The sequence below is a fragment of the Bos indicus x Bos taurus genome, chromosome 16 (genome assembly GCF_003369695.1).
Source record: "Bos indicus x Bos taurus breed Angus x Brahman F1 hybrid chromosome 16, Bos_hybrid_MaternalHap_v2.0, whole genome shotgun sequence".
Classification (NCBI taxonomy): Eukaryota; Metazoa; Chordata; class Mammalia; order Artiodactyla; family Bovidae; genus Bos; species Bos indicus x Bos taurus.
In genome coordinates, this window is record NC_040091.1 from 64,966,000 (window position 1) to 65,542,715 (window position 576,716).

Here is a 576,716-nt window from a genome sequence, read left to right on the forward strand (position 1 = left end):
TGTCCATGATACATTGTGTTTTAAATGTGGTATATAGTACAGGAGCATGCAATATGACACCAATTCTATTTTTTTTAAAACATATATATTAAGGAAATACTGGAAATAAAGAAAAACTGTTTTAACAGCAGTCATCTCTGAGCAGTGGGAAATAAAGACATTTCTACTTTTTTACAGTTTCTGTTTTCCATAATTAATGCATCAACATGTATTAGAGCTTTAATGAGAAAACTATAATACCTGTGATTTTAATTTGGAAAAATATAAAATGAAATGAATTCAGACTCCACAATTGTTCTATTCTGACTCGAAAATTGTTCCATTCTGTTTTGAGGTAATGTTTTTTTAAAGAGATTTAATTTAAAAGAAATAGCAGTAATAAACATGGGCTCTGCAGGTCTCTGTCTAGGAGGTCCCTTAACCTTCAAGAAACTCTAACGTGTGCCTTTTTATAGTCTTTCTAATTTTCTAATTTTATAGCCTTTCTAATTTCTGAAAAATGCATATTGTTAATTCCATGTTAGAGATAATGAAACTAAGAAACTCATTCTCAGTGAGGACAGGTGTCTCAAATATCGCGTCCCCAGAGAAAGCATCTTTGTGTAGGAGTCTAACGGTCAAGAGCATGGCCTCCCTCCAGGCAGCATCAAGTTCTAGGCCAGCAGTGGTCCTCTCAGGTGCATCTCCAGGGGCAAGGAGTTGAACTGAGGTTCCATTTCCCATAAAATAAAAAGATAATTTCCCTTAAAGTGCTGTTGTGAGTATTAAATGCCTACCGTTCAAAGCCCTTACGTGATGCTTAGCTAGGTTAGCTACAGGCTGCCGCAGCGCTAAAGTTGAAACACAGATATATCTGGTCACAAAGTTCACACTGTCTCTACTCTGCAAAACTTCTTTCCTCCACCAGGACTCCTCTGTGAGTGAGTGAAAGTCGCTCAGTCATGTCCAACTCTTTGCAACCCCATGGACTATACAGTCCATGGAATTTTCCAGGCCAGAGTACTGGAGTGGGTAGCCTTTCCCTTCTCTAGGGGATCTTCCCAACCCAGGGATTGAACCCAGGTCTCCCGCATTGCAGGTAGGTTCTTTACGAGCTGAGCCACCAGGAAAGCCCTCTCCTCTGTGAGGGTCTCCTTTATTCCTTCCAGCTCAAGGAACTCTGCCTTGAGTTCTAGCACAGCACCCGCAACTGTCACCAGGCTCCAATTTTGTTTACGTAAGTAAGGTGTTACTGGGGAGCTTGGGGCTGGGTAGCTGAGAGACTGGGGGACTGGGGACTGGAAGCTGGGGGACTGGTGCTGGGACCTAGGGTTTGGGAGCTGGGAGCTGGGGGCTTGGAGCTGGGCATTGGGAACTGGGAAGCTGAGGGATGGGGGCCAGGAGCTGAGGGTTGGGGGCTGGGAACTGGGGCCTGGGGGCGAGGAGCTGCCTTCTCTTCAGCCCAGTGGTCTTCCAGGAAGCTGGTTCCCAGGCTCTTTCATTCTGGCAGGTGCATGGAGGTGAGCATCATCTTTCTCTCTCCCAGTAGGAACTATGTTCACTCCCCAGCTTGAGTCTCCTCCTTGCTGACCAAGCATCTTGAGCAGCTGTCTTCAGCTGCATCTCTTTCTCTGGGGAGTCTCTGCAGAGTTGTCAGGACCTGAATTTCCATGTTTACCCTTTCCCAGTTACACCTTCCTCAGGCAGGTGGCCTCTCCCGGGCACCAGGAAATGGCAGTGCGCTGGCTGGGAACACGGCCCTCCCGCTGGCCAGCCGGCAGCTCCCGTGTTCTGTAGTCTCTGAAGCAGCCCCTGCCAATTAGCTTGTACTCTGCCCACACACCCGGGGCTAGAAGGGAAGCAGGCCAGGCTGAACCAAACCAGACAAGGGCTCCCAGGACACCCAAGGGCGGCGGTAGGAGCACCTGCTATTCTCTCTACTCTGGGCTGATGCGGGGGGTGGGGCTGAATGGGGAAGGTGGCAGGGAGTGGGGGTTGGGAAGTTCTTCCTCCCGACCTAGGGGGGAGTTCCAAGGGGGCATGGCAGGGGAAGGGGAGGGATGTTAGCACTCACACCCGGGGCAGTCACGTATCTGTTCAGCCAGGAAGAAGGCCTTTAGGCCCCTCCAGGGCTGTGGCTTCTCCATCTCTGTGTCCTGCAGAGTCCTCGAGATTGTACTGACTACTCACTCAGATCACGAGGGTGAAGGGCCACGTGTGCAGGGGCTGAGGATGAAGACGGGGAGGGAGGCAGACAGGCACTATTCCCCCACCTCTTTTGCTGACCCTCCCTGGAACCTCAGCTACTTGGCTTCTAGGTTAAGGTTTCTTCCCCTAAAAAGCAGGCAGAAGAAAAATGTCTACCTCTTAGCGTTACTGTGAGGATGAAAAATAATGAAATGTGTAACACTTGGCACATAGAAAGCACTCAATAAATTGTGGCCATTTTATTTACAGAATCTATGCAGTCTCAGTTTGTAGATTTACTGGACTCTCTTCTGGGATGAAGAAAATTGTAAGCCTTACCCAGTTAACGTTTCATCTCCAAGGTTAACTAAAAGCAGCAGAAGGACGGAAGGCAAAGATGAACAGGGAGACATAATGAACATTCTCAGAGACCCCTCAGGTGCCAAACACTGGACAAGGTGCCTTACGTCTGGTATCTCATTTTACACTGCAGGTAACCTTTCTGAAAGATCAGGCAGCTAAAAGTCAGACAGCTTGCTGGCACATTAAAGAAACAAAAGAAATGTTCAAGACTGGAATGCCTGCTGTGTCAAGACACCTAATTAAAAAACAACGTCACAGTGAATTAGTAGAGCAAGCCTCCCTCTCTGCCAGCAAAGCTAAAATAAATGTGCCAACAGGGGAATCACAGAGCAGAGTCGATTATCATCCCGGTGATTCCGTTGATTCCACAAGCACGACTCGGAGGTTTGACAGAACCGGGCATGTGTTGTGTCTTGGTGTCATGCTAAACGGTAGGGCTTCCAGACACACTTGTCATATCGCCGAGAGAATCCTATTCCAATCAGAAATCTTCATGTCAGTTGAACTTGTCTAGTTATAATAAGGAGACATCAAGGTAACTCCAACCACCCAATTAAAACACTCTGACAATGACTGAGCAACAGCAGGATGTTGGATTTATAGAGATTTTTAGTTCCCAACTCATCAAGGCGTTTACAAGGGAAAGACAATCATTTCACAAAGATTATGTTCACCTGCCATACTGGGACACGGAAACCCATTCTTGCAGTCAGTGCTGGTATCATTCATTCATTCATTCTATCTCTTACTTATTTTTCCATTCACTCAACCATGTGAGTTGAGTGCTGTTTCGTAACGGATAGAGGCAGGGAGACATAAATTGCCAAATAAGAGATGGTGCATTCCTTTAAGGGGCAAGTCTGTCAGAGAATAACCCAGTGACAAAGACTGGCAGTTATGTAAATAACTGTAAGCCAGGTTCAGGCTAGGAAGGGGTGTTCTATGCTAAGTTTGACATTTATTGTGCAGGTTATAAGGGTGCTATTGAAGGATTATGGGCCTGAGTGTGTACATTTTAGAAGCAAGTGTGTAGGTGTGCAGGATGGAGGAGAAGCAAGGACATAAATTAGGAGGTGAGTGCCGTCACGCTTCATGGAGTCTACTCCCTCTCCGCCTGCCTCATTATCGGCTTCCCCCTCCACTCATAGCATCCAGGCCTTTTCTCCACCTCTTGGCTGAAACTATTCTTTCCTATGTCATAAGCGAACTTCTGGCTAAAGTCCAAAAAGTGCTTTCCATGATTTATCTTATCTGATCTCTCTACTCCACTTGCATGGTTAGCCACTAACTAGCTGGAAACTTTTATCTGGACTCTTGATGCTCTGATTCAGATTTCTCATGACTTACCCATCAACAAGTCCTGGTGTTTACAAGGCGCATGTAAAACTCTCCCTGGGAAATGTCTTGCTTATTGGCAACTTCTGCAGCTAAAATTCCTCCTCTGTAGAAAATCTATTAATGAAGAGAATCTGAAAATGAGGATTCTCTGAGGGAAAATTTTAATCACATAGTTGGTCTCAGCATTATATTATCATGAATCCATCTCTACTTGTCTAACTTAAGAATGAAGATTTGGGGTCAATATAATGTCTTCCTCTGGTTTGCCTTTCCCAGGCTGCACTGGGGCCTATCTGGGCCAATAACTGAACTTGTTAAGAAGAACAAGATGCAGAAAGAGGCTTTCTGAAAGTCCTTAGAGAAAGACCTTATCTTCTAGGTGAATTTTGCTGAAGGAAGGTCATTTAAACATCATCTCTGGTGTTTTAAAACTATGTCTAGTCCCTCAATATATGTTCTGCTTCTCTCTGGTCTCCACAGTGAATTGTTGACTAAAACTTGAAGGGACGCTCCATGGGGGTTAAAGCCTCAGTTCGTACACTGCTGCTTCCCCAGGACCTAGACGAGTACCTGGGACAGACTAGGGACTCATACTTAGGTACAGAGTGAATGAGAAGTTCTGTTTCGAGTTGGTAGGGGATGCAGTTTGTCCCCACGCATGACTGGTTTGTTGGCATGAGGGAAACGACCACAAAACTTTGGCTAAATTGATGAGATCGTGGATGAAGAGAATTTAGAAGAGGTCACTTAAGGATTTATCAACTTCAAATCTTATATAAATTTATTATGTCCTCCAGAAGCCTCACATCTTTGTGGGAGGCCCAGGATTTGGCAGTTACCACCACGAATGAGGGAAGACCCGAGGACATAACCAACCAGGCATGAACTGGCTGAGTTTACAAACACGGAAGCTCAAATCGAGACTGACACCTTTCTTTTTTGCAGCTCTTCGACCTCAGAACAAATGTCTGAAAACTTGCAGATTACAGGCGCCTCTCTGGTTGGATTTTGAGCATGTCTTCTCATAGAATTTAGTTTATTTAAAGCCTCAGAAAAAAATAATTAAAGACTTTTCCCCTGAGACTGTGGTCTTCTCCAAAGGATAGGGTTCAAGGCCACCTCCTCACCAGTCTGAACCCACTGGCTAGTACAACGAAGGGAGTTTATTGCCTTCTAATCAGTGCCCTATCAGTTTGCTAAATGTGTTACCCAAATGCTGTGCTTGTGTCCTTCCTGGTGAGAGTCAGCTGAAATTTCCAAGGCTGCTTGCCCTGATTCCAGGCCCATGGAGAATTGATACCTTCCTGATCAACTTGTGCAGGAATCTCTCATGAACAGTAGTAAGATGGTCTGTTGTCTCCAAGTTGAACTTTTCTCAACCTTTCATTCTGTAGCTTGAAGTCAATTTTGGGATTTAGCTTTTGGAACTCAAAATAGAAGCTTGATAACTGATCCTTATAATGAACCAGCATGTTACACCGCCTTCAGAGTTGGAGTCAGTTAAGTATGGTTTCTGGAAAATACACACAATTTTCTTTCTTTAGTCAAAGAGCATTGCCAAATAGAGCAACATTTTGTTTTATGCCCTTTGTTAAAAATATGTGATTCGTGGCCCCTTTTTGATCCTGGCAAAGGATCCCTGCATTCCCACCTGCTGTTGAGAGCAGAAAAGAGAACACTCCTCGTGCACTGGTGATTTCAGATGATGGTCAGGGACCAACTGAAGCTTCTACTTCTCTACCTTCTGATAGAATGGCTTAGCATTGGGCTTCCCTGGTAGCTCAGTGGTAAAAGAATCTGCCTGCCAATGCAGGAGACACAGGTTCAATCCCTGGTCTGAGAGGATCCCACATGCCAAGGAGCAACTAGGCCCGTGCACCACAACTATTGAGCCTGTGCTCTAGAGCCTGGGCGGTGCAACTACTGAGCCCCCGTGCCACAGCTACTGAAGCCCACACACCCTGGATCCTGTGTCCCACGACAAGAGAAGCCACCATAATAAAATGCCTGCATATCACAATGAAGAATAGCTCCTGCTCACTGCAGCTAGAGAAAAGCCTGGGCAGCAACGAAGACCCAGCACAGCCAAAAGTTAATTAATTAACTTTTAAAAGAAAGAATGGCTTAGTATCAATTGCTGCTTAGTCCAAATCATTTTTTGTCATATGTTCTTAGAAACACGATTTATCTGTTTACAATTCCAGATATCAGGTGAGTTCATTCAATTTCTTAGAGGTTTGTTTTGTCATAGGGAAAAATCTTTCAACTCTATTACAAGTTACTCACTAAAGTGATGCTGCCTATAAGCTTAAGTTGTACATAAATGGCCCATCTCTGGGAACTCTACCTCCCAGGTAATGAACATTAAGCTAAAATACCTCTGTTTCGCTCACAGAAAACATCCTGACAAGGCCCACCTGTGAATGACTGCAAGCAGGAAGAAATTAACACATCCTCCCCAAAGGCTGCTGGGAACCCGGAAGTTCCTGTTTTGTATTAAAAAAACTTGAGTTCTAACTCAGGCAAGATGTTTGTCTGGGACGTGAGGTCACCGTCTTTTTGGTCTGCTGGCTTTCCGAATAAAATTGCTATTCCTTGCCCCAACAAGCTGCCTCTCGATTTATTGGCACGTTGTATGGTGAGCAGTAAGAGCCTGGACTCAGTACAATTTTTGGTGACCCAAAAATGTGACCCCACTCAGAGAATTTTCAGGTAGGTTTTCAGCAGCTGTCAGGACCACTTGTCCTGAGGACCTACGGTTCAAATTTCCCCAAAGCGGCACCCCCTGCCCCAGTACTTGGCAGCTGGATCAGAGAATCAACATTTGGGAACCAGTGTGCTCCACGCAGAAGGGTAAGTCACTCCAGTGTGTACAGCTGGAAACTTTATTTTCACTCTGCTTGGGGCTTTTGCTTTAGAATAAGCCAGTTTGTTCTGTATCTGTTGGAGAGAGGAAAGAGCTGTTGGACTTTCATCTGATTTGTGAACTCGTTCATTTCTTTGGATGCTAATATTTGTGTGCACTGAGTCTTGTTTGTATTTCTGCCTCTTAAAAAATGGGGAATATTTCAGCTATCTCTAAAAAGTTCTCTGAGTTGCATTTTGGATAAGTGCTCTGATTATAGCCTTGAACCTGTAAGTGAGAAGAAGCTAATTTATTGTAGGTGCAAAATCACAGATTCTCACATCTGTATGGTGTTTTGCATCATGACACAGGTTACTACAAAGTGATAGTGATAGAAACTAGGACTCAGTTTTGAAAGGAGAGGCAACCAGGGTGCCACTGTTGAAACAGGCTGTCCATTTCTTTTTTTATAATTGGAGGATAATTGCTTTACAAAGTTGTGTTGGTTTCTGCTGTACAACAACATGAATCAGCCATAACTCTGTGTGTGTGTGTGTGTGTGTGTGTGTGTGTGTGTGTGTGTGTGTTCCCTCCCTCTTGAGCCTCCCTCCCACCCTCCAATCACACCCTCCAATTGTTATGGTTTTGAATTTCTCATTCTCTGCATTGCTTGTTCAGGGAACCCCTCACCCAACTTGGTGTAACTGGCAGGTTTTTACTCAAGTCAAGGAAAAACAAAGCACTCAATAAGCAGGTCAGTTCTCTGATATTTGCAAAAAGAATTGCAAGGAAAGTATTTTAGGAGCATAGTGCAGAGAATAAAAAATGATGTATCTAGTCCAGTGTTTGTATTTCAGGAGAGAAAGGAGAGACAGAGACAGAGAGAAAGAGAATAAGAGGTTTCTAGCTCAAACCTACAGAATAATTTCACCATCTGCTGGAAAGAGTCCCCATGACACACAATTCTGCAGGTTTCCTACTTCTCACACCCCCGCACTGTTCCCAATTCATTGTTGGAAGAGGGTTTCTAGAGCTAGAAGAGTTTGAAAAGCTGCTGGGGGAGGAATAGTTTTATGTATCACCACCTGTGGCCTGAACCTTTCCTGGAGTTTTGGGGAAAAGGAGGGCGAGGAAGTTTTGTTTCTGTTTTCGGTTTGTTTTACAAACATTCTTCTTTTCCTGAGTATAAAAGCAATACCTCAGGCTTCCCTGGTGGCTCAGTGGTAAAGTATCTGCCTGCTAATGCAGGAGGCCTGGGTTCAATCCTTGGGTTAGGAAGATCCCACACGTAGTGCAGCAACTAAGCCCATGCACCACAACTGTTGAGCCTGTGCTCTAGAGCCTGGGAGCCACAACCACTGAGCCCACAAGCCGCAGTTCCTGAAGCCCTCATGCTCTAGAGCCCCTGCTCCGCAACAAGAGACGTCACTGCAGAGAGAAGCCCCCACGCTGCAACAAAGAGTAACCCCTGCTCACTGCAATTAGGGAAATGCCCGTGCAGCCCTGAAGACTCAGCCAAACCAAAATAAATAAATAAAATTTTTTAAAAAGAAAAAAGCAAGATACCTTGCAATACCAAATGCTAGTAAGGATACAGATTCACAGAATCTCATACACTGCTGGTGGGAATATGTATAGACTGAGGCAACCACTTTGGAAAAACAGTTCCACACTGCTGTTAAACTTTCACTCACCCTATGACAAGGCTTTCCACTCCCAGGTTTATATCCAAATTGGTATATAGGGACAATGGGAATTTATGTACAAGAATATTTATAGTACTCTTCTTAACAGGAAATGTCTGGAAATAGCCTAAAATACAGAATGAACAGTAATATGGTCACACAATAGAATATTATCTAGTAATAAAAATAAATAAGCTACCGTGGTCTACGCATCAATAGAGATGAATCTCAGCAATATTAACTGAATGAAGTCTTAGAAGACAATTTATAGCATACTACCTTCTTAATGGCAAACCACTTCAGTATTCTTGCCTTGAGAACCCCATGAACAGTATGACAAGGCAAAATGATAGGATACTGAAAGAGAAACTCCCCAGGTCAGTAGATGCCCCATATGCTACTGGAGATCAGTGGAGAAATAACTCCAGAAAGAATGAAGGGATGGAGCCAAAGCAAAAACAATACCCAGCTGTGGATGTGACTGGTGATAGAAGCAAGGTCCGGTGCATGTATGGATGTGAGAGTTGGACTGTGAAGAAGGCAGAATTGATGCTTTTGAACTGTGGTGTTGGAGAAGACTCTTGAGAGTCCCTTGGACTGCAAGGAGATCCAACCAGTCCATTTTGAAGGAGATCAGGCCTGGGATTTCTTTGGAAGGAATGATGCTAAAGCTGAAACTCCAGTACTTTGGCCACCTCATGCGAAGAATTGACTCATTGGGAAAGACTCTGATGCTGGGAGGGATTGGGGGCAGGAGGAGAAGGGGACGACAGAGGATGAGATGGCTGGATGGCATCACTGACTCGATGGACTTGAGTCTGAGTGAACTCCGGGAGTTGGTGAGGGACAGGGAGGCCTGGCATGCTGCGATTCATGGGGTCACAAAGAGTCAGACACGACTGAGCAACTGATCTGATCTGACCTTCTTAAAAAATTTGAAGCCACCAAGACAAAAATATATAGTTCATATAGCTTTATAAAAGCATGTATCAATTACATACAACTTTATTAAAAGGAAAAGAAGGGAATTATGAGATTTGGGAAGGTGGTTATCTTGAGTAAGAAAACGTGGTGAGTGGGATAGGAGAGGATTCATGCCTAGATGCAAATTTTTATTTTAATCTGAGCTTTTATATTGAGCATTGGGCATATGAGTACTTACTACATTCTAATAAACAAATTAATAAATAATGGCTATATGTGGACTAAGGAGGTGACTATTTACTGAGTTAAGATCAACCCAGTCAGAGTGTCTCTGGATCCAAACCAGAAACTGAAAGCAAAAATCATACATTCATTGTGAACAATTTAGAGCCTCAGACGAAGCATGTGAAGAAACAACCATCCCTAACTGTTATCACTCTAGAGATGATCATTCAGGTGTATTTCCTTACAGCTACTTTTTTCTGATTCCTATTTTGAACAAAATTGTAATCATGATGTTTAAACAGTAATCTTATTCTTTACACTTAATATTATATACCTTTTCCCATGTGATGAAATAATCTGAATGTTTTTAACAGTTGAATAGTATTACATTATATGTATGCATCATAATTTAACAAATCCTTTATACACATTTTGGTTTCACTATCTTTTTGTTGTGGGTTAGACAGAAATAAACAATTTGCACATATCTGGGTGCTTTATCTGATTTCATTAAGATTTTTAAGAGAATCAAGGTGGGAAAATTTTTTTAGTTATTGTTCAGTTCAGTCGCTCAGTCAAGTCCGACTCTTTGTGACCCCATGAATCGCAGCACACCAGGCCTCCCTGTCCCTCACCAACTCCCAGAGTTCGCTCAGACTCATGTCCATCGAGTCAGTGATGCCATCCAGCCATCTCATCCTCTGTCGTCCCCTTCTCCTCCTGCCCCCAATCCCTCCCAGCATCAGAGTCTTTTCCAGTGAGTCAACTCTTCACATAAGGTGGCCAAAGTACTGGAGTTTCAGCTTTAGCATCATTCCTTCCAAAGAAATCCCAGGCCTGATCTCCTTCAGAATGGACTGGTTGGATCTCCTTGCAGTCCAAGGGACTCTCAAGAATCTTCTCCAACACCACAGTGCAAAAGCATCAATTCTTCAGCGCTCAGCCTTCTTTACAGTCCAACTCTCACATCCACACATGACCACAGGAAAAACCGTAGCCTTGACTAGACGGACCTTTGTTGGCAAAGTAATGTCTCTGCTTTTGAATATGCTATCGAGGTTGGTCATAACTTTTCTTCCAAGGAGTAAGCGTCTTTTAAGTTATTGTTACATATTGCTAAATTGGAGGGCACTATACTTTGGCCACCTCATGTGTAGAGTTGACTCATTGGAAAAGACTCTGATGCTGGGAGGGATTGGGGGCAGGAGGAGAAGGGGACGACAGAGGATGAGGTGGCTGGATGGCATCACCGAGTCGATGGACAAGAGTTTTGGTGAACTCTGGGAGTTGGTGATGGACAGGGAGGCCTGGTGTGCTGCAATTCATGGGGTCACAAAGAGTCAGACACAACTGAACAACTGAACTGAACTGATTATGTGAGAAATGAAATGAATAAAATACTGTGTATAAAAATGCCTAATATATACATGATAGACATTCAATATCAGTTGACCAAGAAGCTGCATATAATTATAAGGTTAGTTAGAATATATTGGAAAAGGATAAAGAAACATCTTTCCCATCTACCAGGCTATGAAAATTAGATGACTTAGAATTGCATCTTAAGTTTTGGTGGAAATATCAGTACAAGTACATGACAAAGGAGTATATAATTATATTAACTTGATGTTGCATTAATGATACTAAATATAATTTATATGCCATGCTTGTTCTTTGAAAAACATTTTCATATGCATCATCTCATTTGCTTTCCATGACAGTCTTCTAAGATATGTTAAATTACCTCCACTTTACAGATGAGGAAGTTGACACTTGGGTTACTATACTTACCCAAGATTTTGAATCTTAAAACTGAGTTCTAGTCTCAGCAATGGTGGAAGGGCTTATACTGAATGATTGTCCTGCAGATAACACTTAGAAATGATGGACAATAGCTGTTTTAAAGGTTCCAGAGAAGAACTAAAAGCAGGCAGAAACTGAAAGGGAAATGGTTAAAACCAATAACCTAAGTTTCTACCTTAAGGAACTAGAAAAATAAATTAAACTCACAAGATGTAGAAGAGAGGAGACCAAAATAAGAACAGAAATCAGTAGAACAGAAAACAGGCTGTAGAAAAATTAAACAAAACCCCAAATTTGTTTTATTGAAAAAATAAAATGGCTAAGCCCTTAGCTAGACTAATAAGGAAAAAAAAAGCAGTTTATCATATTGGGAATGAAAGAGGAAGCATCATTACAGATCTTACAGACAATAAAAAAGAAGGGATTATTGTGAACAACTGTCAGTAAACTCAACAACTTAAAATGCACAAAGTCATTGAAAAACATCTCACCAAAAATGAAAAGAGAAAAAAATGGAAACTCTGAATATCCATGTATCTGTTATTTTAACTGAATGTGTTATCAAAACTTTTCCACAAAAAGGATTCCAGGGCCAAATGGTTTCACTAGTAAATTCTATCAAATAGTTAAGGAAGACTTAACACTAATCTTAAATTCTTTCCAAAAATAGAAGAGGGAAAATATTCCTAACTTTTCTGAGGCCAAAAATATCCTAATACAAAAGCTTGATAACAACAAAAAAGAGAATTAAAGCATATCTCTCATGAATAGTGACACAAAAATTCTTACTAAAATATTAGTAAGTCAAATTGAAAAACAATAATACATCATTATCATAGCAGATTTAAGCCAGGTATACAAGATTGGTTTAATATTTGAAAACCAATTAATGTAATTCACCATTAATAATATAAGAAAAAACATCCACATGATCATTTCAACGGCATTACAAGCATTTGACAAAATTCAACAGTTATTCACAATTCTCAGCAAATTAGGACTAGAGAGAAATTACTCAACCTGAAAAAGGGCCTCTCTTAAAAACATATAGCTAACATCACATGTGATAATGAAATAGTATTGGTGGTGGAAGCACAAAAGGAACAAAAGCAGGACTTTCCTGGGGTTCAGTGGTTAGGAGTCCCCCTACCAATGCAGGTGACACGCGTTTGATCTTCCCACGGGAAGATCCTGGGAAGATCACATTCCATGGAGCAGCTAAGCCTGGGAGCCCTCGAGCCCATGATTCACAACAGAAGCCACCACTATAAGAAGCCTGTGCATCCCAATAGAGAGTAACCCCTGCTAGCCACAACTAGAGAATAACCCCTTCTCACCATGAGAGAGAAAGTCCGAGCACAGCAATGAAGACCCAGAACAGCAAATAAATAAGTAAAAAAATATTTTTTTAAAGGAACCAAACAAAAAGAAGGCAGTTCTCATGAATCAAGGAAAAACTGATGTCCCAGTTTGAATCTGTAAGGCCTGAGGCTATGCCAGGGAAGTGACTTCCCCCACCTTTTCCAGGAATATGAGTTGTGCAAAGTCCTTATATGATGGTGAGATTAGAATTCCCAGGAAAGAATTTTTGTTTTTTTCCTTATAAAGCTTATGCTTTATTGGTACAATTACCTATTTTTTTTTTTAAATCTCTTCTTCCTCTGTTCCAATATGGCTCTCTGACAAATCTGGGCTCTTTCTCTGGTTTTAGAATCTGTGCAGAGGTCGGCACTCGGTAGCGCAGACCCTCTGGCAGTGGGCACACCGCCCACGGTGGAGGTTCTCCCCTACGGTGTGCTTGCCTGGGCCCATCACCCTGTTTCTCTCTGCCAGCCTTATTAGGAGGCAGCTTTAGAGAATGCATTCGAGAGCTAGTGAGTATCCCCAGTGGACAGGTCTGCTCCTGGGGATTCTTATAGTAACTACTTTCTAGGTTGTTCAGTCGTGTCTGATTCTTTGTGACCCCATGGACTATATACTCCGTCAGGCTCCTCTGTCCATGGAATTTTTCAGACAGGAATACTGGAGTGGGTTGCCATTTCCTCCTCCAGGGGATCTTCTTGACCCAAGGATTGAACCCACGTCTCTTGCATTTCCTGCATAGGCAGGTGGATTCTTTACTACCGTGCCACCTGGGAAGCCCCAGAGAACAAAAGCCCTCCCTTTTGTGTATTTTGTTTCATTTTGGGATTCAGTTTATTACCCACCCTGGTCTCCAGTCACACAAGATCTTTTAAAACAATCCAGGTCATTCCTTATTGTTTCTCCTCAAATACTTGGTTTTTGAAAACTCCTTATGATTTCATGGGATCCTTTCTGCTGTTTTTTGAGAGACTGAAATGATTAGGTCTGTCTGCATTGGTGGGATACTCTCCCTGCATCTCAGCCTGGACCAGTAAGAGGTTGACATATAACTGAACCACAGCTGGCACTAATGATGACCAGCAGTGATTAATTCAGTTAGAGTTTCTAGGTGAAAATCAAAGACACCAATTTGATGAAAGGGAGGCACACACAAGGAGAGGACTTGAAAGCACATCTACATAGCACTTTCTTTAATTATCTCTTTTTTAAAAATTAACTTTTATTGCCGTAGAGTTGCTTTACAATGTTGTGTTAGTTTCTACTGTACAGCAAAATGAATCAGCCTTACGTATACACGTGTGTACACTAAGTTGGTTCAGTTGTGTCTGACTCTTTGCAACCCTAATAGACTATAGCCCGCCAAGCTCCTCTCTCCATGGGATTCTTCAGGCAAAAGTGCTGGATTGGGTTGCCATTTCCTCCTTCAGGGGGTCTTCCTGACTGAGGGATCAAACCCACATCTCTTGTCTCCTGCATTGGTAGGCAGATTCTTTACCACTAGTGCCACATATACCCCTTTATTCATTAGCTAATGATAGCTATTGTACTGAGATCCCACCTTGATTATGGCACTGAGCTGTTTTTAAACAGCTATTCTTTGAGATAGGTTCTATTATTATCCCCACTTTACAGATGGGCAAACCAAGAGACCCAGTGCAAGATCACTTAGAGTAAGGGGTGGAGCCGGGATTCTAATCTTAGCAGCCTGGCTCCAGAGTCTGTACTCCACTTCCACATCCTACATAATAAAGATTGAGAAAATCTTCCCTCCCTCAGCTCCCCTTGGTGTCGCCACTAAAACCCTTCAAGAGATCTCTCCTCTCCAGTATCTGCTCATCCCAACTCTGCTTTATTTGGCCAGAGGGAGTTTCTTTGAGTTAAGAACCCCTACTACTAAGCCTTAATTTTCTCAACAGTAAAATGGGAATAATGATGGCAGTTGTCTCATGTTTATGTACGTTCTAAATATCCAATAAATGATCCTTATTATTGCAAGCAATTAGGAAGTTTTACTCTGTACTCTACCAGTGTAGAGTAAGCAGGTTGTTTATCATTCTTTTCTGCAGTTCTCTATCTTACTCAGAATTTCAAACTTAGAAATTTCAGTTTCAGCAATTCAGTTCTCAAGAGCACTATTCTTGACATCACTGTAAAGCAAGCTTGGGCACCCTTGGGTTTTGAGACCCTGAAGACGGCCCACCCAGCGCAGGATCTCACCACTTGAGCTCTGCCCACGCACATGTTAATTCAGATGAATGATAGCACCAAAGAAAGTACACAGCACATTCTTTCATTAATGGGTTTATTCATCAGGAAATGAAGAGAAGAATAAATGCTGCCAATGAGAGTACCCAGTTTTCAGGGACTTAAAAGACATTTTTGCTTGAATGTGCTAAAAGTTTAAATAACGAGCAATAAATTATCTAAGTAATTTCCAAACTGTGTTCAGTGGAGCCCTGGAGTTTTGCAAATGCACCTCAGGGGCAGTGCTGGAGTTAGTAATTATCTTACCAGCTGAATGTCAACTTGCAAAGGAATGAATATACTGAAGCTATAAAGTGGGTGGAATGTCTTTCAAACAGGAGGAACAGACCCTTCCTGCATCCCGAGGGCATAATCAATACTGGATATGTGTGACCTTGCTCAAGTCACTTCCCATCTCTGGCTTCTGTTCTGTCCAATGAGAAGATTCAGGGCTGTGATGGTTACAAAAAGCTTTCGGCTCTAAAGCTCTGAGATCACCTCTTGTTCTCCTCAATGACTACTTTCAGCAGAAGATATTTTTAGAATTATCTTTATACAGCTTCAGTTTCATCGTTTCTTTGCTGTTTCTCAGTGATTGCATATCCTAACTCTCTCCGGATAAATGTGACTTTTGGACCTAACAAAACAAAAGTGAACAAACAAAAACATCCCCTAGTTCAAAACCAGATTGTGAAATAAAATTCATATTTTACAGCAAAAAAAATTTAAATATAAAAAAAATGTCTCTGGGGACTTCCCTGGTAGTCCAGTGGATAAGACTCTGGGCTTGCAATGCAGGGGGCCTGGGTTCGATCCCTGGTCAGAGAACTATATCCCGCATGCCACGACTAAGATTCAGAACAGCCAAATAAATAAATATATATTTTTAAGATTTCTTTGCCTTTGGCCTCCTCTCTCCCCACACTGCATACTGGGTACCCTTTTTGTCCATCAACCAAACCTCCCCACAGGCAGAAATTCCTGCTCAACTATAAACAGCAAGATTTTCCCAGCATCAGCAAGACAACTCCTTAAAAGATAACACTCCTTCTTAATCGTGTAAGGGGCCACAATGACCCCTGACCCACTGCTTGCTAGATTGTGTAAGCCGTCAATAATATATCACTTAATGTATAGCCCTCTGTCTCAAAAAACTTCGGTGACTGTTGTTGACTTCTAATGGGCAGAACAGTTCTCCAAGCTTTCTAAGATGCTGTTCCTGGCTTAGATAATCTTCAATTGGGCTCAAAATTTTTTTTCCATTTCTTTCTTAGATCAGCTGACTAATTTTTCATTGACGAGGTATTTCATTTAGTTCTCCATAAGTGTTTAGTGAGTGCCTTTCAAGAGTCAGGTACTGATGTGGGGGAGACAAAGATGAATAGGCCAAACTTTTCTGTTTTCTCAAGGGGCTCCCAGTCCCCTGAGCTGGTAAAACACACTTGTATGAATTTCTTTTGTGCTTCATAGATGTCACCTAGTTCTGGCCATTCTAGCTGGAGAAGATGAAATGTTTGACCCAGTGATCAGAAAAACTAGTCGTTGCCTTAGAAAGAGAGAGACCTATTTCTCTGACACATGTCTGCCATTTTCAAGGTTTCTGATAAATATCCTCTAGCTCAGAGGCCATAAGGCCTGAATCTATAAGCAAATTACCTTCAATTCCCAGATCCCTTTGGTGACTGGCTGGTTGGCAATAAAACTTTGTTTACTAGGATCTCTAAATCAGCTTTGTTTGGCAGCTATATTACACTTGGCCCAAACAGATAACTGTACGTAGACAGGAAAGGCTGCTTGTGTAGTAGAAATCTGATTCATTTAGGCCCAAGTCCCAGATCCATCTAACTGGCTTTGGGACTTCGGGCAGGTCCCTCAACTTTGTTGAAATATATATTCCCTTATCTATAAAATGAAATAACAGACATTTCACAATGTTGCCAAATGGATAAGGAATCACCTATATAGAGTTCCCAGTATATGTTAATACCTAGTGATGATTCAAAAGTGGCAGTTCTTTTTATTACCAGGTCTGCAAAGAGGAGTGCCAGATGGTAAAGAGTCTGCCTGCAGCGCAGGAGATCCAGCTTCGATCTCTGGGTCGGGAAGGCCCCCTGGAGAAGGAAATGGCAACCCACTCCAGTATTCTTGCCTGGAGAATCCCATGGACAGAGGAGTCTGGCAGGCTACAGTCCATGGGGTCGCGGAGTCAGACACGACTGAGTGACTTCACACTTTCACTGCAAAGAGGGCATGAGTTATCACACTACCTATGAGAGGAAAATTGGCCTGGACTAGTCCTCTTGGGAGTGTTGCTAGAACTTGAAGGAATCACCACTGAGCTGAGCAGAGGCTTATAAATGTATCCTAGGTGGTGTGTGGCTCTGATAGGGCTTCTTGGAGAGAGCAAACTGCCAGGAACCACCAAAGGAAGACGTTGTGAAACTGAGTCAGCAGTCTGGCCAAAGCAGTTGATGGAGGCAAGGTCTGACCTGGTGTCTCCTGGTTGACATTAGAATTGTAGGAAGGTGAATGAATGAGGCGCGTTTTTCCATTGACCTACTTGATTAAGCCAAGGATCTCTATTTGGAAAGCCACATAATCACCATCTGAGGTGTTAAGCCATCAGAAAGTCTCAACAGTTGGAGGAGGCCTTAGGTGCCTGTAATAGGTCTAGGATACTGGCAAACAGTCCCTTGAAAATAAAGGAGTCTTCTTTCAACCTCCACATGTGGGGGTAAGAGTCTGCTAGCTCTGAGATTGCAAACTGGAGGCTTTTGTTGTCATATCTTTTTTGACTTGAACCATATTTAAACTGAGATTTCACCAGAATTTCTGACTTTTCTCAAGTATTAGAAATACCTAACCTGCATTCTGATACAGAATGGTACACTGACACCAGCTCTATAGGGATTTCGGGTTATCCACAACTCCTTCCTTGAAATGATGTTTCTTGTGGTTTTTATAACACTGCTCAGTCCTCATGTTCCTCTGCCCTCTTCGACTTTCCCATTCCATCAATCCCTTCCTCCTCTGCCAATCCTTACATGCCAGCAAACTCAGGGCTGTTTTCCATTCTCTTCTCTTTTCCCCAGTCCACGTTCTTTTCTTTCTTTCTTAAATTTTTTGGCGTGCCATGTGTCTTGTGGAATCTTAGTTCCCAGACCAGGGATCAAACCCTGGTCAAACTGCTGAGGAAACACAGTCTTAACCACTGGACCACCGGGGAAGTACCCCACATACTTTTAATGAACCTCATCTCCTCCCAAGGTTTTGAATCCCAGCTATATGATGCTACAGGCAAGGAAAACTTGTCCCTTCTTCCCTTCTGGATTCTTTAGCTAGTCTATTAATTAAATTGACACAAGAAAAATTAACGGGAGAGAAACAAATTTAATTTCATATGTACAGTTCAGTTCACTCAGTCATGTCTGACTCTTTGCGACCCCATGAATTGCAGCACACTAGGCCTCCCTGTCTATCACCAACTCCTGGAGTTCACCCAAACTCATGTGCATCAAGTCAGTGATGCCATCCTGCCATCTCATCCTCTGTCATCCTCTTCTCCTTCTGCCCTCAATCCCTCCCAGCATCAGGGTCTTTTCGCATGAGGTCGGGAGCTCATAAAAATGTGGTACTCAAAAGAGTTACCAAAGTAGACAGCTTTTATACCTTTTAGACAAGGAAACAATAAATTTGTGAGGAATTGACAAGATAAAGGGGTTTTGGCTTGGAGTTAACAAATTGGTGGTGAAGTAACAAGGTTTGTTTATATAGCCTTTCATGTCCCTAAATTGCCTGTCTCTGGTGATAAGGATGCCCTGTAGCCTCCTGGTACAGGGAGGGTACCTTTGACATGGGAGGCTGATTTCCTGCTTTCAGGTGGACAAAGGAGAGTCAGGGTGTTCTTGCACTGACTTTTTTTTAAAGTTAATTAATTTATTCTTGGCTGCACTAGGTCTTCATTGCTGCATGCACTTTCTCGAGTTGCAGGGAGCGGGGGCTACTCTTCATTGCAGTGCACAGGCTTCTCATTGCCGTGGTCTCTCCTGTTGTGGAGCACAGGCTCTAGGTCCATGGGCTTCAGTAGTCGCAGCACGCAGGCTCAGTGGTTGTGGTGCCTAGGCTTGGCTGCTCCATGGCATGTGGAATCTTCCCCAACCAGGGATCGAACCTGTGTCCCTGGCTTTGGCAGGTGGATTCTTATCCACTAGACCACCAGGGAAGTCCTGGTGTTTCTTAAGACTGTTTCTTAAGTAGCTTTTTAATTCAAAATAATCAATATGCAGCATATTGGGGGTGGCATATTTTGTTTCCCTTCGCTGTTGATGGTCATGGTAAAGTGTGGCACACTGAGGACTTGTTGAGTTGTGCATATCCAAGGTAGGATCCTGGTATGTGGTTTTCTTTTTCCCTTTCATCGTTTAATTGACCTAGACTGTTTTTTAAAAGATTATTGAATTATGGTTGATTTACAATGTTGTGTTTATTTATTTTTTTTAATTTTATTTTTAAAGTTTACATAATTGTATTAGTTTTGCCAAATATCAAAATGAATCCACCACAGGTATACATGTGTTCCCCATCCTGAACCCTCCTCCCTCCTCCCTCCCCATGTTTCATTTCTGCTGTATAGCAAGGTGATTCAGTTATATAGACATGTGCATTCTTTTTTGTGTTCCTTTCCATTATGGTTTATCACAGGATATTTAATATCATTTCCTGGGCCATACAAGAGAACCTTGTTGTTGATCCATTCTATATATAATAGTTTACATCTGCTAATACCAAATTCCTAATCCAACTCTTTCTCACCCCTACTCTCCTTTAGCAATAAGTCTGTTCTCTATGCCTGTGAACCTGTTTCTGTTTTGATGGTAATTTGTGCTGTATTTTAGAATCCACGTATAAGTAATTTCATACGGCATTTGTCTTTCTCTTTCAGACTTACTTCACTTAGTATGATCTTCTCTAGGTCCATCCACTTTGCTGCAAATGGCATTGTTTTCTTCATTTTTATGACTGACTAGTATTCAGTGTGTGTGTGTGTGTCATTTAGGTTGTGTCCATGTCTTGTGAAGCCCCCTGGTGGCTCAGATGGTAAAGAGTCTGCCTGCAATGCAGGAGACCCGGGTTCCATCCCTGGGTTGGCAAGATCCCTTGGAGAAGGAAATGGCAACCCACTCCAGTAATCTTGCCTGCAAAATCCCACGGATGTAGGAGACTGGCAGGTACAGTTCATGGGGTTGCAAAAAGTCAGACATGACGGAGCGACTTCACTCTCACTTTCCTGTCTTCTTGATTATTGTGAATAGTGCAGCTATGAACATAGGAGTGCATGTATCTTTTTAAATTATAGTTTTGTCTGGATTCTGGATATATGTCCAGGTGATTTTCGGAGCAACTTTCATTTAAAATATGGGCTTCCCTTGTGGCTCAGCTGGTAAAGAATCTGCCTGCATTGTGGGAGACCTGGGTTCTATCCCTGGGTTGGGAAGATCCCCTAGAGAAGGGAAAGGCTACCCACTCCAGTATTCTGGCCTGGAGAATTCCATGGACAGTATAGTCCAGTTCACTTCAGTTGCTCAGTCGTGTCTGAATCTTTGCAACCCCATGGACTGTAGCACTCCAGGCCTCCCTGTCCTTCATCAACTCCTGGAGTTTATTCAAACTCATGTCTATAGAGTCAGTGATGCCATCCAACCATCTCATCCATTGTCGTCCCCTTTTCCTCCCACCTTCAATCTTTCCCAGGATCAGGGTCTTTTCAAATGAGTCAGTTCTTCACATCATGTGGCCAAAGTATTGGAGTTTCAGCTTCAACATCAGTCCTTCCAATGAATATTCAGGACTGATTTCCTTTAGGATGGACTGGTTGGATCTTGCAGTCCGATGGACTCTCAAGAATCTTCTGCAACACCACAGTTCAAAAGCATCAATTCTTTGGTGCTCAGCTTTCTTTATAGTCCAACTCACATCCATACATGACTACTGGAAAAACCATAGCTTTGACTAGATGGACCTTTGTTGGCAAAGTAATGTCTCTGCTTTTTAATATGCTGTCTAGGTTGGTCATATCTTTTCTTCCAAGGAGCAAGTGTCTTTTAATTTCATGGCTGCAGTCACCATCTGCAGTGATTTTGGAGCCCCCCAAAATAAAGTCTCGCACTGTTTCTACTGTTTCCCCATCTATTTGCCATGAAGTGATGTGGCCACATGACATGACCCTGTTTTGTGTGTGTGTGTTCACTTACTTTAATAACACTACATTTATCATGTTATCACCATGGAATGTAAATTCAGGTTAGACAAGAGAATTTCACAAGTACAGCAAAGCATTCTGTGACATACCAAAGTTTGTAGAATATCTGACCAAACCAGCTTGCTCATCAATCACTTCCATTATAGGCATTTTATTTAGTTGATGATTCTTTTGGAGAAAATAAACATACTGTGCACATTTAAAAAGTGTTTTTTATTTACCTTTGCATTAGCACCTAAAACACACATTTGTTTCAAAATAACATTTAAAATTATTCTAATATAACAGCAGCAAAATCTAATTCTGCAACTACAAAAGCGCTAATAGGGATAGACAGTTAAGTTGTTCTCATGTTTACAACTATGATCTAAAATAAATACTACTTCAAAGTGGCTCTGTTACCAACTTTTTACTTGCAGGGAGGTTTATAATGTTATATTCCATGTACTATTCTGAAAGGGTTCCTCAAGAGCCAACCAGCCCTTAAAACAGTACTCAGTCCACAGGACAGAAAGTTAAATTAACAGCAGTAAATAGGACTCCTGCTGCTGCTAAGTCACTTCAGTCGTGTCCGACTCTGTGCGATCCCATAGTCGGCAGCCCACCAGGCTCCCCCGTCCCTGGGATTCTCCAGGCAAGAACACTGGAGTGGGTTGCCATTTCCTTCTCCAATGCATGTAAGTGAAAAGTGAAAGTGAAGTCGCTCAGTCATGTCCGACCCTCAGCGACCCCATGAACTGCAGCCTTCCAGGCTCCTCCATCCATGGGATTTTCCAGGCAGGAGTACTGGAGTGGGGTGCCATTGCCTTCTCCAAAATAGGACTCCTACATTACATCAAAAGCATATGATATTCTGCAGCAACTGGGAGCATTTTCAGGATTGGCATGTTGTCTTCTTTAGAACTAATTTCAACAGAAGAGTTTAAGAGGGTGGACAGGTATCTCTATTAAATGTATTTAAAAGTGACATGTTTCTTTTGTGCCGATCCGAATCTGACTCCCCCGAATGACCTAGCTAGTGAACTAGTCACCAGTAATCTGGTCAGCAGGCAAATCAAGCCTGCAAGAAAATAAGCCAATATTCAAATTACCATGTTCTTGTCTGACCCAAAAAATTTATTTTCAGCATAAATATATAACCTCAGTATGAGATGTCTAATTAAAGCAAGCACCACCAACAAGACCAAGATGGCATCTCCTCTTCTAAGGTTTAGGTTTTGCCCAGAATTCTTGATACAGGGAATAACCCATACCAAGAGACATTGCTCCCACAACAAAGCTTTGGGCTGCCACACACATGTGGATCAGGTGAACAGAAATTTTAATATTTCCCCTCTATATAATCCACATGCAATAATTGCTGCAAAACCTGCCATTCCCATGGGGACAAATGGTGCCTCTCTTAGCTTTTCGGGTAAGTTAACATCCCTGATCTTCATCATATGAGGAAAGAGAAACATGTGTCCCTTGACATAGTGATTGAAGAATCTTCAGACAACCACAAGATGTTTCAGGTTCCTATCCACTAGTGACCGCACTCCTGCACCTGCTGTCCAGCTGGCTTCTCCTAGATGAGTATTTTTTGAATGCTGAGTTTTTCACTCTCTTATTTCACCTTCATCAAGAGACTCTTTAATTCCTCTTTGCTTTCTGCCATAAGGGTGGTGTCATCTGCATATCTGAGGTTATTGATATTTCTCACAGAGATCTTGATTCCAGCTTGTGCTTCATCCAGACTGGCATTTGGCATGATGTACTCTGCATATAAGTTAAATAAGCAGGATGCCGATATAAAGCCTTGACGTACTTCTTTTCCAATTTGGAACCAGTCTGTTGTTCCAGTTCTAACTGTTGCTTCTGGACCTGCATACAGGTCTCACAGGAGGTGGGTCAGGTGGTCTGTATTCCCATCTCTTTAAGAATTTTCCATAGTTTGTTGTGATCCACACAAAGGCTTTAGCGTAGTCAATGAAGCATAAGTAGATGTTTTCTGAAATTCTCTAGCTTTTCTATGATACAGTGGATTCCGGCAATTTGATCTGTGGTTCTTCTGCCTTTTCTAAATCCAGTTTGTACATCTGGAAGTTCTCAGTTCACAAACTGTTGAAGCCTAGCTGGAAGGTTTTGAGCATTACTTTGCTAGCATGTGAAATGAGTGCAATTTTGTGGTAGTTGGAACATTCTTTGGCATTGCCTTTCTTTGAGACTGGAATGAAAACTGACCTCATCCAGTCTCGTGGCCACTCACTGCTGAGTTAATCAAATTTGCTGGCATACTGAGTGCTGCACTTTTAACAGCATTATCTTTTAGGATTTGAAATAGCTCAACTGGAATTCCATCACCTCCACTAGCTTTGTTCGTAGTGATGCTTCCTAAGGCCCACTTGACTTCACATTCCAGGATGTTTGGCTCTAGGTGAGTGATCACACTGTCGTGGTTATCTGGGTCATTGAGGTCTTTTTGTATAGTTCTTCTGTGTATTCTTGCCACCTCTTCTTAATATCTTATACTTCATTATAGTTTTGATTTTCATTTCTCTAATAATTAGCAATGACGAGCATCTTTTCATGTGCCTGTCATCTGTATGTCTTCTTTGGAGGTAGATCTATTTAGGTCTTTTGCCCATTTTTGATTGGGTTGTTTATTGTTATTGAGTTGTATTTGTTTGTACATTTTGGAAATTGATTCCTTGTAGTTGCTTCATTTGTAAATATTTTCTCCCATTCTGTAAGCTGTCATTTGATTTTGCTGTGGTTTCCTTTGCTGAACAAAACCTTGTACGTTTGATTAGATCTCATTTATTTTTGCTTTTATTTCTATTGCTTTGGGAGATTGACTTAAAATATTGGTATCAGTCAGTCAGTCTGTTCAGTCGCTCAGTTGTGTCCTACTCTTTGCAATGCCATGAATCGCAGCACACCAGTCCTCCCTGTCCATCACCAACCCCCGGAGTTCACCCAAACTCATGTGCATCAAGCTGGTCATGCCATCCAGCCATCTCATCCTCTGTCGTCCCCTTCTCCTCCTGCCCCCAATCCCTCCCAGCATCAGAGCCTTTTCCAATGAGTCAACTATTCGCATGAGGTGGCCAAAGTATTGGAGTTTCACTTTCAGCATCAGTCCTTCCAATGAACACCCAGGACTGATTTCCTTTAGGATAGACTGGTTGGATCTCCTTGCAGTCCAAGGGACTCTCAAGAGTCTTCTCCAACACCACAGTGCAAAAGCATCAATTCTTCAGCACTCAGCTTTCTTCACAGTCCAACTCTCACATCCATACATGACCACAGGAAAAACCATAGCCTTGACTAGACGGACCTTTGTTGGCAAAGTAATGTCTCTGCTTTTCAATATGCTGTCTAGGTGGGTCATAACTTTCCTTCCAAAGAGTAAGCGTCTTTTAATTTCATGGCTGCAGTCACCGTCTGCAGTGATTTTGGAGCCCCCAAAAATAAAGTCTGACACTGTTTCCCCATCTATTTGCCATCAAGTGATGGGACCAGATGCCATGATCTTCATTTTCTGAATGTTGAGCTCTAAGCCAACTTTTTCACTCTCCACTTTCACTTTCAGCAAGAGGCTTTTAAGTTCCTCTTCACTTTCTGCCATAAGGGTGGTGTCATCTGCATATCTGAGGTTATTGATATTTCTCCCGGCAATCTTGATTCCAGCTTGTGCTTCTTCCAGCCCGGCGTTTCTCATGATGTACTCTGCATAGAAGTTAAATAAGCAAAGTGATAATATACAGCCTTGACATACTCCTTTTCCTATTTGGAACCAGTCTGTTGTTCCATGTCCAATTCTAACTGTTGCTTCCTGACCTGCATACAGGTTTCTCAAGAGGCAGGTCAGGTGGTCTGATGTTCCCATCTCTTTCAGAATTTTCCACAGTTTATTGTGGTTCACACAGTCAAAGACTTTGGCATAGTCAATAAAGCAGAAATAGATGGTTCTCTGGAATTCTCTTGCTTTTTTGATGATCCAGCGGATGTTGGCAATTTGATATCTGGTTCCTCTGCCTTTTCTAAAACCAGCTTGAACATCTGGAAGTTCATGGTGCATGTACTGCTGAAGCCTGGCTTGGAGAATTTTGAGCATTACTTTACTAGCGTGTGAGATGAGTGCAATTGTGCGGTAGTTTGAGCATTCTTTGGCATTTATGTCAATTTATGCTTTTTCTATATTCTCTTCAAGGAGCTTTATGCTGTCATGTCTTAAGCCATTTTGAGTTGTTTTGCCCATGGCCTAAGTGCATGTCTGGCTTCACTGCCTTGCATATGGCTGTCTCCCTTTCCTGCCCCACTTGCTGGTGGTGCCGTCTTCTCTCCATTGCATCTTCTTGCCTCCTTTGTGGAAGACTGACCGTACATGAGTGGTTTATTTCTGGGTTCTTTATTCTGTTCCATTGGTCCATATGTCTATTTACCATGCTGTTTTGATTACTGTAGCTTTCTAGTATTGTCTGAAGTCTGGGAGGGATATACCTCCTGCTTTGTTCTTTTTCCTCAAGATTGCACTGGCAATTCTGGGTCTTTTACAATTCCATATAAGTTTCAGGACTATTTGTCCTGGTTTTGTGAAAAAATGCCATGAGTAATTTGATAAGGATTGCATTAAATGTGTAAATTGTTTTGGGTAGTATTGCCATTTTAACAATATTACTATTTTCAATCTAAGAGGATATCTTTCCATTTCTTTGAAACATAATTTCCTTTATTAATGTTCTATAGTTCTCAGCATGTCTTTCACCTTTGACCTAGGCTGTTTTTATTTTTAAAATCATAATGTTCATTTTGGAAATATACCCAAACAGATAAAGAAATAGAAATTGCCTGTAATCCAGAGATAATCATTGTTAATGTTTTGGTTACTTAAAGTAGAATTCTTTGTTGATATCCATCACTATCCTTTCACCATAAATTCTTTTCCTTCATAAGCTTATTATATTTATTAATACTGTTTTATTTTCTATCTTCTTTGCTTATGTTTGACCCAGTGTTGCAACCTCCAGGCCCCATAACGCCTGACACACAGGAGATGCTCAGTAAGTTTTTGTTGAATAAATGAGGTGTTTTTTTTTTTTTAATTATAGAATAGGGCTGAGGTTATACTTCATATACAGTTCTAGATTTTTATTCATTTAGCATTACATTTCATTACGCTAATTTAAAACCCTTTAGTGATTTCTCATTACCCTTAGAACAAAGTCTAAAATCCTTACTAAATCCTGCAAGCTGCGAGTCTTTGGAAAGACACAGAAGCCTCATCTTTGAATCCTCAGAATCCGTCATAGCCCAGTTCCAGGCTCTTTTCTCCATTTTCTCCCTTCCTAGATTTGTATTCATGATTTAAAGTGCCAGTGAGCACCGGTGGTGTGATTTCATCCAGTTCCAATAACTACTTACACTTACATGCTAAATCAATGAGTAGTTGGACTTAATAAGATTTAAAGTTTTGCCAAGTTTGCTCAAAAGGGCAAGAGATATTAATGGTGGGTAAATTGGGAAGTGAGGCCATGGGGAAGGGTGATGGATTCTGAGAAAGTAGAAGGACCAATTGATTGGAGGTCCTGAAGAATTACCCAAGAGAATGGACAAGACTGAGTTAAAAGTAATGATTGGAGACCGAGATAATAGGGCCTAAAAATATTTACCTATTTTATTAATATAATAAGACAATTAAAGCTGGGATTCAGTTGGCATAGACCTCAGGTAAGACAAGAGTGTGGCTGACTAAATAGATCAGTTCTTCTAAAGACAGCAGCTCTCTGGGATTGCCTTGAGAACTCCACCTACTCTACAAGGAGAAAGCTGGATAGGAGAGTGGGGAAAGGGCGTTTAGGACAAGCTAGCTTGCAGTGTTTGTCAGACTGCCTCTTGACACAAGATCAATGGCTTTTCCCAGAAATTCGGAAAAGATCAAGTAGGGTTTGCTGTGTAAGCTGTCCTCCAATTGCTGCAACTCCAACAGTAGGGTGGTGGTGGTGACGGTGGTAGGAGGGGAACAGCCAGGCCCCAGGTGTTAGGTTCCTCTGTCTCTGACTAGTCTATTTAAGGACTTTGGCTCTCTCCTTAACCCTTGGCAGAAGGTTTTCAATCTTCTCTATGAAATTCCATCCTACTGTTACATCCAAAGTATTTTTTCAGTATTACCTGTAGCTGCTATGTCTCAAGACAGCACCACTTCTTAGACAGCTGGGGCTGAAACAAGGGTAGAAATGTGCTCTAATACACCACAAGACTTCTAAACTATTTCTCCCACAGTCATGTGGGATGATGAGTCCATTCTTTTACGAATTCATAAGCTCTGGAAATAAACCAAGGCTCCCAATCCATGAACCAGGCACCTAAGCATAAGATGCTTAGAACTTGTTCAACTTTCAGTTTGCTTATCTTTAAAGAAAGTGATTATTAATATCAACAGATAATAGTGATATTATCAGATCTTTCAAGGTATCTTGTGTTCAGAAACCCTATAACAGTAAGGATGAAAAGCATAGTATCACAGTATCTGAAAGTGGCTGTTAAACAGATGGTCTCAATGGAATTAACAGGAGAGGTCAGTATAATTTGATGACAATATTAAAAGGACAACTGATTTTATTAAATATTAGAAAACTCAAAACATATGGGCTTCCCTGGTGGCTCATTGCTAAAGAACCCTCCTGCCAATGCAGGCAATGCCAGTTCAACCCCTGAATCAGGAAGATCTCCTACAGAAGGAAATGGCAATCCACTCCAATATTCATGCCTGGGAAATTCCTTAGACAGCGGAGCCTGGTGGACTACAGTCCATGGAGTCTCAAAAGAGTCAGACACGACTTAGTGACAAAACAACCACAACAACAAAACTCAAAACACACATGCAACCAATATTGACACTGTAAATTAATAACTCTAGCTCTACCCTGAGGATACGAGTTGAGTTCAATGTATGTTTGCATGTCTATATTCTAAGCCATTCCCCAAATCTGCTCTTCTAGGGTAAAATGAAAATGAAAGGGAAGACAGTGGTGAAAAAAAATTTAGAGATATCAAAGTGTAAAGATATGCAAAGTATGCTACAAATTAAAATTAAAACTAGACCAGGATATTTACATATTTTATTAAATCTTTACAATCAGTAATTATAATCAAATACACAACTATATACAAGGATTATATACATTTTGCCCAGACTTTTACATCACAGTACATAGTTTCCCTTAGAAATATTGTATACATTTATCACCAAACAATAAAATCCAACAACAGTAGTGTTACAGCACCTGTTAGTACAGACATCTTTTTTCATAAATTACATCATAAGAAAATATACGGCTGTAAATTGGGCTTTTAAAAATGTCTTTTATAAAATCTGAACATACAATATTTCATTCACAGAATGTTTTTTTTTTCTATGTTCTGACTGAAGCCTTGTGCATAAAACGACCAGTTGGAATATTTACTAAATGCCCCCTCCTCTAAATTGATAAGCACTATTGGAATTATGGATGCTGAGCTTTCTTTATGATGAATTTGGCATGGGGTCTGGTGAGGGAACAAATGCTGGTTTTACTACTCAAAGGGCCATGAGATGGTAATTTAAATTAAAATAAAAATCTCAAGAGTATATTAGAGAAGTTAAAATCACAGAGTGCACAGTTTTTCATTTTACTCTCTAAACACTGTGAAGAGAAAGGGAAAAGTATAATGTTAAAAAATTTGTTCTGAAACAACTGTATTCTTGTTGGAAGCCTATTAAAAGTTAAAAAGAAAACCTACCCAACAAAATATCCCATCCCAAACATATCTAGGAAATTACAATTTTTCACACCTAAAACTTTATGAGAAAAGCACTGCAAATTAGGGTATATCATTTTAATGGAGTTTCCTAAGCAGAAAAAACTTGAACTATTTTTAGTAGGTAAACAAGTGAAGTTTTAAAACTTGAAAATACCTGAATTAAATACTTTCTCTAATATCTAACTTTTAACTTTCAGATAAAATCCATACTTGATTCCAGGTTTGTAAACATTGTATAAATCCTTCTTAGTCAATTTTATGGCTGTGGTGATCACTTCAGCTCTCTCTCTATGCAGCCAACAGCTAACTGAGGTAGACCAGATGTTTCTAAAATTCAGGGTCACACAGAAACCCCTGAATCTTTAGGAAGTAAATAAAATGCTATAAAAGGTACTTAAAAAACAAAACATTTTAAAAAATGCCTAATGCTGTTGAAACTTTTCATGAACTTAAAAACAACTTCGTGGCAGTATGTCAGTTAAGAATGGAGAGTCAGTGACAATGTTGGAGTTTTGAAGCTGAACATTATACCTTCTTTTCTTAGCTAGGGAAAAATCAAGTATAATTCCTTCTGCTATTAATTTTTATAGTTTGTTAATTTTATAGTTAAATTTTTTTTTTAAGTATTCATTTTTCTAGACAAGCTGATGGTTTAGTCACTAAGTTGTGTCCGACTCTTGTGACCCCATGGACTGTAGCCTGCCAGGCTCCTCTGTCCATGGGATTCTCCAGGCACGAATATGGAGTGGGTTGCCATTTCCTTCTCCAAGTTGCTTCTAGACCTCAATGAATGGCAACAACTCCCCCTAATGGCCAAAGAAAGGGTAAGTGGCAGTAAGCTGGCTTTTCTGTGTATGCCACAAGATCTCTGCTGGACATAAAATTATGTTGTTTTGATAAATTAGAAAAGCTAGATTTGACAACAATGGCTTTGAACTACAAAAAGAAAACCAAATCAATGTATATAAGGCTTCTGTAATCCAAGTCTTAAAGGAACATCTGCTCCTTTTCTCCAAGCCCCAGTCCTATAAATCAAGGCAAGTCAAGTAATTACGCTTCAACTATTTTGGCAGCTTTGCAATCAAAATGAACAAAGTACTATGTCTATTCTTCCATATACTCTATGTATTATAGTTCTATCATCTTTTTACACCAAATTTCACATGCAGAGAGACTAAAAATATCCATTTTGGTGTCAGGTTTAATTAAGGGCCAAAAAAAGTCTTTTATACTACTCTCTTTTCCCCCCCTCAAAATGAATTCTCTGTTAGATTTATTACTCACTGACCCAATTAACTTCAGCTGGAATTTTTGAAAGCAGCTATTTATCCCCTTACAAAAGAACATGTTTACCTGGGATCTAAGACATACTGTACATGAATATACATAACTACAATACAGCACTGCTGTTCTTTTAACAGCTCCATATACAGTTTAAGTTCATCAGTACCTCCAAAACTGTGTTTTAAGGAAAAAAATTATTATATAATGACACGGTAAAGAAAAAGAAAGTCTCAAATATTCCTTTAGAACTGATTCACGTATGTTTAAAAAATAAATAGAGTAAAGCCATGATTTCAATTACAGGGCTGTCTACAGATATCAACAAAGAAGTTCTAAAAACTTAAATGTGGCCAGCACCAGACTGCCACACACATACACACACACACCCCCAAAAAAAATTAAAAATAGGGGAAAAGGTTCCATTAAGCTATATGGCTATATGTTAGTTGCTACTGTGTTTTTTACACAGGTTACCATAGACTAATTTTCAAGTCCATATTGGAAGGAATACTCATTAAAACAAAACAAAACAAAACTTAAAAACCATGATCAACAGAAAATGTGACAGATTCCTTAGGTGCAACTTTAGCAACTATAGTTTCAAAGGAGGAAAAAATAGTAGTTACTCCAGAATTTTTAGACCACTACCACAGTTTTATCATGGCTAAGACAGAAAAATGGAACAAAATGTATTCAGCTATTGGCAACACAGGTCTTGTGGCTCAAAATGCATACTACACATGGGATGGAGTAAGGCTGATGGCTAGAGGTAATCACCTCCAAAGAAATGAACTGGAAAAGATTTATAATTTACCCTACAAAGATATAACCTTAAGTTCCATTTCAGAGTAGTCACAGCTTTCCCTATGGAAGGCCCAATGGCAAGTTCATATTGCAACATTACAGTTTCTCCCTTGCTCCATTTTTCAAGAGTATTAGGTAACCAATTCCCACATTATATGACCTTTTTACCTGGTCCCAATGATTAGTCTTTACGCAAAGAACTCACTGAGAAAGTACACTGGCTTCACCTTTGGTTTAAATGAAAAGGACACCGATAAGAGGGAAAAAAATCAAGTCATCTCGATCATGTTACACAATGAAGCGAGTGAAAATGTTGAGCAAAGACTGTTTTCACCATGAATGCATTTGCTTCACAACCATTTAGGTCACTTTGAGTGTTTCTGTGAAGGCAGCATAACCAGAATGCCCACAAAACTCCTATGCGTTTTCCCCAAAGAACCTCTAACCCGCAAACCAAGAAAACAGAGAGCTTCCTTTAATTAGAAAGCTGTACAAATCTGTATTCCCCACCTCATAGTTAACTAGATATGTTTCTTAGCTACTATCCAGAGACTGCAGAAATCTGGTTCCAAGGAATGCCCAGTAATCTTTTCCTGGCCCAAGGTGTGCAGCAGGATGGTACACTCCTGTCACCTGGGGGGTGGGGGAGGACTGTGAGTTTGCACTTTTGATGGGACAGTTTTAAACAAGGTCAGTTCTAACACAGCGTGTTCCAGATTCCTATGAAAACTAACTCTCCCAGTCAGAACGTGGTTGCTCATCACCATACTTAAAGCCTCCCATGAAGAGAGCCTGCTTAGTATCAGGGTGTCTATTAACCACAGTTTACCTTTTCTTTTGAAATACCTACCACCAGGTAGACTTTTGTGAGTCAGAGCTCATCCTTATCCATCATTTCAAATGCTTCTATGTCTTCATTCCAGTCTGCTAATATGGAGTCTATAGGCTGGGCCTTTTTGCCCCAGCTAACATTAGGATTGGAATCCTCCTCAGTTTCTGGCTGTTCTTGAAGTTGGTTATCTAAATCTGTACATTCCCCATCAAGACTTGTAGTCTCGAGGTTTTCCATGGGGTTAGAATCCTGTTCAGAAGAAGAAACGCTTGCAGCACTGTCTGTATCTACTGGAGATAAAGCTTCTGGGTGAGAGTTCACAGAACTTTCCTCAGGAGACTCTTGATCAACCAGATCAATCTCCTGAGACCTTGATGCAATCTGTTCAGCACTCTGAGAGTCATTTTCAGAGGATGGTTGTTCTTCATTTTCCATCTCAGGATCTGTACATGAAAGAAACAAACTTCATGCTACTTTCCTCCTCAAAACATGTACTATCATATTCTCAAAACCATACTGGCTTTAGTACTAAAGCAAAAAGCTGAGAGTTAAAAGAAAACCATGTTAATGCAGGATGACTCTAATAAAGACTGCCGTCAGTGGGTGTCACCAAATGCCAAGAAATACACTAAACAGTAATATTAAAATGCATATAAATTTATATTATAGGTCTTAAATTTATTAAACACCTAAATTCAGGAAAGCCCAAACATGAGAACATATTAAACCAAACAAAATTTAAACAGTGCATGCCACTGCTGTAATTTTAATATTCTTTGAAAAGTGAAATTCCCACTCAAGAAACCATGAAAATGCAGATACTGCAAAATTAAATGATTAAAATTAAATGATTCAGGGATATCAATGTGATTAAATATTTCCATAAATACAAAAACAGATTATTTACAAAACTTCATTACTGATGAAGTTTTATAAGATATAATTATAAGATATAATCATAAAATCTACTGGAAGGCCAAAAAGCAGGCTAAACCTCTGGTAATGAATATACAGTGAAACCACTAGAGGCATTTTATTTAGGGTTCCTACAAGAAAGTGCTGAGGTAGCAGCATCTATAATCACAGGCTGCACAATTCTCAGACTCTGCAGTCAGCTGGTAAAGATCTCATGAGCGTCTTCTGTGTGGCAGGCACCGTGCAAGGTGCTAGGGATAAAACTAGATGAAAACAAACACCTAACTTGCCCTTCTGAATCTTATAGTCCAGCTGAGGAAAACGTTTACAAATCAACACAAATAAACAGAAAACTCTGTGATGCAAGCTATGGTGTTGGAAAGAATGAGATTTGAGGACTTCTTTCAGAATGTGCTTCCCTGGTGGCTCAGAGGGTAAAGTGTCTGCCTGCAATGCAAGAGACCTGGGTTCGATCCCTGGGTTGGGAAGATCCCCTGGAGAAGGAAATAGCAACCCACTCCAGTACTCTTGCCTAGAAAATCCCATGGATGGAGAAACCTGGTAGGCTACAGTCCATGGGATCGCAGAGAGTAGGACATGACTGAGCGGCTTCAGTTTCACTTTCAGAATGTGACACTTGAACTGAGATTTCAAAGATAAGCAGAATTAGTCAAAGAAGAAAGAGAAGATGAACTTATTATAAAACCAGAAAAATGGAAGGAAATAAAGGCACACAGGGAGGGACAGAAGGATACGTATGCATACACCCTGACCAGGCAGGATTACCTGACATGGGAAGCTTTAGATAGTTTGTGCTGGGGGTGTGTCAGGGGGAAGGTGGGCAAGGGGGAGGAGTTCCCACACGTTCTCTCAGCTGTGGAAAAGGTACATTTTAATTTGACATTTAGGGAAACTAAAGAACAGAAAGCAGTCTGGCAGCTTGGAGCTCATTTATGCTAGGCTACCCTAAGTTCAAGCAAAAACAAAAAGAACCTTCATTTCTAGACTGCATTAATCTAGTTTAGAATATGAAAAGGTGTGGGGCTATTTTATATAGTAATAAAGACTGTGCTTTTGACAAAGAATCACTCTAGGGTTACATGTTACATAATATTATTTTGGAAACCTAGCTAAGGATAAGGAAACAGGATGGGGTAGGCTCCAATCGAGATGTGGAGTAGGATGGGGAGCTCTCCTCCTCCCACAAATAACAGGAAAGATACATCTATGAACAGAACACATCTCACCGAACACCTACTGGACACAAGCAGGAGACCTCAAACCTGAAAGGACAAGAAAAGTCTCTATCAGGTAGGACGAAGAAAAGAGAGGATGGAGGGGCAGGACGTGTGCCCCTGGGAGGGAGCTAAAGAGAGGAGAGGCTCCCGCATCCTGGGGAGCCCTCTCAGATCAGCGGGGACAGAAAGGGGGGTTCAGAGGCTCAGAGGCGAGCACAACCCCCATCTGCGGCAGGCAGAAGAGACGCCTGCACAGACTGGAGTACTGCTGCCCTGCGCGCCCCGGCCTCAGACACGTGTCCGTAGGTACGGGCAGGGCCTGAAACTCAGCGTTGAGTGCGCAGTCCACAGGAAGAGCACTGCTGTTGGCTTGTGGACAAGGCCTGAAGGGGGCTGGAGTGCGGTATGGCCGCAACTGGGGGTGTTTGCAGAAGCACCCGGGCCACCGTAGAAGTCAAGCACCACTGTTAAGTGGCACACAAAGGGAGCCCCTTTCTCCACTGCCAGCCTCTACCCATGCAGGCTCCAGGATAGTATACCTCACTTACTGCCTCAGTGGCTTAACAAACACAAATCAGTATACACAGGATGGATAAACAACAAGGTCCTACTGTATAACACAGGGAACTATATTCAATACGCTGTGATAAACCATGATTCAAAAAGATACACGCACCCCAATGCTTACTGCAGCACTGTTCACAACAGCCAGGACACGGAAGCAACCTAGATGTCCACTGACAGAGGAACGGATAAGAAGATATGGTACATATATACAATAGAATATTACTCAGCCATAAAAAAGGAATGAAACAATACAAATAACCCCTCTGTAGTAGCAATAACTGGTTAGAAATAAACTAAGTTAACCTTTTATAATTAAAAACAGAATCCACAAGACATAGAATTAAATTTATTATGAAATCTTATTGTTTAATATTATAAAATCTCAATGAAAAAATAAGATCTGATTCAATTTACAGGTAAGTACCTGTATGTACCTGGATGGAAAGTCAATATTTAACAAAACCTTCCTGTTTAGATGTAACACATGCAGTTATACAATTCCAAAATGAATCCCAATTCTACTTTACTTTTTGGACTGGATAGGATTATTTTTAAATTCCTATGGAAGAATGTACATCACAGAGAAGTCAATAAATTCTGAAAAGAATTAGTGAGATGAGAGCTGCCTGAAGAGAGATTAAAATGTATTCAAAATAACAAACTATTTTATTATTAGCACTGGAATAAGCAAATAGATTAGTGTAAAAGCAGAGCAAGTCACCCAAAAACAGATCAAATATATGAGAATATGTGATACATAGCAAAGTGGCAACAATCAGCTAAATAAAAATGACAGCTGGAGAAGTACAAAAAGAAAGAATCTACCACACCACTACAAACCTTCATTCTAAGGGGCCTGTGTAATGACTACATCATTAAATTCAGGGATGGTGAGTCAGACATGCGGAAGTAAAAATGAATGAAGAAAATCTCATGATACAAAAAGAGAGAAAGAAAAGAAAAAAGTTTTAATAATGAAAGGACAAAGAAACTTGGCAAAGACTTCAAGACTGGCTGTTCTACAACCATTCATTCATGCAACCAGCATTTACTGACAACAAGAAATACAGAGCTGAGACACAGGTAAAGAAGTACAATGTAATACAAATGTCAAAAGTACAAGATGTTGGGACGTTCCCTGGTGGTCCAGTGGTTAAGAATCTACTTGCCAATGCAGGGGACACAGGTTCAATCCCTGGTCTAGGAAGATCTAGCAACTAAGCCTGTGTGCCACAACCACTAAGTCTACACTCCAACCCCTGCACTCTGTAACAAGAGAAGCCACGACAAAGAGAAGCCCGTGGCACCACAAATGGAGAGTAGACCCTGTTTGTCGTAACTAGAGAATGCCTGCGCACAGCAACAGAGACCCAGCACCGCCAAACTAAATGAACACAAACTGTTAAAGAAGATGTCCATACATTTTATCTATGAGAATAAGAGAAAAAATTCATAGAGAAGATAGCACTAAACTTGGTATTAGAATGACGAAATGTTTTTAAAGAGGAAAAGGCTATGGGAGTGGAAGCGGGATAGACAAGGCACTTGTGGAACGAGGGAAGATGTGCAAATGCAAAGATGCAAGAGAAAACATGTGGTGACTGAGGAAGAGAGGCTGGAGTCCTTCAGTGTTAACTCTACTAACATTTCAGCTGCCCCTTTCCAAGCAAAGACGCCATCTGTTTACATACTAGATTCACCTCCTCAGAACCAAATCCTTTCCAATAGAAATCTAAGTTCTACAGATCAACTGAAGGACAGATTCACCCCATCACATTCAGTGAAGGATAATCTTAGGAAAAGGAACCTGCCACAGTTAAACCTAAGGCCGTTCAAACCACTGGCCCTTTCTTTTGTTTCCCCTGTTCTGCCTGCCTCTTCACCAGACAGACACAAATGCAAAAGTAGTTCTGAATCTCTGTGTCCATGCAGCTCTTAAGGCACTGGAAGCCGACACTATAAACTACAAAATGACGATGTATTCAAACTTTTAAATGCTGATTTTTTTTTTCCCCATCTTGAGAAATACTACTGAGAAAAGTCAACTGAATCTTAATTGTAAATTGTTTCAATTCAGATCTCAAGGTAACAGTGTCTTTTGTTTGCGGGCACAGGGTAGGAATTATTATTCAGCACCTTTACAAATTCTAGAAATTCTGGAACTGGACACATGACAGACACAATATTAACACTTCTGCGGATAACTTAACTTTTAGAAGTGTGACTGGTTTAACCTGAGAAAGCAGCATTTCTACTTAATAAATTACTAATGCTTTATTCTGAAGAAGAATGTATAATAATTATCTGGACATTTTTGCTAGGATATAGGACTGTTGAAGATATTTCTCTTATCAATGGCTGGGATTTATCAGAATTAGAAGGTGGGAGTGGGGGCTTGTTCTGGAGTCTATTTTCTGTATTGATACGTGGGAAGACTGGCTCCATCAAAACTGACTTTTTAAGGGAAATATGTATCTGTGGAATGAGATCTTTAGAGAAAACAATCTGGAGGACATTTTAAATCGTTCAGATTTTATGGCTGCTATTATTTGGTGTACTTAAAGAATCCTACCTAGTATCCTTGTGTGTGTGGTGTGCTAAGTTGCTTCAGTCATGTCTGAGTACCCTTGGTGGCACAATAAGGCCAGATACAGAGCTGGGAGATTTTTTTTTTTTTAAAGGAGGGTGCCTTCATGGCTTTGTTCAGTGTTTCTCAAAGTATAGCTGAGTGCAATTAACTGGAATGCTTGTTTAAAATTTCAGATTCTGATCCCCTGCTTTCAGAGTCTGATTCAATATTCTGGAGTAGACCTCAGGAATCTGCACTTCTAACTACTACACCAGCTGATTCTGAAGCAGCAGAGAAACACTGATGCATGCAGCAACAGCACAGATTAATGGCATCCACTACAGATGTCAACTTAGAATATTTTCCTAAGTAAATAAAGCAGTTGATTTAATAAAACTATTATCACTGACTTTTGTTACACTGATAAATATTAACAATTATACTATAACTCACAGCTGACAGTTAATAATGCCCTACAGTTCTTCAAAAAGTTATACAAAAAGGGGAATTTTTCAAAGCTTTTTGTCAAAATATCACACTATAACAGAATCGCAGTCAAAAAATGGACAGACTATCAAAACTTTAAAAAATATATAATTTAAATAAAGCCCTTTTACTGCAAGGTCCTTAAGGGAATACTGTTATGCTGTTCAGACTTTTTTTTAAATAGCATAACTGATCTCTTTTCATATCCTTTCTGTGGTATAGAAAGCACATGCTTTACCACAATCTCATAGTCCTAACCCTCACACATTTCCTACAGATATATGGGTTTTAAAAACAAGTCGATACTTTAAATAGTTTATACTGCATTCCAATAAAAAGTGATCAAAAGTAACACATGCTATACAACAATGTCTTCATTAGAGTAACTCTTGCATGGATATGGACTAGTGAATTCACCTATTATTTAATTAATAGAACTTGTTATGACAGGATCAGTAAAGAATCATCATTATGGGACAGCTGACTAGGCATGAAAATAATCTAAGTACTTTAAATGGTGTATTATCATGGTAGCCACTGAAACAATATATACATGCACACGCATGTGTGTATATACATGTATATACACATGCATGCACATATATATAAGGCTTATTAAAGATACTTACTACTATTAATAATGTAGTTTGGAATCATTTTACCTTTTAATATTGCTGCTGAAATTCCAGTGGTAGCACAAAACAGGGGGAAAAAGCAAAGGCATTAACGAGTTACATGGAATAATGATTCGCCTGTGTTTGATGTGCCAAAGTGCATATAAAGATCTAACTGAAAAAAGGGCTCAGGAAGAAAAAAAAAAAACAGGCACATAGGAGGATTTAAGAAGATTAGGAATCCTTTCTATTCTGCTCTATTTACACATCCTTAAGTACATATACCCTACTCACTCCATACTGCTTAAATAGTTAACAACTGAATGAACCTCAAAGAAGAATAAAGCAATACAAGAAGACAACCCAAACACTGACTTGGCCAGCACTAGATTATTGCTAAACTTTTTCTTTTTTAATTGTTCCACTTGGCGGTTATACTGAATTGAGTAAGTTTCCTACATATCTGCCAAACAAATATCCCAAACATCAACAACCGTGTACAAATCACACAGCTTTATCTGTTGCAAGCGAGGTAGGAGGACCAGTGCTCTCTCTATAGGAGCCTCCAGTGGCTAAGAAAATGGCCATTAAAAGCAGGATTACGGACTACGTCTGATGGTTCACTTTCCCTCATTTGCCCACTATCCCTAGATGTGAAATTGTAAAACAATACTAGTGAGACCTTGCATTTATACAATAATTTGGGTTTCAAAGAGCTTTCAATTTACGAACAAAAATTTTGGCCCAGAGAGGGATATGTATACACTCTCATGAATTAAGGCATGCTATCTTGTTCTTCAGGCACTAGCCAGGCATGTGTAACTCTTGTAACTTTTAAGTATCTGTGTGATGAAATTAGATCTCAATGAAGAGAAGCTGCTAGATTTCTATGCCTTCACCAAGACACTGGTTATTTGATTACAGGTGGCTTGGTGAAACCCAATTACTATTATATCATATATAACACCGTTCTATATAATTAATCTCTTTTTACTTCTTATTCTAAAAAAAACCCAGAGGATATAGTATCTGTGAAATTGAATGGTGAGCCTCCGTGGATGTTAAAAATGACTCTTAATGTAATCTCTTGTATTTTTATCACTGGCAGAATAATAGCAAAAATTATAAATCACGTATAAAAATATAATTCTAATGACATTCTAAATCAGCACACAAAGCAAAATAAACATTTCATTACTCATCTTTCCAAAAGAAAAACGTATTTTGAAATCACCTTCTACAAATTTTTACTTCTTTCACCAGTGAACCATAAATAATCATTTTGTAACTCATTTTTGTCAAGTGAGAAAAATTAAGGCAAAGCGGAAAACAAAGCATTTTTTACCCTTACCTCGATCTTTTGCTTTGTCAGAAAGGAGCACTTCTACCTCCTCATACTCCCGGATGGCATCCAGTATGATACCTCCTTCTTTGCTGAATAGAAACAGCATGGGGATCGTGATGTCATCTGTGTCCTTCCCGTCGCCCGCCATCTGGAACAGAGGGGCAGTATCGCTGCTGCTCCCCTCATTGTCATCTAGCCAGAGGACGAATAAAAGCAAACAGCAAGCGTTCATCCATTAGAAAGGCCCAGCTGCCAGCCTTTACTATTTTCCCCGTCGACATTAATTTGCTGCATTAAGAACCACAAAAACATTCACACTTGTGGGGTCCATAATTCTACTCCTAGAAATGTACATCGAGGAAATAATTCAAAAGAAGCAAAATGATCTATGCCTGAAAAAGTTTATTGGAGTGCTTTATACTTGTCAACAACTGTAAACTGTAAGTAAATTATAATGAACTACCTGAGGGAACACACAGAAAAACTAAATGTTATTATTACATAAAAAAGGGAAAGTACAAAGTTCTATGATTGTGACTATAAAAATTTCAGATGCTTATGAAAAAGCCTAAAAAGGGAAAAATTCAGAGACCTGAATTACAATGACAGAATAATGAAAATTTTATTGTTATTTATGATTTCCTCTAATGGCATTATATTATGTATTTTTAAAACACTCTTCACAAGGAATACTTATGACTAGACTGAAACACTATTCTGACTTTACACTAGTTAAAAAATAACAGTATGGCTGCTAATTACTACTCTACTGGAGATGTCACTTATGTCTAGTCCTAATCTCACATGCCAGTCCTGGAGAACCTGTCTGTCACCTCTCAGAGAGCTTGCATGGACAAGCCCTGCTAAGTGGAGAATACCATGCAGAATCACACCCTTCAATAGTAACTGACCAGACAAAGGATGGCTACCTGACCCCCAGTGTCTCCAGGAGATTTGGAAGTGGCACACTTTCAAAAATAGAAAGACTTTCGGTTAGCAGTGGGTAGAAGTCCAGTTAAGTGACACAGACTGATGGCTTAGGTTGCAATTTTGGAAAAGACCATTTTGGAACTGCTAGGTAAAAAGAGAGCAGGCTGGTGAGAAACTGCTGGTGAGAATGAAGCAGAATACCAAAGAGCTGCAGAGAAGAGTCCAGGAGGACCCATAGATAGAGACAAGAAAAATGCTAGCCGTCATGGTTCCTGATGATTTTTGGTTTCCACTTCTAATTCCTTAGAGCACTCAGTTGTATTTCTTACTCTCGGGTTCAACAAAAATAATCCATTTCCATATAGTAAACAAACCTCCTTTACACTAAATAAACTGTTTCTTGTAGGCAGCTGATTTTAATCTATACTTCTGGTATTTGGGATAAAAAACAACCAAGTCCTAATTTGCTCATTTATATACAATTAAAACCACTCATGACCCAGATAATCACGATGGTGTGATCACTCACCTAGAGCCAGACATCCTGGAATGTGAAGTCAATTGGGCCTTAGGAACTATCACTATGAACAAAGCTAGTGGAGGTGATGGAATTCCAGTGGAGCTATTTCAAATCCTGAAAGATGATGCTGTGAAAGTGCTGCACTCAATATGTCAGCAACTTTGGAAAACTCAGCAGTAGCCACAGGACTGGAAAAGGTCCGTTTTCATCCCAACACCAAAGAAAGGCAATGCCAAAGAATGCTCAAACTACCGCACAATTGCACTCATCTCACACGCTAGTAATGCTCAAAATTCTCCAAGCCAGGCTTCAGCAATATGGGAACGGTGAACGTTCAGAAGTTCAAGCTGGTTTTAGAAAAGGCAGAGGAACCAGACATCAAATTGCCAACATCCTCTGGGTCATCGAAAGAGCAAGAAAGTTCCAGAAAAACATCTATTTCTGCTTTATTGACCGTGCCAAAGCCTTTGACTGTGTGGATCACAATAAACTGCAGAAAATTCTGAAAGAGATGGGAATACCAGACCACCTGATCTGCCTCTTGAGAAACCTATATGCAGGTCAGGAAGCAACAGTTAGAACTGGACATGGAACAACAGACTGGTTCCAAATAGGAAAAGGAGTACGTCAAGGCGGTATATTGTCACCCTGCTTATTTAATTTATACGCAGAGTACATCATGAGAAACGCTGGGCTGGAGGAAGCACAAGCTGGAATCAAAATTGCCAGGACAAATGTCAATAACCTCAGATATGCAGATGACACCACCCTTATGGCAGAAAGTGAAGAGGAACTAAAAAGCCTCTTGATGAAGGTGAAAGAGGAGAGTGAAAAAGTTGGCTTAAAGCTCAACAGTCAGAAAACGAAGATCATGGCATCTGGTCCCATTACTTCACGACAGATGGGGAAAGAGTGGAAACAGTGTCAGACTTTATTTTTGGGGGCTCCAAAATCACTGCAGATGGTGACTGCAGCCATGGAATTAAAAGACGCTTACTCCTTGGAAGGAAAGTTATGACCCACCTAGACAGCATATTGAAAAGCAGAGACATTACTTTGCCAACAAAAGTCCTTCTAGTCAAGGCTATGGTTTTTCCAGTGGTCATGTATGGATGTGAGAGTTGGACTGTGAAGAAAGCTGAGTGCAGAAGAATTGATGCTTTTGAACTGTGGTGTTGGAGAAGACTCTTGAGAGTCCCTTGGACTGCAAGGAGATCCAACCAGTCCATCCTATAGGAAATCAGTCCTGGGTGTTCATTGGAATGACTGATGTTGAAGCTGAAACTCCAATATTTTGGCCACCTGATGCGAAGAGCTGACTCATTTGAAAAGACCCTGATGCTGGGAAAGATTGAAGGCAGGAGGAGAAGGGGATGAAAAGGATGAGATGGTTGGATGGCATCACCGACTCTATGGACATGAGTTTGGGTAAACTCTGGGAGTTGGTGATGGACACGGAGGCCTGGCATGCTGCACTCCATGGGGTTGCAAAAGAGTCAGACATAACTGAGCGACTGAAATGAACTGAAAACCATTAGAAACTAAACAAAATGCTTCACCAAAAACAAAAAAAAACTTCAGGGAAAGGAGTTACAACATAAGAAAGTTTCCACTTAGACGTTAATTTTTTAAAAATTAAGGACCACTTCTTTTAATTATTTACTTACAGATCTCAAGATAGCATTCTATAACTAATAGCTACTAATGAAAGCATTTGATTTGACAAATTTTGCAGAGTACAGAATACCATGAAAATTAGACTTTACCAAAAAATGGGGAAAATCTAAAATACTCCACATACGTTCCCAACTTTATTTTTTCATATTTTTTAAAACTCAGTAAGATGTCTAAAATATTAGTAGTGGCAAGCTATTAAATTCTTTAATAAAAGTAATCTCAGAGTGGAAAATAACCAAGGATTAAGAGGTGATTTAAGTCATCCATCAGCAAACTCTCTCTGTAACTGCTCAGATAGAGAATATTTTATGCTTTGTTACTGTTACCACCAGTCAACTCCAGCACTGTTCTTAAAAGCAGTTACAGAAGATAGGTAAACAAACTGATGAGCTGTGTTCTAATAAAACTTTAAAAAAAGCAGTGAGCCAAACTTGGCTTGCAGGCTATAGTTCGCTGCTGCTGCTGCTGCTGCTGCTAAGTCGCTTCAGTCGTGTCCGACTCTGTGTGACCCCACAGACGGCAGCCCACCAGACTCCCCCGTCCCTGGGATTCTCCAGGCAAGAACACTGGAGTGGGTTGCCATTTCCTTCTCCAATGCATGAAAGTGAAAAGTGAAAGTGAAGTCGCTCAGTCGTGTCCGACTCTTAGCGACCCCACGGACTGCAGCCCACCAGGCTCCTCCGTCCATGGGATTTTCCAGGCAAGAGTGCTGGAGTGGGGTGCCATTGCCTTCTCCGCTAACCACTAATTTATTAAGCAGAACTTTTCCTAATGTTAATATTTAACTATGAAATTCATGCATTCATTAAATCAACACTGTAGTGCCCATATAGGATAAGCAAAAAGAATAATAAATATTTTTTCAATGAAATAAATCCTAGTATTTTATTTTTACCCATATCAGTAATTTTAGGAAATTTTATTTCCATTATCTTCAAACCTCACAACCACCTAAAAGATGTTTATTACCATTTTCACTGGAGCTAAAAAAATTCTACTGATTAAACAGGTAAACAATCTAAAGGTTACAGCATGATTTTGTGGGAGAGCCAGGAACTGCACCCCCATGTATCTGATTCCAAAGCTTGCATCTGTGTGGAGGAATGGATATTTTCAGTGACTTATTTTAAGTGACTTAAGGTGGCAGGTGTAATTCTTGCCCCTAGGGGTTTTGGATCTCATGGGCACCATTTCTGATCCATGGTATCAGGTGTTTTTACCGTCACTCCTGCTGCACCTTCACATCTGACTCAACTACATTTATTGGCATTAATATATAGAAACTCAGATTTAGGTGTTCAAACACCTAAATGAGACATATACAAATTATTAAGAGAGTCATTGGATTACCTATCCAATATGCTGGCTAGTGAAGTAAAAACAATATGAAAAACTCTGATAAAATTTTGGAAAATGAAAGAAAAACCCTAAAGATGATGTTTTGGTTTTTAATGCAATGACATGGAGGATTACTTACCAATAACAATGCCACCAATGGCTCCAGCATTCTGTATGTTGCGTGCCTTTTCTGCAAACATGCACTGCCCTCTTTGTATCAAAGCAATTTTTCCCATCACTGCTTCAGGGTTAGTAAGTTCTGAACAACCGTTGTATGGTTTACTGCTTGCAACAAATCCTCTTGTCTGTCAGAAATAAAAAGTTACTTGAATAACTTTTATCTTCTCAAATCACTACCATGTCATTAAAATTCAAAATCTAGAGCTTTAAGGAGATCTCATTTCTTTTCTAACAATAACACATCCAATACACATTTAGCATAAATTTTTGCTTTCAACATTTTGCATATCATAGTCCCCAACCAATATTTCTACTGTACTTTGCAGTTTATAAAAGCATTTTTACATAAATCACTAAACCTGATCTTTATAATGACTCTGAGTTAAATACAGATAACATATACATTTTACATATGGGGAACTGAGATTCAGCTTTCATAATTTGCTCAAGGTCACGATGTTAGAAAGTGGTAAAGTTAGAGCCTGCTGGCAGACTCACTACATACCCAAACCCATACTTCAACAGCTGGGAACCATTTTTAAACCATCACTGGCAACCAGAAAAATTTTTGAAAGGGGAAAAAAAATGGATTTAGTGTACATAAATCTGCAAGCAATTCTTCTTCCTAGAAAAATTAAATCCACCAGAGAACTGATTTTAAAGATGTGAGTGTAAACATGTCTTAAGACCCTTCTTGCTCTTAGAATGTAAACTTCATGAGGGCATAAACCTTCACTGGTTTTTATAAACATGACATACAGCAAAAATCTAAAATAGTGCCTAGAATAAGAGTTGTTGAACAAGTCAATCTACTATAAACCTCATAGCTTTAAAGTATATACTAGAAAAAGTTTAAATTAGCGGTAATAGAGTTCAAAGACCATTGGTTTTAGATGATCAGGATATCTGAGTTCTGGTCTAGTAGCTAGCTAGCTTTGCTACCAGTCAGTCAGATAGTTGAACTGTGAGCTTTGTTTCCTATATTAAACTAAACCTATAGGATAAACTAGCTTAGTGGTCTTCCAAGTTTGCTTAGTGGAACCTCAGCATCTGATGCTCCTCACAGCCACTTGTTCAGAGCACTTTCGCTTTAGCTGTTCTTTACATTAAGCCTCTGAGTTAGATTTTTTGTTCAAAGAAAGGTTCCAGTAGTTTAAAAGCTTGAAAACCATTTTTAGATAAGCTAAAAGCTTTGAATTAAGAGTATGTGAACAACATTTTAAATAAAATTCTATAACCATATTGCAAACATAAATTATGACTCAATATTTTCAAGATATGCTTTAATCTCCTTTAATCTAGAAGATTAAATATTTAGGTGTTTTAAGTAAGTTAAAAATACTAAATTAGAACAGAGATTAAGAAATTAACAACACTTAAGTACTATCCAAGTGCAACCTCAACAATATTCTCAGTGCACACACCTCTTTATGTTTCGACAGGTCTGGCCCAAACTGTGCTGGGCCAGCAGTTAATACTACCCGGCCAAAAAACGGGTGGGAAACAATTTGTACAGCTCGTGGAGGGAGCTGCTGTTCTTTTTGTTGCTGACTCGACAATTCAATCATCTCCTGCATAAACCTCAACCCATCTTCTGCGTCAATCGAACTAGCAGCCTAGGAAAGAAACAAGATTAATTTTATCCTTTCTAGAAACTCAACTTTTTTATTTCTTAAATACTTCTGCAAATTTACTCCTTTCAGTTTTGGTCTCTACCAAATATTTACGGCCTTATTTCTTCTAAAAAATATTGCTTCTGGAAATATTTTCTGAATGTAACACCTGAAATTTTTATTAATGTCTCTTTCACTGTTTTATAAACCACTTTTGATACAAATTGAGAACTGGACTTCTGACCAAAGGCTCAAATGCTCACTTTGCTTGTTTTCTCCCCTGGTTATCCTTTTAAGAAATAAACCTCATACCTGACCTATACTCCCCTTCTTTGAAATTATGAACCAACAACCAGATTATATTCAAGGAATAAGTATCAGTCACCTATTATATCCTAGAACTTGACTAGGCACTAGGGACATAGTCTTTTACTTTAAGAAGTTTGTATCTAGATAAGAGATGTAAAAATAGCTACAATAAAATTTCTCAAGAGGGAAAGTAGACTAGGAACATAGAGAAGGGAATGAATGACTGATTTTGCCTGTGTGTATCTGGAAAATGTTTGGAATGACTCAAATTGCATCTTAATAGAGGAAAAGTTGAAGAGTGCCTGACTATAGTAGGAAAAAGATGAACTCCTAACACTTTACAGAAAAAGTCAATGGAACTTGATAGGAGATAGAAGATAGAGGAGAACAGAGAAGAGCTGGCATACAGAAATTCAAGCCTATCCTGAGATTTCTAGTTTGGGTGACTTAGAGAATAATGGCAGGGCTGTCTAAGATGGAGAACAAAAAGGAAGAGAGAGATAGACTGTGGTGGAAGCAGGGAGAGAGAATTAATTCAGGTTTGGACAGACTGAGATCTGAGATGTAAAAATGGATGACAGGTAGATTAAAGCTGGGTTTAAGAAGTAAAGTTCACAATCAGGATTACATACAGATGATCCACTGGAGAAAGAAGTAGCAACCCACTCCAGTATTCTTGCCTGAGAAATCCCATGGACAGAGGAGCCTGGTGGGCTATAGTTCATGGGGTGGCAAAGAGCTGAACACGACTGAGCATGCATGCATACACATATATCTAAGAAATCACACATACAAAGATGATGGTGGAGCTTGTAGAAATAGATGATACTATTGAAGAAGAGTACAGAAAGAAAAATATATGGTCCAGATTCTTTGACAGTGCCTATACTGAGTGGCTGTGCCAAGAAAGAAGAGTTGCAAAGGAATCTACAAAATACTGAGCAGAGTATTTGGAAAGATGTTGGGATGCCCTGGAAGACAAGAAAGGGGTATGTTCTAAAAAGAGAACAGTCAATAATTAAATGAAAGGTCAACCATATGAGGATGAAGGGGCCACTAGCTGGCAACTATGTCACTGGTGACCCAAGTGAAAGCAGGGTCATTAGAGATGTCATTCCCTCAGCTGGGACGAGTGAAACATAAGGAAGCAGACAGAAGATTCTTTAGGGAAGCATGGGTGTGGCAAGAATAAAGATGAGACAGAAACCCGAGGGGAAGATGAGGTGGTGAGAAGATTGAATTAGAGATTAAGGGATATCTGAATATGATTCTACTTCATTGAAATTATTTCTCAAATTGTACTTTTCTCAGAATTAAGGTAGGAATAAGGTGGATAATTTAAAGATCTCAGGTTATGAAATCTTTTAAATCAAAAATCAATAAAATTTTCCCAAAGACACATGTTATGTTGCCTAGGCATAGATAAATAAATGCATATTTTGATTAATGAATGAAATATTTAATACTCCTTGGAAACTAAAACAGTGTAAAACAGAGACATAAATAGTAAAACTAATTATTAGCTTTTAAGACTATGTCCTAAATAGTGGAAAGACAAGAGACTGAGAAACAGAAAACTTAGATTTGAGTCAGTATTTGACCTCATCAACACAGGCAAACCAGCAACCTATTTGTGATTTAACTGATTTATACTATAAATCAGGTTGAATTAGATGGCTTTCCAAGATACTTCCAAGCACTAAAATTCTGACCCTCTTACTTTAAACCGTACACTTACGGTTTTTAAAAAGTCAAATGTCATTATGTTATTAAAGCTAATGAGACCAAACAGGACAGAGACCATAGCTAATTAGTACAGCAATGTCTTACTTGGATTGCATGTTGAACCAACTGGACTCTCCCATCTTTGAGGTGAATCAAACTCACCCCCATCTTCTTCAAGATTTCTAAATGCTCAGGGTTAGTGGCCATGAAATCTCTGGCTCTCAGTGGGGGTTTAGCTCCACTCCTCAAACTCTCCTCTCTGCTAAAAGTAATTATAGACAAGGATTAAAAAACTACAAATCAGAATTTGGAAAAAACATAAGACAAAATAAAAATAATGTTAGATATTTGCAGAATTGCTAGTTTTAAACTAGTAAAAAATGGAATAAATAGAAACAGTATACAACTTAGGTTTTTAATAAGTGTTATAGCTTTCAAATATATTTTACAGTTATCAAAAGCTTGTATATTATCTGTAAGGCAGTATTAACAGCATTCTAACCATCTGAAGGTACAGAACAGCTTGGCTTGGGTATTTATTACTATTTATTTCTCCATCAAAAAAAACCCAGACATTTCTCTCAATATTTGAAAAGCAAAACAACGCGTATATCACTGAATAACATTCACTTAAATTTTCTTTTAATTTTCTAGTAATAGCTTTTCTAGTTAACTATTTTGAAGAAAATGAAGTTAAGGTAAAAATTTTTATTCAGCAACGAAGAATAAGTATCTCATCAAAAAATCAAATCAAAGCACTGTATTTTTCTTATACAGAAACTACAGATAAAAGGAAAAATATTTTCTACATAAACAAGATGTGGAAATATTTGATGAAACTATCCTATGTAAAAATGTGCTATGGAAGTTACAAACTATTATATGCTGCCAAAATTACTTGGTTCATTAATCAAAAGATATAAAGTAATTTCCATAATAATAAAGACATTACTGCTGAATAAACTTTGCTATCTATTCACCAATAATTTTAATTTTAATCCATTAACATACATACTTCCTCAATATTCTGGTTCTAAATGAATGTATTCCTGGCTACTCCTCACATTCTCTGTCATTTACTCAGAATTAATTTTGGTACTAACAAATATAAAATAAGACATCTTACACTCTGATGATGCCTCTAGGACAGCTCTTGTCCACCACATTTTTCAAGGGTTCACGGATGCTCTGAGCATATAGTGGATCATTAGGGAAGAGGATCTGAGTGTTTGGACAAGTCCAGTCAAAATTACTGTCATCCAGTTCTGTATATTCTGAAGTCTAAAAAGAGAAAAGAATGTTACGTAAGTACAAATAATTATTTTACTGAATATTATAGTTTGTGCAAAGGAAACATTAAGTGGAATGTAAGTATACATAGGATGCAATACAAGAAAACATCAAAGGTACTTCTTCAACCACCACTATATTTACTGAATGGTAGTCATGGATTAGTTTTCACTTACAAAAACAAAACAAACAGATAGGAGTAAAAAAGAGAATGAGATATTTAATTCAAAAACATAACCTACTGTGTTCTTCTTAGAGACTCTTTGATTTGTAGTAGAGAGCCAAAGAGGTAACAGATGAGCTTCTGTTGTAAAAATGTAATCTTCTATGTCAAAAATAATGTCTTCTTTATCCGCAAATAACAGGTAAAGATATTTAAACATTTCCGCCAAGAAGAAGGAATCCATTCTAAAATAAAAGATTATAGACAAATCTAAGTATGTAAAAATATCCAAATGTCATCTATCTGAAAGCCACAGAATCAAGCTCAATAAGCCTGTCTACACCAGTATAGACATCCAAAGAACTACAGAATGTATCTGTTCCCCAGTGGTAACGGCCTTGACTCCAAGCATATTCCAAGGAAATAAAAAAGACCAGAGGGGCTGCCTACCACACAAGTACACTAAAGCTTGTCAATAATATAGACAAGATTTTCCTATGGGCCTTCTGAGAAAAGAGTTTGGCATTTCGCTGGCATTTCTTCTACAGAGAATCAACATCAGGGAGGTAATGCTGATGAACTTTTACTACTGAGAATCTTATAAGAATCTTCAATTAATCTTAATTGAACTGGATAAAGTAATACAATTTTGATGTAGCTCATTACACAGCCATTTAAGTGATAAACAAGAAGGCTTTGAAAGTAACCATTTATGAAAAGTTACATGAAAAAAGTACAACACAAAATCATATGGACTATGATCATAACTGTAAATACTGAAATACTTCTCAAGAAGGGAATATGAAGAAATAAAGGAAATTAAAAACATATGTGACTTTACAAATGATTAATGTTATAATGTTTTAATAAACATTTTAAAGAAAAGCTTTAATAAAAAGTGGTAGAAATAGAGCATAGTTAGATGGAGTTACAGTAACAAGGAATTTAAGTAAACGTGCTACATTCCAAAGCATCTGAGCTTTTAGCAGTATGGCAACCCACTCCAGTGTTCCTGCTTGGAGAATCCCAGGGACGGGGAAGCCTGGTAGGCTGCCGTCTCTGGGGTCGCACAGAGTCGGACACGACTGAAGCGACTTAGCAGCAGCAGCAGCAGACAGGCTGCACAGTTTCATAAATCTGGGCAAGCACAATTCCTGGCATACGGTAGGCACTCAATAAATGTTTTCAAATGCAAGTTTAAACAGCATTACTGAAGAATGAAATGGAGAGGAAGCTGGACATAGTGGTAAGGATCTGGGGATTTTAGAATAGAAAAGACCTTCCAATGGCTAGCTATGACACCAAGGGGATACTATATAAGGACCATGAGCTCCAGTTATTCTGAAAGGACATAATACATGCTTAATAGTGGTGTAAAGACTAAATGAGATTCTATAATGTCAAATATCTGGCGTAGCACTTGGCATGCATATGAGCTTAAAAATAGAACTATCATAATTTTTCCCATATATAAATGATGTTTTATTTTAGAACAACTCACCTATAATGTTTCAAAACTTTTTTGAACATTTTGGATGTTAATCATTATAGAATAGATAAAATACTTCCCTGTCAACCTGCAATACATTTATGGTAATTTAACTTTATCTGGAGGGCTGATAGTTACTATCATGAGCAAATGCTAGTTTGAGAACTATAAACTAATGTGCAAGATTTGATTTAAAAAAATTTTTTTTAATTGGTGGGAAATTACAATTTTGTGTTGGTTTCTGCCATAAAACAATGTGAATCAGTCATAATTATATATATATAATATCTAATTAATCTATAATTATAATTAATATATATAATTATATATCTCCCTCCTCTCCCTCCCACCCCCCATCTCATCCCTCTAGGTCATCACAGAGCACAGGACTAGGCTCCCTGTGTTATTTAGCAACTTCCCACTATCTATTTTACCCATGATAGTGTATATATGGCAAGATATTGATTTTTGGCAAATTCCACAGATGACTGTGAAACAGATAATTTGTAAACGCTCAGAAAAGAATAGACATGGTAAGATCACTGCAGTATGAGTAGAGTAAAGGTAGTGAGTTTGAGTATTGTATCACATAATCTATTTTGTACTTAAAAACCATAACTATATACATAAATGCAAACACACAGCCATTAAAATTGTCTGGAAGACTGTTTATAAAACTGCCAACAGTGATAATCTTAGGATGGCAAGTAGGAAAGTATTGCAGGAAAATTTTCATATTCTTTTTTGCCATTTAAATGCTTTAAGTGATCATTATTAGAAAGATACAGATATTTCTATTTTGAAAACTGGGAGGGAGGGCACGGAGGGGAGGCATAGGTGAGCCAGACAATAAGGTAGATCTGCAGGGGAATAAACAACCAAATGCAGAGTATTAGATGGAAATTCTTACAGCATACTTATCTAAACCCCAAATCACTGAAAACAGTTGTTTGGCTAATACATTTTAGATGACTGAGATGATATTTAAGCCTTCCTTTTGGTCTAGATACACACAAAAAAAAACCCAATAAAATGAAATTTTGCTGGGATAAGTATTAAGTCCCAAGTTTACAATTAAAAAAAAAATCAGCTTTTTAAGAGCAGAATAGAGAACACCCATTTGTCAGCAAGTCACTGTTAAATATCTGAGGTCAACTGGCCACAAGTTCACTGTGTGTTGAACATAATAAACCTGCTGAAAAAATCTAAAGCACATCTAATAACATGGTATGACGAAGATTAGCAGTTCTCAACCTTTTGTTGGACCAAATGCATCCAAGAGATACAATGCTACCGTGCAAAACAGCGGACAGAGAGAGGAAGCCCGTCAGCCCCTCGGAAAATGACCCATCTTGTGGCTGAACCCAGATGGTAACGGTGTGGGGGGCCAAGCACACCTCGAGTACCGTTAATTCTGGATGTGACATTTTAAGAGACACTCTATAATACAATCAGAATGGGACAAAGGCAACAATAAGAGATCCAGAAATATCATATAAGGAATATTCAGCAGGAGAAAAAAAAAAAGAATGCTAAATTTAGAAAAAATGGAACTCTCTAGACGTAGTAAATCATGTCTTCCTCTGTAATTCCTCCACCTGCTACTTTTCTTTCTACTTCAGCACACATCAGGCTTCCTGGGGCTCCACAGTAAAGAATCTGCCTGCAACACAGGAGATTTGCAGGAGATGTGGGTTCGATCCCTGGGCCAGGAAGATCCCTTGGAGGAGGAAATGGCAACCCACTTCAGTATTGTTGCCTACAAAACCCCATGGAGAGGAGCCTGGTAGGCTACACGGGTTCACATAGAGTTGAATGCAACTAAGACTTGTGATTCTTTTATACCCACCTTCCTCACTTACTGCAAGTCACAGGAGGGCAGGGACTAATTCTAATTGGTCTTTTCATCCTCTTACCTAAGAGCAGCATCTGGTATACAGTAGACAGTTAATTACTGTTCCTTCAATGAGTTGCCAGCAGAGCATACAGTCAAAAGCCTATATGCCTTGATTAGAATTAATCTAACTAATTCTGAGACCTCGGACAAGTTCCCTAACCTCTCTGTGCCTTGGTTTCTTCATCTATAAAATGAAGATCATAACAGAAATTATACTTCAGAGGGCTGTTGTAAGGATCAAAGGAATTAAACATAGAAAGTGTTTAATTAGAAGAGTTCTCAGAATGTAGGAAGTAGCCAATAAATGTTACAGATAAATACACAAGCCATCTGCTTTCATTTCTTGCTGTTTTCTGTATGCCTGCTTCCAGAAACCTATCCATTTCTTATCAGCTGTGGTCAAGCAAGGAGATCTCAAGTCTAATCAACTATTACCTGAATACTCTGAGAGAAGGACTGAGGGACAACTCTGTGATTAGACAATGAGTGTTGTGTTTCCCCTGTTCCTAGTTCCTCCACTGGGAACTCCTTTTACCACTTTCTTTTTTCTAGTCCTGATCCTTCAGGACATGAGATGCTCTAGAAACCTTTAAGTAACTATCACATTCCACTCTGCATTTCACATCCCTTTAATATGCTCCACAGCACGAACACAATACTTTAAAGCCTGTTTATCTGCCTACCCCAATGATTCAAAGATAGAAAGGACAAATTTGTTTATCTGTAATCTTCAAAAACTAGTATAACTCTGGCACATAACACATTTTAGTAAATATTTGTGGAATGAACATTTGCTAACCAAATGAACAAATTTTAATGTTCATTTAGACATGTTGCTATGTTCTGAGCAGTTAAAACAACCAAATCGAATGATCCTGGAATAACTGGAATCTTAGTGACTTTCACATTAACCAAAGCATGCTTTTTGTATCTTGAATGCTCCACGTCATCTACATCTATCCAGCATCCAATAAAATATAACCTGCCAACAATCCTCCACAGCCCTCCAAATCAACAACAGAATAAGAATATACACAGTAACCACAATGCTTTTGACTGAACAGGAATCATCATTTAGATCATGCACCATCACCTTGATGATTTCTAACATTTTACATAATAGAAAAAACTATTAACAAAGAAGAAAACTCCAACTTTCCTAATACTCCAAAGACCAAGGTTCTGATGTTTAACAATCACTTATTCATCTATTTAAAAATCATTTGAGCACTTAGTATGTGCCAGTCACTATGGCAAAAATACAAACTTTCAAACAATTTAAAATAAGCCTATTTCAGAGAGTTAAAAAAAAAAAAGTAAGCACAATGAACTAAGATTTACATCTTCAAATACCCTTGTAAAAGCATTAAGCTTATCTGAAGGCTAACTAAGAATCATATTTTGTGTTGTTTCAGAGTTACCCTGAGGAAAGGGGAGGTTAGGAATTGTTTTACCTGTCCTCATGACTTCCAGTACGAACATCCTTCATGGCAGCAAATCCGCAAGGCACTCTAGCATATTTATTTAAATTTTCAATAAGTGTTTTCCCTACTTCAAGGTAGTAAGGATCTCCTGTAGCCTATTAAAAAGGAGAACATACGTATACATATACACAGCTTATATGCACCATATAACCATTCATTTATCAAATATTTATCGAGCACCTACAGGGCGCCAGGCACTGAACACATGTTACATGGAACCTGGTTCTGAAAATAAGCCACGCGTCTGCTTTATGAGTTTCTTAAACACACAACTGGAAGGCAGCACAACTGTCCATCTTAGGCTTTAAATGGAATTTCTAACGCCCAGAAGGGCGGCCTGACAAAAAAAGGCAAGAGACACGCTTTAGAAAGCAGCTCTAGAGTATAAAATTTCTCTTTAATGCAATGTTTAACAAACGTTTTGAAAAGGCATAAAGCTTAGAAGTCAATTCTTGCATCTTTCAATACTCTATGAACTAGATGAATAAGAACCATGATCTATCCAACCATTATAACATTATATAAGAATTTTGAAAACCCAATACTATTATTATAAGATAGTGAGTTATCCAATAGAGAATGAGGGCTAAATAGCAAAAAGAGAGTTAAATTAGCTTACTTTATACAAGAAGTAGGTACTTTCTGCAAATTCTGGCCTTAACGGATGTTGAGCCCAATGTACCCTGAAATCTGTGGTAAATGCCTAGACAAAACAACATACAAATATTCATAAAAGTATGATTTAAAAAAATAGTTCTAGAGTATATTGCAGTATGTAAATTAGATCACAGACAAGTAAAAATAGTTAAAATATTGATAACAATCTATGAAATGAAAATTTTCATTGCTTAAAATCACAATTCATTTTTGTGAGGCTGTTATTTTTACCAATTAAATGGGATTGCTTTTTTAAATGATCACTTTGGCTATTAGGAAGCTTAGGAAAAACTATGACTTCAGTAATGCTACTACGCAGGTCCTGATGGCCCACATAATTGTGTTTTCTTTTTTTTTCCTTTTCACCACTTTTTCCTCTTAATTATTAAGTCCCTCACCCTCCTACTTCTATTTTAGCATATGCACTCTTCTTCTTTCTTTTTTAAATAAGAATCTCAAATCCTCTGTGGCTTGAAACAAACACTTCAGGAAGCCTTCTGTATTGGTGAGATGCTTAGATATCTCAAAGAGGGTGTAGTCATATACAAATTTGGAAAATTTTTATGGTACACTTCTGGAAAGCCAAAAGGCATGCTATTAAAATCCTGCAGTATCAAGCTAGCAAGAATATTTATTATTAACATATAAAAACCAGGGAGAACAATTCTTAAACAGCATGAAGAGCTAACATTTCCAAATTTCCAGGGAGCACATGTGATCAGCAAAGCATATTCAATGTATGTGGTTTTTATAAAATACACTTTAGAAAATGAAAAGTACAAAAGTCTCCCTAGCTGGCAGGTATGTGTCAAAGCCAGAATGAGATAATATGCAATGGTATGGATTAGAAAAGGTTGAGAAATACCAATCTGGAATATTTTTTTAATATTAAATTAATAAACTGTCAGCATTATCCTAGACTTCTCTTAATACATAAGGAAAAGGAAAAACATACATTGTGTAAACCCAAAATGTATTAAATATTTAACCAGGAAAAATAAAAAAGAACCAATCTTAAAAATGACATTTTCTACCTTTAAATTATCAATCTATAGACTGAAGTAGAATTCCAAATATGATCTGCTTACCTCTGGTAGAAAATTGTGTTTTTTAATCACCTGATATAACATTTCATGAGTTTCAATAGCAGGTCTAATATCTCCCTTTAAGACCTAAAAACCAACAATAACAACGAAATAACCTAGTAAAGCATGAGTTGATGTTATTTGCAATCATTATATACACAGAACAATCCAGGTTAACACAAATTTGAGTGTGACTCTGTTTTGATAATTCAGTTTTGGAGATCACAAATACACTTAATTATTCTACTTCAGTATTAAGAAAATTAAGAGTTTGTTTTTTTTACCTGCAAACCTGGAAAAAAGGCAAGCAAAGCATCCATCCAAGTCCGAGCATTCAGCATTGGCTTGTGGATATGCACATCAAGTAGAAGAGGTGGCTGGCTTATATACCTCATGATGGCATCATAGTGCTAAAAAAGGTCACAATATGTGTTCATGAAAGTCGATGAGAAAAGATGTACTGTTTTAAATACAGCATATCATTAACAGCACTGTGAAGAAATGAAACCTGAATTTACATATGAATAAATTTACTAAGGAATTGTTACCTAAACTAATGCATCTCATCGGTGCTGCCACTCTTACGGTCCACTACCTCTGTCTTTTACGGTCTTAAAAATTCTTCTCCCCTTCTTTCATCTTCTCCTAGAATTTCTCAGCCTTGACAACAACAGGTTGAGCTGTCAGAGTCAGTGAATGATAACAAACCAACAAAAAAAATAGTATCTGTCCTCATGCAACTCAAGAAAATCTTGTTATAATCTAATAAATGATACATGTAATAGTGTTTCTAAAAGTATTCAACTGATGACTTATTAGGACTTTTACTAGGTTTTTCCCCCTAACTCATCTATTATTTGTTAACTATTATTGAGTACCAGCTAGATCTTAAAGTACTGTTCTAATCATTTCATATGTATTAGCTCATTAATCTTCCCAATAAACAGTATTGAGAAAAAAATTAAATAACTAATTCTCATTCTGTGGATAAGGAATAGAGGAAAATATCTAAGTTACTTGCCCCAAATCACAAAACCAGTGGTACAACCAGGATTTAAACCCAGACAGGACAGCTCCCATACTTTTAGCCACTATATTGTACCATGCCACAGTAATGTGAGTAAACTCATGAGAGGGAAAAGAAATGGTAAGTTATTTTGAAAAGAATGTGGTGACACAGTTGATGAGTTTATTCTAATTAATTTCAGTTTGATTTAATAATAGACAAAGGCAATCCAATTAGGTTCAATAATCTCCTCCTTCACCCCTAAAAATATGCCTGTGAGTCTTAAAGACTTACAGACCTGCTTTTGAAACAAATACTCACTGGTTTGTTCAAGTCTCCAAAGCCCCGATACTTGGTGTGGTCAAGGACCAAGTCAAACTTCCTAACTATTCCAAAAAGAATTAGAATACAAAGGAGAAAGCTAACTAGTAACTAGCTTCAATAAATTCTCTTCCTTGTATAAAAGATTAGGTAAAAATCTTATCTATGTATTTTATTACTTACTGGAAAATCTTGAAAACTTCTGATGATAGATGAAAATAAAAACTACTTTGCAAACTAGTTTTTGAAATGTATGTAGCTTTTTACCCTGTCCCTGTCCAACATCAAGAATACTGACAAAAAAACTACTATATATTTTAAAATAACTTTTCAAAGTATCACTCAAATGACTGAATTTCTATCAAAATCTCACAAATTATAAACTGGCTCTAAAATTAATACAAAATTGGAACAACTTACTGTATTAAATCTTTCCAGAAAGCTGTCATCTCCAAGCAAGACATAGGCTTTCAATAGGTACTCATAATATGAATCAATCCCTGCTCCAACTCCACTATCTATGGAAAATACATATAAATGTGATTTTTTATTAAACAAGTCTTAAAAATTCTTTAGAGTATAAGGTACTAACACACTAAGAATGAAATATTAGTCTAAATAGGAAACTGTCAAAAGTAAAAGTTATATATTTACAGAAACATTAACCCTACTATATGTCTAATAGGTTCCTTTACTGATAATAGTTTATATGTTTAAAAAAAATTCTTGCTTTGTAAAATTGGCTACAGAGGTCTTGTTTAAAAGCCAGAGATACTAGTTTTAAGAATTTTTTTAAAGCTGATTTTCTAATGAGGAACTTCAAAGAGGAAGCACTAGAGGGTATTATTATGCAATTTAACTGGATCCTTTATCAGTTAGCCATCAATCTTTAGTTATAACAGATATGAAAACAACACTGCTGCTGTTTGGAGGTGACAGTTCCATTGCTGAAGCTAGCATAATGGGGGGCTTTTTCCTCCAAGATCATCACAGAAGACCAAAGAAAGAAAATAACCAGAAGAAAACTGTACAAACTTGGTGGGTTATGGGGAGGGGAGGAACTTAGTTCTGGAGCAGAAGGCAGCCAGGCATAACTATAGAAGGATCGAACAGCAGAAAACCTGCTGGAATTTTGCTCTGGTTTCTCTACCACCACTGCCTTAAGATACCACGTCTCCTCCCACCGCTGCTACAACTCAGACATACACTCTAGGCAGCCTCAGGAATAAAATCAGGGCAGCACAGAAGTCCTATGTAAGGAACTGAAATAAAAAAGAGATGGGAAGTAATATTAGATACTCTCTTCCCAACCTTTTCTCCTTCAAACCCTTAAGGCTAGTGAATGACAATCTAAGCTATAATTACAATTATAATCTTAGAAATCCCTATAACCAGGGCATACTCCAGGCTAATCAAATCATTATTTCTAGGAGTCCAGGCACTGGTATTTTTAAAAACTTCTCAGAATCCATCCCTATGATAACTAGGGCTGATAGGAATTGGAATCTTTCCCACAAAGTAGGTGACAAGTCAACATGAACTTATAGAACAAAAACATTTAAGATGCATGACTTTTTAAAAATAAGAAAGTACTGGAGTAAGAGTTTATCAGAGGTACAAAATATTAAAACAAGCAAACCAAGATTTAAAATTAGTCTAATAAACACATTAAAGAGACAGGAAAAAGATTAGCAATACAAAACAAGAAATTTTTAACTGAGAAGAAATTATAGAATAAAAACATAAGCAAATTCCATAATGGATAGAATACACAGCATCTAGGATATAGCTGAGGAACAAATCAGCAAACCCAGAAGACTACATGTAATAATAGGAATTGCAAAAAGAGATAAAAATGAAAGAGATAAAATATCTTAAAAAAAAATCAAATTTCAGCAATGAAAAACACAGATTTTAAATCAAAAGAGCCCATAGAATACCAAAAGGAGAAATAAAGAAAATTCTACACCTAAAATTATTGTTACATTTTTAGAAACTTTTCTGCCTTTGATATTCTTAATTTTCTGGAGAAAAAGCAGATCACAAATAAGAACATAAAAATTAGAATAACAGGTTTTAAAAAAAAATTTAAGAAGACAATGGCTTCCCTTTGACAAGGGAACCCACTTGCCAATGCAGGAGGCACACATTTGATCCCTAAGTTGAGAAAATCCCCTGGAGAAGGAAATGGCAACCCACTCCATTTTTCTTGCCTGAGAAATCCTGTGGACAGACGAGCCTGGAAGGCTACAGTCCAGGGGGTTGCAAAAGAATTGGACACGACTTAGCCACTGAACAATAAGAAGATAACAGAGTTGTATTTTCAAAGATTTGAGAAGAAAGAACTTGAACAGAAGATTATTTACACCCAAACTTTCTCAAATATGAAAGCATAATAAAATTATTGTTGGGCATCTAAGGCCTCAGAAGCTATTAAAAGCTACTGAAAATCGGTTGGGATAAATATTTATACAAGAAGAAAGGCAAAACTAAGAGATATTGCAAGAAATATACAAAGTACAGGTGACAAAATACCTTGTTAGAGTTGAATATTTTTAATGAAAGCGGGAGGAGGAGCAGCATTAAGACCAACAGCAAAAAGAGAAAACATTCATAACCAAAAAGAACTAAATATCTATATAACACTAACAGTGGCTGAGGGGTTGGAACTGAGGGGGACAAAAGAATGGCAGAGCAGGCTGAAGTTCATGTCTCACTAGGAGGTAAATACAGGTTTCAATTAAAAACAAAAGGATTAAAAGGAAACAGAAAAGGTGAGACAAACTGAAATAATAATTAACATAGTATAAATAAATCCAAATATATTAAAAATGCCAATAAACATAAATGAACTAAATTCACCAATTAAAAGACAAAGACTGACAAGAAGATTTTTTAAATCTATAAATTTTACAGGAGTAACACTTATAGCATGAGCATCTGCAAAGACTGAAAGAGAGCAGAAAAAGACCTATCAAGGAAATATTAAGCAAAATAAAGTTGACATAGCTGTATTACTAATAGACTAAAAAGACTTTAACAGAGTATTATTAGAGATGATCACTACATAATGATGAAAGGTTCAACTATGAAGAGAGATCAATTTTAAATTAATGCAGCCAACAAAATATATAAAGCAAAAAATACAACTACAGGGAGATACTAATAGGTGTACATTGTCAGAAATGTTATCAACCTTCCTTAATATGTCAAGCAAACAAAATTAGCAAGGAACTGCACATTATTCACTCAGAAAATTGACATATATAGAACTCTATATCCAACAATTAGAAAACACACATTTTTTTCTTAAGCACAAGTGAAAGCTGACCATGTTCTAGGCCAAAAAGAAAACCTTAATAAATTTCAAAGGATAGGTACCACACAGATCATAAGTATCATATAAATATCAATATTAATTTTTTAAAAGAACAAGTAACTAAGTAGAAAATAGACAAAAATGTAAGAATATCCATTTTTTTTTAACAAAGGAAACACACAGCCAATAAATATGAGGACGTGTTCAACATCATCAGTGTTCAAAGAAATACAAATTGCATCACCATGGGAAATCGTCTACACAGTCATTTGACTGGCAAATCTTGGAGTGTGACAATACAAAGTGCTGGAGAGGATGCTAACCCACAGGATCTCTTCTGTGTTGCTGGTGAAAGTACAAAGTGGTACAAAGTGGAAACAACTTTAGCAAACAATCTGACATCATTGAACTTTAACTTAGTCTATGATGAAAGGTTCAACTATGAAGAGAGATCAATTTTAAATTAATGCAGCCAACAAAATATATAAAGCAAAAAATACAACTACAGGGAGATACTAATAGGTGTACATTGTCAGAAATGTTATCAACCTTCCTTAATATGTCAAGCAAACAAAATTAGCAAGGAACTGCACATTAGTCTATGATCTAAAAATTCTTCCTAGATATACAGACAAGAGAAACTTTTATACATGTACAACAGAAGAAACACAAAAACACTCACAGCATTAGGGTTCACAAGAGTAAAATCCTAGAAACAACCTAAATGCTTACAAATCCATGGTTTATTCACACAAGAAAGTATTATGTAGCAGTCAAAACAGAATGAACTACATCATGCAACAATGTGCAAGAATTTCAGTAATATAATTTTAGGTGAAAAATCTCAAAAGGTCTCATATGACATGATACCGTTTTATAAGTTAAAAATAAAACAAAAATATGTACATTAAGGAATACATGTGGATGCATTAAAATGTATAAAAGGAAAGCAAGGGATTGAGCGATACAAGATGAGAATGATGGGTATTTCAGTTAGAGGCAGACATATGGGATTACCGAGGTACGAGATTACAAAGGTGTGGAGAGTTGAGGACCATAAGCAGAAGCAGTATATTGTCAAGTTAGCTATTTTTATAACGGATGGTCAGTCCATCTGTGAGTACTTAATATATTATTAAAAATGAACTAAATAAAATGAGCCATGCATGGACCAATGATGAGAGTGAATTAAGAAAAACTGCACAATTCTGAAGCCACGATTCAGATCAGTTTCAGGAAAGGACCATTTAGATAACATTTTGAAATTTTTCAGACAGTATTGAATAGAGGCAATAATTTTAATATGTTCAAATTAATATTTATATTTCATTTATTTAAATATAGGCAATTATTTTTTATTTTATACATAAGCCTTTAGAAACAGAGAAATGTATAAATAAGATAAACAAATCTCATTAGTAACAGTCCAGTGTACTTTCATTTGTTTATGCCTGTTTTATAGGGTTCTCTTATAAAGATCATATTTTTATATGATTCTACATCCTGTTTATTCATAAAACATTGTTATATGTTTTGTCCCCTGATCCAACTCAATTTAATAACTTACTACTCCAACACTGATGTAAAATAATTCTCAATATTGATGCTACTCTTTACTGATGATCACTTAGTCTGTTTTCAAGTTTTCCACCACTACAAATAATTTTATGTGATAAACATCTTTGGGAACAAATGATTTTCTACCTTTTATACTGTTTCCTCAAGCACATTCCCAAAAGTGAAATTTTTAATTAAAAGAATTAAAACCACATTAGTGAGCATTTACCTCATAGTAAGCGTAGCATATGCCAGGCACTGTTCTAAGTGCTTGTGCGTGTGTGTGTGTGTGTCTGTGTGTGTGTGTGTCTGCACTCAGTTGTGTCCAACTCTTTGCGACCCCGTGTGTGTGTGTGTGTGTGTGTGTGCACTCAGTTGTGTCCATCTCTTTGCGACCCCATGGACTGTAGCCTACCAGGCTTCTCCGTCCATGGGATTCTCCAGGCAAGAATACTGGAGTGGGAAATACCATTTCCTTCTCCAGGGGATCTTCCTGAACCAGGGATCGAACCCGGGTCTCCCGCATTGGAGGCAGACACTTTAAACTCTGAGCCTATTCCTACTCCAGGGGATCTTCCCGAGATTAACTCATTTAATTGTAATAACTCTGTACTGCAAAAACACAACACTATAAATCAACTATATAATAAAAATTTTGCTCCAATAAAAATTATTTAAAAAAACACAAAAAACAGAAATCAACACAACAAAATCATAATAACTCTATGAAGTAAGTACTATTATTCTCATTCTCACAGATACAGAGGCACACAAAGGTTACATATTTTGCCCAAGATCACATGACTTGAATTCCAAAAATATGGTTCCGGGGTCTATGCTCTTAGTTACCATGCTATACACAATTTCTGGCGGTAAGAAAAAAAAAAGATTGATGATACTATTATTAAATATAGATTTCCACTTAATTACACTTTGATGTGAGATGGTTAAGGTATTCTGTTCCTCTGGTTCTCAAAGAAATTATTGTATTGTTTCATTTATAATGCTATAAGGTATGAAATAGGATATTAAGCTATCTGGAATAAGTGTGCTATTATTTGGCACCAAGGAAGAAAATTTGGCTACATTTGTTAAAATTCCAGCAATCTTGTGAGAAATTATGCTTTATAATGTCATAAAGACTATTTTAACAAATAAAAATCCTTTATTTCCCAACCATTTTTAGAATGTGAAGGTTTAATTTGAAAAGTCCCACTTACATACCTTTTCGTACCCAGTCTCCAGTATGAATATTTATAGTCACACCCACTAAATTACTACTTCTCTGTCTTTTCTCCCAGAGAAAATCAAGAGCTTTTCTTGCATATTCCTATAATAAAAAAAGAAAAGCATACGTGAAGAATTGTATATCTTTGCCAAACAAAAATTTAAAGGCCTATAGTATACTTTTAGGATTAAGTAAAATTCCAAAGATGATCACTTATACATTAAATTTCTCTACAAGTCAAAAATACTGGCTCTTTCAGCTAATTGAGTCTAGTTAGAAAGAATGACTCTAAAAATGCTCTTTGGTGCCAATGGTCTCACTTTGAGACCGTCCTTGTCCATCTACTCTTGTGGTACAGGTCCACATTTACACACAGGAATTACTGAAATAAAAACAGTTGGCATATATTAACATAATTTCTATCTTTTAATGCAAAGTGAAAATCTCCTGAGATACTCTCATTCACAAAACTGAAAAAGAATTTCCAAGTTAGTATGCCATCTCTGAAACAGAATAGGCATTTCAAATCCTACATTTTAAATAGCAGGCAACTTCGCTGGTGAAGAGTAAGTAAAGCAACTAGCATTCATTTAACAGTACCAAAATTATAACCTTATAATAACATTTTTCTCTTTTTTCATTTATTATTATCCCTTGGACACTAAATTATTTCTGATTAAATTCTTGGCTTTGGATGAAAAGATGTTAAAAAAACAAAGAACACGTACAAAAGAATTAAGTTAAAATTAATTTCAGAGCATGAATCTACTGAGCACTGCAGAAGTACTTCTATAAAAGAAATCATTAAACCAATTTGTCACTCTGCAGATTTAAGAACAGGGTATAAAATAGTTTTCATTCTTGACTCAATCTATTTATGCTGAATTTTTAAAACAAAGCAGATTGCAACTTTACTTAATCGTGTAATTTCAGAGCTGAAAAAATTTCATAAAGATTACATTTCCCTATTCCTATCTTATAGCTAAAGAAACAGGACCAGTGAAATCAACAATTTAACCAAAGTTTAAAACTAGACTACAGGACAGCTATTAATGATGTGAGAATTCAGAGCTCTTCATATATATCAGACCAAAGGTCAACAAACTTTTTCTGACAGGGGCCAGACAGTATTTTAGGCATTATGGGTTTGACAGTCATTGTCACAATTACTCAACTCAGTCACTGTAGCACAAATACAGCCATAGACAAAAATCAATAAATGAGCTGGCTCTGTTACAATAAAACTTTGTTTAGAAAAACAGGCAGTGGCTTGATTTGGCCTCAGACTGTAGTTTACCAGACGTGTATTAGTTTGAGTCTCTGTCAACTGCATGAGGTTGCTTCTTCCATAATAAATCACATTCAAGAAGCTGAAGAAAAAGCATTGTTTTAAAATATAAAATAACCCAGTGGAAAGAGGCTGGGCTTTGAATTCAGAAAGTCATGGATTCTAATTCTGGTTCCACTCCTTCACCCACTAGTCAAGCATCTTTGAGTCTCACTTTCCTCAAGTGTAAATGCATCTCAGAGTTTACAGGTCAAATTAAAGTAGAAAGGATGTAAAGAATGACATTTTTTTTAATGAAGGAAAAATATTAGCCAGCAAGTTAAAGAATAAAAATTAACCAAAATAAGATTAACCTGTTCTTAAGATACTTTGTACAGAAGAACTGTACAAAAAAGATCTTAACGACCAAGATAATCACGATGGTGTGATCACTCACCTAGAGCCAGACATCCTGGAATGTGAAGTCAAGTGGGCCTTAGAAAACATCACTATGAACAAAGCTAGTGGAGGTGATGGAATTCCAGTGGAGCTATTTCAAATCCTGAAAGATGATGCTGTGAAAGTGCTGCAATCAATATGCCAGCAAATTTGGAAAACTCAGCAGTGGCCACAGGACTGGAAAAAGTCAGTTTTCATTCCAATCCCAAAGAAGTGAAGTGAAGTCGCTTAGTCGTGTCCGACTCTTTGTGACCCCATGGACTGTAGCCTACCACGTTCCTCTGTCCATAGGATTTTCCAGGCAAGAGTACTGGAGTGGGTTGCCATTTCCTTCTCCAGAGGATCTTCCCAACCCAGGGATTGAACCTGGGTCTCCCGCATTGTAGGCAGACACTTTACCATCTGAGCCACCAGGGAAGTCCAAAGAAAGGCAATGCCAAAGAATGCTCAAACTACCGCACAATTGCACTCATCTCACACGCTAGTAAAGTAATGCTCAAAATTCTCCAAGCCAGGCTTCAGCAATACACGAACCGTGAACTTCCTGATGTTCAAGCTGGTTTTGGAAAAGGCAGAGGAACCAGAGATCAAATTGCCAACATCCACTGGATCATCGAAAAAGCAAGAGAATATCAGAAAAATATCTATTTCTGCTTTATTGACTATGCCAAAGCCTTTGACTGTGTGGATCACAATAAACTGTGGAAAATTCTGAAAGAGATGGGAATACCAGACCACCTGACCTGCCTCTTGAGAAACCTATATGCAGGTCAGGAAGCAACAGTTAGAACTGGACATGGAACAACAGACTGGTTCCAAATAGGAAAAGGAGTACATCAAAACTGTATATTGTCACTCTGCTTATTTAACTTCTATGCAGAGTACATCATGAGAAATGCTGGACTGGAAGAAGCACAAGCTGGAATCAAGATTGCCAGGAGAAATATTAATAACCTCAGATATGCAGATGACACCACCCTTATGGCAGAAAGTGAAGAGGAACTAAAAAGCCTCTTGCTGAAAGTGAAAGAGGAGAGTGAAAAAGTTGACTTAAAGCTCAACATTCAGAAAATGAAGATTATGGCATCCGGTCCCATTGCTTCATGGGAAATAGATGGGGAAACAGGGGAAACAGTGTCAGACTTTATTTTGGGGGGCTCCAAAATCACTGCAGATGGTGACTGCAGCCATGAAATTAAAAGACGCTTACTCCTTGGAAGGAAAGTGATGACCAACCTAGATAGCATATTCAAAAGCAGAGACGTTACTTTGCCAACAAAGGTCCGTCTAGTCAAGGCTATGGTTTTTCCAGTGGTCATGTATGGATGTGAGAGTTGGATTGTGAAGAAAGCTGAGCGCAGAAGAATTGATGCTTTTGAACTGTGGTGTTGGAGAAGACTCTTGAGAGTCCCTTGGACTGCAAGGAGATCCAACCAGTCCATTCTGAAGGAGATCAGCCCTGGGATTTCTTTGGAAGGAATGATGCTAAAGCTGAAACTCCAGTCCTTTGGCCACCTCATGCGAAGAGCTGACTCATTAGAAAAGACTTTGATGCTGGGAGGGATTGGGGGCAGGAGGAGAAGAGGGTGACAGAGGATGAGATGGCTGGATGGCATCACTGACTCGATGGACGTGAGTCTGAGTGAACTCCGGGAGTTGATGACGGACAGGGAGGCCTGGTGTGTTGCGATTATGGGGTCGCAAAGAGTTGGACACAACTGAGCAACTGAACTGAACGGAAGATACTTTGAACATACATCCACACAAAGACCATTAAACTTGTTTTATGTATGGTGGTTAGTCGCTAAGTCGTGTTCAACTCTTGCGACCCCTTGGACTGTAGCCTGTCAGGCTCCTCTGTCCATGGGATTTTTCCAGGCAAGAATACTGGAGTGGATTGCCATTTCCTTCTCAAGGTATCTTCCTGACCCAGGAATCAAATCCAGGTCTCCTGCATTGCAGGCAAATTCTTTACCAACTGAGCTATGAGGGAAGCCCTGTTTTATGTATACTCAGACCTAATGTCTCTAAATACTAGAATTATACAGTTCCTATTTCTGCTTATTCTATGTGCATCATTTGCTGAATCTGAAATAATTCTAAGTCATATGTTTGAACATAGGCTGTTACTATTGCACTCCAATGACATGGTTAAATAATTAGCTAAAATAAAAAAGTGTGAGACATAGCTAGTTCACAACAAACTATTTGGAGGATATTAAGTCTTTGGATAATGAATGATATTTCCGCTGAAGTAAACAAACTTACAGATAAGACTTTCAATGAAGGAAAAGTGCAAAAATTTCACTATGTTTTAGAAGATTAGTGAAGTTTTCAGAAATGCAGCAGACTACACAGAAGTCTAACAATAAAACAAAGCAACACAGTATTTCATACAAGACATCTGTAACATCAAATTTCATAAGTAATACAGCTAAGGCATTTTCTAAGAATAAAACTAAAAAGTTACAATTTGTGAATAAAATGCAAAGTTGTACTTTCTTTTTTAATTGTGCTTTTCACAATTAAAAACTATGTACTGTAATTTAGACAAAATGTTCACTAAGATAACAGAAATCCTCCAATTGATTCTCTTAATACTTGATCAACAAAGAAAAGCTATAAAGTAGTTATTTATGCCAATACCCGGGAGACCAAACTATGAAAAGCAAACCTCAAATATCGTCGCTCCTGTGAATCGACTTAGAGCAGCAAACTCAAGGATCAAGGTGCCTGCACAGGCTGTACAGGTATCAGTCTCAGTACCTGTCCGAGCTTCTGGTTTTCTGATACCAAACTTCAAATTGATCTAAATAAAATCAGAAGATTATCATTAGTGATTATCAAGAGACAATGATTTCTGGATAAGAAACCATTTTTCAATTGAGACTCTAATCAGATCATGAGAATAACTGAAAATAACTCTGAAATTTTATCTGCTGATCTTTGTGACTTTCCAATTACCATCTAGGGAAGTACATTGTAAGCACATACTATTCATGGGATAAATAAGTTTTCACTTAACTTCTTCTTCAAGGGTATCAAAATTCAGTATCAATATAATAATTATACAAAGCAAACACTTGCTATAACAATCGTGTTCTCTGGACAGTTTGAACTAGTCAGTACCAAATTAGGAAACTATTCCAATCCTAAAACAAATTGAGGTTTAACTGAGAATCTGTGAAAAAGTATTAGTCTTTCATAGAGAAAAAACTAAGCATAGTATATATTTAAAAGAAGATTAAAATTTTATTCACAGGTTTTAAAGTTTTGAAATATAGAGTATGTTACCTTGCTGACAGACTAACAAATAACACAAAGAAAAATGTTTCAACCAGCCAAATAACACCACAATATAAACTTGAACCAAGCTGACCAGAAATGAGCTCTAGGTTTTTAAATAACCATTAACTGCTCAAGAGCATTTCTGTCCAGCAAATACTTCTGTGTTAAAACCACTGTTGCAAATATTATCAATTATGTATTCATATCCAAGAGAGGTTGATTGTACTAATTTTCATGAGCAAAAGCAGTATTTACTAATTATATTTAAGAAGGATGGGAAGGTAGTTATTTTCTACCTGTAGTCCTCTTCTAAAAAAATAATTTTTAAAATTATATTGATACTTCTGAGGATAAGCAAGTAATATGACTGTTTTATGATAATGACCTTAGTAGCTTCTGTTTCAATTTCTTATCTGCTTCTCATATTATAACAAAAGTGAAGAACAGCTAGATTCTTCTAAATTCAGCACCTCCACTTATAATAAAACTAAAAATATTTACTAAAAGTAAATTCAATTAACTAAGCATTTAGATGGTTTAAAATAATTTTGATTTCAATTTTAATATTCTAAGGAAACAAAAAAATTAACAAGAAAGTTTAAGCCACACTAATAAGCAAAGAGATTTCAAATTTTAAACCATACAAGCAAAAGAAATTTCAAATTAGAACATGTTTCCATTTTTTCCTCATTAAATTGGCTAAAAGTGAAACTGAAAGTCGTGTCCAGCTCTTTGCAACCCCGTGGACTATACAGTCCATGAAATTCTTCAGTCAAGAATACTGGAGTGGGTTGCCATGCCCTCCTCCAGGGGATTTTCCCAACCCAGGTTTCAAACCTAGGTCTCCTGCACTGCGGGCGGATTCTTTACTAGCTGAGCCACAAGGGAAGCCTAAGAATACTGGAGTGGGTAGCCTATCCCTTCTCCAGCAGATCTTCCTAACCCAGGAATCGAACAGGGATCTCCTGCATTGCAGGAGGATTCTTTACCAGCTGAGCTATCAGGGAAGCACAAATTGGCTGAAGAGAGATAACAGACAGTGTGGGCAGCAGTATAGGAAGTGTAAAGTAGAACCCTTCTGAAGAACAACTGGTCAATAAGCACACAAAGCCTTAAAAAGCGTTCCCTATTTTATGGCTTTTTTGTTTTTTCTTCTAGTAATTTATCCTTAGGAAGAAATAAGTAAAAAAGATGTGTATAAGGATATTCACAGATGAGCTATTTAAAAATATCACAGACTAGATAGAAATTTAATACTAGTCTGTTTCTTAAACAAAAACAACAAAAAAGATGTTTTTGCGATCCACTAAATTAATGGGTAAACGAATGGGCTGCGACCTCCAGTTTGAAAAGCATATACTATCACGCTGGATCTCCAGAGATTTCCTGATGGAGGAAATGAGTCTTATTTATATCGGTAGAGAAGTTATTATAGCAAGCCTAAAGGTTTGGAAATGAAAAACAAAACCAAAATCTCCCTGCTGCCGCTGCTACTAAGTCATGTCAGTCATGTCTGACTCTGCGACCCCATAGATGGCAGCCCACCAGGCTCCTCTGTCCCTGGGATTCTCTAGGCAAGAACACTGGAGTGGGTTGCCATTTCCTTCTCCAGTGCATGAAAGTGAAAAGTGAAAGTGAAGTTGCTCAATCGTGGCCGACTCTTCGAGACCCCATGGACTGTAGCCCACCAGGCTCCTCCGTCCATGGGATTTTCCAGGCAAGAGTACTGGAGTGGGGTGCCATTGCCTTCTCCAAAGAACTCCCTAGGTGTTTTGAAAAACACAAACAGATTATTTTGTCTGAAACAGAGCATGCATTTCATTGGGGTACGGGTATGAAAGAACCTCAGAAAGAAAGTCGACTGCCAAACCAGAAAGAAACCTGGAAGTTAAAGGACATTCAGTGCAAAAGGCAGAGTCAGTAAATTTCTGAGGGCAATTTGATAAAAATCATGCTTTAGTAAGATTAATTTTTAAGTCTCTGAAGCAAAAACTAGAGAGAGAAGAGTAAAATATACATTTATAATAGTTTATGAATACAATTATATTAGTTTCAACAATAAAGCAACAGTAAGAAATAAAATAAACAGAGTTTGGTAATGGCTGAGATGTCTGGCCCAGGTAAGAAGGAAAGAATAATACTGTTATTAATAATAAAGAATGAAATATATCAGAAGAGAGTTCTTTCCATCTTCAATAGCTCCTTTCCCTCTGCCTTAAATATAAAATTTTCTTGGGTGGGCGGGCGGGGAGCGGGGGGATAACTCCTAGGACTTCCCTGGTGGTTCAGTGGTTAAGAATCGACCTTGCAATTGCGACGCAGGGAACAAAGGTTCACTCCGTGGTTGAGGCACCCATGCTGTGGGGCAACTAAGCTTGCAAGCTGGAACTACTGAGTCGGCCTGCCACTAGAAAGAAGCTACCCTGCCACACCGAAGAGCCCATGGACTGCAATGAAAGACCCAATGCAGCCAAATAAATAAATAATAATAAAAACTCCCTCAACTGACTGTGCTTGTGCTGCCAACTCTCCTTAACTACAAACATAGAGGAAATCTTAAAATGAATGTCCCTATTCTTTCACCTACGTCGAATCCTTCTTCCCCTTTATTCTGCCACGTTAGATCCTTCAAGGCTCTGTTTACCCCTAATTATCCTAATGTTTGCTGGAACGTCTCCTTCTGAAACTTTTTTTTAGTATTTTTAATACCATACGCTATGTTGCGGTTCTCCTCCTAAGTCTCCGCACAATCTCCTTTTCACTGCTGTGCTTCCTCATTCCCCTCTGTCCTGTATTCTCTCAATATCCTCTCCTCTGGAGAGTGAACACCTACTCTACTGCTTCCACCACATCGTCTGCACAATAATTCTGGGCCCAAATTCTAGTCTGGCATTTGTTTCTTCCTTCTGCAGCATAACCTTATGCAATGACACAAAAAGTTTTAACAAATCTAAATTCTCACACCATTCAAATGCAAATTAACCAAAATGTTCATATAAATTTGTTATAGAGCTTGAAGCAATTATTTTTCCAGTCTCAAGCAGGTAAGGAACAATGGCTGGATCACAAAAATAGATTCTTTCAAAACAGCAAAGAAGTATACAAAGGCTGCCATATTTTTCAGAATTACTTACTCTTGGATAAGGAAGGCCACTGGTAGTATTGAAAGCTGGTAAAAGTTTGTAGCCCAATTGCTTTGCCATTTGGAGAAGCTCATCATTGTACCACTGCATGTACTCGCCTTTTTCTTTCAGCATGATTGCCAGTGAGTGTCCACCCAAAAGACCCCTACAACCAGAGAGATGAAACATTAGTCACATTGTACACATACTTACATATCATCACCTAAACAGATGTGGGTATCTTGCTACCAACAATTTAGAGTACATAAGGAACAATCACAGAAGAACATAATTTCTTACCTAACTCTGGCTACTCAGTTTGTGGCAAACCATTATAAAAACCATTATTAAATCATGGCCAGTATGAAAAAAAAAAAAGAATCAAATGTTGTAACTGTTGTAAAAGGTTTGGCCCTTGGAGAAGGGAATGGCAACCCACTCCAGTATTCTTGTCTGGAAAATCCCATGGAGAGAGGAGCCTGGTGGGCTACAGTCCACAGGGTTGAAAAAGAGTCAGACACGTCTGAGCGACTAAACAACGATGAAAGGGTTTGGCATTCTTAAATACCGTACATTTTCTTAAAAAACAACCTAGAATCATTTATCTTAATAAGTTTAACACATTTGATTTTAACAAATTTTAATTTTAATTATAGCACCCTGAAATCTCTTGACTTTTAGTGTAACATTAACAAAAATTCCCCACTCTTTATTAAATGTAATAGATTAATAAACTTTGTGAAAAGCTAAAAAACTATTTTTTAAATTTAACTGATGAATAGACTCACTTTGCCTGTGTGACAAAAGGAAATGAGTTACAGTAACACAAAAATAACCATTAAATATAAAAATGTAATAATGTTGAAACGTGAATTAATAAATCCTGCACTTCCTGTGTTCCAAGAATATTTCAAACTGTTAGTTCAAAGGTAATCCTATAAATTCAGTTTGGCTTGAAGAAGTGTTAAGGTTAGTAAAATAGATAAGCTGACAAAAAAACTGTGATGTAGCTAATATGCAAATACTTGACCTGTTGTCAGTCCTTTTTTAACAACATACAAGGATTACCTTTGATTTGAGTCTGCAACTATTTCCAAAGCTTGTTGCTAACTGTGCCACACATATAGCAGGGTCATTCCGCAGTCTCTGTGTTTTACAGTATCACACCTTTTATTTTTTAAACGTAAGAAATTTCTTGCTTTACTACCACCAAGAAATAAAGAGTATACCCTTATTCTTCTGTTATTAAAATCAGAGTTTACTATCTCACATACTTACCCAAGAACTCTGATGTTTGTTTCAAAGACTGATACAACTACATCATTATCTAAGTTAACATCTCTTAAAACTTTTCTCACTGCATCTTCAAATTCTTTAGTTTTATTTAATACCTAGGAGAAGAAAATTATTTAAAGTAAAGTTATTTTCAACCAAGACATAGAGAAATATCCTCAGAATGAGCTACTAATAGCAAGTTAATACCTTAAGATTATAAAAAATAACAGAAAAAATGTTTCCCTTAAGCATATTATAAAAATGTGATACTATCTAAAACTGAAAAAGATTAAATACCTATTTATATTGCAAGGAATCTTTATATACTTCTTTTTTTTAGACACACTGAAAAATCATTAGGACTTTAAAACAATCATCATCAGAACTGTTAGCTGGTGTGTATAACCCATGACCTAGAGCTGCAAGAGGTGAACTCTACTGGGATTTGCTTCCCAAGTCAAACAAAACAAAACCCACCCTATTCGTCAAATATCATTTTAAAACTTGCTTAGTCTCAGAAGAAAGCACATCCTCCAGGGAATGATCAATTGATCCTAAACCATACAACGCTTGCCATCTTCACCCCTTGGACATCAAGGCCCCTAACTGAGGAGGCAGTGCAATGTTGGGCTAAAGAACAAGCTCGGATTTGAATTCTGGTTCCTTAGTCTCATCTCTGAGGCTGTTCTTTCATCTATAAAAACAGGAAATACCTATCCTCAGAGGTTTATTTTCCTAAATGAGGTAATGCATGTAAAGCACTTTTAGTAGAGCACCTGATTTAGTAAGTGCTTGATACCATTACTATCTATTATTACCATTATTACCATGAGGGTCTATAATCCTGATGAAGCTAAGAACTCTGGATGCTTGCACTGAGCTCCAGAGGAGGGTCACTGTCATTACACAGGTTGTGTCGATTTTTCAGTCTAAATTAAGGTTGCACAAGTAGATGTTATTTAGATCTCAGGTCCATTAAAAGTAGTTTTCCTTTACTTGACTGTTTAATCTTTTTGTTTGATAATATTTTATAGTGTTTTCTCATCTGATCTGATACTTCACTAAAAATCCTAATCTAGGGACTTCCCTGGTGGTCCAGAGGTTAAGAATCTGCCTGCAAATGTAGGGTTGATCCCTGGTCTGGGAAGATTCCACATGCCAAGGAGCAACTAAATTGATGCACCCCAACTCCTAAGCCAGGGCTCTAGTGTCCGGGAGCCACAACTAATGAGCTGTTTTCCCCCTAACTACTGAAGCCCAAGCACTTAGTCTGCACTCTGCAATAAGAGAAGGCATGGCAATGAGAAGTCTGTGCCCCGCAACAAACAGCAGCCCCGACTCGCCACAATTAAAGCAAAGAAAGTTCGTGCACAGCAATGAAGACCTAGCACAGCCAAAAGGAAATAAAAATTTTTTTAATTCGAATTTAGGCATAAAACATAAGAGTGACTAAAGTTTAAGTAAAATTTAGAGTAAGCCTTGAGTGTAATATAATATAAAACCTGATTTTAAATTTAGTGCTTTTCTTTCTCAGTCTCAAAGTCCATGTAAATTCTGAAGCCACAAATGTGAATGTACAAAGACCTGTATCACTTCCGGGAGATACAACTGTTCTACTCACTCCTCACACACACGCACATCTTTTTAATGTAATTCTGTTCATCTTATTCTTTCAAAGACTATCTCCTGAGAATTTCTCCCAAGAATAGTACCTACACTATCTGTTTCAAAGAAGAATAAAAATGAGAGTTTTGTCCATAATTAGCTAAAAATTCATTCTAATAGCTCCATTAGTTGACGGGTTTCCTAAGCTTCTAACTGATGACAAAGAACAAATTCAGGTCTCTTCCCTTCCCCTCTTCAATCTGTTCAGTATCTTTCTCTCTGTAGATTTCATGGTAACGTTGACTTTAGGGGTAAATTTAAAGTTTTAGGTTTGATTTCATTACAATCAATAGAAACGAGATGTCTAGAATTATGAACAAGAGTTTAAATCGAAAGATCAAACTCTGACAACAGAAGTTCTACTTAACATATTGTGGTGTGACCAAAATAAAAACAATAAGGTTGCATCCTGTCCCAAGTGATATGTCCTCTACTATTTTCAAATAAAGAAACCACAAATCAAAAAATGATCACAGAGTAAATTAGACATATTAAATACTTGTATTGATAAAATGTACAACATTCCTTCTAAATGTAGGAAAAACTTTCAAACTTCTTTTAATCCTTCTGCTTAAGTAGATCTTAATAGGTATCTTAGATATCCAATCTAGGCCCTTCTGAAGTGAAAACAGGGGTCCAGAGAAGCTAGATAATTTGGCCAACGTCACATATTAATATTATATGATCACTTCCTGGTACTCCCTGCCACAGGGAGCAAGAACTCAGGTTACAGCAAACAGTGCTCTAAGTGTGGTCTGCTGACCAGCAGCAACAGCACCACCAAGTGGCAGTTTGTTAGAAAAACATTTCCTTGGGCCTGCCTTCAGTCTGCTCCATCACAACCTGCATTTTATTTTAGCAGATCCCCAGGTGATTTGTAGCAAACAAGTCTAAAAAGCACTGCATCATTACACATGGTTCTAAAACTTTAGCATATATTAGAATCATCTAGAAGCTTGTTTAAAAAAAAAAAAAACAACATTCCTGGGCATTACTCCCAGACTTTCTGATTCAACAGGCCCGGGATGAGGCTCTACAATCTGTATCTCTAACAAGTTGCCAGGTGATGCTGATGCTGGTAGTGCTGGAATCATATTTTGAGAACCACCGCCAAAGTGGTTTAATTTCAAAGAGGAACAGAACCTATTTATAATAATGGCTGCTCAACTAGAGACCAGTAGACTTCTAAATATAGGGAAGTTATGCAGCCTAGAAACACATTTTCTCCTTCATTTCTGATAAAAAATTTTAAAACACATAGAATATCTGAGGTTCAGGTTCATAAAAATCAGTAAGAGCTTCGAGATGATGAAGAGCTTCCAGTATATAAGGATAAAGCCAAGATGACAGAATGAGAAACAAATGTACATCCACCTATGGTCTTTCCTAATACACAGCTACTGCCCCTCACTCACTCCCCTGTATCAAGACAGACATGAGGTGTATCACCCAGCTACACTTATAAATAAATAACACCACTTAGCTTCTCCCAGGGTGGCAATTTGTGTCTCCTGGGATACCTATTTATCTTTTTCTCTTCTCCTAACATAGCAGAACACATAGGACTACTAAACCAAAAATAAGGTACACAAGAGTCTCTCTTATAGTCATTATAATATGGTTCACACATTCCTTTTATTTCTGAAAAATGAAATCACCACTTTCAAAACTCTGATACAGCTAAAAAAGGTCTCAATAATCATGGGCTTCTCAACAAAAAATGTCTCAACTATGGTTAAATTTTATAAACAAAGAGAAGCTTTAGAGAAATACATAATAATGCCAGGTCCCACTTCAGGAAAATTAAATCAGAACAACTTGGGAGAGAAGGATTATTTTTTAAACTTCCTAAGTAATATTCCTAAGATGCTGATATAGTTGAGAGTCTCTGATTAAAAAAGAAAAGAGAAAAGAATCACCCAGTGAAATAAAAATATAGAAACAGTACTGGGAAGAAAAGCCAGGCTCTCAAAATTTTCTGCCACCACAAAGATTTTTTGTTGTGTTTTTAAAAATATTAATCAATACTTTAGATATTAATTCAACTTTGAGAATTATGACTTAAGTAAAATTCTGAAACAAGCCTATTTTTATACCATAAATGATCTGAGAGTAAAAAACTAGAAAGATACTACATTCAGAAATCATGACAGCTGGAACTGAGCCATTCCCCTCTGCCATCACAAACCACCCCCAACGAGAATTAATTTAAATAACTTTGCCTCCCATCAGGTCTAAAAGGAGTGCTAAGTAGTGATCACTTGGTATTTAAAATCATTTTTGAGAAAGAAGTAAAATTTTAATGGACCTAACATATAAAAATTTTAATTTAACAATTTCAGTATCATTGCAGCATGTCTTTCTGGAACAAGAATATCAAGAGCATTTTTTAGAATTACTTTCTTCCAATAGCTTCAATCTACTTGTCCAAAAGGAAACAACTTTTCTGATTAAGGGGCCACCATGTAAGCTAACATACCTATAAATTTTGAGTATCTCCATGATTCTATATAATTTCACTTGACATTCACATGACATTATCAACTTAATAATATGAAAGATTTATTTTGAAGCAAAGATCAAATTATCTTAAATTCTGAAAACTTTTATTTCAGACTTACTGTACTACAATTATATTCATAGTACTTGAGCACACATATTATGAAATTCATAAAATAATTTAAGAAGAATCAAACCTACCACAAGAGTATCCAAAGAATCAATCAGTGTCAGGGAAAATCTATGACACAAGTATAGTGAGATACAAAACATTAGAATTCTGAATATTTGTATTCATGAACATATAAGACATTATCTGAATCCTACTGAGACTGGAAGTTTCCATTATTCCATTAACTAGTACTTTCATGCATCTACAGTACCATGTAACCTATAAAACACTAAAAGAACCTGAAAAGCCTTAACATCACATTTAGATTAGGCATAACGACAAATCTTTCAAAGTGAACAGAAATATTCATCAGCTCTTTTAAAAGCAAATAAAAAATATTAATGCATCAACACCTTGTAAGTGTCAACAACTATATACATTCTAAAAGTCACATTCATCTTAACAAGCAACTCAACTTTTCACTGATCTAAGAGGTAAACTGATTCATATTGTACAAAAGATAACAGAAAGGAATAAAGGAATTTAACGGGATACTTAAAACAGTCTTGAAATTTAACCAATTCCCAGATTCACAATTACACACTGCCTCTAAGATGCCTTAAGACTTGAGAACTTTGAGCTGCCATGTTATGCCCTTTGTTAATACTCACTTTCCCAAGGCATCATCAACATCACCCCGACTTGGCTCCTGGCCTCTAATGCGACCTCTGCAGGTCAAAGGCATGAGTTCATCCGCTGGGTAAGCATGTTCCTGCAAGGAAAGTCTTAGTGAGTCACTAAGGAAAGTAAGAGAAAAGTGCACATCTTTTAGAGAACATAACTTTTCAGTTTTTTTTAACAAACATTAATCAAAAGTTTTACTATTCTTACAGTCCATGAAACCTTAAAAGAAAACTTTTTAGCCATAAATATGTACTTGTAAATACAAGAAAATATTTCCTTAAAACTCTAACAACAATCCGTTTCCCCTCCACCCAATCTCACTTCCCAGAGAGATAACTGCTGTTACAACTGGCATTTATCATTCCAGACCTATCCACATACATAGAAATACATGTACATACATCACTTAAAAATTCCATTTACAAAGGTACTCATGCCATATGCACACACTGTCCTAAAATGTGTTCACTTAAATCACTCTGGGGTTTTTCATGCTGCAATTCTACAGATGTATTTTATTCTTTTTAATAATTGCATAGTGATAGTTCAATATTAACTAATATTATTGAGTACTTACGTTCTAAGCACTGTTCTATATATTTTAGTTTTTTTAACTTATCACATAACCCTCTGAAACAAATTCCATCATTTCTGTTTTGTAGATGAGAAAACTGAGGGCCGGAGAAATTAACTAAGCCTACGTCATGCAACCAGTAAATGATGGATCCAGAATGCAAACGTGGCAATCTGATTCCAGAGCCCATACACTTGACAGGACCTGCTCCTCATGGTATTCCCCAAAGTATGGATACTGATGAACATGTAGGCTGAACGCAATTTTTTACTGTATAAACAATGCTTCAGTAAACAGCTATATGTCCATATCTCTTGTACATATGCTTGTACTCTATGGATTAAATCTCTAAAACCAGACCCAGTGGGCCAAAGGTACAGATATTTCATTTTTTCTGTGCTGTACTTATCCAACTTATCAGTCATATCCAACTCTTTTCAACCTCATGGACTGTAGCCCGCCAGGCTCCTCTGTCCATGGGGATTCTCCAGGCAAGAACACTGGAGTGGGTTGCCATGCCCTCCTCCACGGGATCTTCCCAACCTAGGGACTGACCCCAGGTCTGCCACATTGCAGGCAGACTCTTTACCGTCTGAGCCACCAGGGAAGCCCAAGAACACTAGAGCCTATCCCTCTTCCAGGAGACCTTCCTGACCCAGGAAATCATACCGGAGTCTCCTGCATTGCAGGCAGATTCCTTATCAGCTGAGGTACCAAGGAAGCCCCTTCATTTTTGCTGCTGCTGCTAAGTCACTTCAGTCGTGTCCGACTAGCTACTATCAAACTGAAGACAAAGATACAACACTTAACAACACTCTTAACAACACTCTCAGGCAATGATCAACAGTTTACATTTTGCCAATCTCCTGGATAAAAAATGATATCTCAAGTTTCATTACAAATAAGGATAAATATCTTTCTGCATTAGCCATTGCTATTTCTTTTCAGAAATGTCTATTTATACCTTTGTTTATTTTCTATTGGTTGTCTGACTCCTTATACATTGTTATGTAAACATTTTTTCTATCTTTCCTTTGGCTTTTAACTTTGTTTACGGTACTTTTTACTTTAATCTTTAAATATGTAATTAAATCTATTAGTTTCTTCATGGTTTCTAAATTTGGGGCACAGTTAATAAGGCCATCTTGGGTCTCTGAAAACAGCACACTTATGATTTTATTTTTTATACGTCTAGATAATTACTCCATCTGGAATCTAATTTTGCTTATAATGTGAAGTGGGAATGTACTTGTATTTCCTCCCCCAAATAGCCAATTTCCTAAATATCACTTTTTAAACAATTCATCCTTTCCCTAACTGCTTGAAATATAGCTTATAAAGTATCTACATGAACACACATTTTCATAGCCTCTACTTTGTTCTACAGACCTAGTTCCTACTCCTATTGCCCTACAGACCTATTTGTTTTACAAACCTACTTCCTGCTTCGAAACCACTGTCTTAATCAGTCTTTGCAACACGCCTTGCTACTTGGTTAAGCAATTCACTCCCCCCAGTTATTTTGTTCTAAATTTTCTTAATGAGTTTTTCAAGTTTACTCTTCTGGATAATTTTTAAATTTCCTTAAAATTCCATTGAAATTTTAATTGAAAGAGTCTAAATTATGGAGAATTGATATTTTTTACCAACTGAATCTTCCTATCTAGGACTACTGTATCAATATACTAGTTCAAATCTTCTTTTATGAATTCAGTTTCCACCACAGGTCACATACATTTCTTAATCTTTATTAATAGGTACTTTTTATTGAAACAGGTTGATGTACAAAATTATGTTAGTTTCGGGTATATAACACAATGACTCAACTAATAGGCATTTTATAGCTTGGCCTATTATTGAGTAGATTTTTTGGATGAGCAACCATGACAGCGTATGTCTAGTCTAAATTATAATGAAGCACACACAAGGATCCTCCCTCTTGTCTACTACACAGTGAATTGTTGTATAATTTTTTTCAATACATAGCTAACCTAGATAGCATATTAAAAAGCAGAGACAGGACTTTGCCAACAAAGGTCCGTCTAGTCAAGGCTATGGTTTTTCCAGTGGTCATGTATGGATGTGAGAGTTGGACTGTGAAGAAGGCTGAGCGCCGAAGAATTGATGCTTTTGAACTGTGGTGTTGGAGAAGACTCTTGAGAGTCCCTTAGACTGCAAGGAGATCCAACCAGTCCATCCTAAAGGAGATCAGTCCTGGTGTTTATTGGAAGGACTGATGCTAAAGCTGAAATTCCAGTACTTTGGCCACCTCATGAGAAGAGTTAACTCGCTGGAAAAAACCCTAATGCTGGGAGGGATTGGGGGCAAGAGGAGAAGGGGACAACAGAGGATGAGATGGCTGGATGGCATCACCAACTCGATGGACATGAGTTTGAGTGAACTCCAGGAGTTGGTGATGGACAGGGAGGCCTGGTGTGCTGTAGTCCATGCGGTCGCAAAGAGTCAGACACGACTGAGCAACTGAACTGAACTGAAGCTTGAAAGTAAGAAACTTTCCAATACCAAAACTGAATAGTGGAGTGAGAAGACAAAGCTGCACTGACCACAACATGGGCATTAGGAATAAAGACAGGCTTTAAAGGGAAATATGTTAACACCCAAAGTGTCGGAGAGTTGATGTTGTTGGCCCTCCATGCATGGCTATAGCCAATGAAGTAGGTTCTTTAAGTTAACAGTTGCTTCAATGAAATTGGACTGAAATCTCCAATTACTTGGCTGCACATCTTAGAAACGGAGAGAAACAAGAAAAGCTTGCTAAACTTTATAATCTCTTTAACCAGGGGACTGTCCCTAAAAGAGTCCCCCAAAACTAATAAAATGTGACTATAAGAAACATTTAGAAGTGAGAATCACTGTATTACATATTTCAATTTTAGATAATACTTACCTGACAATAATAATAATACCTGACAAGGATAACAGGATTAATATACTCACCCTTTTCCCTAACTTGAGATTTTTATCGATTATATTATTATAAACAGTTTTCACTTTACATGTTTTCACTATACACACACAAATTGAGATTCACAATTTAAACTTTCAGCAACATGGTTCAAATTCCAGGTACCATTGTATTTTTAAATAATTGCACAGAATGCAAACTGAAGTGCCAGTTCTTCAATCCACAAATTGCTACATAAATACCAGATGCTTCTTGTGATCAGCGATCAATCACATAACTTCTTTCGAAGTGGAACTAGTGATTGATCACGGTGTATTTTTTAGTTCAGACAGCAAGCATGAAGTTATATGTCTCCTTGTCACCTAGTGATAATCCTACATGACAGTTTAACAGTTTATAAAAATAGATAATCAAAAGAGGAAATTAATCAATGAGGACGAAAGCTCACAAAGAAATGAAAAGTGGAAACACTGAAAGTGAAATTCACATTGAACATAAAAGATATTACAGAAGAAACAGCTGACCATGGAACGTTGATACTGCTGTCACTGAAGCAGTATCTAGACATGCAGCCAGAGGAATTCAGTAAAGGCCAAATTATCCACACAGACGAAAAAAGTGGTTGTGACATAATAATGCCTGCAGAAATTTCATGACACAGAGGGAAAAGGATAAAATTTTTGAAGTGGGCCCAAATTTTGAAATTTCTGTATCTACCACACCAGGTATAGCAGAGATTTATGTTGTATCTTAAGTCATACAACAAGGCGGCGGCAAGCAAGGCGAGTCCTGTTCTAACTTCTCTTAGTGAGGTTTTTACAAAGAAATAATACTTCAATTCCAAAGTCTCTAATATTTTGAATAACGGTACACTAAATATTAGTTTTAGCTATTTCAAAAATTTCTCTGTACATTTATAATTATCAGAAAGAAAATTTTAAATGCTTTGACAAAGATTTTTTTTAAAGGTTTATAACATTTATAGTCTGATCTGGAATCATAATTTCCCCAGTTACCAGCGTGAGAATTCTACTTAACTGGAATCAATGCACACCACTTTTTTTGGCGCCTCCATTCCTGAAGTTTTTATCTCTTGGGTGCCTGAACTTTGTCCTTAGGTAAGTTATTTTTGTTTACTTTAAAATAGAGTCATCAGTACTGTTATTTCTGGGTTAAGCTGGCTCTTGCCTTACACTTGAAGAACAATCCAAATGATTATAAAATGCCTGAAACATATTTTCTCTCCTTCAGAAGTTTGAAAATACGATTCCACTTTTCTTGCATTCATGAAATATCACCGTGGCAAAGTTTCTAAGACTACTCTGATCCTTTATACCTGGAATCTGACTTGTTCCTCCTATACCTGTATGCCATATGATTCTGAATTCTAAAAATTCAACCAAAGTATTCCTGACCCCCAATGTCCAGCTCTATCCTCCTGCCTCTCACTTAATTATCTAGATTCCAAACTCATTACCATGTTTGCAGCAAAAAAAAAAAAAGAGGTCAGGAACACTACACAGATGGTCACACAAAAGGAAAGACCAAAACAAAAAAATTAGACTAAACACAAAAAGACTTGCAGCCTGCAATCCTTCAGGTTATTTTAAAAACTTCGGTGTTCTACAATGATTTATTTCCTGAGGAAAGGATTCCAGGTAACAAATGCTTTTATATAATTAGAATCCATATGCAGCTACCAAATTCTGAATTCAATATTTTATAATTTTAATATTATATATATATATTTTAGTAAAATTCCTAATTACTTTTGCATGTGGCTTTGAGATGTCAAGTTCCTAATTACTTTTTAATTCCAACAGAACCATGATTTACCAAAATGCACAATATTTTTAATGCTTTATAGTTTTATATTTAACACATATAAAAAACACTTAGAAGTAACTCAAGTAACATTTTTTAAAACTTGCTTATGTATTTTGAAAGATACTACATAAGAGATCATTCAAATGTTAATTTGATTGTAGAGAGCTCTTTTTAAATGGCTGCTTAGAAAGCTTGACAATACTATTTTTAGGGTTTTGCAAAACACAATCACCTTTATCTGAAATTAAATATGAAACTCAAACCCTAAGCTTATCCAGGTAAGAAAAATATTATTAGTAACTGAAAACCAGAATAATCAAATAAGAGAGCTTTGAACCAGGTGTAAAAATACTTTATGTCCCCCTGTTTCAACATTAAGGACAGAAACAAAACCACAACCTTTTCTTCTGGTTAACCACAAAGCAAATTACAGTTGGTTTGCATAATTTCAGAGCAATGCATGTGTGTGTGTGCTTAGTCACTCAGTCATGTCCAACTCTTTGCAACTCTGCCAGGCTCCTCTGTCCACAGGATTCTCCAGGCAAGAACACTGGAGTGGGTCGCTATGCCCTCCTCCAGGGGATCTTCCCAACCCAGGGATCAAACCCAGGTCTCCCCAATTGCAGGCAGATTCTTTACCGCCTGAGCCACCAGGGAATCATAAAGCAAACTACAGTTGATTTGCATAATTTCACAGCAATGCACACATGGCAAATTTGGCTGAGGTTACAGTAATTCTTTCTCTTCAATGTACTGCCAGAACAAAGTATAAGAATTTTCATACTGCTAATGACTAACAGCCAAGAAAATAAAAAAAAAACCTTTAAAAATTATCACTAAAAATAAAACTCAGGTGGTAAAGTCCTATATCAATTAAGTATTGATAGAACATGTGCTTGGCTAAAAGCAAGAGCAAAAACATAAAACAAAACACAGTAGACTCTCCACATCAAATTCTAAATTTACTAGCATTTTGATACAACTGCTTCAAAACACTCCAATCAGGGACTTCCTTTGTGGCTCAGTGGTAAAGAATCTACCTGTCAATGTAGGAGGCTTGGGTTCAATCCCTGATCTGGGAAAGATCCCACATCCCATGGAGCAACTCAGCCTGTAGACAACAACTATCGAGCTAGAGCCCGGAAATCCCAACTACTGAAGCCTGCGAGCCCTAGAGCCTGTGCTCCTCAGCAGAGAAGCCACCGCAACGAGAAGCCCGAGCACCACAAATAGAGTGTAGCCCTTGCTCTTCACAGCTAGAGAAAAGCCCGAGTAGTAACAAAGACCCAGTGCAGCGAAAAAATAAACAAACATATACAATTTTAAAACACTCAAATCAGGACTTTTCTGCTGGTCCCTGCCAATGCAGGGAACATGGATTCGATCCCTGGTCCGGGGAGATTCCACATGCCTCAGGACAACTAAGCTTGTGCGCCACAACCACTAAGCCCACGTGCTGCAACTACAGAGCCCGTGCCCTAGAGCCTGTGCTCTGCAACGGGAGAAGCCACCAGAATGAGAAGCCCTCAGACTCAAATGAAGAGCAGCCCCACTCACTGCAACTAGAGACAGCCTGCGCAGCAACAAACACCCAGCACAGCCATAAATAAATACATAATTAAAAAAAAAAAAAAAAAAAACACTCAAAGCAGCATCCAAACTGACTTTTCAGTAAAGCCAATTCCAAAAACTAGCCAAAGGGAAGAGACTTTACTAAAATCAATAATAAGACAAAAGTACTGTTTATTTATAATAGTGAGCTACTGAAGACACCAAATCTATTTAATTCCCCATAAAATTATATACATTTTAAATGTTTTATTCCAGATCTTTATTGTTAAACACCTCACCTCCCTTCTTGAGGCAGGTAAGATATTCCTTCCTAAAACAAAAACTAAATGATATCTAATAAACCCTCTATTATATATAGATAGCATATGCTAGTACTGACTGAACTTACATAATTTTTCAGTTCTCTTTTCACCCCAAATCAAATATTCCTTTTCCCCTTTGTTCACTACTTATACTCACTTAGCCATGTTTCAGGTGTTTAGGATTCCATTTATCTAAACTATTAAATTATTAATACTTCTACCCTGAACATATGGTCCTTTGAGCACTATATTTTATGAAATGTTTCTCAGCACTGAGGAGAAATAAGTAACAAAACTGCAATTATCTGATAAGATTTTAGATTAAGCACAGAGTAGAATGCTGGCAAGCTTTAGAAGTCTGTACTCAAAATAAGAACAAAAGTTTCCAAATTCTTCAATGTATGTTAATCAATTTGGTTTGATCAATGATAAACTGAACTTAAGAAATAATATTACATGGAATAAATGATAATAAATAATAATGTGGTAATGAAATAAAGTCTTGCTACCAACAGATATTTTTAGCAAGATTATTATCAATAATGCAGAAAAAGTATTTGACAAAATTTAATAAATAACCTGTGATGATGAAAATTTTCAGCAAGCTAGAAATAGAAAGGACCTGAATACAGAGCATCTATGAAAAACCCACAGCTAATATCATACTTAACAGGGAAAGGCTAACTGCTTTTGTCACAAGATTAGGAGTAAGACAAGGATCTCACATTTCTTTTAAACATCATACAAGAAGTCCTAGCTACTGCTCTAAGAAAAAACAAAATAGTTTGGAGGAAGAAGGAAGAATCTTTTTTTGCAGATCACATGACTGACCATGTAGGAAACCTTATGGAATCTACCAAAAAAGCTACTAAAAATCATACATGAATTTAGCAAGGATCTCAAGTTATCAGAAAAAAGTTGTATTTCTGTATGAAATCAATGGACAACTGGGAATTAAAATTTGAAAGACCATAATTTACAAGAGCATTAAAAATATGAAATACTTATGAATAAATTTAACAAGAGATGTGCAAGAACTGTACACTGCAAAGAACAAAACACTGCTAACATTAAGAACTAAATAAATGTACACAGACACTATATTTATGGATTAAAAGACTTGATACTATTAAGAAGTCAAACTCTCCAAACTGATGTATAGATTTCAACATAATCCCAATCAGTATCTCCATAGGCTATGTTTTTTTTTTAGAAATTGACAATATGATTCCAAAATTTACATGAAAATGCAAAATATGTAAAATATTCAAAACAATTTTGAAAAAGAACAAAGCTGAAAGACTTACACTGCCTGATTTCAGGACTTAATATCACTTAATTCAAGACTGATACAGATGGACTAATAGATATTTAGATCAGTGGGAAAAAAGATACAGAGTTTAGAAATACACCCAAGCATATAAAGTTAACTGATTTTACAAAGGTGCCAAAGTAATTCTGTGGGAGAAGGATACTCTTTTCAACAAACCGTGCTAGAATAATGGGATATCCACAAAGAAAAAAATATAAACAAAGCTTTACCTCACACCATATATACAAACATTAACTCAGAATGAGTAGTAGATCTCACTGAAAAAGCTAAAATCATTAAAACACCTAGAAGAAAACAGGAAAATCTTTGTGACTCTGGGCTAGGCAAATATTTTTTTAGGTAGGGTATAAAAGGCATAAGTCATAAAAGAAAAAAGAATAAATTGGACTCGGTCACAAGTTAAAACATTTATACTTCAAAAGACATTAAGAAAATTAAAAGGCAAAGTACAGACGGGAAGAAAATATCTGTAAAACATACATATGATAAAGGACTAATATCCAGAAAATAATATATCTCTTATGACTCAGTTATAACAGGACAAATGACCTGATTTTAAAATAGCAAGAGATTTGAACAGATGTTTCACCAAAAAAAGATACACTAAACATATGGAAAGATTTTCAACATCATTAGTCATCAGGAAAAATAAAACTAAAATCACAACAAAATACCACTACACACCCACTAGAATAGCTAAAATTAAAAAGACTGAAAATACCAAGTGTTGGAGAAGATGCAGAGTAACTGAAACTCTTAAATTGCTCATAAGGAATGCAATATGTTACAGCCATTTTAGAAAAGTCTGGCAGTTTCTTATAAAAAATTAAATTTACCCTTCCCATAGGACCCAGCAATCCCATTCCTAAGTATGTAAATGAATGTCCACATAAAAATCTGCATTCTCAAATTCACAGCAGTCTTTTAATAAGAGCCAAAGACTATAATCATTCTAAATATTTATCAACTAGTGAATGGTGTTTTGCCAAATCAACAAATACTAGTGAGCAATAAGTAGGAACTATAATATCTCCAACAACATGGACAAACCTCAAAAGCATCACACCTCAGGAAAGAATGTGAACCAAAATACTACATACATATTCTAAGAGGCCACTAATATGAAGTCCTAGAAAAGGGAAAACTAGTGACAGAGACCAGATCACAACGGTTGCTAGAGGTCAGAGGTGGAGAAAAGGAACTGATTGCAGAGGAGCATGAGAGAGCTTCTGGGGAGATGGAAATGTTCTGTATCATAAATGTGGTGCCAGTTAAATAACTGTGTTCAACTGTACAACACAGAACCATGCATTTGAAATCGGAAATTCTTTTCTCTGTAAATTCTACCTAAATATATAGGAAGATGTGGTTCTATTGAGTCAAAATCCTACACAGAGTATTACGGTATGATTTAAGAAACAAACAAAAAAACCAACGAGAAGACAATATAGAATTTAAGTCACTTTGGCAGTTGTTTTAGAATGTTCTAAAAGTAGAGGCCAAGGAACAATGATTAATAAAAGGTAGTCCTATAATCGTTTACACACAAAAATTGCACATACACATGTATTTGTATCTGCCCTCCTCCTGACCATTAATACCACTTTTAAACTTATTTATAGAATTACTCTTTTTAAGAAACTATCAAAAAGAAACACTGGTACAGTTTCAAATTAAAATATGGAAAAGTTCTGAAGGTGGATGGTGATATTTGCAGAACAATGTGAACATAATTAATGCCATACACTTAAAAAGGGTTTAAACGGTAAAATTTTATGTATATTTTAACCATAATGAAAAATGTTTTTTTAAAAATCAGGAAAAAATATTTCTAAGAAAGCTTACACAAATCTGAAAATTCGTAAGAAGTTACATTTTAAAACAGTTCCTTTTGTTTAAAGGATACTGATTTTTCTTTGAACTGTGCACTCACAAAGATGAAGTAAAGTGAAGTCACTCAATTGTGTCTGTCTCTTCGCAATCCCATAGACTGTAGCCTACCAGGCTCCTCCACCCATGGGATTTTCCAGTCAAGAGTATTGGAGTGGGATGCCATTTCCTTCTCCAGAAGATCTTCCTGACTTAGGGACTGAACCTGGGTCTCCCGCATTGCGGGCAGATGCTCTACCGTCTGAGCCATGAGGGAAGCCCATGCACTCATGAAAGCAAGCTTAAAGGTGAATAGGTATGATGCTCCTAGCTAAAGGAAACTGTGCTACTGTGCTTACCAACTCTTTCAGAATTTATTTATAATGTTTAGTTCTCTACCAAGGTAGTTTCTGTTTATAATAGTTGATAAATGAGTTGTCTATAGTCAACAGGAAAAACATTAGAAGACAGAGATCATCAGATCAGGGAGCTCAGATCCAAAACAGTTCTGTATTTGGTGGCCTAAATACATGTATTTTGTCATCTAATTTAGTCTGCAGACTGGCCTCAGCGCAAATACTAAAAACAAGCTAATAGAAGCCCTAAAGTGGCTGTGGTCTAAGGTTAAATAAGGTCGCACAAGAACTGCCAAAAAACACATCTAATTTCATTTTATTTGGGGAAAAAAGGAAGTCATCTGTGCAATTCACTGCGGATAAACCGCAGTTTGAGGCTAGAGATCTGTCAAGTACATTCGTTATAATTGTTAGTATTTATGCTACTGTGTGCTTAGTTGCTCAGTTGTGTCCTATTCTTTGTGACCCCATGGACTGCAGCCCACCAGGCTTCTCTGGCCATGGAATTCTCAAGGCAAGAATACTGGAGTGGGTAGTAGTCATTTCCTTCTCCAGGGAATCTTCCCAACCCAGGGATTGAAACCAGGTCTCCTGCATTGCAGGCAGATTCTTTACTATCTGTGCCACCAGGGAAGCTCCTTATGATGCTGAGATAGCCCCAAATAATATTCTTAGTTGATAAAATGCATGTATTCTATGCCTCTTGAGTCGTGTCTCTTTGTGACTTTATGGACTGTAGCCCGCCAGGTTCCTCTCTGTCCACGGGATTCTCAAGGCAAGAATACTGGAGTGGGTTGCCATGCCCTCCTCCACAGGATCTACTCAACCCAGGGATCAAACCCAGGTCTCCTGCATTGTGGATTCTTTACCATCTGAGCCACCAGGGAAGTCCAAGAATACTGGAGTAGGTAGCTTATCCCTTCTCCAAGGGATCTTTCCGAGTCAGGAAATCAAGCCAGGGTCTTCTGCATTGCAGATGGATTCTTTACCAGCTGAGCTACCAACTGATAAAATCAGAAAAGTCTTGGATGTAACACCAGAAAAGTCTTGCAGTAACACAAAGATTTAGTAATCTACCTAAGGCTGGCAGGGCATTGTTATTGAAAAATAACATTACTAGAACCTGGGGAATCATAAAGAAAAACAAAGTTCAAAGACGACATGCCTCGAACAGGAAAGAATGAGTGTGTTTGAAGAAAGTTCTATGCACCATGTAGGGAAGGAGTTCTGAGTTAAAGGCTCAATAAATTTTAGGAGGGCCATTTCAGTCTCAGGTAGACAATGAATTGCTAGCAGCCGTCATGATACCGGCAGTAGCTGGTAGCAGTAAACACGTAGTGTTTCCTATCTGCTGGACACAAATTCCAAGTACTTTAATTATATTAACTTGCTTAATCTTTAAAACATTGTGAGGCAGGCAAACCATTTGAGAGAGATGAAGAAACAGGTCCAGGGAGATGAGGTGACTTTCCCATTGTAATCCAGCTGGCAGAGCTACCGCAGGGTGTCCTGCTCCATTTCCAGAGTTTTTGCTTTTAATATTATTCTGCTTGTCTTTGGAAAATAATATTGTTTTCCCAGAACCAAGAAAGTTAAAAGAATTGCTGTAATTGTGTATTAGACTGGAGAGTAATATTTTTTAAGTCTAGTAAGAAATGAAAAGTTTTCAACATTTATTTAAAAGCCATTTTAGCATAGAAGGCAACTGACTACAGCAAACAGAGTTGTACATCCCCAAATTAACCATTAACGTACTTCCTTGGAGAATGCGATGGCACCCCACTCCAGTAGTCTTGCCTGGAACATCCCACGGACAGAGGAGCATGGTAGGCTATAGTCCATGGGGTCACAAAGAGTCAGACACGACTGAGCGACTTCACTTTTATTTCACTTTATACTTTTAATAAAATTTATTAAACAATTTCTGATTTTAAAAGGTAAAGATATATCACAATAATCAAATGCAAAAAAAAAACCCATTTGATTATACCTTCATAAGAATTCAAGTCAATGCTTTCAAGAACAAAAAAACAAAAAAACCATTCATGTACCAGGTAGGGAACCAGCTGGGCTTCCCTGGTAGCTCTGCCTGCAATGCAACAGAACTGAGTTTGATCCCTGGGTCGGGAAGATCCTTAGAGAAGAGAAGGGCTACCCACTCAAGTATTCCTGCCTGGTGAATTCCACAGACAGAGGAGGCTGGCACACTACAGTCCATGGGGTCACAAAGAGTTGGACACAACTAAGCAACTAACATTTTCACTTCATTTTTTCATGATGCCAGTTAAATATAGGACATATAGACGATGAATTTATTAAAAAGTAAAGAAAAGGCCCTGTGATCTCAAAAATCTTATACTCTACAATAATCCTTTGTACTCATCCCCATTTTTCATAGGAAGACACTGCCCAAGGGAGTTAAATGATCTGTTTAAGGTTCAAGCTAAATAACTGATATAGGATTTGAACTCAAACTCATCTAACTCCAAAATCTATATATACTTTTACTCTATAACAAGCTAATAGTGTTTCTGAGTATAGGAACTAGAAAAAAATTGCAACTGACTTCACATAACAAGTACAACGTACCTGGTCTCTGTTTAACATTTTAGAACCGTTTCATGTTAGCTGAGAACTTGAAAAGGGGAAGTGTGAATTCTAGACTAAATCTTGGGTTACAAACCTCACACAGTTTGAGCACAGCACAAGTATACTGCAAGAGTCACTCATGTCGTAAAATAGTTGAACATTTTAAAATACATATTGCAGTGGACTGCAGATGGGTATGACTCCACTGGAAAAATGGAGGGCTAGGGGTGTTAATTCCAAGAGTTTCTGGTCTTTGGAACTGAAATCCCTCTCCTTTAGATCTTGCAGGCAGATGACTGTAATAAAAGTTATCCAGTTAGGGTCCATAAATAAGAACTGGACCAAGAAGTCTTCTGAGGGCTGCCATTGGTAGCTGCTCTGTCAGAAACTCATTTCTACGTTAGGAAAAAATGTACTGATATAACTTTCAGCTGTTTACCTAATAAGGAACAAAATGTTAAAGATACTGTGCTTCACAAAAGAAGACCCTATTCACAGTGAGATGTACTGAACTAATCCAGCTGTATAACATCTTATTCACCTCGGAACTAAAAGTATGCATTTATGACATGGCTTAGGTTTGAAGATGTAACCTAGATCCACTTGGCCACCCTAAAACTATTAGCTTAGAGAAAATTATGCTTTGCCCAAACTGAATTAACCAGGGATAAATGATTTTGAAAGAAATGTTACGGGAATGGCCGAATCTTGAGAAATGAATTCAAAACTGTAAAAACACCCAGAACTTCATCACCATTATATCCTAAAAACATTTAAGAACTCAGTATGTACTCTTAAAAGATGTACAATATAGAAGGGAATAGGAATTATCAAATATAAGACAAGCTTAAAAAAATTTTAATGTATAAAAGCGTATGTACTTACATGTTCATAAAGATAATGTAGACATATGAAGATATTTGGGTAACAGAAAAATGGATTCAGAATCAGTTGAAAAACACAGAAGAATCAATTAAACTTAGTTCTTTGCCAAACTTTCCCCAACTACATTTACAGGCCTTAATCATAGAAGATATGCTGACATAACAATTACTTCATAAGAAGTAATTCTCAGAATAATCTGATTAAGCTCATCAAAATTACACAAATTTACTTGTAAAACTGTATTCAGAACTCTAAAATTTGCTGGCTAGTTATCTGTTAAAAATTATTATGATTTTTTTTTTTGCATTTTAAGATCATTTTATTGCGGGGGGCAAGAGGTCACTGGGGTTGGGGGGGGCAGTTACAAATGCCCTTCCCTACCTCCTAGTCCTGTACTATTTAATTAAAATTAAATTTTTAATTGTGGTGGAAATCATGGAACATAAACTTTACCATTTTTAAGCGTGAGTTTAGCAACATTAAGTATATTCACTATTATGCAACAGGTCTCCAGAACATGTTTTGCTTTGCAAAACTAAACTTGTTATTTCACTCAAGTGAGCACTAAGGCATTTTAAAATAATATGGACCAGCATATCTAGAAAAAAAATATATTCAAATCAAGGCCCACTGTGAGGATATCATTTGGACAGAAACTAGGTGACAGTCTGACTCTCTGAAAGCAATGGTTTTCTTCATAAAGTGAATATAGTAATTCTGTAAATACTTTTTTGTTTAGTTAAGAGAAGCATTTCCCTTAAGGCAAAGATAGCACCTTACTCATGTTTATATTTACCATATGTAACTATGCAAACTATTTAATACACACCATTGATAGCATCAAAGGAAACTACTTAAATACAGTTTCATAATCTAATTAAATTTATTCTTACCTATTCAATATATTGGTTCTCTAAGAACCACTATCAGGAATACCCTGTTACCCTATGTTGACACTATTTTTAAAAACGTCCTTTAAAAATGAATTTTTAACGAAAATTAAATTTATTAATTCAAGTTATAAAATTCCCAGTTGACTGAGCTCACATAATAATCAGCTCACATAAATGGTATATTAAGATAAGCTTTCTACTTACCATATAGTTACCATAAGCATGATCAAACATTTCCAGTACTTGATTCCTAATTTTAAAAGAGCAGAAATGGGAAAAAGTTAAATATATTCTACTTAATGTCTTTCAAAAAGTTAATACTCCTTCATAAATATATACCAACAAAAACAAAAGAAATATTTAGTTAGGAAGGAATATAAACAGAGTCAGGAAATAGACCAGTGTTAGCAGACAAGCTTTCATGAATCGCACAGAGCTAAGCCAACCTTTCATTATTCCAGAAATTCATATAAAATTCATCTTATATTCTTTCCTAAGAAAACTGTTGAAGGATGCATGCCATGCAGAGAGAAGAAAATCTGATGATGAAAAACAATTACCTCTTAACAAAATTATTTAATATAAATGTCTCAAAAGCGGAAAACAATAAAAAGCCCCCAAAGAAATAATTATTAACATTTATTGCTTATACTAAACATTCAACCAAAAAAAAAGAGGTGGAATGTGTATTACTATAAAATAACAATACTCTATCAAGCCTCTGCCTTTCCCCTTAAATTAAATAAGATCACTAATGTCTAGTTTAACACATATTTGTTAATATGTTGGTCACATTTCCAAAAGCTATATTTTATGATTCTACTGTGTACCTTTTGCTCCTTTAAAAAACTGTCAAAAGTCAATAAACAATATTCATTCCTGAAGTAAGAAAACTAATCTTCAAAAAGAAATCCGTGTATTTGGCTTACTCTGTTTCTCAAAATTCCAAAATGACTGTTTAAAGTGGAGATTTCTGATCCCCACACCAGATTTTGCCTTTGTCATTCATGACCTGGTTAATTATGTGACTGCCCCCTAATAAGCAGGAAATGCACTGGCAGTTTTGGCTCTCAGAGCATGACAGAACTGCTCAGAAACTCATGGTTTCATTGACATATAGAAGGACAGACCACAGCATTGTCAAATACTGGAGAAGCAATAATGATATTTACTTTGTAATATTTAATATATGCTGGTCACTATTTTACACGCTTTCCATATATTAACTCATTTAATTATTACAACAACCCTTATGTAATGGTATTACTATATTACAGATGTGGAATATGAGAAACCAAGAAGTTAAGTAACTTAGACAAGGTCATCCTGCCTTGACTGAAAATGGCAAGGCCAGGAGTCAACTCCCTGTGTCTTTGTTCAGTCACTTAGTCGTGTCCAACTCTGCAACCCCATGGACTGCAGCACGCCAGGGTTCCCTGTCCTTCACCATCTCCCAGAACTTGCTCAAAATCAAGTCCATTGAGTCAGTGATACTATCCAACCATCTCATCCTCTGTCTGTCCCCTTCTCTTCCTGCCTTCAATCTTTCCCAGCATCGGGGTCTTTTCCAATGAGTCAGTTCTTCGCATCACGTGGCCCAAGTATTGGTGCTTCAGCTTCAGGATCAGTCCTTCCAATGAATATTCAGGAATGATTTCCTTTAGGATGGACTGTTTGGATCTCCTTGCAGTCCAAGGGACTCTCGAGAGTCTTCCCCAACACCACAGTTCAAAAGCATCAATTCTTCGGCGCTCAGCCTTCTTTACAGTCCAATTCTCACATCCATACATGACTACTGGAGAAATCATAGCCTTGACTAGACAGACCTTTGTTGGCAAAGTAATGTCTCTGCTTTTTAATACGCTGTCTAGATTGGTCATAACTTTTCTTCCAAGGAGAAAGAATTTTCTAATTTCATGGCTGCCGTCACCATCTGCAGTGATTTTGGAGCCCAACAAAATAAAGTCTGTCACTGTTTCCATCGTTTCCCCATCTATTTGCCATAAAGTGATGGGACCGCATGCCATGATCTTTGTTTTTTGAATGTTGAGATTTAAGCCAGCTTTTCTACTTTCCTCTTTCATCTTCATCAAGGGGCTCTTTAGTTCCTCTTCCCTTTCTGCCATAAGGGTGGTATCACCTGCATATCTGAGGTATTTGATATTTCTCCTAACAATCTTCATTCCAACCTGTGCTCCATCCAACCCAGCATTTCCCATGATGTACTCTGCATAGAAGTTAAATAAGCAGGGTGACAATATACAGCCTTGACATATTCCTTTCCCAATTGGGAACATGGAAACAAGTCCATTGTTGCATGTCTAGTTCTAACTCTTGCTTCTTGACCTGTATATAGATTTCCCAGAAGGCAGGTAAGGTGATCTGGTATTCCTATCTCTTGAAGAATTTTCCATAGCTTGTTGTGATCCACACAGTCAAAGGTTTTAGCATAATCAATGAAACGGAAATAAGATTTTTTCTGGAATTCTCTTGCTTTTTCTATGATCCAACAAGATGTTGGCAATTTGATCTGTGGTTCCTCTGCCTTTTCTAAATCCAGCTTGAATGTCTGGGAGTTTTCGATTCATATACTGTTGAAGTCTAGCTTGGAGAATTTTGGACATTACTTTGCTAGTATATGAAGTGAGTGTAATTGGGCAGTAGCTTGAACATTCTTTGGCTTCGCCCTTTGTTGGGACTAGAATGAAAACTGACCTTTTTCAGTCCTGTGGCCACTGCTGATTTCCAAATTTGCTGGCATATTGAGTGCAGCACTTTCACAGCATAATCTTTTAGGATTTGAAAGAGCTCAGGAGGAATTCCATTACCTGCACTAGCTTTGTTCGTAGTGATGCTTCCTAAGGCACACTTGACTTCATACTCCAAAATGTCTGGCTCTAGGTGAGTGATCACACCACTGGGATTATCCGGGTCATTAAGATCTTTTTTGCATAGTTCTTCATATTCTTTTCTTTTTTCTTCTTCTGTATATTTTTCCCACCTCTTCTTAATAGCTTCTGCTCCTGTTAGGTCCATACTGTTTCTGCCCTTTATTGTGTCTATCTTTGCATGAAATGTTCCCTTGGTATCTCTAATTTTCTTGAAGAGATCTCTAGTCTCTCCCATTCTATTGTTTTCCTCTGTTTCTCTGCACTGTTCACTTAGGAAGGCTTTCTTATCTCTCCCTACTATTATTTGGAACTCTGCATTCAGATGGGTATATCTCTCCTTTTCTCTTTGCCTTTCCCTTCTCTTCTTTTCTCAGCTATTTGTGAGGCCTCCTCAGATAACCATTTTTGCCTTTGCATTTCTTTTCCTTGGGATGGTTTTGATCACTGCCTCCTGTACAATGTTAGGAACCTCTCCATAGTTCTTCAGGCACTCTATCAGATCTAATCCCTATAGCCAGGCTCCATTTCTACCTAGAGCTCTTACCCAGAATAAGTAGAGCCTGGGGCACTGAACTGAATCCTGTGTCCTCGGGGCACATCCTAGCTCTAAAATCCTTAGTCTGATCAACTGGAAAATGAGACTAATGCATCTACTTCAGCTGAAGTGAAGTGAAGTCGCTCAGTCGTGTCCGACTCTTTGTGACCCCATGGACTGTAGCCTACCAGGCTCCTCCGTCCATGGGATTTTCCAGGCAATAATCCTGGAGTGGATTGCCATTTCCTTCTCCAGGAGATCCTCCCAACCCAGGGATCGAACCTGGGTCTCCCGCATTGTAGACAGACGCTTTAGGGATTACCCAAAATAATCCATGAAAGCATCAGATAAGTAACAAGGTCTCCATTTTTTTATACTGAAGTGGCTCAGTGGCAAGGAATCCATCTGCCAATACTGGAGATGCAGGTTCCATCCCTGGGTAGGGAGGATCTCTTAGAGAAGGAAATGGCAACTCACTCCAGTATTCTTGCCTGGGAAATCCCCTGGACAGAGGAGCCTACCAGGCTACAGTCTGTGGGGTCGCAAAACAATTGCACAGGACTTAGCAATTAAAACAAATACCAGACTTACTAAGTCAAAATCTGCAAGACCAAGACCAAGAAATCAGTCTTTCAATTAAACACTCTTAAATTTGGGGGAGTCTTATAAGAAAAACTACAAAAGTCAATGTTAGGGCGAGGCAAGGCCAAGTCTCCCGATAATTATCAAAAGAAAAACATTTTATCAATAACAGTCTTGTATTAATTCTTACTATTATTCCCAAAGTTTCAATCACTAATGTCAAGAATTAAGAGTCTTAAAGAAAATGGCTGGATCTATTTTTATTTTACCTCCTGTTGTATTGCAATTGTCATTTTAAAAGCTGTAATCATGGATGATGAAATACTGGTAACAGTAAAGCTAGCAGACACAAAAGGACTAATTTCCAGAATCTGCTATAATAATCAGCAGAATCAAGTACACTCAACCTTTTGAACTGAACAAGCTAAGTCCTACCAACTTTTTATAAATAATGATTATTTAAAAACACCTAATCATTAAAAGGGGCTTCCCTGGTAGCTCAGGGAAAACAAGGTGATAAGCCACTTTGCTAAAACACTAATTCTTTATATGTTTATATGTATGATAGAAAATGGATCAAGTTATCTCAGAAAATTATGGAGTATCTCAAAGAATCCTTCTAGACATTTTTATATTATATTGTAGGTGACAAAGAACTCTCAAATTAGCTAATAAACAGAACCAAAAAAAGAGCTAAGTTTTCCCTTTAAGCACTGATATCAATAAATGGAATATGGAAATTCCTTTTTCCTTCCCCTGAAATAGAATAAAAAATTACTGTTAAGATAAATTCCTGTAACTGGTAACAGTAGTGCCTAGACATATATATTACAGATAACATTAGCATTAACTTGTTAACCCAACTTTGCCCTCAAGCTTCAAGATGATGAATAAATCACGTTTGCAAATGACACATTATTCCCAATTCTTACATTTATGAAACACATGACCATCCCATGATCACCAAATTTCATCAATCATACTTCAAACCGGAGGTATGTACTATCCAGTTGAGCTCTCTCACTTTCTTAATTACACCTAAGTCCTAACAATCATACTTAAATAAAGAATGGTAGAATAACTACTATATTATACAGAAACACAGTTTTCTGTTGCGTTTTGTATCTTTAACAACTGAATAAAAATGTATTGGAAATCAGGTCCACTCTTTCTTCACTGTAAATAATTTCTGTACGTCAGCTTTCTCTAAAGCTACATTGCTTGCCAATGCGCTACAGACACTGAAGTGTTTTACACTTCATTTTTAAAGTAAAAACATTAACAACTGCTGCAACATTTAAAACACAAAAACAATCAATGAATTCCATGAAGTTTAAGACTACATATATCCAGCTAAATGATTCCAAAAGCTATAAACTGCAAGTAACCAAGCAATTTTTTACTATTCCTAACCATTTCAGTCCTTATCATCAGTTTAGTCTAGGGGGAGGGTAAGGGATGGGGCATTTTCTGCTTTTTATCATAAATCATTATTTGGATTTTTGAAAAAAACTGTACCGGTAAATCTAACAAATCAAAGTTCAGTCTCCTGAAAACTCCCAGAGGAGAAAACAGTCAAGCAATGTGTATTTATGGTTTGTAGCTATAGACTCTTATTATACTCTTATCCTAAAGTAAGGCAATCTAAATTAACAAGCCTAAATAATTGTAACCACTTTCATAAATGATCTCAAAACCTGAGCTGAAATCTCAAGCCAATTTGGTTGGACCGCTCTAGTTAAAAATTTGTCTTGGTCAAAAATAAGTTATTCAAATGACTTTTCTTAACAAAAACTTTTAATAAAAAAGGGAAGGGATTTCCCTGGTGGTCCAGTGGTTAAGAATCTACACCTCCACTGTAAGGGGCACAAGTTCCATCCCTGGTCTAGAAACTAAGATTCCCCCATGTTGTGCAGTGTGACAAAATAAATAAATAAAAGAACAGAAATTTTAAAAAAAAGGGGGGGAGGGAGTGGCAGTCAAATAAAAATACTTGCTCTCCTTAACAGACTTGAAGCATCACTTTCCAAGTCTTATGGAACTAACTACAGCAAAGTGCAGGGAGCACAGGCTCTGAGGCACTTGGGAGCACTTGGGTTTGAATACTGGCTCCACCATTTACTTAGCTCTGTCACGTTGAACACATCAACCTTGAGTTTCAATTTCCTCATCTGCAATATGGGGATTGCCTTCACCTCATTAAAAAACAGGATTACAGAGACAGTATATGTAAAGTGCCTGGCACTGAACACTGAGTATTCAGTTAAGCAGTTATCAGTGTTACATTAAATCTATAAAGGGGAAATTTAAGACCCTTATTAGAGTTTATTAGTCCATTTTGTTTGGATAGCTGATACTTTTTTTCCAACAAGTGTCTTTTCCTGCTATTTTATTTAAAAACTAATGCAAGACTGAGCAACAATTTCAGTAAAGTGGAAGTCTGTATCTAAAACAAATCCTGATGGTTTCACGTCATCTCCATCATAACTCCAGGAGGTAATCATCTTTCCATGTTTTTCTGAGCTTAGACAATTTATTCTTTTTAAAAAAAAAGGGGGGGGGGATGGTACCACAGATATTATTCTATAACTTACACTTTTTTTGTCTTAAAAATATAATCTGGGCAGCCTTCTGATGGCCTAACTCCTCTGAGGACTGAGTTTTATTCCATAACATGAACGTTCCAAGGGACAGCTCTGCTATTTCAAAATGCACATCCTTGTACACCTATCTCTACTTTAATAGTGCTTTTATTTCTGTAGGATAGATTCTCTGAGATGGGATTAATGAATCAGCGGATGCAGACAATTTAAATTTCAAGAGACTGTAAGTAAAGTACAGCAGTTTACACTCCCACCAAGTTTTTTCTCACCGCTCAGCTATCCAGGCAGTACTCTATTCATGCACTCTGCTTTCTATTTACTAACCTGATGGCCAAAAAACTGCTATTTCATTGTTTTAATCTGCATCTCTCACATTTATGAGGTTGAATAGCTTCATGTTTATTAAGCATTTGCATTTCCTCTTATGTGAGTTAACTCTTCATGCCCTTTGCCCATTTTCTACCGGTTCTTGGCTTTTCCTTTATTCATCTGTGGGACCTGGCCTATATTAGGAATACTGACTCTAAATGAAATGCTATACATATAGCTTGATGATTTTATGCCTTTCAAGACTGATAAAACTACTTTGAGTAAAGTGAATAGGTATACTTAATCTGGGCTACTGGGCTACGAACCACTACCATCCAATATTGTTCTATGAAGATGCAGCGCAAGAAACACTGCAAAGGAAATGGTAAAATGCGTAAAGTTCAAGTTCCAATGAACGCCCCCTAGTCCGTAACAGGTGTAAACATGATTTCCTTAACTAGGGAGATCAGCCGCATTTTTCCCACCTGGGAGCTCCCTGCTGCGAGAAATCTAACCACCTCTCTGAATGAAGAACGCCCGCAGAAATCTCGCGCGCAGGGACCCCGGCCGGAGCCCCCTTCCCGGGCCACTGACACGGCAGCTGCGTTGACACACCGCGGCTGGTCTTGGGGAGCCTACACAGGTCACAGACAGCCCGGGCGACACCCCCGAGACAGCCCCCCGAGGTCGCCTCGCGGGTCCCCGTCTTCCCGCACCCTGTCCACACCGCCAGGGTCCTCTCGAGGAAACAGCCGTCCCCAGTCGCGACAGGAGAGGCCACTGAGCGCCCGGGTCGCAATGACAGGCACCCTCGCCCGTGGTCAGCCTCACGAGGAAACCCACCCCCAGGCTGTCAGGCACCCTTACCCAAGCTTCTGCTTCTCCTCGCGACTCATGGGCGCGGCCCCCGCCGTCCACACGGACGTGGCCGACACCAGGCACAGCGCGGCCGTCGCCGCCACCAGGCTCCATGGCGCTCGCTGGGGGACCGAGGACCCAGAGCCCCGGCCGCCGCCGGCTTCGCTCATGGCCCCGCGGTTCCGCGCACGCGCAGCTGCTACGCCCTGCCGGTGGGACACATTGCCGGACGCCAGTGGCGAAGGGGCTGCGAGCCGTGCTGAGGGCGGGATGCGGAGGGACGCGAACGGCCGCCGTCGCCGAGCAGTTTCCCGAAGCCACCAAGCCAGTCCCCAGCGCCAGCGCTGCCACCGCCCTCAGCCCTCAGCAGCCCGGAGCGCCTCCCCCAGCTTTCCGGTGTCGTAGTCTAGGAAACCGCCTTCCCAAACGCTACTTCCGGGTAGAGCCCGGGCACGCTGCGCCTCAGGACCAATGGGGACTGGATCGGAGAAGGGCTGGCTCCCGGGGACAGGAGAGAACGTTAGTCGGCAGAAGTGAGACGTGGACAAAAGGCGGGACTGGGGAGGGACCTCTCCGCTCGGCCGTCCTCCGACCGGTGCACTTGAGACGCGAAAACTACCGGTCCCAGCGTGCACCGCTTCCGCCCCGGCTCGCTCGCAGTCCGACCCCACCCGGGCCAAATTGCCATCCTGGGTGGGCGCGCTGCACCCTGGGACGTGTGGTTCTTCAAGGGGCTGGAGTGGGTCCTGCGATCCCGCTTGCCCCGGCGCCCGGCAGCCAGCGGCCCCCCTCCGTGGTCTGCAGAGTCCACGGGAAAACCCGTCAGCTCTTTATCCATCTTCCTGCGAATACGTTTCGCTGCGGTCTGGCAGGAATGAGGCTCACACGGCCTCAGGTCAATGCTGCACGCCTGCCTTAGGGAATAATAGTCTCTTTGGGGGCTTCCCTGGTGGCTCAGATGGTCAAGAATCTGCCTGCAATGCAGGAGACCAGGCCTCTTCTTCAGGGAAATTTCAATACTGTAACAGCAAAAATGAATTGAGCCTTTGACGGCAAAGTGCTGAGAGTTTTTACTTGCATTCTCTTACGCACTCTTCTCAACTTGAATAGGTAAGTACCACCGCCCCCAGGAAACCGAGGTCGGAGAAATTAGGTTACAAGCCTCGCCACGCTGCTGAGTTAGATACCAAGCAACCTCTGTGACTCGAAAGCCCTAACGTGTAACCAGTGTGAAGGAGGGCACGGGAGGCCTGGTACTTGATTAATAATAATCATCCGAAAAGCTCAACGTCAGGAAACTAGTGTGAGCTGCGAAGAAAGTTTAATGAAGACTAGAACTTGCAGTTTATTTTGATGACCAAGTCCCAGGTTAACCATTGGCAAAATGAGAAAATAAGTTCCTCTTGAAAAACCACATTGTTTTTCTTGTGTGATAATTCAGTAGGTAGGTGCGGAGCTTAGGAGGGAGGGCATGACCTGTGTGACCACAGGAAATCATTTAGTCCTCCTCTCAGCAGCTCAGCCCTTCGTCCTTGATTTCTATCCCTTTCATCATCTGCTTCCCTCTTAGGCCATCTGTTCAGGTGACACCCATGACTCTTCTTTCACTGTCCATCTCTGTCTTAAAATGCAGGTGTTTCCTGCATCTTAAGGTTTTCTTTTTGTACTCTATTTTGTATTCTATAAAACTCTTGTCAGGTTTCTTTTTGTACTCTATTCCTTGGTGATTTCTTGCCCTCTTGTGGATTCAGCCATCATATCGCTGTGGTTGATTTGTGACTCAGTAGCTCTCCTGATCTGTGTGTGTGTGTTTAGTCAGTCGTGTCTGACTCGTTGTGAACCCATGGACTATAGCCCTCAGGCTCCTCTGTCCATGGGGATCCTTCAGGCAAGAATATTGGAGTGGGTTGCCACGTCCTCCTCCAGGGGATCTTCCCAACCCAGGGATCAAACCCAGGTCTCCCACATTGCAGGCAGATTCTTTACCATCTGAGCCACCAGGGAAGCCCATCCTGATCTCTAGACCTCCCTAATAGAAATCCCCTTCTGTCTAGTCCAAGGATAAGCTCAAATGTAATGTGTTCAGTGATTCAAATCTGTCAGAATCATCTTCAACTCATCGTCCTCCTTCGCAATCTATGTCCAGTCACTTGCTAATTATATACAGTCTACTTCTGCTATCACTGCCTTTCTTTATAGTGCTACTTCTGCTCAGTTCAAGCCTCCTAAACTTCTTTCCTAAACCATCACAGTGGCGGCCTAAATTATTTCCTTGCCACCCTAACTTTTCTCTACATTGCTACCAGAGTTGTCATTCAAGAATATCTACAAACCCTCTGAACACATTATCTCCCTTCTGCCCCTGCCCTGCACTGAAGTCCTATGGGATAATTGACAGAGTCTCATGTTATATCCTTTCTATGCCTTTGATCTTAACTGGCCCCTCTGCCATCCCACCATCTTTGTCTGTAGAATACTGCCTAACCATTAAGTCTCAGCTCAGATTTCATCACCACAAAATCCTTCCAAAACCTTCCAGCCATCAGATGTCATCCTCCCATTGTGTTCTGTGTCTGTATTATTGTTGTTTTTTCACAGTCAGCCATGTCCACTAGATTGTGACTACTTGGAGGGTGTTGACTTCAGCTTATTCATGTGTATGTTCCAGAACTCAACACTGCCTCTCCTATTATAGGTTCTCAGTAAATGTCGGATGTCTTTATTTGTTTCCTTATCCCTTTAGTTTCCCTATCTATCAAGTGGTAATAATACAATATTTATCTACTTACGTGGAGGCTGTGAAAACACATGAGGTCATTTCTGTGCAATATTTAATTTTATCCTTTGTACAGACCTGCAACCCCTATGTTAGTTCCATCCTGGATCCTCTTTGGCAGCTTTAGTGATGAAGTTAGCTGAGTAAATACCTGGGAATTGTTCTTGGCTCTGACACAGAGAACATGGCAAGCTAAAGGTCAAGACTAATCATTCAGAATTTGAAAACTAGAACAAAGGAAATGGAAAAATAGTCAGTGACCTTCAGTTATATTGAAATGTGGTCAGGTCAGTTATTTGTAGTGAATTATTGGAAGTAACTCAGTTTTCTTTGCCTTCCTGATGTTCCAAGCATTTATAAAAAATCAAAAATGACTAGTAATTGTCACTGAGAACTGACTCATTGGAAAAGACCCTGATGCTGGGAAAGATTGAAGGCGGGAGGAGAAGGGGACAACAGAGGATGAGATGGTTGGATGGCTTCACCGACTCCATGGACATGAGTCTAGCAAGCTCCAGGAGTTGGTGATAGACAGGGAAGCCTGGCATGCTGCAGTCCATGGCGTCACAAATAGTCAGACATGACTGAGTGACTGAACTGACTGATCACTGAGAAACAGTGTCCTCAGGAAGGAGAAGTACTGGCTTTTAATGTGTAGCATTTTCTGTTTGTTTTTTCCCCTTGGCTTACTTGTTTTTAAGCTAACACTGCATTTTAAAAGTGTATAATAAGAATATAGAACATATCTTTGTTGACTTTCTAAATAGTAAGCAACTTTTTATCCCTCACTGAAATTCCATTTCTAGCCAATTGTTGAGTCCATTTTTCTCTAATCTCTGCAAAACCCATAAGGATAGAAGGTGTGGCCTGAAAAGCAATGTAACCTAACAGATCTAAAGTGGAGCCCATGGAAGTAAAAGAAAAATATATTCACAAAAAAAGAACCCATTTTAACCCCTTACTAGAAATAATAGAAATTCTTAGCTAATTGGCAATTTGTGAATGCAAGGAAACTTTGACATTCATTATTTCAAAACCTACACACATTATTTTAGAACTTATACACTTAGTAATAAAAAGGATATGAGTTAAATAGGGCTTCCCTATAGCTCAGTCGGTAAAGAATTTGCCTGCAATGCAGGAGACCAGGGTTCGATTCCTGGGTTGGGAAGATCCCTTGGAGAAGGAAATGGCAACCCACTCCAGTATTCTTTCCTGGAGAATTCCATGACAGAGGAGCCTGGTGGGCTACAGTCCTTGGGGTTGCAGGAGTAAGACACAACTTAGCAACTAAACCACCACCACCAAGAGTTAAATGAGAGAGACCTTGGTGTGTTGTACAGAAGGAAAAACACTGATGGGAAGAGAACAGGGATAAGGACTTTTAAAAGACTAAGGAAGAGATTTTAGATGTGTAAAGCCCATTAAAAATGGTAAGAAGAGCCATTTATATACTGCCCTTTACCCGGGTGAGACTTTGTTTGCGCAGCCTTGAAGCTTATGTAAATATGTATGCTCACCTGGTGTTCTTACTTGCTTGCGTGGATGAATCAGAAAGTAGGGAGGGGTTGGAGCCCTGGTTGGAATCATATGGAGTCATAAACATAAAGGAAAGTCTCCACTTTAATATGATGGCTTAGAACTTGTCCCAGGAGGCTGCGACCAGCTGTGTGAGACTGACCTACGGCAGCAGTTGCCTCTAAATGACTTGAATTCTTGAGTATGACAGATCTAATTTCTCCTAAAACTGTAGTGTAGAATTTGGGAGTGGTGATTTTGTCATTCTTCAAATCACTTTTCCTGTTGTTGGAGAATGTGTGGAATTTGCAGAGCATTTCTCTTCCTGAGAACCCAATCTTGCAGACATTAAATAAATAAAGACAGTACTTATTCTGCATTTACAACTGGGACTCTGAGGGCCCTACAAAGAGTACTTCATGGAAACGTTACTTGGTGAATGGTGTGGACTGACTCCGTGCTTGGCTCTCGAACTGAGGTTTCCAAATTCCAAGAAAGAGAATGGGAAATTTGAATGATTCACTACCCCGCAGAGATGTCCCCAGGGCTTTTTCCTCCTCTCAATCAGAGTTGAGATCTTAAACATCACTTCAACTTCAGATTATAATCTCACTTCTCTCTGCGGCACCCACACCAGTGCTCTCAGGCAAGAGGCTTTACTCCTATGTCAGATTTCATGTTGAGCTCACCCTCGTGGTTGGGTCTCGAGTTCACTTGCCATTTTTCATTTACTTTATGTATCAGCAACAACTCCAGATCACATGGCTCTTCACAGGCGAGTACATCTTGCCTCTGGCCCCTCTCTCCTAAATCCACATTTTGTACTGCTGCTACTGTTAAGTCACTTCAGTCGTGTCCGACTCTGTGTGACCCCATAGACAGCAGCCCTCCAGGCGCCCCCATCCCTGGGATTCTCCAGGCAAGAATACTGGAGTGGGTTGCCATTTCCTTCTCCAATGCATGAAAGTGAAAAGTGAAAGTGAAGTCGCTCAGTCGTATCCAACTAGTAGCAACCCCATAAACTGCAGCCTACCAGGCTCCTCCGTCAGCATAGTTTTCTACTTCACATGTTAGACTGGCCACAAGGTTTTAAGTCAGCACCATTCAACAACATTCTGCACAGCTTGCATGGGTAGCTTAATGGCCAAGAACAGTGACGCTGAGCCAACTGTGCGGCTTATTAGCCATGTTATCTTAGGAAAATTACAGAACATTTTTGTGCCTTTGTTTCCTCATTTGTAAAATAGGAATAATATTGAGTTGGCCAAAAAGTTTTCTCGTTTGCGTGAGGTTTTTCTGTAACATCGTATGGGAAAGACCCAAAGGAACTTTTTGGCCAACGCGATAGTACCTATTCCAGTGGGTTTTTTTTAAGGAGGATCAAATTGTTTAATTGCTGTAATACCTTCATTATAGAGGTGTGGTGAAGGTGATAAGATGATGTGTGTAAGATATTTAGCACTTAGAGCTCAGTAGATAATAGCCATTGATATTATTATGAAGAGCAGAAGAGAAAATTTGCCCTTTTTGAGAGTAGGATTCAAGGGTACAAATGTACTATTCTCAGTCCACTGCTAAAGATTAATGGACTTTGTTATTTTTTTAATTTTTATTTTATATTGCAGTATAGTTGATTTACAGTATTGTTAGTTTCAGGTGTACAACAAAGTGATTCAGGAATACATGTAACTATTCTTTTTCAGATTCTTTCCCATTATAGGTTATTACAGAGTATTGAGTAGAGTTCCCTGTGCTATACTGTAGATTCTTATTACTTATCTGTTTTATATATAGTAGTGTGTATATGTGGAGAAGGCAATGGCACCCCACTCCAGTACTCTTGCCTGGAAAATCCCATGGATGGAGGAGCCTGGTAGGCTGCAGTCCATGGGGTCGCACAGAGTCGGACACGACTGAGCGACTTCACTTTCACTTTTCACTTTCATGCATTGGAGACTGAAATGGCAACCCACTCCAGTGTTCTTGCCTGGAGGATCCCAGGGACAGCGTAGCCTGTTGGGCTGCTGTCTATGGGGTCGCACAGAGTCGGACACGACTAAAGCAACTTAGCAGCAGCAGCAGCAGTGTGTATATGTTAATCCCAAACTCCTAATTTAGCCCTCCCCCCTTCCCTTTTGGTAACCATAAGTTTGTTTTCTAACAGACTTTCTTGTTATTTATAGAACTATTATTTTACTCTTATTTTTAGAACTAGAGCTAGCTCTTGAGCAAATATCTTTAGAGCTTTTCTATTCCTTCTTTAGGGGCCTACACTTAATTTTAGTACTTCTTTGGGTTCCCAGGGCACTGTATTCTAATGTCTAATTTTTACATGGTTTTTCTCCATGTCCCCTCACATTGCTTCCCTTTTCTTCCTATTCCTCCTCTTCATCTGACATGGATGTGTGTGTGTGTGTGCATGCACACACATGCACACGTACACACACACACACATTTGCTCTGTGCCAAGCATTGAGCTTCAAATCACGTGTCTTGAGCTCTCAACCTGGATCTACCATTTACCATTCTATGCAAGTCAGTTTATTTAAGCCTCAGTTTTTCATTTTTGTTTTGTTTGTTTTTTCATTCCATATGGCCCCCAAGGATGGGCTGAAGTTAGTTCTAGATGGGGAATTACATTACTGATCAGTGGTTAAGAAACGGCAGCTAACTTGCAAATGATTTAATTATGCAAAACTGCTGGCTTATTTTTGTAGATTGTGATAGTAGCCAAACTTTAGGAATTGGGATGAAAATTGACTATTTTCCAACCACCTCATAACCAGTTTATAATTAAACCAAGTCTTAGACCAGTTTCTGTCATACAGATGTTTGTTAAACAAACACTTGTTTAGCAAGCAGACACGGTAACATAGAGCACCTGTTCTGGGAGTCTGATGGAGTGCCAGGTCTTGGTCCTTTTGGATTCTGCAGTCATGACCTTACATGGGAGATTCGCTGGAGGCCTATGAACAATATTCCAGAGCCAGGATTCTATCACCCTTTTAGTAAGCATCAACCCACTGGAAGCCCTCCTTCCCACACACCATTTCTAATGGTTCAGCTTTGTACAACTTGTTCATGCTTGAGTGGAGTACCTCTAATATGTTTCAGCTAGTCCATCTATCTTGGAAATCACAATTTCTATTAATGAGAACTATTTCTAACATCCATTGTGACTGACCACTAATTTCAACAATGAAAATTCACTTTTGACACTTGTTAAACAGAACTTGGGCAAACTCCAGGAGGTAATGGAGGACAGGGAAGCTTGGTGTGCTGCAGTCCATGGGGTTACAAAGAGGTGGACACGACTTAGCAACTGAACTACAAATATTAAATAGAATAATCTTTAGAAATGTACTTGTAGTGTGTGTTAGTCACTCAGTCATATCCAACTCTGCAATCCCATGGTCTGTAGCCCACCAGGCTCCTCTGTCCATGTGATTCTCCAGGCAAGAATACTGGACTGGGTCACTACTGACTTCTCCAGGAGATCTTCCTGACCCAGGGATGGAACCTGGGTCTCCTGCATTGCAGACAGATTCTTTACAGACTGAGCCACCAGGGAAATCTATCCCTACCTCTATAGGAAGTCCCTACCTCTATAAGGAGTCTTCCTGATGACCTCTCCAGCTGCCATGCTGGAGTAGGGATTAGTGGTGAGGCAACTGACTGCACCTCAAGTGCAGTTTAACCTAATCCATTCATAATATCATGCTGTCTATGGTGAAGAACTTTGGATACACATGCAGACATCATCAGGATAATATTTAACAAAGGATATGTACTACACCAGGTCCCTCTCCCCTCTCTTAACATGTGAGAATTATTATCCCTGTTTTACTAACGAAGATGAAGTTCACGGAGATTATATCACTTTGCACCGGTCAAAAGCAAGGAAATGGTACAGTCGAGGTTTGGTTGTAAGTCCAGACCATTTCCACCGTATTAGGTTGACCATAAATTCTCATTTGCCTCTTGATTTACAGCATTGTCCTATTATTTTATCTGATTAGTGCTTTCTTTCATTTTCAAAACTGTCCCAATTTAAATAAAAACTTATGTAATCACCCAAACTCTATTACATGGTCTCTGAAGTCCAAGGATCTCCTTCCCCCAGCTCTGTCAGATTCTCTCAGATCATATGAACACACAAACAGTAAGTGCTCCTGGCCTGGCTTTTTCTTTCCCCATCATGTTATTTTGAGTAAAAGGGAGAAAAAAAAAAAAAAAAACAGTATAATTAGGTTGCATAAATTCAGGAAAGGAAAATCCTGCTAACAGGAAATACAGGTATTCTCCTTTGCTAAGAAAGATGTAATAATGAGTCACCAAGAAATTGGGCAGACTGCGGTGACTGATTATAAAATGCGATAAAAATTATGGGAAGAATTTTTTAAGTTAAGCTATATTTTCAACAGTGTTTGCCCAGAAACATTCATATTGATTAATTTGATGTCTTTTTTTGTCTGTTTCCATTTGTCTTAGAAAGAGAGAAAACAAATTGCACCCAATTTTTACCAGTTTAGGTATATTATAAAAGTCACACTTTTGGTTACAAGCTATTAAATAAATGGCATGGGGATATAATGTTCAACATGGCGACCATAGTTAATAATACTGTTTCATATTTGAAAGTTGCTAAGAGAGTAGATCTTAAAAGTTTTCAACACAGGGAAAAATTTTTTTAACTGTGTGGTGATGGATGTTAACTAGATTTATCGTTAACATAAATGGTATATATAAATCGTTAACATAATGATATATCATTAATAGTATATATAAATGGTTAACATAAATCGTTAACATTTATGGTAATCATTTTGTAATACACACAAATATTGAAGCATTATGTTATCGCCTGAAATTAGGATAATGCCATGTGTCAATTGTACCTCAACCCCACCCCTCAACACACACGTCTTTGATATAGAATTAGATGTTAGATTTACCAGCCAACTGTAAGAATTATAAAACAGTTCTCTAGGATTCTTTGAAAATTTACTCAGAAAGCATTCCTTCTCTAAGCAATGCTAAAATCCCTTACCCTGCCATGACCTTTTCTTAGAATGATAAATACAGTGTCTGTGGATGTACATGACTTGAGGAATGCTGGCCTTTGCTCATCTGTGGGTTCCCCATGGCAGAACCCTATCTCCCTGTGACGCATGAGCGAGCCTCCAGAACCTTATAAGAAGTTCTCTTGTGTGAGGCAAAGGCAGCCCTCTGTCTCTCATCATCCCATGACTGGGTTGACTGTCAGAGGCTATTGTTTTCTTGTGTCTCATGGTCCTCTCTCTGAAGTGTACTATTCTTTGCAGCTTCTGCTCCAATTTTAAGCTGCAGCCACACCCTCTCTACTTCTTCTGACATTGCCTGAAGTCTTGCCAATAGTGGGCTGACAGTAATGGCAGATTGAGAACGTCCTAGGAGGTCAGCAAGGTCAACTAGCCAGCCTGGAATTCCTGATTAATTCTTTGCATAGTGCCCTAGATTTGGTTAGATACAGTGCCTTTCTTTAAATTCTTGGAAGCTTTTTTGGGTGAAGAGTGGGGAGGATTAGAGAAGAGGACAACCACAGGGTAAAATCTGTTACTTTGGTTTGGGAGGGGAAATAAGTTTTTTGAGTAGGGAATGCTAAAAAGGATAGAACATGGTTTGTGTGGAATCTATACCTATTTAATTTAAAATACAATGTGTTTCAACTCTTACCTACATCTTAAAAATACCTGTTACCAAGTCCAAACTGTCTTCTCACTGCATGACAGGCCACTTAACCAAGGGAGGAGGTGTTGAGGCAAAGAATACGACTTTATTCAGAAAGCCAGAAGACTGAGGAGATGACGGACTAATGTCTCAAAATAACCATCTTCTTAGGGGGTCTGGCGGAGAAGGCAATGGCACCCCACTCCAGTAGTCTTGCCTGGAAACTCCCATGTATGGAGGAGCCTAGTGGGCTGCAGTCCATGGGGTCGCTAAGAGTCAGACACGACTGAGCGACCTCACTTTCACTTTTCACTTTCATGCATTGGAGAAGGAAATGGCAACCCACTCCAGTGTTCTTGCCTGGAGAATCCCAAGGACGGGGGAGCCTGGTGGGCTGCCATCTATGGGGTCGCACATGGGGTCGCACAGAGTCGGCCACAACTGAAATGACTTAGCAGCAGCAGCAGCAGGGGGTCTGGATGCTGGGTTCTTTTATAGGACAGAGAAGGGGAGGAGTTGGGGAAGCAAAAACCATTATCTCACAAATATCTCCTAGAATGGCCAACATCAGGGAGGGGATGTATTAATCTCTTCAGGCAGAGGGCCAGGGCTCCCCAAGACAGGTCTTTATGTATAATTATAATAACAAAAGTAATGAAAATCAAAGGTTAAAGTCAAAGAAACAGATCCAACATGGAGTCAGAATTGACTCTTCCCTGCAACATACCGTCTAGGCTTCGGGGTCCTGGGAATATTTTGAGCTGGGAAGATAGGAGAGATGTTGTCCACACCATATTTTCTGAAGAAGAAAATCTCATTCTTTCCTAATTTAATAAATGATCATGATCACTACCCCCCACTTCTTGTTGGGATTATAAGAAAATGATGGCTGATGTCCAATGAATTCAACCACCATTCTGTGTGCATTGTGTGCATACATTGTTTTTCATCCTTTTAACAATTCTGTGGAGTACTATTACAATTCTCATTTTCCAGATGAGGAAAGTGATATACCAAGAGTCCCTCAACCTGCCAGCCATTGAATTGGCAAAGCCAAGTTTCATAAACACACAGTCTGCCCCTGGAGGCAGCATTTAACCAGCCAATACCTTGCCTCATGAATAACTTTCTAAAATGGGTTAGCATGTTCCTTGCTGCCTTGAAGTACTAAAACATCTGTAACTTGTTTAATTGTTTGGTATGCAGCTTTCAAATAGGAAAAGGAGTTCATCAAGGCTGTATATTGTCACCCTGTTTATTTAACTTATATGCAGAGTACATCATGAGAAACACTGGACTGGAAGAAACACAAGCTGGAATCAAGATTGCCGGGAGAAATATCAATAACCTCAGATATGCAGATGACACCACCCTTATGGCAGAAAGTGAAGAGGAACTCAAAAGCCTCTTGATGAAAGTAAAAGTGGAGAGTGAAAAAGTTGGCTTAAAGCTCAACATTCAGAAAACGAAGATCATGGCATCTGGTCCCATCACTTCATGGGAAATAGATGGAGAAACAGTGGAAACAATGTCAGACTTTATTTTGGGGGGCTCCAAAATCACTGCAGATGGTGACTGCAGCCATGAAATTAAAAGACTCTTACTCCTTGGAAGGAAAGTTATGACCAAGCTAGATAGCATGTTCAAAATCAGAGACATTACTTTGCCAACAAAGGTCCTTCTAGTCAAGGCTATGGTTTTTCATGTGGTCATGTATGGATGTGAGAGTTGGACTGTGGAGAAGGCTGAGTGCTGAAGAATTGATGCTTTTGAACTGTGGTGTTTGAGAAGACTCTTGAGAGTCCCTTGGACTGCAAGGAGATGCAACCAGTCCATTCTGAAGGAGATCAGCCCTGGGATTTCTTTGGAAGGAATGATGCTAAAGCTGAAACTCCAGTCCTTTGGCCACCTCATGCGAAGAGTTGACTCATTGGAAAAGACTCTGATGCTGGGAGGGATTGGGGGCAGGAGGAGAAGGGGATGACAGAGGATGAGATGGCTGGATGGCATCACTGACTCGATGGACGTGAGTCTGAGTGAACTCCAGGAGTTGATGATGGACAGGGAGGCCTGGTGTGCTGTGATTCATGGGGTCGCAAAGAGTCGGACACGACTCAGCGACTGATCTGATCTGATGCAGCTTTCATATTGGGAAACATGACAAACTCTATAAAACCAATTGTAACAATTTCCTTGATTTATAGGACCTTTGATATTATCTGTAAATGGGATTGCTGATACTGAAAAACATTCATTGACAATATTTACTGTTCCCGTTCCAGATATAAAATATTTACTGTTCTTTACCTGAAACTATCACAGCATTATTAATTGGCTATACCCCAATACAGAATAAAAAGTTAAAAAAAATAATTTTCCCCTTTCAGATATAAGGCACACAATTGGGTATGCACAGTCTTTGGGAGGGGCTGGGAGTGAGAGGAACAACCTCTCTAAGGTGGATAAAAGCCGCACACAGATCCGCACACAGATCAGTATAAAATGAAACAAAATAAGTGCCATCAGAGAAAGGCAAAGAAAGAGCTAAGGGAGTTCAGGGAGGCAAAGCTGCCAAGTTTCATGATCTTAACCTCCAAAATGTGTCCCATTTTCTTGAGTGTCCACTGTAACAGCTACTGTGTATAAACTATGATAAAATCTTTGAAGGTACAATAAAAAGGACCTGGAGAAGCTATTAATAATTGAGCATTTATTGGTCATGCAGTAAGATTAATTAAATTTAAATAATATTTACCTTAACTTGAAATACTGTTACTACTCTTTTCTGACAAACGATGTTTGTCATTTCTTTGAAAACATTGTTAAAGTCTAATCCTTAATGAAATCAGTTCCTCGCACAGTACCTTGTCCTAACGGGTACTTAAGAATATATATTCCTGTGGGTGAAGACTTTGCTTAGTTAAGCAAGCCTTTAGCATTCATGTACATTTGAACCTAAGCTTCACTGTATCATTCTTAATAGCTGCTCTCTGTTGTCTTTGTCATACTTAGTCTGTCCTTCCATTCATTTGTTCACTTAATCATTCGACAAATACTGTTTTAGAAGTAGTAATCTGGGTTGATGCTTTTATTTCTTTATAACTTGAGTAATTTATTGGATGGTGGTGTGACTCACCAAAATGGAAACCATAGGATGAGGGGTAAGTGGAGAGCAAATGATTGATAAGTTCAAATATTGAGTTTGAGTTTGAGGTGCCTGTTTGATATGCAAGTGAAGGGGTGCATCAAGAAGCTGGATATATGGGTCTGGAGAGAGAAGGATGGGACAGGGTAAGGGCGGGGGAGGGGAGCCCAGCTAGTTGTAAAAGATTTGAGAGTCATTGGGCACCAAGGTAGTAGTTAAAGCCATGGAAAGGTGTTCTTCACCTGAGGAGTAAGGACCCATAGGGAACCAGCTGCTTCAGGATTTCCAGATAATCCTAAAATTATACACAACAAGCCCTCCCTACAGGGTGCATTTTATCACATTCTCCAAGGGGTTGGTGACTCCAAAAAAGCTAAGAATGAAGGGTGAAAAGAGAGGGTTCAGAAAGGAACACTGGGGCTCTCCAACATTTAAGAAGTGGAAAAAATAGCAAAGAAAAGATGAGAAAATTTGAAAAGAGTCTCGGAAGTCAAAGGATTAGCACGTTTCATGGAGGGAGTGTCCTATAGCGTCCCACGTGGCAGAAAGGTGAAATGAGATAAAGGACATTTCGGTCCTTATCTTTCTTGCCAGGTCCCTCAGGAGTGTTCTGTGTACAGTGGACACTTAGTAAATGTTGACAGAAAAATTACACTGAATCATTTGAAATAGAATGATATGCCAGTGGCAGGTTTAATTAGGTTTGCTGTCACATTAACACACACATAAGAAATTAGATAGTTAACATATTATGAGACCATTTTATAAAGTCTCTTTTAAGTGGTGAATTGAATCAGTCTCCCAAAAAACTAGATGCAGCTTTATGTACAGATAAACAACCCCTTCCATGGAGTGAATGAAAAGATTGTGTCTCTGTACACTTCACTGTCCCTCCTGCTATATTACAGTGCCTAAAAAACCAATTATTCTGGAAGCATGTGAATGTCTGCTGTGTTATGTTACCTTGGAGGTGAGCTAAAAACATTAGTTGGCTAAAATGTTTGCTGCTGCTGCTGCTGCTAAGTCGCGTCAGTCGTGTCCGACTCTGTGCAACCCCATAGACGGCAGCCCACCAGGCTCCCCCGTCCCTGGGATTCTCTAGGCAAGAACACTGGAGTGGGTTGCCATTTCCTTCTCCAATGCATGAAAGTGAAAAGTGAAAGTGAAGTCGCTCAGTCGTGTCTGACTCCTAGCGACCCCATAGACTGCAGCGCCTACAGGCTCCTCCGTCCATGGGATTTTCCAGGCAACAGTACTGGAGTGGGGTGCCATTGCCTTAAACACTATTAGCACACTACTATTGTGGATTGTTAGCTCGAGGTTAACATAATGACTTTTCATTTGCAACCGTTTTAAGTTTATGAAGACTTCATAAACACTGTATCACGTCATTTAATACTGAGTCTCCACCCAAACAAATAGTTGTAGAAGCCTTAATGCTAAGTTAAAGAAAAAAAAATTCCCTATGTTTGTTAAGGATATAGTCTCATATAGTATAAAAACGGTTAAAAATAATAGACAAATAGTTCAAATGATAGTGATGTTGATGCTAAACCCTTTTATTAATTAGGATATAAGCCAAGGGGCTGAGAGAATGAGATCCCAAATACAATGATTTATACAAAATAGAAAGTTGTTTCTCAGAGGGTTTGAAGACTTGAGAGAGTAGTGTCGAAGCATATATTACCATATGTAAAATAGATAGCCAGTGGGAATTTGCTGTATGTGGCAGGAAAGCCAAAGCCAGTGCTCTGTGAGGACCTGGAGGGGTGGGATGGGGTGGAGCAGGGAGAGAGATTTAAGAGGGAAAGGGACCTGTGCATGCCTGGGGCTGAGTCATCTTGATGTATGGCAGAAACTGTCACTATATTGTAAAGTATTTATCCTCCAATTAAAAATAAAACTTTTTTATGAAAGAAATATAATTTTCCACTTTCTCACACTTTAAGTATATACTCATTTGTAACCAAGTGAATTAATAGTACTGTAATATTTTGGATAAAAATACAAAGTGAGTAAAATTTAAAGTAGCATGTTCAGTTCAGTTCAGTCGCTCCTTCGTGTCCGACTCTTTGAGACCCCATGAATCGCAGCACGCCAGGCCTCCCTGTCCATCACCAACTCCCTGAGTTCACTCAAACTCACTTCCATCAAGTCAGTGATGCCATCCAGCCATCTCATCCTCTGTCGTCCCCTTCTCCTCCTGCTCCCAATCCCTCCCAGCTTCAGAGTCTTTTCCAATGACTCAACTCTTCGCATGAAGTGGCCAAAGTACTGGAGTTTCAGCTTTAGCATCATTCCTTCCAAAGAACACCCAGGACTGATCTCCTTTAGAAGGGACTGGTTGGATCTCCTTGCAGTCCAAGGGACTCTCAAGAGTCTTCAACACCACAGTTCAAAAGCATCAATTCTTTGGCAGTCAGCTTTCTTCAGAGTCCAACTCTCACATCCATACATGACCACTGGAAAAACCATAGCCTTGACTAGACGAACTTTTGTTGCAAAGTAATGTCTCTGCTTTTAAATATGCTATCTAGGTTGGTCATAACTTTCCTTCCAAGGAGTAAGCGTCTTTTAATTTCATGGCTGCAATCATGTTAAAAAAAAGAAAGAAAGAAAGGAAGTTATTCCTCTTCCAGGTAATATTCAGAAGCAGGTAGGTAATTCGGGGCCCCTGATGGGCAGTTCTACTCTATGAAGCATTCTGGAACTCAGGTTGCTATTCTATCCCTGATAGGCATATCTATGGTAAAAGCTGGTTTACCAGCATCACATAAGCCTTCTAGCCCTCTGAAGGAGAAAGAGAGAGAGGAGGGCAAGCAGTTTCTTTCCTAAAGGATGTGACCAGGAAGGTGAACTTACCACTTATATTCACATCTCATTGAAAAGGAGTTATTCAATTGGTCACACAGAGCTGCAAGGAAGGCTGAGATTTTTAGCCTCTAACTGAGCAGCTGTGTGTCCAGCTTAAACTCAGGAGATTCTCTTACTAGACAGAAGAAGAGAATATCAAATATTGTGAGACACTTGGCCATCTGTGCCAAACTCTTGCTTTGGTGTTCTTACAGTCATGATTATACTTATAGATGCCAAGTATAAGTTCATGGATTCCTAAAATGGGTTAACTCCGGAAAAACCCTGCTTTAGTTTTAATTTTGCTTATTGTATATAGTTTATCAAATCCTCAAATACTATAAATAAATTATAGAATCTCCTTGGAGAATTGTTAAAAAAAATATTATTTGACTGAGCCCTGGAAGAATTTTGCTTATGGAGGTAGCCCAGTTTATCTTTTAGTTCAGTTCAGTCGCTCAGTCGTGTCTGACTCTTTGCGACACCATGGACTGCATCACACCAGGACTCCCTGTCCATCCCCAACTCCTGGAGTTTACTCAAACTCATGTCCATCGAGTCGGTGATGCCATCCAACCATCTCATCCTCTGTTGTCGCCTTCTCCTCCAGCCTTCAATCTTTCCCAACATCAGGGTCTGTTAAAATGAGTCAGTTCTTCACATCAGGTGGCCAAAGTATTGGAGTTTCAGCTTCAATATCAGTCCTTCCAATGAGTATTCAGGACTGATCTCCTTTAGGATGGACTGGTTGGATCTCCTTGCAATCCAAGGGACTCTCAAGAGTCTTCTCCAACACTATAGTTCAAAAGCATCAATTCTTTGGCGCTCAGCTTTCTTTACGGTCCAACTGTCACATCCATACATGACTACTGGAAAAATCATAGCTTTGACTAGATGGACCTTTGTTGGCAAAGTAATGTTTCTGCTTTTTAATATGCTATCTGCTGCTGCTGCTGCTGCTAAGTCGCTTCAGTCGTGTCCGACCCTGTGCGACCCCATAGACAGCAGCCCACGAGGCTCCCCCATCCCTGGGATTCTCCAGGCAAGAACACTGGAGTGGTTTGCCATTTCCTTCTCCAATGCATGCAAATGAAAGGTGAAAGTGAATTCGCTTAGTCATGTCCGACTCTCAGCAACCCTATAGACTGTAGCCCATCAGGCTCCTCCGTCCATGGGATTTTCCAGGCAAGAGTACTGGAGTGGGGTGCCATTGTCTTGTCCAAATATGCTGTCTAGGTTGGTCATAACTTTTCTTCCAAGGAGCAAGCGAGTTTATCTTTATGATTTTCCTTATCCTATCTCATCTGTATAAGATGCATAGAGATGGTGTGTTGCTGGAAATACTGCAAGGCAACTTCCCTTGAGAGTACTTAAATCCCATGGTGAGAAGAGACACAGCTTGTAAACAGTAAAAGCTATCATGTCTATAACTGCAGTTGCTCCTGGAATAAAAGAATAAAATAAAAGAATTAAATATGGTAGGATTAACATGAAAGCACTGGAGGACTGTTATTTACTGCTTTACTTTTGGAGGGTGGGTCCTGTTGGAAGTTGATTTTTAAAAAGTTGGTGGTTTGCAAAATTATTTACTTAATATTAAGTTTTGATGAGAAAGCAGGAAAATTACAAGAGTAGTCACCCAAGGACATGTGAATATACACCAGTCAATCAGAAGTGTTTTCCCAACACTTGCATTTATGAAGTTTCTTTTTCTAGCTCCCAGAAACCTGACTGGTGATTTCATTAACAGCAAATTCTAGAACTGTGCTGTTCAACATGGTAGCCAGTAGCCACATGCAGCTGTTGAGCACTCAAAATGTGGTTAGTCCATAAATGTATACATTGGATTTCAAAGACCTGTTATAAAAAAATAATGTAGACTATCTGATGACTTTTTAATATTGATTCCATGTTTAAGTGATGGTATTTTAAATATATCAGGTTAAGTAAAATATAATAAAATATTACAAACACTGATTTGACCTGTTTTCATGTTTTTAATGTGACTAATAGAAGAATTTTAATTATATTATGATTCATATCATGTTTCTATTGAACAATGATGATTTAGAAGCTAAGGGAGAGGATAGCTAATCTCTTTTTCCAGGCTTGAATTGACCTATTCTATGGCACATTGTCTTAATCCAAAGGTTATAGAGTTTTAAACCAACAGCCTCTCCACCCTATAATCTCTCATACTCCAAATCACTGATACTCCAAGGTCACTGATAATATATCCCAGGGTCATTGGCCGTGGGTTGAAAATTTCTAACAGTGGCTGTGTTACAGCTCTGCGTGATGACCCTTTCTGCTTATGGACAATTCTAACTATCAGAAACTCCTTCTTCACAGTGAGAAGAATGTTAGCTCTCTGCACTTTCAGCTTCTTCTATGATTTTCTCTTTTAGAATAATTAAATCTAATCTTTCTTGCCATATGAGTCTTCCCATTAATTAATTTAAAAGGTACCGAGGTACTGGATGCATGCATGCACGCTCAGTCACTAAGTCATGTCTGACTCTTTTGTGACCCTGTAGACTGTAGCCCACCAGACTCCTCTGTCCATGGAATTTTCCAGGCAAGAATACTGGAGCGGGTTGCCATTTTATCCTCCACGGGATCTTCCCGACCCAGGAATTGAACTCACAACTTTGGTGTCTCCTGCATTGGCAAGTAGATTCTTTACTGCTGAGCCACCTTGGAAGCCCAAGGTATTGTGTGAGTAATGTACACAATATATTGTGCCCTTCATCTGCCCCAGCTCGTCGACTCCTCCCCAGGGCAAACAGAACAATTCCTGTTTCCTGTACTTGTTTGACACAGTCTCATTTGTTAATAGAAGTTCTTTTATCAGAACAGGCAATCTCTATAGATATAAGTTTGTGCAGGAAACCAAGAGTCATTATAAGATAAAAATATGAACTGACCTCTAAAAAAGTTAGCCTACACCAACTTCATTTTCAATTTAACATTCCTGTCTCTAGGACACAATAGTTTCTTCCAAAAAGAGTGATTTAAATACCACAGGGATGTGAAGCACCAGGGAAAAATTGATGAAGCCTTCAAAGAATTTTTATGATGATGCAGCAAAATTCATATAATCTGAATTGTCTCTCATACTATCAAACAATTTTTTTGGTCAGGAAAGTTTTTTTCTTTTCAAAAAAAAAACAACAAAAACACAACACCAAGTTTGTGTGATAGATTAAAAAACATGGCCCAAATGTTAGATTAATGAATGGATTAGGAAATATCTAGGAACATAAATTTTCATCCTGGAAAATATAATACTATATTTTCTTGAAATCCTGCATTTTTTTTCTCAACTCGACATCCTTTATTTTTGAGAAGAAAAATCCCAAATTATTACCCTTTTATCCCTTCCCTTTTGCAACCCTCTATGTTTTTAAGTACCGTATGATACCTTACAAGGCCTTTGTAGTGGTTTGAATGGTGGCCCCCAAGAGATATCTGCAAAGACCTTTATCCAAATAAACTCACATTCATAGGTTACAGGGGTGAGGATATGGAGGTATCTCTTGGGGTCCACCATTCAAGCGACTACAGAGGCCTTGCAAAATATCATACAATACTTAAAAACATCAAGAGGGCTACAAAAGGGAAAGGATGAAAGGGAAAGGATTTGGGGATTTTTCTTCTCAAAAATAAAGGATACAGAGTTTAGGGGGAAAAATGTAGGATTTCAAGAAAATACAGTATTCTATTTTCCAGAATGAAAATTTCCATTCCTGGATATCTTTGGTAGATCCTAAAGCATGGCAACCCACTCCAGTGTTCTTGCCTGGAGAATCCCAGGGACGGGGGAGCCTGGTGGGCTGCCGTCTATGGGGTCGCACAGAGTCGGACACGACTGAAGCGACTTAGCAGCAAAGCCAATGACAAGAGTTCTTAGAAGAAACAGAAGAGAAGACACAGAGAAAGCCATGTGAAGACTGAAACAGAGATTGGAGTTGTGCAGCCACAAGCCAAAGAATGCCTGGAGCCACCAGAAGCTGGAAGAGGCAGAGGAGGCTTTGCCCTTCATCACCTGTGGACATCTTGGTTTTGCATTTCTGGCTTCCATAACTGAGAGAAAATACATTTCTCTCACTTTAAGCCACCAAGTTAGTGGTAACTAATTACATCAGCCTTAGGACCCTAGAAGGCAATGGCACCCCACTCCAGTACTCTTGCCTAGAAAATCCCATGGGCGGAGGAGCCTGGTAGGCTGCAGTCCATGGGGAAGCTAAGACTCAGCCACGACTGAGCGACTTCACTTTCCCTTTTCACTTTCATGCATTGGAGAAAGAAATGGCAACCCACTCCAGTGTTCTTGCCTGGAGAATCCCAGGGACGGGGGAGCCTGGTGGGCTGCCGTCTATGGGGTTGCACAGAGTCGGACATGACTGAAGCGATGCAGCAGCAGCAGCAGCAGTACGACCCTATTTCCAGGTGGCACAGTGGTAAAAAATCCACCTGCAAATGCAGGAGACACAGAGATGTGGATTCGATCCCTGGGTTGGGAAGATCCCCCAGAGGAGGGCATAGCAACCCACTCCAGTATTATTGCCTGGAGAATCCCACGGACAGAGGCATCTTGTGGGCTACAGTCCATGGGGGCACATAAAGTTGTACGTGACTGAGTGACTATACACACTACACCCATGGCCTTGCTTGTGATTGTTGTCGTTCAGTCGCTCAGTTGTATCTGACTCTTTCCGACCCCATGGACTGCAGCACACCAGGCTTCCCTGTCCTCCATCTCCCAGAGCTTACTCAAACTCATGTCCATCAAGTCAGACATGCCATCCAACCACTCGTCCTCTGTCATCCCCTTCTCCTCCTGCCTTCAGTCCTTCCCAGCATCAGGGGCTTTTCTGATGAGTCGGGTCTTTTCTGATGAGTCGGCTGTTTGCATCAGGTGGCCAAAATATTGAAGCTTCAAAATCAGTCCTTCCAATGAATATTCAGTATTGATTTCCTTTAGGATTGACTGATTTGATCTCCTTGCAGTCCAAGAGACTCTCAAGGGTCTTCTCCAGCACCACAGTTCAAAAGCATCAATTCTTTGGCACTCAATCCTCTTTATAGTCCAACTCTCACATCCAGTTCTGGAGAAGGGAATGGCAAGCCACTCCAGAATTCCTGCCTGGAAAATCCATTGGACAGAGGAGCCTGGTGGGACAGAGGAGTCCATGGAATCGCAAAGAGTCGGACATGTCTAAGCAGCTAACACTTTCACTCTCACATCCATACTTGACCACTGGAAAAACCATAGCCGTGACTATACAGACCTTTGTCAGCAAAGTAATGTCTCTGCTTTTTAATACACTATCTAGGTTTGTCATAGCTTTTCTTCCAAGGAGCAAGCATCTTTTAATTTCATGGCTGCAGTCACAGTCTGCAGTGATTCTGGAGCCCAACAAAATAAAGTCTGTCACTGTTTCCACTGTTTCCCCATCTATTTGCCATGAAGTGATGGAACCAGATGCCATGATCTTAGTTTTTTGAATGTTGAGTTTTAAGCCAGCTTTTTCACTCTCCTCTTTCACCTTCATCAAGAGGCTCTATAGTTCCTCTTCGCTTTCTGCCATAAGGGTTGTGTCATCTGCATATCTGAGTTTATCAATATTTCTCCTGGCAACCTTGATTCCAGCTTTTGCTTCATCCAGCCTGGCACTTCGCAGGATGTACTCTGCATATAAGTTAAATAAGCAGGGTGACAATATACAGCCTTGAGGTACTCCTTTCCCAGTTTTGAACCAGTCCATTGTTCCATGTCCAATTCTAACTGTTGCTTCTTGACCTGCATACAGATTTCTCAGGATGCAGGTCAGGTGGTCTGGTATTCCCATCTCTTTAAGAATTTTCCACAGTTTGTTGTGATCTACACAGTCAAGGGCTTCAGCATAGTCAATGAATTGAAGTAGATATTTTTCTGGAATTCTCTTGCTTTTTCTATGATCCAACAGATGTTGGCAATTTTGATTTCTGGTTCCTCTGCCTTTTCTAAATCCAGCTTGAACATCTGGAAGTTCTCAGTTCACGTACTCTTGAAGCCTGGCTTGTAGAATTTTGAACATTACTTTGCTAGCGTGTGAGATGAGTGCAGTTGTGCACTAATTTGAACATTCTTTGGCATTGCTTGTGATAAAAAGCCTTAATTTATAAACTAGCTGAGGAGAGGGGAAAGAAATAGTCAACTTTCAATCCTCATTTTTGGCCCAGGGAGCCAATATACTTTTTCTTGGTATCAAGGTTGGACAGAAGTCAAATTATTCAACCCTAAACCATAATCCGTACTCTACCATTATCTTGATAATTTAAGCAAGTTATTTTCTTTCTTTGGGTCTAAGTTTGCCTCTCCCTGCAATTAAAATAGTAAATTAGATCAGAACATCCCAAACAGGTATCCTGAGGAATTCTGTTTTGAAGGATATAAATGAGTATACCGCCTCCTGCCCATAATACCCTTATCCAGAGCCAGGGAATGGGAGTGGACTGTGTTCAGTGTTCAAATAAACTTAGGAAGCTCTGGGCCATATGTGTGCTATGTCACCTCACCCCCTGGCTGTAGCTGATTGTCTTTTAATTTTTATTGGATTATGTTGCTTTACAATGTTGTGTTAGTTTCTACCATACAGCCCTATGAATCAGCTATGCGTATACATATATCCTGTCTTTTTTGTATTTTCTTCTGATTCAAGTCACCACAGAACACTGAGTAGAGTTCCTTGTGCAGTACATATGTTATTATTACAGTGAGCTTCCCACATGGCGCAGGGGTAAAGAATCTGCCTGCCACTACAGGAGACACAAGAGACGCAGGTTCAATCCCTGCATTGGGAGTATCCAGGGACTGAACTAATGTTCTCATTATTAATTCATTTTATGAAAGTGAAAGTGCAAGTTGCTCAGTCGTGTCTGACTCTTTGCAACCCCACAGTCCATGGAATTCTTCAGGCCAAAATACTGGAGTGGGTAACCTTTCCCTTCTCCAGGGGATCTTCCCAACCCAGGGATCAAACCCAGGTCTCCCACATTGCAGGTGGATTCTTTGCCAGCTGAGCCACAAGGGAAGCCCGGGAATATTGGGGTGGGTAGCCCATCCCTTCTCCAGCGGACCTTCCCGGCCCAGGAATCAAACCGGAGTCTCCTGCATTGCAGGCAGATTCTTTACCAACTGAGCTATCAGGGAAGCCTGACATCCATTTTATACATAGTATCAATAGGATGCATATGTCAGTCACAATCTCCCAATTCATCCCAGCCCCCTAGGATCCCCCTTGGTATCCATACATTTCATATATTAACACATGTATGTGGAATCTGAAAAAATTGGTATAGACAAACTTATTTACAAAGCAGAAATAGAGATGCAGATGTCAAGATAGGCATTTATACAAACTGGGCCTCACAGTGTCTCTCTCTCCCAGGAATTTGGAATTGAGATTCAGAATTATAGTCTTTGCTAGTTCCTAGGAATGAGGATAAATAAACTCGGGGCCGTTAGTTAGCTACAGTCCTGCCTATGTAAGAAAAGTGGAGAAAGCTACTCTGTAGAGAGATGATAATAGAGCAGATGAGCAAAGAAGCAAAATGGGAGACCAGGTAACCTCAGAGATGGAGCAATTGTCTCCTGATAGATTTAGGGTTCCTCATTTCCAGTGAGATCCTTCTATAACCATAAAATCAACTCTCTTCTCTTTTGCCTAGGCTAGTTTGAGTAGGTTTGAATTTTGTTACTTGTATATAATTAGCCTTTACTAAAACAGGAAGGTTAGCACTTGGTAACTGTTGCCCAGTCGTGTCCAACTCTTTGTGACCCCATGGACTGTAGCCCACCAGTCTCCTCTGTCCATGGAATTCTCCAGGCAAGAATACTGGAGTAGGATGCCATTCCCTTTCCAGGAGATCTTCCCAACCCAGGGATTGAACCTAGGTCTCCCACATTGCAGGCATATTCTTTACCTTATGAGCCACCAGTCAAGACCCTAACATCTTATTGGTGCATCTAGAATACTACAGAGAGAAAAAGAACTGCAAACAAATCTTGGCTAAAGGCCTAGGGATGGGAGTTGAAATTCCAAATAAATAGAGAGGAAAAGAAAGCAAACTTTACATATGTCTCCATTAGCTTCATCACTTACATTTTAGCACTAATTTAGTTAGCAAACGGTAAGCATCAAATTTAATGCACAATCCCTTTTCCCAGGGATTTTACTAACATACTGCTGATTCCAAACTAATGTTAATCACAATAGATTCTCAATCAATTGACTCTTGCTCAATTGATAAAGGGTCACCAGTTTTTATTAAGTGGAAGAAGGTTACTGCTTCCCTGATAACATTATATAACTAGAAGTAAAAAAATAATTAAAGGAGTGTCTCCAGATTTTATGGGTTTACTACATTTTAAAGAATGATTAATAGATTATCTTTTTCATGGAGATCTATTTAAAATGCTTCGTGTCCATGTGTTCACTCTCATCCCTTTAATAGAGTCTAGCAACTTTATCTTCAGGTGATTTTTACCAACTGAGAGAAAGTTTCCATCTGTGGTTTTGATCTCAAAACTCTCATTTTTCAAAGAATCGGAAAGGACACAGTTATACATCAAAGGATATTCAGATGAAAAATTTAAAACTCAGCAGGATTTTCAGACTTCAAATGACCATATGTTGTGTTTTTCATAACATGTCATGTTGTGCTTTAATGAGTGTGACCGCTTTCGTATTTGTCATTTCTTAAGGCGTATCAAGCAAGCCGTAGTGGGCTTAAACACATTGTCTTTCATGTAAGACCTCTTGGGGGATTCCTCAGTAATCCATGAGCAAAAATAAAGCTAGGAGTTCCCAACTTCCCACTGGGCAGTCTGTCCCATCTTGCCGTGCCCAGGTGCCTGGCTTTTCATGGTGGGAAGAAAGTGCTGGCAAGGTGGTCCGGCAGATGCCGGGGCGTCACCCTAGGGATTCTGATGAAGAAGCTTTGAGTCAAGATCAGAACTTCAAAAGAAGCAACAGAGCCCTTCAGAACAGTACTCACCAAACGGTTATCCTAAGGGCTAATTTTAACTTGGCAAGGTTTCTAGTGAGCTTTTCCCTTTTGCTTATATATCATTCCCGGTTATGGGGGTCAACGGGCTTAAGGCTAGGAGTAAATGCACCCAAGAGTCCTTTATCGTATGGGATTCTAGGGAAAAAGAGGGCATTTTCTGCTGAATTTAAGTGCAAATTTGAGATATTTCAAAACATTCACGTTTTTCTGATTTTGACAGTCAGATTATCTTCATTTTGGAACATGGAGGGAGAGAAGGAAAGTGGATACAAAGGACAATAATAACCAATTAAAAACTCACCTGCCCAAGTTCCTGTATCCATTTGAGCAAATTTTCTTCCAGGCATATTTGGCCTATACATACATATTTAATTATTTAATCTCCCTGTGTGGGTGTGTTTTTTTTTTTTTTTTTTTTAACTCAAAGCTGTAGTTAAGCCTTTCCTACATTGTTGCAAGCTCCATGTTAACAGTTGTTTTCAAGGATGGTACACCTAGATATTCTGAAAATCAATAGCTCAGCAGAAACATTTAAATGACTCTTCTTAATGTTCTGAAGTTCAGTGCAGCTATGAGTTTGGAAACCTGCAGGTGAAGACTGTCCTTTCTCTTCTGTCTTCTTCCTGCTGTTTAAACGGAGACTTGGAATCAATTTTTAGATGAGTGATGTAGGCTGTACCTTGTTGCAGAGCTTCTTGCCAGGAATGACGGCACTCACCTCCTACATGTGCTCATGGTGTGGAAGTCATTGCCAGGCACAAGTCCCATTTTTCCATGATGATATAAGCCACCATATCCATGATGTAGTCTTAGCTCATGTTGGTAAGGCTCTGGTTATAAACATAATTTTTAATGACACTTCTATCCACTCTAGGTTCCTGGTTGCAAACAACAACACGAATGTCTAATTAAATTAATTAACTTAAAATTTAAATTAATGTAAAGGTGTTAATCTCTTGGAGGGCACAAGAGCCAGGGCTGAGGAATATACAGCTCAAATTATAGCCCCAAGATGCTTCAGGAGCTTAACCACACCTCTGACTTTGGGGGTGGAACACTGCTGCTCAACCCTCTGTCACTGCCCTTGTGGACATCTCTCTGTGCCACAATGCACCACCCTCAGCAAAATGCATTACTTTGTAGACACCTCTTTCTTTGCTCCACGATTTTGAATTGGAATTTTGTTAAGAGTGAATCTGACACACAAGAGGAACATACGACACAGCCCCATGCCCTAGCTACAAGGGAAAGTGGAAAAACAAGTCGGTGACTTCTAACTTAGGAACAGAGAAATTTTGCCTCTATGTAAAGGCTCTTTTCTAAATAATTTAGTATTATTTATTTTTGGCTGTGCTGTGTCTTCCTTGCTACATGTGGGCTTTCTCTAGTTGTGGTGAGCAGGGGGATGCTCTTCATTGTGGTGCACGGGCTACTCACTGCTGTAACTTCTCTGGTTGTCGAGCGCACTCTAGAGTGTTCGGGCTTCGGTAGCTGTGGCACACGAAATCTTCCCAGACCAGGAATGGAACCTGTGTTTCCACACTGACAGGCAGATTCTTATCCACTGTATCCACTTATCCACTGTATCCACTTCCCTTTACAGGGAAGTCCCTGTAAAGATTCTTCATAAGCTACTGGGCAGAGAAAAAGTCTAACAAAGTCCCAAACAACTGTTTAATGCTTTATTGTATAAACATTTCATAATATAATTAATCATTACTGTTAAAATTTGGGCTACTAAAGGAAATATATTTTTGAGTCATGTTTATTGAGGTGTAATTTACATATGGGGCTTCCCAGGCTTCCCATTCTCTGTCATAAAGAATCTGCCTGCAGCACAGGAGATGCGAGTTCGATCCCTGGATCAGGAATATTCCCTGTAGAAGGAAATGGCTACCCACTCCAGTATTCTTGCCTTCGAAATCCCATGGACAGAGGAACTTGGCAGGCTATATATAATCCATGAGGTTGAAAAGAGTGACTTGGCAACTAAATAACAACAATTTGCATATGACTAAAATCTTCCCTTTTCTGTGTACAGTTTTATGAGTGTTGATAAATGCATAAAGTCATTGAGCAAACACCATAATCAAGATGCAGAATGGTTTCTTCACCTTCCAAAATCCCATTATGTGCCTCTTCATAGTCAGCTTCTCCTATGCTCCCGCCTATAGGTAACCAATGATTTATTTTTATCCCTATAGTTTTTACTTTCCTAGATTGTAATATAAAAGGAATCATACAGTCTATATCCTTTTTCACTCTGCCTAATAATTTTGAGATTCATTCATGTTATTGTATATATCAGTAGAGCATTTCTTTTTATTGTTGCTGCTGCTAAGTTGCTTCAGTTGTGTCCAACTCTGTGCGACCCCATAGACGGCAGCCCACCAGGCTCCCCCGTCCCTGGGATTCTCCAGGCAAGAACACTGGAGTGGGTTGCCATTTCCTGCTCCAATGCAGGAAAGTGAAAAGTGAAAGTGAAGTCACTCAGTCGTGTCCAACTCTTCACAACCCCATGGACTGCAGCCTTCCAGGCTCCTCCGTCCATGGGATTTTCTAGGCAAGAGTACTGGAGTGGGGTGCCATTGCCTTCTCCGTTTATTATTGAGTAGTAGTCTATTATATGGATGTACCAGTTTGTTTATCTATTCACCACCTGAAGAAATTTAGGTTGTTTTGCAGTTTTTGACAGTTATTAATACAGCAACTGTAGACATTGGCATAAAGGTTTTTGTGTGAACAAAATTTTAACTTCGCTTCAGTAAATACCTAGCAAAGGAATTACTGGGTCATGTGGAATTACTGAACTTCCCAGATGGTACTAGGGGTAAAGAACTCACCTGCCACTTTAGGAGACATAGGAGACTAGCTTCGATCCCTGGGTCAGAAAGAACCCCTGGAGAAGGGCATGGCAATCCACTCATTTTCTTGCCTGGAGAATCCATGAACAGAAGAGCCTGGCCAACTACAGTCCATAGGGTTGCACGGAGTCAGACACAACTGAAGCCACTTAGCATGCATGCATGATAAGGATATGTTTAACTGTATAAGAAACTGCCCATCTGTTTTCTAAAGTAGACATCCTGTTTTGCATTCCCAGCAGTGTATGAGAGTTCTAGCCTCATCCTCCCCAGCATTCAGTCTTGTTTTCATTTTAGCTATGCTAATATGTGTTAAAAATAATATTGATGCTAATCTTTAATGGAATTCCAGGACAGAAAATAAATACAACATAGGAATCCCAGTGAAAAATCACTCTCTATGTTCCCCCTTCTTCCCTTTCGCTTGACTATTCTTGCTCCCTATTAACATTTCTTATAAAGTCTCACCTCCTTGGGAACAGGAAGAGAAATACGGAGTAGACGCAGTAGAGTTGGGAGAATTCATCATAGCTGGTTACTTGGCCAGTCCAAAAAAACGTTCCATGTGAGAAAAGCTACTTCGGAAAGAGCCAGAAGACCTGTCTTGCACCATATTTTTATTTATCAAAAGCCCTTAATTTCAAAGGACACACACCCTTGTATGTGGAAAAGAAGACATAAAACCCACCTGGAAGTCCAAAAATTAGTGTCTATATATGCACTCTCTCTCTCAAGCCTGTTGTTGACTTCGGGTATTCTTTTAATTTCTCTAGCTTCTAGATCTCTCCTTTATATTGAATCTGCTCGTCTAGGTTGTGGTTTGGCTCAGTTCCTGGTTTCTGCCCCATTACTTATCCATTGTCTTTCCCGCCTTGAACAACCCTTAATACCATACTCACTGACTCTGCTGGCTTCAGACCTGCTAGTGTCAGCATTTAGACACTTGTTATTGGCTTCAGACCCAGCCATATCTTCAAGTTTCCACCCAGCCCTTGCCTGAATGCTTGGGACTTGACATTATTGATGACTTGGTTGGAAACACCAGTGTAAATCAAATTTATGGATGCCGTAAAGCCAGAAGTATAGCTAATATGTAGGATGACAGAATTAGGACAAAGAATGTTCCCATAGGTTGGAACAAAGAACTGAAACTAATAAGGTAAACTGTAGCTGAATGAGGTTCTGAACTTAGCTTTAAAACTCAGCTGCACAAGTGTGAGATGGGAAGTCATGTATTAGTTCTGCCATGTATGGAAATGACATAAGGTTTAAACAGACTACTTTCATGTGAGTCATTGGAGTGGTGCAGTAAGTGGGACTGCCGAAAATAACTGAATGTGGGCTGAAGCTTCATTACCAAACAGAGTGAATTGGTCAAAGTGGACATGATCTCACTTTACACCACCTGTCAGACCACACTTGGAATATATAGGGTCAGTTTTGGGTCACACATGCTAAGGCAGATAAAGACAAACTGGAGTGTATCCACTTTCATTTCCCATCACAGTCTGGTTTCTGTCTCACCAAGGTACTAGTGACATTTTTGTGAGTTAGTGGACACACTTCATGCCTTTTCCTATTTGACCTCGCTGTAGCATTTTACTCATGGACCACTCCTGCCTTCCTCAAGTTGTCTTCTCTTTGGTTTCTTGTCATTTATACCCTTTCCTTTTTTTCCCCTACTTATCTCACTGTGAATTTTTCTCCTCCTTTGATACAAACATGGGTGTTCCTTAAGTTTCCCAGCCCACTTTCCTTCTTTTTTTTTTTTTTCACTTTCCTTCTTTAGATTCCCCAAAGGAGATCCTATCCATTGCTGGAGCTTCAATTACCAAATGGATGCCAGTGACTGACTCCCAGATCCCTATTTCTAGCCTTGATATTTTTTGCACTCTTGTTCTATGTTTTTTTTGTGTGTGTGTGAGAATGTTTGATCAATAAACGCCGAAAAGTCAACAAAAAGTCTCTAAGGAGGATGATAAAATGCCAGGAGGAGGTAAATCTCTGAAAGTAGGACAAATCTAGTGGAGATTATTTGCAGTCTGGGAGCCTTTTAGATGTTTAACCATTGAAGTATTTGCTTTGCCTGAATTACATTCTGGAAAGAGGTGCTTTCTTGCAGGAATTAGGGAAGGGTTAGTAAGTGGGGAGGGAATGTTGGTGAGTCCCACTTCTAGAAATAAGGCAGTGGGCTGACAATGAACGAGTCTTCCTTTTACTTTCTCAAAAGGAGTAAAAAATGGTAGACCTGGAAGCTTACATCTAAGGACTTAACTTTTATGTAACTTTTAGAGTTTTTACTTTTTTATTTCATGTATCTTCCCCACAGTGCTTGAAAGCAACAACTTTACTATAAAAAAATGCTCTTTGCTTCTCTTTGAAGATAACAAGAAAAGGGGAAAGGGACAAAAATGTGCCTTCCTCTGGCCTGGGGAGAGATTTTCAAGAGAAAGGGTGCTAGGCTAAGTGCCTGTGTATGTGCTAAGTCACTGCAGTTGTGTTCAGTTCTTTGCAACCCCATAGACTGAAGCCCACCAGGCTCCTCTGTCCACGGGATTCTCCAGGCAAGAATACTGGAGTGGGTTGCCATGCCCTCCTCCAGGGGATCTTCTGACCCAGGGATCGAATCCACATCTCTGCGTCTCCTGCATTGGCAGGTGGATTCTTTACCACTAGCGCCACCTGGGAAGCTCATTAGGCTATGAGGTAGACAGAGGCTATTGAGGGAGAAAGGAAAAAAGGACAACACAAGGAACTAGCTTATAATTGAGCTGTGAAAAGACTCAACAGAGGAGCTCAAAACCGTATTACATAAAAAGAGGTGAATTGGGGGATATTTAGTCTGGAAAAGACATCTCAGTTATTTGGAGATGTTTGAAATCTGTCAGGAGGAAAAGAGGTTAGAATGTTGTATATTTCCCTGATGGAAAAAATTGGACCCATGGGATGGAAATTATAGTTGAGGATGGTGGCAGAGGAGGAGTGGAACATGAGAGTAATATTTTTGCTCTCCAACCATCAGAGTCATCTGAAAACAAAATAATTTCCTTTGGGAGATAGTGGTTTTCCCATCCCTGGAGGATGACCAAAAGCAGGAGGTTTTAAAGGGGAAATGCAAGCACTGTGGATACATTTGCATTCAGTGAACATTTAGGGTGACTTCCAACCCTAAAGTCTATGCTTCTATGAACATATTGAGTCTCTAGGCATACAGGGAAAACTCCCTTTCTTTTGAAAGTCATTAGTCAAAACATATGGGAAATCACTAAAAATTTCTTCATGGTACATGTTTAAAGTGCCAAAATCAATGTTGTCAGCATAAAAGCCAAAGGAATTCAGAGGAAGAAGGCTTGAAATGATGGCAGGGAGCACAAAGTGAGTCCTGATGTCGTTCTGTGTGTCGGACAGACAAGAAAAGAACGGACATTCTTGGTGAGGTGGCATGCTACCAGATAGATGTAAGCCCCTAAACCTTTTATTCAACCTTCATGAAAATTTTAAAAGAAACCCATGGGTCACTAGGTACAACAATATTCTAGCAAGAAAGCTGGAAGGGCAAAATCTGATACAAGTGTTCTTAAAATGTTATATCCTGAGGATCATCCTTTTCCAGGGAAAAGGAGAGGGATTAGGAATATTTACAAATCAGCTATCATAGAGTTATGAAGAATACAGAATATTAACCAGGTGGGATAAATTTTCAAGTAAAATTCATCTTTACTTGTTTTGTGGTTGGTTTTAAAATGTGTTTATTTTCCTTTTGAGGAGGACTGTAACATTTTCTGAAGACTACCATTATTTTCTATAGAAAATAAATTTACTGACATGTTTGTTGGAGAGAATGGTGCTTGTTTATATGAAGCTAAATACTGCTTGGCACGGGTTAAATTTTCTCACTCTCCTGGCATAATTAACATGTTTATCACGACCAATGACCTTGTTATAATTAAGCAGTATATAAAGTATATATTGCTAAGATGGGAAGGAATCTCTTTTAGACATTTCTTCTTACAAGGCTTATAAATTAAAAAACAAACAAACAAACAACTTTTAGGGCCTTCCCTGGTGGTCAAACTCTGCCTGCCAACGCAGGGGACATGGGTTTGATTCCTGCTCTGAGATGATCCCACATCCCCTGGGGCAACTAAGCCCAGGAGCCATAACTGCTGAGCCCACAAGCCAAAATTACTGAAGCCCAGGTGCCTAGAGCCCATGCTGCACAAGAAGAGAAGCCATCACAATGAGAAGCCCGTGCACTGCAATGAAGAGTAGCCCCCACTCCCTGCAACCAGAGAGAGCCCACACGCAGCCACGAAGACCCAGCACAGCCAAAAATAAGTAAATCTTAAAAAAAAAAAAAAAAAACTTTTAAATAAGAGACTCATTTTCCAAACGAATGCAAAAGCCAAAATTCTTTGATAGGTCAAAGTTATAGTTGGGGATGATGGTGTTTTGTTCATCTAGTAGAGAATGGGGCTAAAGCAGGGCACAGACATTGGGGAAGAATGTGAGAGGGGCCAGCGCTGGCTGTGTAAGTGTTTATAGACAGTGTCCTATGGAGACAAGACCATGGTTTTAGAATCAAACAGGAGTCATGTGAATGCTGCTGAGGTAGGTTGATTGCATTGATGCCCCAGCTAATGGCTCCCCTGAACTCAGGCACAATGCGGTGTGTGACTGCAGCAATTCCATCCCTGAATCTCACCCCGCCTTGTGACTGGCTTTGGTCAGTGGAACACGGCAGAAGTGATGTTGCACCGGTTCTGAGCTTTTTGCCTCTTCTCTCTCTCTCCTTTTCTCCTCCTGGCTTCTGCATCAGGAATGAGCCCGCACCAGTCTGCTGAAAGACGGGAGACCACACGGAGCGGAGCCCAGCCGCCCAGCAAGGGACAGGCCACACCAGTGGACAGCCAGCCACCTCCCACACCTGTTGGGGAAGTCAGACAGGATGACATGAGCTGTCTCCCTGGTGCTTGACCCGTAGCCTTCTGAGCAGTAATAAATGCTTCCTATTTTAACCACTGACTTTGGAGTGATTTCAGTTTTGTAGTGATTGCTAAATGATACTCCTGGGTCAACTAGTTACTAGCTGTGTCACCTTCAGAAGTTGCTTCGCTTCTTTGGGCCTCATTTTACTCAATGTGGACAACAGCCTTTCAAGGTGGGGGCTGTTGTTGCCATTTTACAAACAAATTCTTTTAAAGGTTAAGTGGTTAGCCCCAGTTCAGACAATGAGTTGACACCCATACAATTTTCTCATAAAGGAACTCAGAGCAAAGTTCCCAGTCTATAGGTAAACTTGGTGAAGAATTCTGAATCGAGACCTGAAAGGTGGAAAGGCTCATTAATGTTAACAGTATTTCCTTAAACTGAGTAATTGAAAATGTCAGTGGGGAAAAGATAACCCACAAACTGAATGTAATGCTGGCAGGGACTGATTGTTTTATCACTCTATTCCCAGGGTCTGGCAGAGTCTGTGGTATGTTAGTAGACATTGATAAGTATTTTGTGGAAAAAAAAAAAAAAACTCCATGAATGAATCTGGACGTTACATGAAAAACATAATTTATCCTAAACTCTGGATAAAAATTTAAAGTTCAAAACTTGAAGCCTCTAACAGACAGAAATGAAGATACCTTCATTTTCCCCTCACAACATCCCTCTCAAACCAGTGTACAGAAAGAACTGTCCCCCACGTGACTCAGGCAGCAGCACAGAATAGGGTTGGGCAGGGAGCAGGGTGTTGAAGCCCTTAGCTTCAAAATCACCTCAGTGTCTTGTAGACATTTTCCAAAACATAAGCCCCACCTGGTTCCTACCCCAATAATTCCACTTGGAATTGCTAATACAAAGCAAACCCTTCCCGATACATATACATACCCTTCTGTATAGGGACCAGACGGGTAGGGCAGGAAAGGATCTTGATAAAAAATTTCTTCAGAGTATCTGGAGGCAGCTGGATTTTTTTAGAGTTTCATTTGTTTATGTTTTAACTAAGAGGTCCAACTGCTGTTACAAGTTACCACAAATTTAGTGGTCAAAAACAACACACATTTAATATCTTACAGTTGTGGAGGTTAGAACTATAACACAGGTCTCACTGAGCTAGTATCAGTGAGCAGGCAGGTCTGCATTCCTTTCTTGAGGCTCTATGGGAAAATCCATCTCTTTGCCTTTTCCAGTTTCTTGAGGTCGACTCATTCCTTAGATTGTTCCCCTCTCCCATCAAGTAAGTCGTGATTAAATCAATAGAGCCCACTGATTTCTTTCCTTTGTCACAGCTCTGACTGTAACTCCTTCTGATCACAGCTCCCTCTAATGGTTCTGGCTGCTGGATTTTGGATTTTAGTTCATGAAGAAGTCAAAAAGGCAAGACACAAAGGGCAAACTTAATAGGTTCAACAATCAGACCTGCCCTTTCTTGAGCAGAGTCCTCAGTTGTCACTTCTTCTGCCAGAACCCTTCTTCCTCTTCTCACAGAACCACCATTTGCATCTCAGCTTCCCCAACTGGACTGAATTTCCTAAAATCAGGGACCACATCTTCTTCCCTGCTCCCTATCCAACCTCAAGAGGAGGGCTTTCTAGAAGGAAGATGCTGCCCATTAATTCTCAAGCATTTGCTCATGCATCACAGACTCGGGTACCATTCAGGGGTAAATTTCTTGACCTTTTTGCATTGTTAACCTCTTAAGGACCTCAGGAAAACCCAGTGGAGGCTGCTGTCCCCAAAACTAGGAGGTGGCTCATAGTAGCTTGATTTGGAGGCAATTTGGCTCTGACTTGGCCTCCCAGAGGGATGAGTATACAAAAACCCATGACCAAGTCTCATCACTAAAACAGAACTATCTATGTAGACTGAGGGTGGGTAAACTTCCCAGAGTCACAGATTCTTAATACATGCTAAGGGATCACTGACTATTATCTTCACTTGTTTCTTCATCTGTGATTGGGGATATTTATTCAACATTTCTTGAGCACTTGCTATCTTCAGGCACCTATGCTCTGCTAAGCATACAAAGATTAAAGGCAGGATCCCTGCCCCAAGGCACAGGTCAGGTGGACGACTGCAGCAGAGGGAGAGGATGACTAGAAGTAGACAAGTACATTTGGCTGGGAGAGTTCAGCAAAGCATTGTTGGGGGTACGAGCTGGGTGGGGAAACTGGCCTGACTTGTCCTCTCACAGGAACAATGGGAATTGGCTAGATGGGGAAGGGAGGGACAGATATTCTTGACAATGGATATGGCAAAGGATGAGAGATGCTCAAGCTGGAGTGGCTCCAGGCTTGTGAGGAGAGAAGAGCTGTTAGTTGACTCCTCCCGAGACCTCCATCACTTCCATCCTGGACACACCGGATAGACAGACAATCTAAGAAAAAGACATACAAAAGTGGTTTCATGATCCCCCTCACCTCCAATTCCAATCTGATTATTGACCCAAAGTAGAAATTCTGGAGGAGCCACCAGAAGTTTGCTATGGAAGGAGGAGATGGAGGAGGGAAGCTTATGCCACACCAAGTGTCCCCATCACTGCCGGACACGATTTCTCCAACATGCCTCCTCTCTTGCCTGAAGCTGTTGGTGTAAAGTTAAAGCTGAGATCATAGAAAAGTCTTCTGCCAAGTGAAGAAGCAAACACCCATTCTGAGCTCTCCCTGGCTGTGTCCACCCTGAGAATTTGAGTTTTGTGATATGAGATCATGTCCACTGTATATACTTCTGTGTCTTCTACACCCACTAGAGCACCTACATAAAACAGATGCACAATCATTGTTTTTCAGATGAACGAATTTATGGATGAATAAGCAACTGTGGATACTAGTGAGTAAATATTGCTTTGTTTATAATTACAGAAAGAATGGATATATTGCTCAGCGTTGTCCACTGAAAACAAATTTGTTTGAACAGCAATTCAATTACATCAAGAGTAATTGCCTATTATTGTATTATAGACCTAATCCGATTCCCACAGAAATTAGCATATGCATTTTAAAAGCATGATTACAACTGCCATTAAGTGACTTCCCTGTGGATTCCTTCCTGATGGCAGAAAAGTAAAATTCTGTACTACACTGACTCACTTTTCCATCTCTGAGGAGTTCCTCCCAGCTCAAGTATGACATTTGCTTAAAAGATGAAAACAGCCCTATTCCAAATAAATATGACGTCTGGACACTTTTTCAAGGACAAACATTTTATTGCAATATAGGCACTTGGCAGGGTAAATATGTGGTTACAAAGTGGTTTACGTTTATTTGCTTTATATAGTGACCAGAAAAACCAATCCGCAGTGTAGATCTCCTTATTGAGGTTGCAGACTTCAGAAGCAAATTGTAAAACCCACTTGTTTTTGGTAAAGAAGGTACATGTAACTGACTTTTTCACCAAGTGAAACTGTATTATTTATTTTTGTCAGTGATGTCTTTCTCTTCCCCAAATTAAACTTGCTAGGTTAGCATACATCATTTAGCACTTTTTATAAAGAAATAAAATCACTTATTTGAGAGAATCGTGGAACCCTTTGAAATCACTACCTCTAATCTGAAGGTTATGAAACCAGACTTGAGAATCTCTGTAGTAAAATGCAGAAGATGGAGCATGAAGACCCATAGTTCTTCATACTCAGTCTCTTTCTAAAAATTTTGAACAAACTGGAATCTTTTCCTTGTTGTCTCCAAAATGCATTTTTTTTGAAATGAGTTTACTCTGAATAATGCAAGACACTACTGACTCTGCTCTAAGCTGCAAAGGAAAACCTGATAAGCAAATTCGTTTTTAAGGAAAATATCCTTTCTTTGTAAAAGGTCAATAAAACATAACTAGTCATGGAATTTTTGCCAAAAGCCATGTCTTGAGGTTTTATGCATTTCAAAGAAATTTGTCCATAGGAGAGAGCCCCTGAGCAGCTTGCAGAGGCTTTTCCTGCTGCTCACTTAAATCACAATAACCTTGCTCCAACCTGGAAACCACTGAAGCAATCTAGACAAGTCTGTATCAAAAGCAAGAGAAACTCCCAGTAATAGGAAACTATTCCACTCAACATGTGAAAACAAGGAAATTTTAATGCACTTTAATTTCCTGTTCTATCGTCAAATAGAACAGTCACCTGACTTAATCTAGTGGACATGTCTTTTGTGAAATATGTACAGAAAAACTCTGCTTTCTCAGCTCTGTACTTCCTCTTAATCTCTGGTCTCCTCTACCAGCGGATGGGTAGACACTGATGTTCATTCATCCAATGAAGTGACAAGTACTGTCGTTTAGGGTTGGAAAAATCTCTCAGCTTTCCAAGTGGGGCCAGGAGCCCTGAGGTGAGCAAAAGGGAGGAAGCTAGAAGCTTATACATGGGCTTAGCCTGCGCCAGGACCTCCTTGCTTGCAGATCACCATTCTCCCGGAGAAAAGGGCAGTCCTTGGGGAGGCTGGGCACTGCTCCTTTGGCTCTCAGTCTCACTGGGCAGCGCATCAGACCATTTGGCCACTTGCCTTTTGGACTTTGGACTTGATTTAAGGGAAGACTCCCAAGGGCAAAAAGCCCAAGTAAAATATATCTCCTTGCCTGACAGCAAGCCCCAAATAGCCCCAGCACAGCGGTGTGGTTGATGATCAGTTCTCACATTTCCTGAGAAGCCTGACACAAGCAGTTCCTTGTTAGGCACTACGGATATTAAAGTGACTTGAGAAGCCAGGGAGCTATTATTCAAGGCTGTGTGTGCAGGAAGTACACAGGATGACCAAACCCTAGTGTCTGTCCTTGAAGGAAGGGGCCCCTGGAAGAGACAGGAAGTAAACATAATTGCAATATTTTGTGCCAAATGCAAGGATATGAGTGAACACGGGCGCAATAAGGACCAGGGAGGGGAGTGACCTCTGCCTTCCACCCATAATGCTGCTGCTGCTGCTGCTAAGTCACTTCAGTTGTGTCTGACTCTGTGCGACCCCATAGACAGCAGCCCACCAGGCTCTCCCGTCCCTGGGATTCTCCAGGCAAGAACACTGGAGTGGGTTGCCATTTCCTTCTCCAATGCATGAAAGTGAAAAGTGAAAGTGAAGTCGCTCAGTCGTGTCCGACTCTTCACGACCCCATGGACTGCAGCCTACCAGGCTCCTCCGTCCATGGGATTTTCCAGGCAAGAGTACTCGAGTGGGTTGTCATTGCCTTCTCCACCTATAATGAGAGGATCTAAACACACTAAGTGTTAGTCACTCGGTCATGTCGGACTCTTTGCCACCCCATGGACTACAGCTGCCAGGTTCCTCTATCCATGGAATTCTCCAGGCAAGGATACTGGAGTGGGTAGCTATTCCTTTGGCCAGGGGATCTTCTTGACCCAGGGATTGAACCCAGATCTCCTGCATTGCAGACAGATTCTTTACCGTCTGAGCCAAGGGTGAAACAATTCAATATGAGAGTATCCTGATTATTTTTCATCCCCTATGACCCAGAAATCCAAGCAATTCTTCATAGGGAAGTGGAGAGAGAGATATTTTAGTTCCTGGTTAAATGGTCAAACTGTGGACAAATTCTTTAAAAAAAAAAACCTGATATTAACTACTTGTTGATGATAATCAAAATAAGCTCTTAGGACAATGTTGAGATCTAATATTAAAATTTGTAGAAGGAAATTTCAAGATGTAGACCTGGGAGTAAAGCTTTTAGAAAATCATCTGGTATTTTTCTGAAGGACAAGAGAATACATCTTTTTAACCTTTGGCAAGAAAGTTCATTCCACCTTAACACTCACAGGTAAAGATCATGATCCATTCAGAAGATGTATTTCCATCTATTTCCATTAAAGCAGGTTCTGGGAGAAAGGAACAGAGCCATTTCCACCATAGTATCAGTGCCTGGGACATAACAAGACTCAATTTGCTGAACAACTGAGCAAATAATTTCCATTGTTGGTAATATCTTTGGAACTTAATGATCTACAGCTTGATTTCTCTCTTTCTTCCTTTCTCTCTCCCTTTTACTTCCCTCTTTTCTTTCTTCTTTTATTCACTTATTCACTTTATTCCCTCCTGGGAATAAACCAGAACTGTTTCAATGGAAAGAAAGAAAGTTGTCATGTTTTGAAAATCAGTATATATTTTTTTCTTTCAGATTAAATTCCTTTGGATCCTTCCATTTATGCTAGACAAGCACCTAATCTTTCTTTTGTTCTTTTCTGTTACTATACCTAACACAGCATGTGTCATAGAATAGCTGTTCATATAATGTTTAATTGGTTGGCTTTATGCTTGATAATTTAGCTAAGCTCTTTCTCTGCACAGTCTAAGGCTAATTTGGAAGGCTTTCAGCCTTAAACATGCCAAAGAAATTTCCTTGCTTCATCTGATGTTCTCCAAAAAGTGATTAATTAATAAGAATTAGCAAGATGAATTAGTAGGAAATTGATAGCGGCATTAGTAAGAGGCCCAGCCAGCCCCCAGACCACAGCTTTGCTCTGTTTCCGCTCAGCCTTCCTGAGATGTCTCAGGCTGATCGGTCAGGCTCTGTGGGCCGCACACAGCAGGCGGGAGGGGCCGGCGCGCACCATCTCCCTTTCCTGCAGCCGGGCTGCGGACGAACGGTGAGGCTGGATTACAGGATCTATCTTCGCATTCTCACCGAACATGAAGAAGCCTTAAAGTGCATTAGAAGAGAGTGTGCAGGGTGCCCGGCTGTCTCCTCTGCCTTCCCTGCAGCCCCGTCCCACCCTGGGCCCCTCAGCTGCCTCTCACCACCCCCCACCCCCCCACGCCATTACCTTTGTAATTCTTATTCAAATGCTAAAGTCATAATTCATGGGAGGACAGTTCCATTCCACAAAGGCTTGCCTCAGTGTGCAATTCCCTCTAGCTTCATTATACAAATTAAAGAAGTACTTCATGCTTTTTTTTTTTTTTTTTTTGGTAACAACTTGCAGGCATCCCCCCTCCCCCTTTGGGCTGAGTTTGTTCCAAGAAAGACTTTGGCCACTCTGTCCCTTTCACTCCTCTGAAGGGGGCTCTGGGGGGTCTTCTCTCTGTGTATCTAGGGTATCGGTGTTTGCAACGTTCTCCACCACCCACTGACACTCGTGAACGGGGTCAGCCTTCCTCTCCTGGGCATCCTCACTGGTGGCAGGCTGGGCTGTGCTGCAGCTCCCGCCCACCGCCTCTTCTTCCACAGAAACCTGGCTCTCCCTGGGGCTGATGGAGTCAGAACGGAACACGCAAGCTTCTAGGGACACAGCCTCAGCCTCCACAGAGCACACGGGCCCTCCTCCTTCAAGGGTGCCCAGTCCAGAGGCATCCCCTGTGAGCTCACTCTCAGTGAGCTCTCCTGCCTCTCCCGGCTCCTCTGTGGGGTCTGGGCCCCGGGCCCCCTCGCTGAGCCCCCCACAGGTTGGCTGAGCATCTGGAAATTCTCCCAGCTCCACCCCGCTGGCCTCGGCCTTGGGAGTTGGACCATGGGCCTCCCCCTCACCGACTTCACTTTCTTCACAGTTGTCCTGACCCGAAGCAGATGCTTGACTGGCCTCTGTGTCGATTTGGGTTGCTTCCTCTTCTTTTTCAATATCTTGGGGAACAAGGGCCTCCTCATGTGTATCTTTCTCAACCTCAAGCACAGCGGACTCCCCTGTTACTTCGGCGGTCACCGTCAGCAAATTTCTGAGCTCCTTCAAGGAGCCTGCGGCAGACCTGGGCTCTGCGTCTTCCTGGGTGGGTTCTCGGTCCTCAGGAGTCTCTTCCAACTCCGGCTGTGACAAGTGTGTGCCCAGGGCGCCTGCTGTCACCTCTGTAGCCACCAGATTCACAACTGGGCCATCTATACTTGAATCGATGACCTGCCTGTCCCCATCTGGGGGAGGGCTGGACACAGGGAGGGAAAGGCCTTCTTCTCTGGCCAATGGACTAGGGACCTCTGGTTGTTTCATCTCCCCTGCCTCCTGGAACACCTCATTACTCAGGATCTCACTCTCTGAAACTCCGGGGAGAACGGCCGAGGCTCTCCTGGCGGGGCTGGCCTGGTTTGACCCCGCAGGAGTTTTTAGATCAGTGAGGCTGGACACGCTTTCACTGGGCAAGGCCATGTTGTCTTCAAACAAATTGTGTTTCTTCAGGATAGCAGCCTCCTTTATCACTGAGAGATACCAGAAAGCAAAACATAAAGTTAAAACCTTGCCCTGACTAATCTGGAATTTCTGATTTTATCTAGAAGCTAAAATTCCCTCTCAGCTTTTCTAACCGTCTGAATTTCCCAATTTCAAATTCCAGCTTACATCTAACCCTCTTTCAGGAAGCTTTCCCTGATGACCAGAGCCTACAGACTCATTCCAAACCCTGGACCTCTGTAATGTTCACTCATTCATTCCTTCACTCATTCATTTATTCAAACAGCACACTTTTATTGGACATCAACTATGGGACATGCTCTAAGAATCCAAAGATGAATGAATAAAACATGGCCTTAGCTTTCAAAGAGGTCAAATCTACTACCATTGGTATCACCCTCGGAAGGCCCCACCACATCTCAGCCGCTAGTGTGTGCGGCTGCAGTGTGTCTACTTTGACTGACACTCCTTTAGGGCAGGACAGGCCCTTAGTTTCTCTGCTTTTACACTCAGAACAGTCCTGAACGTGTAACGAGTCCTTAGTACTGAGCCTGCAGAGAGAACCTTATGACCTGCAGTGTCCAAACTAAAGGCCTCTGTCCATCCGGCTGAGTCCTAGAGGCCCCGAGAGGAGTAAAATCAATAATAACAACCATTTCCTCCACATCCTCTCCAGAATTTATTGTTTGTAAGTTTTTTTTGATGATGGCCATTCAGGTCAGCGTGAGGTGATACCTCCTTGTAGTTTTGATCTGCAGTTCTCTAATAATTAGCATAATTAACATAGCAATTGAGCATTGCATCTTGTGTTTGTTGGCTGTCTGTACTGGACAGCACAGGGAATTCTACTTAACAGTGCCGTGGAGACTGAATGGGAAGGAACTCTAAAAGGGAGGGAATATGTGTAAATGTACGGCTGATTTATTTTGCTGTACGGTAGGAACTGATGCAACACTGTAAAGCAACCATCCTCCAATAAAAATTAATTTTAAAAAATAACGACAACCAGCAGCTGACGTTTTTGACAATCAGCCTCTCCCTCTGGCTGTGTAGGTTGTACAGTGCCCAACAATCTCACACCCCAGGGGATACCATTCACATCACAGATTTGTGTATTCAGCAGAGTAATTTTCCAGCAGGCTGCAGTAGCATGTCCTGCTCAAACCAAACCAGTATATGGTGACAAGTTTTTGACAGAGAGCAGTCTGCCATCTGGAGGAAGAGAGCTTTTTTCCTAATTCGCCCAAGGGTGCTGTGGTGGACTGGCAGTGGCCTTGACTGAGCCCCTCTTCCTGTGCAGATACTGAGATGACATCTTTGTATTCCTTATCTCATTGGATGAGCTACTTTGACCTGGGGCTTGTGCTTGGCCAGCTTTCTTTGTGGAGACCAGATATGTTTCAAGCCTATAGTTTTAGGGACAGCCCTCTCCTGTGTATTTCTATCGAAGTTTTCCTATCTACACTCCTATCCTGAGCAGGGCCTGATTCCATGGGATACTGTGAGCCAGAGTCCTAATGGGACTCGCCAAGGACGGAGTCACAGCCCAGTGTATTCTGTCTGGCTGAGTGGAGGTGAGGAATGTGCTGAGAGGGCAGAGCAGCTGGGAAGCCCCGCTGCTGAATCACCTGCTCCAGGCTGGGGAGGCGTTGTAAGCCTGTGGCCAAGAAGAGCTCTTTTTCCTTTGTTCTGTCTGGAACAGCCGGAGGAGGCCAGCTGTTCATGAGACACCCTAGGTTAATCTCTCTAACCTCAGTTTTCTCATCTGAAAAATGAAGCTTAAAATTCCCAGTTCACAGAGTTCTTATTTGGATTGAAAGTGAAATAATATCTAACGGGCCAGTGGAGTGTGAGCCAAACCGCAACCGCTCAGCGGAGGTCAGCGGCCCTCGCTTCTTCAGTCCCTCGTCCTCTGTCTCCCCAGCTCTTGGTGTCAATTTCCTCTTCCCTTTTCATTCCTGTGGACAAAACCTAGCTGGCCCTGTGGGGTCCCCATCAGGGGTGCGCCCCTCTATCTAGAGCTTTCTCCAGCACCAGGGAAACCCTCCATACCTTTCAGACTTTCATCTAGGAGGATCTGATGTAAAATCTCCTCGTAGACATTTTCAACATGGATCATATTGGTGTGATCTGCAAAGATGTACTGCTCATATTTCTGAAGCTCCTGGAGAAGGAGAGATAAGAAGATAAAGGGGACAACGCATGAGACACCAGTTTGCAGAGGAGCTCCGGAAAGGACAGCTGTCCCTCTTGTTCCCCCTTGGAGTGTGAAGCATTGGTCACCTGCTTCCTTCCCCCAGACACCATGCCCTGGACTGGGTTCACGCTCTATGCCCTTCGAGGGGGCAGACACCAGAGACCCTGATGTCTCAAGGCCTTGTCAGTGGGTCTGGACGTTTCCTTCTTTTTCTTCTTTCTTAATGCCAACAGTACTTTACTAAGGTGTAAGCTATACCGAGAAAAATGTGCACGTTTTAAAAGTAGAGCTCAACAACTTTAAATATATAAATATACTCAGATAACCATAACCCAGATCAAGGTAAACATTTCCATCACCCCTTTTTCCAGTCTAGACTACTCACCAAGAGATTAAGCTCTGATGTTGTGTCTATCACACTAGATTAGTTTTCCTTGTTATTTAACTTTGTACAAATGGAATCCTGTACTCTTTTTTTGTGTTTGTTTTTGGAGGTTCATCCATGTTGCTGCATGTATCAGTAGTTCATTCTTTTTTTACTGATAAATGGCACTCATTATATGGACAAGCTAAAGCTGTTTATCTATATTCCTACTGCTGGATATTGACTGTTACGAACATAGTTGCTATTGATATTCTTGTGTATGATTTTGTGGATTTAGGGCTTACTTGAGTGTATACCTAGAAGTGAGATTGCTGGGTCCTAGAGCAGATGTCGGAGAAGGCAATGGCACCCCACTCCAGTACTCTTGCCTGGAAAATCCCATGGACGGAGGAGCCTGGTAGGCTGCAGTCCATGGGGTCGCTAAGAGTCGGACACGACTGAAGTGATGCAGCAGCAGCAGCAGCAGCGTAGATGTATGTTTAACTCTTAGGATGCGTCCCGTTCTCAGGTGTGGAGAATCCCTAGTCACAGACTCTCGAGAAACAGTCTCCTCTTCCCCTCCAGCTGGCCCGGAAACTCCGCGATTCTAAGACAATCCAGGCATCACACAAAATCCTTCAACACTTCCTGCTTTCCAAGGGTCTCCACGTGGCTTGCCTTTTATCAGCATGAGGTCAAGGAAGGGATCAAAATGAGCCAAGTCATATCCGTGTGATTAACTCCATAACGCTTACCCCTGACAGTGCAGGATGGAGGCCCCTGACCCCTGGTTCTTACAGAGCCAGGGTCTTAGCAGTGGGATTCGATGGCTTTTGCCTGGAGGGAGGAGATTTACAGCAGGCCATCAGAAGCCACCTCATTCAGACTCTCAGAGCCAGGACAGGGGGGTCTGTAGCCCAGGACCGGATCCCAGTGGGTAATAATGGGACCCCTTTCTGCCCACCCTAGGGAAAGCCACAGGATTAAAGAGACATGAGCTTCCGTGACCCTGAGAGGGTCTATGAGATAAGACTGACACACGGTAAGAGCCACACGGGCAGAGCGCAGCTCAGGGACTGCACACTGCCCTGGCCTGGCTGCGGGGCCCTGGGCAAGCCAGCTCACGGCTCTGTGCCTCTCTCTTCTTCTGCAAAACGAGGTTTGTGTCTTTCATCTCCCCACGTGATCTTCCACTCCTTCCTTCCCTCAGGACTGGGAGAAAACATGGCTCTGGGAAGTCCTCTCCATCCGCGTAGGCAGAGCTGGGCACCCTCTTCCGAACTCGGTCACCTCTCTTCCCCACAAAGTTCCTGCCATGCTCATCGCAAAGTGCGCTCTGTGCCTGTCTGCTGTCTCTAGGCTGTGAAGCCCAGGACAAAACAGGGACGCTGGCTGGACATGTGCCTGGATCATGCTTATACATGTTCGCTGAATAAATAGCAGGCCTTTGAACTTTCAACCAGCTAAGTAATTGTGTGGAAAAGAATCATTCCGAGGGGCACTTATCCTGTTGTGATGTGCACAACTTTACAAAACAGGTTTTCTATATTGAATTGACTGAATCGTGACACATATTAATTTCCTGGATCTGTTAAATCGGAATTAAAAAAAAAAATCTCCCCAGGCAATTCTAACGTGCAGCCTGGGTTAAGTACCGCAGATCTTAGAACCAAGGGACATACACTCGAGTAAACTAAAGAATCTTTGCCTGAAGCAAATGCTCCCCTAGTTCACCCTCTCTGTAAATCCAGATGTTTTTTACATTTCTTGGTACTGGTACACTATTTCTCATTACTGAAAATGCCAGGCCTCAATTTCTCTCCAAACCGGTCTCTCTTGATTAAAAATCACAAGCGCCTCTTAGAGATTTGGTATAACTCTGCAGATGGCTGGAGAGAGAGGAGCATACAGGAAGAGGGTTTTTTTTAACCCTTCTCCTCTCTTGGGAGGACGTGGCTCCAAGGCCCCCACATTGCTTTTGGGATTGGAAAATAAAAATACCCTACACAGAACATCTGCATGCAGACATGGCCAAGGTGGACCGAGTCATCCTTTGAATGGCTGGACTTTTCCAGCCATAAGATGGAAAATCATATAGGCAAGAGACAATCATATAGGCAGGTTCTTTACTGCCCTGACTTGATCAAACCTTTTCTATGAAAGAAATTTACCCTCAGAAATAAGTGCCAGGTACTTGGTATGCCTCTGGCTTTCTGAAGAAAAACAGTATGTACAGAATATAAAAATGATCAAGGAAATTTTTCCAATAAAATAACTCATGCAATGGACTTTAATGTTCCAATGTTTGGAGACTCTCTAAGCCACAAAAAAGGCCTTTTTAAATTCTAAAAAGCTCTTTAGTATTTGTGCCAAGAGGGAGCCAGCCTTGCAAAGGTCCCAGCTTGCAGAACATGAAGCAGCAGAAAAAGTAGTAGTAAATACCATTTATTGAGCACATCCCATGTTATCAAATGAGTGTGAGCTGAGTTCAAACTCTGGTGGATTCCAGCTCTGTGACTTTGGTCCCATTACTTAACCCCTCAGGTGCAATGAGGACATAAACGGTACCTGCTCACAGGGTTGTCATGAGGATCAACAAGACAGTCCATACAAAGTGCTGAGCACGTGGCAAGCACTCATCGAATGGTCACTGTGTCACCCTGGGCTTCTCAGTCTTAAGAAGGATACTGCAAAGTATTATTACCTCCATTTTCTAGATGAAATCTAGGCCAAGAGAGAGGAAAAAGCTCTTGCCCAAAGCCCCAGAGCTGATATGTGGAAGAGCCGGGACTTGAACCCAGGTCTTGACCTGGCCTCCTTAGTTGGCTCACTTGTGACCCTGCACTGAAGATGTGACCTAGTCACACCTTCACAAGCATGGCTGTCACTAGCTGCCTAGTGTTCACAGAAGCTTTCGATGGTTTTAGTTTCATTGACTTCGGTAAGCAAATATTACTGAAATTACAAATATCCTTCTGAAATTGTGTGACTTAAGGTCTTTTCCTGGATGGAGTGGTCAAGTTTCAGAGGCTGTGTTGGGCCTGTGGTGGGTGGGTGGGGGTGAGGGGTGTCACACCATAATGAGGAACAATCTGTAGGCACTCTATTATAACCCTTAACTTGGTTCAAACTCAGATCATTACCCTTTGAGATTCTGTCTTGTCCAAGGGTTGGCAAATCCAGACAGCTGCTTGCCTTTGTAAATAAAGTTTTATTGGAACACAGACTGCACATCTGTTTATGGGTCATCAGAAATGGCAACCCAGTCCAGTGTTCTTGCCTGGAGAATCCCAGGGACGGGGAGCCTGGTGGGCTGCCCTCTATGGGGTTGCACAGAGTCGGACACGACTGAAGCGACTTAGCAGCAGCAGCAGCAGCATGGCTGCATTTGTGCTATCACGGCAGAACTGTGTGATTGCAACAGAAATAATATGGCCGTGAAGCCTAAAATACCTGCCACCTGACCACTTACAGGAAAAGTGTGTTGACCCCCTCCCTGGTCATCTACTGCTTGTAAGTGCATCATGGCCAAAAAAAATTTACTTGAACTTCAAAGGCAACAAAAGCAGGTTCTGGAGTAACCCATCTCCTTACTGGTTTGCACACGGATGCCAGTGCCTTCTGCAGGGTGGGAAGTGTGATTTGAACCAACGCCTCTTGAAATATCCTCTTCCGGATGGTGCTGCTGTCATAATCATATTGCTGTCGGTACAGAGATAGAAATGTATGCTAAATACAACGTTACAACCTGTTAACTTTTGCGTAAACAAAAAACTCAGCAACTCACTTCGTCTCCCTTCCCACCCCCACCCTCCCATCCTAATTACTGAGGACTCTAGTGGTGTTCAAAGGTTTCAGAGATCTTTCTATGCAGTTCTCTCACATTGCAGGTAGAGCTTATGACTGATAATGACCCATCTCCGCCTCCCCTATTACAGATACGAAAACTGAGGTAAGATCAAAGCAGAGCATTATTATAAAGTTGAAGACAAAACTAGGGGATGGGTTAAAACTTCATCACCCCTGTCTTGGGTTGGTGCATGGGAGCCATGATCATCTCCTTCCTTCACTCTACATCCTGAAAGCGGGATTGGTAGGTTGTAATGATTTCTGCCAAAGAAGAGAGTGGCTCACAGCTACATTAGCACTGTGGTATGTTCAACAAAGAAGTTCAGTATCTAGAATAGGAAAGAGGATGTCCTATTGACACATGGAACAGCCAAGTCTAGGGACCCGGGTTTGATTTTAAAGGGGGTTCAGGGAGAGGGTACAGACAAACTGAGCATAGCCACAGGGATGTGTGCAGAATGGTCAGGCCACACAAAGGATGGTTACAGAGATTTATGCCAGAGACAACTTGGGGTAAAATCATAGTGTATTCAAACAACCAAAGACTACCATGTGGAAGAAGGGCATGAGAAAAGAGTGTAGAACTAGAATTCTCAGTGGTGAGAATTATGACTTAGCATTGGGAAGTATGTTCTTGTAGTTTAAAGTGCCCAGAGAAGAGATGGACTTTCCTGAGAGGTAAAAATTGTGTTGCCGTGGGAGGGGACATTGACCTTGATACTATCTTTTCTTTCTCAATGGCAAGTTCATTATTTTGTGTGTTACCATGGCAATTATTGCTTTTAATCTCACTGATTTGGTTGCCAGAGTTTCCTACTGCCTGTGAGGTATTAAGATCAGGTCTGAAATTCAGGGGCCACCTCCTAGGCTCTGTGAAACTTTGATCTTCTGTTCCAAAGCTCTGCTTAGGGAAAGTAGGTCATAAAAAATTAGTGGACTAAGTTTAGGGATAGTTTTAGCTCAAAGCTCAAGTAGCCTGTTAAGCTTACGTAAGTCAAGTTCTTGTGAGGATCAAATGAAACAGGATAAGTTTTTCTAAAAAGCTTAAAGATATGCCCTATATACATGCAAGCTCCTATTATTACAACTATTTTGAGATACACTGATGCACAAAGCACATTTAAAACAATTTCACACAGCAGCTGTCCTTTCCTTGAAGTAGTTCCTTTGCCATGAGGTTTTTCTTTTATAATTTTTTTTATTTTATTTTTTTAACTTTAAAATATTGTATTGGTTTTGCCATATATCAACATGATTCCGCCACAGGTATACACGTGTTCCCCATCCTGAATCCTCCTCCCTCCCCGTACCATCTCTCTGGGTCGTCCCAGTGCACCAGCCCCAAGCATCCAGTATCGTGCATCGAACCTGGACTGGCGACTCATTTCATATATGATATTATACATGTTTCAATGCCATTCTCCCAAATCATCCCACCTTCTCCCTCTCCCACAGAGTCTACAAGACTGTTCTATACATCAGTGTCTCTTTTGCTGTCTTGTATACAGGGTTATTGTTACCATCTTTCTCAATTCCATATATATGCATTAGGGTTAGCCATGAGGTTTTGATTTTTCTAAAAACTGTTAATTTAAATGGGTTTTACTGTATTGCAAACTCGGAAGAAAGAGAGTGTGTGTTTTATATTTTCATATTCCATGCAATACCTATCACCATTCTTTGCTTATAGGGGACAGTCAATATCAAGTCTAATTGCTATGTAAGTAAGCCTAAGACATGTCACTTCTGGCTGGTGAATGATGCGAGGACCTGTGGTCCCTAAACTAGCCACTAGATGGCAGAATAGGCACGACAGTCGAAGGGGAACTGCCGCGAGATGATCGTCACTTGTTACCAGGGAGAAAAGACCAGGCACTGTTTTTAAAAGGGGAGGCAAGTCAAAGAGAGAGCTTGATATTTTCCACTTAACAAAAGAAATGAGTCACGTTCTTGCTTCATGCTTCCCGCAAGTGAGAGAACAATTTTACCTTTAAGACTCGGAGCTTAACCTTCTCAATGGCGACTGTGGTTTTGGAGGCCTCTCCTTGGAGATGTGGGGAAAGCAACTGCTCAAAAGTGAATATTGCATTCTCCATCAGCTAGAAACCAAAGCAACACAGAAACAGAGGGCAGTCAGAAGCTGGGATCGCCACTCTCGGGTCAAAGTCAGCTTGGAGAGAAAGGAGGGCATGACCATCGGAGATGGTCACTGCCCTGGGAGTCACCCAGGGCAACAAGTCCTCATTCCACTCTGTGGTCTGTGAAATGCACAAGCCCACAACCACAATGAGATCAGCAGAAGGCTGGGAAACACACACACCTGTACCTGTATGTATACAGGTATGTACACGTGTATGTATCTTTTCTTCTCATGTCTCCTTCCACCCGGAACTGGAAAACCCAAGACCATGGGATGGGGGATATCATCATTTCCTGTGGTTATTCCCATCCCCTGCAGCCAGGGCTTAATGAAATGAGGTGGGAGGCTTCTCCAATTATTTTTTGGCTCCATCCTCTCCGTTCAGATGGATGTAAACCATCCCAGCACGTCTCTGACTCCACTTTTCACCCTCCCACCCTACTTCTCTCCCTTTCTCTGCCAGGCTGGGAAAGGAGACAGGGTCAAGGTTCAGTGGAGCCCGTGACTGTCACACTCATGGGTTAGGAAATGGAAGTGGTTCCGATTTCTTATTCTCTGCACTTATGCCTGTATCCATTTCACCACTGTCCACTGCTGTCCAAGGAGCTTCAGTTAAGCCGTTGGCCAATTTTGCTCCCCATTCATCTTTAATCCTTCACAACTTAGAGCTTAGATAATAAATAAAATGTGCCACTTAATCCTGCCTATAACTTTTAAGGAGAAAAAAAAAGCTCCTTTCTTCCCCAAGCCTATGATCTGAAAGCATCCAACACAATAGCTTTCCTCTCAGCACTTTCAACGCCATAGTGAATTTATTTAAGAATCTGTCTCACTACCAGCTCCCTGAAGTGGGGTCTGGCACAATGTCCAGCCCACAGGAAGCGCCCCGGGAATATCTGTAAAGTAGAATTGTGCTCTTACGGCTTCAGTGATCCCACCCTTCCTTCTTAGAAAGCGTTAGACTATGGAACGAATTTGTGCTATTCATCCCTGTTCCTAAAGAAAAAGTTCTTTATGGGAAGGAAAAGGAATCTATGAAATAGACTCAAGAAATCCAAATTTAAAATTGTGATTGATTGACTGATTTAACTAGATTACAGAATTGATTCAAGCTAGTGGTTCTCCATTCTGGCTGCATATTAAATGCAGCAGGAATGGGAGTGGGAGAAGTTTTTTGAATTACCAAAAAAATATATCAAAATCACTGGGAGTGTGGCCCAGACATCAGTATTTCTTAAAAGCACCCTAGATGATTCCAATGTGAAGCCAACATTAATAGCACTGACTTGACAAATCAATTAACTATCAATTAATGCTACTCTATTTCCCTGAGACATTTCTTCTCTATGATGCTCATCAACATGGAAAAAATGGAGCCAGCTGGAACAGGACAAAACACGTCGTCACTCAACATGATGGCTAAAGAGAAGGGCCCCATTTCCCCAGCTACGCCAGCACACCTGTCTCATCTGCTGCGCGTGATTCTCTGCAGCCCCATCCTCTTCCACCACAGATGACCCCGCCGCCCCTACCTCTTGCATGTAGTTTTGCGTCCTCTGGACCACCAGATCGATGTGGGGGAACCTGAAGCGGCTCTTGAGATCCTGAAGGTGCTCCTGAAGCAGGTTGACTTTATTGTAACAAGGCTCCATCTTCACGGAATCCAGCGGAAGATCCATAAGCTGCTCTAGATGCTGAATTTCGGTGGAAGGGAAAACAACACACTTTCAGACCTAGGAACTATATTACACCACTCTTGTGTATGTGTGTGCTCAACTGCCAGTCATATCTGATTCCTAGCGACTCCATGGACTGTAGCTCACCAGGCTCCTCTGTCCATGGAATTTCCCAGGCAAGAATACTGAAGTGGGTTGCCATTTCCTCCTCCAGGCGATCTTCCTGACCCAGGGATTGAACCTGCATCTCTTGTGCCTCCTGCATTGGCAGGCAGATTCTTTACCACTGTACCACCTGGGAAGCCCACTGCATGACTATTACATAAATTCTAAACAATCAAATATATGTTATTAGAGTGAATCACTTCTCAGATCCCTATATATGTGATATCTTCATTGTCTTTATTTCCCTCCTTTGATGGGTCCCTAGGACAGCTCTCTTGCCAGGATGGAGACAGGTAGAAGAACCAACTGGACAATGGACACATCCAGGAATGCATTCCATGGGACTCCAGTCTTGTCAAGCTCTTGATGGACTCCAAGTACCCACTTCCAGAGCTCAAGAGTTCAGGAAGTCTCTTTGGCATGTGGAACTGCTGCTGGGCTCACAAGCCTCCAGAGCCTTGTTTCATGAGAGATATCCCTCTCAGAAAATCCCAGGGAAGTCAAGATGCCCCCTGGACTCCTGGACTCTGAGAGTAAAGCCAGAGTCCCTGGAGCTCACTGAGGTTCTGTCTGTGCCCAAGGGCTTCTCTCTGCTAGTAGATGGGGGGTGGCGGGATGGGGAGGGAGTGAGATAGGAAGAAGCATGGCCTAGTTTTAAAAACTGGGGTTCCCCATCCTCTAGTCTATACAAGTGATAGCTTGATCAATGAGGCCATGCAATTTCCAGCAAGAGGACAGCAATAGACCTCACCTGCTAGAGACTTTAAATATTACCAACACAGACTTACACTATGAGTGATTTCACCAACAGAGTGCATCCTATTTTCCAAGCCTATTTAAAACTGATTTTAAAAACTGAATTTTGGAGTTCTAGAATAAATAAGAGGGTGGGTGGAGAAAGAGAAAACAGAAAAGCGTGCTGAAAACACAGGCCTAGGGACAACTGGGGAGTAACAGGGTAACTGTGAACAGACAGGATGTGCTTGCTGTCTGAGTTTCAGGTCACAGAAAAGAGATAAATCTAGATTTCTAGATTTCTCTAAAGAAAAATTTAACAAGGGCCCACATTCATGGTGCTTGTAAGAGGAAAATATTACTCCCTTAAGAAATGAGTTCTAGAAAACTCCACTGAAGTAGAATTAATGACCAAAACCATGCTGTCAAACTTGCCCCTTGTCAAATAATTTGCAATATGTCTATTTTTTACGATAGCAATTAAACAGACAGGAGAGGAAAAATCAGTTACCACTTTGCTCCTGTCAGATCAGATCAGATCAGATCAGTCGCTCAGTGGTGTCCAACTCTTTGCGATCCCATGAATCACAGCACGCCAGGCCCCTCTGTCCATCACCAACTCCCGGAGTTCACTGACTCATGTCCATCGAGTCAGTGATACCATCCAGCCATCTCATCCTCTGTCGTCCCCTTATCCTCTTGCCCCCAATCCTTCCCAGCATCAGAGTCTTTTCCAATGAGTCAACTCTTCGCATGAGGTGGCCAAAGTACTGGAGTTTCAGCTTCAGCATCATTCCTTCCAAAGAAATCCCAGGCCTGATCTCCTTCAGAATGGACTGGTTGGATCTCCTTGCAGTCCAAGGGACTCTCAAGAGTCTTCTCCAACACCACAGTGCAAGAGCATCAATTCTTCAGCGCTCAGCCTTCTTCACAGTCCAACTCTCACATCCATACATGACCACAGGAAAAATCATAGCCTTGACTAGACAAACCTTTGTTGGCAAAGTAATGTCTCTGCTTTTGAATATGCTATCTAGGTTGGTCATAACTTTCCTTCCAAGGAGTAAGCGTCTTTTGATTTCATGGCTGCAGTCACCACCATCTGCAGTGATTTTGGAGCCCCCCAAAAATAAAGTCGGACACTGTTTCCACTGTTTCCCTATTTCCCGTGAAGTGATGGGACTGGATGCCATGATCTTTGTTTTCTGAATGTTGAGCTTTAAGCCAAATTTTTCACACTCCACTTTCACCTTCATCAAGAGGCTTTTTAGTTCCTCTTCACTTTATGCCATAAGGGTGGTGTCATCTGCATATCTGAGGTTATTGATATTTCTCCCTGCAATCTTGATTCCAGCTTGTGCTTCTTCCAGTCCAGCATTTCTCATGATGTACTCTGCATATAAGTTAAATAAACAGGGTGACAATATACAGCCTTGACGTACTCCTTTTCCTATTTGGAACCAGTCTGTTGTTCCATGTCCAGTTCTAACTGTTGCTTCCTGACCTGCATACAAATTTCTCAAGAGGCAGATCAGGTGGTCTGGTATTCCCATCTCTTTCAGAATTTTCCACAGTTTATTGTGATCCACACAGTCAAAGGCTTTGGCATAGTCAATAAAGCAGAAATAGATTTTTTTCTGGAACTCTCTTGCTTTTTCCATGATCCAGCGGATGTTGGCAATTTGATCTCTGGTTCCTCTGCCTTTTCTAAAACCAGCTTGAACATCAGGAAGTTCATGGTTCACATATTGCTGAAGCCTGGCTTGGAGAATTTTGAGCATTACTTTACTAGGGTGTGAGATGAGTGCAATTGTGCAGTAGTTTGAGCATTCTTTGGCATTGCATTTCTTTGGGTAAGACTAGCAAAAAGTTCAACAAGTGATTCCCTAAGGCTGATGAAAAGAAAGTCCTTTATCATGTACAATTGGTGGAAATGTAAAATCTAAATCCTTTTGGGGGGATGTCAATGGAAACATCAGTTAACATGAGAAAAATTCCCACCTTTCAATCTAGCAATCCTGTCCTAGGAATCAGATCCCATATAAATAAAAGCTTCAAAGTAAATGAATATATGTTACAAGGTTATTTATTGCAGCTTTGTTCCTGGTGCTAGCAACATTTGGATGGTTGAATGAATCATGGTATATTGGTACATGAAGTATTATGCAACTGTTACAAAAAATGAACTAGAACTAGAACACTAACTTAAAAACAGTTTCATGAGGTATTTTTGAATAAGAAAACAGAAAAGCAAAGCAATATATACATAATATAATCCCATTTTTCTAAGAGCAAACAACCTAAAAAAATATATCCCACAAAACATGTGTTTTATATGCTATATGAACATGAAGAAAAGCACAGAATAGCGTATGCTAAGTTGTTCACACTAGTTGCTTGAGTTGGAGGAGGGGATGTGGGGGAAGGAGAGAAAGTTAAGTTTTAGAAGGGCTACCATGAGAAACCTCAAAATACTAACAAATGATCTTGTTTATATACAATTTCGTGTATGTATGCATAAAAAAATAAAGGCTTTTTTTTTTTGGTTTTATCCACTGGCTTGACTTGTAGGGATGTTCATCATGATGCTGCAAGTGTAAAATAAAGCTGCCCAGTTATGTCTGTCACTTTAGGATACAGCGAGTCCTCCGGAGGTCTTGTTGAACCAGACTGCTGCTGTGCCCTACTCCAGGGTTTCTGATCTGGTAGCTCATGGGTGCGGCCTGAGAATTTGCATTTTTAGCAGTCATATAATGAGGATGATACTAGTCCCAGGAACATAGTTTGAGAAACATTGGTTTTTGTCATGCTTTTGGAAGCAAATCAATCAAAACACAAAACATATATAAATGAGGATATATGCATATATATTCGTACAGGCAAGGACAAAGCATGTGAAAACACATACTGACCTATTTATATGGGTTAATCCAAGGAGTTAGAAGTGGAGATACTTTAGGAGTTGGGGGTGGGCTAGAATTAGGTGGGTATGAGCGATGGTGATTAATTTTGCCTTTATGTAAATATCTTTGTATACTGTTTAAGTTATACAAGTACCTTCCCTGGTGGCTCAGATGGTAAAGCGTCTGCCTACAATGCGGGAGACCTGGGTTCAATCCCTGGGTCGGGAAGATCCTCTGGAGAAGGAAATGGCAACCCACTCCAGTACCCTTGCCTGGAAAATCCCATTGTTGGAGGAGTGTGGTAGATTACAGTCCATGGGGTCGCAAAGAGTCGGACATGACTGAGCGACTTCACTTTTAAGTTATACAAGCATGTTATTATTTTCATAACATGAAACCATTAATAAAGGAAATCAAGTAGAAGATGGATGAATGGATGAATGAATAATGTGGATGAATGAAGGACAGAAAGACTAGATGAATAAATGGAAAGGCATATGAATGGAAGGCAGGGAAGAAGAAAAGACAGGAGAGAGAGAAGGAGAAAAAAAAGAATGAATGAATGCAAAGACTCACAAAAAGACCATTCACACTCCACTCCTTCGCTTCATACCCTACCTCCTTTAGCTGGGCACTGTCTTTGGTGGTCTGAAAGCTCTGGCTAAGTTCATCCACTTCTTTTTCAAAGAGTGAGCGCAGTTCACTGAATCCCGAGCTTACAGGTCCCATCAGCTCCTCCAGAATGGACCCCAGGAATGGCTGCACACTCTCTGCACAGCTTCTCTCTGCTGGCTGAGCCACCATCGCTGAGGTAGGAAATAGCCAGGAAACTGTGAGTGATGGCAAAACTGGATTCAGAGGCACTGGAGCCAGGCCAGGCTGGACAGTGCCCCATGGAGACATGTAACAGCCAACACAAACTCAAGCAGGCAACACAGACGAGCCCAGTGCGTCCTGTGCCGGTACTCACCAGGATGGAAAGCCATCAAAGAGAATCGCTCCTTGAGAACTCGAACAAAGAGAAACCCCTCCCCAAGATTACCTCTGCCCTGGGATGAAATACATTTTTTTGCTTGGTCCTTATGAATAGACAATGCTTAATACAAAAAAATGAAAATGCTAATGACTCATCTATTTCCTATCAATCATCACCATTATAAATTCATAGTTTGTCTTCTAAAAACACATTTATTAGGTTTTTAATTCTTTTTTCTAAGAGTTAATCAGTTGATCTAATTCAATTTTCCTCCCCTCTCCTCAAGGGCCTTTTAAAAAATTCAAGTATGGTTTCTTTTTAGGCCAAATGGAAACAAATTCCAATCGGTTTGCCACACCGCCTCCCATCCCCACACCCAATTTTTAAAAACATGCTATTTTTTCCTGATAATCAAGGATGACAAACTTAGTGACAAAAATATAAAGAGTACAGAAAATCATAAAAAGGGACTAAAAGGTTCAGGAGGGAGGGGACACATGCATGCCTATGGCTGATTCATGCTGATGTATGGCAAAAGCCATCACAGTATTGTAAAGTAATTACCTGCCAATTCAAATAAATTTAGGAAAGGATTTAAACAATGTAACCATACTCTTACTTCCCAGAGGAAACACTGCTCTTTGATTTAGAAGAGGACCATAGTAAAGATCCTGATCCAGTACGTCTGGATAAGCCATGGAAATCTGTTTTTTTGTTTGTTTGTTTAAGTGTTGAAGCAATTTTCATGATTAGCCAGGTTGGGAAGTACCGTGGCAGTAAAGGATATCTGAACTGGAAAAGGCTTGAGCTTGCTCTGTGGATGAAAGGCTAGTTTTGTGGAGCTCGGTAAGCCACCGAGCCTTGTTATAGGACCACAGAACTGAGAAGGGAAGTACAGATACATCTTGATGTCCAGGTCCTCATCCTACAGATGGGGAAGGGGGCCGGGAGATGTCAGATGATTCCACCAAGGTCACACCCTAACTTTCAGATCCAGATTCACAATTCAAATAGACTTCTTATTTTCTATTAGCAAATAACTTGCTTATAGTGAGAAAATGGCCACGTTCTCACTTCAATTTGCAGAAATCTTTCACAGGGTTACAAAGGATCAGACTGCCTCTTACTCTGAAAATCTGACATGACCAATACTATTGATATTATGTACTTATAAATATTTGAGATAGAAAATATTAAACAGATCATAGAATTACTAGGGGGAAAAAAACCCTTTCTATTGTATAATTCAATGAAACAATCTATGACTCCTAAAAATAACTAACTTACTTGATACCAAAATGCAAAATTGTTTGCTAGGAGGATAAATGAATTATTTATAAATTAACTCTGGGAGAAGAACTATGTGAAAAGTGTCTAATTGAAATTTCAGAGCAATCATGGTCATGGCTAATATATAGTAAAGATTTAGTAGTTGGCTGGTATGCCCTGATGGGTAGGGGCAGAGACAGGCACAGGGAGGGGTCGTGGGTGGCCATGCTCCTCTCTGCCAGACCTCCCCCTGCCTATGTACAACCATGGGCTCCAGCCCCCCTCTCTGTGCCTTTATCCAGCGTTCCTTCCACCTCTGCCTTCCTTCCTCCACTTCTGTTTATAAACATCCTACTCACCCCTTCAAGGCCAAGTTCAAATTTCACCCACTCGGAACAGCCTAATGCCCTGAACCACCACCCAGCTTCCTGAACTACAGTCTACTGGTGTTTCCCTAATGACCAAATAAATTTTACATCCCACACAAGTATGCTCTGCTATTTTTCAGGGATGCAGAGATGAATCATGTGTTGTGACACATTAATTCATGAGCCATACATTAATTCAGTTGAGCAGAGTGATGAAGAGAGAAAACCCTGGAGCTGCGGGTTGGGGTTGGTCTGACTGTTTCACATTCTACCTTCGGAATCTCAGGCAAATTACTTCATCTCTACTTCAGTTTTCTTATCTGTAAAATGGGGCTCATAATAGTAAGTACTCTGAAGGTTATGGTGTGGATTAAATGAGTTCGCTGTGTTCAAAATGCTCAGAACTGTGTGTGATCCTCTGGAAGTACTCAGAAACTGTCAGCTCTTACTGTATCTGTGAGTAATATCATCCTTTCCAATCAACTGACATTAAAACATTCCTCTCATTGTCAGGGGCCCACATGACTTTTTTTGAAGCTGAAGTGGTTCCTGCCTGGGAATCATTGTGCCCTCTGTTCTTGCCTCTTTTGTGGCATTTTTCATATTTTTTCCTTCTGTTTTGGTGTCTGTGATGTGACTTTTACTCTCTTCTACTTCTCTTCTTCCTAGGCGCCTCATAGGCCTTGTATTCAGCAGGGGCAGGATAAATGCTTATTAAATGATTCAGTATTCATGCAGCAGAATTTAAGCCAAGAATCACATGGGAGGAAATGGAGAGAAAGCTACTTTAATACTCCCGAAGTTTTTTTGAAATCCAAAGCCCTTTATCAATGCAGCTCGATGTGCACTTTCTTGTTTTAAAGGGGAAGAAAAGAGGCCTGATGAAAATATGTTTCTGATATTCCATTTTTAAAAGATCTGATCATGACTTCCTTTCAAGGCTTCCTTTAGGAAACCAAAACCAGTCCAGGGCAGAATATTTTTCCATCTTATGTGAAGGGATTTAGGCAAGAGAGAGAGACTCATTTAATTCAGGCCAAGAGAATGGCCACCATTAGACTCAGCTCAGCTCAGCTCCAGTCAACAGGAATGTATTTGGCTGTGGCAGTTTAGTGTTGGCCATTTTAAGTTGTATAAAGCATTTCAACATACAGTCAACTCCAGATCAGTCGTACTAATAAAGGAATAAGAGACCTGGGTAATAGGAACCAGAAAGCAGTCTGAAGTTAATTTATATCTGGCTGGAGAAGGCATCGCATGAACAGATAAACAATAGATTCAGACGCACACGCCTTGGCTCTAGTAATGCCTCCTGCAACCTACTCTCAGGAGGACTTGTTAGAAGAGCCCAGCGTGAGCTAGGCTGCAGTATGAACAGAGCCTGAAGTGTAGAGGATAATCCTCCAAGCGGAAAATCCCATTAGGTTCCACGTCTTTTGAACACAGGAACTAGATCTCCCCTGTTTGCTGCTAAAGCTGCATCACCTTGCTCAGAAAGCACTCGCTTTGTGAATGTCTTTTGAATGAATGACTGAGTGAATAATTTGAAAACTGACTACCTAAGAAAATTGCTGATAAACAATCACAGATAAGCCAGCATGCTTCCCTCTGAAATGATGTTCAGTGTGGTGTGCTTTGGGGTATGTAGGAGGCAGAAGTGTAGAATTTTATTCTGTAGAATTTCTTAGAGGCCATCTAAAGCCTCCTGGGAGGAAAGAGGCAAGCTTTTCTCTGTCAAGGGCCAGGTCAGGAACATTTTCAGCTTTGCCGCCCATATGATCTCAGTTCTAACAACTCAGCTATGCTCCTGCAGTGCCAAAGCAGCCAGACAATACAGAAAGGAGTAGGAACAGCCATCTTCCAGTAAAATGTAACTTATAAAAATAGTGGCAGGCTGGATTTGATCCAAGAGCCTCAGCATGCAGACCCTGATTGCATGGGCCCTTGTGATTTCAAGAGGAGGGCACCAAGGCACAGAGAAATTGAGTGATCTCCCTGAACCCACATACCCAGCTGACATTAGAGCTGGGGCCACAGAGGGTCCCTGATTTAGGACGGTTCAACTTTCAAGCTTTCAAGTTTACAACGAGGTGAAGAAAGCATTACCCATTCAGCAGAAGTGTTAGTTGCTCAGTTGTATCTGACTCTTTGTGACCCCACAAACTGTAGCCCACCAGGCTCCTCTATCTATGAGATTTCCCAGGCAAGAATACTGGAGAGGGTTGCCATTCCCTCCTCTATGGAATCTTCCTCACCCAGGGATCAAACCTGGGTCTCTTGCATTGCAGGCAGATTCTTTACTGTCTGGGCCACCAGGGAAACTACTTCAGATTTTGAAATCTGATCTCTTCCGGAGCAGGTGAGATGCAGTATGATGCTCTTTTTGGGATGCTGGGCAGGGTTAACAGCCACGGCTCCCATCAGGGACAGGATCACAGGCATAAACAACCAACCCACTGACAGCCATTCTGTACCCAGACAAACCTTTTTGTTTTTCCCCTTCAATACACTATTCAATAAATTACATGAGCTATTCAACACTTTATAATAAAACAGATCTTGCGTTAGGTGATTTTTCCCAACTATATGCTGATATACGTGTTCTGGGCGTGTTTAAGGTAACTAGGCTAAGCTATGATATTGGGTAGGTCAAGCGTATTAAATGCCTGCATTTCAATTATGATGAGTTTATTGGCTCGTAACCCTATGATAAGTGGAGGAAGATCTAGAAGATCTAGATTTATTGACTCTAACCCAAAAGCTTTTTTTCTTATTAAAGGAAAATCCATTATTCACTGATTTGGATATTCACTGTGAGTCTACATACACCAGACACGATACTAAGCACAAGGAATACCTGAGTAAACCGGGGTGGCATGGCCCTACTCTTTAAGAGCTTACAGCAGGTGGAGGGCAGGGCAGAGCCATTACAATTTGGTGTAAAAGGTACAGGATCAGGACATACAGGCACCACTACAGGCAAGAGGCACTATGCCCTCCAGCCTGTGTCACTGAAGTTTCCATGGGGAGGTCCAGACCCTTAACAGCACCACTAGCATGCTCCTATTACAAGTATTACCACTTTCTCCCAAAGTCCCTCAGTTTAATTCTCCTCTGAAACTATGAATTCTCACCATGTACATGCTAAGTCACTTCAGTCGTGTCCGACTCTGCAACCCTATGGACTGTAGCCCGCCGAGCTCCCCTGTCCATGGGCTTCTCAAGGCCAGGATGCTAGAGTGGGTTGCTGTGCCCTCCTCCAGGGGATCTTCCCGACCCAGGGATCAAACCCACATCTCTTACGTCTCCTGCACTGGCAGAAGGGTTCTTTACCACTAGCGCCACTTGGGACATCTCACCCTGTGGAAGAGCTTTAAATGCACAGCTTATCTAGCTCATAGGAGCAGGCATTATCTCCACTGACCTTTGATCTTTCCAATTAAGAAGTTCTTTGAGTTCACAATCTGATCCATGTCTGAACGGATGGTTCCTTCCAGGCCCTTTGTCAGAGCCCTGCACTCCTCCTTCAAGGCGCTTAATCCTTCTGAAACTCGATGCTGAACCAGGTGGTAGGCCTCTTCAAGGAGCTGGAACAGAGAACAGCACACAGATTGGAGCTCTGTCATGTGTCAGAGCCTGATGGAGTCAAGCACAGGAGGGCGGGTTAATCACAGATGATCGCAACATAAACAAAACCGTGTGCACATTCTAATTTTTCTTTCAAAGTCTGAGTTTGTTTGGATTAGTCCTGATGTATATGAGACTGAGCAGACTGGGCAGTTCTCCACCCAGGGAAGGAATTACGTATTAAAAAAAAAGAAAAACAAGACCTTAAAAAGAGAAGGGAAGGGAATGTTCATTTTGAGCAGCAGAGCTGGCCAAGCAGAATCATCACTCACCCCAAACCAGGCCCTCTTCCTGTCGTTCTTCTTCCCCTTCATTTTAGGCAGGATGTCTGTCTGAAGGGTTGGCATGAGCTCCTCCATCACCAGGTTACTCAGGATCTGTCGAGAGGAAGACAGCCACTATATCTGTGTCTCTATTTCTACTTGCCAAGGCAGAAGTGAGGGGTGGGATGAATTGGGAGATTGGGACTGACATATATATACCACTACGTATAAAATAGATAACTAATGAGAACCTACTGTAGAGCACGGGGAACTCTACTCAATACTCTGTGGTAACCTATAAACCTATAAGGGAAGGAAATCTAAAAAAGAGGAGATATATGTATAGACATAGCTGATTCACTTTGCTGTACAGCAGAAAATAACACAATGTTGTAAAGCAGCTATACTCAAATTAAAAAAAAAATGCTTAAGTGAAAAAACAAAACAAAGAGGAAGAAGAAAGCCTCAGAGCTGGGTTAGCTGGTAACACCTAAATCTGCACATCAGGGCAACTGAAGGTGTCATAACTGGCCACCCCTGTCCTGAATATTCATTGGAAGGACTCATGCTGAAGCTCCAATATTTTGGCCACCTGATACATAAAAACGAACTCATTGGAAAAGACTTTGATGCTGGGAAAGATTGAAGGCAGGAGGAGAAGGGGATGACAGAGGATGAGATGGTTGCATGGCATCACTGACTCAATGGACATGAGTTTGAGCAAACTCTAGGAGTTGGTAATGGACAGAGAAGCCTGGCATGCTACCGTCCATGGGGTCTCAAAGAGTCGGACACGACTGAGTGACTGAACTGACTGACTGTCCTGGCTACCTAAGATTGTCCTGCACTCCATGAAATCTGTTAGGTTAATAGTTTAACTCTGAGTCTGAGACCTCAGAAATCTCTAGGAAGAGTCATAGAGGGTAAATGTTCTAAATATCTGCAGGGAACAGTCACGCCTGCTGACATTTTCCCGCTGGAAAGGACAAATTCCTCAACTTGAACTTCTACTATTTGAAATGGAACAATCTAATGCATTTAGGATAAGAGAGGAAACATCAATTATGGATAAGGGTATCCTTAGCAAAATTGTGAAGGGAGTAAGGCTTGGTTTTGGCAGCTTGAATCCTTGTCTGTATCCCCTGAGACCATTGTTTCCTCTTGAACTTTTCTGGGATCTAAGTGTCTTCATGCTCTTTGTCCCTACTACACCCTGAATCCCATCTCCATCTTCTTTAAAGTTTAGGAAAAGAAGGGAGTAACAAATACTTTGGAACAACTGGACATTGGTGGGATGAGAATACGGGAGAGGGGGTGTATACAGTTTTCAGAGTATTTTTTTCAATTGTTCCCAAGTCTTTCCTACAAATTTGCTTGGCTCAATGGAAGTGTTTCTTTTGAACGTGAGCAGTGATTTACCTGTCTGCACATAAGGCCCCACGTAACACTGGCCTTTCTTCTTTATATTCCCCCAAGGGAACTGGAGCAGTTTTGTTGTTTAGACTTAGATCTGTGGTGAGTTTTGGGGCTCACAGCTCAGCCTTCAGTATCAGGCTGCAGCCCAAGATTTAGAACAAGAATAACTTCGGGAAAGGAGGCAAGCAGAATCATAGTAGAGAATCACTTGACATCTGCTCTGTGAATTGAAAAAAATATTTGTCCAAAATAATTGACCTGCTCATAAACACTCAAATTAAGATTTGGGAAAGACTTTAAGGTCACTGGTCAGCCTCATGCTAGTGGAAATGCTCATGAGGTCACTAGATTTTGACTTTCAAAATGGCTCTGTTTACACGGGCTGTAACAGTCTAGATGAACTGAACAGGAACACTCCCAGGGTGGAGGTGGGTGAGTTGCTCAGTCCGCCTAGGTCTGTGAGTTCCTAGGAGAGAAGGCTGGGAGTCAGTGCAACCGGGGGAGTTCCATCATCTGTGATGTGGAACTTCAGGTGTGACTATGATTATAACAGGGGTAGGATTTCCACTAGTCCTACTAATTCACTGCTGGGGATGTTTGGACCTTTCTTAACCATTATCTGGGGAGCAGTCAAGATGTCAGTTCAGTTGAGTCGCTCAGTTGTGTCTGACTCTTTGCGACCCCATGGGCTACAGCATGCCAGGCTTCCTGTCCATCACCAATCCCTGGAGTTTGCTCAAACTCATGTCCATCGAGTCAGTGATGCCATTTTTGAGGATTTTTGAGGAGTTAAAGAGAAACCTGACATGTGTAAATCGCATAGAAATCAGCAAGTGCCCAAACTGGGTTCAAGTACATAATTAATAATTCATGACCTTATCTTGCCCAATGGAGTAAATTCTTGTTGGACACACCTGCCCAAGAGTGAGGAAAGCACTGGCATTGGGAGCGTGAGCTAAGAGCCTAAGGAGACTAAAGCCAGAATTTAATTATCCAAATCCATCCTTTTTCAGAGATTGGCTTGAATCTGAGCATGAGTGTGAAGAAGATTTGAAGATGAAAATGTTACACAGTCCAAAGAAAAAAAAAATGCTCCATTTGGGTGGGCTTGCAGTTTGCTTTTAGTCTTTCCCATACAATGTTCCAAGAAATTTGGTTCTATTTTATAACTTAAGGGATTGGAAAGGAAATATGTCTGGGAAAAAAAGAAGGGGGATGAGAGTGGGTTGATGGAGAAGGAGGGGCGGGGAGTGTGAGATTAGGGAATAGCCCTTGGGCAGGCAACAGCCAACTCTGTCTCCTCCCAACAGTTCATCTTATTTCTGTATCTGTCAGCCCCAGCCCTCTCTGACTGTGAACTGCTCCTCACCAGCCCAGGACCTGCTCTGGGATTTCCTGCCTTGGTCAGCCCTCCATGAGCAGGGTTCAGAGCCCTAGGGCTACCAGGGAGAAAGCAGTTAATTTAATAAAAACAAATCGTATTAATGAAGGGGTTTCCCAACCTTCTTCCTTCAGAATAGAAACCACTGAGTTTTACCATAAGGAACCTAAAAATATTTCCTGTGCTTTAAATAAAAGGGGCGCGTGTGTACATTTAACTGCTGGGATTTAACTGGGAGATTTAAAAATTCCATCACACATATAAGAAACCAAACGCACCATTAGGTTGATGGAAACCAACAATTCCAGGCTCACTCCCTGAGCTGTTCTTCTACAGTTGCTCAGTCGTGTCTGACTTTTTATGACCCCATGGACTGCAGCACACCAGACTTCCCTGTTCTTCACTATCTGCTGGAGCTTGCTCAAACTCATGTCCATTGAGTCAATGATGTCATCCAACCATCTCATCCTCTGTTGCCCTCTTCTCTTCATGTCCTCAATCCTTCCCAGCATCAGGGTCTTTTCTAAGGAGTCAGTTCTTCGCATCAGGTGGCCAAAGTGTTGGAGCTTCAGCTTCATTCCGTGAAGGCCACACTACATTTACATTCCACATGCTGCAGCTGTGGGGAAGGTGTGAGGCCCAGAAATACTGCCCTCTTTACTGAGGCTGACTCCATGGTCTGACCAGGCTGTTGGCCGCATGCCTTTCGTGTTACTGAGCAACCAAGTGTGAAACAGTGCATTTAAAGTGGGTCACATTCAAGGTCACCAGAAAAAGACGACTTGAACATATGGACAAGGGAAAAATGTGGATAGCTTTCTGGTCTTGAAACCACCCTGATGTGTGGGAATTTTGAGCTGTTCTCTTAGCCCATCTGGTTAATTTAAAAGCAAATAAAAAATAAATCACGTAACTTGTATTTACATTTTCCAAAATGCTTTCCCTCATGACTTCATTTGATACATTTTTAATTGACAAGTAGAAAATATACTGATGCTTTTACTGAGGTACAAATATTTTCACCTTAATAGTCTGTCAGGCAAATTATTCTAAGATATTTGCTTTGCCTGGACACTTGCCTAAAATAACCACCAGCACGAGGGCATGCCATACTTGCTGTATGAGTCATTACTATGAAGATAATAATGTAGCATTGCTGAAAATCTTCTGAATACAGTCTCGAGGGTAGAAGGGGTTAGGATAATGTTATGGTTAAGTTCTTAGCAGATAGGAAAACAATGCAAATAAACGCAGTGCTTTAAACAAAAGATGTCACATTCTCAAACTCAGTCATGCTATGCCCTTTTCTTTAACTACTTGGTAGCTTCTTTGGGACCTTGACCTGTTTTTTCTGTGAGTCTTAGGATAGAGGTTGCTTCAGTTCCATGTGTAACGGCTAAGATGAAGTTTACCCTCACCAGGCCTCACACAGGAAAAGTCTTGAAAGTTATTTCCTTTCAGCAGCTTCTTCAAGGTTCACCTGACATGGCTCAAAATGCAAGTCGGTCACAGACTGGTTTTGTGACTTGGGCCAACTTCTCTGAATGTTCTTTCTCCGGCCTGGAGGGTACTGGACGAATAATCCTGAACTGCCCTTCCAGTGCTCACATTTTATGAGGTTGTGACTTTACGAAAGAAACTCAAATTCCTAGAGGAGCAAAGCGTTTACTGATTTCTTCTGTTTCTTTTTCCCCTTTAAGGTATTTTTAAAATTTTTTATTTTATTTTTAATTGGAAGATAATTACTTTACAATACCGTGTTGGTTTCTGCCATACATCAACATGAATCAGCCATAAGTATACATATGTCCCCTCCCTCTTAAGCTTCCCTCCCACCTCCTACCCCTTCCCACCCCTCTAAGTTGTCACAGAGCCCCAGTTTGAGTTCCCTGAGTCATATGGCAAATTCCCACTGTCTCTCTATTTTATATACGTTAGTGTATATGTTTCAAGGCTACTCTCTCAAATCATCTGCCCTATTCTTTCCCCACTGTGTTGAAAAGTCTGTTCTTTATGTCAGTGTCTCCTTTGCTGACCTGCAAATAGATTACCGGTACCATATTTCTAGATTCCGTATATATATGTTAATATATGATCATTACTTTTCTCTTTCTGACTTACTTTACTCTGTATATTAGGCTCTAGGTTCATCCACCTCATTAGAATTGACTCAAATAAGGTATTTTTTTTATTCTGCAAAATTAGCACCTTCCTATGACTGCTGCTAATGCTTTATGATGTCCATATATGTACAGATCACACATGGTCCCACATACACTGCCTTGTTCTCTGGATGCTTCTAGGTATGTCTCGCCTCACCAGAATGGCAAGGCATGAGTCATTTCACTCTATCACACCTTAAAGCAATTCACACATATCAGCCCAAAGCGAAGAGCAGAAAGTCAATCCTCGCCCCCAACACACAAAAAAACACCCAAACTCAATACTCAGCTCTCAGAAAAGAACTATTAGGTACCTGCTTTCCATGGGATAGTGAAGGAATGTGAGCTGATATAAGATTTCAAATGAAAGAAAAACAAACAAACAAGTACCTTAACTTAACTCAAGGAGCTAAATAACTGTTTAACTTGAACATACAAAGGTATGTGCTTCCTCCAAATATGAGAAATCAACAATTGACTAAAGTTCTTAAGTCTCAGGATGGGAAATAAATGAGTTTAGACTCTACCGAAGAAAAAGAAGGGGGAGGAGGAGGAGGGAAGAAAGAGAAGGAGACAGAAGAGGAGGAGATTCCGCGTCATATGTTAAAACAATAAAGAACAGCCCATTATCATGAGAAAATGTTTCTAGCTTTAGATATTTAATGACCATATAAAAGCAAGATACCATCTGGCATCTTCCAAATACTGTTCCCTAATAACAAATTTCACTGGCCCCCAAAAGAGGCATTCTGGGCTATGAGGGGAAGTTAAAGAAGAGCATTCTTGGACCCTCCGCGCTTCTAATTAAATAATGTCCACACCCAGCCTCTTCTTCCTGGCTGAATCAGCCTGTGATTGGTGTCCTCATGGCGGATGGGGTCACATCATGAAACATAGTTTCCTTGGAGATCTATAACAATGTACCTGGTACCAAACCAACCCAGACACTTAGCCCTTGATTGACATTTAATCAAGGTCATGGGAAACTATGGATCTGGACCACAGGAGATAGAGCACTAGAAAAGGTAAATGAAACATCTAGAAAACTATCTAATGCTTTCAAATTTGGTATCCTTTAATTACTTCATTTATAAATCATTCCATAGATGAAGACAGCTATTTGCCAACTACTTTTCCAACAACATCTTATTTAATTCTCACAACCTGTCAGGCAAACATTATCATTCCTATTTTTTCAGAGGAGTAACCTAAAACAGAGAAGTTAAATAACTTGGCAGGCTTTGACCCAAATCTGCTGACTTAAAGTCCCACCACAAACTTTGCACTATGCCACACTGCTCACATTTGCTGCTAGTCACGAAGCACAGGTCACTTGAGAGAATATGCTTTTTCCGGAAAGAAATTGGAAGTGGTTCTTCCACTGCAGTTGCTGTTGTCTGGACTGCCCTGCTGCAGGTCTGGAGGCCTGGAGTGCCCAGTCTGGAGGTCTTTAGAGTGCCCAGCAGCTTGCTGATCAAATGCTTCTAGACAATGAGAGAAACGCCCTACAGAACCACATCTTCCACGCCTGCAATTACTTTTGTTTGTTTGTTTGATAGTTTATTATGATCCTGACCTCCTACCACTTAGAGAACAGGATCCAAGATTCTGAGCCCCACGTTACCTGGACTTCATCCCCAGTGACCATCTCCCACGAGCCATAGTGTCCTTTCTCCTGTCGAAAGAATTGAACAGCTTCCAAAAAGGCTTGGGCTTCAAATGTCGTCTGCTTCATGTAATCTGAAAGAAAGAGGCAAGGGCATTTAGCAAAGAAAACATTCTTAATTTAATATTCTTCCATGGTTCAGAGACCATTACCTGAGTATTACAAGGAATAGAATTATGAGACACAAAAAAGTTAAGTACTGAATTCAAAGTTCTTTTGCAGGTAGGGACATGCCTGGTGATCTAGTGGCTAAGACTCCATGCTCCACTGCAGGGGGCTGGGGTACCATCCCTGGTCAGGGAACTAGATGCCATGTGCTGCAACTAAGAGTTCAAATGCCATAACGAAAGACCCCATGTGCTACAACTAAGACCCATCGCAGTCAAATAAATAAAACAATATTAAAAAAATAATTAAACAACAACAAAAAACCTCAAAGGTCATTTGCATGAATGAAAACGAACTTTCAGGTGTATATCACATGACTTCCTCATTATACCAGCTGATTAACTCTATCAGTTACTAGATATGCTGGTTATGACCATTTATCTATCCCCATGTATCCCTCTTGTAAATGTTTCCCTCAGACATCCAGGCTCTAGTGACTTTATGCCACCAACTGTAACACCTCAGTAAAACAGACTACTCTTTAAAGTGCCTCATGTAACCAAGGGACCCCTCCCAGTTCCCCCCCAAAAAAATCAACTGATACCAACTTTTTGTCAAAATGACATCAGTATAAAAGGCTGATTTTTGCAAATGAAGGATAATAATTGTTAAAACATACAGTAAGAAACTGTTATTGCTAGGTATGTTACATATGTCAGTGACATCTCACAAAACCCTCTGAGGTGAGTGTTATTATCATCTCTAGTTTATAGATGAGGAGACTGAAAACACAGAGAGCTCAATTAATTGCCTAAGATCAAATACCAATAAGGAAATGAACTTGGGCAGTCTGATTCAAGAACCTACTTCAAAGCACCACACTACACTGCCTCACATATTAGTTTTGGGGTTTGCCTTTCCAAACACATTGGATTTTTAAAAGGTATTCTATCTGAGAGGTAATATCCTACCACAAAGGAATGGACACCTAATGGTACAGGGTTTTTAAGTGTGCTGAATGGCTTTCCCAGAATTCCACAAATCACTCCATGCATGCAAATATGCTCAATTTCTGCTCTGGACTGAATGCTTGTGTCTCCTAAAATTCATATATTAACACCTCAATCCCCAAAATGTGATATTTAGAGATGGAGGCTTTGGGAGGTAATTAGGTCACGAAGGGGTAGATCCCTTACGGTGGACGTAGAAGCCAAATACATAATACACAATGGAATACTACTCAGCCACAAAAAGGAACAAAACTGGGTCATTTGCAGAGACCTGGATGGACCTAGAGTCTGTTACACAGAGTGAATAAGTCAGAAAGAGAAAAACAAATATCATATATTAACATACTTTTGTGGAATCTAGAAAAATGATAGTTGTTTAGTTGCTAAGTTGTATCCAATTCTTTGCAACCCCATGGAGTGTAGCCGTCCAGGCTCCTCTATCCAGGGGATTTCCCAGGTAAGCATATGGAGTGGGTTGCCATCTCCTTATTGGCAGGGCAGAAATAGAGACATACACATAGAAAACAGACATGTGGACATGAGGGGAGGGGGAGGAGGGGTTGGATGAATTGGGAGATTGGGATTGACATATATACACTACCATATGCCAAACAGATAGCTAGTGGGAACCTACTGTTTACCTCAGGGAGCTAGCTCAGTGCTCTATGGTGACCTAGAGGCATGGGATGTAGGTGGGCAGGGAGGTTCAAGAGGGAGGGGATATATGCATATGTGTGGCTGATTTGCTTTGTTGTACAGCAGAAACTAGCACAGTACTATAAGGCAGCTATATTCCAATTTTAAAAAAAGAAAAGGCTTACTCCCTCGCTTTCCTTCCTCTGTCTCTCTCTCTCATCAGACACCAGAACTACCCCTGCCTTGGACTTGGACTTCCAAGAGCGTGATATTTGTTGGAGCAGCCCAAACTAACCCAGAATATTTTCAACACATAAAACTAGCTCATGGAGGATACAGTGATAACCATTTATAGGAATATTAGCAAGGAAGTGAATTTTAGAAATAATCTAATCTAACAATAAAGAAATCAAAACTTAGGAAAGGGAAATAAAGTGGGCGAAGTGAAGTGACTGAAAGGGCCAAGTATCCTATCTTCTGCTTCTCCCCAGTAGGACACAAAGTTCTTTTGCCAAGAGCATAGGCTCTGTATTCATAGGGTGATGTTAGATTGGTTAGCTGAAGGCAGCTGATTTGCTGGGGGGACCTTCAAAGCTTTAGCCAATGGGACTGCTCAGTCAGTGACTCAGTGGTTGATTCGGGGACTGAGCAGAAAGAACCTAAATTTAGAGGATCAATCTGCTTCAAAGGGGGACAATCAATTAATAGATTGTAGATGACTCTTTCAAGACTGGCTTACTAGGTCATAAGCCTCAGGAACTTGGAAAAGAGAAACTACAACTCAAGAAATAGCCTCTGTAAGAGGATGAGCAAAATTCTTCACAATAAGGATACCATGACGCTCAGAAGGTCCACATTCAAAAATGTGGAAGAGTAACTGACATTTCTAGTATCAACAGAAAGACTGGTTAAAATCTAATTCAGAAAAAGGGCATGTCCCAAGCATCAGGTTTTTAAATTGAAGCATTTTCTTCTTTGTTATTATTTTTTCTTGGTTTGGCAATTGAATTAGTGTTTAACCTTAGGGGTTTGGAAAACACAAATTAAGATTTTGGTATAAAATTGACAACAAGGGGCTGTGATATGGGACTCAGTACACTGGAACTATACCAACTGAGATGGAAACTGTAATTACTACATTGAGATTCAAAACTGACTCATGAGCTCTTATTTTTAACAGCTGTTTTCATTTCCAGCCTAAGGAAACAAAGAGATGGAAGAAAATGTGGTACTTAGATGAATTGCCAGACCCATGAGCCTACAAATGAGGTTTAAGTTCTTCAGGTCCTTACAAGAAGCATAAATTTACTTATTTCTTCTCAAACTGATCCAAGTAACCGAAGAAAGAATCTGAAATCCAGTAAATACCATGTATATCTATATATAAAAAAAAAACTATGACACTCCCACTGATGGTTGATTTTACAAAGGTCTTCGGAAAACATAACTGAAGAAATGAGATTTGAAGGCAAGATGTGGAGTCAGAGAGAAGTCAAAGAAGAAACAGAAGAGCTAGAATGTAGTAATGGTGTAGGATGGAGCACCTTAATATAGGCAGAGAAGAAAAGTATTAGTAATCAAATGGACCATAAAGGAAATTATAGTCATTGAACAGTAGTAATAAAATTTAAAAGAATAAGGACATGAATCTCCATTTTGGACTGTACCATTAAGCCAGACTTAGATCGGATTTTAACTACTCTTTTTCTATATGGTAAAAAGGGTCTAATTACTGATTTCATCATTAGATTTTTAGCTTATAAAGTGATTAATTTATATAAAACTTTTAGAATAGTACCTGCCACATAATAAGTTGCTTTATGGATACTGGTTCTCATGATTATAAACAAAGTTCAATAGAAACTGCCAGATCATTAAGGAAATAAAGAACAAAGGTTTGCTTTGTAAAGGACAGAGCTACATTGCAAGGGTCATATGATATTCATTTCTTCTAAGCTGCTTGCAGAGGCATTGCTGAACTCAGCCAGAAAGTACAGGTGTTTGAAAGAAACCAGATTATCAGTTATTTAATCAACTTCCTGCCACAGATCCCATGGGAACAAATTCCAGGATCACAATCACCCACTCCCCTGCCAACAAGAAATTGAGAGTTAGTTCAATGGCCCCCAGGATCAACAATGGCTTTTGGTCTTTCAGCCTTCTTCCTGTAAGATGACTCACAAAGATGGCAGGCATCAACTCAAACTCAACTTTTCCAGCATGAGTTAAGAGGATGCTCAAAGACACAGATGTGCTGAGAACTTAAGCATGGTTAAATCCAGCTCCTTCATTTTATGGACAAGGAAACTGGAAGAAGAAATGGTTAATTTCTTAGCTGAAGGTCACACAGCTGGTCAGAATCAGAGCCAAGAGTTGAAAAAGTGCCTCTGGCATGTCACAAGCAGCCTTGGCATTCATGCTCACTTAAATCATAGACTATGAGAGTTAGAAGTGATCTCAAAGCTCACCCACCCTGAGCTCTTGTTCAATGCTGGGAGCCTTCAGAATTCATGACAGACACGCATCCAGCCATAGCTTGACTATTTCCAGTGACAGGAAGCTCACAATGTAATGAAATAGTCTTTTTTTTTTTTTTTGTCACTGAACTGTTGTAATTATTTGAAAATTTTTCCTTCTGCTGAGCCAAAATCTGTTTCCACAAACTCTCATTAATCCTGCTTCTGCCTTTCAGAGCAAAATAGACAAGTTTACTCTTCTTCCACATGGTAGCTGAAAGATAGCTGAGTATTCTCATTTTCCTGCAATCATCTTTTAAACAATATAACTTAGGGATATTTTTTTAGAAGTTGGCCCTCCTTTTTCCTTCCTTCTCTTAGTGACCATTTTGAATCTATCAATGTATTTCTTAAATTTAGAGCATGATTGAATACACTACAAAAAATACTGTCTATCCAGTGCAAATTATGTAAAGCAGAAAGATTATGTTCCTCTTTCTGGTCCCTAACCTCTTTTTTCATCAGTCACACCATACTTTTGGCTCATACCTTTTTCATAGTCCAATAAAACCCCTATAACTTTTTCATATCACACCTTGTCAATCTAAGCCTTTTCTAACCTGTATTTCTGCTTTTGATTTTGAAGTGCAGGCTTTAACATTACCCTGATTAAATTACAACTTGTTATAATGAGTTCGTGCCCCAGAGCCTGCCATAATCATTTAAAAAAATTGTAATTCTGTCTTTAGACTCCCATTTACCCCAGTATCATCTGAAAACTTGGTGGGCTTACCTTCTACGTTTCTATCCAACTCACGGACAAAAACATTCATCAGATCAAGGGTGAGGACAGAGGCCTGCGAAACTCTAAACATTTTAGGAGACAGATGGGAGACACATCTTGGCCATTCAGTCAACAATCATATCCTCAGGGCTAAGACATGTCTATTTTCCTTAGTCTCTTCCTAGTTCTCATCTGTGCAGCTGCATGGAAAACTCATATTTGGGAGACATGATTATGAATTTTTGCAAGGGAAAGAAAGCTCCTCTAGGCCCCGTGGGAACAATTATTCAAGGGGCCAGCCAGAGAGAAATCGCTTTTGTTTTTTCCACTTATACAGATTTACTGCACGTCTGAGTCAACTGAAACGCCAAAGCTCCAAGGCCTATGTAGTCATTCTGGATTTTGACTCTGGCTGCTATGTCGGGACTCCCTGACTCGAGCTGGGTTTGGAAGCTGCCTTGTTATTTTATTTCATCGGTAAACTGTGCCAAGCCATGTTAGCCAATCTGCCTGGTGATTTGTGCAAGTTATGTAACGGCATTACTCACTCCACTGCTATGGGCTCATCTCAGTAATGTATACTTCTAAACTGTCTTCAGCTTCAGGTCATATGTCGTCTTTTTTTAGGAGAGCTGCAGCAAGGCTGTTTTGTCCTATTTTCTTTTCCAGAGCAGAGAAGCAGTACGGGGGGAAAGGAACCAACATTTTTTTAATTCTGTCATGGAGTATGAACCATAGGAGATGTTTACACACACTATCTCCTATAATTCTTTCAATAATCCCATTAGGTAGGAATTCATATTCCCACTTTAAGGCTGACAAAGAAACTGAGTTTCAGAAAAGTTAGCTAATCTATTTAAACTAGTAGATAGACAAACAAGGCCTCTTTGCTTCCAATATCCTGTTATAACACTCTCTGGTTTTATTTTTTTAACTTTTTATTTTGATATAATCATAGATTCACATTTTTATAAGAAACAATACAGAGAGATTCAATATATCCTCACCCAGTTTTCCCTAATGGAATATCTTGTAAAACTATGGTGCAACATCACAGGCAGGAAATTGACACTGATGCAATCTAGCCACCTTATTCAGATTTCATCAGTTTTATATGCACAGGTCGTGTGTGTGTGTGTGTGTGTGTGTGTGTGTGTGTGTGTTGTGGCTTAAGAATTATTGTAAATTTTATTTCCACCTCAAAGTTTAGAATCATATAATTCTAGAGTTTGATTATACCTTAGGGATCATTTAGTCCAAAGCATTCATTTAATTAGTGAGCGGCTTGAGGGCTATAATGTGATATGCATTATTAAAACAGAATAAAACCCCCTCATTGGAATTAAAAATGAATGATATCTGTCCCAATAAAATTATGGCACCCCACTCTAGTACTCTTGCCTGGAAAATCCCATGGATGGAGGAGCCTGGAAGGCTGCAGTCCATGGGGTTGCTGAGGGTCAGACACGACTGAGCAACCTCACTTTCACTTTTCACTTTCATGCATTGGAGAAGGAAATGGCAACCCACTCCAGTGCTCTTGCCTGGAGAATTCCAGGGACAGGGGGAGCCTGGTGGGCTGCCGTCTATGGGGTCGCACAGAGTTGGACACGACTGAAGTGACATAGCAGCAGTAGCAGTATGAGACCTAGCCCCGGGATTAATTAGAAATCCCTAAATCATATTTTGTAAACTGCCAGACTAAAATATTCATCTACATCTACTGGCCAAATCATACTGTGTTAGTGAGCACAGACCTGCTAGAAAGAGAAGAGGAATAAGCCAAGAAGGAATGTATATATCCTGAAGATCCAGGGACCCCAGGATGAATTATAATGGTGTTACTCTAGGTGAAACTACTGTACAAAAATATAATACAAGATACAATAATACAAGAACTCACCCTGAGGATATAAAAGACCTCTTAAACTAAGGAAAGAAAGGTGTTTCCTTTGTTTTGATAGAATGTCTTAACCACACAGAAAAACTGCATTCCTCATCCAGCTGAAAGGGGTACATCTCATGAATTTTTGACTTGTCAGTTATTATAAGACTATTAACACATAGAAGGAAGTGGTGATTACTAAAAAAAGTGAAGACAGACTAACCTCATTTACTTTAGATAGACATATTATGTTGGTAGAATACCTACCATTGGCTTTGGAGACATCCTGTATCTAGATTTTAGCAAGGCAAATATTAAGAGTTTTGCATAATTTTGACTGACACACTGAAGAAACTTGGATTAGTTGATAATGCAAATAAACATAATGAAGTAGTGAAACAGCCTGAATGATGGGTGCTGGTTAAAGGGCTGATGTTATAAAAATCCTAGCTGCTGCTGCTGCTGCTGCTAAGTCGCTTCAGTCGTGTCCAACTCTGCTCGACCCCATAGACGGCAGCCCACCAGGCTCCCCCTGTCCCTGGAATTCTCCAGGCAAGAGCACTGGAGTGGGTTGCCATTTCCTTCTCCAATGCATGAAACTGAAAAGTGAAAGTGAAGTCGCTCAGTCATGTCTGACTCTTCGCAACCCCACGGACTGCAGCCTACCAGGCTCCTCTACCCATGGGATTTTCCAGGCAAGAGTACTGGAGTGGGGTGCCATTGCCTTCTCCGGACATCCTAGAGGAAACGATTTTCAATTACTTGGAAAAGGTAATATATAGACAAGACAGACAGAGATAGTTAGGTAACCCTAGGGTTTCACTTAACTGTGAGCTCAGTGCAAGTCAGTGGTGTGATTCAGTGAAACATAGAGCAGGTGAGGCTGGACAACAGGAGTGTAGAATATATCAAAGACAATGACGGTTACAATGACGGTTAGAATGATAGATTCTAAGATACACTCCTCTGAGCTTATCATTGTATACTTCCAGCTCATGCTGAGCAACACAATATCTTTTTAAAATGTTAAAAATAAAGAAAAAAAAGGTGGAGTACTTCTGAAGAAGACCAAGTAAATGAGGAATCTCACATCCTTGGCAAGAAAAAACCTAGAGGGAAGAAATCTTTTTCTGTAAGAGCTGCGATGTACAAGAGGACTGGATTTATTCTGTGTAGATTCCAGATACTAGAGTTAGGATAGCATGGTCCAAAGTAGAGTACTTAGAATACTTTGAGTCAGTACTCTGAGTCAAAATTTCTAACATTTAGATTTATCTTAGAGTGACACAGGCTCCAATAAGTTGTCAAAAGTTTCAAGATGAAGTGCTCGATTAGGGCTGAGTTACCCTGCAGATGGTGTACAGACTTGCTTAAATTTCTCTATTACACACTGTCATGACATCATGTACCTTCTCACCATAGCACGTAGAACAATTAAAATTTCATAGTTGTTAGTTTAATTATTTAAATAGGCCTTTTTTTCCAAGACTGTAAACTCTAAGAGGACAGGAGACTGCTCTTTACATTCATCTGCACCCTCAATACCTGGTCGAGTGTTTGGCACATCAGAAAGGAAAAGAAAGAGAGAAAAGAAATGAGGGAAAGAAGGAAGGAAGAGAGGAAGGGAGAAAAGGAGGGAGAGAGGGTTTCAAATACCAGAGAGAGGGCTGGACTAAGTCTCTTTATAAAGTTCCTTCTAAACTGAGATTTCTTGATTACAAACAAAAACCAAGCATTGCAAGTGAATCAGATTCTCTTAATAAGTCTTTCCTCTACTATTGTAAAGAGTTTCTGAAGGAAATGGATGCATTCATCTCAGTGCTTCTCAGACTTTGTTGAGCATCAGCATCCCCAGGAGAGCTCGATGAACTGAATGTTGGGCCCCACCCCAGAGTCTCTGATTCAGCAGGTCTGCTCTAGGGCCCCAGAATTTGCATTTCTAACGAGCTCCCTTTTCATGCTGTGAAATCAGTTCTGAATACTCATTGAAAGGACTGATGCTGAAGCTGAAACTCCAATACTTTGGCCACTGATGCAAAGAACTGGCTCTCTGGAAAACATCCTGATGCTGGGAAAGGTTGAAGGCGGGAGAAGGGGATGACAGAGGATGAGATGGCTGGATGGCATCACCAACTCGATGGACATGAGTTTGAGCAAGCTCCGGGAGTTGGTGATGGACAGGGAAGCTTAGCGTGCTGCAATTCATGGGGTTGCAAAGAATCAGAAATGACTGAGCGACTGAACTGACTGAATGAGCTCCCAGGTGAGGCTGCTGCTGTAGGTCCAGGGCACACGTTCTTGAGAACCATTTCTTTACCCAACATGAAGGGAATGATTCTCAAACAGAAGAATCACCTCAAGTGCTTGTTAAAAATATGATTCTTGACCTTGCCCCAGAGATTCCAATTTAGCAGGTCTGGGATTGTACCCAGGAATCTGAATTTAAACAAGCTCTTCAGGTGGTTCTATTGCAGGTGGTTTGCCGACCAGATTTTGAGAAAGCAAATTACATAGAAGCAAGAGATACAGTGGAAGGTTGTGGCTCCTGAATGCTTAGTGTTTTGATGATGGCTTTCTCTCATTGTCAGGTTAAGAAATGTCCCCTTTGGTCACGGGTAAACCTATGGCTGATTCATGCTGATGTTTTGTAGAAACCAACACAATACTGTAAAGCAATTATCCTTCAATTAAAAATAAATAAAACAAAAAAAATCCCCTTTGTCAACTGCTTGCTCACTTAATACAAATGAACCTTTCTACTTACTAAAGGTGATGTATAAAAATAGTACTATGATGAAGATTTACCAAAGGTATGTGGATAAGGAGGCACTTTAGGTTCGTGAGAACATCTTCTCACATGACTGGAACTCTACCCATGGAGGGGAACCCCCATTCACTTCAGAAGCGGTTATCATTGTCTGAACATATATCATGAGTTGTAACCCTAGTTGAACCTCATTTTCCTTTTTTTGGTACTCAGTGGCTATGTGGACTGTATCTTCTGTGGCAGCCTTCTTTAGGACATATGATCTCATTTTTTTATCTTAGTTTTTTAAAAGACTTAAAGAAATAAAAATGACTTATGCCCTCATCTCTTCCCAAGATAAGGATGGTATAATTAAACTCCTGATAAGGGAGGAGACAACATTGTATTTGCAAGGTTTATTCTTTGCAAATACTGGGAAGATACTCTATGCCTTGAAGCTAGGTTCATTGAATTTGCCTTCCATGGCCGTGAAAGCGTTCGTCTATCACCCAATGTATCTAAGATACCTGAACAGAATCAGACCAAGAGAACAAAGACAAAATCAGTCATTTCCTCTCTGCCCAGGGCAAACATCTACGGCTTTATAAGGGTGAGAGCTGTAATTCTAAGACAGTAAGCGCAGAACTGTTTCCTAATCTTCTAATGACTGTTTGTGGAGACGATGCTGAAATGCCTCAGAAGGAAAAAATAATTACATCCCCCCAAATCTAAGCAAAACAAATGAAACCTAATTTCCTCTTTAAAATGTGAATTTTAAAAGAGTACACCATATAATGCTTGCTTACAGGCTGTTGTGACTGTGTACACATTCAGGTAATCTTTCAGCTCAGACCACGGAAACCGGGTCAGGTGTCCCTCACTGATACTGTGGGGAGTTGTGTGGCTTAATCCCTGCAGGCAAAACCTAAACTTGAGTATTCAGATGCATGGGGAAGATGCTTCTCTAGCTACACACTTGTCTTTCATTTTTGATGACACTTTCTCTTATTCCTGGAAACAACTGTTTACATGGGCTCCCCTGTTGGCACAGTGTAAAGAATCACCTGCCGATGCAGGAGATTCAGGTTCAATCCCTGGGCTGGGAAGATCCCTTGGATAAGGAAATGGCAACTCACTCCAGTATTCTTGCCTGGGAAATCCCATGGATAGAGGAGTTCTGGCAGTCCATGGGGTCACAGAAGAGTCAGACACGACTTGACCTGTTTACAGTGACCTGTTTACACCTGGTATACTTTGTCACTGCAGTGCCCAAAATACCAGAGGAATTCTCCCTGGCCGATTCTATGCATGACATTGTGAGTTCAGAACACCTTGCCTAGTCTTACTCACATCTGTAGAAGCATCTTTCCACAGATAAAGGAAGAGGTTTACATTAGGCAACAAATCACTGGTGTTAGCTAGCATCCTAGCTTGGCACATCCACAGAGTGTACTGCTGCCTGATGATGTTATCTGGGGATTTTCATCATCATCATTAATCATCACCAGTGATTAATAATAGCATCCACCTTGCACTTGTCAGAAGATGTTACAGTTTACATCTCATTTGATTCTCACAGCAATTTCATGAGACAGGCAAGCCAGATGTAATCATTCCCAGGTAGAAAATGGAAAAAACTGAAAATCAAAGAAGTTTAAGTCATTGCCCAAGGTCAGATGAATACATAACTCATTTTATCAGGTCATCAAATGAAAGCTAAAATACTATGCAGAAAATAATTTTTTGCTCCCATACAGACTCAGTATCAAAAGGGACCTAACCTTACTTAAAAGTTCTAACTACAATAGAAGTTGTAACTACTTTTATGGAGGATAAAATATCTAAGTTTCCTGAGATATTTGGGAAAATATAACATTTTCCCAAAGGCCTAAAAAACAAAGTTGACCCATGCTCCATTCCCTTCCTAAGAAGTACAGATGGCAGTCACAGACTTCTGGAACCCATTATCTGGTCCTGATTAAGAAGTTGAGCCCAACAGGGAGCTCCACTTGGGGCTTTGTGACAATCTAGAGGGGTGAGGGGAGGTGGGAGGGAGGTTCGAGAGGGAGCGGAAATGGTAGATTTACATTATTGCAGAGCAGAAACCAGCACAACATCATAAAGCAATTACCCTCCATTTAAAAATTAAAGAAGGGGAGCCTAGCTAATCCATGGTCTCCTCCTTATGTTTGGTGAGGGTCAGTATATAATTTAGTCCTCAGATTCTTAGGGACCAGATCATTTTATGAAAACTAAGAACTTCAGCAGTCCTGTACCAATAAAAACAGTGTCCACATTCCTGACCTATTACAAGAAGGGCCAGTGCTGCCAACAGAGTTCTTTTTCATTTCTGGGTTAGCTGAGCCCACGATACGTATCAACTTGGCAAAATTAAGCCAAGAAACACTTTGAAAGCATCTTGCTATTGGGGATGCTGAAGGCCTATGACTCCACGGCAGCATATACCATCCCACTAAATGACCCACTGAATGTGGCTTTATACTTAGGGTAAATGTGTTTGGGGGCTTTCCTGGTGGCTCAGTGGTAAAGAATCTGCTTGCCAATGCAGGAGACGTGGGTTCAATCCCTGGGTTGGGGAGATTCCCTGGAGAAGGAAACTGGCAACCCACTTCAGCATTCTTGCCTGGGAAATCCCGTGCCAGGGGAGCCTGGCACGCTACAGTCCATGGGATCACAAGAGAGTTGGGTACAATTTATCAACAAGCCACACAAATATGTGTTTTTATTATGAAAACTCTTACACATTCACAATCATTATCAGTAAATTCCAAGGAGCAGCTTGTTTAATAGCTCAGCTAATGATGAGTTTAAGCAAAACATGATAGGATTACTGAATTGAATATTATGCAGTCACTAAAATAACAGTTACGATGACTTAGACACATTGTGGAAAAGCAGTTTGGGGAAAATTTTAATTGCTAAACCCAGGTTATAAAAATCACATACACAGCCTGATTAAGCAATATATACACCATAGGAGCAATGACCAGAAAGGAATGCATAGGAAATGGGAAACGAGTTATGGGAACTTTGTGACTCAAACTTCATGAAATGTTGTATTATTAGCCTTAGGAAGTTACCTGCTAATCGAGAGACTTTTCTGATTGTTTGCTTGTTTTACCAGTCCTCTCTTGACCATGAACAATATGGCCTCTCCAGAGTCCAAAGAGTCCTGTGGCAGTTTGTCTCTTAAATTCTCAGAGCAGCTGCCAAATCGTGGCACGTTCCATGATCCCAACATTCAGGGTCCATAATGAAGTGTCTGTAGATTACATTTAACTGACATGCGGGGAACAGCCTTTCTCTCCCTCAGGATGGGTGGAACTCGAGCCTGGCTCCTCATGCAGCCCATCGAGCAGTTTTCAGTGTGATTTCAGCAGAAGAGATCATGCTTTTTGTCCTCTCCTGAATCATACTGTTGAGTGTGGTTCACTCAGGTCTCTGCTGACTCCTTCAAGTGTCTTCTCTTCATAAATGGAGAGAAAACTCTTACCTCTCAGAGCCCTTTGAGCTTGTCACAAATACCCTTTAGAGTGTTATTACTATCCTCTGTTTGCCATGAAAGCTGAACAGCCTCACAGGATGACATACGGTCCTTGAGGACGAGGACTGGCACATTCGTTGCCGTATCCTGACAGCACATGCCTGGCCCCACACGCTCTTCTGAACAGACCAAGGAACAAAGAAACGAAGGACTCAATAATTCCGAGGCAGCACAGAACACTGAGGGCGACTGCCTGAGGGGAATACAAACTGGGGGGCTATTTCCACTTCTGCCAGTTTGGCTACGGGGCTTGAGGTGAGTTACTTTTTGCTCCTTTCAGCCTAATTCATCTCGCTTGAAATGGGAGGCTGTCAGGTCTCCTTTTTCAGCTATGAAACAGTGTAATCCTACGATAAGCCACAAGAACAGTTAGTTTATCAACATTCGGAGAGTGCTTTCCATGACAGTGTTCCAACCTAGGGATATAAAGTTCCAGCTGCGAGACCACTTTATCCTCATCTTCCCATTACACCTTCTCTCTGTCTCGCAAGTAATGCATCTTTCTCTGAGCTATTAGAAAATAATAAATTACATGTGTGGCTTTCACTACATATTCTATTGGCTAGTACTGGTCTAAGTTTCTGGATCCTCCCCTTCCCCCTTTCACTAACCTAAATAACGGTTCAGTTTTTGGTTGTTACCACTGAGCTCACCACCTGGGTATTTAATTAATTAAGCCAATAAAACAGTGAAAATACACGTTTGCCATTTCATAATCTATGACAAGATTATATAGTTAAACTGATTTGTCTCATGTAGAATCATTAACTTAAGTCATAATGGGCTTGGTCTCTAAAACATCCTTCTTTTCCCTTGAAAAAGTAGAACCTGCCTGATATCTCAGAACTTTTAACAAAAGCATCTCGATTTACAAAATCTTCCAATTCTCCAGGAACAGTACACTAGTTTGGGTGTTTATTTAAGTACAAACTATAAGATCATTAAAAGATTCTGTCTCAGTCAGAAATTTCTTTTATGAAGTGCTACCAAACAAAACATTATATCCTTTATCCAAATCAGAACAATCAATTGGGATATAGGTCAGTTCTTGATTATCTTTGCTGATTAAGGAAAGCAATGACAATGATAATTCTTAAAACTGTGTTTGTTTCTGCGCTTTGAATTCAGAAGAGTTTGTTATCCCAGTGCTTCAACTTCTATTAAAACAAAGAACAGATTAAAAAAAACCAAAACAGTAGTCCCAAGATGGCAGAAGAGCAGGTGGACATGGAGTGCATCTCTTTCCATAGATGCATCAGAAATATATCAACAGGACTTAACCTGGTGGCACAGTGGATAAGAATCCACCCGCTAATTCAGGGGACAAGGGTTTGATCCCAGGTCCAGAAAGATTGCACGAGCCAAGGAGCAACTAAGCCCATTCGCGATAACTACGGAATCCCTGCTCTAGAGCCCATGAGCTGCAGCTACTGGGCCTGTGTGTCACAACTGCTGAAACCCGTGCACCTAGAGCCTGTGCTCTGCAACACGTGAAGCCGCAGCAATGAGAAGCCCGTGCACCACAACGACGAGTAGCCCCACTCAGTGCAACCAGAGAAAGACCATGCAAAGCAGCACAGACCCAGTGCAGCCAAAAATGAATACATTAATTGTTTTTTTAAAGAAATACATTACAGATGCAACAGTTCTCACAGAACGTAGGCTGAACACTAGTAGAAGACCTTGATCACCAGAAAGGACCATGAAACAAAGAACAAAGTTGCCTGGTAGGGAACTACACTGTGCTCTGCTAGTCTTCCTTCCTCACTTGGGCTTCCCTTGTGGCTGTGGCTCAGCTGGTAAAGAATCTACCTGCAATGCAGGGGACCTGGGTTCGATCCCTGGGTTGGGAAGATTCCCCTGGAGAAGGGAAAGGCTACACACTCCATTATTCTGGCCTGGAGAATTCCATGGACTGTATAGTCCATGGGGTCCCAAAGAGTTGGACACAACTGAGCAACTTTCACTTTCACTTTAAGTGATGACATCTCAAACTGATGTTGGTTCAAACAGCTTCCTTCTCTTTCCATCCTTTGTTCCTTACCAGCCCCACCCCCCCACACACACACTCACATGTATGCACACATGTGTACACACACCAAGCAGCTAATCTTTCCCTGGGCTGCAGAAATAATCAATACTGGCTTTAAAGGCTTAAGAGAAGGTAAGAAAAAGGAAAATGGGAGGGCAAAGAGACTAGGCCAACGCTGTACAGTAGAAATATAATGAAAGCCACATATGCAATTTAAAATTTTATAGTAGCCATATCATAAAAGTAAAAAGAAAGGGGGGCTAAGATTAATAATATATTTTATTTAAACCAATATATCTAAAACATGTAAGCAATATAAAAATTATTTTAAAAATTATTAATGATACAGCTTGCATTCTTTTTTCTCATACTTAGTTTTTGAAATGTAGTGATTATTTCACACTTTCAGCATATTTTATTTCAGATTATCAATATTTCAAGTGATCAGTAGCCATATGTGGCCAGTGGCCATCACGTTAGACTGTAGGGCTCTGCATGTTCATGGTTTAAGTTCTATTATTTATCTGAACGGGGAGAGAGGAAGGAGGCAATAAAAGGGAGAGGACCACGGCACACCCAAACTGTATTCAAGCAGCATCATTACAAAGGAGATGTACTCAAATGTATTCCTACTCTAAATCAACAGAGAAGGAAGAAACCTGACTTTATAATTTCTCGTTACATACGTAGACAGTTCATCTACTAGAACAATCCTAGGAGCACAATAATGCACAAAAATAAGAAATAAGATGATTTACAACAAGTCCCATATGGATTAAGATTAGAGTTGAAGACCCTTGACAATATATCTCACTCATAATCCCTGCTCTACGGGCAGTGAGGAATCCTTGTGGCTTTAACTTGGAGGGTTCTCTAACAACAGAGCCATATCATAATACTTCTGCTTAGCGTGGCTAACCACCAACGGACATATTAGATGAGATCATTTCCAAACAGGATACAGCCTTGCAACGATCTGCTATATTTGTAGCAGCAAATTGTTCACCCTTCTCTTATGTTGCACCAAAAAAGAAAAAACAGCTAAAATGCTTGATGGATTTAGGTGTCTCCAGTTCCTATTGTAGACAGTCTCAGGAGTTGCTATAGACTTCAATTACATGATGTAATTAATTCATTTCATGGAACATATTTGGAAGAATCGACCCGATGATGTAATTCCCTTATGGTGAAACAGAGAAAGAGGAAATAAAAAGAAAGCCTCAATTCCTGTGTTGGAAATACCAAAGCTTCTGAATGCATGAGAGAGAGAGAAACATGTGTGCACATTTCTTATGTTGATGTGCTGTTGCTATTGTTCACTCGCTAAGTCGTGTCTGACTCTTTGTGACCCCATGGACTGCAGCACACCAGGCTTCCCTGTCTTCCACTATCTCCCAGAGTTTGGTCAAACTCATGTCCAAGTTGAGTTGGGGACGCCATCCAACCATCTCATCCTCTGTCACCTCCTTCTCCTCCTACCCTCAATCTTTCCCAGCATCAGGGTCATTTGATGTTTTACTTATAAGCAAATATATCTTGAGTATTCACAGTTCTTAATGGTATTTTTACCACTACGGAAGACATGATGGAACCATAGAACTAGAGTGGACTTTTAATGTCTAGTTCATTTCTTTACTAGTAGGGTAGCATTTATTTATTTAATAACTGAAACATCACATAAATTATTCCAGATCTATGATCATTATTAATCATAGTAAAGGCTAATATTTACTAATTAGTACATTTCATGCATGGGTTTACAAATCAAAATTAATCAAGTTTAAGTCATTCAGAAGACATTCTCTCAGTCTTTCTATATATCACACTTGAGAACACGAGAGTTCTTGTTCTCAGGCAGTTCTCTCTCATGGGTGACCTGCATTCCTCATGTTACAATTGAGAACATTTCTGTAAGTAGCATCTTCAGTGGAGTTGGAAATACCCTCAGAAGGTCATTATTGTGTCTTCCCCAACCTTTTCTTTTAAGCTGAGTAATACAACTATCTCTAATACTCCTTTCAGTTTTTATTTTTCAACCCCACACTTATATTTTTGAATCTCCTCTGATAGCACTCTACAACTCGACATTTCTTAAGTTTTAGGCTAGGTGTAGTTCTCCTTGTTTAATTCTGTGCATATTTAATATAACCATATTTTATACTGCAGCCTTCCCTCACTCCTTCACTTTCAGCGCTCTTAAACTCTCTTAATCATTCCTACTATTTTCCCATAGTACCTATTACCTATTATCATATTTTATAACTCGCTGATTTACTGTATTTCTGGATTCTTTCCCGTCTCCACCATTGGTCCCTAACTAGAACATAAGTGTCACAGAACAGAGGTCTTTGTTTTGCTTATTGCTGTATCTTGAGTCACTAGAAGAGTGCTTGGCACATAGTATGTACTCAAGAAATATTTGTCAAATAAATAAATATAAGCCTGATCAACATAAATTCACAGTTTCTAATTAAATTAATGTATAAGTATTCATCTAGACACATGCTCCTAGTTGACTGGTAAGTAATTGGGCAGGACAATTAAAGGTCTAAATTTAAAATACATGTTTGTGTGTGTGCTAAGTCGCTTCAGTTGTGTACAACTCTTTGCAGCTCTATGGACCACAGCCCACCCAGGCTCCTCTGTCCATGGGATTCTCCAGGCAAGAATACTGGAGTATTCCTCCAGGGGATCTTCCCAACCCAGAAGAACCCATGTCTCTTATGTCTCCTGCACTGGCAGGTAGGCTCTTTACCACTAGCACCACCCGGGAAGCCCAAAATAAATGTTTATTTTATTACAACAGAAAAGAAAATTGGGTTATATTGGAAGTACTCACTCTTTAAGAAGTTTGTTACTCCTCAGGATCAAGGATTGGGAATACTGATTATTTCTGATTCATTCCCGTATTTTTTCTAATTATGACCACTGAGTCCACCAATCAAGAATCTTCAGTTATGCTCACTCACTTGTCAATTTAAATATAGGTATCAAACATTAAATGTATTTTACCTGTTTTACAAGTTAGAGCTTATAATTTTAGATTAACAATTACTGTGCCTACATGCTATCTTGAGAAAATAGACCCAACTTCCATTTTTAAACAGCAATTTTAATGATGTAAGTTTATTTTTAATCCCTATTTTATCCCCAGTGGTTATTATGGCACCTAAAATATAGTATCCTGGCAAAGGGCTTCCCTGGTGGCTCATATGGTAAAGAATCTGCCTGCAATGCAGGAGACCTGGACTCAATCCCTGGGTTGGGAAGATCCCCTGGAGAAGGGAATGGCAACCCACTCTAATATTCTCACTGGAGAATCCCACGGACAGAGGAGCCTGGAGGGCTACAGTCCATGGGGTCACAATGAGTCGGACATGACTGAAGTGACTAAAATACTTTTCAATCATAGCAAATGAGGGACAATTTGACCAAGGACATTTTGGAGGGAAAGTAACAAATACGCATATTCTAAAAAATTTTAAAGTAGGAAAAAAAGTGGTAACGACGGATGCAGAACCAAGAAAAATCATATTTCAACCAGAATCATTGAACCCATGGCCTAATCCCTATCACATATTCACTCTCTCACCAAACACTGGTTGAACATGTTCTATGTATGAGTCACTGTGAAGAATTCTCTGAATAGAAGGGAATAAGATTTGGTTCGGGGGCATGAAGTTTAGTGTAGGAAATAAGATAATTCCACCATCTGTTCACCACTGTATCCCCAGCACCCCAAACAGCCACAAGGCCGATGCTTAATTTGGTAAAAGTGGTACAAAGAAAGGATAATTATCCCTAAGGCAATAAAGGGTGTGATAAATGCTATCAGAGAAAGCAAAGGGCCCTCGGAGTTAAGAAGGGAAAGGAGTCTCTCTGGTTTGGGATGGGACTGTTTTCCTGGAACAGGGAGCTAAGTGGACGAGAACAGATTAAGGAGTGGCCAGTGGCAAGGTGTTCAAGGCAAACGGAGGAGCATGACTCAAAGCAAAGAGGGCACGTAGAGCATGTACCACCGTCCTCCCCAAACAGCATTTCCTGTTTTAAAATATCTGAGTTACAGAATCTTCAAATCAACCTGCAGAAAGGGCTTTTGATTTATATTAGGTGCGGATATAAAATTAAGGGGTTATAAAGGCTTCTGAGAGAGTACAATGTAGTGGACTTTAAAGTCCAAGAGGCCGCCGGGTTTTCAGACTGTGACCAAGATGCTGTTGTGCTGTACGAGGTCCATGCAAAGGACTGAGGACAGAGTCTGGCACTCAGTGGCTTGTCTACGGCAGCTAGCAGCTTCCCTTCCTGTCCTTCACTCAGGATCCTAACCGCAGGCTCAAGTTACTTGGAAGGAAAAGCATACATTACAGGCATACCTTGGAGATACTGTGGTTCAGTTTCAGACCACTGCAATAAAGCAAATACCCCATTAAAGGAGTCACGTGACTGCTTTGGTTTCCCAGTGCATATAAAAGGTATGTTTACAATATACTGTAGTCTATGAAGTGTGCAATAATAGTATGTCTTAAAAATGTATATATCTTGATTAAAAAATATTTTACTGCTAAGAAATCCTAACCATCATCTGAGACTTTCATAAGTCATAATCTTTTTGCAATAGTAACATCAAGATCACCATAACCATAATAATAAAGAAGCTTGAAATACTGCAAGAATAACTCAAATGTGATACAGAGACATGAAGTGAGCAAATGCTGTTGGAAAAATGGGGCCGATAGACTTGCTTGACACGGGGTAGCCACAAACCTGCAAGGTGTAAAAAATGCGATAGGTACAAAGTGCAACAAAACAAGGCTTGGCTGTCAGCACTCTAGTCTACCCCCTTAAGTGTGAATCTGGTCTTTAGAAATGAGTTTTTAAACTCCTCCACTGAATACGACATGTAACAAATTCACACTTTCTAAAGTAATTTATAAATTAATGCAATTCCAATTGGAATCCCAGCAGGCATTAATGAATAATTAGCTACACTGAATGTGAATTCACAAATAAGATGATATGCCTAGAGTAATCAAGAAAAATATAATATAAATGAACTGTAAGGGGGAAACATTTTATCAGATATAAGAACACACAAGAAAATTCTACTGTAATAGAATCAAAATTGCATTAACATGGGAATGAATAGATCAATGGGAAATAAAAGAGACTACTTAGATAACCTAAAGATTATATATGTATATATATAGATATTTAATTTTATATGACAGAGATAGTAGCTTATTCAGTTATTTAGTGGGGAAGGTTAGATTTAATAAATGGTGCTAGCCCAATTGATTATCCACTAATATACATACATATACATGATTTTCAAACAGCTAGAGACTTAAACGGGCTTCCTAAGTGGTGCTATGGTAAAGATCCCATCTGCCAGTGCAGGAGACATAAGAGAGACAGGTTCAATCCCTGGGTTGGGAAGATCCCCTGGAGAAGGAAATGGCTACCCACTCTGGTATTCCTGCCTGGAGAATCCCATGTGACAGAGGAGCCTGGAGGGCTACAGTCCATAGGGTGGCAAATAGAGTTGGACACAACTGAAGTAACTTAGTATACACAGAGACTTAAACATTAAAAATAAAACAATATAAAAACTTTAAGATATATCAAGGAAAATTACATATCTAATCCAGGGACAGAGGAAATCTTAACCAAGGTAGAAAATCCAAAAGCCATAAAAAAAAAAGATACATCTGACTGCATAAAAATAAGATATCTTTGTATGGCAAAGTATATCATAATTAAAGCTTAATGACAATATTATCAGTTAATGACAACAGATAAATGATGAATTTGAGGGAGATGTTTTAAATGAAGAGACAGAAAAGAGTTAATATCTACACAGAGCTCTTATAAGAAAATAACAAAAATAGAGAGTGGAGGGTAGACAACAAAAGAATGAATGAATGAATGAAAATGGTCAAAGAGCATCTATGGGTGATAAACATAAAAGTAAATTAAAAAGGCTGATAAATACTGGATAATAAGCTTGGACTCGCTGGTAGTCAAAGGAAGGGCAGACTACTACTATTAAGTCACTTCGTGTCCGACTCTGTGCGACCCCATAGACGGCAGCCCACCAGGCTCCCCCGTCCCTGGGATTCTCCAGGCAAGAACAGTGGAGTGGGTTGCCATTTCCTTCTCCAATGCATGAAAGTGAAAAGTATAAGTGAAGTCGTTCAGTCGTGTCCAACCCTCAGTGAGAAGGGCAGTCTAGGTTTCAAGGAGATTCCCTCCTCCCCTATCAGCTTGACACAGCAGGAAAAGAGCAAAAAGGCCTTTTGGAGACAGGGATGCAGGGAAAAGAGTGCTCTCATACACTATAGAAATGTGAATTTTTATAATTCATCTTAAGATTAATCTGGCAGTATTTACTAAATTAAAAATACATTTAGCTTTAAACCTAGCAATCCTACTTCCTGGACACTGCCTCAGAGAAAAAAGAACATGAGGATCCATGCACAAGGATATCTATTTAACCACAGATTATAGTGGTCAAGGAAGCAAAGTTAAGGCCATCAGTAAAAGAATGGTTGAATAACATACCATAACATATCATATGGCCCTTAACAAATGAGTCATAACCATGTCAAGTGACTTGAATAGATTTCCATGAGGCCCTATTGAGTAAAAAAAAGGCAGAAAAGAATGTATTACATAGTTTTATTTTAAAAAACCACTGACCACAAAAACCCTATAATGTATGTATGCATATGAAAAAAATATGGAATGATACAGGGTTTTTAATATGGTTTACAGAGAAATGAAGAGGATAGGAAGAAGAGCACAAACAAAAAAACCTAGGACTTATGATATGACCCAATTTATGCATTTATAAAAAATATATGTGTATATATACACATATGGGTAGACAGATAGATGAGAGAAATTTAAAATAAAACAAAAAGGGAGAAACGACATTTGTCCCCCAAAATCATGTAGTTCACTAAAACTGCCTGCTGCCTGCAAATTGGGTCCTCTGCCCACCCACGTTTATCAATGCTGCTTTTCCTCCACGTGATCCTGGGGTAGGCACCAGCCTCATGTGTGCTTCTCTATCAAACAATGGCAGTGCAGCACACGATCACCAAGGTTCTCTCCAGCCCTGGCATCGTCATCTGATGTCTCTGAGAACACAAGTCTATGTTTATATTTCCCTGGTAACCACGTAGCCTATAGAAATAAACCAATGAGGGTCAGAAAGCAGAAGCTGGCTACATCACACTACCCTATTTCTGTTTTACTCGTTCTCTTTTTAAAAATGTTTCCTTGACTAAGTAATCAGGCCAAAGCTTATTTTTCTGATGCTATGAAACCATCACCATGGTGGGTAAGCACGCTCACTTGTGGTGCATTTGCTGGTTTACTTTGCCATGTTCACTGAATTTCTGTTGGACGAGTGCTGGTCACCAAATAGGCATGTGAGGGAAGGGCTGGGTGCCAGCCTCCTGAACAGCATGGTGAGAACTCCAGCACTGCTCATCTGGGAACTAAGGCCGGGAGCAGGTGAAGGGACAGCTGAGCAGGGTGTACACAAGGCAATCAGATCAGCTTCGCTGCACCCCCATCACCGCACGGCTTTTCAGATGATCAGTGATCAGCACCCACGTGCCCCTGCACGTCAGAGGCATGAGGAATTGGAACCAAAGCTAGAGTGTTAGGGCAGAATGGATTAGGGTGAGATGGCGGTGAGGACAGTGGACAGGTCAGAACAAGGACTGTAGATAACAAAGAGAGGAAGAAAAAATAACAAAAGGTGACAAGAACAGGCCCTTTCTAGAATAGTTGAAATTAAACCCAAGAACTGTGGTGTCGAGTGGGGTTGGAATTATAGCTACTGGGATGATACAGGCTGGAATTGTGGGCAGAAGGAGCAAAGAGGAGGATGATACGCCTTGATGGGCATTCACAGATGTGAAAAGCTGCAGGCAGTTGGCAATAAGCAGGGGAGTTCAGCAGGAAGTGGTGATGGTAGGTGAGTCACTAAGTCGTGTCTGACTCTTGTGACCCCGTAGGCTGTAGCCCACCAGGCTCCTCTGTTCATGAGATTCTCCAGGCAAGAATACTAGAGCGGGTTGCCATTTTCTTCTTCCGGGGATCTTCCTGACCCAGGGATCAAACTTGGGTCTCCTGAACTGTATGCAGGCTCTTTACTGACTGAATCACCATTAGGAAGTACACATGTCCTAAATGTAGCACTGGGAGAGGGAGATGGGGATGACAGAGTAGGTAATTCACTCAGATTCCCAGAGTTTTAAAAAAAATTAATTTTGTAAATTTGATGAAAATTTCAAAATATTGTAACACCAACTTTAAACATTGCAAAATTGTGACTTAAATGTCACCACTTTCATTTATCCTCAGTCATCATGGCAAAAAAGTGTTTTATTAGAAGAGAAAATAAAATGATGAAAAGCTGTGAACACTGTTTATGGGATGACATTACAAACACTGACATGTTATTTTATGAAAATATTTTTCTCTCTTAAAAACAGTTATAATGTATGATATGTATTCAGCATTTACTGTCTGTCATTGTACTAAGTACTCTCTTGCATTATTATCTCATGTGATTTTCACACTCACTGCATGAGGTCAGCACTATAAGTACCTCTCTCTTACTGATGGAAAATTGAAGAGTAATAAAGGTAAGTAACACAGCTCCTAAGAGGGGCTCCTAAAAGATGAAGCCAGTATTTGAATTCAAAATAATATGATTCCATATCACCATGTCATAACACTCTCCACAAAGAGAAAATCCACTTAAATTATGCAAAGTTTCAGAGCAAGTTTTTGCTGAAAGCCTACTTCATGAAGAGACATACACCATCATGTTCCCCCCCCAAAAATGTGCCCACAAATGTTTCAGTCATGCAAGGCCTATGGCCCACGTTGTTTGAAAATGCATGGGTCAAACTAAATATCAGAGCTCTTATTTTCAAGTATTTTGTAGACAAATGGTCAACAAGCTTTTTCTGTAAAAGACAAAATAATAAATGTTTTAGGCTTTGAAGGCCATATAGTCTCTGCCGCAACTACTCAACTCTACCAGAGTATTGCAGAAGCAGCCACAGGATACCTGGGTGAACAGTGTGGCTCTGTTTTTACATGAAAACAGATGGTGGCCCAAGGTGGCCTATAGGTCACAGCTTGCCAAATCTTGCTCTAGGCCACGTATTTGTTCTTCAAGGCTAATTTGCCATGTTACTCCTTCAGAGAATCTCTCCCTCTGGACCAAGCTAAATCAAGTCCTTCTATTATAATGTTCTGGTAGTGTATCTTTCACACACACAGCTCAACTTTTTTTTCTTTATTATTACTAGCTTGTAACATCTAGGAAGGTGGGGGTCATGTCTATTTTGTATCCCACTGGATTCTCAGAACCTAGCAAATGCTCAAGACAAAAAGATGCTCAGTGAGTATTTGCCGGCGGAAGGAAGGGAGGGAGAAAGAGGGGCAGGGAGGAAGGGAAGGAGGAAGGAAGGGAGGGAAGAAGGGGGCAAGAAAGAGAAGAAGGAAGAAAGGGAGGGAGGGAGGGAGGGCAAGAGCAGCTTCTCACACTTCACCTGCTTCCGTGTTCCAGAGTAGAATTAGTGTGCTTCACTAGTGTCCCTAGCACCACTGTGACAAGCATTGTGCAGTCTTATGGTCCCTTTAGAAATCAAAATGTCCTGGCATGCTTTCACATGATAGAAAAACAAATTCTGACCTTTTTTAATCTGTAGGCGCAAGGACACACATTTTGAAAGGTCATTCTACCATTCGAGGAGTGGAAAGAATGATAAGATCCACCTGATCTTTCCTTGTATCACGCCAACATTTGGCCACGTCAAGGTACCCAGTATTAGAAAATCTGACCTTCCCCTGGTGCTGCCTATTTAGCCTTAAATTCTCCCTCTGCCCGGTTAACATCAGCCACTATATTGTGATGGAAAGTGATTAGTCAACCTACCAGTCTGGCTAATACTTTCTATCTCTCTGTCTCTCTCTTTTTTTTTTTCTACTACTTTATTATTTTAATTTTTATTTTATATTGGCGTACAGCTGATGAACAATGTTATGACAGTTTCAGGTGGGCAGCAAAGGGACTTAGCCACACATATACAAGCATCCATTCTCTTCCAAACTCCCCTCCCACCAGGCTGCCAAATAATACCGAGCAGAGTTCCCTGTGCTGTAACAGTAGGTACTTGTTGGTTATCCATTTTAATCTATAGCAGTGTGTGTACATGTCCACCCCAAACTCCCTAACTATCCCTTCTCCCCATCCTTCCCTCCTGGGAACCATAAGTTCATTCCCTAAGTCTGAAACACTACATCTCTTGATCTTCACACCACTTCCTAGTTGGTGTGCAAACTCTCACCAGGTTTTATTAAGCTAATATTATAAGCCTCCTCTAAGGAGCTCCGAGAACTTCATGTCTAGGGGCTGACCCTCACTTCTCACCACAATACTATAGGTGTTATTGGTTGACTTGCCCAAAGCCCTCTGCCTCATGAAGACTTGGAGCACTAAGGCAATTCCCCTTTCCTACCCCATCGATTGGAGCAACTGCCACCTTATTTTTAGAAGGATAAAAAGAAGAAAGATGAGATTATTTTTGTTTTCATTCTGGCAGATATGAGATAAACTTGAGGCTTCACCTCAATCATTCTGGAAGATCATTCCAGATCACTCCTTTTAGTAGAAGAATAATGTGATGGCAAACTTAGAAATGCACATAATAGATGCTACTCAGGGGCTTTCACTGAGCTCAAGTTTAATTTTTAGTAATTTTGAATTACAGATTCAATGTCTATTTTTAATTAAATAAAACTACTGCTACTGCTGCTAAGTCACTTCAGTTGTGTCCGACTTTGTGCGACCCCATAGATGGCAGCCCACCAGGCTCCCCCGTCCCTGGGATTCTTCAGGCAAGAATACTGGAGTGGGTTGCCATTTCCTTCTCCAATGCATGAAAGTGAAAAGTGAAAGTGAAGTCACTCAGTTGTGTCCGACCGTCAGCGACCCCATGGACTGCAGCCTTCCAGGCTCCTCCATCCATGGGATTTTCCAGGCAAGAGTACTGGAGTGGGGTGCCATTAGAAGTGAGTAACTGCAATTGCATTTCAGAATCTGGACTGCTGACATTTATAAGAAACACATGTCTTTTGGAGCAAAACAAAATATATTTGATCCTTCTCCTATGTGACAGAAGATAATTGAAGACTTTTCTCCTTTCCTCAATCATTGTGAGGCCACCTGTCCAGTTTTCTCATCATATAGCCTAGTCTCCGGACCTTGTCTTTTCATCACTTCTCTGAACACACTCTAGTACATTGCCGCAGCAAGAACACAGATCTGTGTGTGAATCGGACTGAGTTATTTAATAACTTTGTGACCTTAAACGAGTTTCTTAATTTCCATGAATCTCAGTATCTTCATCTGCAAAATGCGGCTAACAAGTAATTCTTCTTAGTATCATCATGGGGACTGAAAGATCATATATAAACCACCCAGTACATTGGTTGGTATAGCAGGCATTATTCCAGTTATTCCATTATTCCAGGATGGGATAAGGGTTCAGAAACCAATTCAATGTGAGAGGGAAAGTCAATGAAGATGAAGAAATATTGTTTGTGTTCTTCTTTTGTTAAGTTACTTATTCAAAAGTGAAGGTAAATTTACATTTACCAATATGACTGTAAAGGATTATATGCAAAATGACAACAAGTGTACAAAAATAATAACGAATTTTTTAAACAAAAAGGAGGGATATTTAATAGGGCACAACCAGCAAAACCATTAATTTAAATAGTAACATAATGCAACAAATTTCACTTCGCCTGGACAGTTTTAGTAGTCAGAAATATGACTAGTAAGATATATTTTTCACCAATTATCCAAATAATAAGCCAAAAGTACTCTTCTATACCAAGAATAAAGACTAAACAGGAATGATACAAAGTGATAAGGAGCATGAGAAAAAGTTGCAAAGGTGACGCACTTTTGGAGAAATGGAAAATAAGCAGATAACACACGGTCAAGTGGAAAGTCAAGGAAGAGAGCTGAGGCTTCCAAGGAAATTGCCTTTGCTGTTAATACAAATAAAATGGACCCTCCTCCCAATACTCTGTATAGCTACTTTTATCATTTCAGACACTTCAACTAATGACCTCCTCCCTAAGATCATTCATTCAGTTAAAAAAAAAAAGGAAGAAAGAAAATGTGTGCCTACTTAATATACCCCAGGCCCAGGGCTGGAACTGAGATGCATTAGTAGATAGGCACTGGCCTAGCCTCCAGGAGTTTCTAATTTTTGAAGTCAGACAAATAAGCAGTCAATGATGTTATAATGTTGTAATACTGGGAGGAAAGAGGGAAGGACAGATGGATGGACAGACAGAAAGAAGGAAATCAGAGGGGCTTTCATCTGGCCCTGATAGATTAAGGAAGGCTTTTCAGTGGAAATAACACGTAAGCCAAGGCCTTCAGAAAGTCAAACTAAGGATCCGCAACGGAGCTACTAGCGCGGGATTTATTTCTAAAGAGACAGTGAGAACAGTGTTGTAATTCTAGGATATGTTTTTTGGAAGAAAGTTAAGAAGACAAGAAATAAAATTTCAAGATTATAATGTGTAACGGTCCATTTATTTCCAATTGTTAGCTCCCTATTATAATATTTCAGTTTCAAATCTGCCCCCTTCTCTTCAATTATGAAATTCACATTTCTAGGAACATCTTAATTAGAGCATAGTGGCTTAGAGTCCTAACCTGGTAAAAGGAAAAATGTTTGAGTAGAGTAGTACCCTGTTCATTTAAAATCACCGACTATGGATCTAGAAATCAGAAGAGGAACCAAAAATGGGATAACTTTAGACCACCTTCTCTGTCTACTCATCTATGTTGGGAATTTCCCTATACTTATTTCATAAATGACCAAACCCAACTATAAATGTTCATCAACCTAACACAAAATGAATGATATTAATTATACTTAGAGCTTTCTGGCAATCCTAAGAAGATTTTGTTTGCAAGATCTGTTATAGAAGAAATAATAGAAGTTTTGTTTGTTTCTGTCAACAAGAATTCAATTTATTTTTCATTTTAATGTTGCTCATTGGCCAACACAGATGCAGGTAAATTGATTTATTTTATAGTCAAACACTAAATATGATGACATGCATCTGCATAAAAGATACACAATGCAGCACCTACACTAAGACAGCAATGCCAGCAAGGCCAACCAGAAAGCTGGGATGTAGTCCCCACCACACAACACACAACACACACACACACACACACACACACACACACACACAGTACTCTACACATATCAAAAGTGGCCCGGCTGTAATACTGCATGCCCTCAATGAATGGCCTTGTTGCACAATGTTGTGGTTTCAGACGAGGGCACATAGTGCCAGGAAGTACAGCTCACTCTGTGTGTGTTAAGCTTCTTCTGATAAGAAGAGCGAGGCGGATGCAAGCCACCTATGTTCTTGGCAAGAATGACTCATTACAATTACCCAAAGGAGTCTATAACTTTCTGGAGAGGGTTTTGCTTCTCACAACTTGAAAATATCTCATTAGATGTCTTAAACAGTGGGAAAGAACAGAAGAGGGGAGACCTTCAGCTATCACTCTCCTCACAAGGAAGAAGGAAAGGACAGTGGCTAAGATGTCTGAGAGACGCACGTGTGGGTTGATCCGCCATGTTTTCAGGAGCCAAACCACTTCAAGTTAGGCAAGAGTTGACTTGAGATGAGATGGAATGAAGTAAAATGATGTTCCTGGTCTACTTCCTAGTTCTGTTATTCCACCTGTCCTTGACAGTCAGAAGAAAACAATTAGGTCCCAAACTCTCTACTATCAATTGAATGGACTAGCCCTGCAATGGAGTCTTGTTTACAAGCAGCGGCTGTATGTTTGAGGTTGGTTTCCTCCCACCCAGCATCTAAGACAATGCTCTGGATATGGTAGTTACTTAATAAGGGGTCTTTTGTTCCAAATTTTGCCTACCTTGTCATTTAAGGTGTCATTTATGCCTGGCATAGATGCACAAAACTAGAAGAAAATTGGTTATCGCCAGACCAGGCATTTGTGCCACCCTCTGCCTTCTATGGAAAACTGGGGAAAGAACAGGGAAGTCCAAATGAAGAGAAGTTTCAGTTCTTTTCTTAGTTTTCTCTTCTCAGTTGGTACTTGCATAGGCTGTACCCTGATTTCCCACAGGAAAGGGAACTTTGACCAAGCGAGTGGCTTGATCAAAAATGGCTATTATGATGTCAACGCTCCTCCCCAACTTCCTTCTCTTTCACTCCCTTTCTAAGCCCCTTAAAATAGGAAGGTCCTACTAACAGGCAGATGGTGGTCACTTGAAGCATAATTTGTGGTCTCCAAAAGAAAACACTAAAAAAAAAAAAATCAGGTCAAGTCAGAACTTTCCTTCAGCAAAACCAATATAGGAATCCAGCTAGCATAAGAAAATGTTAAAAGAAAAAAATATATATATACAGGCTATGTACTTAAAGCATACAGAGATGGTAATAGATAAGTACTATGAATTTTCATTTTCACCCCTACAATATATCCCAATATACCCCCAAATTATTCTCAGCTGTATATTTGCATAAGCCAAGAAAACTCTGATTTTGGAAGAGCATTTTTATAGTATACAGTTTGCTACAAGAACACCCATCTGGGTCAGGGCACAATTTCATATTTAAAAAAAAAAGAGCAATTATCCCTCAATTAATAGTAAGTCATGTTTTTTAAAAGGCAGAGAAGAGACTGAATTTCTGTATCTTAATTGTCACCTGAGTTTCAGCAAATGTACAGCAGCTCACTTCCCTCTCAAATAGATAACATGAAATTAATTATGCTGGCATGGATCAGTGAGAAGGGACTATCCTCACATCATTTGGGCCTGCATAAAGAATTGGACTAGATTTTTCAAACAGCAGCTAGTCAAATAATGAGCACACAACAGGTGCTTAATAAGTGCTTGCTCACTGAGAAGGCACAATGGCCTGGCATGTGTGATAGAGCGGAACTTTGGAGTCAGATTGCCTGTGTTTAAAATCTTGTCTTCCTGGCTGCCTCAGAATCCTCATCTATAAAATGAAGGTCTGATGACAACTGTGTTCACCTCACAAGACTCCTGTGAGAGTTAAACGAGTTAATACGTGGTTTTCCAAGTCTGGTTGACCAGGAATATCAGTATCACCCAAGAACATAGTAGAAAAGAAAATTCTTAGGACTCAGTTCTTAGACCTGCTGATTCATAAACTTTGGAGCTAGGGCCCAGCAATCTGTGCTTTAACAGGCCTTCCAGGGGATTCTGATGCCACCAAAGTTGGAGGATCACTGGGTTTACGCCTGTAAGCAAACATCTCAGTTCACTTTGTTCCCAAACTCAGAGGAGCACTCAGGGAGCCCTCAACATTTAAAGGCAGCACCAAGTTAACTCAAGTTTTCAAAACCCAAGATTCCTCTGCTGCTGTGAGAGGTGTCCTCCCTATACATGGAGGAAGGAGTCTCCTCAACCCGAAGACAGAGGGACACTAAGAATTCATACAAACAGACCTTGCTTAGGTCCCCCAGTGTACTGTGTGCATGTATGCTCAGTCGTGTCCAACTCTCTGTGACCCTATGCACTATAGCCCACCAGGCTTCTCTGTCCACGGGATTCTCCAGGCAAGAGTACTGGAGTGGGTTGCTGTTTCCTCCTCCAGGGGATCTTCCCAGCCCAGGGATTGAACCCGCGTCTCCGGTGTCTCCTGCACTGCAGGTGGATTCTTTATCGCTGAGTCATCGAGGAAGCCTCAGTTTACTGTACTTAGCTCATACTCTTTGACCTATCATATCTTTCCATGACTTTCCATTCTTCATCACACTCAGCATAAAAAAACTCAGGTTTAACCATTTCTTCAGGTCTTCATTTCCTTGTAAAGGCTCCCACGTCACCTAAAACTTACATTAAAGAAATGTATAAGCTTTTCTCCTGTTAATCTGTCTTTGTTAGTCTAATATTCAGACCCAGCCAGGGACCCTAAGAGGGTGGAGAAAAGTTTTTTCCTCCCATGTAACAGTTAGAAGAGGACACAGGGAGAAGGGGAAAGAGTCCATCTTTTAAAGGAGATCATCCATCTATACATACTAAGGTACAAGCTTGGCAGAGGGAGCTGTTACATAAAACTAGATAATTCAATAGAAAAGAAAAAGGCTCACACTAGGAATGCAAAACTTGGTAAATAAATAAAATACATCACAGCTGTACTTATTGTTAGATTTAAGATAATTTTCAGAAAGGAAAGTCTATGAAGTACCCTAGCTAAAATACCATGTAACTGGTTCAGTGTTATCACATAAATGTTAAGCACACTGTGGTCATGCCCTGTTTTTTAACCGCTTGTTGAATATCACTTCAAACACTGATTTCATATTATAAAAATCCTAACTCTCCACCCGGAATGTAATTTAAGAAAAATAAACACTGAGTTGCTTACAGCAAAATACCTTACATTTTAGAAGAAAACCCTAGGCAGTAACCATTCTCTAACTTTGAAGGGACGCTGGTTTAGAATACAGATTTCTGGGCTCCTCTTCTCAGAGATTCTCATTTAGTAGGTATGGGGTAAAGCCAGGAAATCTGAAATGTTAAGTCTGCTCACCACTCTGACCCCATACACCAGGTCATTCAAGGGCAAATGGACATTCAGGGACCACATTTTGAAAAACATGGTTTAAAATCCTTGTCTCTGGATAACCCTAAACCAATAAGTGCTTCTGATTAAGTTTTCAGAGAGCTGAGACTTTTTGACCCTTTATATACAGAAATGGTTCAAACTGTTTTTAATGGAAGGCTTCCTAAGATGTAGTCCCACATTTCTCTGTCATCTTACCTGAAGCATGTAAGGTATAATTAAATCATGATGACTGAAGACTTTATTATCATGGCTGATATGTACTATAGTTGCAGAGAGCATTCAGCCTAGAGTTGACCAAAACACTGATTCCTGAAGTGGTCCCAGAACTTGAAAATGTTCCAAATGTCAGAGTTAGCTTTTGAGTCTCTTTTCCAAGTGCAAAGAAGGGAATGTGCAGTTGCAGAACCTCAAGGGCAATACAACACGGCTACAGAATGAATGGAAAATACGGAAGCTGCCTTTGTAAAACTACTACTAGAGACATTTGACTTGGAAGGTCATTCAGATTCTATCTACTGGTATCTAGCAACATGGTGGGCTCTCTACTGTAACCATTCCTCTAACTGAAAATAAAAATATGTTGGATAAAGTACACTGTAAATAATATTTTTAAATGCCTTAATGAGCTGGCAATAAAGTAAGGAATCTGTTATGAGTTACACTGTGTTCCCTCCAAATTCGTATGTTGAACTTCTGACCCTCAGTATTTGAAAAAGTGACCTTGTTTGGAAAGAAGGTCTCTGTAGAACAAGTAAGATAAGATGAAGCCATTCTGGGGTCAGTTGAGCCCTCAAACAATGATGTGCATGTGTTTAGTTACTCTGACTCCCTGCGACCCCATGGACTGTAGCCCACCAGGCTCCTCTGTCCATGGGATTCTCCAGGCAAGAATAATACAGTGATGTCCTTATAAAAAGGGGATATTTGGACACAGACATGTACATAGGGAGGATGCCACGTGAAGATAAAGGCAGAGATAGAGGCGATGCTTCTATAAGCCAAGGAGAGAAGCCTGGCTTCTCTCACAGATCCTTCCCTCACAGCACTCAGAAGAAATGAACACTTCCAACATCTTCCTGCCTCCAGAATGATAAGACAATCAACTGATGGTGTTTTAAGCCACCCAGTCAGTGGTACTCTGTTATATCAGCCTTAGCGAACTAATACAAAACCCAACAACAGCCCTAGGAAACTAATATAAAACACCAAAGTGTAAGTCTAGACTTGAAGCCACTTTTAGAAAAGTGGACATTGGTAGACTTAATGCCTTCAGGATCTTTGAGCTAATGACATTTAGCTACTCTCTTGACAGCCTCCCAGGATGCTGAGTATCAGAAACAAAGGCCCAATCTGTCACTGGCAAAGCCCACTGGGGTCCTCGGGATAAACGAGATGGAATCTAGACGGTAAGTTAAGGTTTAATGTCTTCTTTTGTGCTTAGTCTAGTGTCACTTGCCAACAGGGGGCTGGGTGCAGACGCCTTGCGCCTAACTCCTGGGATTAGTTTCCAGTGCAGAACTGCTGAGCCCAACACCTCAGCTTGGCAGGCTGTGTGCAGAAGCTCTGCTCAAGACACTGCAATCCAGGATGGTGGAGGCAGGCCTGGTGTGGAAACGCTCTGACTGGCACGTCAGTCTGGCATTTGCCGTCATTGTTCAGTCACTGTGTCGTGTCTGACTCTTTGCAACCCCATGCACTGCAGCACTCCAGGCTCCCCTGAGCTTCTCCCAGAAGCTTGCTCAGACTCATGTCCATCAAGTTGGTGATGTCATCCAACCATCTCATTCTCTGCTGCCCCCTTCTCCTCTTGCCCTCAATCTTCCCCAGCATCAGGGTCTTTTCCAATGAGTTGGCTCTTCGCATCAGGTGGCCTAAGTACTGGATCTTCAACTTCAGCATCAGTCCTTTCAATGCATTTTCAAGGTTGCTTTCCTATAGGATTGACTGGTTTGATCTCCTTGCAGTATCCTGGGATTCTCAAGAGTCTTCTCTAGCACCTCAGTTTGAAAGTATCAACTCTTCATCAGTCAGCCTTCTTTATGGTCCAACACATATCTGCGCATGCTCCTGGAAAAACCATAGTTTTGACTATACGGACCTCTGTCAGTAAAGTGATACCTCTGCTTTTTAATATGCTGTCAAGGTTTAATGCTTTTTTTTTTTTTAATATGCTGACACAGCTTTCCTTCTATGAAGCAAGCGACTTTTAATTTCATGGCTGCAGTCACTGTCTGCAGTGACTTTGGAGCCCAAGAAACTTGTCACTGCTTTCACTCTCTCCCCTTTTATTTGCCATGAAGCGGTGGGACTAAACCCCACGATCTTCATTTTTTAATGCTGAATTTCAAGCCAGCTTTTTCACTCTCCTCTTTCACCCTCATCAAGAGGATCTTTAGTTGCTCTTCACTTTCTGCCATTACAGTGGTATCATCTGCATATCTGAGATTCTTGATATTTCTCCTGGCAGTCTTAATTCCAGCTTGTACTTCACTCAGCCCAGCATTTCGCATGATGTACTCTGCACATAAGTTAAATAAGCAGGGTGACAATATATAGCCTTCTCATACTCCTTTCCCAGTTTTGAACCACTCTGTTGTTTCATGTCTGGTTCTAACTGTTGTTTCTTGACCCACATATAGGCTTCTCAGGAGACAGGCAAGGTGGCCTGGTATGCTCATCTCCTTGACAATTTTCCACAGTTGGCTGTGATCCACAAAGTCAAAGGCTTTAGCATAGTCAATGAAACAGAAGTAGACGCTTTTCTGGAATTCCCTTGCTTTCTCCATGATTCAACAAATGTTAGAAATTTTGGTCTCTGGTTCCTCTGCCTTTTCTAAATCCAGCTTATACATCTGGATGTTCTCACTTCGTGTAGTGCTGAAGCCTAACTAGCTTAAAGAATTTTGAGCATAACCTTGGTAGCATGTGAAATGAGCACAATTACATGGCAGTTTGAACATTCTTTGGCTTTGTCCTTCTTTGGGACTGAAATGAAGACTGACCTCTTCCAGTTCTGTGGCCACTGCTGTTTTCCATACTTGCTGACATATTGAATGCACCTCTTTAACAGCATCATCTTTTAGGATTTTAAATAGCTCAGCTGGAATTGTTATCTCCACTATCTTTGTCTGTAGTAATGCTTCCTAAGGCCCACTTGACTTCACACTCCAGGATGTCTGGCTCTAGGTGGGTGACCACACTGTCGTGGTTATCTGAGTCACTAAGACTTCTTTTTTTTTTTTGGTATAGTTTTTCTGTGTATTCTTGCCAGCTCTTCATAATCTCTTTTGCTTCTGTTAGGGCCTTACCATTTCTGTCCTTTATTGTGCCCATCTTTGCATGACATGCTCCCTTGATATATCCAGTGTTCTTGACAAGATCTTTAGTCTTTCCCATTCTGCTGTTTTCCCCTCTTTCTTTGCATTGTTCATTTAAGAACACCTTCTCTCCTTGCTATTCTTTGGAACTCTGCATTTAGCTGTGTATATCTTTCCCATTCACGCTTGCCTTTCTCTGTCTGGCATAATATTTGCAAAACACCTGCATAGCCAACTGGCAAGAACTCCACCCCCTCCCTCTGCAGACAGAATCCTATAAGGCAACTCGGCCAAGAGCCTGCCCAGGAAAGTGAATTCTAGAGCACAAGCTTTTTCATTCTTCACTCAAAGAATAAAGCTTTCTTTTGCTTCTGAACTGAACTCAATCTCATTCTATTGCCACAAACACAAACAGCACCAAGCAGGAGGACCCTCACTGGGCCCCAACTCGAAAGAGTTGGTAACAAATCCATATAAGGTACTACATTAAATTGCAGAAACCGCTTGCAGACAAATGGTCTTAGACCAGTACAAGGCACATTGCCTGTTTCAAAACCAGGGCATTAAGTGAAGGAGATAAATATTCCTTATGAAAAATCACATTCATAAGCATGTCCCCACAGCTTTTACGGCCTAAATTCACATTAGCTGAGTGGTCCAAATATCCAGCAGTGCCCTCAAGCATCTGGTAAGAGGTAACCCAAATCCTCTCTAGAGGATTTCACCTTCGGTTGGCCTCAATGCAATATGAGCTTATCATCAAAAATCACAAAGCACACGAGTTAACAAGGTGCCATAAGCGAGAACGAAGAGAAGTGAGAGCAGAATACAACCCATAAAGATCTTAGATATTGGAATTAGTGACCACAGAATACAAGATATACTAAGTTTAACATATTTAAAAATAAAAGAAGCAATTGAAAATGTGAGTGAACAGAAAGAAATTTGGATTAGAAAAAGAATCAAACTGAAAATTTTAAAAAATATTAAAAACATGGGCTTCCCTGGTAGTTCAGACAGTAAAGAATCCGCCTGCAATGTGGGAGACCTGGGTTCAATTCCTGGGTTGAGAAGATCCCCTGGAGGAGGGCATGGCAACCCACTCCAGTATTCTTGCTTGGAGAATCCCCATGGGTCTCAAAGAGCCGCACACAACTGAGTGACTAAGCACAGCACAAAAGCTGATTAAATACAGCTGAGAATAGAGATTTGTAGAAACTGCTCAGAAAAAAAAGATGGAAAATACTGAATAAAAGGTTAAGAGAATAAGAATATATATTCTATATTTATCAGATTTCTCAAAGGAGAATAAACTGAGAATGAGAGAGAAGAGATAATGGCTAAGAGTTTTCCAAAATTGATTAAATAATAACCCACTGATTCAGGAAGACCAACAAATCTCATGTAATATAAATAAACAAGAAATTACAGCTAAGACACATTCTTATAAATCTATAGAATACCAAAGAGCTGGTTTCTTTTTTTAAAAAAATAAGAAAGGAACCAAATTACTCTCAAAAGAACAACAATTAGGCTGATAGCAAATTTCTCAACTTAAGTGATAGAAACCAGAAGATAGTGGAAAAAATATTCAATGTGGTAATAGAAGCATAACTGCCACAGCAGAATTTCATATGTAGTGAAAACATCTTTTAAGAACAAGGATAAGATAATGATATTTTCTGATAAACAAAATCTCAGAAAATGTGATCCCAAACTGAAGAAATTTCTGGAGGATAAACTTTAGGAAGAACAAGGATAAGATAATGATATTTTCTGATAAACAAAATCTCAGAAAATGTGATCCCAAACTGAAGAAATTTCTGGAGGATAAACTTTAGGAAGAAAGAAAATGCTCCCCGAGGAAAGGTCTGAAATAGAAAAAGAAATTATGAGCAAACAGTGATAAAGATAAGGTAAACATTAAAGTAGTAATGTAAAAAGTAGTAACAATAATATATTGGAAGGTTAAAACAAAAAAGATAGAATTAAAATTCAAGTCAACAATATCTGCCTATCAGTGAGTAGGGAGTGGGGGGAGCACTAATGGAGTTTAAATGTTTTAAATTCTCTGTATTTTTTGAACGAAAATTAAGGATATTGATTAATTTTTGACTTTGAGAAGTTATGCAGCTAACAAAATATAAATAGAATATACACGTCAACTGTATAGTGACAATAATTCAGAAGAAGGCCAGAATGCAGAGAAAAGGCAATAGAAAAGGTGGGCGATATAGAAAAGACAAAATAAGATTGTAGGTCTGTATGAGTAATTACAGTAGATATAAGTAGAATGAATGCTCCATTTAAAACGTTGTTGTTTTTATTAACTGGATATCCAGGCAAGCACTAAAGAAAAAGAAAGTGTAGCTACATTAATATCAGTCAAAATAAAATCGAAGGCAAAAAAGCATTAATAAAGATAAAATGAGTCATTTCATAAAGATAAAAGACACTAGTAAGATAGAACAACGTCAAACATGTATTCATCTAGTTGTGTGTGTATATATATATGCTGCTGCTGCTAAGTTGCTTCAGTCGTGTCCGACTCTGTGCAACCCCATAGACGGCAGCCCACCAGGCTCCGCCATCCCTGGGGTTCTCCAGGCAAGAACACTGGAGTGGGTTGCCATTTCCTTCTCCAATGCATGAAAGTGAAATGTGAAAGTACACAAATATATGTATAGCATATATGTATTACAAAATATGTAACAAAATATAATTCAACAGTTAATAGAAATGAAAACCATCTATCACCATAGTGGCAGATTTTAACACACTTCTCCTAGTAATTGATAAATTTAGCATAAAAAATAATGAGGAAAAATATAGACTTGAATGTCGTAATTGACACACTTCAGCTAATGGGTGTATACAACTGTTAAATATATATTCTTTTCAATTATCTATGGAGCTTTCATAAAAATTGACCACATACAGAGCCATAGAGTAAGGTGCAACAAATTTTAAAGGGTTATATCATACATTTTCTGTTACAGTGCAGTTAAACTAGAAATTAAGAATAAATATACACTAATATTGGAGAAGCCAATGGCACCCCACTCCAGTACTCTTGCCTGGAAAATCCCATGGGCGGAGGAAGGCTGCAGTCCATGGGCTCGCTAAGAGTTGGACATGATTGAGCGACTTCACTTTCACTTTTCACTTTCATGCATTGGAGAAAGAAATGGCAACCCACTCCAGTGTTCTTGCCTGGAGAATCCCAGGGACGGGGGAGCCTGGTAGGCTGCCTTCTATGGAGTCGCACAGAGTCGGACATGACTGAAGCGACTTAGCAGCAGCATACACTAATATAAATTTGGAAATTAAGAAATGTAATTCTAAATAACTCATAAGTCAAAGAAGAAATGATAACGGAAATTAGAAAAAATTTAAATCTTAATGATAATGAAAAACACTGTCTATCCAAATTTGCGGGATTTAGTTAAAACAATATATAGAGGGGCATTTATAGCGTTTAAATGCTTATGTCAGGGTAGAAGGGCTGGTGATTAATGAGTATTTTATAATAGTTTCTACTGTTGCAAGACAAATTATCCCAAGAGCTAATAGCGTAAGCCAAAGCAATAAATATCTAACCTCTCTCATAGCTTTTTTGGGTCAGGATTTTGAAAGCACGGCTACGTGGTTCTGACTTGAGGTGTCAAGGTTGCAGTCACATCATCTGAAGGCCACAATGCATCCACTTGCAAGGTCTTGGCTGGCAAGTTGGTGCTGGCTGTTGGCAGGAGGCTTCAGTTTCTCCCCACGTGGCCCTTCACAGAGGGCTGCTTGTGTGTTCCCACTGCGTGGTGACTAGGTTCTCCCAAGTGGGTGATCCAGAAGAGAAAAAGCCAGGCAGAAGCTACTCTTTCTTGTGACCTATTCTTGGAAGTCACATACTATCATTTTTGCCACTTTCTACTTGTGAGAAGTGAGTCACTAAGTCTGGCTCACAAGAGAAGGAAAATTCGTCCTCACTCCCCACTTTTTTTTTTTTTAAAGGAAAGAGTCTCAAAGCATTTTAAAACAATCCCAATGAACTGAGTATCTACTCATTGTAGAGGTGAGGAAAAAACTCCAGCAAAACAAATCCCAAGGAAACAGAAGAAAGGCAATTTTAAATGATAACATCAGAGATTAAAAAAAGAGTAAACAGATACACAATAATCTGCAAAGTCCAAATTTGGTTTTTTGAAAAAGCTGACAAAATTGACAACCTTCTAGTAAGACTGGACAAGAAAAAAGAGAGGAGCTATAAATACGCAATATGAGAAATAAGAAGGGAACAAGCGCAGATGGTGCAGAGAATAAAGGAGGCGTTGTGAGTGCATTCTTTCAAAATATGATGACACTATACACAACTATATGCCACTAGTTTTTTTAAATCATAAACAAAATGCATAAATTTCTAGGACACTGTAATCTACTAAAACTGACTTGACAAATAGTAAAACTGAATAATCGTACAACAATTGAAAAGCTAATAATCCTACAACAATTTAAAAGTTAAGTAGTTTAAAACCCTCCCTCAAAAAGAACACTACATTTAAAAAGTTTTACAGGCAAGCTTTACCAAGTAGAAAAATACATTAGTAATTCCAGTCTTAAACTATTCCAGAATATAGAAAAGGAAAAAAGAAGAGATAGGAACAGTCTCTAACTCCTTTTCTGAAGCAAGAATAACCTTAATAGCAAAATCTAAAACTGTCATTGCAAAATAGGAAGATTACAGGTCAAATACACCTAACACAGATGTGAACATTCCTTAAGACATTAGTAAATCAAATCAAAAGTAAATTTCTACAAACGAGCAGCAGAGAGTGTTCACAGTAGCACTGTTAACAATAAATAATGGGAGCAACTCAAATGCCTATCAATAGTAAAATGGATACTAAAAATTATGGCATATTAATATAATGGAAAGTATTCAGCAATGAAAATGAAATATAGCTACAAGCAATAACATGGGTGACTCACTGGAAATATTGGAAATAGAAGCCATGAAAGAAGATGTCATAAAATTTCATGAGATTAAGTCTAAAAACATGCAAAACGATTAAACATATGCAATAAAACCACAAAATCCAGGATGATGCTTTCTCAAAGGGAAAAGAAGGTAATAGGATCCGAGAGAGGCACCTAAGAAATAAGCGGTAACTGTATGTTCTTTATATTTTCTGCAAGTTTCATAAGCATTCTTTTATAGCTACCCAATGTTTAATTTAAAAATTCAAAACAACTAATAGAATGAACAATAGCTCCTAGTATGGTTCTCTTCCACTTTATAGGCTCTAAGTTTGTTTACAGGGTGGGAAGGACAACTGCAGCTCACCACTCTGTAACAATAGGTGAGGATTTTCTCCAGGCTCTCCTGAATGTTGATTTTTCAAAGTTATCTTGGGACTTCTCTGGAGGTCCAGTGGTTAAGAATCTGCCTGCCAATGCAGGGGACCAGTTTGATCCCTGGTCCAGGAAGATTCTACGGGGCCTAACTGCCCCTGTGCCACAACTACTGAGCCCATGCTTTCGAGCCCACAAACAGCAACAAGAGAAACCACCACAATGAGACGCCCACGCACCACGTCTAGAGAATAGTCCCCACTCACTGTAACTACAGAAAGCCCGAGCACAGCAACGAAGAGCCTGTGAAGCCATAAAAAAATAATACAAGAAATTTGGAACATATGCCAGACAGAGTTGTTTGGTAATATTGATTATTTACTGAAAGTGAAAGTCACTCAGTTGTGTCCGACTCTTTGCAACCCTATAGACTGCATAGTCCATGGAATTCTCCAGGCCAGAATACTGGAGTGGGTAGCCCGTTCCCTTCTCCATGGGATCTTCCCAACTCAGGGATCAGACCCAGGTCTCTCAACATTGCAAGCTGATTCGTTATCAGCTGAGCCACCCGGGAAGCCCTAGCCACATATTAAAACAACCATACCATTTGCTCTGTCATTTTAAGAAGTCTGTTTCAATCTTAACCACACTCCATCTATAAGTTAAAAAACTGGAAGGCTATTTAAGCTTTCAGTCATAATAACATCAAAAACTGTCCTGTGATTTTGGAATTTATCCAATCCAAATAGCACAGACAAAAAATTTTTGCTTGAATTAACTTTACCTCTCTGATTGCTTAATCTTTTTGATTATTCTTCTAACTCGTCACCTTTAACTATCATAATAGCACTATTTTTAGACTTTCATACCAAAATAACTACTTGGTTCATTGGAAGTGAAGGAGGAAGGTAGGCAAGAATCTGTGGTTTCACTGAAACTATAGTGTGTGTTTCACAGGCCAAAAAAAATATTCAACGGTAGTTCAATGGCAACATAGCTTCAGACAGCAAATGAACCAAAGACTATATATATATACTGGTGGTGATAAATGCTCAATGGCTGAGAGGAGAAGTTCTGTTTATTCTGGTCTCTGATGGAAACCTGCTTTTTCAGGTCCAACTCTTAAATCTGGACTAATTCCAAGCAGCTTAGACGGTAAAGAATCTGCCTGCAATGCAGGAGATCTGGGTTTGATTCCTAGGTTAGGAAGATCCCCTGGAGAAGGAAATGGTTACCCACTCCAGTATTACTGCCTGGAGAATTCTGTGGACAGAGGAGCCTGGCAGGCTACAGTTCATGGGGTTGCAAAGAGCTGGACACTACAAGTTAGTTGGCTCCAACTCTTTGAGAGGTTCAAGTAATTTAACTAAATCTTTAAGTATACATAATATGAATAAAACATGTTGAGACCTAGTATTTCAGTTTTATTGACATATAGTTGACATAAAATTATGAGACATTGAAAATGTACATCATGGTGATTTAATGTACATAGACATTGTGAAAGGATTACACCCATCTTGTTAATTAACACATTCATCACCTGATGTATTTATCCTTGGGGGAGGTGGGCAGTGAGAACATTTAAGTTTTACTCTTTTAGCAAATTTCGTTATACAGCACAATCCCAGGGACGGGGAGCCTGGTGGGGTGCCATCTGTGGGGTCGCACAGAGTCGGACACGACTGAAGTGACTTAGCAGCAGTAGCAGCAACAGCAGTTATACAGCACAGTGTTATCACTACAGTCACCGTGTTTTCATTAGATCCTCAGACCCTTTTGATCTTATAACTGAAACTTTGTACCCTATCACCAACATCTCCTATTTCCCGTACCCCCAACCCTGGCAACCACTTTTCTCCTCTGTTTCTATCCTTTGACGTTTTTTTAGATTTCACATATAAGTGATACTATGCAGTATTTGTACTTCTCTGTCTGGCTTATTTTAGATTTATTACATTTAAACTATTCCAACCTGTGTCCTCACAAGCCTTTACAAATCAGAATTTTTATTTAGACTGTATAAAACCATATATGGTTTGCATTTTATAGTATACAAAATTTAACCAGTAAATAGCTACATTAACAAGTATTTCATTTCCCAAGCATAACTAAACTAAAAAATACAGTCATGTTTAGCTGGTGGACAAAATACCAAGGTATCAGATAGTGCTACTTATCAAGAAACCAGACATATCCCCGGTCTCAGATGACTTCTGGTGAATGGCTACAGGTTTGCTTCACTTTGATCCATGCAAACGTATCACAAGAGTAACTTGATTCAATAGCAATGTGCTTTCAATGACTGAAAGATGAAAATTCTTTTAAAAAGTAATGTTGAAAAGACTTCTCTGGTGGTCCAGTGGTGAAGATTCTGCCTGCCAATGCAGGAGACACATGTTCAATCCCTGGCCCGGGGAGATTCCACATGGCGCAGAGCAACTAAGCCCACAAGCTGCAACTACTGAAGCCTTGCGCCTTGAGCCTGTGCTCTGCAAGAAGAGAAGCCACCGCAATGAGAAACCTGTGCATCACAAAGAAGAGTAGCTCGTGCTTGCCACAACTATAGAAAGCCCCACATGCGGCAATGAAGACCCAGAGCAGCCATACATCAATAAATAACTTTTTTTTAAAGTAATGTTTGAAGGGATGCAACAGGTGATCACTAAGATCCTTTCCAAATTTAGAGTTTTATGAATAGTAAACAAGGGTCTGCTGCTGCTGCTGCTAAGTCGCTTCAGTCATGTCGGACTCTGTGCGACCCCATAGACGGCAGCCCACCAGGCTCCCCCATCCCTGGGATTCTCCAGGCAAGAACACTGGAGTGGGTTGCCATTTCCTTCTCCAATGCATGAAAGTGAAAAGTGAAAGTGAAGTCGCTCAGTCGTGTCCGACTCTTAGCGACCCCATGGACTGCAGCCTACCAGGCTCCTCTGTCCCTGGGACTTTCCAGGAAAGAGTACTGGTGCCGGGAGCCAGCACAGGAGTCCCCACCCACGACAAGGTCATGCGGGAGAGCTCTGATGGGCAAGGTGAGTCAGAGCTCAAGGGCGCCCCCCCGCCCCCCCGATCTGCCTGAGTGTCTACCCCAAAACCAGAATCTGTCTTACTATTTTATGACTTTTACCAACTCCCCTGACATTAGCGGGGGGCTATCCCCGACCAACTTTCTCTGAAGAAAATTAACTTAGAGCTCTAGTTAATAAGTCTCCTGGGCATAATAGGAGTGTTTCAATCCAAACCCCTCTGATGACTTTCTAGCTTGCCTGACAGGTTTGTTCAGATTCACAGCCTCCCAACCACGAGAGGCATGGGAAGCTTAAGATATTCTAATAATGCAGAGCTTCTCAGAGTTAAAATTGTTAGAATAGAACTAGTAGAGGATTTCTTTGTTGAGCTAATGCTTGCTGCCAAGTTTCCATATCCCTTACCTACTGTGTCCCTGGGAGTGTATTGATTTATATAGTTGGTGTATAAAAATGTAAGTAATAGCTTTAATGTTTGTAACCTTGGACCCTTGAGTTAATTCTTTTCTTGTTATAGCCCACCACACTTTTGCCCTATAGGAATGCAACTTTATCTAATGCTTTTGGAGGGTGGTGCCTGACTAGAATAATCACCTTTAGAGAAAAATAAGTTTTTCTGAAGAAAGGGTCATAAAATGTTAACAGGCCTCCTGGCCAGAAGATGATGTAAATTCACCTAAAGCTTTTGCATATGATAAGTTTACAGAAAGAAAGCCTGGTTTCTATAAAGATCAAGGACTGCTAACCTTGCATGACTCTACCACCCTCCCCCTATCATCCTCTATGCACAACTTAAGGTATAAAAACTACTTTGGAAAATAAAGTTGCGGGCCTTGCTCACCGATCTCTTTCCTTTTCCTTTTCAGGCTGATTCCCTGGAGCACAGGGGCTCTCTGCGTTCATTTTCCTGCCTGGGCTTCTAAGACACACTCGAGAAGGTGCCCAGGGTAGGGCACCTTCTGTGATTCGAGAGGGTGCCTGTGGCCTATGTGAACAGAGCAAGTCTCGTGCTGGGGCTTTATTGGCTTTCTGCGTAAACCAAGGAATATCAGCCTCTTTTCTCTCCTCTATTTTCTTAACTGCAAAATTCTTTCCTTATCTCTTTCTCTATTTCTCTCAGTCACCGACACCATCCTCCCGAGGGAATCCCTGGATCCAACCGGGGCTAGACCCCGGTATACTGGAGTGGGGTGCCATTGCCTTCTCTGAAACATGGGTCAGAAAGGGGAAAACGATAACTTCTTAAGAAAAAATGACATTCACATATGAATGTCACATATTTAGAATATGTTGAGTATTACCTGTGCGAGGCAAAGAGCACACACTAACTCAAGGAGAGACTAGTCTCCAAGCAGAGAGAATCCTTTAAAAATTTTTGCTGGGGACAGTCTATGAAAATTGGAAATTGATGTCTACAGTAATTAGCAAACATTTTTACTTACAACACATAGAGGTTTTAATGCATTGAAACAAATGTGGACAATGAAATTCTTTTTATAAGTAAAAGCATTCAAAGAGATGTTTATAAAAAATGTACTTTTATTTATGTCCAGTCAAACATCATTCATTTGTAGTAAAGTGTCCAAAAGAGTCCAAGCACCGTTGTGTGTATGCGTTCTCAGTCACTCAGTCATGCCCAGCTCTTTACAACCCTATGGACTATAGCGTGCCAGCTCCTCTGTCTGTGGGATTTCCCAGACAAGAACACTGAAGTGAGCTGCCATTTCCTTCTCTAGATCTTTCTGACCCAGGGGTGGAACCCTCGTCTCCAGCATCTCTTGCATTGGCAGGCAGATTCTTTACCACTGAGCCACCTAGGATCCCCAAGCACAGTTAGAATTCTCTACTTCATAGATATGTGTGTATATAAAAATAAGCATGTGACATAAATCCAGAAATGTGTTTTCAAACATTACAAAGAAAATTCACTGTATATTTTCAGTTGAAATTGATTGATGCCCATATCAGCCACTTAGTCCCTCAAGTAATAAACTTGTTTCATAAGTGGTAATGGGTGTTCAAATAAACACACCAAAAAGGATTTGCTGTAGCTAATTTGAATTATATGACTCTTTTCTGTTTTAAAATTCAGTTTAATTCAGCAGCATTAATTGAACACTTAAAATGTGCAAGTGTCAAAATCCAATCTAACACAGGCGTTTGATTTGACATGGGATTTCTGGGATAAGAGCTCAAGGCAAACAGGCCTGACAGCAACTGATTCCAAAGTTTGATCACTATTACAGCTCCACATTCAGCCTAACTCACTCCATTACACGCACCCTTGGATGACATAAATGTAATAGGTGATTGAACTAGTCTGAGTTAAAGCAGAAGTCTGCGAAGTGTCTTTACATAATTGTGTTCTCTTCATTAAGAAAGACGTATCTTTGTATATATTAATACTATCTTTTCCAATGCAGGGGCCCTTAAGCTTCCCAGATATTCTACTGTGCCCTCTTTATGATGACAGCAACTGGTGTTTGTTTAGTGGCCGTCCTGGCTGTCCTTCAAGCCAGCAGAGGACTGTTGAACAAAACTTTGCCAGCATTGCACCTTGGTTCCAGAATCACCTTCTTCTGCTGATGATTCCCTAATGTGACTCCTTTATTACTCAAATCTGTTATGTTTTATACTGACAATTCTTTCACTTACTCATGCCAGTGTATTCATGAATTAGGCCAAACCACATTTATAATTGTCATCTCTAAAATCACACAAGTTCTGAAATCAGATTTACTTTTATTATTAATTCATTAGTGTCTCTGAACCATTTTAAGAAATACAAGATATTTACCTGAGCACTGCAGGACACAAGGGCTTCCCAGGTGGAGCTAGTGGTAAAGAACCCACCTACCAATGCAGGAGACAAAAGAGACATGGGTTCGATCCCTGGGTTGGGAAGATCCCCTGGAGGAGGGCATGGCAACCCATTCCAGTATTCTTGCCTGCAGAATTCCATGGACAGAGGAGCCTGGCAGGCTACAGTCCATAGCGTTGCAGAGAGTCAGACACAACTGAAGCAACTTAGCATGCATGCACACAGAGGGGCACAGGATGATACAAGATTTACCTTTAGGAATTTACAATAGAGTTAGAGACTAGGACACCCAGACATGAAAATGAATGCTGTAAGCATCCAACCACTGGAACAGACAATAGACACAAGTGAAGTTATTCTCGGGGCCTTCATGGCAGGGGTCGGTCTGAAGCTTGTTCTTAAAGGAGCAAGAGAGAATGTGAAGAGGTGAGGAGTGAATATTTCAGGTGTATGAGAAGGTCCAAAATGTCTAGGTAAAGCTTCCATTAAAAGCAGGTGGGCGGGGTAGGGCAGCAAGGTTGGGGAGAGGAAGCTTGTACTTGAGAAGAGGAGGAAATCAGGCACACACAACCAGTCTCTTTGGAATGAAGTGTTTCATTTTTTCAAATGGCAGTGCTGCTGAAGGCTTTTAATAAAAATAATTGTGTTTAAATATGATTTATCTGACCATTACACATGAAAGGAGATGGAGGTAATTGGGAAAGTAAAATCAACTGAAAGCCTCTTAGAATGTTTTTTTATGAGTCCAAAGCAGGTTGGTGGCAGTGAACTTGAAATAAACTACAGAAGAGACATTGGCAATTGAGTGGGTGAGTCAGAGAGCCTAAATGAGTTACTGAATTTCATATGACTCGGTATTCCTAATGAACATGTTGCTTAAATGTTCAACGGTAAAATCACAGATCCATGTAGTGAGTGAAGTTAGTATTTAACACAAGATCACCCATCTATTTTGCATTAATGTTTAGAGATTTGGGGTGCAAACATCTGTAGGCTACCTCAACACACTCCCCATACTTTGCCCCTCCATGGGCATATTTGCAACTATACCTGAGGATGGAGGGTGGATATATTTGCAGAGCCTGTACCAGATGCCAGGCCTTCAGCCAATGGCTTCTCCTTTGTCTTCTAGGAACTTAAAAGTTACCTCCTCTCTCCAAGGTTAGTCGTGGCTTTGATGACCACATGCAGGCTGCTGACTTCCCACCTGTGTCTGCACTTGGGACCGAGCTCCTGCTCTCCAGCTTTGTCTGGGCATCCGTCTACAAGACTCTCTCACCTGGATGTCCCTAGACTTCCCCAGCTCAACACCTGCAACACTGAACACAAACTCCCTGGAAACTGCTCCTCTTTTTTTTTTTTTTAATTAATTAATTTGGCTGTGCCATGTCTTAGCTGCAGCACACAGGATCTTTGATCTTAGTTGCAAGATTTGGGATCTTTCAATCGGGGCATGTGGGATCTGATCGCCTAACCAGGCATTGAACCCAGACCCCCTGCACTGGGAGCGTGGAGTCTTAGCCATTGGCTGACCAGGAAAGTCACTAAAGCCTGCTCCTCTTTCATACAAGGTGCCCATCTCAGAGAAAGGCAGAAACCTGGAGCTCTTCCTTGGGTTCTCTCATCGCCTCACTCTGCACATGATCTATCCTTAAGTTCTGTTGATTCTACTTCTGGATATCTCTCTTATTCAGCCACCTCTTGCCACCTCCACCGTCACCTCATTGGTGCAAGCTACCACTATCTATTGCCTACCAAAGCTGCCTAAGTGGCCTCCTGGCATCCCAGTGGCTACCCTCCATCTGCTGCCCACACAGCAGCCAGTGTGTGTGACCTTTCTAGCATGAAAATATGACTGACCTGCTTCTGTGCTTGGAACCCTTCAATGGTTTCCAATTGGTGCTCGAATAAAGTGCAAATCCCTTAATATGCTTCACACAGCCCTTTATAGTCTGACTCCATCTCTCCATTCTCACTTGGCATCTCTCTCCTCTCTGAGCATCAGCCACATGAAATTCTTTTAGTTCCTCTAATAGTCTATGCTTTGACTCTCTTCCAGTCCCAACAAATCCTATTCCTCCTGCCAGGAACACTTTTCCCCCTTCCTGAAAATTCTTATGCCAAGGAATGATTTTCCTGAGCTGGAAGGACAGACTCACATCATTATTTCACATTGCATGTGTACAGCCCTTTATATATGCAAATAGTTTTAACTACATCTCTGTAACTACAAGCACCATATTTTGCAATGGTGTTGGAGAAGACTCTTGAGAGTTCCTTGGACAGCAAGGAGATCAAACCAGTCAATCCTAAAGGAAATCAACCCTGAATATTCATCGGAAGGACTGATGCTGAAGCTAAAGCTCCAATACTTTGGCCTACTTGATGCGAAGAGCTGTGTTACTGGAAAAGACCCTGATGCTGAGAAAGATAGAAGGCAGAAGGAGAAGGGAATGATAGAGGATGAGATGGTTGGATGGCATCACCAACTCAATGGACATGAGTTTGAGCAAGCTCTGGAAGATGGTGAAGGACAGGGAAGACTGGTGTGCTGCAGTCCATGGGATCGCAAAGAGTCAGACACGACTAAGTGACTGAACGATAACAACTCTGTAATTACAAGGATCATATTTTGCAAACTACAATTGTGAATAGGATTTTGGACAACAGGACTGTCTTAGAACATTTTGGCTTTATGTAAGACCCATTTTTGTAGCAGTGGACATTTAGAACCCTAGACTTCTCCCACCCGGGAAAAGGCACTGCAGTAAGATTCCAAAAGGACAGAGGACAGCAACTGCTCTAGGCACGTGTCATGTAATGGGACGGATTATGTAGTGGCACCTCAAATTGTGCCACTCGAGTATGAGGATTATTTTGAGCTGAAAACAATCAAAGCCCCAAAAGACTCAGGAAGAGCCTCTTAACTTCCCCTTTGCTGACTAAAAGAGTTAAGGTAGGAGGACTGTCCTAGAAAGAAGATATCACCATAGATAAGTACAGGAAAGTATTAGGTGTGGTAGACAGAGAAGAACCTAGCAAAGCCTTTAATCAAAGTCCTCTCTGTGTCCCACGGTCGTTTTTAACTTTTTATTTTGTATTGGAGTACAGCTGATTAACACTGTTGTGATAGTTTTAGGTGGACAGCAAAAAGACTCAGCCATACATATCCACGTATCCAGTCTCCCCCAAACTCCCCTCCCATCCAGGCTGCCACACAACACTGAGCAGTTCCTTGTGCTGTACAGTAGGTCTTTGTGGCTATCCATTTTGAGTACAGCAGTGTGTGTACACGTCCATCTCAAGCTCTCTAACTGTCCTTCTCCCCTTCCTTGCCCCTGGCAACCATAAGTTCGTTCTCTCTGAGTCTGTTTGTTTCTGTTTTATAAATAAGTCCATCTGTCCTTTTAGATTCTGCATATAAGGGATGTCATACCACGTTTCTGCTTCTCTGACTTACTCAGTATGACGATCTCTAGTCCATGTTGCTGCAAATGGTATTATTTCATTCTTTTAGATGGCTGCATGATATTCTATTGTATATATATGTACCACATCCTCTTTATCCATTCCTCTGTTGATGGATGTGTCTCACTGTCTTTGGATGGCCCAGCAAACATGTGTTCACCAAACACTAATGCTTCTGTCTTCCTATGAATGTAGAACCCTGAATTACCTTACTTCCCTTTGAAGCCTCAGATCCCCCACTTCCTTCTCCATAGTCCAGAATATGTATCAGTTCAGCTCAGTCGCTCAGTCATGTCCGACTCTCTGCACCCCATGAACTGCAGCATGCCAGACCTATCTGTTCATCACCAACTCCCAGAGTCCACCCAAACCCATGTCCATTGAGTCGGTGATGCCATCCAACCATCTCATCTTCTGTCATCCCCTTCTCCTCCTGCCCTCAATCTTTCCCACTATCAGGGTCTTTTCAAATGAGTCAGCTCTCCACATCAGGCGGCCAAAGTATTGGAGTTTCAGCTTCAACATCAGTCCTTCCAATGAACACCCGGGACTGATCTCCTTTAGGATAGACTGGTTGGATCTCCTTGCAGTCCAAGGGACTCTCAAGAGTCTTCTCCAACACCACAGTTCAAAAGCATCAATTCTTCGGTGCTAAGCTTTCTTTATAGTCCAACTCTCATATCCATACATGACCACTGGAAAAACCATAGCCTGACTAGACAGACCTTTGTTGGCAAAGTAATGTCTCTGCTTTTGAATAGGCTGTCTAGGTTGGTCATAGCTTTCCTTCCAAGAAGTAAGTGTCTTTTAATTTCATGGCTGCAGTCACCATCTGCAGTGATTTTGGAGCCCCCAAAAATAAAGTCAGCCACTATTTCCACTGTTTCCCCATCTATTTGCCATCAAGTGATGGGACTGGATGCCATGATTTTAGTTTTCTGAATGTTGAGCTTTAAGCCAACTTTTTCATTCTCTTCTTTCACTTTCATCAAGAGGCTCTTTAGTTCGTCACTTTCTGCCATAAGGGTGGTGTCATCTGCATATCTGAGGTTATTGATATTTCTCCCGGCAATCTTGATTCCAGCTCGTGCTTCTTCCAGCCCAGCATTTCTCATGATGTACTCTGTAAAGAAGTTAAATAAGCAGGGTGACAATATACAGCCTTGACGTACTCCTTTTCCTATTTGGAACCAGTCTGTTGTTCCATGTTTAGTTCTAACTGTTGCTTCCTGACCTGCATATAGGTTTCTCAAGAGGCAGGTCAGGTGGTCTGGTATTCCCATCTCTTTCAGAGTTTTCCACAGTTTATTGTGATCCACACAGTCAAAGGCTTTGGCATAGTCAATAAAGCAGAAACAGATGTTCTTCTGGAACTCTCTTGCTATTTCAATGATCTAGCAGATGTTGACAATTTGATCTCTGATTCTTCTGCCTTTTCTAACACCAGCTTGAATATCTGGAAGTTCACGGTTCACGTATTGCTGAAGCCTGGCTTGGAGAATTTTGAGCATTACTTTACTAGCGTGTGAGATGAGTGCAACTGTGCGGTAGTTTGAGCATTCTTGGCATTGCCTTTCTTTGGGATTGGAATGAAAACTGACCTTTTCCAGTCCTGTGGCCACTGCTGAGTTTTCCAAATTTGCTGACATATTGAGTGCAGCACTTTAATCTCACCATATCTTGCCATCTTTGAAATTCTTCATACTTAAGCGAATTCCCCATCCACAGGTTATAAATTTGGTTTTCTACTGTTAATCTATCTTGTGTTATTTTAACTGCCAGCCAAAAGAACTATAGGGGAAATTTCTCCTCCCCTTACCCCCTTCCACAATAGGCTTCATATTTAGTCCAGCGTGTTGGAGGGGCATGCTAAATGAAAGAGTGTCAAAAATAAAAACAACAGAGGCTTCCCTGGTGATCCAGATGTTAAGAATCTGCTTTTCAATGCAGGGGATGCAGGTTCAATCCCTGCACTGAGAACTAATATCCCACATGCTGTGGGACAACTAAGCCTGCAGTCTACATCTAGAGAGAAGCCGGCGTGCTGCAACTAAGACCCGATGCAGCCAAAATAAAGAAAGAAATATGTAACTATTTAAATACATAAAAATTTAAAGAAATAACAACAACCACACACACACACACACATCTCTGTGCTCCTTAGGAATGCAAATAATCTTTGAGGCACACAAAGGAAGCGCCATCTCTTGAAGGAAAGAGGAGCAGAGAGCTCTCTACTTGTCCTTACTTGCCCTGGAATATAGCCTTATTGTCCAAGAGCAGGGTGTAATCAGGCCCTTTGTCAGGGTTAAATAGGGACAAACCCCCTCCATAAGGAGGAAGAGAAGTGGTTCCAGATTCAGAAGGAATGGACATGGGTATCTAGCCCAGTTTGAACCCAGAACTCCCAGGGTAAGTGGCCTGGGCTGTGTGGTGGGAATTTGAGCACAGAGGGAGGTATCCCGGGACACCTCCCCGCTCCGTCAAGTGACAGAAATCCTGGGTGGAACTTACCACGAAGGTAATGAGATGATCTTCCCTGAAAGATCTCTTGAGGGCGTTATGCTAAGTAAAATAAGTCAGACAGAAAGAAACAAATACTGTACGATCTCACTTACATGTGGAATCGTAAAAAAACAAACTGAACTCATAGAAGCAGAGAACAGATTGGTTGTTGCCAGAGGAGATGGGGGTAGGATGAATGAAGGGGGTCAAATGTATGAACTTCCAGCTATAAAATAAAATCAGGGGATGTACTGTACAACATGGTGACTATCATTAACAATACTGTATTGTATATTACACAGTGGCTAAGAGAAGAGATCTTAAAAGATCTTATAAGAAAAAAATTCTGCTAACTTCTTGAGGTGACAGGTGTTAACTAAACTTGTGCTGATCATTTTACAATGATCATATATTAAATCATTACGTTGTACACCTGAAACTAATAACAATGCTATATGTCAATTATATCTCAATAAAACTAGGGAAAAAAAGATCCCTAAGGACCTGTGAATGGATGGATCAATAGCAGCTCAGCATCAGATGCTAGGATATCTCAGACCTAGTTCTCAGCGGTGGCACATGCTGGCCTGAGAGCCCATCAACAACAATACAAGCATACAGCCCAGAGCCCGGTTGCCTGGGGATGGAGGTCAGCAGGCTCTCCGCAGCCCCCTCAGGGTTTCTGGTCCTACTACAGCATTCATTTGACACCTATTTCTAAACTCTTCAGGTAATTATGGAAAAAAATAATGGTTAACTGGGAGTTTGTGAAATCTCTTAATGGTTTACTCAAGATTCTGCAATGAATAACAGGGAGAGATTGAAACCCCAAAAAAGTGACTCAGTAAAGATGAGTGGTACATTGTGTGGTCAAAAACAAAGAAACAGAGGCAGGAAAGGAGAGATCCATGGGCTCATTGGCCCATGGCCATCAAGAACAGTTCTCTACAATGTTCTGATGGTCTCTGGTTCTGACGGGAGCCACGGGAAAGTTCTGCCAAGTCACGCTAAGTCTGCAGAAAACCTCAGTGAGCTTTCTGGACAGAGGAATGTGACACAGAAGAACTAGGGCCACGTGACTAGACCTCATTATCTCAGTGCCTTTGATAACATACTGGAGAGCAGAGTGGGGTTTTGAATCGACTGATATCTTCCATAAATGGACTCTAACTGCAGGCTTACAATGCTTCCAAAAACTCCCCAGAGAAATTCCTATTATGTACATGAAGGGAGAATGAAGCCAGCCCCATCTGGCGGGATAGAGAACATTCTCTGCTGAGTGAAACTTCATGGCTCTTGTGTTCAGTGCCAATGGCATGTTCCTACTAGACCATGGCCCTGCACACTGAGGGGCAGGTGAATTGAAAAAATGAGTCAGACGGTGCAGGCAGTGCTGGGAAATTCTTTGCTCTCTAAAATATCAAAACCACAAGGCAAGATATCAATAAGGGTAACATTTCTATAAAGTCCCTAATGAGTTATGAGCCAGTATTATGACAAATGTTACTCAGAGTTGCTATAGCAAAATAGAGTGACATTATCTTTTTCCATTAGCCTCCTATCACTACACCAGCTAAAATCAAGCACGGGTTGAGAAGCATCACTAGCAACTTTTGCTCTGTGGAACTGACACTCTCAGGGAAACCTCAGAACTTTAAAGTAAGTGTACAATACGTGTGTGTGTTCAGTTGTTCAGTCATGTCTAACTCTTTGTGATCCCACGGACTGTAGCCCACCAGGCTCCTTGGTCCATGGGATTCTCCAGGCAAGAATATTGGAGTGAGTACTCTTGCCTGGAAAATCCCATGGGCGGAGGAGTCTGGTAGGCTGCAGTCCATGGGGTCGCTAAGAGTCGGACACGATGACTGAGCGACTTCACTTTCACTTTTCACTTTCATGCATTGGAGAAGGAAACGGCAACCCGCTCCAGTGTTCTTGCCTGGAGAATCCCATGGATGGGGGAGCCTGGTGGGCTGCCATCTATGGGGTCGCACAGAGTCAGACACGACTGAAGCAACTTAGGAGCAGCAGCAGCCATTTCCTTCTCCAAAGTGTACAATGCAATTAGCTTTATTAGGAAATAAAGGCATAGAAGAATGAGGTGACTCAACTCAAATGTCACCTGCCCAGAGGGGCCTCCTCTGACCAGCCTTCTCCATTCTTCCCTGTGTAACAGCTTCTAGTTACTCTGTAACACATACCTTTGACAACCAGCAAGTTGTCTTCTGAATTGGTGCATGTGTGTGTCCCTCCTTCCTGTCTGAATGTAGATGCCAGAGAGAGGGAATTTGCATGGTTCATTACTCTGTCCCTAATACCTTTAGAGAGGCTGGCACAGAGTAAGCTCACAATAACATTTGACTGGTTACCTTTCCAACTGCCAAATGACAAACAGCTCAATTATCTGTAACAGAAGGCTTCGTGGAGTCCAGAAAAACCAGTATTCATATCAGCTTTTCAAAAATACCACATACCAGAATGAGCAGTCTTTGTTATTATAGACATAACAGTTAAATCAGTATATAGAGGCAACACGGTCTGCAGCAATGCCACGCCAAGTGTGGTCTGTGAACCAACAGCATCAGCATCCCTTGGCAGTTTGTTAGAAATGCAAAATCAGGGCCCCACCACAGACCCAGTGAACATCTGTAGGTGGAGCCAAAAAATCTGTTCAGCAAGTTTTCCAGGTGATTCTTATGTACCCTGAAGTTTTGAGTAACTAATTCAGAAATAAAAGTGAGAAAAATGAAATGTCATAAGGACTAGGATTTTCTCAGGGACAACTGGTTCATTCTTGACGTCATTGAGATTTTTTAAAAGTCAGGACAGGGGCCTCCCTGGTGGTCCAGTGGTTAAGGATCCACCTTGCAATTCAGGGGACACTGGTTGAATCCCTGGTCTGGGAGGATGCCACATGCCACAGAGTATCTAAGTCCAAGCACCAAAACTACTGAAGCCCATGTGCCTAGAGTCTGTGCTCTGCATCAAGAGAAGCCACCATAGTGAGAAGCCTGCTCACCACAACTAGAGAAAGCCCATGTGCAGTAACGAAGACACAGCCAAAAATAAATAAAATTAAAGTAAATATTAAAAAACCAATCAGGACGGAAGAGGAGGAGGAGGAGGCATTATACTCAGAATCGTATACATGAATATGGTGCTCTGCCTACACGGGCCCTCAGACACCTACTCCACATCCTGCTCCACTGAGGCTCTGCTGCCCTGGGCTTCCCAGATGGCGCTAGTGGTAAAGAACCTGCCTGCCAATGCAGTAGACACAAGAAACAAGGGTTCGATTCCTGGGTCAGGAAGATCCCCTGGAGGAGGAAATGGCAACCCACTGCAGTGTTCTTGCCTGGAGAATCCCAGGGACAGAGGAACCTGGTGGGCTAGAGTCCCTGCTGTTGCACAGAGTCGGACATGACTGAGGATCTACACGCACACACACAGCATACCCTGCCCAGACTAAGCAGCTAGCAAATTGACTGCGCTCTTTGTGTACAAAACCCACACTTCACTCAGCTTCCCTCTCCTTCCCCAAGGCAACACCATCTATGGCTGTTTCAAAAAATCATTCTATAGATGACTGATCAGGCCAACCGAGAAAAGGCAGCCCAGCTGGGACCAGCAGGCAGCCGTGCCGTACCATGATTTAGATGTCTGATGCAGTCACTCAGGAGAGCGCTGAACTTCTTCTGGTCAGCGGCGTCCTGGAAGCAGAAGTAGCCGTGTCTGAGGAAGGGCTGCCACAGGTACACTGGGAATTCCTTGGGCAGGACCACAAAGGGCTGCATGTTCTCCTTCTCATTGGATGCTGAAGAAACATGGAAAACACCAAGACATCTTAAAATATGTATGTCTTATTTAAAATTCCTATTTCAGGCTGTGAGAGCTTACTTCAGGCTGTGAGGCAACCAATGGGCTGAAATGGTGGTATGAAATGTCTTCACAGGGTCGGGGAAAAGGAGAGTCCAGGCTCCCCTCACATCCCGCCACCAGCTTCACCTGCCTCGCTTGAGCAGGTGGCCTCACCTCCGATCCACAGGGACGGCTGAGGCCATCAGACACAATCGAGCTCAGCTTCCTCACCTGGAATGAGCTACAGTCAGAGTAGAGTCTTTCCTCTGCTGCCACTGTGTCCACCTGTTGGACACTCACCCTACAGCTCCCGATTCACCAGGTCTGCTCTCTGCTCTCCACTCTCTTCCCACCCCCACCCCCAATCACTGCCAAACCAGCATTTGCAGCTTTGATGCCATCAACCCTTATTCTCACCCTAAACTTGTTCCTTCTTCACCAGTTCCCAGACCAAACTGCCTGGGTCACTAATGTCATCCTGACTGCCAGCTTATGGCTTCTTCTTTATTACCCACCCTTACAACCTGATCAGGGATTATCTGTTACCCCTTCCTTTGAAAACATTCTCTTCCCTTGACTTCCAGGAGGGTGACCTTCTCCATGCTTTTTAAACATCACTGCCCCTTTTCACTTTTATTGGTTCCTCTGCCCCTTCTCTCCATCTCTCTCTTTAAGTGTTGGTATTTGCCCTGTTCTGCGCTGATTTCTGCCCCATTCTCTACTCTCCCGAGGGAGGTATCATCATCCTTCCTATGACTTTGCAAGTTGCTTCTGCAGTTCATGCTTCTTTTTTCTCCTTTCCCTCTATCATATTTTTGCATAGAAAACTCTCATTCATCCTTCGAAACTCAGTTCAAAAGCCACCTCCTCTGGGATGCCTTTGTTGGCACCACCCTCTGCCACCAGAGACAGAGTAGGGTGCTCCCTACCTTGTCCTCCCAAAATGTAATGGTCTGTGGTTGTGTCTGGTTCCCACACTCAGAGTGAGGGACATAAAGTGAGATAAACCTCCCCCACCTCCAATTAGGGCTTCTCTGGTGGCTCAGAGGTAAAGAATCTACCTGCCAATGCAGGAGACGCAGGTTTGATCCCTGGGTTGGGAAGATCCCCAGGAGAAGGAAATGGCAATCCACTCCAGTATTCTGGCCTGGAGAATCCATGGACAGAGGAACCTGGCAGGCTAGAGTTGGACACGACTGAGCGACTAAACAACAACCACCTCCAATTAATTCTCCCCAGAAGCAGAACCACTGCCCTGGAACTCCTTGAGGGTGGAGGCTCCATCGTACATATCTCTGCATGTTCAACTCATAGCATACAAAGCTAGTAGATGTTGCACTACAGTTTGTTAAATGAATAAATATGTTATGTGGTCCTAGGAAATTTTTAAAGCCTTAAACAATAGAACTTTCAGCCCTTTCTGCAAAATCAATTCCAAGAAATTCAAGTTGAGCCATACAATTACTCAGATCTCCTGTCTAAACTTTATTCCTCTCCATGCATTCCATTTCTATGATATTGCATTCATTTAAATGAGCCCCAGCTTGTTTCTAGAGTTGTGGAAAACAAGCAGAAGGAAAAATGAATTCCGGGCTCCCTGCCCACATAATGGGCACTATCTCAAGGGAAGCAAGGGGAGAGGGACCTACTAAGAGGCAACTGAAAGCACTGGGCATACCAAGAAATGGATCATAACCATGAGGAAAGCTGCAGAACAGACTCCTGCTTCTGGCAAGCTGAGGTTGGTTTAGATATAGAATAGATTTCCTGGGGCATACATGGGAGTTCCATTTCTGAACTTAATAAAGCTGAACATGTTGGGAGCACAATCTTGAGCTCACCAGTCCCAAGCAAAATACCAAGGAATGAATCAGCATACGAATGCCAACAAATGAATAAATGATTGAATACTGTAGCAGAGACCTCCGGCTGTAACACATTTCTATCCTCTCCTCTTCCTAATAACATCCCTGATTTTTAGTTTAGCAAGTGTCTTTATAGACTACAGCCTACATTTCCAGCCTCCACTGCAGTTTGGTTTGCCAACGTCACTAAGTTTTCACCAACAACTGTGTAAGAAGACCAATATTGATAAACCCTTTAGTGCTTTTTCTCAAGTGAAGTTAATTCCTCCAGTCTTTATGGTGCCTCTGTTCTTTTCAATAAAATTAGAATCACACAGCAATCACCGTTTGTGAAACAATACCCCTTGCCCTTTCCAAGATGTCACAATATTGTACAAACAATTCAAAGCAACATTCACCCTTTACGTTGCAAAGCTTTAGCAAGCCCCATGAAATTCACTCCTATTGTCCTCTAGTTATAACTTACTTAACCTCTTACAATAATTTTCCAGACACCATTTTTTCCAGTCTGCATTTTTTCTGAGTTGAGTTACCAGGATATCACAAATGACCTCCTATAGAATATTCTATTTTTAAAACTGAGAAGGCCACAACATACAATTTAAAGAGTCACTGAAAGTTAAAAAAAATAAAGAAAGAAAAAAAGAAAAAAAAATAATAAAACAGAGAGTCACTGAAATACCCATTCTGAAGTTCAGGGTCAAGCGGCAGTAATCATCCAGGCCTTGTTTTTTATTCCTTTTCATTCCTTCTGATTTGATCTCAACAATAAATCAATTAATGCTATTCTCTGCTCTGACTGATTTCATTGGAAAGTTCTTTTAAGAGGTTCTAAAGAGTGGAGTTGGTGACGGACAGGGAGGCCTGGCGTGCTGCGATTCATGGGGTCGCAAAGAGTCGGACACGACTGAGCGACTGAACTGAACTGAACTGAAGAGTCAACATGTTGGTATCCCCATTTCTAGGAGCAGCTCCAGAGCCAAGATAACATGTAAGTAGACATTAAAAGAAAATATAATAATACATATAGTACACATAAAGTGTTGTTTTAGCTTGAATGACTTAGTAAGAGTTTGTTAATCTAGGTTTATGGTTCATGTACTAATCCTGTAATAGTGTTATAAAAACACCACACTAAGCATTCTGCACTGAAATAACAACTGATAAAATTATTTTACATTTTCCCCCATAAATTCCAGTGAAATGATTACACCTATTAATAAGAACCAGGACTCTCTTCAAGAAACTAAGTAATTATTGTGTGCTTTGATTTACACAAAGCCAGATGGAGTTATTACATTATCCACAGCTCATGAATCTCTAGGAAACGCTCTATTTGGTCTGTATATTATCCCTTACACTCTCGGCATGGAAAAAGTGAAATGAATGAGAATGAAAGTATGTTAGAGTTGGTAATAACCTTCTAGATTTTCAATTTCAAGTCCCTAGAGTCGGGAGAAACAGAATTCAAAGAGGGTCAGCAATGGCTAAGGAAAATGCTTGATAAGCATCACAGAACCAGATGAAAATCCAGTCTTCAAATTCTCAGTTCAGCGCTCTTTCTATAGCAGTATTCAGCTATTATTTATAGATATGCTAATTAATGCAATGGTTTTTTTTACACAGTACGTAAGAGTTACCCTAATGCCTAATGCCTACTACAAATATTTTGTTGACTTAGGATATTTTATTGCAAACCATCCTAAAATTAGAAAAATAACGTCTTCTGACAGGTTTTACTGAAAGATGGGATTGTACATTTCACAGACGGGGCCCGACATATTTATTTTTGCTGTCCTGTGTAAAGCTTGCAATATATTCCAAAGCTTCAAGACATCTGACAAACAGTCCATTTTCTATATGCTAGGAACACAGTGACTGACTTGTGTACTACCAAATATGATTTAAAGTAACAGAAGTGGTACAAGGTTTACCTGAATTAGAGAAATTATATCTTCCATTTGCCTATGGAGAATGTGTGTCTAGCCCAGGGTTCCTCAACTGTGGCCTATTGATATTTAATGCCAGATAATTCTTCAATGTCAAAGACAGTTCAGTGCATTGCAGGATATTTAGCAAGAATTACTGGCCTCTATTCATTAAATGTCTATTGCACTTCCTCCCAAGTTGTGATGACCAAAAATATCTCCAGATACAGCCAAATGTCCCTGGAGAGTGAAATCCCCCCACCCTCACCCTTGAGAAGCACTGGTCTAACTAAATAGAACATGTTTAGGAATTTTGTCTTGGGAAGGAATGCTCAGTAACTCACCAATAGGGTCTGGGAAATGCCGATCAGATAATAAATTGTATTCATCTTCTGAGGTTAGCACCTTGCCACCAGCTGGAAGAATTCGGCTTTTAGGGGGAGCTCCTTTCTGGTAGGCCTAAGAAAGGAAAGGCAAAAATGAGTGGACTTTTTCCTCATTGGATTTTTGGGAAATATCAGGAATATTAGAAATAGACAAATCCAGACACCATACACTCAGAGATAGAAATCCCATACTATATCATTGAGTAAGAGCCATTTATACAAAAATTATATTTTGTACCAGAAGCTTCTGTCATAGTAAACATCAGGACTTGCTCTAGGACCAAAAAAGAAAGAAAGTCTCTTAAACTTTTCACTGGCTATGTTCTGGGTGTAGTGATTGGGACAGGGAAGGGCACATGACCTCAGCATGTCCAATCAGAGTGAGTGTTAGGGTCAGCAAGAAAGGTTCTTACACTTTCCCCTGGTTATATCCTGGATGCAGCAATTGGGTCAGGAATGATCACATGATCTGATTCAGTCCAATCATAGTGAGCTTCAGGACTTAGCAAGTGAGGCTGACAAAAAGCCTCAGCTCTGAGAGGAGGTGAGGACAGGACACTGGGCTGCCATCTTGTTACTGTGGAGAAGTCTGAAGGTTTCTGACCATGGAGATTTGGGCCTGGTAAGGAAGCTAGGCTGAATGAAGGCAAAGATTTCAGATGGAAGAAAGAATAAACTGAGTTCTGATATCACTGGAGCCATGAGTCCAACTGCACCTGAAGCTGGGCCTGTGCCCTGGGCATTTTAGGTCAGGATTCAACCAATCCCAGCCCTTTTTTTCCTTTTTATAAATCTTAAAATTTTTTTCCCTTTTTTTTTTTTTAAACTGAAGTATAGTTGATTTCATGGATCACAGCCTTGTCATGGAAAAGAAGCTTGCATAACTCAATAAAGCTAAGAGCTATACTATGCAAGGCCACCCAAGATGGACAGGTCATAGTGGAGAGCTCTAACAAGACGTGGTTCACTGGAGAAGGGAATGGCAAACCACTCCAGTATTCTTGCCATGAGAACCCCATGAACAGTATGAAAAGGCAAAAAACTATGACACCAGAAGATGAAGCCCCAGGTCAGAAGGTGTCCAATATGCTACTGGAGAAGAGTGGAGAAATAACTCCAGAAAGAATGAAGTGGCTGGGCCAAGCAGAAAGGACACTCGGTGTTGGATACATCTGAGAGTGAAAGTGAAATCCAACGCCGTAAAGAACAATATTGCATAGGAACCTGGAATGTTAGGTCCATGAATTAAGGTAAATTGGACATGGTCAAGCAGGAGATAGCAAAAGTGAACACTGATATATTAGGAATCACTGAACTAAAATGGACTGGAATGGGTGAATTTAACTCAGATGACCAGTGTATCTACTACTGTGGGCAAGAATCCCTCAGAAGAAATGGAGTAGCCATCGTAGTCAACAAGAGTCCAAAATGCAGTACTTCAGTGCAATCTCAAAAATGACAGAATGATCTCAGTTCGTTTCCAAGGCAAATCATTCAGCAACACAGTAATCCAAGTCTATGCCCAACCACTAATGCTGGAGAAGATAAATGATTCTATGAAGACCTACAAACCTTGTCAATAACAAAAAAGATTTCCTTTTCATCATAGGGGATTGGGATGCAAAAAGGGAAGTCAAGAGATACCTGGAGTAACAGGCAAGTGTTGCCTTGGAGTACAAAATGAAGCAGAAAGGCTAACAGTTTTGTTGACAGAACACACTGGTCACAGCAAACACCCTCTTCCAACAACAAAAGAGACAACTCTACACATGGACATCAGCAGATGGTCAATACCAAAATCAGACTGATTATATTCTTTGCAGCTGGAGATGGAGAAGCTCTATACAGTCAGCAAAAGAAAGACCTGGAGCTAACTGTGGCTTAGGTCATAAACTCCTTGCTGCAAAATTTAGGGTTAAATTGAAGAAACTAGAGAAAACCACTTGACCATTCAGGTATGACCTAAATTAAATCCTTTACGATCATACAGTGGAGGTGACAAAGAGATTAAATCTGGCAGACAGAGTGCCTGAAGAAATATAAAGAGAGGTTCATAACATTGTACAGGAGGCAGTGACTAAAGCCATTCCAAAGAAAGAGAAATGTCAGAAGACAAAATAGTTGTCTGAGGAGGCCTTACAAATAGCTGAGAAGAGAAGAGAAGTGAAAGGCAAGGGGAAAAGGGAAAAACATACCCAACTGAATGCAGAGTTCCAGAGAATAACAAGGAGAGATAAGAAGGCCTTCTTACATGAACAGTGCAAAGAAATAGATGAAAACAATAGAATGGGAAAGACTAGAGATCTTGTCAAAAAAACTGGAGATATCAAGGGAGCATTTCAAGCAAGGATGGACACGATAAAGGACAGAAATGGCAAGGACCTAACAGAAGCAGAAGATATTAAGAAGCAGTGGCAGGAATACACAGAAGAACTACACAATAACAATCTTAATGACCTGGATAAGCATGATGGTCTGGTCACTCATCTAGAGCCAGACATCCTGGAGTGTAAAGTAACGTGGGCCTTAAGAAGCATTACTAATAACAAAGCTAGTGGAGGTGATGGAATTCCAGCTGAGCTATTTCAAATCCTAAAAGATGATGCTGTTAAAGTGCTGCAATCAGTATGTCAGCAAATATGGAAAACTCAGCAGTGGCCACTGGACTGGAAAAGGACAGATTTCATTCCAACCCCAAAAAAAGGCAATGCCAAAGAATGCTCAAATTACTGCACAATTGTGCTCATGTCACGAGCTAGTAAGGTTATGCTCAAAATCCTTCAAGTTCAGCTTCAGCAGTAAATGAACTGAGAACTTCCAGATTTACAAGGTGGGTTTTAAAAAGGCAGAGGAACCAGAGATCAAATTGCTAACATTCAATGGATAATAGAAAAAGCCAGAAAATTCCAGAAAAATATCTACTTCTGCTTCATTGACTATGCTTTGGTTGTATGGGTCACAGCAAAATGTGGAAAATTCTTCAAGAGATGGGAATACCAGACCACCTGACCTGCTTCCTGAGAAATCTGTATGCAGGTCAGGAAGCAACACTTAAAACTGGACATGGAACAATGGACTGGTTCCAAATTGGGAAAGGAGTACAAGAAGGTTGTATATTGTCACCCTGCTTATTTAACTTATATTCAGAGTACACCCTGTGAAATGCCAAGCCAGATGAAGCACAAGCTGGAATCAAGATTGCCGGGAGAAATATCAGTAACCTCAGATATGCAGATGATGCCACTCTATGGCATAAAGTGAAGAGGGACTAAAGAGCCTTTAATGAAGGTGAAACAAAAGAGTGAAAAAGTGGATTTGAAACTCAACCTTCAAAAAACTAAGATCATAGCATCTGGTCTCATTATTTCATGGCAAATATTAATAAAGAGGGGGAAGTGGAAGCAGTGACTGATTTTATTTTCCTGAGCTCCAAAATCACTGCAGACTGTGACTGCAATCATGAAATTCAAAGACGCTTGCTCCTTCAAAGGAAAGTTACGACAAACCTAGACAGCATATTCAAAAGCAGAGACACCACTTTGCTGACAAAGGTCTGCATAGTCAAAGCTATTGTTTTTCCAATAGTAAAGTACAGATGTGAGAACTGGATCATAAAGAAGGCTGAACACTGAAGAATTCATGCTTTCAAATTATGGTGCTGGAGAAGACTTTTGAGAGTCCCTTGAACTGCAAGCAGATAAAACAGTCAATCCTAAAGAAAATTAACCCTGAATATTCACTGGAATAAACCACTGAATACACTACTTCAGTATTCTTGCCTTGAGAATCCCATGAACAGTATGAAAAGGCAAAATGATAGGATACTGAAAGAGGAACTCCCCGGGTCAGTAGGTACCCAAATATGCTACTGGAGATCAGTGGAGAAATAAGTCCAGAAAGAATGAAGGGATGGAGCCAAAGCAAAAATAATACCCAGTTGTGGATGTGACTGGTGATGGAAGCAAGGTCCAATGCTGTAAAGAGCAATATTGCATAGGAACCTGGAATGTCAGGTCCATGAATCAAGGCAAATTGGAAGTGGTCAAACAGGAGATGGCAAGAGTGAACGTCGACATTCTAGGAATCAGTGAACTAAGATGGACTGGAATGGGTGAATTTAACTCAGATGACCATTATATCTACTACTGTGGGCAGGAATCCCTTAGAAGAAATGGAGTAGCCATCATGGTCAACAAAAGAGTCCGAAATGCAGTACTTGGATGCAATCTCAAAAATGACAGAATGATCTCTGTTCGTTTCCAAGGCAAACCATTCAATATCACAGTAATCCAAGCCTTTGCCCCAACCAGTAACGCTGAAGAAGCTGAAGTTGAACGGTTCTATGAAGACCTATAAGACCTTTTAGAACTAACACCCAAAAAAGATGTCCTTTTCATTCTAGGGTACTGGAATGCAAAAGTAGGAAGTCAAGAAACACCTGGAGGAACAGGAAAATTTGGCCTTGGAATACGGAATGAAGCAGAGCAAAGGCTAATGGAGTTTTGCCAAGACAACACACTGGTCATAGCAAACACCCTCTTCCAACAACATAAGAGAAGACTCTACACATGAACAACACCAGATGGTCAACACCGAAATCAGATTGATTATATTCTTTGCAGCCAAAGATGGAGAAGCTCTATACAGTCAGCAAAAACAAGCCCTGGAGCTGACTGTAGCTCAGATCATGAACTCCTTATTGCCAAATTCAGACTTAAATTGAAGAAAGTAGAGAAAACCACTAGACCATTCAGGTATGACCTAAATCAAATCCCTTATGATTATACAGTGGAAGTGAGAAATAGATTTAAGGGCCTAGATCTGACAGAGTGCCTGATGAACTATGGACGGAGGTTCATGACATTGTACAGGAGACAGGGATCAAGACCATCCCTATGGAAAAGAAATGGAAAAAAGCAAAATGGCTGTCTGGGGAGGCCTTACAAATAGCTGTGAAAAGAAGAGAAGCGAAAAGCAAAGGAGAAAAGGAAAGATATAAGCATCTGAATGCAGAGTTCCAAAGAATAGTAAGGAGAGATAAGAAAGCCTTCCTCAGCGATCAATGCAAAGAAATAGAGGAAAACAACAGAATGGGAAAGACTAGAGATCTCTTCAAGAAGATTAGAGATACCAAGGGAATATTTCATGCAAAGATGGGCTCGATAAAGGACAGAAATGGTATGGACCTCACAGAAGCAGAAGATATTAAGAAGAGGTGGCAAGAATACACAGAATAACTGTACAAAAAAGATCTTCACAACCCATATAATCACGATGGTGTGATCACTCACCTAGAGCCAGACATCCTGGAATGTGAAGTCGAGTGGGCCTTAGAAAGCATCACTACGAACAAAGCCAGTGGAGGTGATAGAATTCCAGTTGAGCTATTCCAAATCCTGAAAGATGATGCTGTGAAAGTGCTGCACTCAATATGCCAGCAAATTTGGAAAACTCAGCAGTGGCCACAGGACTGGAAAAAGTCAGTTTTCATTCCAATCCCAAAGAAAGGCAATGCCAAAGAATGCTCAAACTACCACACAACTGCACTCATCTCACATTCTAGTAAAGTAATGCTCAAAATTCTCCAAGCCAGGCTTTAGCAATATGTGAACCGTGAACTTCCAGATGTTCAAGCTAGTTTTAGAAAAGGTAGAGGAATCAGAGATCAAATTGCCAACATCCACTGGGTCATCAAAAAAGCAAGAGAGTTCCAGGAAAACATCTATTTCTGCTTTATTGACTATGCCAAAGCCTTTGACTGTGTGGATCACAATAAACTGGAAAACTCTGAAAGTGATGGGAATACCAGACCACCTGACCTGCCTCTTGAGAAACCTATATGCAGGTCAGGAAGCAACAGTTAGAACTGGACATGGAACAACAGACTGGTTCCAAATAGGAAAAGGAGTACGTAAAGGCTGTATATTGTCACCCTACTTATTTAACTTCTATGCAGAGTACATCATGAGAAACGCTGGGCTGGAAGAAGCACAAGCTGGAATCAAGATTGCCGGGAAAAATATCAATAACCTCAGATATGCAGATGACACCACCCTTATGGCAGAAAGTGAAGAGGAACTAAAAAGCCTCTTGATGAAAGTGAAAAAGGAGAGTGAAAAAGTTGGCTTAAATCTCAACATTCGGAAAACTAAGATCATGGCATCTGGTCCCATCACTTCATGGGAAATAGATGGGGAAACAGTGGAAACAGTGTCAGACTTTATTTTGGGGGGCCCCAAAATCACTGCAGATGGTGACTGCAGCCATGAAATTAAAAGACGCTTACTCCTTGGAAGGAAAGTTATGACCAACCTAGACAGCATATTAAAAAGCAGAGACATTACTTTGCCAACAAAGGTCTGTCTATTCAAGGCTATGGTTTTTCCAGTGGTCATGTATGGATGTGAGAGTTGGACTGTGAAGAAAGCTGAGCACCAATGAATTGATGCTTTTGAACTGTGGTGTTTGAGAAGACTCTTGAGAGTCCCTTGGACTGCAAGGAGATCCAACCAGTCCATCCTAAAGGAGATCAGTCCTGGGTGTTCATTGGAAGGACTTATGCTAAAGCTGAAACTCCAATACTTTGGCCACCTCATGTGAAGAGTTGACTCATTTGAAAAGACCCTGATGCTGGGAGGGATTGGGGGCAGGAGGAGAAGGGGATGACAGAAGATGAGATGGCTGGATGACATCACTGACTCTATGGACATGAGTTTGAGTGAACTCCAGGAGTTGGTGATGGACAGGGAGGCCTGGCGTGCTGCAATTCATGGGGTCACAAAGAGTCAGACTCGACTGAGTGACTGAACTGAACTGATTCACTGGAAGGACTGATACTGAAGCTGAAACTCCAGTACCTTGGCCATCTGATACTAAGAGCCAGCTCATTGGAAAAGACCTTGATGATGGGAACGATTTAGGGAAAATGAGAAGGGGGCGGCAGAGGATGAGATGGTTAGATAGCATCACCAACTCAGTGGACATGAATTTGAGACAACTCTGGGAGACAGTAGAGAATAGAGGAGCCTGGTGTGCTACAGTCCATGGGGTCACAAAGAGTTGAAGAGACCGTCTTTTCTCCACTTTCTTTCCTCCTTTGTTGAAGATTAATTGATCGTAGTGTGTGGGTTTATTTCTGGGCTCTCTATTCTATTCCATTGACCCATATGTTTGTTTTTGTGCAATAACATGCTGTTTTGATTAATGTTGCTTTTTTTTTGCAAGATCATAGGACCAGCTCTAGACTAGAGCAATTGCTTCAGTCAGGGTAGAGCTTTACTTGACCTGACATGGGTCATGGTGCCTCCCGGAGCTAAGGTGAAAAAAATGTTTACATACTTGCTACTTGTGGGTACTTCAGTACTTTTGTGTAATGGTCACAAGATGATAAATCAGAGTCCCTAATCTCAGGGAGATTCACTGTAGATACGTCTCAAAGGAGAGAAATGTAATCTCAGTAACTTCTAGAAATTCAGCACTACACTTATCATTTCAGATGCTAGCACCTGAATCATTCTAATAACCACAAGAATGATGACACATACAGATATTTACAGCACAAAATACTTGGAGACTGATGACTAATGAGACTGTGGGACATGCAGGTGCAATTATGGCTGCTAAGGATTTTTACCAAAAGCATAAAAAGGTAACAATGATAAAATATGCTACCACTTGCCCTCATACATGAGGCTGTTTTTCAGTAAAATGGTTTGCTGCTAAGTTGCTTCAGTCATGTCCGACTCTGTGCGACCCCATAGACGGGAGCCCAACAGGTTCCCCCATCCCTGGGATTCTCCAGGCAAGAATACTGGAGTGCGTTGCCATTTCCTTCTCCAACTCATGAAAGTGAAAAGTGAAAGTGAAGTCGCTCAGTCGTGTCCGACTCCTAGTGACCCGATGGACTGCAGCCTACCAGGCTCCTTCATCCATGGGATTTTCCAGGCAAGAGTACTGGCGTGGGGTGCCATTGTCTTCTCCAAAATGGTTTAGGATGGAATTATAATATCATGACATATGAACAATTCTGGTCAGCAGACAAAACGTTCTACTGTTTGGGAAACATAACAGAATTGCAAAGCATCATGAAAGCAGTGAAGTAGTTGGTTAAACAGATATACTCATGGAGACATACAGATAAGATAAAATGTAAGTATATGCTCTGATGGGAGGGCATAAGTCAAGGGAAATTTGTGAGACTAACAAGCTACAACCAAGTTGAGAACTGAAACCATAAAACTGTGGGACCTAAAGTCTGGCATGGTGGTTCTCTTGGGAATACCTAAAATAATGTTAATAATGGCTACAAAATCAGAGTAGCAATAACATATTCTGCATCAATAAGATAGTGGTTGAAGAAACCCAAACAAAACAAACTCCTGTGTGTCTAAGAAGGCTGTTTTCATTTTTGTAATAACCACTAATCAAGTGCTCAAGCATATCAGGACCCACAGCAAAAGAGACAAGAATTGAAAACGGTGTGATTTGGAGAAAGTTTAGGAACAGTTTGATTCAGACTGGCCTCAAATCTGAACTGTGTTATCTAATCTAGGTTTTTAAAAACATTATATGTTATATTATTTAACCCTCAAAACAGCATTGTGAATTAGACATTATCTCCATTTTATCAATGAGAAAAGTGAAACTCAAAGAGGTTAAATAACTTGTCAATGACCCAGTGGTGAGAAGGTGATGAAATCCAGCCCCAGGAATCAGGAACTGAGAATGAAAATAAGAATGCTCATTTTTTTTCCCTGTTCAATTACCAGCCAAGACTGGATTCTTGATAAAAGAATTGGTAATTTATAGATAGTTAATTTATAACTTTTAGGTGTAAGGTGTTTTTTTTTTTTTTTTTTTGCTGTACTGTGTTACATACAGGATCTTAGTTTCCTGAACAGGGATTGAACCCATGGCTCCTGCAGTCCTACGGTGGAAGCCTGGAGTCCTAACCACTGGACCGCTCAGGAATTCCATCTTAGGTGTAATTAAAAAAAAAAATCCTTTTGTAATTAATAAACAGGATATCATTAAAACTTTGAGGGACTATGGCACACTGCATGGGCATTTTTTCCAAGTTAAAAAAAAAATTGGTTATTACCAAACTCAGTGACCATATCTTAGCAACCAGAACAAGTTTTCTTGAAAATGATGAGCAAAGCAAATAAAGCAATATAGTTCATAAACTGTAAGCTAAGGGAGCAAGTTTTAACCTTAAAATGAAAAAGGGAAAAAAAAAATTTTTGATTCAAAATGAAACTTCAGTTAGTGCCAAATGTGATGAAAACCTTAATAAATACAAGAGTGAGTTCATGAGTGTTTCCTCCACATCAGCTAGTTGTCATATCAACAACTGGTCTACATTGGGCTCTGCTAACACTTGGCCATATGCTAAGGGCTTCAGTGCGTTCATGTGTTTATCCTCACAACAACATAGTGATGAAAGAATCATGCTTACCACTTTACAGATGAGAAAACTAAGGTTCACGGAGATTAATAACTTATGCAAGGACACATATATCTAGAAACTGGTTCAAAGTGCAAAATATTAACCATTACGCTACACTGCCCCTTCTTAAGCTTCCCTGAGAGGATGATGTAGTGGGACACATGAAATATAAAGTGATTTGTTGTAATTATCATTATTATTTGCACTGTTGATCATTTGCCTCAAAGAGCAAATCAAATGTTGAATAAAATCCTAAAATAGAGAAACCAAAGAAGCTATTTACTTAATGAAGGTTAGAAAGAGTTAGACTACTCCAGAAAGTGGTATGAATATGCCTGGGAAGTGGCATAATATGTCTGTATTCTATGTTATTTCTGTTTTCCATCAGAAATGGGAAGGAAACATATTGTCAGCCTGAAGCCTCTTCCTAACGGTTTAGCATCAGAGGTGATTACTCAAGAGTATCTGTAGAGCATGTCTTGACCAGTTTTGAACTTAGAGTCAAGAAAGTAGAGTTTTAAATTGGTTACTGTCTTTAATCTATAAATAGTCACTATTCATTTCAAAGGGAACTCGAGAATCTGTTGACTGACTCTCTGAATATGTGTACCCTATGGGATCTAGAAGGAATCAGCGGGATCATTCAGCCTCACACTCTAGTTTAATGGAGGCCAGAGCTCAACTTTAGTTTTCCCAATTCTCTGCCCGGTGTTCTTTCATCTATACCACATTACCACCCTTGATGGGGAAAGACATGGGAGCCAATAAAATCTGAGGTCCTCTCAGGTGCTAGGCACTTTACATAAGTTACCTCACTTTCTCCACATTTTACAAACAAGGAAAAGAATGAGAGAAGCAGGGAAAAGCTAATGAAAAAAGTCTGTAAGTATAAATGGAATAAAGTGTGTGAAATGTTCTGAATTTTTAGGAACCCATGCAAATCCAAACACAATCTTAATAAACAATTCTTCAGCGACACAGGAGGCTTAAGACTGGGAAGACGCAGAGACACAGAGCAGAGAGGGAGAGCTGTCGGAGGTGGCTGGGACAGACTTCTAAGCCCGGTGATTATAGGGAAAGGTTCCTGCACTTGTCACTCAGTAGAACCTTCCATATTCACACTCACTAGTAATTACTTGCTCAAAGTCTGTCTCGCCCACCAGACTGCAAGCATCTGTGTGCTCTACAGCGATACGCCTAGAACCTACTGTAACCCACAGTAAGGATCTGTTGACAGAAATAAATACCTGAATCCATTAGTGCTCATTGAATCAGTCAGTCTCAAGGAATAGGGCATGCCAGTCAACCCAGACAACATTTAAGAGCACTGCAAGAGCCAGCAGCAACGAGGAACGTCTTACCTCTCTGTTCTCGTAGCTTTCCACAGCAAAGTCATTTTTAACCACAACGTATCTCTCTTTCCATTTCTTTATGTCTTCAGCAAACTGTAACAGTTCTCCTTCATACAAAACAGTTCCAGGCTCAAGCAGCGGCTTAAAGAAGATGAATACAATTAACCATGACGACAAAAGAGGGCATATATCCACTGTCTATTCACGGTATTTCAAGGAATATTTTTGGAAACTATCTTGTGCTGAGATACTCGGGAAATTGTTTCCCCCACTTCCCTCCACATTTCCCATTCCTACTTCTCCTGACCAAATGCAACTATTTGTCTTCTTGATAACTTTGTGATCTGCATTCCCTCCATTATCCTCCAAGAACAGAAGCATATGGAGAAGGGATTATAGTAGCAAGGTTACGCCTTGCATATGCGTGGTACTTAATGAATTCTTCATACACTCTGTGCAAGAGAGGGAGACAGGGGGTTAGCTCTAAGTTGTGAACATCTATCCCAGCATCCTGAATATGCCTCAGGGTTAATTCCTGAAAAAACAGGGGCGTTCACAGGCTGTTCCCCTATTTGTCAACCTTCAGTGGCTGCTCAATAGTTTGTGCTCAGGGGTTTTCCCAAATGCAAAGCTCTGGGGACCCAGGCTATAAAACTTCACCTACCTCCAAGCTCCTCAAAGAGATCATGCTTGCTCTCTGGTTAAAGAACAAGCAGGCAAGGCAGCAAACCTTCATTCTACTTCTTCAATTTAAAGGGTTTTTTAAAATTTTTATTTATTTATTTTATTATATATATATTTTTTTATTTTAATTGGAGGCTAATTACTTTACAATATTGTATTGGTTTTGCCATACATCAACATGAATCCGCCATGGTGGATTTTGCATTAATTATGCTGGTGATTAGGGAAGTCCCCGTTAGGTTCCTAGACAGGTCTCTATTGGGCTAACTGTGTAAGGGATAATTCTCATCCTGCCTCATGTATTATCTCAAAATATAGGAATGGGCCTCTTGTCTTTCGTGTGTCACTGACTTTACATAAACTATAGTGCCTCTCTTTCTGACTTACTTCACTCTGTGAAACAGGCTCTGGGTTCATCCACTTCACCAGAACTGACTCAAATTCATTTTTTCATGGAATCTATAAAAATTGATGACCCTATTTTCAGGGAAGGAATGGAGACACAGATGTAGAGAATGGACTTGCAGACACAGTGGGTGAGGGAGAGAGTGAGACGAATGGAGAAAGTAGCACCAACATATATTCACTATCATGTGTAAGGGCATCTTCCCAACCCAGGGATCGACTGGGTCGCCTGCATTTCAGGCAGATTCTTTCCCATATGAGCCACCAGGGAAGCCCCATAAAACAGAGAGCTGGTGAGAAGTTGCTGTATAACACAGGGAGCTCAACCTGGTGCTCTGTGATGACTTAGAGAGGTGGGATGAGGGGAAGGGAGGAGGTTCAAGATGAAGGGGATATATGTGTAATTATGGCTGATTCACATTGTTGTAAGGCAGAAACCAACACAACATTGTAAAGCAATTTTCCTCCAATTAAAACATGAATTAAGAAAGAGAAAAAACTGTAGTGCCTTTAACACAATATTGTAAGCCAACTATATCTTAATGAAAGAAAATTATAATCCCTTTAGAAATGTCTCTCCACTTTTAAGCAAAATTTACACGAAGCATACAGAAAAGATGGATATGCTCATCTTTTTAAAAATCCACTCAGGGATGGAATTTCTAAGGTAAATTTCAAGGTATTGAGACAGATGATGAAATACTCTCCTACCTGGACTCCTTAACATGTAAAAGAGGCCCTCACTGTCCTCTTTAAATGAGACTGAAACCATATATAAGCATAACTTTATAGTTGTTACGCACAGCACTTCTTAAAACTGGGCCACTTAAATCAACTGATATGCTTGTTAAAAATATGGCTCACCCTAGATTTATTATATAAGAATCTCTGGGGATGTGGACCAGAATTTTCACTTTTATCAAACTCCCTAAATTTTTTCCATAACTGCTTTATGGCGATGACAATCAGTTATCTCTGCAAACCCATGCCACTAAATCTGTTGATCAACTTGCAGCAGTATTGAACCCATTTATCATTCGTCCTTTCTTGAAATCCCTTCTTTTATTTGTCTCAGGCACATTGTACTTCCCTGATTTTTTTTTCCCTACTCCACAGGCTATTTGTTTTCAGTCCATCTTGCTGGAATCTTCTCCTTTTTCTGATCTCCAAATGTTGAAGGGGCCAGAATTTGGTCATGGAACCTCTCCTATTCTGTTTACACTTTCCCTTGATTATGTCCCATGACTTTAATACCAGTTAGGAGCTAAGAAATCCCAAATTTCTATTCTCTAGCCTCAACCTCTCCACTGAGCTCCAAATCAGAGCATTGAACTATTTCAGTATTTCCACAGGTGCATGTCAAATAAGTATCTTAAACATAACATGGACAAAAGTGAGCTTAGGATCCCCATTCACCTCTGACTCTCCTGAATAAAAGACAAGTCCAACTGCTTATTTGCTCAGGCTGAAAGCTGTCATCACTAATTTCTCTCTTCTTCTGTTCTCTCAGATCCAACCCATCCACAAGTTCAGTCAGCTCTGACTTGGAGTCTTCTCACAACAACTTCCATCACCACCCTAGTCCAATTTGCCATCATCCTTCTCTTGGACTGCTACAGTGTCTTTCTTGCCAGTTTCCAGTTCCCTCTCATGTCCCGTCCTGTATTCTATTCTCTAGAGAAAACCCAGAGAGATCACTTAAAATTATAAGTTACTCTGTATTCCATACCCTCCAATAACTTCACATCGCACTTAAAATAAAAACCCTTATTGTGATCTATGGTCCTATATGATCTGGCTTCTATTAGTCACTCTGTATTTCTTTTTCAACTCTCTCCCTTGCTCACAGGGCTCTCAAGACACCAGCCTTCCTGCTGTGCTTTTAACTGCAGCAAAATCTTTGCAACTTTGTTCCATGTGCTTGGAGCACTCTTTCCACAGATACTCACACAGCCTATTCTTTTATTTCACTCTAGTTTCTGCTCAAATGTCATCTCCACAAAAGGCTTCTCCGAAATATTCATGACTCCTGCTTTGTTTTACTTGATAGCATTTCTTATTACCTAATATCACCTGATATTCATTTATTTATTTATTGTCTTTCTTCTATTTGAATATTAACAGGAAAGCATAAAATCTGTCTTGTTCTCCAGTACTTAGGATAGGGTCTGGCAAGCAAGCATGCATGCTAAGTTGCTTCAGTCATGTCTGACTCTTTGCAACCCTATGGACTGTAGCCTGCCAGGCTCTTCTGTCCATGAGATTCTCCAGGCAAAAATACTGAAGTGAGCTGCCATGCCCTCCACCAGGGCATCTTCCCGAACCCATGTCTCTTGTCTCCTGCATTGGCAGGCAGGCTCTTTACCACTAGTGCCACCTCGGAAGCCTCAGGGCCTGGCACATAGTATTAATAAATATTTGTTTAGACTGTGGATAATTATTATAATGGAGCAAAGGAGAAAGAATAAACTACAGTTTAGAAGATAAAAATCACATTTGATCAATGACCAAAATAAAAATGCCAGAAGTATGAGGCATTGAAATTATGACTTTTTTTGTACTGAACTTCATTAGAGCAAGTCAGATTTCCTGACATCAAAGCATCAGTGTGGAAAAAGATGATAAAATTGAAATCATGCTTGTTTTCTTTTTTATATGGATTGCACCATCAACAAGAAATCATATGTTCTAACTTCCGGGCAAATAGTTTTTTGAGCATGATTTGAGAACAGATTTTTTAAGCTGTCACACCAATTATTGTTTATTTCAGAAACATCATGAGCTATAAACCATTCTTAGTGGGAGAAATATGGAAACCAAATGTCCATGGGTTACCTTGGTCTTCAAAAATTGTGATGTTAAATCTCTTTGCTGCTCTACTTCACTGCGTACATGGTTGCAGAAAGCCACAGAGTACTGGCGACTGTAGTAGGGACTGAAGTTTTTGATGGCTGCCTCAGTTTTCCCTGAAAAAATGTGAAAATCAGAATTTAGAAATGTATCATCTGTTAGAGAATAGACACATATCTCCATAATTCTATAAATACCCCCTCAAGGTTCCCCACACCCTCTGCTTTCTAGGGATTTGTTATTTTCTCACAGTGCCTGAGAACTTGGATACCTTTATCGATTCCTCCCTTCTGGCATCACCCTGAGTGACTTCAAGGTCCCCGAGGACCATCTATCCAGTAACCAACTTGCTCCACTTTATATCAACAGCCCATTGTCATGACCATAAACTCAACCATCCTCCCAGTTCTTCTACAACCACCATTCTACCTCACCCTGTTCTCCCCTTCACCTTGCTCTTCATTATCCTCTACTTTAAGTCATTCAACATCTCCTGCACAGCAATACCACAGTCCCAGGCTCCAACATTTCAGCTCTGGACACACATCACTCCATTTCTTTACCCCCCAGATCCTGAGGCTCCACTTCTAGTCCTGTGGATCCACAGCCCTGGATAAAATCAACAAACTACTTCTAGTTTTGCCCCTATGTCTCTGGCCTAAAAGTTTTTTTGTGATTCAAAGAATTATATAATTACCACAGGGAAACTTTTGGCTTAGGAATCTTGAGACCTGAATTCTGGTCCCAATTCTAGAAGACAGAGAAGTGAACCAGCTGTATGACCGTGGGTGTCACTCATTCTCTCTGGGCTCCAGTGTCCTAACTATAAAAGAAGGTGCTCACTAGTCCACACTTTCCTTGGAATCTACGTGACAGTGAAATATAACCATGGAAGTACAGTTGTCTGACAACTAAGACTGATAACTACAATATGATCTCTCAGCACCGGAAGAAAATAAAGCTGAAGATTAATCATGTCGGGGGCCAGGGTGGGGGAGGTTGAGGACTGGAGATGGAGGGAGAGGGAGAGTTAGGCACTGGAATGCTCTTGAGCTTTTCCAACGTGGGCAACCAAACTGCAGGAAAGGAGAAGGAAAAATAGGGGAGGAAGGGCAAAGGAGCATTCTGAAGCAGATGAGAAATCCTCACAAGCTTTCAAGCACTTCCCACTGAGAACAGAAATAAATACAGGTACCACTGACTGTGCTTACCAGCTGTTAGTCCTTGTAATGAAATGCTAGTTTGAGAAAAGTAAATCTGATATAATATTCCAAAATATTTTAAAAGGCTTTCATGTGAACCTGGCATAGTTTTTGTTTTCGAATTTGATATTATAGTCAACAGAGAAATAGTAAAACATACAGGCAACATTTGTTTAGAGCTGTTATGCATATAAAATTTCAAAACTAAATGAAGGGTTATAACCACGTAGATAAAGATACTCAATATGAGAACTATGAACCCACACTTGCCAACTTCTATGCCTGTGGAATCACTGCCCCAAACACCCACAAGTGTATGAGTTGCTGTTGTTCAGTCACTCAGTCATGTCCAACTCTGTGACCCCATGACAGCAGCACGCTAGACTTCCCTGTCCTTCACCATCTCCCGGAGCTTGCTCAAACTCATCCTCTCTATATGGAAAGGCCTTCTGTAGCCCAGGCATTTAGGTCTCATAATATATATGAGGTAAAGGGGAATTCTCACTTACTCCCTCAATAAAATGACATTTTCTGGTTGTATTCATGAGCTTTAATAATTACTACTTGAATTGGTGATAGACAGGGAGGCCTGGCGTGCTGCGATTCATGGGGTTGCAAAGAGTCAGACACGACTGAGCGACTGATCTGATCTGATCTGAAGGTGCTTTGAGACCTACTAATAATAGGTTCTGTAGAAATGCAAATAAAAGCTCCTATAATTTCAATCAGGCATGCTTTTCCTTGCTCTGCGAGTTTATGGTATTACTATTAATCAGTATTTGCATAATACTCTCATATGCTCAGGCTTTTAAGTATCTAATTGGTCACTATTTTATTAGCTTTTATGCAGTGCATAAGAAGGAAAATTCTATCTACTTGTCTATAATTTCCTTGTATAGGCGTGGGGCATCTTTGAGAATTCACACAATGAGGATGTCTCACTGAAACATATAAATGAATAACAAAAGCTGCCCATTAGGTCCACGTAACCACTGTTTAGTCTAGCAGAACAGCTGGTTAATTTCTGATGCGAATTTTTGTACACTTGCAAGCACTTGGATTTAAATAAAAGGAGATGGATGTCATTGTATGATGAGTTCTACAGAACCTTGAAACCTGATATCCTGCCACATCACCAAACCTCCCTCAAGGATGTTCTGTTTCTACTGAGATGCTGCAATGCCTCTGCTCCCTTCCAACAGGAGAAAAACGCTTCTGCAACTTGAATCTCTGCATATGGTGCAATCCACACAGCAGTGACCAAGGAGGGAGTACTCATAAAAAAGGATCACAGCTTTCGAGGGTAATTAACCTATTGACTGTTTCCACATGTGAACAAAACAGCTAATAACATCACAAATTCTAGAAGGAAAATAACTTAAAAGCTATTCCCAAAATGTATCTAGATTTTAGATTCAGCAGATCTAAACCCAAATAAAAGAATGCCTGGTGTAGGGATCTTGACAATTTGAGAAAAGCCTAGAGTTGGGGCAAAATAACACTGTAGTTAGGAGGATGGATTCTGGAGTTAGATAAGGGATGAATCGCATCTCTGCTACTTACGAGTAGTAAGACTTCACACCAGTTTCTTCCCCATATAAAATGAAGCCAGTAAGAGTAGCATTCTCATGAATTAAGGTGTTATATTACTCAACCATTAAACATGAAATATTGCCATTTGTAAGAATGCGTCTGGAGCTAGAGAATATCATGCTTAGTGAAATGTCAGGCTGACAAATACTCTATGATACCACTTACATGTGGAATCTAAAAAGTAACACAGATGAATGTAAATGCAAAACAGAAATAGACTCATAGATATAAAACACAAGCTTGTGGTTGTCAAAGGGGAGAGGGAAAGGGAAATGACAAATTAGGGGTATGGAATTAATAGATACAAACCACTATATGTAAAATAGATAAGCAACAAGGATATACTGTATAGCAGAGTGAATTATACCCATTATCTTATAATAACCTATAATGGAATATAATCTGCAAAAATACTGAATCACTTTACTGCACAACTGAAACTAATACAGCATTGTAAATCAACTACACTTCGATTTAAAAACAAGAATAACAGTCTCACAGTGTGGTCATAACTACATGAAATAACTCAGTAAAGTGCTCAGCACTGCATCTGGCACATAGAAAGTGCTCAGTAATCCCTAGTAATTAAACTGATGAAGGACTCAAGCTAACCACCCAGGGAAGGTCCTTAAGCTGAACCAAGGAATGAAGAAGTCAAAAGCAAGTTGTCTACTGTTAACTCTTTAACTAGGACCTGCCCTGTTGCTTACAAAACCACTATCCTACTCACTGAAAGCTCAGGACAAACATAACCTACATCTTCACAGATGTTTCGGGAACGCTTACTAGCATGTAAGAGGCTCTCAGTGCAACCTGAATTAAAACCAACTAAATCAAACATTATCCTTAATGAGCCAAAGTGAAAAGGCAAGTTAGTATATGTATTACATTAAGTTCCCCACTCTGAGCCTAAATTTTTAAAATTGAAATATAGTTTGTTTACAATGTCAATTACTGCTGTACAGAAAAGTGATTCAGTTATGCATATACTGTTGTTGGGCTGTTCAGTCACTAAGTCATGTCCAACTTTTTGCAACCTCATGGACTGCAGCATGCCAGGCTTCCCAGTCCTTCACTGTCTTCCAGAGTTTGCTCAAATTCATGTCCATTGAGTCACTAATGCTATCTAGCCATCTCATCCTCTGCCACCTTCTTCACCTTTTGCCTTCAATCTTTCCCAGCATCAGGGTCTTTCCCAATGAGCTGGCTCTTGACATCAGGTGGCCACAGCATTGGAGCTTCAACTTCAGCATCAGTCCTTTCAGTGAATGTTCAGGACTGATTTCACTTAGGACTGACCAGTGTGATCTCCTTCCTGTCCAAGGGACTCTCAAGAGTCCTCTCCATCACCACAACTGGAAAGCATCAATTCTTTGGTGCTCAGCCTTCTTTATGTCCAACTCTCACTTCTGTACATGACTACTGGAAAAACCATAGCTCTGACTATATGGGCCTTTGTCGGCAAAGTGATGTCTTTGTTTTTTAATACACTGCCTAGGATTGTCATAGCTTTCCTTCCAAGGAGCATCTTTTAATTTCGTGGCTGCATACATTCTTTTTATTATTCTTTTCCATTATGGCTTATCATAGGATATTGAACATAGTTCTCTATGCCATACAGTAGGACCTTACAGTTTATTCATTCCATATATGAAAGCCTACATCTATTAACCCTGACCTCCCACTCCATCCCTTTCCCAAGCACCTTCCCCTTGGCAACCACCAATCAGTACTCTATGTCTGTGATTCTGCTTCTGTTTCATAAATAGGCTCACTTGTCTTATTTTAGATTTCACATACAAGTGATATTGTATGCTATTGTCTTCCTCTTTCTGATTTATTTCACCTAGCATGATAATCTCTAGGTCCATCCATTTTGCAGCAAATGACATTATTTCACTCTTTTTAAAGGCTGAGTAATACTCCATCGTATAGCCGTACTGTATTTTTATCCATTCATCTGTCAATGGACCCACAGTGGCTACACTAACTTATATTCCCACCAACAGTATATAGGAGGGTTCTCTTTCTCTCCACATCCTCTCAAGCATTTGTTATTCGTAGACTGTTTAACCATGGTCATTCTGACTGGTGTGAGGTGGTACCTGTTTGTAGTTTTGATTTGCATTTCTCTAATAATTAGAGAAATGTTGAGTATCTTCATGTGCCTATTGGCCATCTGTATGTCTTCTTTAGAGAAATGCTTATTTAGGTCTTCTGCCCATTTTGGGGTAGGACTGTCTGTTTTCTCATTGTTGAATTGTATGAGCTACTTGTATATTTTGGAAATTAAACACTTGTCAGTTGCATCATTTGAAATATTTTCTCCCATTCTGTCAGTTGTCTTTTTGCTTTGTTTATGGTTTCCTTTGCTGTGCAAAGGTTTGCAACTTTGATTAGGTCCCATTTGTTTATTTTTGTTTTTATTTGTATTGCTTTGGGGCTTCCCAAGTGGCTCAGTGGTAAAGAATCTGCCTGCCAGTGCAGGAGACTCAAGAGACACTGGTTCAATCCCTGGGTTCAGAAGATCCCCTGGAGAAGGAATTAGCAACCCACTCCAGTATTCTTGCCTAGGAAATTCATGGACATAGGAGCCTGGTGGGCTATAGTCCATGGGCTTGCAGAGTCGGACACAACTGAGCAACTGAGAACAGTGCGGGAGACCGTCCTAAGAAAACATTGGTACGATTTATGTCAGAGAATGTTTTGCCCATGTTCTCTTCTAGTAGTTTTATGGTGTCATGTCTTATGTTTAAGTCTTCAGCCATTTTGAGTTTTATTTTTGTGAATGGTGAGAGGGTGTGTTCTAACTCCATTGATTTACATGCAGCAGTCCAATTTTCCCAGCACCACCTGATGAAGAAACTGTCTTTTCCCTAGAGTATATTCTTGCCTCCTTTGTCAAAAATTAATTGACCATAGGTGTGTGGGTTTCCTTCTGGACTCTCTATTCCGCTCCATTGATTCATTTGTCTGTTTTTATTCTAAAACCACACTGTTTTGATTACGGTAGCTTAGTAGTATTTTCTGAAGTCTGGGAGGGTTATGCCTCCTGATTTGTTCTTTTTTTCCTAGGGATTGCCTTGGCAATTCTGGGTCTTTTATGGTTCCATATGAATTTCAGGATTATTTCTTCTAGTTCTGTGAAAAATGTGTGAGCCTCAATTTTGTCACTTATAAAACGGGGATTATAAGACACTCATTTTCACAGTGCTTTATAAGTATTCAATGGGATATTCTGCAGGTTAAAAAGTACCTAGAGCAGTATCAGACACTTTAGATACTCAATAAAATTTGACTATTACTACTATTATTTAATATACCACCATAAGGGCATTCAAATAAGTGGATCAGCCCACAGGCACCACATAAAATAATTTCTGCTTAACCCAGCTTGTTTCCACAGTTCTCAAGATTCTTGAGTATTGTATTACCTTCCTCTCCACCCTCTGCAATTTAGTATCATATTCTCTTGCCTGAATTGTTTTTGAAACACACTGCCAGGTATTTCTCTAAAAGGAAGTTACTCAATAATATGAAGACTAGAACCACAAAGGGCTTCTTCCACATTTTCTTATACCAGCATTTTGGTCACAGGCATATTTCTTCTAATCCTACTTAAGTATTACAGCCTGTACTGGGCCTTGGGCTGGTGCAATTTACTTGACCAGGCTGGTCTTAATACCCTTCAGGGTAATCATCACTGAAGTTAAAAGAAACCTCCACGAGAGCTCTGTCTACAACACTTAGCTTCAGTTCAACTTTGTAAAAATAAGAAAAGTATCTTCTGGCCCTTTTAAAAGCATCTGAATTCATACAGGTTCAAAACTCAGCACTATTATTGATTCCTTTTCCCTTGCTCCCATATTCAGTCATCAGATCTTGTCACTTCCATTTTCATAACATTTCTTGAATCCACCTCCTTTTCCCCCTCCCAACCACCACACCTTCTATCAAGTCTTTATTATATTGCAAAAAATAATGTACAAGTGTCTTAATCTGCCCTATCTCAAGATCCCAGCACAGCAAAAACAAAACAGACTAAAAAACTTTTGTAGCTCTTAGTTCTAAAAGAGGAACAAAGAAGTCAAAACCAGAGTGGGGCGGGGGGAAATGCCACTGCTAATACATACATCCTGGAGGATTACAGGAAATAGCCAAAGCTTGGTCCCTATTGCAAAGGCAAGATTCTGGGAAGTGGCCAGAATGAGTCTAGAGTCGATGGAACAGAACAGCAGAGGCTGAATCCTCTCTGGCCACCATGGTCCCATTCAAGAGAAAGCCCCGACACGAGTTGTCAAGGCCCAAATATTAAAGTAGGGAACTGTCCTTCAGAACCAAGTCTTGCCTTTAATTTTCCCAGGCAACTCTTTTGAAAGCCTTAAGGGGCACACATCATAGTCATAGGCCATAATCCTCAGTATCCTGGCTTGACAAGTTTCATTTGACATGTTGTTGCAAGACCATGTTAATTCCTTCATAAAAACCTTAAACAGTTCCACATTGCCTAGAAGAGTAATCACCCAGACTGGCACCAAAGGCCCTGTGATCTGGCTCCAGCTCTCTTTTACTTCCCACCTCTCCTACTCAAACTAACGCTTCTCATCCCCAATACATGGCCATGCCTTCACCGCTCCTTTCTCTCTTACTTCAAGCCCAGGTGGGAATCCCAAGCCAAGAAGAAAACTTTCTGGCTCTCCCCAGCTGGAAACACTCACCTTCTTTTGTATTCTCCCCAAAATGTATTCTCCCCAAAATACACCACTTTTGCTACAGCTGTTTAAATATAGCTCATCTCTCCTCCAAGTGTATACTTTTATTTGTGTACTCATTAAATATTTGTTGAATAAATGAAAGAATAGCTAAGTAAATATTTGAGTAAAGTAAATTACAGCACATCAGAATCATGAAATCTATGCCAGTACCCTAAGAAAGGAGTAAGGTCCAGTTCTCAGTTTGACTACTTATTATTAAAAATATGTATTCTTACACAAGCTTCCTGGGTCAGGAAGGTAATGGAGTAGGAAATGGCCACCCATTCCAGTATTCTTGCCTAGGAAATCCCATGGACAGAGGAGCCTGGCAGGGCTCCATGGGATTGCAAAGAGTTGGACATGACTGTACACACACACGCATGCGTGCACACACACACAAACACACACGTACTCTTACACAGCATGCAATCCGTGAGGGGTCCTCGGTTAGCCGGTAGCAAGCTTTTCCAGTTGTTGGGTCTGGTCAATGGAGTAACAGAGGAAAAGTACATACCTGAAGAACTGCTGAAACAGAAAAGCAGAAGCAGGAGCAGGGGGAGGATTATGAAGATGTCAACACTGACCAGGAAAGTGTTGACGAGGAAGGTGATTAAAAAAAAGCTCAGACATGTCCCCTCCTGAGGCGGCCCGCAAGGCACTATCTGAGGAGTCTGAAGCAGCTGAGCAGCCTACACCATCTTCGTCTTGGATAAAAAGACTGAAGAGAAAGACAGTGCTTATGACTTCAGTACAGATTACGCTTAAGAAATCCTGTCCTTCTGTAAGGGTTTTCTTGTTGGTGGTGGTTTTTAACATTGTGAGAAGACTGCTGAGCTGTTCTGTGTGTGTGATGTACCAGTTTGTTAACAGTATCACATAAGCTATGTAAATCTTGTGAGCATGTATATAATGATTGTTGCTGTTCGGTCGCTCAGTTGTGTCCGACTCTTTGCAACCCCATGGACACCAGGCCTGCCTGTCCCTCATTATCTCCCAGAGTTTGCCCAAGTTCACATCCATTGAGTCAGTGATGCTATCCAACCACTTATATATAATGATATATTCATTATATCAGCCACATATAATGATATATTCACTTAAAAGAATCAAGCGACTTTTAAAAACTGCACTCTCATAGCATAATTCTTTTGTTTCAAATCTGGCTCTTATAGGTTAATTCTGTTTAAGCTTTTATATCAGTTTTGTCCCTGAAATTATATATGGGGAATTACGTAAAAACAAAAGTTTTTCTTGGTTTGTGTGTTTTTCTTGACCAGTTTATAGAAATGGGAAATATACAAAGGCCTAGATAAAACTTATATGAAGTCTGAAGAGCCTGACAGATTTGTATATATTCTCATTCTAGAAGGTTCTTTATCAACATTCTAGTCTTGAAGTAGTTTATCTCAATTCTATCCTTTATCAATAGCTTTCTTCCTTGATACATATTGTTTCTTGTGGATTATTCATAGTTCCTCCATCATTCCCAGGATCAAAACAACTATGGCATATTAAAATATCTTCTCTGAAATATTCATATTCCATCCTGTTTCAATTACTTTGAGAAAAGTAGCTCAGGAGTTACAGTAAGATACAGAAAATCCAAACATTACTTTTGCTATATCTCCTTCTTACCTTTTTTCAATTATTTTTTAAATAGTTGAGATGATAACATTTTATATCTAGTTTTATTTACTTAACACTTCACCTTTGGTTTTTCCTGTATTACCCTCCCAAATCACAATTTTCAGTGTTACATTTCTATTGTTACTTGAAACAGAAAAATACAGAAATTAAAAAAAAAAAGTTCCTGAACAAGGTGGCTGTTTCCTGGAAACTGAGGCAAATTCAGGAATGAGAAAAGGGTTAACTAGGCCTTTGGCACACTTTCGTAAGACCTGTTGAGGTTTCAAGTGAAGATTAATTTGGGAGAATGAAAAAAGTCCCTCTGAAAATAAAATATTTTTAATATTTATAAAACAGAGCATAATAAATCTATTATTTGCCCCAGAGTTTCTCAGATTATAAAAGTTTAAAATACTAATGAATTGTAACATCTGCTTTAGTTTCAGGTTTCTAAGCACCATCACTTTGCACCGTAGGGGGAAGAAATCAGAAATCCCAATTCACAATGCAAGGTGCAAAAAGCTAATTACACAGAATAATGCCCAAGGACTTTCTCTTTCTTCTAGGAAATGCCTTAGAGAACTGGGATAAATTGGATTCTCCATAACGGAACTAAATGATGTTTTATCTTTTAAGCACATTTATTATTGGAACTTGAGTGGAAGGTTTTCTTAGACTCTAATACAAAAATTCTTCACGGGCAGCGTTGATGCCAGCAGGTCCCTGTATCCTACCTGGCAGAAACTCTACTCTGAGTTAGAAATGAGACACATAGACCAACTTAAGTTCTCTGTGATTTACTTCAGTTATTCAGAAGACAAACATATATTTGCATTCTCAAGAGCTTATATTAAACCTATGAGTCTTGCTAGGACCCTCCCTGGACTATGGATAGAAAGCAGATATACTTAGGAACAAATAATAGAATACTTTCCTCATTTCCAAAACTGACACTCATAGAAATTCTCAATTCTGAGTATACTTGCCCTTGGACTGTTAAAGACTCTCACTTTTTTTTCCAATCCCTATTCTAAAAGCAGGCACCATATCTTTAATATGGCCACAAAGCTTAGCCCATTAAGTGCATTCAATGAATCCACATGTATAAACAGATGCTGGATAAGGGGTCAGGCACCAACACCAGTTGGTGAGGCAGAAGTGAAAGCAGTATTTTCTACAAATGATCTACTGAACTAAATGAAGGTTTCCATGTGCACTGTATACTTAGTAGAACAACACTTCAACAGGTTAGTATGAGAGAAATGAGAGGGGCTATCTATGGGAGGAAAGTGAAAGTGAAGTCGCTCAGTCATGTCTGACTCTTTGCGACCTCATGGACTGTAGCCCACCAGGTTCCTCTGTCCATGGAATTTTTCAGGCAAGAATACTGGAGTGGGCTGCCATTTCCTTCTCCAGGGTATCTTTCTAACTCAGGGATTGAACCTGGGTCTTCTGTATTGCAGGCAGATGCTTTACCATCTGAGCCACCATGGAAGCCCTTAACACTACCATTTTAAAACTTACAATCCCCCACTACCTTACTCTATGGAAAATAAAAACCCTACTGTAGTCAGCTATTCCAGAGAATAGTTTTTGAGAACTTGTAGGATCTTAAGTCTGGTCTCCTCTTTTTTAGAGAAAGAAATCAATCACAGTGTTAGAAAAATAAATATATGCCCATACTTGTATGCACACATTTATTCTTTTTTTAATATAAATTTATTTATTTTAATTGGAGGTTAATTACTTTACAATATTGTATTGGTTTTGCCACATATCAACATGAATCCGCCACGGGTGTACACGTGTTCCCCATCCTGAACCTCCCTCCCACCTCCCTCCCCGTACCATCCCTCTGGGTCATCCCAGTGCACCAGCCCCAAGCACCCAGTATCCTGCATCGAACCTGGACTGGCTATTCGTTTCTTATATGATACTATACATGTTTTAATGCCATTCTCCCAAATCATCCCACCCTCTCCCTCTCCCACAGGAGTCCAAAAGTCTGTTCTATACATCTGTGTCTCTTTTGCTGTCTTGCATACAGGGTTATTGTTACCATTTTTCTAAATTCCATATATATGCGTTAGTATACTGTATTGGTGTTTTTCTTTCTGGCTTACTTCACTCTGTATAATCGGCTCCAGTTTCATCCACCTCATTAGAACTGATTCAAATGTATTCTTTTTAATGGCTGAGTAATACTCCATTGTGTATATGTACCACAGCTTTCTTATCCATTCGTCTGCTGATGGACATCTAGGTTGCTTCCATGTCCTGGCTATTATAAACAGTGCTGCGATGAACATTGAGGTACATGTGTCTCTTTCCCTTCTGGTTTCCTCGGTGTGTATGCCCAGCAGTGAGATTGCTGGGTCATAAGGCAGTTCTATTTCCAGTTTTTTAAGGAATCTCCACACTGTTCTCCATAGTGGCAGTACTAGTTTGCATTCCCACTAACAGTGTAAGAGGGTTCCCTTTTCTCCACACCCTCTCCAGCATTTATTGCTTGTAGACTTTTGGATCGCAGGCATTCTGACTGGCGTGAAATGGTACCTCATAGTGGTTTTGATTTGCATTTCTCTGATAATGAGTGATGTTGAGCATCTTTTCATGTGTTTGTTAGCCATCTGTATGTCTTCTTTGGAGAAATGTCTGTTTAGTTCTTTGGCCCACTTTTTGATTGGGTCATTTATTTTTCTGGAATTGAGCTGCAGGAGTTGCTTGTATATTTTTGAGATTAGTTGTTTGTCAGTTGCTTCATTTGCTATTATTTTCTACCATTCTGAAGGCTGTCTTTTCACCTAGCTTATAGTTTCCTTTGTTGTGCAGAAGCTTTTAAGTTTAATTAGATCCCATTTGTTTATTTTTGCTTTTATTTCCAATATTCTGGGAGGTGAGTCATAGAGGATCCTGCTGTGATTTATGTCGGAGAGTGTTTTGCGTATGTTCTCCTCTAGGAGTTTTATAGTTTCTGGTCTTACGTTTATTTCTTTAATACATTTTGAGGTCATTTTTGTGTATGGTGTTAGAAAGTGTTCTAGTTTCATTCTTTTACAAGTGGTTGACCAGTTTTCCCAGCACCACTTGTTAAAGAGATTGTCTTTATCCATTGTATATTCTTACCTCCATTGTCAAAGATAAGGTGTCCATAGGTGTGTGGATTTATCTCTGGGCTTTCTATTTTGTTCCATTGATCTATATTTCTGTCTTTGTGCCAGTACCATATTGTCTTGATGGCTGGCACACATTTATTTTTAACCGTAATTAGATGAACGATAACTTTAAATTTTCTTCCATTTCATTTGGGAAAAGCGCTTGGAAATTTTCAAGATTATTTTGCCATTACTTCACAGCATGCCTCCAATTTCCTCATGACACATTTGATGAGAGTGAATCTTATTTATTTTGCCACTTCTCTAAACTATCTAATCTCCCCTAAGGAAGTTGCAGATTGGCTATTTTTTTTTTTTTAACAAAAAGGAGAGGAAAGAGTGTGAAAAAGAATACTAAGCCAATCTGACCTAGCAACTTTTTCAGAAAGCATCATAAAATTATGAATTTAGGAAGAATACTAATATTTCACCCATTAAACAACCTTGAAGAAAATATAAAACTAAAATGCAGAAACCAAAAAAATGAAAATTCCCTTTGCTCTTTTTGAGTCTAATTATGGTTATTAATTTTATGCACACATGTTATCAGAGTCTCTCATATTATTCCCAAATCCTGAAAATAATATTTTCTTTGAGATTTCAACCATACAAATAAACACAGCATGCACATTAAAAGAAGTCAGGCCAGACTTTAACCAGGCAACAAGCTTAGGAATCACTAAGTGATTCCCCTTCCAGAAGGTTCTCTGGTGTCTTGTCCAGATTCTGGGTTTTTTCCTAACTATGTCCTTTATTTTTTATTTTATTCCATTTTTCTTCTTCCTGGACAGAATGATTTTTGCCTGAAATGCCTTCTGTTACAGGTTTTACTTCTTCTCTTCAAGAATCTATGCCATTAATGTAAAAAAAGATGGTAGAAAACTATGTCTGAGACACAGATATGCTTGCGTTTTTTTAGTCTGAAAAGACAGGTAACAACAAGGAGTGGACTCTGCTAGAAAATTAAAGGTGGCATTGGTAAGTTTCAGAAAGTTCAGGAAAACTTTGCAAACTATTCAACATTTTCAACATTCATGATTTTTTGAAACTATTTACAAGGCAGATCAAGTACTCATTATGGAAAATTATTTTAGCATGCTCTTTCTTAACCTCACATGAATTTCAAAACTGCCAAAATGGTTCTGACTCCTGTCCACTTGATTCAGTCAAGCATTGGGTCTCTGAACACAATTTTCTTGATGATAGCTCAAACACTTCCAATTTTGCTTTTTTGCCAACCTAACGATTGCCAGCCAGTGTATCAGTTAATCACTAAATTTGAAAATTCTTGAGTAATGTACACCAGTGAAAAATTAACTGAAAGCTATTGCATGTGATGCTCTAAAAACAGAAACAGAAAAACTCCACCAAAAACCCCAACAGTACTATTGAGACAGCACCAGGTTATATATTTTTAGTACTAGGTTATTTAAATCATCCATTTTTCTATAGGAATTGCTCTTCCATAAAGTGAGTTCTCATGGTGCTTAATAAACATGGTAAAACCTTATAAAATTAGTTCTGCTTGGAGGCCAAGCCTCACAGGTAATTCACTTGTTCTAAACTAGCTACCAAAGGGATGAAATATGACATAAAACTGTAGATAACTGAGACTACCTTTCACCCAACAAAAGGGATTTGAGTTCATCTGGACAGTAGTACAGACATGCCAAGGTCAACCATATTTCAACCTCCATATATTGATGAAAAGATCAAAGGTCACAGACTTCTAGAGGTGGATGGGATCATAACAGTCATTTCCAACCTTTTCCCATTTTCAGATCAAGAAATTAATTGACCCATGATCACAAAACTAGTAAGTAATAGCACACATGAAAATTTACAAAAATCTTTGTCAATGTTTTTAGCAGAGTTTTTCTCTCTATTAATACTACACTGATTTTTATGGAGGAATTCAAGCATTTCATTTCGACTAATGGAGGGATGTAAGTACTCTTTTGTAATAAAAACCACATTGTCATGAAGCGTTGTGTAATGATCTTAAATTGAGGTAAAAAGATGTTGTTATGGTTAATTTTATGTGTCAGCTTTAGTGGGCTGTGAGATGTCCAGGTATATGTTCAAACATCATTCAGGAGGGTGCCTTTGAGAGTGCTTCTGGATGAGGTATTTGTAAATACTAAACTGAGTGAACTGAGGCATGAACATTGTCCTCCCCAATGTGAGTAGGCCTCATCCATTCAGTCAAAGACCTGAATAGAACAAAAAGGCTGAGTAAGAGGCAATTTCCTCCAGCCTGACGATCTTGAGCTGGGACACTGGTCTTTGCCAGCCTCTGGCCTTACATTCGGAGAAGGCAACGGCACCCCACTCCAGTACTCTTGCCTGGAAAATTCCATAGGTGGAGGAGCCTGGTAGGCTGCGGTCCATGGGGTCGCTAAGAGTCAGACACGACTGAGCGACTTCACTTTCACTTTTCACTTTCATGCATTGGAGAAGGAAATGGCAACCCACTCCAGTGTTCTTGCCTGGAGAATCCCAGGGACGGGGGAGCCTGGTGGGCTTTCGTCTATGGGGTCACACAGAGTTGGACACGACTGAAGCAACTTAGCAGCAGTAGCAGCAGGCCTTACATCGAAACATCACCTCTTCCTGGCTCTCAAGGCTGACTTTCAGACTGGAGCTCCACCATCAGCTCTGGTTCTCTGACCTCAGACCTTGGGACCTGTCAGCCTCCAGAATCGCAGTGAGTCAAATTTCTTATTTAAAACATCTCTCCTGTCTCTCTCTCTCACTCTGACTAATATAGATATAATCAATTGAAATACATTATTGAGTCCCAGCACAATTATCAATTTATTTCATTTAATGTATATTAAACAGTTGGGTCAACATGTTAAAAGCAAAGCAAATATCTAGGGCTTCAGTGTAATGAGTTCTTAATTTATCAGTAGAATCTGCATGCCAATGTGTTTCAGAATACTCTCTGAAATACATGGAGTCTGTATTTAAAATATTCCCTTAAGTGATTTATGAAGGACAGTAAAAGCATTTGGCTCAGCTATATCCATTTGGCAGGGGTTGCCAGCCAGAAGGCAGAGATCCAGCAAAGCTCTGGGCACAGGGAAAACAAGTTGACCTTATCTGAGTACCCCTTAATCTCATTAAGGTGTTCCAATTAAGTGGTATCACTGTCTCAATTAAAGCTGCTGTCTCTGCTGGCTAATACCATACAGCTTCCTGGGAAATGCACTAATTAGGTAGATCTTCTTGTCTACTGACTAAGAATCTGTTTTGTACCAAATCAAGGTTAAAAGGTACTGCTATGGACCAAGCCCATCATCCGTAGGATATCTGAAATGTCTTCAACAAAGTTTCTCTTGTCTCTTCTCTATTTGTTGTTATTGTTTAGTTGCGTCAGATTCTTTGCGACCCCATGGACTGTAGCCCACCAGGCTCCTCTGTCCATGGGATTTACTAGGCCTAATACTGGAGTACTCACTGGAGTATCCACTCCAGTATTCTAGCCATCTTCTTCGCCACGGGATCTTCCCAACCGGGGATCGAACCCAAGTCTCCTGCATTGCAGGTGGATTCTTTACCAACTGAGCCACCAGGGAAGGCCCTAGTATCTCTACAAGAAAGCTGTTCTTTCCTGGGATGCAGGACCTTGACTAGACACCTCATATTGTGACTATCCTAGGCAGAAGCTCTGTTCCCACTCATTAGCATGGCATAATTCTTCATTTATTAAAGTCTTCTTTAATGCTCTTTGATAATATTTTGTCACTTTTATTCATAAAGTTTTTTGCACATCTTTGTTAGATTTATTTCTAAATCCCAATTTCAAATAGACTTTTCTTGCTATTTAATGAATAGAATCTTTTTTCTCTTACATTTTCTAATTGGTTATTACTAGCTCAACTTTTATATGTTTGACCTATATCCAGGAACTTTTTTAAACTCTTAATTTATCTTTAAATTATCTTGGATTTTCTATATACTCAATCATATCTTCTGCCGAAAGTAAAAATTCTCATTCACACTTCACACACAGTCCACACTCTAAAGCTGATTAAATCCCAACATGAAGTCACATTTTAATTCTATGTGGGAATTAAATCAAATGAGCTATATCAGTTTAGAAAATGTTTTTATGCTCCTGTTCAACAGATCTGGAAAATATATGGATAGAGTAAATTGGGTTTGTTTGCATTTTCACCCCACCTATAATTAGTTCATTATCAAATTAAAACTCTAAGATTTGTGATTCATTAAGAGTTCATTAAATTAGTGTTATTCAGTTTGAATCCCTGTACATTTTCTCAAAACTCTTCATTTTAAAATAATTTTTGTAGCCACTGCAATGTATTCTTTTCTTAATTAAAAGATCTAGGAAAATTCAGTATTGAAAGCAGTTTCCATGGAAATAGGTATTCAATACAATAGAAATATCAATACTACAGTATACAGTGCTTTCCCCTAATTTTTCTATTTTAATAGAATAATATGATATGGGGGGCTGGCAGACAATAGATGAAAACAAAATCTGAAAGGCAGAATAACTTCAAAAAAATGGGGGTAGACGTTGTGGTGCTAATGCCAAAGCAGGCTAAAGAGTAATTGCATTTTACACTTGCAATTGGCTCTCCAATGCAATCCAACAAATAATTAGCTCCTTTTACATTTAAGGTCCTTTCCAAATTCAACAACTGTTAAAGTCAAGCAAGAGTCCATGAGGTCAAGGAGCATACGACCTAGAAAAAAGAAATGGCAGGTGTTGTTGCTGTTGCTGTTGCTTAGACATTATGTCCAACTCTTGCGACGCCATGGACTGCAACCCACCATGCTCCTCTGTCCATGGGATTTCCCAGCCAAGAATACCGGAGTAGGGGCTATTTCCTTCTCCAGGAGCTGCTGCTGCTGCTAAGGAGCACCCATAGTTATATTCAAATGACTATGACATAAGGCAATGAGGAGCATTAAAAGAAAAGCATCAAAAACATGGTTTCTAGCTTCATGAAGGAGGAATATTTGATTGGACCCTTTAAGAGTTTTTAGGTTTTCAGTGAGTAGAGATGGTGAGAATTTATCAGCTACAAACTTTCCACTACCTTAGACACTATATGGAGGTGTAGGGCCCTACTGTTGTACAGCTAGATATCTCCCAAAATGAGATCCTTGAGCCTGGAGAGACCCATAGGAGGGTTTACCCCACACGCCTAAGTGCAGAATGTATGATAGCAAGGTGCTGATGGAAGTGGACCGGAAGAGCTAAAGCCATGTTTCAAAGAAGTATACTAGCTCTAAGTAAATAATAAGTTAGCATCCTAAACCCTTTATGTTATTGAATTATATACCTATGTTATTAACTTATATACCTATATTACAGATGTGGACATTAAAGCAGAGAAGAAATGCTTATAGTTCAGCAGAAAGTAGAAATTGAGTTGTTTTGAATCCTGCACATCTCAGAAATAGAATTCTAAGAATCAAAGGAATAATTCATGTGAAACACCTGGCAAAGTGCCTGGTACATGATAAGCCCTCAATAATTAGTAGCAAATATTTGAAGAAATGCCATTAAAAATTGTGAAATGGCTCTTCCAGCCCCTATTGGGAATCATTGGCCTTGAATGATTTCTTTATCTTTCATTCATTTTATTTTTAATTGTGTTTAATTAAATAGGTAATATTCAAGATGGGAAAGATTAAGGGCAAGAGGAAAAAGGGGGCGGTAGAGGATGAGATGGTTAGATAGCATCACTGACTCAATGGACATGAGTTTGAGCAAACTCCGGGAGGTAGCAAAGGATAAGGAAGCCTGGCGTGCTGCAGCCCATGGGGTCTCAAAGAGTCAGACATAACTTAGCAACTGAACAATGAATGACAATATTTAAGTAGTTCAAAAACAAAATAAAAAGAGGTATACTTTGAGATATATTCCTCCCACCTCATTCTTGTCCATTCCATTTCTGCCTATCTCTTAAATGCAACAACTTTTACTAGTTTCTAATACATCTTTCCTGCGCATGTATGTATGTATATATTCTTATTTTTAACAATTTATTACACAAAGGTTATAAATATGCAGTGTAGCATATTTATACACTTTTTTGAAACTTGCTTTTCATGTAACAGCATATACTGAAAACTTTTCAATACTAGTACACAGAAAGTGTCCTCATTCCTTATTCCTTTTTTAAACCTGTGCATGGGCTTTCCTGGAAGCTCAGATGGTAAAGAATCCGCCTGCAATGTGGGAGACCTGGGTTCGATCCCTGGGTTAGGAAGATCTCCTGGAGAAGGAAAAGGCTATCCACTCCAGTATTCTGGCCTGGAGAATTCCATCAACAGAGAAGCTAGGCAGGCTACAGCCCATGGGGTCATGAAGAGTCAGACACGACTGAGCAACTAAGCACAGCACAGCGCATGGTATTCCATTATATGGATGAACCAGTTTAATTTGATGCTTCCTGAAGTGTGGGCCCTAAGCCAGCCTCATCAGCATCACTTTAAAACTCGTTAGAAATGCAGATTTCAGGACCAGCCCAGACCTACTGAATCAGAAATTCTGGAGGCGGGGCTCAGCAATCTGTGTTTTGGAAAGTCCTCCAAGTAAATCTGATGCACGAGAAGTTTAGAACCACGGGTTTATTCAGTCCTCTACTGTTGATACTTAGTTTCCTCTGTCTAGTATAAGCAATGTGCTAAAGAATCATTGTATATGTGCCTTTTGTGCAAGAATGTATATCAGAGGGGGGGAGGTGGGAGGGAGGGTCAAGAGGGAGGGGATATCTGTATACCATGCCTGATTTGTGTTGATGTATGGCAGAAACCAGCATGATATTGTAAAACAATTAACCTTCAATTAGAAATAAGTAAATTTTAAAGAAAGAATGTATATTAGAATGTACATTGTATAATCTCACAAAAGAAGAGTGGTAAATGGCAGTCATATATAACTGTGTTTCTACTTCCTTATTACTATTCAGGTGCATCATTTCTTTGCATCATTGCAGATTTTTGTTGGCCAGATGGTAACTAAGCTAACAGTTATAACATTGTTTCTACAACAAGAAAATAAAATCCAAATCATTTCCTAAATCCAAATCACTGACTTATAATTGAAGCATGTGAGTACGTGAAGCACTGTCTAGATATGAGAAGAGAAACTGTTACTTCCACTTGGCAAAAGGGAAACATTTTAAAAGGAGATTCTATCTTGGACAAGATGGACTTCTGTGGTTGACTGAATGTAGATCAGAGGTGGACTGCTCCCATGGATGCAAAGTTGACTTATTGTGCAATCCTATTAGTGGCTGTCATCTGTCCGCAGTCCCCCAGCTATGTCACCATTTGAGGTTTTACACCAAGCACTCAGAGGGCTCATTTGGTTTCAGAACCAACACCCAAAATGAGAGACTTCTGGGGTTTCAGATATCTCTGGAGAAAGCTGGCTCAGTCTCCGCACTGAGCAGATCCTCCTGAACGAGGCTGGACTTACAGTGGTCAAAAATTCTGAGACGTGTGCATCCAAATACCCATTAATTTGGTTCCATAACTTATTAGTTATATGATTGTAGGCAAGTTACTTTATCTCTGGGGCAGTCTCATTTAACAGACAATATTGCCATGATGAAGATATCCCACCTCTGCTCTATGTAGTACAGTAGCTGCTAGTCACATGAGGCTGTTGATTTACTTGAAATATGTGGCTAGTGTGACGGAGAAACTGAATAATATTTCATGACTTGTAGTTAACTTTAACAACCATGGTTAGTGACAACCATGCTGAGTAGTGTAGCTCTAGAAAACCTTCATATCTTCATCTCAAAAGGGGGATAAAAACCACCTATCTCAGTGCTTTCCTTCATCTCTCTGGTCATAGGATTCTCTTCGGCTGCCTGATTTTTTTTAAAAAATTCCATTTCCTACCTCAGACCTACTGAGTCGGAATGTACTCAAGAAAAAGCTAGAGATTTTGTACTTTCAATCACAAATCCAGCCGCTGAATTTAAGCCAGTAGAGGAAAGTTGTTTTTTTTTCCCCCTCCCCTACAGTACCCAATTCAAAGCTCTCTGACATATGGTAAGACAGTGTAGTGCTTCTAGGGGTGGGGGATATTCCAGAAGGCTGAGGGCACTTTATCAGTTTTCCTTTGTTGTAATGGAAAGGAATAGATTACACAAGGTACCTAGAATAGTCAGATTCATGAGTCAGAAAGTACATTGGGAGATGCCTGGGGCCAGGTGTTGGGGAAGGAGAATCGAGACATGGTGCTCAGTGGGAACAGAGTTTCAGTTTAGAAAGGTAAGATTCGGGAGATGAATGAGTGTGGGAGTTGCACAGCCACGTGAATGTACTTGGTGCCACTGAACTGTACGTTAAACTTATGTTTTATATTATGTAACTCTCACCACCATTTTTTTAAAGAGTAGTCACATGCAATTTTCTCTATTTAAAAAAAAAGAAAGGACTAGAACAATATAAGCCAAGGATCTCTTAATGGATTGCTTTAAGGCTGGATGATCTTGATTTTATTCGATGAGATAAATTATTTTGGAATTTGGTGGAGGAAGTTGGAATAGGGAGGTAAGAGAAAACTATTAACGTGTCATTATCACACCCAGATAATTTGAAAAACAGATGCAAAAAAGGGATGGGGAGAGAGGCAGAAAGAAAAATCTTTTATAACAAAAAGCTTCTTTAATGTCAAAGCTGTTAACTTCATGAAATAGAGAAAAGAAGGATCTCAGTAGGATTAAAAGATGGCTTTTTGGCAAATGGGTTGCATTCTAGTTCAGTCCTCGATGTGCTGCTGCTTCAAGGAGTACATTATATAACCACCACAGGGAATTCTGAAATTTCAATATAGTTCCAGAAATCTGTGAGCATTCCCAAGTTGCATAAGTGGAATTAATCTGCTCATTTAGATTCCTTAAGAGAACATAACGACATTCTTTTAGAGTACTTGCAGCTCTCCTAATAAAAGATACAAACAGTACGAAAAGTTTGTTACTTGTAGAAGCAGAAACATCATAAGCTAATAAATATGTCTGTTATGACTCTGTGGGTTCTTCTCATCAAGCAGACTGATCTGGAATCTCATAAATAGATACCTTTGGGTATGCTTTACAGTGGATACATGGAAACAGGAATAAAAGATGGTAATTAGGGAAAGAAGAAAGCTACAGTGAGGTAAATAAATATATGTGTGTAAAGCTAAAAGAAACTCAGGTTGGGAACTTCACTTGAATTTCCATTTAAAATTTCATTTTATTGTAAAATATTGTGTATATTACAGCATTAGGCTAACTGAAAATTTCAACTTTTACTACTACAGTAGATGGAAGAAAACCTAGCTATGAGAAAAAGTGTAGAACAATTCATTAATTCTTCTTTATCCCTTTTAAATAATTGATTTATGTTAAAAACCAAATTAAGTATATATAAATTGGTCTAAAGCTTTAAAATAAGGAATTTTTTAAGTAAAATGTTTAATTTCCAAGATTGGAGGTTTTTTGTTCCATCTAATATAATAAAATATAAATATTTTGTATAATAATAACAAAAATAAATATTTTTACTGAATGAATGAACATATGAATGAACTAGGTAAGGGTGAAAACACTACACTTTTGCCCACAACAGCCTCTCCTCCTTCTTCCTCATTCATACTCTTCTCTCTCTTTTATTTCTTGATGTGGACCATTTTAAAAATCTTTATTGACTGTGCTACAATATTGCTTATGTGTTATGGGATTGGGCTTTTTTTCTTTTTGGTTTTTTTGGCCTCAAAGCATGTGGGATCTTAGCTCCCAAAAAGAGACTAAACCCGTGCTCCCCCTGCATTGGAAGGTGAAATCTTAACCACTGGACTGCCAGGGAAGTCCTTCTCTTTTTTCCTTTAAACTGAATATTTTACTATTCACCTCTGGCCCCTCAGGCACTTGCCCCTCCTGATTCTCCCAACCTCTAGCTGCCTCCAAGCTCAAGCTTCCTGCACTACCTGTCCTAGAGCTCTGGGATACCACTCTAATACCACAATCAAGAGTATTTTTTATATCCTTACCCCTGCTGCTGCTGCTAAGTCGCTTCAGTTGTGTCCGACTCTGTGCGACCCCACAGACGGCAGCCCACCAGGCTCCCCCGTCCCTGGGATTCTCCAGGCAAGAACACTGGAGTGGGTTGCCATTTCCTTCTCCAATGCATGAAAGGGAAAAGTGAAAGTGAAGTCGCTCAGTCTCCTAGCAACCCCATGGACTGCAGCCTCCCAGGCTCCTCTGTCCATGGGATTTTCCAGGCAAGAGTACTGGAGTAGGTTGCCATTGCCTTCTCCATCCTTACCCCTAACTAACTTCAAAAATCTGTTGCATCCATGTGTAGCCCTGGATCAACTCTTCTGCCCATTTTCCCAGCTGCTTCTTGCAGGCTTCCCAGCAGTACAGAGGACATCACAAAGCCAAGCACATTTAGCTTCAGCACACAAAAAAATGAGCTCTGGTCTGGTTTGGACTCATTAGTGTTCAGCAAACCTTTTCTTATCAGTGGTTATTGCCTCTTTGGGGCTTCCCTCATATCTCAGTTGGTAAAGAATCTGCCTGTGATGCAGGAGACTCAGGTTCAATCCCTGGGTCGGGGAGATCTCCTGGAGAAGGAAATGGAAACCCACTCCAGTATTCTTGCCTGGAGAATTCCACAGCAGAGGAGCCTGGCAGGCTACAGTCCACAGGGTTGCAAGAGTCAGACACAACTTAGCAACTAAACCACACCACCACCATTGCCTCGTCTGCTCTCCACAGCAGCTATTGCCTCTTCATCAGTATCCTTACTCCCTCCTCCAATTTCCTTTACTCTCAGACTTCCTGTTTTAAGAAAATAGAGATAACACGTGTTAATTCTCTCCTATCCACTTCCAAGTTCATCTCATAGTCAAATATACTTTCTTCCTTCCTGCCTCTCTCAAAGGAAGACATTCCCAACTTCTTCCTTCAAACTCTTACCCCATAAACTATGTCCTTTTTCTTGGATTATCATTATCTTCCTCTCCACTGGTTTTTACCTCGAAGCCCACAAATGTGCTCAAGTCCTAAAACAAAAACAAACCAAAGCAAAAAAATCTGCTTCCAGATCCATCACCTCTTATGTCCTTCTCAATCAGCCACTTTCCCCCTTAGAAACACAACCCCAACCCACAGGGTACACACTTTGATGATTCCCATGTGTGTGACCATCATCCCACCCTCTCCTGAACACTGCTATATATTTCCAGCTGTCTCCTCCTAAACACACCATTTGGATGTTGGTAGAGGCACTTCAAATTTGCTTCCTCTCTCACTTAACAGATCCACCACAACCTGGGTGCCTGCAGTGGAAATCTCAAGTCATCTTTTCCCTCTTTGGTGTCACAGACATCAAATCCTGCCCATTTGATCTCAGAAACTGCTCTCAGTCTCAGCCCTCCTATCAAGGATTATCCAGACTCTCATCTCTGGCAAGGACAATTCCTGGGTTCCTATCTTGTTTCCTCCTTCTGACTTCTCCCTTTTCAAATCTGTGCTTCATACCACCAGCAAAGGTAACATCATGAAAAGTGCATGACTGATCAGATCCCTTCCCTGGTATAAACTATTTTGGGCTCTTCAGGCTCTTCTCAAGTTGTCCCCAGCCCCCCTCTCCAGGCTGTCTTCTATCCACAGAGCGCGGCGTGCACTGCACTGTTGTTGGGCATGCGTATCTCTGACCCTGTGCCTCGACCATTTGCTCTTATCCATAGGCCCACACTCCCAAACATCCTCAGAGTCAAATTGGAAATGTACCCTGAAGCTTCTCCTGACTTCCCTTCATCTAGCACTTCAGTCGGAATTAATTTCTCCCTCTTGTATATTTACAACCCAAGCTGAACCCCCAGTTTGCCCTTTTCCACTGTAGCACACTCTAGTGTAGTGTAGTGTGTACATCCCCTCTCTCACCAGGATTCCCTCATAGCTCAGCTGGTAAAGAATCCACCTGCAGTGCGGGAGACCTAGGTTTGATCCCTGGATTGGGAAGATCCCCTGGAGAAGGGAAAGGCTACCCACTCCAGTATTCTGGCCTGGAGAATTCCGTGGACTGTATAATCCATGGGGTCGCAAAGAGTTGGACACAACTGAACAACTTTCACTCTCATTTTTTCCTCTCTCACCAGCACAGCAGCTCAGTGAAAAGCCCTGAGAACCTAGAGAGGTTACTACCAGGCATGTAGTATGCCTCAACAAATATCTGGGGAATTGGAATTGTAAATATTAGCTTTATATTGAATGCATTTTCTCCCCATCTTCCCAACATCCACCACCATAACACTAAGGAAAAAGCAGTTAGAAAATTAATTTGGCAAACAAAGGAATATTCACACCAATATTTAGACTTGTAAGTACCTCTAGAATTCTTTAGAAAGTGCCATTCCAAAACTGTTCTCCTTCTTACATGCTATGGGTTTATTTTTCCTTCATTAGAGAACCAGGAAGCCTTCATTAAATAATAATTTGTCAGAAAGAGTCATCTGAAAGCAAATTGTTTAGCTATATAAGGATTTAGTATGAGACAAATTGTAAAAAAAAAAAAAAAAAAAAAAATCAGTAATCTTAAGTGTTTAGATAGCTGGTACATACTGGACTGTGGTGACGTCCTGATGAATTCATCTCATTTGCTCCCAGCAGCCTGGGGCTCCAGAGGAGGAGCTCACAGAGGAGCATTTTATTCTTTTTCCCCAAATCTGATCTGAAGTCTACTGTTCCACTGGGAACAAATCATCAAAGAAAGCTACATATTTATAAAGAAAGTTGTGACGTGGAAATTTACATTAAGACTATGCTTGGGTGACACCAAAATATTGGGTTGGCCAAAAAGTTCATTGGGGTTTTTCTGAAAGTTCTTAGAGAAAAAACACGAATGAACTTTTTGGCCAGTCCTAAAGACCCTTGATGCTGGGAAAGACTGAGGGGAGGAGGAGGAGGAGGAGGCAACAGAGGATGAGATGGTTGGATGGTATCATCTACTCGGTGGACATGAGTTTGAGCAAACTCCAGGAGATAGTGAAGGACAGGGAAGACTGGCGTGCGGCAGTCCAAGGGGTCACAAAGAATCAGACACGACTGAGCAACTGAACAACAATACTTAGGTGATTTAATCCCACTTACTGTGAAAGAAAGGGGGAAGGGGGATCAAGTTTAAACAGTATGAATATTAGAAATTCACAGCTTCTTGGAAAAACAAACTCAAATTTATGGTGGAAATAATTTTAAAAGAGAGACCTTTAGGAAGAAAAGAAGTGAGTTCCTCTGTCATCTGTCCTGCTGTTTTCCATGAAAGGTTTCTATGGTGCTTTGGGCTTGTCTATATTTGGGCAATGGCAACAGGTGAGAAATAAAGAACAGCTGCATACTGACTCCCTGGGGAGGGGGAAATTCTGCAAACATCCTAGGTAATGAGTACAAAACATATCTGTACACACAATGCCTTCTGTGAGTCACAGGCTCTTTCAAAATCTCCAGATAAACAAACAAACAAATAAAACACCACTAAACAATAACCCCCCAAAAAGTTTTTTAACCAAATATAATCAAAAATAATTTCCAGATTGAAGGAACTTCCTTTAGGAGGGAAAGAGATGAAAGTCTTGTCTCAGTTACCCAGAGCCAGAAAAAAAAAATCTATATATATTTGTTGTTAAGGTTTTAAATAAATAACACCTGCCAACCAAAGCCAGGGAAATGAATGGACAGGAAACGAGGCAAACTTCAAAGAGGAAGTGGTTTTGAGCTGTCAACTGGAGTGGACTAAGGAGTAGGAAACCCACAAGATGTGTAAAAATGGTAAATCAAGGGCCTCATCTTAAGAGAGAATCTCAAAGCCCGAGGCTAGATTATCACAAACACAAATATTACAACATATTAGATTTTTATGGCCACTTAAAATAAGAAGCAAATCAAGAGACATCAAGAAGATAGAAGGTGTATTATACATAAGACCTTCTAAGTTTGCCACTAAAATGTATGCAAATCATTAAATCATTAAAATATTTCCTTTAGATATTTAATGATTTGCATACATTTTAGTGGCAAACTTAGAAGGTCTTATGTATAATACACCTTCTATCTTCTTGATTATATAATCATCTGAGATTATTTAAAATTCAGTTGTTTGAACTTAAATCTTAATTGTTATACAATTTGGTAGCTTACCTGCTGCTTTAAAGTTATAATATAAAAGTTGAAGCAAATAAAAATTCCTTCCATCAAAAAGCAATGTGGCACTTTCCTAGCCATTCAGTGGTTGGGACTTCACCTTCAGTAGTGGGGGTGAGGGTTCCATCCCTGGTTGGGGAGCTAAGATCTCACATGCCTCAGAGCCGAAAAATGAAAACATGAAACAAAAGCAATGTTGTAACAAATTTAATGAAAGCTTTAAAATGGTCCACATCAAAAAAAAAACTCTTAAAAAAAAAAGAAAAGCAATGGATTTCTCAAACTAATTATGCATAATAAAGTTTAAGAAAGTGGAACTGTCAGGGAAGTAAAGTATGTGAAGTGAAAGTTGCTCAGTCATATCTGACTCTTTGTGACCCCACGGACTATACAGTCCATGGAATTCTCCAGGCCAGAATACTGGAATAGGTAGCTTTTCTTTTCTTCAGAGGATCTTCCCAACCCAGGGATTGAACCCAGGTCTCCCAAATTGCAGGCGGATTCTTTACCAGCTGAGCCACAAGGGAAGCCCAAAGTATGCTGCTGCTACTGCTGCTAAGTCGCTTCAGTCGTTTCGGACTCTGTGCGACCCCATAGACGGCAGCCCACCAGGCTCCCCGTCCCTGGGATTCTCCAAGCAAGAACACTGGAGTGGGTTGCCATTTCCTTCTCCAATGCATGAAAGTGAAAAGTGAAAGTGAAGTCGCTCAGTCATGTCCAACTCTTGGCGACCCCATGGACTGCAGCCTACCAGGCTCCTCCGTCCATGAGATTTCCCAGGCAAGAGTACTGGAGTGGGGTGCCATTGCCTTCTCCGAGCCCAAAGTATAGTATATTTTAAATTGAATGTAACCACTAAAAATACATTTGTGAACAGAACTACCATGTAAAAATGCATGTTGTAGAAGTAAACAATCACCAGAAAATGAACACAGAGTTTTACACAGAGAGTTCACAGAGAAGTAAAAACTCGAAACCAAGACAAAGAAAAATCCCAGCTGGGCAGAGGGGGACAAAAGACTGAAAGAAACCACTAAAACAACAGCAGCGATTATCACTGAATAATAAGCCCACGGATGAATTTTTTTCCATCTATTTTTCTAAAGGGCCATGCTTGGTAGGTATATTTTATTTTTAAATGGGTAAGAAAGAAAACTTCCTCCAGAGAGACAGTACAAAGTAATAACCTGCTTCAGTTCAGTTCAGTTGGGTTGCTCAGTTGTGTCTGACTCTTTGGAACATGAACCACAGCACACCAGGCCTCCCTGTCCATCCTGCTTAGTTAAGGTCTAAATAAAAACAGACTAGAGAGCACACAATTGCCCAAATAAAACCATTACATATTATTAAATTAGTAGTTGAAAATTAAGGTAAATGGTGTTCCATTAATTGACAAAGCATGGCATAATCAATTCAATCATTTTAAGAGGAGTAGTAATCAATAGTAATCTCTCAAACAGCATCAATTCAGCCATCATTTTCAAGAATATTTATACAGCTGAAATAAGCGATTGATTTAGCTAAGCTATGATTTTGCACTCAGGTTATTTTAAGCATGTAGAACCAATTTTAAAGAACCAGTAGTTATATAATAATAGCAATTTTTGCTTAACTATTTCTTTAATATTACAATTTTAACACATGATTCTTTCAAAATATATTAAATGTTTATTATATACACATAATAACAGTAAGTGAATTGAAAGAAATAGAAGGAATAATTGTCCCCAGTTTCTACCGAATTACCTTCTTCATCTTTTTCCTTTTCTGTGAGGCACACCTACCACCCACTCCCTCATTCCCATTCCACTTCACCTCTAGGCACACAAATGATTATAATGTCACTGGGGAAAGAACTCAAACATACTGGGAAATATAATAAATATGTAAAATCATTTTTCTTACTAGTTTCATTACATTTGACTTCTGATTAAAATAAATCATTTCTGTTGCCATCTATGACCTTGGTGTCATAGTTTATCCAAAGAAACTCCCTTTCTTGAAATTACCAAAATATTTTTTTTGGTCAGCACTTTTGAAACATAATTTACATACCATAAAAGTCATCAATTTTAATAGTACAATTCAGTGAGTTTTGACAAATGTTTATAATCATACAACTACCACATGATATAAAATATTTTTATCATCCCCAAAGACTCAATTAAAAAAATTCAGGTCATCTACCTAATAAATAATAACATTTATACCCATTCAAATGTTCAAGTACCCTAAAATCAAAACTGTAAATGATTCCAAAGAGTGTTGTCCTTTGACCTACTGAGATTTAGTAAATCCGGTTTCTAAAAGTTTGAAGACAGTCTATGCCAATATTGTTTGTAAACAGCAACTTCCTAGAAGATTTCTTTTCAAAGAAGAAATATTAAAGTTTTAAAGCACTCATTTGTTTCTAAGAAATCTCACTGATTTAAGAATTTCCTTCTGAAAGTAAGTCTTTTTCTCTACCAAATAGCTTTCACACTTAAATTTACATTTTGGGAGTTTTCTTAATATAAAAAAGCAAAGGCTGGTTAATCGTATCAGCTCCATAAACGTTTAGTCAAAAATGTGAGAGTGTACTGGATAGATTATCATGAAATGTAAGTAGTAGGAAGATTTGTCTAACTTCTGCTGTACATTGCACTTGGTGCTTTAAACATGATCACATGTCATCATCTAATCAGCCATAAGCCCACATGCAGCAAGCAGACGAGAACAGAAACACCCTCCAGAGATAGTAACAGACATAAGATCAAAAACAGGAATCCAGGACCCTTCCACCCCAAGAGAACGTGCAGAGGATCAGTGTATCCAGTTCTAAGCTGCAGTCTCTGCTTTGTGCTTCAGTGACCTTGGCTGCCAGAAAGCAAAGCCACCACTGTGTTTTCCTTACACATCATCTCTCACAGACTTTTCAGGACTTTCTGTTTACTAGGCTTTTCTTGATCCTCTTTCACAACTTCCTACTCAGCAACTCTTTTACCAGTAAGAGACTAGAGAAAAATGGCTAGGGTAAAACTCACATCTATTCATCTTTCAAATAATCAGCAATGAAATAATTGTTTTCAGAGGTTAAACTCTAGGGAGAGTACTGAGAAGAAAGCTTGGAATCTGTTCAATTCAAAGTGAAGCTGCTAAAACAGATGTATCTATCAACCTTCGGCCTGGATGACAGAGACTGACAGACTGATTTCTTCCGGCAGGTTTCCCACGTATCTATTGTGGGGTGTCATCCTTAGTACAGTGATGCCTGAAATGAGCATGTTCAGAGCAGTATGAATGAAACTGGCCCAAGGTGAGCAAATTACATGACTTCAACACACGCTTTCCTGTGTGTCTTTGAAAAGACATGCTTTAGTAAATAAGACCATCAAGAAGTTGATCATGAGATATCACCTCACGTCAGTCAGAATGGCCATCATCCAAAAGTCTACAAACAATAAATGCTGGAGAGAAATGTGGAGAAAAGGGAACCCTCTTGCACTATTGGTGAGAATGTAAATTGATACAGCCACTATGGAAGACGGTAGGAAGAATCCTTAAAAAAACTAGCAATGAAACCACCATGAGCCAGCAATCCCACTCCTAGACATATACCCTGAGGAAACCAAAATTGAAAAAGACACATGTACCCCAATGTTCACTGCAGCACTATTTACAGTAGCTAGAACATGGAAGCAATCTAGATGTCCATCTACAGATGAATGGATAAAGAAGTTGTGGTACATATACACAATGGAATATTACTCAGCCATAAAAAAGAATGCATTTGATGTAGTTTTAATGAGGTGGATAAACCTAGAGCCTATTATACAGAGTGAAGTAAGTCAGAAAGAGAAAGATAAATATCATATACTAACACATATATATGGAATCTAGAAAGACGGTACCAAGGAATTTATTTTCAGGGCAGCAGTGGAGAAACAGATATAGAGAACAGACTAATGGACATGGGGAGAGGGGAGGAGAGGGTGAGACATATGGAGAGAGTAACATGGAAACTTACATTACTATATGTAAAATAGACAGCCAATGGGAATTTGCTGTATGTCTCAGGGAACTCAAACGGGGCTCTGTATCAACTTGGAGGGGTGGGATGGGGAGGGAGATGGGAGGGAGGTTCCAAAGGGAGGGGATATATGTATACCTATGGCTGATTCATGTTGAGGTTTGACAGAAAACAACAAAATTCTGTAAAGCAATTATCCTTCAATTAAAAGAGTAAAAAGAAGAAGAAGAAAGAAGTAAATCAGATGAGAAGTCAGAGAGAAGCATGAAATCATCCATTAAACAAACTCCTAACTGGTGCATAATATGGGTGGAAGAGAGCAAACGCAAACATGCCTGTCAGCTTGGGAAAGAGAGTTCAGGAGCGTGGGTATTCAGTGCTTCAGCCTCCCTCCTGGAAGAGCCTTTGGTAAGATGACTGCAGTCACCAAATGTACATTATAGTCTGGGGACATGTGTTAGTACACTTCAAGAAACCAGAACCACACAGGATGTGGCTTAACTAATTTAGTCTTTAGTGATAGAGGCAATACTTCAGTAAGAGATAGACTGGTCCCTGGCATGTTTTAAAGTAAGTGTATTTCATTACTCCTAAAATATACAGTCTCTTTGTATTTTAACATCTCTAAATTGAGACTGTGTTTTATAATCAACAGGGTTTTATGATTGCCTTCCATGAAGGTGCTATCGTGGCATGATTGTATGTGCACAAACTTGGTCATAGCTGTTCACACTGCTATGACTGTCCCTTTAACTGAACTTTGTTGATAGTTGGCACTGAATTTAATTGGCATTTTTATTGGCATTTTTAACAGATTATATTGATTTGACATCAAAACAAAAAAGTCATTGTATAAAAAGAAAGGTATGGAAATGGAGTTGGAGGATAAATTTTATGTCAGTGAAATAAATATTTATCTTTGGAAAAGTGACCATAATTCCTTATCTTATTGCAAAGCAATGCTCAGATTTTTAAATGAGATTTAAACAAGAGGTGAAGGAAGTTGAATTGCATATTGTTACAAAGACTCAAGCAAAGGACTGTCCACCGCATGCCAAGCAATCAACTGAAAGCAGGTGGAAGTGCCAAATATCTCAAAAGAGATGCAAGAAATGTCCAAGCAATGATAACTCAGTTTGACCAAATCATGTGTAGAACACAATGACCATTAAATATAATGGGCAGCACCTTCTTTCATGATGGTGCCCAAAATCGTTGTGTACTTACAAGTGAGATCAGATGCAAAGCAATGAGATAACATAGTCAGATCTGTCTTCAGCACCCCCTCCATGGTCCTCCCCTCCTTCGGGGACCTCAGTACACTCCCGGCTGTTTCTGTGCATTAGTATTACCTCTCTGAGAGACACTACTATTTGAAACATAACATCTAATTATGAAATAAGCTATGGACATGGCTGACGCAAGCTATAAACTGCTTTACATAATTCCTTGAAACCATCTAGAATATTGGGAAAATCATAGGTTTATATACATTTGATTCCTTGATTGCTGGTTATAAGCAGGGTGCCAATTCATCCAAATATCATGAATTCTTCCATTTAGGGGGAAGAATTTGGCTTCTCCAATTTGAATTTATGATTTTTTTAAAAGCTTTAAAGTTATTAAAGTTTAGCAGAGTATTTAAGAAAAGACAAAGTTTGAACATAAAAAAAAAAAATCTTAACTGCTTCTCTATTCCTTTCTCATACCGGTCTCTTTATATTTGTTTTCTTTAACATATAGAAATTGTTTCCCTTTATCTCTACTAAAGACTACTTATAACCCTGCCAACAAAAAGCAGAAGCACAACAGTTGACAATTATAATGGTGAATTTTCAATAACCGAGAAAGCATGACCAAAAAATATCCCTTCCCCCAAATTTGACTGGAGATAGAGAAGTTGAAGAGTAACTAGAGTGAACGTGGGACTTCCCTGGTGGTCCAGTGGTTAAGAGCCCACCTGCCAATGCAGGGGACATGGGTTCGATCTCTGGTCCAGGAAGACCCCACAATCCGCAGAGCAGCTGAACCCGTGCACCACCACTACTGAAGCCCACGATTCAGAGCCCATGAGCCACAACTGTTGAAGCTTGAGCTCTAGAGCCCATGCTCTGCAGCAAGAGAAGCTGCCACAATGAGAAGCTCCTGCACCACAAAGACTCGCTCCGGCTCGCTGCAGCTAGAGAAAGCCCATGGGCAGCAACAGAGACCCAGTGCAGCCCAAAATAAACAATAAAAAAAATTTTTTTTGTTTAAAAAAAAGTGACTGAATTAAGTACAAACTCCCCACTCTAACACTGTTAGTTGCTCAGTCATATCTGACTCTTTGTGATCCTAAGAACTGTAGCCCGCCAGGCTCTTCTGTCCCTGAGATTCTCCAGGCAAGAATACTCGAGTGGGTTGCCATTCCCTTCTCCAGGGGATCTTCCCGACCCAGAGATCGAACCCAGGTCTCCCGCAACACTGGAAACCCTTTAAAGACCCACATAATATTCCCAGCTTGCATTTTCCTCTATTTCTGCTACTTTCCTACACTCTGATCAAATTATTGCTTTTTCAGCAAGAGCTGCCCCTGCTCACATCTATGCTGTGCCCTTGGTCTGAAATGTCCTGTCTCCAAGTACAACTCAACCCTCCAGATTCCTGCCCATCCTTCAGAATCCATTCATTCAATATATATGAAGACAGTCTAATTGTAAAACACTAAGGATAAAAAGAGTAATTTGGAAGGTTCTTCCCCTGCAGAATCACCATTCTGACCTATAGTAAATGCTTCATCTTCCACAAAGCCCTTTTGGATCCACCCAAACACTTGCAATCTCTCTCTCCTCTAAGTCCTCTTCTCTAGTATTATTTCAATTCACCAATCTCTTACTGAACTCCTGCTCTGTACCAAGGATAATACTGGACACTTGCACATGCATTTACATCATTTAATACATGTAACAGACTCACTAAATAGAGTCACCAAAGACCTACTGGTCATGTGAAAAAAAAAACTGATGTTCATAAATTCACATTCATGGCAAGGGTTCTATTAGAGACCAGAAGTAGGTCCTATTGACTTTTGTCTCTGGCATTATTTCAATCAATATTTCAGTAGCAGTCACTGGATCTTATGATTTGCGAGTCATCTCACCTTTTCTATTACAATAAAATCTTAAAACAAGAATTGAATCTCATTCTAATTAACAACTTGACACTATACGAAATATCTGGCTTACAGCTGCTTAAAGTGTATTTACAAAGAAAACTGTATTCCAAAATTCCTGGTGAATGATGATTCATAATAATGCAAAGATGAAGATCTGAGACCAACTGACATTGTGCAAGGTAAAGAAGTACCAAACCCTTAACAGAAGTTGGAACAAGAGGAAAGATGAGAATTGTGGAGAATCTCAGAGTGCATGTGGGGAAATCATTCGTTCACAAAAGGGAAAATAATCTATGTGGACCTGACTGAGACTGGAAGGTCTAATGTAACAACATGCTGCTGCTGCTAAGTCGCATCAGTTGTGTCCGACTCTGTGCGACCCCATAGACGGCAGCCCACCAGGCTCCCCCGTCCCTGGGATTCTCCAGGCAGGAACACTGGAGTGGGTTGCCATTTCCTTCTCCAATGCATGAAAGGGAAAAGGGAAAGTGAAGTCACTCAGTCGTGTCCGACTCTTAGCGACCTCATGGACTGCAGCCTACCAGGATCCTCCATCCTTGGGATTTTCCAGGCAAGAGTACTGGAGTGGGTTGCCATTGCCTTCTCTTAACAACATGCTAGAAAAGTATTAAAAGAAAAAAATGTGAATAAGAGAAGAAAGTTTGCAAGAAATCAGACTGGCCTCATTAAGCTCTGTTCACAGATGCTAAGTTAAAGGTAGATTCTGGGGACCAAAGAGATTAATTGAATAAATTCCAAGGTGTGAATCCAGGGACATCAAATTAGTCAAGAGCTAAGGGGTTTTTAAGCCTTGACTAGGACTTGAGATCCAGAAAGAAAAAATAATCCTCCTTCTCTAGGAATGTTAAGTAGTTGAGAGATACCTTAAATTACTCTGAGAGCTCATCTTGGGTCAAGAGTTAGACAGTGAGAAACTACACAGTGAGAAACATCTATAGGCTCATGGTTAAAAGCAAATGTAGACAAGGGAGAGACCGGCAGAATTTTACAGCCGGAAGGAACCATAGCTGTAATCAAATCAAATTATCTAATCAAACCTAGTCTTGTGACAGACACAAAAGCAAGGGAAAGTTGAGTCCCTTTAAAGATTTACACTTATGCTAAACTAATTAAGTAACATGAGCTTGCCCACGTATAACAGACCTCATCTAAACATAGTATTGTGCCCACATTCCATCACCAGGCAGTGAAAGCCATATATGCACTCCAAGAAATACATATATGCCTTGCCAGAACTGTGATGGATTGTGGGATCAGAGAATCATGGGAGACAAAGGAACTACTAGAGGGTTCACAAAGTCCAGAAGTAAAGTTCTGGAGGCAGACACGCTTCACTTTAGATCCCCTGGGAAGTGAAAGTAGAATGCTTTGCAATGGAAGCAGGGTACAGAGTGATGCAAGCGTGCTCTCTGTTTATGGGGTCTCATGTTTATTACACTTCCCAGTGTATACTAGTTTCCTAGTTTTCCTATGGCTTCTGTAACAAATTACCACAAACTTTAAATTTTTTTAAAAATGACCTATTATTAGCCAGTGGAATATGCTGGATGATGCAGGAGCTCAAACTTAGTGCTGTGTGACAACCTAGAGGGGTGATATGGGATGGAAGGTTGGAGGGTATTCAACAGGGAGGGGATATATATATATATATATCTGATTAACATTGTTGTATGGCAGAAACCAACACAACAATGTAAAGCAATTATCCTCCAATTACAAATAAATAAATTAATAAAACAAGAAAAAAAACAACAAAAAGATCACAAGAGACGATTCTACACATGGACATCACCAGATGGTCAATACCAAAATCAGACTGATTATATTCTTTGCAGTTAAAGATGGAGAAGCTCTATGCTGTCAGCAAAAACAAGACTGGGAGCTGTCTGTGGCTCAGATCATGAATTCCTTATTGCCAAATTCAGATTTAAATTGAAGAAAGTAGGGAAAACCACTAGGCCATTCAGGTATGACCTAAATCAAATCCCTTATGATTTGACAAATAGATTCAAGGGATTAGATCTGATAGAATGTCTGAAGAACTATGGATGGAGGCTCATTATGTTGTACAGGAGGCAGTGATCAAAACCACTCCCAAGAAAAAGAAATGCCAAATGGCAAAATGGTTGTCTGAAGAGGCCTTACAAATAGCTGAGAAAAGAAGAGAAGGAAAAGGCAAAGGAGAAAAGGAAGATATACCCATCTGAATGCAGAGTTCCCAAAGAATAGCAAGGAGAGATAAGAAAGCCTGCCTAAGTGAATAGTGCAAAGAAAAAGAGTAAAACAATAGAATGGGAAAGACTAAGAAAGAGACATCAGAGAACATTTCATGCAAAGGTGGGCACAATAAAGGACAGAAACAGTATGGACCTAACAAAAGCATAAGATATTAAAGAGGTGGCAAGAATATATAGAAGAACAATACAAAAAAAGATCTTCATAACCCAGATAACCACGATGGTGAGATCACTCACCTAGAGACATCCAGGAGTGCAAAGTCAAATGGGCCTTAGGAAGCAGCACTATGAACAAACCTAGTGGAGGTGCTGGAATTCCAGCTGAGCTATTTCAAGTCCTAAAAGATGATGCTGTGGAAGCGCTGCACTCAACATGCTAGCAAATTTGGAAAACTCAGCTGTGGCTACAGGACTGGAAAAGGTCAATTTTCATTCCAATCTCAAAGAAAGGCAATGCCAAAGAATGTTCAAACTACTGCACAATTGCACACATTTCACACGCTAACAAAGTAATTCTCAAAATTCTCCAAGCTAGGTTTCAACAGTATGTGAATGAAGAACTTCCAGATATTCAAGCTGGATTTAGAAACGGCAGAGGAACCACAGATCAAATTGCAAACATCCATTGGATCATAGAAAAAGCAAGAGAATTCCAGAACATCTGCTTCACTGACAATGCTAAAGCCTTTGACTTTGTGGATCACAATAAACTGTGGAAAATTCTGAAAGAGATGGGAATACCACACCACCTTACCTGCCCCCTGAGAACCCTGTATGCAGGTCAGGAAGCAACAGTTAGAATTGGACATGGAACAATAGACTGGTTCATAATAGAGAAAGGAGTACGTCAAGGCTGTATATTGTCACCCTGCCTATTTAACTTATATGCAGAGTACGTCATATGAAATTCTGGGCTGGATGAAGCACAAGCTGGAATCAAGATTGCCAGGAGAAATATCAATAACCTCAGATATGCAGATGACACCACCCTTATGGCAGAAAGTGAAGAAGAATTAAAGAGCCTCTTAATGAAGGCTCTTGAGGAGAGGGAAAAAGTTGGCTTAAAACTCAACATTCAAAAAACTAAGATAATAGCATGTGGTCCCATCATTTCATGGCAAATAGATGGGGAAACAATGGAAACAGTGACAGACTTTATTTTTGGGGTCTCCAAACTCACTGCACATGGTGACTGCAGCCATGAAATTAAAAGATGCTTGGTCTTTGGAAGAAAAGCTATGACAAATCTAGACAACATATTAAAAAGCTGAGATATTACTTTGCCAACAAAGGTCCACATAGTCAGAGCTATGGTTTTTCCAGTAGTCATGTATGGATGTGAGAGTTGGACCATAAAGAAGGCTAAGTGCCAAAGAACTGATGCTTTTGAATTGTGGCGTTGGAGAAGACTCTTGAGAGTCCCATGTACCACAAAGAGATTAAACCAGTCAATCCTACAGGAAATCAACCCTGAATATTCATTGGAAGGACTCATGCAGAAGCTGAAGCTTCAATACTTTGGCCACCTGATGCAAAGAACCAACTCATTAGAAAAGGCCCTGATGCTGGGAAAGATTGAAGGCAGGAGGAGAAGGGGACAACAGAGGACAAGATGGCTGCATAGCATCACCAGCTCAATGAACGTGAGTTTGTGTGGGCTCTGAGAGATGGTGAAGGACAGGGAAGCCTGGCGTGCTGCAGTCCATGGGATTGCAAAGTATTGGACATGACTGAGCAACTGAACAACAACGATTAAACCAGTGAAAGCAATTTAGTCATAGAAACCTAGTAGAGACTTGTTCTTAGAATTCAACATGTGGCAAGTCAATATAAATCCTGGGTAAAACCTGGTACCCCTTCTGGGTCAACCCCTTAAATTACCACACACTTTAAATAACAGAAAAGTATTCTTTGCTCAAAACAACAGAAACTTGTTCTCTCACAGTTCTAGAGGCCAGAAGCCTAAAACCAGTAGCACTGGGTCAAAATGAAGATGCAGTAGCCCCACTCCCTTGGCAACGCCACGCTCCCTCTCAGGCTCTCAGGGAGAACTCGATCCAGCCTCTACCAGATTCTGGTAGCTGCCGGCATTCCTTGGCTTATGGCTTCATCACTTAGAACTCTGCCTCAGGGGCTTCCCTGGTGGCTCACTGGTAAAGAATCCAGCCAGTGCAGGAGACACAGTTTCGATCCCTGGTCTGGGAAGATTCCACATGCCATGGAGCAACTAAGCCCCATCGTGCACCACAACTATTGAGCCTGTGCTTTACAGCCTGGGAGCTGCAATTGCTGAGCCCACACGGCACAACTCCTGAAGCCCCTGTGCCCTAGAACCTGTGCTCCACAAGAGAGGCCATCACAGTGAAAAGCCCGCACGCCGCAACGAGAGGGTAACCCCTGCTTGCCGCAACGAGAGGGTAACCCCTGCTTGCCGCAACGGGGGGGGGTAACTCCTGCTTGCCGCACCTGGGGGGTAACCCCTGCTTGCCGCAACTAGGGAAAGCCTGTGCACAGCAATGAAGACCCAATGCAGCCGAAAATTAATTACTTTTAAAAGACTATTAAAAAAAAACTCTGCCTCAATATTCACACTGCCTTCATGTGTGTGTGTGTAATCGCCCTCTGCTTCTCTCATAAAGATACATGTGATTGCATTTAATCACCTCATCTTAAGACCTTTAATCACATCTGGCAAAGACTCTTTTTCTACATAAATTAACATTTACACATTTCAGGAGTTAGAACCTGATACCTTCTCTGAGGGATATTCTTCAGTCTACTATACCATGTTACCAAAAGTCAGTCACTCTCACAGTTAACATAAAAATATTTTCAAATAAAGAAACCGATGGTCTCATATGGTGCCACACTGCAAGACTCTTCTCCACCCCATTTCTGTTCCTCCTGCACCCCTGTGTTACTTGCAGAGGCACATTTCTCTGTAAGAATTAATTGTAAGTTCATCTAAGGGAGCATGTTAGGCAGTATAAACATTCAAAAAATCTAATAAAATTATCTAGGTATTCATTCCTGACTTCTTTTAGCAGTGGATTCTTAAATCCTTCCTAAGATGGTTCTGGACATTGCACAACCCTTCTGTTGGCCTCCAGTAACCCTTCTACTCTAGTGACTGGCCCTTATCAGTCTTCCCTTTCTTCTGCTTCTCCACACCACATACAGAAAAGACCAAGTTATGTTTTCCTTCACAGATAGCTGAAATTTATATATCGGTTTTTCATGTTGTTTGTTTCATTCATTCTCTCAATAAATATTTCTTAACTACCTACCATGATCCAGACACTGTGCTTATCCTTGGAGATACAAAGATGAAAGATGGGCTGGTGCCCCCACTGAACATAGCAGATATAGAGAATTGTCAACATAGTAAATGTGATGAATACAGGAACGAAAATAGATACGGGTGCCAGGGGAAGCTACAGTAACGGAACAACACACCGCAGAAAGAGCTCAGGTTCTGGAAACAGAAAGAACTGGCTTCAAATCTCAGCTCACCACTGACTGCCTTACTCTGGGACCTTAGGCAAATTACGTAAGCTTTTTGAGCCTCACTTTTCTTACCTGTAAGATGGAAACAAAGACAGCTCACTTTAAACAGCTATTGTGAGAACTAAATAGTAATATATATACATATATATTGGAGAAGGAAATGGCAACCCACTCCAGTGTTCTTGCCTGGAGAATCTCAGGGATGGGGGAACCTGGTGGCTGCCGTCTATGGGGTCACACAGAGTCGGACACGACTGAAGTGACTTAGCATAGCATAGCATACATATATATATAAGGCAAGGTGCAAGGAGCATCTAAGTGGCCTGAGGGACCTGGGGAAGCCTGACAGAGAGGTAAGGCTTGGAATGAAACAGCATGCATGTAAAGGTTTGTCAGGTAGTCCAGACAGAGGCTAAAAAAAATTTAAAGTTCAAGGTAACTAGAAGGAAGGTCACAAGATGAGGGTGGAGAGGTGGGCAGGAGTCAGTCAAGAGGTTCATAAGGGGCCACTGGAGACCTTCAAAAGGGGAAGGGACATGCTTGGATTTCTGCAGACATGTCAAGGGTGGTTTGGGGTACACAAAAATGAGCTGGGAAGATCAGTTACAACTTGTTGTAATAATACTGGCAAAAGTTCATAAAGACGAAGCCAGGCAGTAACATGGAAGAGGGTAAGAGAAGAGGACTATTAGAGACCTTTTGGAGGTAGAGTTTACCATTTACTAGGGGACTGTCTGTGACAAGTAACAGCAAGGCAGGAGATAAGGATGGCTCCAAGATTCTTAAGTGACATCTGCATCTCTGTCTCCACCTCTCTATGTTTTCTTTCTAATAAAATCAAATGAAATCCTTCTGCTGAATCAAAGAAGAAATTCAGACTGAGATATAAATACAAAAGTATGTTGAACATACTTTTCAGCTTTCAAGTGGTTGTTTTGACAGCATGAAGGCACTATAAATGTATTTTTAAAACCCATTAAGCTTTCTCTTCAGAAAATTTTATTATTCTTATGGAATTCTCCAGTTAAAGCATTCTTTTCACTGATGGGAATTACAGAGTGCTGAGAAGCTATAGATGCCAAATGTAAACACAGAATTATAGGTAGAATTTTAGAGTTCACCCCAGTAATCATGACCAACATCCCACAGCCAGTGGTTAAATTGTATCCTTAAAAGCTAGCTTTAGCAGCTAAACCAAGTTACTGGAAGCAGGTTACATTATCAAACATCCACTGGCTAATTCACTCCTGAACTAAATTGATTACCATTACACCTGGCAAGGATTATGGATTATTTTTACTTCTCTAGTAATTTTACTTTTCTTGCACTGATTCAACATTCGTTCAATATTCAGTTATGGTGTATTGAGTGGCTATGATATGCAAGCGTATGAGAAGCCACGGAACTAATGAAGAACGCAATCCAGTGCGGAGGGAGAGGTCAGATACAGCACGTTCTGTACGAGGCCGAACACACTGAGCAGCCCACAAGTGCCATAGACGGGGCTCTGAAAGTTCAAAAGAGAGCTATCTTTCGGAGCAAATAACTGAAGGCCGAGATGAAGGGCGAAAACAACTCTCTGCTGAGAGAGCCACATAAACAGAGGCCGAATGTCAGAAGCCCAGGGCTTCTCCCCTGGTTCTTTCAGTTCCCCCGAGACAGCCTGTTCTTTCCCACTGAGGCGACTTTGCCTAAAATGCTTTCCTTCCTTCCTTTCGCCTTCTGCTGGTCTCATTCAAATGTTACTTCCTCTAGGAAGCCTTCTCTGACAGTTTTAGCTAGAATTTAAAATTTCCTTTTTAACTCAGAAGGACCCTCCAAACACATTTTAAGTGCATGTAAAAAGAGCCGGACACGACTGAGCGACTGAACTGGCTGACTGACTGACTGATCAGGTATTATTTAAGAATGACTGCCTGGTTTTATGTTTTGTTTTTAATGGGAGAAAATCAGATTTAATTTTATTTGTACAAGAACTCCACATACATAACTGGGCCAGAGACCCCAAAGACATGGGCGGTTAAAAGACAGAGAGGTACAATGAGGTCCCTATGCCATCCTGGGCTATGGGTTTAGAGAAGAGGCTGGGTCTCTGAAGACTGCCTGTTTTTATGTCCCCCAGTTTTGCCACTTGACATTCAAAGGACTTTGGGTAAATTCCTCACGTTTTCTGTGCTTTGATTTCCTTATCTGTAAAATGGAGATCCCTACAGGATTGGTTAGCATTACATGGGATAAATTATGTCAAGGGCTTAGCACCAAACCTCCCAAGGTCAATGCTCAATAAGTGCTTTTATCACATGCTTAGAACTGTCTTTGCCTCTAGAGTATAAATCTCTGGTGGGCAGGGATATATCCTATTTATCTCTGTAGTTCTAGACTCTTGCACAGCACTTGGAAAATGCTGAATAAATTAAAAATTTCTGCGGCTGTTACCTGATTCTGAGAGTATCTCAAGAAGATCTTGAGAAGAAAATATCAAATAAGCTGCTGGTGATTCAGATTAGCATTCAGAAGAAAATCAACGGCACTGATGTGTAGATTTAAGAGTTGTGTACACAGAGTGATATCAAGAGGTAGAAGACAACGAAGAACAGAAAAAGACACTGGAATAATCTCATGTTTTCCAATTTGGAGAAGAAAGAAAAAACAAGGATGGGATGGTGCAAGATGGGAACTGGCTAGGGAGAGAAGAAAACCATGGGACAGCCTTGTTCATGGAAACCAAGGAGAAAAGGAGATTCATATGAAAGCAATTATCTCAACAGTGGAGAACAAGAAAAGGAAGACAAAAAAAATGGATTTCATGAATAGAGGTCACTGATAACATGAAAGTAGTAGTTTTAGTAGACAAGTGAAGGTGGGGAGAGGAATACAGGGTGAATAAGATCGTATTAACTTACTATTGTAGCAGGCATTTGGCAACTGAAAGAATCAGGGGAGAAACCTTAGGGTGAATAAGAAAGTAATGAATACAAAATCCTACACTTGAACAAAAAGGTGGATGGTGAAGGAAAAGAGAAAAACGGGGTGGCAGCTCAAGATATAACAACTCAAAAGGTCAAAGGAAGGAGTTCCCGGTGGTAAGGGTAAAGATGGCGATAACAGTAAGTGAGACATAGGAAGGGCTTTCGCCATTTCCAAGACAAGAAGAAACCAGTGCAGAGGCAAAGGCTCCAGGTGGAGAGGAAGAGAGAATGGATGAGAAGGTCTGGTCCTAGATAACTTGGGATGAAAAGCAGACTCCCCTTGTCCTGAAAAAGGACAGTGTGGCTAAGTGGCCATTCAGAGACCATTATGACAACAGATCCCAGAAGCCAAAGACCCTGGATTACTAGAACAGCTCTTCTTGCTGTTGGCCCAACAGAACTGTGGCTGGACCTCAGAGATGAAACAAGAATTCCCCCATCCACTGCAGAACACCTGGTTTTAAGAAATCAGCAATTGCGAACAGTAGCAAGGAAGCATTGTAGTGAATACATTTTTCCAAATTTACCTTTTCAGACTCAGCAGTGACTTGGAACTTTGAAAGTTCCTCAAGCCACATAATACCACAGAACCCCCACCATACTACTCAGCACCAAGAAGCTTAAAAATATGGGAAAAAAACAATTTATAATGTATTGCTTTCAAATTGTTTTCTGATGAAAACACAGTGAAAGCTATACAGGATCCTAATTAGTATTAATTTGGTATATTCTAGTTTTAGTCAGAGAAGGCGATGACACCCCACTCCAGTACTCTTGCCTGGAAAATCCTATGGATGGAGGAGCCTGGTGGGCTGCAGTCCATGGGGTCACGAAGAGTCGGACACGACTGAGTGACTTCACTTTCACTTTTCACTTTCATGCATTGGAGAAGGAAATGGCAACCCACTCCAGTGTTCTTGCCTGGAGAATCCCAGGGACAGCGGGGCCTGGTGGGCTGCTGTCTATGGGGTCGCACAGAGTCGGACACAACTGAAACGACTTAGCAGCAGCAGTTTATTTTAGTAGTGGGCTAGCAAGAGGACTGAGGAGAGCATGGCAACCCACTCCCGTATTCTTGCCTGGAGAATCCCCATGGGCAGAGGGGCCTGGCAGGCTACAGTCCATGGGTTCTCAAGGAGTCGGACACGACTGAAGCGACACATGCAGCAAGAGGACTACCATTGTCTTAAGACCCTGTGACAGTAATAAAGATTGTATTATTATTGCAGCAGGCATTTGGCAAGAAAGTTAAGCAAAATATTTGTACAATACTTTTTTTAACTTGTCCTTGTTAGTTCTATGAGTAAAAATGCTCAAGGACATTCTGCATTCTCAGTTAATAGACAAAATAAATGACCTTTGCAAAAATGTGAGAAGGCTCTATTTCAATGGAAAATACAGTGAAATCATCAACATTTTGTCACTCACTCCGCTTGAGAGGAGTTGAGTGGGTTACTTCCTACGTCTCCTGCTGCTGTACAACAGGAAAGGCAGCCTCTTCAGTCTACCCTTTCTGTGTTCCAATTATGTATTTCCTGGTTCACATTAGGGAAAACGTGGTGAACATTTTATTGACTCTGGACATCGCTTACAACAATACTCAAGCTACTCTGGGATTTGGCAAAGAGAAGAAAGGAAAAGAAAAGGAGAATTTAAAGAAGAGAAGAAATCGAGGCAAGTAAACTAAAGCCAACTGAAGCTTTTTGGCATTCCTCTCCCTCTCAATGCCAGCAAGTCTTGTTCTAGATTAGGAAAGTTAAACATCTAAAATGTCAACACTTTCATTTAAAGAATCTGGGAGAGAGTCCATGGACCTCCTGAATTCAGATGGGGGTGGGGATATAACACATATATCTTACAACAGTAGTTACTTTATTGTAGTTACTAAAAACCAATTCGAAGTGCTTCCCTATGTCCCAGGCCAAATATCATAGATTTGTGTCTATTGTCATGTTCTTGCAATATTCTCAGAGAGGCATCTGTAATTTGGCTTCAGGTCTGCTGCTGGGAGATGGAGGAGACTATATTTGCCCTAATTTGTAGCAAATCTTCAACCATTCATTTTGTAGCTCTCCGACCTCCTCACACCTTATTCAGGTCTTGTCTTCCCAATTCTCTTTAAGAAAGAGGCTGTGTAAAGATATTAGTCCCTCCGTGAATTGTGTCTCTAGGACCTAGAAAGACTTACACTAGCGTATGTGATGACAGCCACATCTGTAATTAGTATCAGCTGCTTGAACAGGGAAGTACAGAGAGCATGGGAGTCTTCTTTAAGAGCAATGTTCACAGTTCTCAGGAGAAATGGGAAGTTTTTAACTTAAATTTTTTAATAGGGAAGGATACAGAGACAGCTGAGAGATAATGATAAAATAGAGGACCAATCTTGACTCAGCTTCCCACAGTTCACATCCCAATTACAGAAACTACAAGTAGACAATGCATAGTACAAAACAGAGCCTGAAGTTCACAAAAACAAATTGAGTAGTACAATTTCAAGTTCCCTGAGGTCCCTGAGTTGTCACTGATTCAAATACACAAAAATTATTGATCTGTAGAATAATTTCTCAGGGAGCTGATGGAGTCCATCATGAAAGCTGTGTAGGCCAAGAAATGAAATAATAAACTATCAGAAATAGAACACAGTAATCACTGTCTCTTTCCACTTCCTGTGTGCATGGAAGTTATCCTCTTTAAAGTCCACGTGGCTGTATTCAGCTTTAAAAAGGAGATGTATTTTGCAGGTTATAAAATACAACACTTAGCTTTAGAGAAAATCTGTAGCACAGCAGGAAAAAGACAAATGAAAGAGACAGAAGCCTTAAAATCATTACAAATTATGGGTAAGGTTTTTTTCTTTTAACTGGAGGATAATCACTTTACAATGTTGTGTTACTTTCTGCCATACAACAACGAGAATCAACCATAATTATACATATATCCACCCCGCCTTGGGCCTCCCTCCCCTCTTGGGAAAGCTTTAATCTCATGCATATGTGGAGTAAAAGTATGTTTAAAAATGCCATTTTAAAAGGAATCATGTTTCTCCTGGATGCTGTCCACTGACATGGCTGACTAGCTGTCCACATGTAGCACAAAGGCAATGACTGGTGGGAGCCAACTCTCACACTCCGACATTGCAACTCGGTACACTAACACAACAACCAGGCCTTGTGATTTGTCACATCAAACATGAAAAAGGCACCTCCATGGGTCTTGAAAATCAATGATGTTTTAGAAAAATCCTTAACCCAGAAGAGGAAAAAGAAACATATGAAGATAAGAACATCAATGAGAATGTGAGCTGTTTTGCTTCTTTCAGAGAGAAAGTGATACTTTCCGTAGTCATCTAATACTTCTAGAAAAATGGTTACACTTTGGGGGTCATAGGCCCCTTTGACAGAATGCTGTAAGTTTTGGATACCAAAATAAAGGTATATGGACATGAAATCCTGAATCTCTAAATTCCCTGGCTTCAAGTCAAGGCATTTTGATTTAGATGTCTGAGAAGAATCCTTCTGAAGCTAGCAAGATGAATATTCTCAGTTACAAAATTAGATCAGAATGAGTTTTATGGGAAGCCTGCGTTGGCCAGCAAATGCAAAAATAATGGTCCTGTCCTGAAAGAGTAAAGGAAAAGAGATTACATCTAAATTTTATTAATATTTTAGTTCAGACTTAAATTCAATTTTAAGTCCTCAAATTTAAATTTAAGGGAGGAGAAGGGGACGAGATGGTTCATGGCATCTCCAACTCGATGCACATGAGTTTGAGCAAGCTCTGGGAGTTGCTGATGGACAGGGAAGCCTAGCGTGCTGCAGTCCATGGGGTCACAAAGAGTCGGACATGACTGAACGACTGAACTGAACTGAACTGAAATTCAATTTTTAAATGGTGAGGGAATTAATACAGGCACCCAATCATTGCAACTTTAATATACCAGATGCATCAACACCATTTCTTAGAGAGAAATTTCTATTTTCTTAATAAAAACAAAGAGGTTGTAGTTGAAGTTTATTAATGAAGCTAGCAAATGTTAATGGTGAATTACACAGAAAAAAAAAAATGATCCACACTGTTTAGAGTGGACCATATATCTTAAGACTTGAATATCTGCAACCTGCTAAGGAAATACAACACAGCAAGTCAAAACAAATAACCTCGCAACTGCAAATTACTGTTCAAATGTGGACTCCAAAATCTTGGCTCATATAATTAATGGGATCTTTATGAATTAATTAACTTCAAAAATCTTGATTAAATGCTGAATCACCTAGCACACTATATTAAGCAGCGTGGGTGATAAAAGAGTATAGTTCATTGTGGAAGACTATACCCCAAATGGCAAAAAGAAAGCTCAAGATTTGAAATTTATCATGAAAAAAGAGAGGTAGAGAGGGTAGGATGAAATTCCAAAAAGAAATACGGGAAAATCATATACTCCATTTATGCCTGCCACCTTGAACAGCAACCTCTGTATAATTACCTCTACAGACACTGCTTACATTTTTCTTTGTGTACATGGCGAATCAAGGAGTCACATCTAGAAGATACCCAAGCAGCACTAGAGTAAAGAAACCTGGGAGGAAAAGAGTGAGTGATGGTCACCACTCCTTGTCAGGGGTATCAAGGGCTCTGTGCAGATAAACATTGGCAGTCTTGCTTGCTGTCCATCTTTCTGGTGACTAGTTCTGAAAATATAATAGTCTACTGAAACATGCTAAACCCCATAATCAGGGATTCAGTCCTTGGATCTTTATGGGAATGAAAGCTAGAAGGCAGAAGGAGCATCATTAGCATCTAAGAAGTCCCAATCTGCAGACTAAAAGATGCAGGAACACAGGTGGGATTCTCACACCCCTTCCTCTCAATGATTAGGACTTTGGAAAAGTGGGAACATTGAGGAAGTGAACTTACTAGGAAGAGATTATTGGCAAACAATATGTCATTTTCTGTTTGATGACTTCATGTAGTACCATGATGATCTTTGGGTAGGGTTGGAGTACACTTCATGAGGACAAGGAAGAAAGTCTTGGAGACTATTAGGTGGCCTTTAAATTGAATATGAAAGAAAGAAGAAAGCAATATTCATGCAAAAATCATAAAACCAGTAACCAGAAAGGTCTGTAGTCATGTCATGGGAAAATGTAGAATAGTTCAGGAGGAGCCACGAGACTCCTATAGGAAAATAATTGGGGAAAACTTCCAAAGTAACAGTCAAGGGTCTTGTAGTTTTAAAGGACCAGTACAGAGCTTGACAATTGGAAAATAAGATGGTAAATACTACCTCGTAATAATTACTGGGAGTTGGTAGTATTTCAAGGAAATATTTGTAAGGAAGGGTGCCAAAGAAATATCACTTATCTGTGTGAAAATTCATCAACCTAGGTGGTAAGGGTAATGAAGAAGCATTTGAGTGAGGGTTAAATGAGAGGAAAAGATAACATCTTGCTGATGAAATTCATATTAACAGATTATCTGGCCAAATGGAAGAAATGGATGATATGTTTCTAATTTAGTTTACAATGCTGGCAGAGAGGCACAAAACAGTTGTGATGGGAAACTTCAACTTTCCAAATATTTGACTGACGACTCTAAACTGAAAACAGAATGTCTGACAAGTTGCTGCCTGTACCGGATAGTAACTTAATTTTTCTATAAAGAGAAGCAGTAACCAGGACATTGCTATGTGTGCTTAGTCCCTTCAGTTGTGTCCGACTCTTTGTGACCCCATGGACTGTAGCCCACCCTGCTCTTCTGTCCATGGGATTTTCCAGGCAAGAATACTGAAGTGGATTGTCATGGCCTTCTCCAGGGGATCTTCCTGACCCAGGAATCGAACCCACATCTCCTGCGGCTCCTGCACTGCAGGCAGATTCTTTACCACTGAGCAACCCGGGAAGCTACTTGAATCTAATTCTAAACAACCAAGATGTCAGCTAGTGAAGTGAAATAACGAGCCTTGGGTGAAAGCTATGATGCCACTGTAGCACATGATAAAGCCCTCTTAACTGTCCTTTACTTACCCAAGATTTTTCACTATCTTTGTAAAACACACTTGCTGATACAAAGAGTCTCAAGGCTCAGGTTTGATAAGACTGCCTTCTACTACCTCCACTCACCTGCCAAGCCATGTACTTATCAAACATCTGTTGTATTTCCTTCCAAACTTATTCGTTCCAATTGTACTGGATATCGTGGACAAATAAATATTATACAAAATGACTACATATTAGCAAAAAAAGAAAGAATTGTTAACAAAGTTAAATGTTCTGGTAAATTTTGGTAGAGTTCTAAAGAGAATTGTTGTTAAGTTAAAGCAATTCAACAGTAAACATTGTTTGAAAACTTAAAAACCACACCAAAAAAATGGACTTAGATAGATTTTGTGATCAGATTTCTTTACAAGACTTTGAGTTCAGTTCAGTTCAGTCACTCAGTTGTGTCCGAATCTTTGTGACCCCATGAACCACAGCATGCCAGTCCTCCCTGTCCATCATCAATTTCCGGAGTCCACCCAAACCCATGCCCATTGAGTCAGTGATGCCATCCAACCACCTTATCCTCTGTCTTCCCCTTCTCCTCCTGCCCTCAATCTTTCCAGCATCAGGGTCTTTTCCAATGAGTCAGCTCTTCGCATGAGGTGGCCAAAGTACTGGAGTTTCAGCTTCAACATCAGTCCTTCCAATGAACACCTAGGACTGATCTCCTTTAGGATGGACTGGTTGGATCTCCTTGCAGCCCAAGAGACTCTCAAGAGTCTTCTCCAACACCACAGTTCAAAAGCGTCAATTCTTCAGCGCTCAGCTTTCTTTATAGTCCAACTCTCACATCCATACATGACTACTGGAAAAACCATAGTCTTGACTAGACAGACCTTTGTTGGTAAAGTAATGTCTCTGCTTTTTAATATGCTGTCTAGGTTGGTCATAACTTTCCTTCCAAGGAGTAAGCATCTTTAAATTTCATGGCTGCAATCACCATCTGCACTTTGCCCAACTCAAAAAAAAATCAAAACTGAAAATTACAAAAATTGTAAATGACACAGAATTATAGATGGTACAAAAAAAACCTTTGCCCTACATCAAAGATTGGTGACTGAATATATTTGTTTTATTAATATATTTTAAGTTAAAATACAATATACAAATTACATGTATCTTTTTATGATTTTCTATTTTAACTGTCTTTTTGATTAATAGTCCAACTCCATTCCAACAGCAACAGATAAAAGCTCCTGTCCTGGCCCTTTTGATAGCCAGGTAGTGGGTGGTTGAAAATATGATGATTAAAACTAGCCTTCAGAAAGACAGACTTCAAAAGACTCAAAAGAAATTAGAGCCAAGACATTGGGGGCAAGAGACTCTGAAAGAGGGTTGAGTAGCACTTTCCAGTCTACATGGTCTGTAATTCTGTCTATACAATCACAGATTGTGATTCCAAGGGAGAAATGATAGGAGTTCCTACAAAGTTCTATCACAACCTCTGATTTCAACAGGTTAGGATAAAACAGACATATTGAGACCTATAATTTATAAGAACAACAAAAAGGGTTCTTTTAGTTATGTTAGAAATGAGGAATATCAGGAAGAGATAAGCCAGATGTTCGGCACCAAGGACATGTTGTTGCTGAAAGAATAAAGAGAAACAACTGCTCCACTATTATTTTTGTCCTAGTCTTCTCTTCCAAGAAGAATGATTTCTGGACTTAAAATAGTAGACTAAATATGGTAAGAGAAAAAGAAAGTCCAAGATTGGTAAAGATATTTCAAATGATAAGTGGAATATTGTAAAATAGCTACAACCCAGTGAATTGAGAATATTCACAATTAAGACCACTAAACTGCAGCTGACCAATAGAGATGCTGAAAGAGTTGAATGAATAAATGTAGATCTGATTCTCAAACAAAGAAAAGAGGAAGAATGAACACAGATTTTGCAGTCTACAGGACTTTGAGCTTAATTTTTCAAACCAGGAAAGATAAGAGTCAATATTAATGGGATGGTTTGAAATTTCACAATTAAAAAGTAAATGCGTGATAGTTGCTCAGTCATGCCTGACTCTTTGCAACCCCAGGGACTGTAGCCTGCCAGGCTCCTCTGTCCATGGAATTCTCCAGCCAAGATTACTGGAGTGGGTTGCATTTCCTTCTCTAGGGGATCTTCCCAACACAGGGATCCTGCATTACAGGAGAGTCTTTACCATCTGAGCCACCAGGAAAGCCTACTATTAAGAGAAATTTCTAAGTATAAAGACAGGTCAACTTAAAAAGTATCAGCAGATACATGCTTGACTTTATCTTATAATATATAGACAATACATTAGAATATGTAATGAATCCATATACTTTTCCAAAGGAATACCCAAGACAGAAGTAGCAATAAAGTTATCAAATGAAATAATTTAGATGAAGTTTTTCTCTCTCTAAGAGATGGGGACTGGGAAAATGGTCAGGAAGGAAATACAATGTGCTTTTAACTTTGTATGAAAAATAATGTTAGCAATAAATAAATGTCAAATTTGACGAAACTCCAGGAGATAGTGGAGGACAAAGGACCCTGGAGTGCTACAGGAGCCTTTGCATCCATAGGGTCACAAAGAATCGGACGTGACTTAGCAACTGAACACCGACAGCAATAAATAAATAGCATCTGTTTCAAAATAGAAGCAACTATCAAATTTATTGGGGAAATAATAGAGGCAATTTTTTTAAAAAGCAGGATCAAAACTAGAATGACTACTATGGAGGAGGGGGGCACATTCTCTCCATTCTTTATATTTTCATAAAAAGGCATCTGGTAAAACAGGAAGGAGAAATTGCCTGAAGATGAGTTTAGAGTCCAAGACAAAGAAATGCATTGTTTCTCCTGCCCTGCTTTCTATTGGAGTAACTGACACGCAGTCAAAACTTTTGAGATCTTGGTAAAAATGTGGCAGCTCTTGGAATTAAATGAGTTTAAGAAAATTTATACAGACAAAATGCATTAGTAATGGTCAATGATGCTGTGAAGTTAAGTGCTGTAGTAAAAAGAGGTCTGGCTTTAGATACAGAAGGACAAATACTGCATGATTCCACTTCAGGGAGGTGCCTAGAATAGGCAAATTCATAGACAGAAATTAGAATAAAGGTTATTATTTAATGGGCACAGAGTTTACATTGGAGATGTAGTGTGGGGCATATACTATAGATAGGGATGATAGTTACACAACATTGTGACTGTATATAATGCCACTCAACTGTATACTAACAAATGACTAAAATGATAAATATTGTGTTTTATATATATATACCAAAATAAAAGAGGTCTGGCTTTGACCAGACAGATATGGGTTTGAATCCCAGATTCTTATAGACTGAGAGCACTTTTTTTCTTATTGAAAATGGTTGATTTATAATATTATATTAGTTTCAGGTGTACAACATAATGATTCAATATTTTTAAGGATTATACTCCATTTAAAATTATTACAAAATAGGGCTTCCCTGGTGGCTCAGAGGTAAAGAATTTGCCTGCTGATGCAGGAGACATGGGTTTGAACCCTGGTCCAGGAAGATCCCACATGTCTCAGATCAACTAAGCCCACGCGCCACAGTTACTAAGCCTGTGCTCTAGAGCCCAGGAGCCGTGACTACTGAAGCCACATGCCCTAGAGCCTGTCTAAGCTCCCCAACAAGAGAAGCCACTGCAATGAGAAACCCATGCACAGAAACAAAGAGTCGGCTCCACTCGCTGCAACTAGAGAAAGCCCACACAGCAACAAAGACTCAGCATAGCAAAAATAAAAAAATAAAATTATTAAAGTTATTACCAAATAATGAATGTATTTCTCTGTGCTGTAGAATAGATCCCTTATACACACAGGAGCCTGAGTGTCAACCAAGGACCAAAGGCCAGGGAGAATTGGCTGGTGCTGGGCAAAGGATGTTTCAGAGGCCTGGTGCAGGAGCTCAGGGTCAGCTGAGAGGCAGGTGTGGAAACAGAATAATCCAGTCCTGGCAGAATTCACTAACAAAATCATAATCCAAATATGGATAGACTGGCCTTAGGAGATAATGAGGTTTCTGTTACTGGAGGTACTGAAAGTTGCTTACGGTCTTATAAGGGCATTCAAACATAAGATGACCTTTAATTCCCTTTCAAAGGGGTAAGCAGGTGATGTTCATTCCTTTACAAAAATCTGCTTAAATTATGGTACATTTACAATGATACCCTCAAATAATGGTGAAGTAGAAAAGTAATGGGGATGGAAAAAGAGCTCTCAGATTATTTGATTATTCAATCTACCCCTGGATAAGCACAATCAAGATGTTCAAGAATATGTAGCAGTAAGAACATATCTTTAGAACTAAGAATTGGCAAATATAATAATCACTATTAAATATGCCTATGGAATTTTTTTTCAAGAGATTCTTGGGTATATATGGTGCTTGAAGTGAAGTGAAAGTCTCTCAGTCGTGTCCAACTCTTTGCGACCCCATGGAATTCTCCAGGCCAGAATACTGGAGTGGGTAACTTTTCCCTTCTCCAAGGGATCTTTCCAACCAACGGATTGAACCCAGGTCTCCTGCATTGCAGGTGGATTCTTTACCAGCTGAGCCATCAGGGAAGCCCATACATGGTGCTTAGAAAGGACTAATTCAGATACATTTCTATCTGAAAGAGATCTGAAGATTCAGTTGACTCTAGCACAAAGCAAATATTTATGCATTTATTCATTTCATTCAGTAAAATGATCATGGACTACAAAGAGAATAAGAAAATGCATAAGGTAAAATTTCTGCTCCCAAGAGCTCAGATTACTTACTGCATTACAGAGGATTCAGAAATTCAACATGAGTGTTACACTGTGTATCTATAATGCCTTTTGTTTTAATACTACAATTTTTTAATTGTTCACCCTCTTTGACACCCAAGAAGTACTGCTAAGAGAATAATCAGAGAGGCACATAAATATTCATGTGTTAGGATGCTCACTAAAATTATTTTTAATAATAAAAATTTGAAAATGATAAAAAACAAGAATAATAAAAATTTGAACATTCAATAAGAGAATGGTTAAATAAATTATAGGCTGTAATTTACATAAGCTGGTATCATCCACAGCCAACAAAACATGCTTTAGAAGAACATTTAGAAGAACATTTGGTGATAAGAGAATTGTTTGTGACATAATATGGACTAGCAGTATACAGATTTGCATACAAAATACAATCTAGAGAGATGGCACACTGTACTTCCTCTCAAAACAAAGCAGTTCTCAGTCTCATGATAATGCTGTCCTTCAGAGTAACTATCAAAACTGAACCAGAGGGATGAATTGGGAGGCTGGGATGGCCATACATTACACTATTGATACTATGAAAAAATAACTAGTGAGAATCTACTGTATAGCTCCAAGAACCCTACTTAGTGCTCTGTGGTGACCTAAATGCAAAGGAAATCCAAAAAAGAGGGGATATATGCATACATACAGCTGATTCATTTGCTGTGCAGTAGAAACTAACATGACACTGTAAAGCAACTCTACACCAATAAAGATAAATTTTTAAAAAATGAACTAGGATAATTCTAAGGAGCATGAATTGTACATATTCAAGTATAAAATCACAAGTCAGAATTTCAGCTTCAGTTCCTAATCTGGAAATTGGGGATGATCATATTTATAGAAAATTATGTGTAACTGAGCTTGGATCCCTGCTCTGCCACAGACCAGTCCATACGTAAGGCTCTTGCAACCAATAGACAGCAACCATCGCCATCTCTACTTCTATCATCATAACAGAGTGGAGGCCAAAAAAGAAGCAATAAGAGATAATTCAATGGAGTGATTATTTAAAACAACTCATTGAAGGCAATCATTTTTCCACCTGCTTGATTTCCCAGATAGTTATTTTAAATCAATGGTTATAAAGTAAGGGACCTCACCCCCAACCCAAGGGAGTGTATTAGATCTATCAGGAGTGCAGAGGAGTCTTCCCTGATTTAAAGTTGATGGTCTCATGATTGACCATCAGTTAGCTTGATGCTAAACAAGGAATCTGAGCCTGTTGGTGAAAAAGTACACAAATTTTTTTTTAGGTCATCTAGCATTGTTTAGCTTAATAAGATGAAATTTGCAAAAGATAACTGAATAATGAGAAAGAGCTAATGTAATTTATCCCCCACTGCAATTTACTCCACATCCTTAAGAAGGCAGGCCGTGGACACAGACTTTTCACTCCATCATTCTCCCCATATATACTAGGGGCCGTTAAACTAGGTAAGAAGATGAATTACTAGAGATGATTATGCATGCCTTCAGCAGTCCATGAAATGTACCCGAGAACAATAAAGATATCTGATGACCTGTCAGGGAGATGCTTATGCAAATGAGAACATCATGATTATTCGTATGCTTGTTCATCTAAAGGCTATCATGATATATAGACAGAAAAACTTCACTTGCTCCATAGCATCACAAATAAGAAGCTGGTTTCAGATTAGGATATGCCAGAAAGGAAAATTCATGGTCAAATTCCGAGTTCAGCTGTAAAAGAGGACAATAATGGACACAGATCAGCATCCAAGCTTATTTCCTTTGAAAACAATAATTACATTAGACGACAGTTCTTACTGCTCTCCTGAAAAGTATTCGGCACTAAAAATTATTTGTAATCCTCAGAGGTAAAATACGTTGCAAATACATATCATCAGCATCTTTCTGCTCCTAAATAATCAACAATATTTCTGACCAGAGTCCAACAACCTTCAAGGTATCCATGAGAATTAAGACAAAAAGATGAGGCAACTGATGGAACTCAGCTAGGTTACTATGAAACCCAGCCTCTTCCTCACGTGGCAATACAGTGACGGTGTTAAGAGCAGGGCCTTGATTTCGGAGGGAATATCATCCACTACTTAATATACACGTGGCCATAACCACAGTCATAATCTCCCTGAATCTCAGTCTTACCATCTGCAAAGTAAGCATGATAATAGTACCTATCTCAGAAAGTCATTGTGAGGATTTAAATGAGATGACTTGTGAAGGTTCTTAACACAGAGGCTGTCAGGTAATTAAAGGTTTACAAAACAGAAATAGAGTCACAGATGTAGAAAACAAATTTATGGTTACCATGGGGATAAGGGACAGGGAGGAATAAATTAGGAGATTGGGATTAACATATACACATTATTATATATAAAATGGATACCTAATATGGACCAACTCTATAGCACAGGCAACACTAGTCAATATTCTGTAGTGACCTATATAGGAAAAGAATCTTAAAAAGAGTGGAGATATATATATGGGCTTCCCTGATAGCTCAGTTGGTAAAGAATCCGCCTGCAATGCAGGAGACCCTGGTTCTAATCCTGGATCGGGAAGATCCACTGGAGAAGGGACAGGCTACCCACTCAAGTATTCTTGGGCTTCCCTGGTGGCTCAGCTGGTAAAGAATCTGCCTGCAATGCGGGAGACCTGGGTTCGATCCATGGGTTGGGAAGATCCCCTGGAGAAGGGAAAGGATACCCACTCCAGTATTCTGGCCTGGAGAATTCCATGAACTGTATAGTCCATTGGATCACAAAGAGTTGGACACAACTGAGTGACTTTCACTTTCACATATATATATATATGTACATAACTGATTCCCTCACCTAAAACTGACACACACTATAAATCCACTATACTCCAATAAAAATTTTAAAATAAACAGTAGTTATTATTAGAGGAGAAGTCAACTGTCTGATATCTCCACTTGGATCTCAAACTTATCACGTCTAAAAATTAACCCTTCACTCTCAACATGTGTTTTCCCCAAACTTCTCTGTTTCAGTAAGTTGCAACTCCATTCTCTATGTTGCTCGGGTCAGAATACTTGGAGATGTCCTTGAAGCCACTTTTCTTCCCTCTGATTCCATAGACCTGATCAGCAAATCCTGGCAGCTCTATCTTCAATATGTATTTATAATCCAACCACTTCTCACAACTTCCAGCTACCCTCTAGTCCAAGGCTTCCCTGACCTGGATCACAGATCTAGCCTCCTAAGTAACCTCCAGCTTTCTCCCACTTCCCTCTTACAATCTGTTCTCTACAAAGCAGTCAGAGAAATCAGGTTATTTCAATCTTCTGCTCAAAACTCCCCATGGTTTCTCTTTTCTTTCAAAGTAAAAGCTCAAATCCTTAGCAGAGCCTCTAAGTCCCTCTGTGATATGGCCCTCCCCACCTCTCTGCCCCCACCTTCCATTGCTCTTTCCTCTCTAACCACACTGGCTTTCCTACTGTTCCTAAGAAAGGATAAGCTCCTTTCCAAATTCAGAGTTATCAAACTTGCTCTTCCCCTGCCCAGGATGTACCCGCCCCTAGACCTTCCTGTATCCCAATCTATAGCATTTCATGCAAATGTCATAGAGGGCTTCCCTGACCCCTTATCTGAAGTAGCAGCCCTCATCACAATCTCCTCTTTTCTGCTCTCTGTTTCTTCAAAATACTCATTACCACATGCCATCTTACTATTTATTCGGTTTATTTTTCCACCAATACTTCCATGATAAAGTCCCTCAAGGAGGAAGAAAGTCTGTGAAAATGCTCTAGGTATGAGCCAATAAGGCTCTAATTGGGAAGATGGCAGGGAGAATGGAAAAGAAGAGATATTTGGAAGAGGCCTTATCTGAGAAGAGTCTGTAAGACTCCACTGTTGATTACATGAATCAGAGAAACTAGCCAACATGATTCTGAGCTTATTATTCTCAAAACAGTAACAACCTTAGAGATATAAAGGCATTGTATATAACAGGGTGTTCTCTCTGAGATGCTGGAAATGCCCATTTTGATGAGTTATGTTTTCAAAGATGTCTAAGCAAAAACTCATCAAACTACACCCTTAAAGTCTGTTCATTTCACTTTATGTAAGTACTCAGGAAAAGTATACAGAGAAAACAATATATTAAAAAGTCAAAGTTAATAAAAATATTCTTCTAAGTTTAATTAAATAAATACAGCCCCTCAAGAGCAGTTTAGTTTGTTTCATTCATCTAAACTCATGAAGCAGGGTACATTTTATTTGATGACTAAAAGGAAAGATACGTAATGAATGCCTCACCATAAAAAATAGATCTGTCCCATGACATTTTATAAGTTCATCCTAAGTAAGGTTCTATAGAGAGACAATCAATTAAATGACTTGTTTCACTAATAAGAAAACTGAGGCCTAAAGACAAGGCCAAAGTCAGATGGTAAGTGTTAGAACCAGGGCTCGCTTAAGCGAGTTTTTCTGTGCTGAGCGTCATGCACTTATCCCTAAAGTCCATGCTCTCTACCAAGTTTGGAACATGCTGTAGTCTCAACTCCATGAACAGTAGAAAATGTATATCAGTTCAGTTCTGGTTCAAACCAACTGACTAAGAATTTTAAGAGAAAGGGGTGGGAGGGGGTTCAGGATGGGGAACACATGTACGCCCGTGGCGGATTCATGTCAATGCATGGCAAAACAACTACAATATTGTAAAGTAATTAGCCTCCAATTAAAATAAATAAATTTATAATTTTTTTTAAAAAGGGAAAGGACTTTATATAACATACAATTTATCTAAAATCTTTTACTTTGGTTTTAGAATAAATAAAACTATTGTACATGGATGAACAGCTAACAGTTGAGAGTCCAAGTCCCTAGCAAGGTTAAGTACTTCACAAGGATTAGTACAGGAAATCCTTACAACCACCATCTGAGGCAGTACTATGGTCCCCATTTTACAGCTGAAGAAACGAGGGTCAGCGGAGGTTATGTGCATGCACGCTCGGTTGTGTCTGACTCCTTGCGATGTTAGAGAACTTTAAAAGCTTGCACAGCTAGCAAGTCACGGGTCAGTACCTGAACTTGAGCAGTCAACCTACAGAGCCAATGTTCTGTTGAATCAAGAAAGCTGCAGAGGTAACATATATGTTGAAAGTTTTAAAAGGATTTATCTGCTCTGTAGATTCATTTTGTCCACTTTCCTGAAAATAGGACAGATACATATTATAAATATCATTCTGAAGTGTTTTGTTACCAACTCAAACATCTTACACTCATTTGCAATATATATACATATTTCTCCTTTTAATTCACAATGCAAAATTGAAAAAAAAATCCTTAAAGAAGTGATGAGTTTAGTCCTCAACAGATGTCAAGGCATCAAATATTTTCATGAAAACCATAAAGAGACACTAATGTTTGTGATCTCTTTTTCAGACATCCATTGATGTCAATAATTGTAATGATCTGAAATAAGCAAAGTAGTTATGGTATGCCTCAAGCGTTTCTCATGGAAGTGCCGAAGAACAATACTGAAGAGAAGAAATGCCAAAACAGGAGACGTGCTGGTAAATGGGTCACAGAGTTGTCATGGGTCAAGAGGCGGCATTCTTTATGGCTCTTCTGGAACTTAGAATTCTAGAGACTACTGAAAATGCAGAAAAACGTAACTTCAGAGAAAATGGGACATCCCAGAGTCTAGGTGACATATAACACTTTCCAAAGAGTGTTGAGTAAGGCAACTATGTTATTTCAACTGCAACAGCAAATTATATGCTTCAAGAAGCATTTACAGGACTTGCCCAGTGGTTCAATGGTAAAGAATCCACCTTCTAATGCAGGGACTTGGGTTTGATCCCTGGTCCAGGAAGATCCCACACGCCACAGAGCAACTAAGTCCGTAAGCCACAGGTACTGAAACCTTGCACCTAGAGCCCATGCTACACAAGAGAAGCCACCATGAAGAAAAGCCTGGACACCACAGCTAGAGAAAGTTCACGCAGCAATGAAGACCCAGAGCAGCCAATATAAACAAATTTTTTTTTTTTAAAAAAAGAAGCACTTACATTATTTAAAATTCCTAAAAGGGGAAAAATGATGTATTGGCAATACATCATGTAAGATAAGGGCTTTTTGTCTAACCTTTTATCTTAAATATTATTTAAATACACAATAGCCCAAATGTGATCCTATGAAACTTGGTGCATGATAGAGGGAGAGTGAGTTGGAGGAGGGAGAGTGAGTTGGAGGAGGGAAAGAAATTCATGGGAAGGAATATTCTGGAATGAAAAAGTCAGTAAAGATTCCAGACATCCTCTTAAATTTGGCTCTAGGGTCCATAGCAGGAGCCAAGAAGAGAAAATGGGAGAAAAGAAAATGAAGCCCACCATTTAGTTCTTTTCATTGTTCTCCACTGTGCTCCTCTTGGCTGGGAGAAAGGGGTAATCATGTTAAGTATTAGGGTTCCACATGTTTCCATTTCTTTAAGATAAAATCCAGAAGATACAAGAGTGTAGCATTTCTTTATAAGCTTAAACATTCAAGAGAGAGAAGTACAGGGGGAGGAACGATCTCACGGCCTCTTTTATCCGAGTTCATGAACGATGAAGTCACGCACCAGCCATCCTGTCTGCCCACCTGTGTCTGTGATTCTTCAGTAGCAGGAGGAAGTTGTACTTAAGTTTTGAACCTGAGGCTGAATAATACATCAGATTCAAAGGGAAAACTTACCATTTTCATGATTTTATGTATAACTCTGAATTAGAGTGTTTTCTGGTATGGTCTTGAAATTTAAAGCTTAGAGATTTGGGGTTTGGTTAAGTTTGATAGAAATACCATGGACTTGATGAAAATAGCTCTGTACCAGGAGTGTGGAGACCTGAGTTCCAGTCCTATATCTGTCATTGCTAGCTATACAAACAGGAGCAACTCAGTCTCTCAGATCACAATGAGGTGACTGGATTATATGTTTATCTCTAAGGTCCCTTGCAGCTCTATGAATCTTCCACCAGTCTTTATTCAAGAGCAGGTGCCTAAAAGAACTATATGAGCCATAGACATGAACCTCAAACGTAATTTAAAGTTTCCTGGAAGCACATTAAAATTTTTAAACAGATTGAACTAATTTTGTTTTATTTGTACTTAATGTGGAGATCAGTCCTGGGTGTTCTTTTAGAAGGAATGATGCTAAAGCTGAAACTCCAGTACTTTGGCCACCTCATGCGAAGAGTTGACTCATTGGAAAAGACTCTGATGCTGGGAGGGATTGGGGGCAGGAGGAGAAGGGGACGACAGAGGATGAGATGGCTGGATGGCATCACTGACTCAATGGACATGAGTCTGAGTGGACTCCGGGAGTTGGTGATGGACAGGGAGGCCTAGCGTGCTGCAATTCATGGGGTTGCAAAGTCGGACATGACTGAGCGACTGAACTGAACTGAATGTGTTTTATTTACATATGTATTTAATCCAACAGGATCAAAATCATATCACTTCAATGTGTAATTGCTATTAAATAATATTAATGAGATATTTTACATTCTTTCCTTTTTCTACTAAATCTTCAAAACTTGATACATATTTTATACTTGCATCATATCTTTATTTGGATTAGAGGTATTTCAAGTAGTCAATAATCAAGTTTAGAGGGCTTGAATTTTTCTTACCTAAAGATATAGCTTACCTTCAAAGTGAGATTACATTTAAAGTAGAAACACTATTCATTAAAACCTTAGGGTCAACATATTGAGGAGATGTTGGGGAAGGGATGATCAACAAAGTGATAGGAGTTTTTATGGTAACTGACAAATAGAAGGATACAGAAGGAAGCTGTGTCACGTGGAAATTCAAGGGTTGGACAGAAATGATGTATGCCACCTCCAGGCCTAGTCAATAAAATGTTTGCCCCTAATTCAACACCGTCTCTTTTCTCTTATATACAGACATACGCAGTGTGTTTAGTTAAGGTCTCTGTGGTCATAAGAATAGAGAAGTCACTAGATCAGGGGTTCCTAATCTGGGGTCTATGATCTTTATGGGATCTTCGGATAGAATTCAGGGAGTCCAAAAGTGGAATGGGGGGAAATAACATCTTTACTTTTATTAACTTCCAACACGAATTCATCATTTCCTTCAATTATGAATGTAGGCAAACCACAGTAGAATTTAACAGAGCTTGTGACCTCACCCTCGCCAGAGATCACACATTCTTCCTGGCGCATTTCATTAACTGCACATCATACAATAGCACTTCATCAATGTGACAGTGGTTATCAGACCCTCCACGGGACCTTATCATTGAATGCATTAATAAAGAGACACATATATTATTATGTCACAGGTTTTTAATATATTTTGGTATCTGTGTTTCAATAAAATTGGTTTCTCTTGTAAGCCTATGTATTTTTTTTAAATTTAAAAATGTTACTATGAGAAGGAGGTCCACAGATTTCAACAGACTGCCAAAAGACTCCATGGGCAACACACTAAAGGGAGAGAGTCTGGGTCCTCGAATGACCCTAACACCCTTCTCTATCCCACACTGAATCATATTGGATTGTGTAATGAGTGAGAAATAAATCATTATCATGTCAAGTCACTGATATGTGAGGAGAACTCAGCAATTAGGCCACTGTAGTGTACATTGAAATGTGGCTTCAGGCCAATGCCAGTTGGTTACAACTGCAACCAGATTCCATGCACTGAAGAGACAGGCACTGGCAATGATGTGCTGGTAAACTGAGTCTCAAAAAAAAACAAAAAAAAAGACCTACCATGGCTGATTTTCAACTACCAATACAATGGCACTGAACTCTGAATTAGAAGGGTTGCCCGGACTCGGGCTTGAGCCAGTGTGAACTGACTCCTGGCCTGTCGTTGGAACTGCTCTCCCCCTAACAGTTCCTAGAAAGGTGTCTTGCTATTGACATCCCCTGGCTGGAGGGGAAGGATGTATGCAGAATCTTGAGAATAATTGCTGGAAGGCTCCTATTTAAACCATCGTGTCTGACTTTTTCATAATGAATAAATAAAGCAGAATACCTTAGGTGCAGCAATTTGTACATTCCACAAGCTGTTGAAAAGAATCTAATTAGTACTAATTACAATACTAGAGTGTCCCAACAAATTATAATGCCATTGCTTCTGTAGAGGCATTGTGTTTAAACACTCTGAAACATTAATTAGTCTACAGAACAAATGTGTGAGATAGGTATTATTCAGCAGTGTCTGGAAGCCAATTATTTACTCTGGGAAAGCCTGATACTGTTTCTGATAGTAAAAACAAATTGACAGTTGGACGGGGAAATCCCAGAATTACATGAACTTCTTGTCTGAACTCCTTTTATTTCACTGAGCATTACTGCTGTCCCCATTTTACACCCGAGGAACGGAGCTCAGCCAGTTATCAGACCCAAAACGCACAGAGAATCCAGCCTCAGACTCCGCAAATCCTCAGGAGATTATCATGCTTGTTTTTCTAATTTAAAATCTTCTTTTATGAGTCTTTTGTGTCTTATTTTCCAAATATATTTTATTTTATAATGAAGAAGCTGTTTAAAGGGACCATTTTATTAAAGTTAAAGTGACCTACTATGCTGCTTTCGCTTATTTATAAATTCCCTATTATGTCTGCTAACATGCAGACAGATTTTACTTTCTGGATTAAGCTACGTAAAATCTCACCTACTGAAAATATTCACTTCAAAATATAGTCAAATCATTTAGAATTAAGCTATGGAATCAAGGGTTTAGTAAATGTTTCGATCTTATTTTAAAATAAATAAGTTGGGCTTCCTTGGTGGCTCAGTGGTAGAAGCCACCTGCCAGTGAAGGAGACACAGGTTCAATCCCTGGTCCAGGAAGATCCCACTTGCTGAAGAGTAACTAAGCCCGTGTGCCACGATCACTGAGCCTGTGCTCTAGAGCCTGGGAGGCATTAACTACTGAGCCTAAGTACTACAACTGCTGAAGCCCAAGAGTCCTAGAGCCTGAGCTCTGCAACAGGAGAAGCCACCACAATGAGAAGCCCTTGCACCATAACCAGAGAGTAGCCCCCTATCACCACAACCAGAGAAAAGTCTGCACAGCAATGAAGACCCAGCACAATCAAAAATAAACAACTAAATAAAAATAAAACCATAAATAAATAAAGTGAATAACTCACTGTTCAAGCTCATGCTCCTTTTCATCAGAAAGGAGCTATGTGGACAAGAAAAAGCTATGTGGACCAGGACTGCAGTTTCTAGAAGAACATTTGATATTCTGCTGCTTATTCTCTGAGAAATTCACTTGCCTGTCAAAGAGCAGACACTCAATACACATTAGTGTTTAATGTTGCTGTTATCATTATTATCACTCCTCAGGCCAGGAGTTATCATTTTTAGTTAAGAATTGATATCCCAATGGAATGCACAGGTCTTATTTATGCTCCAAAATTCTTAGCTGCTTTAAATCTAAATTGTTGTTGTTGGTTAGTCACTCAGTCATGTCCAGCTCTTTGCATCTCCATAGACTGTAGCCCGCCAGGCTCCTCTGTCCATGGGATCTCCCAGGCAAAATTACTGGAGTGGGTTGCCATGTCCTTCTCCAAGGGATCTTCCTGAGCTAGGGATCAAACCTGCATCTCCTACATTGGCAGGCAGATTCTTTACCACCGAGTACATTTCAATTAAAGACTAATTTAATCCCTCTTTACAATGAAACAGTTGGAAATATTTATACTCCAGATATTCAATTCAGTCCCTCAATCGTGTCCCACTCTTTGCGACCCCATGGACTGTAGCACATCAGGCTTCCCTGTCCATCACCAACTCCCGAAACTTGCTCAAACTCATGTCCATTAAGTTGGTGATGTCATCCAACCATCTCATCCTCTGTCCCCTTCTCCTGCCTTCAACCTTTCCCACCATCAGGATCTTTTCCAAGAGTCAGTTCTTCTCATCAGGTGGCCAAAGTACTGAAGCTTCAGCTTCAGTATCAGTCCTTCCAATGAATATTAAGGACCAATTTCCTTTAGGATTGACTAGTGTGATCACTTACTCCAGATATTGCACAATATTATTAACGTTGTGAGTGAAATTTACCTTTATTCTAACTATGTCTGTTTTGTTTAGACCATTATTCAGGCTTCCCCGGTGGCTCAGCAGTAAAAGAATCCACTTGCAAGGCAGGAGACACAGGAGATGCAGATTCGATCCCTGGGTTGGGAAGATCCCCTGGAGGAGGCAATGGCAACCCACTCCAGCATTCTTGCCTGGAGAATCCCATGGACAGAGGCTACAGTCGTGGAGTTGCAAAGAATCGGACACAAATGAAGCAACTGAGCACAGACAAATCATTCAGACATACCTATCTAACTCACTCAGCATGACCTGCATAGGAAATAATTTTAAAAACAAGCATCTTCAATCCAAATTGGGAAAACTTCTGAATTCTTAAGCTAATCCTAGAAACTGTCAGTTGTCCTGTGTGAGCCCCCAAGGTAATGGCACAAGACAGCCACTAACTACGGCCTTTTTGAAAGAACATCCACAGTTTCCTTTCATTTCTCAGTCAATCCTGCTCATCTGTCCTGGCTCCAGACCAGCCCCATCTCAGCAATTCTTCATGAAGATCTGCTCCACTCCTCTCCCAAACCTACTGAGAATGTTGGTAGCAGGTAGTACAACTACATTCTCCAACAGCTGTTCCAACAGACCCAAAAACGCAGTATTCATATTGCTCTTTCCTAGAGACCTGGAGACAAGAATTATTTCTGTGTTCCATTTCTCTCCTCATTGTGTTCATATTTTCCTCTACTTTAGCACATGGAACATATTTATAAAAAACTGTCTTAACACCATTGTCTGCTGATTTCATCATGTCTGTAATTCCTAAATCTGTTTCTATTGATAATTTTTTTCCCCTTTGAGTTATGATCTTTTCCTGTTTTTTCATTTGCCTGGTAATTTTTTATCAGATGCTGGGTATTATGAATTTTACATTGTTGAATATATATTTTACTGTATTCCTATAAGGAATATTGGACTTTGTTCGGGCATGCAGTTAAGTTACATAAGATCAGTTTGATCCTTTTGAGGTTTGCTTTCACATTTTTTTTTATTAGAGCAGGTTCAGACCAGTATTAGAGTTTAAAGTTAATTTCTGTTCACTACTACTTACAACTTGGAGAAGGAAATGGCAACCCACTCCAGTATTCTTGCCTGGAGAATTCCCACGGGCAGAGGATCCTGGTGGGCTATAGTTCATGGGGGTCACAGAAAGTCGGACACGACTAAACGACTAACACACACACACACACACACACACACACACTCTACTGAGGACTCCACACAATGCTCTATGTATTACAAGATCTTTCTCTTATATTTTGTTGCTGTTGTTGTTTTTCTAATGTCCTTCTATTTGGGATGATGGGGATGTAAACTATTTCTAGCTCTGGATGACCTCCAGGAACTGTTTGACTCTATAAAATCAGATACACGTGATCATCTGTTCTAGAAAATGGTCTTATATTACTTCTCCGCTAATTTTCTCCTCTTCATTTTCTTTGTTCTCTATTTCCGAGAACTTCAGAGTCAGACATTGAAATTTTTGAATTGATTCTTTAATTTTTAAATATTTTTTAACATTGCCTCTTCTATTTCCTATCTTTTGATTTTTTTGTTCTATTTTTACAAGACTTTCTCAACTTTGTTTTCCAAAGCAACAACTGGATTTCTAAATTTCTTGATCATTAGATTTTTAATTTCCAAAGATATTTCTTATTCTACTATCATCATTTCTTGCATTGTCTTGCAACCTGAACTTGTTTTCCAAACTCGATACTTCTCTTATTTTTTAGGATATTCACTATAGTTTAAATTTTTTTCTCCTTTCATTCATTTATTAAGCAAATATTTACTGGTAACAAACCACGTATCAGACACTGATCTCTCAAAACAAAGACTCTGCTCTCATGAAGGTGAAAGTCAGTGATAGGCATTAAAAAACTAGCAAACACATTTTATTAAAATGTTGGTTGGTAATGAGGATCCCCTCCACCAAACACTCTCTCACTTGCTCACTACACTCCACCCATGCCACCCTTTCTTCAGTTTGCTCAAGTTTCTTTTTCTCCTTGCCTTTCTATACACTGTTTTCTATGCTTAAAATATTCTTCCTTATCCTGCTGAGCACTGTATCTTCAGAGTATCTCATCTCCTTGCCCTACCATCAGTTTTCCAATCTCACTACACTTTCTATTCCATTCATAACATTTATAAAAACTTGTAATGTTGCTTACTTACCACATAATAGCCATTCATGCTTCTTCCTTGACAAGTCAGCCTGATTTTGTTCAGGTGTCGCAATAGCCACAGGCTTCAGAGAAGACAGGGCCTGGCCGAAGCCAGGGGTGATTCTGGATCAGTCTAACAAAATCATGATAATTCCATACTATTGCTAGTGATGGCTTAGGAAAGAATGTGTGACCCAATTCTGATCAGTGGGTCACATGTCAAGGGAAGTCTGCTATGAGAAGCTGGAGAAAGTTTGCTCTTATAAAGAGACTAAAAGAATAGATAGTCCTATTCTCTGCCTCTGGGACATTGCTTTACTTAAGAATGTGGTATCTCTCACTACTCTAGTCATCTTTCAACAGTAGGAGTGCTAACCCACAGAGAGCAGAAAGACAAAAATAAGCTGACTTTTGATGATATCACAGAGCCACTAAATTATTCCTATCTTCATGCTTCTTTACATTCCAGTGAGCTCTACTTGAGAAATCTACTAGATAATGAGCTTCAAATACCAAAGAGACATCAGCATAAGGAGTGATGAATTAAGTAACATTTACTTGGAAAACAAGAAGTAAATAAGAAAAAAGAATATAATGTAATGGTTATATGTTCTGACACAGCAAAATCATAAAATAAAATTGGAGAATTGTGATGGCATGTATAAAACTTACTAATTCTTCTTTTCAATTTATTTTTTAATTGGAGAAAAATTGCTTTACAATGTTGTGTTGGTTTCTGCCATACAACAATGCAAATCAGCCATAATTATACATCTATCACCTCCCTCTTGTGCCTCCCTATGAATTCTTAAAACATTTGTTCAACAGTTTTCTGCAATAATTGATGGTGGTAATAGTCACATTATTGTCTCATACAGTTGCATGTATTAAGTGGGATAATGCAGAATTTGAAGGTATTTAATTCCATTATCTATTGTGACTTTGAGAACCAAGAAAAAGGAGACAAAAATATAATGTAGGACATACAAAGTTTTTTTCATTGTTCTATTAAAATGGTCCAGAAACAACCGCTAACCCAGTTGGCCTCCCTAGGCCCAACTGTCTTCTTAAATACCACTTTCCACTAAGAGAAATCAGGGATTCTTTTAGACATTGCTTATTGCAAGTATGGGATAGGAAATATACATGATGAACCAAGGACATTTTGACCTACCAGAAGAAAGCTATCAAACACTAGGAGGGTAATTTCAAAAGGACTCAGGAGCCAACTTGAAAAGGCTTTCATTGTCCATGATGGGAATTTTCAATAAGGATAAGAATTTTTAGTAAGCATAAGAATTACAACAAGCTCATGAGTTAATAATATTTTTTAAATTAATTAATAATCTTCAGAGGACGATAGGAAACCTAAAATTATTTTGAAAATTGTTAAATAAAATGAAATGGTAAAGTTCTTTATTCTGCCTTTCCTATGTGAACTATCATTTGAGGTCACCAAATAGTAAATAAGGAAAGTAGCACTACATAAAGTTGGTCAATCTAATAAATGAAAACAAAATGACATAATTAGAATATCACCATTCTTCGATTCCAGAGATATCAATGGGTCTCAGCAATGAGCATCAATAACTGCCAAGTGAAAATGAAAGTGACTTAGTTGTGTTCAACCCCATGGACTATACAGTCCATGGAATTCTCCAGGCCAGAATACTGCAGGGGGTAGCCTTTCCCTTCTCCAGGGGATCTTCCCAACACAGGGATCAAACACAGGTCTCCCGCATTGCGGGTAGATTCTTTACCCACTGAACCAGAAGGGAAGTCCAAGAACACCGGAGTGGGTAGCCTTTCCCTTCTGCAGCAGATCTTCCTGACCCAAGAATCGAACCAGGGTCTCCTGCACTGCAGGCAGATTCTTTACCAGCTGAGTCTGCTAATATCACCAAAAGAGACAACCAAATGTTAGGCGCCTCCAAATGAAGAACACAGCACCACCTATAGCCTTGACAAAAGTATTAATTCTCAACCTGATCACATCTCAATATCCCTCTGTCAATTTGCAGAAAATATAGGAGAAATGTGTGGAACGGCACCATGAACAATTTCCAGACTGTGGAAAAACTACATGTCCAATAGTCCAGATCTGTCAATACATTATTTGCAAGTAAAGATTAGAGACGTAAGGGAAACCTGTAGATTAAAGACAGATTTTTGTAATGGGCAAGACTAAACTATAGTGTTTAAAAATACATTGTTGGGTGATAAAACCATAGGAAATGTCAGGAAGTCATTACTATACCATCTAGGATGCCTAGTATGGTCGTTTGTTATATTGGCAGCCCCTAAGGAATCACAACTCATGGTATTCATGACTTTGTGGAGTTCCTTCCTCTTACATCTGAACTGGCCCTGAGATTTGCTTTAACCAATAGAATATGGCAGAGTAATACTGTGCTGTTCCAAGGCTAAGCCATAATAAGCTCTTGTCTTTGCTTTCATGCAAACTCTGACCTAGTACTTTATTTTTTTAGTAAAGAAAAACTAGCTAGTTGTATTCAATTTTATTTGGCACTAGGGGCAGAATATATCCTTAGACCATAAAGGAGAATAATTCTCTGTTCCACAATTTGGAAACTTTTAAATAGTATTTTCAATCACGAGATCTATTATTTTCATTTGTCTCTCAGATGAGTAACATAAAAAATAATAATAATAAAACAATTTTGTCTACCCTCCTCAAAAATCACTCTTGATTTTTCTTCTGTTGAAGGAACTGTGCTGTCAACAGTCAGCTGTCAATCCATGAGGCAGCTGTAATTAGGATGGAGAATCTGACCATGGGGAATGACTTCATTTTTCTTTTTAATTTGAAGATAATTGCTGTACAGAGTCACGTTGTGTTGGTTTCTGCTGTACAACAACATGAATCAGTCATAACTATACACATATATTCCCTCACTCTTGAGCCTCCCTCCTCCCCACCCCGTCCTATCCCTCTAGGTCGTCACAGAGCACCAGGCTGGGTTCCCTGTGTTATACACCAGCTTCCCACTAGCTATCTATTTTACATACTGACCTAGCGTTTTAAAATTCAGGACCCTGTTGGCGAGACCAGTATCTTTAGGGCTGAACAACAATCTCTGGGAGTAGTTTTTTTTTGTTTGTTTTTTTTTTTTTTGAGATTACAGAGGGGAGGCTTCTGGGATGCCTACTGAAGCTCTTTCCATTTCTTAACCTGGGTGATGGCTACAGGATATTCACCTTGTAATGATGCTCTAAGCTATGCATTTGTTTACATGGTTTTGGAGCCTATGTTTTATTTTTAAATTAAAATGGTTTTAAGAAAAAGAAAAAAAATCCCCATGGTTTGGCATAGAGACCTTTATTCCTCTTCCAAAATTCCTTTGGACTGTGGACTTTTTATTTATTTATTTTTAGACTATGGACTTTTTTAAAAGCACTCAAGGCTTCTAGTTTAAAACTTTTGATTTATTCTAATCTATCCACAGCAACATCCAAACACATCAAGCAGAGAAATATAAACTTCTTTGGATCTTAGATCTTGCGATTTGTAAAACCGAATTAATTTCTTTCATATATAAATCTTTTCTTCACTCCTGTGAGAAAAAACATATAGTACAAAAAAAAGAGGCACTTTTATAAACTGGCTTGCATTTTCTTACTGGCAGCAACTTGCTGGTCTCTTTTTAAAATGAGTTTTCCAGCTTCAAAGGAGAAAATGTGTATTACATTTGGGATTGTGTGTGTGTGTGTGTGTGTGTGTGTGTGTGTGTGTTTTAGTTTGGAACTGTTAGAATTTTAGCCCTCGTGTCACATTTTACTAAAGAGCTTTAAAACAGATTGTAGCAGATGAATTGTGCTCTTTTGTTCTCTTGTCTTCCTTTTCATTATTATCCTCACCTCTGACTTCATTTTCCATTTCACAAGGCAAATTGTTGTAGGTATCTTTTTTCTTAAAATGGTGTTAGCTAGCTTCACTGACAAAAGAAAATAAAATAAAATTTCTGGTTAAGGGATCAAAATTCACTGTCATACAGCACATATTTTGTAAAACGTTCACAGTCCATTTACTTTGATTGAATTAGAAACTACTGTCACAAATCGCGCTCCTGCTATTGCACTTCTTATCTGGGAATCCAGTTCAGATAATAACCCCAAAGAATAACAGAGTACAACCACAATCAGTTCAATAGTTCACAGGAAGATTAATAAATGAAAATCACTATGGGCATCGTAGGAGGTACTATTATAAAAAATAAATAAATAAATAAAATTTTAAAATCATTATCGTCATTCTAGGAGTTTCTATTACTAAAGCACTCTTGAGGAAGTGGTTCTCTCGTAGCAAATGTCCACAGGAGAAAAATGTGTTTCATCAAGACCAGATCTTGATTTAGCATCTGACTCTATGAATTCCTCAAAGCATGAACTGGGACTCAAGAGGGAAGACCACTCTTTCTTCCACAAGTACAGGAGAAAATGTTGGTTTGTCTGAGCCAAGTGTCCTTATTTTTAATGAGATTTATTAGATTAGGAAACTCAATTCACATTAAATTCTTAAAGTCTTGATTTCCATTCACAAAGACTAAAGGTAGCAGAAAGTAATAGTTGCCACCAGAAATTCCCAATCTGCAATAGTTTTCCTAATGCAAAACTCCTGCTAGCTTCATTCAGTTCAGTCACCTCATTAGTAGACTGGTATTTTTAAAATTAAGATATAATTTAGATGTATATAATCAATACACATTTTTGCATTATTTATACTGGGTCTTCTTCTTTTCTCCCATCCCTGCTATTTCCACCTGAGGCACTGCAATTCCTCACTTCTTAGGCGAACTCATTCATTTCTACAAATTAGGACTGAGACAAATACTTATGCAATAATTCTTACCCACTTCCTACTTTATTCGGATTAATTTTTCTTACAGGGGATCTAGGAAAGCGCTACACTTAGTGTACTGGCTAATATGCTTTGGGCCATAACAGAAAACAGTTATATTAGTTAGAGTTTGACTGTGAGTAACAGTAATGGCACAGGGAACACTGGCTTAAGTAAAACAGAAGTTTCTCTCTTCCTTATTACAGTCCAGAGGTAAGTAGTCCAAGGCTGGTATGGAAGTTCTACTACATGAAATCCTCAGGACCTGGGCTCCTTTTGTCCACTTCATTTTGCATGAATTCCTTCTTAAAGAACACCCCATAGTCCAAGATGGCTTCTCCAGTTGTGTTCACAATCTAGCCAGCAGTATGGAGGACAACAGAAAGAAAGGCACACCCTTTACTTTTAAGATCACTTTCTGGGGATGACATACAACACTTCTATCTACATCCCATTAGCCAGAACTCAGCTACACGACCCTATCTAGTTGCAAAGGAGACTCCAACTAGGTGTCTTTATTCTAGGAGTTCATGTGGCCAGCTGATACTTGGAGCTTCCATCATTTTAAAAAGCAAGAGAGTATTATATTAGGGGATAACTAGCAGTCTCTACCAGCCCAACCTGTATCTCTCATAACAAGAAGTACCCAAAAGTAGGGCAGGCAGTCAGTGAGGTTTGTTGGGCTCCAACTTCTCCTCTCTGAGGCTGCCTCGGCCTGGCACAGCTCCATGTGTCGCCTCTGTCTTAAGCTAGCTCCCTTCCTGCTCCTCAAGACAAAAACAGCAGTTCTAGGCATCATATTTCAGATGCAACAAAATCCAAAAGAAGAGGAGGAAGGATGTATCTCTTCCCTCTGTCCCCTTTTGAAAAGGGAAGAAAATTTTCTTAGAAGCAGCTGGCAAAGTTCCCTTCAAATCTCAGTGGCCAGATTTCATCACAATCCCATGCTTTGTACACAGCTGACCCTTGAACATCATGGTGGTCGGGGGGATGGGTGTGAGTGGTACCCACCCTCCACACAGTTGGCCCTGCATATATGCATTCCTTGGTAACAGCAGTTCCTCCATATCTCTGGTTCCACATGTTCAGATTCAACCAACTGTGAATCATGTAGTACTGTAGCATTTACTATGGAAAACATATCTTACCCATGAGTTCAAACCCACGTTGTTCAAGGGTCAACTGCAGTCACTGACAAGAAGACACCACCATGATAGGCAGGGACCCATCAGCACCCACCTCTCAGAAGCCATAAGAGGGGCTAACCTCTCTGAAACAGAGGGCTGCACAGAGGTTCAGTACCCTAACAAAAGTGGGGCTCTGTTATTAAAGAGGAATGGGGAAAGGATGTTGGGGTGGCATCTAACAGTGTCTACCACACTCTGTATCCTAAAGTTCCATACAGTTGACCTTTGAACAACACAGGTTTGAACTCTGTGGGTCCACTTATCTTTTTCAATAGTAAATACTATAGCACCACACAATCCACAGTTGACTGAATCTAGGGATGTGGACCCATGCTCAGTGAGGAACCGCAGTTATTAAGGACCTACTATAAGTTATACGCTGGAGAAGGCAATGGCACCCCACTCCAGTACTCTTGCCTGGAAAATCCCATGGATGGAGGAGCCTGGAAGGCTGCAGTTCGCACAGAGTCAGACACGACTTAAGCGACTTAGCAGCAGCAGCATAAGTTATACGCAGATTTTCAACAGCACAGAGGGTCTGCACCCTTAACCTTCATGTTGTTCAAGGGTCAGCTGTACTATTACTAGAGATAAACTGGTCTCTAAAATCAGACCAGTTCTCATACCCATCTCCTACCAACAAATTACAAGTGAAGAAAAAGCAGTGTGTAGACTAATAACTACACATCTAGGTTGCGTAGACCACAAACTTCCTAGTGTCCATGCACCTGGTCTAGGCAGACTTTTCACTCCAGACACTACAATCAGCATGAATTTCCCATTTCAGCTGAGTTAGCCCTTATGGTATAAATAGGAGAAAATTTCCCTGAGAGAAATACATGTTGTTTTTAAGTTGAAACTCGCTTCTTACTTTATAAGCATCAGATCCCTTATGAGCATTTCAGAAGAAGCCACTTTACAGGTTCAGTGTGGCTGACGATGCAATAGTAAGTCTAGGAAAAGCACAGTTTTCCTGACTGCTGCTGCCAGGCCTGGAAGTGTCCTCCAGTATTCTCCCACCCCCACCAAGAACCCACGTAGCCGTCAATTCTCAGCTACAGCACTGAATTTCCAGTGCTTTTCTGGCCCTCCACGGGACATATGTGGGAGAGTTTTCAAGTTTGTTTTCTTTTGATTCATCAACAATTCAACGGCACTTTTTTTAAGGAAACAAAATTATTGCCTTAACAGGAAAACACTGTTTTTGGAGCTGTAGTTCACTTCTAGGCATACTAAAAGCTTGAAAGGAAAAGAAAACAAGTCAGAAAAAGAAAAAAGTGCCCTAAAATGACCACTGATGCCTGCATTATATGAGCTTTCTTTTTCCTTAAAGAAAAATCCTTTTAGGTCACTACTAAAAAGCATTTCTGAAGGCTAACAGATGACACCACCCATGTGATTACAAACTGATCTTAGTATTATTTATGAATTGCATCATTTTATCAAGGGACGTTACTCAAAGACTTTTAGACCCTATCCTCAAAATGTATTCTGTCCTTAAGAAACATGAGCCAGTCAGTGATTTTCAAAACTAACATCTTTAGAGACAAAGTAATACCTTTAACACTTCTGACATCACTACCTAGAGATTGACTAAATCCTAAGAAAGAAATTACTTTTGAAATATCCGTGTGACAGAGATCACTATTAACACAAAGTTTTGAGGCACACGAACCAGATGGCAGCTGTTAAATGATTGGCCGAAAAGCCAGTGCTGATTCAGAATCATCAGCCTACTAAAATACAGCTGCTCTCAACACGTACAAGATTAAGTTAACAAAATTCACTGCAAATGTATTGACTAGTTGTCCTCCATGTTGGCAAAGTTTATTAAGCTTGAAGAAAAGTTATTGTCTCAGCTACAGGAGCTTTCAAATCCATACTATTTCACTGGCAGCTACTTTATGAGAAACAGGTCATAAAATTGTGTTTAAACTTTACCTTCATATCTTCAATTGTTCTGCTTACGATTAAATAAAAGCCTGAGAATATTTATGGGCTGAAGGATGGGCAAAGCAGTGAAGACAGGGTTATGGTTTTTTTTCAGGGATCTGGGGCTTAAAAACTGTCAGGAAATCACAGCCTCATGACCTTCTTTTGGTCATGCACTAACAATTCACAACACCATGCATTTTTCCAGTGCTGTTTTCTCTTTTTGGCAAGACCAGTATTCTCAAATGAGGAGACTTCTCATTTTCTCTGGAGGTATTCTAACTTTAACTCTTCTCTTGCCTCCACCCCTACATATTTTGAAAGTGCCCTCCCAAACAAATAATGAGGAGACATAAGAGAACAAGACTAGAGGATATAATGACTGTCACACAATCTGTTATAGTTTTAATGCATTCAGAACACATTTATTACCAACCCTTCCTGTGCACTAGCTATCTCATATTTTTGTATGTGTAATAATTTGATTTCAGAATGAAAAAGGTAACACATTTTCTTATCATATGAGTACATCAGCAGCAATAACCGTGGTAACCATGAAGTCTTCAAGCAAGTTAACCCCTCATATGGCTGGACTTCCAACGATTACTGTAGATGGCCATGCTACAACTTTATGTGTTTCTAAGCTTTTCAATGAAATACGGTTTTATAAAATAAATGCCATAAACCTATTTTGCTAATAACTAAATGCAAGCCCCTTCTCACAATGTTCTATTACATTGTTCTTCCAGTCCCCTACACACTGATATCGACAATAAGCCTGTAGCCAAATTTGTAAGACTAAGGCACACTTAGTTTAGCTTTGTTTTCTAATATAAATAAATCATCCATCTTTTCCCACATGTTAAATAAACAGCAAAGGAATACTTGACCAAATTTTGCTCCCTGACAGTATGGGCTGTTGGTGATCAGCAGAGCAGAAGTCTGGAAAATCAATTAAGTTGCTCTCACGTGCCCTGATTTGATATCCGTTTTAAGTGGTTTTCAACGTTGTGGTAACTGCAAGGAAATACGGAATAAGCACACTAACTAAATCCTTTCCTCTTAGGAAATGGTTCAGGGGCCAGAAAGAGGTATCAGAAAGAACTTAATTTTTTTTTAAACAGAATTAGGATAAAGCCTAGAGTATAATACTAGTTTAGCAGGTATTTCTAAAGCCAGAAAACACAAATTCACGAGCTAACCAACTGTTAGGTAGTGGTTGTTGGCAAGATTTGTGGGGTAGGGAAGAGAAAGAGGCCAATTTCACCCAGGAGATAGAGAGTCATGATTTCCTGCAGTTTCAGCTCACTTTGGGTTTTGTTTTCTTCTGCCTCACACTCTAATGTATCACTGTTTGCCTGAAAGTCGCTCAAGTGAGTTTCTCTCCGTCTACAACTTCAGCCACTGTTACACAACACGCGTGTTCCTCTTTTGCCTGCCTGCCCCCCGGCCCCTCGCCTCCCCTCCGGGAAGGGAACCTGGGAGAGGAATGACACTGGCCTTGCTGCCTCTGATGAAACCATCCCGCAAGTGACATTATGAAGTTCAAGGGAAGCTGTGGCCGACGCTGCGTTTTGCAAAACCTGGCCAATATCACCAGGAGGGGAATTCAGCGCAAGAGGCCGGGAATCCCCAGGGAAATCTCTAGAAGCGAGGGATATCCCCCAGTTCTCTTTTCGGCAAGTTCAGAAAGGGCTCAGAACTGTGTGCCATGCCAGGTACAGGGGGGCGAGGTGTTGCTGCGCGGGGGACGGGGGTTGGGGTGTGCAGAACAGACACGGAAAACCACAGAGCGGAGGAAACGGGTGGGGGGGGGGGCGGGGGGCTGGGGGTGGTCCCCCTCTCCGCAGCCGGCACCTGCGTTTCCCAACCGTCCGGCGGCGCGTCGGAAGCATCCCGAGCTTATGCGCCCTGGACCCGCGCATCCCACCCCGACCAGAGCGCTCCGGCGAGCTGCCTCCGGCGGGGGGACCCCCCTGGCTGGGGAGGGGCTGTGCGCCCGGGTCATCCCCGCGCCCGCAGCTCTTGAGCCGGCCGTGGAGGGCGGGAGCGCGGCAGGTACCGCGCGGGTTACCCGCTCCCGGACCTGTGCCCGGGCGCCCAGCCTGGCCCCAGGCTCCGGGCGGACCCGTCGCGCTCCCGGGAAACCCCCGGCGGGCGTACCTCGGATGTAGGTGCACTTGCTCTCGTCCAGCTGGCTGGAGGCCGAGCCGCCCATGGTGACGGTGCCGGAGGATGCGGAGCGCCGCGGCTGCCCGGGCGGGAGAGACGGACACTCCCGTCGGCGCCCGCTGCCAGCTCCTGGAAGTTGGTGCGACGGCGATCTGGGCTGTGCAATTAAAGGGCAAACTTCCTCCGAGAGGCGCGGCCTGCCGGGGCGCCTCCTCCGGGTCCGCGCCCTCTGAGGATCTGTGGGCCGGCCCGGAGCTGTCTTCCCGCCCTCGCTCCACGGGTGAGCTCGAGGGGATGTCGGGTCTGGAAGGACTTTTCTTCTCTTCGCTGGCTTCTTATTTTCACCTTGGGGTCAGAGGACAGTTTCCCTGGTGACCGGACACCTCTGAAGCTGGAACCTTCCTCCTCACCTCTCAGGAGGTGGAGGTCAAGGGCCCTTTGCTTTGCACGCCCTGCCCTTTGGTACCAGAAGCAACAGTTCTTTTGAAGCATCACCTAAGAACTTGTTAGAAATGCAAAATCTAGGAGGCAGCTAATTCAATTTAAAGGGTTTATATGAACGTATTTACAAAACAGAAGTAGAATCCCAGATGAAGACAACAAACTTAAGGTTACCATGGGATAGGGGATGGATCCTTTCAGGGGATGGATCCAGGGAAAGATCTCCGGAGAAGGGAAAGGGTACCCACTCCAGTATTCTGGCCTGGAGAATTCCATGGACTGTAGAGTCCATGGGGCTGCAAAGAGTCAGACACAACTGAGCGACTTTCACTCTCACACACCCACACACACAGTGGATGGATGGGGGGAGGGTGTTGGGAGATTGGCACTGACACATACATACGACTATGTATTAAAAAGGTAACTGACAAGAACCTACTGTATAGCACAGGGAACTCTACTCAATACTCTATACGGGAAAAGAATCTATAAAGAAGAGTGAATACATGTACCTGTATAACGGATACACTTTATTGTACACCTGAAACTAACACAACATTGTAAATCAACTATATGGCCAATAAAAATTTAAAAAAAGAAGTTGAGCCAAGGAGGGAGTGGAGGATGAAGGGAAAAAAGAGAGAAATAGAAAGAAAAAAATAGGGAGAACCTAAGTTTGGATCCTACAATAGGCTCACAGTCCAGCAACTTCTTGAGATTTGATCAAAATCTGCTCTTGCAACTTCAGATTCCCTTCCTTTCCTTGACAAACTAGAAATAGTTCATTAGAAAGGGCACTTGTTCTTTTCCCACAACCACTGTTTAGCTTGGCAGCTCCTCCCAAACAAGAACCAGCTTGGTAGAAGGGTCACCACTCATCTCTCCCTATTCTTAGCAGTCAGATTTTAGTGACTCCTGCTGACTTAACCTTCAAGGTCAAATGATCTGTTCACACAAGAACGAGGCCTGAGGGGGACGTTTTTCTCTCCAAAGTTACTTATCTAGCCTTCTAACACAAAGATTTCTCATTCCTCACCCCCAGCCTCTCACATCTTATGTTCCAGGCCGTCAGTAAATTCTTTCAAATCGACTTTCAAAATATAGTCAGTGTTCAGCCATTTCTCATCCTCTCCACAGCTATCAACCCCATCATTTCTCACCTGGATAATTACACATGCCTCCTAACTGGTCTGCCTCCTTCAGAGAAAAGCCACAAAGTCTGTCACTGACACAAGCCCCGACTTCCTCTCTGCCCTCACCTATCACCCACTCTCCCTCCCCTTCCAGCCCTGCTGGCCTTTTTGCTCTGCTAGAGCACACCAAGCTCAGGGCTTTTTTTGCACGTGCTGGCTCTTCACCTAGCTTTCTCTTCCCTCAGATAATTCACATGGTTTCCTTTCCAACTGTCTCACTTCATTCAATCTCTACTTAAATGCAAATATATCAGAGATGCTTTCCTTAACCCCCTGTTTAAACACCAGGCTTCATTCCTCTGCCTCTAACCCTATTCATATCACCAGCATCATCTGACATATGTTTCTTTCTGGCTCTCCCCACTGAAATGGAAATTCCATGAGGTCAGAGATTGTCTTTGTTGATGCTGTTGTTACTGTTTTTTCTTTCTTAAGGGCAGGGATTTTTATGTTCCCTGATAATATGTTCGATGCCTAAAACAGCACCTAGCACATAGTAGGTGCTCATAGATAACTCTTGAATAAGTGAAGGAATGAGATATAAGAATCTGCAATCAATGGAAGCTGTGATCACAGTGGATCAAGAGCATTTCCAGCTATTCAGTGATTTGAGCTATTCAGTCTTCAACTCTTTTCTCAATATGCTAGTCAGCTCTTAGTATTAAGGGTATCATAAAGTACTCTTGCCTGGAAAATCCCATGGACAGAGGAGCCTGGTAGGCTGCAGTCCATGAGGTCGCTAGGAGTCGGACACGACTGAGTGACTTCACTTTCACTTTTCACTTTCATGCATTGGAGAAGGAAATGGCAACCCACTCCAGTGTTCTTGCCAGGAGAATCCCAGGGACGGGGAAGCCTGGTGGGCTGCCATCTATGAGGTCGCACAGAGTCGGACACGACTGAAGCAACTTAGCAGCAGCAGCAGCGTGATACACTTTAAATGTATCATATGATACACATTAAATGTATCATATCATATCATTCTTCTCAGAAAAGTAATTCCTTTCATTATACAAATTGGTATAATTATACCTCAGAATGCTGTTATTCTTATTAAAGAGAACTAGTTTGGATCTCCTGTCAGAGTAGAGTTTTAGCTTGTCACCTCTTGTTTGGGAATACACTGAGAAAAGACTGATTATACTGATTTATCATTCTTTGCTCACTTGTAGCATTCACAGAATGAACAAGGTACACGGAAGGATTTTGTATGGTGTAGTTATTAAGATTTATAACCAGACAGTTCCAGCCTGGAACCTGACCTGAACGTGTGACCTGGTCAAGTTTCTTAACTTACCTGTCTTAGTCTCCTTATTTGTTAAACAGAGTTAATAACACTTACCTCATAGTGTAGACAAAATTACATTTTATTGGGTTTGCGAACCACTTAACCTATCCGTAGGAACACAGTAAGTGTTCAGTAAATGGAAATTAGGATTTTTATTATTAGTAAGGACAACAGTGGTCAGAGAGGCAATTTTCTAGAGAAAGTGGATTTTAATTGGACCTTGAAAATCATTGATGTTATATTAAGCAAGAACTTCTGCTCCCTTTTTTCCCCAAACAAATAAAGCTCTTTTTCCCTAATTGGTTTACAGAAAAAATTAAGGAATTCATTATTTTAGTCATATTATTTAATATTTGCAAATCCTAAGTGGGAATCATTTTATTAATCACACACTAAAAATGAGTCTCCAAGCAATTCGATAGCTTTTTGAACCAGATTCAATTTCATGTGATTCAAATCAGCTAGTTTAGGAAATTTCCTTTGAAATATTAGTTTTTCTACTGCATCGATATTTGGGGGCTTAAAATACTCTTAAAGACCAATTCTTTCAAGTAAATTTCACATACTAAAAATGGTTACCTTTTTTGACATCTTTATTGAGATATAATTCACTCAAAGTATCTTTTTTTAAAGGAGCAATTAGTTTAATAGACATTTTGCACCTTGAAAACGTGTGCATGTTTTGGGATTCCTTTGCATGTCATAGAATTATGAACCTCTTGTTTGTCACATTCTCATTTGACCTATATACTGTAACATACACTGCATATTAAATTCATTTTGCTTCAGCAGTTCAGTTCAGTTCTCTCACTCTTTGAGACCCCATGGACTGCAGCATGCCAGGCTTCCCTGTCCATCACCAACTCCCAGAGCTTGCTCAAACTCATGCCCATCAAGTCGGTTATGCTATCCAACCATCTCATCCTCTCTCGTCCCCTTCTCCTCCCACCTTCAATCTTTCCCAGCATCAGGATCTTTTCAAATGAGTCAGTTCTTCACATCAATACTTCACATCAAGTATTGGGAGTTTCAGCTTCAGCATCAGTCCTTCCAATGAATATTCAGGACTGATTTCCTTTACGATGGACTGGTTGAATCTCCTTGCAGTCCAAGGGACTCTCAAGAGTCTTCTCCAACACCACAGTTCAGAAGCATCAATTCTTCAGCTCTAAGCTTTCTGTATAGTCCATATAGTCTCACATGCATACGACTACTGGAAAAACCATAGCTTTGACCAGATGTACCTTTGTTGGCAAAGTAATGTTTCTGCTTTTTATATAGTGTCTAGGTTGGTCATAGCTTTTCTTCCAAGGAGCAAGCATCTTTTAATTTCATGGTTACAGACACCATCTGCAGTGATTTTGGAGCCCAAAAAATAAAGTCTGTCATTGTTTCCATTGTTTCCCCATCTATTTGCCATGAAGTGATGGGACCAGATGCCATTATCTTAAGTTTCTGAATGTTGAGTTTTAAACCAACCTTTTCACTCTCCTCTTTCACTTTCATCAAGAGGCTTTTTAATTCTTCACTTTCAGCCATAAGGGTGGTGTCATCTGCATATCTGAGGTTATTGATATCTCTCCTGGCAATCTTCATTCCAGCCTGTGCTTCATCCAGCCCAGCATTTGCATGATATATTCTGCATATAGGAGAAGGCAATGGCAGCCCACTCCAGTACTCTTGCCTGGATAATCCCATGGATGGAGGAGCCTGGTAGGCTATAATTCATGGGGTCGCTATAAGTTAGACACGACTGAGCGACTTCACTTTCACTTTTCACTTTCACGCATTGGAGAAGGAAATGGCAACCCACTCCAGTGTTCTTGCCTGGAGAATCCCAGGGACAGGGAAGCCTGGTGGGCTGCTGTCTAGGGGTCACACAGAGTTGGACACAACTGAAGCCACTTAGCAGCAGTAGCAGCAGCAGCATTCTGCATATAAGTTATATAAGCAGGGTGACAATATACAGCCTTGAGGTACTCCTTTCCCTGTTTGGAACCAGTCTGCTGTTCCACGTCCAGTTCCAACGGTTGCTTCTTGACCTGCATACAGATTTCTCAGGAGGCAGGTAAAGTGGTCTGGTATTCCCATCTCTGTAAGAATTTTCCAGTTTGTTGTGACCCATACAGTCAAAGGCTTTGGCATAGTCAATAAAGCAGAAAGTGAAGACGCTCAGTCGTTTCCAACTCTTTGAAACCCCATGGACTGTAACCTACCAGGCTCTTCTGTCCATGGGATTCTCCAGGCAAGAGTACTGGAATGGGTTGCCATTTCCTTCTCCACAATAAAACAAAAGCCGATGTCTTTCTGGAACTCTCTTGCTTTTTTGATGATACAGCAGATGTTGGCAATTTGATCTCTGATTCCTCTGCCTTTTCTAAAACTAGCTTGAACATCTGGAAGTTCACGGTTCATGTACTGTTGAAGCCTGGCTTAGAGAATTTGAGCATTACTTTGCTAGCGTGTGAGATGAGTGCAATTGTGCGGTAGTTTGAGCATTCTTTGGCATTGCCTTTCTTTGCAATTGGAATGAAAACTGATCTTTTCCAGTCCTTTGGCCACTGCTAAGTTTTCCAAATTTGCTGGCATATTGAGTGCAGCACATTCACAGCATCATCTTTTAGGATTTGAAATAGCTCAACTGGAATTCCATCACCTCCACTAACTTTGTTCATACTGATGCTACCTAAGGCCCACTTGACTTCACATTCCAGGATGTCTGGCTCTAGGTGAGTGATCACACCATCGTGATTATCTGGGTCATGAAGATCCTTTTTTGTATAGTTCTTCTGTGTATTCTTGCTACCTCTTCTTAATATCTTCTGCTTCTATTAGGTCCATAGCATTTCTGTTCTTTATCAAGCCCATCTGTGCATGAAATGTTCCCTTGGTATCTCTAATTTTCTTGAAGAGATCTCTAGTCTTTCCCATTCTATTGTTTTCCTCTATTTCTTTGCAATGATCATGGAGGAAGGGTTTCTTATCTCTCCTTGATATTCTTTGGAATTCTGCATTCAAATAGGTATATATTTGCTCTTCTCTGTTTCCTTTATCTTCCCTTCTTTTCTCAGCTATTTGTAAGGCCTCCTCAGACAACCATTTTGCCTTTTTGCACTTCTTTTTCTTGGGGATGGTCTTGATCCCTGTCTCCTGTACAATGTCATGAACCTCCATCCATAGTTCTTCAGGCACTCTATCAGATCTAGTCCCTTAAATCTATTTCTCACTTCCACTGTATAATCATAAGGGATTTTATTTAGGTCATACCTGAATGGTCTAGTGGTTTTCCCTACTTTCTTCAATTTAAGTCTGAATTTGGCAATAAGGAGTTCATGATCTGAGCCACAGTCAGCTCCTGGTCTTGTGTTTGCTGACTGTATAGAGCTTCTCCATCGTTGGCTGCAACGAATATAATCAGTCTGATTTCGGTGTTGACCATCTGGTGACAGCCATGTGTAGAGTCTTCTCTTGTGTTGTTGGAAGAGGATGTTTGCTATGACCAGTGTGTTCTCTTGACAAAACTCTATTAGCCTTTGACCTGCTTCATTCTGTACTCCAAGGCCAAACTTGCCTGTTATTCCAGGTATCTCTTGACTTCTACTTTTACATTCCAGTCCCCTATAATGAAGAGGACATCATCTTTTTTGAGTGTTACTTCTAGAAGGTGTTGTAGGTCTTCATAGAACTGTTCAACTTCAGCTTCTTCAGCACTACTGGTCAGGGCATAGACCTGGATTACTGTGGTATTGAATGGTTTGCCTTGGAAATGAACAGAGATCATTCTGTAGTTTTTGAGACTGCATCCAAGTACTGCATTTCAGACTCTTTTGTTGAATATGATGGCTATTCCATTTCTTCTAAGGGATTCTTGCCCACAGTAAAACACATTTCCTTATATTCTCCCTTGAATAATCTTTGAAGGTTGTGCTAACTGTAGGCAAACTGTAAAATTAATTAAATTTGTCTCTGAACCTCTCCCAGCTTTCCTTAGCACTCTTTTCTCCTCTTCTCTTTGTACAATTTCTAAAGAATGCCTAACTTTATCAACAAAACTCTCATAGGTTGTTGCACAAAATAGAGTTAACTATTGAAAGTCACTTTATGAACAGTTTTTTGTTTCTTTTTTTAAATGAAGCTCCTACACTTACTAGCAAGATTGTTTCAATACTCTAATATGGTCTATCTTTTTCAGAGGTACAAGGTTTAGAATCTCCAGTCACCATTCTGACATTGCCTCATGATTTGGGGAAATAACTTAAATTTTCTCTTTGTATTTATTTTCTTCAAAATGAGTATCTGTGAAAATTAAATGAGATCAGACTACATATATAATACACATAATACATACTAATACGTCCAGCATATATCTCACAATCTCTAAATGAAGCAAGCATGAAAAAAGGTAATAAATGAAAATGTGCTTTATTAACATAATAATGTTAATTCTTTTTATTCTTGTGCTTATTATAGTACTTTGATTTGTGTACAACAAATCACACTTTCCAGGAGGCAGGGCATCAGGACAAATTTTGAAAGGGAAAGCAATGTGCCTATTATATTTTAGTTGTATATCTGAAAAAAAATGTTTTCTTGATACAAACTCTAGAAAATGAAGCTGGTTGAAATAGAGAGAATATGTAGAAGATGGAATTCAACTTCTGCTCATCAGTGAGTCTTGAGGGGAAGTTTCAAAAGGTCCAAGGATGTGTGGAATTTTTATTAGAAAAAGTCTTTTTTTAAGTTTATAAAGATTGCTTCAGTTCAATGTGCTTTTCAAATATGAATCATCTCAATTGTATGTAGATCTCCAGCACAGTGTAAGACCTTAGACATAGAGTAGAAGTCAAAGTATTTTAACAGAAACTGACAAAGGCTTGAAACTAAGGATGACAAACTCTAGACCCAAGAGGGCAATTAGACGTGTATGTACCAGTCTTCAAATCTAACAAAGATGAAAAGCAACCAAGGCCGCAAGTGAGATGCTGGTGGCCTCGGATCCCTGAGCATAGTTCCAGCCGTGTTACTTCCACCTCGTGAAGATGGGTTTTGTGATGGGTTGAGCTGTGGGCATGGTGGTTGGGGTGCTCTTCAGCATCTTTTTCCCTTCTCAGGGCCAGTATATGGGGTCAGGAGCTGATGGGTGGTTTCAGGAAAACCATGATGCAGTGTGGTGGCAGCTTTAGCACATTCATGGCTATCAGGATGGACATACGATGCTAATCAGGGCAGTGTTGCCCGCTATATCCACCCTCTCCCATCAGTCCCAGTCCACGTAGTATGGTAAAACAAGTCTTTGACTTAAGCCCCTTCATGGATCACAGCCTTGTTGTGGTTGAAGGGACTTGCATAACTCAGTGAAGCTATGAGCCATGCTGGGCAGGGTCACCAGAGATGAAGAGGTCATAACGAAGAGTTCTGACAAAGCACGAGCCACTGGAGGAGGGAACGGCAAACCAATCCAGTATTCTTTCTGGGACAATGCCATGAACAGTTTGCAAAGGTAAAAGGGTATGACATTGAAAGATGAGCTCCCCAGGTTAGAAGGTGTCTAATATGCTACTGGGGAAGAGCAGATTGATTTAAGAAAGAAAACTGACAAAGAATAGACCAGCATAGTTACTCTTGCAAAAATCTATGACTGTATTATTGCCATAAATAAACAGATTATAGAGTTCTTCTGAAGTCAAGATTACCTTGTACTTGGACAAGTGGTTAGTTTAGTACAAGTGCACAAAGAGAAGAGTGCCACCTGCTGGACGAGCTGTGATACTCCGTGCTGGGCTGGGGCTACATGAAAATGAAGGAAATGACACAGACTCTGGTCCAAATCAAATTCACATGCTTGCCTTTAAATTAGTTTAACAGTCGTTTGGCATTATTCAGCTATTCCTTATAAGCTTCTTTTGCTCAGCTGACAAATGAATTACTCTTCCAGAACAGACTTTTCTGTTGGATTTATTTGGGGGACTAATTCAATTATTTTATATTACGAGCTTATACTAACTGCTTATAACGCACAGTTTGACATTAATTATAATCCATTTTGTAAAGCATAATCTCTTGATTATTTCCTTTTGCAGTCTCAGTTCCCTCTTTTCTATATAATGCATTAATTCTCCTAGTCGGGTAGCAATAGTTGTGAAAAGTAATATGCCAGCGCTCTGACTTCTACTGCAGCGTGCTTGAATCGGGAGATGAGAGGAGGTATTGACAAGCAACTCCAGGGAGATGCAGTAACAGTGGGGCTGGTCCATCAAGTTGGGGATGGATATCACATCACTGAAATTGTTTAGAATTCCTATACATGATAATAAGAAAATGCAAGCTGACTTAGTCACTCAGTCAAGTCCCACTGTTTGCAACCCCATGGACTGTAGCCTGCCAGGCTCCTCTGTCCATGGGATTGTCCAGGCAAGAATAGTGGGTTGCATGCCCTCCTCCAGGGGATCTTCCCGACCCAGGGATCAAACCCAGGTCTTCTGCATTACAGGCAGATTCTTTACTGTCTGAGCCACTAGGGAAGACCAAAATGACTTAGCCATTTTTTTTTTTTTAATGTGGTATTATCTTTAACTAAGTACAAAGACTTTTCCAATCATGCCACCCAGGAATCATTTTATCCACTGCTCTATTTGGCTTCTAGGCTCTTGCCTCTCTCCTCAGCAATGGTAAGGCAGATACCCATTCCATAGGGAAGGGAGTTCCATGGTTTGTTGCCTTTGCCAATAATGAAAATTTTTGAGAGCCATGTGGCAAAGCTGTGGCCATTGGCATCTTTCACATGAACTACATCGAAAGAACCAGGATGTCTCTCCTGATTGGTGACCACACCAGTTCTTCTCAGGTTAGCACCTCCAGTCACCATGCACCAGTGTCAAATTTGATTAAATCAGTACTCTTTCCAGTCTCCAAGTCAATTTGAATGGTGTCATTCACCTTGATGAGGGAATCAAGGGTAGCGGATGATGCGAGTATCGTGGGTCAACAGATGAAGGATTCCTTTTGTCCCACAAAGATCTTTCCCACTTTGCCCAGCTTGTACCTTGCCTCCTCAGGTGTAATACAATGAACAGCAAAGCAACCACTGGTGTCATAGATCAGATGAAAACTCTCTCCAGTTTTATCAGTGCTGATGACATCCATAAAACCAGCAGGGTAAGTTATGTTGGGGCAGACCTTGCTATCAGTCTTAATGAAATTCTGCATATAGATCTCTATTTCGTCTCCTATTGGGGCATAGTTGAGTCTGTTCCTTAGGAAAATGATTAGGGGCAAACATTCCCTAGTTTGTGGGGCTGGTAGATGGACGAGGAGCAAACACACCAGTCAGTTTATCCAAAGCTTTGGAGCTGCTTTGGGCTTCAGGTGCTTCTCGGGACCACAAGCTGTGGCTGCGCTAGGCACTAGGCACGAAAAGGAGCTGACTTAGTTTTATTATTGCTTTTTGTTCTCTACAGACAATGTATCCTTTATTGCCTGAACCAAGGACAGACCCTTCTCACAGCATCTTCCCAATACTCTTTGCACTCACAAATAGTGTGAGTAGGACAGACATGTCCAGATTTCTATGCCTTATGTTTGAAAGAAGGTATCCTTACACATTGGCATAATTTATTGAACCCAATTAAAACTGTCTTCATCCACACTGCCTTAAATTTCTTTTCTTATTTTGACATTGCACCAAATTATCATTTTATTTAAGTTGTAAATGATAAAGCTATCACTTTTAAACACCTTAAGGTGGATCAATTTAATCAGATTATATTCTCCTAAAATTTAGCCAACATTAGCTCACTGCAAGAATAACAGTTCTGAAGAAGAAAGCTGTGTTAGGGCCTTTGGAATACATTTTGTTAGTCTGTTTCCAAACTGGGCCAGTTAGAATCTTGCCCAGGATTTCTCTATTGTAGCTACTGAAAAAGAACTGTTGGGCTGCCCCGGTGGCTCAGTGGTGTAGAATCCACCTGCCAGTGCAGGAGAGACGGGTTTGATCCCTGATCCAGGAAGATCCAACGTTCTGTGGAGCAACTAAGCTCATGCACCACAAACATTGAGCCTGGACCCTAGAGCCCAGGAGCTGCCGCTGCTAAAGTCTACATGCCCTAGAGCCTGTGCTCTGCAACAAGAGAAGCTATAGAAACCCACGCAACGCAACTAGAGAAAAGCCCAGGCAGCAACGAAGAGCCAATAAATTAATAACAATTTTTTAAAGGAAAACAACTGCTCCCTTTGCCCTTGGGCTGATAAACTGGTAAGTCATGAATCTTGAGCTGCTCAGTTCAGTTCAGTCGCTCAGTCATGTCCGACTCTTTGCAACCCCATGAACCGCAGCACGCCAGGCCTCCCTGTCCATCACCAACTCCCGGACTCCACCCAAACCCATGTCCATCAAGTTGGTGATGCCATTCAACCATCTCATCCTCTGTCATCCCCTTCTCCTCCTGCCCTCAATCTTTCCCAGAATCAGGGTCTTTTCAAATGAGTCAGCTCTTTGCATCAGGTGGCCAAAGTATTGGAGTTTCAGCTTCAGCATCAGTCCTTCCAATGAACACCCAGGACTGATCTCCTTTAGGATGGACTGGCTGGATCTCCTTGTAGTCCAAGGGACTCTCAAGAGTCTTCTCCAACACCAACAGTTCAAAAGCATCAATTCTTCGGCACTCAGCTTTCTTTATAGTCCAACTCTCACATCCATACATGACCACAGGAAAAACCATAGCCTTGACTAGACGGACCTTTGTTGGCAAAGTAATGTCTCTGGTTTTGAATATGCTGTCTAGGTTGGTCATGACCAACCTTACTTCCAAGGAGTAAGCGTCTTTTAATTTCATGGCTGCAATCACCATCTGCAGTGATTTTGAAGCCCAGAAAAATAAAGTCAGCCACTGTTTCCACTGTTTCCCCATCTATTTCCCATGAAGTGATGGGACCAGGTGCCATTTTAATTTTCTGAATGTGGAGCTTTAAGCCAACTTTTTCACTCTTCTCTTTTACTTTCATCAAGAGGCTCTTTAGCTCTTCTTCACTTTCTGCCGTAAGGGTGGTGTCATCTGCATATCTGAGGTTATTGATATTTCTCCTGGCAATCTTGATTCCAGCTTGTGCTTCTTCCAGCCCAGCGTTTCTCATGATGTACTCTGCATATAAGTTAAATAAGCAGGGTGACAATATACAGCCTTGACGTACTCCTTTTCCTATTTGGAACCAGTCTGTTGTTCCATGTCCAGTTCTAACTGTTGCTTGATGACCTGCATACAGGTTTCTCAAGAGACAGGTCAGGTGATCTGGTACTCCCATCTCTTTCAGTATTTTCCAGAGTTTGTTGTGATCCACACAGTCAAAGGCTTTGGCATAGTCAATAAAGCAGCTAGTGAACATTTGTTCACCAGAAGGAGAGCCTCTGACTGAAACAAAAGAGTTCTCTGATGACATTCTATTAGTTGAGTTCTGGCTTTCCCAGTTACATGAAACAATAAATAGTTCCCTCCCCCCTTTTTTTTGGTTAAGTTTGAATTGGGTTTCTGTCTTCCTTTCCAACCAAAAACATTTTGACCAATATATATTGCTTGAAATATAGTACTTATATGCAAGATTAAAACATTCTATAGCTATACTAAATCTCTTTATATACATGATTAAAGCAAATATAAATAGACATTGCTTTCTATGAGTGATTTGTAGCCTATGCCAACAAATGGCAGTTAGCACAATATATAATAATTTGCTTTACTTTTCGTAATCATTTTTCATTCTCTACAGTCATGTTTAAAAGTGATTTATTTTCATTCTAGACACTTGATTAATGATTGGCTCTCTATGTACACTAATTCCAATTCAAATTTAAAGTCATCTGTCTCAAATTTTGGCAAGAGAATTAGCAGTCCTGTATGTGTTACTACCTGAATGTTTACAATTTTAGTTCCTTACTGATCTCATTTTTTAAAAAATTAGATTCATAAAATTTAAAATTTTAGTGTAAGTCAGGCTGCAATTAAATTTGGAAGTATGGCAGAGTTTGGATTAGAGCTAAATCAAATTGGCAGGAATTCTGCAGCCTTAATGGCTATGTTTTACATGGTGCTATTAAAGTTATAGCCACATAAATTATGTCACTTAATCCTAGAAGTCTTGGAAATTAACCATGGTAAGAGGGAGCCCAGTGTTGATAAACTAAGCAGTATCGAGAAAACTGTTGTGAAAGTATCAGTAGAAAAGCAGATGGAAAACAAGGATCACATTAACTTTATAGGTTTTCTGTTTGTCTGTTGAGACTTATGTGCTAGAACCTTGATGGCTATGACTTGGCCTCCGATGCCTAGAACAGTCCCAGGCTTTTGGTAAGCACTCAGAAAGAGCTTGTTGAATGAATGAATGAATGTTCTTTAGTAGATACAAATCTCTGATGCAACAAGATTTTCCCTGTAATTACTGTAGGTTATCAGACTGATCCAGGAGGAATTTCAGGTATTCTCTTCTCCAGGCTTCCTCATTTTAATACTGAAGGAACTGAGATCAGAAGAGGTAAATGTTCAGAACAAACATGGAGTAATTAATCAGTTAACAAACATTTAAGGAGTATTCACTGCTGATGAATATTTGGAACTGTTTCAGATAATGGGAATACAGCAGAGCATAAGACAGCCGGAGGCTCTGACATCAAGAGTTTACATTCAGAGTGATGACTGAGTGGTCAGTGAGTAAATGAGATTTCCATTCCTTATAAATGATGCTACAAAATGCTAGTATAGAATATTGTGGTGGAGAATGACAGAACATGGGGAAAGACACAGCTGATTTAGTAGGTTACTCAGCACAGAATCTCTAAGAACTCTCATTTGAGCCAAGCCGTGAGTGATGAGGACACATCTATGCAAATATAGAGGAAGAGTATTCCAAGCGCAGGTGCAAAGGTTCTAACATGGAAACAAGCTTGGTGTGCTTGATGGAAAGAAAAACAGCCATAGTGCTTCTGCTGGAATGAAAAGGGGAGGAAATGAACAGAGATGAGTTTTGGTGGGCAAATACCACACCCTGTAGAACCCTGTGTATCAGGAAGAGAAGTTTTGGTTTTATTACAGAGGGTGATGAGACCCCAATATAAGTTTTGAGGAGAGAAGTCACAAAATCTAATTTTCATTTTAGCCATTTGCAGCTATGTGGATGGAACCTAGACATTGTCATATGGAGTGAAGTTTGTCAGAAAGAGAAAAACAAATACTGTATATTAACATATATATATGCAGAATCTAGAAAAATGGTGTAGATGAGCCTGTTTGTAAAGCACAAATAGAGTCACAGATATAGAGAACAAATGTATGGACAACTAGGGGGGTGAACTGAGAGGTTGGGATTGACCTATATACACTATTGAGACTGTGTATAAAGTAGATAACTCATGAGAACCTGCTGTATAGCTCAGGGAACTCTACTCAGTGCTTTGTGGTGACCTAAATGAAAAGGAAATCCAAATACGAGGAGATATATGTATCTGTATAGGTGATTCACTTTGCTATACAATAGAAACTAAAGAAACATTGTAAAGCAACTAGACTCCAATTTTTAAAAATTAATTAAAATTTAAAAAACAAAAGTTGAAGGAAAAAATAAGATTAATGAAAAAAAGAAAAATCACTGAGACTACTATATGGAGAAAGGATCAGACTGAAAAAGACAGGAATCTGGACTGATTGGAAGATGGTCTTAGTAGTTCAGGCTAGATGGTGGTCACCTGGCCTAGGGTGTGTCAGTGAAGACGGGAGCAGTAGCCAGACTCAAGACATACTTCGTAAGCACTACAGGACTTGTTGATAATTGCTTGTGGGCAGTTGGACAAATGAAGATGCCATTTACCATGATGGGGAAGACCCTGGGAAGAGTAAACTGGGAGGAAGGGAGAAATAATTAGTTCTGCATAAAGAATATACCTGCAATGCAGGAGACCCAGGAGATGTGGGTTCAATCCCTGGGTCTGGAAGATCGCCTGGAGTAGGAAATGGCAACCCACTCTAGTATTCTTGCCTGGAAAATTTCATGGACAGAGGAGCCTGGCAGGCTACAGTCCATGGGGTCGCAAAGAATCAGACACGACTGAACAACGAACAGACATATTAAGTTTGACATTTTTGTTAAACACTTATAAGGAAATTCTGAAAGGTAGTTGGATAAATAAGTCTAGAACTCAGGATAGAGGTCAGAAAAAGAGGTATGGATTTGAAGTCGTCTGTGAATAGATGATACTTAAAGCCATGGCAGTAGGGAAGTACAGAGTGCAGGTTGAAAACACAGAGGCTTGCAAGAGGTCTGCTGGAGGAGGAGGAGCCAGAAAAGATGCTAAGAAAGAGCTCTCAGGCCAGTTAGGGGAAAATCAGATGAGTTTGGCTTCACGGACATCTACACAAGCAACCTTAACAGGAACTATCTCTTATCGATGTGGGGTTGGGAGAATGGAGGAATGAAAGCCTGACTGAAGTGCATTATGGCAAGAATGAGAGGCAGGACAAAAAGGCAGCAAGCTAAACATGGCTTTCAGAAATTTTTCTGTTGAGTAGGGATGAGAAATGGAGTGGTGATTGGTGGCGGGTGGAGGACAGAGAGAGAGATATTAGACTGCTAGTGGAGGCAATGCAATAGAAAGAATCTGATGATACAAAAGCGCAAGGGGATAACTGAAGATACACAGCTGTGTGAAAGAACTGGCCTTTGCCCTTGACTGGGGCAAGGATGCTTTACCCACTATGACTCAAGGGAAACACAGATGCTGAGGTTCAGATGCTGGTGGGCTGCAGGATTTGGTAAGGAGTTGAGGCAGTTCTTGGCCAGTTCTATCAGAGTTGTATTCAATTTTCTCAAATCCCATTCTGGAGTATAACCACATAGCCTCCAATAGAAAATAATGTCATATTTCTTGTATTGGACACAATAGCTGAAACTGTTGATAGAGGTGATTCCTACTTCAGTTAATTTGAAGCGTGGAAAATATTCTGCAAATCTGTTATGTTCAGTGGTACAAAAATGTCTTTTATCTAATTAAATGGAATTCTTGTAGCACTAAGCTTGTCTTGAGGACATGTAGAAGAGACAAAGCCCTCAATTTTTTGTTTGAATAAAGGAGGAAAGTCAGTCAATACATGGAAAATGTGAAGGGAATCTGGGTCCTAGAAATCATGTTGAACCACTGAAATAGTCAACTCTGGAACAGCCCTACCTCAGATTTCTTGTTGTGTGAGCTGGTAAGTGTACTGACTGATGCAGATGTTTTTTAGTATTTTATTGGAGCAACTGGGAGAAAAAATAAAATAAAGCTCAAACTTTATGCAAAATCAATTTCACACAAAATAAAATGTAATTTTAAAAGTACTGGACAAAGCATCAGACAGAGGAGCCTGGCGGTCTACAGTCCATAGGGTTGCAAAGAGTCAGACACAACTTAGTGACTGAACACACATGAGCTCACATGGGACATTTATGCCATAGAAAACTAGGCAAAGGTTAAAAGAGAAATAGAAAGCAATTTATGTTTAAAAAAAGAGAAAGATGTCTAGGATACATTTTTAAGGGGGGAAAGAAAGATATGCAATGGGTCACAAGGTAGCCTACCATTTATGTAAAAAGAGAGAGAAACCGATAATATATACAAGCTTATTTGTTGTCTTTCAGGACAGGGGGAGTAGGTAGTTGGCAGATGAGATCTGGAGAGAGCTTTTTTACTACATATCCTTTTCAGTTCAGTTCAGTTCAGCCACTCAGTCTTGTCCAACTCTTTGCAAGCCCATGGACTGCAGCATGCCAGGCCTCCCTGTCCATCACCAGCTCCCAGAGTTTACTCAAACTCATGTCCATCGAGTCAGTGATGCCATCCAACCATCTCATCCTCTGTCATCCCCTTCTCCTCCTGCCCTCAATCTTTCCCAGCATCAGGGTCTTTTCAAATGAGTCAGTTCTTTGCATCAGGTGGCCAAAGTATTGGAGTTTCAGCTTCAACATCAGTCCTTCCAATGAATATTTAGGACTGATTCCCTTTAGGATGGACTGGTTGAATCTCCTTGCCATCCAAGGAACTCGCAAGAGTTTTCTTCAACACCACAGTTCAAAAGCATCAATTCTTTAGCACTCAGCTTTCTTTGTAGTCCAACTCTCACATCCATACATGACTACTGGAAAAACCATAGCCTTGACTAGACGGACCTTGGTTGGCAAAGTAATGTCTCTGCTTTTTTATATCCTTTTATTTATTTATTTTTATTATTATTTTTACTTTACAATATTGTATTGGTTTTGCCATACATCAACATGCATCCGCCACGGGTGTACACATGTTCCCCATCCTGAACCCCCCTCCCACCTCCCTCCCATACCATCCCTCTGGGTCATCCCAGTGCACCAGCCCCAAGCTTCCTGTATCCTGCATCGAACCTGGACTGGCAATTCGTTTCTTATATGATATTATGCATGTTTTAATGCAATTCTCCCAAATTATCCACCCCCTCCCTCTCCCACAGAGTCCAAAAGACTGTTCTATACATCTGTGTCTCTTTTGCTGTCTCGCATACAGGGTTGTCGTTACCATCTTTCTAAATTCCATATATATGCATTAGTATACTGTATTGGTGTTTTTCTTTCTAGCTTACCTCACTCTGTACAATAGGCTCCAGTTTCATCCACCTCATTAGAACTGATTCAAATGTATTCTTTTTAATGGCTGAGTAATATTCCATTGTGTATATGTACCACAGCTTTCTTATCCATTCATCTGCTAATGGACATCTAGGTTGCTTCCATGTTCTGGCTATTATAAACAGTGCTGCGATGAACATTGGGGTACACGTGTCTCTTTCAATCTTGGTTTCCTCGGTGTGTATGCCCAGCAGTGGGATTGCTGGGTCATAAGGCAGTTCTATTTCCAGTTTTTTTTAAGGAATCTCCACACTGTTCTCCATACTATGTATGGAGTGCATTCCCACCAACAGGGTTCCCTTTTCTCCACACCCTCTCCAGCATTTATTACTTGTAGACTTTTGGATCACAGCCATTCTGACTGGTGTGAAATGGTACCTCATTGTGGTTTTGATTTGCATTTCTCTGATAATGAGTCATGCTGAGCATCTTTTCATGTGTTTGTCAGCCATTTGTATGTCTTCTTTGGAGAAATGTCTGTTTAGTTCTTTGGCCCATTTTTTGATTGGGTCGTTTATTTTTCTGGAATTGAACTGCAGGAGTTGCTTGTATATTTTTGAGATTAGTCGTTTATCAGTTGCTTCATTTGCTATTATTTTCTCCCATTCTGAAGGCTCTTTTCACCAAACTAAACAAAAGAGTAAGAGATAGGGAATCTACCTGATAAAGAATTCCAAATAATCATAGTGAAAATGATCCAAAATCTTGAAATAAAAATGGAATCACAGATAAATAGCCTGGAGGTAAGGATTGAGAAAATGCAAGAAAAGTTTAACAAGGACCTAGAAGAAATAAAAAAGAGTCAATATATAATGAATAATCCAATAAATGAGATAAAAAACACTCTGGAGGCAACAAATAGTAGAATAACGGAGGCAGAAGATAGGATTAGTGAAATAGAAGATAGAATGGTAGAAATAAATGAATCAGAGAGGGAAAAAGAAAAACGAATTAAAAGAAATGAGGACAATCTCAGAGACCTCCAGGACAATATTAAACGCCACAACATTTGAATCATAGGAGTCCCATGAGACAAAAAGAAAGACCAAGAGAAAATACTTGATATCCTTTTATGCCTTTAAATTTTTTAATCATGTAAGAGTATTGCCTACTTTTTTAATAAAATAAAATATGACTCCATGTATATTCATAGTAATGTCTCAGCATTTTAGGACTTTTTTTTTTTTTTTGATTCCCTATAAGATAGGTAGTTCAGAGAGCCCTGAAGTCAGGCTTTCTGGGTTCAAACTCTGATTCCACCAGCAACCTTAAATAATCTACTTAACTTCTCTGTGCTTTAGCTTTCCTATTTTCCAAGATGGGGATCATTTTGAGAACTGAAGGTCAGGATTCTTGAACTGCTTAGCCCAATGCTGGACCCAGAGTAAGGCCACACCAAAGGGTAATGAGCATCATTTCTAATTTGCTGTGAATATCAAAGCAGCAGAAATTTTAAAGCAAAAGCTGTTCTCCTAAGTCTTAATTTTGTTATTCTGTGAAATGTAAGTAATTTAAACTGGTCCATTTAACAAATGGAACATGATGGATGGATAATAAAAATGCCAACACTAATAGCTGGCAAATATTTTCTCATTAAGACCTTTTTTCATCATCTATTGTTCTCGTTTTTTCTCTTTCAGTATTATTTACAAAATGCTTGCTGACAACATCATTATCTTTTCCACAAGCTAATATGAAACCATCAGTAGAACCTGAACCTACCTCTTTCCATGCTTTTTTGTGTGTGTGTCAGTAGTTCTGGTCACCCTATCATCTCCTGTGAGCCCCTGAAGAACAAAGACCACAATGAGTGATCACTGTCATATCCCTGGTACCTGCCACGATGCCTGGAGCATAAAGGCATTCAGTAAAGAGTTGTTGAATGAATGGACAAATAAATGAATGCATACTTGAGTTCGTGAGAGAAAATGGAGGGAAAGTAATCCTCTTTCTACTTCTGTAGCCTTGCACAGTCAAAAGAAAACAAATGAGATGCTAAGGTTCATGGAAAGTTCAACAACAAAGAAAAAGGTTTCATCTTCTTATCCAGTTCATGAGCTCAATGAGTTCACGTTGCTTAGAGGTTCTCTCTGGTTGCAGTTCTGAAAACTATTGTAGGACAAGTGAAGAAAACATTTATGGAATACCTACTGTGTATGAGGTACTGCATTAGACACGTCAATACATTGTTTAAACCTCTCAACAATAATAAGAGATAAATGTTATTCCTACTTCGTAGATAAGAAGGGGGTTATCTTCTAAAGGAGGTACACAAACTATTCAATGATAGAAATCAGCCAATCCTAAAACATTCCATCTATAGCTCAATAGCCTGAACTCTGCCTATCTAATTTCAAAATTAGCTACAGTATCTTTCTCAAGCAAATGTTCTAACTTGGAAGCCAAGCTGTAGGGTAAGATAAAAATAATACAGCAATACCTCTATACATATTTCTGATCACTTTTAAAGTAAAAATATATAGCTCTAAGATAGCTGCTCAAAAGGTACTTGCAGCAAAGTAGTCTGGAATTCCACTAGGACTTAGCTTGGTAGATTTCTCTTTGACTTACTATCCAGACATTTTGTGGGGGAAATTAAGAGACACAGTGAATGATTATACTATTGCTTTTTATCATCCCTTCCTGATGAATATAACCACTAGGGTAGCTGATGATTAAATTTTAAGTGTCAATTTGGCTAGGCTATGGTATCCAGCTGTTTGGTCAAATGGTCTAAATATTGCTGTGGAGGTATTCTGTAAATGTAATTAACATCTATAATCAGTGCATGCATTCATGTAAGTTGCTTCACTCGTGTCCAGCTCTTTGTGACTCTATGGACTGTAGCCCGCCAGGCTTCCCTGTCCATGGGATTCTCCAGGCAAGAATACTGGAGTGGGTTGCCATGCCCTCCTCCAGCAGATCTTCCCCACCCAGGGATAAAGGAAAGGAGATTACCCTCAATGAAGTGGATGGGCCTCATTCAATTAACTAAAAGCCTTAACAGCAAAAATTAAGGATTTCTGGAAAGGAAGAAATTCTGAGTCAAGACTAATATAGAAATCTTTTCTGGGTTACCAAGCTGCTGGCCTGCCCTATGAGGTTTAGACATACCAGTCCCCACAATCAATTCCTTAAAATTAAATCTCTTTATATTTATTTACATATATGTAAAATAATTTGGGAGAAGAGCATTCATAATGCTCAGCTGTAAGAATCAAAACATTCAAAAATTTGTTTATTTGCTTTTTTAGCAGCACCATGAGGCTTGCAGGATTTTAGTTCCCCAACCAGGGATTAAATCCTGACCATGTAGTAAAAGCACCAAGTCCTAACCACTGGACAGCCAGGGAATTCCCTAAATACTTTCTGTTTAATCAGAAGTTATACTGATATCTTTTAAGCTTTGGGAGTAAAATATTCAGATGGGGGCTGTGGCATTGTGAATTATAATAAGAAATATATCTTTGGTCTTCATCCCCATTTCTGGTACCGAGCTCCTAAAACCCCTGAAATTTCATAAATGTGAGAACGATAAAAATGTCTTTTTTATGTTAATGAGTGACTTTTGTAAAGCCCTAGGTTAATGAAGGAGGAGAGGGTGTGAGGCAAGGGGGGTTGGTTGCCAGGGAAAGCCAACCACAAGGGGAGAGGGGCTGGAGGTTGAACCAGTTGCCATTGGCCAACGATTTAATTAGCCATTCCTATGTAATGAAGTTTCCATGAAAACCCAAATAGACCGGGTTCAGAGAGTTTGCAGGGGTTGGAAGACTGGTGCTCGGACAGAGTATGGAAGATTTGTGCCCTTACCACATGCCTGCCTTCTGGCTATTCCTGATTGGTATCCTTTTATCATGTACCAATGATCTAGTAAGTAAATTGTTTCTGTGAGACACTCTGGCAAACTAATTCAACCCAAGAAGAGAGTAGAGGGAACCTTTGATCTTCAGCCAGTTGGTCAGAAGTACAGGTAACAACCTAGACTTGAGATGGGCATCTAAACTAGGGGGTGGGGACAAACAGTCTTGTCAGACTGAGCCCCTAGCCTGCAGAATCTGATTCTATCTCCAGGTAGATCAGTTCAGTTCAGTTTCTTAGTCTTGTTCAACTCTTTGCAACCCCATGGACTGCAGCACGCCAGGCTTCCCTGTCCATCACCAGCTCCCAGAGCTTGCTCAAACTCATCTCATCCTCTGTCATCCCCTTCTTCTCCTGCCGTCAATCTTTTCCAACATCAGGGTCTTTTCAAATGAGTCAGCTCTTCGCATCAGGTGGCCAAAGTTTTGGAGTTGCAGCTTCAACATCAGTCCTTCCAATGAACACTCAGGACTGATCTCCTTTAGGGTGGACTGGTTGGACCTCTTTGCTGTCCAAGGGACTCTCAAGAGTCTTGTCCAACACCACAGTTCAAAAGCATCAATTCTTCAGCGCTCAGCTTTCTTTATAGTCCAATTCTCACATCCATACATGACTACTAGAAAAACATATGGGTTTTAATATACAATAATTCATTTCAAGTTCTAATATATATTTATAAGTTGTGTTTCTCTGGAGAACGGTGACTGATATAGAAGCTATGCTATTTGCAACAGATCAAAAATAAACTAGTATTAAGAAGACTGAAATAATGAGGAGTCTGAGTCTCTTACTGACTAACATTTATTCAGAAACGTTAATTCCAAATCTGCTTTGAAGTCCTACAGTCTCTAATTATAGTACAAAAAGACCCATCATTTTTAAAAAGTAAAATTAATTGCAGGTCATTTTAATTTTTAAAACACATGTGATTTATTTAAACACTCTGAAGCACTACTTTTAGGGATCCCATAGGATTTTTCTTTCACTCCTTAGGTTTTATCCAGGTTGTATTACCATATCCATCTTTAGATGTGCCCCTAAACTTTTAAACTTTACTAATTTTAAAATCACTAAAATATGAAATAAGAACTATCAGGAAAGTAACTGGAGCAGCCACACACACCAAAAAAAAAAAAAAAAAAATTGGAGGAAAATACCACAATGCTCTGAGTAATTAGGGGACAATCACTTAGCAATACGGAACAGAAAAGAGAGAATGAAGCACAAAGTGAGCTGACTTTTCTGAAAAGTGTTTGAATCTCAAGTGTTGAAAACATGCCTATGGGACTTCCCTGGCAGTTCGACGGCTGGGACTTCGTCTTCCGGTGTGGGGACTGTAGGTTCAGTTCCTGGTTGGGGAGCTGTGGTCCCATGAGCCTTGAAGCCAAGGAGTCAAGGCATGGGGTGAAGTGGTGTTATGGCAAATTCAGTGGATGCTTTAAGAATGGTCCATATTGAAAGATTTTTTTTTTAACAAAAGCATGTTGAAAAGTAAAAGAAAAAATGTCTAATTTTCTCAAGTTTATATAGGGAGGCAACGTAGGTTTTTAAGGAGCACCTACCATGGACCAGAGTCCTGGCTGGGAGTTGGACACAGCTCCCCCCTCGACAAACATTAGAGTCTAGTGGAGGAGACTGTCAGACATGTAAACAAACAATTGCAATGAATTGCAACATGCTTTGCAAAATGATTTCATTTATGCTGATTTGGGTAAAAACTTTTCCCAGGCAGGAAGGACAAAAGGATGACTGCTCTAAAGAAAGAGAGATTGCAAAGAGAAAGTGAGAGACAGCCTTCCAAAGAAGGTGAACTTTCACCTGGGTCTTGAGGTAGACAGAGCGGGTCATTTGAGAGTGCAGAGAAAAAGGATCAAATCTCTCCAGGCAGGAGATTTCCAAAGACACAGAATTTGAGTTAGGGCCAGACTAGCAGCCTGACTTTGCTGTAGGGTATGTGGTGGGGCATTGCGCAAGGTAAAGTAAGAAAGATAGGACTTACCGAGAGCCTGGAAATGGGGGAAAGGGGAAAACGCCTGAATGTTTGGTTTGGGAAACATGGCTGTGGAAAACAGAAGGCTGGAGACAGGACGAACTGCTTTGGAAGGAAGAAGATGAGCTGAGTAGGGGAATGATGAGATTGAAGAGCTATTGGAATGTCCAGGTGGAAATCTCAAGTAATCACAATAACCCAGGTCTGCCACTTGGGAGAGGGATTAGGCTAAAAATATAGGTTTAGTCCTCATTAGCAAACTAAATGAGAGTCCCCAGAGGAAGAGGGCAGGATGATGAAAGGAAAGAACCAAGGACCAAAACTGCTGAATCCTAATATTTAAGAGGCAGATGAAAAGAACAGCCCTGGAGGATGCTGCAAAAGGTCAAGGAGCTATTATTGTGCTGTTTTGTTTTAATGTGGCAAATTATATATGACACCGAACACACCATTTTAACCACTGTTAAGTGCAGAATTTAGTGGCATGAATTACGTCTACCACATGGCACAAACCATTACAACTCTTTCTGAAACTTTTTCATTACTCCAAACAGAAACCCTATAGCCTTTATGCAATAATTCTCCATTGCCCCTAACCCAAGCCCCTGGTAACTTCTAAACGCCTTTCTGTCTCTATGAACTGAACTGCTCTGTGTACCACGTATAAGTGGAATCATACAATATTGTCCCTTTGTGCCTTACTTATTTCACTTAGCATGGTCTCTTCAAGTTTCATTCATGCTTCATTCCTTTTTATATATTTTGAGTTTATATGTGCACTTATGTCTGACTCTTTAGCCCACCAGGCTCCTCTGTCCATGGGATTTTCCATGCAAGAATACTGGAGTGGGTTGCCATTTCCTTCTCCAGGGGGTATTCCTGATCCAGGAATCAAACCTGTGTCTCCTGCATCAGAGGAGCAGATTCTTTACCCACTGAGCCATTTTATATGTTGTGCCTTTTTAAAAATCAGGAAATAGAAGCAGAGAGAATAGTCATTAAGGGTATACTAGGGTTATTATTAAGGCTTACCCACTGGGACTTGCCAGAGGGAGAAAGAGAGGAGATAAATCAACTGAGAGGCCAGAACTGAAAGTCAAGTGCAAAAACTATGATGAACTATGAACTCTGTGGTAGAACAGACAGACATCTGGGAGTTGGAGGTTGCCGGGGAAATCGTCATCCGAGAACCAGGGAGCAGTGTGTCTGGACTGATGCGTGAACCCAACACAATATTCCCCTCTTCTGATGGGAAGGCCTGGTGGGAATTAGTTCTGTCTGAACAGTTCCACAGGCCCTGGGTGAAGGGGGTAAGGGGTTGGGTGGGGGCTGTGACTCACAGTTACTATCTGAAGAAAAGTAAAGTGCATGAGTCAGAGAAGCACATCAAAAAAACAGGTCATCAAGCAGAGAGAGAGGGGAGCTGAAGGGCAGCTCAAGCCAGGTGAAAGAGGAATATGCAGATAGAATGAGTGAAATACTCAGAAGCTAACATCAGAGGCTAAGTTCTATTAACAGAAGCTTTGTATGAGTCGGGCAGCTTCATTGAAAAGTGCTAAGACTGGAAAGACACAAAGAGAGTGAATTCAAATGAAATAAATAATTGGAGAAAAAAGAATCAGAGTATACAGGGCCATACTCTCCAAATATCTATGCCAGATAATTAGGGTACCTATGTATCACTGCTGGTTGCCCCTCTGTTAATATTTTTGCCCCCAAAGCTTAAAAGATAACAGTGCAATTTCTAACGCTCCAAAAAAGTTATCCTGAATGCTTTTAATTCTTATAGATGAACATTATAAATATTTCATCACTCATATTATTACATTATTGGTTGAGAAGTTAAATTTCTTCTTATATAACATTTACGTCAAATAACGTAACTTTGTCACATAGCAAATGTGATCACTGGGCTTCTGAATTCACAAGTTTACAAATTTTTCTGGAAAATGAAGTCAAAGAATTATAGTAGACTATAGAAGGACTACCATCCCTGGTGGTTCAGATGGTGAAGCCTCTGCCTACAATGCAGGAGATGCAGGTTCAATCCCTGGGTTGGGAAGATCGCCTGAGGAAGGAAATGGCAACCCACTCCAGTATTCTTGCCTGGAAAATCCCTTGGATGGAAGAACCTGGTAGGCTATAGTCCATGGTGTCGCAAAGAGTCGAACACGACTGAGCGACTTCACTTTCACTTTCATAGGACTGACCCAGACTTGCCTGTGAGTGTCCGGGAGTCTCCAGCGGAGGCATGGGTCGGTGGTGGCCTGCTGCAGGGCTGGGGGCACTGAGTGTAGCAGTACATGCATGGATTCTTTTGAAGGAGGTCACCATTATTTTCATTACCTCCACCATAGTTTGGCCCCATGTAAATAGCAGGGAGGGAACACAGCCCCACCCATCGACAGAAAATTGGGTTAAAGATTTACTGAACATGGTCCCACTCATGGGAACAAGAACCAGTTTGCCCCTCAGTCAGTCTCTCCCAACAGGAAGCTTCCATAACATCTTAACCTTCTCCATCAGAGGGGAGACAGACTGAAAACCACCATCACAGAAAACTAACCAATCTAATCACATGGACCACAGCCTGGTCTAATTCACTGAAACTATGAGCCATGCCATGTAGGGCCACCCAAGATGGACAGGTCATGGTGGAGAGTTCTGACAAAATGTGATCCACTGGGGAAGGGAATGGCAAACCACTCCAGTATTCTTGCCTTGAGAACCCCATGAATAGTATGAAAAAGCAAAAAGATATGACACTGAAAGATGAACTCCCCAGGTCAGTAGTTGCCCAATATGCTATTGGAGATCAGTGGAGAAAGAACTCCAGAAAGAATGAACAGATGGAGCCAAACCAAAAACAACACCCAGTTGTGGATGTGACTGGTGATGGAAGCAAGGTCCGAAGCTATAAAGAGCAATATTGCAGAGGATCATGGAATGTTAGGTCCATGAATCAAGGCAAATTGGAAGTGGTCAAATAGGAGATGGCAAGAGTGAACATTAACATTTTAGGAATCAGCGAAAATGGACTGGAATGGGTGAATTTAACTCAGATGACCATTATATCTACTGGTGTGGGCAAGAATCCCTTAGAAGAAATGGAGTAGCCATCATGGTCAACAAAAGAGCCCGAAATGCAGTACTTGGATGCAATCTCAAAAACGACACAATGATCTGTTCCTTTCCAAGGCAAACCATTCAATATCATGGGAATCCGTTTATGCCCCAACCAGTAACGCTGAAGAAGCTGAGGTTGAACGGTTCTATGAAGACCTACAAGGCCTTTTAGAACTAACACCCAAAAAAGATGTCCTTTTCATTATAGGGGACTGGAATGCAAAAGTAGAAAGTCAAGAAACACTTGGAATAACAGGCAAATTTGGCCTTGAAGTACAGAATGAAGCAGGGCAAAGGCTAATACAGTTTTCCCAAGAGAACACATTTGGTCATAGCAAGCACCCTCTTCCAACAACACAAGAGAAAACTCTACACATGGATATCACCAGATGGTCAACAACAAAATCAGATTGATTATATTCTTTGCAGCCAAAGGTGGAGAAGCTGTACACAGTCAGCAAACACAAGACTGGGAGCTGACTATGGCTCAGATCATGAACTCCTTATTGCCAAATTCAGACTTAAATTGAAGAAAGTAGGGAAGACCACTAGACCATTCAGGTATGACCTAAATCAAATCCCTTATGATTATACAGTGGAAGTGAAAAATAGATTCAAGGGATTAGATCTGATAGACAGAGTGCCTGAAAAACTATGGACAGAGGTTTTGCGACAATGTACAGGGGGCAGTGATCAAGACCATCCCCAAGAAAAAGAAATGCAAAAAGGCAAAATGGTTGTCTGAGAAGGCCTTACAAATAGCTGAGAAAAGAAGGGAAGCTAAAGGCAAAGTAGAAAAGGAAATATACACTTATTTGAATGCAGAATTCCAAAGAATATTAAGGAGAGATATGAAAGCATTCCTCAGTGATCATTGCAAAGAAATAGAGGAAAACAATATAATAGGAAAGACTAGCGATCTCTTCAAGAAAATTTGAGATACCAAGGGAACATTTCATGCAAAGATGGGCTCAATAAAGGTCAGCAATGCTATGGACCTAACAGAAGCAGAAGATATTAAAAAGAGGTGGCAAGAAAATCTTGACGACCCAGATAACCATGATGGCGTGATCACTCACCTAGAGCCAGACAACCTGGAATGTGAAGTCAAGCAGGCCTTAGGAAGCATCACTACAAACAAAGTTAGTGCAGGTGATGGAATTCCAGTTGAGCTGTTTCAAATCCTAAAAAATGATGCTGTGAAAGTGCTGCACTCAATATGCCAACAAACTTAGAGAACTCAGCAGTGGCCACAGGACTGGAAAAGGTCAGTTTCATTCCAATCCCAAAGAAAGGCAAGGCCAAAGAATGCTCAAACAACTGCACAATTGCACTCATCTCACATGCTAGCAAAGTAATGATCAAAATTCTCCAAGCCAGGCTTTAACAGTATGTGAATCGTGAACTTCCTGATGTTCAAGCTGGTTTTAGAAAAGGCAGAGGAATCAGAGATCAAATTGCCAACATCTGCTGGATCATGGAAGAAGCAAGAGAGTTCCAGAAAAACATCGATTTCTGCTTTATTGACTATGCCAAAGCCTTTGACTGTGTGGATCACAACAAACTCTGGAAAATTCTGAAATAGATGGAAATACCAGACCACCTGACCTGCCTCTTGAGAAATCTGTATTCAGGTCAAGAAGCAACAGTTAGAACTGGACATGGAACAACAGACTAGTTCCAAATAGGGGAAGGAGTACGTCAAGGCTGTATATTGTCACCCTGCTCATTTAACTTATATGCAGAGTACATCATGAGAAACGCTGGGCTGGAAGAAGCACAAGCTGGAATCAAGATTGCCAGAAATATCAACAGCCTCACATATGCAGATGACACACCCTTATGGCAGAAAGTGAAGAAGAGCTAAAGAGCCTCCTGATGAAAGTGAAAGAGGAGAGTGAAAAAGTTGGCTTAAAACTCAACATTCAGAAAACGAAGATCATGGCATCTGGTCCCATCACTTCATGGGAAATAGATGGGGAAACAGTGAAAACAGTAACGGACTTTATTTTTGGAGGCTCCAAAATCACTTCAGATGGTGACTGCAGCCATGAAATTAAAAGGCGCTTACTCCTTGGAAGAAAAGTTATGACCAACCTAGACAGCATATTCAAAAGCAGAGACATTACTTTGCAACCAAGGTCCATCTAGTCCAGGCTATGGTTTTTCCAGTAGTCATGTATGGATGTGAGAGTCGGACTGTAAAGAAAGCTGAGCACCGAAGAATTGATGCTTTTGAACTGTGGTGTTGAAGAAGACTCTTGATGGGCCCTTGGACGGCAAGGAGATCCAACCAGTCAATCCTAAAGGAAATCAGTCCTGAATATTCACTGGAAGGACTGATGCTGAAGCTAAAACTCCAATACTTTGTCCATCTGATGCAAAGAACTGACTCATTGGAAAAGACCCTGATGCTGGGAAAGATTGAAGGCGGGAGGAGAAGGGGACGACAGAGGATGAGATGGTTGGATGGCATCACCAACTCAATGGACGTGAGTTTGAGTAAACTCCAGGAGTTGGTGATGGACACGGAAGCCTGGCCTGCTGCAGTCCATGGGGTCTCAAAGAGTTGCACATGACTGAGCAACTGAACTGAACTGATGGAAGATCTGAATAACATTAACAAATAAAATGTAATCGTCGTGTACAGAACGCTGGACCCAACAACTGTCGACTACCTGTTACTGGGTTCACCAAAAAGTGTGTTCAGGTTTTTCCATACGATGCTATGGTGAAAAGCCTGAACACACTTTTAGGCTAACCCAAAATTTTTCTAAGACACAAGAAACATTTACAAATATTCTCTGTATAGGCCATAAAGTAAGTCATCATGAATTTCAAAAGACTGAAATCATATATGGCTATGCTAGAAATCAATAATTTAAAAATGATAACTAGCAATTAAGAAATATACTTCTAAATAACTCATGGGTCAAAAAAGAAATAGATATGGAATAGATATGGAAATTTTTAAATGCCATGAATCAAAACTTAGAGGATACTTCTAAGTTTCCAAAAGAAAATTTACAGATTTAATTGCAAAAATTATAAAATTTAAATTGTTGAAAATGTAGGAGCTAAGCAGACTTCTCAAGATGTTGGAAAAAATTACAGCAAAATAAACCCAAACAGGAGAAGGGAGAACATAATAAAGTAAATAATAAGGAAAAAATAAGGAAATACAAAATAAAATATAATAGTATCAACAAAGCCAGATATTTGTTTGAAAAAAATTAAAAATTGATACACATCTATTGATATGGGTTAAGAAAGAACAAATAAGCATATCAGGATGGAAAAGCAGACACAATTATGGTTACTACAGACATTAGAAAGTTAATAAAAGTATTGTACCAGAGCAAGGCAACAGATAATTCAGAAACTCACTTTGGTGTAGTATGTATCTAACCAAATGGGAAAATCCAAGTTCAGGCAATATAAGTGTACTCTTGGGACTTCCCTGGTGGTCCGAAGGCTAAGACTCTGCACTCCCAATGCAAGGGTCCCAGGTTCAATCCCTGGTTGGAGAACTAGATCCCACCCGCTGCAACTAAAAGAACCTGCAAGCTACAACGAAGACACAAGATTTCCACATGCCACAACGAAGACCTGGCACAGCCAAATAAATAAGTATTTAATAAATACACACATAAGTAAATGTACTCCTCAGGCTCTGGAACTAATACTTTTCTACCTTTACATTTCCTCAACGTTAAAGAAGTAGCTTAAAGGACATAATTTGTGCATTTGTCTATTTTCTCTTTAAATAGCATCATATAGCAAAAATTGTACAAAAAACTCTTCTAAAGGATATGAACTTTGTGAAATAAAGGCCAACTGTGAATTTTAAATAATAAAAATTAATAAGATAATATTATGAAGAACTTTATGCCAAAAATTTGAAAGTTTAAAAGACATGGGCAAATTCATAAAATACTGCAGAGAATTAAGGCAAAATTTAATTGTGTAAGCATACTAATTTAAGAGGATTCTTTCTCCCAATAACTCTTCAAATATGCTGAAGTGTTAACTATTAAGTTTAATCAAAACTAGGAATGCTTTACATACATAGGATATGTCAGCTAGGGTCATTCTGCCCACCGAAATAGGGATTGTTGTTGTTATTGTTCAGTCACTAAGCCCTGTTCAACTCTTTTGCGACCCCGTGGACTGTAGCCTGCAGGGCTCCTCTGTCCATGGGATTTCCCAGGCAAGAACAGCGGAGTGGGTAACTACTCCTTCTTCAAGGGATATTCCTGAGCCAGGGAGCAAATGCAAGTCTCCTGCATGGCAGGCGGATTCTTTACCACTGAGCCACCAGTTGTTGCTCTTCAGTCGCTCAGTCGTGTCCTACTCTTTGCGGCCCCACAGACTGCAGCACTCCAGGCTTTCCTGTCCTCCACCATCTCCTGGAGCTTGCTCAAACTCATGTCCATGGAGTTGGTGATGCCACCCATCGTTCTCTGTCATCCCCTTCTCCTCCTGCCTTCAATCTTTCCCAGCATCAAGGTCTTCTCCAATGCGTGGGCTCTTTTTACTTTTTTTTTTTTCCCATTTTTACAATGTTGTGATTTCTGCCATAGAGCATTTACTTTTTAAAAAGACTTGCAATTGTAAATTCTTTCCCTGTCTCTTTGAGATCTGTCTTCTATACTCAAGAATGTGTCTTTCATGGACCTGGGAGCCATCTCTCTGAAATGTAGTCATCAGAAAAGATACAACCCCAGTCTCTGGAGGGTAGGAGCCCAAGTTCAATAAGCATCACTTAGCAAACAGATGCCTCAGCCTGTCTTCTCCTAGCTTCTCTGGACATCGTTCCTTTCCCATACTAAGCAGTATTGTACCTCTTTTGTTCTCATGTCTGCTGCTGACTCTGCTGAGAGTCTCATGTTTTACCCTTAGCAGTTGATTGAAGTATTTCTTAAAGTAAGACAATTGCCTTCATAAGATAAATTCAAGTGCCACTTATAAAGAGAATTTTTTACCTGATACAGCTCATATAAATCTCCATATATATCTATGTACATGTCATTCTTGAATCCCTTATCACCATGCTTATAAAAGGTGATTACCAGCAAGCAAATAAATATTCTTTGCCTTATCAAAGAGTAAAAGAGCAGACAGGGGAGAGATTTCACTAAATTAAGGACACTTACTAGTGGCAATTAAAGAGTCCATTACTTCACACATCAAAAAGCACTTAAATGGCGATTTATTTTGCTGCATAAAATATGTAAAAATAAAAATCATATAGCTATTTAACAGATTATGAGGCTACTAAAATACATTAAAGGGTTTAGTGCTAAACCGTGTCCACCCAAAGCACCAAATTCCCTGCCCGTATCTAAATGTCAACCTTGAAACAATTAATTTCCTCAAAATTCTCTAAAAGTTATTTTTTATTCTACAGCCCATTCTACTGCCTTCACCTTTAGTCTCCGTTTTCTTTTTTCTTCTCTGGAAACCAGCTTGTATTACTATTAGCTGAAAACCACAAACTACAGATTGTTTACTTCACACCTAATTAGTACCCTCAGTGAGAATGACAACTTGTTGTAAGTAAGCAAATTATGATGAGTCTGGAATGACTCGTCTATCTATCAAGAACATGCTGGATGATAAAGTAGGTAACACTTATCAGCTATGTATTATGTGTAGTCATTTTAGATGCAGATTTTCCTTTACGTCTTATGATCCTGTGGCAGGTGAATATAAGCATCCCTATTTTATAATTTAGGAAATGACACTAAAGGAGGTTAAGCAACTGCCCCCTCACCCTCAAATTAAACAGCTAGGAAGTGACAGAACTTGTTATAAATTCAATATTTTTTTTCTGACTCCAAAACCTATGCCCTTAATATAATAAAATTTTGTCAAGTGCTACTAATTTTCACATTCTACATACATTTGTTCTCTGGGTACTTTTATCTGAAATTAGGAATTCAGGTGGCTCTCTCGTAGATACTGGGCCTCAGTGTGTTGAACAGATACAGTTAAGGTAGCATTGCACTAGTAACCAAAAAAGTGCCACTAGTTTCAAGTAATGTTAATACATCCAAGAAACATTTAAATTGCTTTTCACCTAATAAACTTACTTCTTTCTTGTGAGCTATATATATTTTCTAGACATTATTTACTAAATACTGGCAGGTTTTTATTTCTCTGAAACCATAAATAAATACACAAAATATTTTAAAATTTTATTTATTAACAATTATTATTAAAAAAAATCACGTTTTTGGAAGTATAGTGGATTTGCAATTTTTGGCTGAATTGCTTTGTTGTATACAGAAGAACTGTACAAAAAAGAGCTTCACAACTCAGATAATCATGATCGTGTGATCACTCACCTAGAGCCAGATATCCTGGACTGTGAAGTCAAGTGGGCCTTAGAAAGCATCACTACGAACAAAGCTAGTGGAGGTGATGGAATTCCAGTTGAGCTATTTCAAATCCTGAAAGATGATGCTGTGAAAGTGCTGCACTCAGTATGCCAGCAAATTTGGAAAACTCAGCAGTGGCCACAGGACTGCAAAAGGTCAGTTTTCATTCCAGTCCCAAAGAAAGGCAATGCCAAAGAATGCTCAAACTACCGCACAATTGCACTCATCTCACATGCTAGCAAAGTAATGCTCAAAACTCTCCAAGCCAGGCTTCAGCAATATGTGAACCATGAACTTCCTGATGTTCAAGCTGGTTTTAGAAAAGGCAGAGGAACCAGAGATCAAATTGCCCACATCTGCTGGATCATGGAAAAAGCAAGAGAGTTCCAGAAAAACATCTATTTCTGCTTTATTGACTATGCCAAAGCCTTTGACTATGTGGATCACAATAAACTGTGGAAAATTCTGAAAGAGATGGGAATACCAGACCACCTGACCTGCCTCTTGAGAAATCTGTATGCAGGTCAGGAAGCAACAGTTAAAACTGGACATGGAACAACAGACTGGTTCCAAATAGGAAAAGGAGTACGTCAAGGCTGTATATTGTCACCCTGCTTATTTAACTTATATGCAGAGTACATCATGTGCAGTGCTGGGCTGGATGAAGCACAAGATGGAATCAAGATTGCAGGGAGAAATATCAATAACCTCAGATATGCAGATGACACCACCCTTATGGCAGAAAGTGAAGAGGAACTCAAAAGCCTCTTGATGAAAGTAAAAGTGGAGAGTGAAAAAGTTGGCTTAAAGCTCAACATTCAGAAAACAAAGATCATGGCATCCGGTCCCATCACTTCATGGCAAATAGATGGGGAAACAGTGGAAACAGTGTCAGACTTTATTTTGGGGGGCTCCAAAATCACTGCAGATGGTGATTGCAGCCATGAAATTAAAAGACACTTACTCCTTGGAAGGAAAGTTATGACCAACCTAGATAGCATATTCAAAAGCAGAGACATTACTTTGCCAACAAAGGTCCGTCTAGTCAAGGCTATGGTTTTTCCTGTGGTCATGTATGGATGTGAGAATTGGACTGTGAAGAAGGCTGAGCGCCAAAGAATTGATGCTTTTGAACTGTGGTGTTGGAGAAGACCCTTGAGAGTCCCTTGGACTGCAAGGAGATCCAACCAGTCCATTCTGAAGGAGATCAGCCCTGGGATTTCTTTGGAGGGAATGATGCTGAAGCTGAAACTCCAGTCCTTTGGCCACCTCATGCGAAGAGTTGACTCATTGGAAAAGACTCTGATGCTGGGAGGGATTGGGTGCAGGAGGAGAAGGGGACGACAGAGGATGAGATGGCTGGATGGCATCACTGACTCAATGGACGTGAGTCTGAGTGAACTCCGGGAGTTGGTGATGGACAGGGAGGCCTGGCGTGCTGTGATTCATGGGGTCGCAAAGAGTCGGACACGACTGAGCAACTGAACTGAACTGAACTGAACTGATACCTAAAACACTGTTTACCAGAGGCAGGGGGTGAGGGGAGGGGAGACTGGCAGAAGGTGGTCAAAGGGTAAAAACTCCAGTTCATAAGATAAACAAGTACAAGGGATGTAATGTACAACGTGACCATGACAACTATCTCTAGCACTGCTGTATGTTATGAAGGAACATTGTCAAGAGAGTAATTCTACGAATTCTTGTCACAAAGAGAAACTTTTTTCCTTTTCATTTTTTTCATTCTTTCTTTCCTCTTTATTGTATCTGTACGAGAAGATGAATGTTAGCTGACTCTATTGTGGTAATTATCTCATTATATATATAAATAGAACCATCCTGCTGAGTACCTTAAACTTATACAGTGATGTATGTCAATGATTTATCAATAAAATTGGGGGAAAAAGAATTTTAAATAAATAAATATGCAAAAGAGTCAGTTTACATTAAAAAATTCCATGTACAGTCTCATTAAAAACAATAAAATACCTAGGAATAAACCTAACTGAAAAGGTAAAATATAAAAACTATTTTTTTATATTTTATATAAAACTATAAGACACTGATGAAGGAAATTTAAGATGAAGCAAATAGTTGGAGAGAACATTTCCATGCTCTTGGATTAGAAGAACTAATATTGTTAAAAAGACCATATTACCCAAAGAAATCTACAGGTTCAATGCAAAATCTGTCAAAACACCAATGAAACTTTTCACAGAACTAGAACAAATAACTCTAAAATTTGTATGGAAACACAAAAGACCTGAATAGCCAAAACAAACACGAAAGGAGAACAAAGCTGGAGGTATCAGGCTTCTTTACATCAAGCTATAGTACAAAACTAGTCACCAAAACAGTATGATATTGTCACAAAAACAGACACAAAGATCAGTGGAATAGGACAGAGAGCCCAGAAATGTACCCACATTTATATGGGCAATTTATAACAAAGAAGGCAAGAATATACAGTGAGGAAAAGATAGTCTCTTCAATAAATAGTGTTGGGGAAATGTGACAGCTATATGCAAAATAATCGAAGTGGACTACTCTCTCACATCATGCACAGAAATAAATTAAAATGGATTAAAGACTTAAATGTAAGACCTTAAAGCATAAAACTCCTAAAATAAAAAATAGTACAATCTGATATTGGTCTTAATATCTTAATAATATTTTGGGGAAAAATATATTTGGGGGGATATGTCTCCTTAGGCAAGAAAAACAAAAGCAAAAATAAACAAATGGGATTACATTAAACTAAAAGGCTTTTGCAAAAACAAACTGTCAACAAAATGGAAAGGCCATCTACTCAATGGGAGAATATATTTGCAAATAATGTATCTGATATGGGATTAATTTCCAAAATATACAAAGAGTCATACAACTCAACATCAGGAAAACAAACGACTCCATTAAAAAGTAGGCAGAGCTCTATGGGTGAGTGGATATATGTATATGTATAATTGATTCACTTTACAGCTGTAACAAACACAATATCATAAATCACCTCTACTCCAATAAAAGTTTTTTAATAAATAAAAGTGATTTATCATTGCTTTAAAAAAAAGTAAGCAGAAGATGCGAATAGACATTTTTCCAAAAACAGACACACAAATGGCCAACAGGCATGTGAAAAAATGCTTCACATCACTAACCACCAGGAAAATGCAAATCAAAACCATGGTGAGATGCTCCCTCTCACCTGTCAGAATGGCTCTTATCAAAGAGTAATAAATAAATTAAAAGTGTTGGCAAGAAGGTGAAAAAAAGGGGAACCTTTGTGCATTGTTGGTGTGCCCTGTAAATTGGTGCGGCCACTGTGGAAAACAATACGTAGTTTCCTCAAAAAATTAAAAATAGAACTACCATAAAATCCAACAATTCTGCTCCTAGGTTTTTCCAAAGAAAATGAAAACATTAATTCAAAAAGATATATGCATCCTTATGTTTATTACAGTCTTATTTACCACAGCCAAGATGTGGAGGCAACCCAAGTGCCCATCAGTAGATGAATAAAGGAGATGTGGTACATACATATACAGAGGATAGAAGCAACCTAAGTGCCCATCAGTAGATGAATAAAGAAGATGTGGTATATACATATACGGAGGAATACTGTGGGTGCGTGCATGCTCGGTTGCTTCAGTAGTATGTGACTCTTTGCGACCCCATGGTCTGTAGCCCTTCAGGCTCCGCTATCCATGGGATTCTCCAGGCAAGAATACTGGAGTGGGTTGCCATGCCCTTTTCCAGGGAATCTTAAGGAAATGGCAACCCACTCCAGTATTCTTGCCTGGAGAATCCCATGGACGGAGGAGCCTGGTAGGCTACAGTCCACGAGGTCGCAAAGAATCGGACACGACTGAGCGACTTCACTAACTTCACTCACTTACCCACTCAGGAATCGAACTCGCGTCTCCCACGTCTCCTGCATTGCAGGCAGATTCTTTACCCACTGAGCCACCTGGGAAGTCTATGATGGAATATTACTCACCCATTAAAAAAACAATGAATTGTTACCATTTGAGACAACATGGAAGGACCTAGGGGGCTTCCCTGGTAGCTCAGCTGCTAAAGATTCCGCCTGTAGTGCAGGAGGCGCCCCGTTCAATTCCTGGGTTGGGAAGATTCCCTGGAGAAGAGATAGACTATCCACTTCAGTATTCTTGGGCTTCCCTGGTAGCTCAGATGATAAAGAATCTGCCTGCAGTGCAGGAAACCTGGGTTTGAGCTTCCTGCTCCAAGCTCGTGAAGAATTGGACACAGCTGAAGCAACTTAGCATGCATGCGTTGAAGTTTAAAAAGGGATTTATTTATTCACTGATGGCACATTAACAGTAGAAAAGGCAGTATAATATGCTAGTTAGAGGGTAGGTTTTCAGATGAGTCATACTAAGATTTGATGGTGACTCCAGCAGATACTTGCTGTGTGACTTTTATATCCTATAGCCTCATATTTTTCATCTATTAAGTGGTGATAAAGTGGGATTCCTCAGTGGCTGACAGGGTAAAGAATCTGCCTGCAATGCAGGAAACCTGGGTTTGATCCCTAGGTTGGGAAGATCTGAAGGAGGACATGGCAACCCATTCCAGTATTCTTGCCTGGAGAATCCCCATGGACAGAGGAGCCTGGTAGGCTACAGTCCACGGGGTCACAAAGAGTCAGACATGACTGACTAAGCACAGCACAGCACATCTAGATATAAAAATTAAGTGAAAGAATGTATGCTTCTAAACAGCACATTATCTGCTGCTGCTAAGTCACTTCAGTCGTGTCCGACTCTGTGCGACCCTATAGACCGCAGCCCACCAGGCTCCCTCGTCCCTGGGATTCTCCAGGCAAGAACACTGGAGTGGGTTGCCATTTCCTTCTCCAATGCATGAAAGTGAAAAGTGAAAGGGAAGTCGCTCAGTCGTGTCTGACCCTCAGCAACCCCATGGACTGCAGCCTTCCAGGCTCCTCCATCCATGGGATTTTCCAGGCAAGAGTACTGAAGTGGGGTGCCATTGCCTTCTCCAGCACATTATCTAACACTTGAGAAATATTTTTCCTGTTCATTACAAATATTTAAAGTATTATTTCAGAATATGGCGAAATGCTTACAACATAATATTAAAATTTGAACTATATGCAGAAAATGATTGCAATTGTACTATAATCTAAATATTGCTATAATCTACTGATATGCTATATTAATGTGCAACTTTTTTTCTCACTAGCCCCTCTCTAGGCGAGACCTCAGCTCTGTCTCCCCAGTCCTCATCGGGATTTCTAGGAAGCTTCAGGGTATATCACATGTACATTACATTCCCACAACGTACAAGCTACTTCTGGTGTAATCTAGTCTATAGCAACTGGGCTGGAATTTCCTCAGCCTCCAAGGCCAGTTTTGTAATTAAATGTGATGAAATTCTTTGTACATCCTGGCTTTGGTACCTGAACTTAAACTGAAATATTCTTTAATTGTCCATGAAGAATTAATGCTGCCTGACTTCTACTAACTTTCCTAGTAATTATTCTCTCCTTTTTTGTCATTTGTACCTCTAAATCAATCTTACTATATGCTGCCCTATTTTTATTTCTAAAATATTTTTAGTGAAAAATTATTTAAATTCTATAGTGCTTTCCAATCTTCAAAAGTTTCATACACATGATTTCATATAATCCCATAATAACCCTTTTTTAAAAAGTCCTCCAGCCCTACATTGACCCTTCTCTTTCTCTTTCTCCTGCTTCCCTCTCCCCAGTGGTAACCACTAGTTTGCTCTCTATATCTTTGAGTCTTATGTTGCCCTATCTGAAAATTGTCTTTCTTCCATAGGTATAGTTTTGCCTTTTATTGAGTTGACTTTATTTTTTTTACTGATAGTGATTTAATCTCCTAGCTTATAAATTCCTTATGAGAAGAGACTAGATTTCTTTTTCTTTAGCATCCCCCCATAACATCCACTATAATTCTACCTTAGACAAAGTATGAACTTGGAAAATTTTGATTAATGCAATCTCAAAGATACAGTAGGGAATAAACTATGTAATAGGCAACTATAACTCAGTATTAAATCCCTCTGTGCTAACAGAGTGGACCTTTACTTGTTAACTTCTCCCAACACTCCTCACATCACCACAGTCCAGCCCATCCTAAAACAGTGACCTGGCAAATTCCTCCCCAACCCGGGCTGCTGAGACATGAGCTGAATGTGAGACATGCTTTCATAAGGAACAAGGAGGCACTGGCGTGCTGCATTCAACATGTGCTATCCTCTATTCTTGATCAATTTCTAGTGTATCCTTTTTTCTGCTTCTTTGTTGGTTACAGGTGAAAATGAAAATAATCTGAACCCACTCGTCATTCAAACCAAGCTTTAAACCTGAATCAGCCTGTGTGGTCTGACCTGCCTCTTCAGGTACAATTGTAAATCCTTTATATACATTATCTCATCTAATCCTCACAGAACAGGGTGATGTGGCAAAGACAGTGCTCACCAATGATTCCGTAGCCTTTGCATTTCGCATCCTCCCTTGCAGATAGGTTAGGGCCATGTGACTAGTTCTGGCCAACGCACTAAGTAGAAAAAACATATGTCTCTTTAGGGCCAACAAAGTTAAAAGCCAGTACACCGCCTCCATTCCTCTTCTGCTATAAAACTCTTGGATTGAAAGCTGTTAGTCATAAGAGGGAGGGCTGCCACATCCATAGTGGAATCAATGAGAGCAAAAAATATAATTTAATTGTGTTAAACTACTTAGATTTAAAAATTTGCAGCTGCAGCATAGTCTTCCCTGTCCTGACTAACACAGATGACATTAGGATATTTAATAACTAATTAAATATTAGTACAGAATGGGCCCTGACTATCAGAATGAATGTAATGACCAATCAGAACAGACATTGGGTGTACACAGCTGGTATGGCTATATGAGTCCATACCAGATGAACAGCCTAGAAAGTAACTCTACAAACTTATCCCAGTTGCTTAAATAGATAAAGTTCAAAGAAGGTCAAGTGGCCTACCAAAAATCAGTCCATCCAGGCCTTCTTCATACAAAGTCTGTTCTCTTTCTGTTTCAACATTCTGCTTCCTACTTGTTAAATGATGTGTAAATTATTTCAGCAACTCATGAAAAGTGGTTTTTGATGCTGCAATGCTGCTACTGCTGCTAAGTCGCTTCAGTCGTGTCCTACTCTGTGCGACCCCATAGACGGCAGCCCATCAGGCTCCCCCGTCCCCGGGACTCTCCAGGCAAGAATACTGGAGTAGGTTACCATTTCCTTCTCCAATGCATGAAAGTGGAAAATGAAAGGGAAGTCGCCCAGTCATGTCGGACTCCTAGCGACCCCACAAACTGCAGCCCAGCAGGCTCCTCCGTCCACAGGAGTTTCCAGACAGGAGTACTGGAGTAGGGTGCCAGTGCCTTCTCCATGATGCTGCAATAGAACCGTCCAAATAGTTTATCTAAACTGTGGTGTTCATGTGCTCAGTCGTCCAACTCTTTGCAACCCTATGGACTATAGCCCGCTAGGCTCCTCTGTCCATGGGATTCTCCAAGCAAGAATGCTGGAGTGGTTGCCATTTTCTCCTCCAGGGGATCTTCCTGACCCAGGGATCAAAACCACGTCTTCTGCGTCTCATGCATTGGCAGGAGGATTCTTTACCACTTGGGAAGCCCAATAATATATGTTTATTATTTCAAGTTTGCTTTAACTTGAACACCTTCTAGCTTCTGTGTAAGATGTCAGCATTATATTTTGCCTTTCTTTTACATTTTCCTTCTGTCATTATTCATAATTAATCCTGAAACTGTAGTATTTAAGTTGATACCTCCAACTTTATGATATAATATATATTTAAAAGGCAAGAGAAAATTAAATTGGATGAAATGCTAGCTTTTGGCAGAGTTCTTTTGCTCCTGCTGCTTGTTCTTCATTTAAATTCATAAGTCTCTTTTCTCTATGACAGGATAATCATCTCCACAGCAACTAACTATTATACCACAAAGGAAGATGCCTATGAGTGAGAACTGATCAGCAGGAGCTGAGCAACACTTAGGCAACAGAGATTCTATTTTCACACAAATATCTCTAATTATAATAAGCTAAGAAGGAACTATATCATTCCCTTCATCACCCCCAAACACAAGCCGAGCTGTTGCTACATCGTTTCCCACAAAAAGATGGTACTTTCAACAACAGAGAACTTTAATAAGAGCATATGCCTATGAAGAGATGATAGCACCTAGTATTGTGAGGTAAACGTGTATCTAGACTGAAAAGCAGGTACTGGTTAAATTAAAATCACATTACAGCATGATTTAAGAGTCAAAATTAAAGCAGGGTTTGTTTCATAGATTGTTAACAATATTCAAACAACAAGCCGAAACCTATTTAAAGGTGAAAGAAAAGGTACAGAAATGGTTACTGGCCAAGTGATAATTATTACCAGAGCTGCTCTTTCCAAAGAGGAAATTTGGAATGGGAGTGGTGGTGGTCAGGAGCTTGTAGGCGTGTAATCACAGCAATAATACCATGCATTACATTTGAAATGGGTCTGACTACTTTACAACACAATTTCAAGACAGCACTTTTGCTGACAGAATTCTCTAGGGAATCTGAAACCATACTACATACTCATGATGGACTGCTCTGGTGGTCCAGTGGGTGAAACTATGTGCTCCCACTGCAGGGGGCTTCTCTGGTCGGGAACTATGACCCCACATGCCAAGTTCAGTTCAGTTCAGTTCAGTTCAGTTGCTCAGTCGTGTCCGACTCTTTGCGACCCCATGAATTGCAGCATGCCAGGCCTCCCTGTCCATCACCAACTCCCGGAGTTCACTCAGACTCACGTCCATCGAGTCAGTGATGCCATCCAGCCATCTCATCCTCTGTCGTCCCCTTCTCCTCCTGCCCCGAATCCCTCCCAGCATCAGAGTCTTTTCCAATGAGTCAACTCTTCGCATGAGGTGGCCAAAGTACTGGAGTTTCAGCTTTAGCATCATTCCTTCCAAAAAACACCCAGGGCTGATCTCCTTCAGGATGGACTGGTTGGATCTCCTTGTAGTCCAAGGGACTCTCAAGATTCTTCTCCAACACCACAGTTCAAAAGCATCAATTCTTCAGCACTCAGCTTTCTTCACAGTCCAACTCTCACATCCATACATGACTACTGGAAAAACCATAGCCTTGACTAGACGGACCTTTGTTGGCAAAGTAATGTCTCTGCTTTTGAATATGCTATCTAGGTTGGTCATCACGTTCCTTCCAAGGAGTAAGTGTCTTTTAATTTCATGGCTGCAATCACCATCTGTAGTGATTTTGGAGCCCCAAAAAATAAAGTCTGACACTGTTTCCACTGTTTCCCCATCTATTTGCCATGAAGTGATGGGACCAGATGCCATGATCTTCGTTTTCTGAATGTTGAGCTTTAAGCCAACTTTTTCGCTCTCCTCTTTCACTTTCATCAAGAGGCTTTTTAGTTCTTCTTCACTTTCTGCCGTAAGGGTGTCATCTGCATATCTGAGGTTATTGATATTTCTCCTGGCAATCTTGATTCCAGCTTGTGCTTCTTCCAGCCCAGCGTTTCTCATGATGTACTCTGCATATAAGTTAAATAAGCAGGGTGACAATATACAGCCTTGATATACTCCTTTTCCTATTTGGAACCAATCTGTTGTTCCATGTCCAGTTCTAACTGTTGCTTGCTGACCTGCACACAGGTTTCTCAAGAGGCAGGTCAGGTGGTCTGGTATTCCCATCTCTTGAAGAATTTTCCACAGTTTATTGTGATCCACACAGTCAAAGGCTTTGGCATAGTCAATAAAGCAGAAGTAGATGAGTGGTGTGGGTCAAAAAAAAAAAAATACACCTACTTTGTCAACAAAGGTCCATCTAGTCAAGGCTATGGTTTTTCCAGTAGTCGTGTATGGATGTGAGAGTTGGACTATAAAGAAAGCTGAGCGCCGAACAAATTGATGCTTTTGAACTGTGGTGTTGGAGAAGACTCTTGAGAGTCCCTTGGACTGCAAGGAGATCCAACCAGTTCATCCTAAAGCAGATCAGTTCTGGGTGTTCATTGGAAGGACTGATGTTGAAGCTGAAACTCCAATACTTTGGCCACCTAATGTGAAGAGTTGACGCATTGGAAAAGACCCTGATGCTGGGAGGGATTGGGGGCAGGAGAAGAAGGGGACGATAGAGGATGAGATGGCTGGATGGCATCACCGACTCAATGGACATGGGTTTGGGTGAACTCCGGGAGTTGGTGATGGACAGGGAGGCCTGGCATGCTGCGGTTCATGGGGTTGCAAAGAGTCGGACATGACTAAGTGACTGAACTGAACTGAACTGGTGATGGAACACAAGAAAACAATGGCTGATCACTAGATGCTGCCTATTACCCACCATTTTTACTTTGGTTTCATGGAATTTTAAGTCAAATCAATCATCTACAATCTTACAAGTGACATGCATTGTTTGAAGAATATCAATCTCTTCTCTCCTACTAGATGATAAGCATTTTGAGGGCAGACACCGTGTCATATGATTATGTTATTTCCTATAATGCTCAAGACAATCCACAATAAAGAGGTTCTGTCTCAATATAATACTGAAATGCCAAGGTCCTCACCTGTGTTACAGCAAGAAAACTATAGACTTAGGTCTATCAGAGATAATTAATGTACGACCATTTTCTGAACCCTTTATTGTGGTGATGGGTATTCTCCTGTCTGCCCATCTTCTTCCAACCTAGTAAGTAGACAGAAAACAGAGTGAAGTCAGAAAGGAAGCTAGAAAAAGAAATACAGATTGGAAAGTCTTGGTCAGACCCTGAAAGTTAGAGTTGCTGAAGATCCCAGCAGACAGAGGATATGACTTCAGACCCTTTTTTCATTCAAACAAGCAATCACCTTAATTGTTACTGTGACCTGGTAAGAATCTCCTTCCTGCCTAATTAAATTCTATACTATTTTTTTGTTTTTCTTTTGGCCTCCCTTTAGACAAACCCTTTAAACTTAAAAAAACTATAACCAATATAGACTGTCACCCTCTTTTTTTGGAAATTGTTTCCCTTGCTTTCATGAGGCTACATGCATTGTGCTAAGTTGCTTCGGTCATGTCCAACCCTTTGCCCACCCTATGAACTGTAGCCCACCAGGTTTCTCTGTCCAGGTTTCTCCAGGCAAGAATACTGGAATGGGTTGTCATGCCCTTCTCCAGGAGATCTTCCCAACCAGGGATTGAACCCACAGTCTCCTGGATGTTCTTTCATCTGTCTTCACCTCCTCTTTTGCTCTTGGATCCGTTCACTCTTCCTTCCTCTCTGCACTGCACGAAAGTGACCCAGCTCCAAGTTACAGAGCAGAGCCCTCTGGCTCTCAGTATATCCACTCCCCATTGGAACCTTCAGAAACTTTAACTCTCAGCTCTTGACCAGGGCTTTCTATCTGTACCTCTATTTCCAATTTCCATTTTGAGCTCAGAGCCGTGTTTTTTACCTACTGCTGGAAATTTGCACTTAGTTTTCTTGCCTTTAATTCACACTCAACTCATCTGAGATAAAATTCTTGATCTTTTTTCACAAATTGGTACCCCCTCTGACCTTCACTTTTTGATACTAGTATTCCTCCGGGCTGAAGATGTGAAAAATGGTAGCCTTATAAAAAAAGAGAATTGGTGATTTTAAGGACAAAATCAACATATCTAGAGTAGAATCTTCTGGGGGAACAAAACTAAACACTAGGGCTCCCAAGTGGTGCTACGGGTAAAGAACCGGCCTGCCAGTGCAGAAGGCAGAAGAGATGTGTGTTTGATCCCTAGTTTGGGAAAATCCCCTGGAGGAGGAAATGGCTACCCACTCCAGTATTCTTGCCTGGAAAATTCCATGGGCAGTGGAGTCTGGCAGGCTACAGTCCATGGGGCCACAAAGAGTCAGACATGACTGATTGCTCACACACGGAACTTAAGGGTTACATTCCTGGTTCAAGTCAAGTTTATGGTTATGCGTCTTGCTCGGTTTAATTGCTATAGAAGAGGGTTGCCCCAGACCAAGTTCAAGCTTTACAGCTCTATCTGTTGAAGAAAGACAAGCTTCCTGGCAGATTAAATAATTCCCCATTTCCCCACTAGTTTTTTTTTTTTTTTTTAAGCTGTTTTAATAAAACAGAGCTCAATAGATTTTCTTTTCAGAAGTATGCAAGTGAATCCAGTGTCTTCAGGACCACAGCTCTTCCTGAGCTTTGAGGATTCTGTGATATTCAAGTATCCTAGAGAATTTCTGGACTCCTTTCTCTCACTCTCATGTTCAGTGTGACACTAACACAGGTTTTCTTTCTCTAATATGCCTCTCAAATGTCTATATTCTTTTCCACTCCCTCTATTACCACCAGGTCCAGGTTCTTATTACCTTATTCCTGAAGTACTTTTGGTCACTCTTTGCTATCTCCTTGCCTTTCTGTCTCCAGTGATCAAGTCCTGTGGTCAGAAAGCACCTTGGAGTAAGCTAGTCCAAAGTCCACATAACTCTTGAATCACTTCCCCAGAGTCTCTTAGTGCTCCTCTGCTGCTGCTGCTAAGTCACTTCAGTCATGTCCGACTCTGTGTGAGCCCATAGACGGCAGCCCACCAGGCTCCTCCATAGTGCTCCTCTAATCTAGGATAATTAATCCATCTCAAGCACAGTGATTAAGTTGAGTACCATATTACTTATTGTTTTTCAAAACCTTCCAATGGGTTTCCAGAGTAAAACTTGAACTCTGGAGCTCATATTCAAGTAAGGCTCACAGGTTATAATTGTCATCTACCTCTTCAGCCTCCCATCTCGCCACACAGCCTCTCCACCACTCATGGTAAACACGTAAGAGTTCCTTGGGCTTCCCCTGTGGCTCAGCTGGTAAAGTATCTGCCTGCAATGTGGGAGACCTGGGTTCGATCCCTGGGTTGGGAAGATCCCCTGGTGAAGGGAACGGCTACCCCACTCCAGTATTCTGGCCTGGAGAATTCCATGGACTGTATATTGCATGGGGTCGCAAAGAGTCGGACAGGACTGAATGACTTTCACTTTCACAGAGTTTCTCAAATACACCATGTAGTTGAACTCGGCTTATTTTGGTTCCCTCTATCCTAGAATGTGCGGAGAAGGCAATGGCACCCTACTCCAGTACTCTTGCCTGGAAAATCCCATGGACCGAGGAGCCTGGTAGGCTGCAGTCCATGGGGTCGCTAAGAGTCGGACACGACTGAGCGACTTCACTTTCACTTTTCCCTTTCATGCATTGGAGAAGGAAATGGCAACCCACTCCAGTGTTCTTGCCTGGAGAATCCCAGGGACAGGGGAGCCTGGTGGGCTGCCGTCTACGGGATCACACAGAGTCGGACACAACTGAAGTGACTTAGCACCCTAGAATGTGTCATTTTCTGCTAACCAAAATCCTGCTTCTTTTTCAAGATCTAAGGCTCAAACGCTCCTTGTTTGAGATTGTCTTTTCCTCTCTTCTCCCACAGCATTTCATTTGTATTAAAGAGAATGGCTTTCCTAGTGGCTGTGAATATGTTTCTTTTTCATAAAACTGTGAACTCCTTGAGTACATGTATTATGCAATATTTTTGTTTTCTTGAGGACTTCTCAAGAAATGGAAAATTCCCTATTCTCACTTGCTGCTTTTCAGACATTTTGGTTGGTCTTATATGTGACAAAGTGTTTTTACATAATTATTGATGAAACATTCAACCTCTCACTCTGTACTAGCAGTACAGGGACTGCAAGATTGAATTCTTGGCACAAATAATACACTGGGGCTAATAACTAGAGCAATAGCAGGATAACTGCCTTCCTGGCATAGAATTCCAGTGGGGTAAACTATAACTTATAGTGCTTAGTGGTGGCAATATTTTCTTCATTAGACCTGCTCATGGAATGTGGGTTTGGGCATTCTTCCTAAAAGTTTAGCCTTGAGTCTAATGTTCCAACCATTCCAACTATTCTGTGAACTACATCATACCTTTTCACAAAATTCCTTTTCCACTCAGTCAGCCAAAGTCAGCTTCTGTTGCTTACAACCAAGAACCCTGACCGATAAAGACATTTTCCTTCATTCCCCATAGACCAACTAAGTCAGGATCTCAATATTTAAAAGACTTTACTGAAGGGTCAGGGATACCATGAGGAAAATACTGTATTAAAAGTAACGTATCACAGGCTACGAGAAAACGGATGCGTTCAGGGCCTGCAAGCCCAGCCTGTGCTCACAGAAAAATTTCATAGGCCCCTGTGCTTCATTCCTGGCATGGCTACAGGTGCTAGCTTTATCCTCACCACAGCCAATTATTCTCAGGCACAGTACACAGTGCCCAAGGCCCACAGTGCTTTTATGGGCCCATTAAAATGTTTTTGTTTCAGTTTTTTTTTTTAAATTTGAATTTTAAAATTGGGTAAATTATAATAAAAATATAATAAGAAATTCAGCCTGGATTACACAACACAGTCATAAAATGTGTGTGTCTGTGTATAAAACAGTATAGTGAAATAAAAAATAGAGCCACACATATACATTTAATTGACTATTTACAATGGTGCCAAGTCAATTCAATGGGATAGGAAAGTTTGTTAAACAAATAGTGTTACAACACTTGGAAAAAATGTATGGAAAAAAAGAAATCCTGAGCACGCATTTCAGCATCTTGTATACTGAAATGAGAATGATACAGAGAAGACTAGCACAGCCTTCACACAAGGATAATGTGTCCATATTTTTAAGACAGTTGCTTTTAAGTATTCTTACCACACACACAAAAAACAGTAAGTGATAGATATGTTAATTAGCTTGATAGTGTTAATTTATTCACAATGTGTACATACATATACCAAATTTAATTAGAACAATCTAATTAAATAATGGACAAAAACCTAAACTGACCACTACTTCATCCAAGAAGATATACACATGCCAAATAAGCATATGAAAAATATGATCAATATTATACGTCATTCAGTTCAGTCACTCAATTGTGTCCAACTTTTTGTGACCCCATGGACTGCAACACACCAGGCCTCCCTGTCCATCACCAACTCCTGGAGTATATGTTATTAGCCAACTACAAATTAAAACAACAATGAGATATCACTACATACCCATTAGAATGGCCCAACAAACCACCACAACATTGTAAAGCAATTATCCTCCAATTAAAAAAAAAAAAGAATGGCCCAAACATAACACACTAACAGCAACCAAAGGCTGGTGAGCATGTAGAGCAACAGAAACTCTTATTCACTGTTGATGGGAATACAAAATGATGCAGACTTTGGAAGACAGTTTGGCAGATTCTCATGAAACTAAACATATCTTCTCAGGTGGCTCAGTACTAAAGAATCTGCCTGCCAATGCTGGAGACACAGAAGATGTGGGTTCAAACCCTGGGTCAGGAAGATCCTGGAGGGGGAAATGGCAACCCACTCCAGTATTCTTGCCCAGAAAATTCCATGGACATGGAGACTGATGGGCGGCAGGCTATAGTGTTGCAAAGAGCTGGATAAGACTGAGCATGCAAGTACCCACCCAAATATATTTTTATCGTGTGATCCAACAATTGCACTCCTTGCTGTTCACCCAAACTTTTCAACAAAAGTTATGTATATGGATGTTTATAGAAGCTTTATTCATAATTGCCAAAACTTGGAGGCAACCAAGATGTCCTTTGGTAGATGAATGGATAAACTGTGCAATATTACTCAGCACTAAAAATATGAGCTTTCAAGCCATGAAAAGACACAGAGGAATCTTAAATGCATATTACTAAGTGAAAGTAGCCAATCTGGAAAGGCTACATACTAAATGATTCCAACTATATGACATTCTGGAAAAGCCAAAACTACAAAAGCAGTAGAAAGATCAGTGGTTGTCAGGGATTCAGGGGAGAGAGGGATGAATAGGCAGAGCATAGAGGAGTTTTAGGGATTTGAAACTACTCTGTAAGACATAGCAATGGCTGCATGTCTAAACCCCTTGAATGTACAAAACCAAGAGAAAACCCTAAAGTAAACCACGGACTTGGGGCGCAGAATGTTGATAGTGAGGGAGGCCGTGCATATGTAGCGACATGAGGTATAATTCTCTGCACTTTCTGCTCAGTTTTGTTTCTAATCGAAACTGTTCTAAAAAATAAAGTCTTAGAGAATATTCTTATACATATATCCAATAAAGAATTTATATAATTATACCATTATATGTAAAGGCCTCCTACAAACAAAAATATAAAAGGATTAAAAAACCCAATTTAAAATGGGCAAAAGACTTGAACAGACATTTCACAAAAGTAGGCATACAAGTGGCCAGTAAGCTTGTGAAAAGATACCTAATATCATTAATCATCAGGGAAATATTAATTAAAATTACATTGAAATTCTACATCACACCCACTAAAATGGCTAAATCTAAAGACTGACAACACCAATTGTTGCCAAGTGTGTGGTAGAAGTGTAACTCTCATATGCTACTCAAAGGAGTATAAAGTGATACAGCTTCTTTGGAAAACTGTTTCAGTTCAGTTCAGTTCAGTCGCTCAGTAGTGTCCGACTCTTTGCAATCCCATGAACTGCAGCATTCGAGGCCTCCTTGTCCATCACCAACTCCTGGAGTCCATCCAAACCCATGTCCATCGAGTCGGTGATGCCATTCATCCATCTCATCCTCTGTCGTCCCCTTCTCTTTCTGCGCCCAAGCCCTCCCAGCATCAGAGTCTTTTCCAGTAAGTCAGCTCTTCGCATCAGGTGGCCAAAGTATTGGAGTTTCAGCTTTAGCATCAGTCCTTCCAAAGAACACCCAGGACTGATCTGCTTTAGGATGAACTGGTTGGATCTCCTTGCAGTCCAAGGGACTCTGAAGAGTCTTCTCCAACACCACAGTTCAAAAGCATCAATTTCTTCAGCACTCAGCTTTCTTTATAGTCCAACTCTCACATCCATACAGGACTACTGGAAAAACCATAGTCTTGACTAGACGGACCTTTGTTGGCAAAGTAATGTCTCTGCTTTTGAATATGCTGTCTAGGTTGGTCATAGCTTTCCTTCCAAGGAGTAAGTGTCTTTTAATTTCATGGCTGCAATCACCATCTGCAGTGATTTTGGAGCCCCCCCCCAAAAAAGTCTGACACTGTTTCCACTGTTTCCCCATCTATTTGCCATGAAGTGATGGGACCAGATGCCATGATCTTCGTTTTCTGAATGTTGAGCTTTAAGCCAACTTTTTCACTCTCCACTTTCACTTTCATCAAGAGGCTTTTTAGTTCCTCTTCACTTTATGCCATAAGGGTGGTGTCATCTGCATATCTGAGGTTATTGATATTTCTCCCAGCAATCTTGATTCCAGCTTGTGCTTCCTCCAGCCCAGCTTTTCTCATGATGTACTCTGCATATAAGTTAAATAAGCAGGGTGACAATATACAGCCTTGACGTACTCCTTTTCCTATTTGGAACCAGTCTGTTGTTCCAGTTCCAACTGTTGCTTCCTGATCTGCATACAGGTTTTTCAAGAGGCAGGTCAGGTGGTCTGGTATTCCCATCTCTTTCAGAATTTTCCACAGTTTATTGTGATCCACACAGAAAAATGTTTGGGATCTTATAAAACTGTACACTTACCTAATGACCCAGCAATTCCAACCCTAGTTTATCCAAAAAGAAGGATATTATCAATTCACAAAAACCTGCCAAGAGTGTTAAAAACAGCTTTATTCCAAAAACTGAAAGCATATACAAATGTCCATCAACAGGATTATGAAGTTTTGAAAAGATGTTTTATATTTGTATACAGGAAGATTATTCAGTAATAAAATGGAAATGAACTACTAACAACAACATGGATAAATCTCTAAAACACTGCACAGAGTAAAAGAATCAGTGAAGTGAAATGAAAGTAGCTTAGTTGTGTCCGACTCTTTGCAATCCCATGGACTGAATTCTCCAGTCCGGATTTGGAGTGGGTAGCCATTCTCTCGGAGAAGGCAATGGCACCCCACTCCAGTACTCCTGCCTGGAAAATCCCATGGACGGAGGAGCCTGGTAGGCTGCAGCCCATAGGGTTGCTAAGAGTCAGACACGACTGAGCGACTTCACTTTCACTTTTCACTTTCATGCATTGGAGAAGGAAATGGCAACCCACTCCAGTGTTCTTGCCTGGAGAATCCCAGGGATGGGGGAGCCTCGTGGGCTGCCGTCTATGGGGTCACACAGAGTCGGACACAACTGAAGTGACTTAGCAGCAGTAGCAGCAGCAGCAGCCATTCTCTTCTCCAGGGGATCTTCCCAACCCAGGCATTGAACCCAGGTGTCCTGAATTGCAGGCAGATTCTTTACCAGCTGAGCCACCAGGGATGCCCCAAAAGAATACATATTGTATAATTCTTTATTTTAGTGGGTGTGATGTGTAATTCCATTTATGTGACTTTAAGAGCATGGTGATAGAAATGAGAATGCTGCTGCTGCTGCTGCTGCTAAGTCGCTTCACTTGTGTCTGACTCTGTGCGACCCCATAGACAGCAGCCCCTGTCCCTGGGATTCTCCAGGTAACAATACTGGAGTGGGTTGCCATTTCCCTCTCCAATGCATGCATATGCTAAGTTGCTTCAGTCATGTCCAATTCTATGCGACCGTATGGACAGCAGCCCACCAGGCTTCTGTCCACAGGATTCTCTAGGCAAGAATACTGGAGTGGGTTGCCATTTCCTTCTCCAAGAAATGAGAATATGATTGTTTATTTCCGAAGGGAAATTGATAGAAGGAGGACATAAAGGAATTTTTTAGGGGCAATGAAATTATCTTATAACTTGATTTGAGTGTTGGTTAAGCTCCCTCATAGGTCAGATAGTAAAGAATCTGTCTGCAATGCAGAGACCTTGGTTCAATCCCTGGGTTGGGAAGATCCCCTGGAGAAGGAAATGGCAACCCACTCCAGTACTCTTGCCTGGAGAATCCTGTGGACAGCAGAACCTCTCGGGCTACAGTCCATGGGGTCGCAAGAGTTGGACATGTTCAATTCAATTCAGTCACTTAGTCGTGTCTGACTCTTTGTGACCCCATGAACTGCAGCATGCCAGGCCTCCCTGTCCATCACCAACTCCTGGAGTTCACCCAAACTCATGTCCATTGAGTCGGTGATACCATCCCAACCATCTCATCCTCTGTCATTCCCTTCTCCTGCCCTCAATCTTTCCCAGCATCAGGGTCTTTTCAAATGAATTGGGTCTTCGTGGCCAAAGTATTGGAGTTTCAGCTTCAACATCAGTCCTTGCAATGAACACCCAGGACTGATCTCCTTTAGGATGGACTGGTTGGATCTCCTTGTAGTCCAGCGGACTCTCAAGAGTCTTCTCCAACACCACAGTTCAAAAGCATCAGTTCTTCTACGCTAAGCTTTCTTTATAGACTTAGCAACTAAACCACCACCACCACCTACACGAGTATATACATTTGTTAAAACTCACCCAGTTGTACACTTAACGAATATTGCATTTCATTGTCTGTCACTTTTACCTCCTTAAGAAAGAAATGTGACCTTAAGCTTGTTAAGCAAGACATATCATATACACATCTTTTTCATTTTCTTTCCCCTAGAAGAGTATACAGAATGCAGTGAAGGCTTAGTACACATGTGAGGAAAGTTAAATGAAGAAATTGTTTTAAAAGTTTATAGCCATGCAATCAGATATTCAAGTAGCTTCTTCTAGGCATGTGTCTGGTTTCCTACCATAACTCTTCACAGAGACAGGGACCTTCCTTCTCTGCTTTTCTTCAACTCTCAATGAGCACTCTAACTTTGAGCAAATTAACTCTCGTTAGTGGTCAATATAAATGTATGAGGTGCATGTGTGGCTGTCTCCCCAGTGTGATCAATTGTCTTGAGTTTTTCTCCTGTGATAGAAATTACATTCTAAATTGATTAATTACTTTTAAAACTTTTATCTGATCACCTAAATGAATAGTAAAAATAAACTGAAAACTAAATCACAAGTATTTTTGAGAAAAGCATTTTGCTTAACTCATGATTTTCAAGATAATTTCCCCTCACACTAGAGCAATGACTACAAAATTATTTTCTATTAAGTATTTTTTTGTTCTAAGACTGTTTCCAAATTCAAACACTTATTATGAGAAATCTTTTCTTTACTAATAATTTTAAAGTTTTGAAAAATGGAAAGATTGTATAACTTTTTAAATATGTTACGCTAATGTAGAAAATAATCTTTTTTCCTTAGATACAGATCCTTAAAATGAAATTACTTTCAGTACTTGAATGTGACTTGAAAGAATAGACTTTTTTTTATAACTTCAGTTAAAAAAAGCAGATGTCAGACAAAGATGTGTTATTGAATTCTAGCTATTGAAATGTGATATCTGAAATTCAAGATGGAAAAAGAGACAATGGGGATCAGTAAATATTCATATTTACATACCAGAGCTGTATTTTTCAAGGATGTTTTGCTTTAGATTAAGTAAAAGTTACTCAGAAAATCTTAGATCTTTGAAATATTTTTCAAATATAATTGCATTTCAATGAAAATAACTGCATTTCAAAAGCCAGAACTTTCAACAACTTCCAGATTAAGAAGTGAAGTCGCAGTTAATTTGAAAAGATGATTGGAGAGCTTTTATTCTATTATATGACTAGCTTAAAAGGAAACTTCTGAATCACCTATAAGTTCTGATTCTTTACTTTTACGCTGAGGTCACATTCCTCTCCCCTGTCCGTCATGGGATGGCCTCCTCCATGAAGTACACATCTGGTTTAAATTCCTGCCATATGTGATAAATCAATGCCTAACAGATAATAAATTTGGAAGATTGTATTCCCATAGGGCTTTGGCTTCTATTCTCTTAGCCTTTGCAAGTCTGATGATTTTTCCATTCTTAGCTCATACAGAATGTGCTTTAGAACTAAGAAGTTGTCTCCAAATGCAATCAGTGGAAAACCTGAAATGAGCCATCATTGCTGCTGCTGTGTCTTTATGAGCTTTGAAAAACTGAACCCACCCTTTCACAACTTCCTATGCTATAGTCCTTTTTATCCAATACCATTTAGTAATTCAGGATTACTACTAAAGTGTAATGGATATTCACTGTTTGGATTATTCATGCATCTATTCTCTTATTTTAATACAAAATTTTTTTTAAAAAGTATCCCCATTTTTATCAGTTAAAGCAGGACTACCCGTTGTGACACGGCAGTTTTAAATAGTGGTTAAGGGCATGAATTTGCCCACCGTATTGCTTAAGATGACTTAGGCAAGTATTAAAATGCTTTAACTTCTATTTTCTTTTTTTTTTTCTTTTGCCATGCTGTGTCATTTGCAGGATTTTAGTTCCCTGACCAAGGATTGAACCTGGGCCATGGCGGTGACAGCCTGGAACCTAAGCCACAAGAGAACTTCCTAAATTTCTATTTTCTAATCCATAAAATGGTAGTAACGATGGCAGTAACTTCCTCCTAGGGTTGTTGTAAAGATTAACTGAGATGATGCTTATAAAATGCTTAGCACTGTGCATGCATGCTAAATCACCTCAGTTGTGTCGGACTCTTTGTGACCCCATGGACTGTAGCCCCCTAGACTCCTTGATCCATGGGATTCTCCAGGTAAGAATACTGGAGCGGGTTGCCATACCCTCTTCCAGGGTATCTTCCAGACCCAGGTGTCAAACCCCTGACTCCTGCATTACAGGAGGATTCTTTACTGCTGAGCCACCTTACTTAGCACAGTATCTATTATTATTATATGCTCAGTTGCATCCGACTCTTTGAAGCCCCATGGACTGTGGCCGGCTAGGTTCCTCTTTCCATAGAATTTTCCAGGCAAGAATACTAGAGTGGGTTGTCACCTTCTGCTTCAGGAGATCTTCCTGACCCAGGGATCAGACTCGCATCTCTTGCCTTTCCTGTATTGACAGGTGGGATTCTTTACCACTAGAGCCACCTGGGAAGCTCTAGTGTGTCTGAGTGTGAAAGTCACTCAGTTGTGTCTGACTCTTTCACACAAAGAATCAGTGTCAAAGAGGCCAGAATACTGTTGTGGGTAGCCTTTCCCTTCTCCGGGGGATCTTCCCAACCCAGGGATCAAACTCAGGTGTCCCGCATTGCAAGTGAATTCTTTATCAGCTGAGCCACAAGGGAAGCCCTAGCACAGTATCTAACACGTACAAATTTTATGAGGTTGTTGTATATTAGCACAGTTGTGACTTTACCTACACGTCTTCTAATTTCTAGAACTAAAGCTAACATTGCCAAGAGTGGAGCCTTATGAGACATGCTGTTCCATAGTGTGTAATTAATAATGACTGTCAGGGAAGAATATTTTCTGTGGCTTTTATCTGTCTCACCACGTTTGGTATGTGTCCATCTCCCCCACTAGATGCTAGGTTCTTTGAGGATAGGGTCTATGTCTCATGTCTCTTAGAATTACTGAGTCTGGTTAACTGTAGGCTATTGCTAAAGGAATGTATAAATGAACATATGTGTACATATACTGGAAACATTCATTTTAAATTTGAGTTATTTAGATGATTTTAAGTAACTAGAGAGAAGAATTTCTTTTAACTGAGTCTAGTAGAGCAATATAGACATTACAGCTACAAAAAATGGACAGTTAACAATCACGTGTTTTTCTTTGTATACAATTTCAAAGATGAAGTCACAGTTCAGCTGTTTTATAGTTGAGATGACCATTAGACATCCAAGTGGAGAGTCTGAAGTGGGGACAGGGATGGACATGAACTTGGAGAGGTTCCTTAATTTCTGGAAACTTACAGAAATTATAAGTTTGGAGAAAACTGGGAATTGTCAGTATGGGTACTACTTAGAGTCATATGACTGAATAGGAATCACCCAGGGAGGGGATACAAATTAACAGGAAACAAGGTCCTAAGACTAAAGCCTGGGACATTCCAAAACTTAGTTTGGGGTGATGATTAGAAGCCACAAGAAAGACTGATCTAGAGAGGGTCAGAACACAGAGAAAATCAATCATCATATGCTCAGCTCTCATTGTCCCTGGCTCTTTTCAACTCACTCTCTGATGCTTCTCATCTATCTCATGAGGTTTTTCCAATTTCAGTGCACTGTTTGGATCCACATGTCTAAATTTCCTAACCGCCCCTCTGCTTCTCATGATCCTTACTCAATGATTCTCTGTTTTGCATGTGTCTTCAGAGACCCACTTTCAACTTGAGGACATGGGGTCAGGGTGTCCCTTTGCAGCCTCAGTCTCATGTAAGCCATGTTGTACACTGCCCTTATTCCTCACCTCACTTGTCATCTTCTCCACTGAAAGAGACAAAAAGATAGCTATTCTTGACATTCTTGAATTCAGACCGTGTGACTCAACTTTCAGATGGGTGCCTTGTATCCCTTTAAACTTATCCTAAGCCCTGCTTTCCTGGACTTCTTCCTTCTTGAGTACTATTTCTTGCTCCAGTTCTAGGCATTCAGCCACTTTGGAGAAACAACCTGTGATTCCAGTCTGTCTCTGAGTCCTTCTGTTTCTGCACAACCCCATCTGCATTTTACCCCAACTTCAGTGGCTAGAATTTTTGCTATGACCTCTTGGGTCATCTGAGCCATAGTTGGAGGAAGGTCAAGTCTCCTGAACCCACCCTAACATACTGTCCAGACTTTTTCCTATAGGGTGATCTTACAGAGTCTGAAGGAGAAGGAAATGGCAACCCACTCCAGTATTCTCGCCTGGAGAATCCTACTAACTATGGTCCATGCAGGCTATGGTCCATGGGGTCACAAAGAGTCAGACACGACTGAAGTAACTTAGCACAGCACAAAGAGTTTGGAATTCGAAATTTTCCCAGAATAGAGATGCACGAGATGGAAAATTCAAATATTTGATTTTCAGCTTATAATTTGTAATCGCTTCCTGAAATCACATGCTAAATCAGTAGGAATTTCTTAAGGGGGCACTACAGAGTCTAATTAGCAAACAACACCTGATATTTGACCTAGAGACCATGGGATATAATTTAGCAGGAGGAGAAGAGAATCCCAAGATAATCAGGTCCTAGAACTCTCTTAAAGAGTTGCTATTTGAGGGCTCTATAAGCATTGATTGGTCTCTGTTTAGCTTAAATTATTACCAGGAAGGGTTAGGCATATTTAAGGAACTAGAGACTGAGGTGTAGTAATAAGCCATTTGAAACCCCGAGTTTCAAGGCTTCTGTACTACTAGATGGGACTTTCCAGGTGGCAGAGTGATAAAGAATCTGTCTGCCAATGCAGGAGATGCAGGTTCAATCCCTGCGTAGGGAAGATCCCCTGGAGAAGGAAATGGCAACTCACTCCAGTTTTCTTGCTTGGGGAATCCATGGACAGAGGAGGCTAGTGGCTACAGTCCACAGGGGTCGCAAAAGAATCAGACGTGACTGAGACTGATACTACTAGATCTCTAGAAACAAAGTAAAGAATTTCCAAGTTCTGTTTTCCTGTTTGTTGATGATGCCTGATCTAGAGCAATTATTTTTTTTACCTCATTGCTTCCTGGTGGCTCAGATGCTAAAGAATCTGGCAGCAATGCAGGAGTGAGTGAGTGTTAGTTGCTCAGTCATGTCCAACTCTTTGCGACCCCATGGACTGTAGCCCACCAGGCTCCTCTGTCCATGAGATTCTCCAGGTAAGAATACCGGGGAGTGGGTTGCCATTTCCTTATTCTGGGAGAAGGAAATGCAGGATACCAGGGTTCAATCCCTGGGTCGGGAAGATCCCCTGGAGAAAAAAAAGAACAGCTACACACTCCAGTACTCTTTCCTGGGGAATCCCATGGACAGAGGAGGCTGGCGGGTTACGGTCCATGGGGTCACAAAGAGTCGGACATGACTGAGTGACCGCGCATGAGCACAATACATATATTACACTGTGTCAAGTGTGAATGACGACTGGTGCTGAAAGGTGAACAACGACATTTTGCCCCCTGCTGCTTTCACTCTGCAGTGTGGGAGAGGACATACGTGCACACTGCTAATCTAAGTATGGGAGAGAGAGACACTAAATGTGGTCTGAGAACTAGTCAAACTTCACAAACTTCCAATACTTTGGCCACCTGATGCGAAGAGCCGACTCATTGGAAAAGACCCTGATGCTGGGAAAGATTGAGGGCAGGAGGAGAAGGGGACGACAGAGGACGAGACGGTTGGATGGCATCCCTGACTCGATGGACTTGAATTTGAGCAAACTCTGGGAGATAGTGAAAGACAGGGAAGCCTGGCATGCTGCAGTTCATGGGGTTGCAAAGATTTGGACATGACTTAGTGACTGAATAGAACAGCAAACTTCACGTTCCAGTGGGAATTTAGGGTTAAATATAGCATTTTAAACTTTTACTCTTGGTATGGAATGTTACTGTGTTTTGACAAGGCTTTAAAATCTACATCCTAATGCAGTTTGACTTGAAAGGCCACCGATAACTAACTTTCCTGTTGGCCATAACTTTTCTTTGAATAGCTGCAACAATATCATATGACATTCCTACTCAAGACCATTCCTGGGGTATTCAGTTCCAAAGATAGAAAACTCATTGCTTCTCTGTTCTTTTCCACTAAAGAGCTCTCTATCTTCTGTATCTGTTGACAGAGATGGCCTTTTTTCCATACTATGAATGACATGGTGTCTATAGGCTATATTTGTGACATCTTCCTGTAATGTCATTTGTAATCACTATGTGTCAAGCCACATTAAGGGCTGGGATGAGAATATAGCCAAGTCTAACTAAAGAGACAAGTCAAGAAATGAATAGGCTGACATATAGCTAGGAACTAGATCATGTAGAAGAAAGGACAGCTGTCCTTTGAGCTGTCCTTTGAGCTCAGGCCCAGAGTAGTTTTTCAAATTTAGGAAAGGGAGAGTCAAATCAGGGAAGCTAATGTGATACAGTCCAAAAGTGAAACAGTGGTCCAGTGGTTAAGAATCATCCTGCCTGGCTTCACCTGTGGCTCAGATGGTAAAGAATCGTCCTGCCAATGCATGGGACACGGGTTCAATCCCTGGTCCAGGAAGATCCCATATGCCACAGGACAACTAAGCCTGTGCGCCACAACTGCTGAGCTCACAAACCTAGAGCCTGTGCCCCACAACAGTGAGAAGCCACCACAGTGAGAAGCCCATGCCCCACAACTGGAGGGTGGCCCCTGCCTGCCACAACTAGAGAAAGCCCGCGTGCAGCAGTGAAGACCCAGCATGGTCAAAAATAAATAAATAAATAAAAACAATGTTGAGTGAAAAAGTAAAAAACAAGAAAGGATCCATAGGATAATACCATTAAAAAAAAAAAGTGAAACAGGAGACTAAGGATCAAGAGGTCAAGGAATTAGAAATCCACTAACTTCGAACATCAATACTGTTCTAGAACAAAACATAATTAGATCAGAGGATGAATGAGTATTGGGGAGAGACAGAACTAGGTGGGTTAGGCCACTCATATGTTCTTTACAAGATACTATAACAAAAAGATTCTTTTGCAGCTACCTTTATTTTATCTTACCCCATATGTGGCAGAACTTAAAATTCTTAAGGAATCACAGTCAATTCTGATCTTATAAGCATTACTTATGAAGTGTGTCTATTTAAAAATGATGAAACAATATACACAATTGAATATTAGCCATAAAAAGATGAAATATTGCTATTTGCAACAACATGGATGGACCTGGAAGGTGTTATGCTTAGTGAAATAAGTCAGACAAAGAAAAATAAATACTGTGTATTTTCCTTTCAGTTCAGTTCAGTTCAGTCACTCAGTCGTGTCTGACTCTGCAACCCCATGGACTGCAGAACGCCAGGCCTCCCTGTCCATCACCAACTCCTGGAGTTTACTCAAACTCATGTCCATTGAGTCGGTGATGTCGTCCAATCATCTCATCCTCTATCGTCCTCTCCTCTTCCTGCTTTCAATCTTTCCCAACATCACTCACTTGACTCTTTTCAAATGAGTCAACTCTTCGCATCAGGTGGCCAAAGAATTGGAATTTCAGCTTCAGCATCAGTCCTTCCAATGAATATTCAGGACTGATTTCCTTTAGGATGGACTGGTTGGATCTCCTTGTAGTCCAGGGGACTCTCAAGAGTCTTCTCCAACACCACAGTTCAAAAGCATTAATTTTTCAGCGCTCAGCTTTCTTGGAAAAACCACAGCCTTGACTAGATGAGCCTTTGTTGGCAAAGTAATGTCTCTGCTTTTTCGTATGCTGTCTAGGTTGGTCATGGTTTTTCTTCCAAGGAGTAAGCATCTTTTAATTTCATGGCTGCAGTCACCATCTGCAGTGATTTTGGAGCCCCACAAAATAGTCTGTCACTGTTTCCACTGGTTTCCCATCTATTTGCTGTGAAGTGATGGGACCAGATGCCATGATCTTCGTTTTCTGAATGTTGAGTTTTAAGCCAATTTTTTCACTCTTCGCTTTCACTTTCATCAAGAGGCTCTTCAGTTCTTCTTCGTTTTCAGCCATAAGGGTGGTGTCATCTGCATGTCTGAGGTTGTTGATATTTCTCAGGCAATCTTGATTCCAGCTTGTGCTTCCTCCAGCCCAGCATTTCTCATGATGTACTCTGCATATAACTTAAATAAGCAGGGTGACAATACACAGCCTTGATGTACTCCTTTTCCTATTTGGAACCAGTCTGTTTTTCCACTTCCAGTTCTAACTGTTGCTTCCTGACCTTCATACAGATTTCTCAAGAGGCAGGTCAGGTGGTCTGGTATTCTCATCTCTTTCAGAATTTTGCAGAGTTTGTTGTGGTCCACACAGTCAAAGGCTTTGGTACAGTCAATAAAGTAGAAGTAGATGTTTTTCTGGAACTCTCTTGCTTTCTCAATGATCCAAAGGATGTTGGTAATTTGATCTCTGGTTCCTCGGTGAATCTAAAAAACAAGACGAGCTAACAAATATGATAAAATAGAAACAGACTCACAGATAGAGCGAACGAGGCGTTTCCAGAGAGGTGCGGGTGAGGAATGGGCAGAACAAGTAAAAGAATTAAGAGGTACAAACTAGTAGCTATAAATAAGTCACAGAGATGCATTGTACAACACAGGGAATACAGTCAATATTTCATAATATTTATGGTATGCAGTCTATAAAAACATCAGAACACCAAGTTGTACACCTGAAACGAAAATAATACTATAAGTTAATGGTTCTTCAATACACTGTTTACACTGAAACATAAAACAAATATTTTTCTACAGACTAAAATCTTTAGAAAATATATCTTCCTGGATGTAACACATAAAACCTTGGTATTCTTGGTTGACCAGAATGGTTTTCATATTTACCTGAATTATAACCTACTTCAGTATGTTCTTTGATGCATATGTAAATGGTTTACTTTTGTGGAGTATAAAATGCTAATGATTCAGCAGATGGATACTGCAGAGTTTTCTACATCTTGATGTAGTCTAAAATAAAAAGACATTTTCTTTGTCTGCTTGGGATTTAGCAGTTCTTTTAAATTCTTTACTAAAAAACATTTCCAAGAAATGTGTTAGATAAGAGGGGTCTTTACCCTCCACTCTCTCACCCCACAAAAACTATTCTTCCGTGGCTTGTTTTACGTGGGAAAAATTAAAATGTCCACACGGGCAGTTTGAACAAGCTGTAACTTGATTTAAATATTTCACACTTTTCATCTGTACTTTTTCCCTGGGGCTCTTTCAGCCTTCTTTTCTAGAGAAATATCCATTTTAGTTCTAAGTTTTGATCTTAATTATCTATTCCTTGTTAGTTTCCAGGATTATTCTTGGTGTTCCTAGATCAACGTCAAGGCACAGTTCTCACCGCTTGCAGTAAACATTTTGAAAGGAAAAAAGCTTACAAAGTTTGTTTGAATAGAATAAACTTACTTTATATTAGAAAACTAAAGCCAGTAATTATTAAATCACATTTTATTTTATATATCAAGTTGGATATCACAATAGTACCCTCCATTATTAACTACAAAGAAACAGTTGGCTAGTCAGGCTGCATCAGAATGAAAACTTTTATTCATTCTTTTGACTTTTCAAACACATGCTAGTTCATTATTTTAATAAAATGCACTAACAGATGTTAGGCAGAATGTGGCCACATCTGGGACATATAAAATACCATTCCAAGTCTCCATAGGAGGGAAATAGCAATAGTATTTAGTTCTCCCCCAAAGCTTAACTAGCCCATCTCATTTAATCTGTTTAACTCTAAGCTGAACAGTTAAGAGTAGCACCAATTATTTTGATTGTCTTGGGAATATAAAAAGGAACAATGAACTAAAACACCAAGGGAAGTGTCACAAAAAGAAATGCACTATGTTGAAATACAAATAAAACTTCACTAAAGCTTGTGGCTAGAGCTATATTTTTTCAGCTGAAGAGGTAGTAAATCTCGAGTTGCCTGCTTCCTGAAGCCACCTTGAATTACAGGTCTCTTTAGGCCTTCCTACAACGTTCCTACTTAATTTCACCCTTTCAAAGAAAGCACAACAAATCTAAAAGATGGCAAATAAAGATGCTGGTAGATGTAGTTTGACAATTATGGTGGTGGTGGTGGTGGTGTCCATGGGATTTCTCAGCCAAGAATACTGGAGGGCGTTGCCATTTCCTTCTCCAGGGGATCTAACCAACTCAGGGACTGAACAGGCGTCTCTTGCATTAGCAGGCGAATTCTTTACTTCTAAGCCACCAGGGAATCCCTTGAAAATTATATTATAAATGTGTATGTGTGTGTGCACTCAGTTGCTCAGTTGTGTCTGAGTCTCTGTGCCCCATGGACTATTGCCGGGAGAAGGAAATGGCAACCCACTGCAGTACTCTTGCCAGGAGAATTCCATGGATGGAGGAGCTTGGTAGGCTACAGTCCATGGGGTCACGAAGAATTGGACATGACTGAGAGACTTCACTTTCACTTTTCACTTGCATGCACTGGAAAAGGAAACGGCGACCCACTCCAGTATTCTTGCCTGGAGAATCCCAGGGACAGGGGAGCCTGGTGGGCTGCCATCTATGGGGTCCCACAGAGTCGAACACGACTGAAGCAACTTAGCGGCAGCAGCAGTAGGACTGGTGTCTGCCAGGGTCCTCTGTCCATGGGATTCTTCAGGTAAGAATACTGGAGTGGGTTGCCATGCCCTCCTCCAGGGGATCTTCCTGACCCAGGAATCCAAGCACTATCTCTTGCATCTCCTGCACTGGCAAGCAGATTCAGGTTTTGTTTTTGTTTTCTTATAGTGATTAAATCTCAATATATTCCAGTCCTTTAACCTACCTTTCAGTTTTGTTTTCTTATGTAACTTTTCTAAGAAAACAAAAACAAAACCTGATGATTTTCTGTCAACAGGTCAGGTTCATATACTATTATATATAGCATCTATTATATATAGCATTGTCTCTAGCTTCTTTAAAATGAACCACACTGATGATTAAATGCTTGGAATAAACACTAGTGTTGAGAGCACCTCTGTGGAGGTGTTTGTCTCAGCCTGCTTACCCATTAGAAAGAAGAAAAATGCTGGAGCTGCGTATGTAGCACAGAGAGGGAAGGCATAAGTGGCATCATGGAGTGTAGCCTGGACTTGGAGTCAGATGCCCAGCTTTGAGTCTCAGCTCTGCTATAAGCTCAATGTTTGGGACAGTTAGTTACCCACAGAAGTGACATTTTCCTCTTCCGTGAAGTAGGAATAATACCTTGGAGAACTGTTCTGAAGAGTCAGTGAAATAATGACTGTAAAAGTGTTTGATAAACTGTGATATATATATATATATATATATTACAGCTTATATATATAATCCTCTTTTAAAAAATATGTGCAATCAAGCACATATATATTTTTTTAATTTATTATCTAGATATGTTAGGTCTTTGTTGTGCCATGTGGGATCTTTGTTGCATTCGGACTCTAGTTGTGGCACCTGGGCTCAGTATCGCAGCTCAGGGGCTTAGTTGCTCTGCGGCATGTGGAATCTTAGTTCCCTGACCAGGGATTGAACCCACATCTCCTGCAATGCAAGGTGTATTCTTAACCACTGGACCACCAAGGAAGTCCCTATAGCTTCTTCAGATCAGATCAGTCGCTCAGTCGTGTCCGACTCTTTGCGACCCCATGAATCACAGCACGCCAGGCCTCCCTGTCCATCACCAACTCCAGGAGTTCACTCAGACTCATGTCCATTGAGTCAGTGGCCATCCAGCCATCTCATCCTCTGTCATCCTCTTCTCCTCCTGCCCCCAATCCCTCCCAGCATCAGAGTCTTTTCCAATGAGTCAACTCTTCGCATGAGGTGGCCAAAGTATTGGAGTTTCAGCTTCAGCATCATTCCTTCCAAAGAAATCCCAGGGCTGATCTCCTTTAGAATGGACTGGTTGGATCTCCTTGCAGTCCAAGGGACTCTCAAGAGTCTTCTCCAACACCACAGTTCAAAAGCATAGGGACTGATAATTAAATCATTAAATGCTGATGGACTGCAATCTTCATCTCAGATTAGCAGGTAACAATTAGATATCTGGAGCACAGCTGAAAAAAAAAAAAAAAATCCATGGGGTGGATATAGAATAGGCAGGCAAGAATTTCCATTTAAGACAAACTGTCTAAGTAGAGAAAGCCTCTAGGGGACTAAATGCAATTCTGATAAAAAATATCTGCTCTTATGCAGTACAGTGAGACATACCAAGATCATATGAACTATTCTACTTCATATACACACTGGGATCAAAGATTCCCAGTCTTTCATTCTCTTAATGCCTATTTATTCAGCATCTACTATATGCCAAACATCGTGCTAGATATACACTTTTTTTCTTATAAACAAGATTTCTGCTCCCAAGGAACTTGTATCCTAGTTAATATTAACATCTTTATTTCAAGCACTTGGAATCTACTTGTGCTACCTGTGCAAAAGTATTAGCACATCTACTATGTGCTAATACTTTTGGTCAACAAAAGTTGACCAAGCTGAACTAATCTCAGTTTGCAGTATCACCGTAACAGAAAACCAGGGAAGAGGTGATTTTTGTGATCAGAGATGTCTACCCAATTCAGCATGGGATTAACAGGGTACTACTTTTAAAGTTTTGAGGGAAAAGGAACTTTCTAACTAGAAATCATCTAGTCATCCACCTAAAATACTTGTATTATATAGTATTAATTTAGTGTCTTCCTGATTAAAACATAATTACTACTTTAACAAGAGGGGAGAGTGTTAATAGGAAATGTTTTAGAAAGTGGTGACCTTTACATCGGGTCAAAAAATAGCAAAAAGAATTAGGCTGGATATGTCAAACCACTATTGATAGACTGACTATGGACTTGACATTGATTTAATGTACAATACAATTTTAAAAGGGGGAAGAAAGATGAAAAGTGCATTCTGTTTATATGATAGTCAACTCTTAACAAATACAGTGAGGTTTTTTTCTTTTTTTGAAAACATACCTTTCTTGAAGGCATTCAAGAGAGCCAGTGTTACGAAATAAAACGTAGAGCTTTTCCATAATATCTAGAAATGAACTGGTGGGCTCAGGGTGACTGACATTAGTGTTGTCCACAGGTACCACCACCTCTCCTGAACTCCGTTCAGCCTCAGTTTAGGGACTCAGTCCCTGTGAAGATGGAGGAGGCTACGTAACTAGTTTTGGCCATGACCTTTGCTTCCAAACCTAAGGATGTGAAAAGTTCATAGGGATTCTTCAGTCACTTTCTTCCTCTGTCACAGAGACTCAGTTGCTGTGTTCTGGGTGACCTCTCTGCCAATCTGGTTCCTGGAGTGACTGGAATAGAATAAGCTCGATTCACAAGAATCATGAACAAGCAATAAACTTTTGGTGTGCTAAGGCATGAAGATTTGGGAGATGAGGTGTCTGCTACTGTACCATAATATAGCCTTTTCTGATTAATGTAGTCAGGGGACTTCCATAACACTCTCAGTCCAAGTTTCTGAGGAAGAGATAAAATAGATAATACGAGCTCCATTAATCTGTCAGTAGTGTCTTTCAAATTAAGGATGCTAGCCTGAGGTCTAGCTTGTTAATCACATTTAATCCAGACATCCCATAACTTTTCCATTTTTCTACTAATTCTCTTGTCAATCTTTTTAAAGTACTATTTTAGCTTTTATCCATAAAATTCCTGTGCTTTTTTTTTTTTTACAAAGTTTATTCTCAAAATCATAACCTCACCACGTATTATTTGCATATATTTTCACTAGAGTAAAATGTTCTGAATTATGAACAGCATTAATGTGATGACACATGCAGTTGTGAACAAAGAAGGGAGACACTTCTGCAACTGCATTCTCTCTAGAAAGTGGACCCTTACAGGAAGGGAGAGGCAGGAGCATTCCTGATTTTCTTTTCTTTTTTTTTGTTCCACATTGGAAAAACAGCTTAACCTTGAAGGGCTTGTAGAGTCTGAGAATTGTCATTTCTTATTTAAAGCCTTAGATAGTAAGTGGAAGTTTTAAGTCTCTGGTTTTGCTCTTGTTTATCTTAATGGATTGTTAGGTAGGGCAAATGATGCATTGTCTTAAATATTTTAACGCCTGTTTTCTTTCTACTTATCCAAAGCTATCCCTCACAGTCCTACTCAGCTCCGAGCTCCTCAGGAAATCTTCGCTAACACACCAGCTAGAATTGATCCTTTTCTTTCCCCAAATCTTATGTAAATTCATACCATTTATTTGGCATTGCTTGTAGAGAGTTTAGAGAGTTCAAAAGCTGGAAAGGACCTAAGAATCATTCAACACAATCCTCTCATTCTGCAACTGAGGAAAGTAAAGTCCAGAACAATTATGTTCTTTAGTTAAGTCACACAGTTAAGAGACACATTGGAGGCTATAAACCTAGTTTGCCCAATTCTCAGTGCACTCCCTTCCTTCGTGTTCCAAGTGCCTTCAGTTTACTACCTGAAATTGTTGGTTATTTTTCAAGAGAACAGATCATCTCACCAATAGTACATCTTGCGATCAGGAACTCTTTATTTCAGTTTGTAGCGTAATCTATTCACATTTTATATACTTGGTGGTAGACTAATTGGTTGTGTTTTAGGTAACGACTACATCTGTTACATCTATCACTTATTCTCAAACTCAGAAGATAATACTGGGAGGGGCTGAGGAAGGATTCAAACAGCCGCAAGGTAAGTAAACCGATGAGAACCAGGAGAACGCTTACAGACGTCCAAGAATACACGCTTAGCATTGCAGGTCGCTTCCCCTGGAATTGGGTCTTGCTGGTTCACTCTGCAAGGACGGAAAGTGTGTGTAAGCGTTGCTGTGGGGTGGGGAAGGCAGAGTGCCGAAGTTCAGGTGAAGTTCTAGAGGTGAAAGCCTGACGAGGACGTCTACCGAGTGGGATGGGTGTAAGAACAGGAGGCAGTCTCGGGCGAGAGCAGGAGTGCGAGCGCGAACCCCAGCAGCGGGCCAGGGAGGCGCAGTGAGGGGCGCAGGCAGGGGCAGGAGAGCTCAAGGAGAGAGCGCGCCGAGAACGAGGTGGCGCCGCCGTCATCCGGGCGTTGCCCGGGGGCCGCGTCGCCCCGCGGAGGGCGCCGAGGGGCGGGGCCGGGCGGCCCGGGGCGGGGCGGCGGCTCGGGCGCTCCCGGCAGCACGCGGCGGCGCCCCCTCCCCTCGCGCCGCGGGCCTCCCCGCGCCGCGCACGTCCCCGTCCCGCGCCTCCGCCCCCTCGCCCGCCCGCCCGCTCCTTCCCGCCCTCCCCGCCGCGCCGGCCAAGCCGGCTTCCCCTCGGTCTCTCATGAATATTGAGCGGCCCCTGTTGTATTTCCCGAGCTCCATTGCGGAAGCCGAGGCTCGCCATATTGTGCGGCGGCGCCGGCGGCTTGTGCCCGAGTCTCGCTCCGGCCGCGGCCCGCGGAGCCCCGGGTTGGGGCAGGAGCCGGTGAGGCGAGGGACGCGCGGGGAGGCGAGGGGGCGCGGGCGCGGCGCTTTCGGCCGCGCGTCAGCTCGGCGGGGCTGCGGGCCGCTGACGGCCGCGCCGGGGCCGGAGCTGAGGGGGGGGCGGGTGTGTGTATCCGCGGGGGTGTGAGGGGAGATGGCGCCGCCGCCCCCGGCCGCTGTCGGGGCGGGGATGGCGGGGGAAGGCGGCTTCTCATTGTTTGCGTTTCTTCGAGGGTCTTGGCGGGGGTGGGAGTCCGGCTTGAGGAGGACCCCCCGTGGGCGAAGCTCGGGGATTCCTTCCTTCGTGCGAACCGCCCGCCGCTAGCTCTGCGCGGAGGCCCGGGCTACGCTGCGGCACCCCATCGGCTCCCTGGGCCGGCGGGGCCCCCAGCCTCTCCGCGGCCCCTCTCCGGAGACGAACCGCGTGGAATGCAGGGTTTTCCCCCTCGGGCTTCCCCCTCGCGGCCGGGGGTGTGTGTGTGGTGTGTGTGTCCGCGCTGTGAGGGTGGGGTAGGGGCGCTTTGTGTGCCGAGCCCGCTCTCCCCCCGGGGTGCTGGAGTCGGGGTTGGCGTGTCGAGGCGCTCCTTGGCGTCGGGGTTCCCTGTAGGCGGCGGGGAGACCCCTCCTGGTGAAAACATTCCTGGAGTGCCGCCTGCCTGCTCGGGAGTATCTGTTGCTGCGCTCTCAAACGCGCGAGGGTGCCCCGGAGGAGTCGAGGGGGGAGGGGGCTTCTGGGTTTGTTCCTGATGGAAGCTTCGCGTTTTGAACCCCGTCTTGCACGCGAGAGCTTTGGCCCCGAGTGTCGCCGGGGAGCCCTCGTCCGGGTTGTCAGGATCGTTTCCCTCCTAGTGAAGCCGTCTCCCTGCTCCCAGAGCTACTGTTAGTAAAAAAAAAAAAAAAAAAAAAATTGAGCTAAAACTTTGAGGTTCATTGCGATTATTTTGGGGGGACCCGAAGACCACTTACAGGCTTATCTCCTTGAAACCTTTTTTGGGTTTCTACTGCCTGGGTCTCCCAAGTTTTAGAGAATGTGTGCCTTTAACGTGGTTAAATGGTTTGAGAATGTCAGGTTCCTCGGAGGTGTGTAAAGATTGGTTTGCGGTGAACAGGATAGGTTTGCATTCGGCCTTTTCGTAGTATGCTTTATTTTTTTTAAAAATTAAAAAAACTGAGACATGATTTCAGTGTTTTAGACTGAGAATTATGTTGAAAACTAATTATGTGTGATTTGCATTGCATTATCTCCTTTTTGTAGTTCCACGATGATCGGCTAGAATACTTAGTATAATTGGCAGAGAATTTACTTTCCTCACTTGCAAAAGAGTGTAGTTTTTGAATATTTTAATAACTCAGATTGGTAGTAGAACTTGTGTTTTTAAAGTGGTTATTTCATCCTTTGATTTATCAAGAATTTAAATGGCAGCAATATGACTCTTAGTTATTGCCTTTTCCCCCTAAAATTTGTACTTGTCACAATCAACAGGTATTTTTAAAAAATCTTGTTTGTACGTTTAACGTAATTTTTAATAAAACAATGGGTATGTAAGACTTCATTTTCCAAGGCTAGCGCAGCAAATATGGCCCCTTACTTTTTCTAAGGGTTGGTGATATTTCTTCAGGTACCTTTGTGGAATACACATTTGAGGTTAATTATAGTAGGTGTGAGAGTGAAATGAAGAATTTATGAAGGACAACTGCCAGAATAGGCTAGTGGGCTTGAGTATTAGAAAAATATGCTGATGGTTCTCAAATGTGCTGCATAGAAAAATTTTAAATAAGAACCATTAACATAATGTAGACAATGCAGACATTCAGCATACTGAGAATTTTGAGTTTTTCCTCTGCCTGTTGGAACTCTCAGACTGCTAGCTCCCAGGTTTGTGAGGAGAGAAATATGGAGCAGGTCAGCAAACATCTTTGGAATTTCATTTGTCTATCGCTGACCTTCAGCATGTGGTGTCAGGTCTATCTCTTTAACTTGATTTATTTGTGGTTTGTGTTTATATTATGCAGTCTTTGGAGTAAAGGTGATATATGTCTAATGAATAATATATAACCAGATGTTTCAGTGACAGTTTCATTTCTATACATTAGCACAGAAGCATAATTCCTTCCAGCGAGAGAAGTGAGCTAACATTAAAAAGCACTTTATTAAAATCATGGCTGTGTTTCTGATATGATTTAAAGCATTCAGAATTTTGTATTCACTGGCTTGTTAAATCTGGGGAAACTAGACAATGCATCACAGTTTACAGTTTTTAAAAAAGGGAAAGCACTGTAAGATGATATAGACTGCTGGTGTACAGATCTACACTTGATTTTTAATTAGTGTTGTTTGTTGGACATGTTGTGGAAGACATTGTCATCAGACACTAGTTATTTAATTTCCTGATTTTTTTCATCTCTGAAACCTTATATCAACAAGTTATTATAGCAACGTATTGAATGATTGTTTGCATTGAAATGAGTAGATCCTGGTATAATTTGAGTACAGAGGTACAGTAAAATTTACCCTGTCCATTCTCTGTAGGTTGAGATATCCTGTCTGTTCCCCCGTCAGATTTTTCATTTTTTCTACCTAATGTGTCAAACAGGTCCTCTGGTGTCCCTTGTTAGGCATAGAGCTTGGTTGATTTTACATAGATATACTGACTGTGGTAACAAAACTTTTGGCAGTTAAGTAGCAACTAGTGTTATTATGTCCATAGGCAGGAACTAGGTGATGAGTCCCCGACTTTATAGGTGCTAAGCGAGCAGGTGGCCCACTCTCCGTTTTTATGCTGTGTGGAGGAATTCCAGTGGAACTTTCAAGTTTACAATTTTTTTCACTTCTCTTTTGTCTTGCGTTAATAGGCAGCAGAGGTGGACTAATACATCTGGGCCTAGTGATACTTTTTTTGGATGCTCAGGAGCTATATAAATACATTACTAAGAATTCTGAGAAAGATTCTTATTGCTTGAGTTTGCCTTTTCTCTACTATCTGCCATTTTGTTGTAATTTTAAAAATTCAGTTTATTAAGTACAATAATAAAAAATTATTTTTGAAATTAACCTCAGATTAAATTGTCTAGTGAGGACATCTTATTAAATGAAGTAACAAACCATATAAAAATATCAAAGTATTTTGGTCATTTGTTTTCACCAGTTGTATTGATTTGGGGCTCCTGCAGGAGGGATTTCTTTCTGTGTCTCTGCTGTAGCGTGGAGTTGTATTTTATGAAGAAGTTTGCTTCTAAAGTCAATGTGTAAAATGAAAATCACATATAATAAAAAAATTACGCTTGAAATCTCTCAGGATGGGAAAAACATACCAGTAAGTTCAGTTCAGCTTTAGTTTTGGAAGATTGCTGTTTCTTTTGCTGAACACTAGATGAAGTAGTCAGCCTGCACTATGGGCCATGTTGAACACAGCAAATAAAAAGAAAATCCTTAAACTTAAGAATCACATTCAGCATGTCGTCATGCTCATACTAGGAGAGGCTTATGGGAACTGAGACCACCGAGGAGTCGGAGTCGCAGATCGGCTGTACTCTCATTTTTTCTAGGATGCCTGTGTTCTGAGAGAACGTGGCGGGTGTGCTTGGAATAGCCTGAACTGTTTAAATATTTCTCATTTCCTCTCTCTTTTTTGTGTGTTTCTTTGCATGCTGGATAGTTTAAATTGCAAAAGTTAAGTGATATTTGTGTTACAATGTAACACACAAATTTAAAGGGCTTGGCATTATTCTTTCTAAAATATATTTTATCTGTAGGAATAATTTCAAAGTTCCTTTACTTTCCCCTTTAATAAAGCAACAAGATATCTATCTCAGAGGAGAGCAGTTAGAAGAACAGGGTATTAGTGTCCAATAGACAAAATAGAAAGTTCAATAGGAGTTTGAACAGAATACAGGGAGATGGTTAGATGAATATAAGAGCAGAAAGAGAACATTATAGTAATCAGTCAAAGAGCTTGGAGAAGAGGTTCTATTGGCCTAGTTCTGAACTTTTGAGGTCAGCCTTGTTGAACTGCTGTTGAGGCTAGTTTTGGGGAATACTGAAAGAAGCTGGAGGCTGGAACCAATTGTTGCTGCCAGTGACTAGAAGGAGGTCCCCTCAGCCCTTCTACTGCTTTCTTACCTCCATTGGCAAAGCCTAACACGGACCTCCCCTGGCAGAAGAGTTGGTGAAATGCAGTTGCGCAGTCTCAGCCCAGCACCACAGAGCAGTCTCGAGTGGTGATTTTGGAGTAGAGACGAGGAGTAAATGACCTGTACAAGTAATACAGATTAAAATAATTTAGATAGGGAATCCTGTCCTTACCTCGCCTGCTTAAAAAACATTTACTGATTATCTTCTGTGTGCCAGATCCTCTGCTAGGAATTAGGAATATAAAAGTGAATTGAATAAAGTCTCTGTTCTTGAGGAATTTACAATCTAAGCGGAGATGACAAACTTCTGTACAGAGTGTTAAATGCAATAATACATAAATGATGTGCTTTGGAAATCCAGAGGACAAGCAACCTACTTGCCTCTTTTCCCAGCTAAACCTAATGACCACTATTTTTGTTTGGTGTTTTGATCAAACCCAGGTTCATTCCGTTTGATGTCTTATGAAAGCCATTCCTCTGAGATGCCTTAATTTTATCATGCAGTTATTGTCTTTAGTTAAGTATTTCTCTTTGCTTTATTTTTTTAGATTATAAAGACCATCATTTTCTCTGCACTTTTAGCCTAGCTTAGTACTTCACACCTAGAAGACGTTTGAGAAATAGTTATTTTTGCAGTGGATAATGGGGACTAAAGTATTGCTCATTACCTTTGTAGACATTGTTTCCTCCTTCCAGGGTCATGAGCAAATAGTTTGGCTAGAGTGTTATGATTTAATAGATGTGAGAATTGAAAGCTTAAAATAATTGGTTCATGTAAGCTGTATACTACCAGTAACTGAACTAGAAATAGGACTTTGGATTTTTGATGTGTTATAGTCCAGAGCCAGCCATTTTGGTAGGGATTTCTTTTGATGGCTATTAAATAAAATCCTCTTCTACTTCTCTTACTATTTTATAGCCTAATATATGTTCTAAAATTTCCATTATTTCGGGATGGAGGGAGGAAGAAAAGACAAGCTCCTCATTTTATTTTCTAAAAATAAAAGCATCATGCAGTTTCTTTTTACATTATTCTTCTTAGTTGTCCACTGTTTCTTTTTATCTACTCCCTGTGTTGATTATGCTGGCTCTGTTAGCTATTGTAAGATGTGCAGATCTGTATACTTCATTTTGACTTGTTTTTAGAATTATTCTACATGTTTCCCCCACCATACACAGACTATGTTGATTTAACTTAAAACCAACTGATTTTTCACTTATAAAAAGATGTATGCCTCTATGCCAGTAATTGCATTAAACCCTCACTATTTATACTATTTACTATATAGAGTTTAATTCAGCCTGGGACGGCTGTCTTGGAAGCCAGCCAAATGTTTTATGGAAGGCTTTCCTGTGTTACAGAGGGGTAGTGTTGTGCATGGAAGAAGGCACTTTAGAATTCAAGGCAGGAGACTTGGTTTCTAGGCCTGGTTCCACTACTAGCAAGCTTCTTGGCCTGTCTATTTTCTTTTCTATAAAAATAATAATAAAAAAGTTGCATCCCCATTGAACTTGGAGGTTATTTGTAAAGATATAAGAGGTAATGTAGGTAAAAAGAGGTAAACAGCAAAGAGCATTGTAAATATAAGAAGATGTATGTTAAGAAAGAGACAGAGATTGATCTGTGGCATGGATCTTGAAAGAGATCTTGGGAATAGTTGTGTGTCTACTTCCAAGTTTTTGAGTCTTCATATTTAAAAGAAGGTTGTTAGAGTGAAAATATGGGGTGTAGGAGGAATTGTGGATGTCCTGTAACCCTACTTTCCCCAAGTCTGGTCAATTGTGTAGTATTCTCAATCTCCTCAAGTAACTGTTAAGGTCGATGTGCTTCATTAATTTCTTTTCTCCAGGACTAAATATCTTAGGAGACGATACCTGAAATTTATACACCTAGGACCAAAACTACCACTTCACAGATTGTTTAAATGATGGGCCTGAGGGAGTAGAAGTAGATGCTATTACTATTTTTACTGGAAACTACCTATTTTTATTTATGCTGTTTTATAATATCACTTAGAGAAAAATCTCTGTACTTTTAAAAATACATTTAGCAGGATTAGAAATTGTATCTGTTGTTTAGTTTTAATGAACTTACCCTCTTATCCCTGATCTTAAAAGTTTTAATTGACATTATTTGTGAAGAAAACATGCCTTGTTGAATTAGTGGAAAGATTTTTTTATAGCTTTTTTATTTTTTGTGAGGTGCTGTCCTCTAGGAATATTTCCTTCCAAATTGTAAAGTAATGGTAACACGTTGAAGACTCTAGGATATTGATAGTTGAGTATTGTCTAAAATGTCAAGACTAAATTTCTCTTTTACTAATGTTGTAATCGATTTCGTTTGTCTTCAGAGGTGGGTCTCATTTACTAATTTGAGTTAACTAGTGATAATTTATCATAGTTTAAAAAAAAGCGAAGTCACTCAGTCGTGTCTGACTTTTTCGATCCCATGGACTGTAGCCCACCAGGCCCCTCTGTCCATGGAAATTTTCAGACAAGACCAGTGGAGTGGGTTGCCATTTCCTTCTCCAGGTGATCTTCCTAATCCAGGGATTGAACCTGGGTCTCCTGCATTCATGCAGATGCTTTACCACCTGAGCCACCATGGAAACCATAGTTTAGTCTCCTGAAATATTTTTTCCACAAAAGTCTCTGTAACTTTTGAAAAACTAATGTTACGGTTTTGTATAATTTAAGTAACATTATTTTTAATGTCAATTAATTTTATTCTGAAACATGAAGTTTCACAGAGTACATAAGCTGTCATTCACTTCTTAAATGGATTGTTTTTAGTTTTAATTCCTATGTGCAATATGTTGCTCAGTCCTTTTAAAAGTAATTAAGAGCTAAGAATGGGGGAAAATCGATGTTATTAAGTTGTCTTTTTAACCAATACAATAATTTTCAGTTGTCAGTTTATTAAAAATTTTTTTTTAATATTGGATAATTTAAGAACTGGAAAAATCATGCTTTCAGTATTCAGTTTTAATTGCTGTTAAATTTTGATGTATTTCCCTTTGGAAATAAATTTTAGCTTTGGGCTTTTTCGCTTTTCTTCTTTTCACAGTAAGGCCTCCTCAGACAGCCATTTTGCTTTTTTGCATTTCTTTTCCTTGGGGATGGTCTTGATCCCTGTGTCTTGTACAATGTCAGGAACCTCCGTCCATAGTTCATCAGGCACTTTGTCTATCAGATCTAGTCCCTTAAATCTACTTCTCACTTCCACTGTATAATCATAAGGGATTTGATTTAGGTCATACCTGAATGGTCTAGTGGTTTTCCCTACTTTCTTCAATGTAAGTCTGAATTTGGCAATAAGGAGTTCATGGTCTGAGCCACAGTCAGCTCCCGGTCTTGTTTTTGCTGACTGTGTAGAGCTTCTCCACCTGTGGCTGCAAAGAATATAATCAGTCTGATTTCGGTGTTGACCATCTGGTGATGTCCATGTGTAGAGTCTTCTGTTGTGTTGCTGGAAGAGGGTGTTTGCTATGACCAGTATGTTCTCTTGGCAAAACTCTATTAGCCTTTGACCTGCTTCATTCTGTACTCCAAGGCCAAATTTGCCTGTTACCCCAGGTGTTTCTTGACTTCCTACTTTTGCATTCCAGTCCCCTATAATGAAAAGGACATCTTTTTTGGGTGTTAGTTCTAAAAGGTCTTGTAGGTCTTCATAGAACTGTTCAACTTCAGCTTCTTCAGCGTTACTGGTTGGGGCATAGGCTTGGATGACCGTGATATTGAATGGTTTGCCTTGGAAACGAACAGAGTTCATTCTGTTGTTTTTGAGATTGCATCCAAGTACTGCATTTCAGACTCTCTGGTTGACCATGATGGCTACTCCATTTCTTCTAAGGGATTCCTGCCCACAGTAGTAGATATAATGGTCATCTGAATTAAATTCACCCATTCCAGTCCATTTTAGTTCACTGATTCCTAAAATATCAGTGTTCACTCTTGCCATCTTCTGTTTGACCACTTCCAATTTGCCCTGATTCATGGACCTGACATTCCAGGTTCCCATGCAATATTGCTCTTACAGCATTAAACCCTGCTTCCATCACCAGTCCCATTCACAAATGGGTGTTGTTTTTGCTTTGGCTCCATCCCTTTATTCTTTCTGGAGTTATTTCTCCACTGATCTCCAGTAGCATATTTGGCACTTACTGACCTGGGGAGTTCCTCTTTTCAGTATCCTGTCATTTTGCCTTTTCATACTGTTCCTGGGGTTCTCAAGGCAAGAATACTGAAGTGGTTTGCCATTCCCTTCTCCAGTGGACCACATTCTGTCAGACCTCTCCACCATGACCCGTCCGTCTTGGGTGGCTCCACAGGGCATGGCTTTAGTTTCATTGATTTAGACAAGGCTGTGGTCCACGTGATTAGATTTACTAGTTTTCTGTGATTATGGTTTCAGTGTTTCAGTCTGCCCTCTGATGCCCTCTCGCAACACCTACCATCTTATTTGGGTTTCTCTTACCTTGGACGTGGGGTATCTCTTCACAGCTGTTCCAGCAAAGTGTAGCCGCTGCTCCTTACCTTGGATGAGGTCGCCCCTCCTGACCTTGAACGTGGAGTAGCTCCTCTCGGCCCTCCTCGCCCGCGCAGCCGCTGCTCCTTGGACATGGGGTTGCTCCTCTCTGCTGCCGCCCCTGACCTCGGACTTGGGGTAGTTCATCTCGGTCGCTGCCCCTGACCTTGGGCATGGGGTAGCTCCTCTCGGCCACCGCGCTTCTGCACAAAGCAGAGAAGTGAAAAGCAAAGGAGAAAAGGAAAGAAATAAGAATGCAGAGTTCCAAAGAATAGCAAGGAGAGATAAGAAAGCCTTCCTCATCTATCAGTGCAAAGAAATAGAGGAAAACAGCAGAATGGGAAAGGCTAGAGATCTCTTCAAGAAAATTAGAGATACCAAGGGAACATTTCATGCACAGATGGGCTCGATAAAGGACAGAAATGGTATGGACCAAACAGAAGCAGAAGATATTAAAAAGAGGTGGCAAGAATACACAGAAGAACTGTACAAAAAAGATCTTTATGCCCCAGATAATCACGATGGTGTGATCACTCACCTAGAGCCAGACATCCTGGAATGTGAGGTCAAGTGGGCCTTAGGAAGCATCACTATGAACAAAGCTAGTGGGGGTGATGGAATTCCAGTTGAGCTATTTCAAATCCTAAATGATGATGCTGTGAATGTGCTGCGCTCAATATGCCAGCAGATTTGGAAAATTCAGCAGTGGCCACAGGACTGGAAAAGGTCAGTTTCATTCCAATCCCAAAGAAAGGCAATGCCAAAGAATGCTCAAGCTACTGCACAATTGCACTCATCTCACACGCTAGTAAAGTGATGCTCAAAATTTTCCAAGCCAGGCTTCAGCAATACGTGAACCATGAACTTCCTGATGTTCAAGCTGGTTTTAGAAAAGGCAGAGGAACCAGAGATCAAATGCCAAAATCTATTGGAACATCAAAAAAACAAGAGAGTTCCAGAAAAACATCTATTTGTGCTTTATTGACTATGCCAACACCTTTGACTGTGTGGATCACAATAAACTGTGGAAAATTCTGAAAGAGATGGGAATACCAGACCACCTGACCTGCCTCTTGAGAAACCTATATGCAGGCCAGGAAGCAACAGTTAGAACTGGACATGGAACAACAGACTGGTTCCAAATAGGAAAAGGAGTATATTAAGGCTGTATATTGTCACCCTGCTTATTTAACTTATATGCAGAGTACATCATGAGAAACGCTGGACTGGAAGAAACACAAGATGGAATCAAGATTGCCGGGAGAAATATCAATAACCTCAGATATGCAGATGACACCACCCTTATGACAGAAAGTGAAGAGGAACTCAAAAGCCTCTTGATGAAAGTAAAAGTGGAGAGTGAAAAAGTTGGCGTAAAGCTCAACATTCAGAAAACGAAGCTCATGGCATCTGGTCCCATCACTTCATGGCAAATAGATGGAGAAACAGTGTCAGACTTTATTTTTGGGGGCTCCAAAATCACTGTAGATGGTGACTGCAGCCATGAAATTAAAAGACGCTTACTCCTTGGAAGGAAAGTTATGACCAACCTAGATAGCATATTCAAAAGCAGAGACATTACTTTGCCAACAGAGGTCCGTCCAGTCAAGGCTATGGTTTTTCCTGTGGTCGTGTATGGATGTGAGAGTTGGACTGTGAAGAAAGCTGAGGGCCGAAGAATTGATGCTTTTGAACTGTGGTGTTGGAGAAGACTCTTGAGAGTCCCTTGGACTGCAAGGAGATCCAACCAGTCCATTCTAAAGGAGATCAGTCCTGTGTGTTCATTGGAAGGACTGATGTTGAAGCTGAAACTTCAATACTTTGCCACCTGATGTGATGAGTTGACTCATTGGAGAAGACCCTGATGCTGGGAGGGATTGGGGGCCGGAGGAAAGGGGGACGACAGAGGATGAGATGGCTGGATGGCATCACTGACTTGATGGACATGAGTCTGAGTGAACTCCGGGAGTTGGTGATGGACAGGGAGGCCTGGTGTGCTCTGATTCATGAGGTCGCAAAGAGTCAGACACAACTGAGCTACTGAACTAACTGATCTGACTGACTTAGGCTTTTTAAAGCATAGTTTTAACTGTGTTTTTTATATAAGTCTAAATTTATGTGTATTTTAAAATCTAACTTTAGATATTACTAACATTTTCTATTCCATAATCAACTTGATAACATTTTTGATGATTGTGTGATATTTCAAGTGGATGTATCGTGGTGTATTTATCCATTTCCTTGTGGTTGGATTCTAAGGTTCCTTTTATCTTTGTACTGATGTTGATGGTAGGGACCTACAGCATTCATTGTGGCAGCCAGATGGAAGTATTTAACAAGTAGCACCTATTGTCTCCGTAGTTTATCTTTGTAAGAACAAATTTGTCTTTTTTTTTTTAATTGAAGTATAGTTGATTAAGGGCTTTCCTGGTAGTGCAGTGGTAAAGAATTTGCCTGCCAGTGCAGGAGACCCAGGAGACAGAGGTTCGATCCCTGGGTCAGGAAGATCCCCTGGAGTAGGAAGTGTGAACCCACTCCAGTATACTTGCTTGAAGAATTCCATGGACAGAAGAGCCTGGCTGGCTACAGTCCATGGGTTCGCAAAAAACTGGACACGACTGAGCAACTGAGTACAGCACACAGCAACACAGAGTTGATTTACAGTGTTGTGTTATTTTCTACTGTACAGCAAAGTGATTCAGCTGTGTGCATACATTCCTTACCATGTGCTTTATCCCGGGATATTGAATATAGTTTCTTGTTGTTTATCCGTGCTATATATGCTAGTTTACATGAGCCAATCCCAAATTCCTAGTCCTTCCCTCCCTCATACCCCGCCCCCTTGGCAACCACAGGTCTCTCTGTCACATCTGTTTCTGTGTTATCCGTAGGTGCGTTTGTGTCCCACTGTAGATTACACATATAAGTGGTATTGTGTGGATCCGTCTTGGTCTTTCTGACTTGACTTCGTTTAGTACGAGTCTCTAGGTCTATCCATGTTGCTGCAAATGGCGTTAAGTCCTTTTTATGGCTGAGTGGTATTCAACTGTATATATGTACCACATCTTCTTTATCCATTCATCTGTTATAGACACTTAGTTTGCTTCCATGTCTTGGCTATTGTAAGCAGTGCTGCTGTGAATTTAGGGGTGCATGTATCGTTTCAAATTATAGTTTTGTCTGGATATGTGCCCAGAACTGGGATTGCTGGATCAAATGGCAACTCAATTTTAAGTTTTTTGAGGAACTGCCATACCGTTCTCCATAATGGCTGCACTAGCTTGCATTCTCACCAAGAGTGTAGAAAAGTTCCCTTTTCTCTACATCCTCTTCAACATTTGTTATTTGTTTACTTTGATCATGGCCATTCTGGCTGGAGTAAGACAGTGCCTTACATAGTTTTGATTTGCGTTTCTCTAATAATTTGTGATGTTGAATATCTTTTTATATGGTTGTTGGCCATCTGTATATCTTTTTTGGAGAAATGTCTATTTCAGTAATTTTCCTATTTTTCAATTGGGTTGTTTGGTTTTTGTTGTGGTGTAGCTGTATGAGCTATTTGTATGTTTTGGAATTTAATCCCTTGTCAGTCACATCATTTGGAAATATTTTCTGCCATTCTGTAGATTGTCTTTTCATTTTGTTTATGGTTTCTTTTGCTGTGCAAAAGCTTGTAAGTGTGATTAGGTCCTGTTTGTTTATTTTTGCTTAGAATAAATGCATCATTGTTGGCAACAGCTTGTTGTGTAGTACAGCTGAAGAAAACAGAGAGAAGGTAACTTCTGTTTCCTTGTTGCAGATCTGGAACTCTTTGTGTGGAGCAAGTGTTCTTGGCCTTCAGTCCAGGTATCTCTTAGGGATCCATGAATAGTCTGAAATTTTGTATGTGTGTTCTTTTGTGTTTTTTTTATCTTTGTATTCCCTCCCCCAAGATAAGAATTCCTAGCTTTCATCAGATTCTCAAGGGGCATATAGACTTAGAAAAATTAAGCAAGGGCCATGAACTTATAGGATTTTGTTTAAAAAGTAGAGGTAGAGGGAAAGCTATTTTTAAAAAGTGCCCGAAAACAGTGTCTGTTGTATCAAATTAATGTTAGTTTTCCTTTCCATTTATTATTTAATATAGGATAAATTTTCCTTAGGAGACAATGAGTTTTGCTGCTTTAGCTACTTAAGTTCTTCTTTTTTTATAGTATTATTATGGTTTTCTCTTCTTAATATTGGTTATTTGAAGAACCCACATAAAGATTTTTGAAAGCTAATTGGTAATAAGTAACTTTACCCTAGTAGACATATGTATCTATACATTTTTAATATATACACATTTAAATATATTTTTTAATTGCTAATAAGAAACTCTGCCCTAATGGACATTGAAAATAAGTATGTATTTCCTAAAGCATGCTCATTTTATAGATAAATTAAAAGCTGTATATTGACTTGTTCAAAGTCATGTTGATTTCTGGTATATTTGAGCTATGCCAAATTTTTGCTGCTTTCATGAATCTAGGGATTATGCTAATCTTTAGATTTATTAGAGCTGTAACACAGCTTTCTAAAAATTTCTGGTTTCATTTTTCTTCTAAGACTCCAGCCTTTGAAACTGCAGGCTCTGCTTTTTGCCAGTTTTAAACTTTGTTTTTTGATGCAAGTTGCAAAAACCAGGAGATAAGGGTAGAAGAGAAATCAGTTTACATTTTTGAAGTATCAAGAACCCACAATGAGAATTGAGGTCTCCTAAATCCCAGTCTGGCTGCCGCTGTTTTCCATAATAGTTGCTTTTCTGCAAGAGAAAATCTACCCCGTGTGCCAAAGTGACACCAGAAACACATTCTTTACTCCTGTAATCTATTGTTTTAAAACTGTTCAAACCTGTGCCTGTTGTATTTTGGTCATAATAGTAGTAGGAGTTGGAAAATGAGGGAAACCCTCTCCACAGACTCCTGACAACTCCATGCTGCCTTCTAAAATGTTAACTTTTACGTAGCTGTAATTGTAGCACGGGGCTTCCCTGATGGCGAAGTGGTAAAGAATCTGCCTGCCAATACAGGAGATGCAGGAGACCCGGGTTCCATCCCTGGGTTGGGAAGGTCCCCTGGAGAAGGAAATGGCAACCCACTCCAGTATTCTTGCCTGGAAAATCCCATGGACAGAGAAGCCTGGCGGTCTAGTCTGTGGGGTTGCAAAAAAAGTCAGACACGACTGATCAACTCAACAACAACAAATTGTAGCACAACTACAAGTTAGTCGTTCCTTTCATCTCTCTGCCTTATAAGTATTACTAATCATTTTCTATAGTATGACTAATTGTTATTTTTAATGATTGAAAAAATTTCCCATTGTTGATGATGCAGCAGACGTGTCCGTGCTGACAGCATTTTTACTGTTGTAGTAGGAGTAATAATCGGTGTGATAGTTAAGGGCATGGCCTTCTTAGTCAGGCAGACCTGAGTTTTGAGTCTTTACTCTGACACTGCAGACTTTAAGCTAGTTGCTTGCTTGTTTATTTAGTTATTTATATTTTGGCTTGATTTATTAAATGAAGGAAATTAATAGTACATGTTTCATAGGGTTGTTAGGATTAAGAAAGATTTCATATAAAGTGATAAATATAAATGTTATCTGTTATTATTAATAGTGTTATTTCCTTAGACTGGGATTACTGGGTGAAAGATTATGAATGTTTGTATCTCTGGAAATGAATTGCCTAGCTGTCTTCTGAAAGGCTTATTCCAGTTGTTGTTGGGAGAATGTGGAGACATCAGCCTTCAGCTTTCTCTCTTATCTTTCCTAATGTGATTTTTAAATTTCTGTGTCCGTCCCTTTCTGCAGCTTAATTTTTGAACAAAGTATGCCCTTGTGAGAAATGTAGACCCTGTTGGTCTATTTTCTGTGACGTAGGGAATGTTGCTGTTACCTCGTGTGTTGTCACTTGCTGAAGTGTGTTCAGCAGCATTTCTGCTCCTTCCAGCAGGAATCTGCACTTGATGGGCATTTCTCCTCCCAAGAACGGGAGGTGTACCACTTTTCCAAAGTTGTTAAACATCTATTCTGGCACGTGGGATTTTGGACTAAAAGTCATTAGTTGTTAGAAGTCTCTTTTTAGCTTTGCCATTATTGATAAGCATATGTAAATCTTCAAGCTTTGCTTTATGCTTTCCTTGTGTTTCACATCTTCCTCTCAGAGATAGAAATACTGATCTGTTTCTGCCATTAAATCTGCAGATTTTTATTGGGAGCCAACCATGTATGCTGACGGCATAGAGCAGTAGTCCACAGTCAGTAGTAAGCTGTTTACACACATCAATATGTTGCCCTGTTTACAGTTTCTTGTAATCTGGGTAGGGATGTGAAATGAAGTTGGTAGCTCCTCTTGCTCAACTTAAGAACTCAGAATTTTTCTGCTCTGCTCAGGAAATTAACAGTGTACGGTGTGTCTCTTGATCTTGAAGCATGGGGAGAATGAAAATTAATCCTTCTCTAAGAATGTGGTTAGTTTGTGGTAGAGTTGGTGCATGTTCGGGGCTGAGAACCTAGATTGTGCCTGAGTTTGAGAGCTAAGTAAATCAGTAGTTTGCCAGTAGTTCACTAGATTCAATAATTGGATGAAGCAGCTGACTGGGAACCCCTTAGGCAAGCAGAGGTTGATAAAATTTTAGAAGGGTTACAAAATCTAGACCGGCAGATGAGAACCAGGAGCTTAAGTGCAAGTGCAGGGAATGTCTTATCAGAGTGCAGACAACTAAGAATTCAGGAAATCAACAAAAATGGAAGGTTCTGACCAAATGGAGCAAAGAAGAAAAAAAATACAAGGGAAAAAGCAAAGAAACCCCTCCAGATGTACAACTTCTAGCACAAAGATACCAGGTCAGAGGAAAATCTATAGCTAGCTCATTGTTTAAAATATGTGTGCACACATGCCAGATGGATGTGGAGAAGTACATATGAGGAAGTGCAGAAAGCCTTGTATGTGACCTGGAGTGTTAGATGTGTGAACTTTAATACACAACACACCTCTTTTTGATCAGCTTTGAAAAAAGATTGGAGGAAATGACTGGTTTTGGTTGGTGAAGTTTTCAAGTTGAAAGAAGTTGCTGGAAGTAGAATACCTTCTTAGCCCAAGAGGACATACTTAGTTGCTCAGTTGAGTCTGACTGTTTGCAGCCCTTTGGACTGTAGCCTGCCAGGCTTCTCTGTCCATGGGATTTCCTAGGCAAGAATACTGGATGGGTTGCCATTTCCTCCTCCAGGGGATCTTCCTGACTCAGGGATTGAACCTGCGTCTCCTGTGTCTCCTGCATAGGCAGGCAGATTCTTTACTGCTGAGCCATTAGGGAAAGGACATTTAGGAAAGCCTTTTGATCTATAAAATATTAGGGCTAAGGGGGCTCTTGGTATTACTTAATATAAATTCTTAAATTTACAAATAAGGAAACTGGATCCTCAATTAAAATGACTAGGAGAAGGCATTGGCACCCCGCTCCAGTACTCTTGCCTGGAAAATCCCATGGACGGAGGAGCCTGGTAGGCTGCAGTCCATGGGGTCGCTGGGAGTCGGACACGACTGAGCGACTTCACTTTCACTTTTCACTTCCATGCACTGGAGAAGGAAATGGCAACCCACTCCAGTGTTCTTGCCTGGAGAATCCCAGGGACAGGGGAGCCTGGTGGGCTGCCCTCTGTGGGGTTGCACAGAGTCAGACACGACTGAAGCGACTTAGCAGCAGCAGCCTTAGTTTACCCAAAAATTGAAAGCAGACCTTCTTTACTATTTGTATATATTTGTAGAAAATTTGTGGCTACTTTGCTTTCAGTAACTCATCTTCCTGTTATAAAATTGTCTCCACCTAGTGGCAACAAGTATTTTGCAAGAATGAGGACAACCCTAGGAAAAAACCGCTGGGGGCCTTTATTCTTCACTGCTTGTGAGGAAGTCAGCCTGCTGACAGTTGTGTTGCTTTGCAGAGGGGAGAGGAAGAGACAGTGTGCCTAATGCTTACTTTAATTTTCCATAACCTTATGGGAATTTGTAAACTCTTTATACCTGAATTAGGCGTTATATTTATTGTTGACTATGTAAAAAGTGTGTTAAGCTTTTACTTCAGAGTTTTTCATGTACACACACATACATATTACATAAGGATATGTGTGTGTGTGTGCGCACACACACATATATACATTTTTCCCCCTCTTTTTCCATCTTTGTTTTAAGTTAAAAGCATGATAACTTCTGTCAGTGGACGTTACGGAGAAGAGATGAACTAAACGGTAAATGATACCTGGACAATGAGGGGCGGGTGGAGGGGAAAAGGTCCCAACCTTTGTAAAATATGAAATTCTGGAAATATTAGAATAAAGTATGGGTTATGGTTGATGTTGTTTATAATCTTAGAGTATGGATTAGCTTTCCAAAGAAGCCATAGAGGGAAAGATACATTAAAGATATATAAAAAATAAAATCTGTGGCTTAAAGAAGCCGAAGGCAAAAGACAACAAACGGGGGAAGTATTTAACAGTCATGACAGGCAAAAGGTTGATTTCCTTAGCAGAAAAGGTTCTTACAAATTATCTTTTAAAAAACTAATAGAAATGAATATGAATAAGTAATTGACAGAGCCCCCAAAATGGCCAGTAAAGCTATGAAAATTTACTCAGTTTCACTCATGGTTGAAGCTTGCAAATGAAAACAACAATGAAATATTATTTTCCATCTGTCAAATTAGGCAGGCTTTTAAACAAAGTGTTGCTGATTCTTAATTGGTAGAAGGGTACAGTGGTCTAGCAATTTAGCAGTATTTGTCTGAATAAAAAAAGTTACCTGCCATTTGAGCCCGTAATTTTGCCTTTAGGAATTTGCCTAGGCAACTTCTTACTGTAAAATATAAAGTCAACAAAACATACATTTGATGAATGGTGAACCACATCTTTATGGGGGACAGTTTCAGAAACTTGTACCAATTGGGAATCTCAGAAGTTTCCTTGGATCACTAAAAACTAATCTTTAGCTAGAACAGTGGGTTCTCCACCCTGGCTATGCATGTTTTCATGGATAAATGAATCATGGAATCACCCCTGTGATTAGTTCAGTTCAGTGATTAGTTCAGTTCAGTTGCTGAGTTGTGTTCGACTCTTTGTGACCCCATGGACTGCAGCACGCCAGGCTTCCCTGTCCATCACCAACCTTGTGGTTGTCTTTCTAACCGTACCAAGAGCCCCAGAGATGATAATTCAGGTAGTCTGGAATGGAACCTTGGTATCAGAATTGTGTTAAAGCTCTCCGGGTGGTTCCTGTATGGAGCCAAATTTGAGAACTACATCTCTAGATTAAGATTATTTTTCCTGTGAGTGCATTAATTTTCTTCTGGCAGAAGATAAGACTACTGGACAAGTTAACTGAAATTCATATTTTTTTCACTTTGTCCCACTCTCCCTTTGGCTTTCTCTTGATAATTTGGGTTCAGGTGGTATATTACTTTGCTATTGCTGCGATGATCAATTACCGCAATATGATGGCTTAAAAAATAACACAAGTTTGTTATCTTACAGTTCCGACAGCCAGAAGTTCACAGTGGATCTTGCGGAATCAAGGTGTTGACAGGGCTGTGTTCCTTCTGGAGGCTTTAGGGGAGAATTCACGTTCCTTTTCTTCTTTAGCTTCTAGAGGCTGCTATACCTACAGCCCTTGGGCTCACAAATTCTTCCTCCGTTGTCAAGCCAGCAGTATAGCATCTTCAGATTTCTTTCTTTGATTTATATCTCTGCTTCCATCATATTGCCTTCTCTTTTTTTAAGGACCCTTCTGATTCTTGTTTAGGTGCTCAGTCGTGTCTCACTCTTTTATGACTCTATGGACTGTACCACCAGGCTCTTCTGTCCATGGGATTTCCCAGGCAAGAATACGGGAGTGAGTTGTCATTTCCTTCTCCAGGGGACCCTCCTGACTTAGGGATCGAATCTGTGTCTCTTACATTGGCATGTGGACTCTACTGCTGAGTCACCTGGGAAGCCCACCCCTGTGATTAGTTCAGTTCAGTGATTAGTTCAGTTCAGTTGCTGAGTTGTGTTCGACTCTTAGTGACCCCATGTACTGCAGCACGCCAGGCTTCCCTGTCCATCACCAACTCCCGGAGCTTACTCACACTCATGTCCATTGAGTCGGTGATGCCATCCAACCATCTCATCTGTCGTCCCCTTCTCCTGCCTTCAGTCTTTCCTACCATCAGCGTCTTTTCCAACGAATTGGCTCTTTGCATCAGGTGGCCAACGTATTGGAGCTTCAGCATCAGTCCTTCCAATGAATATTCAGGGTTGATTTCCTTTAGAATTGACAGGTTTGATCTCCTTGCTGTTGATGGGATTCCCAGGTGTCTTCTCTAGTATCACAGCTCAAAACGTCTCAGATGGATACACGAAGGGACAGAATGAAAACAAGGCTGCTGCTCATATAAGTGGTGGTGGCTGATAATAACCCTTGATGCATTCTGAAGTCTGGGGGAAAGACTGACTTGGGCTATTAAGAAAGTATCCATAGGGGCTTGGGAACTGAAGTAGTAATGTTAGAGGAGGTGAGATAGTAATGAGAAGTATTATAGGAGGGTACAGTTTACACTAAATTATCTAGATCTGAATTTTAAATGCTTTAAAAATACCTTAAAGCATTTATTTTTCCTGTGACAATAAGTTAATTTTACATAGAGACCAAAAAATGTTACGTCTGTTACCAACAGTACTCAAAAACTTAATTAAGACTGGATAATGAAGATTTGGTTAAATCACCTTTGAAAGGTTCCTGCTCTATGTTCCATAGTGTGAAAAGATATAATCCAAATAGGAATTGATTATTTTTTCTTTTTAAATAAAGCTGTTGGGTTACTGAAAGTAATTTAGCTTTTTATTCCAGATGTTGAATCCAAAAACAACTTTTCCAATAAAGAACACTTTCTTTGCATTTTTAGAAGCTTACAGAAATCAGTATCTGTCTTACAGCTGTAGCTTTAGATTAAACTGCTGTGAGTGGTTTTTATGAGGTGATGCTTACTGCAGGCAGTGTTATGATGGCAGTTGGATTGCTTACTCAGAATTTATTATTGCTCCATGGTTTGCCTAGTCTTGAATAAATTTCTAAACTCTTTTAACACCTGTATCCTTTGAGCAAGCAGTGTTTTAATTAAGGAACAAATTGTTTGCTCATTCCCATGTTGTATAATGAAATATAAGAGGAAAATAAAAATGTTAAAGATTGGGAGAGTTAATTTTGATGTGACCTTTATTTACTTTATGTTCAAAGATGGCAATAACCATGGAAGAAAAAGATAAGTTTCTTAATATAGGGGGAAAAAGTTTCATAGTTGGGTTTCATAGTGGTAGGGATCTCAAGCAAATGAAGAAAGATGCTTTCTAGGAAAATGGGATAATGTAAGTACTTTAAAAGTGATTGTGTTTTCCAATATATGGTTCACAGTTTTTTTAAAAAAACTGTAAATCATATACAGAATAAAGACATAAGTGTTGGCTGTGAGGGGTTGATTATATAATAACTTTTACCTTTAGCAGTCCTCGTAGGCTAAAAAGCGGACCCCTGCCCGTCCCCCCCCCCCAAAGATATCCACATCCAAACCCCTGAAATCTGTAATGTTACTTTTTTAGAGGGGAGGAGTCTTTGTAGATGTCATTAAGTTAAAGATTTTGATACAAGGAGATTACCCTAGGTTGTCTGAGTGGGTTCTAAATGTTAATTACGTGTGTCTTTATAAAAGAACAACAGAGAGAGTTTACATTTAGAAGAGGAGGCAGTATGACCACAGAGGCAAAGATTGGAATCATGTGGCCACAGGTCAAGAAACGCCAGCAGTTACTCCAAGCTGGAAGAGGCAAGGAGCAGAATCTTTCATAAAATCTCTGAAAGAAGCGCGGCCTGCCAACACCTTCATTTTGGCCCTGTGATACCAGTTTAGGGTTTGTGGCCTCCAGGACTGAGAGAAATTTCTGTTGTTTTAAACCACCAAACGTGATAATTTGTTACAGCAGTCACAGGAAACTAATACATCAATCATTCTTCAGAGTATAAATGAATTCCCTATACATATAAATATAAAGTATATGGAGTATAAATAACTCCATATAAGTATACCCCCCCAAAAGGATGAAGAGTTAAAGTATAATATACTCCATATACTTTAACTCTTCATCCTTTTGGGGGGGTATACTTATAGCTCAAACTCCTTAGACTAGTTCTATTTCAGATACTCTGAAAAGACCAGGCAATTTTTATGATTAAAGCAACTGGTAAGCATTTTTAGGCACAGAACTCTGAGGTTTAGCTCAAAACATGTTATATTTGAACCTCCTTTTGGGGAGAAGAGTTTTTATTCATTCTGGAATCTCCCTGGTGGCTGTTCTGTAGCTCCACTTTGGTAAGAGTACACTTTAGACTCCTAAAATTTTGCAACACAATGTCAGCTGTTTTGCCTGTGCATCTGCTATTTAATAAGAATTCTTTTACCCATACTACAGAAAAGGTGCACTTGAGACTCTTATTGAGAATGGAGTTAGGAGTTTTTATGACCCAGCTGTCTGGGGAGGCCTTACAAATAGCTGTGAAAAGAAGAGAAGCAAAAAGCAAAGGAGAAAAGGAAAGATATAAACATCTGAATGCAGAGTTCCAAAGAATAGCAAGAAGAGGTAAGAAAGCCTTCTTCAGCGATCAATGCAAAGAAAGGAAAACAACAGAATGGGAAAGACTAGAGATCTTTTCAAGAAAATCAGAGATACCAAAGGAACATTTCATGCAAAGATGGGCTCGATAAAGGACAGAAATGGTATGGACCTAACAGAAGCAGAAGATATTAAGAAGAGATGGCAAGAATACACAGAAGAACTGTACAAAAAAGAGCTTCATGACCCAGATAATCACGATGGTGTGATCACTGACCTAGAGCCAGACATCCTGGAATGTGAAGTCAAGTGGGCCTTAGAAAGCATCACTATGAACAAAGCTAGTGGAGGTGATGAAATTCCAGTTGAGCTATTCCAAATCCTGAAAGATGATGCTGTGAAAGTGCTGCACTCAATATGCCAGCAAATTTGGAAGACTCAGCAGTGGCCACAGGACTGCAAAAGGTCAGTTTTCATTCCAATCCCAAAGAAAGGCAATGCCAAAGAATGCTCGAACTACCACACAATTGCACTCATCTCACACGCTAGTAAAGTAATGCCCAAAATTCTCCAAGCCAGGCTTCAGCAATATGTGAACCGTGAACTTCCTGATGTTCAAGCTGTTTTTAGAAAAGGCAGAGGAACCAGAGATCAAATTGCCAACATCCCCTGGATCATGGAAAAAGCAAGATTGTTCCAGAAAAGCATCTATTTGTGCTTTATTGACTATGCCAAAGCCTTTGACTGTGTGGATCACAATCAACTGTGGAAAATTCTGAAAGAGATGGGAATACCAGACCACCTGACCTGCCTCTTGAGAAATTTGTATGCAGGTCAGGAAGCAACAGTTAGAACTGGACATGGAACAACAGACTGGTTCCAAATAGGAAAAGGAGTATGTCAAGGCTGTATATTGTCACCCTGCTTATTTAACTTATATACAGAGTACATCATGAGAAACGCTGGACTGGAAGAAGCACAAGCTGGAATCAAGATTGCCGGGAGAAATATCAATAACCTCAGATATGCAGATGACACCGCCCTTATGGCAGAAAGTGAAGAGGAACTCAAAAGCCTCTTGATGAAAGTGAAAGTGGAGAGTGAAAAAGTTGGCTTAAAGCTCAACATTCAGAAAATGAAGATCATGGCATCCGGTCCCACCACTTCATGGGAAATAGATGGGGAAACGGTGGAAACAGTGTCAGACTTTATTTTGGGGGGCTCCAAAATCACTGTAGATGGTGACTGCAGCCATGAAATTAAAAAACGCTTACTCCTTGGAAGGAAAGTTATGACCAACCTAGATAGCATATTCAAAAGCAGAGACATTACTTTGCCAACAAAGGTTCGTCTAGTCAAGGCTATGGTTTTTCCTGTGGTCGTGTATGGATGTGAGAGTTGGACTGTGAAGAAGGCTGAGGGCCGAAGAATTGATGCTTTTGAACTGTGGTGTTGGAGAAGACTCTTGAGAGTCCCTTGGACTGCAAGGAGATCCAACCAGTCCATCCTGAAGGAGATCAGCCCTGGGATTTCTTTGGAAGGAATGATGCTGAAGCTGAAACTCCAGTACTTTGGCCACCTCATGCGAAGAGTTGACTCATTGGGAAAGACTCTGATGCTGGGAGGGATTGGGTGCAGGAGGAGAAGGGGACGACAGAGGATGAGATGGCTGGATGGCATCACTGACTCGATGGACGTGAGTCTGAGTGAACTCCGGGAGTTGGTGATGGACAGGGAGGCCTGGCGTGCTATGATTCATGGGGTCGCAAAGAGTCAGACACGACTGAGCGACTGATCTGATCTGATCTGATCTGATGACCCAGGCTTGTGCCAGGGAGTCTTCAAGACTTGAGACTGGTTTACTGGGAGTCTGCCCAAGCGTAAAGATTGTTATCGGTTCTCTGCACTTTAGCCCCATATCATTAATGATCAGACACCAGTGTACCTGGCCTATAGTATCTTCACCTTCTCAAAGATTATATATGTGTTTGGGGAAAGAGAAGGATAATTCAGGAAACATGCATTTGAATGTCTGTATATGTTATTCAAAGCTGTGGTTTAAGATGCTCTTTTTTTTTTATGCCATCTAGTGCCCCCTTCTATAAAAAAATCCACAAGTTTCTAGTGGGATTTGAGCCAGAAATGTTTCTGATAACTTCTTTTTTTCCATTAAGCTTCCAGAAACTACTCTTAGTATTCATCTACATACAGGTTACTAGCAATAGACGATGACACATCAGCCCTTTTTGGTAACTTTTGTTTGTTATAGAAAAGGCCTTAAATTCTTAAGAGCAAATAAGCCTGTCAGTTTGATTAAAAAAGTTTTTTTAATCACACAAGGCACATGCTGAAGCATTCTTATGTTCCTTTGTTGTTATTCAGTTGGTAAGTTGTGTCCGACTCTTTGTGACCCCATGGACTGCAGAACGCCACCGTCTTCCAGTTTGCTCAAAATTCATGTCCATTGAATCAGTGATGCTTTCTAGTCATCTCATTCTCTGCCGCCCCCTTCTCCTTTGCTTTCTAGCTTTCCCAGCATCCAGGTCTTTTCCAACAAGTTAGCTTTTTGCATCAGGTGGTCAAGGTATTGGAGCTTCAGCATCAGTCCTTCCAATGAATATTCAAGGTTGATTGATTTCCTTTAGGATTGACTGGTTTGATCTCCTTGCAGTCCGAAGGGACTCTCAGTAGTCTTCTCCAGCACCACAGTTCAAAAGTGTCAGTTCTTTGGTGCTCAGCCTTTTTTATGGTCCAGCTCTCATATTTGTACATGACTAATGGAAAAACCATAGCTTTGACTCGGTGGACCATTGTCAACAAAGTGACATCTCTGCTTCTTAATACACTGTCTAGGTTAGTCATAGCTTTCCTTCCAAGGCGTGTCTTTTTAATTTTGTGGCTGCAGTCACCATCCACAGTGATTTTGGAGCCCAAGAAAATAAAATCTATCACTGCTTCCACTTTTTCCCTTTCTATTTGCCATGAAGTGATGGGAATGAGAACCCCATGAACATGTCTTTTCGAAAATAATAAAATTATTATTTTTAAAAGGGGGTTAATGTTAGAGAGTGTCTAAATCATTTTTTCCCCTTGTACTTCACCTGTTGGGAGCCTAAGAAATAATAGTTCCTATTTATTGAAACAGAGAAAATTATCTCTTCAGTTTTATGGCTTATCATTTATAAAATGCCACACATTTTATTATGACCATCTCATTCAGCTTTATCAATGACCCTGAAAAGATTTGTCACTTTGCAGATTAAAAGATAAAGCCTTGAGTGTTTGTTCATGGATCCATAGCCAGTAACTGCTAGCTTTAGGATGGGAACTCAAGCTGATCCAGTTCCAAAGAACTCTGTGCTTTCTAGGTGTCTCATTTATTTTACTGTAACAAGGCTATCCCTTAAGTATGAAGTTTGCTGACTTTATGCTTGAGGAATTTTTGGTTTAGTGGATTTGTTTTTCCTTCTAGGGGAGCCAGAGAATGATCTTGGGAGCAAATATGTAATGTAACCTAGTCAAGGAATTTGAGGGTTTTGGAGGTCTCAAAGAGTTGAATGGAACCTGTATTAGTATTGTCCTCTTTTTTTTTTTTCATATGAAACCTGCTCTTTGCCACATTTAGTGTCTATAGGGGCTTCCCAGGTGGCTCAGTGGTAAAGAATCCACCTGCAATGCTGGAGATGCAGGGAATGTGGGTACAGTCCCTGGGTCAGGAAGATCCTCTGGAGGAGAAAAATGGCAACCCACTCCAGTATTTCTTGCCTAGGAAATCCCATGGAAGAGAACCTGGCCGGCTACAGTCCATGGGCTATAAAAGAGTAGGAAATGACTGAGCGACTAAACAGCAACAATAACAATGTCTATATGGTTTCTTAATACTCCCCTCAACCAATTTGAGGGTTATAGATCGGGGTGGAATAAAAAGACACTTTGGAGAGCCTTTGCAGTACTTTGCCAGGTACTACTAAGTGAATATTTATGTGCAGCCATGTTATGTGTGTTCGTGTGTATTTAGTTGCTCAAGTCATGTCTGACTCTTTGCGACCCCATGGAGTGTAGCCTGCCAGGCTCCTCTGTCCATGGGATTTCCCAGGCAAGAATAGTGGAGTGGCTTGCTGTTTGCTCCTCCAGGGGATCTTCCTGACCCAGGGATCAAACCCACATCTCCTGCATCGCAGGTGGATTCTTTACCACTGAGCTACCAGGGAAGCCCAACAATGTTATGATTAGCGTCTCAAGTCCCTGGATGAGTCTCCGAAAGATGAATCCATAATGTAATTGAATTAGTACACAAGTACACATTTTCCAGTAATACAGACACATAATTTAAGTATAATATATTTTTAATGGAAAAAAACTTTAAGTGGTAATTTTAATTTCTAAGTTGGGGATTAATATACTGTTGTCCTGAAAACTAATTTTTGTATTCATTTAAAAAAATTGTCACTTTTCCTAAAGCCTGAATTGCAAGACATGTTTTAGCAACCAAATTCTTTGTGTCAGAATGATAATTTAATAGCCAGATTATTCTGTCCTCGAAACCATGCCACTGTACACTTCCAGTGATTTGAGAACTCCTGTTTCTGTACACCTTTTCTAACAGTATTATCAGTCATCTTATTTCTTTTTTTTAAAATTTATTATTATTTTTTTAAATTTTATTTTATTTTTAAACTTTAAAATATTGTATTTTGCCAAATATCGAAATGAATCCGCCACGGGTATACATGTGTTCCCCATCCTGAACCCTCCTCCCTCCTCCCTCCCCATACCATCCCTCTGGGTCGTCCCACTGCACCAGCCCCAAGCATCCAGTATCGTGCATCGAACCTGGACTGGCAACTTGTTTCATACATGATATTATACATGTTTCAATGCCATTCTCCCAAATCTTCCCACCCTCTCCCTTTCCCACAGAGTCCATAAGACTGTTCTGTACATCAGTGTCTCTTTTGCTGTCTCGTACACAGGGTTATTGTTACCATCTTTCTAAATTCCATATATATGCGTTAGTATACTGTATTGGTGTTTTTCTTTCTGGCTTACTTCACTTTGTATAATATGCTCCAGTTTCATCCACCTCATTAGAACTGATTCAAATGTATTCTTTTTAATGGCTGAGTAATACTCCCTTGTGAATATGTACCACAGCTTTCTTATCCATTCATCTGCTAATGGACATCTAGGTTGCTTCCATGTCCTGGCTATTATAAACAGTGCTGCGATGAACATTGGGGTACACGTGTCTCTTTCAATTCTGATTTCCTCAGTGTGTATGCCCAGCAGTGGGATTGCTGGATCATAAGGCAGTTCTATTTCCAGTTTTTTAAGGAATCTCCACACTGTTCTCCATAGTGGCTGTACTAGTTTGCATTCCCACCAACAGTGTAAGAGTGTTCCCTTTTCTCCACACCCTCTCCAGCATTTATTGCTTGTAGACTTTTGGATGGCAGCCATTCTGACTGGCGTGAAATGGTACCTCATAGTGGTTTTGATTTGCATTTCTCTGATAATGAGTGATGTTGAGCATCTTTTCATGTGTTTATTAGCCATCTGTATGTCTTCTTTGGAGAAATGTCTATTTAGTTCTTTGGCCCATTTTTTGATTGGGTCATTTATTTTTCTGGAGTTGAGCTGTAGGAGTTGCTTGTATATTTTTGAGATTAGTTGTTTGTCAGTTGCTTCAGTTTCCCGCATGTTCATGGCATTTCTTCCAGTTCGCTTTTCTGCTTCTGAAACGCTAATTTCTATCTTCTTCAATGAAAAGTTATTTTCTGTCATCTAAAGAAAACTTGAAATCGGTAGAAATCCGTGGCTGTAATCTGACGTCTCCCTCTTGGCCTTTTATCTTGCCTGCCATCATTGGGTCCTTTTTGGCCCCACCCCCACCCCCTAAACACACACTCAGCTTCAGTCATCTTAATTTTTGTCAGCATCACAGCCAAAAAATAGAACATATATAGATAACATTGATTTGCAGTTTAGTGATTTGTAGTGAAGTTAAGCATGATTTGATTTTGTTGGCCACTCGTAATTCCCATTAATTACCCATTTATCATTTAGCCTATATTGAGTTGTCTTTTAAATTGACTTAGGGCAGTATCTATTATATATTATGGATTTTGACCTTTGTTTATTATGTATGTTGCAAGTATTTTTTCTTTGTCAATTGGCTTATCTTTAAATTTTCTTATGTCTTTCTTTTCTGGTCTGATAATTCCAGTATCCCTGCCATGTCTGGTTCTGATGCTTTGTTTCTCAGATTATGTTTTTGTTGTTTGAATTTTCTCTTTGTCAGTTGGTTTATCTTTAAATTTTCTTATGTCTTTCTTTTCTGGTCTGATAATTCCAGTATCCCTGCCATGTCTGGTTCTGATGCTTTGTTTCTCAGATTATGTTTTTGTTGTTTGATATGCCTTGTAATTTTTTCTATTGCCAGCATGCTGATGTGTTGTACTGGGTAAAAGCAACTGTTGCAAAAAGGCCTTTAGTAGTGTGTTGGTGAGGTGTTGGGGGAAAGTGATGGTTCCGTACTCTTTTAATTGGTCTCAGAATCTATTCCTCTGGGCTGTGAACTTCACTAGTGGCTGTTAGTTTTTTTTTTTTTTAACCCCTTTTAGGTGGGACAGGATGACTAGAATGGACTGGAGTTGTTTATTTCCCTTCCCCAGGTCACCTAGGTTCTGATAATATCCCAGCAGGTTAGGTTTGGTTACCTAGTTTTCTCTAAGGGTAGGCTTTGTTAAGAACTAGAGTGCTCTGGCATATTTTAAAACGGTTGCCTTTCCCTCTCTCTCTGCTGGAAGCATCAAGGGATTTTTCTCTGATACTTGCTGTGGGAATGTTTGGGGTTCTGGAGGTAAATGTGACAGTATTTTGGGGCCTCCCCTCTCTGTGACTGGGTCCTCCTGGAGTTTCTAACTCTCAGCCTTGTCCACACTCAGCATACTCCAAGACTTTTTCAGGTACAGTGTAGAGTCTCCCCCCTGACACTGGTTCCTCCTGCAGTTGCGGTGTTGAGATTCCCAGTTTCTGTCTCTCCAGTTTGGGGACAGTCACTATACTTTTGTCCTCCCCTCACTTATGGATCCTGGAAGAGTAGTCCATTTTTCAGTCTGTTCAGCTTTACATGCAGAACTGGAAATGAAAGTCTTAATCTTTTTTCTTATTTTGTTTTGAAAAGAGAAAGATAAGCTAGTAAACCTCTGTGTAGAATGCGTAGGAGTTTTCATCTCTTTTCCCTTCTCTGCCCTTCTCTTTATGGGTAGTCACTTGTTACAAAAAGGCATTTACTAGTAGTGGCCTCTGAGAAAAACTACTTTTAGTAGTACTGTTGAGAAAAACTCAACATGCAAAAAGACTAAGATCATGGCATCCAGTCCCATGACTTTATGGCAAATAGATGGGGAAACAGTGGAACAGTGACAGACTTTATTTGCTTGGGCTCCAGAATCACTGCAGATGGTGGCTGCAGCCGTGAAATTAAAGATGCTTGCTCCTTGGAAGAAAAGCTATGACCAACCTAGACAGCGTATTAAAAAACAGAGATGTTACTGACAGAGGTCCATCTAGTCAAAGCTATGGTTTTTCCAGTAGTCGTGTATGGATGTGAGAATTGGACTATAAAGAAAGCTGAGCGCTAAAGAATTCATGCCTTTGAACTGTGGTGTTGGAGAAGACTCTTGAGAGTCCCTTGGACTGCAAGGAGATCCAACCAGTCCATCCTAAAGGAGATCAGTCCTGAATATTCATTGGAAGGACTGATGCTGAAGCTGAAACTCCCAATACTTGGGCCACCTGGTGCAAAGAACTGACTCATTTGAAAAGACTCTGATGCTGGGAAAGATTGAAGGTGGGAGGAAAAGGGGACGACAGAGGATGAGATGGTTGGATGGCATCACCAACCTGATGGATGTGAGTTTGAGCAAGGTCCGGGACTCGGTGAAGGACAGGGAAGCCTGCTGTGCTGCAGTCCATGGGGTCACAAAGAGTCGGACACGATTGAGCGACTGAACTGAACTGAACTTGTTGAGTGGTGGCGTTCAGTTGTTCAGTCGCTCAGTTGTGTCCAACTCTTTGCCACCCCATGGACTGCAGCACACTGGGTTCCTTGTCCTTCTCCATCTACCAGAGTTTGCTCAAACTCTTGTGTGTGGAGTTCGTGATGCCATCCAATCATTTTGAGGTTGTTGTATTGAAAAAGCTTTTGAAACCACATTGAGTATCCACAAAAGGACTTTGTGATTTGCCGTATGTGACAATGTGGAAAGTCAGCATGAAAGCCAGATATTTATGGTCCTTCAAAGAACGTTCTGAATATACTATTGATATTTTCCCTTTGGTTATTGAAACTGTGAACTCTCAACATTTAACTGTGACTAGATCTTTTCTCAGGATTTATTTTGTTTCTGTCACTGCTACTAAAATTATCTTGTCTGAACTGTAATGCTAATATTCACTTTGAGTGTCTACTTTGTGCAAGAAACATTTCTGTTTTGTTGGATATCTCTTTTCTTATTCAGAAGTGTCATCTAGGTGGGGGTTGGGCCGTGGGTAGACCCAGATCTTATGTTTTGCGGCAAGGATCTTGAGACAGTAGTCAACTCCTGTTACTAGAAAGAATCTACTTTGTCTGACACCTCATTTCCCTCCTTCACGGGCTTCAGCTCTACTTTCCAGCCTTTCAGATTGTAGTTTTTATCTAGGCTATCTATTCTTACTCCTTTTCTCTTTCTTTGCTCTATGTATATGTCAGTAGTATGAATATCTAGATGACTCCCAAATACCAGTCATCAAAGTCAATTCGTTCTCACCTGAAAAACAAGCTAAATGTCTTTCATGTTCTTGGCTTGGGCAGGAATGAGCTGCAGACAGAAATGCAGCTTGTCACCAAACCAAAGAAGGGGAAAGTTTGTATATGATTTGGGGGAAGGATAGAATTTAGGTTAAATTTAAGTGAAAAAATATATATTGACCTAAAAGCAAAGAGGAACTAGTTCTGGGGCGCTTATCTGTTTGGTAACTGCCAGAGTGGAAGTGTGAGCTTCCTGAATACATGCAGTTCACGTGCTTTAGGCCAAAGTAGAATTTATAGCTCCCTCTATATATGTGGATTGTCTTGAGTCAAAAAATGGAAGTTTTCATCTCAGATCCCCTTTTGACCCTCCTTGGCCAGATCACAGGAGATGTTACTAAACATTGTTGATATCTGCACTGCTGACATGTTCTCAAAAATTGAGATACACCCTCTGTGTTTTCTTAGACTTCTAACTTTATTGAGGCTTTCAATGGCAAAGTCAAAAATCTCTCTTGGTAAATGTCACATTGCACTTGGAAATATGTGGGTTATTTTCAAATATCTTTCGATACTGATTTCTAACATAATTCCACAGTGATAAGAGAACAAACAGACTCTATTTCAGTACCTTTAGACCATGGAATTTTTGCACTTTGTTTTATGTCCATGGGTATCTTCCAGTGTTGCCTAGTTTATTGTCTGGGAACTTGAACAGAACTTGTATCCCACTGTTGTGTGAAAACTGTAGAAGTCTTAATTATGTTGAATTGGTTCTCATAGTGATTTTCAGGTCTACTGTATTCTTCTATTTCTCTTTATATTCATTCTATTAATTTTGAGAGTTTGATGTTGAAACTCCAACTAAAAAATCTTAATCTACTTAAAAAATAATATATAGTGGAACTATATGTAACCTTGTTCTGTATTTTCCAGATCTCCTGTAATTGTGTTATCATACTTTCATAATTTAAAAAAGAAAGAAGAAAAAAAATGAGAGTGGTTTTGGTAATCAGCAACATTGTATCCTTTTCTTTTTCTTTTTTTGTAACACCTGCTGTGTTATCTGATAAGATGGCATCCATGCAGTAGCATTAAAGACTAGTTACCAGGGAACTTATGATTGATTGTAATACAGATTCAAACAGAAAGACTGGAAAATTTTCAAAAGTCATATTGATCCTAGTTTTCCAAATGATACTGTGATGTTTTGGAACTACAACTAACTTGTGGTTTACTTTCTAAATCTTAGTTGCCACAGGTATACCAATACCCAAATCAGATAAAATTTGGCTATGTTCAGCAGAACTGATATCTCTAGAAACAAGGCCTTAGGAGAACATTTTATTTGACAGTTCCTATTATTTGCTGGGGGAGCGTTTTAGACAGATGAAAGGCGTGTTCTGTTTATAGTTGACCCCAGGGTAACAGTGTTGGGACATGGGTTAGGATTTAGAGTTCTGAGAAATTCCTCCTGTCTTAGTAGTTTTAGTTTCTAATAGATTAATTTTGTTATTACAGAGTTTATGGTAGAAAAGTGGCACATGTGTTTACAGGGAAGCCGTATTTAAAGGTAGTTTACCTTGAGTTCAGTGAATGCCAGAGTCAGCTTCAGAGCTGCATCCTTTGTAGGTTTGAGGCCATTGTTCTTTACACACACACATCCCACCTGACCCCACCCCACATATACCCTTTATTTGCTATTATGGGGCAGTGCCTCTTCCACTAATTTTTTCTGATTGCTGTATCGGTCAGTATCTTTACGAATAGGTCCTTGAAACTTAGAGGCTAAAGGATCTTTGGTTTTTTAATCTGAAGTATCGTATGTTTGTTTTAGTTTGTACTTTGTCAGTTTTCTAAAGGTCTTCTCACATTTTCAACTGCTGTGTTGGAAATTATCTAAATTTGCAAATTTCCAATCCTTTTTTTTTTTTTTTAATCCTGTATTTTAGATGTGAGCCTGTTAAGAAAAAGAAGGACAGGTTCTTTTTACATTATCTGTTGGGCCTGTCCCACAATACAGGTTGCACACCTTGATGCCAGTTTCTTATGTTTCCTATTTATTGTTCCATTCCTTGCTTTCAGCCTTGAGTTTTAGTCTGACTTTTAAAGGAAAGGCATCAGAAAAGGCCTGTGTATCACTCTTGTTTTCTTGCTTTTTCTAGTCCCTTGCATTCCCTAGTCTCCTGTGAAGTGTTTTGTACTTTCTTTTTTTCTGTTTTTCCAGCCAGTTTTCAACACTTATTCATCTGAGAGGCTACAAGTAAATGGAGTCATTAATATAAGCCTGGGATTCCTGGACAGTGTCTTAACAGAATGAAATCCAATAGCAGCCATTAGTCTCTCTGCCTTATGGTTTTGGAAAGTTTTTTATTATGACTGTTAACCTGAACTGTACCTTACTTTAGTTTCCATTGGTTTATCTACCATTGTAGCAGTCTTAAGTGGGTCTGGGCCATTCGTTGTTTTCTTGGGGAAGACCTTGAGAAAAAGATAGTTCATTTGGAATTTCAGGGGAGGCAGTAAAGGGGAACAGAGTATAAAAGGTGGTGATGCCAAAACATAATGTTGGGTACATAAGGAGGGCAGGTTTCAGATAATCTGAATGCATTTTTCTTTGCTAGAGAGTCTTTAAATATACGCTGCTTTGAAGTCCAAGTTTAAGGCTTCAGCATGCCAGTCAGAAAGACTGGCCAGCGTATATTTGGTACTTTTTCTCCTTTCTTTTCTAGAGCTTGTTTTAGTTGTATTGATAACACACACTGCAGACAGTAGGATCAAGCAACGCTCATAAAGTGGTGGCTTCTTGTTTAGTTGCTAAGTCATGTCCCCCTCTTGGTGACGCTGTGGACTGTAGCCCACCAGGCCTCTCTGTCCATGGGACTTCCCAGGCAAGAATACCGGAGTGGGCTGCCATTTTCTTCTCCAGAGGTTCTTCCTGACCCAGGGAACAAACCTGTGTCTCTTGGGTTGACAAGCGGATTCTTTACCACTGAGCCGCCTGGGAAGCCCATAAAGTGGTTGCTAGAAACCATGATTTAGTCCCTAAAGTACAGAAATGTTAACCTTAGTCCCCGAGTACAAAAATGAAGAATGGCCTCCTCCATTAAACAAAGTGATGTCTCTTTTAGATATCTCCTATTGAAGATTTTAGAGAGGCTTATGGCAAAGTTTGTTGCTCCAGAGAGCAGACACTGGTCTCTTGGGTCTCTTGTATCCGTTGGCTGCTAAAGTTTAACTACGTAGCAGTTAGTAGAGCCTGTGCCATCATTTGATCCTCTGAAGATTGAATGATACAGAAAAGACAGTATTTCATCAAGAAGTTTCTTTCACAAAATTCTTTCAATTTATGATTCTCAGAGAATGGAGTTAAAGCATTCAGGGAGATACTCAAAGAACCACAGGATACTAATCGTAGAATTAACAAACTCAGCTAGTCTAGTGACTGTGCAACTCAGCTATAATAGCTGAGAAAAATTGCTGAGATTCCAGATTACCGTTGGGGACACTGATCAGGGATCATACAGGACCTGAATGATAATTTTAGTTCAAGGACAAAAGGCTTAAGGAATGTTTGCTTGTTTGGGAGTCACTAGTTCCAGTAAGCAAAATGAACAAGTCTTTAGGGTAGACTCAGTGGACAGCCTGAAAATTATAAACAAAATCCATGATTCATTCAAATTTGAAAAATTTGAACATTTCACATTTTTGCTTGGACAAAGGAGAAACTTCATGTGAAAATGTAGCTTTCTGTCAATGAGACAATGTGTGTTGAATTTTAGAGGGGACTAGAATTTAGGTTAAAGTTCAGTAAAGTGCTTTTACTTATAAAAGCAAAGTTGAGTTAATTGCTCATTAGGTGGAGTCTTGAGCAGATATTTTAAAATGGTATCTGCTAAAAGTGGGAAAGTCACCATCCTGGATACAGATGGATCATGTCCTTCGTTGTTTATGTGCCAGTGTAGAGTATATGACATTCTGTGATCGTGCAAGCTGTGTCTTTAGGCAAGTGTGATGTTTTTCCTTCTCACTGTCTACTGGACCACTCTCCTTCCCTTAGTGCTCCATTAAATAACTAGAACTCAAGGAGACCTTGAAATTGTATCAAATGGTCAGTACTAGGAGGAACTAGGACTTTCAGCCAGAAGTAAAGAAAAATCAGGTGGGATGTGATAACCGTGTCCAAATATTTGAAAGACTGTTGTGTAGAAAAATGGTTTGACTTAAATTAGCTTGCCTCCAGAGGGCAAGCTGTATGGGTGGATAGGTAGCAGTTTTGGACTCACCATTAGGAGGAGCTTTCTGAATTCTAAGCTGACTTAGTAGACAGGAGTTTTCATGAGTGGAGCTGTGAAAGTAGAGGCAGGATGGCCGGTGGCTTAAAGTGCTTAGACGGTAGATTCTGTGTTTCCGGGAAAAACCAGGTGGCCATGCTGAAAAGTCTGACATTTTCCTGACTTAGTTCTAAATTCCATGACCACTAGTTTCAGAAAGATAACTTGCTATCTTGGTTGAAGAGGATTTTCTGTACGTTAGTAATAATGAAGCATTCTCTGTATGCGGGCTGTTAGGTGTTCAGAGATCAGTGATAGCCTCTTGCTGTCAAGTAGCTTGTATTTATAAATGGAAATATTCTCGAGCTTTTCTTCATTTCCATTCTTGAACCAGTGTGTAACTTTTTTTTTTTTTACTATTATTCTCAGGATTTACAATGTCCAAAAATTAGTTTTGAGATTTACTTCCCTTTCAGATACTAAAATTGTTTTTCTCTCCTCTTTATTCCTAGCAATGTCTCAGGCTGTGCAGACAAATGGAACTCAGCCATTAAGCAAAACATGGGAACTCAGTTTATATGAACTACAACGAACACCTCAGGTAATGTAGACCAAGATAATTTAGGGAAAATATGAGACATATGTAAACCGGAATATATTTTTAGAAAATGAAAACTTGAAAGAACATAGCCATAATAATACATTTATATACAAAATAGTCCTAATTTTTGTGTATGTTGGTTGACCATTCATTGAAGAAATAATTTGAGTGCCTGTTGTGTACCAGGTCCTAAATTAGGGACTAGGTAAAGTGGTGAATAAAACAGATGTGGCATCAGCTCCGGGAGTTTAGACACCAAGCAAGTAAATTACACATATGAGAAGCTGTACATAGGTAAGTTCCTCGATGCTGTAATAATAACAGGGTAACTAGGGAAGACTATTTTGAGAAGGTGAAGACGGGAAAGACTGGGAAAGGAACAAGTTTGAAGGAGATAAACATTCTTAAAACTGAAGTCTGAAAGTTTGAAATGCCTGTAAGACAAGCAGAAATGCTACCTAGGGGTCTGGGCTAAATATAAAGTTTCAGGACTTGTCAGTGCATTTGGAGCACAGGAATGCCAGATTACCTAGAGAGAGATGAGCAGAAGGCTCAGAACTTCATCCAGAGGAGCTTCAGCATTTAGAAATTAAGTAATAGGAAAGGAGGCTGAGAAGGAACAGCCAGAGAAATGGAAGGAAAAGTGGGAGATGAGGAGAGGAGATAAAAGAGGACAGAGTGTTTCAAGGAGGATGCAGCTACTGTGTTCAGTACTACTGGGAGGATGAGTAAGATGAGGATTACAAAAGTGAACATTCGAGTTGGCAGTATAAAGTTGGTAACCCTTGAGAAGAATAGATTCACTTGAGTAGATTGTGCTGTGTTAAAGAGGGAGGAGGGGAGGTGAAGATGGATAGGTAACGCTTTAGAGAAGTTTGGCTGTGCAGAGATGCAAAATGAGTGAAAACTTGAGGGGAACTTAGAATCAGGAACCCCAGCTCCCTCTGGACACAGCTCTAAGGTTCACGTTTCACTGCAGCAATCCTATGTTAATCCAGATCGATTTAGTGAGGAGGGAGAGATTGCTGAAGTCTGAGAGCAGACAGAATAATTGAAAGGGGAGCATGCTTGAGAAGGTAGAAAGGAATGTACATTTGATAGGAAGTGGTGTGCTTTCTCCTTATAATAAGAATGAGGAAGATACCTAATAAAGATCAGGTAGAGAGAAAATGAGAGCTCCTTTTAATGAAGTAAGGTAATCTGCTTAACGTTTACATGGTAGAAGGTCTGCAGATAGAAGAAAAGGTGTGAAAAACACTGTAGTGAAAAGAAAAGTGAGTTTTACTGACACCAGTCTGGTGTGTGATCCCTCCCCCTTTCCCCTCTGCAGTGCTACACAGATGCACAGGGCCAGGAATGCAAACCCAGATGGATGGTTTTCCAGGCTTGGGATTTTGCTAGGCAAGTTTTCAAGAGGCCGAGGGGGACAGGCTTGATTACTAGCTGGGTCATCATCATACCCTGTGTGATTCATAAAATGGAGGTTATAATTCCTAAGTCAAAAGTTTGTGTGCATATTAAACTAAGTAAAATGCAGAAAGTGCTTTATATAGAAAGGTTGAAATATAAGAGATAACTTGATAAGGGACAGTATCCACAGTTTCATTGTCTTTTTTTGTGGAGTCATCAATCTTTGACCCTACAGAGAAAACACAAGTATGATGGAGAGCCAGTGGAAATAGGAAGTGTCAGTAAGCCTGTTGGAAGCCCTCATTTCTACCTGCATCTTCCTTTTCATGGCCACTAACTAGACCTCTCCCCTCAATCCACAGGAGCATTGGTGCCTTTGTTCTCAGTGCTGCCTTGTGGGAAGGGTAGGTTGTGGTAGTGAGGCCAAAAGTAGGAGTTGCTGATCTGTGCCTTTGGGAGATGCGGCCTGAATTCTACATTGCAACTCCAAATGCATTTCTCACTGACAACAGTTTTAGTCATGACAGTTAGAAATACTAATACTTGTTACTTCAGACAGACGTGCTATAGTTTAAATCAGTTTGTAGATTAGCCTGAGAACCTGACCACTTGGTATAAAACTGCTCTGTGGATCAAGAATTTTTAAGGTTTAAAAAGTGATTTTAAAACAAAATCCTATTAAACTGTGCATCAGTTTAGTTCAGTCACTCAGTCATGTCCGACTCTTTGCGACCCCATGAATCGCCGCATGCCAGGCCTCCCTGTCCATCACCATCTCCCAGAGTTCACTCAAACTCACGTCCATTGAGTTGATGATGCCATCCAGCCATCTCATCCTCTGTCGGGAAGTCCCCTTCTCCTCCTGCCCCCAATCCCTCCCAGCATCAGAGTCTTTTCCAATGAGTCAACTCTTCACATGAGGTGGCCAAAGTACTGGAGTTTCAGCTTTAGCATCAGTCCTTAGAGAATATTTAAATTCATATTTTAAAATCTTGATGGATGGCATGAAATATATAGTTTATTATCATAGTGGTGCACTTTTGCAGATGGAAGAATTTTTAGGGTTCCTTTAGTCTTAACTTCCTCATTTTTCAGGTAAGAAGACAATGTTAAAATATTTAGAGTTGCAGAGCTAGTTGTTGAACTAGAACCTAAGCCATCTGACTCCATATTCAGTGCTATTTTAAAATTATACCAGGCTAACTTACCATTAGTTGTCTTTTAAATATATGATATGTTATCTTTAACATTATGATAACAGATTTATATAATGCTTTGGTGCTGGGGCTGAGGGAAGTTGAAGGAGATTATAGATAAAACAAGATTGGTTGTGAATTGACAGTGATGGTGACTGGATGATGGCTGCACAGGTGTTCATTTTTGTCGCTTCTGTATTCTTATATGTTTGAACTTGTCCATAACTTTTTTTAAAAAAGGTAGCATTTAATTTTAAAGTGATGTTTTTACAGGAGGCAATAACAGATGGCTTAGAAATTGTGGTTTCACCTCGAAGTCTACACAGTGAATTAATGTGCCCAATTTGTTTGGATATGTTGAAGAACACCATGACTACAAAAGAGTGCTTACATCGTTTTTGTGCAGACTGCATTATCACAGCCCTCAGAAGTGGGTATGTTAAAATGAGTGACACCTAGGTATTTAAATTATGTGAGGACGGTATTCTAGTGCTTTATCTAAAGTCCAGGTTGTAATTGTTGGAGAATCTTTGTTTTGAAACAGTTGGTTTTATATAATTTTAGAAGCTTTTCAGGATGAGTTTTTATTTTGAGGAAACTACAAAGCGTGAAACCATGGCTTTTCCACTTCTTAGGTATGTAAAATAATACCCTGATGAAAGCTATTTTAATAAAATAATTGATAACATGAATATATATTAATGGATACTTTTTCCTTATATGGCATGGATATCAGAAAGGGGAACTTTATATTAGGAAAAACTAGATTTTCATTTCTAAATGGTTATATATAAATTATCACAAGGAAGTATTTAGATTTTTCTCTAGTGGCAAGTAGTAGAGAGTATCTCAGTTTTCAAAGATCGTGCTTATAGCCACTAGTCATATATTCACGGAAAGTCAGGTAATCAGTTTAAATTTCTGTGACTTAGTAAAGGTATTGGGGAAAAGATGATAATAATCTGGAAGCTGGCTATTTTTGTCTTCAGCCCAAAGATACTAGCGTTACTTACATTTCTTTTCCCTCTTTTTATTTAGCAATAAAGAATGCCCTACCTGTCGGAAAAAGCTAGTTTCCAAAAGATCACTAAGACCAGACCCAAACTTCGATGCACTCATCAGCAAAATTTATCCGAGTCGTGATGAGTATGAAGCTCATCAAGAAAGAGTATTAGCCAGGATCAACAAGCACAATAATCAGCAGGCACTCAGCCACAGCATTGAGGAGGGACTGAAGATTCAGGCTATGAACAGGTAGGGGCGAGAGGCAGAGACGGTGGCCGCTTTTCTTAGTGTTTTATTAAAGACTGAATTTACTTACCGCCTTCCATTTTGAAAAGATAAAATGCAGTAACAGTAGTTCTCTGTAATTAGTTTTTCATGCAGGTATACTATATGTTTCCTGGGGTAATAGGGGATTCCTTTAAAGTAATAGAATCTTAAAAACAAAACAGAAACCTCTCATATACCCACTTCTGTCTCCACTCACCACTGTACTTCTCTTCTTCTCTTCATAAGAGTTGTCTGTGCTCACCAGCTCCGATTTCTTCCCATTTTGAACTCCCCCAGTCAGGCTTCACCCCGACTCCTCATATCACCCTTGTCAAAGTTATCATTGACCTCCACATGGAAAAATCTAGTCACTGATTCTGAGATCTAATCTTACTTAATATTTTACACAGTTAATTTCTCTTTTCTCTTTGATTGGTTTTCTTTACCTGTCTTTCAAGAGATCATATTCTCCTGGTTCCCTTTGTATGTCATTAGCTGTTTCTTGTCTCCAAACTTAACATGTTCAGTACTGAATTGTCAGTTTTTACCCCCTACTTCTCTTCTTTCTTGCTTGTTTCAGTTGATGGCAAAACCATCATCACACTTGCTTTAGCCAAAAATTTTGGGGTTACTTTTAATCTCTCTCCTTTTTTCCCCAGCCTGTATACCAGTCTGCAAGTAAATATATTTTTAGCTTTTACCATAATACATCCAAGTTGGTATAAGCAGCCACTGTCTTTCATTTGAAGTATTGAAGTAGCCTCCTGATTTGTCTTTCTACTTTTCCATGCTTACTGCCATACCATCTGTTCAAAGCACAGCAGCCAGAATGATAAGGTGAAAGTCAGGTCCAAATTCTCCTTTGCTTTGAGGCCTCTAATATCTTCTCTTCATATTCAGGCTAAAAGACCTTAATGGTAGCTTCCAAAGCCCTACATAATCTGAGCACTTTCTTCACCCCCACTCTTTTTTCTGCTCTGACATCTCCTTATATGTTTAGGCCTCAGGGGGAGTCAGGACTTTCCAAAGCCACATCCCAGTCTCGCGGCTTTCACTTTGGCTGAACATCAGAATCACTTGGGAAGTTTTTGAATCCTAGAGCCTCAAAGTTATCACTCCAGGCTAAGTAAATCAAAATCTTTGACTGGGGAATATGCATTCATATTTAAAGGTTCTAGAAGTGATTCTGAAATGCAGACTTTCAGTCTTCTACCCAGAGAAAGAATCCCCTTTGTGAAATCCTTTATAGATAGACTTTTGATTTTGCTTGAACGTTTCTAGTGGTGGGAGTATGTGACAGAAGCTTTGTTCAGTTGTTAACAACATTATTAAAGCTTCTTCGGTGTTTTTCAGACTTAGCAAGCTTGTTTATGCCTTGGTGCCTTTATACTTACTGTTCTGTCTTTCAGGAACCTCTTCTAGATAATCTGCATGGCATACACTATTTTTTCAAGTGTCTGCTAAGTTTCCATTTTCCACCCCAGTTATAAAGTGATGGTATTGTTAACTGCCTTGACGGTCGTTTTGATGAATAAATAAGATGTGTGCACGAAGCGCCTTGCCCAGTTACCGGTTTATAGTATTTGAGCTTGTTAGAGAGATGCTTCTGTATTCATGCTCTGTATTTAGATATCTCATCTTTTGCTTTAGAATAATTTTGCATTGCATTAGCCGACTTTGGGTGAGGTCAGCAGGCAGAGAGTGCTTACATATCTGAATTATACCTTTGTTTCGATTTAAAATCTCATAAGAAAAGTCTCCAAATGTAAATAAATATTTGCCAGTAGTCCCCATAATCAAAAAAGAAATTTTTTCAGTGAATGTAAATATTTGTTAAATTTGTTCGAATGTTTGCCTGTGTGTGTTTCCCTAAACTTTTCAGGGACATGTGGGAAATAGATGCCGTTATTCAACTTGGAGCAAATTCAGTTATTAACATGTTTTTAGAATTTAGGGGTTTTTTTTGTCCACACTAAAGTGGCTTCAAGATCTCAATTCCCCAACCAAGGGTTGAACCCAGGCCACAGCAATAAAAGTCTGGAACCCTAACCTCTAGGCTACCAGGGAACTTAGAATTTAATAACTTCAATGAATGTACTTCTAACTTGATGCATTAAGAAGGCCTACATGTAAATTTCATGCAACCTGTTTTTGTGTTATTTTCCTCTTAACTAGATTACAGCGAGGTAAGAAACAACAGATTGAAAATGGTAGCGGAGCAGAAGACAATGGAGACAGTTCTCACTGTAGTAATGCATCCACGCATAGCAATCAGGAAGCAGGACCTAGTAACAAACGGACCAAAACATCTGATGATTCCGGGCTTGAGCTTGATAATAATAATGCAACAGTGGCAATTGACCCAGTAATGGATGGCGCTAGTGAAATTGAATTAGTATTCAGGCCTCATCCCACACTTATGGAAAAAGATGACAGTGCACAGACAAGGTAAGTGTGGGTTAGTTTCAGATTGTCTGAATTTAGAATGGTTACTTTGGAGTTAGAAAGCAATTTCAGGTAAGAGTTAAGGGTGATATTTGTCATCCTATTGTTGCCGGAGGCCAGCTGGATAGTTTAGCTGCCTGCATTTTGTTTTCTTTATTCCTCATGTGCTTGCCGTCTACACATGCATATCTGAAAGGAATGACCCTCCTAGGCAGAGGAGGAGAAAGAATCATTTAAATGTCTTTACAGTAATGCTCGAAAATTTTTGGCTGGCCAGCATGGCTGCTTTATTACATCTCTCCAAAGAGCACATTACCTGCCATCAAGTGCAGATACGCATCAGGTTGAGTGAGTGATTGAATGATACATCATGCTTTAAAAAAAAAACATGAAAATTGGCACTTAGGCTCATTCTGAAAAACCTAAAAAAGACAAGAAGAAATTTGCTTATATTCTTAGCAGTATTCTTGCTGCTATAGATTCAGAACTGATTGTTGGGGTTGAGCGGTATGTTCTGTTTTTCCTCTTAGTACAGCGTGTATTTGATTTTTGTTATTTTATGTCATATATTATGGATGGTAAGGTAGGTAGAGCTTTCATGGCCTGGTGGATGTGAGCTTGTACTTTTCTCTCTTCTGTACCTTTCAATAAGAAATTTTTAGATAATAGAGGAATAAATTTCTGATATTATTTTGTCAACATTTGAGATATTTGCATTTGGTATGGCTTTTTGGAAATGTTTTATAACTTACATACATTTTTATCATTAATCTAGAAATTAAGGTTTTAATGATTTGTTTTTCCAGATACATAAAGACTTCAGGTAATGCCACTGTTGATCACTTATCCAAGTATCTGGCTGTGAGGTTAGCTTTAGAAGAACTTCGAAGCAAAGGAGAATCAAACCAGATGAACCTTGATACGGCCAGTGAGAAGCAGTATACCATTTACATAGCAACAGCCAGTGGCCAGTTCACTGTAAGTATTTAAAATAATAGGCTGTTGATATTGGGGGCACTTTGAACATCTGAGAGTGGCAAGTTGTGGGGTGGGGCCTAATAAAATGGTGCATACACTGAAGAGAAATTGCAGCAGGGTAGTTAACTTGATATATCCATTTTTCTTTTATGAATGGTATAAGTGACAACAAGTTTATCCTGTTTTTTTTTTTCAGATGGACTTTAATGTAGTTCCATCTCACTATTTTGTGCTTTGAGTAGTTTTCATAATTGTTTCTTTTTTGTTTTAGGTGTTAAATGGCTCTTTTTCTTTGGAATTGGTCAGTGAGAAATACTGGAAGGTGAACAAACCCATGGAACTTTATTATGCACCCACAAAGGAGCACAAATGAGATTTTACTAAAACCAGTTCTGAGAATGAACTTTTTTATAGCCTATTTCTTTAATATTAAAGATGTACCGTCATTACTTTTATGGACAGAACTTTGGATATGTTATTCAGTTTTCTTTCTGAGCCAGATTCGTTTACACTATTAGAATCTTTTCCCCTTAATTTAAGATCTCCTTTTTGGAAGGAACTGCAATTATTCAGTACTTTATTTTTCCTTTAAAAAGTATATCTAAATTGTATGTTTTCACAGAGTGTGGTTCCATTTGGAGCATCTTGGAGCTTTTGACCCAGGAATTTTTCATAGTTCTGTATTCTTAAGCGAAGATTTAGTTGGCCATCTTTCTCCCTCCCCTCAGAAGTTTTTTAGGCCTACAGAATGTTAAATATGTATTTTGACTTTTTTTCCTGGAGTCTTGTATATTTATAGTTTTCTATATAAGCTGTAGTATCTTCATGAAGACCAAGGCTCAAATTTACTGTGCTTAAAAAACAATTCTCATAGGATTATTATTTTCATGGTATTTTCTTCCATAATATCTCATTTTTAAAGAAAAGTTCTTTATGAACTTAGTGTCCATTGTCATGCAATGTTATTTTCTTCCATTTTTGTCCCTCTAAATTTGGAATTTCTGATCCTGGGAAAGAGAACCAAACAAGATCCCAAGTTCTGTGAGAACTTGGTTCATTCACAGATTTCATTGAAGAAAGAAAAATTAAATTGTTCTTATGTAGTTTTCAAGTGTGTATTTTAAAAAGTCTTTTTCTTTGTATTTTATTGTCACCTCATTTCCTTTATTATGTGTATGTTTTTTTCCTATTAAAATACCAGAGACATGGAGATATTTTGCACTTTAGCCTGGATGAAAAGTACAAGATATGTTCAAAGCTTCCCTAATTCTTTTCTTATTCATAGCTGCATAAGTTTCAAAAATAACATGGCACATAGAACTAACAATAGGGAAAATTTGCTTCTGTTTGAAAAGTGTGTTTAGCATTTTGGGTTGCCATATCAGTTTATAAATTTGGTGCTCTGCTAATTACACTGTATCTAGAGAAGCAAGCTAATGGAGCTTGAACCCTGCCTTGATGTGTAGTGAAAGATAACTCTGTAGAAGAATGTCAGCCAGAATGGTAAAGTCATTCTACTCTTCTTAATTTAGTTTTATAATGAAGGACAGTGTGTGGTGTCTGGACCCAAAAAGGCTTTATGATAACAGGTCAGAAATAAGATTGACTTGTGTTGGTTTTTTTTGTCCCTGTCCTGATTTCAGGTATGTTTCCAAGTTTAAATTATCACAGTATTTATGAAAACATATTTGCATTGGGAAATTAACCATAAAAGGTTTTTACCAGGGGAAGTTGCCCTCCAATACCATTGTAACTGAAAGCCTGTCTAGTCGCTGTAAATATTTACCTGTCATTTTTGACAGATCGGGGCCAGCTTGATGTTTTAAATATTCACCCCAATATGAAAATTTAAAGGCTTGTTCAATTTTTTACCATTCTATTGAAAATATTTAAAATCTGTTTTTACAATTTTTTTTTTTTGGTAATCTGTGCCATGAAGTTTGAAAACCACCAAATGTCAAGGAAAATTTTGTATTCAGTTCCTTTTCTGGTGTAATGTTAAATTGTATAGATTATTAATGCATGTCCACTGAATATAACCCTGGTTTTGTGATATAACTGCTTAGATTTTATTGGTGATATTAGATTAGTGGTTGCATTAAACAACTAAATTCCATTGTGATTATTAATGGACATTTGTCTTTAAGCAAAAAGTTATTTGTGAATATAAGCTTTGTGCTTAGAGAATGTATGTGTTTTTATCCATCAGTATGGGAGGATATAAATTCTTTGCATCATTAGTGAATTTACTGGATGTGTAATCCTTTGCAAAATATAATGACAGGTGTTTGATAGAGGACTGAGTGTATAGTGTTGTGTGTGTGTGTGTGTGTGTATGTTTGTGTGTGCTGGAGGGTGGGTACTGTTAAACATACTATTAACTATGAGTGTTTCATAAAGTATTATCCAAGTAACTTCTATGACCACCTTCTCAACTGAGAAATGAAAGACTCACTAAATAGGGCCTTTGGATTATACATTATCATTTTAAATTTATTAATATTATGCTAAAATATATATAACCTAATTTATCACTTTAACCATACAATTGAATGACATTAAGATACATTCAGAGTGTTTTTTAGCCATCACTGCTATCTGTTATTTCTAGAACTATCATCCCAATCAGAAACTGTACCTGATATGTGATATACCCCAGGTAAACTCTATTTTTCTTTGAATTTGACTATTTTAGGCACATTATATATGTGGAATCTTGCAGCATTTGCAGCATTTGTCTGTTGTGTCTTAATGTCTTGTAGCATAATGGTTTTAAGGTTCATCCAAGTTGTAGCATATATCAGAATTCCATTCCTTTTTATGTCTGAATAATATTCCACTGTATCCATTCATTGTTGATGGGTACTTAGATTAATGGAAACTTTTTGCTATTGTGACTCATGCTGCTGTGACCATTTTTGTACAAGTATCTGTGAGAGTTCTTTAAGTTCTTTTGGGTATACACTTAAGAGTGAAGTTGCTGAACCACATGTCAATTCTATATTTAATTTTTTGAGGAACCTCAGACTTTTCCACAATGGCTGCACCATTTTACAATCCCCCCAGCAATACAGAAGGATTCCACTCTCTCCACTTCTTCACTAACACTTGCTGTTTTTGTTTTCAGTAGCTGTATTTATGGGTATAAAGTGTTATTTCATTGTGTTTTGGAGTTGTATTTCCCTAGTGGCTTGTGACGCTAAGCATATTTTCACGTGCTTACTGGCCATTTGTATATCCTCTGTGGAGAAATACCCATTTAAGTCTTTTGCCCATTTTTAATTGGATTGTTTGTGTGTATTGTAGAAGTTCTTAATATATTCTGGATATTAATCTGTCATCAGATATATGATTTACTCATGTATTTTCTCCCATTCTGTGGGCTGGCTTTTCACTCTTTCAGAAGTGTCCTGTGATACACAAAAGTTTTTAATTTTGATAAGTTCCAATTTTTCTATTTGTTGCCTGTGCTTCTGGTGTCATGTACAAGAATGCATTGCCAAATCTAATATCATGAAGATTTTCCTCCAAGAGTCTTTTTTTAGGTCTTTTTTTTCCATCTTGAGTTTTGTATATGGCAAAAGATAAGAAATCAGCTTTGTTAGCATTTGGATATGAAGTTTCCCCAGCACCATTTGTTGAAAAGATTGCCCTTTCTCCACTGAATTGTCTTGGCAGCCTTAATTAATTTTCAGTTAATGAAAATCAATTGACCGTACATATAGGATGGTTTATGTATGGGCTTGTGTCCCATTGGTCTGTATGACTTTTCTTTTGCCAGTACCACTCTGTTTTGATTACTGTACCTTTGTAATTAGTTTTACATTATCGTTTTAAGTCTTCTGAACACTGGGAACGACAATATTTCACTTGTACCTTTGAGAAAATTGAGTCTCAGGACTCTCAACTTGGAGAACCAAGCATGAAATAATTGAAATGCCAAATGAGAAAAGATCTCTCGTAAATTCCCACCACATTTCTACTTAGAAATACTTGGTTTACTAAGTCTTAGAAACATAATTATTAGAAAGGAAAAGTAATTAGTGTTCCATTGTTGTAACTATAAAAATGGCTTCCTTGATAACTTTTCTGAATTAATGGAGTAAGGACCGCTGAAAATCTGTTGTTCCATAAAAACAATGATAACACTAAAAGTTGTCAAAATCAACTTTGTCAGAACTCTAAAAAAAAAAAAAAACTAAAAGCTTCCAGTAGTCTAAAAAGCATTTATTCAACAGAAACTGTAACAAAATGGTTTGTAACATTTTAAATTTCCCTGTCCATATTTCCTCAGTTCTAGGTCAGCTTTGAAAACAAGCAACCTTGCAGCTGTTAAAACCAGCAGCCTAGTAACCACTGGAGGGAACTTGAAGCACCACAAAAAGCCCACTCTAGAGAATTGTCACTATTTGACCTGTCTGGTATCTCACTGAAAAGCTCTGTATTCTAAAGAGTTCTGTCTTTATTTGACCTGACTCCACTCACTCTGCAAAGATCTGTATCTTTACCCTGTTTACCATAGAAGCTACTTGAGGCTGTGATAACAATTGAGGCTAAACAGATGCTGACCAAAAACAAAAACAAAAAAATGTCATGTCTGTAGAGGGCTTTGAAAAGTTCCAGCATAATTCCTGGGAATCTAGAAGGCTGCATGTATAAGATATATGCATACCCAAAAGAAAAAGCATTAATCTAACCTGTGACAGAACTTGAGGCTCTGTGAGTAGGAAGTGAAAGCTAAGGCAGTTGTAAACTGCATGTTGAAGTGTTGAAGGCATAGCCCAATAGTTTCAAAGAGCACTTCTTCAAGATTGGGAGAGTTAACTGTTTAAAGGCATTAAAGAACATTGCTGTCCAATCATTAGCTGACCTCTAAGCTAACAAAATGGAGAAAGAAATGGCAACCCACTCCAGTTTTCTTGCCTGGAGAATTTCACGAACAGAGGAGCCTGGCAGGCTTTTGTCCTTGGGGTCGCAGAGTTGGACACAACTGAGCAAATATCATTCACATTTAAGCTAGCAAAACAGAATATAATGGTCACACACAGCAAAAAAATGCAGACTTTACAGAGTCAGTCCAAGAAGTTCTAACGCAGCAAAACCTGAGGAGGGGAAGGGATTCCTTGTTCAGAGTTGGCATGTTATATTATTTTAAATGTTTAGTTCTCAACAAAAATTTACAAGACTTGGAAAGAAAGTGTCTGGGACAAAGCCCAGGTGTTGAAGTTTTTAAGTAAAATTTTGTTAGCCTTTAAAAGCTTGTTCAGAGAACTAGAAGAAACCATGTCTTAAAAGCTAAATTTGAGAATAATCTTTCTCCAAATAGAGAATAACAATAAAGATAAATTATGATAAAAGAAGCAAATAGAAATCCTGATTGGAAAACTGTAACAGGTGAAATAAATTGAGTAGAGTCCTTCAAAAGCAGATTTGAACTGCTAAAAATATTCAACAAATTTGAACAGAGGTATTACTTGAGAGTAGCCTAATCAGAAAAAAAGGAATAGAAACACAGTATTGTAAATCAGCTATATTGTAATATGAAATAAAATTTAAAGGAATAAAGGGGGAAAACTACAGAGATCTCTGGGACACTATCAAGTATAATAGCATAATGGAGGTCCTAGAAGGAGAGAAGGGGTTACAGTATATTTGGAGAAATAATTGCCCCAAACTTCAGAATTTACAGAAAAGAATATGCACATCTGAGAAGCCTAACTACTGCTAAATAAGACTGGGTTTGAGAAACAGCAAGAGAAAAGTGATCACATATGAGGACTCTCTAATAAGATTAACAGCTTGCTTCTCATAGGAAAGTCATGGAGGCCCAGAGGCTTTGCAGGAAAAAGTCAACCTAGAATTCTATATGCAGCAAAATTACTCCTCAAAAATGAAAGAAATTAAGATGGTCACACATAAAAACAGAGCAAATTTGTCAGTAGCAGACCTGCCTACCCTATAGGAAATACTGAAGAATCCTTCAGGAAGAAATGAAAGGACGTTAGATAGTAAGTTGAATCCACATAAATAGTAGCACTGGTAAAGTTAACTGCGTAATGAAACATGAAGCACGGTAGGGACTTTTCGATTGTCCAGTGGCTAAGACTCCATGTTCCCAATGCAGGGGGCCCACGTTTGATCACTACTCAGGGTTGATTTCCCTTAAGATTGACTGGTTTGAGCTCCTTGCTGTCCAGGGGACTCTCAAGAGCCTTCTCCAGCACCACAGCTTGAAAACATTAATTCTTCATCTCTGCCTGCCTTATGGCCCAGCTCTCACATCCATACATGACTGCTGGAAAGACCTCATAGCCTTGACTATACAGATCTTTGTCGGCAAAGTGATGTCTTTGTTTTGTAACACACAGTCTAGGTTTGTCATAGCTTTTCTGCCAAGAGGCAATCTTCTAATTTCATGGCTTCAGTCACCATCTGCGATGATTTTAGAGCCTAAGAGGAAATCTGTCACTGCTTTCTTTCCCTTCTATTTGCAGTGAAGTGATGGGACTGGATGCCATGATGTTAGTTTTTTTTAATATTGAGTATTAAGCCAGCTTTTTCACTCGCCTCCTTCACCCACCCTTACTAAGAGGCTGTTTAGTTCCTCTTTGCTTTCTGCCGTTACAGTGAAATCCCCCTTCATGGATCACTGCCTCGTCATGGTGAAATTACAGCTATTGATGTTTATATTTACAAAGCAGATCTTAAAACCTAATCTTCTACCTTGAAAATCTATTGCCATTAATTCCTGATAGGTGTGTACTTACTGCCGTTTTATTACTTGTTTTGGGCTTATTTTGTGGTTCTTCCCTGTCCCTTTTGGTTCTTCCATTGTGGTTTGACAGTTTTCCTTTGTGGTGTATTTGTGGTCCGTCCTTGTTTTTGTGTATCTATTGTAGGTGTTTGGTTACCGTGGGGTTCCACGGTTCTGTATTGATTTGTTTTAAACAGATAGTCCTTTAGGTTCAAACACATTCTGAAAGGATCTATGTTTTTACTACCTTTTCCTCTACTTGGTATTTCTTGTTATATTTTACATCTTCATGTTTATTCCTTTACTAAAGTGAAAGTCACTCAGTCATGTCCGACTCTTTGTGACCCCATGGACTGTAGCCTGCCAGGCTCTTTTGTCCATGGAATTCTCCAGGCCAGTGTACTGGAGTGGGTAGCCTCTCCCTTCTCTAGGGGATCTTCCTAACCCAGGCACTGAACCCGGGTCTCCCACATTGCAGGTGGATTTTTTACCATCTGAGCCACTAGGGAAGCCACCCAAAATCTTTGCCTTCCCACACCAGGAGTCAAACCCAGGCCACCTGGGTGAAAACCAGGAATCCTAACCATTAGACCATATGGAAGAGGACAATTCCCTTAGTAATTACAGTTAGAATTGATTTATAAATTTTTTGTCTTTTAACCTTTGTACTAGCATATTTGAGTGGTTGATACTTGGCTTTTACTACATATTTGCCTTTACTAGTGGGATTGTCCTTTCCTATAATTTCTTGTTAGGTCCTTTTCTTTTCCTCTTACAGAAGAACCTTTAACATTTTCTTCTAGGGTTGGCTTGGTATTGAGGAACACTTTCCATTTTTGCTTATCTGAGTTCTTTATCTTGCCTTCAATTCTAAATGATAATCTTGCTGGGTAGAGTATCCTAGGTTGCATGTTTTTCCCTTTCATCACTTTGAGCCATAAGTTCATTAAATACATTTTTGACCCCCATCTCTCTTCTGGGACCCCTATAATGTGAATGTTGATACACGTTACCCCAGAGATCACTAGAAGTGTGATCTTAACATTAAAAACATTTTTCTCTTTGTTGTGTGATTGGGTAATTTCCATTGTTCTGTCTTCCAGGTTACTTATGTGTTCTGTGTCACCCAGTGTGCTGGTCATTCTTTCTAGTGCTTGTTATTTCAGTTACTGTGTTCAGTTTTGACTGGTTCTTTTATATTTTCTAGTTCCTTTAAAACTTTATCACTGTATTCATCTATTCCTTTTCCTAGTTCAGGTAGCATTCTCATTACTAATGCTTTGAATTCTTTTACCTGGTAAATATTTCATTAGTTCCCCCACCCTAACCATTTTCTCTTGCTCTTTGAACTGAAATTCCTCTGTCATCTTATTTGGCTTATTTTTCTCTGTCCCTATGCAATCAGGTGAAACAGTTCTCTCTGGCATCCTTGAAGGAGTCCTTGAGTGGGAGTATCCTGTGTAGTCTGCGTGTTCTTTGGTGGGAGAGCTGGATCGGACATGAACACAGGTCACACCTTTCTTTAGAGGAGCGAGCTGGCAGCTGTCACTCGGTGGGAGGCGGGGTTGGAGGTGGAGGTGCTGGAGGCGGTGTGATGCAGGGCTTCCCCTCCTCTCAGTTGCCCGCAGGGTTGGGGTCAGGTCTCATGCTGCTGGAGCAGAAGCCCCGAGGGTCAGGTCCAGGCTGGCTCAGGTAGCTTTCAGTGTGTGCTCTTGTTCCTCCCAGCACTCAGCTTCACACCAGCGGGGAGCAGTGCTGGAGCAAGAGGTGCACGGTGGGTATTAGGCGAGGGCTGAGGTGACCTTCCTGACTGTCTCTGCTGTGCCATCACTGGAAACGGCTGCTCCCCACTTTGCTAAGACACCACGTAGGGTTTGAGCTGCCTTTAGCATCTCATAGCCAACTGAGCTTTTTCCACGGTTGTGGCAACCCTTGCTTCACGGTGAATCTGCAGTGCAAGGCCCGCAGTGCTGGAGCATCTGCTCAGCTCAGGCTGGAGGCAGTGGGGGGTACACGAGAGCGGTCATGGGCAATGTCAGCAGTCTGTGAGGTTTCCATTTCAATCGCCCTTTCCACCCAGCTGTGAGGCCATGTGAGTATCCCAAGTGCTCGTCATGAGTGGAGTACAGCCTTCCCAGAGCCCTCCTGTTAGTCTCACTGGTCTTCCAACCCGCAAGGGCCTCATCTTCCCTTTGTTGGACCCCAGGCTGAGGTACCCAATGTGTGGCTTGAACCACTCGCCCTCCAGGGAGGGTAGTCTCCCTTTTCCTCCAAGTTCCCTCCCAGGGTCACAGGTCCCTACCTGATTGCCTGTTTTTCCTTACCTGTTTCTGTGTGGACCTTTTATACAGCCTTGGTTGTACATCTGACAGGTTCTAGTTAGTTTTCACTGAGAATTGTTCAACATGTAGATGTATTTTTTATATGTTTGTAGGGGGAGGTGGGTTCTATATCCTCCTATTCCTTCACCTTATTTCCTCTCCCCATACACATATATTTTAAATAATCAGATGGTCCAAGTGCTGGTTTGTCTCATGGATTTATAGAAACTTTTCTTAACTATACAAAAAAATAACAACTTTTATTTCTTTTCGTGTTCGTGAATTAACTGGCAAGAATAATAAAGGTTTTCTTTTAATGGTCATAGAAACTAAACATGTACTTCATCTATTCCTTTATTTTACTAAAATTCCATTAATTGGAGATAAGAAAAAGCATCCTGCTAAGATTATGCTGTAATAACACAAAGAATTTTTCTTTTATTTCTTCTAAATTAATACTCTTAGGTTGATGCAGCCCCAACTCCCTGAATTTCTGTGTATGTCATGGGAGTGGTTTTTTTTACATGATATATTAAACCTTTCAGTCATTTCTCTTCCTCCATTTCCCAAGCTTAATACTTGTAAAAAAAAGTTAGTTTTTCTAAGAAACACTTAGGTAAATGTGCATTAAATCCTTGAAACAAAAATCTAAATTTTTGGTATATGTTTTCATACAAACTCATATTCGGATGAAGCAAGAACCATATTTATTAATGGAAACAAGATTTTTTTTTTCCAACTAATTTTTGTAGTCATGTTAGCCTGGGCTACTTGTGCAAAAAATTAGCACATACACAAACCAAAAAAACAAGCAAAACAAACAAACAAAAAACACCCCAAAAAGCAAGAAAATCCTCACTTCATAAATTCATAAGGTGACAAATTTTACTCCTGAGAGGTAGCATAACCAAGCAAATGAATATTGTACGTGCATTAACTGAGGCACTTGAGATCACCCAGTTTGTTTAATTCATAACAAAATCTCTCCTCAGAATTTCATGCTTGTAAACAATTATATTAGAACAGTAGTCTCAATTTATTTTAACAAAATCTTAAAGTGTAATCATCTGGACTTTAAACTTACAAGAAAATGTATTTCTATCTCTGATAAGTATTTAGTTGGAGAAATAAGATTTCTTGAAATTGGGAATATATTTTATCTTGTATTTGTGAAATAATACATTAGTAATCAGAAAGGACACTATTCCTCCTATTTAGGGTCACTTTAATAAAAGGATTCTGGATTCATCTTACACATTACAAACAGAAAAGATAAATATCGTGAATCACTTTAAGTAGAGCTGAGATTAAGTAATGTGTTATTTTCATAACATATAAAATTCCAAACAGTCTGCATGTGAAAATTTTCTGAGTTATTAAACAGTAGGGTGATCTCAGTCACAAACTTGGCTTCATATGAAATGTTTTCATTCAAATTTTAAGCTTTCTTTAAAATAAGAAAAACTTGGAAAGCATAGCTCCAAACCAGCTAAATTAGAAACTGCTAATTTTCTGAATGAAAAGAGCACTGTTTTTTATTTTTACACAACTGAATTGAAAGAATAGAAAAAGCACTACAGTTGTTACAGAGAATAATAATTGTGGCCATCAACACAGACATCTGAGAAACTTTCCTTTACATTTACCATCTTCTGCAACCACCTGCTTCTGCTTTGTCATTCACTGACATTTCAACCCTGTCGGCTACTGTGTCTTCAGATGCTGGTTGGACATGGCCCTCTGACTGTCCTCCGGTGTAAGTAGGGGTGCTGTACTTCAAAAGGATGGATTTAAACTGCATTAGAGGTGCATCTGTACGAACTCCCATTGGGTCAAAATGAGTTCGGCTTACTCGAAAGCCTGCTTGAGAAAGATAGCACAAAAACTTTTTTAACCTGCAACAAGGAAAGGCAAAAATGAGGTTCTTGTTTTAACTCATAATGTCATTAAAATAGTAAATATATACACTTTGTCATTCACTGTCTGTCTTACTTTGGCATATTCATTCCTTTAATGCTGTGTCTGTGGATGTTGTAATAAAAGGGAGGATGTTCAGTATTGACATCAGTCTTTTGCCTCTTGACTAAATTTGCAGTTGTTTCATTACTTTTTCTCTTTCCTGAAACGTACAGATATTAACACAGAAAGTTAGCATTCTCTTAAAAATCACAAGCCAGATACTTGAATAACTACATACTATCTCTTCAAGTCTAAATTCTTTGACACAACCTTTTGACCTATATATCCAATCTTAATTCTTACAATAACATAGCTTTTATTGTAATATTTATATTTTCACTATCCTTTACTCATGTAATTTTACTGTTTAACTGTTTGCTGAATCAGAACTTCTTTCTACCTTCTTCAGTTGTAAGCCTCAAGCCTACCTCCATCTTCTGTAGAAAGCCATTTTTGAAATCTGGGCCAGTCATTCCACAGATTTCACTACTCTCAACACTACTCTGAGTTTGATTAAGTTCTGTCATTATATGTTTTCTTGTTTCATGTATTTAGGTCTTTATAATGTGTATAAATCCTTCCCAAATTATATTCTAAGTTCCTGGAGAATAAGGTCCTTTATTTCTATAGTTGTATTCTCTACTGAATGCCAATAGAATTGACCCTTGTGAACAATGCGGTTTTAAATTGTGTGAGTCTACTTCAACATGGATATTTTTCAACAGGGAGAAACTACAGTAACACATGGTCCACAGTTTGTTGAATCTGTGGATGAAGGACTGACTTTAAGTTACACATGGATTAATCCCAGGGCTGTTCAAGAGTCAACTGTGTTTGATATACAGTAGTCTTCATTGAACACAAAACGAACACAAAGTCAGTCTCAGCGGCTTGCATATAGGAATTTATGAGTACACTGTATGATCTCATTGCCTACTTTTTACCACAGTACTTAGCCTTTACATTTTCAGTGAAAGGAAGCTAGCAAGTAAGTTTCTAGCAGTTATCCCTTGAAAAATCACAAAAGGAAGACAACTGAGATATCCAAGTTACCATATGGAGATTTTTTTCTGAATGTTCAACATGGATGTTATTATGGCCAAATTTAAAATTTTCATGAACATTCACTTAAGCAAAAATATTCAGAAGACAAATCTGATGCATGAAAATGAATGATAAACTGCATTCAAAGATAAATATTGTTGAAGTATTGACTCATGGCTTCCCCCATTAAATCAGATAATTAAAACCTGATTATACTGTCACATTAAATCTAAGAAGGCACATGTACCCCAAGAGTTAGGAAAGGCTGAGACTAAAAATCCAATACCTTCCAATTACTATCATCAGCAGTATATAGATTTCTTTTGCCTGATATTTTCTATCATGTAAGATTTTATATGTTGTTATACTAGTTTAGAACAATCATAATTTTAGAGCTATAAAAGAATCCATAGAGATTAGTCTAACTCCCTTAATTTATATATGAGAAAGGCTCAGAGATTTTAAATATCTTCAAAACTTATGTTTTTACCTTATTCTAAAAAGGTTTTATGACAACTCTTAAAGGTGGGGGACCTGGCTAAGGTTATGTAACAAATGACACAAAGAAGTAGGGTGATACTCGTAAATTTAATGTTATTTTACAGGATACTGGAATGCCTTTCTCTTCCCTCCAACAGAGAAATTAAGGAGAATAAATCATTTTTAAGTGATTTGAATCCTAACAAATTGGTTGAAGATGCTAAATGAACATGACTTGGGAACAGTATGTAGTTACTAAACCATAAGCTATTAGCAGGAGTTGAAATTTTCTTCTCTTTGAAAATCAACACTAAAATGCTCAGCAACTAATACAAAATTACAGCTTGTAAGTATAGTCCTTGGTTCTTTCAATCTCAACACTGTTTTTGCCTGTATACAAAACAGATTTAGAATCTAACATTGCCTTCTAAAAACCTTAGACATTAAGCACCACCATTACAAATCTTAACATCCTTTGATATGAATTTACAATGCCTAATACAAGTATATTTTAAAGTATATACACACCTCAAATTATAAGAAAGGCTATGTAATAAAATTCTTATGGCCAGAGTATAGGGTCTTCTGGTTAATCAGTGACATTTCTTTTAACATCTTGTATAGCTCTTGCAAGGGGATCACCATATACCAGAGATGTGAACAAAATACATATTGATAGAAGTTTTGAACTATGCAAATGCCAGATAAATAAGGTCTACTGTAATTTGGTTGCTGGTATAATAAGATGAAAATGAATTTGAAGTAGGCTACCAAAGCAATCTCTTCTCTTCCAGTTCCAGTTACCCTGCTGCTACGTGCTCTTACACAGATGCGTTCATACACAGATGCGTTCATACACACGCACACGTACCTTGTGCGCTGTGACTATCTGTTGTGGTATCGTCTGTAGTTTTAATAAATACACCGCATTCTTCTAAAATTAGAACAAATGGAAACAAAATATTTTACAGGATGATATTATGCAACAATTTGAAGTTTACATAAAAGCTTACTAAATCTATGCACTGCTTTTATGAATATATGATTCTGTGACCAAAACAGGTTCCAAGAATTCATTTTTTGACACTCTATGATACCTAACAGGCCCACCCTTCTATCAGTAGCCAGATAAAACTACACAAGCCTATTTATACTAAAGAGAAAACAAAGTAGAAAAAACTTAACTTTTCTGAGTGGTAAGTATAAACCTAGCTTCCATGGCTCAACGGATATTACAAAATTTTTGGCCACACTATTCTCAGAATGACCTAAAGTTTCTCTTTCCAGAAAGCAGATACAGGGTGATAAAATCAGAACAGACTCTTAGTTCTTTCAATCTACTAAAGTTTAAAAAATACATCTATAAAACAAAATCATCATTCCTTTCAGGCCCCTAATATAAACTTGAAGAAAACAATGCAATTAAAAAAAAAAGCTAACTGGATTACTGATGAGACTCATTACAGAGAATTTACTTAAAGCATGCTACTTATATTGCTTTTAATTATAACATTAAAGATGTATTTTTGATAAACAATTTGTAACCTAGTAAATTAGTGTTAAGTCACCTTGCTTGTTGAGATTTGAAGGTGCATGAACTGAAAACTGAGGAGTACACTCTGACTCAAAGATTAATGTCTTTATTAGGGTCTGAATGTCATCTAAACCATGGTGAAGAGATTCAGACAGCATTCTTTTGAGGAATCCAGTATTGAAAAGGGAACTTGACCTGAAAAAAAGAATACAGAATTAGATTCAAGAAGTGTTTTCTTTAATAAAATAAGTCTTCGTAATTAAACAATGACTAAGTAATTTGCCTACTTTATCATGTCAATTCTCTAAGCTAGTGGGATTAGTAAAGGAAATTTCATTCACAATAGGTCAATTTATTGAGCCCTCATAAGGTGTATAGTCCTGTTGTACATAGAGGTGTAAGATAGAGTGAAGTATAAAATTCACTGTTTACCCTATGAAAGCCTATAAATGTAGACAGAATCTAGACTGGGACACACAGTAATGCAGAGGTTTTCACAATGCATATTCCTATCAGTAACAGTAATCCTTAGTTCCAGGGCATATGTGGCGGGGCAGGGTGACATCCATAAGAATTACATGTGCTGGTAGTGATGCAGTTAAAAAGTGGCCCAGGGCTCAGTTTCCCATTTAATTTGAGAATCACAAGTATAATGGACAGAATATGAATTCCAGGTCAGACAAACCTTTCCACCACTTACTAGCTATGTAATCTTGAGTAACTATTGTTTTGAGTCTCACATACCTTATCATAATATGGAAAATAAAACTTCTCACAGACTTACAGGAATTAAATGAGATAATACACCTACAATCCCTAGTACAAGGTATATCCTCAAGAAACAGTAGCTATTACTAGGGTAATCAAATATATATGAAAGGATATGTGATTTTAAATGTCAAACAAGTGACCAGTGTAAGATTTACTAAAAGACAATTCAAAGATTATTTTGGATTTAAGCACTGAGGAGTGACACTTCAAAAAGGATGCAGAATTTGAACTAGAGGAAGGGAAGGGAGAAGAGACTAAATGAGCGTAAAGACATGAACAATGGCTTTAAGTGAGAAAACCTTAAGTTATTGTTTAGAACTCAGTCTTGGAGGTAAAAAAAAAAATGAGTTCTGGTTCTGTTCTGTGTGTGCGACTAACTAAATCCTGAGGGATCAGTTTTATCCAACACTTAAAATACACTGTGCCATCATTTTCTCATCTGGTAAAATGAGGGAGGAGTTGGGCTAGGAGATCTTTCTGGATCTAGCAACCTGTTACTCTGAACTTCCCCAGTTCCAAGAGTGGGTAGGGTCAACATACTGCAGGTGATTGAGAGAACTAGAAGGTAAGGCTGGCCAGGTCATTCTTAATCTAAAAGTATTTACTTGAAGATAAAATAATGGGCATCAGCACAAATATGTTTACCATTAAGTTAATTTTTAGACTTAGTAATGACTAAACCTTGGCCTTATAAAGTAATGAGGCTGGAGTTTGCCATGATTGTTATTACAATGCTATTAGCAATCTCAAATTTCTCCAAGAATCTCTAGTAACAAATAGCTTATGGGAAGGATTGTGAGTAAAAGCAATTCAACTTTCAAACATGAAAAACACATAACTAGTTACCAAGGATGCAAAAAGCACACACATACATTAAATACTTGCAGCTCTGTCACATATAAACAGCTTTACCTAATACAAAAGCAGACATTCACTTTAACATGCCCTTCTTCCTTAAAATTAATTCCTCAAAGAACTTTTACATTAGTTGACTGGTCTATAAAAAGTTATAGTGATCACTTTAAAATCATACCCTAGTTCTATAATTATCAGCTGAAAAAAGCCTCATCCTTACTACGCATGAATGAATTATTTAGTTTGCAGATCAGCTTGGCTTCTCTTTAATCCGACTGCATCTTAACTCTGTCACAAACTTTTAAGAATAATGGTATAGAAAAATGTGAAAAGAAAACACCTCAGGTTCATAAGGGAAAAGAATTATAATTATTTACCTATATTTTTTTAAAAATTGAAACTAAATTTGTCTTCTACCACAGTAATCAAAAGTCAGCAATCAGATCAATACATGCATAAACTCTGAATACATTACTATGCTTAGGCACATACCATAGAGGTCCAAGTTCTATTGCTGTCTTTCCAGGCATGCTTCCATGACAATTACAGGGTAGCTGTCTATATGGGTTTTCTGTGAAAAGGTAATAAAAAGAAATCAAAGGAGAAATAACAATGTAAACAGTAGTAATTGTTATATAAGTAATAATTTGCAGCTACAATACACTGAGGATCTACTATGTGCCAGGTATTGTGCATTTATATGCATTAAAAAAAATTTAATCCTTAAAACTCTCTGAAGCAGGTATTAAGATCTCAGTTATGTAGATCAGATGATTAAAGCTTAAAAAAGATATAGAAATCCATGTCAAAATTAGAGGCATGGTTTTAAGTCACTATACTACCTGAAATAATTTCAGCAGGAGAAAGTCTTATAAATTCTACAAGCTATCCATATTTTAAAATCAACTGATTGGGGTATAATTTACATGCAGTAAAACGTATACATTTTATGTGAAAAGGTTGATGAGCTTTAATAAATGTACATACCCATATAACCAACATCCATCAAAATAAAGGCATTTCCTATAAGTTAACTCTTCTGTAATTGGGAAGAGAAAATGAATTACTCTATTCCCTAGGCTTGATGCATATTCAGTCCCAGACATGTAGGCTAGAAGAAACTAATTCAGTTTAAAGAGCAATGAGGGCCCTGATGTAATCAGAATATGACTGGGGAGATACAAGACCTAGTCTTAGTTTCCAAAATGGCATGATATTCTACCATGGACTTTCCTGTTCACTTAAGACTCAGAATGAAGTGAAGTGAAGTGAAGTCGCTCAGTCGTGTCCGACTCTTTGCGACCGCATGGACTGTAGCCTACCAGGCTCCTCATCCATGGGATTTTCCAGGTAAGAGTACTGGAGTGGGTTGCCATTTCCTATAGTCATTTTAAATCAGATTTTCTCCAACTGAGTTCCCCCAGGCCATTTCTGGGTTGATCATTCACTTTCTTGGAATGGCCTGATCTGATCAATGGGCCCTAGATATATCCAGAACTCAGGATTACGGTAGTAGGGACATGGGTCTATAGCTTCTTGCTATCTGATATCACTGTCATTTAATGCAGTTAAGTGGCATAATTCACAGTTGTATATATACTTAACGGCCTCCTTCATTGTTTGTTCCTAGGTCTACCTTTCAGCCTTAAAAGGTGTGGTTATCATTGACGTTAGCTTTGTTGAGAATGATGCTGCTCAAATGCTGTACAAATATATTCAAGACATCTTCCCTGAAACCATTAAATAAATTACATGTACTACAGGCAGAATTACCCAAAGTAAGGTGATTTATATTTATGGTTCTGTCAGTTGTACCAACTTACCGCAGGCAGCACACAAATATTTGTCAGTTTGTTTCCTGATGTATTTTGCAAAATGATCCCATCACATAAACCTGTGTCTTTTTTGAAGACCCTTGCCTAAGATTTCTTAGTGCCTGATGAGCATCAGCATCTTCAGGGATCAGGGTTATCATTTCAAGTTACGAAGTAGAAAAAAATGAAGGTATGAAGAAAGAACTACTATATCTATGTCATTGGTAAATAGGCCACGAAGGTAATTCCAGATGAGGAATTCAAACTATTTAGAGACTTTAAATGAAATGGACTGAACACATACTTTAATCTCTTCTGTTTCTTAAAGCATTATTAAGATGAGAACAAAGGAATAAAATTCAAACCCCAAAGATAAATAAAATGTGAGAAGAGATAACAAGATGATGAGAAATGTCAATAAAATTTTAGAAGTGGGAAGCAGATACACAAAGGGGTAACTGATTTAGCAGGTCAGAGAAAGCTAAAGCCCGAGCCTGAAACGGGTAGACAGGCTACCAATAAACAGCAAGCCCACTGGCATTGTGGGGCCTGAAAAGGCTTGAGAATGAAAGTACTGACTGTCTTTGAAGATGGAAATAGGGTAGTAATGTGGGGGAAAAAAAAAAAGACTTCATTTAAAAATTTTAAGACTTGTAGATCTTCTCTAAGATCAACAGTTAGGCTTCTGTGTCTTCTCCATCCAAAAGAGGAAGTTAATCTTGGGTGAGGCTGAACCACAGGGGATCTGGAACCAGGGGCGTTAGTCACAGTTAAGAGTGAGGAGGCATATGAAAAGAAAGGGACTAAGTAAAAGTCTGTACAAATGCTAAGACCTGCCAGTCTCCTTCCCCAACATGGTTCCTAGAAAGCTGATAAAAGACTGCAAGATTCCTCTGCATAAGTACTTACCAATCCAGGAGAAAAAACACACATACAGATTGGCTGACTGTCTTTTGGGAGTTCTTGTAATGAAAAGGCAGACTGCCTTCTCATTACAGTAAAATCTTATCAGTTTATAAGCCCTGCCCCAAGAACTCCAATATAACTGTCAGCATGGAAAACTAAGACTACTAGACATTTGAGATACACTATGACAAGAACAGAATTGCAAACCAGAAATAATTAGGAAAGAATAACTAACAAAATAATAGCAACAATACAAAAATAAGCAAAATGAAAAACCTATCCTCCCCTAAATATAAAATATACCCAACTACAGTCAATAGTATCATAGAGGTAAGATTAGATTTCACATCTCTGAGACAAGAATAGGATACTATTAAAAAGGGAACAATAAAAATATGAAATAACTCTTGGAAATGAACGAAGTATGACAAATTTAAGCAGGAAAGTTGGAAAAATAAAACTCAAGGAAATTTATAAAGAAGAACTAAATGCTAAGAAATAAATAGAGATGTAAAAAAATTAGAGGGTTAATCAAGCAGATCCATCATATAACTAAAATGAGTTCTAGGAAGACAGAACAGAAATAATTTGAGAGAAAAAAATTATCAAAGAGAAAATAGAAAAAATTTATCAAAACTGAAGAACTCAGGTTTAAGGGCTCACAGACTGCAGCACAATGAATTAAAAAAGATGAATTCATAAACATCCTGAAGTTATTTTAGAATAGTGGGTTAAGAGGAGAGATTTTAAGAGCACTCAGAGAAAAAAACACAAAGGACTATTCCTAAGAACAACAGCAAACTTGTTAATATTGAAGGTTAAAAGACAAAGGAATAACATCTTAAACATTCTGAGGAAAAACAACTTCTAACCTAGACTTCTATATTTACCCCTGCAATCCTTCTAAGGAAATCCTCCTAAGGGAAAAAGTGTAGCTTCAAAAGGAGAAAGTGAAGAAGGAAAGGTCAAAATACATAAGATTTAAGATATAGGAAGTACATCACAAGGAGAAAGCCAAAGAAAATTTCCATTATGAGTCTAAAAGGAAGACCCAGGGCAACAGCTTTTGGCAGACTTAGAAACAAACAACCCAAACCAGAGGAGGAGGACTGTCTCCAGCGGAATTAAATGAAACCCAAAGGTTGTTTTTAACAAAAATCACAGAAGCACTAAACTGTATTATGGATTTTGAAAAGTATATACACACCCAAAAGGTGACAAATATATAGTAATGATTAATTCGAGTAATTGAAGAGGTGTATAAAAAAGTTATTACAGCACTGTAACTGGTTCCTCTCTGTGGAGCAGCCTTCTAAGAAAGGCAGCAATGATCCCTGTATCCTGGTATTCATACCCTTCTCTAATCTCCACCTCTTGAAGGCGAGATCACTGAATCTGTAGACTCATATCTAGTGACTAGAATATAGCAATATTCTCTTTTTCTCTCTCCCTTTCTCTCTCTGGTTCTTTCTGATGAAGTGAGCTGCTATTCTGTGAAGAAGACTACTTGACAATGAACTGACAACACCTCTTAGCAGCCAACAAGTGCTCAGGTCTTCAGTCTAACAACCTACATCCAGGTCATAACCATGTGAATGAGCTTGTAAACAGGTCCTTCCCCAGTCAGGCCTTGATGACTGCAGCCCCAGCCAATACCTTGACGGCCACCTTGTGAGCGACCCTTAGCTAGTGGACCCAGCTGAGCTATGCCCGGATTCTTGACTCAAGAGAAACTGAGATGATAATGTCTTAAGCCACCAAGTTTTGAGGTAATTTGTTACACACAGATAGATAACTAATACAACTTGTAAACAAAGTTTTTATATTTATAAAAATAGGAACACGGAATACTGATTAAGCCAACACTGGAGAGGAGAAGTACATGCATGTGACTGAGCTGGTCTGAGATTCTGAATAGTTGTCTTCATGAAAGGAAGTTATAGGCAATATAACTTAGAAATAGGGAAGATATCAAACATTAGAGACTTTAAACATTAGAAGAAACAGCTGTAAGATTTTTATTAATAGTTCGTTACTTTAGGGAGTGGGGCAGATATCATTACTAATAAGATGCAGAACTATTTGATTTTTTAAATTATATACTACATATTGATAAAAAGTTCTAAGTGATCTGACTTTTTGGAAAGAAACACTCATTTATACTCCGTAAGTCCTATATGATTACAACAATGCAGAAAACAATTCATATTGCTTAATAGTAATTTATTAAGTCAAAATCCTTTAAAATGTTAGATTAAAAAAACATTCTAGTGACAGATTCCATAAAATATCAGTTATATATGGAATCTAAAACACGGCACAAATGAACCTATCTACAAAACAAGCAGACTCACGGACACTGAGCCCTGTGGCAGGAGAGGGGTGGATGGGAGTCTGGGTTAGGACACATAAACTACTGCATTTAGAATGGATGGAAAACAAGGTCCTACTGCTTAGCACAAGGAACTATATCAAGTCTCCCGGGATAAACCACAATGGAAAAGAAGATGAAAAAGAGTATATATACATGTATAACTGAGCCACTTTGCTGTACAACAGAAATTAACACAACAGTGTAAATCAAACATTCTTCAATTTTTAAAACAATTCAAAAAAAACCCACGGTAGTAACAATCCAAAATTATAAAGCGACATGAAGGACTCCTGAAAGAGAAGGAAAGATGTTAAGTTTTTACAGATTCAGGATCAAATGTGAGCAGAGTGTATTTGAGTTTAATTACTCAATGATATTGTAAAACACTTATGGTGAGAAATGAAAGGATAAAAATCTCCATTTAAGAACTGGTTCATAATTTTAAAGGTAGGAATACCATCAGTAACACTGGGGTACGAGGTAAAAAGAAACACTGAGGTTTTTTTTTTTCTAATTGAGGTGAAACTCACATTAGTGATATCCTTTTAAACACTGAAGATGTGTATTATTTCTTACATAAAAGAAAATTGAATTAGGAAAAAATAGAAAAGAAACCACAGGGCACTATACCATTTATCTAGGAGGACCAAAACTTTCCCAAGTTTCATCAAAGATATTTATGAAATTTATATTTTAAAAAGCCAAGTGGATTCTATAACCTTTCTGACTCTGTTGCATTTAAACCAAGATCAGGATGGTGGACTGGGCATTTAGAGTTGGCTTCTCTTATTCCAAATCTTTAGAAATGACAGAAAAATTTATTTTTGTGAATAATTCCTAAATACTGCTAGAAAATAAGAAGAGAAGTCATCATACGTCCCAATCATTCAGTACTTGCTGAAAGCTTATAAGCTGAGAGACAGTACTACTGGAAGAAAACCATACTGGAGGGAATAGATATTAAAGGCAGAAATAGCCTAGGGGCTATATGAACCTAAAAAGCAAAGATGAATGCTACTAGAGTAGCTCTAGGACAACTGTTAAAGGGATTGGTTAGAAAACTGTACTTGAAAAAGCTGATTACTCCTTTAATCCATGATTAGCAGGTTACAGAAGATATCTGTATCCAGTTTGAAGTGATAAAGGTTTAGGTTGGAGAAGCAAAATAGTGCCCCAAATTTGATTAAAAAAAAAAAAAAATTACCTCTGGGCCTAAGAAGCTCTGAATTCCAAGGAGGATGAACACAAAGAGACTCACTCAGACATATTATAACCAAACTGCTGAAAACTGCAAAAAGAATCTTGAAAGCACCAAGTATCAAGTACAAGGGAACAACAATACAACTAACTTTTAATCAGAAATAATAGAAGCCAGAAGGCACTGTAATGATACAGTCAAAGTGCTGATTGGTACTTTGACTGATAAATGATAGGTATCTCAGCTTCATGCACAAATCCGAAGGCACCAGAGAGAACTCAAACAAAGGAATATGACAGCATGCCCTCCATTCCTACTATCGATTAACGCTAACAGAAGTACCTGGACAGAAGAAAAGCATGGTGGGTTCTGAGGAAGCGTCAAAACCACATCTCCTTAATTCAATGTGGTCAAGATAAACTACCAACTGGTTTATTTATTTATCTTTCATTAAGCAAAAAAAGGATCCAGTGTCAGAACACTCTGAAAATAGAGCTCTGAGAAGTGACTGCCTTAACAGATATTAAACAACACTAAAAGGAGTAGAAGTGAATGAATGCATGAACATCCAACCACTGGAACAGAATAGAAATTCTAAAAACAAATTCAAATCTATGTGGGATTTTAGTATAAGGTAAATATGGTATTCTCAAATAAGTGGACAAGAGGTGACCTAGTCAATAAAACAACCTTCTCTGAATAATTTAGGATTGCAAAGCTTTTCCCAACTACAGACAAAATGCAGAGTACATTAAGCGTCTGAATAACTTTACAACAGAAACAATGAAGAATGTCTGCATGAAAGAATAAAAGATGCAAACACAAGTGACAAAATGAGAAAAAATATCTACAACTATCGTATCATACCCCGAGGGTTAAATTCTACTATATAAAGAGTTCTTAAAAATCCACATTTCAAAAGTGCTAGGAAGCTAACAGAAAACAACGGGCAACTGTTTCTATGTCCCAGAAAAGCAAATTAGAAACAGCCTGATGAGGGCACATGCCACATCTTTTTCCTATTCCCCAGGCCTGGCATATAGTAGAGGCTCAACAAATATTTACTGGATGAGTTTTACAACTGATGGGTTCTATATTCAGTCAGAAACATGACCATTATTTTTATAAAATTAATGATTTGAAACATCCCAAACAAAGAAGTAATCTGACTTAATGTTCCTAAAATTAGTGACAGTGGAAACTAAGTTATTTCTAGGCGTTTTGACAGGAGGCATGGCTAGAGAGCATAAATTATAATGAGTAAATGACTTTAATGAACTCACACGAATGTCTTGTCTGTTGATGAAAGGAAATCCAGTATAGGAAATAAAGTTAGCACTGTAATCTTTAAAATCAAAGGACAACAATATGTATAAATTAGGGATGTGATAAATGCTTATTTATTGGAGGCTTACACATAAATTCAACACAATATTCAGTCAAAAGAAACTTGCATTTACCTTCTACCATATTACCATCCTTCTGAAAAATTCTCTCTTCACACCACTGACAATGGATTAGGTACTGAATCTTCTTGGCTGTCTCATCTGCAGAAGTTGGCCCCCTCAAAACTCTCACAACAACCAACACAAAATGTTCCAGAGCCACCGCAAATAGTACTTCTATGCCTTTGTTACATCGGGCTGCAGCTCTGGAAAAAAAGTTTTTAAGTTGTTTTGAGAGCTTATCATTTTCCTTTGCTTGGCATTATATTGACCTTATATTAACTTGGACAGTACATATACTATGGAAGGGTTATGGGAAAATAAGAAAAATTTAACTCTTTGTAGCAGTGGTTTTAAAAGATATATAAAAAAGTGGCTATAAAAGATACATACTACACACTATAACTTTTACACAAACTGAAACACAGGGAATTATAGGGTGCTTGGCAGGCTTTTGGTAATTACACATGTTCCTTTATGATATCTTCTCAATATTCTTTGGTTTCTAATGTCACTTTGTTTCTTGTCATCACAACCATCTTTCTTTCTAAAATTTTTACCTACTTTTTTCTATAAAAGCTTCTTCCAAACAATATATGCTTACTGAGTACTAAATACATGCAGGGAAGTATGCTAGCTGCTGACCAGCTGGTAAAAAATGAATAAGCAAAGTCCTTGCCAGTATTACGTTTATATACTTTTGTATTAAATTCTACTTGATACACCATTTATGTACTCAGTTTTCCCTCTTCAGTTGTACACTAACTTAGTCTGTATGTACTGCTTTGAATTTGCTGTTACATTATAAACATTTTAAAGTATGTACAGTAGGTCCTTGGCATGTACCAAGTGAACATCAGAGGTTTTAGTTATTTAGGAATAATCCTGAAGGTCTATGAAGTCTAATAATCTGTACTTTTGCTGAGGTAAGGATTTCAGTCTAAATGCTGTGAAACTGGTGCTGGCGTTAGTGACAGCGCCGGCTGTAATGATCTGTAATCTTAATATTCATTGACATTGTATTATTACTATTCTTCGAGCATAACTTTATGCATAAAATGGGTGCTCAAAGTCTTCCTTTCTTCAATTGTTTAGAAAGTCTAATGAGAAACAGAACTTTTTGTTTTTACAGGTGAGATCATTTCACAGAATCAAATTTATAAGCCATCATTTTTTTCAAACTATATAAATAAAGAAGATAAGATGAAATGGACATTAAATAATGATCATTTCTAAATCTAAGATCAATTTTTGCTTTCCCTTTTTGTGGTGCTACCATCCTATATCTACTCTGTTTGTTGAAACAAAATGATTTGAAGTTAACTTTCATTTTTTCTTTCTTACTACTTTATTTAAATAACATTTTAAAGTGGAGAGCAAACTATTTTAGGCACAAGCTTTTAAATAAAATTCTAACATACAACATAAGATTTCCAAAAAAATCAAGATCACATATACAAAATACAGAATCTGTATTTTGTGCATATTTTGAAGAATGAAATAAGCACTTCTTGCAATATTATTTCTTTCTATCATATACTCAGACATACAAAGGTTGGCCATTTGGTACCTTGCCACTGCAGCTACAACAATTCTTGCAGCTAGCTCCTTGTAATATTCAGTTCGGACAATATTACAGCCGTAGTGACGCCGGGCAACGTGTTGTGCCTTGGCATATAAAGAACTGATATCTGTAGAAGTCACTGACACTATGCCAAGGTTTCTTATATTTCTGAATGCTGAATCAAGATAGTTCACAGATGTTCCAAAAGGATCTAGGTGTCTAAAATCAGAAAGAATATGGACATATTTAAAATCATATTAGTAATCAAAATCATACCATTGCCATATTTCTAATGATAAAGTTCCATGGATTCAAAAGTACTTCATAAATCTATTTTAAAAACATTAACTATGTTTTTAAAGTAAGCAATAAAAGGATCTTATGATATCTTAAACACGTGAAAATAAAACCTGCTTAGAGAAAAGTTATCATGCCCAGGCATATTACTTCAAATGCTAGAAAATGCTCTTATGGCATTCCTTAAGCCGATGCCAAAATATTGTATTAATTTAAATAAACAATGACAAACTACCTTAATTTTTAACGGCCCCCTCTCTACCCCACCTCCCTTCAAATCCAAGTCAGTTTAGAAAGTGACAGAAAAAATTTTTCACTTACATGAAATCAAAAGATCTCAAATGCATTAGTACATTGGCATCCATTTTGGTCACCTTAATATTACCAAGGTTTTCCTCTCCTTCTTCCAGAATATCTTCCCTTTCTTCCTTTTCCTTACTGTCCACAACCACTTTCAATTTGTTTAAATGGCAGTTCTCCTGAATCAACGTCACAGAGTTTTCATTCAAATCATTAATTGTAACCTTGACTGCATTTCCAAGATGTTTTGCCCATTGTAATCCCATTATCCCTTAGGAGAAATTGGAAGAAAAATGGGTTTTTAAATTATAAAGAATAAAAACTGTAATAAAAATAAAGAATATAATTTTGTAAGTAACAGAAATAAATGTTTCAAAATCTTAGTATTTTCAAAAGTAATTCTTATTCTACTTTCTCACTGAAATGCCTCTTAAGAAGATTTACCACAAGAAAATGTATCCTGCAGATTTCCATTAATAATTCTTAAAAAACTGTTCTATAATCCATGTTCAAATAAAATACCTATGTATATTCTTTATTTGGGGTTTAATAGGATATTTTTTTCCTTTCTTCTTACAATGGAATACTTTTTTTTCAAACAAAATCTTACAGAGAAATCCAATATACCATATGAGTAAGAGTGGGGTTTCTCTACTTGAAAAGAAGTTGAGAAGCTGGAATTCATCCTGCTGAAGCTTACTCTAATACATGAAAATAAGAAAACTTTCGTGGATGAATGCTTTTCAAATACTGCACCACAGCATCACTGTGAGTGAAAAACAACTCTGTATGTGTCAGCAAATGATCAAGAGGAATTGAGACCAAGAGGGCCCTCTCACAGGTTTTCTATCCCTGTTGGATTTGAGTCATAAGGGACATTCACTGCAAAATGGGAGATGGTGACACCAGCCTAGCCAATACGAAGTAGAAAACCCCCAATTTACTGGAAGTACTGACCATATGCATACATGTGACTCATTAATGTAAAAAATTAACACCTACTATGTGCCATTTACATTTATTTTCCTATTCTTAAGATAAGCTTGTGAAATAAGTTCTAATATCTATATTTTAGAGATGGGGAAACAAGCAAAATGACTGCTACGAGCTTTATTTAAGTTTACAAAGGCACATAAAAAGAAAAGATCTTCCTAAACAATAATTTTAATGTTTCAGGTAAAAAAAAGAGGAGTAGTTCATTGCAGTATTATTTATAAGAGCCAAGACATGGACACAACTGAAGTATCCATCGATGGATGAATGAATAAAGAACATGTGGTATACATATACCCAACAGAATACTATTCGGCCATAAACAGAAGGCAGTCCTGCCATTTCAGACAACACAGACGGACCTTGAAAGTACTACACTAAGTAAAATAAGTCAGAGAAAGACAAATACCATATGATTTAAATTAAACATGGAATCTAAAAAAAACACCCAAACGACAGAAATGGAGATCATATTTGAGGCTGCCAGAGGAGGAGACTGGAGGCGTGGGAGAATTGACTGAATGTGGTCAAAGGGGACAAACTTGCAGTTATAACAGAAAGATGTTCTGGGGATAAAATGTACAGCAGGGAAATTACAGTTAACAATACTATTTATTTGAAACTGACTAAGCGAGCAGATCTCATCAGAAAGGGGAAAAAAATCTATAACCATGTGAAGAGATGGATTTAAACTTTTTTGATCATTTTACAATACATGCATATAGCTAATCATTATATACCTAAAGCATATACAATGTTATATATGTTGACTGTATCTCAACAAAACTAGAGGGGGGAAAAAAGAAAATGACTCCACTGTTAAGAGACATATATAGTATCCAGTGTAGGTATGCTGCTGCATGCTAAGTCACTTCAGTCATGTCTGACTCCATGAGACTCTGTGGACTGTAGCCCACTAGGCTCCTCTGTCCATGGGATTTTCCAGGCAAGAATACTGGAGTGGGTTCAAATCTCTCCTCCAAGGGATCTTCCTGACCCAGGAATTGAACCCACGTCTCTTATGTCTCTTGCACTGGCAGGTGCGTTCTTTACCACTAAAGCCACCTGGGATAGACATTTAATAAACATTACTGAATGTAAAACACAAGGGTGGGGGAAGACTGTGTGAGGGAAAATGGTGGGAAATAAATCTGAAAAAGTAGACTGTGATCAGACTATGGAGGATATTAAATTGCAATCTGAGAAGCTGAACTCTAGGCAATTAAGATGCATGACTTTTTTGACTGAAAAATAACATGATCAATTCAGTGTTTGAGAGCAAAAGCTGTTTAGCAACAGCAGGCAAGACAGATATAATTGCTAAAAATCACTCTATTGGCAGATATGGAATGAAAAAGAGTATGAGTCACGATACAAATGAAAACTTAGAACCGTTCCATAGTTGAGTGTGGGGATAGTGGTGGGAAAAGGAGTAATAAAAAAATGATTCATATTTAAAATCTGACCGGCTCAGAGGATATGATCACCTTAGAATCATTACTTCATCACTTTTACCATTTCTACACTGAGACATTACTAATGATGATGATAGTAGTAGTAGTAATAATATAATAATGATGATACTGAATACTTTTATAGCATTTGCTATATACCAGATACTGTTCTAATTTCTTTACATGTATTAATTTCCTTAATCTTTACATTATTTTAAGGTAGGTACCTTCTTTTGGATAGATAAAGCAAATTAAAGCATAATTCCCTGGGGTTAGACAGCTGGCATGTTATAAAGCTGGGGTTTGAATGCAGTCAGTCTGACTCCACAGTCCATGCTTCCAGCCACTACTTCTCTCTGAGGTGAGGAACTTACGCCGAACTAGGTCGTGCTTTCATTCTATTGGTACAAACTTCCCAAGAATACACTCCTATAACTTTTATAGGATAGGGTACAAGTGGCTTTTCAGAAATTTTCTACATTTTCCAATCTTTTCTATACTGTTATGTCCTTTTGGGAAAAATGTTCTCAGTCTTTAAAATTTCACCATAATATCTCATTGCCTAATACGTAGGCAATGTTTACTGCAACACAGACACACACACACACACACACACACACACACACACAAATCAACCAAACACCAAGTGCTTACTGACTGCTGCAAACAAGTATTCTTGCAAAAAAAAAAAAAAATCCTGTCTGAATATGACCAAACCTGAACATCCAACTACCAATATACAGAAATAGAGGAATATCTTATATGAACCATGATGATACAATCAGCAAAAATCTAGGCTGTGGGAAACTCTACAGGACAAATGACCTCTTATATCAACAAATTATCACACATACACACAAAATGATGAAAAGAAATAGATTAAAAAGGGACTTGAGACCTATCAAACAACTGAAATATATAGTTTTTGGATTCTGACTTAAATTTTTTAAAAATTTGAAATAATTAGGTCTATCTAAACATTTGATGACATTAAAGAATTATTCTTAATTTTTTAGGTGTGATATGGTATATGGGTTTTAATTTTGAAAAGTCCTTATCTTTTACAGGCTTGCCTCACAGCTCAGTTGGTAAACAATCCACCTACAATGCAGGAGACCCCAGTTTGATTCCTGGGTCGGGAAGATCCACTGGAGAAGGGATAGGTTACCCACTCCAGTATTCTTGGGCTTCCCTTATGGCTCAGCTGGTAAAGAATCTGCCCACAATGCAGGAGACCTGGGTTCTACCCCTGGGTTGGGAAGATCCTGTGGAGAAGGGTAAGGCTACCCACTCCATTATTCTGGCCTGGAGAATTCCATGGACTCAGTCCATGGGGTCGAAAAGAGTTGAACATAACTGAGCAACTTTCACTTCACTATGCTTTACAGATCCCATGGAAATATTTACAGATGAAATGACATATCTGTTATTTGCTTCAAAATAAAGGAGACAGAGTACAGGGCAATGAGTTATAAAGGAAAGTGCACAGGAATACAGATAGAAGACTGAGTGATGGATATAAAGGAATTCACTTATTATACACTCTAGTTTTGTATATATTTGAAAATTTTCCACAATAAAAAATTTGCCTTGCATTTTTTTAATATAAAAATACTTTGCTTGATGTGATATCCATATACATTTCCTAAGAAAAGATACTGTACAGGAAGTTCAGCAAGCATGCCCAAACTTCCAATTATAAGATAAATAAGTACTAGGGATGAAATGTACAACATGATGATTAAATATAGGTAATAGTTGTATAGAGGAAAGTTAAGAGGATAAATTCTAAGAGTTCTCATCACAAGGAGAAACTTTTTTTTCTTCTTACTTATCTATAAGAGATGATGGATGTTAGCTGAACCTATTGTATATGTAAATCAAACCATCATGCTCTACATCTTAATTAAACTTGTACACCCATACAGTAATGTATGCCAATTCTTTCTCAATAAAACTGGGGAAAAAAATCTCTTAAGGTTCACATGATATAAACAAACCCTTAGTTCTCAAAGTGGCTAAACAACAACAAGGAAAAAATAAAGGGAAAGAAAAGATACTGTACAGATTTGATAAAGTGAGGTTCCAAAAAAAGCTTCATCACTTACCAGTTGCTCCAAAGGCATCTAGACATTCCAAAGGTTTTCGCTCCTTAGCCAGAGCAGCCAGTGTACAGAATATCAGCTGCCTAGAAGAAGGAAAATAATCTGAAATAATTTTACTGTACCATGGTTTCATCATTGTGGATTTTAAGAACAGTGAGAAAGTGTTCCTATTTACTGTGCAAACTACTTTGAAAAGAGACCTAATAACATATTCCTTACTTAATAGTATAAGAACTAAAAACCTGTGAAATTAAACTATTAGTCAAATTGTGTTCTATTAACAAGTATTTACTATGAACAATGATTTTATAAATAAAACTTGGCACAGGCCCATCAGTCTGTTCCTTTAATTTTATATAAAGTTAGACCTACTTTACTCCGAGAAAAACATTGGTTTGGCAGAAAAATAAAACAATCGTTCTGAGAAAATGCAAAATAAATGATTTTCATTCCATACCTACTTTTCAATTTCAATATATTAGAACAAGAAGATTAAGAGAAGGTACATTTGTAACGAATTGAAGCATCTGAAGCATTCCATAACTCTTTTTTAAATTTATCTTACCGATTCAGTTTCATTTTGGGATTAAAATAAGAATCTGTTTTCTGAGGTACAGTATAGTTAGGACAAACTTGTACATCTGTGTCTGCCTCTTTCAAAATTTCTTTAGGTGGTTTAGCAGCAGAAGCTAAAATTAAAAAAAAAAAGATTTCCAGTGAAATAGAAAATAATTATAAATATCAAGAACAACATAAAAAATAACCTTCCTTTATAATAGTTTCACGTTAATGAAATCAGTTGAGTAGATGTCAAAAAAAAAAAATCACCCAAAATTGATCTACATAGCCCTGTCTATGGAAAAGAGCAGCATTCCGTTAAGTATTTGGTGAATTAAAGTTTATCAGCTTAAAATCTTAACTGTCTAGCACATCAATGTATCTGTACACCTAATTAAGGACAGTTACCCTAAGACTGTGCCAAATCCTAAAATAACCTTTACTCATCAAACACTATATTGTGTTTATAGAGGCTGGTTGCTAAACACATATTTTATTATGGTTTAAATGTTAGAAAATTAACCTGTGTGGTAACATTCCATTAGCTAGCATGGATGACTAAGAGTCACTCTGTTTCCTGAACATGCTTGACTTCAGAATATTTTTGTGATTTTAAATCACAAATTATATTCCAACAGCTGTAAGCTAATGTATAAAACAATTATTCTACTTTTAATATACATTAGAATCATTCTCCTATAAACTCAAATGAAATATTGATATATTTGTGTGAATATATTTTAATTATTTAAGAAAGGAGAAAGAATAATATGTGGAGGGGAATAACTGAGATTATTTATGTTTGGATTTCTTGATCAAATTACAATCAGAATGTTAACTGAGAACCATATTTCTCTTTCTACAATGCCACATAAAAGTAATCTTTCCTACTGTTATGTTACATATCTTTCTGTACTCACCTAAGTGTCAAGTCACATATCTCACAAGATAAGCCTTTCTCAAACCAGGTTCTGTGAGAAAATTAAGCCCTTCAAATAATTATTTCACTACTTTTTTCAATACTTAAAAGAAAGGTCCAGAGTACCATTCTAGATGTATTCATTACATATAATGGATGCCTTAGGGCAGAAGGGCTTAATTCTTGAGAAGGAACAACCTCACTATTAATAAGCTACTAATAACTTGATCTCACTCAGGACTATAAATAATCTTTATATATCACTCTGCCTCCTTTTTCCAGTGTTTTTCAACAACAAGTCTAAGATAGTTACTGGTACAGGAGCCATCAGTAATAAAATCCTATTATCTTTCATTAGGATATCTACATTTACTGGGCATCAGCTGCTTTTTTCTACTCATGTATTAAATACATCTGTTAAACTGAGACCAGTTTATACTATTGGGAGTCTCACAGAAAAAAAAAAAAACACTGGATGGATTAGCAGTTAACTAAATGATCTGGTTAAGTCACAGTATTCTATCTGTCTGATGTCTAAAAATAATAATTAGACCACTGTTTAAGGATCTACTTATTAACATGTTAATGAGATTGCTCAACTCACCAGCAATATACCTGGATTTAGTCTCTCCTTTGTTCACATGGCGCCTGACATGTCCTAGCATATCTGTCCTTCTGGTGATTGTTGCTGAACAAATGATACAATGATAATGGGCGCCCATTTTACTGGATATCTATCAAACAGAGTATTTAATTTAAATACATAAAAAACTTACTAAGACAATGAAATAAAAGTTTATTTAAGGTTGTGAATTTAAGTATGTTAGAAGATAGTATTCATTTTGCCATGTGACTCTGAAAGGATCTTTATTTCCTTACCTATATTTACATCTGCTTTTTAATGTTACAATAGGTCACAAGTTTGTTAGTTTTTTCCCATTCATTCTAATCAACAAATAACTACTCTTATCTTCTATAAGCAACACTTATAAATGGTACGATATAGCAGCAGTGTGTTGGCAGACATATAACTGGCTCTCCGGGAAAATACGGCCCTCATTTGTAGTGTCTGCAGGTCTGTGATCTAAACACTCTACCATAGCCAATGTCAAGCTCCACATGTGACATTTCAAGCTACCCATGTGACATCACTGAATGTGAATTAGGGAAGAGATGTGCAGTATCACAGCAGAGAACACTGCCACCATGCAGACACAGTACATACATATAAATGACACACGAGCACAGATATAGTAAAATAACTGGGAAGTAGTGAGTTGTTGAGTATTCATTACTTTTGTTTTTAATATAATTTATTTACTTTTAAGTTCACATTTTTAAATTTTTGATGATGGCCACATTTAACAACCGGCTCTCCAGATTTCTGGAAATCTGAGCTAGTGCTGCTGCTGCTGTTGCTGCTGCTGCTAAGTCGCTTCAGTCGTGTCCGACTCTGTGCGACCCCATAGGCTCCTCCGTCCCTGGGATTCTCCAGGCAAGAACACTGGAGTGGGTTGCCATTTCCTTCTCCAATGCATGAAAGTGAAAAGTGAAAGTGAAGTCGCTCAGTCGTGTCCGACTCTTAGCGACCCCATGGACTGCAGCCCACCAGGCTCCTCCACCCATGGGATTTTCCGGGCAAGAGTACTGGAGTGGGGTGCCATTGCCTTCTCTGGAGCTAGTGCTAGCACACTCCTAAGTGTTAAAGACATAATAAAAAGTCTATTTTTTCAAGCAAAAAGTTCTCACTTTTTAGTTTCTTATTTAGTTAAGAACAAGACGACTTCCAATAGCTCTTCCCTGCTTATGATGCCTTCTTACTCTTTACTCGCGATCACAGGGCAAGGACAGAACAGTCAAGAACATTCCACAATTTATGGCATTGTGATTATCATACTCAAAATATCTTAGATAGGGTTAATGGGCCAAGCGTTATCCTGACAAAGTATACCTAAGAATGTTTTTCTCCCCCAATACTTTACTTTTTTTGTGTGGCCTAAAAGGAAAATTTACTAATAATGATTTATTAAGCTAATATGCATTCAGGATAGTGTCACTATAAAATATTTTATAATTTGTATTCCCCAAAGGTTAAATGTATCCTAATACAAACACATGTACTTTTTAAAGTTACTGAGGTTTCAGTAGTGTCTTCATTCTGTCCTTTGACAAATTAAGAGGAAGAGCATAGGGAGGATGAGTATGAATCAACACTATTAAGACCCTTGCTAAACCACAGAAATTAAGTTATTATTCTATGACCAAAATTTATTTGGAAAGAAAAGTGCTTTCTACTTAAATTCTCCATTTCAAAATTAGTATGTGGGTTAATTTTCCTTTCAAACATATGATAGCAGGTGATCTGACTGAAATTAAAAACTATAAAATGAAAAGTTCAATACAGCAACAATTTTCATACATTTCTTATTTTTCCTACTATGGGATTCTGAAAGCCCTTCAAAACAAAATCTTAAAGTAAATCTCATTGCTGAATATACACATTTTAGTCTTAAAACAAGTAAAAGTCTAAAAGCAAGTAGTCTAAAAGCAAGTACTTCCTTTAGAGATAGCTAAATCTAAAAACAACAAATCTAACATGTGATTACCTGTTCTCCAATAATGTTTGGTTTCACCGGTCGACAAGGTAAGTGACAGATGCACATCCGGTAACCTAGAAGGAAGAACTGCTGCTTGTCTTATCACTGCTCATCAAAAGTTCAATTATTATTAAAATTACTACCAAATTTATAAGAATAATGGGGATTATTCTTATATCTGTAATGTCATAATTTATCTGAATGAGACTAACTTAGTTTTATGCATTTGTTATATATGACACGGTATAAAAACATACACAAGAGATCTAGGTTCAGAATCTGGTTGTTCCAAAAACATCTGTTATTTTGCATTAGTCATGTAGCTTCTTTGGGACTCAGTTTTCTCATCTACTTTTTGCCATCTTGACTTTTTCTCAACTTCATCTTCTTGCCTTATGCTGCATTTACTATTACACAGCCTCTTCTTCACCAATGATATGGCACTTAGTTCTCTTTGCGTACTTCCTACTTAATCTTTACAGATCCTCTTCCCTCTCTCATACTCTAAAATGTAGATTTTCTGTATGATGGATCTGCTACATAAATTTTTTCTCACTTCCTGACTAACTTGAATGCCTTTCATGATTGCGACTATCTCCCCTATGAGAAGGAATTCCAAATTATAGCTCTATTATCAATTCATTCCTGAGGGCCAGATCTCTACTTCCAATCGCCTACTCAAGACATGTGAGTGATTATTTCAAAACCTATTGTCCAGGACTTCCCTGCTGATGCAAAGGATAAGAATCTGCCTGCGAAGGCAAGGGAAACGGGTTCAATCCCTGGCCCAGTAAGATTTCACATGCTGCGGAGCAACTAAGTCTGTGCACTACAATTCTTAGCCTGAGCTCTAGAGCCCAGGTGCCGCAACTCCTGAAGCCCATGCTTCTAGACCCTGGGCTCCACAACGAGAGAAGGCACGGAACGGCACCAAGAAGCCCACACGTTGCAAAAAAGAGTGGCCCTGCGCACAGCAATGAAGACCCAGTGTAACGAAAAAACATTAAAAAACAAAACAAAACCTACTGTCAAGGACTAAACTTTTCACTTGACTCTTGAACCAGGTTTCTTTTTTTACTTTTTTAATGAATAATAAAGCCTTCCAGTTACTCCTAACTCAAAAACTGTAAACTTATCTCTAACTTCCTTCTTCTCATACTTCTAGTTCAGTTCACTTTACATCCAATCATTTTTCTTAGCTGTGTATCCTGAAGTGTCTTAGGACCCAGACCTTGGACCATTTCCTTTGTACCTATATGTACTCTTAAGGTCGTTTCATCCAGACTTTCAGCTTTAAATACCATCTGTATTCTGACAACTCCCAAATATGTATCTCTAGCCCAAACCTTTGCAGATTTATGTGCCCTCCAGGCTCCCTCCACTAGATGAATCTCAACATCCGTATGGCTAAATCTGAAGACATGTTCTTCTTTCTCACGTCTAATGCAGTCTTCTCCAGTTAGGTAAGGCACTCTTATTTTGTCCTTCATCTCATTTCTATTCCTTCAGCAGATCTTATTCAACATATTTGCCAACTACTTTGAAGCCTGTTCACAAAGACAAAAGCTATCATATTCCCCATCTACCAGATCACCATTATGTGAAAGAACGCAACAGCCTAAAGAACATGACAGTAAAGAATACCATGAACCATCAAACAGAAGGGAATAACCTGGAGGCGAGAGACCAGAGATTAAACAATGGCTTATATAAAGCAATTACTTCATTACCTTTGTAATTAAAATGAGATCGTTTTTGTTAAGAAGTCAATATGGTTTACTACACATTCTCATAAATAATTAAACATAAGATACTATGGCTTCTGAATTAGTCTCTAATTCACTTTTTCTCTAAATAACTAGTGACAACCTTTTACCAATACTATAAGAAAATAGTTCTGCCTTCTTTTTGGAGTGTCTTATAATGACTGTTTCATTTAGTCTGGTTGAAACTCCAGATAACCACATTTCACAGTCAGTGTACTTGCATAATCATATACAAATTTAAGTATGTACATGTTTAGGGTTTTTTTGGGGGAGGGGAGTATTTTTGTTTTTATCATATATATTGCTATTTTCGGGCTTCCCTAGTGGCTCAGATGGTAAAGCATCTGTCTGCAATGCAGGAGACCCGGGTTCGAGCCCTAGGTTGGGAAGATCCCCTGGAGAAGGAAGTGGCAGCCCACTCCAGTATTCTTGCCTGGAGAATCCCATGGACCGTGGAGCCTGGTAGGCTACCATCCATGGGGTCGCAAACAGTTGGACACGACTGAGCGGCTTCACTTTCACTACTATTTTCATAGTTTACCATGAAAATCCTTCCAAGCAAGCTAATATAGATCTAATACACTCTTCTCAATGGCTGCATAATATTTCATGGTCCGTATGTACCATAATTTATTCAATCATCTTTGATTTTTAGTTCCAAGTTTTTGTTTCTAAGCACATGATGCAATGAACATTCTTGTACATCTTTGTCTATTGCTTCCTTTACTCTTAGCAGAGGGAGTGCCTGGAGGAAAAATATTTTAAATTTTTTAAATGTTGCCAAATTTCTTTCTAAAAAAAGGCTGTAATATATCATCCGTTGGAGAAGGAAATGGCAACCCACTCCAGTATTCTTGCCTGGGAAATCCCATGGACTGAGGAGCCTGGCGGGCTACAGTCCATGGGGTCACAAAGAGTCGGACATGCCTGAGTAACTAAACACATATAATCCATAATTCACTACCTCAGAATCTAACAATAACTCTCCCTAGGAAGTCTTTTAACTTGGTAAAATCGTGCTTTTTGTCCTTCGACTTCATTCTTCATTTGAATCCTCTTGTTAAACTTACTCCCTCAAATTGTGCCGTTTTTGTCACTGTTGTAACTTTTTTTTCCCCTCATTTCCATTTATCAAGAGTAGAGAAAGGCTCTGAGTTTGAATATTTATCTTATATCTCACGACTGTTCCAAAAACTCTCATTAACTCTGTTCATTTTTAAGTCAGCAGCAGGGAAAAAAAGAGATGTTATCTTCTCTTTTCCAATATTCATACCAATTATTTTCTTGTTTTATTTTTATTATACCTTCAAAACTATTACTGGAGTTAATATTAATCGTAGTTAATTAAAAACTGTAGTTGTTCTAATAAAAAAAGGAAAAGTAAAACTTATGAAAACATGGTTCATTAAGTAATGTGGGCCTTCAGGGCCAAGCCAAGTACCCAACACAGAACAGATACTTAATAGTTTGTCAAACTAAACTACTGGTGTCATAAATATCTACTGCCTAGAGAACTATGTGGTCCTTTATTAATAAATACATTAAAAGAGGGGCATTATATCCTTCATAATTTTAAACTGAAGATACTTGATTATGTTGTCAGTAAAATTCCAAAACTAGTACAAAATCGTGAATTTCATTTACATCACTTTTTAGTAAGTACAAAAATACAAACCTTCAAATTCGACGGAGACTTTCCAGTGTAAATTCTGAAGGTGACGATGAAGCTTGTGACTATTACAAGCTCTGAATTTCTCCTTGGGGCACAATGGACAAGCCTGTTTGTTTCCTGTTAATGAAAAAAGAACCAATAAAGCAGAGAATATACCAGCTCTTCATGCTTAAATTTGCCTACAAAAGAAGTTAACAGGGGACCCTTTCTCATCCTTGCCTCTCAAAACACACACACACACACACACATTCCTTAGATAACATCTTTCTTAATATTTATTAAGGTGAAGTCATTCTTGCCTCAGCAGGTACTTAACAATAATTGTTTTAGGACACTGTCAGTGACTGATTTTTATCCTAAAACTCTCCTCTCTGTGGCGAGCTGATATCCCTGTTACCACTGGGTATGGAGAAGATGAGGAAATGATAAACTACATGATATCCCCCCAGGCAAAATGCCTTCCAGAAAGAATGTCGTTCTGCACTTTGGGCAGGGGAAAAGGCAGGAGTTGTCACACTTACAGAGGGATAGGAGCTAGACAGACAAAAGTATCAGCTCTGGTATTCTACTCTAGCAGCAACAAAAACAGTTAACATGTGGAATTAAAAAAATGAAAGAAGGAAGGGGCAGATTGGATGCAATACTCTGTATCCTATTACAGTGGCTTTGGGCTTCCCTGGTGGCTTAGATGGTGAAGAATCCACCTGCAATGTGGGAGTTGTGGGTTTGATCCCTGGGTCGGGAAGATTCCCTGGAGGAGGGCCTGGCAACCCATTTCAATATTCTTGCCTGAAGAATCCCCTGGACAGAGGAGCCTGGCAGGCTCCAGTCCATGGGGTCACAAAAGGTCAGACATGACTGACTAAGCACACGGCACACATCCTACTACTGAATTTGTTAAATTCTTCCTTCTTCATTAACATATTATTAAAAAGATTATGGATCATCAAAACAGAAGTTTCATTTAATTAGAAATGTAATGTATCTTAATAATAACTTTAATAGTACTAAAAATAAATCTCAAATCCAGGTTTAAATCAATAAAATATACAGAAACAGTAACTCAATTTTTAAAAAATTTATTTGACTATACCAGGGTGTTTTTGTTTTGATCATCCCGTGTGGCATGTGGGATCTTAGTTCCCTGACCAGGAATCCAACCCATGCCTCCCTGCATTAGAAACACAAAGTCTTAGCCACTGGACCACCAGGTAAGTCCCAATAACTCAATTTTTAATCCAGCAAATATCTTTCACATATAGCACATAGCAAGTATAAGCACAATTTTTAAAATATACTCTCTACTTCAAAAAACCATGAGGAGATCTTGAGGATGGAATCCAAGCACTAAGGATGATAAAGTAGAACGACAGGAGCTCAGGGCACTAACAACACTGTGAAACTCTGTACCAGCTCTACTTTGCCAGTCTTGAGATTTCTTTCTTGTGACAGAATAAAAGCCTCCATACGATTTTTTGGATTTCTGTTACTCATGGTAAAACGTTAATTCCTAACAAAGCCCTTATATATCCATGAGACTGTAATTTCCTTGAGGGGTTGTGAAATAACTTACCTCACAGTGCCCTTACATATAGAAGGGTACCATTTCCTAAGTTAAAAAACATTATCTTACTTCTGCCCTAGCTTGGAGGAAATAAACAAGTTCATGCTTACCAAAATTTTCATGAGTAGAAAGATGACAAATCATTAGAAACTGACCAAAAAAAAACAAAAAAAAACAGAAACCCTCCAAAGATGGAAATACCTGCATCAAGATTATCTGAGTTCAGTGAATTGGCAGAGTCACAATCCCCTTCAGTTACGAAAGCTAACTTCTCTAAATCAGCAAGCTGCCTTTGAATTGAGATGTGTCTCTCTGAAAGGAAAGTTTAAGAGTTAGGAAATTATGCTTTAACAATATGTATTCCATCTTCAATTTCATTTTATCACGTCACACAGAATTTTACACTTTCATTTCCTATAGCACAGTGCCTTAGTACCTAGGCAGAAAACTCAGTTTGTAAATGACAAGTGTGTCTCAGAAGTCAAAGAGTTGCCACTGCATAACCTCACAGCTTTCAAATTTTATCTTATTATTCAATATAGTTTTACAGAAAATATTTCTAGTCTGTATAAAACACTGAAGCCAGGTTTCCTGTTTTCAAAGAACTTTCAATCGGGTGAGAGATAAACATGTTAATTACTAACTGTAACACCAGGCAAGATGAATGAAGACTTAAGGGTAAAGGTAATATGATGTGGGTTTACAGAGGAATAACTCATTCCAACAACTGCCTCTAAGAAGCCTTCACTGAAGTGGTGTTTGACCAAGACTTAAGGTATAAACAGGTTTTCAGTAAGTAGAGATTTGGTGTCTGGCCTTATAAACTGAAATAACCTTGTAACTGAAATAAACAAAGGCATGTGGTGTAAAAATATATAGCCACTTCCCCACCACTCCTGGCTGGAAAGTAGTACGTTTGGGGGATAGAGCTGGTAGAAAGATAATGCAGCCAAAAATGTAGTACAGATCATGGGAGGCATAAATTTTATATAAGTTAGTTTGAACTATACTCTTTAGGTAATGTTAAATCTTTTCAGATTTTTGAGTAAATAAATGATATGATTTGAATGCATTTCAGAATCTGTAGTTGTAGTACCAAAGATCAATAATTGAGGTGAGAAATTAGTAATGGAAAGGTACTAGAAAACAGAAGGTAAAGAAAAGCAGCAGAGGACTTGGGATGTGAAAGGGTGAAGATTAAAGAACAATTGAGATTTTGATACAAGTACTATTAACCAATAAAAAGGAAGAGGAAAACAGTTTTGGCAGAAAGGAAGAGGAAGAATGGGAATTCAGTTTTTACACAGTGTGTTTGATTACTGCTGGAATTAGGTACGCAAGTCCAGTAGGCAGTTGAATTGTAGTGGAAGGTCAGAAGGGATGCTGAATAGATATAACTCATAAATACGCATGTTAGGTGAAACTAAGAGCATCAGTAAGAAAGCCTAGGGGGAAATGTTTTGAAACTGAGGATAAAAAAGCCAAAACTCAGTCCCAATAACACATTTTCAGGTTATTCAAATATTACACATTCTTCAAATTACATATTTGTAAATTTTGGAATAAATGAATAAATCATTCCAAAATATATTTAACATATTCTTGATTAGTAGCATGTGGAATGCATTCCCCAATGCCGCTTAATCCACCACTGATTAACAAAAATGGATACAATTTTGAAGTGAGGTGTGGAGGGATAGGAGACGTTGAGGAAAAGGAATCAAGAGGGTAGCTTCAAAAAGAAAAAATGGTATAGAGAATCAAGATAGTGCAGAAGCCAGGAAAGAAGGGACTGTAAAAGAGTAGTGCTTAACAGTAAATATCACAAATAGTTGTAGAGATCAAGAAAAGACTACTGGATTTAGTATTTAGTAAGTTTCTGGAGACCTTTAAGAAGGTTCAGTGAGGCGTTTTTAGAGTACAAATAGAACTGGAAAGAGAAATGAAGTACAGAAAATCAGCATAGATTACTTTTTTCAAGAAATCTGCTAGTATTTAAAAAAAAAAAAGAGATGGGATTTTAACTTGCTTCTTTCTTTTTAAGGATGGAGAGACCTGAATATTGTAGCCCTATGGAAAGAAATGTTAACAAAGTAGAATTCTAAAAAAAACAAAAAAAACAAAGTAGAATTCTGAATATATGACTCAGAGATGGTAACTGATAGGAAAAGATTTCCAATGAGTTAGGAGTCAATGGGATAAACCACAAGGCTTAATATTACATAATTAGATTATATAATTTCTCCACACTGCTGTCTTCCTGCCTATTCTCTCCAAGCTTCACTCCCAGTTGCTTTGTTTCTCTTCTATATAATCTACATTCTTGTTTGTCTCATCTACAAATAAGCAGTAAGAAGCCAAGGGCTATGTTAAATGCCTAGTGCAGTAACCTGCACACAGCAGGCACTGGTTTAAAAAAAAAAAAAATCATTAGTCTTTTTGGGTGCAGTAGCACACTGAGTCAAAATTTTGGAATTCAATTCAGCCCTATCAGACATTCCTGTTAAAATTTATTAAAATATATTTTACCTAATTCCAAAATGAGAAACACAAACAGCAACAAACAGCAACATTGTTATATATATAAGGTATATATATATACCTGATATATACCAATATATCAGGTATTGTTCAAATGACTTACAATGAGGCACTTTCTATAAACAGATAAACTGTTTTCCCATTTGATGAAAACTTTTAATTACCGGCCCAGACAGTAAGATTCAGGCAATGAATCTGTACATTCATTACATATGTACAAACCAACCTATTTAATTTGAAATCACTGGCTTCCATACTTCAAAGATCTGTGTGTGTCAAACAAGATACATAGTACTACTAACGACGTGTTTATTGCAATCATTCTAACTACTAGGTAGTACAGAGTAAGTGAAAGGGGCCCAGTAAGTTAGAAAACTGAAAATCCTGTAGTCCACTACTGAAGAAAACTCTAAAGATCTGTCTAAAGATTCATGAAAACGCCTAAGCACATCTCTAAAGTCACTTTCTGGTTCAAGACAGTAGATATCAATCTGTACTTAAAATCACTCGATCTTTTTGTAACTCGCTAATAATCTAGAAGTCAATAGGCAAACCTCTTATTAAATCAGATGATTCCAAGATGCTAGGCGGTTCTTTTAAAACTTCTTTTTCTTCCTCAATTTTCAATTCTACTTCAGATATGCCATCTTCATCTTGCCTATATGAGACTGATTTCAAAGGGCTAACTAGACCATCTAAAAATAATTTTCAAAATGTGATTAATATGTTTCTAATGCATTTCCAATTTCTTAATCACTATTTGTTCCAGAAATGCATTTTCAGGTTTTTCAAACATCACACATTCTTTAAATACTCATAAATTCTGGAATATCTGAATAAATCTTCCCAAACTATGTTTAACATATTCATGATGGTAGGGAGATGGAGAAAGCATACATCCCCTAAAGCTGCTCAAGCACATAAAAAGACCGTATCTAGAGGTGAGTTTAGGAGGATATCTTACTCTGGAGTTTATCTGCTCTTCCCCCATTGCAGTTGCGGAAGAAACAATTGGCCTTATTTAGCACTTAACTAGCTTTGATCTTCCGGGATGAGGAGAGGCCCACCTGAGGCATTCTGACCTTGGTCTTTTCTGTGATCCACCCTACTCTTTAGCAATCTGTATGTTGTTTAAAAATTGCAGAAATAATTCTATTAGATTATAACTACTGAAATGTGTTTTTTTTTTTACACATTAACCTCAAAACTGGCTTAGAAGTAGGAAAGACAACAAATTAAGATTTTTGTTGTTATGATTCAGAAAAAGCATAAAGGTCAATCTGGGGACAAAATTTTTAAAGAAAAGTTTCTCAGAGCTTACGTTTAAAAATGTTCAGACGATTCTTGATAAAGTGTTACTTATCAATCTTTTAAATTCTTTTATGGCCTAATAAACCATCACTTATAAAACATGCAAGCACAATTAATACAGGCTATTAATTTTCGACAGCCGACTTGGAGAAACGTACAAAACTCAATGCGTATTTACGTCTGAGGGAAAACAACTATAATTTAGTCACTCTATCTTAAACTACTCGTCAGCCCCAAATTCTTTTTGGAGGCAAGCTGCTAAAGAAAAAATGAGAAAAACCCCATCTCGTGTCTATTTCTAGACATAAAACCTAATTGACAGCAACGGTTTCTAAATCTTGGCAGTTAGCACCTACTACAGTAAACTCGGTTACTCTATCATATTTTAAAGGACACAGGGAAATATGGCAGACAGGGCTGAGAGGGAAACTACCAAATGTGGTGTAACTTCTAATTTCTGTACCAGAAAAAGACCTCCTTTAAAGAAGACGTCCACGATCCCATTATTTCCTTCCACCTGCAGCACCACTGGCCTCCACAGATCATTCCCTGTGAGATCCCCGAGGTTTGTGGAGATGCCGTCCCCCACCCTGTACCCGTTTTTACCGCTATACGGGTCCCTCGTTCCTCCCCCCATTTCGCTAAAACTGCCTTTTCCCCCGTAAAAACCATTCCAGTGAAGAAGGGCCTCCCCTACTCCCCAGCAAGGCGCACTTTCTTGCTCCTCCTGCGGCAGAAAGATCTGGGCCTCCCTGCACTTACTGCTTTCAGCCTCATCAGGGGCAGAGGCTAGGGACGGGGACAGGGCCGAAGCCTGGGCCAGGGCAGGGGCTGGGACTGGAGCCGAGGCCGGAGTCGGAGCCGAGGCCGGGGCCGGGGTCGAGGCCGAGACCGGAGCCGAATCCGGGGCCGGTGCTGGGACCCGAGCCGAGTCCGGGGTCGGGGTCGGGACCGGGACCTGGACCACCTCCACCTTCTCCTGGGGCAGCAGCTCCTCCTCCGCCATATTCTCCATAGTTACCGCCTCCTTGCCAGGCCCGCCCGGGGACCAGCAGGGGCTCACTGCGGAGTGAGAGAAATGGCGTGAAAGCCCAGAGGGCCGGATCCGAGAAGTGGGGAAGCAAATGGGGAGGGCGAGATGCGTGCAACAGACAAAAGATGAAGAATCAGTGACCAAATCCAGTCAGCAGAAAAATTAAAAGCCACAGGCAGCGATTCGCGGTCCCGTCCGCTTCCTTTTCCCCGAGGCGTTACGACGACAGCCCCGCCTGCGCAGGAGCATGCTGGGGGATGGCGTCCAATGAGGTCAGAGAGTTCCGTTTCCACCGTGCGTCTCCGTTCTAGCCGTCAACCACCGAACGCAATCAAAACTACAATACCCAGAGTGCACCGCGCCGCTCGGGGCGGAGCGGGGCGGGGGGGTGGTGCCAAGGGCTTGGAGGAAGTAAATGCAAAGCTAAACAAACGTTCCTGGAACATCCCATGGACAGAGGAGCCTGGTAGGCTACAGTCCATGGGGTCGCAAAGAGTCGGACACGACTGAGCGCCTTCACTTCACTTCAAACAAATGCTCCGGAGCGTTCGAGCGCCAGCTACCTTCCGAGCGCAGAACTACATTTCCCAGCGGGCGTCGCGCTCGGGGTCCCTTTCTCAGGGTTTGGGCGTCCCAAATCGCAACCGGCGCGGCCTCTGGTAAGTAACGTAGGGAAGCCGAGGGGTTAGTTGACGTTTCGGTGGGTACTCTCCATGCCTCACTCCGGGACCGAAAGGGGGCAGCCGGCGGGACGGACGGAGGATTCGGGGGCCTCTCGAGCCTGGGCGGGGCGACTCTGTGGGCGGACCCGGAGTTGAGCCTGCTCTGTGAAGGGTGTGGTTCTGGCCCGGCTCTGCCTTCCGGGCAGCCTCTCGCCACGGGTTGGGTGCAGTGTGTTTCTAACCGAGTCCGCGGGATTAGGCGGTTTCTGGGCCGCTTGTCAGTTAGGTGGACTTCCACATGGGGGTCTGTTCTTCAGATCATACCATGATCTGAACACTCTTTTCCTTTTAATTTTGTTTTAACCTACGTATTCCCAATAGCAGCGCCGCGCTGTGGCTGTAAGATTCCTGTGGATGGTGAATTGCTGGGGCCCAGGAGTGGGGAGAAGAGCCTATGCTTACATTTAGGCTTTTAATATCCAAGGCTCCTGAATGTGTGGAGCTTCAGGGCACTTGACTGATGCGATTCAGATTCCTCAAGGCGTCTGTTAAGTTTCCAGGCCTCCGTACTTCTCTTTACTCTCCGAGCCTGCTTGAGTTTAAGGCGCGCTCCTTCAAGGCCACTGCGGGAGGCAAGAGGAATGCCTTGTTTTCTGACTGCTCTGCCTACACTGGTCCGAATTTTACAGGAAGCAGGAAGGGAGAGGGAGTCTTCTTTTAGTCTCAGGTATTCGCACTTCCCGTTCGGTTTTCCTAGTTAATAAAAGTGATACTTAATAGTTTTCTTCTTGGTCTGTTTATTTTCTATTTGTTTTCAGTACCCAGAGGAGAGCGAGTGTGCTTTTTTTGGCATTTCGAAACTCAAAACAGGAATGTGGTCCTCCCTCCCAGAACTTAGAAAGTATATGTGGAGGGGTTTCCCCCTCCTCTCCTCCCCAGTTAAACAATTTATCCCATGGAAGTTTTTGTGAATTGTGATTCTAAAGCCCTCTTAGTGGCCCCATCCACAAGTTTTAACTAGTATTCCTGGATGTATATACTGCCTCACTGGTCTTAACAGTTAATTAAAAATGAGAAAATAACATTATAGTTTGCAGGCATGAGTAGTGGATATTTATGCATCATCTAGGAACCAGTGATGTTTTAATTTGTGAAAGAATGGATGGTTAATTGAAAGCTTGATTTAGGATGTCAATTTCATTAATACCAGTTGAAAACCAGAAGATGAAAAGGGCTAGATTTTTAGTCTGTGTATTCTGTGGAATTTTAATCAGAATTCCCAAGCATGGTCCCTGCTCTTGAGCCATCCTAAAGAAGGCATCTTCAAAGTTTGAAAAATTATATTGAGTATATTACTCATCTATTGCTGCGTAAGTTCTTCAAAACTTTATGGCTTAAGACAACCAAATACACTTCTTACCCCACAGTAGATATGAGTCAGGAATTCAGAAATGGCTTTCTGGGTGTATCTGCCTTAGGGTCTCTCATCACATTGCAGTGAGATACTTGCAAGGGATGCTGCCTAGTGGATGCTTGATTAAGGCTGCAGGATCATCTTCAAGGGTGGCCAACTCACACGCCTATAAGTCCATTCATTTTTGGCAAAAGGTTTCAGCTCTTCCTTGGTGGGCTTTTCCTAGGGTTACTTGAATGTCTTCATGATATGGTGGCTGGCTTTTCCTAGGGTGAACAATTCAAGACAGAGAAAGGCAGAAGCCACAGTGTGTTATTTGACCTGGCCACATATTATATAAATATATCCTGTTGGTTGCACAGGTCATCTCTACTTATTGTGAGAGGAAACTTCATAAGAGACGGTGGCAGCAGAGATCAGGAGCCAATTGGGAAGCAGGCCAGCACAGGAAATCTCCACTCATTTAGTTTATATTTTGATTTCCATAAAATTGGTATGAATGGTACACTAATATAATTTGTCACAGTACATATGTAGGTGTTTTTCTTTTGATAGTCTACTCTCTGCAGTATTTTTTTTTTTCTGATTTGTCTTATGGATAATAGATTCAAATTGGTTTTGTGTATATATGTGTGTGTGTGTGTGTGTGTGTATTCAAAGCACAACATGAAAGGGTTTAAATTGTAAAAGGTAAAAAAACCAACCCATTGCCTTAAGCAATTTATTTCATGGAAGTTATTGTTTTTCCTTATACCTTTCTCCCCATGGAATGGGATCCTTGGAACAAGAAAGAAAAATGAAGATTATTCCTGTAATCTGGAAGCTCAACTGTGAATTTAATTATTGCCATGAATTATCTTAAAAGGCAAAATTTCTGGATAATTTAGAATCTGTCGTTAGAAGTATATGTTGACTGTTTTATTAATTTTTATTATTATTAGATTTCTGGTTTCAGTATTTTCTTTGTTCCATATTCTTCAAAACATTCTACAAGTTTGATTTAGTGTAATTGATCATTCTTTTATAGAACTTCACTTACTGTGATCATGTTTGACCAGGAGTACTTGTAATTGCTTGGTTTCTAGTCTTTGTTATGTTCTTAGCATCAGTACTTATCACTCTGTCTGTGTGTGTGTTGTGTGTGTGTGTTAGTTGTTCAGTCGTGTCTGACTCTTTGCGACCCCATGGACTGTAGCCTGCCAGACTCCTCTTTCCATGGGATTATCAGGCAAGAATACTACAGTGAGTTGCCATTCCCTCTCCAGGGGATTCTCCTGACCTAGGGATCAAACTCTGGTCTCCTGCATCGCAGGCTCGTTCTTTACCGTCTCTGTGTCACATGGAAGTCCTATACATATCACTAGCAGCAATAAACTCTCCTTTGGACTTTGCTTGTGGACCCCTTTATATCTTCTTGCCCCAGCAAATCTGGTGATGTTCCCAATCTCTGGCCTCTGTGTTCCAGTACAGGATGATTATATATACTATCTTTAAAGTGTTTATGACCAGTGTGCAGGTTTCTTTCTTTCTGTCAGTAACAGCAGTATAGACTTGATCCAGACCCAGGCTGGAAAAGGGAGACTGGGATAAGAAATGGACAGAGGGACTGCAATGAGCAAGAGTTGAAAGTGACTCAGAATGAACAATCACTATTCTGGGAAAGAAAAATTCACCTACTCATTTACTCAGAGGGCATTTATGAACACCTCCTAAATTTTCGATACAGTGTACTCTTCAAGAAGCTCAGGGTCTAGCAGAAAGACAATTGCTGAAGCCAGTATTTTTTTAGACTCTACTATGTACTATCTGACAGAATGTGGTCCACTGGAGAAGGGAATGGCAAACCACTTCAGTATTCTTGCCTTGAGAACCCCATGAACAGTATGAAAAGGCAAAATGATAGGATACTGAAAGAGGAACTCCCCAGGTCAGCAGGTGCCCAATATGCTACTGGAGATCAGTGGAGAAATAACTCCAGAAAGAATGAAGAGATGGAGCCAAAGCAAAAACAATACCCAGCTGTGGATGTGACTGGTGATGGAAGCAAGGTCCGATGCCGTAAAGAGCAATATTGAATAGGAACCTGGAATGTTAGGTCCATGAATCAAAGCAAATTGGAAGTGGTCAAACAGGAGATGGCAAGAGTGAACATTGACGTTCTAGGAATCAGTGAACTAAAATGGACTGGAATGAGTGAATTTAACTCAGGTGACCATTATATATACTACTGCAGGCAGGAATCCCTTAGAAGAAATGGAGTAGCCATCATGGTCAACAAAAGAGTCTGAAATGCAGTACTTGGATGCAATCTCAAAAACGACAGAATGATCTCTGTTCGTTTCCAAGGCAAACCATTCAGTATCACAGTAATCCAAGTCTATGCCCCAACCAGTAATGCTGAAGAAGCTGAAGTTGAATGGTTCTATGAAGACCTACAAGACCTTTTAGAACTAACACCCAAAAAAGAAGTCCTTTTCATTATAGGGGACTAGAATACAAAAGCAGGAAGTCAAGAAACACCTGGAGTAACAGGCAAATTTGGCCTTGGAATATGGAATGAAGCATGGCAAAGGCTAATAGAATTTTGCCAAGAGAACGCACTGGTCATAGCAAACACCCTCTTCCAACAACACAAGAGAAGACTCTGCACATGGACATCATCAGATGGTCAACACCGAAATTAGGTTGATTATATTCTTTGCAGTCAAAGATGGAGAAGCTCTATACAGTCAGCAAAAACAAGACCAGGAGCTGACTGTGGCTCAGATCATGAGCTCCTTATTGCGAAATTCAGACTTAAATTGAAGAAAGTAGGGAAAACCACTAGACCATTCAGGTATGACCTAAATCAAATCTCTTATGATTATACAGTGGAAGTGAGAAATAGATTTAAGGGACTAGATCTGATATAGTGCCTGATGAACTATGGATGGAGGTTAGTGACATTGTACAGGACACAGGGATCAAGACCATCCCCATGGAAAAGAAATGGGAAAAAGCAAAATGGCTGTCTGGGGAGGCCTTACAAATAGCTGTGAAAAGAAGGAAAGCAAAAAGCAGAGGAGAAAAGGAAAGATATAAGCATCTGAATGCAGAGTTCCAAAGAATAGCAAGAAGAGATAAGAAAGCCTTCCTCAGTGATCAACGCAAAGAAATAGAGGAAAACAACAGAATGGGGAAGACTAGAGATCTCTTCAAGAAAATTAGAGATATCAAGGGAATATTTCATGCAAAGATGTGCTTGATAAAGGACAGAAATGGTATGGACCTAACAGAAGCAGAAGATATTAAGAAGAGGTGGCAGGAATACACAGAAGAACTGTACAAAAAAGATCTTTATGACCAAGATAATCATGATGGTGTGATCACTGACCTAGAACCAGACATCCTGGAATGCGAAGTCAAGTGGGCCTTAGAAAGCATCACTACGAACAAAGCTAGTGGAGGTGATGGAATTCCAGTTGAGCTATTTCAAATCCTGAAAGATGATACTGTGAAAGTTCTGCACTCAATATACCAGCAAATTTGGAAAACTCAGCAGTGGCTACAGGACTGGAAATGGTCAGTTTTCATTCCAATCCCAAAGAAAGGCACTGCCAAAGAATGCTCAAACTACCCCACAATTGCACTCATCTCACACGCTAGTAAAGTAATGCTCAAAATTCTCCAAGCCAGGCTTCAGCAATACATGAACCGTGAACTTCCAGATGTTCAAGCTGGTTTTAGAAAAGGCAGAGGAACCAGAGATCAAATTGCCAACATCCGCTGGATCATCGAAAGAGCAAGAGAGTTCCAGAAAAACATCTATTTCTGTTTTATTGACTATGCCAAAGAGAAGGCAATGGCACCCCACTCCAGTACTCTTGCCTGGAAAATCCCATGGATAGAGGAGCCTGGTAGGCTGTAGTCCATGGGGTCGCTAAGAGTCGGACACGACTGAGCGACTTCCTTTCACTTTTCACTTTCATGCATTGGAGAAGGAAATGGCAGCCCACTCCAGTGTTCTTCCCTGGAGAATCCCAGGGACGGGGGAGCCTGGTGGGCTTCCGTCTATGGGGTCGCACAGAGTCGGACATGACTGAAGTGACTTAGCAATAGCAGCAAAGCCTTTGACTGTGTGGGTCACAATAAACTGTGGAAAATTCTGAAAGAGATGGGAATACCAGACCACCTGACCTGCCTCTTGAGAAACCTATATGCAGGTCAGGAAGCAGGTCAAGTTAGAACTGGACATGGAACAACAGACTGGTTCCAAATAGGAAAAGGAGTATGTCAAGGCTGTATATTGTCACCCTGCTTATTTAACTTCTATGCAGAGTACATCATGAGAAACGCTGGGCTGGAAGAATCACAAGCTGGAATCAAGATTGCCGGGAGAAATATCAATAACCTCAGCTATGCAGATGACACCACCCTTATGGCAGAAATGAAGAGAAACTAAAGAGCCTCTTGATGAAAGTGAAAGAGGAGAGTGAAATAATTGGCTTAAAGCTCAACATTCAGAAAACAAAGATCATGGCATCTGGTCCCATCGCTTCATGGGGAATAGATGGGGAAACCATGTCAGACTTTATTTTTGGGGGGCTCCAAAATCACTGCAGATGGTGACTGAAGCCATGAAATTAAAAGATGCTTACTCCTTCGAAGAAAAGTTATGATCAACCTAGATCTAGCAGAGACATTACTTTGCCAACAAAGGTCCGTCTAGTCAAGCCTATGGTTTTTCCAGTAGTCATGTATGGATGTGAGAGTTGGACTGTGAAGAAAGCTGAGCGCCGAAGAATTGATGCTTTTGAACTGTGGTGTTGGAGAAGACTCTTGAGAGTCCCTTGGACTGCAAGGAGATCCAACCAGTCCATTCTAAAGGAGATGAGCCCTGGGTGTTCTTTGGAAGGACTGATGCTAAAGCTGAAACTCCAGTCCTTTGGCCACCTCATGCGCAGAGTTGACTCATTGGAAAAGACTCTCATGCTGGGAGGGATTGGGGGCAGGAGGAAAAGGGGACGACAGAGGATGAGTGGCTGGATGGCATCACCGACTCAATGGACATGAGTCTGAGTGAACTCCAGGAGTTGGTGACGGACTGGGAGGCCTGGCATCCTGTGATTCATGGGTTTGTGAAGAGTTGGACATGACTGAGTGACTGAACTGAACTGAACTGTGTACTATCTTGTACAAGGTGCTTTTACATTTGTAGTTTCATTTAAGTTTTTAAAAAACCCTCTTGGATGAGTTATCTCTATTTTACACATAGTGGAACTAGGACTCAAAAAATGTACGTGTTTTGCCCGACATCTCACTCAGTGAGAGATGGAGCGTATGTTGAGAAAATGAAGATTTAGTGACTAATTGGTTTTGAGGTGTGGTTGGGGCAAAATATAATAGTCCTGCAGGCAATTGAAAATGCAAATGTGACGCTAGAGAGAGAAGTTTGCCTTAAAGGCATACTTTTGAGAGTCTTTCTTAAAAGGTGACCATCCCCACACTGATGGAAGGAAACAGGTCATGAGGCAGAATATAAGTAAAGTGGAACAATGAGACAATCCTATCATGTTGAGAATGGGTAAAATACAAAAATTATTTTTATAAAGCTCCAATCTTTAAGAAACTGAAAAAAGTATGATTTCTAATGTTTTTGTTATAGCAATGGTTAAAAAAAAAACCCACACACATAATGTGTTTTTGATGTTTCTTTTAGCTTTGCAAAATGTCCAACAAAGAATCTTGTGAAAAAAAGGAGACGTCTCGGAGAAAAGGCACCACCCCATCATCCAATATTGAAGTAAGAATTTTGACTTATTGACCTAAAGATACCCTGTTTTGCAGTTTTATTTTTGTGTGATGAAAAAAATATACCTCAGTGTTAAAACAAGTTATGTAAATATTTTGTTCTTCTGACCGAGAAAGAGTCATTTGTTTTTCTTTTCCTTCATTATTTTATTTATTCCTCTCAACTCTATGAGGTAGGTACTATTATTATCCCAATTATACAAATGAAGAAACTGAGGCTTGGCAGCATCCTTTTTGGCTCTTTCTCCTCTTAAACTGTACTCTCGCAAGTGCCCAGCCTCAGTGTTCTCAATGTGGTAAATTGCAGTTACATTCTTTAAGTTGCTTGGACCAAAACCCTGGGCATCATGCTCTGCCTGCATCCCATCTATCAGCAAATTCTGTCAGCTGAGTGTGACTCCCACTCCCACTGCTATCACCATGATCCAGGCAAACAGCTTGCTTTCTACCTTTGCCTTCTTGTGCACTCACCATAACAGGCACAGTGATCCTATTAAAATGTTAAATCATGTCACTCTTCTGCTCAATATTTTCTAGTGATTTTCCACTTCAGAGAAAAAGTTAATGTCTTTGCTGGGACAGAAAACACATTACTGTCACTATCTCATCTCCATTTCATTCTCCCTTTGCTTTCTGCACTCCTTGGCTTCCTTATTGCTGCTCCAGTAAGCCAGGCACATTCCTGCTTTGTGCTTGCTGTTACTCCCTTTAACTTTCCCTAGCTACTCACAGGGTTTGTTCCTTCATTTCATTAGGTCTCCGTACAGGTGTCAAATTACCGGTGGGGACCCATTTTGACTACTTTGTTTAAAATTGCACCAGCCTCACCCTTGCCTCCCAGCCCTTCCTGACCCCTTTTTCTGCTTTATTATTATTATTTTTTTAATAGCATCATCTGATACACTAAATATATTACTTAACTTATTTGTAAGTTAAACCTGCAGTAGGTGTAACCTGTATGACAGCAGGGACTTTTATTTTTTTTTCACTAATCTGTTCTCACTGTCTAGAAAAGTGTCTTTGATACACGGTAAGTACTTGAAATACGTTTCTCCTGGGTCTGTTGAATTCAGGAGCCACTGAAAAAATAACTGGGTATATGGTTTTGCTTTGTAGAAGACTAAGTATCACTATGGTAGTACCATTTCCCAATGTCCTTATGTGAGCTGTCTGCAACTTTCTGCTATATTACCTCTATCCCAAGTGAAAGTGAAAAATTAAAAGTGTTAGTCACTCAGTCACGTCCAACTCTTACAACTCCATGGACTGTAGCCCAGCCTCCTCTGTCCGTGGAATTCTCCAGGCAAGAATACTGGAGTTGGTAGCCATTCCGTTCTTCAAGGGGTCTTCCTGACTCAGGAATTGAACCCAGGTCTCCTGCATTGCAAGCAGATTCTTTAACATGTGAGCCACCAGAGAATCCCACTTCTATCCCATCTCATTCCTAATTCAAGACCACTTAGATCTTCTGATTTCTAGTTAAGTCTCCTTTCCTCTTACCAATGTTTGTATGCCTTTAAACATTGTTCCCGGACTTCCCTGGTGGTATGGTGAATAAGAACCCAACTACCAATGGAGGGGACACGGTTCTGATCCCTGGTCCGGGAAGATTCCACATGCCAAAGAGCAACTAAGCCTGTAAGCCGCAGCTACTGAGCCCAACTTGCTCCAGAGCCTGAGAGCCATAACTGCTGCCTGTGCAGCACAACTGCTGAGCCTAGGTGTTGCAGCTACTGAAGCCCTCGCACCTAGAGCTTTTTCTCTGTAACAAGAGAAGCCACTGCAGTGAGAAGGCTCTCCTACCACAACTAGAGAATAGTCCCTGCTCTCTGCAACTAGAGAAAGCCTGTGCACAGCAACAAAGACCCAATACAGCTAAATAAATAAATATTGTTCTCTTCTGAAACTTATTATTAATGCAGAAGGAATCTTGATTTACAACGACATTGATAAAAGAATGCTGTCTTACACTGTGCTTTATTTTGTGCTTTTCTTTTTTTCCAAATGACATTCTTAGGATAAGAGAGAGAAAAAAGCATCAGTAAGTTCTCCTTGTTCAACTTGCTCTGTAAGATCAGTGTCATCAGAGAAGAGAAAACTAGTGAGTATTTAGATACTGTAACTAACTCTAAAAATTATGTTAAAGTTTTAATGTACAATTGAAAGCTTTATGATATAAACTCCCCTACTACTTTTCCATTAATTTTTTCTTGATATTATACGTGCTTTTTGATAGCCGATAGATGGAAAAGCAGCTTTTCCCTGCTGCTCACCGAAAAGCATTTATCAAATTCTTCCTTTGTGCTAATAGATCCTATCATGTGGGATTAGACAACGTAAATATATATTTAGACAATTTTTAAGTCTTTTCCTGTATGTGGTTAAATTTGTCTTTACAATTTCATTTTGAAGTCACCAGGGCAGAGATAGTGTTTGCATTTTCAGATTCAGAAATTGAGATCCAGAAAGTTAAGTGACTTGTGAAAGGACACAAAATTGTTTGCAGCAACAAAGTGAAGTCCAGATTTTTTTCCACTGTCTGCCAAATAATATGGAACAGTGACAGCAGACTAAACACATCAACCTGGTACATGGATGGTTGCGAAGTGCTCACCACATTCAAGGGAAGAGTTAGGCGTATATGAAGATTGCTGCACAGTTGTTGTAGGTAATAAGAGAAAATAGTTGTGTGCCGGGAGCCACCCGGGAGATCCCACCCATGACAAGGTCATGTGGAAGAGCCATGACAAGCAAGGCAGATCATGGCTCGAGGGACCCCCTGAATCTGCTTCAGCATCTACCCCAAAACTAGAATCTGTCTACTGTTTATTATATTATGCCTTTCACCAACTCTTCTGACATTAACAGGGGGCTATCCCCGACCACCTTTCTCTGGAAAAAGTCAACTTAGAGCTTTAGTTAATAAGTCTCCTGGGCATGAAAGGAATATTTCTATTTTAACCCCTCTGATGGCTTTCTAGCTTGCCTGACAGGTTTATCCATATTCTTGCAATTAACACACATGATTGTTCACAACTCCCCAACCTTGAAAGGCACGGGAAGCCAAAACATTCTAAAAGTCCTAATGAGCATAGAGTCCTTTAAGGGATGAAAAATTATTAGAATAGATAGTACTGGTAAAGGGCTTCATTATTGGGCCAATGCTTGCTGCCAAGTGCCCATATCCCTTATCCATTGTGCACCTGGGAGTGCGTTGGTTAACATAGTTGGAATGTAAGGAAAACAAGTAACAGCCTTGGAATTAACCACATCAGACCTTTGAGCTAATTGGTTCTTTCTTTGTTGTAACTTACTGCACCTTTGCTCCATGAGAATGTAACTCTGTTTAGCACTTTCTGAGGCTGACATAGATTAGAAATGTAAAGAAAAAACACTTCAAGGGAAAATAAGTTTTCTGGTTGAGCAGCCTTTATCAAAAAAGAGTCATAAAATGTCCACAGGCCTCCAAGGCTAGAAGATAATGTACACAACATTGTTTATGGGAAAGGTATGCATAAAAAATCCTGGTTTTATGTAGTGTTTCGGCTGACTCTGTATGACTTCATCTTTCATTTCCCTCTGTGTACAAGTCAAGGGATAAAAGTTCCTTTTGAAAATAAAGTTATGGGCCTCGCTCACCGAAGCTTGGTCTCCCCATGTCGTTCTTTTCTCTCCTTTTCTCTCTCTGTTCTTCTTTCAGGATGACTCCTTGGGGCACAGGAGCTTTATTGGCTTTCTGTGTTAATCAAGGAAGATCAAGCCTCTGATCTCTCCGCTTTGCTATCCTTATTGCCTAAGCCATCATCCTGAGGGTACCCCTGGATCCTGCTGGGGCTGGACCCCGGCAGTTGTGAAAGTTCCATGAATGCAGATTTGGGTTTTTAAGAGTTTGTTTTCACATAATGGAACTGCTGTTACAATTCTTGCTGTATTAACCTTCTTAAAACACTGATTTCATCATATTTCTCCTCTGTTGAAAAATCTTCACTTAGTTTTTTAGTTTACCATTTGGGCTTCCCTGGTGGCTCAGCTGGTAAGAATCCGCCTGCAGTGCGGGAGACCTGAGTTCGATCCCTGGTTTGGGATGATCCCCTGGAGAAGGGAATACCTACTCACTCCAGTATTCTGGCTTGGAGAATTCCATGGACTGTATAGTCCATGGGGTCAGAAAGAGTCAGGACCCTTTTAAATTTGGTCATACCTTAAGTATCCAGTTTTCATTTTTCTTCTTTCTCAAAACAGCCCTTCTAGGTAGGCTAGTTTATTTTCTATCTGCTGAATTTATACCAGTCGTCTCCAGCTTCTTAGAATGCCTAAGCATTTTTAATGGAGAATGCCTTTTTCTTTTATGCATTTATCTTTATTCAATATATGCTCAACCTTTAGCATATTTTTGGCCTACTTTTTTTCCTTGGAACATCCCAACTTTGGGGTTTTGATCTTTTAAACTCTTTTACAACTTAATGTTTATTGTTCTGCTTTATTTTATTGTTTATTGTATATATCCTTGTATTTCTTTCTACTTTTTCCCTTTGCTTTACTCTGAGCTCTTTAGGACAGGGACTGCTTTACTCTGAGTTCTTTAGGACAGGGACTATATCCTCTTTCTCTGTTATTTTTATTGTCTGTAGCCCTCTGCCCCTAGAGAGAGACAGGGTGGTAGAATAGAAAGGGTAGAGAAATCTGGTTTCAGATCATGGCTCTGCGACTAACTTCCTCTGTAACGTTGAGAATATTTTGCTCTATTTGAGCCTTGGGTACTTTGTCTGTAAAATGAGATACTAATAATATCTGTCTCACGAGATTATTGCAAGGATTAAGAAAATTATTGTGTCAACCTGATACCAACCAGGGTTGTTGGCCTGCCCATAGTCAACAGAAAGTGATCAGATGTCAGATAAGAAGTTCAGGTAAGATTTCAATGGGGTGCCTGCTGCAGCCAGGAGAGGGAGAACAAGGAACAGTTCCTTTGCTTTCTCAGTCACTGAGGTGGGAGCTGCCTTGTTTCTTTTTTAAATTTATTTTTTAAAAATTAGAGTAAAATTGCTTTACAATGTTGTATTAGTTTCTGCTGTATAACAACGTGAATCAGGTATATGTATACATATATCCCCTCCCTCTTGAGCCTCCCTCCCACCCCACCCCAGTCCCACTCCTCTAGGTCATCATAGAGCATGGAGTTGAGTTCCCTGTAGTATATAGCAACCTCCCACTAGATATCTGTTTTACATATGGTTCAGTTCAATTCAGTTCAGTCGCTCAATCGTGTCCCACTCTTAGTTACCCCATGGACTTCAGCATACCAGGCCTCCCTGTCTATCACTAAGTCCCAGAGTTTATTCAGACTCATGTCCATTGAGTCGGTAATGCCATCCAACCATCTCGTCCTCTGTCGTCCCCTTCTCCTCCTGCCCTCAATTTTTCCCAGCATCATGGTCTTTTCATATGAGTCTTCGCATCAGGTGGCCAAAGTATTGGAGCTTCAGCTTCAACATCAGTCCTTCCAATAAACATTCAGGACTGATTTCCTTTAGGATGGACTGATTGGATCTCCTTGCAGTCCAAGGGACTCTCAAGAGTCTTCTCCAACACCACAGTTCAAAAGCATCAATTCTTTGGCGCTCAGCTTTCCTTATAGTACAACTCTCACATCCATACATGACCACTGGAAAAACCATAGCCTTGACTAGACAGACCTTTGTTGGCAAAGTGATGTCTCTGCTTTTGAATATGCGTCTAGGTTGGTCATAACTTTTCTTCCAAGGAGTAAGCGTCTTTTAATTTCATGGCTGCAGTCACCAACTGCAGTGATTTTGGAGCCCAGAAAAATAAAGTCAGCCACTGTTTCCACTGTTGCCCCATCTATTTGCCATGAAGTGATAGGACTGGATGCCATGATCTTCGTTTTCTGAATGTTGAGCTTTAAGCCAACTTTTTCACTCTCCTCTTTCACTTTCATCAAGAGGCTCTTTAGTTCTTCTTCACTTTCATATATATATATCAGTGTTACTCTCTAAGTGTGCCCCACCCTGTCCTTCTCCCACAATGTCCTTAAGTCCGTGCTCTGCCGTCTGCATCCTTTTCCTACCCTACAGATGGGTTCATCAGTACCATTTTTCTAGATTCCATATATATGCGTTGGTGTACGATATTTGTTTTTCTCTTTCTGGTTTACTTTATTACGTTTGACAGACTCTAGGTTCACCCACATCACTGCATATGACTCAGTCTAGTTCCTTTTTATGGCTGAGTAATATTCCATTGTGTATATATACCACATCTTCTTTATCTATTCATCTGTTGATGGACATCTAGGTTGCTTTTATGTCCTCGCTATTGTAAATGGTGCTGTGCTGTGCTTAGTTGCTCAGTCCTGTCTGACTTTTTGCGACCTCATGGACTGTAGCCCACCAGGCTCCTCTGTCCATGGGGATTCTCCAGGTGAGAATGCTAGAGTGGGTAGCAGTTGTTTTGGGTTTACTTTTGTGGGTCATCTTCTTCTCTTTTGTTTCTTGCCTAGAGAATTTCCATTAGCACCTTTTGTAGGCTGGCTTTGTTTAGTCCCTAAGTTGAGTCCAACTTTGTGACCCCATGCACTATAGCCTACCAGGCTCCACTGTCCATGGAATTTCCCAGGCAAGAATACTGGAGTAGATTGCCATTTCCTTCTCCAGGGCATCTTCCTGACCCAGGGATTGAACCTGCATCTCTTGCATTGGCAGGCAGATTCTTTACCACTGAGCCAAGGACACTAACTTAAATCAGAAGGCTAAAATCCTTGAGTAAGTAAGGCTGGCTTGGTGGTGCTGAATTCTCTTAGCTTTTGGTTGTCTGTGTTTAACTTCTCCATCAAATCTGAATGAAATCCTTGCTGGCTGTAATCTTGGTTATAGATTTTTCTCTTTCATCACTATAACTGTTTCCTGCCACTTTGACCTGGCCTGCAGAGTTTCTGCTGAAAAATCAACTGAGAGATTGATTCCCTTATGGGAATTCCCTTGTATGTTATTTTTTGCTGTTTTTAATTTTTTTTTCTTTGTATTTGATTTTTGTTAGTGTGATTAGTATGTGTCTTGGTGTGTTTCTCCTAGGGTTTATCCTGCAGAGGTCTCTCTGTACTTCCCAGACTTGGGTGGCTATATCCTTTCCCATGTTAGGAAAGTTTCTGACTATAATCTCTTCGAATATTTTCTCAGACCATTTCTTTTCCCTTCTTCTTCTAGGACTCAGTATTTTGAATGTTAGTGTATTTAGTGTTGTTGCAGAGTTCTCTGGGTCTGTCTTTAATTTTTTTCAATCTTTTTTTTTTTTTAATCCTGTTCCTTGGCTGTTATTTCCACATTCTGTCTTCCATTTCACTTTTTCATTCTTCTGCCTTAGTTATTCTGCTATTGATTCCTTCTAGTGTATTTTTCATTTCGGTTATTATGTTCATCTCTGTTTATTCTTTAGTTCTTCTAAGTCTTTGTTAAACATTTCTTGTATTTTCTTGATCAGTGCCTCCATTCTATTTCTGAGTTTTGGAATCATTTTTACTATCATAAATTTTTTTTCAGGTAAGTTGTCTATTTCCTCTTCATTTGTTTGGTCTTGTAGGTTTTTATTGTGCTTGTTTCTTTCTAACTTGGGTTTTTGTCATCACATATTTTTGATGGGTGGGACTGTGCTTCTGTCTTCCTAGTTGTTTGCTCTGAGATTTGGGTTTCCCTGGTGGCTCAGAGGTAAATAATCTGCCTACAATGGAAGGGACCCAGGTTTGATCTCTGGGTTGGGAAGATCCCTGAAGAAAGGAATGGCTACCCACTCCGGTATTCTTGTCTGAAGAATCCAGTGGAGTCTGGCGGGCTACAGTCCATGGAGTCACAAAGAGTCGGACATGACTGAGCGACTTTCATTTCACTTCCAGCACTGGAGTTTGCAGGCAGTTAGGTAGAGCTACCTCTTGGTGTTGAGATGTGGACTTCCAAGAGACTTTATATTAATATAAACTCCTTACCCCTACAAGAGACGCAAATGAATATTCCCTGGAGTCTGTGGTTCTCTATTAGAACCACCAGGTTCAGCCCTCCTACCATAGGAGCTCAGGCCCATCCTCTGGGCCATGAACTGAGATCCTACAAGCCACAAAGCCACACAGAGTAACAACAACAGCAACAAAAAGTGAAATTTTAAAAACTAACACATATATTAGAAAAAATAAAGATAGAAGTAAACTAAAACATAAAAGCTAAAACATAACTGCAATAGGAAAAAAAAAGAGAAAAGAGAACAAAAGCTGGAAAAAGTCTTGGCTGTTGAAGGGCAGGGCTTAGGTGGGGGTGGGCCCTATGTTCAGGGCCCATGCTGCAGATAAAGGCCCTGGGTGGGGATGGGGTGCAGGTTGCCTAAGCTCAGCCTGGCCTGGAGGGGCTCTGGAATCCTCAGAGTACAGAGGATCAGGCCCCTGGCTTCAGCAGGCTTCCCAGGGTCGAGTAGGTTCCAGGTACATTCCCCTGATCTTCTGACCTCCGAGGGTCTCTCCCCGCTGATTCCCTTGAGGTAAGTGTGCCTCTCAAGGCCTGGGAACTGCTCTCCCTGAGCTGCTCCTCAGGGGAATCGGTCCTGTCCAGCCTCTGCCCCTTCCCCCTCGCTCCCCACTATATTCTACCCCATTGCTCGGAGGTTCCTCCTGTCCACCTGGGTGTCATGGTCACCACCAGCATCTGGTAAGTGCACTATTTGTGGCACCTTCTCTCTTTGCCATCTTGGCTCTAGCTGGTTATATGGGGTGAAGTTAGGGGTGTGCACAGACTTAGGGCTGGAAGGGTGAGGTGTTTTTCCCACCTTTCTGGTGGTAGGAACTGCGGGAGGCATGCTTAGTACCCTGCTTTTTGCTCCTGGCTCCTCACGAGTAGCAGTTTTTCGGTCTTTTTGTGTCTTTTGTCCATAATTTGCCCCACCTGAGCATGCACACAATTATTTTTAGTCTCATATAGTTTCTTTGTATTTTGTTGCTGGAGAAGAGGCCTGTCCAAGTGCAAGTGTTGCAGCAGTTACAGTAAAGGGTCCCAGGTCCCAGGCTGTCTCTAACATATTCACTAACATATAGGTATGGAAAAATACTGTCTCCCAATCTCTTTCCTCAGTTCACAATTTATATTTCCTAAGTAATACCTTTTTTCTTTCAGAAATCAGATCTTGCAGATATTCTGTACTGTAATATGAAAAGAAGACAAGAACTGAAAAGGTAAATTTTCCCTTTTTCTTGGTATATTTTTTAGCTTTGAATTGTGAGACTGAATATTTAGATTTGCAGAATCCTTTATTTTGTTTAGTACTGTTTTGTAGTCGCATATTTATAGCTAAATCACAGATATGATTTTCTTAATATTTGTATAAATTTAAGAAAAAGTTGAGTGAAATAAAAAAATCTTATCAGAATTCTATACTATGTAAATACTACTTTCAACAAAAATGTTAATTTGCATCTCAAATAATTTGATTTTGACACACCCTTACAAGATACATAACTTCATTACATACAGTAATAGAAGAGGTTATGAGGCTGATTTAATCATTTTGGATAAATTATCTTTGCATATTACCCATGAAGAGAATATGTATCTTATTGAATTGATATGGCTCTAAAACCTTGTTAATTTAACAGATTGTGGCTACAACTAGAGAACTTGGGAAATAGTAGGAATAATTAAAGGTATTATAATGCTGAGTTTTCATTATTTAATGACCATATGGACCATGGTATATAGATTGCTATGAAATATGCCACACAGGACTGTTGTGAAGAACAAATAGGAATTTTAAAATGCTCAGAAAACTAGAGGGTCCTATTAAAACTTTCTTTCATTTGTTGTTTTCCTGATTTTTCTTTACTACAGTTAATATCTTATATGATATGCTAATAAGTGCCAAACAGGGTCCTATTAAAGTTTTGTCTTATTGCTATTTATTAACAGGTAAATAAAGATAGGCAATCTTGTTGTAGAAAGAGCAAAGAAAATAAAACCAAGGGAAGACTCAGGTGAAACACCTATGGAAACTCTGAGATGTTTATAGTTTGCTCTTGCCATAATGAATTCTTTGAGAAGTCACTTATTTACGGTCTCTTTGTCCCCTGCTGGACGATAAATTAATGAGGGGTAAAGACTATACTTGATGTGTCCTCCACTGCCTCCCAGTGTCCAGCAGGATGACAGGCACTTAAAAGGCATTCAGGGGTTTACTGATATAAATTAATAGATTGTGGCTCATCAAATTTTTTCCCCTTTCTTTCTGACTACAGAGTAATATCTAGTTTTGTTGTGCAGGAAAATATTATCACCTCTAGCTATTGTTGCTTCTAGCATTCTAGTATGTTTTTTTCTGCCTTGTTTACTATGCTTATTTAAACTGTTGAGATGATCTTATATATACAGATTTATGCCATGCTTGTTTTCTGCTTAATAGTATATCAGTATATTTTGTATGTCTTTGAAAATTTTGCATAAACATCCTTTGAAATGACTATGATAGTTTATTGTATTCGGTAGAATGACATGTTTCTTAGTCATTTCCAAAATTTTAGCATTTACCTTGTACCTGACTTTTTGCTCTTACAGATAATCCTGAATTGAATATCTTATTATTTTTAGTCTATTTTTAGCTTTTTTCTCCTTAGATTTCTAAAGTGGGAATTACTAAGAAGTTAAAAGATAACATTTTTAGAATTCTTAATTATATCATCAAATTCCTTTGTGGAACTGTTATATCATTTTGCATTTCCACTGGCAACATATGAGAGGGTCCATTTAACAACCTCTTGCCAGTATTTAGTGTTATTTAACAATCTTGACTAATTTGATAGAAGAAAATGGTACATCGCAATTAGCACATCTGTGCTAGGGAAGTCAAACATTTCTCCCAAAAATGTCTATTAACCATTTCCTTTTTCTACTTCATTGGTTTTCTGTTCATGTCTTTTTCTAGAGCCTTAGTACTTTTTGATGAGATTTTTATTTACGAAGGCTAATAAGCTGTCACATTTGTAGCATATGCCATTTCCCAGTTCTTTTAGTTTTATTACTTTTTAATATACTACTGTAGTCATTTACGGGGAAGGCAATGGCAACCCACTCCAGTACTCTTGCCTGGAAAATCCCATGAATGGAGGAGGCTGGTGGGCTGCAGTTCATGGGGTCGCTGCGAGTCAGACACAACTGAGCGACTTCACTTTCACTTTTCCCTTTCATGCATTGGAGAAGGAAATGGCAACCCACTCCAGTGTTCTTGCCTGGAGAATCCCAGGGATGGCGGAGCCTGGTGGGCTGCCGTCTATGGGGTCGCACAGGGTCGGACCCGACTGAAGCGACTTAGCAGCAGCAGCAGCAGCAGCAGCAGTAGTCATTTACATTTACTGTTTCCCTTTGTGATATTTTTCCCATTGCTATTAAGTTTAAGAAGTTCTTTATTAAGAAATCTGATAAATGTTCCCTTTTTATTCTATGGTTTTTAAGTATTTAATATGAAGTATAGCAGTTATAGAAATAATAATTATTTTACACTTGAATGTTTAATCTGTTTGGGATTACATCATCTGATGTTATATAAAGCTGTAAATTTTTTTTTCCAAATAATCAGTTATTCCAACAGCATTTATTGAGTAATCCTTTCTCCTTTATTAATAATGTAGTTATTTTCTACTTTTAATGACGTTCATATCAGGCCAGTTCTTTCATTTCCTAACTAAAATGATACAGTGCAATATTATATATTATGTTTAATTTTAATGCCTACCTAATTTTCTGTGCTGCTTTACAGACTGAATGTAGAAACTGACCCTCCAAGAAAGAGACCAAAAATTGATTCTTCATCCCAAGGACTTGTTACACTCCAGGAAACATCATATTCAAATAATAATCAGATTATTTCACAGAGTCCTTCTTCAAATGGAACTAAGAAAGATATAAGTAAATGTGTAGATTTTCAAGTTAAAGATATTAAATTGGCAAATGTTAAGAGTAAGCTGGACCATGGAATTAAAAACTTTAGCTGTCCTAAGGTGGCCAAAGATGTGAAACCAAAAGCTGAAGGCCAGACAAGTGAAAAAAAAAGCCCTCATTTACTTGCTCAGAGGGAGAAGATGAAGGAATTCAAGAAAGAAAGGTCCAATAAATTTAGAGACAGTTCTGAAAAATGTGCTTCGGAGAAATGCAAGAGAATCCAACTTTCTCAGGATTGTAATTCCAGCAAGATAATTAAGGAACCCTTTGAATCTAGGAGAAGGATTAATTTCAAAATCCTGGTAAAATCCCGCAATACCCTCCAAAATCTTGTACAAGAAAATGTGTTCAGTTCAGGTTCTAACAAGTTAAAGACTAAACAGGAGAAAAAAGAATGTCCAGAAGGCACTCAGTTTTCATTAAAGTTTACAAGGCACAGAAGTGAATATTTATTTTCAGATTCCACATATAAGCAGACTGTTCATGAGTGGGAAGGAGCATATCATGAGCATCAAGAAATTAATGATATAAGTTCTGGTGAAAACCTAACCCAGGTAAGGTAGTGCAAAATGAATACAGACCTTAGTAAAGAGTTCAAATATAGTTAGGTTTGAGTTGTTTCTGTTATAGATAATGATCGTAAAAGGCAGATTCTGTTTAGTCAGGAAGATATGTTGGTTCTTTTATTTTACTCTGTAAATTCCAACTTCCTTAAGAAACTATCCTGGCAACTCTCAGGGACCCAAAATAGAAGGGATTATGTAAAAATACAGAAGAAGCAGTTATAGATAGTCCTATCAGAGAAGTACTATGACAGTTTTCTCTAACTCCAGGTACGACAGTTCCAGGGTTAGTATTCCAAATAGCTGCTCCTTTAACAAATTATTCTTTTGGGTGCCCTGTATGCCAGGTACCACAATCACAGTCATCATTTTCAAAGACTTTCTTATATGAGGAGGTACAGAAACAGCCACCTCGAGTCTGACAAATACTTAATCACCTTATATGGGAACACATAGCAGGGGATTAACATGGCCTTGGATGGATTAATTCAGTAAGATTTACTGGAGGGGATAACATGTAAACTGAGAACTAAAGACTGAATAGGAGTTATTCAGGTGAAGACAAGGTGGAGTGAGATGGGAGAAGCAGGAATGTTCCAGATAGAGGGAACTATGTATACAGAGATCTAGGCTAGAAAGCTTGGCACATCTATTTTTGCTTCTAAATTATGCAGTAAATCAGCATTTGTGGACTAATTTGAAAACCTAATTCTGATAGCCTTGTTTCTATGGCAAATAAAATTATTTATCTTTAGGAGAACTTTTAGAACTTTGGAACTTTAGAAGCTCTGAAATTTAGAGACTGCTTATAAACAGCAGTGGTGGAGCTTACCTCTTTTTAGGAATCAAGATTATAGAGTGTTATATAAGATACTTCCTTTGAAAAATGGAGGGATTGTAACCAAGGAGGCCAAAAGAGCTTGAGAAAGAGTACTCTTTTTCACTGAACTTGAAGGGGTCCAAAGAAGGAAAGAATTGAGTTTGTTCTTTTTATTGCTTTCTTAAAGAAAAGTTTCCATTTTCTTCTTGTGCTGTATAACCAATTCTCTAGAGTAGAATGCAAGAAAGGAATCTGAGTTTTCCAGTATGTTCACTGAACATCTTTGTATCATTGTTTGGTATTCCCCTGGTGCTGTATATCTAAGGAACAGTATGAGATGTACCTTACACACTTTTTTGCTCTCTGTTTAGAATTATTACAAAAACCAAATGAGGTACATAGCATGAATATAAGTTGTAGGGGAAGCAATTTTTGCATGATTACTTTTCAATTATTGGAATTAAAACTCTTTATATTCCTTTGATAGAAGTCTTATCTGACTGAAAGTCATTTAGACACAGGAGAAGCAAGTAAATACTGTTCTTATCTTGAATATGTTATCGTTAACATTATTAGTGACAGTAGCTAATCATTTCAATATTATATTTGTTTTCCTCATAAATTCCTCAATGGATAATTGTCTTCCTGAAATAATGAGTTTACAAAGAAGTAATTGTGTTTTTTTGTATTCAGTGATCCTGTTATGCTTTCCTAGAAGAAAGTGACTTCTTTTTTTCCCTAGGCTTATAGTTCTTTGTTACCCTTTTCAGTCTGCATTCTCCCCTCACCGTTGTGAACTAATGTTCTAGAGATTTATTGTTTATAGGCCACTTTTATAAATGGTATCCCACTTAATTCTTATGAGTCTCTGGGGTAGAAATTCATCAGTTTATCTAAATGTTAATTAAAGGTACCTATTATGTATTAGGCATTTAGAGTTTGAATAAGATGCTTTTACCCTCAAGAAGTTCCCAGAGAGGTAAATGTTCAGATACAGTGAAGATAATATTAACGCCTTGGGAATTTGGCTGGTGTTAGTATAAATTTGGAAGTGAGTTAAGGAAGGGCTCATTAAGATATTCTTAAGAGATTCTCTTAAGCTTGGAGATTCTTAAGCTTGGTGTTGAAAAGCGTGTAGAGCAAAGAATGGAAGTGTTGTCCTGCCGGGGAAATGATCGGTTGTGTAGTGGCCCAGAGTTGTGAAATGGCATGGACGAGCATACGTGAGCACTTACACTGTTCAGTTTGACTTGAGATGTGTTGAGAATCTATATGAGAGGAAGTTGGAGAGGAAGCCAGGGTCTAGGTAATGGATTCTTTTATCTCTTCTGGGAAAGACTGTTTTTCATGTTGTAGATAGGACAGAGCCACTGAATAATCAGGTTTTTAGTTTGGAATCACTCCAGCAAATAAAGCCATTTATACCATCATTGGTGTTACTCCCTTTTGTCATCTCCAGGGAAGGCTTTATCCCAATCCATGGACTTAATAAAACATGGAAGGGGGAAGGCAAAGTTAAATGCCCTCTAAGACCTTCTTTTATAATAAGGATTTGAAGTTGATAGAAAGTTTTTTGAAATCACTAAAAGTGACTTGTCAAAGAGAGTGAAGGGTAGTAGTGATCCAAGTAAAAGAATGAAAAGACTTTGAATGTCAGAAGTTGCAGGAAGTTCTATAATAATCTCTAGCTTGGTTGGCACTCCTTAGCTGAAGAGACTCTAAAGTTCTAGTGAGATTTGAAGTCAGGTGGAGAAAGCATTATAGAACCCAGGGTCATGGGAGAGTACGGCTGTAATGGGCCTACGTGTGTGATGTGCGTGGTATTGTATTGTGTGAAGATTGATACTGGAAAGTTAGGGTAGAAGCTCAATTCCCAAAGCAACATAGGATATACTTTTTTAAAGAGAGTCTGCAGTTTATATCCAGCTTCTTATAAAATACATGTGTGTTTGGTGTTATCGTGGAGAATTCTTAGAAGATGATTTGGTTTAGTAGAGGCTTAGTCAAGTTCCTTGTCACCTGTATGTAGGATTGGGTAAGTCTCAGCCGCTCACCGGAAGTGCCAGGGAAAAACTGAAATTAGAGAGATCAGTCTTTGCTGGGAGACAAAAAATAAAACACCCATACATTTTCAGTCTTTCCCGCCCTCAGCCATACACTAATCTTCAAGTTTCTTTTGTTGTTTTGTCATGTCACTTTTAGAAATGGTTTGTTTACTCATGGATGAAAATTTCCCACCACCAAGGCCCAGTATTCTTTTTATCTTTGCCATGGTTACTTCTGTTTCTTAAGGTGGCATGTTTTGTTCTTAGAATATGAGTATTTTTAGGGAGGCATGTATATGAATGAGTCAATCTTAATTTCTACTATGTTTCATGACTTAATAGAAGGAAACTTTTCTATTCTAGGGACAGTTTTTCATCTGGGGCAGTTTTGCCTCTTAGTGGGTATTTGGCAACTGATTTGATGGAGATTTTTTTTTTTTCAGTTCATTGTTTTTCTTTTTATTGCATTTATTGAAGTATGTACCCCCAAACAACGTAGCTTACTGGGATGTAAACTGAAATATAGATAATTTTCTCTTCAACTCCATTTACATCAAATTCTGTCTCTGTTATAACACTGAAATTGCTTGGGCAAAGGGATGGAGACATTTTTGATTGTCAAGGATGGGAGGGAGGTAGGTATCTAGTGAGTAAAGGGAAGAGATACTTCTAAACATCCTACAGTGCGGAGAACAACCCCAAATGCTTTGTGTTTTATTTAAAGAAGACTTTAAAACCGTGTTGATTGCTTTTTATTTGTGACAGTGATACTTTGGTGTCTTCTGGATCAGTGCCCCTTGATAGAAGAAAGGTTTCTCACCTCTGCTCTAAAGTTAGATTCTGCTTTAATTTCTTTACATTATAATACATTAGGGAACTACCCTGAAGTGAGAAGAGTATTAACCCCACAAACAAAGAATCATCTGATCCCGAATGTCAGTAGTGCCATAGCTGAAAAACCTTATTCTAGGTGTATGCTTCTTAACTAATTAATAAAATTACTTTTCATTTCAGAGTTTTGAAGCACCATGTTCTTCAGTGTCACTTGAAAGTATTCAAGATACAGATCAAGAGGTTACTGATATATTTGTTTACTGTCAATATTTTTAATGACATTAAGACAGGGGATTTCTATTTTAATAAAAAATAATGACGATAAAAACTTTTATAGTATGAAAATAACACTGATGTCTGTACTTAATTCAGTATATAAGTATTTATGAAGTCCTGAAAAATTCTTTGGAAAAGTATTTCCATTTATTCAATCACCTTTTGGCCTTTTTTTTCTAATCAGCTAATTTGTTTTGAATAAAAAGTGTGGAGCCTACACTCACAATATTAATTTTAATTTAATGTTATGTTTTTGCATGCTTATGCCTCAGCTTGCCAAAATACAGTATAATATTAATATTTTTGCCTCATTTTTCTAATTAGCAATAAGATGAAAGTGTTCAGTGAAAATGAAAACACATACATATTTATTTTTTGCCTGTTGCTTCATTTCTCAGCTAGAATCTTCTGGTCAAACCTAATAGAAGTATTGCAAGTAATTTTATGTTCCCTGCTTCTAAATTAAAATTAGATTCACAGAACACTTTGGGTTTTTCTATTTAAAGGAAACTTTAAAACCATGTTGATTGCTTTTTATTTGTGACAGTCAGTTATATTTTTATGTCTTCTGGGTCTGTGCCCCTTGATAGAAAAAAGATTTTTCACCTCTGCTCTAAAATTAGGCTATACTTTAATTTCTTTACATTATAATACATCAGGGAACTACTTCCCTGAAATGAAGAGTATAAAGATCTGGATTTCAGTTTCTGATAGTTAATTAACAATCTTAGAAATTAGGAAGAGTGCTGATCATCCAGACAAAAACATACTTGGCTCTTAAAGTACTTTGAAGTGAGAATGGAAATGAGAATTAACTTATTTCAGAGAATTAACTTATTATCTCTTATATATTAGACCCTATGTGAGGTTTTTCATGTTATTTCACTTAATCCTTACAAAAAGTATTAAAAGGATACAAATATTTACCATTCCTATTGTGCAGATAAACTGAGACCCATGGTGGTTAAATAATTCGCCTAAGGTTGTAGTAAGAAAAAGAGAAGAGCCATTTTATTTTTTTTAAAGAGCTTAAAAAATTTTTTTTTGACTATGGTTGATTTGCAATGTTATGTTAGTTTCAGGTGTATAGCAAAGTTGATTTAGTTATAGATATACATATATCTTCTATTTCAAATTCTTTTCCTGTAAACCTTGTAAATGTTTATAAATCTGTGGGGTTTTTTTACCATGTGGCTTCCATATTTTTGTAAAATTTTTGCTTTCCACAGACTATCTCATATTAAGTGAATTAAGAATTAATTGCTTTCTTATTAATCTGAAGAGAAAATAATTCAAAATATTGTTTTGCGGGTCTTTTGCAATTTAGATGCAGATAGTAGAAGAGCTTCATGCTGCTCGTGTGGGAAAAAGCATGGATTTACCTGTGGTTCCACCTTCAGGAGAGTTAATGAGTATGGAAATTGACGTGGTAGAAGATGATATACATTCCTCTGCTGGTATACCCTTTATGTGTATGACTGTGTTTGCGATCTCCTGTGTTTTCTCAATGTTCAATTTTTATAATATTTAGGTGAAAGTGTTAAAATGTGCTCATTTGAAATAATAAAATATGCTATATTTCTTTCAGCTATAGGAATCAGGTCTAAGATTTGTGTTATCATTTGCTTTATGTATCTCACATTATTAGGCAGTTAGAAATATTTTCTTTCTTTTTTTTTGCCTAAGGACAGTAATCAGAATTATGAGTAGTCCGTTATTCTTGCTCTTAATCATAAATTTTAACAGTTTCAAGTTTGTAAAACACTGATCAGAAACAATGCAGTTTTCTCAAAGGTATTCATGAATTTCTTACTTATATAGTAAAACTGTGATTATTCTTACTCCTGGGAGAACAAAATGATAGATACCCTCCAGAGTATGCTAGTATACAGTTTTGAATTGCATTTATAAAAATAGTAATGCTGCTACATTATGTTCATGTTGCACTTTCCAATTTATTGTTTATCTGTGAATCAGTTCACCTGTTCCTAATATGACCCTAAGAAGTAATAATACTAGTATTATTAGATTTCTTTCTTTTATACATATTTATCTTTTCAGTGTTATTTCACAATATATTAAGATTAGCTTATCATTCCTAACTGGATAACTACCAGTGATAGAGTACAGGGTTCAACAACATAATTACTGCTGTCATAAGTTAGTTTATGATTTAAAAATCTACCCAAAAGTAATATGCAATATTCTACTGGTGGATAATTAATCATTGATTACTGTTCTTTCTCTTAAGAATTGGAGTAAATGTGTTTTTGTTGTTTAAAGGATTGCCTTAAGAATGCTGTCAGAGTTCTATGATAACAAAGTTTTATTTATTATACAAGTGTGTTACAAATGTCAATTCTCACTTTGCTTTTTTCCCCTAGCAAATGCTGCTTCAGACAAAAAGCTTCTAATTGTTATTGACACAAATATTCTGATGAATCATCTCAAATTTGTTAGACTTTTAAAGACAAGAGAAATCCCAGGTATTTATAAAACATACTGACTGATTCTGATTTTCTTATTTAACATTGCTGTGAAGTTTTTACTCCCCATAAACTTACTTTTGTTTGGATATGTTGTTAAGCACAAGCGTGCACAGCATAATCAGCTTAAGTAAAAAGGGGAATAAAAAAGAGCCTTTACTGGTTAATCTAGCTTCTAAACTTATTCTTCTTTGATCTCCTGTAGTATTTATTTTTGTAATGTTCTTTTGACATTTGTATCTGTTTTAAGTTCCTATTTTTATGTATTATCTCTTCATTTAGATTGTGAATTTCTTTAAAACTTTTAATTCTCCTACAGCAGGTCAATTTAGTAGCTTAATACATATTTGTTGACTTATAAGAAATCTTTTTATTTTTTAGGCTTTGACAGTCTTGTGTTAATAATTCCCTGGGTGGTTGTACAAGAGCTGGATCGTATGAAGGCAGGAAAATTACTGAAACATGCCCAGCACAAAGCTATACCTGCAGTTCATTTCATCAATGACAGTCTCAGAAATCAAGATAGAAAGCTATGGGGTCAGTCAATACAACTTGCATCTCAAAAACTTTGTAAGTGTTGTTCTCTCAGGGTGTTCCCTGATTAAGATTTGTTTGGATGCTGACTCATTATTGCAGGGAAATGGTGCAAAACTTAAAACAATACTATAAGTATTGCATTATGAAATGGCAGGACATGGTGATGTTTTGGACTGTTCTATTAGGCTTGTTTTGGAGGTCTTTGATATTTTCTGTTTCTCCTAGACCTTATTGGGAAGGTCTGTGATTTCACAGATAGTGACTATGTAGTTCTGTATGCATAGTTGTCGGTATTACAATACTTGAATCTTTTTTTAAAATACCTTGCTGAGTGATGAGGCCCGTAAGTGATCTGTGTTTCTAATCATCTGCGTGCTCAGTTGCTTCAGTTGTGTCTGACTCTGTGCGACCCTGTGAAACTGTAGCCTGCCGTGGGATTCTCCAGGCAAGAATACTGGAGTGAGTTGCCATGCCCTCCTCCAGGGATCTTCCCCACCCAGGGATTGAACCTGTGTCTCCTGCCTTGCAAGTGGATTCGTTTAATTGCTGAGCTACCAGGGAAGCCCCTAATCACCACTACATGCAGTTAATATAATACAGAGAAAGGTCTTGTTTTCCTCTGGTTTGTCAGAACCTATAATAAGGAAGTTTTTTTATAATCAGTTCAGTTCAGTCACCCAGTCGTGTCCGACTCTTTGCGACCCCATGAATTGCAGCATGCCAGGCCTCCCTGTCCATCACCAACTCCTGGAGTTCACTCAAACTCACGTTCATTGAGTCGGTGATGCCATCCAGCCACTCATCCTCTGTCGTCCCCTTTTCCTCCTGCCCCCAATCCCTCCCAGCATCAGGGTTTTTTCCAGTGAGTCAACTCTTCGCATGAGGTGGCCAAAGGACTGGAGTTTCAGCTTTAGCATCATTCCTTCCAAAGACCACCCAGGACTGATCTCCTTTAGAATGGACAGGTTGGATCTCCTTGCAGTCCATGGGACTCTCAAGAGTCTTCTCCAACACCACAGTTCAAAAGCATCAAGTCTTCGGTGCTCAGCTTTCTTCACAGTCCAACTCTCACATCCATACATGACCACTGGAAAAACCATAGCCTTGCCTAGACAGACCTTTGTTGGCAAAGTAATGTCTCTGCTTTTGAATATGCTATCTAGGTTGGTCATAACTTTCCTTCCAAGGAGTAAGCGTCTTTTAATTTCATGGCTGCAGTCACCATCTGCAGAGATTTTGGAGCCCCAAAAAATAAAGTCTGACACTGTTTCCACTGTTTCCCCATCTATTTCCCATGAAGTGATGGGACCGGATGCCATGATCTTCGTTTTCTGAATGTTGAGCTTTAAGCCAACGTTTTCACTCTCCTCTTTCACCTTCATCAAGAGGCTTTTTAGTTCCTCTTCACTTTCTGCCATAAGGGTGGTGTCATCTGCACATCTGAGGTTATTGATATTTCTCCCGGCAATCTTGATTCCAGCCTGTGTGTCTTCCAGTCCAGCGTTTCTCATGATGTACTCTGCATAGAAGTTAAATAAGCAGGGTGATTTTTTATAATAGAGATCTATAGCTTTTCTCTTGATTTGTTTCCATATTAGTTTGTTGGGTTTTTTTTTTTTTTTTAGACATTTAAAAATTAGTCTTAGAACCAAAGTGTGTTCTTCATGTTTTGTGTAACTATTTGGTAAAAAAAAATCTTTGTAAAGCAATATAGTTGCCTCTGAAGAGTTTATATTTACATTTAGAGGATATATTTCATTCTTTAAAAACTTTATTCCCAACTCAGAATTATTTGTATATGTAGATGTGTTTTATTTTAAATATCATGAATTTATGTTGTTTGCAAGATGAGTCTAATTATATTAATCCTGAGAAGGCTTTTGGCACAGCTGTTTAGTCCTACATCTTTGAAGAAAAAGGGCCTCTACAATTAATTCCCTTATTTATTCCCTTTACAAATAATTATTAGCTCTTAGTATATTCCAGTACAATGCTTATGCATTTTGAGTAGGAACGTCATGTGAAGTTTAAGAGCTTTTAAAGGAAACCACTAAAAAAAAATCATTTATTAGAGTTAAGAAAATACTAAAATATTTTAACACATTATATTAAATTGAATGTTTTACTTTTTTTTTTTTTTACTTTCTATTATGAAAAACTTCAAATATAGAAGTAGGTAGAATAATACTATGAATCCCTGTGTGCTTTTCACTCATTTTCAATGATTCTCAACATTTTGGCGACAATTTCTTTCATTCCTTTTCTCTCATTTCCTTTTCACCTTTTCTCCCAACTCCTGAAACTCCTGTTGTACTTTGGTATATAGTGCTAACAGATGGGACTTTTTTTTTTCCTTTTTTTTTTTTTTAAATTTTATTTTATTTTTAAACTTTACATAATTGTATTAGTTTTGCCAAATATCAAAATGAATCTGCCACAGGTATACATGTGTTTCCCATCCTGAACCCTCCTCCCTCCTCCCTCCCCATACCATCCCTCTGGGTCGCAGATAGGACTTTTTAAAAAAACAACCACACTATAACAAAACCTCTGTCTAAACCATCATTTCAGTAAACCTCCAATCCTTAAGAAGAGGTGAGAATTTTTTTTACTCGTAATTTTTTTCCTTGTTAGTTGATAAAAATTACATTTTAGTGTATAATTGTATAGATGATGATAGTAATAGACAACACTGGTATGGCCGTTATTCTCCAGACCCTTTTCTAAGTGCTTTACAGCTAATATCTCATTCAAAACTTAGGGTACTTGTGGACCATTTTCTTATTAGACCTATTCTGCTGATGAGGAAATTGAGACATAGAGATGTTAAGAACTTGTCCTAGATGGAATATCTATTCCTTCAATAGATTGAGTTTGAGACTTATTTTAGAAGAACTAATAGATATTTTGGCCACATTTATTATTTATAGATACTTGATATGTGTCTTTTGACTTTTTAATTTTTATGTGCTTCTTTTGATGCTTTTACTTCTTCAGTCTATGCTTTTAGGATTATTAAGGAGGATAAATCATAGTAGTGGTCTCAAACTTCTGTGCTGCTTCAGTTTCTGGGCCTTCCTGGAAAGCCATACTTCCCTTTAATGCTTCAATTTGATACTATCTGGTCTTAATTTTGCTAAATTGTGCTTTTAGTTACAAGGTTGTAGATTAGTCTTTATAGATTATTTGTGTAATTGTCTTTGTCAGATAAATCCTTTATATATCATTGTTATCTGTCAAAGTGATTGTTTGAAACATTGTTTATATAAAATCTAATGCACTTAATATATTTATTCTGTTGATAATGATTTTATGATCTCCTTTAGAAATATCCTTAGTCATTTTTATCATAGTAAAATTATATTTTACATTCTAATGATGAATTGAAACTTATAAAAAATTTAATTCAGGATTTTTGAATAAAATTAAAATACTTGTTTGGAGAAAAGCAAGAACAAAACAGTCTTTAATTATGCTTTGCATCTGTCGAGTACATTTGCCACTAACTCTAATAATTGCGTATGTAGATGTATTATTTTGTTTTATGTAATCATTGAGTATTATAACTGTATTTTTTTAGACAGGAATTTTCCATCAAAAAAAGAAAAATGCCACAAATTGAATGAAAATAGTCTGTTATTAATAAATAGACTTAGTTGAACATAATTTTAGTGTTGTCCTTACTCTTTTCAAAATTGTACTTATTTAATATAGTATGCATTACGATGAGAATAGGATTTGAAATCTGATTGACCTGAGTTTTTTGAGCTGACCTGGAGAAAGTTAAACGTGAGGAAACTGAGTAAATAAAATGGGGGGAAATGACCCCCGGCTGAAAATATGGTCTGAAGATTGGTTGAGCTAATTGTATTAAAGTGCTTAATGGTTTAATGTTTGGAATAAGTGGTAAGTCTTGTGAGTCCTCTTACATGAGAAAGTTATACAGGTGGTTTAGAAAAACTAAATTTCCCTAATGGACAAAGATTATTAATAGGTAATTCACAAAAGAAGAAATACATCTAGTCAGCCTTTTTTGTTCAAGGTAAATATTTTCCTGTTTACTGTTTTAAATATTGTTAACTGCTTATGTGTAAAAATTTTTAGTTTATATTTTTTGCATTTTCCCTTTTTATTTTTATTGTTCCTAAATTTAGAATGATACTTCTTCCCAGCACTTGATAGGAACACAGCACTCAGTGCATAGGGAATATGAATTAGTAACTTTTAAGAGAGCAATTTATCAGTGTTTATACAAAGCCTATGGAGATGATTTGTCTTTCTTGCAATTATTCTAAAGAAATAATCAGAGGTCAGTGATTTATATAATTAGTGTTCATCATAGCATGATTTATACAGCGAAAAATTTGAAACAGTCTTGACAGTTGGAGATGTTACATATAATCCTGTAGCCAAATGAGAGAATACTAATTTTGAAAAATGTTATCATGTGATATTAAACAGAATAATATTTAAAAGAATATAAACTACAATCCTAAATTTCTTAGATTAATTCAGGCAAAGAAAGACAAATATCATGTGTCACTTACATATGTAAGCTAAAAAGTAATACCAAAAACCATCTAGAAATTTGTCTCACAGTTCTGAAGACTGGAAGTCTGGAATCAGGGTGTTAGCAGGATTATTTCCTTCTGACATCTATCAGAGAAACATCTGTTCCAGACTGCCTTCTTGGCTTGTAAATGGCCATTTTCTCCTTATTGCTCTTCATATCCTCTTCTCTCTACTCATGTCTGGTTCCAGATTTCCCCTGTTTAGTTAGAATATCAGTCCTATTGGGTTAGTTCAGTTCAGTCGCTCAGTGTGTCCAACTCTTTGTGACCCCATGAACCACAGCACGCCAGGCCTCCCTGTCCATCACCAACTCCCGGAGACCACCCAGACCCATGTCCGTTGAGTCAGTGATGCCATCCAACCATCTCATCCTTTGTTGTCCCCTTCTCCTCCTGCCCTCAATCTTTCCCAGCATCAGGGTCCTTTCAAATGAATCAGCTCTTCTCATCAGGTGGCCAAAGTATTGGAGTTTCAGCTTCAACAGCAGTCCTTCCAATGAACACCCGGGACTGATCTCCTTTAGGATGGACTTGTTGAATCTCCTTGCAGTCCAAAGGACTCTCAAGAGTCTTCTCCAACACCACAGTTCAAAAGCATCAATTCTTCGGCACTCAGCTTTCTTTATAGTCCAACTCTCACATCCATACATGACCACTGGAAAAACCATAGCCTTGACTAGATGGACCTTTGTTAGCAAAGTAATGTTTCTGCTTTTTAATATGCTGTCTAGGTTGGTCATAATGTTCCTTCCAAGGAGTAAGTGTCTTTTAATTTCAAGGCTGCAGTCACCATCTGTGCTGATTTTGGAGCCCAGAAAAATAAAGTCAGCCACTGTTACCACATCTATTTGCCATGAAGTGATGGGACCGGATGCCATGATCTTCGTTTTCTGACTGTTGAGCTTTAAGCCAACGTTTTCACTCTCCTCTTTCACTTTCATCAAGAGGCTCTCTAGTTCTTCTTCACTTTCTGCCATAAGGGTGGTATCATCTGCATATCTGAGGTTATTGATATTTCTCCCGGCAATCTTGATTCCAGCTTGTGCTTCCTCCAGCCCAGCGTTTCTCATGATGTACTCTGCATCAGTTCAGTTCAGTTCAGTCGCTCAGTCGTGTCCGACTCTGCGACCCCATGAATCGCAGCACACCAGGCCTCCCTGTCCATCACCAACTTCCGGAGTTCACTCAAACTTACGTCTGTCGAGTTGGTGATGCCATCCAGCCATCTCATCCTCTGTCGTCCCCTTCTCCTCCTGCCCCCAATCCCTACTCTGCATATATAAGTTAAATAAGCAGGGTGACAGTATGCAGCCTTGATGTTCTCCTTTTCCTATTTGGAACCAGTCTGTTGTTCCATGTCCAGTTCTAACTGTTGCTTCCTGACCTGCATACAGATTTCTCAAGAGGCAGGTCAAGTGGTCTGGTATTCCCGTCTCTTTCAGAATTTTCCACAGTTTATTGTTATCCATGCAGTCAAAGGCTTTGGCATAGTCAGTAAAGCAGAAATAGATGTTTTTCTGGAACTCTCTTGCTTTTTCAGTGCTCCAGCGGATGTTGGCAATTTGATCTCTGGTTCCTCTGCCTTTTCTAAAAACAGCTTGAACATCTGGAAGTTCACGGTTCATGTATTGCTGAAGCCTGGCTTGGAGAATTTTAAGCATCACTTTACTAGCATGTGAGATGAGTGCAATTGTGGGGTAGTTTGAGCATTCTTTGGCAGTGCCTTTCTTTGGGATTGGAATGAAAACTGACATTTTCCAGTCCTGTGGCCACTGCTGAGTTTTCCAAATTTGCTGGTATATTGAGTGCAGCACTTTCACAGCATCATCTTTCAGGATTTGAAATAGCTCAACTGGAATTCCATCACCTCCACTAGCTTTGTTCGTAGTGATGCTTTCTAAGGCCCACTTGGATGTCTGGCTCTAGGTGAGTGATCACACCATCGTAATTATCTGGGTTGTGAAGATCTTTTTTGTACAGTTCTTCTGTGTATTCTTGCCACGTCTTCTTAATATCTTCTGCTTCTGTTAGGTCTCTACCATTTCTGTCCTTTTTTGAGCCCATCTTTGCATGAAATGTTCCCTTGGTATCTCTAATTTTCTTGAAGAGATCTTTAGTCTTTCCCGTTCTCTTGTTTTCCTCTGTTTCTTTGCGTTGATCGCTGACACTAATGAACTCATTTTAACTTGCAAAACACCAAAAATAGGATTTAAAAGAGTATAGATTACAATCCCAAGTTCCTTAGATTGTGCATATATACTTAGAGATATATTGAGCTGATGAAATTATGAGATATTTTAGTTTTCTTTATATTTTCGGAATTTTTCAGATTTTCTATAATTATTTATTTTTATTTTTAGGTAAAAATAAGGTTATCTGATACCTGCTACACCAGACATTTGTTCCATCATTTTTATATTTTCTTTTATTACATTTTTGTTGAATCATTACTTGCAGGATATTTGTATTAGACACTGTTCTAACTGTTGAGGCTGCAGCAGTGAATGAGACATACAAAGCCTGCTGTTGAGAAACTTTAATTCTATTACTATGCTAAATATCATATTAACTGTAATTTATACAGTTAAGCAATTTGCCCATTATTGCATGTCCAGTAAGTGGGAAAGCAAGAATTCAAACCCAGGTTATCTGGTTCCAGTGTCTTTGTTCATTTTTGAACAGTTCCTGAGCAAGTACTCAAAAATATTTTTTGGTAAAAATATTTATGAATATTCTTATAATTTTAGGTATACCTTCTGGGCCTGTGTATTCTATAAAAAAGTGACAGAACAAGTAATCATGAACTTTGATACCTTTAGAGCAGTGTACTTACTGTATGCTCTAAACCTCCTTTGATTGGTCAAATTGAGTTGCTAAAGTTAACCACTGATTTTGAGCTGCCCATTTTGCATTATTGTGATATTTACTTTGTGAGCTAAAAGCAGGAAAATTGGCTGTTGTAATATATGTCTGTCTGGCTTACTGGTTGTCTGATTAAAGAACTGAATCGTATGTCTCTCAGGTTCATGCTATGAGATCAGTTGAGTTTTGTCTAGACTTCGCCAAGAGATCATGAGGCCCCAAAGAGTTTGTCTTTTGACAAGCATAGGGACCTGGTGCAGCTTAGACCTTAGAAAAATGTTTATTGCATGTGTGAATGAGTTTTCTAATTTGAAAGTTTAGAGGAATCAGTGATATAGGCTAAAAGTTGAGGGGAGAAAAAGGTTATAATCTGGGAAAAAAGTTAAGGCTCACTGGGCAGCATGTCTTGACTTTTAGTGTGTAAGAGACTTGCCAAGGGCTTAAATCAGTCTTTGGATCCAGGCTTCAAAGATTCTTATCCATAAATGGGTCTGGGGTGTGGTGCTTCTTTCTATATTATTAATAAGTACCCCAGGGATTTCTGAGGCAGGTAGTGTAAGGACTTATAAAAATGATATCTTTAGTCCTCTTTCTACATATTACATTCTTTTCATACACACACACAACTTATTACATGCTCTAAGACTTGGAGAATACCAGAGGACACTATATCAGCTACATACTAACATTTGTTAGAAATTAGTTTTTGTATTCTCTTCCTAGTGCCCATGTTGTCTTCTTCTGTACATCTCTCTCTAAATGTTATTGCTTAGAGGTTAAGAAAAAGCAGACACATGAAAGTGGTTCTGTTGCTGGTAGAACAATTGCTGATTATTTTACTGACCTCTTTTAAGTTAATATGAAACAAAATATAATCATATAATTTGCTTAAAATCTCTTAAGTGACTGAACTGAGACTAGAATTCATAGCTTTTGGTTTCTAGTATGGCATTTTAACCTACTGATCACATTTCTTTCCTTCGGGTTTATTAATAGGCATATTCTCTTCTGTTTTAGTAAACTGTCAATTTAATAAACTATCAGTTAATTAAACCCATAAATATATGAATTCTAGATCCAGAATTTTCAGGTCATTGTTTTTGTTGTGTTTTATCTTCCTCCTCTTATTTAAAAAGTTTTCTTTGTTTTAGATGATTCAATTTGTAAATATGGCCTAAATTGTTTATACAGTTCCCAGATTTTGAGTGTGCTTATTGATTGTTGCTTTTGCTGAATTCGCAGATGGATTGAGTGATGAGAACAATGATGATCGTGTATTAAAATGCTGTCTTCAGTACCAAGAACTATTCCCTTGTTCTCTTGTTATTTTGTGCACGTGAGTTTCATATTCATTTTACTTTTTTTTAAAATAGCAATTTCTATTAAAGAATTTTTAAAAATCATACTGTAATGACCATACCAAGGATCAAAAACATATATAATATTCTAAATCTCCCAGTAAATATATTCAGTTATATCTCACATTCTTATAATGTGCAAACTATAGAGGAATGAGATTTGAATCTCATGAAGTTTCATTTCAACTTAAGTTATATGATATTCAGAAAACTTTTGAAAAAGCAAGGGAGAGTCAATTTAATATCCCAGTAAAATAGTTCGAAATGAAAATCTACATTTTGGTTATGAGGCAGGAGGGTTAATTAATTTATTTGTTGGGAAAGGCTAATGTATGTTGCAGTTATATCCTGAGTGCCTGTAACAGAGTTAGAGTTGAAATTCTGGGTCTACCACTTACCAGCTTTGTGACCTTGGAAAGCTGCTTAATGTTTCTTTATGTGTTTCCTTATGTGTGAAGCATAGGGAGAATAATAATACCTGCATTTATGAGGATATTGTGAGTAATCAGAAAAAGTATGCATATATGACTTGGAAGAGTGCCTCATACATAAAATTATCTCAGTAAGAGTTTTTCCTCCTTCTCCTGTCCTCATTCCATTCCATTCCTCCATTCCCAACTAATATATTAATAAGTTAGTTCTAAGGTAAATGTAGCAAATTTTATTTGCCAAACTGTATTTATCATGTATGAGAAAAGGCTCTATAGGAACTGGTAAGAGCAATTTTAATTTGTAGTTTTAGTCTGAATTGTATTCACTTCAGAATGGGGTTTTTAGAGTTTCATGATCATGCCAAAATTCTCTGAAATGAAGTGATTATGGAAATGAATAGCTCTTAGATTTTTCTTGTAAGAGGCTTGCCAATTATCATTTTAGCTGTGTTCAAAGATAAAGTTATTTTTTTTTTATTTTAAAAGAAACAGATTTCTATCTCTACCTTCATGTGTCCTATTAATCTAGGACATAATATATCATCCTGGAGTTTGTTGAAGGCTGAAATAGATTTAGTAATATGTTAATGGTTTTGAATTTGAGATAAGCTAAAATTGAGAGAGAATTGTTATTTTTTTGTTCCACTTAGAATGAAAATTAAATTGGTGAGATTTAATCAATTCTCCATTATTTCTGCAGTCACTGTTCTGGAATGAACAGATGTTAACAGTTTTTAATGAAATGAAAGTTTGTGGTCAAACTTTTACCTCTGGCATTGTCATGTTCCAGACAAGCCTTTTTTGTTTTTTCCGTTAAGTGTGATAATCATACTTACTGTGTAAGTCAGACATACTTAATGTGAGGATATATTTTTACTACTTTAAGGGATGATGAGATGATTAACATTAATATTAATAATGGCAGTGATAAGAGAAACCATCTATAAATACTACAAACTGTATCTCATTCTAAGTGCTTTACTCACATTTTTAATCTTAAGTATGTGCCAGCAACGTCCAGTTAGTATTTCCAGTCCACATCTCTCTTCTAAACTCTAGACTAATATATTCATCTACTTATTTGATATCTGTTTGGATGTCTCATAGACATCTGAAACCTGCCCTCTCCAAAAATGAACTCCTAATCTTTCCTTCTAAACTGTTCTCCATTTGAATAAAAAAAGGCCATCTTCTACCCATTTTGCTAAAGCCAGAAACCTTGGAGACATTTTTTATTTCTGCCTTTCCTTTATTATCTTTAGTCAGGCAAATACTGACTCTGCCACCATCCTATGTCAAGTGATGTTATTTTTCCTCTTCCTTTTCTTCTCTAAGATCCATTATGCTCTCTACTTCCATATTCTCCTTCATTTATTTTTCAAAAAAATAATGATGGTATTTTTAACTTTTAAAAAGTTTTGTTATGAAGAATTTCAACAACATTCAAAGTGAAGAAGAGTTAATAAACTCCTAAGTACCCAGCTACAATAATTATCAAGTTTCTACAATTCTGCTGCTAAGTCACGTCAGTCGTGTCCGACTCTGTGCAACCCCATAGATGGCAGCCCACCAGGCTCCGCCATCCCTGGGATCCTCCAGGCAAGAACACTGGAGTGGGTTGCCATTTCCTTCTCCAATGCATGAAAGTGAAAAGTGAAAGTGAAGTCGCTCAGTCATGTCCAACTCAGTGACCCCATGGACTGAAGCCTACCAGGCTCCTCCATCCATGGGATTTTCCAGGCAAGAGTACTGGAGTGGGGTACCATTGCCTTCTCCAGTTCTATTACCTTATTATTTCCATCTACTCCCTGTCTTACGATATGATACAGTTCTTTTTATATTGAGGGAAGCTGTATAATGTTAAAAGGCCCAAATCTTAACTACACAGTGTGACAATGGATACTCTGGTTGTAGCCCCACATCCCTCTTGATACATAGAACACTTCCATTATCCCAGAAAATGTGCTTATGCCCGTTTTGTGCCCTTTTTCTAGTTTCTTAAGGTGGAAGCTAAGATAATTTATTTGAGACTTCTGTAAATTTCCCTTTAAGCACTGCCTTAGCTGCTTTTCACAAATTTTGATACATTTTTTAAAATTCAATTTAATATGCTTTATAATTTGAATTCCTGGTGGTCCGGTCTAGTGGTTAAGACTCAGTGCTTTCCCTGTTGGGGCTGGGGTTTGATCCCTTGTAGGGGAGCTAATCCTGCAAGCCATGGTGCAGCCAAAAAATAAATTAAAGAAAATAATGTTTTATAATTTCCCTCATGATTTCCTTTTGACCCACAGGTTTTTTTAGATATTTGGTGCAGTTAACTCCAAATATTTGCAAATTTTCCAGTATCTTCTTGTTATTGATTATACTTCAATTGTTATATGACTTGAGAACATAATTTACATGATTTCTGTTCCTTTAAATTCGTTAAACGTGGTTTTATGCCCATGAATAAAATCTTGGTGAATGTTTTATGTGCTCTTAAGAAGAATTTATTCTGCTCTTGTGGGTCGAGTATTCTATAAATTTCATATAGGCCAAGTTTGTTGATAGTGTTGTTTAGGTCTTCTGTAACCTTAGTATTAATAATCTGTCTACTTATTTTATGATTACTGAGAGAAGAGTCTTAAATTTCCCAACTGTAATTTACTGGTTTGTTTGCTTCTCCTTTCCATTCTGTTTGTTTTACTTCATGAATTATGAAGCTCTGTTGTCAAGAGGCATACACATTTAGGATAGTCTTCTTGGAGAACTGACACCTTTCTCACTATCTAATCACTGTCTTTGTTCCTGATAATATTCCTGATTCTGAAGTGTCCTTTGTTTAATATTAATATTACTATTCCAGTGTTGTTTGCTTTGTATTTATAATATATATATTTTTCATCCATTTACTTTTAACCTATCTATATATTAAAGTATTTTGTAGATAGCATATAATTGATACTTTCCTTTTTTCCATTCTGACAATTTCTGTCTGATGAATTTCTACTATTCACATTTAATTGGTTGGATCAGAATCTACCATTTTGCTAATTATTTTTTATTTGTTCAGGTATTCTTTTCTTCCTTTTCCTCCCCCCACCCCCCTTGGATTAACTATGGTGCCATTTTATCTCCATTATTGACTTTGTACCTTTTTGAAAAAAACTTTATAATGGTTGCCTTAGTGTTTATAATATACATCTTTACTTGATCAAAGTCTGTCTTTAAATAACACTATGTTGCTTCATGTGTAGTATAAGTATTTTAATGTGCTTTGAATTTCTCCCCCATCCATTTTGCTATCATTATTACATATTTTACTTTTACAGAAACAATAGCACAGTACTTTGTAATGTTTTTGCTTCACTCATTTGTCATTTAAAGGAATTAAAAATAAGAAAGTGAATGTTTTTACCTTGCATTCCATTTTTAGCATTCTTTATTTCTTTTTCTGAATCCAAGTTTCTGTCTGGTGCCAGATTTCTGGTCATATTCCTTTTGCCTAAACAACTTTGACATGTGTGAGTATGTTGGCAGTGAATTTTCTGGTTTTGTTTGTCTGATAGTGTGTTTATTTCTCATTTATTTCTGAAGTATATTTTTACTGGATATGCAATTCTTGATTGATTTGTTTTTTCTGTTTCTTTGAGTATTTTAAAGGTATCACTGCATTTTCTTCTAACTTGTTTGATTTCTGATGAGAGGTCTGCTGTAAATATTTTCTTCCTCTGTGTGTAATGTTCTTTTGGTCTTTTTTTTCCCCCTCTCATTGCTTTCAAGATTTTTTGTCTTTTTTTTTTTTTTTTTAGTAGTTTGTTTTTAGCATTCTTTAGCAGATATACCCACTCCAGTGTTCTTGCCTGGAGAATCCCAGGGATGGGGGAGCGTGGTGGGCTACCATCTATGGGGTTGCACAGAGTTGGACACGACTGAAGTGACTTAGCAGCAGCAGCAGATGTACCACGTGTTTGTGTGTATGTTTGTGATCCAAGCATGCATGCTCAGTTGCTCAGACATGTCCAACCCCTCGTGACACTGTGGATTGTAGCCTGCCTGGTTCCTCTGTCCATGGGATTTTCCAGGCAAGAATACTGGAGTGAGTTGCCATTTCCTCCTCCAGGGTATCTTCCCAACCCAGGGGTTGAACCTGTGTCTCCTGCATTGACATGTGGATTCTTTACCACTGAGCCACCTGGGAAACCTGTATGCTTGTGGTAGAGGAGAGGAAATTATCCTGCTTGATGTTCTCTGAGCTTCTTGGATCTGTGGTTTGGTGTTCATTTTTTAGTTTTGGAAAATTCTCAGCCATTATCTCTTTAAATATTTAATATTCCTTCTGCCCCATTCCCTCTTTTTCCTTCTGGTATTACAGAATTATTAATACATTGTAGTAGTCAGCCTCCAAGATGATTCCAGTGATTCCTTGCCTCTTGGTATCTTTTTGTTTTTGTTTCTTGGCTGCACTGTACCACTTGCAGGATCTTAGTTACCCAGTCAGGAATCAAACCCAGGCCCTCTGCAATGGAAGTGCAGAGTCCTCACCACTGGACCACCAGGGGATTCCTGTTCCTCTTAGTATTAATTCCCTTGTGTAGTCCTCTCCTACGTTGTACCAGGGTTGATCGTCTGTGTGACAGATAGCATGCATCAGAAGTGATGGTATGTCACTTCTAAGATTAGTTTATGAAAGATTGGCACTTCCTTTTTGGGCAAACTCTTGTTTCTTTCTCTTAGATCAGTTGTTCTGGGGAAGCAAACTCCATGCTGTGAATAGCTCTGTGGAGATGCCCATGTGGTAAGAAACTGAAGCTGCAAGCCAAAAGCCAGTGAAGGGCTAAGCCCTACCAATAGCTACATGAATGAGCACCAATTAAATCATGAGGTGACACCGGGGAAAATCTCAACTTTGTGAGATACCCTGAGCCAGAATCTTTCAGTCAAGCTGCTCACAGATTCCTCACTTTTAGAAACTGTGTGAGATAATAAATGTTTTTTTCACACTACTAAGTTTTGGGGATAAAGAGTTACACACCCAATAGACAACTAATACATGCCTATATATTTGACTATTTGATATTGTCCAACAGCTCTTATATATATTTTTTTTTAACATTTTCTTCTCTTTTGTTTCAGTTTGGATAATTTATTTTGACCTGTCTTAATGTTTGGTCTTTCCTCACCTGTGTTGAGTCTACTGAGGAGCTTGTTGAAGGCATTTTTAATTTCTGTCTGGTTTTACATGCTGTTCACCTTTTCTGTTGGGCTTCCCAGGTGGCACTAATGGTAAAGAACCCGCATGCCAAAGCAAGAGCTGCAAGAGATGTGGGTTCGATCCCTGGGTGGGGAAGATCCCTTGAAGAAGGGCTTGGCAACCTGCTCCTGTATTCTTGCCTGGAGAGTCCCATGGACAGAGGAGCCTGGTGGGCTACAGTGCGTAAGGTGACAAAGAGTCGGACACGACTGAAGAGACTTAGCACGCATGCATTCACCTTTTCCATTAGAGCCTTTAACACAAATCTAAATTCTTTAAAATTTCCTGTCAGATAGCTTCAATGTCTGTGTCATATTTGAATCTGGTTCTATTGATTGCCATGTCTCTTGGAAGTATATTGCTTTTTTTCTGGGTTGAATTTATATGCAGATTTTAAGACTCAACTCTGTGATTTCCTCCCTTCTTCAGTTTCCCCTTAACTGTCCATATGTTTTGGCCCGCGGTACCTAACATTGCCTTCTGACATTTTAAGCCGCAAAGGCTCTGACTTTCTGCCCGAAAGCATTGATGAGTTGGGGAATACCCTCAGGCAAAAAGATAGAAAAGTGTGCTCTTAACCTTTGCAGTGTCTGTGTCTTGAGTGTACATTCCCCTCCACCTTCTACCTTCATTTTATTGCTCTTTAGTGCCTTCAAATAGATTTTGCCTTTTTTGTTGTTTTTGGTCTAGGTTTTCTAATTCTGTCTATGGGAAGTTAGTCTGACCAAGCTATTTTGTCATTAACAGAAGCTGGAAGCCTGCTAGTCTCAAGAACAACAGTTTGGTAAACACAGATCTGCTGTCAGTTCTGCACTGAAGCCCTTAAATCTCTTTCCATTTATTAATGTTCTTGACTTTCTCTGTAGGCATGTAAACTGGTCTTATCCACTATTTCTAATCATCCTGGCTTCTTACAGCATATAGCAAATTCACATTTGTCTTCAGTCATCAGTTCAGTTGCTCAGTCGTGTCCGACTCTTTGCGACCCCATGAACCGCAGCACGCCAGGCCTCCCTGTCCATCACCAACTCCCGGAGTCCACCCAAACCCATGTCCATTGAGTCGGTGATGCTGTCCAACCATCTCATCCTCTGTCGTCCCCTTCTCCTCCTGCCCTCAATCTTTCCCAGCATCAGGGTCTTTTCCAGTGAGTCAGCTCTTCGCATCAGGTGGCCAAAGTATTGGAGTTTCAGCTTCAACATCAGTCCTTCCAGTGAACACCCAGGACTGATCTCCTTTAGGATGAACTGGTTGGATCTCCTTACAGTCCAAGGGACCCAACACCACAGTTCAAAAACATCAATTCTTCAGTGCTCAGCTTTCTTCACATCCATACATGACCACTGGAAAAACCATAGCCTTGACTAGACGGACCTTTGTTGGCAAAGTAATCTCTCTGCTTTTCAATATACTATCTAGGTTGGTCATAACTGTCCTAAGGAGTAAGTGTCTTTTAATTTCATGGCTGCAATCACCATCTGCAGTGATTTTGGAGCCCCCAAAAATAAAGTCTGACACTGTTTCCACTGTTTCCCCATCTATTTACTTAATAGACAGGTTACTTAACCTTTTTATACTTCAGTTTCTTATGTGTGAAATGGGGATAAAAATTAGTACCGCTCCTACCTAAGAAGTTTGTTGTGAGAATTAAATGGATTGATATATATAAAGTGCTTAGCATAGTCCCTGATACCAGGAAAACATTCAATATGTAGCAATAATAATTATTCTCAAAAGCTAAGATGATATGCCTCTAGTGTATGATAATTTATCTTCTACATTAAAAAAATTATCCTTTGTTAATATATGTACTGAGAATCACCAACCTCTGATTAGATTCCATGTGATTTTAGTTGCCATATGATTTGTCTTATAAAAAATAAAATATTTTTTCCTCCTAATCCAACCTAGGGATGATAGAAATTTAAGAAACAAAGGCCTAATAAGTGGTGTGAAGTCACTCAGTAAAGAAGAATTGAGTGCAGAGTTATTAAACTTATCTCTGAACACAGATGTATGTCATCAGCCTTGTATATCTAAACAACAATTGAAAGCAGGTAGTATTCTTACTACAAATAATTAGAAGTAAATCTTATTTTGTGTACTAAGAATATTGACAACAGTCGGAATTAATAGTAGATATTTATTTTGTACATTTAAAGAAACATTGTTTGGAATATTTGCTGGCACATAAATGGTAGAAATGAATGAATATTGGTGATCCAAGAAAAAGCATACATTATTGCCTTCTATATATACTGTTATAAATTAATTTGTAGTTTTGTCTGTACACTCATATACATTTTTATATATTTGTAATCACCATGTGAATCCTATTTTTTTCCTTCACAGAGGATACCTTTTAAATTAATAGTAGCTATAAGAAATATCCATTTGAGGTTGAGAAAATAGTTTATTCTTAAAATCACTTTCATATTCATAACTTTCTATTAACATAGTAAAACAGTAATAGAGAGACTTGAAGGACTCTAGTGGTAATGTTTTTAAATTTAAACTAATATACACATTATTTAAAAACATATTTCACCATTTCCTTCTGAGGGAAAAATAATTATTGAAGTTTTTAATAGCATATGCATATGCTTCATATATTCATTTGAATATATGCTACTTGTTTGGTGCTTATTTGACCTTTTTGGTAATAAAATTTCCTTTGTCATAATATTCTAAATGGCCTTTAGAGGCAGTTACAGAATATTCTACTTTATAGTTTTTCAAGGGAAATATGCTTTTGATTTGCTCATTGTATTACTGACATTTAAAATTTTTACTTCATATTCATAGAGGTAATCCCCTTAATATTTTGAATTTTGCCATAAAAAATTGCTGTTGTTTGCAGGTGTCAAAATAGTAATTATAATGAAATAATATAAAAGAAAATAATCAAAACTAGTATTAGAAGGTGAAGGTGTATAGATAGTTAAGTCAGAGATTCTACTCTTTTCAAGACAATTTATTGATGTGAGTTATGTTTATGATTTTTGAAAGTAAACACATTTTGATCCATAGGTCTTGGTTTTCTATTATAAATATTAAGAGATGCAAAGAATTGTTTTAGTTTTTAATTTTTTTAAATAATGAAAGGTTAAAATATACACATTTCTCAATTTTTTTTTCCTTTCATCTATTTTAGTAAAAACATTTCATTGCCTTTTGTCAAAAAGATAAAGCATTTACTAATGTAATATGTTATTGCATCTAAAAACAGCTATACTAAATATTTCTAAATACTCTTTATTTATTTGTTTTGGCCATGCCACGTGGCTTGCAAGAGTTCCCCGAACAGCGATTGAACCAGGGCCAGGGCAAGTGAAAGCCTGGATCCTAACCAGTAGCCCACCAGCGAACTCCCCTAAATCTTGTTTTAAAAATATTCATTAGTTCTCTAGATTCAAATACTAATTATATCCATTAAATATTTATTATTTATGAACAAATACTAATTATATATGTAAAATATTTACTACTAATGTCCTAAATAAAGCTTGCAACTATTTGTTTTGAAGAAACAACACCTTTGGAGGAGAGCTATGAGGAACAATCTACAAACTCTGGACTACCCCTTCTACTTGAAAACATTGTATCTGATCTCGAAAGATCTCTTGGAACAGCTTTATCTTCCATATTAGAAACAGAAATGAAAATTGCTTTTGGAAACCTTTGGATGGAGGTGATTATTTGAATGCTTAGTTAAAGGTTTCTTTTTTATTGCTAAAGATTTGTTGCCTTATTTTAAGAGATACTATTATTTGTATAAAATATATGTTTTATTGTAATAATTGATATCACATTAATATTTTTCTTGAAGTTTTTGGAATAACTTTAAAAACTAACTGATGGACATTTCCTAAAGATTAGGACTATTTTTTATCATTCATTTTTTCAGTGAACAAATATTTATTGGGTGTCTACCATCTGTTAGACACATTTCCTCCATGGAGCTTAAATTGAAAGAAAATGTCTCATTTTTAATTTATTTGAGTCAAAATGTCTATATTGTGGCTTATGTGATATAAGTTTGAGAATCAGAGTGTAAATTTGGTATTAGTAAAATATTTTGAATTTTCTTTAGATTCACACCTCTTCTGTAATAAGTAAACATCACATTTGGAAATAGTGGCCTTCTTAGTTTAATGTTTGTTTGCTATTCACATTTATCATTAGGAGAAAGTTTATTCCCTATCAATTGTATCTATCCCAGATATTCAGTAAGATTCTAATGTTTGTCAGTGTGGCTTGATTATACTATAAAGTGTTAAACCAAGATGTTGAAGAATGATCAGATTCTAGGAAGGTTGACGTAAATTAGATTTCATAATAGAGTCTGATAAAGTGATTGCATATGAATGATTGAAGAAAGGATGTAATGACATCTTGTAGTACTTAATGATGAGTTTTCTTTATAAACATGTCTTTATAGGAGTGTAGCGAGTGTCAATTATAGTTGAAAATTCTTTTCTGTATAGATGTTTTTCTCTAGTTTTAGGAAATTAGATTGATTTTGTTGTAGAAATGACCATGTTGAAAGGTAGATGACAACTTTTGCTGACTAGAACTAGTTTTTCTGATTAAAACTGTGCTTTCTTTTGGCACACATAGTTTCTGAAACTATAAATATTACTACTAATGTGAATTTTATAAAAGCAGTTTTCAGTGAAATAGGCATTTTAAGACTGTGACTGGCTTTTAATAAAACATCTTTTAGTTTAAGAAGAATTCAATTATGTTTTGCCTAGAAATCTATGTAGGAATTCCTAAATAGGTACTTTAAAATAATAGAATAATAAGTACATCAGTAATGCTGTTTTTCTCTAGATGCTGTACGTGAAACCTCCATGGACTCTAATACATTTATTACAGTGCTTTAGGAAACATTGGTTGGCTGTATTTGGATTAGTTATGGAAAAGAACTTGCTCTTAACCATTGAGAGTCTGTATGAAAATGTCCGTAAAGGTATGAATCTTTCATTTTGTCTTTGGTAGTGTTGTATTAAAGTCAGAATAATAGATATATCCCATGGAATGTGAAGATGAATTAATAAAAATTTTTCAATTAGTTCTTAACCATTTACACTTTTAATTTCTTAAGGAAATTTATGGCAGCTAGATGAATGGATGGAGTTCATAGAGATTGTGACTGTTCATAGTATCATTTTTGATGTTCAAATAGTTAATCAAGATTTCTACTTAAAATACATGGTTAAGGAATAGGAATCCTTTGGCTTTGGTGCATAATGAACTTTAGAACCACAAGAGACTAGAATCAACCACTTAGTTGGTAGTTCTTAAACTGTATCACACAGAACCTTCTTGAAGTGCTTCTGGAGTTGCCAGAGATTAGGGGTGGAAAGATTGATGGGGAGCCTGATAATAGTGTGCCTTTGGCCTTCAACCCCAACTTTAGCCATTCAGCTTTCTTTTATTTATGTAGAGAGATTCCGTGTGTGATTAAAAAAGAAAGAGTTTTTCTGCCAGGAAGCAAAAGATGTGAAAAGCACTGATATAATGGTGGGCTACAGTTTCAGTTCAGTTCAGTCACTCAGTCGTGTCCAACTCTGCGACCCCATGGACTGCAGCACGCCAGGCCTCCCTGTCCATCACCAACTCCCGGAGTCTACCCAAACTCGTGTCCATTGAGTCAGTGATGCCATCCAACCATCTCATCCTCTGTCATCCCCTTCTCCACCTGCCCTTAATCTTTCCCAGCATCAGGGTCTTTTTTAGCTCTTCACATCAGGTGGCCAAAGTATTGGAGTTTCAGCTTCAACAGCAGTCCTTCCAATAAACATCCAGGACTGATCTCCTTTAGGGTGGACTGGTTGGATCTCCTTGCAGTCCAAGGGACTCTCAAGAGTCTTCTCCAGCACCACAGTTCAAAAGCATCAATTCTTCAGTGCTCAGCTTTCTTTAGATATAAGTCCAACTCTCACATCCATACATGACTACTGGAAAAACCATAGCCTTGACTAGACAGACCTTTGTTGGCAAAGTAATGTCTCTGCTTTTGAATATGCTATTTAGGTTGGTCATAACTTTTCTTCCAAGGAGTAAACATCTTCTGATTTCATGGCTGCAGTCACCATCTGCAGTGATTTTGGAGCCTAAAAAAATAAAGTCAGCCACTGTTTCCACTGTTTCCCCATCTATTTGTCATGAAGTGATGGGACCAGGTGCCATGATCCTCGTTTTCTGAAAGTTGAGCTTTAAGCCAACTTTTTCCATTCTCCTCTTTCACTTTCATCAAGAGGCTCTTTAGTTCTTCTTCATTTTCTGCCATAAGGGTGGTATCATCTGCATAGCTGAGGTTATTGATATTTCTCCTGGCAATCTTGATTCCAGCTTGTGCTTCCTCCAGCCCAGCGTTTCTCATGATGTACTCTGCATATAAGTTAAATAAGCAGGGTGACAATATACAGCCTTGACATACTCCTTTTCCTATTTGGAACCAGTCTGTTGTTCCATGTCCAGTTCTAACTGTTGCTTCCTGACCTGCATACAGGTTTCTCAAGAGGCAGGTCAGGTGGTCTGGTGTTCCCATCTCTTTCAGAATTTTCCGCAGTTTATTGTGATCCGCACAGTCAAAGGCTTTGGCATAGTCAATAAAGCAGAAACAGATGTCTTTCTGGAACTCTCTTCCTTTTTCAATGATCCAGCGGATGTTGGCAATCTGATCTCTGGTTCTTCTGCCTTTTCTAAAACCACCTTGAACATCTGGAAGTTCGTGGTTCACGTATTGCTGAAGCCTGGCTTGGAGAATTTTGAGCATTATTTTGCTAGCTTGTTTATGCGCTACAGTTTATGGGGTTGCAAAAGAGTCCAACATGACTTAGCGACTAAATAAATATTATTAAAGTCTGTGTTTTATCATTAAGGAAACTAGATTTGAGAGAGTAAGTGATTTGTCCAGAGTGAACAGCTCCATTTCTTTTGCTGTACCTTTAAAAAGGAAGGTATAAACCATTATTAGGATGTTCAGTTAGTTCTTGACTTTTCTCAAACTCCTTATGAAGTGATCTATTTTATGTATTAGTTATATCCTGTCTACTTTTTAAAAACAACTGAGTATAGATGGGCCTTTAAAGGACCACCTGAGTACAAGAGAGTTTAAGTTAGGCTTAAATGTATGGATGTGAGAGTTGGACAGTGAAGAAGGCTGAGCGCCGAAGAATTGATGCTTTTGAACTGTGGTGTTGGAGAAGACTCTTGAGAGTCCCATGGACTGCAAGGAGATCCAACCAGTCCATTCTGAAGGAGATCAGCCCTGGGATTTCTTTGTAAGGAATGATGCTAAAGCTGAAACTCCAGTACTTTGGCCACCTCATGCAAAGAGTTGACTCATTGGAAAAAACTCTGATGCTGGGAGGGATTGGGGGCAGGAGGAGAAGGGAACGACAGAGGATGAGATGGCTGGGTAGCATCACTGACTCGATGGACTTGAGTCTCAGTGAACTCTGGGAGTTGGTGATGGACAGGGAGGCCTGGCGTGCTGCAATTCTCGGGGTCGCAAAGAGTCAGACACGACTAAGCAACTGATCTGATTTGATCTGAAAGGTACAAGAGCCAGGTAGTGAAGAAGAACCAAAGAGATATTTTTACTATAAGACATGTGCAAACAATTATTGCAGTACTTGAACACAGATTTTAGCACTAAGTTTCCTAACAGCTAAGATAAAACAAAAACATTCTATGCCAAATATACCACTTCTCTTTTCCCCTGAAGTGTAAACTCTGAAAATGTTTTATATCTTTATAAATTTCCCCAGGGAACTTAAAGTTCCTAATCAATACTTTGTGACATATATGTAGTAGATGTTGCATGAATATTTTTTTTTAAGTTACTGATTTTTAAAATAAAAATACACTTTCCAGGCCTTGACCTTTAACTAGAAAATAGTTATTAGGGGTATTATTATTAAGGAATGACATATTGGACATGTCTTCAAAGCATTTTAAAAGATAACATGGAAACAGTGTTCATATCTTTTACTAGGGACATAATTTTGTTGCTTTTGTCAAAAGAGGAAGTCCATAAACCATGTGTGATCTTAAGTAAGACTTGGTTTCAAAAATGGGATATCCAGTTGCCATCTTCCATTTGTCTGTTTTCCAGGGCTGGGCAGTTTTTTTGCGCTTATATGGAACTTAGAGATAGTCGTCAGTAGTTCTATTTTTCTCTAATGACAAGAGAAGTGAAGAGATATGACCGCTCCTTTTGTTAAAAACTCATTTGTAGGATTATTGTGTAATCATAATTTATTGATCTTTGATCTAGAAGAATCCAATGCCTAATGTTTACTGACTTGTGAATGATATGTAATAGAATTATAAAAATGCCTTCTGCTCTAAAATAATTTTGAATTAGAAAAAATTACTGGTAATTCTGTTTATGATCTTTTAATACTGTCTGCAGCTGTTGAATTATATGTGTGTTTAACTTACTGTATCAAGCATGTCACTTTAGATCAATTCATAGAAAATTATGTAGAAAATGAGTAGTAGCTTTTTCTGACTTCATTGTCTGTATTAATTTTAACCTAAATACTTATTGACCTTATATAGACATTAAATTATTTCAGCCTTGTAGATTTTTTTATGCTTTGTCTGAGTACTGAATTGATCATTGACATTATACTTTTGCCTTAATCTTTAGTAAAGAATTCTTTTAAGATGAAATAAAATGATTAATTCAAGGATTTCAGTCCTATCAAACAGACTACACTGGAGAAGCACCATTAAAAGAAGTTGTGCCCAACTGCCTCCTCTGAGGATATTTACCTCCTTTCTGTCCTCTGTAGCATCTCTTATCTCTAATTTTCCCACAGGAATTTGAACTAGTCTTTGATTTTAAAAATAACTGAAAGTGTTTAGTAAGGAGATGCACTGTTTGCTTAATAAAAGGGTAGCCAGAAACTTGGCTGTAACCATCACATTAGATCAGAATTTCAGAATATTGAGTAATTAATTATGAAAATCCACTTTTTATTTTCATTTAACCTTTCAGTATTTCACAAGCAAATATTTGTTATGTAAGTTATACAGAAAAACTATTTTTCTTAACTCATAGTGCCAGTGTTTCAGAATAAAATAGAATTTCTGAAGCTGTGAACCTAAAAGAAAACAAAGCAAACACATTGCACTGTGGTTATTTTAAATGCCTTTGAAAACTGTTATGCAGTATTCTATCTTAATAATAGAGATAATTTTTTCTATTCTGAATTTTGGTAACATTAGAAAGCTGTTTAACTTCATTGTTCATAACTTTGAATCTTTGAAATTATTGTCACCATTTCTCCTAAGTGGTTTGAGAACTTAATGTAAGCAAGTTTAGTTCCTTGAGACAAAAATGTTACATCTTTAAATTATTACCTGTAGATTAACTCACTGTGCTAATTTAAGGGGGGAAAATTCTATTAGCTTCTTTTGCCCATAGCTCACTGTTAACCCAAGTTGTTTATTTTTCACTGAAATTGTATTGTGTCCAGAGAGAACACATTTTCAGTAAATCTGGTATTTTATTTCATGTGATGGGATTTGAAGATAAATCACTACATGATAACTGAGTTGATTATGAAAGGTACTATATATAATTTAAGTGCTTCCCACCAAAATGTGACACTGTGATGTCTCAAGAGTAATCTGTATACAAACAACCTCAGTTTTGAAAATCTGTAGTTTAACTCAGATTTGTTTGGTGATTATCTCTTCTGAAGAGTATAACATTATTTCATTTTACTGTTAATTTTTAAAAATTGAACTCTAATTGGAGTATAGTTGATTTACAATGTCATGTTAGTTTCTGGTATACAGCATAATGATTCAGATACATACATATGCATATTCTTTACATTGTGGTTTATTGAAGGGTATTGAATATAGTTCCCTATGCTATACAGTAGGGCCTTGTTATTTGTCTATTTTGTATGTAGTAACTTGTGCATTTCACTTTTACTTTGAAGTTGACCATTTTGAGGGAAATTTTGGAATCTGAATATAGTCTCAGTATCCATAGGAAATTGGTTCCAGGACCCCTGAGGATAGCAGAATTCTCCATGCTCAAATCCCTTGTATAAAATGGCATAGTATTTGTATATAACTTACACATATTTTCCTATATACGATGAATCATCTCTAGATTAGTTGTAATACCTAATACAATGTAAATGTTCTGTAAATAGGTGCCAGTGCACAACAAATTCATCTTTTGCTATTTGGAACATTATAGAACTTTTTCCCCAAAATACTTTTGATCTATAGTTGATGGAAACTGTACATGTGAAAACTTATGGATATGGAAGGCCAGCTTCACAGAATGCCAGAATCAACTCCAAGAACTTTGTCTAAAACTAAGTCTCATTATGGCTTTTTACACCAGAGAGATAAATTAGGAGCCTGTAGATGTAAATGTGTACTCTCTTTAAATTTCTTAATTATTATTAGACTGATTTTCCAAAAGCATTTTTGTGTTGTATACTCATTCTTACGTATTTTTTCCTTCTTAATTTTGTGTTACCAGCTAAGAAAGCAGTGGATTTTACAACAGTGAAATTCCTGCTTCAGGATTCTGAAAGTTTGCTACATGCTTTCAGTACAAGGTCAAATTATGATGGTATTCTTCCACAGGCCTTTGTTCAAGTAAACAAACTACTCCAAACATTTGCAGAGGTAAGATACCTTTAGGATGCCATTTAGAGTAATCATATATGTTATAAGAATGTATTTATCAGACAAACAGTAAATAAGAAATTTAACTTACTCTAACATACTAAAAGCATTAAGTAAATATTAAGTGAATTGAATGGAGACTAAACAATCCTTATTACAAGTTATAAAATACTCATAATCCTATGGAGGCAGTGTCACAGCAGTTGTTGGGATTTCATATTGTTTCATTTATGAATAGAAGAGAATGATGCATTGTTGCCTGACTGCTCATTTTTCAGTGCTCCTGACCAGTGGATCACAGCCTGCATCAAAATACTTCAAAAATTTTTTTAAGCATGCAGATGCCATACCCCTTACTGAGTAAAATTTCTGTCAGTGGTGCCCAGAAGTGTTTTTGTTCTTGATTCATATTTTATTAATCAGGAAATTAATATTGACATAATCCAATTATCTAACCTACAGACTGTATTCAAACTTTGCCCGTTGAACACCTACCAATTTTTTAACAGGTCTCCTCATGGGATTCTTATGCAGTCTGCCTACCACTGATGCCTTTTTGCCCCTTTAAAATAACTATGTGAGTTTTGTCCTTGGTAATACTGTATTTCTAGAGTCTTCTGATTTCAAATCTATAAAATTCAGGTCATTTTATATGCCTGAAACAGTTCAAAAAACTCAGCATCACAATTACATTGTTAAATATCAATGATACTTTCATCTAGTGTGTATATATATATATATATATATATATACGTGTGTGTATGTGTGTGTCGTATTTTTTCCTTTGAGCTATTGAATTGGCCAGGTTTTCCTCTGTGGTTTTTTTTTCTGGTAACATAGGCCCCGGTACCTATGAAGTAATGAAAGGATTAGATGATACTAAACTTAGTCATAGTTACTGAGGAAAGAATTTAACTTGCTTAAGACTAAAAGAAGCATCTTTTTGATAAACTAACAGGAAATATATGTTATTTCTTGAGGAAAGAATTGATTTAAGGGGTGGATAATCTTTTGGGTTAAGATGACCAAAACATTGGTACTTATTCTTTTAAATGACAAGTGTGACTTTTAGAATCTTCAGTAGGGAAGAATGGACCTGGGAATTTAGGAGTTACAGCTTGACTATTTTAATTAAATTGTGTAGGGAAGAGCACATTATCCTTTCTCTCACAGAACTGAGCCCTAAAACCCCATCTTTAGTGAAACAACCATGGTGAACAAGATGGAAAGTTTAGGATACTTAGAGTCTTAGCAGCCTTTGAATTAAAATTATTGAGACTAAAAAAATTAGGAATGATTGAGTTAAAAATAATAGCAAGATTCTTTACAGTTGGAAACCTAGCCATGGGAGTTTTCTCCCATGAAAAGTTTGATATTAAAATCTAGTGGTGTTTGTCGCATAATTATATGCCTGTTATATGTTGCCCACTTGTAAACATATTGGCCTGTTATTTAGTAAGTTATTTATTCTTGGATCTTGATTTTCTAGTTGTCACATTAGCAAGAGATTCAAGAAGACAAAGGACAAAAAATCTAGTATTCTCTTTAGTGCTTTTCCCTCAACATTAAGCATTAGTCTGATTGTTTGAAACAACTTGTGTTTTTTCCACAATTAGAGCTTTCAAGTATTGCTTTATTTTCGTGTTTGAAACAATTCATTGTCTAAGTCAGCCAAGAACATTGTGATTTAGCTTGGGCTTTTAAAATGCACTTTCAATAGCAGTTATTTTGTAGAGTACATGTGATTTATGACCTGAATACTTAGTTATGTGTCACTAACTTGAACAATGAAAAGAAAGAGATTACCTCCAGGAATAGAATATCTAAGTATAGTAACTGTAAAAAAAAAAAAAAAAATCCCCCTTATCTTAATTTACCAAGTGTAGAAAATCAGGAAAAGAGGAATATTCATTATTCATTTGATTCTGAGAAACCAAAATGGAAAGTTAAGTAATGTCATTTTCCAGATTTTATATAAATGGGGTAGAGGGAAGGATATATATTTTTTCTCTTGTGAACCTTTTAACATCATAAAAAAAAAAGACTTGCCCTTCCAGAATGATAGACTATTTAAAATAAGTCTTTTTAATAAACTTTAGACTTACGTGCCTCAGACTTCCCATCCTGACTAGTTGTGTTTTTAATTTCTGGTTATTTAACCTCTCAAAGCCTTAATCCCTTCTTCTATAAGAAAGAGTATAATAATCTCTGCCTTAGAACTGTCATGAGAATTAAATTAATACTTGTAGAGCCTAGGAAACGGCAACCCACTCCAGTGTTCTTGCCTGGAGAATCCCAGGGACGGGAGTAACCCTGGTGGGCTGCTGTCTATGTGGTTGCACAGAGTCGGACACAACTGAAGCGACTTAGCAGAGCAGAGAGCACATAGTAAGTGCTATGTAAGTGTTTGATAAAGCAGCCTATTTGTATGTTGCATACACTTCTGTTTGAAAGCTGAGAAAAAGCATTATGTGATGATTAAACACATTTATCTCAAAACAAAATTCATATTTCTGTTCATGTGTATTTATTAAGTTCATAATTAATGTAAACAGGCAGTTTTCTTCCTTCCTGAAAAGAAATAAAAGGGTAATATTTACCTTTATGAGCTGGAGAGAGAATATAACCACATTCATATATACTTATTCATATATACTTCATTCACTTATACTAAAGGTCAGATTCTGTTCATGTCTCTTCCCAGCTGTGTGACCTTGCATAACTTATTTATCCTTTCTTTGCCTCAATAAAATGTAGATAATCATAGTATCTCCTTCACAGAGTAATTGTGAGGATTAAATGAGCTACATAGATATAAAGTTCTTAGAAAATTCCTATACATAAGAAGTGCTCAGTAACTATCAACTGTTGTTACAGTTTTGGAAATTTCCATTTTTTTTACATTTGATAAGCATGAAGCTAATGTTTAAAATCATACTTTTATCAACAAAGGAAACCTAGAGAAATGGAGTGATTTTATTTAAGTTCACAAAGATGTTATAGTCAAGCCAAGTCAACAAACTCAATAAACTCATAGTTAAAAACTTTTTTTTTGCATTCTATCATATGTATTTTTCACCTAAGTTAATATTTTTACCCAGGGTGATTTTTTTAAAGAAAATATCACTTGAATCAATGGTATTGCTTTTTTACACTGTTTAGAAATATGCTCAGATCTGTTCTTAAATATTTTTAATTGGTCGTGCTATTTACTATACCATGTCCTTCCATCAACTACCAAACTTCTTAAAAGAGCAGTATATACCATTGTTCCCATTTCTTTGCTCACTTATTTCTTAATCCCTTACAAGTAGAATTCTACTTCTATACTCTGTAATAAATACATTGGAAATACTGTTTCATATAAATGAAAAAGAAAAAAATTTTTAGCTCTGATTCTATTTTGGTAATATTCTGTACATAATCAAGGACAAAGAATAAATAGCACTTCCAAGAAAGGCAGAACATTTGTAATCTACAATTGGCATTCTTTCTCTCTCACTTACTAGTGAAGGACTTGCTGCATATTATGTAATTCTTATTTCCCCAGGGCAAGGCAAAACTTAAGCAAAATTCTTCAAAAAATACACCGGGTAAAAGCCAGGAAGATAATTCTCTGATGAAATCTGATAACCAAGAAATCACCGTTTTCTCCAGTTCTTATCCTCCCCAACCCAGCAGGCATCAAGAAATCTGGTCTGTCCTAGAGAATGTTTGGATTACACTGTATCAAAACAGGTACTAAATTAACAAGAATTTTTGAGTTTCAGGGTTTTCCATTATTGCTAGTGTTCATTAAATAGTGTTTGGGTTGTGAATTTTTTTTTTTTTAACTACAAAGTGTCTTAGTTTTTTTTAAATTCTGTTTGTTTATTCACTTTTGGTTGTGCTGGGTCTTTGTTGCTACTTGGGCTTTTCTGCAGTTGCGACGAGCAGGGCTTACTCTAGTTGCGATGGACAGGCTTCTCATTGCTTCTTTTTTTGCAGAGCACAGGATGTGGGGTGCATGGGCTTCCATAGTTGTGGCTCCCAGGCTCTGGAGCACAGGCTCAATAGTTGTGGTGCATGGGCTTAGTTGCTCCGCGGCATGTGGGATTCTCCTGGATCAAGGATGGAACCTGTGTCTCCTGCATTGGGAAGTGGGTTCTTTACTACTGAGCCACCAGGGAAGCCCTGGTTTGTGCCTTTAGCAATATAGTTTGTACTAGATTATCTTATGAGGCACTTTTGTCAAATTATACCTTAGAGGTAGTGCTGCTTAAATAGGGGCTCAGAATTATCTGGAGAGGGTAAAAAATATATATGGTTAGGTTCTCTTGTTAGAAATTCTAATTCAGTAGCACACGGCTTCCATGGTGGCTCAGCTGGTAAAGAATCCACCTGCAATGTGTGAGACCTGGATTCAGTCCCTGGGTTGGAAAGATGCCCTGTAGAAGGGACAGTTACCCACTCCAGTATTCTGGCCTAGAGAATTCCATGGACAGGGGGAGCCTGGCAGGCTATAGTCCATGAGTCACAGAGTCAGACAAGTCTAAGCAACTTGCACTTCACTTCAGGACTGAAGCTGAACTAGTGCTTCTGCCTAGTGATTCAGATGTGGAACTTTGATGAGAATCATTGCCAGATACGTCAGATCGTTTGCCAACATGTCAAGACCAATGACTAGTCACCAGGAGTGGCTAAAGAAATTAGCAGGATCCAAAGGCTTCTAAGAAATAAGATGCAAAATAATGTAAATAAAACATCGGTCTGGATTAGGAAAAATTCATGTAAAAATTTTTTTATAGATAAATACTTAAGTGGAGTAATACTTTTGTTACTTTCATACACATATTCTTAGTAAAATGAAAAGATAGAGACCATTTGTGAGTAGGTCTTTAAATAGGTTGCTGGAGTAACTTAAAAAATAATCGAAAACAACTGATTTTAAAGTAGGCCAACACTCCCTTCCATAATTTTCCTCAAGCCCATAGTCTTTATATAACTAATATGTTGATCATACTGTATGCCTTGAAATATGATTTTGGTTTGAGAGCCCATTTTTTTTATTTTGGATTAAGAGCCTCTATCCATTCTAGTTGTTTATAAGAGCAGTAAAGTGGTCTTAGCACTCCATTTAAACATCTGTTCTCATTCAATTATAGATTTAGGACTGATTTTTAGTCCTTGACTACAATTAAAAGTTTTTTCAAACAAATTATAGTCTTTTATACTAAAGAAATAACTATATCTGACATGTGAGGTAAAGAAAACAATATTTAAAATTTTGTAATCTCATATAAAGCAAAGATTTTGTTTGTCCAGTCTTAATGTATTTTTAATGTTGTGGCTTATTGTATATTCTTGTTAGCAGAATGTTGTATATACCAGACAGAGATAATCACTTTGAAACTGAAATAGTTTAAAACAATAGTTCAGTTCAGTTGAGTCATTCAGTCATGTCTGACTCTTTGCGACCCCATGGACTACAGCACACAAGGCTTCCCTGTCCATCACCAACTCCCAAAGCCTGTTCAGACTCATGTCTATCAAGTCAGTGATGCCATCTAACCATCTCATCCTCTGTCGTCCCCTTCTCCTCCTGCCTTCAATCTTTCCCAGCATCAGGGTCATTTCCAATGGGTTAGTTTTTGGAAACTAACCTTAAATGCTGGAGTTTCAGCTTCAGGATCTGTCTTTCCAATGGATATGCAAGACTGATTTTCTTTAGGATTAACTGGTTGGATCTCCTTGCAGTCCAAGGGACTCTCAAAAGAGTCTTCTCCAATACCCCAGTTCAAAAGCATCAATTCTTTGGTGCTCAGCTTTTTTTATGGTCCAACTCTCACATCCATACAGAACTATTGAAAATACTATAGCCTTAACTAGACGGACCCTTGAGGGCAAAGTAATGTCTCTGCTTTTTAATATGCTGTCTAGATTGGTTATAGCCTTTCTTCCAAGGAGCAAGCGTCTTTTAATTTCATGGCTGCAGTCACTATCTGCAGTGATTTTGGAGCCCCAATAAAATAAAAGTCTGTCACTGTTTCCATTGTTTCCCTATTTGCCATGAAGTGATGGTACTGGATGCCATGATCTTAGTTTTCTGAATGTTGAGCTTTAAGCCAACTTTTTCATTCTCCTCTTTCACTTTCATCAAGAGGCTTTTTAGTTCCTCTTCACTTTCTGCCATAAGGGTGGTGTCATCTGCGTATCTGAGGTTATTGATATTTCTCCCGGCAATCTTGATTCCAGCTTGTGCTTCATTCAGCCCAGCATTTCACTTGATATACTCTGCAATTAGCAGGGTGACAATATGCAACCTTGATGTATACCTTTCCCGATTTGGAACCAGTCTGTTGTTCCATGTCCAGTTCTAATTTTTGCTTCTTGACCTGCATACAGATTTCTCAGGAGGCAGGTCAGGTGGTCTGGTATTCCCAACTCTTTCAGAATTTTCCATAGTTTATTGTGATCTACACAGTCAAAGGCTTTGGTATAGTCAATAAAGCAGAAATAGATGTTTTTCTGGAATTCTCTTGCTTTTTGGATGATCTAGCAGATGCTAGCAATTTGATCTCTGCTTCCTCTGCCTTTTTTAAATCTAGCTTGAACGTCTGGAGGTTCTCAGTTCACATATTGTTGAAGCCTGGCTTGGGGAATTTTGAGCATTACTTTTCTTGTGTGTGAGATGAGTACAACTGTGCAGTAGTTTGAGCATTTGTTGGCATTGCCTTTCTTTGGGATTGGAATGAAAACTGACCTTTCCCAGTCCCATGGCCACTGCTGAGTTTCCCAAATTTGCTGGCATATTGAGTGCGCACTTTCACAGCATCATCTTTTAGGATTTGAAATAGCTCAGATGGAATTCCATCACCTCCACTAGCTTTGTTCATTGTGATGCTTCCTAAGGTCCACTTGACTTGTGCTCCAGGATATCTGGCTCTAGGTTAGTGATCACACCATCGTGGTTATGTGTGTCATCAAGATCTTTTTTGTATAGTTCTGTGTATTCTTGCCACCACGTCTTAATATCTTCTGCTTCTGTTAGGTCCATACCATTTCTGTCCTTTATTGTGCCCATCTTTGCATGAAATGTTCCCTTGGTGTCACTAATTTTCTTGAAGCGATCTCTAATCTTTTCCATTCTATTGTTTTCCTCTATCTCTCTGCATTGATCACTGAGGAAGGCTTTCTTTTCTCTCTGTGCTATTATTTGGAACTCTGTATTCAAATAGGTATATGTTTCCTTTTCTCCTTTGCCTTTCACTAAGCGAAAGAATATTAAAGCAAAAACAATATTTAAGGGGGCGGTCCTAAGATGGCGGAGGAATAGGACAGGGAGACCACTTTCTCCCCCACAAATTCATCAAAAGAAAATTTGAACACTGAGTAAATTCCACTAAACAACTTCTGAATGCTGGCAGAGGACATCAGGCACCCAGAAAAGCAGCCCATTGTCTTCGAAAGGAGGTAAGAAAAAATATAAAAGATAAAAAGAGAGACAAAAGAGGTAGGGACGGAGATCCGTCCCGGGAATGGAGTCTTAAAAAACAGAGAAGTTTCCAAACACCAGGAAACACTCTCACTGGAGAGTCTGTGGCGAGCCTTGGAACCTCAGAGGGCAACATAACTGGGAGGAAAAATAAATAAATAAATAATTAAAACCCACAGATTACGTGCCCAACGGTAACCCCTGCGGGGAGCGAGCTCCGCCCCTGGCAGTGGAGAAGCATCACAGAGGCCCGCATCCACCACTAGGAAGTGGGGGATGGGCAGGGAGGCGAGGATGCATTGCTTAGAGTAAGGACCAGACCTGAATGCCCTGAGGGCAATCTGAGGGAACTAACTTGAGATAGCAAAGCAGACTGTGGGCTAGCTATCCTGGGAAAAGCCCTAACCTAAGACACCGCCAGGCCTGCTCACAGAACAAAGAACTGAGCAGAGCTAGCCGGTTGCGGACCTGCCCATCCCTCACCAGAGACAGGCAGGCTAGAGCAGCCAGAGCCAGAAGGGGGCAATTGCGGCCCCAGAGAGGCATCATCTACCAAACTGCAAGCAGGCTTTGTTGCTAACCAAGACTTCTTGGGATTCGGAACCATTGTCATCTGCCAGGAGGGTCGCAGCCAGAGATCAGCTCGCCAGAAGAGAGACACAGCACACCTGAGAAGGTGCGCTGATTATACACCCAGAAAACTGAGTGGCAGGGATGAGGGTGGCGATAAGTCGCAGCGACCACGTTCGCCAAGCACCTAGTCACCTGAGCTGCTTGGACATGGAAAGGGCACAAAATGCAAGCCCAACCGAGTCTGCGCCTTTGTGGAGTACCTGAGTACCTGAACCTGAGCACTTAGACCTGGGAAGTGCATACAACCCAGGGCCAGCCTCAGACAGTTCCCAGCAGAGCAACCTAGAGCCTAAGCAGTGTAGACAGGGAAAGCACACATGCCGTGAGTGGGGCAAACCCAGTGTGGCTGAGACACTGCAAGCACATGCCAGTGTTATTTGTTTGCAGTGTTCCTCCCTCCCGACAGCACAACTGAACAAGTGAGACTTAAAAAATGTCTACCACTGCCCCCTTGTGTCAGGGTGGAAATTAGGCAGTGAAGAGGCCAGCAAACAGAAGCTAAAACAGAGGGAACCGCCTTGGAAGTGACAGGTACAATAGATTAAAACCCTGTAGTTAGCACTGACTATATAGGAAGGGGCCCATAGATCTTGAGAAGTATAAGCCCAATCAAGGAACTATCTGAAAGTGAACTGACCCCACACTGTCCACAACACTACCAGAGAAAGTCCTAGATATATTTTTACTATTAAATTAAAAAAAATTTTTTAATTTTCATTTTTATAACCTATTACTTTGTAAAAAAAAAACAACAACAACCCTATTTTTAAAAGCAAACTTCATATATATATTTTATAATTTTTGTGACTTTGTTTTTTCTTTAATATTGTATTTTTGAGAATCCAACCTCTACTCTAGATTTTTAATGTTTGCTTTTTAGTATTTATTATCAATTTTGTACCTTTAAGAACCCAATCTTCAGTACCCATTTTTACTTGGGAGCGAGATTACTGGCTTGACTGCTCTCTCCCACTTTGGACTCTCCTTTTTCTCCACCAAGTCGCCTCCGTCTCCTCCCTCCCGCTTCTCTTCTCTACCCAAGTCTGTGAATCTCATTGTGTGTTCTGGACTGTGGAGAACACTTAGGGAACTGATTACTGGCTGGATCTGTCTCTCTCCTTTTGATTCCCCACCCCCCTTTATCCTCCTGGCCACCTCTGTCTCCTTCCTCCCTCTTCTCTTCTCTGTATAACTGCGTGAACATCTCTGAGCGGTCCAGACTGTGGAAAGCACATAGGGAAGTGATTACTGACTAGCTTGCTCCCTCCTCTTTTGATTCCCCCTCTTCTCCTCCTGGTCACCTCTATCTCCCTCCTCCCACTTCTCTTCTCCACGTAACTCTGTGAACCTCTCTGGGTGTCCCTCACTGTAGAGAAACTTTTCATCCTTAACCTAGATGTTTTATCATCGGTGCTGTATAGATGGAGAGGTCTTGAGGCTATTGTAAGAATAAGACTGAAAACCAGAGGCAGGAGGCTTAAGTCTACATCCTGAGAACACCAGAGAACTCCTGACTCCAGGGAACATTAATTGATTGGAGCTCAACAAACGCCTCCATACCTACACTGAAACCAAGCACCACCCAGGGGCCAACAAGTTCCAGAACAAGACATACCATGCAAATTCTCCAGCAACACAGGAACATAGCCCTGAACTTCAATATACAAGTTTCCCAAAGTCACACCAAACCCACTGACATCTCATAACGCATTACTGGACACTTCATTGCACTCCAGAGAGAAGAAATCCAGCTCCACCCACAGAACACTGACACAAACTTCCCTAACCAGGAAACCTTGACAAGCCACCCATCCAACCCCACCCACAGCGAGGAAACTCCACAATAAAGAGAATTCCACAAACTGCCAGAATACGGAAAGGCCACCCCAAACACAGCAATATAAACAAGATGAAAAGGCAGAGAAATACCCAGCAGGTAAAGGAACAGGATAAATGCCCACCAAACCAAACAAAAGAGGAAGAGATAGGGAATCTACCTGATAAAGAATTCCGAATAATTATAGTGAAAATGATCTAAAATCTTGGAAACAAAATGGAGTTACAGATAAGTAGCCTGAGACAAGGATTGAGAAGATGCAAGAAAGGTTTAACAAGGGCCTAGAAGAAATAAAAAAGAGTCAATATATAAGGAATAATGCAATAAATGAGATCAAAAACACTCTGGAGGGAACCAACAGTAGAATAAGAGGCAGAAGATAGGATAAGTGAGGTAGAAGATAGAATGGTAGAAATAAATGAAACAGAGAGGAAAAAAATGAATTAAAAGAAATGAGGACAATCTTAGAGACCTCTGGGACAATGTTAAATGCTCCAACATTCGAATCATAGGAGTCCCAGAAGAAGAAGACAAAAAGAAAGACTATGAGAAAATACTTGAGGAGATAATAGTTGAAAACTTCCCTAAAATGGGGAAGGAAATAATCACCCAAGTCCAAGAAAGCCAGAGAGTCCCAAACAGGATAAACCCAAGGCGAAACACCCCAAGACACGTATTAATCAAATTAACAAAGATCAAACACAGAGAACAAATATTAAAAGCAGCAAGGGAAAAACAACAAATAACACACAAGGGGATTCCCATAAGTATAACAGCTGATGTTTCAATAGAAACTCTTCAGGCCAGGAGGGAATGGCAGGACGTACTTAAAGTGATGAGAGAAAATAACCTACAGCCCAGATTACTGTACCCAGCTAGGATCTCATTCAAATATGAAAGAGAAATCAAAAGCTTTACAGACAAGCAAAAGCTGAGAGAATTCAGCACCACCAAACCAGCTCTCCAACAAATGCTAAAGGATCTTCTCTAGATAGGAAGCACAGAAAGGGTGTATAAACTCGAACCCAAAACAATAAAGTAAATGGCAGCGGGATCATACTTATCAATAATTACCTTAAATGTAAATGGGTTGAATGCCCCAACCAAAAGACAAAGACTGGCTGAATGGATAAGACCCCTATATATGTTGTCTACAAGAGACCCACCTTGAAACAAGGGACACATACAGACTGAAAGTGAAGGGCCGGAAAAAAATATTCCATGCAAATAAAGACCAAAAGAAAGCAGAGTAGCAATACTCATATCAGATAAAATAGACTTTAAAACAAAGGCTGTGAGAAGAGACAAAGATGGACACTACATAATGATCAAAGGATCAATCCAAGAAGAAGATATAACAATCATAAATATATATGCACCCAACATAAGAGCACCACAATATGTAAGACAAATGTTAACAAGTATGAGAGGGGAAATTAATAATTACACAATAATAGTGGGAGACTTTAATACCCTACTCACACCTATGAATAGATCAACTAAACAGAAAATTAACAAGGAAACACAAACTTTAAATGATACAGTAGACCAGTTAGACCTAATTGATAACTATAGGACATTTCACCCCAAAACGATGAATTTCACCTTTTTCTCAAGCGCACATGGACCCTTCTCCAGGATAGATCACATCCTGGGCCATAAATCTAGCCTTGGTAAATTCAAAAAAACTGAAATCATTCCAAGCATCTTTTCTGACCCCAATACAGTAAGATTAGATCTCAATTACAGGAGAAACACTATTAAAAATTCCAACATTTGGAGGCTGAACAACACACTGCTGAAGAACCAACAAATCACAGAAGAAATCAAAAAAGAAATCAAAATATGCATAGAAACGAATGAAAATGAAAACAACCCAAAACCTGGGGGACACTGTAAAAGTAGTGCTAAGGGGAAGGTTCATAGCAATACAGGCATACCTCAAGAAACAAGAAAAAAGTCAAATAAACAACCTAACTCTACACCTAAAGCAACTAGAAAAGGAAGAAGTGAAGAACCCCACGGTTAGTAGAAGGAAAGAAATCTTAAAAACTAGGGCAGAAATAAATGCAAAAGAAACAAAAGAGACCATAGCAAAAATCAATAAAGCCAAAAGCTTGTTCTTTGAGAAGATAAATAAAATTGTCAGACCATTAGCCAGACTCATCAAGAAACAAAGGGAGAAAAATCAAATCAGTAAAATTAGAAATGAAAATGGAGAGATCACAACAGACAACACAGAAATACAAAGGATCATAAGAGATTATTATCAGCAACTATATACCAATAAAATGGACAACTTGGAAGAAATGGACAAACTCTTAGAAAAGCACAACTTTCCAAAACTGAACCAGGAAGAAATAGAGAATCTTAACAGACCCATCACAAGCACAGAAATTGAAACTGTAATCAAAATCTTCTAGCAAACAAAAGCCCAGGTCCAGATGGCTTCACAGCTGAATTCTACCAAAAATTTAGAGAAGAGCTAACACCTATCCTACTCAAACTCTTCCAGAAAATTGCAGAGGAAGGTAAACTTCCAAACTCATTCTATGAGGCCACCATCACCCTAATACCAAAACCTGACAAAGATCCCACAAAAAAAGAAAATTACAGGCCAATATCATTGATGAACATAGATGCAAAAATTCTTAACAAAATTCTAGCAAACAGAATCCAACAACACATTAAAAAGATCATACAGCATGACCAAGTGGGCTTTATCCCAGGGATGCAAGAATTCTTCAATATCGGCAAATCAATCAATGTAATATACCACATTAACAAATTGAAAAATAAAAACCTTATGATTATCTCAACAGATGCAGAGAAAACCTTTGACAAAATTCAACATCCATTTATGATAAAAACCCTCCAGAAAGCAAGAATAGAAGGAACGTACCTCAACATAATAAAAGCTATATATGACAAACCCACAGCAAACATTATCCTCAATGGTGAAAAATTGAAAGCATTTCCCCTAAAGTCAGGAACAAGACAAGGGTGCCCACTGTCACCACTACTATTCAACATAGTTTTGGAAGTTTTGGCCACAGCAGTCAGAGCAGAAAAAGAAATAAAAGGAATCCAAATTGGAAAAGAAGAAGTAAAACTCTCACTGTTTGCAGATGACATGATCCTCTACATAGAAAACCCTAAAGACTCGACCAGAAAATTACTAGAGCTAATCAATGAATATAGTAAAGTTGCAGGATATAAAATCAACACACAGAAATCCCTTGCATTCCTATACACTAATAATGAAAAAATGCAAGAGAAATTAAGGAAACAATTCCATTCATCATTGCAACAAAAAGAATAAAATTCTTAGGAATATGTCTACCTAAAGAAACAAAAGACTTATATATAGAAAATGATAGAACACTGGTGAAAGAAATCAAAGAGGACACTAATATATGGAGAAATATACCATATTCATGGATCGGAAGAATCAATATAGTGAAAATGAGTATACTACCCAAAGCAATCTATAGATTCAGTGCAATCCCTATTAAGCTACCAACGGTATTTTTCACAGAGCTAGAACAAATAATTTCACAATTTGTATGGAAACACAGAAATCTTGAATAGCCAAAGCAATCTTGATAAAGAAGAGTGGAACTGGAGGAATCAACCTGCCTGACTTCAGGCTCTACTACAAAGTCACAGTCATCAAGACAGTATGATACTGGCACAAAGACAGAAATATAGATCAATGGAACAAAATAGACAGCCCAGAGATAAATCCACGCACCTATGGATACCTTATCTTTGACAAAGGAGGCAAGAATATACAATGGAGAAAAGACAATCTCTTTAGCAAGTGGTGCTGGGAAAACTGGTCAACCACTTGTAAAAGGATGAAACTAGACCACTTTCTAACACCATACACAAAAATAAACTCAAAATGGATTAAAGATCTATTTGTAAGACCAGAAACTATAAAACTCCTAGAGGAGAACATAGGCAAAACACTCTCTGACATAAATCACAGCAGGATCCTCTATGACCCACCTCCCAGAATATTGGAAATAAAAGCAAAAATAAACAAATGGGACCTAATTAAAATTAAAGGCTTCTGCACAATAAAGGAAACTATAAGCAAGGTGAAAAGACAGCCTTCAGAATGGGAGAAAATAATAGCAAATGAAGCAACTGACAAACAACTAATCTCAAAAATATACAAGCAACTCCTGCAGCTCAATTCCAGAAAAATAAATGACCCAATCAAAAAATGGGCCAAAGAACTGAACAGACATTTCTCCAAAGAAGACATACAAATGGCTAACAAACACATGAAAAGATGCTCAACATCACTCATTATCAGAGAAATGCAAATCAAAACCACAATGAGGTGCCATTTCACTCCAGTCAGAATGGCTGCTATCCAAAAGTCTACAAGCAATAAATGCTGGAGAGGGTGTGGAGAAAAGGGAACCCTCATACACTGTTGGTAGTACAGCCACTATGGAGAACAGTGTGGAGATTCCTTAAAAAACTGGAAATAGAACTGCCTTATGATCCAGCAATCCCACTGCTGGGCATACACACCAAGGAAACCAGAGTTGAAAGAGACACGTGTACCCCAATGTTCATCGCAGCACTGTTTATAACAGCCAGGACATGGAAGCCACCTAGATGTCCATCAGCAGATGAATGGATAAGAAAGCTGTGGTACATATACACAATGGAGTATTACTCAACCATTAAAAAAATACATTTGAATCAGTTCTAATGAAGTGGATGAAACTGGAGCCTATCATACAGAGTGAAGTAAGTCAGGAAGAAAAACACCAATATAGTGTAATAGCGCCTATATATGGAATTTAGAATGATAATAACGATAATTCTCCAAGCCAGGCTTCAGCAGTATGTGAACTGTGAACTTCCAGATGTTCAAGCTGGTTTTAGAAAAGGTAGAGGAACCAGAGATCAGATTGCCAACATCCGCTGGATCATCGAAAAAGCAAGAGAGTTCCAGAAAAACATCTATTTCTGCTTTATTGACTATACCAAAAGCTTTGACTGTGTGGATCAATATAAACTGTGAAAAATTCTGAAAGACATGGGAATACCAGACCACCTGACCTGCCTCTTGAGAAACCTATATGCAGGTCAGGAAGCAACAGTTAGAACTGGACATGGAACAACAGACTGGTTCCAAATAGGAAAAGGAGTACCTCAAGGCTGTGTATTGTCACCCTGCTTATTTAACTTATATGCGGAGTACATCATGAGAAACACTGGGCTGGAGGAAGCACAAGCTGGAATCAAGATTACCAGGAGAAATATCAATAACCTCAGATATGCAGATGACACCACCCTTATGGCAGAAATTGAAGAGGAACTAAAAAGCCTGTTGATGAAAGTGAAAAAGGAGAGTGAAAAAGTTGGCTTAAAGCTCAACATTCAGAAAACGAGGATCATGGCATCTGGTCCCATCACTTCATGACAAATAGATGGGGAAACAGTGGAAACAGTGTCAGACTTTTTTTGAGGGGGGGCTCCAAAATCACTGCAGATGGTGACTGCAGCCATGAAATTAAAAGATGCTTACTCCTTGGAAGAAAAGTTATGACCAATCTAGATAGTGTATTGAAAAATAAAGACATTACTTTGCCAACAAAGGTCCGTCTAGTCAAGGCTATGGTTTTTCCAGTAGTTATGTATGGATGTGAGAGTTGGACTGTGAAGAAAGCTGAGCACTTCAGAATTGATGCTTTTAAACTGTGGTGTTGGAGAAGACTCTTGAGAGTCCCTTGGACTGCAAGGAGGTCCAGCCAGTCCATTCTGAAGGAGATCAGCCCTGGGTGTTCTTTGGAAGGAATGATGCTAAAGCTGAAACTCCAGTACTTTGGCCACATCATGCGAAGAGTTGGCTCATTGGAAAAGACTCTGATGCTGGGAGGGATTGAGGGCAGGAGAAAAGGGGACGACAGAGGATGAGATGGCTGGATGGCATCACCAACTCGATAGATGTGAGTTTAAGTGAACTCCTGGAGTTGGTGATCGACAGGGAGGCCTGGCATGCCACGATTCATGGGGTTGCAAAGAGTCGGACATGACTGAGCAACTGAACTGAACGATAACCCTGTATGCGAGACAGCAAAAGAGAGACAGATGTATAGAACAGTCTTCTGGACTCTGTGGCAGAGGGTGAGGGTGGGATGATTTGGGAGAATGACATTGAAACATGTATATTATCATATATGAAACAGATCACCAGTCCAGGTTTGATGCATGATACAGGGTGCTCAGGCTGGTGCGCTGGGATGACCCAGAGGGATGGGATGGGGAGGGAGGTAGGAGGGGGGTTCAGGAATAAATACAATATTTAAGATATTTTAATCTTTCTTTTATTTAGAAAATATTTGAATACTTTATGTGGTTTACAAGTGACCTGTAATATACATGCGTTTGTGTTGGATGTTACAGAGCTCTTGTTAATTTCTGGATAATACACTTTATATTATAGTCCTTCAGTAAGTGAAAATGCTTGTAATTACTTTATCATTGTATAGTTTTTAAACTACTTCATTGTTTGCTGTGCCTGATTGTGTACCAGAATCACTGTAGAACCAGAGTCACTTCTCAACATATTCATGTTTGAGCCTTTCACATAGAGATGTTTATTTGAAAATCTGGTGGACCATGCACTATTTTTCATATAAAACTACTCTGAGTACTAGTCACTAAGTCGTGTCTGACTCTTTGCAGCCCTTTGGACTGTAGCCTGCTAGGCTCTTCAGTCCATGGGATTTCCCAGACAATAATATTGGAGTGGATTGCCATTTCCTCCTCCAGGGGATCTTCGTGACTCAGGGATCAAACCCTTGTCTCCTGCTTGGCAGGAAGATTCTTTACCACTGAGCCACCTGGGAAGTCCTAGAGCACTTATGCACAACCTTAAGAGGCTGGGATTAGGTTATATAAGGAAAGGATAAACAACATGGTCCTGCTATATTGCACAGTGAACTATTGTTTAGTATCTTATGATAAATCTTAATGGAAAAGAATATTAAAAAAGAATGTACATATATATGTATAACTGGATCACTTTGCTGTACAGCAGAAATGCACACAACATTCTAAATTAACTATGCTTCAATAAAAATATTGAAAAATAAAATGACGGAAATTTATTCAGTCACAGTCTGAAGACTAGAAAGTCTGAAATCCAGGTGTCTGCAGAGTTGGTTCTTTTAGGAGGTTCTGAGGGAGAATCTATTCCATGACTGTCTCCAGCTTCTAGTAGCTGCCAGCCGTATTTGTAGATATATCACTCCAGTCCAGTCTCTACCTTTGTCTTCACATAGGGTAGTGTCTACCCTAACCCAGCATGACCTCATTTTAACTTAACTTACATATGCAAAAATCGTGTTTTAAATAAGGTCACATTCTGAGGTTGTGGGTGAACATGAATTTGGGGGTGGGCAGTGTTCAACCCATACAGCATATGTTTTGAGTTTTTATATGGTTGTTTTTATGTTATATGAGTACATTTTGTTTACCTTAATTTTTCTGTTTCATAGATGGCATAAGCATCATCTTAACAGTAATTTGGTATTTCATCAGGTTGCTAATTTACTACTTAATACTTTTTAAAAATATTGTTGGACATTGAGGTGGTTATTAATTGTGCCTGTTTCTAAAATTGAAATTATCAGAACAAAGTGTATGAACATTTATAACATCCAGTTTCAGCAAAGTCTAAATCTGATGTTGATTTTTTTTTCTTCATCCTTGTATATGGGAGTACGGTCATTACTTACATACTGACTTGAATATGGATTGATAGCATTACTTCCCTTCTATCTCTTATGGTCTCTTAGAGTGAAACATTCTTCACAGTTTTTACAGTATTACTTTCCATTAGACCTATATAGTTGTTGACCCCTATTCTTTGCATGAATGGATGTCTGGACATTTATTTCTCATTTAAACTGATGAACATTATGAGCTGTAAGTTACAAACATTATTTTATACATTAGAAGTCAAAATACTTGAATTACAGTAAATTTGCGTGTGTACCTATGAGCATTTTTTTTCTTTCTATTTTAGCATGGATGTGTTTCAAAGGTTGGATTCAAATTCAACTCTGACGTCTTCAAAGATAGCATCATTTGAAGAAGCATTTGTATATCTTCAAAAGTTAATGGCAGCTGTTAAAGATATTCTGGAAGGAATTCAGAGGTAAATACTACTTAATTTCAAGATTTCATTTATTTCTTACTTTACTCTTTCTTTTAGGCTTATTGGCTTTATCAGAGTTGCTGGGAGTCTTCCGGCAAGTTTCATAAACTAGTAGCTCTTAGATTGAACTCATCTCCCTCTGTTGCAGAGAATGCCTACTTCAGTTGATCATCTGGACCACAAAAATGTATCTACTTTTTTCCTTTCTAGAAAAAAATTGGCTAGATTGTAGGCTTCATAAGGAACTTTTCTTTACTGCATAACTGTAGCTCCAAGAATAGTGCCTGACACATAATGTTCAGTTCAGTTCAGTTTCTCAGTCATGTCTGACTCTTTGCAACCCCATGGACTTCTGCTCACCAGGCTTTCCTGTCCATCACCAACATCCGGAGCTTGCTCAAACTCATGTCCATCGAGTCGGTGATACTATCCAACCACCTCATCCTCTGTCATCCCCTTCTCCTCCTGCTTTCGATCTTCCCCAGGATCAGGGTCTTTTCTAATGAGTCAGTTCTTTGCATCAGGTGGCCAAAGTATTGAAGTTTCAGCTTCAGCATCAGTCCTGCCAATGAATATTTAGGACTGATTTCCTTTAGGATGAACTGGTTGGATCTCCTTGCAATTCAAGGGACTGTTAAGAGTCTTCACCAGTACATAATGGGCACTCAGTAATTACGTGTTGAATGTGTGTGAGTGCTCAGTCGCTCAGTTGTGTTGACTCTTTTCAACCCCTTGTACTGTACACCAGGCTCCTTTGTCCATAGAATTTTCCAGGCAAAGAATACTGGCGTGGTTTGCCATTTCCTCCTCCAGAATAAAAAGTAGTATATGTTAAGGTAATTATCACTGCCCTTTAAAAGAAAAAACATGGTAATGTTTGTTAATATGGTTGATTTCATCCAATACAGTCTCACAGTACTGCAAACTGAGAATGTTTGAGGAGCAACTTAGTCTTTTGGTGCTTTGAGACTTGATTTGTATGTGATTATTAAATATTTATGAAGTATATAGAAAACATAGTTCTAGAAAGGTATAGAATTGACTATGCCATCTTTGTAGTATAAAGTCAGATGTTTTCTTTTGTGGCATTAAAGGAGAATACTTGCAGTTATTTTTTTTTTATATGCCAAAATTGTTTGATCTGAATTAGACATACAGCTTGCTCTGAGAAGAATGCTGTTCTTTACCAATTAAAAAACAAAACCAAAAGCTGATGTGATTTTAACAAGTCAAAGTTTTAAAAACTTGGATTTTTAAAACAATAGCAATTTTTGATTTTGCTTATTTCTTTTTAAGAGTTTTTGGAAACATCATCTCATTAATGTGCAAAGCATTTGTACCTCTTTTTGGATCACTTGGCTAATATAATTCTTAGAATGAAAGGTTACCAAAGCTTTTTGCTACTCTTAAGTTACTAATGACTGAAGGGACAGATCCCAAGTTAAATATCATCTTTTTTTTTTAATTTAAGGCAATATTACCTAAAAGTAGCTCTATGAAGAAGAAATACTCAGTTCTGATTTTAGCTGTGTAAAAGATGTTTCACATGCTACACTGCATAAAAGCCATGCTTGACGTATTATCTTTTCTATAGAAAGTAGAGGTATTAATCTGACTTCAATTACTCAACAAATGTTTGTTGAGCACCACCTGTGCTTGGCATCATGTTAGGCTCTGGGGAATCAAAGATAAATGAGAAGCAATCTCTGACTCCAATGAGCTTGCAGAAATAGTGCTAACAGTCACATTAAAACAGATAGTTACAATAGAGAGTTACTAATATTTTAATAGGAGCACAGGCAGTGGAGGGAGGGAGGGTTTGGCAAAAGATGAGACTGGATGGGGGTTGGAGGGAAATGTCTTTTCAGCTTCATAAAGCAGTTTCCACTTTATCCTGTTGGCTAGTATTTCACACATCCAGAGCTGTTCTGTGCCACGAGAGACGTGTTTATAGTCCAAAAAGCTATGGAAATTCTGTGGACTATATTACCCACTGAGAAAATCACTATACATCCTTTGGTAAGTTTTATAGACTTTGCTGTAGAGACCCTTCTTAATTTTAGAAGCTTTAAACATATTGTCCCCTGGACCCCACCCCAGAGATTCTGATTCTGAGGGTGTGCCTGGCTATCACAATTTAAAAAATTTCTCCAAGTGATTCTAATGTGTAGGCAGGTGTTGAGGACCACTAGCCAGTTGCTTAACCACTTGTTGTCAGAGTGTGGACACAGAACCAACCTCATCATAGCCACCTGGAACTTGTTAAAAATGCAGATTCTCAAACCCTGCCCTGCCTACTGAATTGAAAACTCTGGGGGTTGGGCCTAGTGGTCTGTGTCCTGATTCTGTGCACACTGAAGGTTGAGCACCTATGGGCCTAAATGGTGCTCAGCCCTAGTGGCCAATTACAATCACCTGGGAGCTTAAAAAAAGAAAAAAAGGCCGGGCACTAACCCTAAACCTATTCCATCTGAATCGCTAGGAGTGGGACCTGTGTGTAAGCATTTTTGTTCACTCCCGTGGTGATTCTTATGTGCAGTCATGTTTGAGAAGGTGTAGCGTGTACAGCTTTCAAAAACCGTATCTAAAGAAATAAACACTAGAATTTTAAAGCTGGTTAAGTTTTGTTACTCTTTCCTCTAAGTGTACATACCTCCAGGAATAAGGAAGTATTGGTTGCTCTGCTGGTTTTCAGCATGTGACCTGGGATAAATTGTCTTGAGCCTCAGTCTCTGTCTATAAAAGAAGCATAGCAATGCCTTCCTAGAGCTTTTCATTAAGTTACTGTGCTTCAAAAATTGGGTATTGGTATAACTAATGAAGCCAGTGATTCTCTGCTTATTAAAGCAGAGTTCTAGATCCTATCTCAGACTACTGAAATCACTTCAATATCTGTAGATATTTTGTAGAGAAGACAAGTTGTATTTTTAACAAACTTTCCAAGAGATTTATATGCAATTGGTACAGGAACACATTTAAAAAAATTAATCCAACCTCCTGTAGTAAGTATATCAGAACTTCTTGAGCTACCAGCAGAGGGCATTATGAATAAAAAGTTTGCCGGTTTAATTATTCATTAATCAACAGAAACTACTGAAATTGCAAGGTTTTTTTAACTGTAAGACAATGGACATTTGAATCAAAGTGTATTAAAAGTTAATAATTATATTGTTTTGTCAAGTGTTATGTGGTCTTAAAATCTTTTAAAGTAAGTTCAGTGTAAACATTGAAAAATACACTCAAATTTGTAATGACTACAAATTCATTAGCATTTTGGATGCTTGCTAAAATGAAATAGTTTCTTTTTTTGAGCTATATGCTCAGTGAATGTATGTCAGCTCTGTTTCTTTTTATTGTGCTCTGCTAAGTCACTTCAGTTGTGTCCAACTCTTTGCAACCCTGTATGAACCCTATAGCCTGCCAGGCTTCTCTGTCCATGGGATTCTCTAGGCAAGAATAGTGGACTGGGTTGCCATTTCCTACTCCAGGGGATCTTCTTGATCCAGAGATTGAACTCACATCTCTTTTTAGAGCAGATCATTTATGGTGTTATTTTAGGAACTGGTAATAAATAACCTGTTAATCAAGTCCTTCAGTTAAAGAAGTGAATGAAAATGTGTTTGTTGAACTGAGTTTGTAGCTGCCTTCACTAATGTCATCTACCCTAGCTAAGCTACTGTTTCTTTTCTTAGAGTAACTCATGCCTTCTTCACATGATGTATGTGAAAATCTTTTTAAACTGTAACATATTTATAAGTGTTAGTTTTTATTTTTTCTTTAAAGCTGAGATGTTTAATTTGAAATATTTAACTGTATAATTTAACTTTGATAGAATTCGAAGCATCATTATGGTGAGTTAAGATTGAAAATATTGGTGTTAGCAGTTGTCCACACAATTATATAGTTGGGTGCAGAATACCTAATTTGGTAAAAGTTGAAGGAATGGGAATATTGCTGATTTCTGCACTTTATGCACACTTTTTTCTTGTGTACGAGAGTGAACTTAGCTAACTTATTTGGTTTAGAAATTGCTTCTTTCTTATCTTTCCTTTTATATGTTTATAGGGTTAATTTCAGCACTTTTGTTAATATTTTCTTATATAAACACTAGTGAATCAGTCAATATTCTTTGCATATAGACAAAAGTGTTGTAAGATTTATTTTTTAGGTCAGTACTATCTAGTCTCATTTTATAGTGTAGTGAATTTATGTCTAGATTGGTCAAGTCATTCTCAAGATAACAAAAACCTTTTGCTGAGGATATGAAAATTATAAAGCTTCACTTGGAGTGAAAAATTAATTAGAGTCATATGGCAAATACTAGAACTAAGAAAACTTCTACTTATACATTAATAAAAAAACATTACATGTCCTGTGCTTAAATCGACACCTCTACAAAGTTAACTAAACCAGTCATGTAATGCAAATCTGAGGCATACTATAAATGTGTGCAGCTTCAACCTGAAAGATAATACTCAAAACAACAATGAATGTGTGTTTTTGTGTTTGTGAAGTAGGTGGTGATCTGCTTAGTTTAGAAGCTGAGAGGACAGGGGGAGAGTGAGGCTAGGAAATTGTAATCGACCTGGATTTTTAATCATATAATCTACCTTATTTATAAAAAAGGTTGAAATTATTAAAAAGGAAAAAAAACCCAACTGTAGCCTTTGAATTCAAAACTATAACTAGATCGTGCTCGTGTGAATATTCATTTTATCACTTGATTTAATATGTAAAATTCTGTATTTCTGTGTCAATTTCATGAACTCTGGATTTCTAGCTCATGTATCTATGGATGAAGTGGTTGAAATAATGAATGTTTTCTCAGTCTCATATTTGGAGTCTTATGGGAGAGTTATAAATAACTTGGCACTTTCTGCAGAGGGAATTTTTTTCTGTGACGGGGTATCCAAAGTTTAATTAATTTTTATCTCTTAAGCTTAGATTTTTTTTTTAGCTGTCATATTTGATTTGGTGGTTTTTAAATATAGACTGAGTACCAAATGGTGCCTTGGACATAATCTTATCTTGTATGGGCATTCATTTGTGATCATAGAATATGATTTTGGAAAAGGAGACTTCTGCTTGAATTTAGAAAAGGAAGATGATTAATTTTTATCATCTTCAAATGCTTAATAATCTTCAAAACCTTTGTAACATCCATTACATTCCTGTGGCTTTGGTTTGAAATACTTTATAGAGCTGGTTTTCCAAAACAATTAAAATCCAGTCACAAAGCTTGAGGTTGTGTGTGTGTTATTTACATATACATTTTCTTATTAAGTCTCAAAAGAAATAATTTTCCTATTACTCTCTTACCCCATTTTAACATAAGAACAAAACATACACTGATATAGCCATGCATAATTCCAGGGATAAAGAATCCTACAATTACAGCAGTTTTTTATATCTATCAGAGGAGGAAATGGCAACCCACTCCAGTATTCTTGCTTGGAGAATCCCATGGACAGAGGAGCCTGGTGGGCTACAGTTCATGGGGTTGCAAAGAGTCGAATACGACTGAGTGAGTAACACTTTATATCTATCAATCCTACTAATTGATAATGATAGTAGCTTCAAAGAGTATGGAGTTGTATTTGAGAGAAAATTTTATTAACTTAATATTATCTGTTTTGATAGCCAACCTGAGATTTTAGAAAGGTTATTTAGAAAAGATTCTTCATTTGATACAAAGATAACATTCTTTAGGCTGTTTTATAGGTTAAGTTAATTGCTGAAACAAAAGTTTATTGAAAGATGTGGAAAATAAAGACCTAAAAATTAGTGACTTTTCAGCATCTCAACTCATTGCTGTGGGCAAGATGTTCAGTTCAGTCCAATTCAGTCGGTCAGTCGTGTCCAACTCTTTGTGACCCCATAGACTATAGTTCAGTTCAATTCAGTTGCTCAGTTGTGTCTGACTCTTTGTGATCCCATGGACTGCAGCATGTCAGGCCTCCCTGTCCATCACCAACTTCCAGAGTTTACTCAAACTCATGTCTATTGAGTCAGTGACGCCATCCAACCACCTTATCCTCTGTCGTCCTCTTCTCCTCCCACCTACAATCTTTCTCAGCATCAGGGTCTTTTCAGATGAGTCAGATCTTCACATCAGGTGGCCAAAATATTGGAGTTTCAGCTTCAACATCAGTCCTTCCAATGAATATTCAGGACTGATTTCCTTTAGGTTTGATTGGTTGGATCTCCTTGCAGTCCAAGGGACTCTCAAGAGTCTTCTCCAACACCACAGTTCAAAAGCATCAATTCTTTGGCACTCAGCTCTTTTATAGTCCAACTCTCACATCCGTACATGATTACTGGAAAAATCATAGCTTTGACTAAATGGACCTTTGTTAGCAAAGTAATGTCTCTGCTTTTTAATATTCTGTCTAGATTGTTCATAGCTTTTCTTCCAAGGAGCAAGCATCTTTTAATTTCATGGCTGCAGTCACCATCTGCGGTGATTTTGGAGCCCAGAAACATAATGTCTGTCATGGTTTCCATCGTTTCTCCATCTATTTGCCATGAAGTGATAGGACTGAATACCATAATCTCCGTTTTTTGAATGTTGAGTTTTAAGCCAGCTTTTTCACTCTCCTCTTTCATTTTCACCAAGAGGCTCTTTAGTTCATCTTTCCTTTCTGCTATAAGGGTGGTGTCATCTGCATATCCGAGGTTATTGGTATTTCTCCTAGCAGTCTCAATTCCAGCTTGTGCTTCATCCAGCCTGGCATTTCACATGATGTACTCTGCATATAAGTTAAATACGCAAGGTGACAATATACAGTCTTGACATACTCCTTTCCCAATTTGGAACCAGTCCATTGTTCCATGTTTGGTTCTGTTACTTCTTGACCTGCATACAGACTTCTCAGGAGGCAGGTAAGGTGATCTGTTACTCCCATCTTTTGAAGAATTTTCAACAGTTTGTTGTGATCCACATCGTCAAAAGCTTTAGAGTCGTCAGTGAAGCAGAAGTAGATGTTTTTCTGGAATCCTCTTGCTTTTTCTATGATCCAGCGGATGTTGGCAATTTAATCTCTGGTTCCTCTGCCTCTTCTAAATCCAGCTTGAACATCTGGAAGTTTACAGTTCACATACTGTTGAAGTCTAGCTTTGAGTATTTTCAGCATTACTTTGCTAGCGTGTGAGATGAGTGCAATTGCGCAGTAGTTTGAACATTCTTTGGCATTGCTGTTCTTTGGGATTGGAATGAAAACTGACCTTTTCCAGTTCTGTGGCCACTGCTGAGTTTTCCAAATTTGGTGGCATATTGAGTGCAGCACTTTTACAGCATCAACTTTTAGGATTTGAAGTAGTTCAGCTGGGATTCCATCAACTTCACTAGCTTTGTTCGTCCTGATGCTTCCTAAGGTCCACTTGACTTCACATTCCAGGATATCTGGCTCTAGGTGAATGATCACACCATTGTGATTATCTGGGTCATCAAGATCTTTTTTGTATAGTTCTTCTATGTATTCTTGGCACCTCTTCTTAATATCTTCTGCTTCTGATAGGTCCATACCATTTCTGTACTTTATTGTGCCCATCTTTGCGTGAAATGTTCCCGTGGTATCACTCATTTTCTTGAAGAGATCTCTAGTCTTTCTTATTTTATTGTTTTCCTCTATTTCTTTGCACTGATCACTGAGGAAGGCTTTCTTATCTCTCCTTGCTATTCTTTGGAACTCTGCATTCAAATGGGTATATCTTTCCTTTTCTCCTTTGGCATTCACTTCTCTTCTTTTCATAGCTATTTGTAAGGCCTCCTCAGACAGCCATTTTGCCTTTTTGCATCTCTTTTTCTTGGGGATGGTCTTGATTACGGTCTCCTGTACAATGTTACAAACCTCCGTCCATCGTTCTCCAGGCACTCTGTCAGTCAGATCTAATCCCTTGAATCTATTTGTCACTTCCACTGTATAATTGTAAGGGATTTGATTTAGGTTATACCTGAGTGGTCTAGTGGTTTTCCCTACTTTCTTCAATTTAAGTCTGAATTTGGCAGTACGGAGTTCATAATCTGAGCCACAGTCAGCTCCTGGTCTTGTTTTTGCTGAATGTATAGAGCTTCTCCATATTTGGCTGCAGAGAATATAATCAATCTGATCTCAGTATTGGGCATCTGGTGATGTCCATGTGTGGAGTCATCTCTTGTGTTGCTGGAAGAGGGTGTTTGCTATAACCAATGCGTTCCTTTGGCAAGATGATCAGCTGTTGATAAAAAAATTTTTCCTTATGTAGAGTGGAGCGGTTTATCCAAGTTTAGGTCTGACCTACTTTTTTGAGGCTTGGCCTTTGCGTGTGTGCGTGTGGCACATTTAGGTGCTCAGTCGCGTCTGACTGCAGCCCCATGGACTGTAGCCCGCCTGGCTCCTCTGTCCATGGGTTTTCCAGGCAAGAATACTGGAGTGGGTTGCCTTTCCTCCTCCAAGGGATCTTCCCAACCTAGGGATCGATCCAACGTTTCCTGCTTCTCCTGCATTGGCAGACGGATTCTTTACCACTGAGCTACCTGGCCTTAGATAATTAGACTTCACCTCCCGTCCTCCATTAGAGTTTCCACAACTCCCCAGATATCAATGCACCTCTTTATCAAATTTTTCATGTACCCCATGTCCTGTCCGTCACCAAGTGTATCAGTCAGTATATGAGAAAATAATACATCTTTTATTTTAAAATGAATGGCTTTAGTGGCTTCACCCTCCATGCCATCATTTTGCACTTAACTTTCATAGTTTATTTCATATTCAGCTCCCTAATTTTGACACTTTTAGGGCAGGAAATTTACTTACTTTTTGTTTGTTTGTTTGTTTGTTTTACTTTCCTATATCTAGATCTATACCTGTATCACACATGAATGTGAAAGTTAAAGTTAAGTTGCTCAGTCGTGTCCAACTCTTTACGACCCCGTGGACTGTAGCCCACCAGGTTCCTCTGTCCATGGGATTCTCCAGGCAAGAATATTGGAGAGGGTTGCCATTTTCTTCTCCAGGGGATCTTCCCGACCCAGGGATCGAACCCAGGTCTCCCACATTAGAGGCAGACGCTTTAACCTCTGAGCATGGTAGATAGTAAAAAACAAAAAACGTGGGGGAGCTGTCAAATAACTGAGTGAGTATAGTCTGTCTGATGGAGGGCAACTTCTTTTAGGGCTAAATGGTTCTGATAGTACTACATTATGACATTAGATGAATAGATAATGTAGAGTATCCATAAAGATACAGAAGAGAGAGTACAAGCTAAGAAATGGGTAAAGAATAAAATCAGGAGGAAGGAGAAAGACTGGACAAACATATTGAGGAGATAAAAATGGTAATTATGTCTAGAACAGATGATGGAACCTCCAATAATTTGCCCAAATTGCTTTTTGGGATCCTATGTTATCATTAATTGATTAATTCTAATTTCTCTGTATCAGCTGTCTAAATTAGGTTTAGTAGAAGGCAAGATGAGATCTAATGGGAATGACTGAGACTTAAGGAATATAAGCACACTCTTGCTATATAAGAAGACATGTCTTATATAAAATAAAAAGAGTAAAAGCTTTTTGTGGTATCTCTATTATAGTTTGATAAACTTTAACATAACATATCAAATGTATAGTAAAATTTATATTAAATTAGCTGACAAAATTTGTGGTATCCACATAGCAGTTCAGTTCAGTCGCTCAGTCGTGTCTGACTCTTTCAACTCCATGTACCACAGCATGCCAGGCCTCCCTGTCCATCACCAACTCCCAGAGTTTACCCGAACTCATGTCCATTGAGTCATTGATGCCATCCAACCATCTCATCCTCTGTCATCCCCTTCTCCTCCTGCCTTCAATCTTTCCCAACATCAGGGTCTTTTCAAACGAGTCAGCTCTTCGCATCAGATGGCCAAAATATGGAGTTTCAGCTTTAACATCAGTCCTTCCAGTGAACACCCAGGACCAATTTCCCTTAGGATGGACTGGTTGGATCTCCTTGCAGTCCATGGGACTCTCAAGAGTCTTCTCCAACACCACACAGTTCAAAAGCATCAATTCTTCTGCGCTTAGCCCTCTTAATGGTCCAACTCTCACATCCATACATGACCACTGGAAAAACCATAGCCTTGACTAGACGGACCTTTGTTGACAAAATAATGTCTCTGCTTTTTAATATGCTATCTAAGTTGGTCATAGCTTTTCTTCCAAGGAGTAAGCATCTTTTAATTTCATGGCTGCAGTCACCATCTGCAGTGATTTTGGAGCCCAAAAAAATAAAGTCAGCCAGTTTCCCCGTCTATTTGCCATGAAGTGATGGGACCAGATGCCATGATCTTCATTTTCTGAATGTTGAGCTTTAAGCCAACTTTTTCACTCTCCTCTTTCACTTTCATCAAGAGGCTCTTTAATTCTTCTTTGCTTTCAGCCATATCTGAGGTTATTGATATTTCTCCCGGCAGTCTTAATTCCAGCTCATGTTTCTTCCAGCCCAGCATTTCTCATGATGTACTCTGCATAAAAGTTGAATAAGCAGAGTGACAATATACAGCCTTGACGTACTCCTTTTCCTATTTGGAACCAGTCTTTTGTTCCATGTCCATCCACATATCAGTCTGACTGAATTATCCAGCACCAGCTGATATTTATTTAACCTTTCTCTTTAATGCTATTGAAGGTAATAGATCATCCATGACTTATGTTTTAAAATAACTAATTTCATTTTAAATATCTGAAGCTCTTATGTGTGCTTCCTAGCATTTGTAATTCAAGAATAGGCAATAAGGACCTTTATTTTTATCCTAAATATCAGCGTTGTAATGCCAGTTATTCCTGTTACCCCTAAAGCATTTCTCGGTGTTAATGTTCTTTTGTTTTAGTCAATAAAATCCAGTTCTATTAACAGTGATGAAGCTATATATTTCCCATTACAAACTTTTTGATCACACCAGAATCAAATAGTCAAATATAAAGGAAGATGACTTCTTGGAGATAAATAATTTGTTTATAGAGTTGTTTTCATTTAAAATCAATATTTTAACATTTTCCTTTTGTTTTATAACTGGTTATTTCTACCTAATGACTTACTGATCTGATATTTACTGAAAATTCCCTGCTATCAAGTCTTCTAAGAAGTGCTAAAACTACCAACCACTCCAGTTTTCAGAGAAGCAGATGGGATAAATGACTGACTAAATCAGTGGGATTAAATATAAGTAGAATAAAGGAAATGGTGGGGTTTAGGGGGAATCAAAGGTACTCAGTAAGGGAGATCATAATAATTTTAACTTAAGTAGTAAGTGTATAGTGAATGTATGGATAAAGGCAGATGATCAGTTCTAATTCCTCGTTATAAAGTTGTACAAAAGGTTTAAAGTTAGAGTGTAACCTAGACTCTAGGATTAGTCTCAATCTATTTTGAGAAATATCCACTTGTGCCTCTAAAGAACTTTTAACACTGTACTCGGCCACACCATCTACCCATTGTGAGAGGTGATGCAATCAGTAAAACTGTTTCCAGTAATATAAGAGGTTGAGTCCAACTCAGGACAATGTTTTTTACATAGAAGATAATAAATATTTACTATACATTGGAAACCCCTGGAATTATGTTACATTCTGATGGTCCAGTCCTTGTGAATAAGGCATAAATCTTCAAGAATCAACATATACTTACCTGTAATAATAATGTAACTGGAACTATAAGTTGTAAATTTTCCAATTAATATTTATTTTTTGCTAACATTAAGCTAGATTAGTTTTTGACAACCACATAGCTATATATTTTCCCCAACTTAATTGTTGAGCTAAAATAAATAGAGTCATCAAAAATATATTTTTATATTAAAGATTGTATTTTATACATATTTTATTTAAACTTTTGATAACTAGATGAAAAAGTGTGAGTACTTTTGTACACCATTGGAGTATGTGCCCGCATGCATGCTAAGTCAACTTCAGTCATGTCCGAGTCTTTGTGACCCTATGGACTGTAGCCTGCCAGGCTTTTCTGTCCGTGGGATTCTCCAGGCAAGAATACTGGAATGGGTTGCCATGCCCTCCTTCAGAGACTCTTCCCGACAGAGATCAAACCCACATATTGGCAGGTGGGCCTGATAAGCCCCACATTGGAGTACAAGGTAGTATCTTCTGTAAAAGGATTTGCATTCATTTATCAGGGTGACTCTATCCTAGAAAAAGTGAAATATACTTTTTAGGAGGTTACTAGGAGAAGGCAATGGCAACCCACTCCAGTACTCTTGCCTGGAAAATCCCATGGACGGAGTGGGCTGCAGTCCATGGGGTCGCTAAGAGTCGAACATGACTGAGCGACTTCACTTTACTTTTCACTTTCATGCATTGGAGAAGGAAATGGCAGCCCACTCCAGTGTTCTTGCCTGGAGAATCCCAGGGACGGGGGAGCCTGGTGGGCAGCCATCTATGGGGTCACACAGAGTCGGACACGACTGAAGCGCCTTAGCAGCAGTAGCAGCAGCAGGAGGTTACTAGATCTGAGTTAATACTAATCCCTGCTGCTGCTGCTGTCGCTTTGTTTTAGTGACAGGAAAGTCTGGAGAAGAGATGTGTAATGGGCACATAGAGGTATGATGGGCATAGAGTATGAGAGTATTTGTGTCCCATGTGAATGCTCATCAGAGGCTACCTACTGCAGAGGAGACTGTCAGTAATCAAATGGACAAGATCAGCTGTCCTGTGGATATCAATCAGCCTTTTCACCTACCCACCCGAGTATTTGGTCAGTGAGCTGATATGCAAAGGGACAGTGGCAGCCTGGGCTCTCAACCAACTTGAACTCAAATGTGGGACTTCTTCTCATTAAGGCTGCTCTGGCTACTACCACTGTTGAGAGCCCAAATTTCCAACAGAAGAGGCAAATTTCAAACAGAAGAGGCATCCTAAAAGGCACTATTCCCTAAGGGATCATCAAACCACAGTGGCAGTGATGATCCCTTCCATCATGAAGGCGGCAGTAATTTGTCTTCACTGGAATAGACACTTCTTTAAAATATGGAATTAACTTCTCTCACTGCGGTATTTCGAGAAGGCAGTAGCAACCCACACCAGGACTCTTGCCTGGGAAATCCCACGGATGGAGGAGCCTGATAGGCTGCAGTCCATGGGTCGCTGAGTCGGACACAACTGAGTGACTTCACTTTCACTTTTCACTTTCATGCACTGGAGAAGGAAATGGCAACCCACTCCAGTGTTCTTGCCTGGAGAATCCCAGGGACGGGGGAGCCTGGTGGGCTGCCGTCTGTGGGTTTGCACAGAGTCAGACATGACTGAAGTGACAGCACCAGCAGCAGCAGCACTGCAGTATTTGTATCTGCAACTCCATCTGTTGATTTAAGGAATTTCTTGGCCACTGTCTTGATAGCCAGTACAAAACTAAGAAACTAGTTTTTCAGCAAAAGAGGTACAGCTCTGGCTACATGGAATTCACTGACTTTATCATATACTAATCTAAGGAACTAGCTTGGTAAACACTGTAAAAGACTTATTTCACATACCAGTTGTAACCTATGAAGTTAGGGTGCTGTCCTAGCTAATGTATGAAACAAAGAGGGACAAACAGCTATGTATGGTGCCATTTCTCCCTTAGAATATGTAGATCCAAGAATAAAGGGAAATAAGTGGTGCTGGTTTCTCCACTATTAAACTGAGTAACTCTTCTCCTGGTAACAAAATACTGTTTCAGGCATTGCTCAGTAAGGAAAACAGGAGCCACTTTAGCCATTTCAAACAAAATTTAATATACACAGTTTAATTTCAGTGCTATTGGAAGGACTAGAAGAGCAAAGGAGAGAAAATGGGATATCTGGCGAAGGAAAAAAGGATTTTTAATGTTTCGAAATTTCCTGTATCGTGGTGTGCCTCTGTACCATAGGACCATCATACTACATGATTGCTATTGGTGTTTGTTTTTTTTTTTTTTTGGCCATGCCTTGTGGCATGAGGGATCTCAGTTGGCCGGCCAGAGACTAAACCCATGCTCCCTGCAGTGGAAACATGGAGTTCTAAACACTGGACTGCCAGGGAAGTCCTGTGATTACTATCCTTATTTTCAAAAATTCAACAGTTCTTCCAGATTGTTTGGAAATAATTGTAAAAGATTACAAGAAGTAGATGTGATCCTATAAAGTAGTTTGTATGTAGAAACATTCTTCAGTCCAGTGTGTTCCATTCAATTAAGATGTATTTGTTATGCTTCCTTTACATATATAGGCTCAGGGCCTAATGTGGAAGTAACCATCTGTCCTCAAACAAAGCAAAGAAAGTCTAACTTATTTTCAGAACCTTTAATCAGGAATTAAATTTCTTTCATAAGTGTGTAATTTTTAAAGAAGTTGCAGACATATTTTATTATAACCTAGGCCAATCCAGTTTTCATACCTATGTATTTTCAACTTTCAACTGAAAAGTCACTTAAAATAGAATTCCATGTTCAGAAATTTAATTGCAAATTCTTCAACTTCGGTACTTCTGTACCTAGACAGAATGACTCATTAGGAAGGGCCCATTGTTTATACACCTATCCCTTGTGGATTTCTATATTCCACCTCAGGTCTATGTCTTACCTCGTCTCTGGAGTGGTCAGTTCCTGCTGTGATGATCATATCTGTCTATACCAACAGAGGTACTAATCTCTTCTCATGCTGAGATATGGAAAATATTCTCTCTTGATTCAACTGAGATACCATTGGACTTTACAGGAGGAACCTTCACTCTAAAGCTAATGAATGTATGACTAAGCAAAAAGAAAAAAGTAGCAAAACCAACCAAAAGATTAGCTTAAAAGAAATTCCGTACTTTGCTGTTTTATCTAGTTGATGGTTATTTCCCTTACCTCAGCCTTCATTTCTAGGTCCATTATTTCTAAATCCTAAAACTTACTGGCTTACAGAATAGCAGTCAATTACGTATTTTGTCTCATGGTTTTAGGGCTTGACTAGACACATGAGGGCAGTTCTTACTTGAGATCTCTTGTGTGGTTGTGGTCAAATAGCATTTGGAGTCATCTCTAAGGCTGTCTGATGCTGGCTATCAGCTAGAACACGAACACGTAGCATCTCCATGTAGGCTCAGCTTCCTCCCAAACAGAAGGTTGGTTTCCAAGATCATCCCAAAATATCAGGTGGTCGGTATATTGCTTTTAATGACATTGCTTCAAATTATGTCATCCTTGTTGTCACAGACCTGCCTAGATGGATGGGGCACCGCCATAGACCCTACCTATTGATGGAAGAGAAATGTCAATGTTAATATTATAAGAAGAAACATAAGGGATGAAGCAAAATTTTCAGCAGTTCTTTTACCAAAGATCTGTTAGTGGTAAATGCTCTCATTCTGACTGAAAGTGTTGTTTTGCTTTCATTATTGATTGCTGTTTAACTGTGTGTAGGTTGTAGGTTGACAGTTATTTTCCCTAGGCACTTTGAAAATATAATTTCATTATCTTTTATCTTCTTGAAAATAGGTTGTCAGCTGTCAGCAGAAGGGTTTTTAAGAAGCTGTTACCTTATCTGCTCTTCTGTAAGATAAGCTCAAGAACTTGTTAGTCTGTTATAACAGTTTCTGTTATAACCTATGGGTTCAGGGAGGGTTCCACTATCACAGCCACTTTATACTTTGGAAAGTAGGATTACAGGGATAATGTCATTGCCTAAGGTCATATGGTTTATACTTAGCAGAATGACCTATTGAAATTGGTCTTGGTCTAGAGAACTCACTTCTAAATACCCTAAACTTTCTGACTGAAAAATTTAAAGTTAATTATATTCAAGAGATATTTTTTTAGTTGGTTTCATAGAACTTTAGAAAATTTCTAAATTTAATTGAAAAGAACGTTGGTACTTCCCTGATGGTCCAGTGGTTAAGACTCAGTTCTCCCAAAGCACGGGGCCCCAATTCGAACCCTGGCGAGGGAACCAAGATCATATATGCCTCACAGGGTGGCCTAAAAAAGAATATTAAATAACCGACAAAAGTACAAAATATCTTTGCCTTAGAATTCAATTCACTTTCTTCTTCTGTTTTTCTAAATTTACCTTTTTCTACCTTTTATTTTTCTGAGAGGAGAATGAGTCTGCTTGGTTGAAATGAGTATCCCCAAAAGATTTTATTGGTAGATGGTCTTGTCCCAAGAGACAGTTTTTAACAAATGAAACAACTGGGGTAATAAAAGCAGGAAAGAAAACTGTCTGAGGTGATACTGCCGACAGACAGCATCACATAATTTGGAAGAGTGAAGACCTGTCTTAAAGCTTGAATAAAAATTTCCGTCTTATGGACCAGACTAGGTCAAGGTGAACTTAGCATCCATGTACTAATACGTGGGGCTTCCCTGGTGCTCAGACAGTGAAGAATCTGCCTGCCAGTGCAGGAGATCAAGGAAACCTGGGTTCGATCCTTGGGTCTAGAAGATCCCTAGAGAAGGAAATGGCTCCCCACTCCAGTATTCTTGCCTGGAGAATTCCATGGACAGAGGAGCCTGGTGGGCTATAGTCCATGGGGTCCCAAAGAGTTGGACATGACTGAGCGACTAACACACACACATACATACACACACACACACACACACACACAGACCCAACACATTGGGTCATTCATAGAGAAAAAAATAGGTAAACTGGTTGTTTTGATGCATTTAAAAATAAATAATTTGCTTAAGTCTTTTACTTTGTAATGGATTGATTGTGTATCTTAGAAATGCCTTAGGATTTACAAAGCATACTTGGATTGGAAATAGTATTTCTAAGATTGAGAGGGGAAAGGAAAACAATGACTGTTTATTTTAGAGGATGAGTATACATGGTACCTTAGGTAGTACCAGAGGGATAATAGAGATATATGAAACTATCTTTAAGCCCAAGGGGCAAATGTGACACTAGAAATTTGAGGTGAACACCGACAAGAAAGAAGCCTGGGACACACTGGAAATTAGTAGAGAACAAAGGATAAAGGAAGAAACAGGATGAGAAGATCTAAGACATTTTTCTTTAAACAGTGTTAGAGTGCTTATGCTTTTTTAATTTGGCTAGTGCCTGTGTAGCCAGCATGGATTAACCCAGGTTAATATGCAGATCTGTAAAAGCAGACTGAAGGTGAATTACCAGAAAGACTGAAAAGTTTAAGAGACTTGGCAGCACTGGGAATTCCCTGGTAGTTCAGTGGTTAGGACTCAGCACTTGCACTGCCACCATCCAGGTTTGATCCCTGGTAGGGGAACTTATATTCTTGGAGCCATTTGGTACAGCCAAATTAAAAGAAAAAAGAAAAAGAAGAAAGGAGTTTCAAAAGAGAAGGAATCTTTAATAGTGTCATGTTTTACCAAGAGGCCAAAAAAAAAAACTGTCCATTAGATTGAGCAACATAGAAGTCATTGGTGAATTTGTTGGTGTTAATTTCATAAAAGTGTGGGGGCAGATGTTAATTATCAGTCGACCAAGGGGACTTTGAGATGAAGACTAGAAACAGCAGAAGGACATCGTGTAACTGTAGGAGATCACAAAGCCAAGGGAAGAGATTGTGTTTGAAATTTCCTTGAGAAAACAATGGGTCAAGTGAATATAAAAGTTAGATAATGTCAGTATAAATGTTTCTTAGATAATATGTGAAAAGATAAAGCCATTCATAATAAATAAACTCAGAGTTACAGCAAAAAAGGTAATTTTGTAATAATAATACATGAAGTATTCTTAACCCTTTCACTACAGTAATTCTTAAATCTCCCGGTTTCTCAGAAAGGCCTTTTTGCTAAGGTTTCCCTTCTTAAAAGTAAAATCATACAGTTTTTGTCCTTTTGTGACAGGCTTATTTCACTTAATGCAGTGTTTTCAAAGTTCATCCATGTTGGTCGCCTGTGTCAGAATTTCCTTTTTAAAGCTCAGTAAGTGTTAGTCACTCAGTCGTGTCCAACTCTTTGCAACCCCATGGACTGTAGCCCACGAGGCTGCTCCATCATGGAATTCTCCAGGCAAGAATACTGGAGTGGATAGCCATTCCCTCCTCCAGGGGATCCTCCTGACGCCCAGGAATAGAACCCGGGTCTCCTGCGTTGCAGGCAGATTCTTTACTGTCTGAGCACGAGGAAAGTGTATATACCACATTTTGTTTATCCATTGATTTTTTAAAATTTTATTTATTTTAATTGGAGGTTAGTTATTGTACAGTATTGTGATGGTTTTGCCATACATCAACATGAATCAGCCACAGGTATACATATGTCCCTTCATCCTGGATCCCCCTCCCACCTCCCTCCCCACCCCATCCCTCTGGGTTGTCCCAGAGCATTGACTTTGGGTGCCCTGCTTCTTGCATCAAACTTGACACTGGTCATCTGTTTTACATATGGTAATGCACGTGTTTGATGAACACTTAGGTTGCTTCTGCTCTTTGGCCCTTATGAGTATTACTGCTGTGAACGTGAACATACAGATATCTCTGTGAATCCCTGCTTTTGATTCTTTTGGAGGTATATCCAGAAGTTGAATTGCTGGATTATGTGGTAATTCTATTTTTAATTTTGTTGAGGAACCACATACTGTTTTCCATAGCAGTTACACCATTTTACATTCTCACCAGTGGTGCACTAGGGTTCCATTTTCTCCACATCCTCATCAATTCTTGTTATTTTATGTTTTTTTTTATTTTTTTAATAGTCATCAATCCTAATGAGTATGAGGTGTTATCTTGTGATTTGGTTTGCCTTCTTTTCATAAAAAGTCTAATGCATTTTAAAAGCTCTTTCAATCTTGATTAGTTAAATGTATGTATCACAATAGTTTTTTTACTCTTCAAATTTTTTCCTCAGAATTATTCTAAATAAAACATTTCTCTCATATTTTTGATCTGTTATAAACAATTTCTTTATTATAGGGAGACATGCTTATAATAAGGCAGTAGTAAAATTGTGTCACAGCCCTGATTGCATATATTGAAATCTTCCAGCAGTAAATGATGGAACCTCAGTCTTAGGTTTCTTTCACTCTTGGCTCTTATCTTGGCTCTACTCCTTCCTTTTGATCTAGAGAGATCTTATTTGCCATGTTACAGTGGAAAGATAAGTACCTGGTAATGAGGTGGGATTAATCAGCTAGGAAATAACATTCATAAGGTATTAGGAGTAACTATGATTGTTATACAGATTTAACTGCAGTATCTGGTCTTATAGTGGGCATCATACTCTTCAAAGACTTAGTTGTGAAGACTTAGTTAAGCGGTCTCAGCACTAAGTAGAAGAGGAATGAGCTAGTTTGTCACACTTCTGGCCCCTCGTAGTGTGTTGTTCGTGCTAAGCCTAGAACCGGCCCCCAGCAGCACCGTCTCAAGGAGTAAGGTTACTTTTTAGCAGGAAATACAATGCCATGAAGCAAAGCAAATAAAGTAGTTATTTTGCAATAAACTACTCAGAGAATTCCACATCAGTCTCACATTCTGGGAAGTGGTCCATCTTACTTCTAATCTTGAGATCTGTGGCTCCTCAAAGCTGAGCCAACAGTATTTAGGATGTCAGCTGTGTTCATTGCTAGGGCTGCCATAAGGAAATAGTACAGACTTGGGTAGCATAAACAACTGAAATTTGCTTCCTTATAGTTTTGGAGGCTGAATCAAGCAATGCTGGCTGGGTTAGTGTCCTCAGAGGCCTCTTTCCTTGTCTTGCAAATGACTCTAAAGGAAAAACAGAACATAATTTATTTTGTTTAAATTTGTTTAAGTTGTTTAACTTTATTTATTTATTTTTTACCATTTTTAACTACATATGGTGTTCTTTTAAAATCTGAGACTGATGTATATCTCCCACTTACATAGCTGATTCCACCAAATTAACTATAGAAAACATGATTTTAATTTTGCTTGTAGTAAAGGACTCCAAAATACATACTCTTTTAAGATCCAAGACTTTTTTCCCCTGGTGAGTATGTCCTCATTGTTGATTTGATAAATTTTCACTCTGTTTATCAGTGATACTGCTTAAATTCATCAGCAGCAAAATTCAGTTTGCATGTCTCTGTATCAAAATAAGAGGAACATGGCTGGAGCTAGAGATTATCATACTAAGTGAAGTAAGTCAGACAGATAAAGGCAACTATTTTGAAGAAAAAGAACAGAGCTCAAGGGTCAAAATGATCTGAAGTTGAATCCTTGTTCCATCCATTTACTAACTCTGTCACCTAGACAGGTTAATTAACTTTTTTATATTTGTTTCCTAATCTAGAAAATGGAGTTAATAATAGTTGCTTTGTTAAATTGCAGAAATTAAAGGAGATAGCATTTGTTCCCTTTCTGGCACTGGTTAGATGCTCAGTAGTGTCCTCAATAATAATGTTGATTCACAGTAAAAAATAAGCCTTAAGTTGGTTCTTAGCTTTGGAGAATGTACAATGAGTTTTTAAAATAATGCTATAAACAAACATTTTTACTTTGTTTTAATTAACTTTTTTATTGTGGTAAAATACACATAGCATTACCATTTTTAAGTGTTCTTAAAAATGTATTAGGGCTTCCCTGGTGGCTCAGTGGTAAGCAATCTGCCTACAGTGCAGGAAATGACGGTTCAATACCTGGGTGGAGAAGATCCCCTGGAAATGGAAATGGCAACCCACTCCAGTAATCTTTCTTGGGAAATCCCATGGACAGAGAAGCCTGGCGGGCTACAGTCCGTGGGGTCGCAAAGTGTTAGACACAACTGAGTGCACATGTGCATAAAAATGTGTTAATGGAGTATTAAATATATTCATATTGTTGTGTAACCATCACCACATCCATAACCTAACTCTTTTCATCTTGTATAATTGAAACTCTGTTTCCATTAAATATAGTAACTTCTCCTTCTTCCTCCCAGCCCTTGGCAGCACCTGATTCCTGTCTATAATTTTGATTGCTCTAGGTATATACACAAAAGAATTGAAAATAATGTCTTGTTATCAAGCAAAGGGCTTGCTGCCCAAATTTGCATATAAGCCAATACTATGGCACCAGCTTTTGAGAAGAGAAAGGGCTTTATTGTGAGGTTTAACTGGCAAGGAAACAAGGAGGCATGGCTCTCAATTCTGTCTCTTCATTCTGGGGTTTGGTGGAATGCTCACGAGTTAGAAGAGGGTTGGTTTGCAGAAGCCCTGGAGGGGCAGGTATCCAAGGCAGGGCTTTGGAGCCTGTCCATTTGTGGTGAGATTAGGTTCAGCAGCTTCAGAACCAGATCTTCCTGCACCATGGACCCTGTACTTCTGACAGGGTTCTGGTCACATCTGGCCCTTTCATTCCGGGGAGGGGGAAAACTTTGGTTCTGGGTGTTACTTGAGGTCAAATTTTTCTCTTCTGAGCGTGCTTTGGCTGCATGACTTGTGGTTTTGTTCTGTTTGTCTCTGAAAAACAACTCAGTATCTTGTTAGAAACAGGATAGGGCCAGTTTGGGCTGGTTCTGCGATTATAGTCTCAAAGAGATATTTACATACCTATGCTCATACCAGTGTAAGTAATTCTTGTCCATAAATAGATAAGCAAAATGAGGTATGTACATACAATGGAATATTATTTAGCCTTAAAAAGGAAGGAAATTCTGACGGATGCTACAACATGGATAAACCCTGAGTGGCATGGAGAAGGAAATGGCAACCCACTCCAGTGTTCTTGCCTGGAGAATCCCAGGGACGGGGGAGCCTGGTGGGCTGACGTCTATGGGGTCACACAGAGTCGGACACGACTGAAGTGACTTAGCAGCAGCAGCAGCATGGATGAACAGTGAGCTGAGTAAAATAAGTCATATAATTACATTTTAAGCTTATTTTTAATGTTCTTCAAACATGAAAAACTATTTAGAATATTATATTAATGTTAAACTGCCTTGCTAGCAAGGAACATAATTTATTCAGTTCTGTGGGATGTAAGTTATGATTTATAAATATCCATGAATATGCTGTGTCTTCTTTTGAATTTCTAGAGTTAGATATTAAACTTGACTATTCTAGACTTATTTCCCCACTCCTGAGTCTGATGCTTTACTTTTTCTATCTAGGAGGAAAGTTTATTTGAATTTTTAAAATCCTTATTTAAAAATTAGTCCATTTTAATATGTTATTTGATTTTTAATTTTAGTCAGATTATTTTATTAACTTATTAAAATTTTTGAGTGGCATACTCTTTTTTTTTTTCTTTAATGAGATGGGTAGATATTTATCTAATATTGGATGAGATGGAAATGAAGTTTGTTTAATTCAGATTAACATGCTGCTTGCTTAATGTTAATTGCTCATCGATGGAGAACTCAAAGTGCTTATGTGGTTAAGAGAACTTCTAGTGAATGTTGGTTCTGCTACTGACTTCCTTTGTGGCTTTGAGAAAGATCTAACAACTACAAAGATTTAGCGTTGGAATATACACAAAATAGTTTGCCAGAAGCATTTGATAAAAGGCAACTTAACTGGGTGGCGATTTTAAAAGACTATTTCATTTGACTTGATAAAATCACTTAATGCAAGTTGTAAGGGTTATCCTTTTTTATTAGTGGATAAAAACATGGGGTCCAGAGTCAAACTAACAAAGATTTAGGTACCTACCACCACTCTGTAGTCTTGGGCAAGTGTTTTACAACCCTAAACCTTGGTTTCTGTATCTGAAAACTGGTTTTCATAGCAGGTAATATTTATTTACATGTGCCAGGAATTCTGCTAAACATTTTAATTTTAGACACATTATTTTATTTGCTTCATATAATAACCTTATTCAGTAAATGCTACTTTCTCCTCATTTCACAGATGAGGAGCTGGGGTACAGAAAAGTAGGTAGCGTGATTAACTTGGTTTGTAAATAATCTTCGAGCTACAGATTAAATCCTGCTTCAATCTGTTCCCCAATTCTGATTCCAAAATTCTAAAGTAAAATTTTGTGATTATAACAACTTGAGGATAGGCAGCCATGTCTTCTAATTTTTTTATATCACATAGCTCTTAGTATCATATACATTTGAGAGTATAGTATACATTTGATATGTATTTATTGATTGTTAGGAATTTCTCTTAGAAAACATGTAGATATATTTATAAAAAAAATAATGGCCACTTTCTCTAAGGGCTAGTTCTTTCTATTATTCTTTTTAAAAGTTGCCACTGAAGGGTATTTTAGGACTTTCATTCTAAGACTCTTTTGTCTTCATGCTGGTATTTTTTAAAAACAAATAAGAAAGCTATAGAGAAGGCTGACCTCTCAAGAATTTTTGTGTGGGGAATAAGGCATAAAAGTCCATAAACCATTTTTCTCCATTTCATTTTTTTGTGTATTTTCAACAAACTGTACTTCCAGTTAGTAAAAGATGGCAATTTTTGTTTATACCAGGCCAAATTCCATTCTCATAAACTCAGAGTTCATTGGCCTTATTAAAGTCTAAAAGCCCTAATTGAGTATATTTTAATAAAGATTATCTACTCAATTTGGGGCTGTTTACCTCAGAACATTTTTTAAGAGTAGCATTTAAGAGTAGTAGGTTTCATAACAAATCCTACAACATATATCCTTGTTTTTAAAAATAGCATTATAATTTTATTCTGATTATATCAATAATATATCTGTGAATGATGCTGACATCCCAGTAACCCTTTCCTCGTTAGAAGGTAATTCTGTGTTATTTTGTCAAATAGTTGAGTATTTAAGTTTGTACAATGTAGATCATTGTACATTTCAGTAAATTTATTTATAAAATCATTGAATTATTAAAGTGAGTGAATTTTATGGTATGTAAACTGTACCTCAGTAAAACTGTTAAAAAATATAACCATGCCAGTTGACAATTTTTTCAGTTTTTTGCTAATTGGAAAACTAGGATGATGTAATTATTTTCTTTATTTCTTCTTTATTTCTATTTTCTTTCATACTGTGGCTATGGTTTGTTGCTATAGATAAATAACTGATTTACCTAAAACTAATTTTTTTATAAAGTATTTAAGGACAGAGAAATGTTTACTTTATTCTCTGGCAAAGAGCATACTTTCTTTTCTAATATAAGCTTGAAATTTATAAGACTCTTAGAAAACATGTTGTTTCATTTATTTTTTTAACTCTTTTATGGACAGTTTGGATTATTTCCAAAGTTATAAAAAAGAATGGGTGTAAATTACTCCACGTTGCTGATTGTTTGTTTACACTAGTTACAAAATTGGAACACATTATTTTTTCCATTGCTTTTGTAAAACATTGGTTTAACTTATCTATATAGCTTTGTTCTCATTTTAAAAAACAAAGTACTTATGGACCCTTTCCAATGTATTTATTGTCTGCTTTTTCTTTCTTTTGGGTTTTGATATTATTTATATTTTAAAATTAACTTGTTAGGAGAGTAACTTTTTCCGTGAAACTTATTTTTAGGAAGATGTTTGTATGTTCTTAAAGATATTCTGCGTGTGTCTTCTCCAAAGGAGTATGATCCATTTTAAAATTTTACTATATCCTGAAAAATTATTTTATGAAAGCGATCTTGCAAGTCTAATAAGAGCCAACTTTTTAAGATCTAATTAAGATGTTATTGAGATCAGTTAACTAATATTTGACAACATCAAGCATTGGTGAGGATGTGAAGGCCAAGAGACATTGTTGTAATTAAAAGGCACTTAGAATTTAAGAATTAATTGGGGTGGCTTGATTTCTCATTAGTTAAATCATCGTGTACTTATTCTGTGGCTTGAAACTATTAGACATTAGATGATGATAATAGTTGTCATTGTTACTCTTTTATATGTACCAATATATAGTGCTTGCTGTGTTATCAGACACTGTCATCAAGACTTTACTTATAGTAACTTGTTTAATTCTCACTATGATCCTATGAAGTAAAGACTACTACTTTCCTTGTTTAACAGATAAGGAAAGTAAGTCACACAGAACTCACTCAAAAACACAGATCCCCAGGTAGACATTGCTCTTAACCACTTTACCATAATATGAGGACTGCTTTCCTTTTCTTTTTAAAAGAAATAAAAGATTGTTCATCTTGAAAGAATTAAAAAGTACTTAGAGTAAAAAAATGAGAATTAATACTTTACTGCTAGAAGGATGAGTGTTATTTCCAGTGACTGACAGAGTCTGATTACTGATGCTTTTTCATAGACTGCTAAGCAGTTAGTTCAGACAGTATTATTTGAATTTAGTCACATAATCTTTATTAGTATTTTTTAATGTGTATGGTAGTTTATATCACTTGTCTATTTGCATTGGTTGCATTTTTTTGTGGGAAATCTTTATCTGCTGCTTAAAAGATAAGGAGTATAAATATACTTCACATCGCATCTAACTTTTGAAAAATCTGTATCACTGTAACTCAAAATATGAACTGTAATTTCACATAAGAATGCTAATAGTTGTTGATTAATTGATGACATATTAATATAAGTAAATAAAAATATTATAATTGATATTTGTTGAAGTAAGCACATGGTTTATAACTTTAGTTGATAAATAGAACCCAAAAAAGGTTGTAAACATTTTAATAAGCTTATTATACATACTGAGAATAAAGTCTCTCTCTCAGTATAAATATGTTTTGGGAGAAAAGTTCAAGCTATTGTTTTGTTTTTTTCTTAAATCAATTCATTCCCCCCTCCTTTGTTTATATTTTATTTTTTAGGATTTTGGCCCCCAACAGTAATTATCAGGATATTGAGACCCTCTATAACTTCCTAATCAAGTATGAGGTAGGAAAAATATTTTTAAATGTTTATCATATTTCCATTATAATCAAGTTTTAATATAAACAAACAGAGGTGTTCTAAAATGGAATGCTATTTAATTGCTGTTTACTTTAAATTCTTAAATGCCACCAAAGTTTGCCCCCGACATTCATTTTTTGTGTTTCATTCTCTTAAGTGAGCACGTGTAGTAGAGACCTATATTAATACAACACGGAGCTGTTTCCCATCAGGGACGCTGTTGGTGTGCTGGATAGGGCATTTCTGCATTGTGTGGAACGTTGCAGGATGCTTCAACATCTCTGATCCTCAGATACTAAACGCCAGTACTCTCTCAGTCATTGTGACAACCAAAAATACCCTCCCACCGCACCCAACTCATATACCCAGATGGCCCCTAAGGAGGACGAACCACCTCCGGTTGAGCACCACTGATTACTGAAAAGGAAAGCTATAATTTAGTTTTCTCCATAGCAGCAGCATAGACCCTGGAATTAAAGCTCTGATGAGGCTCCAGTGTGTTTTGTAAATTAATCTTCGTGCTTTTCTTATCCTTGTTGATCCAAGGAAAGTATTCTGTTGATCTTCAGTTTTGTTTGCCTAAAGTTCTTTGCCCATGTGCGCATATATTCTTTCCTTTTTGAGGGTGTGTGTGTTTAATTTTTAAAACACTCTAAATATAGGAATATGACATATATTCACGTGTCACTTTTCTTGTGAAGTTGAACATCTTTATATGTGTTTCTTTGCTTTTATTCCTGATTAGCTCTTCAACTTTTTTTTTTCTTAATTTAAAAAATTTTTACATGTTTCAATGCCATTCTCCCAAATCTTCCCACCCTCTCCCTCTCCCACAGAGTCCATAAGACTGTTCCATACATCAGTGTCTCTTTTGCTGTCTCGTATACAGGGTTATTGTTATCAAAACTAATACAATTATGTAAAGTTTAAAAATAAAATAAAATTTAAAAAAAAATTTTTTTTTAGTTTGGCTCTGCTGGGTCTTTGTTGAAGTGCAAGGGCTTTCTCTAGTTGTGGTGCCCCGGCTTCTCATTGTGGTGGCTTCTCTTGTTACAGAGCATGGGCTGTAGAGCACAGGCTCCGTAGTTGAGGCTCATGGGCTTAGTTGCTCCGAAGCATGTGGAATCTTCCTGGAGCAGGGATCAAACCCGTGTACCCTGCATTGGTGGGTGATTCTTAACCACTGGAACACCAAGGAAGTCCTCTGTAACTTTTTTATGCCACATCTTACATTAAGAACCTAGTGTTGAAGAACACAGACTCTGAAGTCAAACTAGTCATGTTCAAATGTTGGTTCTGCCGCCAGTTAAGAGTATAATCTTAGAAGAGTTATCTGATTGTCCTTGTCTCAGTTGCCCCATCTTAAAATGAGAATAACATAAGTAGATAAACTACAGCTATTCATTAAATAAGACTAAATAACTTAATATATATAAAGTGCTCCAAACAGTACCAGGCACAAAGTAAGTGTTCAGTAAGTGTTACTTCTCTTATTTAAGGAACGAATGGTGTTTATATGTACCTTTTAAAAGTTACCCTTAATATGTTCAGTTCAGTTGCTCAGTTGTGTCCATCTCTGTGGCCCCATGGACTGCAGCACGCTAGGCTTTGCTATCCATCAACTCCCGGAGCTTACTCAAACTCATGACCATTGAGTCGGTGATGCCATCCAACCATCTCATCCTCTGTCATCCCCTTCTCCTTCTGCCTTCAGTCTTTTCCAGTATCAGGGTCTTTTCCAAGGAGTCAGTTCTTCACGTCAGGTGGCCGAAGTATTGGACTTTCAGTTTCCAGCATCAGTCCTTCCAATGAATAAATATTCAGGACTGATTTCCTTTAGGATTGACTGGTTGGATCTCCTTGCAGTCCTAGGGACTCTCAAGAGTCTTCTCCAACACCACAGTTCTTAATGCTGTATAAGCACTTTATGTGATTATTAAGATAATTTCCTCTTTTGAGATGACTTGATGAAATAATTATTTCATCATGCTTTCTGAATTTCAGTCCAATAAAAATTTATTTGGAGAAACAATTGGACAATTTTAAAATCACATCCTGGAAAAATCTGATATATAGGTCTTCTGGGGGTTTAGTACTTTCTATTGCTGAGAGCATTGGGAGAAAATACCCAATTTGTTATTTATAAGAATATGTGGATCTGAGTCCCAGATTTTTAAAGTTATTTCTATTAGCTGAACTTCGTCCCCAATACCAATTATTACATTGGATGTATTTGTCTCATAAACAGTGATAGGGACAATCTAAATTTTTTAAGATGTTTGACTGTTACTATACTTAAACCTTTGCTTTGATTTTTTTAAGAATTAAGAATAATATGACCATTTCTCATATTTGGCACTCACTGTTAACACTACAACTAAGAGTTAATGATACCAATTCCATTTTACAATCATAACTCTTAATGTTTACTGACAGGGGAATCTTTTAGTTATTTGTTTTCTGGGAATTAAAATTATACACTTAAGCACAGAAATGATACTTAATAGTGTAATTTAAAACTTCCAAATATGACTAATTTAAAATATCTTGTATCAAAACTCAGGAAGGTAGTGAAATGATATATTTCAGGCTAGAACTGTGATGTATGTCATGAATCTGTGTTTTAGGTTTCCTTTAGTAGTAGGTTCACTGCCTACCTTAGAAGTCATCTACTACAACCTGGAGTCACATCACCCCAGCCATGTTCTGGGATAAGGGTCTAAATAGATATGGGTGATTGTTTTCAAAACTACAGATAAATCAGATAGTTTGTTTTTTTTTCCTAAAAATCTACTAATGGCTTCAAGAACTTGTTTGTATTTATATTATGTCAAGTTCAAAATCAGTTCTTCAGCTGATTTTTCTCAACAGTTGGTAGAGAATAGATTATTCTTTTTATCTTATGATCAAAGATCTGCAGTGTTGACTGTTGACATTTGCTGGCCTAAGTCTGGATACATTTATAGGTCCCAGCATGTTGGGGCAATAGTGAAAATATCAAAGACCCTTGAGATCATCAGGGCAGAACATGTAGAAAAATAGGAATCGAACTGGTTGATAAGTTAACTCTAAATGTATATCTTAAAACATTTTTAGAAGATTATTTTAATAAAAATTATAAAGTACCTAAAAATCATGATAAATAATATACCACTTTCTTAAATCATTAAATATAATAGTAAATATTATGCATAATTAAATAACATTTTCAGCAAAAATTGAAGATTATATATATTTCAAATTTATATTTAAAAACTATGTGTTTTTAACTTTTAGTGAATGGAACATTTTCTATACAGATATGTTGAATTTGTTATAAAAATACTGAAAGAAGCTCATGGAACTTTTGCAAATAAGCAATACCCTAAACTCTACAGGAGACTTTCATGATATAAATCTTTAAAGTAGTGTTAAGTCAATGTAGGAACAAAAATTTTTCCTCATCAAAAATGCATATGCTAATAATAACATAAGTATTTTTAAAAGTAAAGTGAAAAGAAGATAGTTTCATTTAGTTTCCCTTCACTAATTCAGAATTTCTAGAAAGTTAGACACTATGTTATTTCTTGAGTAATCTGGGGCTAAGGGCTAAGTCGCTTCAGTCATGTCTGACTCTTTGCGACCCTATGGACTGTAGCCCCCCTCAGGCGCCTCTGTCCATGGGATTTTCCAGGCAAGAATACTGGAGTGGGTAGCCATTTCCTTCTCCAGGGGGTCTTCCTGACCAAAGGATTGAACACCTGTCTCTTGTGTCTCCTGCATTGGCAGACGGGTTCTTTATCACTAGTGCCATCTGGGAAGCCCCCCTTGAGTAATCTGTTAAAAAGAATTTCCTTCTACAAATTTCCAGATTCTTCTTTGCAACATAAATAAAATATTGCCTAAATCAGTGGTAAGCCTCAAGAAATATAGGAATCCTTCACTGTGTTCTCCACATGTGCCACAAAAAGTTTTTGTATGATGAAGGACTTTTATTTTTACAGTATTATAAATTATGAATTATAATAGGTATTTATAAACTGAAACATAGTCATTTAAATATGTAGACGTTGATAGTCGGAAAAACATATTTCTTTAGAAAATGTCTATAAATCATCCATTTCCCAAAACAGATAGATTTTTCCACACAGTTTATTACCTTAGTGTTTAAAGTTATTCAGAAATAACTTCCAGAAGGGTCACCCGTAGTATTCAAATGTTGTTAGAGTTGACTACTTAACTTTTTCTTTCAGCTTGAATTAATTCTAATGTTCATGAAATGAACAAGATGTGGCTGATTCTGCTTACAACAGCCTACCTGTATGACCCAGATCTACTTTAGCTTTAGGTATAGGTATTAAATGTTAACAATTTATATACTTTTCCCAGAAAATAAATATTGAATAAGTATATTAGGGCTAGGCTAATTGATGCATGAAATCTGCTGATAAGAGCCAGTAATAGTAGAATTTAGTGTTGCATATATTATACACATTTTTTTTCTGTCCATTTGATCTCTAAAGTGATCATCTGCTTTCTTGGGAGTCCCACAAATCCCAGGACCATCTCACTTCTTCTGGTTCTGTTAACAGATTAAGTTGTAACAATAGGACTAATATTTTTACACATAGTTCAGTGTTACGTGTTATGTTCACTGAACTTCTAATTGTTATTATTTAGTCCTTTTTTATGCAAAAGCAAAAACTTGACATTCTCCTCCTTCAGAATATGAGACATTCTAATTGTGCTCTCACCTTTCATTTGACTTAATATGCATTTTTAATAGCTATATTTTGATTCTTTTCAGGTAAATAAAAATGTCAAATTTACTGCCCAGGAACTTTATGATTGTGTTTCACAGGCTGAGTATCGGTAAGTCATATATGTATGTATAGTCATATATATTGGAGAAGGCAGTTGCACCCCACTCCAGTACTCTTGCCTGGAAAATCCCATGGACGGAGGAGCCTAGTAGGCTGCAGTCCATGGGGTCGCTAAGGGTTGGACACGACTGAGCAACTTCACTTTGACTTTTCACTTTCATGCATTGGAGAAGGAAATGGCAACCCACTCCAGCATTCTTGCCTAGAGAGTCCCAGGAATGGGGGAGCCTGGTGGGCTGCTGTCTATGGGGTCACACAGAGTCGGACACGACTGAAGTGACTTAGCAGTAGCAGCAGTCATATATATATGTATGTAGATATATCAGAGTGACCTGCTCTTGCCATGTATAGCACTAACTTGGTGGTGGTGAAGGATTCTTTTTATGTCTTCACTATACTGTGTTTTTTTTTAGCTTTTATAAATATGAAATAGTTCATACATATAAAAAAATTGTCATATAAAAAAACTGTGTGTGTATATATGTATGCACATAGCAAGTTTAATTTTTAAAGTAAATTCTCAAGTTTAGGGATGTCAAGGCTCTTTTATATTTTTCAA

The 576,716-nt window shown here is 39.3% G+C and overlaps 5 protein-coding genes, 1 long non-coding RNA gene and 2 pseudogenes across 20 annotated transcripts in view; 3 read left to right on the plus strand and 5 right to left on the minus strand.

The window, feature by feature from the left end:
- Window positions 1–22,008: 22,008 nt before the first annotated feature.
- On the minus strand, window positions 22,009–23,492 carry LOC113906245 (annotated as a pseudogene).
- A 4,811-nt stretch (window positions 23,493–28,303) lies between these two features.
- EDEM3 (ER degradation enhancing alpha-mannosidase like protein 3) lies at window positions 28,304–101,104 on the minus strand. 5 transcript variants are annotated; one of them, XM_027565561.1, is made up of 21 exons: window positions 100,729–101,044; window positions 93,146–93,191; window positions 77,803–77,903; window positions 77,221–77,260; window positions 72,859–72,971; window positions 71,593–71,746; window positions 67,845–67,979; window positions 63,441–63,546; window positions 57,761–57,858; window positions 56,298–56,423; window positions 56,017–56,100; window positions 54,891–54,974; window positions 54,242–54,366; window positions 49,481–49,646; window positions 49,075–49,229; window positions 48,054–48,210; window positions 45,726–45,917; window positions 44,261–44,426; window positions 39,663–39,848; window positions 38,327–38,374; window positions 28,304–32,365 (listed from the first exon to the last, which is right to left on the minus strand). In XM_027565561.1, exons 1-21 carry the CDS (start codon window positions 100,887–100,889, stop codon window positions 31,962–31,964), a joined length of 2,847 nt encoding a protein of 948 aa, XP_027421362.1. In that variant the 5' UTR covers window positions 100,890–101,044; the 3' UTR covers window positions 28,304–31,961. The 5 variants fall into 5 exon arrangements, with proteins under 5 accessions (XP_027421362.1, XP_027421364.1, XP_027421363.1 ...); XM_027565563.1 differs by having other exon boundaries at window positions 38,360–38,374; window positions 100,729–101,043; XM_027565562.1 differs by having other exon boundaries at window positions 48,054–48,207; window positions 100,729–101,042.
- Window positions 101,105–101,207: 103 nt separating this feature from the next.
- LOC113906863 lies at window positions 101,208–133,666 on the plus strand. Its single transcript, XR_003515004.1, has 2 exons — window positions 101,208–101,829; window positions 133,461–133,666. It is a non-coding gene; the product is annotated as an uncharacterized LOC113906863 (long non-coding RNA).
- A 3,151-nt stretch (window positions 133,667–136,817) lies between these two features.
- FAM129A (family with sequence similarity 129 member A) lies at window positions 136,818–320,964 on the minus strand. Its single transcript, XM_027565566.1, has 14 exons — window positions 320,673–320,964; window positions 244,047–244,177; window positions 240,132–240,263; window positions 229,281–229,395; window positions 224,932–225,099; window positions 168,835–168,950; window positions 162,261–162,365; window positions 161,786–161,948; window positions 156,367–156,554; window positions 151,802–151,963; window positions 150,118–150,228; window positions 147,875–147,982; window positions 143,772–143,883; window positions 136,818–141,748 (listed from the first exon to the last, which is right to left on the minus strand). The coding sequence occupies exons 1-14, from the start codon at window positions 320,725–320,727 to the stop codon at window positions 140,613–140,615; spliced, it is 2,802 nt and encodes a 933-aa protein (XP_027421367.1). The 5' UTR covers window positions 320,728–320,964; the 3' UTR covers window positions 136,818–140,612.
- Window positions 320,965–330,231: 9,267 nt separating this feature from the next.
- On the minus strand, window positions 330,232–388,130 carry LOC113906246 (annotated as a pseudogene).
- A 138-nt stretch (window positions 388,131–388,268) lies between these two features.
- On the plus strand, window positions 388,269–433,096 carry RNF2 (ring finger protein 2). The gene is made up of 7 exons (XM_027565568.1): window positions 388,269–388,517; window positions 423,413–423,501; window positions 426,381–426,541; window positions 427,146–427,361; window positions 429,555–429,827; window positions 430,631–430,802; window positions 431,074–433,096. The coding sequence occupies exons 2-7, from the start codon at window positions 423,415–423,417 to the stop codon at window positions 431,173–431,175; spliced, it is 1,011 nt and encodes a 336-aa protein (XP_027421369.1). The 5' UTR covers window positions 388,269–388,517; window positions 423,413–423,414; the 3' UTR covers window positions 431,176–433,096.
- Window positions 433,097–440,561: 7,465 nt separating this feature from the next.
- TRMT1L (tRNA methyltransferase 1 like) lies at window positions 440,562–475,255 on the minus strand. 2 transcript variants are annotated; one of them, XM_027565577.1, is made up of 16 exons: window positions 474,661–475,255; window positions 473,142–473,282; window positions 470,248–470,358; window positions 468,486–468,599; window positions 465,054–465,118; window positions 463,052–463,181; window positions 461,536–461,659; window positions 460,974–461,053; window positions 456,440–456,689; window positions 455,828–456,040; window positions 454,273–454,463; window positions 447,013–447,091; window positions 444,929–445,089; window positions 444,232–444,294; window positions 441,870–441,996; window positions 440,562–441,772 (listed from the first exon to the last, which is right to left on the minus strand). In XM_027565577.1, exons 1-16 carry the CDS (start codon window positions 474,911–474,913, stop codon window positions 441,520–441,522), a joined length of 2,355 nt encoding a protein of 784 aa, XP_027421378.1. In that variant the 5' UTR covers window positions 474,914–475,255; the 3' UTR covers window positions 440,562–441,519. The 2 variants fall into 2 exon arrangements, with proteins under 2 accessions (XP_027421378.1, XP_027421379.1); XM_027565578.1 differs by lacking the exon at window positions 473,142–473,282.
- A 63-nt stretch (window positions 475,256–475,318) lies between these two features.
- SWT1 (SWT1, RNA endoribonuclease homolog) overlaps window positions 475,319–576,716 on the plus strand; it is a 107,526-nt gene continuing 6,128 nt past the window's right edge. The window contains exons 1-18 of one of the 10 annotated variants that reach the window (XM_027565571.1): window positions 475,319–475,590; window positions 482,706–482,789; window positions 484,815–484,898; window positions 491,965–492,023; window positions 494,594–495,329; window positions 499,218–499,277; window positions 500,641–500,770; window positions 501,698–501,799; window positions 502,181–502,369; window positions 511,012–511,105; window positions 518,703–518,848; window positions 520,319–520,482; window positions 521,628–521,766; window positions 527,326–527,474; window positions 531,025–531,212; window positions 545,481–545,612; window positions 571,214–571,280; window positions 576,082–576,146. In XM_027565571.1, coding sequence (XP_027421372.1) covers window positions 482,715–482,789; window positions 484,815–484,898; window positions 491,965–492,023; window positions 494,594–495,329; window positions 499,218–499,277; window positions 500,641–500,770; window positions 501,698–501,799; window positions 502,181–502,369; window positions 511,012–511,105; window positions 518,703–518,848; window positions 520,319–520,482; window positions 521,628–521,766; window positions 527,326–527,474; window positions 531,025–531,212; window positions 545,481–545,612; window positions 571,214–571,280; window positions 576,082–576,146 — 2,579 coding nt within the window. In that variant the 5' untranslated portion in view covers window positions 475,319–475,590; window positions 482,706–482,714. The other 9 variants (XR_003515005.1, XM_027565569.1, XM_027565572.1 and 6 more) reach the window with 9 other exon arrangements.

Excerpts from the sequence above, each read along its gene's own strand:
- EDEM3 (XM_027565561.1), bottom strand. The coding sequence starts at position 100,889 with ATGAGCGAAGCCGGCGGCGGCCGGGGCTCTGGGTCCTCGGTCCCCCAG. Across the intron at positions 56,101-56,297 it reads CCTTTTTTCCAGGTTTGCAG|GTCTTAAAGGGAGATATTAG; the intron begins GTAAAAAAAACA and ends GTTGGTTTTTAG. Across the intron at positions 48,211-49,074 it reads CCTAGAGGCATCATCAGAGT|CAGAGAGGAGAGTTTGAGGA; the intron begins GTAAGATGTCTT and ends AATTACTTTTAG.
- FAM129A (XM_027565566.1), bottom strand. The coding sequence starts at position 320,727 with ATGGGCGGCTCGGCCTCCAGCCAGCTGGACGAGAGCAAGTGCACCTAC. Across the intron at positions 168,951-224,931 it reads CATCAGACATCTAAATCATG|ATTACATGAAGCAGACGACA; the intron begins GTACGGCACGGC and ends TCTTTCTTTCAG. Across the intron at positions 156,555-161,785 it reads CTTAATTGGAAAGATCAAAG|CGATGGTGGCTCAGCCAGCA; the intron begins GTCAGTGGAGAT and ends TTCCTACCTCAG.
- RNF2 (XM_027565568.1), top strand. The coding sequence starts at position 423,415 with ATGTCTCAGGCTGTGCAGACAAATGGAACTCAGCCATTAAGCAAAACA. Across the intron at positions 426,542-427,145 it reads ATCACAGCCCTCAGAAGTGG|CAATAAAGAATGCCCTACCT; the intron begins GTATGTTAAAAT and ends CTTTTTATTTAG. Across the intron at positions 427,362-429,554 it reads AAGATTCAGGCTATGAACAG|ATTACAGCGAGGTAAGAAAC; the intron begins GTAGGGGCGAGA and ends CCTCTTAACTAG.
- TRMT1L (XM_027565577.1), bottom strand. The coding sequence starts at position 474,913 with ATGGAGAATATGGCGGAGGAGGAGCTGCTGCCCCAGGAGAAGGTGGAG. Across the intron at positions 461,054-461,535 it reads CCCAAAATGAAACTGAATCG|GCAGCTGATATTCTGTACAC; the intron begins GTAAGATAAATT and ends TCCTTCTTCTAG. Across the intron at positions 447,092-454,272 it reads GGATGGTAATATGGTAGAAG|AAAACCCATATAGACAGCTA; the intron begins GTAAATGCAAGT and ends ACCTTTTCACAG.